Source organism: Saccopteryx leptura, chromosome 12, assembly GCF_036850995.1.
Source record: "Saccopteryx leptura isolate mSacLep1 chromosome 12, mSacLep1_pri_phased_curated, whole genome shotgun sequence".
NCBI lineage: Eukaryota > Metazoa > Chordata > Mammalia > Chiroptera > Emballonuridae > Saccopteryx > Saccopteryx leptura.
The window spans coordinates 21,986,558-22,563,273 of NC_089514.1; the positions used below are offsets into that span (position 1 = coordinate 21,986,558).

The 576,716-nt window shown below is 39.3% G+C and overlaps 7 protein-coding genes, 1 non-coding gene and 1 pseudogene across 13 annotated transcripts; 6 read left to right on the forward strand and 3 right to left on the reverse strand.

Annotated features, from left to right (window-relative positions):
* The first annotated feature begins 986 nt into the window (after positions 1-986).
* Positions 987-13,287, forward strand: AGR2 (anterior gradient 2, protein disulphide isomerase family member). 2 transcript variants are annotated; one of them, XM_066353870.1, is made up of 8 exons: positions 987-1,142; positions 4,367-4,512; positions 4,755-4,818; positions 4,931-4,983; positions 7,099-7,172; positions 8,307-8,370; positions 11,722-11,805; positions 12,987-13,287. In XM_066353870.1, exons 2-8 carry the CDS (start codon positions 4,374-4,376, stop codon positions 13,034-13,036), a joined length of 528 nt encoding a protein of 175 aa, XP_066209967.1. In that variant the 5' UTR covers positions 987-1,142; positions 4,367-4,373; the 3' UTR covers positions 13,037-13,287. The 2 variants fall into 2 exon arrangements, with proteins under 2 accessions (XP_066209967.1, XP_066209968.1); XM_066353871.1 differs by having other exon boundaries at positions 1,041-1,124.
* A 6,806-nt stretch (positions 13,288-20,093) lies between these two features.
* TSPAN13 (tetraspanin 13) lies at positions 20,094-54,948 on the reverse strand. The gene is made up of 6 exons (XM_066354078.1): positions 54,675-54,948; positions 31,000-31,167; positions 30,287-30,367; positions 29,248-29,361; positions 27,482-27,595; positions 20,094-21,152 (listed from the first exon to the last, which is right to left on the reverse strand). Exons 1-6 carry the CDS (start codon positions 54,735-54,737, stop codon positions 21,078-21,080), a joined length of 615 nt encoding a protein of 204 aa, XP_066210175.1. The 5' UTR covers positions 54,738-54,948; the 3' UTR covers positions 20,094-21,077.
* A 47,456-nt stretch (positions 54,949-102,404) lies between these two features.
* BZW2 (basic leucine zipper and W2 domains 2) lies at positions 102,405-166,106 on the reverse strand. 4 transcript variants are annotated; one of them, XM_066353747.1, is made up of 12 exons: positions 165,976-166,106; positions 145,133-145,197; positions 137,436-137,612; positions 133,173-133,276; positions 130,264-130,329; positions 126,111-126,246; positions 122,376-122,485; positions 116,344-116,514; positions 113,941-114,087; positions 112,397-112,535; positions 103,952-104,074; positions 102,405-102,862 (listed from the first exon to the last, which is right to left on the reverse strand). In XM_066353747.1, the coding sequence occupies exons 2-12, from the start codon at positions 145,188-145,190 to the stop codon at positions 102,834-102,836; spliced, it is 1,260 nt and encodes a 419-aa protein (XP_066209844.1). In that variant the 5' UTR covers positions 145,191-145,197; positions 165,976-166,106; the 3' UTR covers positions 102,405-102,833. The 4 variants fall into 4 exon arrangements, with proteins under 4 accessions (XP_066209844.1, XP_066209847.1, XP_066209846.1 ...); XM_066353750.1 differs by having other exon boundaries at positions 165,960-166,097; XM_066353749.1 differs by lacking the exon at positions 165,976-166,106 and adding an exon at positions 157,247-157,267.
* Positions 166,107-166,441: 335 nt separating this feature from the next.
* ANKMY2 (ankyrin repeat and MYND domain containing 2) lies at positions 166,442-203,700 on the forward strand. Its single transcript, XM_066353746.1, has 10 exons — positions 166,442-166,734; positions 173,954-174,018; positions 177,376-177,514; positions 180,044-180,142; positions 182,087-182,247; positions 194,744-194,958; positions 195,722-195,857; positions 199,264-199,392; positions 201,048-201,177; positions 202,560-203,700. The coding sequence occupies exons 1-10, from the start codon at positions 166,443-166,445 to the stop codon at positions 202,742-202,744; spliced, it is 1,551 nt and encodes a 516-aa protein (XP_066209843.1). The 5' UTR covers position 166,442; the 3' UTR covers positions 202,745-203,700.
* A 5,419-nt stretch (positions 203,701-209,119) lies between these two features.
* Positions 209,120-344,684, reverse strand: LRRC72 (leucine rich repeat containing 72). Its single transcript, XM_066353926.1, is given in 11 exon segments — positions 209,120-209,387; positions 210,272-210,299; positions 214,049-214,198; positions 215,140-215,229; positions 223,678-223,788; positions 224,905-224,986; positions 243,384-243,453; positions 337,217-337,225; positions 344,558-344,616; positions 344,618-344,650; positions 344,652-344,684. Coding segments are annotated over 11 exon segments (831 nt in total). The 3' UTR covers positions 209,120-209,221.
* Positions 288,449-288,577, forward strand: LOC136384276 (small nucleolar RNA SNORA28). Its single transcript, XR_010747567.1, has one exon. It is a non-coding gene; the product is annotated as a small nucleolar RNA SNORA28 (small nucleolar RNA).
* On the forward strand, positions 302,636-306,885 carry SOSTDC1 (sclerostin domain containing 1). Its single transcript, XM_066353872.1, has 2 exons — positions 302,636-302,981; positions 305,473-306,885. The coding sequence occupies exons 1-2, from the start codon at positions 302,777-302,779 to the stop codon at positions 305,886-305,888; spliced, it is 621 nt and encodes a 206-aa protein (XP_066209969.1). The 5' UTR covers positions 302,636-302,776; the 3' UTR covers positions 305,889-306,885.
* Positions 344,685-346,760: 2,076 nt separating the features above from the next.
* Positions 346,761-558,604, forward strand: CRPPA (CDP-L-ribitol pyrophosphorylase A). Of its 2 annotated transcripts, XM_066353923.1 has the most exons (11): positions 346,761-347,179; positions 360,976-361,252; positions 377,159-377,308; positions 412,491-412,595; positions 418,120-418,165; positions 432,782-432,879; positions 449,116-449,208; positions 450,090-450,182; positions 476,162-476,293; positions 500,663-500,757; positions 556,552-558,604. In XM_066353923.1, exons 1-11 carry the CDS (start codon positions 346,911-346,913, stop codon positions 556,577-556,579), a joined length of 1,386 nt encoding a protein of 461 aa, XP_066210020.1. In that variant the 5' UTR covers positions 346,761-346,910; the 3' UTR covers positions 556,580-558,604. The 2 variants fall into 2 exon arrangements, with proteins under 2 accessions (XP_066210020.1, XP_066210022.1); XM_066353925.1 differs by lacking the exon at positions 500,663-500,757 and having other exon boundaries at positions 556,552-558,596.
* LOC136384152 (large ribosomal subunit protein uL1 pseudogene) lies at positions 478,081-479,143 on the forward strand (annotated as a pseudogene).
* Positions 558,605-576,716: the final 18,112 nt, after the last annotated feature.

Sequence of the window (576,716 nt, forward strand, 5' to 3'; positions counted from 1 at the left end):
AATTGAAAGAAAATTCAGTATTCTGGGAATCACTATTTTGCCCACAGGAATTATTTCTCAAAAAAAAATACACGTACTTAAAAGTGTTTTGAAATAGGATGAACTTCACTCATTTTAAGAAGTAGTTTGTATAGGGTTTGCATCCCTTTAGTAAATTTCTGCTTTTAGAGATTTCTGTATTCTGAGCTTCTAAGAATTACGCAGAGCTTCATGAACAAAACAAGACTGATTGTTTTTATATAAAGAAAATCTGATTTAGGCTCAAAATCTTTCGTGAATAATTGCATACTCTTGAGTGAAAAAAAACCAAAAACTCCATTGCAGACTCAGTTTATAGGTCTGAGAAATGGTACCCATGGCTTCCTGCATGGAGAGTCTGCCAGTAAATAAATGAGAGTATCTGGGAAATTGCTTTGAACTCTCTGAAGATAAGTTGCTGCATATATTCAATTCTAAGGTAATTAATAAAATATCCGAGTGGCAAAGTATCTTTTTTCAATAACTTCCTCAGTTTTTAAATATTATGTGAGTGCTTGATTTGTATGCTGTGCATACCTATAGCGAATATGTATCTTGTTTGCCAGTTAGAGGGGAATATATCATGCACAATAATTTGCACCATAATGAAAGCTCTAGCAGGTTATATGACTGGAGGGGTTAGAATTCTGAATCATCTCTTGTGTGCTTTTTAACTAAGTAAAGGCAGTCTTCCCAGGGGCAGAAAAAAAAAAAACCACCTACAAACTGCACACTCCATCCAATCACGTAAAGACAAATCAGCCTTCAGGCAAATCAAATGTCTTCATTAAAGCTTACCCGGACTTGGCATTCTGCCCATCTTTTCCCAATCCCTTAACAATATATTTTCACAAACAGTTGAAAACATGCATGCATACTGAAAGAGCATACGTTTTGCAATGTTACTTTTTAAGAAACAAGGAGCTCTTCAGCTCGGGAAAGACAATGGCTTGAGAAAAGGAAAGCTCCCTTCCAAGTTTGCAGCCTGTAAATCTGAGATTAGTGGGTGGGGGCGAGGTGTGCCCCGGTGCATAAATAGAGGCCGGGCCTCGGCCAGCACACTAGGAAGCCTGGACGCATCAAGGCCACCTGGCTCGCAGGAACAGGTGGGTGGGGACAGCCAGGTAAGTAAGGCTCCTGACAATAGCGTTTGCTGGAAAGGCACTCACTAGAGTCAGCTCTGGCCTCTGATTAGTGTATGATTGATTCAAGGGCAATGAAGTGGGATTTGGAGAGGGAATAAATGGAACTTTCGTAAAGGTTTACTGGGGCCTTTCTTTGGCCTGAATGGGCAAAGTGCTACGTTGCTGAGCTTTCTGCCTTTTGGAAACAGGAGCTTTGAAAGTGGGTGAAGACTAGGTGTTTTCAAGTGTGGGACAGGGCTCTGGGTCTCCTGTCGTGCTCTGGTCACCGTCTAATGCTCTGCTTCTCACCCACCACCTAAAGCACAGGCCTGCAGCGTGGGAGCCTCAGCTCAGACCTCCCCCTTGCAATTGCAACTCAGAATATCGGTTCCCTTTCTCTCTCTGGTGTAAAGAGACTGTTGTTGCATCTTCGATCTTTAAATTCATGGAAAGACTTTGAAAGAAATCTGGCAGCTTTCCTGAAGCAGCTATGAACAGGGACACTGAAACCTCCTGCAAGTTCATTCCTTGCTAGAGAAGACAGGAATAGAGGGAGCAATAGAAAGTGCTGGTCTCGTAGTGTGAGTGTGTGCGTGTCTCCAAATGGTCAAGGTCTTCCACAGTTAGCACTGTATTGAGATGGTTTATGCAGGAAGTTTGCAGAGCAGAGTCCATTCACATTATGAAAACTCAATAGAGTGAAACTCAGAAAGTCAGCCCACAGCAGGATGTTTGCACAGCAAGGGCTCTGGAAGACGAAATCGAGTCCTTCTGCCATAAAACACGTGTCAAATATCAATAGTTCCAACCTGTAAGCTGCGGAGCTGTCGCAAGGGCTCCTTATAGCCACTTGCACAAGAACTGTCAATGAATTTAATAGGTGAAATGCTTCACCACCAGTTTAGGGGTATTTAAATATACATATATATGGAGAGGGGGGGGGAGAGAGAGAGAGATTGTTGCTCTAAATGAAATACAAAACCAAATGTTTGCTTATCAATTCAAAGTAGCTTTTTGCCATGATGTTTCTAAGTCAACTCATATTCAAAAAGTACAATTATTCTCACATAAAAGTTCTTGTTTTTTTTTAAACATTAAAAATTAAAGTCTTTTTACCAAGAGGGCTAGGAATTGTTGACCTTGTAGAGTATTTGAGTTGTTTCTGCAGAACGCTAGGATGCAAAACTTGTTATTGGCATTTCCACATCTCTATCAGTAGGAAACGAAGACAATGTATCTTTGCTTTGGGTTTGTATACTTTTGCATAAGACATTTTGTGGCTACATACTACTACTTGCATCATTACTGGCAGGTTTAATATTAGGTATCACCTGGACTTGGTGATTAACAACATTCCCCACCCCCCCAAATCAGCAAAAGTTCCCACTCAAGTTATCAGAATGTGAAAAACTTTCCCCCTTAAAATAGTAAGCAGAGATAGTCCATCCTGCTTCCTTTGCAGAGTTTATATTGCTTTAATTCAAAACCTACGCCAATATTAGAATTCGATATTTCTTTTTTTTTTTTTTTTTTGTATTTTTCTGAAGCTGGAAGCGGGGAGAGACAGTCAGACTCCTGCATGCGCCCAACTGGGATCCACCCGGCACGCCCACCGGGGGGCGACGCTCTGCCCACCAGGGGGTGATGCTCTGCCCCTCCAGGGCGTCGCTCTGTTGTGACCAGAGCCACTCTAGCGCCTGGGGCAGAGGCCAAGGAGCCATCCCCAGCACCCGGGCCATCTTTGCTCCAATGGAGCCTCGGCTGCAGGAGGGGAAGAGAGAGACAGAGGAAGGAGAGGGGGAGGGGTGGAGAAGCAGATGGGCGCTTCTCCTGTGTGCCCTGGCCAGGAATCGAACCCGGGACTCCTGCACGCCAGCCGACGCTCTACCACTGAGCCAACCGGCCAGGGCCGAATTCGATATTTCTTTTTAAGCTGTTTCAGTCTTTGGCTTTGCAAATTTTGGTCCCTAGATAATAGTGAGTGGTTTGCTTGTGCAACTCTGCTGGCTTTCTCTCTCCCTCACTCTGGAATCTTCTCTTGTCATTCACTCTCCTGTTCCCGGGCCTCTGCTTCACAGCAGTGTAACCTCCCCTAACAATTAACTGTAGAATACTGGAAAAGATGGGGGGGGGGACACAACTAACAAAGAGACAGCCATGGGGTCGCTCTCCCTCTGTCAGAGTCCCATAGAATACTTCTGTGCATTCTGGTGCATGCCCACAACCACCTACTTGTGCATGCCCACTGTGCGAGTCAGAGCTGACATATTTCAGTCAATTCAGAACTAATCGACAGAGTTTGAATAAATATTACACTGGGGCTAGTGTTTCCAGTTAAGTGATAAAGTTGGCAGGTTTTACATTAAATAAGGAATCACTTTACTCAGATTTTAGTCTTCAATGGCAATGTCCGCATTTTGACAGAAGGCTAGAGAAGTGTGTATATTTAGGGTGATTGTTTCAGGACAGAGGAATGGAAGCCACACCACAAAAGGGTAAGATCAGGGGCCTTGGTTTGGTACCCGTCTCACAAATCTGCATCTCTGGATTTCCGATTCTTTATCTATAAAATGAGGCACTGGGGAGGTGGGCAAACAGGAGGTAACTAATAAGGTGCCCTCTGCGCTAAATGTTTTAAATATAACATTTAAGTGTACATTCCTTTAGCTATGAGAGTATCTACATCTATTTATTTTCTTAAAATACATCTATGTTTTTACTGTAAATTTCAGTGGAGATCTACATCAGTATATTTACATATATCTGTAGAGAAAGAGAGAGAGAGAGAAAGTTAGGAAGGAAGGAAGGAAGGAAGGAAGGAAGGAAGGAAGGAAGGAAGGAAGGAAGGAAGGAAGGAAGGAAAGAAGGGAGGGAGGGAGGGAGGGAGGGAGGGAGGGAGGGAGGGAGGAAAAGAAAGAAAGAAAGAAAGAAAGAAAGAAAGAAAGAAAGAAAGAAAGAAAGAAAGAAAGAAAGAAAGAGAAAAGAAAGAAAGGAAGGAAGGGAGGAAGGGAGGAAGGGAAGGAGGAAGATACATATCACAGTATGTATTCTTAGGAAATTTCTGTGGAAAGTAGTTTTTCAGTCCAACTGCATGTTTTCAAACTCAGCTAAGCCTCAATTCCTGTTCTAATCCATAGTTGTGATGCAGTCTGAAGATACTGAAGACCACTAATTCCCTTTTGTTTTATTGATTTTTTTACTTCTTTGTTTGTTTGAATGATCAGATTTGCCATGGAGAAGATTTCAGTGTCAACATTCTTACTCCTCGTGGCCCTGTCCTACTCTCTGGCCAAAGACACCACTGTGAAACCAGGGGCTAAGAAGGACCCAAAGGCCTCTTCCCCCAAACTGCCCCAGACCCTCTCCCGAGGTAGGAGCCAGCTTCTCGTCGGCTTCCAATGCCATTTAACTGGGAAGCTGAGACCTGTGTGATGAACATATTCTTGAATGTGTTCCTTCTAGATTTACCAAAATGTATAATTATTTCTACTTTCTCTAGAGCTCTTTCTTCTTTAGTATCAAAGTATATATCCCAGTCATTATCACTGCCTTTCAACAGCTTTGGGTCGGAAACTATAATAGCTTTAAATATACTGGTTCATTTTGTCCTAGGTTGGGGTGATCAACTCATCTGGACTCAGACATATGAAGAAGCTTTATACAAATCCAAGACAAGGTAAAGATGAGGACTGTGCAGTTCTCAAAGTGCTCAAGAGCACCCTCTAGTGATGTGTAGCCATACAGGAAATCCTACTCAGTAAAAATTCTCCAATCCTTTTCTTTTAAAGCAACAAGCCCTTGATGATTATTCATCACCTGGATGAATGCCCACACAGTCAAGGTAATTTATTCTGCTAAATATAATTTCTTTTACAGACTTTTAGCGTTAGCGCCAAGGTTTGGATCACTCATCTTGATAGGCTTAGCACCTAGCACAGTTAAATAAAAAATAATATTTCATGTAGTAAAAAGATATTTAGAGTAACCTCAAATACTTCCACGTATTATGTTAACCAATGGTGCATATTTGGGGAGAAAAAGAAATGAGCTCTCGGATTCATCCTTGACATCTTTCTCTTTATCCCACATCCAATACATCAACAAATACCACTGACTTTGCCTCCAGAATACATCCTAAAGCTAGTGCCAGCTTCATGACACGTGACCTGTGCTTAGAGGGTTCCCATATTGGTTTAAAGTCCTATGGTCACTGTCTTCAATTTATTTTTTATTTTACTTTTTTTTTTTTTTTTTTTTTACTGATTTTAGCAAGAATGAAATGGAGAAAGAGAGACAGGAACATCAATTTGTTCTTGTATGTGCCCTGAATGGGGATCAAACCCACAACCTCTGTGCTTTGGGCCAATGTGCTTTGGACCAACTGAGTCATCCAGCCAGGGCCAAATTCTTAATAATATTTGAACATGGGGCTCCATAGTTTAATTTTGCACTGGGCTCCATATATTATGTAGGTCCTGCTCAAATCTAGCCACTTATTGCCCAAACCAAGATCTAGAACAGGGGTGTCAAACTCAACTCAGCATGTGGGCCACAGAGCAAGATCACAGCCGTTTGGCGGGCCGCACTAGGTCTACAAAAGGCAACTGTTACGCAACACTTTTCAGTGTCACAAAATGACCAGAAACTGTAGTTCGCATCACAACTGCTGTTAACTAAGCTAATAATATCTAGCTAGGATGCTAGAGAAATGAAAAATACAAGTAGGCCCCTAGGCTTACTTAATTTTATCCAAAATATTTTGGACTTCATGGATTAGTCTGCGGGCCGTACAAAATTGTTCGGCGGGCCGCATGTGGCCCGCGGGCCACGAGTTTGAGACCCCTGATCTAGAATATTATAACAGCTGCCTAACTGGTCACCCTACAGTCAGTTCTCCATACAGATGACCAAATAAAGCTGTTCAACACAAATCAGATCCTATCAGTCATGTGCTTGATCAAGTGGCTCCTACTCACAAGTAAAATTAAATCCAGATTCCTGACCACGGCCTACAAGGCTGGACACAAGCTGGTCTCTGGCTCCCCCATTCTTTCCACTCTCCTCATTTTCTCTCTGTTCCATCTCTGCGTGGCCTCTGTGCTTCCTCCCAAACACCTGAGCTCATTTCTGCCTCAGGACTATTGGTCTGAGAGTCCCCGTCACCTAGTGTGGCTAGTGTGGCATACACCCCAAATCTTACAACGGGTCACTCTCTCACTTCTTTGTCCCACTCAGAGAGATCTGTCCTGACCACTCTGTATCTCTTAAACCTCTTGCTGTGCTTTATTTTTCTTCAAAATACATATCTCCACCTGAAATTATTAAGACAGGTATTTATTTATTGATGAGCTGTCCCCTACACAGGCATTTGAGCTTCACAAAGAAAGTACATTACTTTTCCCCCTACTGCTCTACTTCAGGGCATAAAACAGTGCTTACTGCTGAGTAGCCACTGAAAAAATAAATAAATGGATGATGGATGGATGGATGGATGGATGGATGGATGGATGGATGGATGGATGGATGGATGAATGGATGGATGTGTGGATGGATGGATGGATGGATGGATGGATGGATGGATGGATGGATGTGTGGATGGATGGATGGATGGATGTGTGAATGGATTGATGGATGGATGGATGGATGGATGGATGGATGGATGGATGGATGGATGGATGGATGGATGTGTGGATGGATTGATGGATGTGTGGATGGATGGATGGATGGATGGATGGATGGATGGATGGATGGATGGATGGATGGATGGATGTGTGGAATGGAAGGCAAAAAGCAAAGGTAGTCAATAGCCTAGATATTACCACTGTAATCATTTGCTGAAAGGACCATGTTGAACAGTGTGTTAAAAAATAGAATTCAACTTAAAAACAAAAAACAGAGAACAATGTTTTTAACTGGAGCTGAGATGGATGCTTAATGATTTTTCTTTATATTATAGCTTTAAAGAAAGCATTTGCCGAAAATAAAGAAATCCAGAAATTGGCAGAGCAGTTTATCCTCCTCAATCTAGTTGTAAGTTTCCTTTTCATCATCGCTGATATTTCTCCAGGGCTCATTATCCAAAACAGATGATCTGTTTTCTCTATACATCTTAATCATATGTGGGCTAAACTGGGATCTCTTCCAAATACTCAACTCAAAGACCAGAGAGAAAAAAAAAAACGATACTTTATTTCATTAACAATCTACCTTTCATGTTGTTTTTACTCGGTAATTAATAACTTTAGGTTGACTGAAAAATACTCTCTCCTGTGGTTAGGATTTTCTCTGTTGCTGTAATAATTGGAAGGTTTTTGTATTTTGCAAATTACCTTCCCGTAGTCCTGGCTGCTCTACACCCATTTCCTCTCCGTCTCCTCTTTGCCTGGAAGACAAAGCTTTCTGGTGGTCCAAATCTAATCCTGCCACGTGCCCTTAGCCTCCAGCATCCCCACGGCTCCAGCATCCCCACGGCTCCAGCATCCCCACGGCTCCAGCATCCCCACGGCTCCGCCATCACCACCCCTCCTGATGTTCCAGCTTTCTGCTTTTCATCATAACTCTCGAGTCGAGTCGGTCTCTCTCTCTCTCTTTCATGTCTTTCCCTCCTGCTCTGCATCCTAGTCTGCACTAACTTATTATTTCACATATGTAACCTGCCTCTCTGTCTATAACTGTGGGAAAGATGCACCTCTACAGTATCTTCGATGCCCAGCCCAGTAATGGACACATTTTTTTTTTTTTTCGTATTTTTTTCGAAGTTGGAAACGGGGAGGCAGTCAGACAGACTCCCGCATGCGCCCAACTGGGATCCACCCGGCATGCTGGGGTGTTGCTCTGTTGCATCCAGAGCCACTCTAGCGCCTGAGGCAGAGGCCATGGAACCATCCCCAGCGCCCGGGTCATCTTTGCTCCAATGGAGCCTTGGCTGCGGGAGGGGAAGAGAGAGACAGAGAGGAAGGAGAGGGGGAGGGGTGGAAAAGCAGATGGGTGCTTCTCCTGTATGCCCTGGCCCGGAACCGAACCCGGGACTCCTGCACGCCAGGCTGACACTCTACCACTGAGCCAACTGGCCAGGGCCTTGGACACATTTCTGTATTAACATGTTTGAAAATAACTAAAGAGTAAACAAACTAAAAGCTGCTTTAAATTTTTTTTTAATCTTAGTATGAAACAACTGACAAGCACCTTTCTCCTGATGGCCAGTATGTCCCCAGGATTCTGTTTGTTGGTGAGTAAGAGACAGTGACGGGGACACACTGGGGAAATGACACCTGGGTTCCCATGGCTCCGCCTCTGCCCCCCTGACCCTCCCCTGCCGCTCCACCTGGGCTCTGGGGAGGGAGGGAGGGGCTTAACGTTCTTTAAAGTCTCACAAAATATTTTCATCAGAAAATTGTGAGCTTCCAGTTATTTCGACTGGTGACCTTTTTTCCTCACGTGCTAATTTGAACTTTTCATCTTCTGCCACAAATACATCTGAGAAGGAAGCAGCACCCTGTTAAGTGTGAAAATGTGTTGATCACTTTCCTAAATACAGGGGTGGGCAAAAGTAGGTTAATAATAACAATAAAAAATATACGAGAATATAAGAATTAATAATACAAGGATAAACTCTGTGTTTCACATACAACGGTAAATCTACTTATGCCCACCCCTGCACAACAGGCCTATAAATACTTACTTTAATCAGGCAAACTTTCAGTTTGTGGATTGGATATTTCTCTCTGACATTGCTGATAATTACCTTAGGAAACTTATGAATATGAGTTTTTTGTTTGTTTTTGTTTTTTTTTTTGTTTTTTTGTATTTTTCTGAAGCTGGAAATGGGGAGAGACAGTCAGACAGACTCCCACATGCGCCCGACTGGGATCCACCCAGCATGCCCACCAGGGGCGACGCTCTGCCCACCAGGGGGCGATGCTCTGCCCCTCCGGGGCATCGCTCTGCAGCGACCAGAGCCACTCTAGCACCTGGGGCTGAGGCCAAGGAGCCATCCCCCGTGCCCGGGCCATCTTTGCTCCAATGGAGCCTTGGCTGCGGGAGGGGAAGAGAGAGACAGAGAGGAAGGGGGGGTGGAGAAGCAAATGGGCACTTCTATGTGACCTGGCCGGGAATCGAACCTGGGTCCCCCGCACGCCAGGCCGACGCTCTACCGCTGAGCCAACCGGCCAGGGCTGAATATGAGTTTTAAAAAAAATTACAGTTGCCAAGCTCGTTCCTGCTGCTGCAACTTTGTATATGCTGTTTCCTCTATGGAAAGCTTTTCATAATTATTAGGTAATTGTTTCATATTTCCCCCTATGGGACTGTAAGCTCCGTGCGGCAGAGACTGTATCTGTTTCTGGTCACCATGATATTTTCAGTATGACCCTGTTTTAGGCTCATAAAAAGTATTTCTTAGATTACTGAACAAATTAATGGAACTTGGCTTTGATCAAAATCATCCTGACTGTAAGGCAGTCCGTGACTAAATCCGTCACACAGAAAAGAGCTTACTCTAATCAAGTGGCTCACCTATGTAATTCCTCCAAGTTCACACTGAATGTACAAAACGGCAGAGAAAAAGGAAAGGGGGAGAGGAGGAAGGCTGAACTAGAGCTTGATACATTGGATTGGGTTAAGACTTAGAAAATTTAGAACCCTGGAAATTGAGAGTGACTTTATAGGTCACCCGGTCTTACCTTGTGCACAAAATCTGTTGGCGGTATTCCCATCTAAGAGCATTTTGGAGGTTCTAGCAAGAGAGCGCAGCTACTCGTCTACCCTTGACTGAAGAACGGTCCTCTCCTCTAGCGGGGAAGGTCGTCCCCTTCGACCGAGCGCGCAGCTTCGGGAGGGACGCACATGGAGCGGTGAGGGAGGAAGGGGACACCCGCCTAGCCAGCCAGATCCGCCGAATCAACCCTGGCGATCAATGCGGTGACAGATGTCACAGCCAGATCGCCCTCACATCCCCATCTAAGAGCATTTTAACCCACGTTCAGTCCCATCAGTCACGAGAACCAACTCCATCTCCAGGTGGCTCACGGTCCGGCTGAGTTCTCCACGCCACCTGCACATTAGAATCACCTGGTAGATGTTTAAAAATAAGCTGCGTTGGCCACAGCTCAAACCAATTAAATACAATGTCTAGGGGTGGGACACAGACCTGCATCATTTTTTTGAAGCTCTCCAGGTGACCCCATTGTGCAGCCAGGGTTGTGAGACCACTGCAGGGAATTTAAAAGCCTCTGTGTTAATTTATCACCAGGATTCGACCAGGTGTTTGTATTTATTCCCTGCACCAAGCAGTAGCAGGCCTTAGTCTTTGTTGAACAAAAGCATGTCTGCTTCTTGTAATTTATGTTGGTCCTAGTCCAGTGTCCTGAAATGACAGACACTGTCCAAAAACTAGTGACAGACATTGCAAACACACAGCCAGGTGCTTCTTCTTCTTCTTCTTTTTTTTTTAAGAACTTTTTTTTTTTATTTTTTGTATTTTTCTGAAGTTGGAAACGGGGAGGCAGTCAGACAGACTCCTGCATGTGCCCGACCGGGATCCACCCAGCATGCCCACCAGGGGGCGATGCTCTGCCCATCTGGGGCATTGCATTGTTGCAACCAGAGCCATTCTAGCACCTGGGGCAGAGGCCATGGAGCCATCCTCAGCGCCCGGGCCAACTTTGCTCCAATGGAGCCTTGGCTGCGGGAGGGGAAGAGAGAGACAGAGAGAAAGGAGAGGGGGAGGGGTGGAGAAGCAGATGGGCGCCTCTCCTGTGTGCCCTGGCCGGGAATCGAACCCGGAACTCCTGCACGCCAGGCCGACGCTCTACCGCTGAGCCAACCGGCCAGGGCTTCAGCCAGGTGCTTCTCACGCATCCTCTTCCCCTAGGTTCCAGGATGGTCACTCCAGGCTCTCTTGGTCACCTCTAGTAGGACAAAGGCGCTAGGTTTCTGTGCATCCCAGTACTATCTCCCTTTTGGATACGACTTATTTTAATACCTTTATGTGTCAATGACAGTTTCATGTTACCATAAAACAGGAACAAATAGATTTAGATAATGCATAAAGGGTGACTCCTAAATCTTTTAAATAAATAACAAATAGAAAGGGGTACTTACATGCTTACTTGACCTTTGCTGCTCTTAGAGCTTACCTTCTTTTATTCATTAAAAAAAAGGTTGGTTTTGAACATTAGCATTGGATGTGTGTTTTAATTTTCTAGGTTGCTTTTGGTAACAACACATTTCAGTGACATCATAGTCATTTCAAAGGTTTAAAATAATTCCTTAGTAGAGGCCAGTTTTTTTACCCAAAACGTAAACACCGCCCCGACAATATGTATTATCCTGTTTCCAGGTTGCTATAGATAGGACAGCAGGGTTCATATCCTCTTCCACAAATAGCGCGTGCAGTTGTTGACCGCTCCCAGCCCGGCGTGGGGTCCTGACCGCTAGAGGCCGCTCCGGAGCGGATGGAGGGGACTGAGCAGGATGCACGCTGTGTCCCTTTCATGGGACGGGACATATACATGGGCCTGGTCCTGCAATGTGGCGAGTGCAAACAGAGCACGCCATCCTCTTTTCCTTTTCCTTGTAGATCCATCCCTGACCGTTAGAGCCGACATCACTGGAAGGTACTCGAATCGTCTCTATGCTTACGAACCTTCGGACCTGGCCCTGCGTGAGTGCGACCTCCTTTGAACATCCCTATTGGTGGTGGTGGGGGGGGGGGGGTAGAGGCCACCTGACGACAACGAAGGTCAGGAGAGCTGTTCGGGGACCCCAGAGAATCAGCTTGACTAACTAGCCCCCTCACTTTGATCTCATTTTTAAAAATTTTAATCAAAGATGAGTAATTTAAATTAGGTTTGCTTTCTCTAGGAGGATTCTACGACCATATTATGACCTGGTTTTCAGGTTTTTCTCTCGGGCACGCTCACAACTTCTTGTATCACAGAATTGAGTACAATGGTTGTGATAACGTGCATGCTTTTTTAAGGTTTTGTGTGGGTTTTTTTTCCAAATAATGAAAGTGAAATAACAATCTAGCTTGTTGACTTTGAATTCAAGTTCAGTTTTAACGATCAATAGTACATACAAAAAGCAGGCTGCAAATAGTTGAGAGACTCACTTCCCCAGAGAGAGCTCAGTGAGAGGTTGTGCCTGCTTGTGACAGCTAATTAGTCCTTCTGGGAAGAAAACTGGGTTTTGTCCTTGGAACCAATTCTGCTCGATGACTAGTGGCGGTCTAGCGGGGTGCTGCCCAGGATGTTAGACTTCAGCCACACATAGCTGTTTAATCGTAAATTTAAATGACTTATAATGTAAGATTCAGTTCCTCAGTCACACCGATCACTTTTCAAGTACTCAATGCCAAGGCACTGAACATTTTTCACTATCACAGAAATTCTCGTTATTTTGGGAAGGGTTTTGAGGCTCTGTCTGGGCAGCAGAAAGATGATCGGGGCCCATTAGCCATGCCTTAGGTGGGCGCTAGAACCAAGGGAAGCACATGCCTGCTGTGGATTATTCTCAGGATAACAGCCAGCTATGGACCGTTCTCAGGATAACAGCACGTACCTTAAGACCTTGGAATCCTTCAAGGCCGGTATCCTGCACAGGTACAATCATAGTACCTTGTAGAACAGGTAGGTAATAAATATTGGAAGAGAGATGGATGGTAATAAAAGCCATTCCACATGATTTTGGAAAATAATTACAATAACATTAGCAACTTTTCACCCTATGATACAATGGTACCCCATTAAACAATGAATAGAATACTCCAGTTTGGGGGTTTACTATATCTATTAATATAATTTCTGGTCGCGTCTTGACTCACATAACTTTTTTGCCCATTAGTTCTCGACAACATGAAGAAAGCGCTCAAGTTGCTAAAGACTGAATTGTAGAGAAAACAGAAATATGCATGCTCTTCCGTCTGTGTTCGGCCCTGAGACCTGGGACCACGCGGGGACTTGAGAAGACTGAGGAGGCAGAAGCATGGGCAGAAACGCTCAGTAGATTACAGTGTAATGTTACAACAGCTATTTTTTTAAAATTTGGTTTCCAGTATACACGTATGAAAACAATATTGTATACTACCATAGTGAGCCATACTTTTTAAAAAAAATAATAAATCCTTTAGGGGTGTTAAACTGTTCCTTTTTATTTTTTTATTTTCCAACTTAGTCCTTCACAGAAAAGCTACTGGGTTCATTCACCAAATAGACTTTTGGACACACGGTGTTCAAAGCGTGGAGACAAGGCAAAAATAGTTCAAGCAGTGAAGACCAAAGTCAGTCAAAGTTATCATCTCTCCTCACTACAGCTTCTCACTGGGTGACTGAACTAGATACCAGCTTAATCAACATGGAATATGTTTCAGTGTAAAAGAGTGATAAGCATCCCAAGAAAATCCGGTACCTTAGTGGAAAACAACCCCTCTCCTGGCCTGAAACTCCTGTGTCCACAATAATTCCATTTCAGTTAGATGATGCCCAACTTAATACTCTCAGAGAAAGCCTCTAGCATGTTGCTTTCTCCCTCAGAAGACTAGCTCTGGGAAGAGGCCATTCAAAGAACATCTGTACCCGGCATCACACGCTACAGAGATCCCGAGAATTAGCCTAATAATACATTTGGGTCTCTCAGGTTTTAGAGTCCTGGCCTGGAAAAAATTCAATTGAATTGTTCCCATCTTCATCACCAAAATGGGACTGGCCAGGATAAGAGCAAAGGGCCGTGACATCCTGTCTGTGGGGTAGAGATCAGAGGTCACTATTTATCTTTGGAAAAGCTGGGAGAGGGTGTGGCATCAGATAGGGGAGCAGAGTCAGCTACTTTTAACTCTTCTCTGCCTGACAAGTTAGAACTGTATTGATTTCTTCACTGGACATTGGATAAGCTCACATTCATTGTCATAGAGACGTCTTTTAGCACCCAGCCCCACTGATGTCTTCAGCCCCTGAATGGCTGGGGTGTTCTGTACAATGCTTTGGATTTTGATTATCTACTTCTTGTCTTGAATAACTTTTTTTCTAGACAGGTTCTTTTCTGAATAGATTCTTGGGCATTATTAACTTTTCCAGGGCAGATAATCTAGTTTAAACACTTTCCTCCTTCACAGTACTCTGACAGAGCTAGTCACTAATAGGTTCCGAACACATGTTGATTTACTGATATACGAATCCTCAGCAAATATGTCAACAGAGGGACTGGGCTCCCTTCATATAAGTAGGTTATCTACATGTGCTTAAAATGGTGAAATATTCCATTTGAATGTTCTCTGAGGGTTAATGAAAGGAATCAAGAGTTTTCATTTGTATAAACATATATTTTGAATGACAACTTCTAAATTATCCAGGTTTGATCTATAGAACAGCAAAATAATGTTTACTTGTTTATTGGGCTGATGTGAATAAGATTAAGTCCTTAAAACTTATTGAATAACAAAATGTTATTTTAACACCACATATAATTTTAAAAATATAAGTAAATCCTTGGGAAGTCAAAGACAAAGGAAATCTGTTAGAAAAGTATTAAACAGAGCAATAGTCATTTATAAAAAAAATTTAAAAAAAGAGACTGCATGACTTTGACCTCGTCTCCTCTACTTCTGAGAATCTGTCCAAAGAAAATCAATCATTTGAGAAGAACAGAGTTCCGTGAAGATGCCAATGGCAACATTATTTAAACACAAATATGAAAACATAAACAAGAAAAAAAATTGGGAACATCCAAACATAATGATTACACAGTTGGACGCATAGTGCAATATGTTGTCATCTATAAAAGTAATAAACATTACGGAGAAACAAAAAGGATAAATGAAAAAAAAACAACACACAGTAACATTCAGTGAAACATTTTTAAAATTTCGATGCTTTTTGCAACTACAAGATGTGGACCTACATGGGTTAGAAAGGGAAGTCAAGATGTAAACATCAAACCTGTTGTTCAAAGCTCCTGCAGGTATTAGAAAGGTCTGTTCTAAACCCTTCGTGGTCACCTCCCCATCTTTCCTGTGTTTAAATACATTGAAATGAAAGCGTGTCTTGACTACTTCTCTGACTACAAAGGAGTGCAAGAATGCTATGGGACTGGACAGTATTATTTCAAACAGCTGAATAAAAATGTGGGTAACAGTGGGAATGCGAAATGATGTATCCATGTAAAAAATAATGACTGTTCCTCAGAACTTTATATACAGAATGATATGCAATTCAGTGATTCCATTTCTGAGCATGTACCCAAAACAACTGAAAGCAAGGAAAAGGTATCTGTACAATCACATATACAGCAGCATTATTCCCGACAGTCAGGAGGTGGAAGCAACCTACATATCCATCAGTGGAAGAATGGATAGACATGTACTATATGCATACAATATAATTATTACTCAGCTTTTTTTAAAAATTTTATTTATTCATTTTTTTTTTAGAATGAGCGAGAGAGAGAGGGAGAGAGAGAGAGACAGGGGTGAGGAGCTGGAAGCATCAACTCCCATATGTGCCTTGACCAGGCAAGCCCAGGGTTTCGAACCGGCGACCTCAGTATTTCCAGGTCGACGCTTTATCTACTGCGCCACCACAGGTCAGGTCAGCTTTTAAAAAGAAGGAAATTCTGATATATGTTACAACATGGATAAACCTTGCGGACATTTTTGTAAGTAAACCACTCACAAAGGGACGAATGCTGCATGATTCTATTTGTATGAGGTACCTACTTAGCCAAATTCATAGAACGTTGACTGGTGTTGCCAGGGTCTGAAGGGAGAGGGGATAGGAAGTTATTGCTTAACAGGTGCCGATTTTCAGTTTGGGATGATGAAAAAGTTCTGGATGAGGGTGATGGTTATAGAACAATGTGAATGTACTTAATGACTCTGAACCCTAGACTTAAAAATGGTTACAATGATATATTTTATGTTATGTAAGTCTTACAACCTTAAAAACATTTTTAAAATCAGATGTATACGAAGCTACACAACTTAGGGGGCAAAAAGAACTAACTTTTGAAAGAGTTGGTTTAACATAAATCATCTTGTAAGACATTGACATGGGCCATCAACATGGTTGGGTAAACCATTTTTACCTGTTTGAGAGCCATAGTTGTCTTCAAATGATCATTTATGGCCATCTATGTCTGCTTTTTTATTTTTTTCCCTTGTTTATGCACTCAGAAATCCTACATAGCTACTGATGTCCTTATATTTAGCAATCACTGGCGAGAATGGGAGCTGAGGGAAGAACAGAAACAAGTCAAAGGCGAGAACAGAACGTTCCTCACTGCCTCACCAACGAGGCGGGCTTTGCGATCCCAGCCAGGCCAGCCTAACTCTTTTAAAAAGCCACCTGTCAAGTTGTGACCTCATCTACCAAGATCTGAAAGTACGCCAAAATGTTTCCACCCTCCAAGTGACATCAAAGCTTATTTTTTGACATATATTTTTAACTCAAAAACAACTCCCGCAAGCCGTCATTTGAAATATGAACCCCAAGAGCTGATTTTCCGGAGGAGAGGAGAGGAGAAGTTGCCTGGCACATGGCAGGGGGGTCTAACTGGTCCTGTTTCCACGGTCTCAGGGGGTATCTCAGTGACTACAGCTGGCAGGTTGTGACCTGGCATTCCAGATCAACTCCAATATGAAGAGCTCCATCCTCTCCCTCCCTCCCTCCCTCCCTCCCTCCCTCTCTCTCTCTCTCTCTCTCTCTCTCTCTCTCTCTCTGGTGTTGGGTGCAGTATCGCTGGTTGCCCCCTTAAACAGCCTAGAAAACATTCACCAAGGACACATGTTGTACTTTGATTTGGCATAGAGAGCCAGGAGTAAAAATCCACTGCCCCAAACACATCAAGCCCAGAACAGCCTTCCACAAACCCTCTCACACATCCAGAAACCGAGAAAACTCAGTCTTCAGCTTCACAGTCGTAATAAAACAAGAGACGTGCAGATGATCCTATTTGTATAATCGCAGTGCCTGGAAGTATCTTTCTCCTATGAAATACTGTGTAAAAAATGTGATCCCAACTTTCCCGTACCTGCTGGAAAGGACAGTGGTTTCATATATTTACTCAGCGCATTTTCAAAAGGGTGGATAAAGTTTAATCAGGTTAAACAAATATTTATGAAAATTGTAGGAGGAGGTTTTTAGCTTGAGGACACGAAGAACTAAAAGCCACACTCCGGTTTCCCTTCTCTCTCTGAAAGGTTCCATTCAGCGGCGCAGTACTTAGGTCGAACACGCAGAACTGGTTTTATACCAAGCTCATTGCTGCTTAGAAAACGAGAGTATCTGGGATGAATTTACGCCACATGAACTCAGATTTTAGACATTCGTGTCCAACATTTTTCCTTTGTATTAGCATTATATTCTCTAATTAAAATTTCCCTTTTATATCAAGGCTGATTTGGCGAATGTTCTAAAGAAATATTCCTGTAAATAGACTATGTAAATAGGACATAAGAGAAATGTGCAAAAGCAGTCGTTCTTTTCAAATAAATGCCAGGTTTAGAAAAACGGCGTTCCTCCAGTCATCTGCTGTAATTCGAGGACTGATCTGAAACTCACCCTCCTCTGACAGCACGTGTTGTGATGGCTTTTCAGTGACACAGGCCGCGGCCTTCCTGGAACTCTGTTAGCAGTCTGACTTCCCCCGGCTCAGCGCAGCCACGTGGGATTCAGGACGGACCTTCCCAGAGGCTCTGAGAGCCGGCGTTCCAGCTCATTGTGGAATGGGAGCTGTGCGTCTGCAGCCAGGCGCAAGGATCCCGGGGAACCTCCAGGAAGAGGCTGAATAACCTTTAGGTCTCTCTGAGGGAATAGAGAGCCTCACCTGAGTACTTAAAAATGTATTGTTTCTTAACTGGCTAATCACCAGCTCTTCCCCCCTCTTAGAATTCTACAGTTTGCAGCCCTACAGATGCCTCCTCCTCGGGCTCTGATCTTTTTTTTTTTTCTTTTTTTTTTTTTGTATTTTTCTTAAGCTAGAAACAGGGAGAGACAGTCTTGACGGGGGGATCCACCCGGAACGCCACGTGGAGGGGCGTTGCTCTGCCGCGACCAGAGCCACTCTAGCGCCTGGGGCAGAGGCCAAGGAGCCATCCCCAGCACCCGGGCCATCTTTGCTCCAATGGAGCCTCGCTGCGGGAGGGGAAGAGAGAGACAGAGAGCAGATGGGCGCTTCTCCTGTGTGCCCTGGCCGGGAATCGAACCCGGGACTTCTACACGCCAGGCTGATGCTCTACCACTGAGCCAACCGGCCAGGGCCCCTTGGGCTCTGATCTGTCATTAGGTTGGCCCAAATAAAGGCCATTGCAATCAGAGCACAAACTAAGGCCATGGGGTTTTTTTTCCTCTCTGAAATAGCCCTTTCCACATATAATCATTTCTACCAAGAAAATTAATATAGAAGATTCCAGAAACTCATGTGACATTCATAATGTCACAAAGCAAACAGGGAACAAAGCAAACAACATCCCTCAAAGGGAGGCCTTGTTCAAACGTTTCACATCCTTGATGTGTCACAATCTCACCTTCTGGTATAAGTGGTCGCTTTGCTAGGGCTGGCCAGTGCTTGATATGACACCAAAGTCAACAGAATATGCTACCCCACAATATGCCTCTAAGGCATAAAGATTATTTTGAGCTGATTATGTTTGAAAAACAGCAGACACAGGAGAAGAAAATAAAACAGAAGTTTATCCTTCGTAGGGGAAATTTACAGTCATAAAGGAAATCGCTATTTGTAGGGTATTTCCTCCTCTATACAAGAAAGAGAAAGATGTCTTTAAATCAGAAGAAACTTGTATCTATGTAATGATCACTTAGTTCTGCATTACAAACCTCACCTGTTTACTGTGCTGTTTGTGGTGACCCCCATAAATGGCCTACATACACACACACACACACACAAACACACACGTGTGCATGCACACACACACACACCTTTCTTTTATCTTTAGCTAAAGATAGTATTTAAGAGGGTGGGTTGGTGGCCCTGGCTGATTGGTTCAGTGGATGGAGCATCGGCCAGGCATGTGAATGTCCTGGGTTCAATCTCCAGTCAGGGCACACAAGAGAGGCAACCATCTTCTTCTCTCCCCCTCCCTCTCCCCCTTCCCTCTCTCTTCTTCTCCCACAGCCAGTGGTCAGTGACTCAGTTGATTCAAGCACCAGCCCCAGACCGGGTTGCCAGGTGGACCCAGGTCAGGGTGCATCCCGGAGTCTGTCTTTCTCTCTCCCCTCCTCACACTAAAAAAAAAAAAAAGATGGTGGGTAGGGCCATCTTGGGGAGTTATTCAGTTTTTCTGGGTATCGCCTATATATACATGAAGTACACATGAATGAACTTGTTTTTCTCCATGAATGTCTTTTATTACATGGGGGAGGGTCTCAGTCAAGAACTCAGAAGAGTAGGGGAAAACTACTTTTCCTTGCCTACAACATTATGGGAATAACAAAATTCAGTTTCCCTGAAAGATTAGCTAGTGTTCCAGTCCTGGAAGTCCCAGTCTCCCTCTCTCTCTCTCTCTCTCACACACACACACACACACCTCTAAAATTCTATAGATCAACTATTCACCCATTTTCTTTGTCTAAAACCCATCAAATGGCAATTACCAATGAAATACCATAGATAGACTGCATGATGAGAAATGAGTAACTTTCAGTAACAGGAAAGAATTTACATATTTTTCCCAAACAAATATGAGTAACATATATTTTAGAAATAATTTTCACTATGGAGAAGATATTAACCACTATAACATTTTAAAAAAAGGATTTGGGGGATGACCAGCAGTAAACATCAATGCTGGAATTTCATTTCCATGGTTGGATTATTCACTAAAACAGCAACAACTCCAGGTCAAAGAGAACCCAACACAAAAAGAATTCCATGTCATTTAATGCATGTGTTAATTCTCCATTACGTACTTTCTTTTAATTCAAACACTCATACACAAAGAAAGATTGCCATCCTTTAATTTCTCAACATAATATACAGAACCACAATACTATTTCAATTGCAAACTATGGGAGGTCACATTCAAATATGCTCGGTTTTGACAAGCTGCTGTTACAACACTGAGAAATTTTGAAAAAGGTATTTAACAATCTGTCAAATAATCAAGTATCTTTTTGCTATGTGGGCCAATTAATAGTAACTTGCTTAAAAATACAGTCTTTTGGACTTCAAATTATGATAAAAACAATAACAAGATTATACAGATACACTTTCTGAATTTCTCAAACTCATCCCATTTTGCAGGCTGAAGGCAAATGTTTCATATTAGACCCTTTATGAGACGATTTCTCCTTTGCAGTCACCTAGAAAAATAAAAAACTAAACCACACTTTTCTAAAGACATAGCTATTTCTAGAATGTGTTAGTGTAATCATAAAAGACCACTAGGACTACAGTATCACTTGTATGTTAAGTTTCTCCACAATACATACTTCTTAAAAAGACAAAAAATTTGGGAATTTGACTCCCCATTCTGAACTTAAAATAACAGAATCTCATACTTACTGGCTTTAATAAACTTGAACTCCTTTTCCCCAGTAGGAACATCTACACAGCACAGTGCTACAAACAGTGAGTTATTCCAGTGAGATGTGTATTGAGAATCACAATAGGACCAGCACAGGAGTGCCATACAAAGTTTTTCTGCAGGTAAAAATGCTAAGAAAGGCCACAGTGGACAGTGCCGGACACTGTGAATACAGTAGATTACAGGTACCACTGGGGTTCAGAGGGGACCACACATACCAATTATTTTCAGCAATGGAAAAAGAAGAACATTTAGAGAAACGTAAGAGTAAAAATATATAATTCCACTGTCAATAATGAAATTTTTCAGATATTGTTCTTTCAAACAGGCAAATTAGCGTAACTTAAAAGTTAGTTTAGAACAAGACCAGGATGTGAAAATTTCTCCTTGTTTTCTCATCAAAGGAATGCACTGGGATTAGCACGAGGATCCTTCTGGTTCCTGTATCTGTAGGTCAGCCAAACACCCAGGATCTGGAATGGGGGGGAAAAAAATAGGAAAAGTAACAGTTGTATATTTAGTTTATCAATAAAATAATCTGGAACCTCTGAAGTACTTAGCATTATTGGTTCAAAAAGGAAAATATTTTTCTTTTTTAAAATGTAGTCAGTAACCCAAAAGAGAGGACCTAATTAAAATGAATATAAACACTGTGGCAGGGTGTCCAGATCATAATCCCTAGAACCTGTGAGTGTCAACTGACATAGTAACAGGGACTCTACAGATGTGACCGAGTTAAAGATCTTGAGATTGGGAGATTATAAGGGTGGATTTAGGAATATAATCACAAGGTTCTTTATAAGAGAGAGAGAGGAAGGATAAAAGCAGAGACAGAGCACAGGTGATGTGATGACTTCTAGAAGCAGCAGGAAGCAGAGACATTGAGGGGAGAGAAGATGCGAGCTACGCTGCTGGCTTTGAAGACGGAGAAAGGGGCCACAAGCCAAGGGGTGCAGGCGTATCTACCAGCTGAAATAGGCAAGAGAACAGTTTTTGCCAGAGTCTCCGAAAGAAACCTCCTTTTTAAGCTTCTGACCCCTGGAAGTGTAAGATAATAAGTGTATGTTGCTTTAAGCTACTATATTTCTGTTTATTAGTCAGAGCAGCAATAGGAAACTGACACAAATACTGAATTGTCTGAAGAGCTAAAATATCACAGATTTTGATAATTCAGAAACAAACTAGGCTCAGCAATTATGCAATAACAAAAAATTTGTAGTAAATACATTTTCCAACATAGATTATAAAAATGCTGTAATTCCTACCTCTTTAAGAGCAGTGAGGTAGGTTTAATTTTAGAAAATAAGTTATCGTACAATGTCCCACACCAGGTTTCCTAAAGAATTCACAAATACAACTTATTTTTTAAATTAAGAAATGTGGTCATTCTGGTGTTGCCCCAAAGGTGATTTATTTAAATACTAAAAAATATTTGAAATAGTTATAAAAAATTTAAGGGAACAGAATGAATTTCAAATTATATTTTCCCACGAGTGATCTGTGCCAACTCTTAATCTCAGTTTTGTTTATTGACTTCATAACTACTCATTAGCTCCTTAAACTACTTCTAGAGAATTATGGTAAGTCTCCAATTTTCTCCATTTACCATAATGATAATTGCTAAGTTACTGTATAATTCAGAACTGCCGATGTTTACAGCCACAACACATGAGGGCTTATGGAATTATGATCTGTGAATTGAATCAAGAAAAAAATAAGCCTAATTTAAGAAAGTGGAAAGTCTGGTGTGGAGTCAGTATGACCAGGAAAAAAAAAGAAATTTACTTCAACACAGAGTCCTTTGTGACAGGCTCTGTTCTACGCACCTTACAAATTCATACAATCCTCCCCACACTGCTAACATGATAGGCACTATCATTACCCTCATTTTATCAGCGAGGGAACTGAGGCATGGAGAGGTGAAATAGCTGGGCAGTAGTCACACAGGTCATGAGTGGTAGAACCGGGGTTCAAACCTGGAGTCCATGTTCTTCCTAACCACGTGTGTGGTTTTAGGTGAGCATCTGCTGTGTTACTACTGGCTGGTCTTATCCTCTGGGTCACACTTCACCTGTATTTCAGCTACGCAGGTTGTTGCAATCCTGACATACTTACTCCACCCGACCCCCTGCTGTCAGACAGCTACTTCTCTGACACCCCCCAACCTGCCCAAGTGCCTCATTTCCATGATCCTGCCTCGGAGAAGTGACAACTGAGGAGCTTCCGGTTAGGATTTTTGTGATTGTTAATATTCTCATCATCACCCCTGGATATATGCCACTTCTGTAAGTTATGGTCCTCAGGGGAAACGGAGCAGTTGGGTTAATTAAATACTCATGGTCTGGAACGATACTTGACTGGAATTGAAGTCCTCCAGTTCAGCACTAAGAGACCACGGGGCAGGCCCTTCCTGTGCACCCACACTGAACCACTAGCCACACAGTCTCAGGGTGAGCACGGAAGGGAGGCCACACCCAAAATGCAAAAAACGATCACAGTTACAATTAACTGGGTTTTAAGCCTACAAAGGTGCTCAGATTGAGAGATGTTCAGTGGTAACTTGGAGTAGACATAATCATAAACTCTGCTGACTCCAGGACTTACACCCAGTATGCAGTACGCTGCCAAAGTATAGTTGATAACACAGAAATGTCTAGAATACGTCTGTACTCATTCTATTAAATATAAATATAGAAAGGCGGAAGGAAATATGCCAAACTATAAATGCTAACTATTTCTGAGTAGGTCATTTTAGTTAGTAGATACATTTAATCTTTCATCTTAATTTTCTGTATTTCCTAACGTTTCTACAAAGAACAAGTACGAATTGTCGTAACATAAATCAATGTTGCTTTGATGGTTTAAGTTTATTTTCAAGGATTAACAGTGCCAATCAAATCTCTGTTTCACCTAGGATAGGAAATCATCAGCGAGTTAGTCTTATCCCTTCAAACTCTGAGAATCTGATTCTGTGAAATACTGAAGAAAATAAAAAAAAAAAATTTAAATGCCAGAGCCCACAGAATATACACTATCCAGGAAATACCAGGTTTCACAAATCATTATTAAGCTCTCGAGCTAGGATTGAAAAGGACATGGCATATAAAATATAAAACAGGATTACTTGAAAGAACTCTTTAGAAATCTAAGACTCATTATTAGTATATATATTCTTAAATTTTTTATTTTTTTTATTTTTATAAACAGCAGGGGGGAAAAGGCACAGGCAGAGCAGAGAGGATTTTTAGTGAAAATACTCTGCAGGAAATTATAATGGTAGAGACGCGTCATCATTCATTTGTCCAAACCCGGAGGAGGCATATCAAGAGTGGACTCTAAGGTAAACTATGGACTTTGGGTGACTAGGACGTGTCAGCGTGGGTTCACCTGCTGTATAACAAAGGTATCAATCTCTACGGTGAGTAATGGTGATAACGGAGGAGGCCGTGCCTGGGAGGGTAGGGCAAGGGGTATGTGAACCTTTCTCTCAATTCTGAACCTTTCTCTCAATTCTGCTAGGAACCTGAAACTGCTTTTTTTTTTTTTTCAGAGAGCCCTTTTTAAAGAAAATGGGCATAGCTGAAGGTAGTGTGGTCTGGTGAGAAGAAACGAAAGCTGCTCAAAAGAAAGAAATTCTCAAAATCATCTCCAGATATAAAAATGAAACCATGTGGCCAAATTTGGAAAACCGCTGAATCTGACTAATGGTGTGTATGGAGATTATGCATTTATCTTATCAAGTTCTCATGACAAAAAAACGTGGTTTTTTTAGAGGAGAGAAAAGAAGAACGCACAGAACTGTTTTCAAGCTGTATATGAATTTTCTTGAGTCGAAGTCAAGGCTACGTTGAAATGTATCTTTAGGCCCCAGACGGAGCTGCTTCTGTCCAGGGTATCTATCACATCAGTAAACTGAACTGTAAGTAACTTTCATGTCCCTGTAAATGCTCCGCTTGACCAGAAACACAGCACATTCTGAAAGGCAGTCCCCAAATGTTAAGCCAACTCTGGGCTTTCTCACCTCAGATGAGGCTCTGTGGCCCCAGCCACTTAGATACTTTCTATCTTTCCCTCCCTTGTTCTTTATTCCATATCCTATAAATTATAGCTTCTTATTCTCTGCCCCATCTTGCAGTTCTCCGAAAGGAAACTGTCCTCTTCGTTAAGTATTACAAGTTCATACCATCTAGATTTTTTGTTCTTCCATCATTTTTGGACATAGATAATCAAAATGAGAAAGGCCTTTCTAAGCATAAAAATCAACTGAATAAACAGCAGAGGAAAAAAGCAATAAAGCTAACTACATGAAAACTAAAATCTTCTATAAATTTTATTTAAAAGTCATTAAAGAATGAAATAAATGTCGAAAAAATTTAAAGCAGAACGAAGAAGCCGAGTAAAGTCAGGAAAGAGAAAGAGGGAAAAGGGGGAAGAGGAAACACAAGAGGAGTGGGCGACATTCCCGAGCGCCTGGGTTTCTGACACCCTCTCGTGAACCCCAGCTGTGCGCCTACTCCCTGTCTCAGGCCCTGAGGACCGCTCTGGTGTTCTTTTTTTTTTTTTTTACAGGGAGAGAGAGAGAGTCAGAGAGAGGGACAGATAGGGACAGACAGGAAGGAACAGAGAGATGAGAAGCATCAATTATCAGTTTCTCGTTGCGACACCTTAGTTGTTCATTGATTGCTTTCTCATATGTGCCTTGACCACGGGCCTTCAGCAGACCGAGCAACCCCTTGCTTGAGCCAGCGGCCTTGGGTCCAAGCTGGTGAGCTTTGCTCAAGCCAGATGAGCCCACGCTCAAACTGGCGACCTTGGGGTCTCGAACCTGGGTCCTTCTGCATCCCATTCCGACACTCTATCCACTGCACCACCACCTGGTCAGGCCACTCTGGTGTTCTTATACTGAAGCCCCCCTTTGTGTGCTTGCTGCTTTGAGTTCATTACAAGTAATCCAAGGGACCCCCATCAAAACACAAGTAAGGAACCAATTCACAAAAGAAGAAATGCAAAGGGTCAAAACACATAAATATACCGTTAAAATTCACTAGAACATTTCCAAATGAGCAGAGAGGATTGTAATATTAGTTCTACCTATCAAACTGACAGATATTTTTTAAAATGAAAATATCTAGAATTAGTGGTTAAGTCAAAATTCGGTAGAATGTTCCCAAAAGGCAAGTTGGCAATATTTATCAAACTGAGTGTGTCAGATTTTACTTTTAGAGATGTAATCTAAGGGGGAGGAAAAAAAAAAATGAGAAAACATATATTTTAAATTACAAGGAAGTTGACCGTGTATAACTATTATTTATTATAGTGACATATAGTATTAAAGGGAAAATTTAATGTCTAAGAGATTAAGCGAATACATTAAACTTCAATCATACAAGACTATTAGGATTTTTCTGATTTCCTTTTGAAGATTTATGACCATTCTTACAATAGCCTATCCATATATTTCTATGGTTATATGCACAACCTTATTTAATAGCATTATTCTATACGTGCTAACCATTTAAAATAGGGGTATGACATGAGCAACTACCATGACAGTCATTGGGGTCCCATCATCTTTTTTAATGCAGCATAGTATGGTGATTTATACATCAATAATTTACTGGTGGTTTCAAAATAACAGCTGACACACAGCCCCTGCCATGAACCCTGTTACAAGTTTTACATACACTGACTCCTCTAATTACCACAAATTAATGAAACAGGGCTTTCCATTATTATGCCTGTTTTTAAACATAAGGAAATGAAGGCAGAGAAAGGTTAAGTAACTTGCTCAAGATCACACAATTAATAAGCGGTAGAACTAGGTTTCCAACCCTTAACTATTCACTCTTGTCTAATATACCCAAATTTAACCAGCTCATTATTGAAGACATTAGCTGGCCCAGAGGCTTGCCCTTATAAACAATAAACATTCTCGTGTATTTATTTCACATAGTTATATGATTATCTCTAAGAAATAAAGAACTCTAAGTAGAATTTATGAGTTAAAGAAACAATTGTTCTCTTTTGATACATACTACCAACTCACATCCATCAAAAAAAATCAAGAGTTATTGAGAATTTAACAAAGACATTGAGGAAGGAATTAACATTTCTCAAAAATAATCAAATAATATGTGCATGGTTTTGCTTACAGAATTATATATAAACATATTAATATAATAATGTATTAATACAGTATGAATATGTCATGTAGGTAAGAAATTAATAACAGGTTGTAGAAGGCTAGGAACACAAGAAAATAAAGGTGAGGTAGGAAGGCAATTTTTTAAAATGGCCCTTTATATACAGAATGGGGCAAAGAGTAGGTTTACGGGTGTTTGTATGGAAAATAATGCAATAACTAAGAAATAATAATATAAGAATAAACTATGTTTCACATACTCACAACTATAAACCTACTTTTGCCACATCTTGTATAATTACATGAATTCTATATTAGAATACATAATAAACAATGTGAATGTGTTACTTATTCCAAAATCCAATTTAAAATTATAATTTATCATACCACTCTAAAAACACAAGAGACCCTAGAGATATATTTCATTTGTTCACTAAGTTTTATACAATTTAATGATTAAGCATTTCACCATGTATGAAGCTCACGCTAGCTCTGTGAGGTCTTCTGATTTCAAGCCAGGGCTCCTCCTAGGACAATACAGTACTAGCTCTCAAACCACTCATCCGCACATTCCGACAGTTACATGACACGAAGGTAAAATGCCGGCGGACACAGGAATCCCCAACACAGAGGAGGAGACAGGGCATTATCTGCACGCACCTCTGTGAAACTGAAGAAGAGGCCGATACCCCCGACAAACCTCAGCACCTCGCCAGCGTACTTTCCTATGATCGGAGCACACGGTGAGCAGGCTTGGACGCTCTTCACACAGCTCTGCAGCAGTGAAAGAAAAGGATGTTCACTTCAAAGCACATTTATATAAAGAGCAGATAAAAACTGCCTTCACATCTGAATGAATGCCTGAAGAATGATATCCAGTTCGGGGCCTGGGTTCCTCAGTGATGTCCAAATTCGACGACGGCTCTCAAGATTCCCACTCCCCAGTATCCGTGCTCTGAACCGTCACCCTCTCGAGCGTGTGGGGGATTTCTGAATACTGTGGATAATCGTGTTCAGGTTTACACTGTGTCACACAGAAACTACCTTAACAGGAAGGAGAGATGGTCATGCTGACTTTGATGCCACCATTTCGTGAGATGGCTGCATAGTGGGGACCCAAGCGTCGTCTCTAGAAGCTGAGGGACACCCGGCAAGAAAACAGGACTTCAGTCCTACAACCACCAGGAGCTGAATTCTTCCAGTAACTCCTGAGCGTGGTAGAGGACCCCATGCCTCAGATGAGACCTCAGCCCTAGCCTACACCTTGACTGCGTCCTGGTGAGACACTGAGCAGAGGGCCCACTGAAGTCACTCCCAGATTCCTGACCCGTGGACACTTAGACAATAAACAGGTGTTATTTGAAGCCACTAAGTTTGTGCTAACATATTGCACAGCAATAGAAAACTAATAATCTCCCAGAAGAAACCTCCCTGAGGACATGTCCTGCTCGGGCTCAGAGAGGGGGCAATCACAGCCTCCCCAAGACACAAACGGATGTGAATCTCCCCAGAGAGCCAAGGTCCCAGCCCGTCCTCACGCAGAAGCAGGTTGGAACTGGAGGGCCACACGTCTGGCGTGGGACTAAAAGATGACTCTCATCGGTCCGTCTCTAGCTCAGCTCCCAGAGAGCAAGTACAAGACGTTGTGGTGGGGGAAAAGGGCGAGAGGAAAGGTACTCCCACGTGCCCTCCACCCTGGCGTGCTTAGTAGCCGAGAAGCTCCGTTTAGTACAGACCGCCTACCACCCCGCTATGTTTCAAATCAAAGATATTCAGACACCTCCTCTGATCTCTAAGGCCGGGGAGGAGTTCAATGGGAAGGAATTAGGGGCAAAGAACATGTGTGTTTGGGAGGACCCAGGAATATTCAGTACTCTCAGAAGCAGATATTTGAGGGCAAATGATTCAGTCGTGCACGTGGAATACAATTTCGGAATACCTAAACCAGGGGTCCCCAAACTACGGCCCGAGGGCCACATGTGGCCCCCTGAGGCCGTTTATCCGGCCCCCGCTGCACTTCTGGAAGAAGCACCTCTTTCATTGGTGGTCATTGAGAGGAGCACATTGACTATCTCATTAGCCAAAAGCAAACCCATAGTTCCCATTGAAATACTGGTCAGTTTGTTGATTTAAATTTACTTGTTCTTTATTTTAAATATTGTATTTGTTCCCGTTTTGTTTTTTTTACTTTAAAATAAGATATGTGCAGTGTGCATAGGGATTTGTTCATAGTTTTTTTTTATAGTCCGGCCCTCCAACGGTCTGAGGGACAGTGAACTGGCCCCCTGTGTAAAAAGTTTGGGGACCCCTGACCTAAAGCATTGCTAAAACACAATTCAGTATGAGGAAGTCCCTTTCTTCTCCATTCATTATTATTCATCTGTATGTAATACATCTCCCGAAATTATTTTATGCTTTGTACTTACAGCCATACAGGTATCATTTGGGTTAAAAGTTCGGAACCCACAGCAGTTTAAATTTCTCTGGATGTCATTGCGAGCACTTGCTGTATTGTTCCAACCAACTTCCAGCAGCTGACCCTAGAAATACATTTAACATACACATTGAAATGTGTCATCCCTGTACAAAATGTATAAATCCACAGCCTGTAAATTTTAACACGGGGTGTGCCTAAAATAAATACTCTTTATAAGAGCAACAAAACTTTCCAAAGGGTTTTACCTCAATCTGCAACAAAAATTAAGGCACTATTTCTATCCCAAGAAGAAAAAGTCTTAAATTTTACATGCAATTTAAAAGAACCACTTGGTTGAAAGGCATAATAATCCTCATTGTGTAACAAGAAAAAATTTTCCATTTCCCCAACTGAGATCCATATGTATCTATGAATTAGTTTGAAAAGATAAACTGCTAGAATGGAACCATAAACATGCTGGAGTAAATGTTTCACTGAATAATGGCGAGGAAAGACTGGGTGAACATCTGTTAGCATTATCACTTTCTTCCCCAATGCCTGCAAATCCTATTTAAAAGATACAAAAATACAGCAACAGTTTTAGGGTTCCAGTCAGCCCCACATTAAATTAATGTGGCCACGTTCAACCAGTGTGCCACAAGAATTTTTAAAACATGCAATATCTAACATTTAGTCAGGGGCACCAATCTCTTTTCCCTTCGGTTGTTAAATAGAAAAACGAAAACAGCCAACACGACAACAGCCATCCAGTATGACTGAGTCAAAATTACACCTCCTTTGTTGGTCAGCAAAAAATACCTAAAAATACCTTTTTTTTTTTTTTGGTGTGTTGCAGAATTTTAGTAATTATTTTATGTGTGCCATGAGATGAAAAAGGTTGAAAATCAGGAACAAAAGATCTTAGCTCTACAGAGTGAAATGGTATTCTGCATAAGAGGTGGTTATTTTATATTGCAATGATTCCTCCCCCTTTTCTCCTACACACCCCATGTGGCATCATCAAGTCGAAGGGGAAAGTCTGGACTTACCTGTTGCTCCTCGTTCAGGGCTAAACAGGCACAAGATACAGAAAACTGAACAATAAATACAAGTAAGAGAATGATCATATACTGAAAATCAAAGTTAAGGCTATGTCTCAATAATCTTATAATAGCATAAAATAGAGGTACTGACAACTTCAGAATGCACTAGAAGGAATTCATCCAGAAAACAGAGCTAATAGCACTTAGAGAAAGTTCAAAAAGAATGCATATAATTATTATTTTGATAATACACTGTAACTATAAGTTCATATAGCAAAATATTGACAATAATAATTATTTGGCTAAAAGCTGATCTATTAGAATTTCATTTAAATTAAACTAGAATTCTTATATATATAAAATAGGAAATAAGAATAGATATATGTATACATCACTGTGAAATTCTCAATCAAATATTAACATACCGGAAAGGGGTAAGAGGTTGCTAAATCCGTTCGAGGTAACTGAATCTGCGTACATAAACAGAACTATACTGAACTTGCACAGCTGAGAGTGGGAATATATATATAGTAACCACACGATAAATTCACCTCAAGAAATACTAATGTTGGTTGAACAAGTGCACACAGACGTGGCTTCCTTGGAGTTTCTGACAACTTCCTAATGATAATTTTAAATTAATTATAGTTATGAAAGCATAATCAATAAAAGTAAGAACAAGCTCTACGGGCTCAAAGCCACCTTTTAAAAAAGGATACAAAAAACAGCAACACCTGATGGTGTTTCACAGCTCCGATCAGTCCCACTAGCGCGATCAGGAACAAGAAGATCCCCACTGCAATGACCACACCGACCACCCGGAGACTGGAAATCAGCCCAAAGCCAATGCCCCACGCCGCGATTCCAATTAGCAACAGACTAACCAACTGCAAAAAAAGGGAGGGGGGAGAGGGAGAGGGAGAGGGAGAAGTGTCAATGTGATACAAAAATATCAAGAACATTTTTCAGGCACCCACAGTATCTTACAAATGATCTCTTAATACTCAATACTAGAATGCACACAAGATCTCAGTAGACAGTATTGTTTAACAAGTTATATCAATCCTCATTCATGCTTTAAAAAAAAAGCCAAACAATAACCTGGAAAATTATTATGGAGCCTCAGAGGTCCTCTGGTTTACTGAGTCTAACTGCTCTCTACTTAAGCTTTTGAAATAATAGCATATGCAAAACTTCTAGACTCCAATACATCTCAGTCTAACACACTGATTTCTTCACATGGAAATCACTTCCCTCTCCTTCCAAGTCCAGCTGGACTGTAACATTCCCTGTGATTCCTTCCTAGTCCCCAACAAACTAAATTAATCTCACCCCTGTCTGAGCAACTTGGTATAAGGACAACCCCCAAACCCCGAGTCTCCTCATTTATCTCCCTAGAACAGGGGTCGGGAACCTACAGCTCGCGAGCCAGATGTGGCTCTTTTGATGGCTGCATCTGGCTCGCAGACAAATCTTTAATAAAAAAAATAACATTAAAAATATAAAACATTCTCATGTATTACAATCCATTCATTTCCTACCTCTCATGGTCATGGTTGCGGGTGGCTGGAGCCAATCACAGCTGTCCTCTGGGACAACACCAAATTTTTATTGGATAATGCGTAACGTACACAGGTTGTTGTATGGCTCTCACAGAATTACATTTGAAAATATGTGGTGTTCATGGCTCTCTCAGCCAAAAAGGTTCCCAACCCCTGCCCTAGAAACTATCACAGAATCTGGTCATTGGGAACAGTCACAAATTTCTCATGGAGTTGTTGCTGAAGCAAACTGCGTTAGGTGTTATTACCAATTCTGTTAGAATTCATATATACTTGATCCTTGAACAACACAGGCTCGAACTGTGTGGGTCCACTTATACGCAGACTTTTCTCAATATATACCTCCAGTACTGTAAATGTATTTTCCTTACTGTTTTCTTAATAACATTTTCTTTTCTCTAGTTTACTTTATTGTAAGAACACAGTATAGAATATATATATATAACATATATATATATACAACACATAAAATATGTGACAATCGACTGTTTATGTTATCAGTAAGGCTTTTGGTCAACAGTGGGCTGTTAGCAGTTAAGTTTTAGGGGAGTCAAAAATTGTATGTGGGCCCTGGCCGGTTGGCTCAGCGGTAGAGTGTCGGCCTGGCGTGCGGGGGACCCAGGTTCGGTTCCCGGCCAGGGCACATAGGAGAAGCACCCATTTGCTTCTCCACACCCCCTCCCCCTTCCTCTCTGTCTCTCTCTTCCCCTCCCGCAGCCAAGGCTCCATTGGAGCAAAGATGGCCCGGGCGCTGGGGATGGCTACTTGGCCTCTGCCCCAGGCGCTAGAGTGGCTCTGGTCGCAGCAGAGCGACGCCCGGAGGGGCAGAGCATCGCCCCCTGGTGGGCATGCCGGGTGGATCCCGGTCGGGCGCATGCGGGAGTCTGTCTGACTGTCTCTCCCCGTTTCCAGCTTCAGAAAAATACAAAAAAAAAAAAAAAAAAAATTGTATGTGGATTCTCACCTGTGTGGGGGTCAGTGTCCAAACCCCTGCACTGTTCAAGGACCCATTGTACAGAGAGAGACCATTAGAACTCTTAGGATGCAAAGAGTACAAGAGATATTAGGTATTCAGAACAAAATACTAGTTAAAAATGGGATTCTGAGTAAGAGAAATATTTTTTTATATTTCAATTATTTTATATTTTTATATTAAAAAAACTAAACCCAGTGAAAAGAAAGAATATATGCCTCAAAAATTGGTCATTACCTATAAAACTGAAGTTACAATTATTCCTTTAAAATAACAATTTTTGTAAGTAAGTTATAAAAATTATGACTAGCTGATAGAAGATATAGCTTAAACAGGCATGTGGGAGGAGTTGGGGTGGGAACCGGAAGAAGACAGTATCAATTCAATGGAGAGTCAACCATTTCCTGGAGCAAGCTGACAGTAGGATGCCCCGTTAGAAGAAATCAAAATGTATAAAATACACTTATTTAGCACTATTTCAAGTCCTAATTAAAAATTTTATTTCAAAATAAAAAACAAATCACCATTCATTCCAATACTTTTTATACTCAAATGTGTCATTTTGCATGCAGGTAACCATAATTTATTAGACACAAATTTCAAAGTCCTGGCATATAAGACTTTGTACATGTGCAGAGATACAAATCAAACTACTAAATATCAACAAATACCACATCTAGTTGTATTTTTATCCATTTTTATAAAGAAGTAAAACGAGAATGAGAGAAACGATCTGTGGAGTGACAGAACAAAGTTATGAGTTGTAAGGACTTGGCGCTGTTTCCCGGGGCAGTGAGGACACACAGCGCTTTTCCGTTCAGAGGTAGAGGAGACGGAAAACAACTCACACAAACTTGCCCCGCAGAAATGGCCCAGTCCCTCCACTATCCCTAGGGTTTCTTATCAGCGGGACCATTTGCTGCTGTCTGTTTTTTATCATCTCACAATCTTCTCACAACTTCAAACGACCTTGGATTTAGAAAAAGTCCTCTCTGCCCCATCACAAGTGAGCTTATTTCTGACTGGGTGGCATTTAAATATCACACATTTCCTCTCAGGAGGTGTAAAAGGCAGAAGCCTGAAGGAGGAGTGAAACAAGGCGGGCGAGGTGATGCAGGGAGAGGCTTCACCTCAGGGAGGAGGGCGGCCTGTGCTGAGCATCCCGCTGCACGTGGTACCCAGCACTGAGCACGGTCCGTGCTCCCAACACGTCAGAGTGACCTTCTGGATCAGTCAGGGGCTCCAGAAAACAACAGTAGGACATCTTTTTGAAGAGAGAGATTTATTTTAAGAACGTGGCTCATATAATTGCGGGGACTAGCTAGTCTGAAATTTGCAGGGCACGGTGACAGGTTGCAAATTCAAGTAGAATTTCTATGCTACAGTCTTTAGGTAGAATTCCTTCTTCCTTAGGAAACCTCAGTTCTTGTTCGTAATAGTTTCATATTTCATATTGTGGGTGAGGACCACAATATGGACGGTAATTTGCTTTAAAGTGAATTGAGTGTAAATATTAATCATATCTAAAAAATAGATTTAGACTAGTGTTTAGACCAGCAGCCCCAGGAACCAACACAGAACAATTCATGCATCTGGAGTTGGACAAGCCAGGAACCTGTAACTGTTATAGAGAGTTGCCTGGTCGCTGACCTCCAAGGGGAATCCCTAACACGAGGCCAGAGCGAAGTATCCAGGCAAATCCTTTCTTCAGAACAGCAGCATCTCAGCAGAAGAAGAAAACTGTTCTCCGCTCCTCCACCTACCAACTTACAAGCTCATTAATAATGAGAATCTTTTCCCCTCTAAAAAATAGGGTCTACAACTAAAAGGTGGGGGCGGGGGCATTTCATCCCTTATCTAAGAAGTTTCAGGTCTCAGGCTAGGCATTATGCCATTACTGAAACTATTATCTAGAACAGGAGTCCCCAAACTACGGCCCGTGGGCCACATGCGGCCCCCTGAGGCCATTTATCCGGCCCCCGCTGCACTTCCAGAAGGGGCACCTCTTTCACTGGTGGTCAACGAAAGGAGCACATTGACCATCTCATTAGCAAAAGCAGGCCCATAGTTCCCATTGAAATACTGGTCAGTTTCTTGATTTAAATTTACTTGTTTTTTATTTTAAATATTGTATTTGTTCCCGTTTTGTTTTTTTTACTCTAAAATAAAATATGTGCAGTGTGCATAGGGATTTGTTCATAGTTTTTTTTATAGTCCGGCCCTCCAACGGTCTGAGGGACAGTGAACTGGCCCCCTGTGTAAAAAGTTTGGGGACCCCTGATCTAGAACATTCACAGCATTTCTGCTGTGATTTTTTTCTCTAGGTAGGGGAAGAAAGAGGCTGCACCCCTTCTGTCTATCTCCCTGTGAGGAGTGTTCCTCATACGTTCATTGCGCTGTGTCCGTACTCTAGTCTCCGGCCCACTGTCATCACTAATACCAGGCATCCAGCCTTCAGAAACGCCGAAGAAGGTATCAGCTTCCTACTCTTGCTTTAACGAGTTACCACCAGCTTACCGGCTTAAAACACAGAGTAATTTGGCGATCTGAGTCCAAATTGGAACACAAGTCTCACTACGCTGAAGTCATGGTGTCAGGAAGGCTGCAATTCTTCTGGAAGCTCTAGGGGAGAATCCGTTTCTTTGCCTTTTCTAGCTTCTAGACGCCCCCTGCATGCATTGGCCTGCAGCTCTGTCCCACCTGTGAAGCCATCAGTTAGCATCTTCACGTGTCTCAGACCACAACCTGCTTCCCTACGCACATCTTTCTCTGAGCTAGCTCTCCCGCATCCCCCTTAGAAGGACCTTTGTGAGTAAGAGGTCCCCCCAGATAATCCAGAACTGCTCTATCCCTAGATGATTACTGTCATCACATATGCAAAGTCCCTTTGCTATGTAAAGGTAACATATTCATAGGTTCCAAGGATTAGGATATGCACCATGGTGGGGGGAGGGGCATTAACTCAGCCAACCATAGAGGGTCTGGGAACATGGGCAACTGAGTTACCACAGAATCCCTCCTGCTACAAATACTTGAAAATATTGCAAAAGGCTGTAACATTTAACTTAATTACTATATATAGATAGCAGAGTACAGAGAAACTAGGGGAAATTGTTACAGGCCAGGGAGGAAAAGAGAACTGAAAGTCTAAACTAAAAACATACAGCTGGTGCTGTGGGGGCTCGGGGGAGGGTGGGAAGGAATTCCTTGGTCTCTACAGGCCCTTAAAGGGGAGAAGCCGAGGTGTAGATCAGGCCAAGCTGGGAAGCGGAACTGAGACCCCTGTGTAGCTAGGGTCTTCAGAAACGTGTATTTTCAGACCAGAGGTTGTAGAAAACCTACACCGCTAACCCAGGAAGACAGCTGAGACTGTTGAGCTTCTTCAAAAAGCCTTCTGCAAAAAAAAAACAACAAAAAAACCCAGAAACGCCAAGCTTACCACGCCCATGTCTGCAGTCTCAACTACAAGACCCAGGCAGGCAGCAGTTCAAGCCAAGCCATGTCCATAAAAGCTGACCACAGGCCATGAAGGAATCTAGGAGAAGAAAACTCACAGAAACAAATCCAAACCGACTCAGGAGGGGCACTGCTGAATCCCAGTCCTGATACCATTCCCGAAGAAAGAATTAAAAACTTTGTCATCAACAGAAAGCCATAAAATATCGATACATAAGGAGAGAAAGCAAGCTACCATGACAGAGATGCAAAAGGAGAATTAGCGTTTCCGAGAACTGGAGGTTAGAGAACCAAATAACTGAGATAAAATTAAACTCAGTAAAAAGATAAAAGGAATAAAAACAACATGGAAAAGAAATAAAACTATATTTAAAAACAGACTTGAAAAAGAGCCAAACAGAGCAAATTCAATGAAGACACAAAGAAGAGAAACAAGTAATAGGAATAATAAATAAAACTTCATTGAAAAAGAAAAAATTGACAGACCTTTAGCAATTTTTTTAACCCACTGAGTAGTACGAACGTTCACGTACATCCTCGTGCCTCCTGACCATCCAGAGTACGATCGGACATGTGTAAGGCAACATTAAAAAAGGCAAATGTATGTTCTTCTTGTTTCCATAAATTGGTTATCAAACAAACATAATTTTAAGTTACTAAAACTGGAACTGAAACTCATTTCATTTTTTGAAAAAACAACTCATTCCTGGAGGTTATGAAAAAAAAAACTCACTACTTAAAGGGTTAAAAAAGAACAAGAGTAAATCCCCTCAAATTGCCTTAACTGATAAGAAACAGCTATTAAAAGAAAAACAGCCTAACCAAGTGGTGGCGCAGTGGATAGAGCGTCGGACTGGGATGCAGAGGACCCGGGTTCGAGACCCCGAGGTCCCCGGCTTGAGCGCGGGCTCATCTGGTTTGAGCAAAAGCCCACCAGCTTGGACCCAGGGTCGCTGGCTCCAGCAAGGGGTTGCTTGGTCTGCTGAGTGCCCGCGGTCAAGGCACATGTGAGAGAGCAATCAGTGAACAACTAAGGTGTTAAAAAGAAAAAAAAAAAAAAAAGAAAAACAAACAAACAAAAAAGCAAAAATCATACTTGAAACCTGAGAACCATTTCTTTCTGAATTCAGGAGTAAGAGAAGGATACTGGCTATCACCATCTCTATCTGCATTGTAGTGTATCACCATTCCTATCTGCATTGTAGTGGAGGTTTTAGACAACTGAGTAAGATTGAACATAGAAGAAAGATGAGGGGAAACGGATGTCATTATTCAAATTAATAGGAGTATTTCTGAAGGAAACCCCAAATATTATTAAAACTGGGAAGAACCAGAAAAGTTGCTAGAAATGGGATCAATACACAAAAATCAACAGCATTTTAATGCATTTTTTAGGATGCAATTTGTAATAGGCCCCAAAATTTAAAGTACATAGAAGTAAATCTAACAAAAGTATTATAAGAGTTTCAGGGAGAAACTGAAATCAATTGAAGAATATGAAAAAGACCTAAATTAAATGAAGAGATATATCATGTCTCTGGGTACACTGATTAAACAAAGCCTCAATTCACCTCCAATTTAGCCCACAACTTCAATTTCTAGTCAAAGTCTCTGTAAGGTTTTGGGTGACAATTTATACAAGGATCCATTAATTTACATGGAAGAATAAATGTCACTAAAGAGCTATAAACATTTTTAAGATTAAGAAGAAAGACCTGTTATCTGCTGCACTTTTTCTCAGCCCAGTTGAATTGTCACCAGCACCGTGTATAAGAAATGCTCCAAGTGATAAATCAACCCTTCACCAAGGGGTCCATCTAACTGTCTCAAATGCTCTTTGTTGTTTTCACTATGCTCTGCAAAACCTGAACCTGACTCTATATCTTTGGACATGTTATTTTTAAAATAAGCTAATATATAAATAAAACTAAAAGAACTAAAGATGTTGAAAATCATCCAAACAAATATCAGAAGTTATTTTAATGATTTGGCAATTAAAACAAAGGAACTGACATATTTTTTAACAAGGCAACAGTGTGGGCTTGGTGAGATATGGAATTCTCAATCAGTAGGAAAGGAGTAGGCTTTAATTAATAGCTCTATGACAAATACCTTCCCATTTTCAAAAAGAATAATAGTAGTCCCTACCTCACACCATAGATTTAAACCCTAGATATAAAAAGCAAAATTTAAACTTTTAGGGAAAAAATACAAAAAAATGTTTTGACTTCATGGTTAATTAAGAAATTCTTCTTAAACAAGAACCCCAAAAGCATGTATAATACTAGTATTGCATTTACTATGTGAAAGGAAGTATTCAAAGTGCTTTACATTTATGAAATAATCTTCACAAGAGGTAGATAGTACTATTGCCTCCATTTTCTAGATGGGCAAAGTCGTGCACACAGACATTAAGTAACCTGCCCAAGGTTACACAGCAAGGAAGGGACAGAACTGGGGTAAGAATTCAAAAGGCCAATTAACACATGAAAGATGTTAAGTCTCATTATATATCAGGAAAACAAATTTTAGACCAATAACATACGCTTGACTGGCAAAAATTAACTCTGATGACACTAAGGATGTGGAGAATCTAGACCTCACATTTCAGAAGTATAAACTGTTGTAGCCACTTTACAGAACAATCTGGCAGCACCTAGAAAAATTAAAGCTCTATATCCCTAACTAAACAAGCAATTCTGCTTCTAGGTTAATACCCAAGACAAACACCAGTCCCTAACTAGACACAAGTCAGGATTTCTGCAGCCTTGTTTGTAATAGTAAAAAATAAGTGAAGACCTCAAACACCATTACTAGGGAATTCATAATCTCTGGTGTCATTTTGATTCAGGTTGATAAATTTTCAAATATAAAAAAAAAATTAAGCAAATTGTATGCCATATTTTTTGCTCCACAAGACACACTTTCCCCCCCCCCCCCAAAAGTGGAGGGAAAATGCCTGTGCATCTTACGGAGCGAAAAATATGGTATTTTATTAACTATCCTAACACACCATTTGGTTCAGAATGTTTTTTTTTTCTTATTTTCCTCCTTAAAACCCTAGGTGTGTCTTATGGTCAGGTGTGTCCAGTGGAGCAAAAAATATGGTAAATGTTAATAAAACACATCTATTAATTTTCAAACACACAAAAAATACTATATATATCCTTTGTGGTTGATTGATATGTTAAATTGTCATAAAGGTATAAACATGAGTGTAAATGACAGGTGTTGATTTCAGGACGGTGACCTCTTTTGAGACGGGACTAACCGGGAAATGAGATGGAGAGTACCCCTTTAACTGCATGGTGACGCTTAACTTCTTAAAAAGAGCCGGACATGGCAGAACACTGGCATCTGTGAAATCCAGCTGTTGGGTTCACAATAGTCCCCCATGAAATATTTCCTGATTGAAATTAGCCTTGAACATGTAACGACCCCATTCTAGCTGGGCACCAATTCTAAATTCTTCCACTTTGCTTTTCTCTGTAAAAGAAAAGCCAGCCTTTCTTCAGCCAGCCCTTGTTTCCAGTATTCCCCAAACACAGCTACCCACATCAAGATCTCATCTGTCTCTCCAATACTTCACATGAATTCCCATCTGTGCATCTTCAAGTACTGTCCACATTCTCTGCTATCATTGGCTCAGCTTAGGGAAAACGAAGGCTTTCAAATGGAGGTAGTATATACCTGAAGCCAGCAGGCAATAATTTGTTTGATCTCCACTTGTTTATGACAGCAAGCAAAGCTCTAGGTCTATCACACTTGGGTACCTTTGTGTGTGTGTGTGTGTGTGTGTGTGTGTGTGTGTGTGTGTGTGTGGCAGAGACAGAGAGAGTCAGAGAGAGGAACAGATAGAGACAGACAGGAAGGGAGAGAGATGAGAAACATCAATTCTTCATTGCGGCTCCTTAGTTGTTCATTGATTGATTTCTCATATGTGCCTTGACTGTGGGGCTACAGCAGACCAAGTGACTCTTTGCTCAAGCCAGCGACCTTGGGTCCAAGCTGGTGAGCTTTGCTCAAACCAGATGAGCCCACGCTCAAGCTGGCTCATCTTGGGGTCTTGAACCTGGGTCCTCCACATCCCAGTCCGACGCTCTATCCATCACGCCACCGCCTGGTTAGGCACACTTGGGTGCTCTTATGTGTGGAACAAAATACCACCCTATCACCCCCTTCTTATACCCAATTCCCAAGCATGCACGCACACGCGCACACGCACACACAAACACAAATAAACATTCTCATTTGTAAGGTGGGAGAAAAGATAGATTTAACCATCCAATCCAAAACAAATTTTGAATGTATTACAACAGTGAAATTGCTCAAACTTATTTGAACAAGAAATTTTCTGATATGCCCCCAAAAGATGGCGTATTTTTTTACTTACAATATTTAAAACAAAATAAATGTTTTCTTGTATGTGACTGGGGTTTCCAACACATTGTAACAAAAGTCTCCCAGGAGTCATAATTCACTCATTAAATTAGAAGTAACCCTTGAAGAGTTATGATATGCCTCTAAGTAGATCGGAATACCAGTGTCTATTCAACCTTCACTATAAAGAAAACCTTTAAAGATAACAATAAAACTATTTCTGAGTAGTGGTAATTACATGTTACTGTTGGTTTATAATTTGGAAGAGAACAGGATGATAATGAAGTCTCCCAAACTAGTGATGTAAACATTATTAATTACAATAAAATGAGTTCTAACTGTATAATTTAAAAGCCTCTGTTTGTCACTAGAACTTGGTAGACAAAGGAACTGCAAAATCTTTTGTTCAATCACAACAACAGTTTCCTTACGAGACAATTGTAATAGAAATAAATAGACCTATGACAAATAGTTTCCTTCCTTTGAGACCCAGTGCTGATAAAAACGGTATGGATCTGTTAACTCGTTGATAGCAATGTTTTTACGAGCAGGAGGCGCCAACCTTTCCTGTTTTCTCTTTTAAAAAAAACCAAAGGGAATCATGAAAAGAGTTTTTAAAAGGGAGATGACAAAAACTGTAATCACGCCAAAGCAAGGTTATGAAAGTGTCTACAACTGGCATTGCTTCCCTAAGCAAATCCTGAAAAGAGGAGGCAGAGGCAAACCACTGGAACAGATGCATAGATTCTGATGAAGGTGGAGAAACAGAGGGCACTAGAAAAAAGGACCGCAATTCTGAGTCAAGGCTCACGATACAGCACAGAACACCAAGGCACATTTTACAGGTGGTAAGTCAGAGTAGCAAAATGACATGCCCAATAACACAGAGGAAGAACTGTGGCAAAATTTTTCCTTGGTGCACTCTTTTCTCCCTGTGGGATCACATCATAGTGCCTAACAATATAGTTAAGTAATTTTTAACATTAAGATATAATACTAAAGACAATATTATGCTGCCTAAGAAATCGTAGGGTTTTTCTTTGTAGCCAGATCAAGATGCATTTGAATAGCATCTCTTTAACTTACTCCCTGTTAGACCTGGCTGTACAGTCATAGATAAAAGAACAATAGTCTTTTAACCGCCACAACTATCCTTTTAACCGCCATCAGCTACCATATATTCATATTGTGCTTTTTATTTTCCTTTGACCCAACCTAGAAATTTTGTCACATGCGCTTACATTCATACAAAAGCACACAATGCATTTCTTGGTGAAGGGGAGCAAGAAATTCTACTTAGGGTGACGAGCTTTTATCTTTGAGCTCACTCTAGCAAATAAAATTGTTTAAAACTAATAAATATGCATTTATGCACCTTCTGGGTTGATATATGCAATGCCATTATAGAACAAAGGGAAAAACACATTGTGCATAATGTTCTTTATAAACCAGCTTCAGTGAGTACTGAAGTATTAAACCACTAACCCTTTCAAATAATGAAGGAGCTGCCAGAATATTTTAGAATTAGGAATAGAAGAACCAGACAAATTACTGCCCAGAGGATAAGTGACCCCTGGAGTGGACATCGGTTGCTTTCACAACCTAACACATACATTCCTTGTAAAACTCTTAATCACCGTGTCTCGCCGACCCCCTCCCACCACTACCAGCAGCAGAAACAAAGATTTAGGTCCATCAATCATGGCTGCTCATCCTTCTAGCCACTGTGATTGATCCATGGGATGGGTCTAGAAACCAACTGGGTCAGTAAGTATGCCCTATATGATAATACAGTGATATGGAAAGATTCTAAAAATAGGCGCCTCAAGTTAAGGACAATCAGAATTGATTCTGCCGTCTTGCACATGTAAAGTTCTAGCCTCAACAAATATCTAAGCAGAGACAAGGTGAGCTGAGAAATGACAGAAGGAGCAAGAGAGTTCTGACCTTTTCTATTGTAGCTCCTGGATCCAGCCTCACATCTGCTGACTCAACTACTGAGTATCCAATCATATTTCTTTTAAGAGTTTGTGCAGTCTTGCCAACATATTCTTTTAAGCTCATGAAGAATTCTGGTTAATATATGCACCATTTTGCAAATGCTTATCATATATTTTTTTAAATACCTGCCAATTTGCTTTGACTGTCTACCTTCATTCACCACAGTGACCACCTTCCAAAACAACAAGGGAACCAATGAGCCAGAGAAGTATCCTAGGCCGTATTCTTTCTGCAAACATCCGCCCTACACTTACCAAATTTAACTCCAGCCTAAATTTTACTGCTGAGCAGGTCAGTGTCTGCCTGCAGGTTAGGAGCAGAGGAATTACAAAGGAAGATAAAACAACTTTAAGGGGTGATGGTATGTTCAAAGTCTTGAATGTGGTGATGGGTTCACAGGTATATATATATATATATATATATGTCAAAGTTCATCAGATTTATACCTTTATGGGCAGCTTATCATGTCAATAATAACTTTAAACTCTCCCTCATCCAGCCCCCCCCCAAAAAAAAACTCAACTTTACTTACATGTAAAAGAATTTTTTATAGCATCATCCTTCTTCTGATATGGAACAAATCGTGATGCCTAGAGTTGCAGATGTAATTTGGTGACAAGGAAGAAAGTCACATGCCAAGGATGATGGCGCAGGAAAAGAGATGAAGACCAGGACTAGATAACATGCTTAAAATGTGCATTTGCTCTGGACTACCTACTTCTGGACATGCTGCCCAATGAGAATAATAAAGCTTAGTGTTGTGAGTGGCAGTAACTGGGTTTCTATGGCCTGAGCTGGTCTCTATCCCCTAATATGGTGGCCTTTTATTCTTAAGCCAGTAAGATCAGGTCATTATCGACACTGGCTCTGTTTTGTTTCTAATCTTAGCATCAAGTCCAGGTCCCAGGGTGAGAAGTCCAAGAATGCAAAGGGTCTGGATCACCTCTAAGGTATATCATGAGTCACTCCTCCCCACCTCCAGCCATACCTTGAATTCTTCTCCACTTTAAGTGCCATACAATTAAGGCTTGGTTGATCTGATATCCCCAGCCCTGGCTAAGTGCCAGGTACCGAAGGGGGCACTCATACTGCTGGATGGAAGAACTCATAATGTCGCTCCTCGTGCATTAAAGACGAGGAGACACTTATTCCCTAACCTATATCATATTTGCAGGGAAGAAATCCAGCAAAAGAGATTTTCATTCTTTCAGCAAATATCCACATTTCAAAATTAAGATGCAAAGAAAGACTTGAATTATTCCTACAACAGCTATAGTTTCTTTTTTTTTTTGCCTGAGCATCCAAATTCTACCCGAGTATGTGAATTATTTTGAGGATGAAAGAAGAACACAGAACATTTGAAAAACTGGATTTGATTCTGTCGTGAAGTGATTCAAAAATGTTTTGTCAGCACAAAAGCAAGAGAGACACTATGGTGGTAGTGGAGGGTGAGAAATTTAAAACAGTAATAAGATTTACAGGGACTATGCCACCAAAATGTAACAGCACCCACAGACATATAAGAAAACAAAGGTCCCAGACAATCTGTCTTCTAATAGACTATAATAGTCAACACCCCTAATTAGGAATTACACTTGAACACTGAACTGTCCCTTTGAACTTCTGTCCTAATGTGGAAAACTAACTAAAAACTCCACTATGATCAAGCATGTGTTTCTATGAGACCAAACATCTGGATAGAAATTTGAAAATTCTATAAATAAACCTAGATATTGCTAAACATCCAGACATTTAGTGTTGAAGCCAAGACCTCAGTTCTTTGTTTCATTTTCATTCTTCAAACGACACCGGAAGCCTACCATGCCTTTGTCACATTATTTTTCTTCTTTATGTTCCCCATGGTGCCAAGAAGATTATTACAGGCACAAAATATGTAGTAAGTAAGAACTGCTGAGAATCCAAAATAAGAGACCCTGACTTGTCATTTTCCAAGGACAACTAGTTTGAGGTGGCATTCATAGCTGCCAACAATCTTCCGACCATTCTGTCCCTTACTTCTTTAGAGCAGTCTGGGCGACAAGTAGAGTTATGGGCAGAAGAGCCCGGCAGTGATTCCTTCAATCAATTAACCAAATGCCAACCATATGCCAGGGCTGTGCCAAGCAGTCAGGAAAGCAAGTCCTTAACGTGGAGGGGCAAATATCTATAATAGGAAAAAGAAAAAGAGTAATTGCTCTTTTTAATGACTCCTTTATTGATCAATTCAAGTACCAGGTTTCAGTCCTCTACTTACTCCGCAGCACATGACACAGATGTTCAATTCCGTCTTCTTAAAACAATTGACACTTGGCTTCTAGGTCATCAAACTTAGTTCTCCTCCTGCCTGACCAGCTCTTCCAGCTCAGGCTCCTTTGCTGGCTCCGCCCTCTCTCCCAAAGCTCTTATGATAAGAGTATCCTTGGTTCAATTCATGGACCACTGCCCTTCTCCACCTAGCCTCACTAATTTGTTAATTTTATCCGGTCTCAACCTTAAATACCATAATACCATTCTTTTTTTTCTTTTTCCTTTTTTTTTTTTTTGTGGCAGAGACAGAGAGAGAGTCAGAGAGAGGGACAGATAGGGACAGACAGACAGGAAGGGGCGGGAGATGAGAAACATCATTCTTTGTTGCAGTTCCTTAGTTGTTCATTAATTGAATTCTCATATGTTCCTTGACCCAGGGGCTACAGTACACCGAGTTACCCCTTGCTCGAGCCAGCGACCTTGGGCTCAAGCTGGTGAGCCTTGCTCAAACCAGATGAGCCCACGCTCAAGCTGGCGACCTTGGGGTCTCGAACCTGGGTCCTCCACATCCCAGTCTGACGCTCTATCCACTGAGCTACCACCTGGTCAGGCTTAAATACCATTCGATATGTTGATGGCCCCATGAATTCCAACCTCCAGTGATTCCTTTCCCTTTAACTCCATTGCTGTTAGACTAACTGCTACCTGAGATTTCCACCTGGGTATCTGATTGGCATCCCGTCTAATACTGAACCCCTTATTTTTCCTCCCAAAACCTGTCCACCACAGTCTTCTCCATTCCCACTAATAGCAAATCCATCCTGTCAGTTGCTTGGGCCATAAAGTGTGAGTAAGTTGTGACTCAGCTCTTTCTTTAATAGCACATTCAATCCATCAGGAAATTATGCTGACCGCATCTTCAAACTATTCCCAAAATCTGACTATTTCTCTTACTGTCATTGCTATCATACTGATACAAGCTGCCATATCATGTGCCATAAATTATTGCAAGAGCCTTATATGTGATCTCACTGTATTCATTTTGCAAGTATAATCTACTCTCAATTCACTAGCCAGACAATCTGTCAAATGAAAATCAGGTCCAATGGCACCAATTTCACTTGGTGTAAAAGCACAAAGTCCTTATACTGATCCTGGTCCCAGAACTCTGCTGCCTCACTTCCTGCCACCCCCAACCCCACAGTGCTCCCTCTGTCCCAGTCCACTGGACTCCTCTCTGTCCCTTGCACAAGCCAGGAATACTCCCCCTTCAGGTTCCTTTCAAAAGCCATACCTTCTCCCTTAAATGCTTTCCCAGATATTTGTCCTTCATCTCCTTCAAATCTCTGACCCAAGCAGGTGAGTCCTGGCTGCCACAAACAACCCTATGTACTTACCCCCCCTACCCACCCACCACCACTGCCCACCACTCCTCATTCTTGTGACTCCATTTTTCTCCAAAGCTCTTTTTTTTTTTTTTTTCTTTTTCCGAAGCTGGAAACGGGGAGGCAGGCAGACAGACTCCCGCATGCGCCCGACCGGGATCCACCCGGCACGCCCACCAGGGGCGACGCTCTGCCCACCAGGGGGCGATGCTCTGCCCCTCCAGGACATCGCTCTGTCGCGACCAGAGCCACTCTAGCGCCTGGGGCAGAGGCCAAGGAGCCATCCCCAGCACCCAGGCCATCCTTGCTCCAATGGAGCCTCGGCTGTGGGAGGGGAAGAGAGAGACAGAGAGGAAGGAGAGGGGGAGGGGTGGAGAAGCAGATGGGCGCCTCTCCTGTGTGCCCTGGCCCGGAATCGAACCCAGCACTCCCGCATGCCAGGCCGACGCTCCACCGCCGAGCCAACCGGCCAGGGCCTCCAAAGCTCTTTTTTTACCTTGTACTAGGATGTGTAATTTATTTACTGATTTCGTCACCATCTATCTCCCCCACATAAACGTAGAACCCATGAAGACAGGATGTTTGCTTTTGTCCTCTGTGTTGATGCTCAATCAATAATTATTACTAGAATGAGTAAAAACAATCATTTGAGTTTAATTGATAATACATTTATATTAGACTAATTATAATATAGTAAACTAATAATATAAAGAACCCTAGCCAACTATGATTATAGTAAAATTTTACAGGAAATTGATATAGTTCTGGAAAACCTCAGAAGTATATGAAAGCTTGCCTACTAGTGGAAGAAAGAAAGAGTATTTCAAGAAACATATTAGATTCTATAGTAGATGTGTAGACGTATAAAATTCTACTTTCTATTATTTTCAATACAACGATAACTTTCATGTTCTAAAACAGTAATTTTCAACCTTTTTTTTTTCATGGCACAAACACACACTAATTACTAAGGTCAGTGCCCCTGACTAAATACAACCATTTTCATCTCATGGCACAAATAAATTAGTTACTAAGGAAGAAGAGGTCAGGGACCCCTTTTTCTTTAGTAATTAGTTTATGAGTGCGTGAGAAATGAAGGTTGAAAATCACTGTTCTAAAATATGTATTTGGCTGTCATCCAGAATTAATTTTGATCAAATTATCATTTTTATACACCATGAGGTATGTTTGACCTCTGGGAAAAGGGGGAAGCCAATTCTACAAATTCAATTCAGCATGTATTTAGAGAGTATAGGTTCTATTGTTAAAAAAATACGCCACTCACTTAAGGATGCAATAAAGAGGAAACTATGATCTCGGCCAACAACAGGTTCATGGTCGGGGACAAGCAAGCACACCTCCATCTACAACAGGGGTCCCCAAACTACGGCCCGCGGGCCGCATGTGGCCCCCTGAGGCCACTTATCTGGCCCCCGCCGACTTCCAGAAGGGTCACCTCTTTCACTGATGGTCAATGAGAGGAGCACATTGACCATCTCATTAGCCAAAAGCAGACCTATAGTTCCCATTGAAATATTGCTCAATTTGTTGATTTAAATTTACTTGTTCTTTATTTTAAATATTGTATTTGTTCCCGTTTTGTTTTTTTACTTTAAAATAAGATATGTGCAGTGTGCATAGGGATTTGTTCATAGTTTTTTTTATAGTCTGGCCCTCCAATGGTCTGAGGGACAGTGAACTGGCCCCCTGTGTAAAAAGTTTGGGGACCCCTGATCTACAATATGGGGCATGAGTATGGTCAATCGCAAAGCCAAAGTCAAACAAAATCTTACAACACAGGCTCTCACCCACCCAGCCCTACACCCGTAATTTAAGTTAGCTAGGAAGCTATAAAAAATAAATAAAAAGCTCTTTTAAAAATGTATCACATGCTCACCTCCTCTCCCTGAATCCTGATTGAATTAGTAAGGGGCGGTATTCCAGTACTAAGATTCTCAAATGAAAACTTAAGGAAACAATTCATTCTAACTAAAGAAAGAAAAGTCTCCGGAGGACCCGGGTTCGATTCCCGGCCAGGGCACACAGGAGAAGCGCCCATTTGCTTCTCCACCCCTCCCCCTCTCCTTCCTCTCTGTCTCTCTCTTCCCCTCCCGCAGCCAAGGCTCCATTGGAGCAAAGATGGCCCGGGCGCTGGGGATGGCTCTGTGGCCTCTGCCTCAGGCGCTAGAGTGGCTCTGGTCGCAACATGGCGACGCCCAGGATGGGCAGAGCATCGCCCCCTGGTGGGCAGAGCGTTGCCCCATGGTGGGCGTGCCGGGTGGATCCCGGTCGGGCGCATGCGGGAGTCTGTCTGACTGTCTCTCCCTGTTTCCAGCTTCAGAAAAATGCAAAAAAAAAAAAAAAAAAAAAAAAAAAAGAAAGAAAAGTCTCTACTTGAGTAATGTTACAAAGACAGAGCAAGGCATCCCGGGTTGTCACCAGAGCATCAGCAAGGACTGAAAGGCAAGAAAGGGCAAAATACGTGGAGAATCCTCTGTGGCTGAAATCTACAAAGGGATGCAGACAGGAGGAGCAGGTGGTGACGGATCGTGAGTGGCAGGCTCAGGAATCTGGGGCTATTTTCCACGAGTTTCATCCATTATTACAAGCGGGTTTCGATTATTCATTTCACTTTGGTAAGACAGGCTGAAGGAGGAATTTAGGTGAAATGTGATTTAAAAAAAAAAAGGAAGAGAAACTCAGCTTATTCTCACCAGTAATTCAAATGTGTTTAAAGTGACGATGGCCCACTTTTAAACCGCCTAGAGTATGCGCGCACAATCAAGCCACTGAGATGTACAAATCACATTTTCTTTTTTTTCTTCTTCTTTTTTTTTCCTTCTTTTTTGTATTTTTCTGAAGTTGGAAACGGGGAGGCAGTCAGACAGACTCCCGCATGCGCCCGACCGGGATCCACCCGGCACACCCACCAGGGGGCGATGCTCTGCCCATCTGGGGCGTTGCTCTGTTGCAACCAGAGCCATTCTAGCACCTGAGGCAGAGGCCACAAAGCCATCCTCAGCGCTTGGGCCAACCCTGCTCCAACGGAGCCCTGGCTGCGGGAAGGGAAGAGAGAGACAGAGAGGAAGGAGAGGGGGAGGGGTGGAGAAGCAGACGGGAGCTTCCCGTGTGCCCTGGCCGAGAATCGAACCCAGGACTCCTGCACACCAGGCCAACACTCTACCACTGAACCAACCGGCCAGGCCCAAATCACATTTTCTAAATGTGGATTGAAAAAAAATTTTTCCCAAAATTACTTGTTTCTATGTAAATGCCTCTTAATTATGTAGTTAAACTCTGAAAAAGTGGATAACCTCACTTCGAGTTAGAGATGGCTATTTTTGATACTATGTTTTTAAGTAAAAAATTGGGAAATTTTACAAACATTAACTGGCACAAAGGTACACTATAAATCAATACAATAGCATCATATGAAAATTCCAGGTTCTGTAAATAACGAATCATTTTTAAATTCCAAATGCAAGTAAATATTCAGCAACCATTTAAATATGTTAAATTCACTCAATAGTTTGAACGAGGGTAGAGAGAGAAATTAACATAACCCTAACTATATACTAAAATATCAAACAAGAATAGTTTGAAAGATGATGCAAATTTTGAAAATGGTATATGCAAAAATTTGAAAGCAATTTCAATAAGTAGATATTTCTTCGGTTTAAGTACAAATATTTTTCATTTATTTTAGAGTTGAGACTGAACAAAATTAGAGCACTCTAATAGCCAAACTAGAACTCAAAAAATTAAAAAAAAGTGCAGGTAAATCACTCCAAATTTATACTTAGCACATCTCAGTCTTTTTTAGAGCTGAAAGGTTAACATTACTATTTTGAAGGTATAAATTCTTGCCTCCCAAGGGCCTGCATGAGTTAACACTAACCTGTTGGTGTTCGAAACCTCAACAGTTTGACGATTTCTTCATGATAACACGTAAGTTTGTAATGCAGAAATCTAAAATAATTCGACTTTTCCATCAGAAGCTGTAACAACTTAATTTTTCTTTTCTGGAGTGCATCCAAAGGATTTATCCATTTTCTCTCATTTTATCCCCCAGTAAGGGAAGAGTAAGTTTATATATAATTTTTTTAAAAACCAAAACACTGAAGTTCAAGTAAACTGCCCAAGGTTACATTCCAAGCGAGTTGCAGAGTTAGTATTCAGACTTGAGCTTTCTCCGAGTCCAGAGCTTACCCCAACCCCCAGACTGTCCAGAAATACATTTTATCTGATGAAGGTGGTATGTTTACCTATGTTAAGACAATCCCACCTGACCTGTGGTGGCGCAGTGGATAAAGCGTTGACCTGGAAATGCTGAGGTCACCGGTTCGAAACCCTGGGCTTGCCTGGTTAAGGCACATATGGGAGTTGATGCTTCCAGCTCCTCCCCCCTTCTCTCTCTCTGTCTCTCCCTCTCCTCTCTAAAATAAATAAATAAATAAAATTAAATTTAAAAAAAGACAATCCCATTTTCAGACATATTAAAATGTGTATCTTAGAATGAGTGGAAATCAGTAGAATTTCTGATGCTGAATGGGGATTTTTATCAAAGCACTCAAAGGTATAGGGAAAAACTGCAGAAGAAAAAAAACAGTAGAGGCAAACTTGGAAAACCTTTCGAAGTAAAAGTGACAATGGAAAAACACACAAAACTTAAACTTCTGCAATTGCCTTTCTCATTTTAAGACCACGTTTTATTTTCTGTTCCTTACATTCTTAATTAAAACTACATATATAATCTACATATACGGTAACCTCAATGATTTATAATCTCAACAACAGTGCAATTCCGAAGTCTTTTCTCTGCTTAAGAAGCATAAGATGTCTTTAAAATGTTATATACATTGTAATACATCGTTTATTTATAGTTCCTAAAATTCCCCACAAATCACTAAATATAATTTTAAAAAGTTGTTTTTCCCTATTTGTCAAAATATTTTGATCAAAATTTTGCAGTTCTATCCAAAACAGTGTAAAAAAAAAGACCCATGTTATTTCTACATTTCCTCAATTCAATCATACTTCCACTTCTCCAATTTCTCTAACTCACAGTATCTTCGCTAAATGTTACATCACCTAAAGGCTGTCCCTCCCACATACGGCATTTAATTTTTCCACCCTATGACTCTCAAACTAGATCCTGTTTTCACAGAATAGGTATGTGCCTATGTATGTGTTTATTATTTCCCACAGTTCTCAGCATCCTGTGCCCAGCAGGCAGATGTTGATTGATTGAATAAAGCTCTTAAGATCCTATGTAGAAAATACAGTAAATAAAAAAGAGGTTTAATAAAAGCATGTTGCAGCCCTGGCCAGGGGCTCAGTGGATCAAGCATGACCTGGCATGCCAGAGGTTGTAGGTCTGACCCCTGGTCAGGGCACACTGGAGAAACAATCAATGAGTACACAACTAAGTGAAACGAGTTGATGCTTCTCTCTTGCTCTCTCCCTCTCCCTTCCCCTCTCTTTCACTCTTTTCCTTCTTTTCTCTCTCAAAAAAAAAAAAAAAAGAAGAAGAAAGAAAAAAGCATATTGCTTTTAAAGCCCCAGTTTGGTTCACTGTTGTATTTCCAGAGACCAGTGCTTAGCACATAGTAGGTAACCCAGAAGAAACTTTCAGTTTCTTTAACTGTGAAACGTTCTGAAGCAAACCATTCTCTAGAACACCATGAAGGTGCACAATGAGGCTAGCTCCTCCCTTTCTTCCCATACTTACAAGCGGTATATATTCACTACATTTAAAGTTGCTCAGTAAAGGCTCCTTTTAATTAAAACAACTAAATCATAACAACAACAAAAATCAGCTGCACCCTTGTCTAGTGATCAAATGTCCATGACAAGTTTGGGGAACATTCTTTCTAGCATATTTTAGGGATGTGCTTTCTGGACTGATCAGAATTTCTGCTCTAATCTCAGGCTTAGTAGCAGGCCACCTGAGTACATGGGCAGTTTGGCTGGTAGAATCCTAAATTCCTCAAGAAAATGCTTCACCACGAGAGAGATGACGCAGCAGGCCATGCCATTCGCCCTGCCGCTCATTATTCAATTCTGGTTTTTCGAAACACTTTCAGAAAGGACGTCAGGCCTAATTCTGCAATTCGAGCATATTTTAGAGGCAGTGGCTCAGGTGGGATCCGAAGCTACCAAGGGTCCTCCCAATCTTGCCTTAGAAAGAAATGCCACCCAAGTCCTCAGCCACAACCCCACCCCAACCACCTCCCATTTCCCATCTTAAAATGTTGAGGGAAAAACCAGGAAAAATACAGACTCTAATTAATAGCCATGGCACATTTTCAGCATCTATTTAAGACTTGGTCTAACTTTTACCTTTTGTTCACCCCCAACTTAAACTGCTGAAATCATTTTAGCTTGTTCACAATATAAAAGACACTAATTCATTCAGAGAAATATCCTTTTCTCTACAAAGTCTAGGATTTAAAAGGGCTAACCTTTTGCACAGTCCTGTGAATTCCCAATTAAGTTTTACTGCACAGCTATTAAAATCAATAGAATACACTTTGAAGGTCAATAATTTAGAACAGATATGTTCTTCATCTGTTCCTTTAGAATCACTTTCCCCTTGTTTTCCTGATACCCAGGTAAATACAACTAGGAATGATGCATTTTGAAAACAATAGAATTAGATTTAAAAATAACTTGCCTTTTAAAATACATACATATTAAATATGAATCTACACAGACACCTCAATCAAGTCACTAGGCAAAGTAGACCTACTGTGTGTAAACAGGCACTATAAGGGTAAGTGTCTGGTGAACAAGTGACTAAATCTCTGGAGGGTGGCAGAGGTCAGGGCACAAAACGATGAATCTGAAGTTCTAAGCATACCATTCATGCGAATAAAGAAAAATACCTAGAGAACTGGTCAGAATTTACTTAATAAATAACGTGGTAAGCATGCTTCAGGTAAGACAAGGGTGGATTTTAATCTGAAACTTGCCATGGATCTCCAATTACAAGGAGCTATATCACAAGGTGTTCTAGAATTGTTTTCCCCAAGTCTACCATTAGTGACCATGTTGATTAGATTGCTAAGTAACTAGAAAAGCATACTTTATTGCAGCTTCTGTCTTGCCCTCAAAGCTTTGCAATCCTGTTCACATACAAAGGACCGGTAATGGTAAACTGACCCAGCCTCCCTCTCCCGTTAGTGACCACAAGGCAGCCTCTCCATTCCAAAGATGTAACCTAAGCTCGCACAGATGGCCTAGCTCGCTGCTATCGCAGGGGGAGCTGGGTTTGTTTTCAGGGTGGGTGCTGAAAAACGCCAGGTGTATTTATAGAAGAAAGCAAGACTATATGATGGAGGGATGATGACAGAAGAGGAAGTATCTTCCGCCTGGCAGAGAAGCCTGTGGAAAGATCTGGATTCCACGCTTGGGTTCTACTCCTGACTGCCAGCTACCAGCTATGTAAACTTATTAAGACCCTTTCTGGTCTGTTATTTTAGGGATTTGAACAATGCCCCCTGCCTGGGGTGGACGTCAGTATGACGAACAAAAATCTCGTATGTCAAGCCAGGGACGTGGTAGGCAATCAATAAAACAGTAACCTGCTCTCCCATCCTCTGGTTCACTCAGAATTGCGCCTCAAAAAATCACAAAGAGAGACTGCAGCGTTAAAACTGAAAGGCCCACGCTGGTGAGCAAGGAAAGAAACGACTTGGGTGGAGGCTCACGTATTTACTGGAAGATTTCGTTTAAAATGGAGTTAGGACACTGATGAAGAGAGGAGACATATGGGAAAAGCATCCAGTGTGAGCAAAACTGACCAAAAAAAAAAAAAAAAAAAAAGAAAAAAAAAGACATCCCTTTATGTAAGCACGAAACAAACTTCGGAAGCTGCGGATATCCTGTGAACTCAATTAAAATCACAGGAGCACGTAGAGGCACACTAGATGTACAGGGTCCACAAACCACCTCGTTAATTTCAGATCACACGGTTTTGCAAAACTGTCCTCAAAGCCAAGGCGGCTCTTGCGCCTTCTAACCCGACCCAGATGGGGTTGGAAGCCAGGAGCGAGTATCGGAAGGGGCAGAGAGAAAGTGGGCAGGTCTGGTGAGATAACTGAAAGACGAGGCGGTGGGTGAGGGGGCGGGGTAGAGCAATGTGGCCGAGACCCGGCTGGCGAGCTCAAAAGACCGCGGCTTCACAATACGCGAGACGAAGAGACTGCGACAAGCGCCGGCCCCGGGTCGCCGTGGGGGACTGATGGCGAGGCCCGGGGCGCGCAAAGCGTGGGAAGACAGGGAGGGGGCGCGGATGAGGAGTCGCCGGGCCGGCAGGGAGGCCCAGGAGCAGCGGACCGCACAGGTGCAAAGCCCCCAGGCCGGCAGGAACGGGCCGGGGTACTCACGGTGTAGAGCAGGTTGAGTGCACACAGGCAGTTCTTGGAACACGCGAAGCCCCCGCAAACCATCTTGGACACGGTGGTTCCCGGCAACTGCAGGTAGATCTGGCTCCGGAGGACGCTCCCAAACAGTCTCTTTGTCTTTGCCTTCGGGGCCTGGCCGAGCCGCTGGCGCAGCGCGGACACCAGCGCGGGGCCCGGGGCTGGGGTGGCAGTGCGCGGCGCGCCCGCGGCGGCTCCGACCCGCTCGGGAACCTGCGGTCGCTGCAGCTGGAGCCCGAGCCCCGCCCAGCACTCCTGCCTCGCCCCGCGCGCTGATTGGCCGCCAGCAGGGAACAAAGGTAGAAATATGCAAATAAATGCGCTCAGCCAGTCGGGATCCGGGAGAGGCGGGGCAGCCCTGGGACTGGGGGTGGAAGCCGCGGGCCGCGCGAGTGACTCGACCTCGCGGCGGTTTCCTGGGGAGCAGGTGAGGCGAAGAGGGCGGGGTTCGATGGAGATCCGCTCTGGCGGGGAAAACAGGACAGCACCTCGCAGTTCTTGGCTCTGGCGAATGACGTGGCACCATTTTGAATGCGATTTTAAAATTAAGCACCTAGCCTTGCTTGAATTAGTGAAGGGAAGAAGGCATAAACGAATCAATAAATGAATGACTGTCAAAGATTTAAAGAGAATGAAGTGGACAAAAACGAAAGGAAGGCAATGAGTGAAAGAATAAAAGGAAAGAAGGAAATCTCTGCTCAGAAAATAGGAAAGGTACTTGTGACACTTGGCAGGTCAGATTTATCTTACAGGGCTTTGCAAAATATTAATGAGCGTATGAATACGTGCATGCAAAAGAAAATCAAGAGAGATTTTTCCTTTCAATTCTGAATTCCAATAAGATTTTTTTCACAAATAACGGAAAAATTTTAAATGAGTCTTCACCTCAGTCAATTCATTATCACCATTGTCTACTGTAGAAATGCATCTAGTATCCTCAGATTCCTTACCTATAAATTGTGGTATAGATACTATATCAAGCTTTAGGCACAGTGCCTGTCATCTCAATAAATGGCACCTAGTATTAGTAGATCTCACAAATTTGAATACCTACTGCGTTCCAAGCGCTAAACCAATGGAAGTTTGGTTATTTCAGTGTGCTTTCTACCAAAAAAGGTTCTTATAAAGACATTTTCAGATATGTACATGGAACCTAAGAGTTTATATTGGGTAAACTATATAATAACAAATGCTAAATATATGTTAAATAAAATGCAGCAGCTGATTAAAATAATTTGTCTTTGTGAAATTCTCTGCTCCCTCTTTCCTCTCCAAGCCCCACCACATCAAGAAAGCCTCACTGATTCCTTAGGTTTTGTATTCCACATTAGCCTTTTGTATACACTAAAAGTGTTCCAAAAATCAATCTGGAAGATGATCCTCTATCTTTTTTTTTTTTTTTTTTTTTTAGTGAAAGGAGGGGAGATACAGATTCCCATATGCACCCGGACCGGTACCTACTTGGCAATCCCTATCTGGGGCCGATGTTCGGACCAACCTAGCTATTCTCAGTGCCCTGGCTGACACTAGAAGCAATCAAGCCAATTGCTGCAATAGGAGAAAAGGGGGAGAGGGAGGGGAAGAGAAACAGATGGTTGCTTCTCCTGTGTGCCCTGACCAGGAATCAAACCCTGCATGTCTGCACACAGGCCTATGCTCTATTCACTGAGCAAACTGGCTAGGGCCATTGACCCTCTATCTTAAACAATACTTTGGTGCTTAGATTTCCATTTTAAAAGTCAAAGACTTACAGAAGAAGTACCAACAGGGAGATCAATTCTTTCTCTTCCCATTTCTGTATGTCAACATTGCTGTCACTTCAACATATTTAACTAACTATGGCAACTCTCTTTTTGTCTTCTTTGTAATACTCTAAACCAGGAGTAGTCAATCTTTTTATACCTACTGCCCACTTTTGTATCTTTGTTAGTAGTAAAATTTTCTAACCACCCATCGGTTCCACAGTAATGGCGATTTATAAAGTAAGGAAGTAACTTTACTTTATAAAATTTATAAAGCAGAGTTACAACAAGTTAAAGCATATAATAATAATTACTTACCAAGTACTTTATGTCGGATTTTCGCTAAGTTTGGCAGAATAAAACAACTTACTATAGTTAAATCTATCTTTTTATTTATACCTTGGTTGCTCTGCTACCACCCACCATGAAAGCTGGAACACCCACTAGTGGGCGGTAGGGACCAGGTTGACTACCACTGCTCTAAACCATCACCCTGTGAGTTTAATTTCTTTCTTTTTTTCAAAGAAATGCCAGATATCAGTCAGAGATCCAGTAGGAAGGAGATGGTTCACTCAAGTAGGAAATTGAGAAGAGTTTAACAAAGGGACTCTTTTCAAAAATGTGGATGAGGTTAAAGAAAGCCAATAATAGATGTAAAGCAGCTCATACTTAGCAAAAGCAGGTCCTTATAATTTCCCTTAAGTCTGAGGGACAACTTAAGGGACCAGTTACAGAAGCCAGGCAAGAGCTGTAGTTGTAGGAGTTGTGGCCTTTAACAGAGAAAACAGAGAGATTCCTGCCAATTGGGAAGAAAACAAATGAACATAGTGGATTTCTCCTTAGGATTGGAATGCACAATTTTACAAAAGCCCATTAGTCCAAGTAACAAGGAGCTAAATAAACTACAAAATTATAGATTTTTTAAAAACCTATCAGAGAACTGTGGGCCGAAAGACATGTAAAGAAACTAAAAATCCAGAAAGTAACAAGACATCCTTAGGTAGAGAGAGCCCACAGCTGCCTTTATCTCTTGTGGATTGGCTGTAGAAGGAAGACTGCCATGGAGAGGGATAAAAGGAAACTAGTTGATCATTTAACCATCTCATAATGCCCAAATGTGGACTAGTGTGACAATTTATAATCCCAGTGTTACCTGTGTGCTGCTTTGAAAGGCCAAAACTCAAAATGTCAGAGTTTGAAGTAAGTAAGGTTCTATTGATCAAAAAATCCCAACTAAGAACATGGGAGTTCTAAAGGTACTACAAATCCATCTTGGCCCTGGCCGGTTGGCTCAGTGGTAGAGCGTCGGCCTGGTGTGCAGAAGTCCCAGGTTCGATTCCCGGCCAGGGCACACAGGAGAAGCGCCCATTTGCTTCTCCACCCCTCCCCCTCTCCTTCCTCTCTGTCTCTCTCTTCCCCTCCCACAGCCGAGGCTCCATTGGAGCAAAGATGGCCCGGGCACTGGGGATGGCTCCTTGGCCTCTGCCCCAGGTGCTAGAGTGGCTCTGGGCGCAACAGAGCGATGCCCCGGATGCGCAGAGCATCGCCCCCTAGTGGGCAGAGCGTCGCCCCTGGTGGGCGTGCCGGGTGGATCCTGGTCGGGCGCATGCGGGAGTCTGTCTGACTATCTCTCCCGTTTCCAGCTTCAGAAAAATTCAAAAAAAAACAAACAAAAAACAAATCCATCTTAAGAAAGTACAGATTTCAGGATTCTTTCATATCAAAGAAAGGGGAATGGAAGGGGCAAAAAGTGACTGACCATCTTAGAAGAAATGGTCAATAGAAGCAGACCAAGAGATGATCCAGATGTTAGAATTAGCAGATAGGTTCTGAAAACTCAGAATGATAAATATTTTAAAGGATTTAGTGTAAAACATGCAGGGACATATGAGAATTTCAGCAGAAAGATTCAAATTATTGGGATAAATAAAAATAAAATGAGAAATATAATCAAAGATTTTTTAAAACATGATTTCAACAGCCTGGGAACAACAGAAGAAAAAAAAGTTAACTGTATGATAAGTAAATAGAAACTGCTCCAACTAAAACACAAAGATAAAAAGAAAGAAAAGTGGATTAGCGTATCTTATACCTGTGAGACAAGTAAAGTAATGAATGTGATTGGAATTCCAGAAGGAGATGAGAAAGAAAAAAAAAAAACGGGGTAGAAGAAATATGCAAAGAGATAATATGAAGGACTCTTCCAAAGTTAATAAGAAATACCAACTCACAGAATCCAAAAATAGTCACCTCCCCCATTCTCAGTTGATCCAAGGAACAATAGCCTACCAACATGCAAGTTTAGGGCACAACTCCACCTCTTTTTTTTTTTTTTTTTTTTTAAGCTGGAAACGGGGAGAGACAGTCAGACAGACTCCCGCATGCGCCCGACCGGGATCCACCGGGCACGCCCACCGGGGGCGATGCTCTGCCCCTGCGGGGTGTCGCTCTGCCGCGACCAGAGCCACTCTAGCGCCTGGGGCAGAGACCAAGGAGCCATCCCCAGCACCCGGGCCATCCTTGCTCCAATGGAGCCTTGGCTGCGGGAGGGGAAGAGAGACAGAGAGGAAGGGGGGGGGGGGTGGAGAAGCAAATGGGCGCTTCTCCTATGTGCCCTGGCCGGGAATCGAACCCGGGTCCCCCGCACGCCAGGCCGACGCTCCACTGCCGAGCCAACCAGCCAGGGCCACAACTCCACCTCTTGATGGGAGGGTTACAAGGCCACATTACAGAAGAGCAGGTAAGATAGGAGATACTGTATCTTTGGAAAATAAAATCTATTATAGGTAATGTCCTATTTTCCATATTATGTCTTCATACTGACCCTTTGCTGAAAAATTGAGAAGAAGACTAGAACATTGGGCAGCAGTTCTTCTCAGAGACTTACATGGAGACTAAGCTAAGAGAGTGTACATTTTATTATATGGAAGAGAAGTTTTCCCTTTATACAGTAAGTTTTTCTTTGTTGATCAAATCAACAGAATGGGTAATTAAAATTTATTTTTAAGTGGGTCTTGTATGGTGATTACCAGAGGAAAAAGGGGGTTGGGAAAAGTGAAAGAGTATACAGTGGAGATAAATGGTGATAGAAGGAGATTTGACTTGGGATGGTGAACACAATACAAAATACAGATGGTGGCCCTGGCCGGTTGGCTCAGTGGTAGAGCGTCGGCCTGGCGTGCAGAAATCCCGGGTTCGATTCTCGGCCAGGGCACACAGGAGAAGTGCCCATCTGCTTCTCCACCCCTCCCCCTCTCCTTCCTCTCTGTCTCTCTCTTCCCCTCCCGCAGCGGAGGCTCCACTGGAGCAAAGATGGCCCCGGGCGCTGGGGATGGCTCTGTGGCCTCTGCCCCAGGCGCTAGAGTGGCTCTGGTCGCAACAGAGCGACGCCCGGAGGGACAGAGCATCGCCCCCTGGTGGGCGTGCCGGGTGGATCCCAGTCGGGCGCATGCGGGAGTCTGTCTGACTGTCTCGCCCCGTTTCCGGCTTCAGAAAAATACAGGGGGGAAAAAAATCAGATGGTGTATTATAGAATTGTACACCTGGAACCTATATAATTTTATTAACCAGTGTCACTTCAATGAATTCAATAAAAAGTAAAAGAAGTGGATCTTTAAGCAAACTGTTGTTTTAGTAGTCTTTAGATTGAATAACAAAGACAAAGCCTAATCAATTTTAGATATATTTCTTACATTTAATTTACATATAACAATTTAGAAGACTGCTACACTCATTTCTTCTTCTTCTCCATTTAATTTTTTTTTTCTTTTTTTGAGCCAAGGCAAACAGAATTAATTCTTGTGCATTAGTTTGGGTGCTCTGAGAAGTAGGCAGCAAGACTGAATTAGATGCACAAGAGATCTCCTGAGAGGCACTTGTGTGTGGGAATCGAGGAAAGGACCTGACTGGAGGAGGGCGGGGAGAGCCAGAGAACACAGTCAGGTCTGAGCTCTGGGAAGGAGGGGAGGAAGGAAGGAAGGGAGAGAGGGAGGAAACGGGGAATGAGGGAGGAAGGGAAAGGAAGACTGCCGGCCGGGAGTCTGAGCCACAGTCAGATATCGGCGACATTGGCACACCTCCCTGTAACGAGCCTGCCTTAGTATCCCTGCCACACTCAGTCACTGGCTGGAAACATCAGTACAAACGCCATGATGGATGTCAGAGTGCAACATTTGCGGGGGAGGGGTGTGTGTCAATAATGCTTCCCCCAATAGATGGGAAATGTGCAGTTTTTCAAAAACTAATTCTAATTAAATTTGTTCTTTATACCCTAAAAACATTTCTTTAGTCACATGGCAAACCTTCCTTCAATTTTTTTAGTGTTCATCATTTTACTGGGGAAGAAAAATAATCTAACTTCATTTAAATCCATTTCAGGTTTAATACATTTGACTGAAAAACTTTCATGGCTTAGATTCATTGTGATATTATCTTCCATTTTTTAAATTCTTTTATCATTCAAGTTTAAGGTCAATATTTCTTTTTTTTAATAATTCAGTACAGGTCTTGATTGTGTTCAATAAATCCTAAACAAAATTACTCCTAAGCCATTGTACAGCACTGTTAATTACCCTACCCAAAGACTTTCTAGACATCTCAGAAATATAAACTGAAAATTAGAGAAATGTAAAATTGTTCATGCACAATTTATAGTCACATAAAATAATCAGTGAACTAGCAAATTTTAAATCACTTCAACTACAGAACACCTTGCTATAGCTAAACCCCATTTCCTGATTCAATAAAATATTAAATAAATTAAATGCCTATTTTAAAAATGTTTGTCAGTAGTTTTAACTAAAATTGATCTAGTTAAATTATTTCAAATGATAATAGATTTTTTTATTACAAACATTTTTTTGCCCGTTATTCCTCTGATACTTTTCTTTTTCCTGGGCAAATAAAGAAAAGAAGTACAGAAACATTCTTTTGCAATAATTTGCAATCTTTTGGATGCAGTGAATCATGAGAAGGGAGTTTCTTGGCCAAGAATAAGACAAAGAAGCTGATCAATAGCTGTCTCCCTCATTCCAAATCGATCTCTTGCTTTATTTTCTGTGATTCTTTTTGATGTTTTGCCAAACGTTAGCAATGAAATGCAACACATTCTTCCTTCCTACAATAATAGTCAGTCTCCCTTTTGCTCTGCAGGGTGTCTCACTGTTCATGCCAAAGGACTTCAAATCATAATTCAATTTCAGAAAATGTGTTTCTTTCAATAACAAGTTAGACCAGAAGTTTTTTCTTGCTTGTACCAGCTTTTTATCCCCTCTTCCATATGATGCCAAAGGGACATACACATATATATGATTGTCTTGTTATATAATATGGCACTAACATCTCAATCCTGAATTGCTGTGACTATTTTTAGTGGCACATTCAGCTCAGCCCTTACAAGCATTATTATATACAATTCCAAGGCCTAACTGGCAAATCCTGCTTGGAGGCCGGATAAATCAAACCTGGCCAACTTTATCGAGGGGGGTAATAGTTTTAATGATTTGATAATTTGCTCACTTTTTGTCTCTTTTTTCTCCACATCCTCCCTTTCAATTTTTCCTTATTTAATCTGTTAACAATACACAAATAAGATTACAATTTAGAGTGAATAGAAAACAGTTGTAATGTGACATTACACCTCAAAACACTTTCTGGAAATCTACCCTATTTTACAGATTTCTGAGCTCTGAATCTTTTCTGTTTGGAGTATTGTAGATGAATATGTGTTGTAGTTAGTTCCTTAGTCCTATGACTACTTCTTTGTATCTGAAAGCTAATAATATAACCTTAATTAATCCAAATATATCAGAATAAACAGGAAAAGGAGCAATTAGAGTGGTCAGCTGAGTTTTTTAAATAAGCCTTCATTCATTATGTTGAGGAAATGGAAGAAAACCTGGCATTTATCAGGGTGACTGAGTGTTCCTAAATTTCATTAAAACATGTCCTTCTCTCTCTTACCTATAAACAGTCTACGATTCTGAAAGTGAGATTGATACAGTCTAATTGATACAGCTCCCAGGGCAATGGAAACCATCTAAGCTGGAAACAGCCCAGATAGCCATCAATCCTGAAATGGATAACTGAATCATGTACATTTCACATAATGGAAACCTATCCAAGACCAAAAATGAACGAAAAATACAGCTGCCTCAACAATGACTGTGTCTTACAAATGTGGCATTGACGAAGAGACTACAAGTACAAGAATGTATATATATTGTATGATTCCATTTACATAAAATTAAAAAATATAAATCTCAATGACAGTATTTAGAATGACTGTTAAAGAGTGAAACTATAAATGAAAGTGACAGATTGGCCTGACCTGTGATGGGGCAGTGGATAAAGCATCGACCTGGAATGCTGAAGTTGCTGGTTCAAATCCTGGGCTTGCCAGGAACATACACGAAACAACTACTACGAGTAGATGCTTCCTGCTTCTTCTCCTCTCTCTCTGTCTCTCTCTCTCTCTCTCTCTCTCTTTCTCTCTCTCTCTCTCCTCCTCTTCCTCCTCCTCCTCTCCAAAAATCAATAAATAAAATCTAACAAAAAAAAAAGAAAGTGAGGGATTGATAGGCATGCACTTGGGGATGTGTGTGGAAAGGTTGAGAGGCGGACTCTTGGGGTGTTGATAATGTTCCCAGATGATCATTCTGTGATTAAACTATAAAAGAGTTGGGTAGGAAGAGATACTTATAGCCTAAATACCTCTACTCTGTGATTTTACCTGATTAAACTATGTTATTATAGAAAAAAGAAACAGTAAAACCATCTGTGTATTTTTCAAACTTATTTCTCTGCACAAATTTTTAAGACACTAATTGTTTATTAGGAAATGTGGCTGATAAGGTGACCTTTGTCATTTCACTTTAGAGGGCTTTGTATATTGACTGTTACTGCCATAAAGTACCAATTGTGTCTTCATAATTTTTTTTGGCCAAGTCTACCAGATAAAATTTAGGGCAAAAAGACAGTTTTTGGAAATAAGTGTGTCAGAGCTAAGTCATATCCTGTTTATACAAGTCCAAATATACTAGAATGAACACACTGTTTAGCACTTTCCTAAAATAAGGAGCATGGTAAATACTTTGACTGTATATATTGGTCAGACGATATTTTTATTCTTGTCTCTCATTTTATTGAAGGTCTCAATTTATTGAGTGTACTGAATTCTAGGTTGGAAATGGTTTTTCTTTAGACGTTTGAAGTTCTTTTCTCTGTGAAGTTTTATCTTGCAGTGCTGTTAAGAAGTCCAAAACCATTCTCATTCCAGATACTTTATGACAGTTTGTATTTTTTGTTCTTCATTTTGAAAGTTTGTAGGATCTTCTGGTTGACCGCAGTGTTCTGAAATTTTGGAAGAGCTCTTTAAGAAAATGAATATCAAAGTGCAAAAAAGAAAATTAAATGATATAAAGGTAAATATTTGTCTAAAGTGCATAAAGAAAACACAAGTTATAAATTTTTATTTTTTATTATTTTATTTTATTTTTTTGTATTTTTCTGAAGCTGGAAACGGGGAGGACAGTCAGACAGACTCCCGCATGCGCCCGACCGGGATCCACCCGGCACGCCCCTCCGGGGCGTCGCTCTGCCACGACCAGAGCCACTCTAGCGCCTGGGGCAGAGGCCAAGGAGCCATCCCCAGCGCCCGGGCCATCTTTGCTCCTATGGAGCCTTGCTGCCAGAGGGGAAGAGAGAGACAGAGAGGAAGGGGGGGGGGGGTGTGGAGAAGCAAATGGGCGCTTCTCCTATGTGCCCTGGCCGGGAATCTCAAGTTATAAATTTTTAAAATAAACGATAAATACCACAATCCTCAGAAAGTCCTGAAAAAACATATAGACAGACAACAGCGTGGGGATTGCAGGAGGAAATGGGGTGGGGGCGGGGCAGGAGCATAGAGGGGGGTAAATGATGGTGGAGGGAGACTTAGGGTGGTGAGCACACACTGCAAAATACAAATGATATATTATGGAATTGTACACTTGAAACCTGTATGATTTTATTAACCAGTGTCATCTCAATAAATTCAATAAAAAATTTTAAATAAAAATTAAAAAATATCTTGTAATAGTTCCTACAGAGAGAATAGAAAAATATTTTAGTCTTTCTTCTAGTACAGTTAATTGAAATTTATCTTTTATTGTCAATAATTTAGATTTTTTTTCTGCATTAAAACTTATACTCGGCCCTGGCCGGTTGGCTCAGTGGTAGAGCATCGGCCTGGCGTGCAGAAGTCCCAGGTTCGATTCCCCACCAGGGCACACAGGAGAAGCGCCCATCTGCTTCTCCACCCCTCCCCCTCTCTGTCTCTCTCTTCCCCTCCCGCAGCGGAGGCTCCATTGGAGCAAAAGATGGCCCGGGCGCTGGGGATGGCTCCTTGGCCTCTGCCCCAGGCGCTAGAGTGGCTCTGGTCGCGGCAGAGCGAGGTCCCGGAGGGGCAGAGTATCGCCCCTGGTGGGCAGAGCGTTGCTCCTGGTGGGCGTGCCGGGTGGATCCCGGTCGGGTGCATGCAGGAGTCTGTCTGACTGTCTCTCCCCGTTTCTAGCTTCAGAAAAATACAAAAAAAAAACAAAAACTTATACTCAAAATTCATTATTTGGAATGCTGTATAAGTTTGGGGACACTCCTAACCCCTATTATCTTTTTCTACATTACATGTTATCCATAAATTTGGTAGCTTAAAACCATTGCCATTTTGCCTGACCTGTGGTGGCGCAGTGGATAAAGCATCCACCTGGAACACTGAGGTTGCCAATTCGAAACCCCGGGCTTGCCCAATCAAGGCACACACAAGAGAGAGGCAGTTCGCTCTGTTCTCCACTTGTCTCTCTTCCTCCTCTCTCTAAAAAAAAAAAAAATCAATAATAAAAAAAAAATAGCCATTTTGTTATATCTGAAAAATTTTTTAGGTCAAGAGTTTGAGCAGAGCCTGACTGGCCAATTGTTCTCCATATGGTTTTGACAGGGTCATTTGGTCAGATTCACGTGGTGGCCAGGTTGGTTTGGAAGTTCATCTTCACATGCTGGGACTTCTTCTCTCTTCATGTAGACTCAGGGCCATCCCATGTGGTCTCTGTGTGAATTTACACAGAATGGCTCAGTGCTCTAGACCCCATGAAAGCTGACAGTCCTCTTAAAGATAGATCTCAGAACTAACACAGAGCCAGTCCTGCTGTACTTACTGGGCTGAGCAGTCACAGGCCAGGCCTGATCCCGGGGGGATGGAAAACAGACTCAATCTCTTGCTAGGAGCTGTGGCAAAGATCCTGTGGCCATCTCTATCATATCACAGAGATTCTATTTCATTTATCTAATACTATGTAATAAACCACAGCTTGTTCTCATCGCTTATGGTTCTGTGGGTAGTCTGGGCTCAGCTTGATGCCTCCCACTCGATGTTTCCCATTCTGTTGCAATCAGATGGAGGCTGTTTTAGAGGCATCTGAAGGCTTCCTCACCACAGGCCTAGACCTTCAGCCAGGATGGTTTTAACAGGTAGGGGACGCTTTCTTCACATAACTAGCTTGAGTTTCCTCACAGTATGGTGACCTCAGGGTAATTGGATTTCTTACAGTATGTATTTTCCCCTTGAGGGCGTCTGAACCAGGCAGAACCTGCAAGGGCTTAAGGACTTTTTTGCAGAAGTTACCCACATCATGTCTACTATATTTTATTGGTAAAAACCAAGTAATTTGGCCAACCCAGATTTAAGGGAATGAAAGTAGGTATACAAGAACGTGAATTGAATGAATATCAGTAGGCATTAAGGGCTACCTTTGATGTGATGTCAGCTGTAACATCCTAACGAATTTCTTTCATATATCTACTTCTCTTTTCAAGGCATTTCATAATCTTAAATGCCCTTGGATTGACAACAGTTGATAAATTCTCACTGGTGTCCATGTGCAGTGATATGAGTTTTATGTAATTCTGCCTGATATGAGAAAACTTCCATTTTGATGAGTTGTGCTTGAGACAGAATTTCCCATTTACAATTTTACATCTAATGATTGAAGGCCTTTTCCAGACTCTCTTCTGACCCTGTAAATCACAAATGTTCTTTTTCCCCCATATTTTTTGTGTGTGTGTGTGCTGAACTCTATCGGAAAAATTTATAACACATACGACTTCTGCCACTGCACCTTCATGTTTTATGAGATGAGTTGACACATTGGCAGGATGAATTTTCCTGGAAGCCATTCCTACATGTGACTAACTAAATTATATATGGAATATTTAAATTATATATGGAACTGATGGCAAGCTACAGACCTATGTCACACTAAACTCAAACTAAATATATCCCCAACTCGACTTCCCCTAACTAAATCCAAATATGTTGACACCTGGCAGAAAGAGTGACAGAGGGGAAGGTGGAGTAGAGAGAGTCAGCTAATTAGGATTTAAATATCTTGTGTCTGCAAACTTTATGGAAACAGTGCTTATTCAAAAACGTTGCTAGAATCCCTCCTGAGCCCTTTGAAGAGGCTCATTTTGACTCTGCTCTTCCCTTCCTGCCCTTCACCCCTACCCCACCATTTTCCCATCAGTCAGATAGCTCTCCTATGCCTGCTGCTATAGCCTCTCTAGCTAGCCTCTTTTTCTCAGATTTTGATCTTCTTCAATCTATTATCTATCCTGAAACAGGAGTGATTATTCTAAAATATGCACTTGACCTGATTGTCATTTTAGCTTAAAATCCTCAGTGGTTCTATGCCATTTGTCAAATTCTTAGCAAGGTTTATAAGGCTTTTCAAAGCCTGGACCATATGTATCTTTCATCCTAACTGTTCTCACTGACCTCTGGATACTTGTCAATCCAATTCTATTTAATTAATTTCCTGATATCCTTCTCACTCTGGGCTTTCTTTTTTTTTTTTTAATTTTATTTATTCATTTTAAAGAGGAGAGAGAGAGGGAGAGGGAGAGAGAGAGAGAGAGAGAGACAGAGAAGAGAGAGACAGAGGGGAGGAGCTGGAAGCATCAACTCCCATATGTGCCTTGACCAGGCAAGCCCAGGGTTTCGAACCGGCGACCTCAGCATTTCCAGGTCGACGGTTTATCCACTGCGCCACCACAGGTCAGGCACTCTGGGCTTTCTTAACTCCTAGGTGTTCGTCAGGGACTGTATTAGTCAGATATGGTAGACTATGCTGCAAAACAAATTTGATGCTAAAATTTCATAATTCTAACAATATAAAAGTTTATTCCTCACACATGCAAAATTGAAAGTCAGAACAGTTGTCCTCCATGTGGTGACTCAGCGAACCAGGCAGCTTCCATCTTATTGCATCAGAGAGAGAGCCCGGGGAATAAACATCTGTTCTTAAAGCTTCCAGTCAAAAGGAGTCATTCACCTTCGTCTCACAAAACAGAACCTTCGCCAGAGGGAATGAAATTGCTGGAATAACTGATGGGCACCTCTAACTGGGTCACATTATTTATCTAAGCTACTTCCATCTTCTACCACCTTCTCCAAACCCCATTACCATTTTTGTTACGCCTTGTGCCTAAGTCTATTCGCTTATACACTTTCTATCCTTTATATATGTGTATATCAAGTCTGTGAGAGAAAGAAGTATGTTAGTTTGGTTTAACTTTTTTTTCTCTCCTGGTACCCAGCAAGTTCTGAGCATTCAATGAATATTTATTAAAAGAATAAATAAATGCACAAAAGACTGAAGCTATCAAAAGTTTATTACAAGCCTGATTGGTGCTGGTGCAGTGGATAGAGTGTTGACCTGGAATGCTGAGGTCCCAGGTTCAAAACCCCAAGGTTGCTGGCTTGAACGCGGGCTCACCTGGCTTAAGCGCAAGGTCGCTGGCTTGAGCATGGGATCGTTGATATGATCCCATGGTTGTTGGCATGAGCCCAAGGTCACTGGCTTGAGCAAGAGCTCACAGGCTCGGCTGGAGTCCCCCCTACCCCGCCCCATCAAGGCACATATGAGAAGCAATCAATGAACAACTAAAGTGAGCAACTACGAATTGATGCTTCTCATCTCTCTCCCTTCTCAACTCTTTCTCTGTTTCTTAGCCATAGATTAGGCCTTAGGTAAATGTGACCCTCAGTTTACTCATCTATAACCTGCATTGATGATTCCTCTTTCAATACCTCATCAAATCAGAGTGAGGAGGAAGAGATCAAGCATACGAAAAACATCTGGAAACATTCAAGCAATATGTTAATGTAAAACACCATACATTCTCAACATAGTGGCCACAAAGCAATAGTTTCGATTAGCTCATTAGTACTCTGAAGAAACTCTGCTTTTAAGTGTACCTTCTTATATATAATAGGTACTTGAATACTTATCCATGAGATTTGCACTTAAAAGCTTAACTTGTAAACTAAGTGGTCTGATTAAAGGGAATCTCAGGAGTCTTGCCTGAAATATTGGGGCAAAAGTTTCCTCTTGTAGTAGGTAGATGTAAAACAGGAAAAGCAGTGGATGTACAGGAAAGCAGTCTGGGGATAACGATAACATAAAGAAGGCACAGACACTAAAATAAAAGAGAAACAGGCTCTCAGCCACTGGGGTTAACTACTCAGGAAGCCCTGTCCTTCCTCTAAACTTGCAGGCAGAGCAACCAACATATTTCTTTTTTTTTTTTTTTTTTTTTGCATTTTTCTGAAGCTGGAAACAGGGAGAGACAGTCAGACAGACTCCCGCATGCGCCCGACAGGGATCCACCCGGCACGCCCACCATGGGGCGACGCTCTGCCCACCAGGGGGCGATGCTCTGCCCATCCTGGGCATCGCCATGTTGCGACCATCCTGGGCGTCGCCATGTTGCGACCAGAGCCATTCTAGCGCCTGGGGCAGAGGCCACAGAGCCATCCCCAGCGCCCGGGCCATCTTTGCTCCAATGGAGCCTTGGCTGCGGGAGGGGAAGAGAGAGACAGAGAGGAAGGCGCGGCGGAGGGGTGGAGAAGCAAATGGGCGCTTCTCCTGTGTGCCCTGGCCGGGAATCGAACCCGGGTCCTCTGCACGCTAGGCCGACGCTCTACCGCTGAGCCAACCGGCCAGGGCCCTCAACATATTTCTTAATAAGGCCTTTGAGTCAGATATTTTCTTAGTTGCAGCCAAAGACATTTAAACAGATTAAATAGCTCTATTCCAAAAATACCTGTCGATCTACAACATTTGCAAAAAGTACAAATACAAATATGCAGTGAAGTAACCCATGCCAACTGCATTCAAAAGTCTGGATGAGACCGAGTTGACATGACAGCATATGCATTTATGATCTTAAATGAGTTAAAATTAATGACTCTATAAGAACACTGTAATGAGTTCCATTGTATTAGGGTTCTACAGAGAAACAAAATCAATAGAAAATAGATGATAGTTAGATGAAAAGATTTATTTATAGGGATTGGCTCACACAATTATGGAGGCTGAGAAGTCTCGTCATCTGCTCTCTGCATGCTGGGACCCAGGAGGGCCAGTGGTGCAATTCAGTTTGAGTTTGATGACCTGATAACCAGGGGAGCCAATGGTGTAAGTCTGCGTGCAAAGGTCCAAAAATCAGGGGATAGAGGGTAGAGATCAATGGTGTAAGACTGGGTCCAAGTCTGAAAGCCAGAGGACCAGGCGCAATGATGCCCAAGGGCAGGAAATGGATGTTTGAGCGGAAGTGTAAGGCAAGGGGCCGCCACGGTCGTGACCACGCACCTGCAAGTTCTCATTGGATTCGAGCAGATGGTCAAGAACCAGTGGAGCCAAAAGATGGTGGGCCATTCCTTTATTCAAGTCTCACAGCGGCCGATGAGCAAACGCACAGGAAAGACCTCTTCCCTCTCATTCAGTGGCTCCCAAAGCCCTGACACATTCTCCGGTTCCACAACCAGGAGAACCTTCTCCGGTTCCTCCTAGAATCAAAGGCCCACCAGTCTCAGCGGAGCTCACAGAGCCCCTCAGCTCTCCACATCTGCACCCCTTCTGCTCTCCTTGCACAACTGGCTGGGGCCACCAAGCCCCTCCTCCAGCAAACATTAGCAAAACGATGGCCCTTCCCAAGCGGGAAGGTAATTTGCAATTTCACAGATCATATATACCTAGCACTGCCCAGCACCATTTTGTAACAATAAAAGTGAGCAAACTCGTCGGCCTGGCGTGCGGAGGACCCGGGTTCGATTCCCGGCCAGGGCACACAGGAGAAGCGCCCATTTGCTTCTCCACCCCTCTGCCGCGCTTTCCTCTCTGTCTCTCTCTTCCCCTCCCGCAGCCAAGGCTCCATTGGAGCAAAGATGGCCCGGGCACTGGGGATGGCTCTGTGGCCTCTGCCTCAGGCGCTAGAGTGGCTCTGGTCGCAACATGGCGACGCCCAGGATGGGCAGAGCATCGCCCCCTGGTGGGCAGAGCGTCGCCCCATGGTGGGCGGGCCGGGTGGATCCCGGTCGGGCGCATGCGGGAGTCTGTCTGACTGCCTCTCCCTGTTTCCAGCTTCAGAAAAATGAAAAAAAAAAAAATGAAAAAAAAAAGTGAGCAAACTCAAAAAAATACAAATTTTGCAAACTCATTTGCCCAACACCAAGCAGAGGGAGCACATTCAGCCTTCCTTTGCCTTTTTGTTCTATTCAGGTTCTTCAGAGATTGAATTGGGCCCATCCACATTCTTGAGGCTCTCCTTTACTCACTGTACCAATTTAAATGTTCATCTTTCTTGGGAACACCCTCAACAGACATACCCAGAAATAATATTTCTACTAGCTATCCAGGAATCCCTTGGCCCAGTCAAGCTGACACATTGAAGTAATCATCACAACCGTAAATAAAATAATCCCTCAAACTCAACTCAGCCTTGATACCTTGTCTCACTCTCTTCAGCTTCTGCTGCTGACTTTAGAATATATTTTTCTTAACATTTTTTTCCTTCAAAATTTTCAAATATTGCTTCTCCCTCAGAGTCTCAATCTTAGGCAGCAATATTTAAGAGGTACTCATATTACTTTTACAAGTGACACCTATCAACTACCCACTCTTTATGCTTGATACAGAGTTAATTGAACATTAACTGAAATTTATCATGAACCAAGAAAAGGTATCTATAGGACGAAGTTAAAATTAGCTGAGCATTCCACCTTATAGTCAGGGAATGCTCAAAGAAGTAGAAAGAAAAAAAAAGAAGAAAGAAAGAAAACGTAGACAGACTGAAGGAAAGAGAAAAGGCAAGCATAATCTATCATATGAGAGCAGGAATCATATTTGTTTTATTTCCTGTTAAATATACAGATCTGGCACATAGCCTAAATACAAAGTAAAAGCTCAATAAATATTTGTTTAATGAGAGATATAGGAAGAAGAACAGCTGGACAAGCAAAGAATAACCCCCAAGGGAAAAGGAACAAATAGCATATTTCTAAAACTGGAGAGATGAGAGAGAGATGAGAGAGAGAGAGAGAGAGAGCTCTAGTTAGCAAGCTAAACCACAGAACAGATAAAAGAGAAAGACAGGAAAGAAAGAGGCCGGGACTCTTTGAACTTTAGCCTGCTGACAGCTCTCTAAAGCCCAGAGAGACTTCAGAGGTCTATTGATATTTGAAATGCTAAGTCACTGATTAAAGACTCTCCGCCATTTGTTATTTATACTTAAATTTTCGGGCTGTAACTGCTCACCAGGCGGGAAATGATTCTTTTGGTTGTTCTGACAGTGACGGAAGAGCCAGGGCGATGGGGTGAAGTCCCGCCAAGATCTGAGGCTGTTGACCCTTGCTTCAGAATAAATAAGATACCCCAGCATCTGATGTTTGCATTTCAAAAGATATGTTACACAGAATTGCAATAACTTTGCTGTTTTTCACATGACTCTTTTTGTTTGGTAATATAATCCACAGTCATTCATTCTCTAAGAAGACCTCTAAATATTAAATAATTCAAAGGATCCCTCAACTTTTAAAATGTTCCTTTGAAGATGTCTCCCCTTTAGATTTTTCTCATTGTAAGATTTTGTTCATTCTTGTTTGATCCAAGGTGATTTAATCTAGGCAATAGCAAAGAGCAAGGCCCTAGTTTTGAGATAATACTGTCAACAGAATGGTAAGTGGTATTAGCTCTAAGATTCACAAGAATAAGAGAAAATTTGAAGATTGGGTGAAATGCACCCAATTTAACACTTTTAGCTTATTCCTCATCTTAGCCAGTAATTCTTTTTATTCTTTTATTTTTTTCAGAGACAGAGAGAAAGTCAGAGAGAGCGTTAGATAGGGACAGACAGACAGGAACAGAGAGAGATGAGAAGCATCAATCATTAGTTTTTCGTTGCGACACCTTAGTTGTTCATTGATTGCTTTCTCATATGTGCCTCGACCAGGGGGCTACAGCAGACCGAGTAACCCCTTGCTCAAACCAGCAACCCTGGGTCCAAGCTGGTGAGCTTTTGCTCAAACCAGATGAACCCACGTTCAAGCTGGTGACCTCAGAATCTCGAACCTGGGTCCTCCACATCCCAATCCGACGCTCTATCCTCTGCGCCACTGCCTGGTCAGGCAGCCAGTAATTCTTTTTAAAGTTTTTGGTTTTTCAATTACAGTTTACAGTCAGTATGATTTTGTATTAGTTTCTTAAGTCTAGCATAGCCGTTAGAAAATTGTGTACTTTACAGAGTGGTATCCTGATGTTTCATGTACCCACCTGGTCCCATACATAGTTACCATGATATTATTAACTATATTGCCTTGGCTCTAATCTACATCCTCATGGCTATTTTGTAACTACCTGTTTGTACTTAATTCCTTTTTCAGCCAGCCCAACACCTCTCCCCTCTGACAACTGTCCGTCTGTTCTCTGAATCTAGGCGTCTGTTCCTATTTTGTTTGTTTGCTTGTTTTGTTCTTTAGGTTATACATATAAGTGAAATCACGTGGTATTTGTCTTTCTCTGTCTGACTCATTTCACTTAGCATAATACCTTCTAGGTCCATCCATGCTTTCTCAAAAGTTTAGCCAGTAATTTTTCATCTTGGTTGTTCATTAGAATGACCTGAGAAAGTGTTTTAAAATTCTGATTTCCTGTCCTTGTTTTCTTATATTTTGATTCAGTTGCTTCAGAGTGGGTCTTGGACATCCATCTTATGTCTGTTTTTTTTTCTAAAATTTTTATTTATTGATTTCAGCAAAAGAGTAAGGGAGGAAAAGAGAGAGAGAGAAACAAGGATAATCAGCTGTTCCTTTATGTGTCCTGATCAGGGATCGAATCAGCAACCTCTACACTTCAGAAAGATGCTCTAACCACTGGACCATCCGGCCAGGGCTGACATCCATCTTAAACACACACAAACACCTTTCTCCAGGTGATTTGAATGCAAATCTTAAATGGAGTATCTCTGTCCTAGGTGATCTGTTAGTCTCCTGATGTATTAAGTACTATCTTCATGACCACAGTTCTTTTCTGTTTCACACACTGGTAACTTCGTGTGTGGTTTTACTTCACACTTAACTCTTGACTTGTACACCCACCTCCCCTAAATCCAACTTCGTTCTTTTTTAATATTCTTCTTCTCCTACCAAAGTCCTCCATCACTGCAAATAAACATCACAACTGACCCATGAGAAAAACCTCCTGGCACCTCATGAACTTCATACAATCTTCATGTTGAGGTCATCACGTGTTGCTGATTTTACTATTAGGAAATCCGCCCACTTCTCTGTATCCCCACTGCCTTCACAATACATATGAGCTACTAGAAATGGTCTCTGAACTCGGTTCTCTTCTTCCAGTCTTGTTCTCCTACAATACGTGCTCCATGGAAAATTGTTGGCCCTGGCGGGTTGGCTCAGTGGTAGAGCGTCGGCCTGGCGTGCAGGAGTCCCGGGTTCGATTCCTGGCCAGGGCACACAGGAGAAGCACCCATCTGCTTCTCCACCTCTCCCCCTCTCCTTCCTCTCTGTCTCTCTCTTCCCCTCCCGCAGCCGAGGCTCCATTGGAGCAAAAGATGGACCGGGCGCTGGGGATGGCTCCTTGGCCTCTGCCCCAGGCACTAGAGTGGCTCTGGTCGCGACAGAGCGACGCCCCAGATGGGCAGATCATTGCCCCCTGGTGGGCGTGCCGGGTGGATCCCGGTCGGGCGCATGCGGGAGTCTGTCTGACTGCCTCCCCATTTCCAGCTTCAGAAAAATACACAAAAAAAGAAAATTGTTGATGACATTTTGCCAAAGTGCTTTCAAGATCCTTCTTTAGGAAGGAGGTTCTCAGGGACCGGGTGTGGGAAATGGGGAGATATTGGTGAAAGTGTGCAAACTTCTAGTTGTAAGATTAACACGTTCTTGGGAATCAAATGGACAGCATAGTGATTATAGCTAATAATACTGCACTATATACTGAAGAGTTGTAAAGAAAATAGATCTTAAATGTTCTCACCACAGAAAGAAAGGGGAATTACGTGACAGGATGGGGGTGTTACCTAATGCTATGGTGATAATCCTTTTGCAATATACAAAGGTATCAAATCTACACACTGCACACCTTAAATTTAAATTTACCTAGTGTTATATGTCAATTACATGTCAATAAAGCAGAAGGGGGGAAAAAAGATCTTTCTTTTGCTCTAAGGATAAAATCCAAACTGTTTAATTTGACCCGCATCAGCCTCATTTCTCACTCCCCCCCCCCCCCCCACACACACACACACTGCTTCCACATCTCCACCGACGTTTTTCTTGTTTTGTTTCTAGGCCACATCCAGTCTCTGGTCTCCTGAGGGGCCTCATCCAGCACTCTCGTTCTTTCCGCCCAAACTGTCCATCCTCACGGCTCTCCACCCCAGAGTCCCACACCACTCACTGGCCCGTCATACCGGCCAGACTAAATTCTAGTCTCTCTGTAGTTCTCAAGTTACATATTGCCCTCATTCTAAATCAGATCCACTTAATAAATGCCCTAATACACTGTATTGTTTCTTCAAAGCGCTTCCAATAATTGCATTGAAACATTTATTTGTGTAAAGTGGTGGGATTCAGCTGGTTCGCACCGGTTCGGCAGAACCAATACCTAGTTGTTTTTTGTTGTTGTTGTTTTTTTGTATTTTTCCGAAGCTGGAAACCGGGAGAGACAGACAGACTCCCGCATGCGCCTGACCGGGATCCACCCGGCACGCCCACCAGGGGGCGACGCTCTGCCCACCAGGGGCCGATGCTCTGCCCCTCCGGGGCGTCACTCTATTGCGACCAGAGCCACTCTAGCGCCTGGGGCAGAGGCCAAGGAGCCATCCCCAGCGCCCGGGCCATCTTTGCTCCAATGGAGCCTCGGCTTCGGGAGAGGAAGAGAGAGACAGAGAGGAAGGGGAGGGGGAGGGGTGGAGAAGCAAATGGGCGCTTCTCCTGTGTGCCCTGGCTGGGAATCAAACCCAGGACCCCTTGCACGCCAGGCCGATGCTCTACCACTGAGCCAACCAGCCAGGGTCACCAATATCTAGTTTTTGTTGATTTTGGTGAACTGGTTGTTAAAATGGCACTTGTAATCAGGGTTCTCTCTAAGGTGGGCATGCGGGCAGTCACCCAATGTGGAAATCACAAATTTACATTCCTTATTCTTTTTTTTTTTTTTGACATTCACCTGTGCAGCAGCGTACTCTAAGCACCTGTAGTAATGTTCATGCTGTCCCCAAACGGTGAAACCAATAGGAAGCTAGGATAAAAGTGAAGAAAATTGCAAGTGAGCATGCCAATCAAGAAGTAATATGGAAATACCTTAAATAACAGTTGTATTGCTTTTTGTCAGGTATTAGTTAATATTTTTTATTCATATTTTGAAACTTTTTTGTAACAATCTAATTTTGTGTACCTCTTTCATTGTTCTTATTTAATTATTAAGTGCATGAAATAATAAACTACCTTTCAATATATCATTTTTTATACTTAAAATGGTCATTAGGTAGAGGACTGGTGGCTAAATTATTTGAGTCCCATCACTGTTTGTGTAATTACGTAAAATTTTCTTTCCTAGTAGAGTGTAAAGTCCCACAAAGTCAGGGACTAGGTCTGTCTTGTTACTGGGAAATGCTTACCATGTATCACAACGTGGGTCTTGTAGCCTAGCCCTCAAATGCTAAATATTGATAGAATAAATGACTAAAACAGGGACTTCCTCTTTCCAGGCGATTTTCTTGACTCTGAGAGACAGATGAGCACTCAGGAGTCCCAGTGCAGCTTCCACAGCGAGGAGCTGAGATGAGCAATTCAAGGTTATAAGAGACTTTAGCTAGGATCCCGGCTGGGTTGGTGTGGCACTGGGGTTTCCTAATAACCTCTGCCCTTTCACCCAGTCTGTGCTTGACGGATTGTCTTCCTCCATGAAAGCTTGTTCTTGCTTTCCCAAGGGGTTCTGGCGGGGATAGCTGTTGCAGTGTTATTTTAGAAGTGTGAGTCTGGCATGTGGGATGTGAGGTGGGTCATGGCGCATGCGCAGTGGAAGAGGCACGGCAGCTCAGAATGCCCGCTGGGTCTCCTGCTGACACCGCCGAAAGAGATTTCCAATCACTCACACACCTCAGTGAGTTCATTCCTTGATCCAGCAGTATCAACAGATCTCTTCATTAGAAGCTATACAGTGGGGAATCATCTTTATCTTTTACCACATGGATATTCCTAGAGTTCCTCCTGTATTAACTATTTAATGAAAGTTTCTATTTAATTTGACTAGCTGAATCATTTCTATTTCTGACACTACTCCCTAAAATAGAAAATGCTTCTCTAGTCTTCTTATGGCCCAAGTATCTATGCCAGATACTAAAGCATCAAAGAACAATCTACTTGGTTTTTTGTTTATTGTGTGTGTGTGTTTGGCAATTGTATAATCACTAAGTGAAAATCAATCTATGTTTCTATGGCAATCGATAAAAAAAAGAGATCATAGTACGTAGAACTCTGAAGGAAATAGCACAGACTAATTTCTTATATCTCTGGCTCTAGCCACTTGGCATTGACCCAGTTAACTGGCTCTAGAACTTACCAAGGAAATTTCTGGGGACTTCCGAAGGCATCATCTTGCAGGCAGGGGTCGTCAAACTTTTTATAAAAACCGCCCACTTTTGCAGTGCTGGTAGACCTGGTCCCTACCGCCCGCCCACTAGTGGGCATTCCAGCTTTCATGATGGGCCAATCGCGGCGCTGTTTGGTTGCACGGTAGGGACCAGGTTGACCAGCACTGCAAAAGTGGGCGGTTTTTATAAAAAGTTTGATGACCCCTGACTGGTTCCCATAACATTCATCCTTGCAGACATCTGACGCTGGAAGCTCAGTCATCTGACTGAGGAGCTGCACATTTCAAGTTATTCAGTACCTCCAATCCTGCAAGTATTGCACAGGGAGCAGGCTCAGTGCAGTCAACCAACAGGGTCATCCACAGCTTAGCAGCCAACTTTCTGGTCTCAGGGGAGGTCTAGATATGAGTCTCGGGTCATAAAATACCTGTAGGCACCAAGTGAAACAAAAGTCCTGGCACCATGTTTCCGCTGACGTCACTACAAGCAATCTGGGTCTCTTGGCTTAACTTTCTGGGTATCCAGACTAATAGATAAATAAACATATAGAGGTATACAGCTATAAAGAGAGAGCAGAAAAAAACTTTTTTTGTTTTAATTTCGTGAGCATAGGCAAAAAATTTATTTCCCATTCTTTTAAAAAATCATTTTAATTAACTATTATCAGTGTGTACAGGATAATGGCCCACTATGATAACATAAATATGTTCATAATTAAAAGATTCTCATCTCAAAAGGATGTTGTTATTATTAACAAGTAATGTGTAGTGAGTGCTTGCTCTGTGCCTGACAATGTACTGAGAATATTATGTGCATTAATTTTATTTTTTATTTTTATTGAGAGATTGACAGACAGGCAGGAAGGGAGAGAGATGAGAAGCATCATTTCTTCGTTGCAGCACCTTAGTTGTTCATTGATTGCTTTCTCATATGTGCCTTGACCATGGGGGCTACAACTGAGCCAGTGACCCCTTGTTCAAACCAGTGACTTTGGGCTCAAGCTGTGATTCAAGCCAGTGACCTTTGGGTTGAAGCCAGAAAACCATGGGGTCATGTGTATGATCCCATGCTCAAGCCAGTGAGCCTGCATTCAAGCTGGCCGAGCCTGTGCTCAAGGCGGTGAACTCAGGATTTCAAACTTGGGTCCTCTGCGTCCCAGGTCAACGCTCTATCCATGGCACCACTACCTGGTCAGGCATATATGCATTATCTCATCTAACTGTGACTATAATTTTGTGAGAAGCTAGCAACTTGCATTATCTTGCACATGAGATGACATAGTATAAAATAACTTTCATCTTATTCAACTGTGACAGCAATCCTTTGAGAAGTTAATAAATTTTTGTAATAGGAACTAGAGTAATATTTATAAAGGGAGGTTTGGGGAACATTTGTGAAAAAGTAATAATTGTGGTAAAACTTAGGTAAAGAGTAGAAGGGTTTGTTCAATAAAATTGTCAGAGAAAGACAATGGATCTTAAACAGAACATAAGATTGGAGAACTCTTTAAATGGCAACAAATTCTGGATTGCAATTTATACTTACAAAATACATTTTAGTTTTCATTTTATATAATTTTCAAAATAACAGAGGAAAAGAATTAAGAAACAGATCCTAATTAAGAGTCAAAGAATCCTCAAAAAAATAGTTTAAAATTTTTCCTTTAGTTGTCAACTTAAGAAAAAAATACCCCACTGAGATACTATATTTAAATATACATTAATATAATCACATACTTCAAAGAGCCAGCCTTGACTTTTAGAAATGATAATTTCCATTTTTAAGTTTGTTATTAAACTAATGATAGGCATGTAAATTAAACTTATTTAAGTTTGTATTTTGAAATTTATGTGTTTCCTTTAAGGGCGGTACAGCATTTATTTAGAAGGCAGACTTTATTCTAGAAGGCAGACTTTCAGGCTTTGTTATCTGTTAAAATATGGATAAAAAAAACTCAGCTTTGCTAAGCTGGTTCATTAGCAAGAAATCAGATTAATAATAGCTCTACCCTAAAGGGTTGTTTTATAGATAAAAAGAAAATTGATTATTTGACCTTAGTGAATTAACTGTAACTACTGAAACAACAATGATATTTGCCTAGTCATAGTTACAGAAGCCTGTGTACTTATTTGAGTACTCTACGCTTTAACTTGGTAAATGTTTAAATTAGCTCTGGGTGGCAAGAATCTCAATAAGGAAACATTTCAGAACATGGTATTACACTGCATATTTAATGCTCTTTGTTATATGCCTCTGTCTCTAAAAGCACTTTATGATCAATTTTAGGATGCTCATATACTTGCCATTTAATCTGAATTATCTTAAATATTTTATTTTATTTATTCATTTTTAGAGAGGAGAGAGACAGAGGGAGGAGCTGGAAGCATCAACTCCCATATGTGCCTTGACCAGGCAAGCCCAGGGTTTCGAACCAGCGACCTCAGCATTTCCAGGTTGATGCTTTATCCACTGCGCCACCACAGGTCAGGGGTATCTTAAATATTTTAAAATAAATTTTTATGCTCACTTTGTAATAAGGTGCCAAGGAATTGCAAAAATTGTTAGCAATCCCATTTTAAAGAGGAAAAGTCAGGCTTCTTACCCACTCCTTTCTTTAGAGAATGCAGGAGCTTCCTGGCTTACAAGGACAACTGGGTCATCTAGTCATAGTTTAACTATAGTTCTCTGGAAGGACTGAGGCCACTACTTGCTAGACAACAAAGAAGATAAAACTTATCTGAAAACTTCCTCTTCCCCTTCCTTAAGAGCCTTTAGGAGACAATGTTTACATATCTTAATTAAAAATTCCTACACTGGACCTGGCCGGTTGGCTCAGCGGTAGAGCGTCAGCCTGGCGTGCGGGGGACCCAGGTTCAATTCCCGGCCAGGGCACATAGGAGAAGCGCCCATTTGCTTCTCCACCCCTACCCCCTCCTTTCTCTCTGTCTCTCTCTTCCTCTTCCGCAGCTAAGGCTCCATTGGAGCAAAGATGGCCCGGGCACTGGGGATGGCTCCTTGGCCTCTGCCCCAAGCGCTAGAGTGGCTCTGGTCGCGGCAGAGCTACGCCCCGGAGGGGCAGAGCATCGCCCCCTGGTGGGCGTGCCGGGTGGATCCCGGTCGGGCCCATGCGGGAGTCTGTCTGTCTCTCCCCGTTTCCAGCTTCAGAAAAAAAAAAAAACAATTTCTACACTGATTCTAACTCTTCCTCCCCTCCTGGAGTCCTGAGAGTGAGGTATACCTCTAGACAAAGGGATCACGAGCCCACTCCTCTTGCTTGAAAACCTGCATTCTGTAACATTTTATATGCTTTCTAAGAATCATCCCTTTGGCCCTGGCCGGTTGGCTCAGTGATAGAGTGTTGGCCTGGCATGCAGGAGTCCTGGGTTTGATTCCCGGCCAGGGCACACAGGAGAAGCACCTATCTGCTTCTCCACCCCTCCCCCTCTCCTTCCTCTCTGTCCCTATCTTCCCCTCCCGCAGCCGAGGCTCCATTGGAGCAAAGTTGGCCCGGGCGCTGAGGATGGCTCTTTGGCCTCTGCCTCAGCCGCTAGAATGGCTCTGGTTGCAACAGAGCAACATCCCAGATGGGCAGAGCATTGCCCCCTGGTGGGCATGCTGAGTGGATCCCAGTCAGGCGCATGTGGGAGTCTGTCTGGCTGCCTCCCCATTTCCAACTTCAGAAAAATACAAAAAAAAAAAAAAAAAAGAATCATTCCTTTTGAAATCCTTTATATGCATAAAAACTTGTAAACTAAACAAGCAGGGACTAGCTTGTTAGGTTTTACTTTTAGCAAAGGTAATTTCATTTAGCTTTTCTCCTTATCCTAAGCTAAACATTTTGTTGTGGCAACAGGGATGGGGGGTAGACACTAGAAGATTTGGGAATGTCTTTGCCGGGTATGTAAAACAATTATCACTACTGTGTTATCTCGTGGTCTTTTTTATTTTTTTTTTCTTTTTTTTTTTTTCTGAAGCTGGAAATGGGGAGAGACAGTCAGACAGACTCCCGCATGCGCCCGACTGGGATCCACCCGGCACGCCCACCAGGGGGGACCGCTCTGCCCACCACGGGGCGATGCTCTGCCCCTCCGGGGCGTCGCTCTGCCGCGACCAGAGCCACTCCAGCGCCTGGGGCAGAGACCAAGGAGCCATCCCCAGTGCCCGGGCCATCTTTGCTCCAATGGAGCCTTGGCTGCGGGAGGGGAAGAGAGAGACAGAGAAGAAGGAGGGGGGAGTGGGGAGTGGAGAAGCAAATGGGCGCTTCTCCTATGTGCCCTGGCCGGGAATCGAACCCGGGTCCCCCGCACGCCAGGCCGATGCTCTACCGCTGAGCCAACCGGCCAGGGCCTTATCTCGTGGTCTTGATGTGTACGAATGCTTTTTCCTTTTAATAGATCCTATAGATAGATGTTGTAAGCTTGTTAGTAATTGACTATTGTACCATGCTCCCTCCTTACCCACCCCAACCAGTACTTGATTTTGTATGAAAGAAGGTTCAGAACGGTAAGAGGGCCGACATGATTTGGGACCTGCTCCATGTAGCTAGCTGGCCGGCTAATTAATAAACTCCTCAGATGTCTTCTGTGACCTGTCTGGTGTCTTTATGTAACCCGTGGATTGCAGTACTTTACAACCACTTGATTTCAGACAATCAGCAGGGCCGTTTCTGCTTCATATTCAAGTTGGAGTTGCGTGGGGATTTCTAGGTATATTAGTTGGTGTCTAAATCAGCTCAGGCTATTAGGACAAAATATCATGGATGGCGTGGCTTAAAGAATAGACATTTATTTCCCACAGGTTTGGAGGACGGGAAGTCCAAGATCAAGGTGTCAGCACAGTTGGGCTCTGGCCAGATCTCTCATCCTGCCTTTTCACTGTGTCCTCACAGGGCAGAGAAAGATTGCAAACTCTTGGGGTCTCTTCTTATAAGGACACTAATTTCATCCTGGGGGCCCCATCCAAAACTTAACTACTTCCCAAAGACCTAGTTTCAAAAACCATCACATTTGTGGGGGTAAGGACATCCACATATGAATTTGGGGGGACACGGACATTCAGTCAACAATATTTGGCCAGAGCTGGCATGACAAATGACCACATTCTGGGTAGTTTCAATAATAGAAACGTATTGTCTCACAGTCATGGAGGTTGGGAGTCTGAAATCAACACATCAGTAGGGTTGGTTCCCGCTGAGAACTGCACAGGGGAATCTGCTCCGTGTCCCTCTCTCAACTTCTGGTGGTGGCCGGTGGCCATTGTGTTCCTAGGCTTCTATAGCATCACCCTGATCTCTGTCCTCATCTTCACATCGTGTTTCTCCTCTGTCTGTGTCTCTGTGTCCAAGTGTCCCCTTCTAATAAAGCCAGCAATCCTACTGAATCAGGGGCCTATCCTACCCCAGAGTGATCCTGCAATGATCTCGCATTATATCTGCAATAATCCTATTTCCAAAAAAAGGTTACATCTGAGGTATTAGGGTTTAGGACATAAACACAGGAATTTGGGATGGGGGATGTAGTTCAATCCATAGTCCCCTTAATATCTATGAAACTTAGATAAGGATATAAAAATGTTATTTAGTTCCCAAGTTTTCATAGGCTGTACTATCTTTCACTTAATATAAAATATTATTTAACATATATGTGGTCTATGTTTTCTCACTTGATATCTTCTGTGATAAGTATTGGCAATTAAAATAAAATTCCAACTTTTGTGAACAAAAAGAAACATTCATTTACAAACAAAACAACCCCCCACCCTCAGAATCCTGTGTCATCTGAGAGCACTTTGCCAAATCAAATTAGCCATTTGCTCGGTTTCCTGGAGTGCTTGCAGTGTTTAAAAGTGGTTTCTAAACTAGCTATTAAAATGCATTTAATTTTGCATAAAGAAGCTTTCATTATATAGCCTTAATTAAAAGTCACTATTTAATTATTTATAAACCACTCTGCATTCAAATTATTTAGAAAGAACTAGCAAGTAACAGTCTACAGATTTGGGCCCATTGGTACACAACACTCAGGGTAAAGTCAAATGATTAATTTGACTTAATTTTGGGGGGTTTGTATCTATTAGTCCTTAGAAGAAGCTGTCAGCTTCTCAGGTCTCTGATGAGCTCAAATGCCAAGAAGATACTGGAAATATTTTGAATATTCACTTAAAAGTCTAGAGAAATTAGGAGCTCTTCAAGTTTTATCAGCTCGTGGGAGAACAATTAGGCTGATAGCACCAACAAACTTGTAAGAGCTACTAAGGAATAATCACACCAGAGGAAAGAAGACTGTCATCTAATGCAACAGGACAGCTGCAGCTCTTGGTGACCAGGCAGGCTCTGGGCGTGTTGGCATGCTCTATCAGTGGCCTTCAGCCCTACGCAGTGACCTTAGGGCAGGGGTCCCCAAACTACGGCCCACGGGCTGCATGCGGCCCCCTGAGGCCATTTATCCGGCCCCGCCGCACTTCCGGAAGGGGCACCTCTTTCATTGGTGGTCAGTGAGAGGAGCATAGTTCCCATTGAAATACTGGTCAGTTTGTTGATTTGAATTTACTTGTTTTTTATTTTAAATATTGTATTTGTTCCCGTTTTTTTTTTTGTTTGTTTTGTTTTGTTTTTTTTTACTTTTGAATAAGATATGTGCAGTGTGCATAATGATTTGTTCATAGTTGTGTTTTTTTTTATAGTCTGGCCCTCCAATGGTCTGAGGGACAGTGAACTGGCCCCCTATGTAAAAAGTTTGGGGACCCCTGCCTTAGGGACTCCTAAAGTGAGAGAAGTTTAAGTGCATTCCTGTGGTCCTCCACAATAATGAACAAATAAGTGACATGGGGACTCCTGGCTTCTCTTTGATACCTTGACGATGTCCATGAGGTTTTCGGACACCTGGATGTCTATTGTAGTGACGGCTATGGAGGTTGACATGGCTCATCCTGGACAAGCTGCCCAAGGAGGAGCTAGAGTTACTGTATTTCAGATGACAGCAAATCAAGTAGTTCCAGGTGTAGCTGTTTGGGGGGGGGGGTGAAGCCCAGTGGGGGTTCTGGCCAGTTATAGCTTCAAACAACCAACCTGAATTTCTGCTTTTGCATACAAAGGATCTCAAAAGTCTTGGTTCAGTTTTAAGTTTTAATATCTTCCATAGGATTCATGTTGCAAACTCACAAAATAAGCATCATTTCGAAGACTGTTTAATTTCTTTACACTTATTTGGTTTTGGAATATTTAAAAAATATTTGTTTGTTTGTTTTGTTTCAGTCAGTCCCTCCGAAAAGGGCAGACACTGACTAAATCAATTAAATTAAAATGCATTATTTGCCCAACAAATAATGAGAAGATGCTCAATCTCACTAATCATTAGTAAGATGAAGTCAAAACCCAAAATAAAATGTCACCTCACACCCAGTAGGATGGCTGCTCGCAAGAACGAAAGGAAAAGGAAGGAAGGAGGGAGGGAGGGAGGGAGGAAGAAAGGGAGAAATTAAACACTTTCAGATCCAGACATACCTTCACTGTCATATGTACTTTTCTTCATTACAACTCCTCCATCTTGCCTAAGATATAGATTAAAAGGCGACTCACTGTAACAAATCAATTTTAAAGAAAAGACAATCTAGAGCAGCGGTAGTCAACCTGGTCCCTACCGCCCACTAGGGGGCGTTCCAGCTTTCATGGTGGGTGGTAGTGGAGCAACCAAAGTATAAATAAAAAGTTAGATTTAACTATAGTAAGTTGTTTTATAAAGATTTATTGTGCCAAACTTAGCAAAAATCTGACATAAAGTACTTGGTAAGTAATTATTATTATATGCTTTAGCTTGCTGTAACTCTGCTTTATAAATTTTATAAAGTAAAGTTACTTCCCTACTTTATAAATCACCATGACTGTGGAACCGGTGGGTGGTTAGAAAATGTTACTGCTAACAGAGATACAAAAGTGGGCGGTAGGTATAAAAAGGTTGACTACCCCTGCTCTAGAGGAAGATTCAAGGAAATACCAACCCAAACCCAATTAGTGACTCTAATGAGTAAATTTTAACTTTTCTTCATCATTGCTTAATCTAATTAGAGCATCCTGTAAATTCGAATAGAATAAACTCATCTTGAACCTTTATTGTTTTGAAATAAGTCCAGAACCATCAGATCAAATTGAGATGAAAAATGTGCCCAACTGCAATACTTTCATTCTCCTTAATTAAGTATCGACCTTTGGGTTTTCTCTGCTTCTCTTCTCCCCTATTTGGTCCAGAGCCTGGACTGTCTGTGGCCTGCTTCTGCGGCCAAGTAGAATGAAGAATGTTATTTGTCTCCTTTCTTTCTCCTGGGCTGGGTTCCATGATTGCTTTTCCATCTTACTCCTCGTTTACCTTCCAAGATAACAACCTCAGAGCTGCTCCGTGTGTGTCTGTGGGTCCGTGCCCTCCAACATTTCCTGCTAATAAACCGCTGAAAGATGGTTGTAAGAGATACACTTTTTAAAATAGGCAAGGCATGAAGTTATATTTACTTCCTGTCAGTTACTGCAATTCTGGAGGCTAGTCCTGCTTGTAAACATGCCAATCAAGTTTCAAAAATTAGGTCTTCAGTACTATGTGTTTTACTTTTAAATTTTCTTTTTCAGTGAAGGGGGAAAGAACCCCGAATTCATCCCAAACGGACACTGATCTGTGCAGCATTGGCAGCAGAGGGTTGGGCAGAGCTGCCTTCCAAAACAGACACTAACAGGTCATTTCATTTCTGAGTTGGCTGTTGCTGTGTCATTCAAGTTTATTACCCAAGGTTTAAAAAAACGGAAATGTGCAGCGAGTTATCTAAACTAACTGCATAGTTCCTGGAAATTGGCCTATGACTTCTTTTTTTCTTTTGAAACTATATCCTGTAGGGTTCTAAGGCCAACCCCTAGGAGAGAAAGAATGGAAGTGGGTCACCGGAGCGGGCACGTCATGAGATCAGCGGCAAGTCCTCCTTTCCCTGTGACCCTCGACGCCAGAGTTCCTTTTCCCATCGTGAGGATGTGCCAGGGAAGGAAGAACGGCCCCAGGACAAAGATGAGATGTTAGTAGGGGGTCCTGGGAATGACGATGTCACAGACATTTCATATGGGAGTTGGGCTGTGGGGTTCTAACTGCTCACAAAAATTTGGGGATATTTTATTGCTTCATGTTATCTTGAAATATCTCCTAATTTTTTTTAATTTTTAATTTTTTTGTATTTTTCTGAAGCCAGAAACGGGGAGAGACAGTCAGACAGACTCCCGCATGCACCCGACCGGGATCCACCCGGCATGCCCACCAGGGGCGACGCTCTGCCCACCAGGGGGCGATGCTCTGCCCCTCCGAGGCGTCGCTCTATTGTGACCAGAGCCACTCTAGCGCCTGGGGCAGAGGCCACAGAGCCATCCCCAGCGCCCGGGCCATCTCTGCTCCAATGGAGCCTCGGCTGCGGGAGGAGAAGAGAGAGACAGAGAGGAAGGAGAGGGGGAGGGGTGGAGAAGCAGATGGGCGCTTCTCCTGTGTGCCCTGGCCGGGAATCAAACCCGGGACTTCTGCACGCCAGGCCGACACTCTACCACTGAGCCAACTGGCCAGGGCCCTCTCCTAATTTTTGTGAGCAGTGTATTTGGCGTAAGTTAGTTTCATGCCAATATTTGGCAAGTCCTTGTTTTCCAGCTGCTATTTTTTAAAGTAACTTTAAGAATATTTGTATTTATTGATTTAAAGAGAGGAGAGAGAGAGAGAGAAAGAGAGAGAAACATCGATTTGTTGTTTCACTCATTTATGCACTCATTGGTGATTCTTGTACGTGCCTGCGACCTTGACATATCAGGCAATGCTCTAACCAGCTGAGCTGCCCAGGCAGGGATGACTGCTAGTTTTTTGTTTGTTTGTTTAAGAAGTAGAATATTCTGGCCCTGGCTGGTTGGCTCAGCGGTGGAGCGTCGGCCTGGCGTGCGGGGGACCCGGGTTCGATTCCCGGCCAGGGCACAAGGGAGAGGCGCCCATTTGCTTCTCCACCGCCCCCTCTCCTTCCTCTCTGTCTCTCTCTTCCCCTCCCACAGCCGGAGCTCTATTGGAGCAAAGATGGCCTGGGCGCTGAGGATGGCTCCTTGGCCTCTGCCCCAGGCGCTAGAGTGGCTCTGGTCACGGCAGAGCGACGCCCCGGAGGGGCAGAGCGTCGCCCCTGGTGGGCGTGCTGGGTGGATCCCGGTCGGGCGCATGCAGGAATCTGTCTGACTGTCTCTCCCCGTTTCCAGCTTCAGAGAAATACAAAAAAAAAAAAAGAAGTAGAATATTCTTTCATGAGTTCTATGTAATTTTTCTGGATGCACATATTTCTAACATATTTTGCAGTTCGATCTTCAGAAGCATTCACTATATATACACTTGCAGATTTATATACTTGCAGATATTTATATACTTGCAATATTTATATACTTGCAGATTTCTTACTATTAGAATTATTATTTAGCGCAAGCTTTTAAGAACATTTTCACCACATCTAAAACAACGCACCAATTATAAAAATCTCTGGGGAGTTTATGTGTTTTCTGGAAACTTTGTTGGTCATGGTACATATGGAAGTAACTTTTTATGTACACAAGGGGAAAAATAAACATACCTTTGGACTCCATCTAACTAAAGCAACTTTAGGAATTAACATTTGACTTAAATGATTATTTTTAAGCACTGAATGGTGAGAAATTTACCAGTGACTTAGGAATTTTACTGAGCTTTTACAAAAATTGTGATTTGTGGCAATAGCAAATCTTTAACTCTTTCTATTCTAACCAATTTTTTAGGGCTTTTTGAGAGGATAGTGATAGGATTCAAAGAGGTCAGAGGCCAGTTCTGGAGTGTTCCCGTCTTAGGTCCTATGAATAGAATTATGGAATCAAACAACACTTAGGAAGGTATATATTCTTTGAAAATATCATGTCTAATCACATGATTTTGCAAGAGAAGAAACCCAATGTAAGAGAAGAATGAAGAACAAAGAGACTATGGTCTATTTTTTCTAAAATAATAATAAAAGCCCTGTCTGGTTGGCTCAGTGGTAGAGCGTTGGCCTGGCGTGCGGGAGTCCTGGGTTTGATTCCCGGCCAGGGCACACAGGAGAAACGCCCATCTGCTTCTCCACCCCTCCCCCTTTCCTTCCTCTCTGTCTCTCTCTTCCCTTCCTGCAGCCAAGGCTCCATTGGAGCAAAGTTGTCCTGGGCACTGAGGATGGCTCTGTGGCCTCTGCCTCAGGCACTAGAATGGCTCTGGTTGCGGCCAAGCAACACCCCAGATGGGCAGAGCATCGCCCCCTGGTGGGCATGCCGGGTGGATCCCGGTCCAGTGTATGCAGGAGTCTGTCTGACTGCCTCCCCGTTGCCAACTTCAGAAAAATACAAAAAAGAAAATAATAATAATAATAAAATGGAGACAGTGGCCACTTGAATCCCTCCACATCTGATGCACTTGTCCCCAAAACTGTTACTTCAGACATTGAACACAAACAAATGTAGCTCTCCAAAAATTATTATAAGAATGAAAAGGTTATAATATAAATTTTAGAGACTTTTTTTTGACAATGGGAGGAATCTTATTTTGATCTGAAGAGAACCTGAATTGATATATGCAGCACCTTAAACTGAGATTAGAAAATATTATTTTTTATTCCATGTAGATCCCATGGAAAAGTGTATATATCCGTGTTGTGCATGTGTGTGTGTACCTGTATATCCTATTGGTTCTTCTCTGGTAGCACTCTGATCAATACAGATTTTGGTATCCTTATAAATTGATAGTGACCAGAATAAAAAACTGAATCAGTGAATAAGTTATGAAATATAATGAAACCCACAATCTGGTTTTTTTTTCTTCCTTAAGTGAGAAGCAGGGAGGCAGAGAGACAGACTCTGCATGTGCCCTGACTGGGATTCCCCTGGAAAGCCCACTATGGGGCAATGCTCTGCCATTGCTCTATTGCTAGGCAATTGAGCTATTTCAGCCCCTGAGATGAGGCCATGTAGTCATCCTCAGTGCCCGGGGCCAACTTGCTCCATCCAAACTATGGCTGCAGGATGTGAAGAGAGACAGAGAGAGAAGGAAGAGGGGGAAGGTTAGAGATGCAGATGGTTGCTTCTCCTGTGTGCCCTGACCAGGAATCAAACCTGGGACATGCACATGCTGGGCCGACGCTCTACCACTGAACCAACTGGCCAGGGCCCACAATGTATTTCTAAAGTAGTTTATCATTACCTTCAAGGGCTTAAACAAGATGCCAGAAGAGATGACACTAATACTAGAAGGAAATATGCCAATATTTATAATTTTGTGTTTTTCCTACCAGTGAGAGGTATAACAAGGTATGATGGGTTTTAAAGGTGCCTATAAATACAAAGCAATCTCCTAATGACCGCCCTCATTCCCTTGTATGATACGGACATTCATTTACTGTGTTGTGTTAATATTGTGATATAAGTTATGACCTAAAGGAATTCCCTCTTCCCCACAACAGTGTAAATTCCCAGTTCCTAGGGCTCCAGCAGTCCCCTGCCTCCCTTGGCCACAATCCCTGCTGGTTTTTACAGCTGCAAGGCTATGGAGACTTCTCTTCCTGTCACTGAAACCCTGGGTCGGGGGTCCTGGTGTGGGGCTGGGACCTTTTGCTCCGTTGGGGGGACCTCCACAGCTTGAGATATCCTTCCTGACTTTTATTCGCTACACATGGGTGTGGGACCAGCCCATTCTGTGTGTCTACCTCTCTTACAAGTCTAAATAAATGTAGCTTCTTCTTTAAGTTACTAGCTGTTGGACTTCCACTCAGCTATATTTCAGGTGGTTCTGAATGATGGTGGTTCTGTAGTTTAGTTGTAATTTTGATATAATTGTGGGAGGAGGCAAGTACCTCACTTACCTATGCTGCCATCTTGATTGGAAATCTGGAATTTTTTTAAAAGCAAGAATAAGTTATGGGTTGTATACTAGAGTCCTACTTTAAATACAGAGTGAGGCAAAAGTAGATTTACAGTTGTATTCAAAATGCACCTTTGAATATAATAATTAATAAATAATAACAAAAGTAAACCGCATGTTTTGTGTTCTCAACTGTTTATTCTTGAATTATAATTTATTAATTATTGTATTTGATAACAGCTACAATTGTAAACCTACTTTTGCACCACCCTGTATATGGACACAGGCTGAAAGTGTGTGGATGAAAAATGATATGCTGCAGAAACAATATGCCTGGAAAGGGTGGAGTGGCTATATAATCATATTAAGTAGACTTCAAGACAAAGACCACTACTAGAGGTAAAAGCTAAGACATCATAATCAGAAATGTGTATGCATATAATAAGAGCTTCCAGATACATGAAGCAACATTGATCAAATTAAACAGAATGCACAGCCTATAATCTGAGTTGAAGAAATTAACACCTCTTTCTCAGCAATCGACAACTACTGCGCAAGAGAAGCATTAAGGACAGAATCTCTGAACAACACTATCAGCCATCATGACCTCATTGACATTTATAGAACACTCCACCCAACAAATGCAGAACATATACTATTTTCAAGTCCACATGGTATATTCACCAAAATAAACTGTATGTTAGGCTATAAAACAAGTCCCAATAAACTTAAAAAAAAACAACAAAAAAACTAGAAAGCAGTAACACTATATCAGAAAATTCAAATACCTGGGAATTAAAAAATATACTTATCCATGGGTCACTGTCATTGCTCATAGTATTTCAGAAGCCATTTAGCATTCACATGCTATGCTACAAAACATGTTCTGATGTGAACAGAGCAGAGGACATAGGACAAAAGTAAAAAGCTTTTGAAAAATTCATGGAAAAGGTTTGATCAGGTATTTTATCTGCTGTTTTATCACCAGCATTCAGGCTGTGTCAGAATTTTAAAATCTTTTGTTGCAATCTAGTTAGCCTGAAAGGAAACCTTCCTGCCTGGACTCTTACATGCATGTACACATAAAATTCACTTTCACTACTCGGTTGCTTCTATGTTTCCATTATCCAGAAGGCTATTTTGAGATATGCTGAGACTACACATTGTCCAGATTCCATTGTATTTAGAAATACTGCTGCCTGTTACCACGAAATTGCTGTTGTGCTTGTTAATGAGCATACTGGAAAGAAGAAAGAAATGAGTTTCTCCCTCTCTCTTTTTTTCCCCTTTTCTGTTCAATCCCTCCACGCCCTTCAACCACTTCCCCAACCTGCCAGCTGCCAGCCTGCTGTCTATCTATAAGTTTGTCTTTATTTTGCTTGTTACCGTATTTCCCCGTGTATAAGTCTCACTTTTTTGGGGAAAAATTTGAGGTCTAAAAACTGGATGCATCTTATACAGCAGTTGTAGATTTTTTTCCTTGCATTTCCTGCCATTTTGCGCTTGTTTTTGCGCTCATCGTTGAAGACAGTGATTCGTCATCAGATGCAGATGAGGACAGGCTAATGGATGGGAGTTTTGACAGTGATAAGGAGTTGTATGAATTTTATGATGAATGAAACTGGAGTTCAGGGGGAGGGGCACAAAGAAAACTAGATAGAAGGTGACAGAGGACAATCTGACTTTGGGTGGTGGGTATGCAACATAATTGAACAACAAGATAACCTGGACATGTTTTCTTTGAATATATGTATCCTGATTTATTGATGTCACCCCATTAAAAAAATAAAATTATAATAATAAAAAAAACCTGGAGTTCAATAACTTTATATAATACATTTTTTGTTTCAAATTTCGGGCCCCAAAATTAAGGTGCATCTTATACATAGGAGCGTCTTATACATGGGGAAATACGGTAGTTCATTTTGTTCATGATATTCCACATACAAGTGAAATTGAATGGTACTTGTCTTTCTTTGACTGGCTTATTTCACTTAGCATAATGCTCTCCAGGTCCATCCATGCTGTCACCAAAGAGACAGACAACAGTGTGGTGATTGCCGGTGGGGGGAGGAGGTAAGGGAGGGTGTCGGGTATAAATTGTGATGGATGAAAACTTATGGTGGTAAGCACACAATACAATGTTGATGTGTAGTAGAATGGTACACCTGAATCGGTATAATTTTGTTAACCAGTGTCGCCCCAATAAATTCAATAAAAAATCAATCAATCCCATATTTAAAAATAAAAAAGGAAGAAATAAGAACCCAAATACATTTTCATTTCACTACTCAGTGAGAAGGGAAAAAATGGAGAAAAGCCAGCTTTCAGAAGAAATATTACTTTTCAGAAGGCGTCCCATGCACTAGGGAAAGGGTCCACGTCATTCGCCAGCTACTCTGTAGCTTGAGCTGAGTCACATGGCCACCAGGCACTGACATCATCTATCCCCGTATATCAGGTAAACACCACGGAAGGCTGCCACATTCTCTCTCCCCAGAGATGTTGTTCATCTCACTAGCTGCAAAGCCTGGTACTCCCTCTGTTCTAAATGTCCTCCCACCGTCTGGTCATTTTAGGGATGTGTTCCAAGATGGTCTGACACCCAGAGTTTAGATTAGGCCAGTGGTCCTTACATCTGAGCATGCTTCTGAATCACCCAGAGGGCTTGCTACACTAGATTGCTGGGTCTCCCCAGTTTCTGATTTAGCAGGGCTGGGGCGGATCCTGACAACCTGCATTTCTAGCTAGCTCCCAGGTGACGATGATGAGGCCAGTCGGGTTGACGCTTAGAAAACCATTGGGCTTTCCTATTAAAGGGAAAAGGGAATGTTGAGACTGGTTTGGGGGGGTTATTCAAAAGATTTTTTTCTATTTTAAGAAGACTGTCTGAATTGAGACCTTTTAAACCCTCCTGTACCTCTTTTTTTTTTAAAGCAGAGGCAGGAGGTAGGGAGGCAGAGATAGACTCTCACATATGCCCTGATTGACCAGAATCCACCTGGCAAGCCCCCGCAGAGTGATGCTCTGCCCATCTGGGGCAGCTGCTCCATTGCTCAGCAAACAAGCTATTTTAGTACATGAAGAGAGGCCATGGAACCATCCTCAGTGCCCGGGGCCAAATTGCTCAAACCAGGGGTCCCCAAACTATGGCTCGCGGGCCACATGCGGCCTCATGAGGCCATTTATCTGGCCCCTACTGCACTTCCGGAAGGGGCACCTCTTTCATTGGTGGTCAGTGAGAGGAGCACATTGACCATCTCATTAGCCAAAAGCAGGCCCCATAGTTCCCATTGAAATACTGGTCAGTTTGTTGATTTAAATTTACTTGTTCTTTATTTTAAATATTGTATTTGTTCCCATTTTGTTTTTTTACTTTAAAATAAGATATGTGCAGTGTGCATAAGGATTTGTTCATAGTTTTTTTTATACTCTGGCCCTCCAACGGTCTGAGGAACAGTGAACTGGTCCCCTGTGTAAAAAGTTTGGGGACCCCTGGCTCAAACCATTTAAGCCATGGCTGTGGGAAGGGAAGAGGGGAAGAGTGGGGGAGGGGAGGAGTAGCAGATGGTCACTTCCCATGTGTGCCTTGACTAAAAATCGAACCAGGGACTTTCACACGCCAGGCTGCCGCTCTACCGCAGAGCCAATAAGCCAGGGTACCTTATGTACCTCTTAAGAATACTTCAGGCTTTCAGAGGAAAGTGTGAGAGAGCTAGGGAAGAAATTATAGAAATTCAGCAGCTTTTCTTAAGTACCCCACTCCTAACGAATGTGTCAATAGCTTTCTAGCTGGTCTAAATCAAGGTGCCATTCTATGGGACTGGGTTGCTTCTACATACTTGTTACTATGGGATTAGAAACTATCTATCTCAGTGGCTCTCAAAGTGTAGTCACTAGATCAGCAGTAGTAACAGGACCTGGGAACTTGTTAGAAATGCAAATCTCCCTCTCCTGCCCCAGACATGCTGAGTCAGACACTCTGGAGCTCTTGTCAGCAATTTGTAATTAACGAGTGTCCAGGGGCTTCTAATCACACTCAAGTTGAGAACTTGTAAACTAGCCTGGTAATATTTTTCCTTTTTTAGAGACCTCTTCTAGGATGGAGCGGGGAGGCTATGGGAAACACAGTTAGTCAACACTCACAATAGGCTGTTACAGAGCCTTACTAGACAGTCTTTATGAGAAAATTATTTTTGCTTCTTTTGGAAACAGATAAGGCAGTGGTTTTTCAATGGTCAGTGAAAGAGTTAACCATCCTGATGTTGTATGAAGATTATAGTCTATCATCATTGGGTCTGTAATCTTCATATATCCGGTGGTAATTCTTTTGCAGCCTGGCACCGATCCATGGACCAATCGTTGAAAAGCCCAGAAATAAGGAATGGTGTCAGGATCATTTTATATATTATGGGCCTACATTATTATATTGACTCCATTTCAGAGAACAACACAATGTGATGCATTTCTATCTAGTTCATTAATCCAAATCATACTAAGTAGCAGTCAGGCTATGGTCCCAATGCTGAACTTTAAAGAAGGTATAGGAATATATTAGATGAATTTATAATGAACTCTTTAAAAGGAATTCTTAATGCACATTCACTCCCATTTACTGAACACCCATATTTATCAAGCTATGTGTTGTGCTGAATGGCAATCAAAGATACAAATGTGAGCCTGACCTGTGATGGTGCAGTGGATCAAGCGCCAACCTGGAACGCTAAGGTCGCCGGTTCAAAACCCTGGGCTTGCCCGGTCAGGGCACATATGGGAGTTGATGCTTCCTGCTCCTCTCCCCTTCTCTCTCTCTCTGTCTTCTTTAAAATGAATAAATAAAAATAATTTAAAAACAAGATACACATGTGAAAAAAATACAACCCACCTCCTTTACTGAAGGCATCCGGATTGCAGAAAGTCCGCACAGGAATGGACCTCAGTAACTACGTGGCCCAACGGTTCTGTGCAGTCTTGACACCAGAAGGATCAGCCGTCACTGGGAAACTCATCCTCAGACCTCGCCCCAGAACTAGAGTCAGAAACTCAGTGAGGAGGTTTAACTCACCATCAATTTTAAGTCCTTTGGGAGGTTCGGATGCATGCTGAGATTTGAGAACAAGCAATCTAGCCTAATTATTTTTACCCACATTTCCCCATGTATAAGATGCACTTTTTTTTTCCAAAAATTTGGGGTCTATAAACTGGGTGCGTCTTATACAGTGGTTGTAGATATTTTTACTTGCTTTTTCGCACTTTTTTTGTGCTCATTGTTGAAGACAGTGATTCGCCATCAGACATAGATGAGGACAAGCTAATGAATGGGAGTTGTGACAGTGATGAGGAGTTGTATGAATTTTATGAATAAAATTTGAGTTCAATAGCTTTATGTAATACATTTTCCTTCAAATTTCAGGCCTCAAAATTAAGGTGTGTCTTATACATGGGAGCATCTTATACACAGGGTAATAAGGTACCTTTCTCAGGTCACCGACCACTGAGAATCAGAGGAAAACAGTCTTGCATTTATTTAACTTCAGGTGGTGTGAACTGCGAAGTCCCAGTTTAAGGACTGATCTTGTCCCGGCCCTAATTTTACAATTAAGCATAGTCATATTAAGTACTAAAAGTTAAGTGGCATGCTAATTAGTGAAATGGCTAATTCATGGCAGAATGTGGCCTCCCAGCTCACGCCTACCAAGTGCATCTCTCCACTCCTCCACTTACGCAGCAGATAGAACAAAACATGGAAGTACAAACAATTGAAGCCACAGTCATTTATGATTTCATTTTTAAAAAATTTATATTGCCCATATAAAAAGAGAATGCAGGGAGTGATTTGCTTTTTTTGTACTGAATGCCATGAGGAAATGCGTGTGTTCCAAAGCTATCTCTGAAAAACAGATAAGTGCCTAGGAATTATTTTCTGCGCCAAAAGAGAACAGTGAAACATTTTGGCTCATTAAAAAATAATGTTCTTATGTTCTCTGTGTTCTGGCTGGAAGAGCTGGGTATTATTGTTGTAGATCGACTGTGCCTTCTTAATCACTTACCAGAAAGAAGCTAAACAAAGAACAAAACGAGGTGAAGCAAAGGGGAGCACAAGAAGGCATAAGCTAACTCCTGCATGCACCCGTTCCAAACACAGGCAGAAGGGATCCCTGCTGTCAGCACTCAGGGTAATGATTTACTAAAAGGGGGCTCTCGAGACCCTGCTAAGGTTCACAGTCATTTGATTGCTGGTTACGCAGGTGTGCTATTTCTGTTAGAGCCACCGACATAGACTAGGCATTCTTCTCTGCTTCCTACCAATAAATAGTTAAAACACACACACACAACAACCAAGATGCAGAGGATTTATATGTGCAAAATCTATATATAACTTGCAAGTGTTTGACTTGGAAGAAACATTTCTTCCCCTCTATTCCACAAGTGGAGGGCCATGGCGGTTCAGGGGCATCTATTAAGATGAGCTTTATAGCCTACCATCTTCCAAAACGCACAAAGCAGAAAGAAATAATTTCCATCGCCTCAGAGAAGGTGAGGTCAGAGATTTGAAACCAGCTGAGCTAGGACCACGTTGGCTCAAGCCAGATGACTCCATAACCACGCAGGACCTGACATGTTTCCAAACTGCTGGTTTTTCTTGGCTTGAACATAAAATCTTTCAATTTCCCTTGTCCCTACAATTTTACAAATTGGAGCTGCTGAACTCAGAAATTTAAACTTTCATGTTTTCAATGGTTAACAGATAATTTAAAAATTGATATTGCCTTGACCTCTATACCCCAAATAGGTATAAAATGCATTCATATGTATAAATACAAATTCAGAAAATATATAGTATAAAAATACATTGTGTTAAAAATATTCAAATGCTTTGGCTCAAATCCCATTTCTATATTTTTTTCTAAATAATTATAGGTGAACAAAGATTTAGGTGGTAAGTGGTTATTTTTAAAAGCAAAGAATCTTAAAATATCTCCTATTGAATAATAGAGTACTAAAGATTATGCTTCATTCATGACAAGAACAATTAAATGTATCTTAAAATCATGCTTTAGAAGAATAGTTATTGATATAGTAAAATGTGATAGAATAGACTTAGTTTTTAAAGAATTAAGCAAATTCTTTGTAAAAATATAAAAACATTAGAAGTGTTCATCTCTGTGGCAGAATACTATGGAATGTTTCATTTCTTCAAAAATGAAACATTCCAAAAGCATACAAATATGTATTAATATTTAAAATTATAATTATTTTGCATGCTTTTTCTAAAGAAATTCAAGTAGAAACAAAGAAAATTCTCCTTTCCCTTTTATTCCTCCCAGCCCTGCCCAAGATTTATGTAGAAATAGCAACTATTTAAAACAATTATTAGAGAATACCCCTTCTCTACATATTTATACAGGTATATTATATACACACATAGATTTCATTAATGGACAAAATACATTCTTTCTAACATTTTTTCTTTAATGATATATTATGAACATCCTTTTGAGTCCACGTCATTCCATAATATGGATTTATCGGAAGTTATTTATCAGAATTTATTTCCCTTCTCACAGACATTTTCGATTTACCATCTGTCTTAGTCTATTCCAGTTTTCTCATTCACAGAGCGGTCGCTGCACACGTGTCTGGGGGCGCACTGCTGGACTGATCTCAGAAACGGAGGTGCTAAGTCAACGAGCAGGCATTTAAAAATGGTAATATTTATTACTAAATTTTATCTCTAAAGGCCATGTAGAAAAGCAAAGAACCCATTTATTCACACTCCCATTGATTATTGACAATTTTTTTTCCAACCCAATGAGTTTAAAACATTTTATCTTATTGCTTCACACAACCTTACTAACAGGCATCTTTCCACGTTAATTGCCCATTTGAATTGACTCTTTATTCTTTTTGTATTTTCAATTGTTTCTCTTATTGATTTATAGATGCTCTTTATACAAGGTGGGGCAAAAAAAATGCTTAGAGTTGTGAGTACAGAAAACAGAGTTTATTCTTATTATTGATTAATTGTATTATTTTCCATACTAACTACAAAGCATCCCGCACCCCCAGATTGTATTTTTATTTTTATAAAAAGTATTTTCTTTGAGGCTGTTGAAGCTCCTCTGACTCCGCATGCATTTGGTGTTTATTACTCATGCATGTATCCTTCCACATAGAAAAGAACTTCAAATTTCGTTGGCTTTTGTGATGCTTTTCCCGTGCCAAGATTATCAAGATATTTCCTGTATTTTCTTTTAGTGCTTTCATTCCTTTAGCATTAGGTAAAGATCTTTAATCTCTCCAGGATCTATTTTAATATGTATGTACTACTGTGTAGCCGGCCTCCAAGACGGGCTGGTGGCATCAATTATCCCCACCTCCTGGTATTCACGCGTCATGGAGTCCCTCTACACTACATCAGGGTTGGTCACTGAGAGCAATAGAATGTGGCAGAGATGTTATGTCACCTCCAAGATGAGGTTATTTATTTATTTTTTATTTTTTTTTGTATTTTTCTGAAGCTGGAAACGGGGAGAGACAGTCAGACTCCCACATGCGCCCTACCGGGATCCACCCGGCACGCCCACCAGGGGCGACGCAGGGGCGACGCTCTGCCCACCAGGGGGCGATGCTCTGCCCCTCCGGGGCGTTGCTCTGCCGCAGCCAGAGCCACTCTAGTGCCTGGGGCAGAGGCCAAGGAGCCATCCCCAGCGCCAGGGCCATCTTTGCTCCAATAGAGCCTTGGCTGTGGGAGGGGAAGAGAGAGACAGAGAGGAAGCGGGGGGTGGGTGGGTAGGGGGGGTGGGGGTGGGGGGGTGGGGGGGGGTGGGGTGGGGGGGGTGGGGGGGTGGAGAAGCAAATGGGCACTTCTCCTATGTGCCCTGGCCGGGGGTCCCCCGCACGCCAGGCCGACGCTCTACCGCTGAGCCAACCGGCCAGGGCCCAAGATGAGGTTATTAAAGAGGGCTTCCTTCTTGGGTTTTTTTCTTCAGACCATTCATTCTGCCTGACCTGTGGTGGCGTAGTGGATAAAGTGTTGACCTGGAATGCTGAGGTCACCGGTTCAAAACCCTGGGATTACCTGGTCAAGGCACATATGGGAGTTGATGCTTCCTGCTCCTCCCTTCTTCTCTCTCTCTCTCCTCCTTCTCTCCTCTCTAAAATGAATAAAGTCTTAAAATAAATAAATAAAGTCATTCATTCTGGGAGAAGCCCCTGTTATGTCATGAAGACACAAGTGCAGTTTAAGCAGAGGTCCCTGTGCTGAGAAACTGAACTCTCTGGCTCACAGTCAGCAAGGAGCTGCGGCCTCTGAGCCCCCACTGTCTGCACAAAGCGGCTCCTACCGCCTTCAGATGACCGCAGTCCCGGCGAAGGCCTGACCGCAGCCTCCAGAGGGGCCCCGGGCTAAAATTACCCAGCTCCCCACTTCTGGATTCCTGACCTGCAGAAACTGTGACATCACAAACGTGGTTCGGCTGTTAAACTTGGAGATAATCTGGTATGCAGCAATAGATAACTAATGTAACTACTTTTAGAACTGGGGCAGGTTTTATTTTGAGAAAGGACACACAGACACTTGTCTTGCCGAGAAGGAAAGCGCTGCTGGTTTGAGAAGACACTGAGTCGGCCGTTGGCGCACCTCCCGTGCTTGCTCACCTCCCGTGCTTGCTCACCTGAAGATCACTATCTCCAGTCCTGTGTGGGAAAAACACTCTGTGCTAGAAAACGTTCAATATTTAGTTTTCTATAATTGCTACAGTTTATAGATTAGAAAATATTTTCCAGATGTTTTTTAATAGAAGTGACAAGTTTTAAAAACTTTTCTCTAAACTGTAGAAACTTACCTTCTCATCATAAATAACCGGACAGCAGAATATAGGAACAAAAAGCATAGATATGGGAAAATTTAGTTCCATCTTGGTCACTAACTCTGTGCTTTTCTAGGTCTTAGTTTGGTCACCTTAGAAATTATGGGACAAAGTCAAACGTCCTCTAATGAAGTGGTTTTCTTACTTTTTATCCCATAAAATAAAGAAAAATCTGTTACATACTGGCTAATAAATTTAAATATAAATATAAAAACTGACAAAATTGTTACCATAAACTGAATAATTGACAATACATTATCTTTATATTTTGTCAAAATATTAGAGATGATGATTTAATTTGCTTTGTGAAATATATCTACTATCAATATATTGTATAACTGGTAGTCAGCATTTCTTTACTTGGTCAAGTTTATTTTCAAATTACAAGTTTTTATTTTATTTTTTTATTATTTTTTTAAAATTTTTTTTAATTTTATTTATTCATTTTAGACAGGAGAGGGAGAGACAGAGGGAAAGAGAGAGAGAGGGGAGACAGAGAGAAAGGGGGGAGGAGCTGGAAGCATCAACTCCCATATGTGCCTTGACCAGGCAAGCCTAGGGTTTCGAACCGGCGACCTCAGCATTTCCAGGTCGACCCTTTATCCACTGCGCCACCACAGGTCAGGCAAATTACAAGTTTTTATTTTCTTCAATTCAAATATGTTAATATGCACTCTGTGATGTGACTGCCACTTATCTTCATAATCCTAATTTTTAAAATAGGTGGAAGCGTAGATAATGGAGGCTTGCCATGAATTGATGGCCTAGAAGAAGCAGATACCTCCCCTTTCAGTTTCCTGCTTTTATCTCAGGGGGCTGTCCTATGAGAGCAGTGCATTCTATTGTAGAAGTGTCCCTTTGTTTAGTACCACGCGGTTTTCATCTCACCGGCATTGTTCTGTATGTATTGGGATGAATGAGTTAGGACTTCCTTTTGTGAGACAGGAGGAGGGCGGTTGTGAACGGGCAAACTGGAAAAGTAAAGCCATATGAAAGAGCGTTACCGTTTTTTTAGGAGACTCTATGAGTACATCCAAGTGTACGCTAAGTCCTTTAAGGTCCTGCAAAACTCTAGTCCATGACTTACAATTATTTCTGGCCACAGCCGCCTAGTCCTTATTATTTCTTTTCTTTTCTTTTTTTTTTTTTTAATTTTTATTTATTCATTTTTAGAGAGGAGAGAGAGCCAGAGAGAGAGCTAGAGAGAGAGAAGGGGGGAGGAGCTGGAAGCATCAACTCCCATATGTACCTTGACCAGGCAATCCCAGGGTTTCGAACCAGCGACCTCAGCATTTCCAGGTCAACGCTTTATCCACTGCGCCACCACAGGTCAGGCCCTTATTATTTCTTGTATAATGAAGATAACATTCTCATAAACAATTTTCCAAAGTATTCAAATTGATACTTCTCTGTCCATTGCTGGGATGAGAACTTGAACATGCTCTAACTACACAGGAAAGAAAATGCATTTATCAAAGACTTAATATTTAAAAAACGGAAGGAATCCATCATGTTAAAGATTTAAGTATGTGGTCAAGTCAGGGGAAAAAGAATTCTTTTTTCTCCTAGACGACTAGGAAATTAGAAAACCTCTTACCTTGGTGAACACGGGTTCCCATGTATCCTCCGTTGGTTTCAGCTCGTACTTAGATAATGTTTGTCTTGGAGATTACCATTGCCCTGTCAGCAACAGGGCGGTGCTTAAGTTTTTCAAGCGTTAAGGAAGACTTATGTAATAAAACTATGACCTTTCCCAACAGTAATATGTTCCACATCACTACTATTGAGAATAGGATAATTTAAAGAACAAAACTATCTAGTTATGAATAACATAAACAAAGATCAATTTACATATGTCAATATTTTAGCTCTTCTCTAACTAGGGAGGAAATAGAGTTAAGAGATGTAAGAAAAGTATGAAATTATATGTTTATGTATCTGATAATTATTAATAACATCACTTCATTGCATTAGGCCTAGATGAACATGTAATTTTGGGTCACTTTGTATTTCACTATAAACTAGCTGAAATTTATTACTTTATGATGCTTAAAGGAAGAGTGTCGTTTTCACAGTTGACAAGAAGTGGAACCACTCAAAATTCTGAATGGGGGAAAAAAGAAAGCATAACACTGAAATGTCGTCGTCTGTGTAGGAAGTCATGCTCAGTAAAGAAATAAAAGCTCTGAGAATATAGGCCCGGATTTTTATAAAGCCATTTATTTTAAAAAACTGGTTTGTCAAATCACATACACGAGCAGATACACAACTACCAAAGTGGCCTGTAATAGACACCAGTGGGGCATTCACCACACAGTACCTGAAAAAGACAGCTAAAAAAGAGGAGTCTGCCGAGTGACTCAGGCCCCGCCCTGACTCCTGGTTGAATGGCTTTGAGTTAGCATACAGTGAGTGAGAGGTAGAGTCCCAAGTGAAACAGCTGATGCCTCAGGGCTCCATTTAAAAACAAAACAAAAACGAAAACCACTTCCCCCCTTTGCACAAGGGAAACTATCCTATTTTTTTTTTCCTTTGTGAAAACAGAAGCCAAGTTTCTTTTCCAATGGTTTCGCGTTCCCCATCCAAGTGTGGTGTGGTGGTGACCTAGGTATTGTGCTTGTCAGCCATCTAGTTTTCCTCGCCTTCCGATTCAGATTCTGGGAGGAGAGAGGAATGTCAGGATTGTCATGTTGTTCTTTCCATTAAATACGGTCATGAAACAGTTTCTAACCCACTCCCCACCACTGACCACTCCCCCTCCCCCACACAATTTTGTCCTAGGTGTCTGTCCATTTAGTAGGTAAGATGGTTACATAGGAGGGCACCTAGAAAACTTTTCCCCTTTGCTTTTACTTTTTTTTTTTTTTCTGAAGCTGGAAACGGGAAGGCAGTCAGACAGACTTCCGCATGCTCCCGACCAGGATCCACCCGGCACGCCCACCAGGGGGCGATGCTCTGCCCATCCGGGGCGTTGCTCTGTTGCCACCAGAGCCACTCTAGCGCCTGGGGCAGAGGCCAAGGAGCCATCCCCAGCGCCCGGGCCATCTTTTGCTCCAATGGAGCCTCGGCTGTGGGAGGGGAAGAGAGAGAGAGAGGAAGGACAGGGGGAGGGGTGGAGAAGCAGATGGGCACTTCTCCTGTGTGCCCTGGCTGGGAATCGAACCTGGGACTTCCGCACGCCAGGCCGACGCTCTACCACTGAGCCAACCGGCCAGGGCCCCCCTTTGCTTTTAAATGAACTTGGCCTTTCTAAAAATGCAACATCCTTTGTACTTTTAGAGACTATAAAGAACTATTTTTATTCTCTGAATCACCTAAAATAAACTTCTCATTCTTAGTTGCATTCACTCTCATCCATTATTACTCTCCTACTTTGTGTTGCCATTTCAAGGATCGGTCAACTGCTAAAGGTGCTTATAAAAATCTATATGCTTCCATAACATGTGATTAAGGCCAATGTATTCTTTCCTTTTCAGATCTAATTACCTCCTCCTCTTTGTTCTCCATTAGGGCAGATAATTTAAGAGGGCTTTGTTTTGTTTTGGTTTTTTGCCACAGAGAAATTTTCATCACCTTGATTTCAGAAAGGAAGGCTAAGATGTAGGCTGAATGTTTAATATGGAAGACACTTCAAGAACTTTACACTTTTAGGAAAGCAAGAAAAATTGGTGGAAGACAACGCTATTTTGAATTATAATGAGCTAGTATTTGCTAAGTGGCCACCAAGTTGTTACATGGAATCGTACCTTCTTCTGCATTTTGCAACCACTCGACAAATTTCTTCATCTGGTCAAGAAAAACACTTTTGCCCTTGGCCACGTGTGCTTCTTTGTACCACTTCAATATCGCTTCTTCACTCAGCACATCAGCTGCAATTTCAAAGCAAAGGTTTCTAAATTACTACACAAATGGCATGTTTTAAAGCAATTTCATGTCTTATAGTTTAACAGAAAGCAACCACTTTCAACATTAAAGTCTGTTATAAAAAAAAAATCCATACCTGAAACTTCTCTGAAGACAGAAACCGAGCTCAATTCCATATAACAGTGGCATATTTTAGTACAGTATCTGGCTTAGTAAGTAGTGAGGAGGATGATATATCCCATCAGGCATGATGTAATGCAAGCCTATATGCAAGTCAGCTGGGACTTGGAAACCTCTTATAGTGCTAATTTGCTGGTAGGAAACAGTGCTATTTTGTAATTTTGCAAATGAATCAGCAATTCTAGCATTTCAGAACACTGTGTCCTGCCAACTTCAAACACATCTTGATTAAGCAGCAACCTCAAATGACTGGATTTTTAAGGGGATTTACTATTTTAAGAGAAAAGAAGGGCAAATGAAAAAAATGTGGACAGGATGCAATGATGATCTGAATATTTAGATATAAAGATGAGCATCATGGATGTATCACAGAACTATCCACACATAACCCAAAATTCTATGCTTACTCTATTGCTGTCACTAATTTATTTCCTACAGCATCATATTCTAAACTACAAGAGTGATGTTTTCATTGTAATCCATTGAGAAAAACAGAGATATAGCAGACCAACTTCCTACAGATTTCTAACAGAAGTATTATCTTTTAACTACCTACCACCTAAAACTAAATTCCACACACATGCCTTAATAACATCAAGTTATCATTAGACTATTTAATGTTAAGAATAGGAAGAAGAAGATCAAAATAATAGCATACATACACTGCCACTGTTCTAATGGTTGTCTTTTGCGATTTTGGAATGGGAAATGAGATGTAAAACCAATAAAAAGAATTTATTATTGTCCCCAATACCTACCCAATCCATTACAATGATGACAAATCACTCTACTGATATATATGAAGTAAAAATATAATTTTAACTCATGAAAACAAGATAAATAATTTGATAGTTTTCATTTAAAATATCACTGACTTTTTTACAAAATAAACTTAAAAAAAATTGATTAGCTCTTGTATTCAACTGAAGAGATCACACTGGCTAAAAATGCACACAACTGGGTTTAGACAATATCAGCTTAAACATGGATTTAAAAAGTCCCTTTTATATAATTTATCTTTAAGATGCTTGTAATTTAGATCAGCAATCTCCTGACTGGATCGTGTTTCCCTATGAAACAATTTTGAGCACGTACACTCAACATGTGTATCTTTTTTTATTTTAAATTATATGTATGTTCTATAGAACTATTATTATTAATGTAATAAAACAAAAAATAGAATTAAAAAATGTGGCCAACATGTAAAGGGACATTCCATTTTTTCTCCTCACCCTAATGAACTGCATGTGATACAATGGACCTGCCGGAAAGCTGATTTAGACTGTTGTTTTGTGACAGAATTTGTCCAGGTGTTTCCTTCGGAAGGTTCAGAGCTCATTCCTGTGTTTTACCGCCCCCCAGAGGCAGAAAGAGGCCATGAAACTACTAAAACGCTGGCAAGGACTACTCTTGTGAAAAGGATACTAAATGATAAGTAAAATTTATCAGATCCACTAAAAATCAGACAAATTGTGCAAAGTTGAGGTTTGTGGAAGAACGTAATTTAGTAATAAATACTTGCTTGTGAGACCAAATTTCTAGTGTCTGGGAATAAATAATAAACAAGGACCAGAAGCACTCACACAGGGCAACTTAAGAGGCAAAGCATGAACATCGAAAATTTAAGAAGAAATCCAACTTTTGTTTAGTGAAGAGTCCAATCTAAAAAGGAAGAAGCTCCTTCCTGAGGAATGAGAAAAAGGGAGAACTCGTCTTCTAATTAAAAAATATATTTAAAAAAAAGGCAGAGTGAAGAGTTAATTAAGATTGAGAGATTACAGTGTTTGTTAGGATCTCCCAGAAATGCCAACTGAGAATATAGAGGGTAAAAGTACTAAGAAAGGAAGACACTGTCCAATTGTACAGAAAGTTCCCTGAGATTAAACACATTTTTCTCCTCTTCTTTCCAGCCAAGTGCTTCACCATCAGTGGTGAAACTCTTGCGCCCTGGAGTACCTTCCCTTCGTCCTCCAAATAACCTTCACCGATGGTCGGGGTGCCCTTGAATGGTCATCCCACCACCCTCAGCACTCTCTCTCTCTGGGGAGCCTTGAATGGTCATCCCACCACCCTCAGCACTGTCTCTGGGGAGCCTTGAATGGTCATCCCAGCACCCTCAGCACTCTCTCTCTCTGGGGAGCCTTGAATGGTCATCCCACCACCCTCAGCACTGTCTCTGGGGAGCCTTGAATGGTCATCCCAGCACCCTCAGCACTCTCTCTCTCTGGGGAGCCTTGAATGGTCATCCCACCACCCTCAGCACTCTCTCTGGGGAGCCTTGAATGGTCATCCCACCACCCTCAGCCCTCTCTCTGGGGAGCCTTGAATGGTCACCCCACCACCCTCAGCCCTCTCTCTCTGGGGAGCCTTGAATGGTCACCCCACCACCCTCAGCACTCTCTCTGGGGAGCCTTGAATGGTCATCCCACCACCCTCAGCACTCTCTCTGGGGAGCCTTGAATGGTCATCCCACCACCCTCAGCACTCTCTCTGGGGAGCCTTGAATGGTCATCCCACCACCCTCAGCACTCTCTCTGGGGAGCCTTGAATGGTCATCCCACCACCCTCAGCACTCTCTCTGGGGAGCCTTGAATGGTCATCCCACCACCCTCAGCACTGTCTCTGGGGAGCCTTGAATGGTCATCCCACCACCCTCAGCACTCTCTCTCTCTGGAGGAGCCTTGAATGATCATCCCACCACCCTCAGCACTCTCTCTGGGGAGCCTTGAATGATCATCCCACCACCCTCAGCACTCTCTCTGGGGAGCCTTGGTTTAGCAACTGACATGGTGACTCTAATTCCCGGCTCTTTTCTATGCTCTGAAATTTAGGAAGTCGGGGACTTTTTAATCTCCAGCATTTAACATAACAGCTGTCATCTTGAATTGCACTCAATCAATGGATCATGGATACATTCATTCACTTAGGAAAAGCTGAGTAATTCTCAATATACAGTTTTAACTTAAAATTTAGGCTTTTGTGATAATACTGTAAAAGTGGTTTGAGAATTGCAAAATATTAGATGCCATTAGTTATTTAGGTATTAAAGTAGAATACTATGGCACTTGGAACTTAGGAAATTCAGTAATTTCATTAGAGATGTCATAGAGGGACAAAGTAAAAAATAAGTGATCTTAACAATGCTGGGAATATATGATGATACTATATTCCTTACCTTTTTTCAGAACAAGAATAAGAAACTTATTTTAGAAAAATTTGTGTGAGGAACAGAATTTAAACTAGGAAACTTCTGTAAACAAAACACACGATAAAAACACTTGAAAAGGTCGTATTCTATTTTTCAGACCTATACTGAGAATATGGTACTCAGCTTCAGGAAGAAAGAGAAATAATTTTTTAAAGTGAATGTGATGTTTGAAAATTAAGGATAAATTTACTATTTTCCCCTTACTGTCTTAGAAGTATAAAAATCAAGATTTTAATATGGAAAGCAAATTTTCACTAAATGACCAATTACCACTTCTTTCTTTCATTGCTGCAAAGCCTTATTATAGTTTATTCACTTTTATTCCACTATTATTTATATAAAATATCTTGAAATCTTTCAATAATGGCATTCATTAAAGTAACCAGGTATGTCAAAGGGGCCATGAGTAACCACATCCCTGACTTCCTGCTGTATGTCCTCTTGTTCTGCACATATGGGGAAGGTGTGAGCGTGTGTAAGTGTGTGTGATGAGAGATTGAGACAGAAAAAGAGAAAGGATTTCCATTATTTTAAAACCTGCACTGAAGCAAAAATGTTCCTTATAATAAATAAAAGGAATCACTAGATAAAAGAAGCAAACAAGACACAATTTGACATATATAAAATGTATATATACGTGGAAGTAGTGCAAGTATAATCTTAAATGTTGCCAGAGTTCATAAGACTTGTCCCTTTGGCATCAGATACCCCATTGGGCCAATAGTCACTGTATCACCAGGAGATCTGCTGAAATGGGAGTTCTGGGTCTAACCCTGGACCTGCGGAATCAGAACCCCAAGGGATCTGTGCTTCACACGCTCCGCAGGGGATTCATTTGCAAGTCAGAGCTGGGAAAGGTGTGTTTTATACACAGTGTTTATCAAGCGTTTCTAGACACGGAAAGTACATCTAAAAAGCATCCAAATCCTCACAGTAAGTCCTCCCGGTGCACAAGTGTTTGTGTGATGAAAGAAGGTCACAGTAAAAGCCACTATAACAAAAAAAGATGAGGCAAACACAGTAACTCTCTGAACGGTGGTGTGGAACCATCATTCCTCGGGGCTTTCATGTTCCCAAGAGGAAACATGTAAGTATTTCATTCAGAAAAACAGACTGTCCGTATAATTTTGTGCAAAATTATGCAACTACTTAAGAAAATGACATTTAAATACGTCAGTGATATATTTTAGATTTTAATTTAAAAATGATTTCTGATTTCATTTCCAAAAATAGCTAAACCAGAAGAAAATGATGTCCCTCCTGTGTTCCCCTGGGCCTGTCATTCTAGATCAGGGGTCTCAAACTCAACTCAGCATGTGGGCCGCAGAGCAAGATCACAGCCCTTCGGCGGGCCGCACTAGGTCTACAAAAGGCAACTGTTACGCAACACTTTTCTCACTGCAGTTGAAAACAAAAAAAAAATCAGTACAACAAGCACAATCGTACATGCAGTTTACTCAGTGTCACAAAACGACCAGAAACTGTAGTTCGCATCACAACTGCTGTTAACTAAGCTAATATCTAGCTAGGATGCTAGAGAAATGAAAAATACAAGTAGGCCCCTAGGCTTACTTAATTTTATCCAAAATATTCTGAACTTCGTGGATTAGTCTGCGGGCCGCACAAAATTGTTCGGCGGGCCGCATGCGGCCCGCGGGCTGCGAGTTTGAGACCCCTGGTCTAGACCATACTAAGGAGTATGATGGGGAAGGATGTTGGCATTAATGGTTAAAATGAGAAATCTGAAGGATTATAACAGTTCACATGTGTGGAGGACAGACTATTCCATGACATGGCCACTGTCAGCCCCGTGAGATGGATGCAGGCCAGAATGGAGACTGCTTACACTAACGCCCACCTTAGAGATCGATCAGATCACAATCAATGTTCATTCGGACAAAAACATCAGCACCCGTCCACTGTCTCCCGGGATGTGCTGGTGCTGCGACAGGCTGCTGTCCTGACCTGGTCAAGCGGGTAAGCAGTTTCCCATACCTGGGAACATTTGTGTGCCAGTGCCCATGACTATCTCCCCCTTTTCCCTCTATGATTGTTTGGGAACTGCCCAATGGCACCGAGAAAGCCGCCCAAGACACGCCTCGTTTGTACGTGACCCTGAATAAGCTGTCCATCGCCACACTGCGCTGGCCTGCCTCTTCCTTAGGCCCCCAACCCAAGTCTGGGGTTTTCCCTTGAGTCTGTGTGTACTAACGATATGAACCTAGATGCCATTACTGATAAAGAGAAGTTTGTTTATTCTTTTGTAAATGAAATACAAAATAAAATTAGGTGCTTCTACAGATGAGGCTCAAACAGCTAGCTCTGTCTCATTTGGAAAAAATATTTGGTTAGAGACACTGTTTGAGTTAGCTATTAAACAACAAGAAAGAAAAACGTACACTCAGGCTACTAGTTTGTAAACAGTGTGCTTTTCTATCTGTAGTGGAAAATACTGACCACCCACAAAGCAAGTGTGAAGCCTACCTCACAGGTCTCTACCAGCTTAGAAGAGGAGCCAGCAGTGGCGAGCGGGGACAGAATGCCGGCTGAGTGGGTGGGCCCTGTCTCTTTCCTGGTTGCCAGGTGGGTGGGCCCTGCCTCTTTCCTGGTTGCCGGGTACTGTAGGTGGGCTGGCAATATACCTGCAGGTTTGGATCTGGTGGATCACTCTGGGCACCATTTAAACCCCAGTTTCAGGATATTGCTATCTCATGACTATACCCGAAAAGACCTAGTTCAGATCTGGACAGAGAAAAACACCAAATCCTGAACCTCAAATGAGACTTGACAGTTACCACACGCTTTTTCTGAGACAGCAGCACGGTGATTACAGAAGGAAAGGGAGTAGGGGAGATAGAAGAGGGTAGAGGGGGATAAATAGTGATGGAAGGAGACTTGACTTGGGGTGGTGAATGCTCAATGCAGTGTACAGATGATGTGTGATGGAACTGTACACCTGAAACCTATGTAATTTTACTAAACAGTGTCACTCCAGTAAATTCAATTAAAAAAATTATGCTGCCTGACCAGGTGGTGGTGCAGTGGACAGATGTTGGACTGGGATGCGGAGGACCCAGGTTCGAGACCATGAGGTCGCCAGTTTGAGCACGGGCTCATCTGGCTTGAGTAAAAAGCTCACCAGCTTGGACCCAAGGTCGCTGGCTCGAGCAAGGGGTTACTCGGTCTGCTGAAGGCCCGTGGTCAAGGCACATATGAGAAAGCAATCAATGAACAACTAAGGTGTCTCAACGAAAAACTGATGATTGATGCTTCTCATCTCTCTGTTCCTGTCTGTCTGTCCCTATCTATCCCTCTCTCTGACTCTCTCTGTCCCTGTAAAAAAAACAAATTGTGCCAAAGTGCTGTGAAAGTAAAATATCCAAACACTTGTGGGCAAGATGGATGCACTTCAAGAATCTGAGAGTTGCCCTGGCTGGACTGCTCGGCTGGTTGGAGCATCGCCCTGACGTGCAAAGGTTGCTGGTTAAATCCCCGGTCAGGGCACATACAGGAACAGCTTGACATTCTTGTCCTCCTCAACCCCCACTTCCTCTCTCACCGAAATCAATCAATAAAAATTAAATTAAGAAAATAAAGAGGGCCCTGGCCGGTTGGCTCAGTGGTAGAGCATCAGCCTGGCGTGCGGAAGTCCCGGGTTCGATTCCCGGCCAGGGCACACAGGAGAAGCGCCCATCTGCTTCTCCACCCCTCCCCCTCTCCTTCCTCTCTGTCTCTCTCTTCCCCTCCCACAGCCGAGGCTCCATTGGAGCAAAAGATGGCCTGGGCACTGGGGATGGCTCCTTGGCCTCTGCCCCAGGCGCTAGAGTGGATCTGGTCGCGACAGAACGACACCCTGGATGGGCAGAGCATCGCCCCCTGGTGGGCATGCCGGGTGGATCCCGGTCGGGCGCATGCGGGAGTCTGTCTGACTGTCTCTCCGTTTCCAGCTTCGGAAAAATACAAAAAAAACCCCAAAAGAAACAAGAAAATAAAGAACCTGGACAGCTGATTAAAACTCTTTGTGAAATGATATTATGCATTTAAAAACGTTATTAATCAATAACATAATTTTTTTTATATTCTAAATGCCCAAATTACCACTCAAAATGGACAAATCTAAGAACACATCAAAAGGAAAAGAAAGATTTGGCTGGTATTTCTACTTCAGTTTTTGTGATATTATGCCACTTAAGATCATGGTAACTTCTAATAAGCATTTTATATAATGTTCAAAATGTATCATTTCTTAAGTGCTCCCTATTCTCCCCCATGAAATGACACAAACAGAGCAAAGGACAGTCAGGATCATTTTTTATACATGGTAGGTATAGAGGCTGAGATCAGTTAGAGCCCTAACAGCAGTCATTTATGAAAGGCAGTGCCAGTTGTCATGGCAACCTACTCCTTAAAAATACAATGAAAAGACAGTAAATGTGAAAGTCTAAAAATAGCCATTTCCTTGGAAAATAGGAGAATGGTTGGGACAAATAACTACAATAGCATGTAAAAAGGTTAATTATTTCAGTAATTTTAAAGACAGCTTTATGGTACCTGAAAAGGTCTAAATATAGCTTTTCCATAGCATTTGGATAATCACTGTTCTCAGAGCTAATCCTTATCATTCAGAAACAGACCTAATTACTTTATATAATTACATCTTTTTTCACCACCCTTCTCCCCCCACCCACCCTCCAAATAATGGCCAGTTTATCTCGAGTCTTCCGGAAGTCCCACCAGTGAGAATGGGCCCTGACTGGGCTGGTTCCTGGGGGCCGGCATATGGCCTCTGCATCTTCTCTCTACGCATACGATGATGCCTCACTGAAACTTGCGAAGATGGGTGTGACCCTCACTTTGCCCTCTCCCCGACCCCCTGCCCTGCCTCTCTAAGAGCTGCAGCAACACCCGGGCACACAGCAGCGGGACACGCGGACGGTACCTTTATAAAAGAGGACTACGATCTTCTGGAAGGCTTTCATGAAGTGGATGTTGTCGTAACAGTACTCCTGCACCTTCTGCAGGAGGACGAGCTCCGACTGGCCCTGGGAGCTGAACACGGCCAGCAGTGGCGCGTATTGCTGCGAGAGACGGGAGGCAGCTGATCACTTTCGTGGGACGCACAGGGGTGACAGCACTTGAATCACAACAGCAATCTGGAGATTTGCTTCAGAAACATTCACTTTTAGGATTATCTTATTCTAGTGTGCCCAATAAATGAAATTTCTATTCTGGCATCTTTATCAGATTTTTCTCAGTGTACCTACTAAAAGAAGACTGAATATGGACTTCTGAATATATTAAAGAAGCACAAATATATATATTTGTGCTACTATGTTTATTAGATATGAAAATGAGACAGAGCGAGGTTCTCCTTATGGTTTTGTTCAAATCATTCCCTTTGCCTCAAATGTCCTTGGCTTCCAGTCACTGATGGGAGCTATTGTCTTCTCCCAGATCTACTCATTTCAACAGTTATCGCCTCCGAGGAGCTCTGCGGAGTAACCGCACCTGCTAGCTTACTCACTGCGTGTTCCCACAGACACTGAGAGCGACCGCTAATTTATATTCTAACTTAGTTTACGGGTAGTCTTTGAGTCCCCAATGCAAGTGTGAACTCTGAAGGCAGGATCTAAACCCTGCACTCATCTAAACACAGCTTCTCAGTGAGGAGAAAATTCACAGAAGTAAAGACACAAGTATCCATGCATAAAAATACACAATTTACACAAGTAGTTGATTTCTTCCACCACTCAGGTACTCTGCAAGTTCTAATGTCAATCTGTAGTTTACTTAAACAAAAACCTTCACTAAGAATTTCCAGCAGTCTGACCAGGTGGTGGCGCAGTGGATAGAGCGTCAGACTGTGATGTGGAGGACCCAGGTTCCAGACCTTGAGGTCACCAGCTTGAGCACGGGCTCATCTCGTTTGAGCAAAAAGCTCACCAGCTTGGACCCAAGGTCGCTGGCTCGAGCAAGGGGTTACTCGGTCTGCTGAAGGCCCGCGGTCAAGGCACATATGAGAAAGCAATCAATGAACAGCAAAGGTGTCGCAACAAATAACTAATGATTGATGCTTCTCATCTCTCTGTTCCTGTCTGTCTGTCCCTATCTATCCCTCTCTCTGACTCTCTCTCTCTCTCTCTCTGTCCCTGTAAAAAAAAAAAAATGAAAAAAGAAAAAAAAGAATTTACGGCATGTAGAACAGGACAACAAATAGTTAGGGGGAATCTCTCTTTAACTTTAAATACTGAATATATGACTATTCTGAAGATTTTCTGACATTGTTTTGAGTAAGACTGACCCCTAGGTAGGGCATAGGTTCTTATATCTGAAACGGTTTAGGTGGTGGCAAACTCGAAAAGAAAATAATTAGGAATGCATGTTTGGTCGGAGGCGGGGCGAGTCGAGGTCGGAGCCCGTCTGTCCCACTCTTAGACGCTGCGGTGGCTGACAGCAGAGACTGGTCCTTACTCAGCCCGGTACCTTCAGGTGCTTCAGGGCCTGCTCCGCCACGAGTTCCTCCTTCTTGTTCCACTCAACGGCATTCATGATGCAGGTCCACAGGAGCCCGATCACCGCTGTCTCCGGCAGCTCGTTCCTCTTCATTTCCTCTTTCACGTAGAGCACCACCTGCATGCCACGGAGAAGGAGTCAGAGAACAGCAGGTACACCACGGTCCTGGTGAGCAGAAGAGCTGGGGCACATGAATCTTCCCCTCAGTCCCTCCCTTCCTGGTAAGTGTTCTCAGATTACAGAAGGGACCAAAAAACACAATGATTTGTTCTCAAAGCAGATTTATTTTTAGTCCAAAAAATTAACAGGCTTAGCTCTGGCCAGGAGCTGCTGAATAACAGAACACAGGAGTCTCTGCTCCTCGGGAGTTCCTCTCTCCACGCAGGAACCCTGGGCCAGCAAAGCAGGGCTTCCCTGAGCCAGTCCGACCTCCCTGGGGTTTGACAGAGGCAACCCAGCTGGTAATTTCTGCCTCTGACCCTCACCTTTAAAGCTCTTAATGGGTAATATCTTGGGTTTAGAGAAGTTTGTTCTCCATAATTCATTCTTTAATTATTACTTTTGATGATCTTCATGCCCACCTCAGTGAAATATTAATTTACAAATAAATTGTGCAGTGCCAAAGGCAATTTTTATGATGCAGATCAATGCAGCACCAGATTAATAATCTGCAGTCAGCAGATTATTTTCCCCTATGAATTAAGTTTAAATATGTAAATTTATCCTCTGATCTCACAGTAGGAAATACAGGTCTGCCTAAGTGAACTGCATATCAAACTTGTTTAGAAAAATTGTTTTTCCTTTTAAAATAAAACCACAGAGGTTAAAAAAGGGGTCGGGAACATTTTTGGCTGAGAGAGCCATGAATGCCACATATTTTCATAGTGAGAGCCATACAACGACCCGTGTACGTTACGCATTATTCAATAAAAATTTGGTGTTGTCCCGGAGGACAGCTGTGATTGACTCCAGCCACCCACAACCATGAACATGAGCTGTAGGAAATGAATAGATTGTAATACATGAGAATGTTTTATATTTTTAACATTTTTTTTTATTATTAAAGATTTGTCTGTGAGCCAGATGCAGCCATCAAGAGCCACATCTGGCTCGCGAGCCATAGGTTCCCAACCCCTGGGTTAGAACCTCAGGTGATGATATAATCATAATGTACCTCAAGCGTACCACATTGTGAGTAGTACAACTTCCCCTCACCTTTGTCTTTTTTAGTCAAAGCATATTGTTCTCCTTCCTGCCGACCTGGCTGCAGTGGGTTAAGAAGGATCTAAGCACACGGGGAATGGAAAGCCCCAGTCCCAGGGCTGGTTGGGGACATCTCTGCCACCAAAATCGTGACAATGTTTTTTGGTTTTACTTTTTCCCATCGAAAATCCTGTTCAAGGTCTGGCTTGGAGAAATGCTATTCAATATATTGCTGACCTTAACGCCATGAGGCTTAGCAATACCTAGTGCCCCAACCATTGCAATCTGCTGGGCAGTATCAGTCTGGAACGCCCCGGGCTTAAGCCGTATGAGGTACCTTGCAGTGTTGAAAGCACACAGGGTGGTGAGGGTTAGGAGCTCAGGAGTCGTGGCAAAAGGAAAGGACCCTTCAGTTAATTTTTGTATTGTAATGTAAAAGTGTTGCAAGATCAAACAGGAAGTTTTCTCCAGCCATGATTTTTTAAAAAAAAATCCAGTCCTAGCCCTCTGAACTATAGCTATACAAACTATTTTTATACACAGCTATACAAAAATGTAGTAATTACATAATGCGGAAGCACAGCTATTGTCAGTGGGACCAAACAAGCCACTGGTCCACCTGGTCTTTTCCCACGCTACGAATTCACAACCATTGACCATTTTTCCTTCAAATTAAAAAACAAAACAAAACAACCATATGTAATTCACTCCCAGTGACACAGAATACTATGGTGATTTCAAACACAACCAAATGTTCAACTGCGTGATATAACCTGCAACAAAATGGAAAAACTACCACTTTCGAGGTATACTGATAGGAAATGGTAAATCTATTTGACAGAAAAAAATTTTTTTGATAATCATAGCAGCTTGGTAAAGTAAGTTATTTGTGTGGAAATAACCATTATTTCTGGAACATTCTAGAAAATTCTGAATCAATCAATACTCAGAAACGGAACTAATTTGAATGGTATAAAGCTCATAGCAATAGGCAAAGGGAGGTCTCCCTGAGGAAGGTAAAGCCTGCTTCACAGTCTACGTCATTCCTCTGTTTGTCTGGACCAGTGGCTTTAGGTGACCCCTGTGTTTTGGTCATTCGACCCCCGCTGGGGTCGCAACCCACAGGTTGAGAACCACCGGTCTGGAGTGACGCCGGCCTCCGGGTCTCACCTCCTTGATGGGGCACTCCTGAGACAGACGCTCCTGGAGCTCCTTCTGCAGTTCCTTCCTGGTGCCCAGGGACTGCTGGACGCGCAGGAAATCCGAAAGCTCCTTGAGTCCCGCGTCAGTGAAGTATTTAGCAAAATGATCCACACTCTGTCTGTTAACTGGAAAGAGTTCCTGGAAGAGAAAAGGAGACACTGTTACACCACAAGCTCTTCACACTTCAGCTAACAGAAAGGACGACATTTTAATATTCAAATAGCCCTCTGAGTATCATCTATTTGGGAGAAAAAAAACAAGAACTAATTTTAAAAAGAATCTCCATGTATATTTCTTGAGCATTTTCTAAACACTTTCTAAAATTAGGCAGTTTTCTAAAGAAAGAGAAAAAAAAGTGAAGCAACTTTGATAAAGTACCTTCACTCATTTTGAACTGTTCTCCTTTTCTTTTCATCAAAGTATAGCACATGTAATTAAAGAACTGAATTTGCGAAATTACATGCAAATAAGATAACTTTGAATACTGAGAGTGTTTTCAAAATGACAAGAAAGTATTAGAATCATTAAATAGCCACACTGCTTCCTTAACTGTGAGTTAAGAGACAAATCAGTTTTAATAAAGCTGAAATAATTTGAGAAAACATTAGAAAACCAACGTTGACTCATGTCATCGCATGGACCTCTATTCATTCTGAGAAAATGCTGCTATTATTCTAAAATACTTGCTCAGGCGCCAAAGAGATTTGTACTAAACCTGTTAATGCTGGTGGCTCTCAAGTTCATGGAGAGATCAAATCTAACCCCTCTCTTCCAACTTTTCAGTTCATTATATAATTTGGTTGGAAAATTTAAAAAGAGCAATACACCATGGCTACTCTTATTTTTACCTCGTTTCCATTTTACCTTACACAGCTTGGCAGAGGCTCAGGAACACTGAGTCATGTTCTAATTCTGTGTGACTTTAACACCCAACTAAAATATTAAGGCAATTTTCAAAGCTCTCACATTTCTCAGCCTGCTGCAGTCTGAAAAATAGATCTAAACTTTTATGTTGGTTAGATTTGCATATGTACAGTGGTAGGCAAAAGTAGACTTACAGTTGTAAGTATGCCTTTGTGACTTTCTTTTGCATTAATAAAGCTATTGTAATAATTATAACCTGCATGTCTTTTTCCATATAAACAACTGTAAACTTACTTTTCCCCACCACTGTATGGTCAATGGCCAAGTAGCTCCAATAAAAATCTCAATAGAAAGATCTAGGTCAGGGGTCGGAAACCTTTTTGGCTGAGAGAGCCATGAATGCCACATATTTTAAAATGTAATTCCATGAGAGCCATATAATGACCCATATAATGTACGTTATGCATTATCCAATAAAAATTTGGTGTTGTCCCGGAGGACAGCTGTGATTGGCTCCAGCCACCCGCAACCATGAACATGAGCTGTAGGAAATGAACGGATTGTAATACATGAGAATGTTTTATATTTTTAACATTATTATTATTTTTTATTAAAGATTTGTCTGCGAGCCAGATGCAGCCATCAAAAGAGCCACATCTGGCTTGCGAGCCATAGGTTCCTGATTCCTGATCTAGGTTGTCATCACCAGTTTGAAACCCGGGTCTTGCTTGGTCAAGGCACATATGGGAGCTGATGATTCCTGCTCATTCCATCCCCTTCTCTAAAATGAATAAATAAAATCTTAAAAAAAAAAGAAAGAAAGATCTAGGCTGTGACCCTGTAATAGGAATATAGCCAGATGGCATCTAAGTCATGACTCAATTTTCAATATTCTTATACCATTATCCCATAATTTCCCTTGTTGAGTCATGAGTTTCAAAATATCAGAACAGAGCCGGTGGTGGGAGCAGCATGAAACACGCGTTCATGTGAAAGCAAACATTTTGCACCAGACTGAAATTTTGTCACTGTCATTTGTGCTAACGTCCAAGAGGTCTTCCAAATTTGGGGGCAGGGAACTAATTTAGTTTTCAGTTTCTGCTACGAATCAAGAAGTGGCAGGTCCGTTGCTCATACTGTTTAAAGTAGAAACTTTTATAGATGATAAACTCAGCCAACAAGGTTAAGCAGCTTGCCCTAATTATGCAACCAGAAGTATTTAGGGACAGAGCTGTGTGACCTTGAAGTCGATACTCATTCCATTATCCTGCACTGGTATTTAATATTGTATTTAGAAAGAGAGTGGCTGGCCCTGGCTGGATGGCTCGCTTGGCTGGAGCACTGTCCTGCAGTGCAGAGGTAGCTGGTTCGGTCCTTGGCTGGGGCACATACAGAAACAGATTGATGCTTCTGGCTCCCCCTACTCCCCCCCTTCCTTTCTCTGGATTCAATAAAAAAATAAAAATAATAAAAAAAAGAAAAAAATAAAGACAAAAAAATAAGGCAACAGAAAGTGACTGAAAAGTTTGCTCTATAATTATGTTCAGCACAATGTCTTCAAATACATTACTCATAGTTTATATATAAACTATACCCAAAGTCCTCATGAATGTACATAATATATTAAAAATTATCATTCAGATTAAACTGAGGCAAAGTCTGTCTAAAACATCTCATGACATTTATTGCCTTGGAACATGGTTTGTACTTGCTAAGAAAGCCCTAACCTGGTCTAAACCTCCCTCATCTCACCCCTAGACAGGTTCTCCCTTCTTCTGCCCTTACTCCTGAGTCTATTCTCAATGCGATAGTCAGAGTCATCTTGCTAAGACCCCACATCACATCACAGACAAATCTACAGAGAAGTTTTGAAAAGCTTCCTATTTTACGCAGGATAAAAGCCAAGTCCCTAATGCTACGGCCCTGATACTTCTCTGAGCTGATCTCCCATACTCTAGCCCCTACCAAATTCTCTCTCTTGCAGCCCCCAACTCGCCATGTCTCAAAACCTTTGCATAGTCTGTTCCCTTTGCCTAGAACACTCGTCTTCCTGGAGATATCTGTCTAGCTCACACCCTCACCTCCAAGTCTTCCTACAAATTGCAGCCGATCAAAGAGGTCTTCTCTCTCATTGAAGATGGCATCCCACGCTCTAACATTCCTTAGCTCTTCCCTGCTTCATTTTTAACTTGTAGCACTTTTCATTTTCTATTCTATTACATACTTGAATTGTTTAGTTCACTGACTGCTTCCTGCAATAGAATGGTAGCCCCATAAAGGTAAGGTCGCCCCTTCTATCCCTTCTAATACCCCCAACTCCAGAAACGCTTCCGGCCAATATTCCTGACCACTGTTCTCTTTTGCAGTGACGAGGGAATGACGTTTCACATCCCCCCTCTTCTCTGAGTAGCTACAAAATTTTCTTTTGTCTGTATTATAGAAGTGGGAAATTGCTAAAATTGAAGAATATGCTATTTTTTTCTAAAAGGTACTAGGACAGAGCCAAAGATAAAGTTACTATGTGTTAATGAAACAAAACTTCCTCCTCACAGTGAGACTGACCTTCCAGTTCCTCACTCATTCACTGAGTCAGCACATGTCAGGCGGGAATGGTTCTCCTGCACAGACTGTTCCCTGCCCCTCACTGAGCACACAGTGTTCCTGGTAGAAATGGCAACCTATGCTCTTCATGCCTTAAATAATAAATATATGTAGACCTCAAAACCTAGTAAGAACAGCTAAATGATATATGTTTCAAAAAGGAAATAGATTAAAAAAAATTTTTTTATGAAGTGATCTAATTAAGTTAACCAAGCTCTGTCTATGGTATCTCTAAGGACACTTGCTTTAAGAAATAACTGAGTGGCCCTGGCCGGTTGACTCAGTGGTAGCGTGTTGGCCCAGCATGTGGATGTCCTGGGTTCGACTGTTGGCCAGGGCACACAGGAGAAGCACCCATCTGCTTCTCCACCCTTCACCCTCTCCTTTCTCTCTCTCTCTCTTCCTCTCCCACAGCCAAGGCTCCATTGGAGCAAAGTTGGCCCAGGTGCTGGGGATGGCTCCGTGGCCTCTGCCTCAGGCGCTAGAGTGGCTCTGGTTGCAACAGAGCAACGCCCCAGATGGGCAGAACATCGCCCCCTGGTGGGCTTGCCGAGTGGATCCCGGTCAGGCACATGTGGGAGTCTGTCTCTCTGCCTCCCAGCTTCTCACTTCATAAAAATTAAAAAATAACAAAATAACTGAGTCTTCTGTGGCAAGCTTTCATAGATTGTATCTTTGTTCTCATTCACCCCTCTCCTTTGAACAGGTACTAGGAGAAGCCCCTCCTTGCTGCCCGTCTGCAGGGGTGGAGAAGAAGCCCGTGAGCGAACTAAATGTCCTACCCCACGGCCAGTGACTAATGGTGGCTAATAGAAGGTGTGCTTTCAATCAATGTCCTGGAGGAGTTCACTTCAGTCGCCTGTGTGCCTTCCTCTAAGCTGCTCCTTTAGCCTGGGTCCCAGAATAAAAGGCATATGGATGGGCCCTGGCTGGTTGGCTCAGTGGTAGAGCGTCGGCCTGGCATGGAGTCCCGGGTTCGATTCCCAGCCAGGGCACACAGGAGAAGCGCCCATCTGCTTCTCCACCCCTCCTCCTCTCCTTCCTCTCTGTCTCTCTCTTCCCCTCCCGCAGCCGAGGCTCCACTGGAGCAAAGTTTGCCCGGGCACTGAGGATGGCTCTGTGGCCTCTGCCTCAGGCGCTATAATGGCTCTGGTTGCAACAGAGCAATGCCCCAGATGGGCAGAACATCACCCCCTGGTGGGCATGCCAGGTGGATCCCAGTCGGGCGCATGCGGGAGTCTGTCTGACTAACTCCCCGTTTCCAACTTCAGAAAAATACAAAAAAAAAAAAAAAGTTATATGGACGTAAGAGGAGCCCGCCCAGCCAGGACAAAACTAATCCAGACTTGGAGACAAGACTATGCTCCTTCGTGTGAACTCCCTCCCTGCTCAGCAACCTATTCACTTGTCTTTCATGACTTTTCCTGCTATAGACAGGGATCCACCAAAGTCGCTAGAGTCAGTTCCATGAGGGCAGGAAACTTTTCCACCCTGTCCTCTACTGGCTGCACAGCTCCTAGGGCTGTGCCTGGCACAGGGCAGGCACTCAAGAAGTATATGTGGAATGAAAAGTATTACCTGTGGCAGAAATTAACTAGAAACTTAATTTTTTTTTCTATCATATTCTAAAGACTGTCAAGACACACATAGAACTATTCTAAGGCAAACTTCAAGAGACTATGGAATTTTAAGTCACTGAAGATGCAATGAGGCAGTTTTAGAATTATTCCATGGACTGGCACCCTTGCTTGCTGGAGCATATTGGAAGAGAAAACCAGATGAGAGACCAACTAAAGAGAAGATGGCAGCGGCAAGGGTGTCTTTTAATTTTAGACTTTGTCCTAAATTTGTAAAAGCAATTTCACTTGGCAGACTCTCTGTCATTTGCACAGCTGTTGCTTCCGGCAGAAAGAAATTATAGGGATAAGATAGAAGTTATGAGAACAAAATATTTTTTGTGGTTTTCTTTGAAAAATATAAAAATAGAGAAATAAAAGTATAATCAAGCAATTGTGATAATGGGAGCTTCAAATGAACTACAATGAACCAATTTGCTTTCTTAAACAGTTTAGTATTTCAAATAAATCTTGGTGTTAACAAGGAATCTTGTTTAAAATTTTATTTTGTTAACAAAACAACATGCATTTCAGATAAATGTGTCATTCAAATATAACCCGAGATATCACAAATGTCTAACTAGGTGGGAATGGTATGACCTTACATGAAAAATTCAAATTTCTATAGTTACTAGTCAAAAAAGAAAGTGTTAATTCTGATAAATATTAACACTCTGTCAACAAACTTCCAAATCAGAAACTCTCTGTATTCCTTATGAGTCTTTCATTTAATCATCCCATTTATTGAAAGAAAGATTACATTGGAATTAGTTGCTATGTGTCATAATATAGAAATAAGAGGACCCAAGCTTCAATTCAACACCGATCCGGGCCTTCCAGTCGTGAATTACAGCGCAGGCGCGGACGATCGCGACCCAAGAATGACGCACGCAGCCCCCTTTGTCCAACGATACTTACAAGCAGCCTCTTGTCTAAGTTGGCTTTTCTCAAAGAAGAGGTAACAGAGTTGGCATCTTTTTCTGCCATCCAGGCTTTAAAAAGCTTGACAGCAAATGAGGCCGCAATGCCTGTTAAAAAAAACCAGCAGATAGTTTTGTTGCTTTCCGAAGTAAAACCGCTTGTGGTGATGTACAAGGCAACGCTTCGCGTATGCTTGTTTCAGGGCTCCGGATTCCGAGACTTGGTTTGGGAAATGGATAGCTCTCCGGAAACTGCGCTATCATTACTCACATTTGAAAACTTTCAAAAGTTACAGTACTTTGCAAACTTGGACTTCCTTATTCCAACCAAGTATGCCCATGAATATATTTTACCTTGCTCCTAAACAGATTTAAATCCAAGTGTTTCCTAGTGTCTTGGCCTATATTTCACCTTGTGGTTCACCATTATTTCATGTTTATGACAGTGATGCTGAAGAACAGCAAATAAAGCATGAGACAAAAGAAAATGTCAATATGTTGACTAATTTGCTGATAAATGACACCAGGAAAAATTCAATTAGCAGTGGCTGATACTAAATAAAGCTACAGATGAACAAGCATCATTTCCTTTACAATTTTATAAATAGTAAGTGCATTTAAAAATATTCACGTGTTAAGCTATAAAAATATTAATGCTATTATAAATTAAACAGATATTTTAAAAGATTATTAAAATAGATATATTAATCAGGTAACTACTCAATTTTACATATCCATATTTACATTAGGATTTATTTCCAAATTTAATCAGATACCTTGTGTACAGTTCTTCTATAAACACTTCAAATTTCTAAATTAATATTCCAATTTTTTTAAAGGAAGAATTAAGCCTGACCAGGCGGTGGCGTAGTAGATAGAGCGTCGAATTGGAATATGGAGAACCCAGGTTTGAGACCCCGAGGTTGCCAGCTTGAGCGCAGGCTCATCTGGTTTGAGCAAGGCTCACCAGCTTGAGCCCAAGGTCGCTGGCTCGAGCAAGGGGTCACTCGGTCTGCTGTAGCCCCACAGTCAAGGCATATATGAGAAATCAATCAATGAAAAACTAAGGAACCACAACGAAGAACTGATGTTTCTCATCTCTCTCCCTTCCTGTCTGTCCCTATCTGTCCCTCTCCTCTCTCTCTCTGTCTCTCTCTCTCTCTCTCACACACACACACACACACAAACACACACACACACACACACACACAAAGGAAGAATTAAGGTGTAGTTGAAATAGTACACTGATCTTTCTGAATTGAAGGCTTCACTATTATTGGTACATAACCAGCCTCAATTACTGTTTCTTCTTTCCTAAGAATTTTCATTTCTCTCAGGCCAGGTGACTTCTAATTAGTCTAAATCCTGGCACCACCTCTTTCTGCAATGATAAGTTTAATGAACTCAGCTTAAGCTCATCTGCCCGTGGCATCTCCTTGGCAACTACTACTGGGCCAAGGCTGGTCACGTGACCAATTTCTGCCAACCAGCTGAAGGCAAGATAAATTAATATCCACTGAACCTGAATGAGTAAGCATGTGCCACAACTGTACCAGCAGACATCATTTAATGACCAAGAAACCATCCTTGGGGTAAAGCTGATACTATGGAGGGTAATGGGAAAACAAGGAAGGAAAATACCCAAGTCCTGAGTGATTTGCTGTTCACCCTGAAGTCTGACCTACTTTTATATTTATTGTTATGTAAGAAATAAATGTACCTATATACTAATTTGAACCCCATCTTTCTGTTACTTGGTAAATACATTCAATTGCTCTATGCTTTATACAAACACCAACTTTTCCAAATTATCTTCATTTGAAGGGCAGAGTAATGGAGCCCTTTCTAACCCCCACCAAATTATGGCTATGACAATTACACATGTCTTATAAGCTGGAGAATTTTGCGTTCTAAACTTGTTGATATAGATTTTTAACACTCTGATTAGTTCATAAAGTCAATATAAAATAATATAAATATATGCAATTAAATTTTTAAAATGGCAGATGGTGTAATCTGTATTTTAAGTAAGAAAACCAGGAGTCCAAAATCTAGGCTTAAAACTAACATTTGCATTAAAAGTGGCTCTTGGTGGAAAGGTTGAAAAAATTTCTCTGTATTAGAGATTCTACTGGGTTGGATAACCCAGTTCCCCTTACAGTTGTTGGGTGGGAAACTGGGGAAAAGGTATATTTTCTTAATTATTTCCTATTTTGGAAGCAAGAGCTTAATCCTTTAGTTTCTAAAGATGGTGGAGTAGAAAGAAAAACCCTATGCCATTTCCATAGCAAAGGTATATTTCCTCTCCTTCCCTCTCCCCTTAACATTGTAATATAAACATTTTCAAACATACAGAAAAGTTGAACAAATTGGACAGTAAACCTCGTGTACTCATCATCTAGATTCTACAGCTGTTAATATTTTGCCAAATTTGGTTTATCACGTCTGTCCATCTATCCATCTAATAATTTTATTATTTGATGTTTCAAAAGAAGTTATATTATCACTTAGGTATTTGATACAAACAGAAAGGCAATCATTTTCTGCTATAAAGGTTAAAATAATTTGATGTAACTAATATTTACTGTTTACATTTTATCTTGTTTTTGTAATATAAAATGGCAAAACATCAGTGAAACCTGTGAATTATCATGAATTCTCTTTAGCAAACTACTCTAAAATGTTAATATTAACAACACAGCATTAACAGTTACGGAGTCTGAACTGCTATAAACCTAAACTATTTTAAGCTGAAAACTACAGAAAATCTCTAAATAACATCACATGACTTTTGATTTACTATCCTTTTCTTGGAAACTATAAAACCTTTTCACCCCAGGCATAAATGAGGCTGGGATGTCACATTTATAAGAGAAAAACTTAGTTCTAAGAACAAACAGATGCTTTCATAAAAGTTCTTTTTATTTATTTTAAGAAAAAAAAATCTTTTGTTTTGTGTTCCATTATGTAACTTGAATATCATTATCCTTCTATAAGAAAAAACCCCACACTTTGGTTTTATCCTATAATCAAGCAATGTATGTGTGCCTATCAAACTCCTAATGCCTTAAAATTAAAGCAAAGTCCTAATGCAGCCATCTGGACTTTAAAACGAATGTAATAAATGTTTTAAAAATGTGATCAAAATGAACATCTGATCACAAGTTCTTGAGACATAACAGCTTAGAAGAACGGTCCTAATCAGGTAAATAACAGTTTGGGGGGCATTTGAGAATATGAAGGGGCATTTCTGGCTGTTATACTAAATGGAGGTGGGTGCATTTTATGTCTGAGAGCAAAAGAGATTAAATTAAATGTCCCACAAAGCACAAATGAGTCCTGCACAATGAAGCACTGTCCCAACAAAACATGTCAACAGTATGTAGGCTGAGAGAAGTGGTCTGGACTATATCAATTTCAGGGTATTTGACTGAGGCATTGAGAGTTAACCCAAAAGTTCTAGTTTATTAGTAATCTTTATTTGTTTTCGTACAGGTGTGCATATTTCTGATCTAATTTTCTATGATAAACACATACCATTCTCTAGTTTTTGGAAGACACACACACCCACTCTCTCCCTCTCTCTCTCTCCCTCCCTCTCTCTTTCTCTCTCTCCCTCCCTCTCTCTTACACAGAGGAAGGGAGGATACTGGAGAACACTAAGAAGAGGTATGAGTATTTTTCTAACTCTCTGTGGCCTTTCTTGTCTTTTTACAAACACGAGCGTCCTTACCTTCTTTGACTAAGCTGTCGGTGAAGAGACTGGTGAGGATGGTGGCAGGAAGGGTGCCGTTGCCTAGCAGGATGCCCGACAGCATGGCCAACTTTGTCTGCTCTGTTTCAGTAAAGGCTTTAAGGAAGAGGAGAAGCTGTGGGTCAAACAAAAGAAACCATGTCTATAAAGCAAAGGACTAAAGTAGGCAAACAGCAACAGAATGTGCACCCATGGCACACAACCAGCGGGTCCTGTGCAAGGCATAGTTACTATGCACTGGAAACACATACATAATATGTTTGATTGTAAACTGGACACTATAAAAAGTGACTTTATCAGACATAGCTCCTCTCTTTCCAAGTTCACTTACATAGACTGTATTTCCCTATGTATAAGACGCACCTTAATTTTGGGGCCCAAAACTTGAAAAAAAATGTATTACATAAAGTTATTGAACTCAAGTTTTAATCATCATAAAATTCATACAATTCCTCATCATGTCAAAAAAGCATGAAATGCAAGTAAAAAAATCTACAATCACTGTATAAGATGCACCCAGTTTTCAGATACCAAATTTTTCATAAAATGGTGCGTCTTATACATGGGGAAATACGGTAACTATATAGCTAACATTCAGGAGAAGGAAAAGAAACATTTGGAGAACAGTATGAATCATTTACATAAATAATTTACATTTGATTTTGCACACGACAAGGGTAGTATTACATAATGAGCATAATGTTTCTGAAATACATCATTGTCTTTTACTTTTTTTATTTTTTACTTATTTGGGTGCTCCCCTCCCCTCCCATTACTTCTACCTACTTTCTTTGGGTTTGTTAAAGCAAAACAAATAAATAAAAAAAACAGAAAAGAGTCAATAAGCTTTGACATCCGGCATATACTTTTTCTGAGTTCACGGCATATAAAACTCTTTAAAAGAAGGCTATTGAGTGAGAAGGGGGTTTTCTAAGTTCTTGCTGCTCTATTAAAAATAACGAGATTCCAACTTGGTATTTCTTGGATCCTGCAGGTTTGCCACCAGCCCCGCTGATGAGGTAATGGAGGATATGCGGTAAAGAGAAGCTCTCAGTAGAGGAAAGGCTTCTGACGCGAGTTGGAAAGAACAGTTCTGGAGAGGTCACTGAGAAAGTAACAGGTCCAGGCGGGCCGAGGGAAGCCCGGGCGCAGAGGAGTGCACGCCACCTCTCTTCTGGATGGTAAGAGCGCTGGGTCTCCTGGGACGCTCTCTCCTTTTGCCGAGCCCTCCTCTGCCTACAGCTTGGACTGTATTCCGTGGCTATTTTCCCTGTTTCATCAGTCCGTAGGCATGCTACTGAGATCTCCTGGGCTCAATATCACTGCCCGGGCCCTGCTGACTTTTTCATTAGTTTGCACCAATGAAAAGTTATTGGCACCAATAAAGGCTTAAGTGCCAATGAAACTCCATTAATTCTGTGTGGTAGGTATGGCAATATACACTTATTAGCCCCCAAAGTTAAAGGCTTATTACACTACAGAGAGGCTAGGTGACTTTCCAAATATTTATATTATGAATAAGTGGCCAAAACGGATTCAAACCAGTCCATGCCGCTCCCAATTTACGCCTATTCCAGTGTTGATGAATTAAAATGAAGTCACCTTCTAAGCTCACAAGGAAACAGGAGTGAGGAAGTAAGGGCCTCATTGGTTAAAGCTCCAGGAGCACCAGGAATCAATGGGGAAGAGTAAAAACTGACCAAATCATACACACGTTAGATCAGCGGGCCTTTTCCTCCTGGTATAAGGATGAGGACGGGTCAAGTGAGTAATGAAAAAGGACTTCCCAAATAAAAACTTTAAGACTATTTGTTTAAAGACATGAATATACTCATATTCATTAAAAATACTCCATTATAAGAAAATGGTGCAAATATTAGATCATTCTTTTAAAATTAATATTCACATTGCTCGAGTCTATTAATCAACATTAAAATCAGATGTGCATGTACTGCAGCAGGACTTTCATTAAAAAAACACAATACTGTGGAATATAAATCATTCTTGAAAGTATATTCATCACGTGAATGAAATTTTTAAGGAAGTTTTTACAGTTGGAATGAGCTAAGAGAAGTAAAAACATGAGTAATATTATCAGACAAAGCAGTAAGATGTTTAATTTATTTGAATGTTTTACATCATTTTTTCATCATATCCATTTCTCTATTTAATCAAGCACTCTTTTTCTAAGCATCTAGCAATATAATGGATCACATTTTTTTCCACTTAAATTTTTTCATATTATAAAAGTAATACATGGTACTAGAATAAAGTCTAACCACAGAATAACATAAAAATGTAAAAACCCTCCCCTCTATTACTAATCCCTTAGAATTAACATTAACTCTGATATGTGTCCTTCCAGATTTTTAGAAGTCTACATATTACAAATAACTATATGTATAACACAGATTGATTTTATTGAATTTACACTGATAACAGCTAAAACTTGTCAAGTGGACGAGATACTCTTCTGAACACTTGCTGAGTATTAATACCTACAATAACCTTGGTCTTCACAGAAAAGAAAACTGAGGCACAAAGAAATTAAGTAACTTACCTAAGGTTAAACTACTACCAAATGGTTAGTTCTGCACCTTGTTATTTCAGTTAACAATTTGTCATGGACAAAAGTTTTCTTTAATCAATTCAGGTGGCTGAGCCTCATTCTTTAAGACTGCAGAGTATTCCACTGTATGGATAGTCCATAATTTAATTAATGTCTTCCACCAGGGCACATGCAGGTAATTTCTCAATACTGTGATAAGGACCTTCAAACACACAGTTTTATGTATCCTTGCTGAAGAACTCTTACAAATGGAAAGTTAGGCCCTAGCCGGTTGGCTCAGTGGTAGAGCGTCGGCCTGGCGTGCAGAAGTCCCGGGTTCGATTCCCGGCCAGGGCACACAGGAGAAGCGCCCATCTGCTTCTCCACCCCTCCCCCTCTCCTTCCTCTCTGTCTCTCTCTTCCCCTCCCGCAGCTGAGGCTCCATTGGAGCAAAGATGGCCCGGGCACTGGGGATGGCTCCTTGGCCTCTGCCTCAGGCGCTAGAGCGGCTCTGGTCGCAACAGAGCGGCGCCCCGGAGGGGCAGAGCATCGCCCCCTATTGGGCAGAGCATCGCCCCTGGTGGGCGTGCCAGGTGGATCCCGGTCGGGCGCATGCGGGAGTCTGTCTGACTGCCTCTCCCCGTTTCCAGCTTCAGAAAAATACAAAAAAAAAACAAACAAACCCCCCCCCCAAAAAAAAACAAATGGAAAGTTAGGTCATGGAGAGTGTGAATTATTTTTAAAAAGTGATTTTATAGCCAAAATGTTTTTTATTATCTATGCAATTATTTTGAACAGGAGGAAAAAAAGTCAGTAAAAAGCAAAGTATATGTTATGATTTCTTTATAATTTAGGCAGATGTCTAAAATTGGAAACAATGATAAAGAAACATACAAATCTGTGACAAGCTAATATAATAACTGCTATCTATGTATAAACATATAAGCTACATATAAACACATTTAAACTATATATAAAGAGGAACTACTAATTGAAAGAGAGAACGTGTTGCAATTACTGAAACGTGTAATACACGTTCTTTAATAAGGTGCTCCTATTTATTTTGCTACTTACTGGAGGCCAGTTATAAGCATTTATTCCCACAACTATCCAAAGCTATGTAACCTTGCTACAGCTATTTCAAAAGCTATTTCACAGATGAGAAAACCCACTGAGATTTACACCGCTACATTACCTCTAAAGATGCGCTTTATCCCTTTTGCTAAACTGTGTTTTCTAAAATGAAGGAATTATACCGAGTATTATCAGCTGCTGTGCATTGCTATTTCACCACTTCAGCTATATAATTAAATCACCTTATCTTGATTCTTCCCTTGAAATATTTATTTTTCTTTCATATTTTTGGTTTTCATCTTAAGCTCTACAAAGGCAGAGATTATTCTAAAAGAATATTCTTATTGAACAAAGTACGCTGTCTTATAATAAATATGATGAAAATAGTCTAGGCTAATCATGTATTTCTTTCTACAGGTATTATTAGCTAATGGTCTGTTATAGTCATTCATTCATTCAACAAACATTTTACAAAAAATTTAAACAGATAAGGCATTACACTTGAATTACCTTTTTCATAGCATCCTCAAAAGCCTTTTCCAAATACTTATATCTTCTGATGAGTTTATTGAAGACCTAAACATAAAAGAGAACCATTTAATATTATGTAAACAATTTTAAAAGGCAGTAAAAGGAGCTGTAGAAACTCACCCCAACCACAACATGATCTACAATAAAAAATGTGTAGTTAAACATACTCATGCTGTGATATGAGAACTGTAAGCATTCAAAGGAGTTATTCTAGCTGAGGGGGAAAACAGCATCAAATGCACGTTGAATACAATAAATTCACTCAAGAATATAACAGGTGAGCAACCAAAAATAACTGATGGAAATGAAATAAATATAATTTAAAAACTGCAAGATGCAGAGATTGAAAGTGACTGAGGTGTGCAGTCCCTGTGGGGATAACATGTGATCACCTGCCACCCCTTTAGTTCAAATTAAGCTATAAAAACATACCAAACTCTTTCTCTGGAATTTCATAAGTCATAATCTCCAAGACATATGTGAAGAATTTGTTTAAGAATACCCTGCTGAAATTAGTTAAGAAAACCAGTATTTGAGCAATTTGTGAAATATATATACAATTATTTTTAAGTAAAAAGATAACTGAACCAAAGGGGGTTACAGATATAATCACATAGATAGTGGGTTTGATGGAGAAGAGATCAGAGTTCAGGGGAGACACAAACACGGTTTAGCAGATGAGCAAAAATGGATATTACTTAATGGCAATAAAGGATTACTGGCAGCCACAACCTAGTTAGAACTCTCCAGCAGGGTGTGCAACTGTGTCAGTGAAACACTGGACTGTTTGTTTTTTTTAAGTGGAATGATGTTTGTTATGGACTGAATGTCTGTTTTCCCCCTAAATTCATACGTCAAAGCTCTAACCCTTAATTGTGACTGCATTGGAACTTAGGGGCTTTAGGAGGTGGTTGTATGAGGTCCTAAGCACGTGGCCCTAACTTAATAGGACTGATGGCCTTGTAAGAGGAGCCAGGAGGAGGGCCCTCACTAGAAAGCAAGTCAGCTGGCACCTTGATCTGCATGTTCCAGCCTTCTGAACTGTGAAATTAAATTGTTGTTTATGCCACCCAATGTGTGGCACTTTGTTATGGCAGCCCCAAAAGACTACACAATGCTCTTATTTCAGGAGGGATTTTATAAATATTATTTTAATAACCAGGGAAATGATGTCTGAATCTAATTCCTTTCTCTTACAGCCATATGGTACACTCTCATCTAAGACCTGCTCAATGCAATCAAGATGGGGTTCCAGAGTAAACACTGCAGGCTGCCCCTTATGGGGACAGAGGATCACGACCCAGGCATGGATCTGATGAGTACTGATTTCCCCTCCAGGTCCTCAGATCTTTCTATCCCAACGGAACGTGAATAGCAAATAATACACCTTGTTACTTGCATTCATTTAACTCTGACAAAAATTCTGTGAGGAAGATAAGGCAGGCATTAACATGATTATTTGGCAGATCTGGGAACTGCTACTGAGTATCAGAGCAGGAAAAGAACTCAGAAATTCTGATCCTTAGTGAACTGTGCTTATCTGATATGCCAAAAGGTAAGTGGGAATTTTACGAGTCCAGCTTCTGAACCGAGTCCTTTTGCTCAAGGGCTTTGTGGCCATCTATCTACAGAGTAGAAGCGAAGATTTATAGAGGACAGGTTAGAACTTGGCCCACTCAATCCCGTGTGTTCTAACCTTTTGGTCTTTGTTTTTATCTGTTACACATTTCTTACATATAAAAAGGAAAGAAATACCTTTGCTAAAATGCCCTGTAATTAAAATAAGTTTTTGAATTACAAATTCTTAATGGCTGCATATCTCAAATTAGCTGGCTTAGCGTGCATTACACATTTTAATAACTAAAGTCAGGACAGTGTCTAGTGTCTGAAACTCAATCCCTTAGTCACCAGTAAGCCCTGTGGCCTTTTGCATGTATATATTGAAATGTGTATGATGAGACTTGTTGACCAAGGACTGCCTGTAGGGTTCAGCTGGGAAAAACAGCTGACGTCTAAGGGTCCGTGACAGTCCCAGAATAGAAACACACCTCTCCTGGACTGGACGCCAGGCCACACTCAGCTTTATAAAGTAACGTTGTTCCTCACACTCCTGCCACTCCCTGCCCTTCACGAGGGCCTAAAGACTTCTGAATTCTCACCACTGTAATGGATGCAAAAAGAGATTTCATGGCTGTAATGGAAATCCCTCCATCACTGCCGAGTGAGAAGATGTCCTCCTCTGGTCTGAGGACCTGCGTTTCCTCTCCTCAGTGTTTAGGTGCCTTTTCCTGAAAGGCTGCCTGTCTATTTCACATGGACTTACAGTTCCTCATTTAATCTGGATATGCATCCTTCATAGGCTTTATGTCTCACAAATATCTTCTTGTTCTTCCTTTCCTCAGTCTCTTAATATGAATTACCAAACTGAATTAATACTCTATTGGTTGACTTGTATATTGTTTTTAACCCCTGGAGATTATTATAAACAACACTATGATAATTAACATTGCATGCATATCTGCAGGATAAAATCCTAGAAGTGGAATTTCTGAGTCAAGAAACCACATAGTTGTAGTTTGGAAAAGGAGTGTGCCAAGTTGCTCTCCTGAAGGTTGGACCAATTTGTACTCCCACCAGAAAATGTGTGACTACCCAATTCCCCACGTCCCTTACAGATGAGAGGTAAAAATCTCCCTTTATCATGTTTTAATGCCCATCTTATTGGCATTAAGTCTTATAATGAATGCAACTGAGTATCTCCTCAATGTTAGGAGTTACATGTCATCATAGTTAAAAAGCAGCCTGAAGAATTCCTGAACTTAGTGATTCCCTAAATGCTGTTCAAATGTTCTCCTCGAACGAAACAATGTCTCAACGACAGGCTCTACCTGAGCATGGTTTCGGATGGTTTCATGATCTTCTTTTGCTGAAAACACACAGTGGTTGGTCATCTTGGTCTTGTCACCATCATCTATGCGTGTCCCTCCAGGGGCTGAAAAGAGAAAAGGTAATTAGTTAGAACAACACTGAAATAAGAGAAAATGTGCAGAACAGGTCGACCCTGCACGTCAAGAAAAACAATAAAAGATGTAAAACCTAAGAGTAACATAACATTTCCTAGAATGGTGTACGTGTGTGTGTGTGTGTGTGTGTGTATGTTGTTATGTATTTGTTTATGTTGCTAATACGATGCAAATTGGTTGTTCCATTTTATACTCATAGCATAGTGTATGAGATCGTTGTTTTACAAACTTGTCTTCACCAGATCTTATTATGATAAGTCCCATTCTTTCCAAACTATATCCTTAACCTTTGACGCTAAGCCACAACATTTATTTAGTTAGCTTAATCCAATTACTGTCAATGCAGTTCCTGATGTTTCTCGTATCAGGACATGATTCGCTTCTCAAGCTTAATATTTTAATGGACCTCACTCAGTTCACCAACACTAGCATTGACCAGATCTGGCTTTTATAGTAGATCGTGGGCACTCACGAGGCGTACTGGCTAGAAAAAAATACAATTTATTTTCTCTCATCTTTTCGTCCATGGCCTATACGGTATCATGAAATAAGTGGGCTAGAACAAAAGAACAGCATTTTTCCATGACTCAACTTTCCACTTTCAAAGTCTCCTCCCGTAAGTTTTAATGGTGACCATTAACACAGTGGTTGATTAGAACAGAAGCAGAACTTCATTTTAATTAGAGTAGAAGTCTGAGCAAGCCAAGTTAGATTAATATCTTTTATATACTCAACAAATATTTATAGTGTATACTTCAACCAGCCACTTTGTTTGTTTAAGTGCATAACTACCTTGATTTAATTTGTGATTTCAGATACTGGAAGAAAAGGTCTATACATAGCCAATTCTTTCCTGACTACAGCGTGTAGTTTTATAAGTAAATTAGTTTTTAGAAAAGTCAGCTCCTTCAAGAGTCTATTTTCATTCCAAAAATTTATGCATACGATTTAATTAGCTCTCCATAATGAATTCAACCACCTGGACCAAAATTTAATCTTCTCAAAACTCTGGGCTAATAATTCCAACCTGAAAAAAGTTATATAACTGAAAAGTCTGACTTTGAAACTGTAGTCTTTTCTCTTAAGAGGTAAGTTTTAAAAACTACATTTGTTTACAAAACAAAATGTGTAATGCATTAATATTTCGACATTAAAATTTATTTTCCCTGATATTGGGACCATATATTAATTGCTATTTTTAAAAATTTTGGTGAGCCTGCTACTTTTCTCAAAACAGAAGTAAAAAGAAAAAGTGAAATATTCCTTGGATCTACTCTTCAAAGGATACAACTGAAAAACCAAGAAAACTGTTGTTTCAAGAACAATGGGAGAAGGTAAATATTGTTGTGGGTGGGAGGAGAATTCTAAGGCGGTGATTAGTAAACAAAGCATTTCTTTTTTTTTTTTTACTTTTCTGAAGGTGGAAATGGGGAGAGACAGTCAGACAGACTCCCGCATGCGCCCAACCGGGATCCACCCGGCACGCCCACCAGGGGCTACGCTCTGCCCACCAGGGGGCGATGCTCTGCCCCTCCGGGGCATTGCTCTACCGCGACCAGAGCCACTCTAGTGCCTGGGGCAGAGGCCAAGGAGCCATCCCCAGCGCCCGGGCCATCTTTGCTCCAATGGAGCCTTGGCTGCAGGAGGGGAAGATAGAGACAGAGAGGAAGGAGAGGGTGGGGGTGGAGAAGCAAATGGGCGCTTCTCCTATGTGCCCTGGCCAGGATTCGAACCCGGGTCCCCTGCACGCCAGGCCGACGCTCTACCACTGAGCCAACTGGCCAGGGCAACAAAGCATTTCTATGGAAAGAATGTGTCTGACTGGCTTCACTCATTGCGTCACTGGTCTGGCCCAGTAGACAGCGGGGCCGCACAGCCTGTGCTCAGAGCTGTCCCCGTGTGCCTGCCCTGCTCCTGGGTGTACGGATGCGAGGGAGTGAGAGCTGGGCTGCAGATATGAAGCTGCTAATCACCATGATACAGGTGCTAACGGAAGCCCTGAGACAAGGAATGCAGAGCAGGGAGGTCATTTCATGCACACCTGCGGAGAGGAAGTGTGGAAACCCCGGAGTCAGGTAAGAAGTGACATCCAGACGTAGGAGGAAGTCTAAATGAGCTCATGTAGGGGAAGAAAGTAAAACTTCTCGAGTGTGACAAGAAGGGTCACCGTGCCGCCAGGAGGGCTAGAGGAACTGGAAAGGGCCCCTGTGATTGACTAACGAAGTCAGTGTCACCTGGGCAAGAACCAGAATTCACTGAAGACTACTTCTGCATGGAATTTAGCAGTGCACCAATAAAAGTATATTGCAATTAATGAAATACAAAAAGCCAATAATCACGTCATAAAATGTTCAGCTTCGTTAACTTAAAACTTTTAAATAATATTTATCACTTAGCTAATTGACAACGATCTAAGAACGCGACTAAGTGGAGAGTACCTACCATCACTAAAGGTAAATAGGAACATGTGATTTTTGGCAAAATGCTAACATTTCTTTTTTTGGGTTGGTTTTCTCTTTCTCTGACAGGTTGACAGACATAGACAGATATAGATATCTCCATACTTCAATTCATTAACCCCTTGCTAAATACATAAAGATATAACCAAATAAAGGCACAAACATATGTGTATACAGATAATGGTTACAACACTGTTGATAATAAAGAATACTGGAAATGACTTAAATATCCTTCAAAATCAGCATGCTTTTGATTCTCTCCACAAGCATCCAAGGTTAACGCCGTAGAAAAGGCATCAACACGTTGCAGAGTAAACACAAAATAACACGCAGAGTATTATGTTTGTATAAAATCCCATCATCACAAGTTTGTGTGTGTAAGTACGGAGGAGGGAATTCACCAAAATGTTAAAAATGGTTACCTCTGGGCTTGAACACATGACCTATAGCTCTTACGCTTGGACTTGAATTACCTATAGTGATAATGTGAGATATTTTTATAAACAATAACAACAACAAAATTAATCTGTTGTCTGGTGAAAACCAGCCAGACAGATCAGAAAGAGGCCTATAGTAAGTGGGGCCAAGTACCAAAATAAATATAAGAGCTCAGAGGGAGAAATTACAGGGAGATTCTACCTCAAAAAACATGTACAGAGAAACATGCACACCTCTCTATAAAGTAGGCCGGCTTAAGCAGTGTTTCCCAATGAAAGGCACTAACAGCGCACTGGGCAGGGCAATTTTTCATTGTACTGACGGCCCTTTGCATAGGAAGTAGGTGGCATTCCTAGCCTCCACTCCTAAGTCTATGTAGCAACCAAAAAACTTCCACATTTGCAAATGTTCTCATGGCAGCTGAAAATCACTAGGGAATTTGACCATTTCTAGTGATTTGTGATTACCACAGAAACTAATTATAAAACTAAGTTCTAAGAATAACTATGAAAAAAAAGGGTGGTTATGGTAGCTAATCAAAATACTATGTCCCTTAAATAGTATTCGTTACAAAAATACTATCTTCCCTGATGCCTCTGCTCTCTATAAGGTAGTTTTTATTTTGCTTTTTAACATCTTTAATACTTTCAAAACTTCTATCTTTAATTCTTTAGCTATGAACTCACAATTACAAAGATGTTTTTAAAACAAGATTTAAATTTTGTATATCTTAGATATTTTATTACTTATGCATAAAATGGCATTTAATGAAACACTGGCATAAAATTTATTGACACAATTACATTTTATTGCACCAAAAAAAAAAAAAAATGGTGGCTTTCAAAAGGAAAGTTAGCATGGCCTTAGGGGTAAAACAAATACAGTGGAAGGATCTAGATGACATACACATATTCTGTACTGCAGAAATTATTCCTCCCATGTTAAATGCTCAAGAAACATTTCAGGATTAGGAACACATGGGAAAGTTGGCTTCTAGCGAAAGCAAAGTGGCCAACTGTGCTGTAATGTCAACAAAAACCCCCAATTCTATGTCTCCTTTACTAATAATCATTTCACAGCTACATTAATACCATTCCAAATTGTAATTTGAGGTAAAAATTGTTGGGATTCCCACAGATATAAACTTGTAAAGACTCTTATCTTGCAAGAAAATACTTGAGTCGAATTAAAAGTCCATATCCTACAGCGAGATGCTATGCCACAGGCTTACCAAGCATACTGCCAGCCACCAGGATATCAAAGAGAGTGTCTGCATAGCGACGATAATCTAATCGTGAGCCAGTCGAGTCCAGAAACTTGGCTACAGCTTCAAGGTCATCGCCAGCTTCATTAAGCCCCTGGACAAGTGTATCCCTGAAGACTGTGGGTTCGAATTTCTCTTTTTCATCTAAAAAGAAAATTAGATCATTCATTTACAGATTGCATTCCCAAATGCAGCCACTACTTCCTTTCTCCCCATTCTATACTCGATATTGTCATTATTTAGAAGTGGGAGGGAAATTACATTTTTCTACTAGATTTCCATGTTTTAAAACCCCTTGTTCAAATATTTACTCAAGCAAATAATTTATTTCGGTTCCAAGAGACCACAAAAATATGTTAACTCTGATACATAAAAAAATGATGATTGATCATTTGTGTTATTCACAGAATGGGCCAATGTAATCCATTAACTCTTAACTATCTGAGAAAAAACAGAGTATAACACTCAAAACTTTAAATTGTGTTTCATCTAAGACAGATAAAAAAAACTGATCCAGGGAGAATCACTTTAAAATAAAAAATAGAAAATAGAATAAAGAGGGAGGAAATAAGACGGACATCACTTTTTAATTTTTTTATTGTGATATAAGTGGCATATAATATTATATTACTTTCAGGTATACAACATAATGATTAGATATTTTTATATATTGTGAATAATTAATACAATATATCTAACTAATTAACATCTATTACCACACATAATTACAATATATTTTTTATAAGAACTTCTAAGATCTACTCTCTTGAAAACTTTCAAATATACAATACCAGTATTATTAACTATAGTCACCATGCTGTGCATTCCATCCCCAGGACTTGTATGTTTTACAACTGGAAGTCTGTACCTTTTAACCATCTTAACCCATTTCACCAACTCCCCAACCTCTGCCTAGCCCACGACCAAACTGTTCTCTGTATCTATGAGTTTGGTTAAGGCTTCAAAGTCCACTCATGTTGCCACAAACGGCAGGATTTCCTTCTTTTTGTGGCTGAATAATATTCCATTTTATATATATACCTGATGTCCACTGATAAATATTTAGATTGCTTCCATATCTTGGTTATTGTAAATAATGCTGTAACAAACAGGGGAGTGCATACATCTTTTTGAATTAGCTTTTTTTGTTTTCTTCAGATAATCACCCAGAGGTAGAATGCTGTATCATATGGTAGTTCTACTTTTAATTATTGGAGGAACCTCCACATTGTTTAACTTACTGGCTGCATCAATTTTCATTACCAACAATAGTGTAAAAGGGTTTCCTTTTCTTCACAATCTCACCAACACTTCATATTTCTTGGAGGGACATCTCTTTTTAGAAGATTAATTAATTTAGGGTACTTAAATATTTAATATGTATCATGAGCTATATGTGTAGATAAATATATAGCTTTAGAGCAGATGTTCTCAACCGTTGACACCATTATAAAGTACTGAGGATTTTGAAGAGGTTACATCTAGGGATACTTACTTTATAGAAATTAAAATAGGAAATTCATTAAGTAAAAACACTTAGTGAGAAGAGAGGTACTGTTTCACATTTTTGCAAATCTCTCTAGCACCTGGCTTAGCAGCAGACAGATAGGTTCCCCTAAGGATGCGATCTGTTGTGCTATCATCACACATCCTCTAGCCCCGGAAAATGCCACTGCAAGCTCACACGACAGTAACGAGAGGGGCAAATATCTTAGCAGTATTTTGATTTTGTAGGTCCCCCGAAAGGGCTTTAGAAGATATAGGAATATAGATTTCACGTCGCTTTCTATCCTCAGCAGACTTCTTCTTGAAGGTTACTCGGGAGCCCGATCTTGAACAAAGTTAAGGGTATATATTGTTGGAAAGACAAGACATTAAAAAAAAAGAAAAAAGCCTAGGTTACAGATTTAAGATTCAATTCAAAGAATTTTTTTCACCACTCAGGGAGAATGAGTCTAGATGTAGTGAGAGAGGCTCCAGCAATGAACCCAAAACTTCTAAAACAGCTTTGTTGCCATAATGTCTTCAGAGAGCTAGGTGGATATTGCAACTATAAAAAAGGAGGAGGAAGAAAAGGAGAAAGAATGCTACCAAAAAAAGGGGGATCATTTCATGAATAGAAAAGAGTTCTTGGAAATAAAACACACCACTGAAAAGGTTACAAACTCAATAGCGGAGTGACTGACCTAGAAAACAGGAGCGAAGAGGGAAGAAAAAGGACTGACCAAGTCGAATGTCCCAATCATAAGTACAATAAAAAGAAAATTAAAAAATAAATTAAAGGAAGGTGTTTAAAAATTTCAAGAAAGTTTTCCAGAATTGAAGGGTGTAAGTTTCCCCATACAGGGCTGTCTGGCACCAGGCACAGGACTGAAAGTGGATCCACAGCGAGTTGCATTCATTACTGAGATATCTCAGAATCCCGGGAATCAAGCAACTATCTGAAGTTTCAGGGGCAAGAGAACAAATCGCCTATTAAGTATCAAAAACAGAATGGCAAGGAATGCGCAACAGAAATACCATAAGCAGAGAAATTTCTACAAAATTCTGAGGGAAAATTATTTCCAAGCTAAAATTCCTGCATTCAAACTCTTAGTCAAGTCTAAGTCCTGAAGAACCGTAGTTTGAGACATTGAAAGCCTCAACAATTCTGTGTCTCATATATTCTTTTTTAAAGCTATTCAAGCAGGCAGTCCACCAAAATGAGAATAACGTGAGCTCACAATCTTATTAAGTCATGAGATCACAGGAAAAAAGAAAAAAAAATATCAGAGACAGGCAATAGTATTCTTCAGGATAGCGACTGCCAGGCGTCCCAAAACTACAGCCCGCAGGCCGCATGCAGCCCCCTGAGGCCATTTATCCGCCCCCGCCGCACTTCCAGAAGGGGCACCTCTTTCACTGGTGGTCAGTGAGAGGAGCACACTATGTGGCAATCCTCCAACGGTCTGAGGGACAGTGAACTGGCCCCCTGTGTAAAAAGTTTGGGGACCCCTGGAGATAGTTCAAGCATTTTACGTTGACAGCTCACAGCCGCCGTAAAAGTAAACCAACCGGGCGAGTGTTTTTCAATATAATTATATACACATTCCTTCAATATAATAATGTTAGAATTCCTAATGTTTTTATTAAGAGATTTACATAACAAAGGGGAAGGTTATAGGGTGACTAGGTTTAAGGCACAGGAAACAAAGCAAAAAAAAGTTATTAAACTTATTAAATCCAAGGATAGAAAGAAGATCCGAAAAAGAAAAGTAGTCAAACAACAGTTCAGCTATAAGTAGCATGTACAAAGCTTCAATGATGTTAACCCCGAGCAATGGTCCAGCTAAAACTGTGATCTAATGAAAAGGTAGAGAAGAAAGAAAGGCTGGCTCGGGGCCGCGGAAGAGTTGAATCTTCATCCTCCATTGCGGGAAGTGTATACATAACAAGTCCAACAGAAAATCAGGAAACAGCCATTGAAGAATGTATTTTGGCTACATGAATGTAAATGTTGGAAGAAGCAGTTAAAGAGTAGAAAGAGTTCTCCTGTGGAGCAGATGTTGTTATAACATGTCCTGCAGAGCAGTTTAACTATTTAAACCATGTGCATGTGTAACTCGGATGCAATTAAAAACTACATTTAAAAACCAGACAGTACTTGTCTGGTTTGTACAGACTGGCTACTTATAATAGTTTCACAAGGGGTTAACACCACAGTCTCAGAACAGGAGGAGAATGACATTCCCAACACCTGTCAGCTTCAAGCAGCATAAGATACCCACAAAGTCAGATGTAAATGAACCCGAACACTTTGGTCGTCATGAGCAAGGGTTAAAAAGCCCTTCTGACTCCACAAGCAAAATATCATGCAGCCAAGAATATGCAAATGTTGACTGTAGAAAAAATAAAATGAGAACCTTGTTGTGTAGACGGGGAGGAGGAGGATGGGAACTCTACAGGACAGATAATGATGAGCTGCAGGAGTGGGTGGGTAACTCACTGAGCAGGAGTAACTCATAGGCAGGAAAAGAAAACCACATCCCCTACTCAGGCCCTAGCCAAAGGCTAATTCTCCTCCCCCCATGGAAAAATGGTCCCTTTCCTGTAATATGAGAACTAGTAAAGGCCACAAGCTGTTTATTAAGTCTTAGGACCAGTTTCCAAAATCAATTGAGGCCATCCCCAAAATGGCACCATAACATGCTTGGATGTTGACTCAGGTGGTGGAGTAGACTTTGATGGTTTGAAAATTATAAATTCAAGGCACTGGAAAATAAAAGTTGGTAAATAAGGTAAACCCCGACTATGCTACGAATTCATGCAGAGGACTTTGTTCTGAATCTAAGAGACAACTGAAAAACTTTTGTTTGTAAAGAGGCCTCCATCCTCCAGAAGATTTGCCAAGGAGGAGGAAAAGGAGGAAGACAGCATATCATGGCCAGAGATATCTCAACAGCGAGCAATAATGCACGAGGTCAGAACGATCACTTACAGCTTGGAAATCTTAAAAAGTCATGAGGCATGATAGGATTGATAATTCTTTTGCAGGCTGAAAACAAAGCTCCCACCTGCTAAGATAGGCATCCATCCAGAGGAATACACCATTTCCGTACTGGAAACATGGTAAGAACACGGATGGAAGTTTGAGGAAACAAGACGTTTAACTGAAAGGTTCTTTTCCATCTGAAATAATAGTATATGTAACTTCGTATTCCATGTGAATATAGTCCAGCAGAAATGCTAACAAACCCTGACAAAAATGTGCCACTGCTTCCTTAAGCTTCCACTTGGCAGGTCAAACCTCCGTTCAAGTGGGAATGTATAATTAGAGTCTCAAATTTTCACTGTGTTGGTGAATCACTAGAGTGACACAGAAGAGTTAGTCACAATAGCCCCTACACTGACATAGAGAAATGGGCCCATTTCTGACACTTGAATATGCCTGTAAGTTATCTAAATATGATACATCGCTTTCTCTGGGAATTACGGTAACTGGGTAATATAGCACTTTTCCAACCTGTCAATTAAGTGATAACATAACTTATATTCCTGTTTGAGGGTCACTGAGGTATATATTAAGCAAATAACTATCAAGGGTGTTCTAACTACACACACACACACACACACACACACTGACACATTCAAAGCTTACACCACATCTCGTGAATCTAATTGATTTAAAACCACTAGCAGAGATCATCATCACTCATCATTCTGGATGCATGCAGTTTGGTCATTTATTTCTTCTTCTATTTTCACTAATTTTTATCCAAGGTCCCTACAAAATTTACAGGGAGGCCAGTTTAGTTAGTAAATATTTCAATTAGCTGAGCATCGCAAGGGCTCAGGGGAGAAAAGTTTATCCTTTGAGATTCCCACAAACCACACTGGGGAAAGCATAACGTCTTTGCAGAAGATATCATAAACAAGATATGAATATTTCATCAAGAAAAAACAGTCTGAAAGGAGGTCTATATGATGAGTCCTATCAGAATGTTGAATTATGATGTTAAGTAACAAGAAATGCATGTTTGTACCAAACTGTACATGGAAGAGCATTAGCTTTGCTAGGAAACGTTTCAGAAAGAAGGCAGATCATTGGGAGACAGTCTATCAAAATGACCTTCAGACAGCCTCAGTAGACTTCCGCTCAGCTTTAAAATTTCCAACCATTAATCTGAAGTCAGCCCCGTCACAATAGAGAGAAAAAAAAATAAAAGCCAAAGCACAATAAATTGTCAGGAGGCAATTCGCTTTACAAAGATTAGAAAATGAGGTTGACTATTTTTTTCCAGGCAACAGTCTGGCACAAAATGGCTCAAGTGCTGTTTAAATCTCCAACAGACCTGAGTTACATAAATCCAGAGCAACTGAGAAACAATGTATCATACATTTCCTGCCTCTCTGGAGAGCTCCAGCAGCAGTAAAACGCAGGCACAATCTTGCCCACCAACTGAATCAGGCCAACCAGCTCAGGATTAGAGAAGACCTTTCCGGTTTAAAACCGAAGACTCTCTAAGGCCAGTGTGCTTGTCAAATCACGCCTGCTGTTGTGCAAGACATTCTTGGGCTGGCTCTTGGCCTTGGAGCTCAGTTCCCGTGCGTGAATCAGTGTTGCACTAATAAAACTGCAGTGAGATCCAGGTCTGAGATTAGCACGTTCCCTCAGCCGGCCGGGGAGGGCAAACCTTTCTGCACCTCAACGTTGGGCATCTATTAAATATTATCACACTATTAGGCCCAACAACACCTTAACTGTAATTATGTTTCTCAACTACATTGTCCCTTATTAAGTCCTTTGGCAATCAACTATGATGTATTCTTTTTCTTTTTTCCCAAGGTGCTTTAAACAGTAAGACAGTGAATGCACGTTGGTTGTAGGGCTCGTCTTGGTACCAGCTTCCAGACCTCAATGGGAAAGTCGCTTTGCTAGAGGACTAAAGAGGGCAGCGGCAGCTTATGGGGAGGAGTCAGGGATTTCAAAAACAGAAAATTGAAAGAAAGAGGGTGTAAAACAGAAATACTGCACACAATAACCATTTGGTTACTTTAACATTTTGTCAAATTTCATTTTTTAGTAGGGACGTGAAGCTTTCCAGCAGGCAGCATCATAGTTAAATTCAGCCTTAGTGCTATCCAGGGGCTCTTGGAAACGCTTCTGATCCAATCCATCTACTCTGCTGAGACGTCTTTTCTTTCCATATGACTAGACTCGCTCCGTGCACAGCCCCAGGGAACTCCAGCAGCGGGTCCTGCCCCCACACCTCAACTGGACACGCCAAAGGGATATAATGTGAGTTATCAATTTAACAGCACAGCACTGGATGACCAGGAATTGGCATTATGCTTCAAAATCAGCAATAAGATCTTCAGAAAGACATCCAACCACCATTTACCTTTGTATATAATGCTTTCTTAAGTATTTTTAGTCACTTTCCTCACTGTTAGTCAACACATGAATTTCATCTGTTTCCTATTTTAAAACGTTTCCCTATCAAGTACTGACTAAACTATTCTTAAATCCAAGGGGATCGCTACATAATTATGCAAAATGGATCAAACACAAACGTTTAAAAATATTCTTTTCACAGAAAGGGTGGTTATGAACATAACATAAAAAGGAGAAATCACTCCCACAAATGGAAATTTTATCATGGCCCTCACACTACTCTTCCCTACAGAAGACACTTGCAAATAATGTGAGCTTTAAAGATGTTTAGGGCAGTAAGTTTAATATGACTCCTTAAATTCTGAAAAGGTAAAAACTCTCCCTAATTTACTTTTCTCTTAGTGGTAGCATCTATCAACATAAATAAAAAAAAAAAAAAAAAAAAAAAAAGCAAAACCCAAATACAAATGCTTATGTCAAAATGTTAACCAACTGTCTTCACAGCCTCACAAGAAAGTGAGGCAACCTGAACAGATACAATTATCCTCATTTTGTAGATAACGAACCAGCTCAGGCAAGTTACATGACTTGTCCAAAACCAGACACCTGAGTGACCGGCAATTCTGAGGCTGTGTTTCAGAGCTTCAGATACTCCATCCCGAGTGCAAAGGAGTAGAATAGTGAGGCTGCTGGAAACAAGGATGTCATTCTAATTCTTCCCCGGTGTAAATTGTGATTGGAACATTAAGCACATGCGCACCCCCCCACTCAAACACACAACGCAACCTACCCCTTTTCCGAGTTTTGAACCGCTGGCCTGTTAGCACTGGCTTCTGATGCTTATTCATAAAATTTCTGAAAACAAACAAACAAAAAAAGATTATGCATTTTCTTTTTTTAATATTTTGCATTTTCAATTAAGCAGTTCATATAAAAATGTATGGCTAATCAATATATGTTTAATCTCACCCATACTGAATATACTTTTAAAAGTAAGGTATAATTTTAACCACGGAACTAGCAAAAGTTTTCAAGTTTACTAATATCTAGTGTTGATACAGGACACAGGGAAAACCACCTCTGACATAAACTTTGCATAAGGGATACACTGATACAGACTCTTGAGAAGCATTTGTTGAATATCTATAAATATTTACATGTACACAAACCTGGGTTCCAGTAGTTCCTTTACTAGGAATTGACTCTACAGTTGTAGCCACACAAATATGCATATATACCTTTGGGAGTCTGTGTATAAAAGGATTTAGTTTTGCATTGTTGGGTGCATAAAAAAACAGAAACGGAAATGCTCATCAACATGAGGCTGGTTAAGTGAGTTCTAAAAAGCCATCACATGAAACTTTCTAAAGTTTTACAAAGAATTAGCCTGGCTCCCTCTCCGCTCATGTTTCCTACATCCTCCTCGCCTCCCGCCGGTCACTGTGCCCCAGCCACACTGCCCGCTTTCTTCCAACGGGCCAGAGGTGGTCACCTCTCTTCTGGGAAGGATCTCACTCCAGTCACGCACTTGGCCTGCTCTCTACAGCCAATGGAATGCCTCCTTTGCGGAGAGGTTTGGTTTCTCTTCACAGTACCAGGCTGCCCCTGCCAGGTTACTGTGCTCTGTTTGCCTGTTGTCTGTTTCTCCCACGAGAGTGCTGCCTCCGTGTGGGTAGGGAGCTTACACGTTTTACTCCATTGTATGTTTTTAGCACCCAAAATAATGCTGAGTAAAGAGTAAGCATTGAATCAACTGTCTAATAGCTATGACATGGTCATGGAAAGATGACTGAGGCCCTGGCCGGTTGGCTCAGTGGTAGAGCGTCGGCCTGGCGTGCAGAAGTCCCGGGTTCAATTCCCGGCCAGGGCACACAGGAGAAGCGCCCATCTGCTTCTCCACCCCTCCCCCTCTCCTTCCTCTCTGTCTCTCTCTTCCTCTCCCACAGCCGAGGCTCCATTGGAGCAAAAGATGGCCCGGGCTCCTTGGCCTCTGCCCTGGAGGGGCAGAGCATCGCCCCCTGGTGGGCAGAGCGTCGCCCCTGGTGGGCGTGCCGGGTGGATCCCTGTCGGGCGCATGCGGGAGTCTGTCTGACTGCCTCCCCGCTTCCAGCTTCCGAAAAATACAACAACAACAACAAAAAAAAAAGATGACTGAGAAATTGCTAATGGAGAAAGCAAGGGGAATAAGAGTGTAAAACATAATTTTTTTGGTTAAAAAAGAAATACACACACACACACACACACAATATTTGCTTCTTCAGGAAAGCAAAATTTCAGAAAGCTATAAAAAATTGCTAGAAGGTCCTTCATTTGTTTTGTTTTGTTTTTTACCTCAGAAAGCAGAGATTTGGGTATTCTAGATTCTTCCATTGGGTTTAATACAATTAAAAACATATTAAGTTATCGTTTAAAAAGTAAAAAAAAAATAAGACCTTTTATAAATTGAGAATAATTCTGCTGGCATAAATATTATAATCTGAAAATATCTCTAGATTGCCCAAATTATGAAGACCAAACAATTAACATAATTTCAAGCAAATTATTTATCTTCCAAAGTTTTAAAACATTGTGACTTGAAAATATCTACATTTGCTCCATTATTTGCATCATTAAACAGTCAAGAAGGTCTGGAGTATTCAAGTAAATTACTTATGTCTCAAAGTTTTAAAAAAAATCTTAAGCATAGAAAAATTATTATTCAATTTATTACTAAAAACTTTCTTCCTACCCATGAAAAGAGAAACTTGTATCTTCACATAGAGAGCAATCTGTCTATCACTGAAAACTTTAATCATAACTTAAAAAATGAAACTAACTAAAATAAGGTAACAAATCCAAACCATAATAAGGCTTAAGTGGAGGAAATTTTGATCAATTCTATGAAGTAAAATAAACAATGCACCACGCTTTGCAAAATAAAGGTAGTGAAGGCGGATTCCATGCCCTCCCAAAGCACGGAGCCTCTGGAGATTAGATCCCAGCACTTACAAAGCTCTCAGTGAGGTGAGAAAACAGCAGTGCAGTCCTGGACAGGGGCAGAGAAAGGGACTCATCGCTCTATGAGTACCCAGCAGCTATATATTGAACTAGTTATAAATGTAATACACTCAACCAATGAAATCTAGTTTTATGTGACAGATGTTAGAAATAAGAGCTTCTGACGCATTATTTATGTTCATTGCAAAGCTCTCTTTCATTTAAAAACTTTCCCGTGGGCATTTTTTTTTTAATGGATTTGCTCTGGATCAGCAAACATTTCATGAGGGAACAGGTATGTATGGACATACACATACCCGTGCAGCTTGTGCAGATCTTCTCCTGAGGTCTACACCTCCCCCAGACAACAGATACCATGTGTAATGTGTTCTTGGGTTTGTAGAGAAAAGCACCTGTTAAAAAGCTGGAGGTCTCACCCTGAGATGCATAAACAAAACAAAAGAAAAAATACAGAGCGTAACTGGCCTGAAACTCCTCTAGTAGGTAAACGTGCAAGGAAGGAGTTAGTCTTTGCCAACGATGTTGTATTTGAAATAAAATATATTTTAAAAGTGTGAGCCCTCGCTAAAAGTTTCATTTTAGGATCCAGAATAAAAACACACAGCACCCCCAATTCTACCTTTGCACTGTTTCTATTTTGCTGCTAATAGAAAATTAGCACATAACCTACCTGCGAGGCAATTTATTTTAAAAATTGTTAGCTCCAGTTTAAACTTTCTTCAGTTCTAAACACAAATGTTTCTTTCCTCATAGCCTAAGTTATGTGAACCCATGTTTCCTACCCTCACTATATTCTATGTGGAAAATAACAGTTACATGTAAACATGAGGAAGATGGAAAGATTCTGATGTACACAGCACTGAAAATGAAAACACACACACACAGAGACTCACCTACGGGTACTGAAAGATTAAATGAAGATATTCTGTGCACCAAGCCTCTACCGTGGAAGCCGTTACTATTTGGGGCAGTGGCTTGCTTTCCCTCTAAATTTAGCTCTCCCTGCTACAGTATAATCTGCTCCAGTGAAGGTCAGCCTTTATAAGGCTCTCACCGAAGCCCTGGCCACAGGGAAGCAAGGGCACTTTGAATAAGAAATTGTGCTACCACTCAGCCATAAAAGAGGAGGAAATCTCACGCTTGCCACAGTCCGGAGACCGGGAAAGCACGACGCTAAGTGAAATAAGCCAGTCGGAGAAAGACACATACCGTGTGATTTCACTCATAGGTGGAATCTAATGAACAAAATAAACTAACAAGCAAAACAGAAACAGATGCATAGATTGAGAATAAACAATGGTCAGAAGGGAGAGGTTTGGGGGACTCAGTGAAAAAGGTGAACGGATTAAGGAGAAAAAACCTCCTCACAGACAACAGACAACAGTGTGGTGATCACCAGAGGAAAGGGGGGGGGGAGAAGAGGGTAAGGGGGGGTAGATGGTGAGGGAAGGAGACTTGACTTGGGGTGGTGAGCACACATTACAATATACAGATGATGTGATATAGAATTGTATACCTCAGACAAAATTTTATTAACCAATGTTTCCCCAATAAATTTAAAAAAAAATAGAAAGAAAAGAAAGTAATTGTGCTAGCTTAAACCTGGGACAGTAACAAGAAAGAGTAATAGTAAGACAGTTTTACGGGCCAATGTCAAAAGCTTACTTTTATGAGTTTGTATTAAAATTTACAACTTAAAATCAACTAACTAAAAATACATACATATATATACTGCTCACAGAAATTAGGGATATTTCAAAATGAATATGAAGCAATAAAATATCCCCTAATTTTTGTGAGCAGTGTATTTTTCAATCAGGAGTTTAAGATTTTGCAAAGACAGATCCATCTGGGGCCCAGCCTATGCCTCAGGAGCTGGCCTCCATCAGAAAGCCAGAAGCCAAGCACACACAGACAAAATAAGCTCACGTCCCACCAAAACGGAAAAGCTCCATGCTTTAACATTCCTTCTGAAAAACGTATGCAGCACGTTCAAACAAAGTGGATTTAGGTATTTCATGTATTATCTAAGAGACTAAATTCCTTGGGTATTTCACAAGATAAAAGAACATAAAAATATTAGATTGAGCCATCAATCAAAAATTTGAAGGCAGGTACTTTATTAATGAAATAAAGCTTTTTGAATAAATTCCTATGTTTGTCTACTCTGAGAGATTTAATTGAAAGGTTTTTAGGTCTAACAGATAAATCTCACCCCATTTCACTCTTGATTTTCTAACTGTCCTTGTGTCCTTGGCGGGTTTTGTCACTTACTCCCACTCAGACTCTGGGCCCGAGTGTGACCCACAGGCCAGCAGCAAGGCTGGGCCTCGTGCAACAGTGTACTAATTCTGCCCACCATCTGTGTGTTGTCTTGCCTTATAGTCTTCTTTAATGCTCTGCTTTCTAGAAAAAAATCTGATCCACCAGAGGACTTGCATTCTAATTGTCCTTACAAGGGGGTGACTGTACTTGGTGTCCTTCTGGTCTCGCCCATCTTTGAATTCTGATAACCTGCCTTATATAACCTGTTCCACTACTAATATATGCTACACATATAACTATGCTATTCAAACAACCTCAACTTTGTATGTACAATCTAAAGTGAGGTCATAATTGTTTCCTACAAAGGGCTAGAAAGAAAATATTTTAGGCTGTCTGTCAGTCACCTGGTCTCTATTCTAACTACTCAATTCTGCTGTGATAGCCTGAAAGCAACCACAGACAACATGGAGATCATTGGCTGTATTTTAATAAAACTTTATTTACAAAACAAGTGGCAGATTAAACGGGGCCCCCAGGTGGTAGTTTGTCAGCCCCATCCTAGAACGCCACAGAACTGCCTGTGATAGTGACAATGGTCTGTCTGCCCTGTCTCGCATGGCAGCTACCGGACACTTGGCTATGAGCTCCTGAAATGTGACTAATGTGACTGAAAAACTAAATGTTTAGTTTAATTTTCATTCACTAAAATTAAAATTGAGATCACCAATGTGGCTAGTGACTATCATGTCAGGCAACATATTCTAAAGTGTTCCTTATGGTCCCATGTACTTAAATATGCTTTTTTAAAAAAGGTGAAAATACATCTAAAAATATAAATTTTTAATTAATATTTTTCTATTAAAGTAGCTATGAGAAACATTTTGCCTAAATTTCAAAACCACATGGTGACAGCAGGAAAAGAAGTAAAACTTCAAAGTAAAACTCTCAGTGTGGAATCAGTATACTTAATACTGAAAAAAAGGACTTTTGATTCTAAGGTAATAAAAATTATGGGGCAGCAACATCATTCCCAAAGTATAAAGTGTTTCATGAAGATACAATAACCCCAGCACACAAAACCTGTAATATATTTCAGCCACCTCAATGCAACATTCTCATGAAGTACTTCATGTTTAGTTACCAGTTTCAAGAATTACCTTTTATTCTAGATTCCAAATGAGTGAAATGATTTACCATAAAAAGAACAAAAAAATTGCCCAAAACTATAACTGTTCACCTTTCCATTAAAGCTAAAACTATTATATAAGCACAAATATCATAAGACATCCTTTATAGAAAGTTGACATATCCAGGAATCATTTGGGTTGATATCACTGTCACATCATTCTTTCAGAAGAAGCAAAAATAGTTAAACTGCCATTTCTAAACATTTAAATTATTTATATGAACATTCTATAGCAATAAACTAAATAGATGCCTACAATAACTCTACAGTTTGTTGAACAGAAAACAGCTTATTTAATATCCTTACCATGATTTTGTAGCAATCTCTCTGCAATCAAAATCACTGTCTCTACAAAATCTACATTATACCTTGTAGCACATCCTATGTCAGTTTTAATATTTATAGCTGAAAAAGAATTAAAATTTAAAGTAATATATCCTACAGAAAATAGTGTTTCTAAATAAAATCAAATATTCATTTTTAACATAAAAATATAACTGTTACATTCATGTCTCTTTCAATCTTATCCTTATTGATATATAATATCTTTCTTAAAAAGGATGATACAGAATGATAGTTCTCAATTTATAACTATATATATTTTCCTGCGAGAGACATTAAGAGTGAAACAAAATGTGAGCAACTACCTTATAAGGAAAGAATGATGAAAGTTCAAAGGGATTGTGTTGTGAAAAAGACACCAGAGTTAAAACTATGTTCATCTAAATCTTCCCTAAGATATAAAGGTATCATGATAAAATCTTTATTAATGCACATATTCTTCACAAGAAGAGAAGTCCCCTGGGGCATGCACATTTCCTTCTCTGGGCTCCACCACTTGACCCAAAGGGGATCTCTCCAGATCCTTCCCTCCCTCCAACAAATTACTAGGCTCATTCAGTTGGTTTGTCTAATCTTACTGATGTCACTCGATGTCTCTCAACACTCTAAGATACATATACACACACTACACACACTGCAGTATACTTGGGCTTTGAGAAAACCCATCCCTCAAATATGTTTTGGGGTATTTTAATAGCAAAATGCTCTAAAACGTCTCTTTTAGATAAGTTAAGACCCTTAGAACTTCTGTCTACAACAGAATTTTGATAATGATTGCATATCTACAATATTTCAAATTGTGAATTCGGATAATGTAGAGGAAATGGTGCCATCAAACATGGAAATGTCCAGCTGTGGTTTAGGTACATTTATTAATCTATGAAGTATACTGCTCACAAACATTAGGAGATATTTTAAAATGAATATGAAGCTATAAAACATCCCCTAATGTTTGTGAGCAGGATATTTGGGGGGTGCTTATTTTATTGTGTCTCAAGCACTGTACTCAGCAGTGGTCTCACTTCAGGGCTGTTCTGTTCCCCAGGGGACATGTGGCAATCTAGTGGGCAGAGGCCAGGGATGTTGCTAAACATCCCTTACAATAAAGGGCTATCTGCTCCAAAACTTAAATATAGTCAAGGCTGAACAACTCTGCATAAAGGAGAAAGAACGGTTGATCAAACCAGACATGGTCCTTGCTCTCAAGAGTTAAAAATTACACGCACAGGTCTACACATACCAGAGCAGCAAACAAGCATATATTCCCTTGAATGCCTTGTTTCTGTTTGCCAAACACTGACGTTCATGTTAAAGAACACAGATTTATCACCGTGCAGCTTGTCATTGCTAAGATCAAAAGTTTATTTAGAATACAAAATGCATACTTCCCACAGTCCTTGATACTAATTCATGTGCTTCCACATTGATAATTTTAGGTCTTCTGATATTCCGGGGGAGGGTGGAAATAGGCAACGATGTGGGATTTAGAGAGGGAGGTAGAAAAGGAAGAGGCTGGACATGAGTAGACAACTTTCCCTACTTTCAGACATCGTTGCAGTGAGAATAAAAGAACAAGGAAAAGAGATACTTTAAAATGCAACATATGACTGAAAGATACAATTGTTTAATTTTTATTACTTGGAGAAAGCAATCATGCTAAGTAGAAACAGGAAAAAAACTAAGTTCGAAATATAAAATATAATCTCAGCAACATAAAATACATTAGCACTCAACAGTGGTTAATATGAGCAGTGGGTTCAAGGGACAATTTATTCCTCTTATTTTACTTGTCTTTATTTTCTATAAGTACCGTATATATAACTTTTATAATTAGAAAATTATATATGTCTAAATAAAAAAATCCTTTAGCCTTTTCTGAAGCTCAAATCAATTCCAAAAGAGTCCTAATTAACAATATTCTTTGTGCATAAAAAGTTATATGTCACAGGATCTAAATATCATATTCTACTAAAAGAAACCAAGGTTTCTTTGATGAATGGCTGATTCCAAGGGCTACAAAATGACCCTGGGACATTTTGTATTAGAAAATACAAAATTGCTTTAAAAAATTTGTTTAAAAGATCTAACAACATAGGAACCACCCTGAGGACAATTGGACAAGCTGGCATGACGTCAGACAATTGAGCACCAAAACAATTCAGGACGGCGATGGAGAACAACTCATGGAGTAAAATAAGAAGCCAAAGGTTCATACTCATCACATTCCTTTTAAAGAGAGCGAATTTCTCAGTGCACAAGGCAAAGGGAACTAACTGAGCAGAACAAAAACCATTTCCTCCGATAGACAACCGATTAATAAACAGAGAAGGAAACACAGCATTGGAAAAATCACCCTTTTGCAACCACTATACCAGAAATCGATTCATGCGAAAGAAGAGTCATCAATTTATGCTAAATATACCCTGATACATGTGTGTGTGTGTGTGTGTGTGTGTGTGTGTACTGGTGCCTGATGAGCAACAAGATATTTACATAGCCTCAAAACATCTTCACATAAATTACAAAAGGAAAAATAGTTAACTACACAGTGGAGAAACAAGACACTTTAACCAAGAGACAACAGTCATCAATGTCTCTAGATGCTTCACACTTAAGACAGGACATTGTGTATGTGGCATTCCAAACAAAAACACATGACCTGAATTTAGTCATGAGGAGACAAATGCATATCTAGAGACATTCTACAAAACGACTGGCTCATATATATATTTAAAAAATGTCAATGTCGGCCCTGGCTGGTTGGCTCAGCGGTAGAGCGTCAGCCTGGCGTGCGGGGGACCCGGGTTCGATTCCCGGCCAGGGCACATAGGAGAAGTGCCCATTTGCTTCTCCACTGCCCCCCCACCTTCCTTCCTATCTGTCTCTCTCTTCACCTCCCGCAGCCGAGGCTCCATTGGAGCAGGGATGGCCCCGGCGCTGGGGATGGCTCTGTGGCCTCTGCCCCAGGCGCTAGAGTGGCTCTGGTCACCGCAGAGCGACGCCGGGAAGGGCAGAGCTTCGTCCCTGGTGGGCGTGCCCGGTGGATCCCTGTTGGGCGCATGCGGGAGTCTGTCTGACTGTCTCTCCCCATTTCCAGCTTCAGAAAAATACAAAAATAATAATAATAATAATAATAAATGTCAATGTCTTAAAAAAAATTAGGATAAAAAAATCTTTCAGATTAAGAAGACTCAAAAGGACATTAGTAAATGCAGTATGAAATCTTGAGGGTGCGTGGGGGGGAACAATACCTACACACATATATGTATATATACATTTATAACAGTATTGGGGTAATTGATGATAGTGGATTGACCGCAGGGATAAGTATGGTATCTATATTAAATTCGTTGTTTATTATTGTACTGTGGTTCTGTAAGAGGAGTATCTTACACTTACATACTGAAGGAATAAGTAGTGATAAAGGGCAAAGCATATGTAACTTAGTCTCAAATGGTTTAGAAATAAAAGTTAATATGCAAGTATCGAACCCTGGAGCGGATGAACTTGGGCAAACAGTGATTCAGGGAGCAGAGACAGCCCGGAACCGAGCAACGTGGGGGTTCTGTACATTCCAGAACTGCTCAGAAATAGCGCTTGCCACGGAGGCAGAACCACAACTTGCAAATCCCTCAGGATTTGCTTATCTGTGAAGAAGGAAAGAACCATGCTGTACTAATTGCATTCTCCAGGAAAAAATAAGCAAACATACAAGCAAACAAAGAAACAAACAAAAAACAAACATACGGAAAACCCCTCCACTATTGGTTTCAAGATGCTTATAAACACATCACTCTGGTTAATGTATTCTTTGCCTTTGACTGTCCTATATACCAAAGGATATTTAAATATTTTTCAAAATGCCCTTACGGCTCCATCAGAAAGACGGGGTTCTTTCTCCTGTTGCTCACGCAGACTTCGCATCGGCATAAGCGAGCTGGGAACTGCTTGACCATTCCCGGCACGACCGGTATTATTCCTACCGTGGAAATACTCTTCTATATTACAGTCCCGATTGAGGAGCAATTCAGAAGTATATAAAAAGAAACTGAATATTATTCAAGATCACTATCAGGGAAAGGATTAAGTTAATAATGAAAAAAATGTGTGTGCATGCAAAATAAGGTGGGAGATTTTTAAAGATAAGACGTTCTAACCTTTACTAATCCAAACAAATACCTGAAGGCAAAATTATGATTCCTGAAAAGGTTTTTAAAAATTTTAAATAAAACTGAACATTTTTTTCTATGTATTTAAAACATATTTATCAAAGCAAAACACATATAAGTACAAAATGTTATATAGTAACTGATTAAAAAACAAATTCCAGAATTTACTCATCAAATTAATTTTTCTTCAATACAGGATAACTATAAAGGAAACCAATAATGCTTTCATTAATCAAAACTCCTATAGGTTATTATTTTTATGAACCCCTTTTTTGATATATTGAAAGGCAAAAAAAAAATTTTTCAAAGAGCAATTTAAAACATTGATCAATTCAATTAATAACAAAGAAGATATAAAATCCTACAAAGTGAGAACTTGAAAGGTCTATACTACCCAAGATATGGTTTTATGTTATCCATTATGTTTATCTCATGAATATATGGCTATATATTTTAGGTGATATCATAACACTTATTTGATAAAGATGGAAAAATAAAATGAATACTTGTTATAGAGGAAATAATTCCTGATTTATAAAATCAGTTCATCATGTACAATGTTAAAATTTTAGGGAAAATTGGGAAAAAATGGACAAAAAATACCTATAATCCAATTTTCAGTAGTGACCACTGTGCTCACTTTAACAGTATAATCTCCTTTCTTTTCTTTCAGGTGCACATACAGAAAGTAATTTTAAATCTAATTCGCTCATCTTTTCTAATACAACACCAAAGTGCAACTTGCAGCTATGTGACTTGACTCAATGACATCCTCAAGCATCTTTATTTTAAACATCATGTGATCCAATGCATCACTTTTGGAAAATCAGAAACCTTTCTTGGAGAGGAATTATGTCCTTAGAATTTATTAATCATAGTGTAGTTTTAAGCCTATAAAAAAACCAGATGGCTTCTCTATATTATTTTATTTTAACTGCCTCATTTGAATTATAAAGTACTAATATTCTGATGACAAAAAAAAACTAACACAGCATGCAGTAGAGCATCAGCCTGGCGTGTGGATGTCCTGGGTTTGATTCCTGATCAGGGCACACAGGAGAAGCGCCCATCTGCTTCTCCACCCCTCCCCCTCTCCTTCCTCTCTGTCTCTCTCTTCCCCTCCCGCAGCCAAGGCTCCATTGGAGCAAAGATGGCCCGGGTGCTGTGGATGGCTCCATGGCCTCAGCCTCAGGTGCCAGAATGGCTCCGGTTGCAATGGAACAATGCCCCAGATGGGCAGAGCATCGCCCCCTGGTGGGCATGCCGGGTGGATCCCAGTCAGACACATGTGGGAGTCTGTCTGCCTTCCCACTTCTCACTTCAGGAAAAAAAAAATCAAACACATAGAGGATCATTTATTTGTATTCTTTTATCAAACATACAGCTGGTACTAGTCAACAGGGATGCGGCAGGGGCAGACAAGCTGCACGGTGCTCACCTCCTAGCGGGTGGAGGTCCGATCCAAGTATGCACAGAAAGTCTGGCAGTGGGAGTTAACAAGACTTAGTCTCCAGTGTGTCCAGCACATCACATGATGCCTTGAGTTGCAGCTGCGTTTATTAATGTTTTAATAATTAAATATGTTTTTTACTTTTTTACTTGTATTTGTTCTCTATGACTGAAAACCATGGACCTGGGCCCAGACCTTCATCTAACACTCTGATAAGGTTCTGAGATGTCACACCACCTGCTTGAGGTCATGCATACCATTCCATCATTAGTGACCCTGCGGAGATCAAAGCTGAAAACTCCCTTTGTCTCAGGAGCTTAAGGACCTGGAGTAGTCAGGGCCCATTCTGACCATCTCAGTCTCTACCCGGAGCACTCCACAAAAGCCAACCCAAGTTACTGCAGTGTCCTGGGGAATTATTTATATGATTCTCAAAGGCAGTATTTTCATTATTTAGCCCACAGATTGTACAGTTTAGAATTACAGTAGCTTGACCTGTGCTGGCGCAGTGGATAAAGCGTCAACCTGGAACGCTGAGGTTCGAAACCCTGGGCTTGCCTGGTCAGGGCACATATGGGAAACAACTACTACGAGTTGATGCTTCCCACTTCTCTCTCTCTCTCTCTAAAAATCAATAAAAGAAATAAAAATAGAATTAGAGTAAAGCACCAATATTAATTTTAAAGTCTATTCAGCACTTGGATAAGCTGGATTATCATATTACCTCTAAAATGCCAAACAGTTTTACACAACTCTATTAAGGAAAAAAAAAATGTTTTTGGTAAGAGGATTTCACAAAAATCCCACCTCTTAGGGACATGAAAATGGTAGGCCATTCATGGCACTGCGATTCCTAACAGCACAGGAGCCAGTTACCAAGCTGTGTCCTACAGAAGCCCAGGTCGAACAACAACACAGTCGCCACACTGCTGAACCCCAGGGCCGCGTCCCCTCCCCGTGGCCAGCAGCTTCCTCTGTCCCATCAACTCGGGGTTCTCCTTCCTGTTGATACTAACCCCATTCTTTACCATGCAGACTGAGAAAAACATATGTCATGCTCTTTTTATTTCCTTAGAAATAATGACAAATCCAGGAAGCCATTAAGGTTAGTTTGAAAAGCATTCAAGTCCTTTCTGTGAATACAGAGAACTGCACAGCCCGCTGTGGCTTATGATGTGTTTTCTACGGTGCTAAGAGTCAGCATTCCTATTGTTACTCACCTTTGCCCAGGTGGTTTTCTTGAGATTTAATTAGAAGTCCTCAAAAATAACAGTATACCTAACAATCATTTTTTAAGTCTTCATCTAATGTAAAAATTAGCTGAAATATGAAAAGAGAAAACATATTTTTACATCTTTCATAGATTTCAGTAATTCTTGTTTTCCTACTAAAATATTATTCCCATAATTAAGAGTGATTAAAGATAGTCAAAGGAATTATGGTCTTTATTATTAAAAGGGGGGGGGCATCATTTTTCCTTATATGTAATTATTACATTGTTTTTTTTTTCTTTTTTGACATAAACTAAAAACATCGAAGGCTACAACTGATATTAAAGATCAAGAAAGAATAATGGAAGCGCTGTCTCCTTCGCATCTGCCGAAAGAATGGTTCATTCAGTGAGCTACCTGAATCTTTGTTTTCAAAGTAATAGTTTACAAATAAGACTATCAGAATATTTTTTGGCATTCTCCACTTAACACATGCCAAATTTAGAACAGGCCAAATCATTCCACTTGGCGTTTAATTGCCCAAGAAGATACTTGCCAGAGACCCGTGGCCTCAGTACAGACACTGGAGTGAGCTAACAATGAAAAGTATTCTTGTGCATCCTCTGCTCTTCCTGGTAGATTCTGTATTTAAAAAAATTAGAAATTATTCTAAATCATTATGTGTATTTTTCCTCTAATTGATACAAAGAAAAAAATGCTGTGGAAACTCCTAATGACACCACCTTCCTGCATTAAAATGATTCACATTCATCCGATTATTAAATTCCTGAGTTATATTTCCAGGTTCAACTGCTTCAGCAATGACTTTATTACATTCATATACAAAAGTAGCAAAAAGAAAAAAAGGAAATCCAATTGGAAAAAAGTCAAATTCCATTAAGGTATAAATCAGATTCCATGTCTGAATATCTATTCAAACATTTCATTTGCAAAATAAACGTCACAAAGAATTTCCTACTCATTTTATTTTCTAGCTGTTTTGGCTATTTATATGTCTACTAATTTTGGATGATTTCAAATCATTTAGCACTGAAGGGCAAAATATTCTAATAAGTATATGTTTTTTTCTCTTCCATTGTTTCTTTTTATGTCCATTACCAAGTTTCCTACTTCTACCAATTCTGAAAATACTGGTTTAAAATTTTCAATTTAGCCTTAAACTTGTGATGTCACATTTTATACATTACTTGAGAACAAGAACATACGTCAATGTGTTCTGTGAAATATACTCTACCACTTTTATGAGTTTAAAGGTTGACATATTGAGGAAAACATGCCTCTGAATGAAATCATTTCTAGGTTTCAGCAATGGTTGGCCATAAAATTACAGCCAATATTTACTTTTAAAACATTTATAATACGTCATAATATTTTATAGAGTTTTTTTTGGGGGGGAGGGGGCGTGTTCTCCCTTTAAAGGTCTCATTTTCTGGCTTGCCTGTCGTAATTCCCCAATCCTTCCAGACTTTCCTCAAAACGTCACTTTCTCCAGGAATCAGCCCTTCTCCTGAGCTCTCCACCCCTGTGTCTGCAGTGCTGTGCTGGGGACTGGAGAAGGCTTTGAGAAGGAGGGGTCATTGAGCTGAGAGGGATCTGAGTAAAATGTGATATGCAGAAATGGGTGGAGGAGGGCATTCAAGGAGCAAGTAGCAGCGTGGGTAGAAGAGTAACAAGTTGACATTAGAGCTGAAAGGTTGGAAGGAGCCAGAGAGCCACTTAAACAGGCAAAGAGAAGTCCTTCCTCCAAGGTGTCTAACCGATGAGTGCCCTAACAGGGCCGGGCTGTAGATGATGACCTCAGTCTCTATTGTCTCAGGGGCTGACCTGTCTCCTGGAGGACAGTATAAGCCTCTAGAAGACAAAGACCACGTCTTTGAACAGAATAGAGGCTCATAACTTTCTTATTAATATAAAAAATAATGTCAACCCTGAAATATAATCAATAAATTATCTTCTATGAGAGTATCGCTTTAATTTTAAAAATAATTTTTATCTTCCAAAATGTAGAAAGATGGGCTCATGACAAATACTAATTTCTATACAATTATACTTTGACATTATTGAAGAACTAGGCCCATAATTATGTTATTGATATATTTCCCAACTGCAAAAATAGACAGAGTTGGCCCTAAATAGAACAGTTTGGTTTTATATAACATTTTATTTATTTATTTATTTATTTATTTTTTCTGTATTTTTCTGAAGCCGGAAAAGGCGAGAGACAGACTCCTGCATGCGCCCGACCGGGATCCACCTGGCACGCCCACCAGGGGGCGACGCTCTGCCCCTCCGGGGCGTGGCTCTGCCGCGACCAGAGCCACTCCGGAGCCTTGGGCAGAGGCCGAGGAGCCATCCCCAGCGCCCGGGCCATCTTTGCTCCAATGGAGCCTTGGCTGCGGGAGGGGAAGAGAGAGACAGAGAGGAAGGAGGGGGGAGGGGTGGAGAAGCAGATGGGCGCTTCTCCTGTGTGCCCTGGCCGGGAATCGAACCCGGGACTTCCGCACGCCAGGCCGACGCTCTACCACTGAGCCAACTGGCCAGGGCCTATATAACATTTTATAATCCATTGGGTATCCTCCAAGATTCTCCGAGTCACCCGGTAATTTGGTTAACATCCCTGCATTACCAATGGAGAAACTGAAACCGAGAGAAATGGCCTTGGAAAATAAAGCTCACCCTGGAGGTTGCAGTCTTGATTTTCCCACTCCAACTGCCTTGGAAAATAAATCTCATCCTGGACGTTGGAGCCTTGATTTTGTCACAGCAATTCCCAGGGATATGGCTGTGCCTGTCTGTCTCCCAGGGACTATCCATAATCATTTCCCACCATGTCAGAAGAGGTTACTTAATGGGACTGCTTTACCCTACCCATCAACAGACCAGGAAGAGATTTTGCTCAGAGGCTGATGAATGTAAGTTTAAGGGCTGCTTTGTCTGCAGACTCAAACATAATCCCACAATAGACAACCAAATGACCAAAGATAAAAACTCCAATTTTTTAACTTAAATGTATTTTGGGAAGGTGGATGTTAGCTTTTTCCTTCTGATGCTCCTGTAGCTTTCTATTTTTAATTAATTATTGGAACAGTTTTATTATACTTAGGGACAGGAGTATAATAGCACTGGCCTAGAGTTTTAAATTCCACAGTGATATATCTAATATAAACATGAGTCTCAGTTGGATACATACTAAAGTGGCTTCAGCATTACCTGGCAGTAAACACTGGATTGGGTACATTGTCCTTAGATATTGTAAAAACTTGGCCTAAAGCTTAATTAAATATTCTTTAAAAACCCTTGAAACAAAGTCTAGGAAGATGCGTTATAAATGACACAAAAATTTTACATGTTGGCCTTTGGAAACATTGACCCTGAGTAAGTCCAAAACCTAATAAAAGAAACTTAAACATCAAGAAGTGTTAAGTTATGAAGCTGCAAAAATCCAGAAAGTGGGTGACAAAATGTGCATTTAATTAAGCAAACCCTGAGTAAAAGTCTAATGGGCACACCCGGCCCAGCCCTAAACCTGGTCCTAATTTTCCTGTATTAACATCTGCATCTAACAATGCTGATACCGCTCACAATTTGGGGACCTTTTTTTTTGAAATGCCTTCTGAGTTGGTTTAGGAGACACAGATGAAAATCAGCATCTCCATTTGCTTCACCACGTGATTTTCTCAATTAAATGAAATATATTTACACCCCTTATTCAGACTCGTCTGAAAAGTACTTTGTCAGTTTCCAAAAAGGATGAAGATTAGTTGTCAGTAAGATATCCATAAGCCTGTGACATAGCACTGAGTAATGCCACCTACCTTTTAGCTTTTATGCAGAAGTTAAAATGTGATGTGTTGAACAGTTTATGGAAATGAACTGCTCACAAGACAGTCCCTTGTAGATAGAGGTGTAGCTGTTTTAACGTCTAAATGGATAATTGTACAGGCCAAACTCCACATATAAAGGGCACTTGTAATCAAATTACTTTCTTATATTTTGTTAAAAAAAAAACCCACAATTTTTTAGAGGCTGTAATACTTCCAAATTTTACATTAAAAACTTCATTATGGAAAATTTCAACCGTATCAGAAAGTAGAGAGAACAGTATAATGAAGTCCATGTATTCACTGCCCACCTTCAATGGTGTCTCACTGATACCCTCACTCCGTCCCTGTCCCCCACTGTCAGAATTACACTGAAGTAAGTCTCGGATGCCATATCATTCCCTCCTTAAATAAAATTTCTTAATGTCATCGAATTTTGAATCACTGAAGAAGTATTCCTAATTGAAGAAAAGAAAGTCAAATGTAAAGTCAAACATTACTTAAAAAAATATAATAGAGATGAACTATTTCCCTTCAATAAAAAAGAAGCATGGCAGAGAGCTAGAAGTCAGGGGCTTAAAGGGGGAGAATGCAAGAGTGGTAGCAAAATTGTAACGTGCATATGAAAACCTGTTTTCTTATTTGATAGCACTCATCAGAATGTCAAACAGCTTGAAACCGAAAACATTTAAAGAACTTCTGCCCTTGGTTGATTGTATGATTGTGCCACAATCATCTCAGAATGCCAGGGAGAATTAGTCAAGTAGGGAAGCATATCCACCTAAAATAACTTAAGAGACCAAAATGAATTCAACTCAGCATTTAGTGAGCACACAGGGGATGCAATACAGTGGGTTCCACTGACAGACAAAGGTAAATTAGTCCTAGTTCACTTATAGTCAAGAAGGAGAAGTGGTCAAATAGATTAATTTAACTATAATAGAGTGTCATGAAAAAAGGTGCCTACTTTAGGACTTTCATGGGGATCCAGATGAGAAAGCAATAATGTTACTTGGACTAGGGACACCAGGTGCTACAAGATAGGAACGAATTGGAGAGGGTGTCAATAACTAACTGTTCCAGCAACACCTGTCTAAAGATTTCCCTTATTCCCCTAGCTGCATGACATGTATAAATGTTTTCACTGGTGTCTGGACTCCCTTAAAGAACAGAGTGGGAGAGGTTCCATGTAAGTAGTATATTGAAAACGAACAGTTCTTCAGATCTGGGGTGGAGAGAGACTCGGTGAAGAGGGAAAGGAGGTTATTCCGGGAAGAGAAAAGCAGGAACAAATGGGTGGAAATTACTGGCACGTTAGGGAACCAGCAGTGTGGTGACCTTATAGCAAGGGGTGTGGGAGGGGCTGGCTAACTGGAAATGCCTGCTGGGACCAGACGCTGGAGCCTTCCAGGCCAGAACTGAGGCTCTCCTCTGTGCCCAGAGAAAAGCCACTGGCACGTTTGAAGTGAATCAGTTCTGTCTTTTCTGAGCGTATCTCACTCTGGGGTGAATGAAGGGTGCCCAGTGTTTACGGAGCTGCTGGTGCCTTGAATTAGCTGGATGGGGTGAGGTGAGAGAGAAGGAAGCTACTCAGGAGTCAAATGCAATAGGCCGGGAGAGGTTGAGACAGAAGTAGAAAAGGGAGGTGACATGACATTTCAAAAATTTTAGAATTCATTATTTTTTTTTAAAGGTGAAGAAACAGAAGAGAGGCCAAAGCATCACACAGATTCTATGACATATTGTGGAACAATGTTACTAATGCTTCCACTTCTTAAAAAAAAAAAAAAAAAAAAGTGGAAATACACATATAAGCCATAAACACATAAAATACTTCAGGAAAGATATGAGAGAAATAGACAGCATTTGTTGCAGGGCATGGAGAAGGGATTGGGAGACAGGTAGGAGGGAGACTTCTGTCCTTTGGCATGCTGAATCACACGATCATCTCTTAGCTCGTTACTGTCAGCCACACAGGCAGATAATTGGGAAGACAGAAAGGAGTTTGGAGACAGATCTGATTCCATTGCATCTTTGACCTTTCCTAACTGTGGGACATGGACAAATTAATTTATTTTAGTTTCTGTCTTCTTATTTTCAGAAAAAGAGATAATACTGGCCAATTCCGGGGTCGCTGTAACAAAATGAAAAGAATCCTACACCAAGAATCTGGTAGAATCTGTGGCACAGATGCAATACTTAATAAGTAGCAGCGATTTGATTATCAATAATATTTCTTTGCCGTGACTATATTCTTAGTATAAGATAAGTTCCTCAATCTAGTTTAAGGAATGCTCATTAGCTAATCTTATTCCTACATTAAATATTTACACTGTACAAAATGATTAATGTAATCTATCTGATGAACACTATCCATTACATTAGAAATTTAAACTCAACATTATTTATCTGCATTTCTAGGTAGATGCCAGCCAGCTTTTGTCTTCAAATCCCATTGGTTCTAAATTTACTGAAGTCATATACTCACAGAGGACTACTAAATTCAAACCAGGTGCCATAGGCACCAAGAAATAATAGTAAGTTGCTATACTTGAGGAACTGACAACCTCAGTGAGACAAACAGGTGTGACCTTCAAGTAACCATGGCCCAGATTTGGCACAAGATACGGAAATACTGGCAATGAAGTACCCAATTCTGGCCATGCATTTGCTGTAAGATGTTAAGTCCCGTGTTAGGGGAAGTTATTCTGCAAGTATTTCCTTAGGTGGGTTTTTTAGGTAGATTTCGTCTGTATGATACTATGTTTTGAATCACTTGACACTGTGGTAGTAACAGCATTCTAAGTGTTACAAAAGAATGGTCACTCTCAAAAGTCTTACTACATGTTGTTTGAACGGTCACATTCATTATTAAAGCATCATCAAACAAAAGTTTCTTTGTTATACATTGAGATGTATAATTTCAAACCGTTTTTACGTGAGATGTTCTGGCTCAGATCTGCCCCAGCCTGGAAAGATAAGCAAGCCTTCGAAAAGAAAATAGCTGGGGTTTAAGAAAGATTTTTGTTAAAGGCAGGAAATAACGATGAACATCTTCCAGGATTTCAGAAGTGTTGGTGAATGCTTCAGAAAATGAAGGCAGAAGGCCAGAGGAAAATGCATTTCACTTCATATGCAGCACTGTAGGGAGACAGAGTGGTGGTGGGGATGCTTAACAAAAACCACCCAGATAATTATTCAAATGTTTCTCTTTGAAGCAGATGGGTTTGGGGAGAAACATCAATACTAGTCAGTAGAGAAACAACAGTATAAAAGTACACACTAATTTCTAAAGAAGCTTTTATCGATGCTGTAAATATGTTACGGATGTGGGTCTGGGAGGGTTGACTGACTTCATACTTGTCTTGCCTCTGAGCCACAAGAGGGTATACACACTTGTATTTACCCCCTAGCTACCCTACGGTGGAAACTCCAGGCTACACACAGCACTTGAATGAAGGATTAAGAGGCTAAATCTAAAGCTATATATAGACAGCAACCAATTTCCTCTCCCTCCTTTTCTCTCCCCTGTTTCCATAAATCTCAGTATCAGTTACAAAGAGGCTGGGAACTCTAGCAGAGCGGCGAGACCCTTCCTCCCCCCTCCCTCAGGCCCTCTCTCCTACACGAAGTATCAGTGCAAGTGTAAATTGCTTCCAAACATCCTTAAGCGGCACCACAGGGCCAATCAGACCCGTTTTCTTCTACAGCTTCCACCGCGGCCAGAGAAGATGACAAGTAGGGTGCGTGTGTCTGGGGTGGTGAGAGGTCGCCTTGCCAAGGGATAACTACCTTCTCCCTCCCACCCCACCTCGAGCTCGGAGCCTCAGCCCCGGCCTCCAGGAGCCGCATCTGGCGGTGCCACGCACGAGACGATGTGCACCCGCCACTTCCCACCGCGTGGCGGGTCCCCACCCGTTCGCAGTCCCAGGGTCTCCCCGGGTGGCCCAATGTGGCGACTGGCGCGTCTGGACTCCGAAGCCCTGAGAGGCGATCTGTGAGCTTAATGGGGTCGCGGGGATGCTTCCCCACCGAGAGGCAGGAAGCCGCCCCAGCAGGCACATGCTTCCCCCCGGCCAGCTCCGGCCCGGGTGGAAGCCCCCGGCGGGGCGGCGGACGCGCTCCCCGCAGCTCTGCCTGCTCCCGCTGCCTCACCTGGGTTGCTTCTCACCTGTCCAAGAAGTTAGCGGCGACGCGCGAGGCTGGGAGCTGCGGCGACTCCGGCAGCGGCAGTGGCAGCGGCAGCAGTGGCGGCGGCAGACAATGGAGGAGTGAAGGACAGACACATTGACATCGACACACCGAGCCTGGCGCAGCCCCGCCTCCCGCTCCGCCCCGCCCCGCCTCCTGGCCCGCCCCCGGCCGGCCCGCGCCACTCCCGAGGAAATGGAGGGGAGTCGGCGAGAACCAAGCCCCTTTGCACGCTTATTCTGCCATCACCGGACATAGAACTTACAGATCAAGGATTTAAATACTGCATGTCCTTAAATATCTAAAGCTGTCGGCATGAGGGTGTAAAACGTGTAAGAGGAATTTAACTTCCCCCCTCTGGTTTTTGCCATTTGGTTTTTCTTTCCGGGCTGGTCCAATGGAAGTCTTTGGCTCCGCCTCCTGCAGCTCCTCCTACCGTCTCGGCCAATGACGCGCGGGGGGCGGGGACTGCCGCTGGGCCCGCAGAGGCCGCCGGCCGGCTCGCCGGGGCTCGCCTGCTGCTCGCCAGCCTGCCGGAGACAGGGAGACTCCGAACGCCTCGCGGGGTTCTGGTCTCGAGCTGCCCCATTGCGGCTCGCGTCCCTAACACAGACACAACGTTTCCTTTTTCACTCCCAAAGACACAGAGTAACCTTCAAGCTGGCGGGAGCGATGGTTCACATAGAGAAAGGCGAGCTGACCCCGGAGGAAAAGGCGCTGCTGGAAGTCATCGGAAAAGGTATGGGTGCTGGGCTGCGACCGAGGCGCTGCCAGCCCGGCCCGGGGGCGTGGCGGAGCGCGGGAGGCGCCCGAGCCCTGCTGACCCCGGGCTGCGGTTCTGCGAGGCCCGGGAAATAGCTGTCTCCCTCGGGTGTGGGGCCGGTTGCGGGGGCGGAGAGGCAGGGAGGGACCTGCGCCGCTGGGACGGCAGCGGAGGGTGCAGAGGGGCGCGCTCTGAATGGGAAGGTGCACCTTCCAGGCGCCGGATCGGATTCTAATGAGCGACCCCGGGTGTGCATTCTTCAACACTCCGAAGCTGATTCTGACCGCAGTCCGTCCTGGCAGCGGGGGCCTGGTAGTTCGGGTCATTAGACCGGTGTCTACAGGGCCGATTCGACTTCCGGAGGCCGAAAGATCTGGATTCCACGGCTGTCCCCGCCCCCGCTTGGGGCGGTGGAGGGAGCTCGGAAGAGAAGGGTTCTTTATAAGGGCACAGAACTAGTTCTGTAATTTGCCCCTTTGAGGCTTCTGCGTCCCGGGCCTCCCTGGCTTCCTTCCAGAAGCCCCCGGCCGCCGCAGGAGCCCGCAGAGCAGCGAGGAGGAGTTTGGGTTAGGCGTCCCCACCCCCTGCGCACTCCACCGGGCTGCGATTTTCCAACCGCGCTCCTCGTCTTGTCCCTTCCACTCTCCCAGCGCGTGTCCCGCTTCTGCTGCTCGGGGTCGTAGGGAGGGAGACGCAGGCCCTGGGGACGAGCCAGAAGCCATGTTTTCCTCTTATTCCCTAGTGGACGTCCCAGAGGAGTTCCCTGCTAAGCCCCGTGACCTGGCAGGTGGCATCAGCCTGACTCTATGGCTTCTGCACAAGTCTCGGCGTGGGGATGGTGGTGCGTGGGACTGTGGGCACAGTTAATGTGGTTTTAAGCTCAAGAATGAGAAAGCCACGTGTGTCCTCGAATGGCAGAGAGGCCAGTCGTTGCAGCATAAAAACTTACCAGTTTCTAGTGTTCTTTCTAAGTAACGGGACTCCAACCTGGTTCCCCAGAGAATATGGCAAATTATTTTTCATAGTGACGAGGAAAATCTAAATGTAAAAGAGAAAAATAAATCGGATTTGAATTCAACAGGTGCTGGTGAGATGAGCCCACCCCACCCGATCTCAATTTCCAGTCAGTCACAGCTATATTTATTTACCCTGAGTGTTCTTTGCCTAGAATTGTAGGACTTGGAGTTGGTGTTTTTATTGCTTTTTCTGCACGGTTCTCACTGACCTATTTGGCACTGCAGCCTTTCTGTTCTGCCCGTCTTTGGCCAATTTCTCCCTGCCTTTGTGCTCTGGGACTCAGTTCAGCAAACACGTGAGTTCCAGCTATGTGCCAGGTGCTGTGCCGGGCATACGGGAAACAGAGAATCAACTCCTGGCCCATCGGGGATGCACATTTTGTTTTCAAGCAACCCAGAGCTATCACATTCTTTTAGAAGTTTAAACAAGTGAGCAGTTTTATAAAGTGGGCTCTAAAAGTTGCAAGTGGAGTTGATGGGGATCCTTGGATATATTCTTAGGTGTCTACCGGTTTTTATTTTAAAGATTAAATAAAAGAGAATAAATGTGAATTTAATCGAGTTGGTACGGTGGTACTTACTTATGTGTGTCAAGTTGCCATCAATGCACAGACGCTGTGTTTCGCGGATTCTGTCTGTCCAATTGGAAGAAAAAAAAAACTGAGATGGGCTAGTCAGTGATACATTCCTGTCAAGCGAATGTCCGTGGGACATGACTGTATACTCAAAGAAAAGTAGTGGGGGATATGAGAAAATAACAACTCCTGAATGTTAGTATGAGCCAGGCAGAATTATTAACACGTACGTGCATTGACGCATTTAACCTTGATGACCAGCGAGTTATTGTAAACTGCATTATGGGAGACAGCATGGGATGATGGTGAAGAATGCAGATCTGGTTTGGAATCTGACTTCAGGCATCTGCTGGTGATGTGGCCTCCTGCGCTGTCACTGCTTTTGAGCTTCAGGTTGTCCGTGTGAAAACGGTACCCACCTCACATTATTGGGAGGACTGAAATGAATAAGTATGGGTAAAGCATTTAAGATACGATGTGTGTGGGTGTTCTTGTGGTTAACATGGTAATACCCACTTTATAGACCAGAAAACCAAGGAACTGAGAAATTAGATAACTTGCCCAATGTTACAAAGGTAATAAATGGCAGAGCAGAAATATCCTAAGTCCAGTTGGCTTACTGGCCTCAAAAGCCAACTAAACAACAAAAAAAATAATAAAACCATCACCATAGCAACCCATACCATACTCACTTTGAGAGACAGTTTAAGCAAAATATTATAATCTGTCAAGTTACTCTATAGTGTTATTTTTATAGGGTTTTGTGCATTTAACTTACAAAATATTTTTTTGCTTCATACTTGAATAATGGTCATAAGCAAAGTTTATATCTGTACTCATTAAAAGCAGTTTTTAAGGAGGTGGGTGTTTTTAGTTTTTTTCCCTTTAACACATTTCTCAACTTTGAGAAGCCATAGATTAGTTAGTGCTCATGCTTGGAGCTAACAATACATTTTTGCCCAGTGTAGCCCGTCATCTCGGTCAATGTGAGATAAACTCAGCAAATTCTGGGGAGTCTTCCTTCTGCCAGTCTCTGCGCTCCAGAAGTAAAGCAGACTGTAAGTGGGCCTTGCAGTCTGGAGAACAGCGCACAGTGCTTCTGGGCACTTACAGAACAATTTCTTCTTTTGAGTGAATTCGCATGCTAGGTCTTCTGCACACTCTATTTGTTAGAATGCCAAGAAGGTACAAATGAAACTGGGAAGCTGTTTCCCAGGTAACCATTTAAATCGTAATGACGGCACCCATTTTGCAACATTGAAGAGAAAGTGGAAATCAATGAAGCACATGCAAGTGGTTTATGTTACTTGTAGATTGACCCATTTTTCTAACTTTTGATATCTTTATCCGTAAGCACTGAGGATGCACTATTTCAAAATAAATTAAGCCTTCTTTAAGGGCATCAAACTGGAAGATCTTCTATGTACTTACCTTGTTTAATACTGAAATCCCTGGTATCCCTGTTGCTGACTTAACAAGAAAGTAATGTTTTCAGTATTTTTTTTCCATTATTTGTGTAAAAGTAGCTATGAAACAGGCTTGGATAATAAGGTTTATTCTACCCACTTTATTGAGGTATGATTAGAGTAAGATAAATGTTGCATTTTAAAAGTATACGGTTTTTAAAATCAGTTTTTGACTTAAGTAGAAATCCATGAAACCATCATTACAGTCCAGATACTGAACAGTTTCATCACTTCAAATGATCTTTATGCCTTTTTATAATTTTCCACTTCTTCTACCACTGTCTCCAGGAAACCACTGATAGGTTTCTATCTGTTGATTAAATTTCTCTGTTCTAGAATTTTATATAAGTGGAAAACATACAGTAAAGATTACTCTTTTTTTTTTGCATGATTTTTTTTTCAGTTAGAATCATGATTTTAAAGTTCATCTATGCTATACCAATAGTCTGTTTCTTATTTTCAGACAGACTCCTGCATGCGCCGACCGGGATCCACCCCGCACGCCCACCAGGGGGCAACGCTCTGCCCACCAGGGTGTCGCTCTGTGGCGACCAGAGCCACTCTAGCGCCTGGGGCAGAGGCCAAGGAGCCATCCCCAGCGCTGGAGCCATCTTTGCTCCAGTGGAGCCTCGGCTGCGGGAGGGGAAGAGAGAGACAGAGAGGAAGGAGAGGGGGAGGGGTGGATAAGCAGACGGGTGCTTCTCCTGTGTGCCCTGGCCGGGAATCGAACCCGGAACTTCTGCACGCCAGGCCGACACTCTACCACTGAGCCAACCGGCCAGGGCCTTCTTTTATTTTTATTGTATGGATATACCACTGTTTGCTTATCTGTTCACTGTGATGGGCATTTCAGTTGTGGCCAATTTTGGACTATTAAAAGAAGATCCTGCTCTGAGTTTCTGTGTAGTTAATAATACTATTTTTAGTATCATTATGGTTTGGATAGGTTCAGGTCTAATAATTATAGTATAGAGTTCAAAGAAAACATTAACTGAAATATGTGGTTACCATTAAACTCAATGACTGAACAGGTTACGCAGCCTCTCTGGGCTTTATTGCCTTCGCTTACAAAACAGCAGCTCTTTAAATACTCCGATTTTTAGGCAGTGATTCGTAATCCCAATTTAAGACCATTTTGTTATGCAGTCTAAAAATAGATACAACTAAGAGAACTTTCAGAAACTTCACACTTAAATTAACTATTTCAAAATATATGTTATAATTAGAAATCTCTACTTTTTGAAGACATAATTCTACATCTATAATTAAATCTAAATCCACATATGGCTATTTTAAGTTTAGACACTTTAAATTTTAAACATGATTTTACTTATATGTACACATTATAGCAACTAAAAAGACAAATAGTATATATTTTAAATACTTAGCTTGACTATAGATTCCCTATAACATTCTTTTTGGGAGATCCCACCGCATGATTGGAAACCATATGTACCCAATCCTGGCCGGGTGGCTTAGTTGGTTAGAGCATTGTGCTGATACTCCAAGATTGCAGGTTTGATCCCCAAACAGGGCAACAAATCAATGTTTCCTCTCTCTCTCTCAAATCAATAAATTAAAAAAATAAAAAAAATACTAAAAAAGAGAAGAAAACCATACATTCCCAAATCTTATAGTTATCTGATGGTTTGCTGGGATCAGAAATTTTAAAAGTTTTTTATTTTTTTGGCTACATTTCTTCTTTTTTGGCTATATCTTCTTGTCATCAGTAAGAGATCAATGGTCCCAATCTAGATATTAGAAATGTCAGATGAATTCTATTATGCTGCTGTAAAAATAAAATAAAAAGAGCGTCTAATATACGCTGAGGACATACTCTGGGTCCTACATTAGGACAGGACCTTAGTCCTCCTCTGAACACTATAGGTTGGCTACTACTGTCTCCGCTTCACAGATGGGGAAACTTAGGTTTTCACAGGATGTATTTATTCAATTTTGTGGTAGTCCTGAAGTGTAGTAGAAGAGAAGGTAATAACAATGAGAAAATCACTTAGCATCATCTCTTATCTGCTAAAATGCTGCTTTATCCAGATAAGTTCATCATTCCCACCCTAATGAGGCAGGTTGGGTTGTCTTTTCTTCTTTGGTTGAGCAAATTGGAGAAATTCTTAAAAGGAAAACAAATCATTAAATATTACTTTCATCAGTTATCGTCCGTTATTTTTTTGTCTCCAATAAAAACAATGTTGGCTCTTTCACATCCTCCCTTATAATAATGTATCCCCCATCTTAAAAGTTTGTTAAACCAGATTTAACATATTTCATTCCTAGAGTAATGCAATTCATCTATTAAACTTAATTACTAGTTATTGTTGAGAGTCTACTACGGAGAGTAAGGAATGACAAAAATTAAAAGTCCTGTATGAGGCACGCGTTTCCCATTTCTGTGCTGTTCTAGACTATCGATAGTTTCCTGCTAATGTCAGTAAATTAGGAACACCAAATCAGAAATCATCACAAGTTTTTCCTCTTTGGAGATTTTGCTCATCTGTTTTCCAAGATACGTTTTTATTCTCTACAAGCCAAAACCATTTCAGGAAACAGTTTCTCATCCTGGTCCCTGCATTTCACAAGGCTAACTGGCAGGCAGTGTTATATGCGTGCATGCCTCCCTTTTTATTTTTAAATAACAGGACAGATTTAACTTAAATTGTTGGCCATTGGGCTAGACATTTTATAGAATTATTGGTCTATTCTTTAATGTGAGCCCAATGTTTATGATTGTCATCTTTATCGTCCCCTGACAAGTAGCAGGCTGGGACATGCTCACAACCTGTAATCATCATAGTCTTCCTTTACTGCATAATCATCTGCTCAGATGGAGAATATCTCCAGTTATTCCTTGGAGGACAGTCGGATTCAGCGGAGGCATCTTCCTCCAGTGAAATTGGGGTGTGGCAGTTTTCTGTTTTCATTCCTGTCTGAAGATGTAGTCTCTGCTAAGCAGCCCAGGTTCGGAGAAGGTTCCGTGCTGGAAGGCTTTCCTCTCTCCTTCCGTAGAAGTTCAGATGCAGTACAGGGTCAGAACAGCGTACTGTTTGCAAAACAGATGCTCATTCACTTGCTGTTTCTCCAGCAGAGCTATTTCTCTGCCCATCTAGGAGATGTTTCTCTGTCTGTTATTCCAGGTCGGTGAGGAGCAACCCAGAGACTTGCTTAAGAAGCAGTTCAGGGAGTGACGCCTGCTTATCTGCCGCATTCCACCTTTAACTGGAAGACTAGCAGAATGAGCAGTCTTGAACTGTAATTCTAAATTTAAAGAGAAGAAATAATACCTAACTGGGGGTGCTCCTATTCTTCTGTGTTCTTTTAGGTGAAGAGGCTTATCTCATCCTTTCTCCCTGAGAACATTCAATATCTGTTCTCTTCCCGGTCAAACCAGAATTGTTTTGGCAGAATGTGTGGTGGACTCTTATTAGTGACGATCATAGCAACATTCTCTCCTGCACTACTTGCTTCTATCTATATGTCTCCCTGAAGACTAGAAAAACCTGACCGTTGTGGCCCAATTACAGCTTATTTTCACATTTATAGAGGGCTGACCTCTAGTTACCTTAGAGGACTTTCAGTGTGAGAATCTGAATACTGACCGTGGGGTACTTTTATATAGCACCAGGCTTTAAAGACGTGTTTGCCTAAGTACTTCCAAACCAAGAATTCTATTAGAAGCATGCCATCAGTGTGCAGGATTTAATGGTGACATGGTATATAAATAATATTAACTGAATTTTGAAATCCAGTTATTACATTGATTGGAATTTAAGCTTTAGATGATGGGTGGGACTAGATGCCCTTTAAGATTTGTTCAGTGTTAAGAGTCTTATGCTTTGTGGTTATTGTTTTACCACCAAAAGCAAACTGGTGGCAGATTTAGTATACTCTAAGGTAAGTGGAAATAAAAACAAGATGGAGCTATTTTAGTTTCTCTAAATCTTTCATTCCTGATAATTACTTTGCGGAATAAATAGCACATGATTGATACTTCATTTCCTAACAACCTAATCTGACTAGTCTCAGTTTTATAGGTAAGCCTTTAATTTGTTTCCTTGATATTAGATTTTTTTCTATTCTAATAATAAATAACCTTACTTTACCTTTTTTTTTTTTTTTTTTTTAGGTACTATACAAGAAGCTGGAACACTATTAGCCAGCAAGAATGTTTGTGTCAACTGTTTGGATGAGGTAAAATTTTTAGAAGTTTAATAACGTGTTTTACTGCCTGTGAGAATGAACAGTGTATAAAATATAATGAGAGTTGTTTTTCTAGATATTGTGTTCACATTATACTATTATCTAAAGCAGATGTAAGCAGACAGGTCACAAAAGATATGTAAGCATGTGAGAACATGTTAAATTGTATTAGTAATCAAATAAGTTAAAATTAAACCAAAATTATATCATTTCTTGTGAAATATCAGAAATACTAGACTTTTTATGTGCTAGCAGATTAGATGTAAATTGGCATCACATCTTGGAGAAAATTTTAGAATTTGTGTTATTTTTCAACGTTTGTACCTTTGATCTAGCAACTCTGTTTCTAGGGAAAGTTAACTAAACCTAATCTCAGCTTTCTAGAGCACTTACTATCCAAAATAACTCTCTGATGGTGGTGTCTATTCTGAGCTGTCCAATAGCAGCTCTTATCTGTGTGTGGTTATTCTGTTACAGCACAGTTGGAGTGCTAGAAAGTTAAGTGAACTTCAGTTTCTCATGCAGAGGGGAAGTGGTTTTGTTAACCCTTTACCCACATGTGTGTAGCAGGCTTAGTGTCAGAGAAAACAAAGATTAAAGCAAAAATAAATTTCATTGATCAAGACTCTTGCTATAGATTAAATTAATAATACACTGAGCATAAACCAATCTTAAACCTTCACTTACAAGCTTATAGTCATTTGATGTTCATTAAAAAAAAGATAGAATTAAAAAGGGAAATTTGTAAGACCACAATAATACCTCTCAGAAACCAACAGATGAAAAAGAAAAACAGTAATTCAGAGGACAGAAAGTTTAGATAACCTAATTAACTGTGTGCTGTGTAGAAGACAGAAAAACATATATATATATATATATATATATATATATATTTTTTTTTTTTTTTTTTTTTTTTTTTTTTTTTTACAGTGATTAAAGCCTTTAAGCAAATTCTTGGCCAATACAACAAGAATCCATAAAAGAGTAGTGTCCTTAACATGTTCACCAAGTCTAAGTTGGCACCAATAATTTTTCTTTTTAATTATAGATAGTTCACTCTGAGCTGGACAGCCTGTCATGGTAGGATGGAATTGTTAGGTAACTGACTTCCCATCTGTACTGCGTCCTCCTTTCCCTTCAGGCTACACACTCGCTTCTTCTGCACAGGTTATATCATTCCTTAAGACGGGGTCGGGAAACTTTTGGGCTGAGAGAGCCATGTACGTCACATATTTTAAAATGTAATTCCGTGAGAGCCATACAATGACCCATGTACATGATGCATTATCCAATAAAAATTTGGTGTTGTCCCGGAGGACAGCTGTGATTGGCTCCAGCTACCCACAACCATGAACATGAGCGGTAGGAAATGAATGGATTGTAATACATGAGAATGTTTTATATTTTTAACATTATTTTTTTTTATTAAAGATTTGTCTGTGAGCCAGATGCAGCCATGAAAACAGCCACATCTGGCTCGCGAGCCATAGGTTCCCAACCACTGCCTAAGGGCTCTCACCCTAGTCATGCTCTGAATACATTTTTGCCTCTTTCAAAAGGTAATGACCCTGTAGTCTATTCCCACTCCCTTAAGGTGCCTCCCCCCCAAAAAAAAATATACACACACATATATAACACATGTATACATTCAACAGTGAGGTGATGGCCAGAAGGAAAGGAGGTGTGGGGTGGGGGGGGGGGCAAGGTGGGGGTAATAGGGACGAGACGAAAGAGAATTTGATTGGAGCAGTAGGCGCAGGATGCCTTGTGCATACCTGGAACCTGACCCCAATAAATTTAGTAGAAAAGGTGCCTCTGCACAGTGAGATTTGGATTAGCCACACCTGCTCAACCACTCCCAACATTTAAATACCACATCCTGTAGACATACCCAACTAGGGGAGTCTTAAAGTTGTAATCTTACCATTTTTCATTAATGCTCTAAGGAAACTTTGACTACTCTCATTAAGTTGCCTCTTGTACGACCACCAGAAAGGTTCCAGCTTCCCTTAATTCTCACATCAACACCCCTCTGAGAATATTGATGGCTACGTGAAAAGTAATAATCTGGATTCAGTAGAAACAATTCACATTATGTTAGCATTCTAAGATTTACTTAGTAAGAGATTATATGTTTTAGAGAGGTTTTCATCCAAAACAACTTTGAAATTCTAGCACTTCTAAAACTTACAGAGTATTCTTGGTTGCTGAGAAAATTAACTTACAGGGAACAGCTTGTTCATTTATTTATCAAAAGTATTAGGTACCCAGTACATATAAGGTTGGATGTTTCATTGGATATGCACAAAACCAATAGAACTAACACTGCAACTTAGTATAAGTCAGGGGTCCCCAAACTACGGCCCGCGGGCCGCATGCGGCCCCCTGAGGCCATTTATCCAGCCCCCGCCGCACTTCTGGAAGGGGCACCTGTTTCATTGGTGGTCAGTGAGAGGAGCATAGTTCCCATTGAAATACTGGTCAGTTTGTTGATTTAAATTTACTTGTTCTTTATTTTAAATATTGTATTTATTTTAGTTTTGTCTTTTTACTTTAAAATAAGATATGTGCAGTGTGCATAGGGATTTGTTCATAGTTTTTTTTATAGTCCGGCCCTCCAACAGTCTGAGGCACAGTGAACTGGCCCCCTGTGAAAAAAGTTTGGGGACCCCTGGTATAAGTATTACCAACCATTTCTCCATATTTATATAATATATATATATGACTGAATAATATATATGATCAAAATAGAAATGTAGTTTGAGAGAGCATTGTTTTAAAAATGGTACCACTATAATGTATACTTCCTGCCTCTTGTTTTTTTCATTAGCAGTAATTCATGGATATTTCTCCAAATCAATAGATACAGATGACTTCAGTCAATAGCTTTGTAATACAATATTTACTGTTATCGTTATATCATACTTTATTCAGTCAATTTATTTGTTTGAGGTTTTCCCCTATTTTTTTTTTAATGCATTTGTATCTGTTCGTTCATTTGGTTCCCCAGGAACTAGGTGTGTGTGCGGTGGAGATGAGAGCTCTGCTGATCTGAGTTCTGGTCTCTGCGCTGGCCATTCGACTGGGTGTGTGAGGTTGAGCAAGTCTTTTCTGAGTCTGCTTGCTAGTCTGTAAAAAAAAAAAAAAATTAAGGTGATAAAACCATCTTTTTTTCCTCTGCAGTTCCTGTAAGATCCTAGATGGAAAATGAATATAAAAATACTTTATAGGTTATAAAGATGATTTTATTAATTCGTGTTTATGTTTTTAATTTAATTGTAGGAATTGCTCAGTTAGGTGAAAAGGCAAATAAGTAAAATTAATACCTTTTTTCCTCTTCTGTTAAAGAACGGAATGACCCCTCTAATGCATGCTGCATATAAAGGAAAACTTGATATGTGCAAATTACTTTTGCGACATGGCGCTGATGTAAATTGTCATCAACATGAACATGGATACACAGCCCTCATGTTTGCTGCACTTTCTGGTGAAGTTTTAGCATTTGTTCTAATATATTAGTATTATTAGTTATCTACACAAATGTGTTATCAGTACATATACACTTTTAAATGAAATGCATTTTTATTATAGTAATTTTAAAGTCAAGTCTAATGGAAAATAATGGTGGGAATTGGTTTTTGAGAAGTTATCATACATGAAATATGTCATTAATTTGATGATCTTTTTTTAGTTATTTAAGTCCACTGATTCTTTGTATTGAAATATGCAGCGTAGGGCAAAAGTAGGTTTACAGTAGTGAGTATGCGAAAGTTTATTCTCGCATTATCATTTATTAGTTATTATGTTATTTCCATAGGAAGAGCTGTGAACCCACCTGCCCCGCCCAGTATTATGTTGTCTATCTTTGTATATAGAAGTAATATGAAAACTTTTTAGTTTCCTGGAGAGAAGAGCTGCTCTGCTGGGGCTGTATGTTTACCTGACTGGCATTTATGTACTAAATAGGATGATCGTTTAGAAATTTACTTTGATTCATGTTGCTATATTGCTGAATAAAGACAGTGGGAAATATAATTTAAATTAAGTGGAGTTATCTATAATTGTTGCCTTTTTTTTTCTTCTTTTCCAAGTGAGAGAAGGAGAGATAGACAGACTCCTGCATACTCTCCGACCAGGATCCACCTGGTCACGCCCATTTGGGGCCGATGCTTTGCCTATCAGGCTCCATGCTTGCAACTGAGCTAATTTTAGTGCCTGAGGTGGAGGCTCCCGGAGCTATCCTCAGTGCCTGGAGCCAATGCACTCAAACCAGGGCTGCAGGAGGGGAGGAGAGAAGGAAGGGAGCGGGAGGACCGGAGAAGCAGATGGTCAATTCTCTTGTGTGCCCTGACCAGGAATTGAACCCAGGACATCCACACACAGGGCCGACACTCTACCACTGAGCCAGCCGGCCAGGACTGCCTTTTTTTTTTTTTAAAGAAATGACAATGTAATATAAATCATATTTTAAGAGCAGTAATATATATACATATTTATAATTCTGGAACAGGAAAGTTTTTCTAAGTATGATATAAAATATAGAATTTAAAAAGGCAATATTGACCAGTTTGATTACATATAATTTTAACATTTCTATCAATATATGTAGGATATAAATATGTAGTGTTAAAATACAAATGAAGGCCCTGGCCGGTTGGCTCAGCGGTAGAGCATCGGCCTGGTGTGTGGGGGACCCGGGTTTGATTCCCGGCCAGGGCACATAGGAGAAGCTCCCATTTGCTTCTCCACCCCCCCTCCTTCCTCTCTGTCTCTCTCTTCCCCTCCCGCAGCCAAGGCTCCATTGGAGCAAAGATGGCCCGGGTGCTGGGGATGGCTCCTTGGCCTCTCCCCCAGGTGCTAGAGTGGCTCTGGTCGCGGCAGAGCGACGCCCCGGAGGGGCAGAGCATCGCCCCCTGGTGGGCAGAGCATCGCCCCCTGGTGGGCGTGCCGGGTGGATCTCGGTCGGGCACATGCGGGAGTCTGTCTGACTGTCTCTCCCTGTTTCCAGCTTCAGAAAAATACAAAAAAAAAAAAAAAAAAAAAGAAAAAGAAAAAAAAATACAAATGAAATACTAAGAAAAATATTTATTACATATCTGATAGGGTCATATTATTATATATGAAAAGTTTTTATAAAGAAATTAGAGATGGCAAATACTGCAGTAGAAAATTAAACAGAAAATTGAAAAAGGACAAAAGAAATACAACTGGCTATTAAACATAGAAAACACTCACCAATAATCAGGGAAATGCCAATTGGAACAATAAGCGATCATTTCTCACGTACCACATTGGCAGAGTTGAAGAGCGGTAATGCCCAGCATTGGCACAGGAACTTCTTTGGGGCGGGCATCTCAGCCCAGCCCTGTCGGAAGGCGACATGTGTTTAAACTACGTATAACCTTTGATCCTGCGGTGTTTTCCCAGAGCTGTTCCTAAGGAAATTATAGTTCCAATTGCAGAAGTTAATGGAAAATGCTGCTCATTGAGCATAGTTTATAATAGCTAAATAGCTGTAATGATTCCATTAGTAAGAATGCAAATAGAATAAATGCAAGTAAGTGGTGAGAGAGAAAACAGTGTAGAAAGGTAGACCCCCAGCTGGTAATAGCTACTCCCTAGGTGTGAAAGATGGGCTAGATTAGTAGATATTAAGTAAATACTTCTATTCTCTTTATCTATGTTTTGATTCTTTTGTTTGTTTTGGCTTTATACTAAGCATTATTACTAGAACAAATATATTTCGTTCTGTTAAAAAAAAAGTGATATTTCTACTCAGTTTTTGTATTGCCTACATGATCTGTTTTCCAGAAAATAAGTTTAATTTTTAGTGGGTTCTTATAGCATTTTACTTTTTCTTTTATTTATGATTCATATTTTAGAAAAAAGTGAAAATAGCTGTAAGATGAAAACCTAAAGGTTTGTGGGGGGAATGGGGTACAGATAATTTGACAGGGGGTCCCTGAATTGCACAGTCCTTAGAATTAACATATATTTCCCCTTTTACAAACCCTAGGTAATAAAGATATCACGTGGGTAATGTTGGAAGCTGGTGCCGAGACAGATGTTGTCAACTCAGTGGGAAGAACAGCGGCTCAGATGGCAGCATTTGTGGGTGAGTTCTTTGGAGCTTTGTGAGAGCTGATGCTATTTTCATTCAGTTTCAGGGAACTTGGAGGAAGGTATGGCCTTGCTGTGCAAACCTCAGGGATATATTTATCTCCCCTAGTAATAGGGGCTCCCTATTTGCCCCCGTCTAACCTTAGAGAGAACTATGAGGGTGTCAGTACAGCGAGAAAAGAACACTAATCTGGGAATCTTGAAATTTGGATTTTAGTTTGTGTCTGTTTCTAATTAGTTGCAGGATCATAGGCAGGTAGATCCCTTCACCTTCGTGGGCCTCGGTTGTCTGATCTGTGCCATGAAGCTGGGGAATAAGAGGATCTGAAGCTCTGTTTACTTTTGCAAGTTTTCATTGTCTCCACAATGTCACAAAATAGAGCTCAGAGAGAGGTTAGGTGACTTTCCCCCGCTCACAGGCTGGCTGTAGAGAAGCCTGTTCTTCTAACCATTAACATAGTGTCTTTTTCTTTCTCTTAACAGGACTATATTAATAAAAATCTAAGGTATAAATCATCCACAATCCCATCCTAAAATAAGAGTGTTTTTATTGTATTTTAATCTGCTTAAACTAATTTCCTAGAAAATTACACCCTTTCATTTGACATTTTCTTGTCCACTATAGTTAGTCTTTCTAAAACTCATTTTCCCCTTTTATTCTCCTCAAGCTGCACAGCATGTCTCCATAGGTGCACCCATATTTAAGATTTTTGCTATGTTTCAAAAATGTGATCATACAGATAAACAGTGATACCTTGAGATACGAACAGACCAACTTACGGATTTTTTTAAGATATGAGCTGCAACTCGGTCCGCATTTTTGTTCAAGATCCGAGTAAAATTCCGAGATACTAGTTGTGATTCAGGAAGCTGCCGCTAGTTGGTGCGTTGGTGCACGGGTCCAGTATCGGCAGTTTGATATACGAGTTGACTGACTTACGAGCTCGGTTACAGAACAATTAAATACGTATCTCAAGGTACCACTGTAGGTTTTTTGTTTTTTTTTTTTTTTACCACTGTAGTTTTGTAACCTGTTTTCTTTACCACCAGTATGCCCTGGAAGTCCCTCCCATCTTAGAAGGCGCAGATAAATTCAGTTCGTTCAGCAGCTGCTTTCGCACTCAGGGTGTAGATGTACTGCAGTGCCCTTAGCTCGCCAGTACGTTTTACACTTTTTTTTTTGGACTCACTTCACTAAAAATAATGTAGTAATGATCCTTGGTCTTACATTTTCACATTGTAGTGTGTTCATATCCGTAAAACATACTCCCAGATGAAAACAGAGACATAGGGTGTGTATTTTTAATTTTTTTTTTTTTTTGTATTTTTCTGAAGCTAGAAACGGGGAGAGACAGTCAGACTGACTCCCGCATACGCCCGACCGGGATCCACCTGGCACGCCCACCAGGGGCGACGCTCTGCCCACCAGGGGGCGATGCTCTGCCCCTCCGGACGTCGCTCTGCCGCGACCAGAGCCACTCTAGCTCTGGGGCAGAGGCCAAGGAGCCATCCCCAGCGCCCAGGCCATCTTTGCTCCAATGGAGCCTTGGCTGCGGGAGGGGAAGAGAGAGACAGAGAGGAAGGAGAGGGGGAGGGGTGGAGAAGCAGATGGGCGCTTCTCCTGTGTGCCCTGGCCGGGAATTGAACCCGGGACTTCTGCACGCCAGGCCGACGCTCTACCACTGAGCCAACCGGCCAGGGCCTGTATTTTTAATTTTAATGCAAGTCTGGATTGCTTCCCGAAAGGGCACAGCAGTTCACGTTCCATTAATCTCATCAGAACTGGGCGGTGTCTCTCTTTTCTTTTTCCGACCCCTAGTTGAAAACATGCTGGTGCATATTTACCTCACAAGAAAACAGAGCAGCATAATACAAAAAATTGGGAATTGTCTTATTGTGAATAATAAAATAACAAATTTCCTACTTTTCTGTATTAAAGGTCAGCATGATTGCGTAACTGTCATCAACAATTTCTTTCCACGAGAGAGACTGGATTATTACACTAAACCCCAGGGGCTGGACAAAGAGCCCAAACTGCCCCCAAAGTTGGCTGGCCCGCTGCACAAAATTATCACCACAACAAACCTTCATCCTGTCAAGGTAGTGTCACATGTATTGCAATCACTTTTTATTTAAATATTGCTTCAGAGTCTAATCTGCTCTTATTACAAAGGGCCGTGATTGTCTCGGGCTGGGCTTTGTGGGTGCGGGGCCTGCGGTGGGCTCTCCTGCTCAGCGGATGCAGTGAAGGCGCGTTGTCCTCTGAGAGCCGGAGCAGAGCGAGGACACTGCGGAAGGAGAGCTGGCTGGGAGGTGGGCTCCGCTGGCCCGGCTTCCACTGGTCTCACAGGGAGCTCTGCACTGTTCATGGCTCCAGAGAGGGAAGGGGGCCAGGCTTCTGTGTCAGTGCTCAGCTGAGGCCTGTCCCCAGAGGGAGAGGACAGCCTCCCAGCCGGGGCCAGCTCTGGTGGCTCCCGCTGGATGAAGGCAGTTCCTTGGGAAAGCGACAGCTCTGAGCCCACGGCAGCCAGCACTTGCAGTGGCAGGGACCCGGTGCACAGGCTTGTTGAAGGGGACCTGGGTGGGCCCAGCAGCATCTACTATAATAATTGTGCTTCTACAGAGTGTTCTGAAATGTAATCATGAACACATTTTTAATGCACGTAGCTATCTGATGACTTTAGATAATACAGTTCTTCCAGTAATTAGTCAAATCGCACAGATTTTCAGACTTAGAAGACCAACTCAGAAGTTCACACGCCTTAACTGGGAAACCGCAAGAGCTGTTCTGAACTATTTTCACTGCTAGTTTCTTCTTATTTTCTATATACTCTTTTTGTTCGTTTTATGTTATAAAGTAAATTTTAATCAAACCAAATGAGTATAACTTCTTTAATGAGTCATTACAGAAAACTCCATGTGTGCTACCATAGTGTTGTCCTTATCAAATTCAATGTCTGCTGTAGTCTTCATTCATAATATATAGATTTCATAGTAATTCAGAGCTGTTTGGTGAGCAAGACAGTAAGTTGGGTCAAAAACTGAGGTTTACCCTTAATACAGGTGTTGTTATAATGCGGTGAAATAGATTTCCTTAGAAGTCTATTACAAAAGAAGAGTCTGTGGAGAATACTGAACATCATTAAAATAAATGGACAATTCTCATAAACTCTTGACCCTGCACACTCATTCGAAGACACAAGTTCCAAATTGTATATAACCTTATTTCTTTTTCTTTTTTTTTTTTTTTTTTTTTTTTTTTTATAATAAATTTTTATTAATGGTAATGGGATGACATTAATAAATCAGGGTACATATATTCAAAGAAAACATGTCTAGGTTATTTTGTCATTAAATTATGTTGCAAACCCCTCGCCCAAAGTCAGACTGTCCTCCGCCACCCTCTATCTAGTTCTCTGTGCCCCTCCCCCTCCCCCTAACTCTCTCCCTCCCTCCCTCCCATGTCCTCCCTCCCCCCACCCTTGGTAACCACCACACTCTTGTCCATGTCTCTTAGTCTCATTTTTATGTTCCACCAATGTATGGAACCATGTAGTTCTTGTTTTTTTCTGATTTACTTATTTCACTCCTTATAATGTTATCAAGATCCCACCATTTTGCTGTAAATGATCTGATGTCATCATTTCTTATGGCTGAGTAGTATTCCATAGTGTATATGTGCCACATCTTCTTTATCCAGTCTTCTATTGAAGGGCTTTTTGGTTGTTTCCATGTCTTGGCCACTGTGAACAGTGCTGCAATGAACATGGGGCTACATGTGTCTTCACGTATCAATGTTTCTGAGGTTTTGGGGTATATACCCAGTAGAGGGATTGCTGGGTCATAAGGTAGTTCTATTTGCAGTTTTTTGAGGAACCACCATACTTTCCTCCATAATGGTTGTACTACTTTACATTCCCACCAACAGTGAATGAGGGTTCCTTTTTCTCCACAGCCTCTCCAACATTTGCTATTACCTGTCTTGTTGATAATAGCTAATCTAACAGGAGTGAGGTGGTATCTCATTGTAGTTTTGATTTGCATTTCTCTAATAACTAATGAAGCTGAGCATCTTTTCATATATCTGTTGGCCATTTGTATCTCTTCCTGGGAGAAGTGTCTGTTCATGTCCTCTTCCCATTTTTTTATTGGATTGTTTGTTTGTTTGTTGTTGAGTTTTATGAGTTCTTTGTAAATTTTGGATATTAGGCCCTTATCTGAGCTGTTGTTTGAAAATATCAGTTCCCATTTAGTTGGCTGTCTGTTTATTTTGATATCAGTTTCTCTTGCTGAGCAGAAACTTTTTATTCTGATGTAGTCCCATTCATTTATCTTTGCCTTCACTTCTCTTGCCATTGTAGTCAAGTTCATAAAATGTTCTTTAAAACCCAGGTCCATGATTTTAGTACCTATGTCTTCTTCTATGTACTTTATTGTTTCAGGTCTTATATTTAGGTCTTTGATCCATTTTGAATTAATTTTAGTACACGGGGACAGGCTGTAGTCGAGTTTCATTCTTTTGCATGTGGCTTTCCAGTTTTCCCAACACCATTTGTTGAAGAGGCTTTCTTTTCTCCATTGTGTGTTGTTGGCCCCTTTATCAAAGATTATTTGACCATATATATGTGGTTTTATTTCTGGGCTTTCTATTCTGTTCCATTGGTCTGAGTGTCTATTTTTCTGCCAATACCATGCTGTTTTGATTATCGTGGCCCTATAATATAGTTTAAAGTCAGGTATTGTAATGCCCCCAGCTTCATTCTTTTTCCTTAGGATTGTTTTGGCTATTCGGGGTTTTTTATAGTTCCATATAAATCTGATGATTTTTTGTTCCATTTCTTTAAAAAATCTCATAGGGATTTTGATGGGAATTGCATTAAATTTGTATATTGCTTTGGGTAATATGGCCATTTTGATTATATTTATTCTTCCTATCCAAGAACAAGGAATATTTTTCCATCTCATTGTATCTTTTTCGATTTCTCTTAACAATGCTTTGTAATTTTCATTATATAGGTCCTTTACGTTCTTTGTTATGTTTATTCCTAGGTATTTTATTTTTTTTGTTGCAATCGTGAAGGGGATTATTTTTTTGAGTTCGTTTTCTAGTATTTCATTGTTGGCATATAGAAAGGCTATGGACTTTTGTATGTTAATTTTGTATCCTGCGACCTTACTGTATTGGTTTATTGTTTCTAATAATCTTTTTGTGGAGTCCTTCGGGTTTTCGATGTATAGGATCATATCATCAGCAAAAAGTGATACCTTTACTTCTTCTTTTCCGATATGGATGCCTTTTATTTCTTTGTCTTGTCTGATTGCTCTGGCCAGAACTTCTAGCACCACGTTAAATAAGAGTGGAGAGAGTGGACAACCCTGTCTTGTTCCTGATTTAAGGTAGAAAGTCCTCAGTTTTATGCCGTTTAATATGATGTTGGCTGATGGTTTATCATATATGGCCTTTATCATGTTGAGATATTTTCCTTCTATACCCATTTTGTTGAGAGTCTTAAACATAAAATTGTGTTGTATTTTATCAAAAGCGTTTTCTGCATCTATTGATAAGATCATGTGGTTTTTGTTCTTTGTTTTGTTGATATGGTGTATTATGTTAACCGTTTTGCGTATGTTGAACCATCCTTGAGATTCTGGGATGAATCCCACTTGATCATGATGTATTATTTTTTTAATATGTTGTTGTATTCGGTTTGCCAGTATTTTGTTTAGTATTTTAGCATCTGTATTCATTAGAGATATTGGTCTGTAGTTTTCTTTCTTTGTGCCATCCTTGCCAGGTTTTGTTATGAGGGTTATGTTGGCCTCATAAAATGTGTTTGGAAGTATTGCTTCTTCTTCAATTTTTTGGAAGACTTTGAGTAGAATAGGAACCAAGTCTTCTTTGAATGTTTGATAGAATTCACTAGTATAACCGTCTGGGCCTGGACTTTTATTTTTGGGGAGGTTTTTAATAGTTTTTTCTATTTCCTCCCTGCTGATTGGTCTGTTTAGGCTTTCTGCTTCTTCATGACTCAGTCTAGGAAGGTTGTATTGTTCTAGGAATTTATCCATTTCTTCTAGATTGTTGTATTTGGTGGCATATAATTTTTCATAGTATTCTACAATAATTCTTTGTATATCTATGATGTCTGTGGTGATCTCTCCTCTTTCATTTTGGATTTTGTTTATTTGAGTCCTGTGCCTTTTTTCCTTGGTGAGTCTTGCCAAGGGTTTGTCAATTTTGTTGATCTTTTCAAAGAACCAGCTCCTTGTTTTATTGATTTTTTCTATAGTTTTTCTGTTCTCTATTTCATTTATTTCTGCTCTGATTTTTATTATCTCCTTTCTTCAGCTGGTTTTGGGTTGTCTTTGTTCTTCTTTTTCTAGTTCCTTAAGGTGTGAAGTTAAGTGGTTTACTTCGGCTCTCTCTTGTTTGTTCATATAGGCCTGAAGTGATATGAACTTTCCTCTTATTACTGCTTTTGCTGCATCCCAGAGATTCTGATATGTCGTATTGTCATTTTCATTTGTCTGTATATATCTTTTGATCTCTGCGCTTATTTCTTCTTTGACCCATTCATTTTTTAGAAGTATGTTGTTTAGTTTCCACATTTTTGTGGGTTTTTCCCCCTCTTTTTTGCAGTTGAATTCTAGTTTCAAGGCTTTATGATCAGAAAATATGCTTGGTACAATTTCAGTTTTTCTAAATTTGCTGATATTGTCTTTGTGGCCCAACATATGGTCAATTCTTGAGAATGTTCCATGTACACTAGAGAAAAATGTATACTCTGTCGCTTTGGGATGAAGTGTCCTGTAGATGTCTATCATATCCAGGTGTTCTAGTATTTCGTTTAAGGCCACTATGTCTTTGTTGATTCTCTGTTTGGATGACCGATCTAGAGCCGTCAGCGGTGTATTGAGGTCTCCAAGTATGATTGTATTTTTGTTAGTTTTTGTTTTAAGGTCAATAAGTAGCTGTCTTATATATTTTGGTGCTCCTTGGTTTGGTGCATATATATTAAGGATTGTTATGTCTTCTTGATTCAACTTCCCCTTAATCATTATGAAATGACCATTTTTGTCTCTGAGTACTTTTTCTGTCTTGTAGTCAGCATTATTAGATATGAGTATTGCTACACCTGCTTTTTTTTGGGTGTTGTTTGCTTGGAGTATTGTTTTCCAGCCTTTCACTTTGAATTTGTTTTTATCCTTGTTGCTTAGATGTGTTTCTTGTAGGCAGCATATAGTTGGATTTTCTTTTTTAATCCATTCTGCTACTCTGTGTCTTTTTATTGGTAAGTTTAATCCATTTACATTTAGTGTAATTATTGACACTTGTGGGTTCCCTACTGCCATTTTATAAATTGCTTTCTGTTAGTTTTGTATCTAGTTTGATTCTTCTCTTTTGTTTTTCTATCATTTGTTTTTGTTTGTTTGTGTTCCATACTTCTTTCCTCTGTTGCTAACTTTTTTAAGTCAAGTGTTTTTGTGGTGGTTTTTTCAAGGGTGGTTACCATTAAGTAATTAAAAGGGTACCTACCATATTCATTGTAGTACCCTATCTTATAAGTATTTCTGCACTTCATCGTCCTTTGCTACTGTTAATCTCCATTCTCTCCCCCCCTTTTTTTTTTCCTTTGATGTCACAGTTTAAGTTTGGTTTTATTGTGTTCTTGGTGGAGCTGTTACTTGTGGTGTTGTTTTCTTTTGTTCTTTGAATCTGGTTGGAAAACCCCCTTTAGTATTTCCTGGAGTGGGGGCTTTCTGTTGATAAATTCTCTCATTTTTTCTGTATTTGTGAATGTTTTTATATCTCCTTCATACTTGAAGGATAGCTTTGATGGGTATAGTATTCTTGGCTGAAATTTCCTCTCTTTCAGGGCTTTAAATATTGGGGTCCACTCTCTTCTAGCTTGTAGAGTTTCTGCTGAGAAATCTGATGATAATCTAATAGGCCTTCCTTTATATGTTGTACTCTTCTTTTCCCTGGCTGCCTTGAGAATTTTTTCTTTGTCATTGGTTTGTGTCATCTTTATTATGATGTGCCTTGGAGTGGGTTTGTTGGGGTTAAGAAAACTCGGTGTTCTGTTTGCTTCTTGAATTTGAGGCTTTAGTTCTTTCCACAGGCTTGGGAAATTCTCGTCTATTATTTGTTTGAGTATATTCTCCATTCCATTTTCTTTTTCTTCTCCCTCTGATAAACCTATTATTCTTATGTTATTCTTTCTGATGGAGTCAGACAATTCCTGTAGGGCTTTCTCGTTTTTTATTATTTTTGAGTCTCTTTCTTCTTCTCTCTGTTGTGCCTCAAGTTGTTTGTCTTCTATTTCACTAATCCTATCTTCAATCTGGGCTGTTCTGTTAGCTAAGCTTGTTACCTCGTTTTTTAGCTCGTGAATTGAGTTTTTCATTTCTGTTTGATTTGTTTTTATAGTTTCAATTTCCTTGGTAATATATTCTTTGTGTTCATTGAGTTGTTTTCTGATCTCCCTATATTGCTTTTCTGTGTTTTCTTGTATATCTCTGAGTATTTTTAAGATTTCTATTTTAAATTCTCTGTCATTTAGCTCCAAGGCTTCCAATATGTTAAATCTTTTCTCCATAGATTTTTCCACATCTATTTGTGTTACCTCTCTTTCTTTTGTATCCATAATATTCGATTTCCTCTTTCTTATCGGCATCTGAGGGTGGTCTTGTTGATAGCACTAATTAGAATTAATAAAGAGTAAAAATTAAAAAAAAAAAAAAAAAAAAAAAAAAAAAAGGTAAAACACCCCACAAAAAAGAAACAGTAATAATTTATTATTTCCCCCTTTTTTCTTTCTTCTTTTTCCCTCCTCTCCCCTCCTCAGGGAAATATCGTGCCTATAATGGAGGGCCTGATTTGGGTGAAGAGTTCAAGGGGCAAAAAAAGGGAGTAGGGACCTACTAAATGCAATAAAAAAAAAAAAAAAAAAGGAAGAAAATCTTAGACAAGCATAAGATGATTTGCTTGTAAGTGATGGTCAACTAAGAGATATAATGAGAGGGATAAGAGGGAACCAGAAAAACGGACCAAAAAAGAATAATAAAGAAGAAAAAAATAAAAATAATAAGTAAAAATCTGTTGTATTAAGTGGAGCGAAGACTAAATACAATGGAGACCTTGGGTTGGGAGGACCCAAAATGCCACAAAAATAAACAAACAAGAAAAAAAAATAAAAACAAAAGCAAAAAAGAAAAATAAAGCCAAAAAATGCCTTGAGTCCCAAATTAACTAATTTGTTCGTGATTGAGGATTAAATGGGAGGAAAGTAAAATGAGAAAAGAAAAAACGAATAGAAAGGAAAAAATAAGAAAAAGAGAAAAACGAAGGAAGAAATAAAATAGGACAAGAAAAAAAAAACAAAATAAAGCAAGACAAAAAAAAACAAAAGAGGAGAGAGTGAGAGTTAAGTGTTTTGGAGTATAACCTTAAAGGAGGGTGAGGATGAAGAAGAGAAATAAAATGTAACACTCATGGGTAGTGTAGTTCAAGAAAAGGGAAGCATAAGATGGGCAGAGAATAGAAGGACCGAGGTGGAGGAAATAAAGGCAATAAGATAGAAGAAACAAACAACAACAACAAAAAAAGAATTAGTGGAACAAGTTGTAAAGTCTGTGGATTTTTCTTGATTTTGAGAGGTTAACTTCTTCCTTTTTCTTTTCTCTCCCTCTTCCTGGTCGGTGACTCTGTACCCCAGGCTCTGCCCCTGTGTCACACTTAGGTAGGGATTTGCAGTTGATGGGATTCTATGGCAATGTCATATAATTGGCTTTAGTCTTGCTGGTAGTCAAGGCTTGTTGGCGTTTGCAGGGTCCAATGATGAGAGAGTTTGCTTTCCTGGAGTCTCTCTCCTAGTCCCCCCTTTCTGAATTAGCAGCCTGGTGATCCAGCTATAAGGCTGCAACTGCTTCTGCCTGGGGAGTAAGAGGCTCAAAGAGCTGGGAAATCCCCACTCTATCCCCACTCAGTGCAAAGCTTTGGGAAAGGCTCTGGCAGTCAGGGCCTCCAGTGTAATCAGGCGGGGGTGGGAGTCAATTGTTGTCAAGGTGACTGTTCAGCGCCTATCATTCAGTTGGACCTCTCAACCCAGGCTTTCCACACTTTGTAGCCTGTTTTTGCTGGGAAGAAGAGGCACTAGTCTCTGCTTGCGACTAGTGTGGTATAGATCTTATTATCTGCCAAGTCCTTCTTGTTAGCGTTTATCCCTGAATATGGAGGCTCTATCAATCAGAAGTTGCCCCCGCCCCTTTAGCGAGAGGCACTAAAAAATATCACACCTCGCCCTGGCCGGTTGGCTCAGCGGTAGAGCGTCGGCCTAGCGTGCGGAGGACCCGGGTTCGATTCCCAGCCAGGGCACACAGGAGAAGCGCCCATTTGCTTCTCCACCCCTCCGCCGCACTTTCCTCTCTGTCTCTCTCTTCCCCTCCCGCAGCCAAGGCTCCATTGGAGCAAAGATGGCCCGGGCGCTGGGGATGGCTCTGTGGCCTCTGCCCCAGGCGCTAGAGTGGCTCTGGTCGCGGCAGAGCGACCCCCCGGAGGGGCAGAGCATCGCCCCGTGGTGGGCAGAGCATCGCCCCTGGTGGGCGTGCCGGGTGGATCCCGGTCGGGCGCATGCGGGAGTCTGTCTGACTGTCTCTCCCCGTTTCCAGCTTCAGAAAAATGAAAAAAAAAAATTAAAAAAAAAAAAAAAAAAAAAAAAAATCACACCTCTTGTCTTGGATTGCTGAACTGAGAGAGATCTTATCAATTAGAACCGAGGGTGCGCAGATTTCATGGGTTAAGCTAATTTCAGTGATTGGGTCGCAGCTGTGCTCCCGAAGGTATTTTAGGCTGCCTGCACGCGCCCCTCCCCCAACGCTTGATTGTTAGCTTGAATGGCTGGGTGAGGTGCCCCGCCCACGGAGAGAATCTCCCAAGCCTCTCCCGCTCGCCCTGCCGCTGGATCGCACCAGGCGCAGGATAATGGGGCCCCCTGGGTGTGCGGGCCAGTAGGGCGCTCTGGACGCGTGGAATGCCCAGGGCACGCGCGCGAATGGGGTGCTCCGGGCACTGGTGGCTGGCGACTCTCACTCGTAGTGCGCGGGCCACTGGGAACGTAAGCGGTGCTCACTCTGCAACCGGACCGGGCGCGCGCCCCGCGGCTCGCGCTGGCTCGCGGCGGCTCGGCTTGCGGGCTCGGCTTGCGGCGGCTCGGCTCGCGGCGGCTCACGGCGGCTCCGCTCGCGGCAGCTCGCGGCTCCCGAGTGCGGGATGACTCACCCCAGGCGCACTTCCTCGCGGCTTGAATGAACGTCCCTGCGGTAGCTTCCTCCACACCCTCGTCTCTCAGATTCAAGTGATAACAGTCCTTTTGCTATCAGTTTGTGTGGAATTCCGGAATGCTCCGAGGATAGATTTTTCTGTTTCTAGTTGATAAATTTGTTGTGATTTAGGGGAGAGCTGTCGGACGCGCAGCTCACGGCGCCATTTCCATTTTATTTCTTTTTCAATGCATACCTTTGCATGTAGTCTTTGAAGCTCAAGAAATAAACAGTCGAACAGAAAATACCTGTAATGTGGTCCTTCGCCCAAATTAATTTTCTGGGCCATCAAGAGAGATGACAAACTAGCAGATCTTTCCCATAAGACAGACAACTGCCGTCTATATTGTTTTTATTCAAAACACAAATGTTTCCCTTCACATTCTGAAAAAACCGGTAGAGTCAAACTAATTATCCTAAGTGGGACTGACTTAACCTTTCAGAAGTATTTAGCCTCTTCTGTATCAGTGGTTCTTGTCCACCCAGCACACAGGAGAGACAGAACTCCTAGGAACAGCAGCACCGGCCCCTCCGTGGCACTGTTCCTCTTGGGAGAGGGCCGGCTGGGGTGAGACGTCAGCCGTCCTAGGACACGGTATTTCTCAATGTGGAGGGTGTGTGTGGTTTCACAAAGCCCTGTTGACCCCCTCAGCCTGAGCTTCCCAGGCAATAGGTTATAAAGGTGGATAAACCAACATAGCCTACATTACAGTTTGTAGAGCACTTGGTCTTATAAGAGCTACTGTTCTATGATTATAGTACCTTCTTTCAGACCAGGCCTTGCATTTTGTGGGGATAAGTGGCCTATTCACTTGAAACTCTTTTTTTAATCCACACTTCGGATAAAAGCTGCCCACTTGCTTCTGCGGTGGCCCATTTGCATTGCTTTACCCGTCACGCTGGCCAGGGTTTTCATAGGGTGCGTTATAAAAATGTAATTAACAGCCACTCTGCAAAGCTAAAGACCTTTAAAACACACACACAAATCCTCCTCACTGCGCAGCTCATCTTTTTGCTACAGTGCTCCTGGCCCAGCTACATCTGCGTTGGGGGTAAGTGGCTGCTGGAGCAATAAAGATGCTTGTTTTCAGCAGGGACCTGGGGAATTGTGCTGCGGCCCAGATTACAGAGGTTAGAAAGGAGGAAAACCGACCACAGGAAGAGTGACAACAGAGTCAAGCAGGGCCTTTCAGTTGTCAGGAGGCAGATTTGCGCAGATGACCCCATTTCTGATTGTTAGAATGATTTTGAAGCCCAGAATTGTTAAATCCCATTTTTTAAAAATGGGATTTAAAAATTAAAAGAATTCAAAATGCCACTGTAGAAACATATTCTAAGGTAGCTGTTCTCAGTGAGATGATCTATATCTGGCTTTTATACCTACAGAAATATATTTATTTTGCATTAATGATTAATAACAAGGATATTCTTCATAATATATTACTTTATTATCTCCTGGATATTAAAAGAAGGAAGCTAGTTCTGGTATTATCATTTTGCATGCAGCTGCGTAAATGTTGCTATAAGCCCATGGTAGAGCTGTGGTGATGTAACATTTTTTTTGTGTGTATATTGCTGTATATTATAAAATAAATAAAGCCTAATGTCTTAAAAAACAAAAAATATTTGAGACTTTTTGACGATCTTAAACTTGTACATTTAAGATCTTATCCTTTTCATTATAAAAGCTGTATTCAAAAATATTGAACAAATGGCTTCAAATGGTTATAGTTGACTGCAGAAGCATAAATGCTAATAGTGAGTCTTCAGTGTCACAGTTAATTTTTGATATATGTTCTGGTAGGGAAAGGTGTTAGCAAATGTACCAGTAGGGATTCATGAATTCTAATAATGTATTACTGAGTACCATATTTTAAGTAAAACAAGCTTATATATGAATCTAGTAGTGTCAAAAATAAGTAAAAATTATATTTTAATTTTACAAGAACACTTAATCTATATCAAACTTTCACATAGGAGGCTAGTCCTGTGTTAACAAATTATATTTCTTCATGTCTAAAGAAAAGAATCTAAATGTGCTACCTGTTGTCCCCTAACAATTACATGAGCTGAGATAGGTATGTAGCTGTAACAGGTCGGTTAATGAATACCGACTTTCTGCTCAGTGTGCACAACTGTGGCCATGTTACCCACGTGCTTACATTACTGTTATGTCACTAAATTTTTACAGCTGTCCTATGCAGATCTTCCGAGGTATCTACCCCATAACAAAGCCAGTAAAAAATATACTCCTCACTACAGTAAATTTGAGCTTAATTTGTGCATATACGGGAATATTGGGATTCATAATGCATCAGATTTAGTAACTCTTTAATATTCCTCCTTTTAAACTTATTTTTGTTTTCCTTTTGATTTACTTTTTATTACTATGAGTGATTGAACATATTAGGAAAATTTCCAAGGAGAAGTGTAGTTAATCAGAAAGTAGTACACCTTTTGCCTGACCAGGCGGTGGCGCAGTAGATAGAGTGTCGGACTGGGATGCAGAGGACCCAGATTCGAGACCCCGAGGTCACCAGCCTGAGCGCAGGCTCATCTGGTTTGAGCAAAGCTCACCAGCTTGGACCCAAGGTCGCTGGCTCGAGCAAAGGGTTACTCAGTCTGCTGTAGCCCCACGGTCAAGGCACAAATGAGAAGGCAATCAACGAACTAAGGTGTTGCAACGAAAAACTGATGAGTGATGCTTCTCATCTCTCTCCGTTCCTGTTTTTCCCTATCTATACCTCTCTTTGACTCTCTCTCTGTCTCTGTAAAAAAATAATAATAATACACCTTTTATTTTAGACTTATTTCTATAAAAGTTTCATTTCCTCATAATTAATAAGAATTAACGAGAGTTGTAGTTCTTCTAGCCATGAAATTCTGAAGCTCAGTAATGTTAACTGGAAGTAGTGATTGTTTGTTGATTTGATTCTGTATATAAAGGGTGTGCAAATATGCCATTTTTATCTTTTGTAAAAGTACTTTTAACAGAGATACTAAACCATGACTCTGAGTAGCCAGCTAACCCCCACGATGGCAGGTCACATGCTAACACTGCCAAACAGAGTTCCCCAGTATCAGGGTCCTTCTATATTAGTCTTACAACGTTGATCGAGGCCATCTGCATTCTCATTTGAATTAATATAGTAAATATGTGGCCGGAAGAATGACTTTATTTGGGAATCTTTTGACGTCAACTAAAACTGACTACCTCATTTTTACATGGAAAGATCTCCAGTGGAATGTCTAAGCTCACTAGAATTTCTTCTAGATCGTGATGCTTATCAGTGAGAACCCTCTGCTGGCAGACGAAGCGGCCCTGAGCAAGAGCTACAAGGTGATGGATCTGATCTGCGAGCAGTGTATGAAGCAGAGGGACATGAACGAAGTCCTGGCTGTGAAGATGCACTACCTCAGCTGTATCTTCCAGAAGTGCGTTAACTTCTTCAAAGACGGAGAGAATAAGCTGGACACGCTGATCAAAAGGTACTGGTCTTACCGTGCCACGTATAAAGTACACTCAAGTGGATAATGCTTTTCTATTCTATGAAGCCTCATAATCGAGTGAAGATTGAAGCATTTTAGCAGTAGTTGTTATTGTTGGGATCACATTCAGTCTGCAGGAAACAGGGACAGTTTTATACTGAGACTGTATAGACTGATTGTTCTGGTCCACGCTTTACAATGTTTTTGTTATCCCCGATGACAGGTGAGGAGTTGAGGTCTGGAGAGGTTACGTAGCATGCCGAAGATCCTACAGTAGAAAGTAGCCCAAGTCCAAGTCTGAGGGCAGGTGTGCCACGCCCCAGGGGGCTGCTCCGGGTTCAGAGTGACGCTCAGTGCATCTCGGTCGTCTGGGGACAGCTGTGTGTTCCCTCTGTCAGTGACCATCAGGGGTCAGCTTCTCCTCTAGTTTTACTGAGAAAAGTGAACTAAGGCAGAAGGGTGTGACTTTCATTCTTCGTCCAAATAACTGACATGGTAATAAGTAACTAGCTCATCTGATAACAACGTGTAGAGTGTTTTATAGCAGGACTCACTGTTATAAATTTCTCTCCAGGCCCCTAGACCCGATAGGGCCCACCCTAACGTGGAGATAGCACAGTAGTTAGACTTGAGTCTAATCATGATGTGAAGAGAAAATGAAATCTTAAACAGCCAAGAAGAAACTACTAAAAGTTCCTGGTTCAGCTGGGAGGAAATACCTAGTGATTTAACTCCAGTTACTTTTTAAAAAAATATCTTTCAGCTTGTTAAAAGGCCGACCCTCGGACGGCTTTCCGATATATCAAGAGAAGATCATTAGAGAAAGTATCAGAAAGTTTCCTTACTGCGAAGCCACCCTCCTCCAGCAGCTGGTGCGGAGCATCGCTCCTGTTGAAATGGTAAGGCTCCTGGTTCGCTCTGTCTGCAAAACCCGTTCTGTACATTTAAAGGGAAATCTCTTCAGCAATAAATTATTTAATAAAGAGGAATAATTTTCTTTATAAAATTTTCAGGAGCAACCATGGAGATAGGTCTGCCTGTTAACCCTGTTTCTGTTTATCCATTTCCCTTCTCAGATGCTTTCTTTCCACTTATATAGCTTGTGGTCTAGTAAACAGTGTTTTTTCTGTGTTGGAATGCAGATCATTACAGTGAAAACTTGCATTTTTAAATACCTCTGAATCCGTGAAAGTGGGTACACATCTGCTGTGTCATACAGATACCCACGTGTTCACTAGATCAGTGGTCAGCAAACTCATTAGTCAACAGAGCCAAATATCAACAGTACAACGATTGAAATTTCTTTTGAGAGCTCGATGTTTTAAACTTAAACTATATAGGCAGGCACATTTCTTATCGAGGTAGCGCCCCCACGTGGTATTTTGAGGAAGAGCCACACTCAAGGGGCCAAAGAGCCGCATGCGGCTGGTGAGCCGCGGTTTGCTGACCACTGCGACTAGATGAAAGTAGGAACTGATTGTCTGGGTGGTGGTTTCGGTCAGTGGAGATGTGAAGGGACGAGTCCCCGCTTGCTGTATATCCTAATAAACGGTCTCAGAGTATGTCCCAGCTTCTTCTGTTCCACCCTACTGCTCTGACATGATACATTTTCCATTCTTTAAAAAAAAATCCATTTATATATACTTTGCATCTATGGGAAGTAAATTTTAACATTTTTATCTGTTCTTTAAATTACTTAGTGCCCTTTGGTTATTTTAGCAATATTTCAGAAGACACACTCTGCCTTCAATATTTTGAATACGTTTCTGTTCACCTTTTCTAGACCAGCATGCTTTTTTATAAATCTCAATCAAATCCTTTATCAGCCTTTGTTTTTGTTTTGTTTTTTTTGTTTTTTTTTTCTGTATTTTTCTGAAGCCGGAAACGGGGAGAGACAGACAGACTCCCGCATGCGCCCGACTGGGATCCACCCGGCACGCCCACCAGGGGGCGATGCTCTGCCCACCAGGGGGCGATGCTCTGCCCCTCCGGGGCGTCGCTCTGTTGCGACCAGAGCCACTGTAGCGCCTGGGGCAGAGGCCGAGGAGCCATCCCCAGCGCCCGGGCCATCTTTGCTCCAATGGAGCCTCAGCTGCAGGAGGGGAAGAGAGAGACAGAGAGGAAGGAGAGGGGGAGGGGTGGAGAAGCAGATGGGCGCTTCTCCTGTGTGCCCTGGCCGGGAATCGAACCCGGGACTTCTGCACGCCAGGCCGACGCTCTACCACTGAGCCAACCGGCCAGGGCCCAGCCTTTGTTTTTTAGGCAAGAAATGGATCCGGACAGGAGTCCCTTCCATGGCTTCCTCCCGCCCTCCGGCAGTGTTGGTTCTTCTCGCCATCCCTAGGGTGTTGCCTCATTCTCAGTGTGAAACTTCAGGACTAGGAGTGGCTCCCGGGGCTCCTTTAGACAGGAAGACTTCACCTCTTCAGAACCATGAATAAGAAAGACCTGAGCAGCCAAGATGCTCTCGTGAAGTTCATGCATTGATTTATGCACGAGAGCTCTCCATGATTCTCCATAGAGATGCTTGGCCCTTTTTCATAGACTTGGCTCTGTAGTGTTGAAGCTTTTGGAAGATTAAAGTTAGCAAATTATGAGGGTGATTTATTAATGACAAATGCATTTTGGCTGGACATATCGAACTCCAGTCAACCATGAATTAAATAAAAAAGGATTTATTTACTTACTTAGAAGCCCAAAAGTAGGCACACCAAATCTGGCACAGTGGCTCAAAAGTCGATTGAGGACCTAGACATTTTCCCACTGTTCCCACTGTGTAGATCGGCATGCATCTAGGAGGCTTACAGCCTCACGGTTGCTAGGCATCTGATGCTCCTCCGAGCTCACAGTCCCATCCCAGGCAGGTGAGAAAGGGGAGAGGAGGGGAAAGGATCTACAGCAGGGGTCCCCAAACTACGCATTCGGCTCCCTGAGGCCATTTATCTCTCCCCCAACGCACTTCCAGAAGGGGCACCTCTTTCATTGGTGGTCAGTGAGAGGAGCATAGTTCCCATTGAAATACTGGTCAGTTTGTTGATTTAAATTTACTCGTTCTTTATTTTAAATATTGTATTTGTTCCCGTTTTGTTTTTTTTACTTTAAAATAAGATATGTGCAATGTGCACAGGGATTTGTTCATATTTTTTTTATAGTCTGGTCCTCCAACAGTCTGAGAGACAGTGAACTGGCCCCCTGTGTAAAAAGTTTGGGGACCCCTGATCTCCAGCTGCCCCAGGAACCCGCTGCTTGTACTGCACAACCACTCTTAGCTACACAGGCATCTGGGGAAAAGTGTTTTCTGGCTGCTCCCAACAAAATGCCGCCTCTGTTAGTAAGGAAGTTGGGAAAATGGCTGTCAGAGAAACAACTGGCAGTGGGTGCCATGAGGTGTTTCCAGCTCTAACAAGTGGTAGCTGACATTCTGCCTTTAAGTGGGGAAATGGAAGAACTAAAAATAGCGGCCCAGAGTGCTTTAGAAAAAGTCAGAGCAGGTCAGTGTTGGGGTCAGCAATTCATCATCTTAGCCCTGGATCATAGAGTAATGTCGTTAGAGTTTGTGGAGTATAATGATTGTTTATCCTGCTGATCTGAGTCATTGAGAAAAGGTTTACTAATGAAGTAGGATTTAATGCATTTTAGAAAAATTTGTCTTTAAAAATGTCCTCATATATTCTGCTCTGAGGACAACTTTATCTATCTGGAGTGCTGGTGGTGGTGAGCATCCCAGATAGCCACTGGTTCCTTCCGGAGGGGTTCTGCGATACTACACGTTCAAAGCCTTAAAGCCATACTAGCCTTTCTCCGTAACCTGCTGGCTCCTCTGGCTGCCCCATGAGGATCACCTCTGGCCCTTCCTGACAGTGTGACGCCAGGGCCCTGCTGCAGAGGGTTTGCTTGCCTCTGCTTCGTGTGGGATTCTGGCTTCTGTATCACAGAGTTCTCAGGAAGGCTGGGACGTGGATGCACTTGAAAAATGTTGCTCTAGCCTTGTAACAGATGATACTGTTAAAGCCGTTTGGCCTTATCAATTCATAGTGTATATTTTAACTTCTGGAAAGGTAGCTAACGGCTCTGGTTTTATAGGATCCATTGACTACAGTATCCTGTTTGTTTTTAGGCTGAATGTCTTCCATGGGCAGAGCTTTGTTTGTCGTTTTGTGGTACATAAAGTTTGTATAATTTCTAGGCTTAAGGATTTATGTTTTGCGCGTCTACTTCTAGATAACATAGTTCATGAAATGCATCTCAGTAGTCTTTCCACAATGATTTTAGAATGTTTTTTTCTCCTCTTTATACCCACTCTAGGGTTCTGAACCCACCGCGTTCTCTGTACTTACTCAAGCCATCACTGGGCAGGTGGGTTTTGTGGATGTTGAATTTTGTACCACCTGTGGAGAAAAGGGAGCAAGTAAGAGATGCTCAGTGTGCAGAATGGTAAGAATGAAGTTCTTTGAAGTTTGACATCTGGCTAGATTTCTAAGTTGATAATTGTTTTAATATTCTATAAATACAATGGTTGACATGAGTTTTCTAATACAATAGATGCATCTAATACTTAAAGGTAATTTGGAAGCGAGCTAAAAATAAGTGTAGTTCTTTGCCTTATCTTCTGCCAAACACCCAGGCTGCCTCAACTCCTGACCCCAAACAAAGAAAGGGTATGAATAAATGAATGAATATGAGAAAATGAAAGAAAGATCATATACAGGGGACTGAAGCTGGTGCATATATGAGAACCTGATATTCTGATAGTGACTTTAACTACAATCTCTTCGTCAACTCTTCCTTGTCAAACTGACTCCTTTCTGACTGTCCCCAGTTTTAAAGCTCTCTGAACAATACTACCTTCTTCGTCTAGAATTATCTTTGTAAAGATAATTCTTTAAAATAACTTGTGCTTGTTGTGTTTCTGACACTCAGATATTGCACACATGCGTGTGTCTCTACATTCACTTTACCCTACAGAAAATGTTTCCTCTTGTTTTAAGGCTACCATTCTTTAGCATATTCTTCTGTAACATGTCGCATTCTGCTGTGACCTATTTATCCGACTTCTTAATTACTTACATCTGAGACTCAGTTTCCTTATGTGTGAGATGGGGCTGAAGTTGCGATCACTAAGTGAGAGCTTCTGTTTAGGTTAACTATCAGTCCATGTAAAAAGGCTCCAGAAGTCAGCATTGAAAGGAACAATTATTATTTATCCTCCGTCCGTGGTTGGCTGGGCTCAGCCCGCGCACTTCTGTCCTGCGTGCCTGTCACCCTCCGTGGAGCAGCAGGCCTGGCCGAGCGTGTTCGCGTGCTGATGGCAGAAGTATGATAGAAGTCAGTATGGCCGACTGAGGTCCACCCTGGAAACTGCCATGCTTCTCATTCCTCTGGCCAGAAAGAGCCACATGGCCAAATATGAAGGCAGTTTTCCTGTCTTCCAGTAAAAAGAACTTTGTGATCCCATGGGAAAGTGTACGGATGAGGGAAGAATGAAGAATGGGGGCCAGTAATACAATCTGCAACATCATTTATGTGTCAGGGGCTACCGTAGTGCTTGGCATGTGATCTTGCAAAAGTCTAAGCTTCATTTACGCAAACTTCTTGCTGTCCTTGAACATGTCATTCATTTCCCCTTTCTTTCATTTTTGTGCAAGATAGTCCCTGCGCTTGGAATGCTTTTCCCGTTTCTCTTGTCTCCTGACTCCTTAGCCAGAGTGAGTCATGGCTTCCTCTGTGTTCCTACTGTTGTTACATCCTGTGCGGGGTATGTGTCTGCATCCACAGGCTGCCCCAGCCTGCTCTCTGGACAGGGGTTCCTTTGGATAACACCTTGACCGTTTCAATTCTGGCACATAGTAGGTTCTTAGATAAATTATTTGCTAAGAGTCTTTGGTAGGCCATTGTTATATATCCATAATTGTTATAAAGTGTAAGCTAAAATTACAAATATAAATCAATACACATATCCACGTTTTGGTTTCAAAATAAAATATAGAAAACTTAACATTTTTATAGCATAGTTCTTGGTATAATGTCATAACTGAAAAATCCTGCAGTCCCACCTCTTGAAATGACAATAAAGCTGTAATTGCTTTCAGGTAATATACTGCGATCAGACCTGCCAGAAAACACACTGGTTTGCACACAAGAAAGTCTGTAAGAATCTCAAGGACATTTATGAGAAACAACAATTGGAAGCTGCCAAAGAAAAGAGCGAAGAGGAAAACAGTACGTATAGGAAGACCGAGCTGACCCTGCTCCTTAGTGGGGAGAGGAATGGGAGATGATTCTAACACAGGGTCTGCAGGAACTGAGTCTTCTCTGGGGTCCAGCATCAGGGTCACACTTATGTGTGATCTCAAATATGTCCCTATTTTGAGTCCCTATTTTGCGGGGGATAAAGTACAGCATACAGTCAGCCTACATATCACTAGAGAACAAAAGATATAAAATTCTGATTTGATGCCACGTTCTCCCTTCTGACTGCCCTGGACCTGGAGGAACTTCAATGAGTCTTTACTGTTACTCTGTTCACAAAGGATTTTAAGGTCTTTGACTAAGGAAATAATTAAACTTCCCCTAATGGCTACCCAAAGATTTCAAGGTTGGAAGCTTTTTAAATTTCTTAATTAAAAAACTACCGGTGAAATGAGAGATTTATGAATTCCAATTAAATAGCAGATCTAAAAATGCACACATTATACTTCTCCAAGTCCCAGAGCAGTAAATTCCATAGTATTTTTCCTCTCCCTCGCTCATGAAATGTGTGAGTCACTTTGGTCAGAAACAGGGACTTGCTTCAGCAGTGATTCGCAGGCTGGCCAGGGAAACTGCCCCCAGTCCTGTGCTGCGCCCGGGGTACCTGCCGTACATTCTGCGGAGTGCTTGCAGTTTGAAGAGGTGCCCAGGTGACTGATACCAAGCACGCCCCCCTTCACCCCTCAAGGGACCATGTCCCTTCTACCACTGGGTTGAGAAGCACTATTAGCGGGATTGGATAATTTGTACAGAGTTAAATCTAATTTGTATAAACATATTGTTAAGAGGATAGGTCAGGCTTTCTGGCAGCCATGCTTTCTGGACAAAACCTGTATCCTGTGTGTGGAGGGCAGTGAGTAACAGCTGGTCATGTTCTACACAAGTCCTGCGGGAGGGCAGGACTGTCAGTCGAGTGGGAACACTCTTCAACTGTTCTGCATCAGCTTGTGCCACACACTGTTCTTGGGGTGACAGACACCTTGGCCACCGTGTTGGATAGGCGTTCTTACCGCCCACAGGATAGGTAAGCAGACGGCTTTGTACAGACAGTTAACCCATAGCCATCAAGCTAACTCATGCAGAGTGTATTCAAAGGCAGACAGACTGTCCTGATTTCCAGGCCTCTCTTTGCAGCCGGAGCCCTGAGTTCAAATGCCAGTTTTGTTGCTTTACTAGAAACTGAATAAGTTAGCAAACCCCTCTTCTCAGTTTCCCCATTTGTAAAATAATGATAATGGAAATAATTTACCTCATTAAAAAAATGTTACGAGGATGAAAGACCATGCGGAAAGCTCTTGGAAGAGTTTCTGGCACATGGCCAAAACAAAATGACTTTTTTGTTTTTTTATCAGATGGCAAACGGGATGTCCATTCTAATTGTGTTAGTGAAGAGCGGCCAGAGGCCGAAACTGCAGCCTCCCTGGCGGACTGTGGGCCTAGTGCCTCTGCGGAAGGGGACAAGGAGTGTCTGCGCTGCCACGCCGGGCTGGCGTGCGCCGAGGGGGCGCCTGCAGCTCCCCTGGTGTCCGAGGAGTAAGCCGGAGCAGGTGCCAGCACGGATGCCTGGCTGGAGAACTCGTGTGACTGTCACTGGCTCCTGACACCCGCATGGCACCACAGCAGGATTTCATAGGATACACGCTTCCTGGCCAAGCCGTGTCTACCCTGCCCTGATTTCCACTGGTTCCATTCTATAATTGGATGGCTATTCCGATGGAAAAAAGAATATTTTACAAATACAGGAGAAACATTTCTATTTCCTCTCTCAGGCTGGCTTTCCAGCAATTGTTCTCAAAGGGGAAAATATTCTGTTAAAGCAGAAATACAGGCTCTAGGGACAAAGGGTCAAGTAGAACAGGTGTAGGAGAGCTGAGATTTTCAAGAAAGAAAAACGAGATAGCTATCGAGATGGATAGTTAAAAAAATCATCACTTATGTGTGAATAAAGTGCATATAAATAGCATTTACTGTAGTGCAGTTCTCCTTACTAGGATGTAACGGAATGAAGAAAGGCTGTATGTTTAAGGGTCTTTGCCATCGTTCAGCTAATTATAGTTCTCTAGAAATGATCTGGAGCTGTCTGAAGTTTAGGTACTTCCTGCGGTGATGTTTTGTCTATGTACAGTATTTGTACCTCCAGGCACAGCCAGATTCCCGAGAAGGAACTGAGGCCTGGCCTGAGTTATCTCAGCATGTGCATTGATTAGAAGACGTGCGTGTATCATGAAATTTTGCATTGAACAGTAACTATTGTTTCTACAATTATTGTAAGACTAATTCATGTGCCATATTCCGCTTGAAAGGCTGTTATCTTCCTATAAACTTTTCATGTGACCCTTCCTGTCCAGAAACTGATTTAAAACTGACTTATAGAATGTTCTGGCATCAGTTTTTAGAGTGTGCAGTATTTAAACAGAGCTTGTGTGTGATAGCTGAAGATAACACTGTTTCATAGTTTCTTGTAAAATAAATTGTGCCTATTAATATAACCAACTCACATGTTGTTTCATAGTTTGTATATGTCAAGATGGCAAATATTAGAGAACAAATATTTGGAAACTTGGCAAATATCGGAGAACAAAGTAATAATTATTTTAATATGTACAATTGCAAATCACAATGACTAGATTTCTCATCTCACTTCATTGATCGAATTATTCTACCCGGCTGGTTCTCTTTGTCCTTAAAAGGAGAGAAAACGGACTTTTCTCCCAGGCCCAAACACATCCACCTTCCGAACACCCTACCCCTGCCGCTTCAGGAGGGAGGGGCCAATGAGTCAGTTTGGTAACTGGCAGGGCCGCAGTGAGCAGGCTTTGTCTCCGCCTGTCAGTCATGACAAGCCTCCGTCCGTTCATCAAGGTGCCTCCTCTGCACATTGATAAACATTTATTTGGGGGTAGTAAAGTAGTCCTCCCAGCTGCCCTTGCCCACAAATAGTTTTTTACCCGAGTTCCCTGCTTTTTAATTGTTCTTTGTTTTTTGCCATTTGTGTTGGCGTCACTCTGTATAATCATCATGGTCTCTGTCTTTGGATACCGTGGAGAGTTATAAGAAAAGCTGAAGGAAATAGGGAAATCGGGAGACGTGGCAATGTAGAGGCAATTTTCCCCTTCACTGGAGTGGTTGTTGATACGAATCGGAATGCTAACAGCTGTCACTGACACAAATAGGAACTTTCACATTCGATAAAGAGGACTTCGGATATAAACTGTGTCGATATCAAAATTTTCCATGAATGTATTTCAGGGGAAGGGGGTGGTCAGAAAATGGGATTTAAGAGAAAATGAGGATGGTTCTGGTTATAATTCCTTCCTTTGTCGTAAATAACCTAAAATAGAAGTTTCCGTTTAATACCATGAAAACAGGTGGTCATCCCAGTTCTGTATTTTTTTTTTACCATTTATTATTTTCAATATGCTGTTAAGAAACTTCTTAAAAATAGGATCTAAAGGAGTACATAGTATTACTATTCCAATACATCTTGTACTATTAAAGCATTCGTTAAGTAGATAAAAAGTAAAACATTTCTTCATTCTAATTATTACTTCAGTAAATAGATATTTTTCCCCCATATGGTAGCTCTAGCATAGTTTCTTGTATCCTTTAAGGACAAAGTTCTAGTTTTAAAAATAGATGAAGGCATCTTTTTAAATGATGAAATCTTGGCTAGAATAATTCAGATAGTACGTAACGGGCAAATTTAGAATAACATTGCTAGCTAATTCATAAATTCATAAAACTAATCACGGTGTGACTCCAAGGGGGTAAGATTTATATGTGAATAAATAATCCTAGAAGAACCATCAGAGAATTCTTGACTTTGGCAAGAAGAAGGCCTTCTTAAATATAACTCTAAACCCAAACACCACAAAAGAAAACAAATTTGGCTACATTAAAAAAGATAATCTGAATACTGCTGCTGGATGGAGTAGATTTCTTTTCCTCCCTACTTCTCCCACTAAGTAACACTAAAACCCCTGGAGCACGGCAGGCCTGCTAGGGGCCTCAGCAATGGGGCCTGGTTGGTTTTCTGTGTTTTCTTCTTGCCTCGTACATCCCAGTCTTGGTGCTGAGGAAGCTGGCTGCAACTCCAGGCTGAAATAAGCCCTGACAAACTCCTGCCAGTCTGCTGTCCTGCCCTGTGGATTTCAGACTCAAGCCTGAGACCAACTCCTGCCTGACTTAACAGTCTGCCCGCCTGATGTATAAGTTTTGGACTTCCCAGCCTCCACCATGGCATGAGCCAGTTCCTTACAAATAAATTGCTCCCGCTATATGCACAAGCCTGGTTGGTGCTGTTTTCCTGAAGAACCTGACAGATCAGGTGTCCTGGTTTGGGCTGCTGTAACAAATTACAATAGACAGTTACAATAAGGTGGTTTATACAACACACATGTATTTCTCCCATTTGTGGAGGCCGGAAGTCAGAGAGCTGGTTGCCGGCACTGTTGATCAAGTTCTTGGTGAGTGCTCTCTTCCTGGTTTGCAGGGGGTTGTCTTGCTGTGTCTTCCCAGGGCAGAAAGAAGACAAGCTAGCTCTTGGCTCTTATAAGGGCGCTAATCCCATTCATGAGGTCTCCATCCTCATGACCAATTACCTTCTAAAGGCCTCACCTCCAAATACCACCTCACTGGGGATTAGATTGCACCATATATGTTTGGGGGACACAAACATTCAGTCTGTAACACCAGTTACAGACGGCATAACTGCTCTTGGGATAAAAATACAGTACTAGCTAAACTGTATTAAGCATTTACTTTGAGAAAGCCACTCTCCCTAACATTCTACATACATTATCTAAGTATGAGAGTCTGTGAGATAACCACAGCTGCATATTTTAAATAATAGGAAATTAACGCCCAGAGGAGTTAACTAACTTGTGCCAGTAAAGAAAAACGAGTAAGTGGAAGAGCTGAGCTGGGTCTCTCTGGTTCCAGAGCCCCGGCTTGTAGCCATGACCCTGTAAGATCTTTGTATTAGTGGTTCTGTTTCCTAGTCATGAATCTAGTAGATCCTGAAATAAATATACTTTCACTTAAGCCAGAGTAAATGGGTCTCTGTTGTTTAAAACAAATAACGTAAAAGCGCGCTCTCAATTGTGTGTCCATTTTGGTAGTTTTAGGTTACGTAAGTAAGGACCATGCCTTCTCTATTCACTGTTTCTTCCCAAATGGTATTTACTATTGTGCTTTTCCATCTCACTCAGCCCCTCATTATTGAATAAAAACATTAATTACTGAGTGCATATCTTTTCATACAACTGAAACATTTCCATTAGTTCTCTGAAAAGGGGATTAAGTAAAATTTCCTAGCAATATTTTTATATTTGGAGTAAAATTTTCATCCTTTTCAGTGATTGTAGGCTTAAAAATAACAGACTACATACAGCCTGACCAGGTGGTGGCGCAGTGGATGGAGCGTCGGCCTGGGATGCAGAGGACCCAGTTTTTGTTTTTGTTTTTTACTGATTTTAATTTATTGTGTTTACGTGGGTTCAAGTGTCCCACTGAATTTAGCACCCTCACCCCCACCCCCGTGTCCCTATTTATATCCCTTTGCCCCCTATTTATATCTTAATTCTCCCCTTCCCCCTGGGATTTGCTGTCCTGTTATCTGTGTCTGTGTGTTATGTATCATACATGTAATTTCACTAATCCCCTCACTTTCTCTGATTCTCGTCCCCTCATCCCCCATGAGTGGATTAAAAAGCTGTGGTACATTTACACAGTGGAATACTACCCAGCCATGAAAAAGAAAGAAATCTTACCTTTTACAACAACATGGATGGACCTGGAGGTTATTATGCTGAGTGAAATAAACCAGGCAGAGAGAGAGACAAATATATGATCTCACTTACATGTGGAATCTAATGAACAAAGTGAAACTGAGGAACAGAACAGAGGAAGAAGTGGGGTCACAGGGACCAGAGGGACCGCTGTCAGAGGACCCAGGGTGAAACTCCGAGGTCGCTGGCTTGAGCACGGGCTCACTAGTTTGAGTGTGGGATCACAGACTTGATGCCATGGCCACTGACTTGAGCCCAAGGGTTACTGGCTTGAGCAAGGAGTCACTGGCTCAGCTAGAGCCCTCTGGTCAAGACACATATGAGAAAGCAATCAATGAACAACTAAGGTGCCACATCGAAAAACTGATGCTTCTCATCTTACTCCTTTCCTGTCTGTCCCTCTCTCTCTCTGTCTCTCTCTCACATTAAAATAAAACAAAACAAAAACACCAGACTACACATTCTTTTACTATTTCAGTGGTTAACCTGAGGATTACAATATCCCATTCTTAACTTATTACAATCTAATTAAAAATTAATACTTCTTATGCAACTCAGGGCCAGCTTGAAGTTCTCTTAAATATACATTTCCATCATGAAATTGATTTTTGCTATACCCAGCCAACTTTATTATTGTGTGGTGGGTAAGATATATTGAGCTCATGATGAATAACTTTGATCAAACTGCTACTTAATGGTCAATTGTCAGGCTCTTAGTTCTGGAATGGATGCAGTATCATGCCAAGAACTAATTGAAGAGTGACTAGTTCTCTGCCACCGAGGGTGTGGCCTTACACAGGAACCCCTGAAGACTGGACTGTGACTCTCAGAACTCACCAGGGACTTCGCAAGGCATCCTTACCTACAACGAGTATTTCCACACCATGGATCATGCTGGGTTACTGTACTGCTTATCTATAACCGTGTAAGCAGTTACCCCCAATCAATCAGCACGATCTCATACTCTTTCTGCAGGCCAGAAATACAGGAGCCGCTTGAGTGGGTGGTTCTGACTTGGGCTTTCTCAGGAGGGGACGATGAGGCTTCCAGCCAGGGCTGCAGTCATCTGAAGCTTTAACTGGGTCTGGAGGGAGACTTGCAGCCCACATGGCTGTTGGTAGAAGGAAGGCCTTGGTTCCTCACTGGCCTGGGGAGGAGGCCTCAGTCCTGACCAGGTGGACCTCTCCAGAGGACTGCTCAAGTGTCCTCACATCATGGTGGCTGGCTTTCTGCAGAATAAATGACCCAGGAGAGAGAGTAAGAGAACATTTTGAGTTATTCTTTAACCTAGTCTTGGAAGCCACACAGCACCAGTTTTGCTTTGATATCAGCCGTGCAGCCACATTACCACCAAACTCTCTTTTCCCTTCTCTCAGCTGTGACCTTCTGCCAGGGCCGGTCCCGGAACTGCGGACTCTGGCTGTGCACAGACCCCTCGGTGTCAGGTAAAGCTGATTACAGCCTCTCAGGGACAGGGCACTGCTCCCCAGGACTTCCATCTCCAGCCTGTTTTGATCTCAGGCCCCTTCTACAGTTCTCTATGTAACAGTGTGATGGTTCTGTGCACCATCAGACGGGGGGAAATGTCACCCGGCTTTTTGTAAGCTCTGGATCTAGCTCCTTGGCGTAGCTGGAGAAAACCAGAAATGTGTTTGAGTTACCTTACCTATCCAGTCTGGTGTCTCAGTACCAAGCAACTGCTGATTCTGGTCTCTCGTCCCTTTAGCAGCATTCTTCTGGCTAGACCGATCTCCGATTATTAGCCCCCATACAAATGACGAACACCTCCAAAACAGTAGGCTGGATTCATCTATTGTGGTACAGTCATCCAATGGAATACTACAGAGCAACGAGAACAATAGAGTTACTGCTATTAGCAACAACGTGAGTGAATTTTATATACAATGTTGAGTAAAAAAAAAAAAAAAAAGAAGCCAGACAAAAATAATTCAGCTTCTATGATCCCATTTATATGCCTTTCAGAAACAGACTCAGTTAATGTATGGTTTAGAAATCAGGACAGTGATTACTTCTGAAGTGTGGGGAGTCACAGGAAATGGGACTGGTGACAAGAATGAGGAGGCTTTTACAGGGCTGGCAATGTTCTGTTTCTTGATCTAGGATGCTAGTTACATGAATGTGTTCATTCTTTGAAAATCTGTTGAGCTGAGCACTTCTGATTAATATACAGCTGAAAACCAGCAGGGCTCCTGGAAACACCAGGGTTATCTCAGTGTGACTGTGAGCATCTGAGCAGGGTCTGTGCCTTTCTCTCCGAGGTATTTCTCCTCTCGGTTTGGAACTGTGTCCCAGTTCAGAAAGGTGAAAGCCACCAACGATCTCTGCATGGACCTTACAAAAACGGCATCTTCTGGGTCATGAAACACAGTTCTGCAAAAACAGCAATTATGTCAGAAAAAAATCAAACCAAAATGAATTTTTAATTTATATGTATCAATGTCATATTTTCTTCTGGTATTGGTAGCGCAGTATCACTAACAAATAAATTCTAGGCTTTACTGACAAATGACTTTCAGGAGAAGTAATGCCAATTTTATTTGCTGTATGTGTTGTTTCCTTTTAATAATAGAGTTTTGGACCAAGTTTGGGATCAGCTATTACAGGTTAGTTCTCACATATTTATAATTCATGTTTTAAACCACTGTTAAATGAAATGATTAAAATATTTCTAGATCTCATATGCATAGTAGTATCTTATAGACATTTTATTGGAAAGTTATTTTCTATAGTATGCTATATTTTATAAATGTGCTTGGAGATAATATTTTTCAACACTCAATCCAAAAAAAATTCTGAAGTTCAAAATTAAAAGAGAGCAATGGGTTTTAAATTCATCAATATTCATGAATTTCAAATGTTTTTCATAGCTTGATAAAGTATTTGCTTTTACAAATGAAAATTCCAATGAATATATAATATTAATAATTGCTCTTACTGGGCATATTTAGGGGAACAGTAAATAAGAAAGATAAAGATTCTTATTTGTAGTAGCTAATAATTCTTGTTTTATTTTTTATGCACCAAATCATACTTTTATTTTAGATTATAATAATATTAAAATATAAATATGTCAAATATAAATATATAGCTTGAGCACATTTATCATAGAAAGATATAGCAATTATTTTAATCTGTTGAAGACTTGATCATTTTTTTAAACTCATTAAAATCTATTTTGGGAAATGGGACTAATTTAGGAGATCAGCACAATTAAGAAATAATCTGATAATAAAAGTAAAGTTAAAATCACTTACTTGTCTACATTATCCGCAAATGCAAAATCTAAAAAAAACACAACATTTCTAAATAAGTATCTTTCAAATGTTTATTTAGCGTTTTAAAACAATGGAACAATGCTGTAGAGGAGAAGTTTAGAGCATAGCTCTCTGGTTTTCAAGCAAGTATTTAGAGGAATAGTTCAATCCATCAGAAAAGCCTTGATACCAAACCCTAAATTGCAATTTTCTCTCAGGTAGAGTGTCTTAGGTTTGTCTTAGTGTTTGAGGCAAAATTTTAGATGCAATACACATCTCAGAACTCAGAACAGAATGCTTAATCAATTTAATTACCAATGGAATCCAAGTGAAAATTTTTATAATTGAGATCTTGATGACTCTTATGGGCAAAAACTGATCCTTTTATTTTCTTTTTTTAGATAGGCACATGTATCTATAAATGGAATAATGGAGCAAGTGAGGAGAAATATTTAGGGGAGTTTAAACCATTTGGATTCTTGGCATTAAGTTCAAAGGGATGGAATAAACAAATCCCGGATCACAAGAATCTACATCTTCCCTAGCTTTGGCGCTCAGAGGCTAGTCCTCACAGCTTGGATTTCTTATGGTATCTCGCAGAGACTGTCATTGCTTTGTTTATTCCTCTTCGGAAGGCCTACTGCCAGGCCAGAGATGGAATGTAGCAGCACCTGTTGGGCCACCAAAGCCCACAATGTCAGCTCTTGCCAATCCATAGCAGCAGGGAGCACACAGCCTCTGCCTTACTAGAGGGGCTGATGGCAACCTTCCCTTCGCAAGTGGCTGACTCACGTCTCCCACCAATCAGAAAGTGGAAGCCAACTGATGTCCAAAATAAGACTTTTACCTACTAGCAGAGATGGTGTTTGGACCCAGGGGAATCTGATCTCAGAGTGTGTACTCTTTCCTCTGCAGTGGTTGTTCTTTAATTGGAGTCTGCACACCTCACTTTTAAAAGGCTTGCTAGAACGCAGCTTCCTGGGTCCTACCCTTGACTTTCTTTTTTTTTTTTTTTTTTTTTACAGAGACAGAGAGAGTCAGAGAGAGGGATAGATAGGGACAGACAGACAGGAACGGAGAGAGATGAGAAGCATCAATCATCAGTTTTTCGTTGTGACACCTTAGTTGTTCATTGGTTGCTTTCTCATATGTGCCTTGACCGTGGGCCTTCAGCAGACAGAGTAACCCTTTGTTCCAGCCAGCGACCTTGAGTCGAAGCTGGTGAGCTTTTGCTCAAACCAGATGAGCCCGCGCTCAAGCTGGTGACCTCAAGGCCTCGAACCTGGGTCCTCCGCATCCCAGTCTGACACTCTATCCACTGCGCCACCGCCTGGTCAGGCACCCTTGACTTTCTAAGTTAGTAGATCTGATTTGGGGCAATAATTTGCATTTCTAACAAATTACTTAATGCTGCTGCTACAGGTTTGGGGACCACACTTTGAGAACCACTGCTCTACACTGTGCTTTTTCTGCATCTAGATCATGGTCATCAGGCATTACTTCTATTCTATGGGACATATAGGAATGAAGGAACAACTTAAATGACACTTTGCAGAACCAGTCGTGCAAATTCTACATTATTATGACTGGCCTGGTCTCTTCAAAAAAGTCATGGAAATAATTTGGGAATCTATTCTAAATTAAAAGAGATTGAAGAGCCATAATAGCCAAATGTAATTATGTATGTTGACTGGATTCTGGCTTGAAAAAGCAGTTTTGGAAGCTATCTTGTAACAGTTGGGAAAATTTGAATATGAATTACATATTCAATAATATAAATGTTATTTTTCTTAGGTGTGATAATGGCATTGTGGCTGTAAAGAACAATGTCATTTTTAAATTTAAAGGCCAAATTATTTAGGAGTGAAATGTCATGATGTCTACTACTGAAGTATTTAAATGGCTCAGCAATACTTTGATGCCTTCCAGTTTACATAAGACAAAGTCTCAACTGGAGTTTGGTGGATATGGCGGCATATTATTATGGAATATACACAAGCATATACAGGTGTTTAATATTCTTTCAACGTTTTCTGTGTTAGAAAAATTTCACAATAAAGAGGGAAAAGTCCTGATTTTGCTCTCAATTTTTTTCTTTCGCTTTATCTTGAGTAATAATTTATTTGGTTGTAAAATTCTTGGTTGACTATTACTTTCCCTTAAATTTTAAAGGTATTAGATTACTGTTCTCTGACTTCCGTAATTTCAGTTTAGATTGCTGTGAATCTATAAATTATTCTTTTGCAGGTAAATTTACATTTTCTTTCAATTTTTAAGATCATTTTTCATTTGGTGGGGATTTTTATTGCTATTAGTCATTTTTAATGTCTTTGGATTAATGTCTGGTGAATCTGAGCATTTATATATCACTTAACAAATTTGGAAAATTCTCAGCCATTATGACTTCAGACATCACCCTCTACCCAATTTCTCTATTTTTCTTTCCTTCAGAATTACTAAACTTATATTGAACCTTATCTTTCTAATATCTTCTTATATTTATAGCTAATTAATATTTTCTATATCTTACTTTCTCTATGTTATATTCTGGATAATTTCTTCAAAACTATTTTCTAATTTAATATTTTTCCCTTTGTTTCTAGAAAATATGTTCTAAGCCTGGCCAGTTGGCTCAGTGGAAGAGCGTCGGCCTGGCGTGCAGGAGTCCCCGGTTCGATTCCCGGTCAGGGCACACAGGAGAAGTGCCCATCTGCTTCTCCACCTCTCCCCCTCTCCTTCCTCTCTGTCTCTCTCTTCCCCTCCCGCAGCCAAGGCTCCATTGGAGCAAAGTTGACCCAGGCGCTGAGGATGGCTCTGTGGCCTCTGCCTCAGGTACTAGAATGGCTCTGGTTGCAACAGAGCGACGCCCTAGGTGGGCAGAGCATCACCCCCTGGTGGGCATGCTGGGTGGATCCCAGTTGGGCACATGCGGGAGTCTGTCTGACTGCCTCCCCGTTTCCAACTTCAGAAAAATAAAAAAAAATAAAAAAGAGAGAAAAAGAAAATATGTCCTAAATGTATTTTCATTTTCAAATGTATGTTTTCAAAGTGTGATGAAGAAAGGCTTTTGTCTTTGTATCTTTTTTTAAAATCCTCTTTTGTGCCTGTGCCTGATGATGCAAACAGGCACCTTATAACCATAAAACATGCTAAGAACAGCAGAACAAAAGACAGGTGTATTCTTGCACACTAATGACATCACTGAACTTGACACTAACTCTGGAACCCCACCTTTGTGCTTCTCTACTACGTGAGAAACAGAAACCTCTATTTGTGTAAGTCACTGTAGTGGGATTTCTGTTATATACAAGAAATTATTTTCAGTGAATGAAATATCTAAATATATTCAACTTATACTTTCATATAATGACCAAAATGTTAACAGTGCTTATTTCTGGGTGGAGAAATTACAGACGATCTTTATTTCTTCTGAATATGTTTTCCATATTATCAAAAACTTATAGCTTAATTTATGAAATTGTACAGTGATAGTGTTATAATAACAACATCTTACTCATTGATCCCTTTATGCTGTGCTAGATACTGGGGTGAGGACTTCAATAAAATATCTCATTATTATCACATTACCTTATTTAATTTAATATATGCAGATGAAGATGGGAATTGCATATTATTTTAATTTGACTAACAAAATTAGAAAATATCTATTTCACTATGTAGGTATTTAGTTTATTATAAATTGCAGTTATTACTATTATCAAATTACCCAAAAGGTTGAGAAATTGTTATTTAATTTTTTTTCTGTTTTCAAAATACCTGAGGGTACTCTCTGGGGTGGTTTTTGCTGAAATGATCGAGGATTCCATGAAGCATCTACTTTCCTTCCGAACGCTATTGATTGAACAATATCAGCCTTTTTAGGGTTAAAAATGGTAATCATTGATCTTCTTTCTTTTTCTGTAACTTCTGGTAAATGCAAAAAATAATGTAATTGTATAGCATTATAAATAGATATGCAGAGTAATTCAAAACAGAATTGAACACCTTCAAAATACGTTTATCGTAATTATGGTATATGCGAACATCCTGTCAAAACTAATGTGTGACGGGCTATCACAGTTATTTCCATAATCTTATGAGTGCTCAGTATGTGCCACTCAGGTCACAGGCACAGGTCCATCCTAATGCCCCCAGGCCCTTTCTAACACAGCATCATGGATGACTGAAATCACAACGATGACACCTCCCTCATTTCCTCAAGACTGTGAGGAAGAGGAGGCATAAACATAAGGCTTTGATAATCCTCATTAAGAAGTTAGTAATTATTAAGAATTTCCAAACCTAGAGATAGAAAGGTAAGTAGATAGATGGATAATAAAACAGGCCTCCAGAAATGTAAAATGTAATGCAGTGATTGTTTTTGTTTTTGTAGCTTATATAAATCCAACATACTAGTTTACCTATACCTACAATGTCTACTAAAGATATATTCATAAAGAATTTATCATTGATTATATACATTTTAATATATCCATATATTTACAGAATTTCAAAAAATATGATTTTTAGAACTTAAATAGACCTTAAGAGATTTAATCTAATTTTCTCATTTCTGAAATAGGAAACTAAGGTACCAGGAGGTAAATGACTTGGTATTTAACACATTGGCGTCTGAAACAGAATCCGCAGACCAGCCTCACACTCAATTAGATGGCCTTCCCAAGCCAACGGTTAGAAGGCATCAATTCCTACAGCAGGGCAAATTTCACAGGGCAAAACCGTCAATAATGATTTAAAAGCTTTCATTTACACAGAATATTATTTTCGAAAAGACATTCAACATTTTAAAATCACCGAGTTACATAACTATCTTTCAACTATTTCTCTGCGAGAAAAGGTGTCCTTACGTTTTCTGTCAAGCAGCTCTATTCCAGGAAGGTGGTGGATTATATATAAACGATACAGGTTGTATTGGCAAAGAGGGTTTTGGTAGAGACCTGCAAAGATGTCAGATTTCCAAATTAGTTTTCATTTATCACTTGATAAGATATGGACAATTGCAGGATTGATATAAAACGTAAGGACATTCAGAGCTCTGCTTCACAGACCAAACCGGCTGCCTTGGCAAACCCTTACTTATTTAGAGCAGCACTTTTCTGATCTGTTCAATTCATTCATTCAACACATATTTTGTGTGCTTACTGTCTACTAGGAACTGTGCTAGGTGCTGGGGACATATTATTGATTGAAATCTGTCACAAATAAAAAATATTATAAGTCCATGAGTTAATTAGTAAGTAAGAATTATATGTCAGCTCTCTGGGGGTCTCAATGGTGGTTTTTTTTTTGAAGTTGGAAACAGGGAGGCAGTCAGACCGACTCTCGCATGCACCCGACCGGGATCCACCCGGCATGCCCACCAGGGGGCGATGCTCTGCCCATCTGGGGCATTGCTCCGCTGCAACCAGAGCCATTCTAGCGCCTGAGGCAGAGACCCTAAAGCCATCCCCAGCGCCAGGGCCAACTTTGCTCCAATGGAGCCTTGGCTGCGGGAGGGGAAGAGAGAGACAGAGAGGAAGGAGAGGGGGAGGGGTGGAGAAGCAGATGGGCACTTCTCCTGTGTGCCCTGGCCGGGAATCGAACCCGGGACTCCTGCACGCCAGGCCAACGCTCTACCACTGAGCCAACCGTCCAGGGCCTCAATGGTGTTCTTTATCAAAGTATTGTTCACTTGTTCTCTTCTTCCAAGCTCAGCAATCACAAGGTTGCCTGTGCAAAGATGGGCAGAGATGTGGACACTGTTCTAATATAGTTTTCTTTCTCCACTTCATTTCATTGCGCATAGTTTAGAATATGAAAATGCCATAGCAGCTTAAGATCTCAGCAGGAGCAGAGCAGAGCAGGTGTGGATGTTGCATCTGTCTACCTCTGGCCAGCTGCTCGGGGCTCAGATTTCCTGCGCACAGAGGCTGGCATACCTAATGAACCATGCCAGCTAATAGAGGTGGCTAGAGGTGGGAGGCACACAGGTGTAGAAGAAGAGCTCCTGGCACTTAGGAAGTCACATCCCTTAGGCATCAGCATGCGGGACTTTTTTAAAATCTCCAACTAGAAGTTGTGAGGGTATTTTTTTCATGGAAGAGATATTTTCCCTATTCTTCTTTAGGTCATATTAAAGAGGATCCTCCCCACCCCCCAATGTGAAATAAAAGTTCTTTGATTTCCAGATGGATAGCTTTAGCTATTGCATTCTGCCTACATGTGATTTCTAGAAAAATCCTTCTGGAAAATACATCTAGTGAGGACCACTAGATGGCAGTAGCAGAAAGAGCTCCAGCTGTTGTACAACTACACTTAACAATGAGGCTCTTGCAATGTACTTGTTGAGTTTAGCAGTACAGCTGTAGCATTTGACTATTTAGGAAATACAGAGGCTTGATAAAATCATGAAAATATTAAGCATTAGAAGTCCAGGAAAAAAAAGATGATAAAGAACAGTTTGCAACCTAAAGGTGCAGGGGCATGCTTAAAAAACAACACACTATTTGGATAAAAACTGAAAAAAGCTAATTATTTGGATGTTTTCTCTGTAGTCAGTCAAACGTTCTGATATTTGGTGCATAGACACAACTTTCCTGGCTAATAAAGTTGTTATATATAGCTATTCCCCGTGGAAAGCATGAGTGCTCGAGGGATTTAAAGCAGGCAATGGAAGACACCCGGTGCATCATAAACAAAAGCTTGAACACCGAGGAAAGGCATAAAAGAACATGTAGAGCCAGGAGGAACAACAACAACATAAAGCAGGGAACTAGATATGCATTGAGGGCCAATGAGAGGAAAAATGAAATGGATATTGTTCAAGATTTCTTAAGTGAGGTCAAAACTGGTTTGAATTTTACTCTTGAAAGAGAAGGAATATCAAGAGATAACAAATAATTATAACTACAGGATCAGGAATAGAATGGATGTATATTAATCCAGTAATAATGATAGATTTTAAGAGATCCACAGGAATCATGCATTTCACAATAACTTGAGCCATAAAGAGAAGAAAAAAAAAGGACAACCTGAAAGTATAGAAGAGCAAAACACAATTGTTTTCAATGAGAGTTTAGGAGGGAGAAGAAGTCACGTGTTCTTTAGTGCAGGAGTCTACTCTGGTTACTCTCTTGGAGAACCACATCTGACACCTCAGAGCCCTACCATTCATTACAGTGGCTGAGCGCAGTCTGCCTGGACATGTGACGTGACGTTGATGGAAAATGGACCAGTAACTTTCAGCGGCAGTTACTTCTGGTATACCCCCATATTCTCTTTCCCCTCTGAGAACATTACTATTTCATTTCTTTTCTTCTTGGCTTTTTCTCCTAGTGCCTAGTAAGTAACATCTTTATGTAAATTTTTTAAAAAGAGAGAGAGCTTCTGGCTTCAGATTTGGATTTACTGCTGTTAAATTAATAATTAGGGTGATGTCTTAATACTATAAACCCAATGTGCTTATTATGGTTCAACATTCATTTCATTGTAAAGTAAAATCTAAGTGACAGCAAGTCTGAAAACTCCCCTATGAAGCCCAGCCTCTGCCTAAATTAACTTAAAAAATAAATAAAATCAAATAATGCAAGAGATATTTCATCGTTATCATTCTTCACTTTTTTCCTAGCTCTTCAATTTTAGAAGGAAACAATCTTTTTTTTTTTTAACTTTCCTGTTTTTTTTTCTCCTTCTATACTACTAAGCACTTCACATTTTGAATTTATGAGTTTTGGATGGATGCTACTGAAATTACCATAAAGTTTCTAAGATATGAAACCGGTTTCCTGTGTCTGAAAGTTCTGAAAGCCTTCCGTGATGTATGGGGTACATTCCTTCAGAAGCTATGAAGCGAAATGGCTTACACTTTCACTTTCAATAGGTTAATACTATTTAATCCACCTTTCCTCCGGGCTACTTACAGAGTACACCTCAGTGGCGCCAGCACTGTCTTGCTTATCTTAATTTAGGATTCTGAGCCTAAGCAATTTACATTCACCCAATAATATATCAAAATGTCTCTACTACCTTACTGCACACACTTGAGTTACATGAGTCACATGTGTGAGACTCTACCTCTTTCTGAAGCAGAAGAGAAAAAAAAAATACAGTCATCTGAATAATTGGCTTTGGTTAATTTGTGTAAACTTCTGAAGCAAAATTTAAAGTAATAATTTAAATGAGCCCAAATGTTTTTAAGACCACCTTTGAAGAAAGTTGACGTAATTAAAACGTAGCGACATATCCGTTTTGATACATGGGAAATGATAGAAGCTAAAAGCAGTTATGCTGTGTACCTATGCAGAACAGCCTGTGGAAGGAAGTTCAGGTGTCAATGATCCGACACTAAGACTCTGAAGTTCTGGCTCCAGGTTACTTAGTAAGGTCAGTATCTTATGATCATCACCATCTTGTCTTAACGACACTAAAGCAGGGGTGAACAGATGGAGGGGTCAGAATATTCTCTTCTTCAGGACAAATAGCAGTTCGAGACCCAGCTGGCCTTTTTTATTGGGGAATTGGTCTGTTTTATTGTTTGCAAGGGGTGGCCCCACCCCGAGGGACATTTCGGGCTGAGATCTAAGTGAAGAGAACATGAAGGTGGCAGTCCTACCCAGTCTCTCAGCGTCCCTCTCCATCCCTGCAGCCCAGTGAGGAAGGGTAGAAAACGTTTAAGGGCAGAACCTGCAGAAAATGAAGACCCTCTCTTGAAAAGGGCGCTCCTTGTCTCCAATGGAAAATCCTTATAGCTCCGCTAAGAAGCAAGTCTTAAAATTTACAGAATGTCAGAGTCCGAGTATACCTTCCAATAGTGAAGCTTAATGACACAGAGAAAATTTAAGAGAAATGCAGGGACCAAGAGTTTAGAGGCAGGAAAGCGTTAGGTGTTTAGTTGCTGTTGGTGGTGTTTTCTCCCCTCTGTGCTGGAAAAAGGCAGGGGGACCCAAGGTTAATGAATGTTATCAGCCAGGAACTGCATCTCTGACACGTGTAGATAGATCTGATTTACAGAGTCTGGAGGTAGGAAGGGAAGTGGAGAAGCTGGAGAAAGGGTGTGGAAAGGCAGACCTCCTGGAGAGAAGGGGCGGCGCCCTCCTGACGGCCTGGAAGTCAGGAGCTCCCGTCCCCAGGACCTCACACCCTGCAGCGGGCTTGGGCCGCCCCGCAGCTCCCTGCTCGCCGCTCGCAGGCATGTGTCTCTGGGCCATCTCTTGGCAGTGGAGGGTGCCTGCCGCAGTGGATTAGAGGGTTAGCTCCAGGCACTTTCCTCACCCTCTGAAGAGCTGGCAATTGAAGTGGAATAATAACAACACTTCGGCATTTTATACAGTTTAACAACTTGAAAAGACAAAAATTTTAACATTTCAAAGAGCTGAATCTAATCTGTGATTGCAAATGAGGCTCATAGAAACTAAATTTAAAAACATTACTGTACTAACCCAATTAGTAGTTTAATAAATGCAAACATTTCCCCCCAATTAATTTCTTTAATGAAAATGAGGGGAAAGTTCAAAATGTGCATAACTTGCTATCAAAATATTTCAGAATTATTTGTGTGTGTGTGTAATTAGACATTGCACTTTTTTCTATTTTTCAAAATATGATGGCACTACAAGATTCTCATTTGGAACAATTATAGTTGTATAACTTGAATTGCATCACCATGATTTTATTTATTTATTTAAAAATTTTTTATTTTTATTTATTTATTCATTTTAGAGAGGAGAGGGAGAGACAGAGGGAGAGAGAGAGAGGAGAGACAGAGAGAGAGAAGGGGGGGAGGAGCTGGAAGCATCAACTCCCATATGTGCCTTGACCAGGCAAGCCCAGGGTTTTGAACTGGCGACCTCAGCATTTCCAGGTCGACGCTTTATCCACTGCGCCACCACAGGTCATCACCATGATTTTAAATAGAGGGCGCTTAAACTGTTGTGACGGGTAATAATATGGACATTATCCTGCCAGGCTGGCCTTTCAGAAACCGAGAAAGGCATGCCGGCACCGCACGCAGAGCTGACACGGGTCTGTGTTCACAGACACCCTGGAGAGACGGGGGCCACAGGGTGGGTTTGAGACGCCCCTCATTCCGGGGCAGGCACAGAATCGCCATGACAATGATCAGAGAAACCTTGACTGCTAACCTCCAAATTCTGTACTATAAAATTAATTTGCTTAATTAGCAAAGTAGCCAATTAGTTTTGAGTGAAGTCCCTTCAACTCTAAGAAATATTTAGCCTGAGAGTTATGAAACTGTAAGCTCCAGAAAGGTCCAAAAAGGGTCTTTTCCTGTTCACTTTTGTGTCCCATCTAGTAGACTGTCACATAGTGAATACATAATGAACATCTGTTGAATGAATGAATAAAGGATAACTAAAAGTAATAAGGCATAACTATAAGTTTCAACATTTCTTAGTAGTTTGGTTAATGCTCTGAGCCTTGCATGTCCACCATTAAAGAGGGAATAATTCTAATCATGTCATAGGATTGCAGTGAAGATTTGAAAGAGAATATTACAGGAAAGCACTTTCTCAACAGGAAAGACATCAAATATGTTATTATAATGCTTATTATTTAATATGTCAGTTATTTTAAAAATCTGTTTACTACTTAGCAAAATTTCTAGTCTGTACATATTAATTTATTATCTAATTTACAAATCCACAATAAAACATTTTTATGTTTGTTGCTACTTCAAAATAGCAATGTTAAGAAATGTTTTTTAAAAAAACGTTTTACAGAAAGAGTTTAATATCTGAAGCAATCCTGGGAGGTAGCTATTAACCCACTTTAGAGCAAAGTGAAGACAAGTGACAATTCCAGATCTAACATAACTAGTCTTTTCATCATAAAAGGATCTGTTCAGCACAGAAGGGCCAGCCAATTCAAATATGAAGACCAATTCTGAGTCTTCCACAGACCATATTACATCTCAAAAATAAGCATGAAGTTGCCATGAACTTGGTCTACCGTTAATATTTGGGTTTACAGAATTCTCTGCACACGAATAATTTCTCTAAATACAGTAGATATAACTGACCAGTACTGAAAATGCATGAAAACTTTAGTCACTATCAATGTATTGATCTGATTAGAACTTCCTCCATCAATGCTAGTTGTGAAGCCAGTATCCAGGGCCACCATCACAGCCGCCTGGCCCATGCAGGTTCTCATTGGATTTGGACAGATGGTAATGAAACAATGGAGCCCAAAACTGGTGGGCCATCATCTTTAATCCTAGCTTGCACCCAGCAGGCAAGTACAACACACACTGGGCTCCAAAACCCACTCATTCAGTGCTCACAAAGCTACTGACTTATCCGAGTTTCCTAGAATCAAAGGTTTCTAGCTCGCCAGACTTATTCACCTCTCTTCCCCACCTCCTTCCTTCTCACTGCACAAAAACTGGCTTCTCCCTCACTCCACCATCTTGGCTGCTTCTCCTGGCCTCCTCCACATGGCCTCTCTCTGCTCTCCTCTCTGCTCTCTCCTCTAATGCTAATCTCAGGAACCAAGAGAGCAAGCTCCCGGTCTGCCCCACTTTATAGTGTAGAAATCAAAACCCCTTTAATCCAATATACAAAATAGGGAAGTCTCTGATACAAAGTCCACCCCACATCAAAAAGGGTGGGAAAGGCTTAGTCCTAAAACCAAGCCCCAGGCTACAAGGATCCTGCCTGCGCACACCCCGCCCCCAACACACATTAATATCACCTGGACAACGGCTTCCACATGGGCAACGCCATCTTTAACAAAGTGAGCATAACATATTTTATCTGCCCAACACCAGTTTACATGTTTTCAAAACACTGTCTTGGGCAATTCTGAGCAATGAATAGGGGAAGAAACAACGCCCATCCATTTCATGACATTATATAAAGAAGTCTGAAAACCCACTCACTGATCTGAGGGTCTTTCCGCTTAGTACACCTGGACCCATTTGTCCTGTATTGTGATTGTGTAGGAGTTTATTTACCCTTCATTACTCAAAGTTTACTGAGAGTAGGAACTGTGTAGCATTTATTTTCCAACTTAGCTCATACTTTCTTCCAATACTTAGGCCAGTTTCTTGCTGGGTATGATTCAGTATTCATGAATAAAGTTTTCTGTTCACCCAATTAAAAATTTAAATAAAAATTTACTTCTAGTTCTGGTGTTAGTTTTATTAAAGAACTCGCATATCACACAATTCCTCCATTTTGAGGATATAATTCATGTTTTTGAGTATGGGGGGGGGGCTCTTGGGTTACGACATAGTTCCATTCCTATGACAGTGACATAACCCCAAATTTGGTGTAAGCCAAAACACCCTAGCCCAGGGGTTAGGAACCTATGGCTCGCAAGCCAGATGTGGCTCTTTTGATGGCTGCATCTGGCTCGCAGACAAATCTTTAATAAAAAAATAATAATAACATTAAAAATATAAAACATTCTCATGTATTACAATCCATTCATTTCCTACCGCTCATGTTCATGGTTGCGGGTGGCTGGAGCCAATCACAGTTGTCCTCTGGGACAACACCAAATTTTTATTGGATAATGCCTAACGTACACAGGTCATTGTATGGCTCTCATGGAATTACATTTTAAAATATGTGGCGTTCATGGCTCTCTCAGTCAAAAAGGTTCTCGATCCCTGCCCTAGCCTAACACAAACGGAACACTTGTAACAGTCCAAAATGGCGTGGGTAACACTGGGGGACGCCAACTCCCTCACTCATATGCCGTGTTCCTGTGTATTCTGCCACGCGCAACCAAACTAGTTCACCCATGTAGTCCATAAGCCAAAACACTCATGTCTCAATTTTTTAAAGTTCTTATGGGAGCGAGCATCGTTAACTCGAAAGTCATATGTTGAGACTGTCATAACTCAAGGATCCCCAGTATACTGGCAGAGCTGTGGAACCATCGCCACTGTCAGTTTTGGGACATTTTCATCACCGCTAAAAGAAACCCCACAGCTCTTGTTCTTTAGCTGTCATTCCCCAGTGCCCCCATACCCCTCCCCCCATCCCTGGGAAAACACAGCTCTGTTTAAAAATAGTTACCTCTCAGTGTTGCTGCCTTGATAATGTGCTCTTTCTGGACAGGTCATATAAATGGAATCATATGATACGTGCTAAAACTTACTTCTGAGGTAAAATCAAAACCACAGATTTGCACACGTAAATCTCCCCTGGCCGCTCACTTTTGTCACTTTTCATTTGGCATGTCATATCATATCCACCTCCCAATTTTTTTTCTACCAGTTGTTCTTTCCAAAAACACATTTTAAAAAGGAAAAGAACTAGTCTTGTTTTCAAGGGTATCTAAGTATTCTAGTTATTGATCTAATTTAAATTTAAAAAATGCAGAGATGTCCTGCATTTGACGGTTTTAACTTATAGCCATATAGAAGCGCAGCTCAGTACTCAGGGTCTTGAGATGTAGCATGCCTGTCAGCTCCTTCACGGTAGCGTCCATGTTGGTCAACTCATTGTGTTGTAGCTGGAGGGTGTGCAGCGAGGGCAAACAGTGCAGGCCTAAAAACATTTTTCACAAGACTTTAAACGTTTTGAATGCTGATTAAACACTCTAACGAAGCAAAAGCAAAGACTGCTTTGCAGCCGATGAAAGGAACAATTGTTATTAATAATATCAATGATATTGTGAATTATCATTAAGAACAGGACAAAAGCATAAGAATTCAGTGAATTGAGTACAATGTGGGAATACAGAATCAATTTCTTTTCAGTGTTATTGTTTTACACCTCTTTTTTTTTCTGTAGCAATAATGTTTTGGGTTGATTTTGGTAGGGTTATTTTCTTTCTGCTTCTATTTTTGTTTTGTCCTATTTTTACCAATGTTACTTAGATCTATAATGCCAACCAAGGGAATAATTACTTGTTCAATTCAGTACCCCCCTCAAATTGCTCAACTAAATATTTTTTTACACCATATAAAGTCAAATACTCATATCATTTTTATTGATTTTAAATAGAAAATTTCCCCCCATTTTGAAAGTGGGTTGTGTTTTTGCAACAGCCACATCATAGTTTAATTGGTAAAGATTTCTTTCTTCATGGTACATGAAATCATGGTAAATCTTAAAATTTGTGCCATTCTGATTCTCTCATATAATAACATTACAGAAAAATGTTTTATGTTGTACTTCATATTTCATGACCATAGTACACCATGTACTTTTATCCTTGGTTTGAAATGGTCAGTTTAGAGATATTGCACATAAAAAATTAATTCAGAGTGAAAGAATTTGGTAACATTTTAGCCAGTAAAAAATTAAGACTATTTAGAAAGTTGTTACAATCATGAATGATCCCAAATATTGTTAACATTTGTTTCCCCAGTATCTACTTTGTGTCCAGCTGTGCAGTAGAATGGCAAAATTTCTGTTAATAAAAAGATTCATTTAATATTTTGACTATCAAGACACAAGACAAGATTGCATCCAACCTGTTATCAAAAATACATTTCTTAACATGAAATGTACACAAGAACATTCAAAATTAATAGATCCCATCACATATTTTCAACAGAAAGGTTAAAACAAATTTTTGCATTCCATTAGCAATTGCATAGTTAAAAGTAATTACTTGATTGAAAATTCATTCTGTCAACAGAGAAAATTTAGGCATACCTTCTATTTCAATTATTGCATTGTTGTTCAGATAGAGCTCTGTCAGACAATAGTTTCTAGTTAGAAAGGTTATTCCATGGAGCTGAAAATGAGAGTTTGAGAGCAAGTTACTTTCTGTAATAATTGTACATACATACATACATACATAAATAAAATTATAGTCAGACCATAGAAGTTTGATGTTTGCTGTTATTCTAATTATTTGTAACCTTTTGGTCTGGGCTATGAGTTTACACCTGGATTGTCTCCGAGGACAGTGTGGTAAAAGGATGTTTTTAGCTAATTTAATATAAACCCCTCTTAACCATCTTGACCCAAACTTCCATGCCTGGTTTTCAAAGCCCCTGTAGAAGGGCCTAGACCTTTTGCTCTAATAGCATCTCACACAACTTTGCTCCTTGTAGTCTCACTGGACTCTCCACTCATTCCATATACCAACTCACTCACCATCACATGTTACTAAGTGCCTGGCATGTGCCAGCAGCTCTCTCCTCAGAGAATGCTGGGGCCATTCCCACATTTCTTTGTGAGTCATGATTTCTCCTTGCCTGCCTGACTTTTCTTCCTGGTACATTTCTGATGATTCCTAAAGATGAGCCCTAGGCCTCCAAGGCTCACGAGACCAGCCATGCCTGAGTGGTCACAACGGGAGGCTTCCTCTGTTGCAGACGTTGTTGGAATCTTTGATCTTCTTGCATCTCACTGCTGTTTGCTCACTGTTCTGACCCGCTTTCTGTTTTTTTAAACTTCTATGGCTCCCGTACTTTGAGTCAGAATCCTGCATGATGGTCTAATTCTGAACTCGCTTTCTTTATGCCCCGTCTCTGAACCATCTCCTCTTCTGCAGCTCCCATCTCTCGGTGAGCAGATCCCGGAGTCTACCCGAGGACTCAGTCATTGTCATCTGAATGGACACGAGAGGCCACTCTGCCCCGTCAGGTCCCCAGCCAGCAGCCGATAGGAGAGCAGGCGCAGCATAGCCTGTCACTCCCCAGCTTATCTTGTTGAACAAGGCCTTCCCTGACAACCACTGTACCCACCAACCCCCCTTTTCTTGACCGCTCCCACACTTCAGTTGGCTTGTACAATTAATCACTTGACCACCAGTGTTGTGTCTTCCTTAAGGAAAGAAACCCTATTTCTTCAGTAGCTTATCCTTCCTACCTCCTCATTCTCCTAATGGTATGGGCGAAGTTGCATCTTACTTTTAAGATTAGGTTCAAAATTCAGTGTATATGATTTGGGAAATAGTCTAAAGCAGGGTAGTCAACCTTTTTATACCTACCGCCCACTTTTGTATCTCTGTTAGTAGTAAAATTTTCTAACCACACACCGGTTCCACAGTAATGGTGATTTGTAAAGTAGGGAGGTAACTTTACTTTATAAAGTTGATAAAGCAGAGTTACAGCAAGTTAAAGCATATAATAATAATTACTTACCAAGTACTTTGTGTTGGATTTTTGCTATGTTTGGCAGAATAAATCTTTATGAAACAACTTACTATAGTTAAATCTATCTTTTTATTTATACTTTGGTTGCTCCACTACCGTCCACCATGAAAGTTGGAATGTCCCCTAGTGGGCGGTAGGGATCAGGTTGACTAACACTGGTGAAGCATTCTTTCTGTGACAGTTTTTTAAAATGTAGTTTTTTAAAAATAGTAACAATTCACAAATACTTTACTGTTCTAACACATTTAAATACCATAAATAAAATTAAGCTCCTGTGTGGCCATTCCTCCCCAAGGAAATGATCCCCTTTATTCCTCTCTGTGCAGATGACCAGTGTTATCAAATTAATGTATCTTAATTTTGTAACCAGAGCTCAGGACAATGTAGAGTAGAGCTGTCACTCTGTCTCAATGCTGCAAAAAAGCACTCTGAAAATTCCTCAAATGAAATATTAAGTATTATATGCATGATATGGGGTATTGAACTCTAAACTTAATGTCAGAGTTGCAAGGAACACTCTATCATTATTTTTTAACTATTCTTTCCATAGCCTCAAAAAATGTAGCAGGTTTGCTTGCACTATGAGATGAGAGATGGGAGAGTCACAGCCGTAGACTGGCATGTTTAAAGCAACAGGTAAGGTAAGTAGAAGGAGGAGAACTCTGATCTTCATGTAGGATCCAGGAGGGAGAAGATTCTCATCAAATACTAATTGACCAAGTGCATAGTACTTTCTTTATATAGAGAAATATATGCTCAGAGTATGAATTAGTGTCACGTGTTTATTAAAGCTTATCATGGGACCTATTGCTAACAGTTAAAGACATCTGTTTGGGCCTTCGATGGACTGATTCATACAGAAAGATACCAGCCTAGCAGATTTAGTGAGGATTTATTGGAAATTTTACTCACGCCCCCTCATATCTCAGAAAAGCTACTTTAGATTTGTATCCAAAGTTGAAAACTGGTAACTGGTTTCTCTAATGAATTTTTTAACTGTTTTCTTATATTTACACTATTTACAATTTATGAAGCTCTAAAAGGCATGTGTGCTGCTTATCTTATCGTTTCACATTCATCTGCACCAAATTATGTCAGCATTCATGTAAGAAGACCACCGATAGTTTAACCACAGCTCTTATTAAGTCCTGAGAGAAGCCCTGTTTCCCTCAGTTAGGAGCAACCATTCAAGGTAGAGAGGAGTGGTTCCCACTTGGCTTCTGAACCCTTTCTACTTTTTCTATGGCTTCTTGACAGCAACTCACTACCACCAGTCCTTACTATTCCCTGATCAACACATAGCCACACACGACACCAGCACAGAAAAGGAGCATTAGCGGAAAGAATGGCTTCTTTTCACTCTCCTTTCCCAGTTGCCCGCCTGACTACACGTTAACAGAACATTATTAATGAATTGAGGCTTTAATTTCTCTTGTGTTACTCATTAACATAAGAAGAATATTAATGAACTCAATAGTTTCATCTTTTTTTTTTTTTGTATTTTTCTGAAGCTGGAAACAGGGAGAGACAGTCAGACAGACTCCCGCATGCGCCCGACTGGGATCCACCCGGCACGCCCACCAGGGGCAACGCTCTGCCCACCAGGGGGCGATGCTCTGCCCCTCCGGGGCGTCGCTCTGCCGTGACCAGAGCCACTCTAGCGCCTGGAGCAGAGGCCAAGGAGCCATCCCCAGCACCCGGGCCATCTTTGCTCCAGTGGAGCCTCTGCTGCGGGAGGGGAAGAGAGAGACAGAGAGGAAGGAGAGGGGGAGGGGTGGAGAAGCAGATGGGCGCTTCTCCTGTGTGCCCTGGCCGGGAATCAAACCCGGGACTTATACACGCCAGGCTGACGCTCTACCACTGAGCCAACCGGCCAGGGCCAATAGTTTTATCTTGATTACAAAATCATAGTTTGCTTAAGAGCATTAACATCCTCGGACCATGGTTATTGGTTATCTTAATACTGCACTGTTTGTTAGGGTGAGAGGGGTGGAGGAAGTGAAGTAGAAAAAGATAAAGCCAGATTATGAGGATCTTGGGGTGCTATTAAAAGACTGTGCAGAAGGGTGTTATTACCTAATTTTATTTTAGAAAGAAAATGGCAGGGAAGAACATAGTTCAGAAGGGATAGTAAGTTTAATGGCCGGGTGTTCTAATGATTCAGAAGCTTATGTGCTGACTCAGGGGAGAGCAATGGCCGTGGGAAGAGAGGAAAGTGAGAGGTAGTTCCAAGGGAAAATTCACAGGACATAAGAGACATTGCAATGTAGCAAGTTGTTGAAGTCAAGATCTAGGACCAGGAATTTGAAGACATACTGGTTTCCTTGATATTCCAGCCATGGTTAAAAGTAAATTGTTATTATAATTATCCTTTAAAAAAATCTACACTATTGATTGGAAGGATTGTTGTAGGATTTATACTTAATGTGACATTTTATAAATTGGTCTTAGCTCAAGGCTTAGCACATGCAAGTGATTCTGGTGTTGACTGGCAAGTCAACAGTGTGGAAACCAGTTTTGACCATGGTTCACCTTGATCCTGAGAATATTCTACACTTGATTGTTAAGCTACCTAATATCCACCCAATGTATTTTCAAAATATTATTTTTCTGCTTAACTCAGCCCAAACATGCTTCCATTAAGTAAACTTCCATTACTTTAACTAGCTGGTATACATTCTTCCATTCAACAAATGTTTGTTGAGCAGCCATTATATGGCAGACGCTGTGTTAAGTTGTAGGGGTGTAGCTGTGAACAAAACAGACATTTTTTTTATAGCCTGCCTTTTTTTCTCTAACAGGGAAAGTGAAAATAAATTATATGCATGATAAGTATATTATATATTATGGCATTAGTTGATAAATGATATGGGAGAGAAAACATGGATATTGGGAATGTCAGAAGGGAGGCTATGTTATATTTTAAATGGGTTGGTCAGAGTCAGTATCAGAGAGGAGGTAATATTTGAACAAACACTTGATGGACGGGAGGGAGTGGGCCACTGGGCCATGTGGGAGTAACACTTGGGACCAGCCAGTGCATAGGTCAAGGGCAGTGCAGTGCCTGGAGTGGCTGGATCAGAGTGAGCCAGGGAGTGAAGGTGGGGAATGAGGTCAGATAGGTAATCAGGGGTCTACTTGGGGCGGGCCTTGTAGGGTTAGAGTAAGAAGTTGGCTGGAATGAACAGGAAATCATTGGAGGTTGTGAACAGAGGAATGGCATGTTTTTTTGTTGTTGTTTTTTTTTTTTTCATTTTTCTGAAGCTGGAAACAGGGAGAGACAGTCAGACAGACTCCCGCATGCGCCCGACCGGGATCCACCCGGCACGCCCACCAGGGGGCGATGCTCTGCCCATCCTGGGCGTCGCCATATTGCGACCAGAGCCACTCTAGCGCCTGGGGCAGAGGCCAAGGAGCCATCCCCAGCGCCCGGGCCATCTTTGCTCCAATGGAGCCTCAGCTGCGGGAGGGGAAGAGAGAGACAGAGAGGAAAGTGCGGCGGAGGGGTGGAGAAGCAAATGGGCGCTTCTCCTGTGTGCCCTGGCCGGGAATCAAACCCGGGTCCTCCGCACGCTAGGCCGACGCTCTACCGCTGAGCCAACCGGCCAGGGCGGAATGGCATGTTTTAACTTAGGTTTCTACAGATCACTATGTGTACTTAATTAAGTGATTCTCAGTGGGGGTAATTTTCCCCCAGGGGAAATTTAACAACTTCTAGAAATATTTTAAGTTGTCACTTCTGGGGGGCGATCTTCTGGCATGTAGTGGGTAGAGGTAGGGAAGATGCTAAATATCCAAAAATGCACAGAACAGCCCCACAGCCCAGAAACATCCTGTTCAGCGTCAGTAGTTCCAAGGTTAAAGACCTAGGGGCGAAGACCTATAGATCCGTGATTACACAACATGACGACATTCTGAAAAATTCTATAATTATGTTATTTACAAGGGAATATTATTGTACATTTGAATATTGAAAACACAGTATTTCCTAATTTTACAAAGAACTCTTAAGTATTAGGTGGGGAGAATTTTAATAATATATACTTAATTATAAAGGAGAAAAGAAGAAAAACTAAAATATACTTCCAAGATTACTATTTTCACTTTTATGGTATTCTTATTCAATAAATGAAAAAAGGCATTCATGTGTAGCTCAGTTTGAAATATAAATGATACTTAAAAATACAATCTATACTTTAAAAACATGTTTAAATAACTATTTTATTCAGTATAAACAGACTTTATTCTCATGATTTTCCTTCTCTATTACATGCTACTAATTTTTTGTATATGCTCTTTTTCACAAATAGATTATATTTCTTGAAAAATCATTTTAAAAAAAGCATAACCAAATGTATAGCGTATATATCTATGAATTTCGCAACCATACGTTGAAGTCATATTGGATTATTTATGTTGATTAATTTTTTGAGGACATTTTAAATATGTGGCAAAATACAATTCTTTCAACAAAGTTGACATGAGGGATATAATTAATGTTGCTCTGAGGTAACAGAAATTCACAAGAACCCAAACTATATGTATACTAGTGGGTTCCACTCCTCAACAGCTCTTACACTCTACTGCAGGGGTCCCCAAACTACGGCCCATGGGCAGCATGCGGCCCCCTGAGGCCATTTATCCGGCCCCCATTGCACTTCTGGAAGGGGCACCTCTTTCATTGGTGGTCAATGAGAGGAGCATAGTTCCCATTGAAATACTGGTCAGTTTGTTGATTTAAATTTACTTGTTCTTTATTTTAAATATTGTATTTGTTCCCATTTTGTTTTTTTACTTTAAAATAAAATATGTGCAGTGTGCATAGGGATTTGTTCATAGTTTTTTTATAGTCCGGCCCTCCAGTGGTCTGAGGGACAGTGAACTGGCCCCCTGTGTAAAAAGTTTGGGGACCCCTGCTCTACTATAAAGTTTGTGCTGCTCTGAATTGTTTTTTGGAACAAGGTAGGGTATGTACAAATGAATAAACTGTGTATACCCAAACATGATTGAGGAAACCAACTACAATTCCATGATAAAATGCTTATAGAGCTACCTGAAAACCAATATTGCCATTCAAAGAAATCTTTGCAAATATTTAAAACAGCACACTAAAATTAAGTATTTCAATTTTCAAATTGTGGCTTGCTAATCTTATTTGCCAATATTTTTTCCTAAAACACACAGATTTGTGCTATTTACCAAATTTTCAGGACGTGTTAAATGTCCAGGAGATAAGAAACAACATGACATAACAGCATAGAAGAATGAGCACCCGAGCTTTCTTAAAGCAATTTTGTTATAAGCTTTTCAATCAATTTTTAGATAATGTAGTTTATAAACAATGACTTTGCCAGAATAGGTATTTTTATTTAAATTTATTTTTATTTTTATTTAATTTATTGTGTTTATATAGATTCTAGTGTCAACCCGATTGCACCCCCCCTCCCCCCGTATTCCCCTCAACATCTCCCTTCCCTCCTCGCAAAAGCTCCCTCCCTGCTTCCCTTTAGGTTTAATTCTTTCCTCAGTTCACATTATTCCTTGGATTCCTCAAATGAGTGAGGTCATATGATATTTTTCTTTCTCTGCCTGGCTTATTTCATTTAACATAATAGTTTCTAGGTCCATCCATGTTGTTGGAAAATGTAATATTTCCTCCTTTTTCATAGCCCCATAGTATTCCATTGTGTATATGTACCCTGCTTTTTAAAGTGTTTATAAATGTTTCTTTTCTTTTTATTTACATTTATTTTTTATTACATTTTAAAAATTAATTTTAATGGGGTGACATTGATAAATCAGGGTACATATGTTCAGAGAAAACATCTCCAGATTATTTTGACATTTGATTATGTTGCATACCCCTCACCCAAAGTCAAATTGTTTTTCATTTTCTTTGTGCCTCTCTCCTCCCCCACCCTGTCCTCCCCCCACCTCCCCCCATTACCATCACACTCTTGTCCATGTCTCTGAGTCTCATTTTTATCTCCCATCTATGTATGGAATCATATAGTTCTTAGTTTTCTCTGATTTACTTATTTCACTTCGTATAATGTTATCAAGGTCAATCCATGTTATTGTAAATGATCTGATCATTTCTTATGGCTGAGTAGTATTCCATAGTATATATGTACCAAAGCTTTTTAATCCACTCGTCCTCTGACGGACACTTGGGCTGTTTCGAGATCTTCGCTATTATGCAAAATGCTGCCATAAACATGGGGGTGCATTTCTCCTTTTGGAACAGTGCTATGGTGTTCTTAGGGTATATTCCGAAAAGTGGGATAGCTGAGTCAAAAGGCAGTTCGATTTTTAATTTTTTGAGGAATCTCCATACTGTTTTCCACAGTGGCTGCACCAGTCTGCATTCCCACCAGTAGTGCAAGAGGGTTCCCTTTTCTCCACATCCTTGCCAGCACTTATTCTGTGTTGTTTTGTTGGTGAGTGCCATTCTGACTGGTGTGAGGTGATATCTCATTGTGGTTGTTTTTTTTTGTTTGTTTTTGTTTTTGTATTTTTCTGAAGCTGGAAACAGGGAGAGACAGTCAGACAGACTCCCGCATGCGCCCGACCGGGATCCACCCGGCACGCCCACCAGGGGGCGACGCTCTGCCCACCAGGGGGTGTCGCTCTGCCGCAACCAGAACCACTCTAGCGCCTGGGGCAGAGGCCAAGGAGCCATCCCCAGCGCCTGGGCCATCCTTGCTCCAATGGAGCCTTGGCTGCAGGAGGGGAAGAGAGAGACAGAGAGGAAGGAGGGGGGGGGGTGGAGAAGCAAATGGGCGCTTTTCCTATGTGCTCTGGCCGGAAATTGAACCCGGGTCCCCCGCATGCCAGGCCGACGCTCTACTGCTGAGCCAACCGGCCAGGGCTCTCATTGTGGTTTTAATTTCCATTTCTCTAATGATTAGTGATGTTGAGCATTTTTTCATATGCCAGTTTGCCATCTGTATGTCCTCTTTGGAGAAGTGTCTATTCATTTCTTGTGCCCATTTTTTGATTGGATTGTTTGTCTTCCTGGTGTTGAGTTTTACAAGTTCTTTATAAATTTTGGTTATTAACCCCTTATCAGATGTATTGTCAAATATGTTCTCCCATTGTGTAGTTTGTCTTTTTATTCTGTTCTTATTGTCATTAGCTGTGCAGAAGCTTTTTAGTTTGATATAGTCCCATTTGTTTATCCTGTCTTTTATTTCACTTGCCCATGGAGATAAATTGGCAAATATATTGCTGTGAGAGATGTCAGAGAGCTTACTGCTTATGTTTTCTTCTAAGATGCTTATGGCTTCACAGCTTACATTTAAGTCTTTTATCCATTTTGAGTTTATTTTTGTGAATGGTGTAAGTTGGTGGTCTAGTTTCATTTTTTTGCAGGTAGCTGTCCAATTTTCCCAACACCATTTGTTGAAGAGGCTGTCTTTACTCCAATGTATGCTCTTACCTCCTTTGTCAAATATCAGTTGTCCATAAAAGTGTGGGTTTATTTCTGGGTTCTCAGTTCTGTTCCATTGATCTATATGCCTGTTCTTATGCCAGTACCAGGCTGTTTTGAGTACAATGGCCTTGTAGTATAACTTGATATCCGGAAGTGTGATACCTCCCACTTTATTCTTCCTTTTCAAGATTGCTGAGGCTATTCTTGTTCTTTTTTGGTTCCATATAAATTTTTGGAATATGTGTTTTATATCTTTGAAGTATGTCATTGGTATTTTAACTGGTATTGCATTTATAAATTGCTTTGGCTAATATAGACATTATAATGATGTTTATTTTTCCTAACCATGAGTATGCTATATGCTTCCACTTGTTTGTATCTTCCTTGATTTCTTTTATCAATGTTTTATAATTTTTCAAGTATAAGTCTTTAATCTCCTTGGTTAAATTTACTCCTGGGTACCTTATTTTTTTGGTTGCAATAGTGAAGGGGATTGTTTCCTTAATTTCTCTTTCAGACAGTTCATTGTTGATGTATAAAAATGCCTCTGATTTCTGAGTATTAATTTTATCTCCTGCCACCTTGCTGCATTCATTTATCAGGTCCAGTAGGTTTTTTGAGACTTTAGGGTTTTCTATATACAATATTATATCATCTGCAAATAATGATAGTTTTACTTCTTCTTTTCCAATTTGGATGCCTTTTATTTCTTCTTCTTGTCTGATTGCTGTGGCTAGGACTTCCAGGACTATGTTGAATAAGAGTGGTGAAAGGCGGCACCCCTGCCTTGTTCCTGATCTTAAGGGGATTGCTTTTAATTTTTGCCCATTGAGTATGATGTTGGCTGTGGGTTTGTCATAGATGGCCTTTATCATGTTGAGGTATGTTCCCTGTATTCCCACTTTGCTGAGAGTTTTGATCATAAATGGGTACTGGATTTTACCAAATGTTTTTTCTGCATCTATTGAAATTATCATGTGGTTTTTCTCTCCTTTTATTTATGTGATGAATCACAATGATTGATTTGCGAATATTGTACCAGCCTTGCCTCCCCAGAATAAATCCCACTTGATCATGATGTATGATTTTTTTCATATATTGCTGGATCTGGGTGGCTAATAATTTGTTGAGGATTTTAGCATCTATACTCATCAGGGATATTGGCCTATAATTTTCTTTCTTTGTGTTGTCTTTGCCTGGATTTAGAATCAGAATTATGCTCGCCTCATAAAAGGAGCTTAGAAGTCTTCCTTCCTCTTGAATTTTTTGAAATAGGTTGAGAAGGATAGGAGTTAGTTCTTCTTTGAAAATTTGGTAGAATTCACTTGTGAAGCCATCAGGCCCAGGACTTTTAATTGTTGGGAGTTTTTTGATAACTGTTTTGATCTCATTTGTTGTAATTGGTCTGTTTAGGTTTTCTGATTCTTCCAGACTGATTTCTGGAAGATTGTATGTTTTAAGGAATTTTTCCATTTCATCTAGGTTGTCTAGTTTTTTGGCATACAGTTCTTCATAGTATTTTCTTACAATCTTTTGTTTTTCTGTTGTGTCAGTTGTTATTTCTTCACTCTCATTTCTAATTTTATTTATTTGAGTCCTCTCACTTTTTTTCTTGGTGAGTTTGGTTAAAGGTTCATCGATCTTGTTTACCCTTTCAAAGAACCAGCTCTTGGTTTCATTGATCCTCTGTATTGTTTCTTTAGCCTCTATGTCATTTATTTCTGCTCTGATCTTTATTATTTCCTTCCTTCTACTACCTCTCAGCTTTACTTGCTGTTCTTTTTCTAGTTCTTTTAGATGCAGGGTTAGGTTGTTTATTTGAGCTTTTTCTAGTTTTTTAAGGTATGTCTGTAATGCTATGAACTTCCCTCTAAGTACTGCTTTTGCTGTGTCCCATAAATTTTGAGTTGTTGTATGCTTGTTATCATTCTTTTCTAGGAATTTTTTTATTTCTTATTTCATCTCATTGTTAACCCATTTGTTATTTAATATCATGCTATTTAGTTTCCATGTGTTTGAGTATTTTTAAGTTTTTCTGTTGTGGTTGATTTCTAGTTTCATGCCATTGTGAGCAGAGAAAATGCTTGATATGATTTTAATCTTCTAAAATTTGTTGAGACCTCTTATGTGCCCTAACATGTGGTCTATCCTAGAGCATGTACCATGAGCACTTGAAAAGAATGTATATTCTATTGCTTTAGGGTGAAAGATTCTAAAAATATCTATTAAATCCAGTTGATCTAGTGTGTCCTTTAAGTCTGCTGTTTCTTTGTTAATTTTCTTTCTTGAGGATCTATCTATTGATGTTAGTGGGGTATTGAAATCCCCTACTATTATAGTATTGCTGTTTATCTTGCCCTTTATATTAATCAAAGTCTGTTTTATATATTTAGGGGTTCCTATATTAGGTGCTTAGATATTTATAATGGTTATATCTTCCTTTTTTATTGCTCTTTTATCGTTATGTAGTGACCTTCTTTATCTCTTACTGTAGCCTTTGTTTTAAAGTTCATTTTATCTGAAATAAGTATTGTTACTCCAGCTTTTTTTTTTATTTCCATTTGCATGAAATATTTTTGTCCATCCTTTTACTTTTAGTCTATATCTTTTGTTTTGAGGTGTGTCTCTCATAGACAGCATGTGTATAGGTCCTGTTTTCTTATCCAAGCAGCTACCCTATGTCTTTTGATTGGATCATTTAATCCATTTACGTTTAAGATTAGTATTGATATGTAGTTGTTTATTGCCATTTTATTCTTTAAAGCTATCTTCCTGTTTTACTATATTCTTTTCCCTCTTTGTTCTGTTTACAATAGGTCCCTTAACATTTCTTGCAGCATTGGTTTGGTTGTAGTGAATTCCTTGAGGATTTTTTTGTCTGGGAAGTTTTGTATTTCTCCTTCAATTTTAAATGATAGCCTTGCTGGATTAAGTAGTCTTGGTTGTAGGCTCTTGTTCTGTATTACTTTGAATATTTCTTTCCATTTCCTTCTGGCCTCAAGTGTTTCTGTTGAGAAGTCAGATGTCATCCTTTTGGGGGCTCCTTTGTAGGTGATAGTCTTTTTTTCTCTAGCAGCTTTTAATATTTTCTTTTTATCTCTTAGCCTTGGTATTTTAATTATGATGTGTCTTGGTGTGGATTTCTCTGTGCTTCTTGAACTTGTTTGACTTTTTCCTGCATCAGTTTAGGGAAGTTTTCAGTTATAATTTGATTGAACAAGGTTTCTATCCCTTGTTCTTTCTTTTCTTCTTCAAGAACCCCTATGATGCAGATGTTAGTTCTCTTCATGTTGTCACAGAGCTCACTTAGAGTTTCCTCAGACTTTTTTAGTCTTTTCTTTTTGCTGCTCTGCTTCCATGCCTTCATTTATCTTGTCCTCTAACTCGCTGTGTCAATCCTCACCTTCATCCATCCTGCTTTTAATTCCTTTTATTGTGGTCTTCATTTCTGATATTGTATTTGTCATTTCTGATTGATTCTTTTTATTATTTCAATGTCCTTTTTTATATTTGCTATCTCTTTATTTAGGTGCTCATTATGTCCATCTATTGCTGTTCTAAGATCTTGGAGCATCCTAACAATCATTATTTTAAACTCTGCCTCTGGTAATTTGTTTATATCTGACTCATTCAAGTCCTTTTCTGGGGATTTCTCTTGATTCATTTGGGTTGCATTTCTCTGCCTTCCCATTCTGTCTATTTATAAGAAGGGTGTGGCCACAGGAGTCCAATGGGTGTGGCTTCTGTGTTCCCTAGGTGTGGTCTGTCTGCAGGCCCACCACCCCCTCTGCCGCTGCCTCAGGCGTTTGGGTATGGGTGTTGCTGGTGCCGGAGGGTTGTGACAGTTGCTGTAGTTTCTGCCTGTCCTCCACGGGCAGGGCTATGTCCACGTGCCCAAGCTATAAGCCTGGGTGGGCCTTGGCCTTGGCCCCACCCCGTTTGGTGTGGCTGCACTCTGTGCTGGGGTTGCAAACCTTGGCACTGCAGGTTGGGCTGCGCACCTATGCTCTGCATGGGTCTCCACCCATTCCTGGCTTTTGCCCGGCTGCCGCAGATGGGGCTGTGCTCCCAATGGCTGCAAGCCCTGGCTCCTGGGCAGGGATGCATGCTTCTGCTCAGCTGCTGCTCTCCACTGTTTCTTCGGCTTTCACCTTGCCCCTGCTGGCCGGATTGCAGGCAGGACCGCTCTTGCTCTCCCAGCCTGGAGCCTGATTGGACCGCTTTCATGCACCCCTTCTGCCCTTGCCAGGCAGGACTGAGCTCACACGGGGCCTCATGGGCCTCGGTTGTGGCTGGCCAGCTTCTGACCCTGCCGATGGGACTGTGCTTCTGCGTTCCCTTGCCACCCACCCTCCGGTGAGCCCTCAGCAGTGTGGGTGGGGGTGCTGCAGCTCAGACCCTAGCACTCAATACTTTAGTCCTGAAAGCTCCCTCCTTCTCAGCAATTCTGCTCTGAGTGTCGTGGGAGAGCTTGTTTGGCTGGTGTCCTGCTTCCCTTTGCTGGTATTGCTGGTTCCAGGGGAAATATTCACTTCAGATTTGGAAAGTGACTCAGCTCAGGGGTTAGGGTGGCTGTCACTCAAAGTGTTTCTCCCTTTGCCGCCTAGATTACACTCTTTTCCTGCTACTCTGGTTCTCTCCTCTCTCCTGTCCCCCAGAGCCCCGGACGGGTGGTTGTGAGAGAGGTTTTCTGTGCAGTCCCTTCAAGAAGAATCCTGGGTCTGAGAAATCTCTATCTTTCTCACAAACTTATCCTGGCTTGTTTCACAGCTTAATACTGTCCAAACACCTCTTCTAGTCTCTGGGGCTGCAGGCTTGGACTTTGATCCTGGGGACCAGGACCCTCCCCTCTCCACTAAACTCACTTCTCATCATGCAAGTCCCTCCAGGATGCTGTTCCGCCTGAGAGCTGGGCAGCCCTCTCCGTGTTTCCACTTTTCCTACCAGTCTCGGTGTGGCTTCTTCAGTGTTCCTTGGTTAAAGAGTCCTCTTAGTTTTAGTCCAAAGTTGGTTTTTCTTAAAATTAAGTTGTAATCCACTTTAGTTCTGGGAAATGGAAATTGGTTATGTCTGCCTACTCCATCGCTGTCCTGCCACCCCCCCCCCCCCCATTTAAATTTACTTTGTAAAATTCATCAACTGGTTTTTGCTACATGGAAGAACCCCAGATTCCATTTTGGACAGTGGCTTGGTAGGGTGTTATCCAGGTTATTATTATTATTTTTTTAATCAAGTACCTATTTTTTCAAATGTTTATTCTAATCTGAGACAAATGAAACTACCAGAGTACTGCAAATACTTCCAGAAATAAAAGAATACTAGAATTGTACCAGTATTATGAGCTTATTATTAAATATCTGTAAAAAAATTTTTTGAGGTAATGAACCAAAACACAACTTAATTGTAGGATAGACAACAAACTACTTAGATCACTTGTCTGAACAGATTCAACTTCTCATGAAAAGTTGGAAGGGATAAACTCTGGACTGAAAATTCCCTCACTCATAGATGACGCATGGAAGGGTGTCCTTAGGAGGCCTCCATTTATATGCATCTAAGTGCAGCTGCCTCCCACTAATTATGTCAGGTGAGATTAGAGAGAGGTGACCCACAAAGGGAGGAGAAGCAGAACTGGTGAATATCTGGGCCGTATGAGGAGCAAACCAGACCCCAGAGAGCATAATGAAGAAACCAGAGTTACCTGAGCAAACCTAGAAAGGCTGGGGCATCGGAAAGCCTTAGAACAACCTGTACCTTTTTAGTTTGCTGGTCTAGGGTCAGACCAGAAGTTCCAGTTTCACCATCCACTAGATAATAAAGGGGAAAAGTGCTCACGCTTCTAGCATGCAGGATTGCAAACACACCAGGCTACATTCACTGTCTCCCAAGACCACTGCTTTCTTTCATGCCATTCCGGCAGTGGGCAAATGCAACGTCCTCACCAGGAGTCTAGCCATTCCCTCTGACCTTCCTACCTTCATCACTAGCCTGGGTATCATCACATTTATTGTTATATTCTATCAGTAGCCTAAATGCAAATACAGAATAAGCTGTATCAGATAGGATGCTACTGTCTCCAAGTAACTTCTAAGCTCAGCTCAAACTGCTACACAGATTAGAATATTGATTATGTCACACACCAAGAAGTCCAGAGATTGTGAGAATGTCATAGTATCTCACTGATTCTTTGGGCTCTGCTTTTCACTAAGTGTTGGATCCATTCTCAAGTCAGTAGGATGATTCCTGGGTTCATATCCAGACAGGAAAATATCTTGGAAAAACAAGGGACCTCTGAGGAAGTACTATCATAGCTAATATGCCCATTGGAATTTTGGACCTTAAATAAGAAATAATTTCTCATGGAGTGTGACTAGTAAAGTAACTTAGCACCAATTAATTATTGATCAATAGGAAAACTCACAACAGTTTATTTATTTACCCCATGACCACTGAAAACTATTTTGGGTATGCTAGTCTCCAGTGTTATGTGGACTAAATAAGTCCTTTTAATTAATTAATTAATTAATTTGTTATTATTTTTTTGTATTTTTCCAAAGTTAGATGTGGTGAGGTAGTTAGATAGACTCCTGCATGTGTTCAACTGGGACCCATCTGGCATGTCCACCAGGGGGCCATGCTAGGCCCCTCTAATGCCTGAGGCGGAGGCCATGGAGCTGTCCTCAGCGCCCGGGCCAACTGCTCCCATGGAGCCTTGGTTGCAGGAGGAGAAGAGAGAGACAGAGAGAAAAGAGAGGGAGAAGGTTGGAGAAGCAGATGGGCACTTCTCCTGTGTGCCCTGGCCGGGAATTGAACCTGGGACTTCCACACGCCGGGCTGATGCTCTACCACTGAGCCAACCAGCCAGGGCCAAGTCCTTTTTTAAATAACAAAGTTAACCAATGGTGATTTTGGAAATAATATTGTTTGTTTGTTGAACAAAAAGAACCAAGTATGAGTAGTGAATTCCACCTGTTATATCCAAGCTCTCTTCAAAAACAAGTAAAATAGTTGACAGTTTACTTCTTACGCACATAACATATCTGCCAGTTAACTGTGTGAACATTCAACGACTGGTGGAGATGGGACAGTGTCCACTACCAGAATGCAAAAAAAAAAAATTTACAAAACTCCTCATTATGCCTTTCCCTTTAGACCTACTGCCAACATTTGTACATGTTCTTGCCTTTAAAACTGAGCACCACTGAACAGCACAAGAAGCACACGTGGAAAAAGATTAGTCACTTTGCCATGCCTTCTGATTTCCATGTTTTCCTAATCAGAGGTGGCACACTGTGACCCGGGAGCATTTCTGGCAGGGTGTTTTAGAGTTCTGAACTTCTGTGCCCGTAAGTGGTGCCTGTATTTTCCACTTCGGTCATCAGCTGCCTGGGTCTCGAAGCTGTTTGTGTTTGTTCTCGAAATTATTTCAAGCTAATGAGACTTATGCTTACACTTAATACTAGAACCATTATCATTTTCCATTCAGTTGGTTCAAAAAAGACTGAAAATAAAATGTAATATTGAAATACTTTCCTAATCATGGCTGCTTAAAGATTCAATGCTGTTGGTCTGGACTAGTGTTTGACAAGCATACTACCGCTGAAAACTCAAAGAACTTCTTTTTTTATTATTCAGCTGGTGTTTGAAAGCCTAAATTTGAAATGTGGATAATGGATTTATAATAAGCAGCATAAAAGCTGTTGGGAAGTGAAATTTTTGAGAGTGGGGTAACTTACTGACTAGTAACTGTAGTGATCGTTTGCGTTGGCATTTTAGGTCAACCCTGCTCTTTGGGAGAGAGCTTGGAGCTCCACTCAGACTGCCAGTACGGGGTAGGCCGTGGCCTCCAAAACGCTGGCCTCTAAGAGAAGAGCTTGATGGACAGGGAAGGGTGTTCCCTTCAGTTGGGGACACGATGGCTCTTCCTGGGGAACCTAGATCAGCCGAGGTAGTGATTGAGAGGTACCAACCCCTCTCCTCTGATAGCAGGGCAAGGGTGTGTGAGCCCGGGGAACTGCACGTGGGACATCATAGGAATGTTCATCTGGGGCACTTTAAAAGGGATCCCACCCCAGAGGGTGCATTGCCAAGACCAGGAGACCCTCAGCTGTAAGTGCCACTGAGATAAAATGCAGGTGGTGGTCAGGGGTGTCCAGCAGAGGAATTACAGTTGAGTAACCTAGTAGGGGAGCTTCTGAATAACCCATTAAGAGAAAAAATTCAATTTTGAGCATTTGTTAGTACCAGAGGGTGAAAATCAGATAAGTGTTTCTCCCTTGCCTTCCCTCTACTTCCACCCCTCCCCATTCTACACCGATCTCCGGAGTGAAGGGGAGAGGGAAGGAAAGCCCACCACACCTCCAAAGCTAACAGAGAAGGCAGGCAGCCCTGACGTCGGGCCGAGCTGGATATGGTAGGGAGGGTGGGGAGACCTCATTTATGAATGAAGATGGAGAGTGGATTAACATATTCTTGTAGACATTCTCATATCCGAACTACGACTCAACTGAACTGTAAGATTTTGAATGACAGAGGGGAGATGAGGAAAGTCGTGAGGCTGCCCAGGTTTCTTTTTTTTCTTTGTTTCTTTTTTTTTGGTATTTTTCCGAAGCTGGAAATGGGGAGAGACAGACAGACTCCCGCATGCGACCGACCGGGATCCACCTGGCACGCCCACCAGGGGGCGACGCTCTGCCCACCAGGGGGCGATGCTCTGCCCCTCCGGGGCGTCGCTCTGTTGCGACCAGTCACTCTAGCACCTGGGGCAGTGGCCAAGGAGCCATCCCCAGCGCCCAGGCCATCTTTGCTCCAATGGAGCCTTGGCTGCGGGAGGGGAAGAGAGAGACAGAGAGGAAGGAGAGGGGGAGGGGTGGAGAAGCAGATGGGCGCCTCTCCTGTGTGCCCTGGCCGGGAATCGAACCCGGAACCTCTGCACGCCAGGCCGAAGCTCTACCACTGAGCCAACCGGCCAGGGCCTGCCCAGGTTTCTTGCAGGAGCCAGGGAAGGAACAGCTCCACTGAGCAGCTAGGACAGGACGTGGGAGAGAACAGTAGCTGCAGTATAGCAACATCTCACAGATTGTGCTGGTCAACAGCTGTGCAGAGACGCTTTCCTGCCTGAGTTTAAATTAGGTATATAAAATAATACTTTAGAGCAGGGGTCCCCAAACTTTTTACACAGGGGGCCAGTTCACTGTCCCTCAGACCGTTGGAGGGCCGGACTATAAAAAAAACTATGAACAAATCCCTATGCACACTGCACATATCTTATTTTAAAGTAAAAAAAAACAAACAGGAACAAATACAATATATAAAATAAAGAACAAGTAAATTTAAATCAACAAACTGACCAGTATTCCAAATGGGAACTATGGGCCTTCTTTTGGCTAATGAGTTGGTCCTCTCACTGACCACCAATGAAAGAGGTACCCTTTCCGGAAGTGTGCGGGGGCCGGATAAATGGCCTCAGGGGGCCACATGTGGCCTGCGGGCCGTAGTTTGGGGACCCCTGCTTTAGAGGATTACCTTTATTAATAACCTGATATTAAGATAGTAACTTAATTATAGAGCCATTTAAAGATAAAATATATTACCTTGTTATGATGTAGCCATAAGTATTTTAAATTTTTAAATCTAGAAAGATCAATGACATCTGTCAGTTCCCTAAAAAGAAAAAGGAAATAAACAATTACTTCAGTTATGGGTAAGACTGCATATATTATGACTTTGGAATAACTGAAAAGAACTTCTCTCTTTATTTATTTATTTATTTTTAACTTTGTATCCTGCCGCCCCCCCCCCCTCCCCAATCTGGACTATTTACTTATTTACTTATTTATTTTTAAAAGAACCTCTCTGTCCTTTCAAAATTGTTGGCAATCTTACATGGTAATTTCCAAAATTCTATCACTAAGACTTCATTCATTTGAATTAAGATTTTGTCAGCCAGTTCAAACAAATACTTAACAGGGAGCACCTTATCACATTAGCTGAAATGTTCACTTCCTTATGACTAAATTTATTGGGATTTCAATGAAAAAAGATTTTATTCATTGAGAGAAGGTAGAGACATTGAACTCACAGGTAACGGTGGGAAATGCTATTAGTGCCTGTTTCAACACGTCTACATGGGTCTTACTTTGGGGCTGTCTAGATCTTGGCCAGTCTAGGTGCAAGACATGGAGACTGCTGTGCACTAAGAGAGACTGAATACAGTGGTTTTTTTCCCTCCCTTTGTTGTTTATTCAATATGGGGTCAAAATATTGTCCATCCTTCTTGAACTGCGCAGGACTCTCGACGTCCCAGGGGTCTCGATGCTAGTGCTGCCTTAGGGAGTTGGAGTGGAATCAAAGAAGGTTGTATAAAGAAGAGCGAGGTTTTCTCACTTACCAGTAAAATTAGTATAGGGGTCATTAGCTAGGGGTTAGATTATAATAGGGGTTATTTTTATAGTATAGCGGAATAATGCATCATTATTCTGTAATCACAGTAATAATGTTAACTGAACTAATGCCCTCTCTACCTTTAACTAACTCCCCTAATCTCACAACAACCCTGTGAAGCAGGCAATACTGTTATACACACGCAGACAACAGAGTTCCCAGATAAAACACAGGATATCCGGTTTGAGAATTTCAGGGAAAGAACAAATGCAATATGGGACTCATTTGTGTCTCTAAAATTCACATGTAACCGGACATTCCGTATTTTTATTTGCCAAACCTGACAAAGAGCACCCAGTTGGAAGAGACAGAGCTGGGATTCAAACTTAGCTTGGCTTCACAATCTTTGTTCTTATCCATCCCAATATGCTGCCTCTCCAGCCGAGGCTACGACTCCAATGGGTGATAAAGTCATTAGAGTGTGGCTCTTGCCCACCCAGTGATTGGAAGGGGAGGACTGGAAAAGAACATTTGGATCTGTGAAACATTATAACCTGATACTCTTCTATTCCTTATAGAAAGTACACTTACTTTTGAGAAAGGAACAGCTCAAAGACATCAGCATCCCTCTTGTGGCCACATATCTTTAGCTGATCTTCAACTGCCTGATAACATATAATTAATCTGTCAAGGCACATTCCCCTGAGCAAAAATACTGAGACATTTGCAGTCAATAACAGTAATGTCTACAAAAAGATCAAAGGAAAGGTGAATATGGAAGCAACCACTCTAAACTGATAAATTCCAACACTACAATTATACATTATTTAATCATTTTTGTGGCTGAATTTTATTGTCCTTAATCCTGGGCCCAGATGTGTAAATAATTTTTAATCAAAGAGCAAAAATGTGTATATGCACACATACTCTAAGAACAAGTTTTCTTTTGTTGTTTTTTATTTGTTTTTAGATTTTATTAATTCATTTTTAGAGAGAGAGAGAGAAAGGGAGAGGGAAGGGGGAGGGACAGGAAGCATCAACTCCTATATGTGCCTTGACCAAGCAAGCCCACGGTTTCGAACTGGCAACCTCAGAATTCCAGGTCAACACCCCATCCACTGCACCACCACAGGTCAGGCTAAGAACAAGTTTTCAATTCCCTATGAGGTAGAGTAACTTCATCTTTAAATAGTCTTAAATGTTCCTAGGAACACAAAGAATTCATATTTGGTTAGTTTTCCATGTTTACAGAAGACACTCAGTATCAAGGTTAGAGGTGCAGGGAGTAAGATATAATATACATGATTATACAAGTGCTTGGCACCCTGTAAATTCTCAGTAAATGTCAGACGAATGAATGAGTGAATGCATATAATTTTCCTTTCTCTGCAAAGGAATCATGTCTTCAGTTTTCAAGAATTACTAACATATTTGCACCGTGGGAGTTTTTGGTGAAGAAGAAACAGTTTTAATTCCCACAGGCTATGTTTTGAAAATACAGATCCAACAACTATGTAGGCACTTCTTTTGCGGTCCGTTGCTAAATTACAAAATAACATTTATAGGCCACAGGACCTAAGATGATATGGAAAAATTAAAACCCATCTATAATTTTCCATGAAGCAATAAAGCTCACAAGACGCAACAAATAGTGGGAAGTATAATCGCTGTGCTTCTGGAATCTGACAAACATGGTAATTATCAGAGTCAAAGCAATCACCCAATTTCAGTGGGGATGTGTTGTGGGTGGTGAGGTTGTCATGTCAGTCAGTGATTTATGAATTCTGACAACGGTTTTGGTATTCAGTAGAGGGTTTTAAGAAGAGCTAGATTTAACGGGATGGGCACATATCTAAAGAAGAGACGAAGGTAGATATCCTAGGGATGGGGAGCAGCTGTTAATTTATAACCCCAAACTTTGTTACCCTGCTACTACACAAGCTGAATGTTGAGGCTCGGAGAATTCACTGGCTCAGACAGGCATTTCCATGAAGGTGTTTGTTAGCCTGACAAGCCAGCTGAATCTGGGGCTTGGAGAAACCAGCACAACAGGCTTACACATCTTCCCTGGCTATTTTAACTCAAACATCTAAGCTATCAGCTTCTACTACACACGGTCAATTGCAACTTTGCCAAAGTATTCGGGATGTTAAAGGCCAGCCAATGTAGAATTCAAATTTTGCAGCTACCTATTAAAATTATAAATGTGTTTTTAACTTGATCCCGCCACTCCACATCTAGCACTCAGAAGCACACTGGTACATACATATGCACATCAAATATGAATATCATTGCTTCAGCATACATGATCAGAGTTGTGAAATATGCCACATTAATTCATATATGGATTAAATAAAAATGTCACATCACAATAGAATACTGTGCAGTAGCTTAAAATATAAAGAGATGATATCTAGGTATATAATGATATCAGAAATATATTTTTAAGCAAAAATGCCATTGGCAGTATATATGTGAGAGTAACAATATTTTTGTTCTCAATGGCATTTATATGCACACAAAATATACCACTCCAAACTGTTAACAACAGTTATCACTTAAGATCATGGAGGACATTCATTCTAAACAATATATTTTATTAATGTTTGAATATTTTATAATATGCACATATTAATTTAATAATCAGAAATTAATATACATTTTGGAGATTTTAGCTGTGGAATGACTATTGAAGAATTTTAATAAAATTTGGAATGCCTGATCAGGTGATGGCGTAGTGAATAGAGCATCAGATTGGGACGTGGTGCACTCGGGTTTGCGGCCCTGAGGTTGACAGCTTGAGCGCGGGCTAACCAGCTTGAGCAAAGGGTCGCTGGCTTGAGTGTGGGATCATAGAATATGACCGCATGGTCACTGGCTTGAGCTCAAAGGTTGCTGGCTTGAAGCCCAAGGTCGCTGGCTTGAGCAAGGGGTCACCTGCTCAGCTGTAGCCTCCCGCCTTCCCTCTACCCCTGTCAAGGCACATGAGAAAGTAAACAATGTACAACTAAGGTGTCGCAACAAAGAATTAATGCTTCTCATCTCTCTCCCTTCCTGTCTCTCTGTCCCTGTATGTCCCTCTCTCTGTCTCAGAATAAAGAATTAATGCTTCTCATCTCTCTCCCTTCCTGTCTGTTTGTCCCTGTATGTCCCTCTCTCTGCCTTTCTCTGTCTCTGTCACGAAAGAAAACCAAAAAAACAACAAAAGAAAAAACAAATTTGGAACATCAAGAGATAAAAAGGGAAATTAAAACTATCATCAGACATTGTAAACCACTGGTGCAATCAATTATTTATTTACACTGATTTTTATCATGGTATGTTTCTTTCCAATCAAAAATTTCATATGAATCTGGTAGCAAATACTAATGCCAAAGTGCCCAAGGACACAGGGCTGTGCCAGGAAGCTCCACGTCCCAGTGCACCCGAGGTGGAGCCGTTCCCGTCTCCCCCCCACTTCAACGGCAGAGCGTTCCTTTCATCTAAAGCAGCACAAGCATTCTTTCCCTGAACTAATTTTTTTATTGTGGTAAAATACATATAAGATAGAATTTACTATTTTAACTGCACAGTTGTGTGGCATTAAGCACAATCACCACCATCCATTTCCAGAAGTTTTTCATTTTTTCCAGATGAAACCGTGCACCCATTAAACACAAACTCCCCTTTACCCCCCTTCTCCAGCCCCTAAAAGCCACCATTCTACTTTCTGTCTCTATGAATTTGACTACTCTGGGTACTCATATGAGGGGAATCATAAGCTTTTGTCCTCTTGTGACTGTCTTATTTCATGCAGCGTGATGTCTTCAAGAATCACCTATGCCCTGTCCAGTTGGCTCAGCAGTAGCATCAGCCCAGTGTGTGGAAGTTCCGGGTTCGATTGCCAGCCAGGTCACACAGCAGAAGTGCCCATCTGCTTCTCCACCTTTCCCCCTCTCCTTTCTCTCTGTCTTTCTCTTCCCCTCCCACAAGGCAAGGCTCCATTAGAGCAAAGTTGGTCCTGGGCGCTGAGGATGGCTCCATGGCCTCTGCCTCAGGGACTAGAATGGTTCTGGTTGCAACCGAGCAACGCCCCAGATGGGCAGAGCATCGCCCCCTGGTGGGCATGCTGGGTGGATTCCGGTCGGGGGCAAGCCGGAGTCTGTCTATCTGCCTCTCTGCTTCTCACTTCAGAAAGAAAAAAAAAAAAAGAATCATCTATGTTTCCGTGTGTGTCAGAACTCCCTCCCCTTTTAAGGGTGAATAATATTCCATTACATGTTTATAACACACCTTGTTTGTCCATTTATCCTTCAGTAGACACTTGGCTTGCTTTCACTTTTTGCCTCTGTGAACAGTGCTGCTATGACCGTGGCTGTACAAATGCCTGTTTGGGGCCCTGCTTCTGTTTTGTTTGAGCATATACTCAGAAGTGAAATGGGTAGATCATATGGTAATTCTACGTTTAAGTTTTGAGGAATTACCATGTCATTTTCCACAGTAGTGCACATAAGAGCGTTCTTACAGATGAACGGTTTTAAAATAGCAGTTCCAAACAGATAATTGAACTATTTATAAAACAACAAACTACTGAGTGCTCAGGTCAGGCTGTGATTGGTGTGTGACTATCTAGTGAATGTGGCAATGAGTCAGGTAAGGCGACTGCTGTTCACGAGCAGACGGGTTAGCGGGAGAAGTAAGGGACCCAGCGCGCCGGAAGAGAAGGCTGCGAGGGTCGAGGCTGCGATTCAGAGGAAGAAGAAATGAGTGTCATCTGGAAACTTGGAGGTTTCAGGCAGGGCCGACAGTGGGGAGTTTTCAGGCAGGACCGAGAGTGGGGAGAAGGGATCAGAAGCAGGATCTTGACGGACAGACCTTTGAGTCAGAGGGGAGCACAAGAGAAAAAGGAGAAGCTCTGGCGGAAGCGAGTCTGAGGAGCGCAGGGCTTTGGGCCTTCGGCGACAGTGAGAGGCACGTGGAAGGCAATTGTGAGAACTAAATTAAAAGAGGTAGTTTGGGGTCACAGTGTTTGTTCTAACTTTGAAATTTAGGCTAGAAGAGTGCACTTAGTACACAAGCAAGTCTTTTATAGGCCTAAGAACTGTAACTTCAAAGCACATAGTTTATGTAATGCATAATTAAAAATTAATTTTATGATATACATACACATATGTGCACATGTATATGAAATATATATAGATATACTAACTGCATGGTAAAATCATTGTAAGTCCAACAAACTTCTGATTTTTCCCATGACAACTCCATAAAATTTAAACAATATCCATTACCAAGTTACTATAAAATCACTGGACTCAATTCTGGGGCCACAGGGAAACAGAACAGGATTTGTAAACTAGAGAAACGATGAGAAAAAAAGCTAGGCCTCAGGAAGGTGACTTGCAGCGACATGCTCAGTGGCCCGGGGCGCAGAGAGAAGCGCAGACAGGAGGCCCGGCTGTCTCCGGAGAATCAAAGCGGAGCTGCCGAGCCCGCCCGAGGACACTGACAAGTGCGGATGAGCAGCGAGCGGACCCACACGGGGCGCAGGAGGGGCCCGACGGGAGCTGGTGAGTCACTGGTGGCAGACAGCGAGGGCCAGGGAAGTCACGGGCGATGATGATAATGTGATGACGTGATGACGAGAGAGGCGAGTGTGAGGGAAATGCTGCAACGGAGGCGCTGGTGGAGCCCACAGGTCCCAGTGTCCCGCAGAAAGCGCAAGTGGACCGGAGACGTCAAGGTGGGAACGTGGGCCTGGTGGGCCCGGTCAGCGCAGACAGAGAGTGAGGCCCCGGTTACATTACTGTGAAGTGTCTCCTTTAGAAAGAGGAAGAGGGGACCAGACTTGGTAAGAGGACGGGAGAGGGACCGTTATCAATTAGTAGGAGAAACAAAAAGACAGTGGAGCCAACAGGCTGAATGTCAAGAAGGCAGAATTTGAATCTGCAGTCGTTCACAGGGTGGGAGAGGGTATTACCCAGAAGAAGACTTTGGGGAGCAGTATCAGTAAGCTGATGAAGGGGAAATGTCAGATTTCAAATAAACTGGTTAGTAAACCAGGAAAATAAAAACAATTCAACGCAGAAGTGGAAAGTTCTAGAACAGGGGGGATAGCAGCAGCTGCCTCCACTTCCCAACAATGCTTTAGGATAGAGAAAACAAACTGAAGTTTGAACATTGTGGCTCATTAAACCCCAATGGAATGAGCCTGTATTCAGATCTATAGAGGAAAATACCCTCTGACAGTTTCCGTACTGTAATAATAGACGAGTTCCTCCACCTTCGTGCAACACACAGGCACGCAGGTGCGGTGGACTCAGCTTTCCAGCCGTTGCAGAACTCTCAGCTTTGAAAACGTGGTGGTCCCAAGCCCTTCCCGATAAATCCCAGAAATCTGCAACACTTTGCTCGCTCCTCTGTTGCCTATTTTCGACAATTTTCCCACTCAAGTATTCTTTAAGGCATTACCTTAACTGCCTTCAACTCTGTGTTATTCATCAGGGAACCTTCCTCCCTCAGTTTGTACTTTAGGGGAACAACATTTCCGGGGAGATACATACATACATACATACATACATACATACATACATACATACATACATATTGTATGTTGGAGAGTCAAGACCCAAATTTATGCTTTTGTTAACGAACTTCCGAACTTCCATGGTTATATTTGCAGCAGGAGGTAAGGAGGGAGAGGTGTTAGTTTACTAGTGTGGGTGGGGCGGCCTCTAGCTGGATGTACTAGAGCCAGAGGCCGCCCCCAGATGTACTAGAGCTAGAGGCCGCCCCATCCTTACTTCTCGGCTAACCGGCCTCTTGCTCCACCCCCTCCGCCACGGGGTCGGCTGGGGCTTCCAGGCAGGGACCTGAGGGGCTCTTGCTCTGGGGAACAGGGTGTCCCTTACCCTGCGGCTGATCTCCAGGGCGGATCCCGGAGCCCTCGCTGGGCTCGTAGCGCGTCGGAAGGCTTGGGCAGAGGGATCCCAGGTCATCGGGACATGAGGGAGGCCAGCAGCACCTGTGACTGAACCGGTAGGGCCCGCGGCTCAGTGTCCTGCCTGTTACCAACAGTTACCGCAGTCTCCCTGACTGAAAGCCAGTCCAAACCAGGGAAGATTTGAGGCCAAGTCCTGACTTCTGTGACGTTTGCGCGTGTGGGCCTTGCAGCAGCCACCACGTGGTAGCTCGGATACACCCGTGTTTCCCTGCGCGGTGCTTTGGCAGAGGCCGCGGAGCAGGTGATCAGCTATGCCAGGACCCCAATGCAGTCACCCAACAATAGTAATTCTATTAAAATGAGATTAGTATATCAGAAAACTTAGATGTCTTAAAATTAGCTACGCCTGGTGACCACTGCTATGTGTGGAGGACAGGGGTGAAGCAGCGCCCTGTGGAATCCTAGTGGCGCTGGAGACAAAAGGGGAAAAGACTCAGTTCTGCTGGTCCGTCTTTATGGAATGTTTTGACATTGTGTTCATCATGGCCGTTTGGGAAGATATTGCGCTAAGATTGACTTTGCTGAGTTCTTGGTGTCACCTTACAGGCCAGTGCCTCCCTGCCTCCCCGTAGATCCAGTTCTGGGATGGAGCTGCGGGTGACAGTATCCAGGTGCCCCTAGGTTCCAGATGGACAGGAAAAAAGAAACATTTTGTTGACTTTATTGGCCAAGAGTACGTGCATATTGGTTGAGTAGCTGAGAAGTCCTTCTCCTGGCAGAAAATGGGCAAGATAAGCCATTATTTGCCTTGAGCTTGGCATCTCCCTAAGTCCATTGGCAACTCTTGCATAAGCTATCGTATGACCTTATTTATATGAATTCGGTTCCCTTCTAGGTCGGGCTACTTGGGAGGCAGGATGCTGTCTGGGCCGTCACTATTCTGTCTAGGACTAACACACTGCATTCAGTAAAGGTTGATTCAATCCAACAAGTTGGTTTCTTGGCTCCAAATTTGCACTTGAGACCTAGAAATTAAATACAGTCATTTGAAATGGGTCAGGCTACTTGCATGTAAAGATTCTGGTGCTGGAACAGCGCATTAAAAATTCGCCTCTGGAGAAATCAAACACACACGATATTAGTACTGCTAGAAAGTATTTGAGCCTGCTGGGGCTGGGAGGGTAGAAGTCCTTCAGGTTACTTTGGAGACAGTGATCATCTGAGAACTATTATTTAACTGGTTTTTAATCTCATAAATAAAATTGGATGAGAGGAGTAGTCCACTGAGAAAATGTATAAAATAGTATACTGGCCTTTGTCTCCCATTTTTGCTGTTAATATGTGTTCCAGCATTTCGGATATCATTCATTCATAAGTATGCTATGTGGAAACATGTAAATGTATACTACCTGGTCAATTTTGTGCATTACACAAATGTGGGTTTTAGATTCATATGAAAAATACTTTCAGAGAGGATTTTACAGATGTAAACTGCTAGCCAGCTAATTTCTACTAAAATCACATAAAAAAAATTGTATCTTTGACTTTTTGTTTAAATCTTTAAAACTTGCACTGATTTAAAAAGACAGAAAATAAATTTTAAAAAAACCCCACCTGTCTTCTTAGGAAAAGAACTCATTTATTACAAGGTTTTAATGTGTTCTTTCTTCAAGAATAAATCGCAATTTAACTGATCATGAGGACAAAAATAATGCAAACTGATTTATGGGATGTGAAAGACGGAGGTTAGTGAAGGTACTTCTTGGAGGAAAGGTCCTTCCTAGACATCCTCTCAGTGGTGGCAACAAATTTTCACAGAAGCAGCATCCCTGGCGGAGAGAGCAGAGTATTTTTACCTCCAGATGGTGGGATTATGGCCTGAGGAATCCAACCTGAAAGTTTAAAAATTCACGTGCAATGCACATTCTCCTTTACAATCAATCTTGTTTTAATATAAAAATAAAGTGGCTCCCCCTCACTCCCCTAAAATCTCTGAGTAATATTTACACTGAAGCAAGACGCCCCGTGTGCATCCCGTGGCCCTGCCTGTCTGGCGTGCTGCCATGGCCCGCGGGGGGCTGCATACCCTGGTTTGAAGGCTCTAGCAGAGCATGTGTGCGGATTGGGATAAGAAGAAAGAGCCCGTGCTCCAAGTCAGGGCATGTGAGGTGTAGTCTCAGTTATGACATTAACCAGTTGTTGGCCATCTTTGAGTCAATGTCTCTTGTCCTCAGTTTCTTCAATAGTAAAATAAAGAAGTTGAAAGTTTAGTTCAAAAAAATCTATTATTTAATTATACTTAACTAGAAGGTGGTATGTATCATTCACAGAGAGTTTCTTGTTCAGATGTTGACATGTCAATGCTTTTAAGAATAATTTCCCAGTAAAAAATGTGTGAGAATAAAAATTATGTATATGATGGCTATTTGTTAAAGCAACATAATTTAAAAAAATTATCTTCCTAATTTTGTCAGCAGTTCCAGTGATCTGTCTGGATGTTATTTTTTTAAGAGTATAAAAATAATTTTAAATAAAGTAATCATTAGCTATTTTCTACTAAGTAAAATGAGCATAGAATGAGCAATATATCGGCCATAATAAAGTCTTCATATATGCATAAAAAAGGTATTTTTTTCATGATATTTGATGACTAGAGCATCAACAGTTACATTGTTATAAGTTTAAATAAAATAAAGTTTTAATTGACAGCTATCTTTGTTTGTTTATTTACACAAAATCAAAATGACACGAGAATGTTGGGAATTCATGGAATTCTCTGAGTCTTTCATGTTACTGCACATCTTACAAGAAGAGGCACTGACTGCCTTTCAGAATTATATATTGGGATACTTGTGTAGTGAGCAGGCTCGGAAGGTACGGAGAGTGTCTACCTCCAGAACAAGGGGCAGATGTTCTTTTGTTTTTTATTGTACAGAATAGAGGTACTGTCTCCTTCCCTTAAAAAAGATAAGGGCAGACGAGCTTACTGCTCAATATAAAATATGTGGATTCCCTAAATTCAGGTTTTCTTTCCTATAATACAACCCACTGTATGTGGTCCCATCACCTTGATTACTCCTTAAATTGCCCTCTGGGAATTGTGTCTAAGGGAATTGACAAAAATACTGGTACAGTACTCTGGCTATGCTGTTGCTGTGAGTAATAAGCTCTCTGTAATCTCTGACCTAGAAGTCGCATCTCCTCTGCCAGCATCTAAGAAAATGGGTGACTAACTTTTGCTTCTGCAGGTTTTTTTTTTGTTTGTTTTTGTTTTTAAAAAATTAAGACCACACTCTTGGGTCAGTTTAATTACATTTGTCTTCCTTACCTGATCTAGGTTCTTTTCTCAGCCTTTTTTTTGGGGGGTGGGAGTAAATTGTTACAGGCTTTTCGCAAATATAGAGAAGTTCCCCATCCCCACCCCCAGCCCCAATTTCTATCCCTGTACCCGCCTTTAATTTTCTTTCAGATTATATACTTCTTTGGTGACCTACTCAGCTTTTTTTGTCCCTCTTCTCATAAGTCACATGAAAGCACAGACTTTGTGTTGCTTATCTCCGTGACCAGAACAGTGCCTGACACATAGCTGGTGTTCAATCAATAGTTCCTGATTGAATGGGTAGAAACATAACTTTTAGTCAACAAACTGTGGTTTAACAAGAAGGAAAAGCACAGCAGTGTGATATGGAAGAAGGTGCCCACATCACAGATGTAGCTTACTCTTTGAAGAAACAGATGTTTTAAGTTGTTGATACCAAAAAATATATATAGCTAAAATGTTCTATATTTTAACACTTTGATACTTTCTAAAACAGCAGAACACACAGATGACTATGAGGATGACAAAGAACCAACAAAAGAACCAACATCAAGAAGCATCAGACCCACAGGTGTCACTGTCTTCTTAGACACAAAAACACCTTGATGCCAGATGCCAGACCAACTAGTTCTATCATATCTCTGTGCACATCACATAAAGTGTGTGTGACCCTGGGTAGATAAATTCTTTAATTCTCTTGCTATCAGTTTCTCTATTCACACAATAGCATAACAATAGTGCCTACCTAGTCTTTTTTTTTTATTTTAATGGGGTGACATTGATAAATCAGGGTACATATGTTCAGAGAAAACTTCTCCAGATTATTTTGACATTTAATTATGTTGCATACCCCTCACCCAAAGTCAAATTATCTTCTGTCACCTTCTATCTGGTTTTCTTTGTGCCCCTTCCCTCTCCCCTCCCCCTCCCTCTCTTTTCTCTCTACTCCCTCCCCCCCTCCGTAACCATCACACTCTTGTCCATGTCTCTGAGTCTCATTTTTATGTCCCATCTATGTATGGAATCATGCAGTTCTTAGTTTTTTCTGATTTACTTATTTCACTCAGTATAATGTTATCAAGGTCCATCCATGTTATTGTAAATGATCCGATGTCATCATTTCTTATGGCTGAGTAGTATTCCATAGTATATATGTACCAAAGCTTTTTAATCCACTCGTCCACTGACGGACACTTGGGCTGTTTCCAGATCTTCACTATTGTGAACAATGCTGCCATAAACATGATTTTTTTTTTTAAAATAAAAGAATGTATCTATACAATTTGTCCATCAGCATTTATATTTCTTCTTACCATCTCATAAACCTCCATCTTATAAATCCAGTTACTAAACTGAATTGTTGCATCATGTTCCATTGTTATGTTATTTTATGTTTTATTTACTCGTTACTCTATTGATGGACATTTTTGTGGTCCAGTTTCTTGCTATAATAAACAATGCTCTAATAAATGTCTTTGTGCTTTTGTGTTTCTGAAACTCCTTGATGATATTGAGCCATATATGAGTGTCCCTTTGTCTATAGGATGATATCAATCATGTTGAATTTTGCCAGCTTAATTGGAGAAACATTAATTTTTATTTTAGTTTTCAATTACAGTTGACATTCAATAGTATTTTGTAGTAGTTTCATATGTATAGCATAGTAATTAGACAATTATATATTTTTCAAAGTGATCCCCTTCATAATTCTAGTACTCATTTGCTAACGCAGTTACTACAATATTATTGGCAATATTTCTTATGCTGTATTTTATATCCCAAAGACTGTGTTGTAACGGCCAATTTTTACTTCTTAATCCTTTCACCAATTCAACCATCCTCCTAACCCCTTCTCATCTGGCAGCCCTCAATTTGTTCCCTGTATCTAGTCTATGTCTGTTTTGTTCATTCGTTTATTTTGTTCTTTAGGTCCCACATATCCATGAAATCATCTGGTATTTGTATTTCTCTGTCTGACTTATTTCACTCAGCATAGTACCCTCCAAGTCCGTCCTTGTTGTCACAAAGGGTAGGTTTCAGTCTTCTTATGGCTGAGTAAAGATGTACCACCACATTTTCACCCACTGGTCTACTGATGGGCACTGGGGCTGCTTCCATACCTTGGCTATTGTAAATAATGCTGCAACGAACACAGGTGCATATATCTCTTTGAATTAGTGTTTTGAATTTCTTTAGATATATACCCAGAAGTGGAATTGCTAGGTCATAAAGTAGCTGCATTTTTAATTTTTTGAGGAACTTCCACACTGTTTTCAGTTGTGGCTGCACTAATTTGCAATCCCACCAACAGTGCATGAGGTGGGATTGCACTGTGCATCCTTTTCTCCACATTCTTGCCAACGCTTGTTGTTTGTTGACTTATTGATAATAGATAACAGTTCTGACAGGTGTGAGGTGATGTCTCATGTGGTTTTAATTTGATCTTTTCTGATAATTAGTGACATTATTGAGCATCCTTAAGTATTTCTATTGGCTATCTACATGTCCTCTCTGGAGAAGTGTCTATTCAGGTCCTCTGCTCATTTTTTTAAAAAACTGTATTGTTTGTTTTTTGGTGTTGAGTTGTATGCGTATTTTATTAATTTTAGATATGAACTTCTTACATAATGTAACATTGATGAATATCTTGGAGAAACATTTTTATCTCAATGTTTTTGTTATATTCACTTAATGAAGTTGAATGTCCAAATGCTTACTGGTTATTTGTATTTTTTCTGTGAATTATTGCTTTATGAACACCGCTTAAGTTTTAATATGCAAATGCCAGTAACTAAAGACCTATAAGCTAGATCTGTAAAGAATTTTTGTAACAAATGTGTTGCCACATGTAGAATCTTGTGAAGCTGCCTTCCTTTGCTCTCTTCATGCCTGTTGCCCATCAGACTGTTAAAATAAACCTCATTTTTCTGTCTCCATAGTACCCCTTCATGGATCTCTCGGGTCCATGCCCAGGACGCTATCACCAGGTGCTCTATGTCTTACATGGCGCTCTATGTCTAGAGTGGTGGTGAGTCTGAGGTAAGAGGGGAAGCATCATGCTCTCCCTAACCCCATGACACCCTTTGTAATTAGGGTTCTAAGGAACACTGGCCATGTATAGTATTCCTTAAACTCTCTCAGGAAAGTATTTTCCCACTTTTTTCTTACATACCTTATTTTCTTGCAGAATCCACACACAATCCCCCAAACACCTACCTGTATAGGAACAGGAAGTGGTTCAGGTCTGGAAATATTCCTATACTGTCTGTAATAGCTAGAACCTCTAGACAGAACCCTAGCTTAGCAAAATAATAGAACTTTCTATTCCAAACCTGTGTTTCCTTTACTGTGATTTTACATTTTCTCCCAAGAACAATGGACCCTCATGTCTAAGCTCTTTTACCCCAAACAGTCTCTTTTTGACTATCCCTTGGCCTAGGGGAACACATATTCAACAGGATGCTAAGTAGAAAGTATGAAAAAGATGAGGGAAGCAAGAATTCCAGGTGGGTCCATCCACTTGCCCCGTGGGATGAGAGGTAGTGGCGGGGGACTGAGTCTAGAGGAAGACCTCAGCAGGACTCTAACTCATGGAGTGTGGGAGAGAAGGCCCATTACCTGAAGTTAGAGATGGTCCTGGGTGGGAAAGTCATATAAGTCATAAAACCTTTATATTATACTATCTCATTGCATGATGTCATTGAAATTATTAACCCTTCCCTCACTTTGCTCAGTTTAGACTTGATGGGTGATTGATAGAAGTTACTGTAAGCTGGCAGAGAGGTCTTGCTATGCCAGGAGGAAGCCTCATTGCTTCATTTAATCACACATATGATGTAACAGTCAGGCATTATTTATTTATTTATTTATTTATTTATTTATTTATTTATTTATTTATTTATTTTTGGTGACAGAGACAGAGAGAGGGGCAGATAGGGACAGACAGACAGGAAGGGAGAGATGGGAAATATCAATTCTTCGTTACAGCACCTTAGTTGTTTATTGATTGCTTTCTCATATATGCTTTGACTTGGGGGCTACAGCAGACTGAGTGACCTTGGGCTCAAGCTGGTGAGCCTTGCTCAAACCAGATGAGCCCACGCTCAAGAAGGCAACCTCGGGATTTCGAATCTGGGTCTTCCGCATCCCAGTCGGACGCTCTATCCACTGCAGCACCACCTGGTCAGGCAACAGTCAGGCATTTGAAGCATACATTCTTTCTCTCTATAAATGTGTGGGTATATACACACATGGGTATGTATGTTTCTATATGTATGCATATAAACACACAAATACATGTATGCATATACACACATAAATATATGTATGTGTGCATGTATCCACATATATGTACACACAGTAGGCAAAGTCTACAATGGTCCCTGGTTTTCACATACTATACTTGTGTAGTCAATCTCCTCTCATTGCATGTGGACTAGACATATGAACTCTCTTCTAATGAACGACTATGGCAGAAGGATAGGCTATCACTTCTGAAAGTAGGTTACAAAAAGACTGTGGATTCTGTCTTGGACAACTTCTTTCTTGTTCCCTGGTCCAACTCTGAGCTAAACCAGTTACCATGCTGTGAGTTGACCTATAGGGAGGCCCAGATGGCAAGGTGTTGGTGTCTCTGGCCAACAGCCAGATAGGACTGGAAGCTTGCCAATAGCCAGGTGAGTCAGCTTGCCAGGACATCCCCCCAGAGGAGCCTTGCGATGGCTACAGGCCTGGCCTGGATGGCAGGCAGCCTGTGGGGACTCTGAGCCAGGGGCACCCAGTGGTGACACTCCCTGATTCCAGAAATGGAGACAATGAATGTTTGTCCGTAAGCTGCTAGATCTTGAGGTAATTTGCCATGCAGCAATAGGTAACTAATTATGCATATATTTGTATTATCATGTATTATATATAATATACATATATATGTATTTAAATTAAAAATAACAGAAGACAGGTGCCTCATTAGCGCAGTAGGTAGCGCGTCAGTCTCATAAAAATAACAGAAGACAAAAAGGTAGTCGTCTGTGGTTAAACTCAGTCCTTCTCAAAATAATTCTTGTCACTGTCACATACATTGTAAAAATTTGACAAAATTTCAACCCTCACAATTTCCAGATTAATATTTAAATCTGGAAAGGTAAATTCACTCTATGAATGTTATCAGCATGCAACTGCATGTTTTGATGTAAAAATATATTAAAATATTTTGTCTAATAGACAATTTAGTTGGAAGGTAGCTTTAAAAGATTTTTATTAAACTACAACTTAATCTAAGTTGAGTATTGACTTAAAAAATAATTTGCCTGAATGAATACTATTACCAAGTCAATATATATATTTTTCTGATCTTATTAAAACTTTTCAAATGTGCTACATATTAAAAAACCAACAGAACAGTATAAAGCACTATTATTTTTTCAAATTTGAAGTTTTATGTTGGGACTCACTTTCACCTCTACCATTATCTGTGTTTCTCTGAGACTCTAACTCAAGCATCTAGAACTGCTGAGATTTTTCTCTCAATACAGTCCTGTAATTTTTAAGCTAAATTTTAAAATGAGGACTAAGCTCGGAAGTCATTTTTCTTTACGGTCTAAATTAGTTTTGCAAACAATCAGTGTTAGAGGTGGCATCCAGAATTCTTGGGGACAGATTCTTTGTTGCTCTTATCTGCACAGTGTAATGACAGGGAGGGAGAGACTGCCAAACAAGCTCTAGGAAGCCTGGGTTTCCATTTGTGGCCATCTTGGTCCATCAGGGACATTTAAAGTGCTCTTCTTGGTGTATGCGGAAGCTATTTTAAATGACTTAAAATTCTTCATTCATTCATCCATCCATTCATTCATTCAGGCACTATAGAATTCACTGAGTTCCTAACACAAACCACACACTCTGCCAGGGAGGAGAGGATATAACCAAGACACCTTCCAAGGAGTGAGAATCAGGAAGCAAACAGCATTGGGTACCTATTGCTTTAAGCATCATTTAATTGTATTTGGTTCTGCTTGAAATTCACTGTCATTCAAATGGTTCATTAAGGATGTCACTATTATTTTCTCAGAGCGTGAAGTGTTTCAATTACCTTCACACATAATTCCAAACTATCTTGTTGACCATACTAATAGGGTGCTATTTATGGCCTTTATTCAGCTAGTTGGTTTTTCTTAATCATGTTTTCATTACCACCTTTTCACACAAAGCAAATAGGAAAGAAAGGTTCAATAATCATTTTAATTAGAGGAGCTACATGTTGAAAAGTAGTTCAGAAGAAATTGTTCTCAGAAAAACTACAGAGGCATTGAGAGGATTTTTGCATTGCAAGCTTAATGCTGCTTAAGTTTGAAAACGTAATTGTTGCTTCATGAATCAATGTTAGATTATAAAAAAAAAGAAAGAAAATTTGTTTTCAGAATTAGAGCACACTTTCTAAGAAGCTTGGAAATTTTCTATACATTTGGATAGAAAAGATAGACTAGTAGTTAATTTGGGCTCTGCCCAATTCTTTGCCCTTTACCTAATGATCTGGACCAGGCGTCCCCAAACTACGGCCCGTGGGCAGCATGCGGCCCCCTGAGGCCATTTTTCCGGCCCCCACCGCACTTCCGGAAGGGGCACCTCTTTCATTGCTGGTCAGGGAGAGGAGCACTGTATGTGGCGGCCCTCCAATGGTCTGAGGGACAGTGAACTGGCCCCCTGTGTAGAAAGTTTGGGGATCCCTGATTCTGGACAATGCAGTTAAGAAGCAGAAATCAAGCTGAAGGCTCTTGATCCCTTCCAGTTGAATTGGTGATGGCCATGGGTCCTTTTGCAAGCATGGGTTGTTTAAAATGGGTGGGGGATAAGGAAGAGGAAGAGAATAGAACAAAGAGTAGGAAAGGGCAAAATAGAAAAGGGGAAGAAAAAGACAAGAAGGGTGGAGAGGGAGGAGAGGAGACAGTGGGTGAAGAGAAGAAAAGAGAGAAAAGAAACAGAGAAAGGAGGAGAGAGACACACAAGGAAGGAACACTGCTTAGGGATTATGGTGCCTTTGGCTCACCCTCATCTTTCAAAAATAGATGTGATTCTTTAAGGGCATTGCTTCATTCCCGTTCCTGTGGCCCATTGAAGCTGATAATCACTGATAATAATGCTCTCAGCTTCTGGGATTAAGGGTAGGCATAATATCCATGCTAGAGTAGGCAGGTATTTCCTCCTAGATGTTACAAATTTGAAATAAGGGAAAAGGAGTCTGTTCCTTGTGGTGAAGCTGGGTGTTTTAAAGCCTAAACTTCTTGCTATGTGCTGCCTTACCATCTCCAAACAACCTAACTGCAAGTTCTCCTCCCTACTCTGTTCCCACAGATCAGTTCCCTAGACAAGCACTCTCCTTTATCAAACAGACCAAAAATAATTGGTGCTTACCCCTGAGTAGCAGGTCTCAGTTTCCTGCCAGCCCACAGAATTATTCAATCAACTCAATCACATCCCTGTGTGGGAACCAGGGCACCCCACCCTCTTATGACGACAAAGCCTGTCTCCCACAGCTGCTGGCTACTCCCTCCAAAAGCCTCTGATTTTTTGCTCTATTCCAGAGCGCAACTCAAGTGTGGTCCTGCATGGTGCACAGTGTCCTCCTTGGCTGGGCTGTGAGCATAGGTGACTCATACACTGCGGCCAATCTCATCTCTCCAGTGTCAGGTGCCAAGCATCTGGTCACCCCATAGCTGACCGTGGGAGTTCCGCCCTTACCATGGGGGTGAGGAGGAGGTGACTAAAACCAGCAGATGCAGACTGAGTGCTGCCAGTGTGCTGCAGCCTCGTAAAGCACTGCGCTGCGCTGAGAGCACAGAGCCAGCCTGGAGTCACAGGACCAGAGGATGGAGAGGGAGGGACCCTTCCTGAATCCTGTCACCACTGAGGTTCGGCCTCTCCTAGAGATTTTGCTCAAATTCCCCCTTTTACTTCTATTAGTTCATTAGAGTTTCTTCCCACCACTAACAGTCACCTCAGTATTAGTGAAACCAATGATATTTGGTTGTCTTTACTTGACTTGAAATGACTAGTTTTTGGCCCTGGCTGTTTGGCTTAGCAGCAGAGCCTCGGCACAGTGTGTGGAAGTCCCAGGTTTGATTCCTGGCCAAGGCACACAGGAGAAGTGCCCATCTGCTTCTCCACCCCTCCCTCCTTCTCTCTCTCACTCTCTCTCTCTCCCCTTCCAGCTTGAATCATTCAAGCAAGTTGGCCCCCGGCACTGAGGATGGCTCCATGGCCTCCTCTCAGGGGCTAATATAGCTTGGTTGCTGAGCAACAGAGCAGCAGCCCCAGATGGAAAGAACATTGCCTGGTAGGGGGCATGCTGGGTGGATCCCCGTCCGGGCGCATGCGGGAGTCTGTCTGTCTGCCTCCCTGCCTCTCACTTAAATTAAAAAAAAAAAAAGATTAATAGTTTTTTATTTAGTAAGTGTGTAATTATGTGACTCACATATTCCTTTTTAAGATGAGAGAGTATAGAATTGGTATAGAAGGCTAGTGATAGTCCAATATCATGAACAAGGAAAAACATTTTGAGATACAAAAGGCATATTGTGTAGTGGGATAAGAAAGACATCATCTTCCTAAAAATCATTCCTTGAAAAAAAAATCAAGTATTGAGAAATTAGAATACCACCTATCAAGTAGTCTTTATATGTAAAAACATTAAAAGTTTTCATGAAGACCTAACATTTTCCTGTCTAGAAAATGAGAGGGTCTTAAAATTTATATGCTGATGATCTTTAAAAATTATTTATTGAGGTGAAAGTCACATAACATTGAAATTAACCATTTAAATTGTAACATGTAGTGCCATTCAGTACACTGACAATGTCATGCAACCATTATGACTATGTAGTTCCAGAAGACTTTCATCACCCCCATTAAGCAACTGCTCCTCATCCTTCCCTGACCTCAAGCTGGGCAATTACTAGTCTGCTCTATATGCTCATGATTTACCTGTTTGGGGTATCTTACATGAATGGAACCAGACAATATGTGACCTTGTATGTACAGGTTCTTTCACTTAGAATGTTTCTGACGTTCAGATACGTTTTAGTATGTATCAGTAAATTGTTCGTTTTTAAGGTTAAATGATATTCCATCATATGGACACACCACATTTTGTTCATCCATTCAGCCACTGATAAACACTTTGGTTGTTTCTACCTTTTGGCTATTAAAAATAGTGTTGCTAGATGTGCTTATTTACAAATCTTTGAACACTTTTATTCAATACCTTCAGCAATGTGTCTAAGAGTTGAATGAATGGATCACAGGGTGAATCTATGTTTAACTTTTTGAGGAGCCACCAAACTGTTTCCTCCAATGGCCATGGTATTTTCCTGCCACTGGCAATGTAGGATGGCTTAAATTTCTCTACTCCTTGCCAACACTCATGATTTCAATTTGCATTTACTTAATGACTTCTGATTGAGTGTCTTTGCATGAGCTTGTGGGCTATTTGTATATCATCTTTGGAGAAATGCCTATTCAAGACCTTCGCCCATTTAAAAATTATTTTGTTTGCTTTTGGGTTGTTGAATTGTAAGAGTTTTTTATATACTCTGAATACTAGATGGTTGTCAGATATATGATTTGCAGATATTTTCTCCTGTTCTATAGGCTGTCTTTATAACCCAATGATTTTTTATAGATTGTTTTTACCTCTTGTCTAGTTAGAGCAGGGGTAGTCAACCTTTTTATACCTACCGCCCACTTTTGTATCTCTGTTAGTAGTAACATTTTCTAACCGCCCACCAGTTCCACAGTAATGGTGATTTCTAAAGTAGGGAAGTAATTTTACTTTATAAAATTTATAAAGCAGACTTACAGCAAGTTAAAGCATATAATAATAATTACCTACCAAGTACTTTATGTCAGATTTTTGTTGTTTGGCAGAATAAAACTTTATAAAGCAACTTACTATAGTTAAATCTATCTTTTTATTTATACTTTGGTTGCTCTGCTACCACCCATCATGAAAGCTGGAATGCCCACTAGTGGGCGGTAGGGACCAGGTTGACTACCACTGAGTTAGTGCTAATCATAATTCATCTTATAAGTAATAGCATTTGAGCACTCTTTTTTCTACTTTATCCATATAATGAGAAATTTGGTTTTTAAAAAAAGCCAGTGGCCCTGGCCGCTTGGCTCAGTGGTAGAGCGTTGGCCTGGCGTGCTGAAGTCCTGGGTTTGATTCCTGGCCAGGGCACACAGGAGAAGCGCCCATCTGCTTCTCCACTCCTCCCCATCTCCTTCCTCTCTGTCTCTCTCTTCCCCTCCCGCAGCCAAGGCTCCATTGGAGCAAAGATGGCCCGGGCGCTGGGGATGGCTCCTTGGCCTCTGCCCCAGGCGCTAGAGTGGCTCTGGTCGCGGCAGAGCGACGCCCCGGAGGGGCAGAGCATCGCCCCCTGGTGGGCAGAGCGTCGCCCCCTGGTGGGCGTGCCAGGTGGATCCTGGTCGGGCGCATGCGGGAGTCTGTCTGACTGTCTCTCCCGGTTTCTAGCTTCAGAAAAAAAAAAAAAAAGGCCAGTGAGTTAGAATAGGGTCCTCATGACCCACCTTCCTGGCCAGTTTTTGTTCTGAAGGTAGGTATCTAAACTTAAGTGGACTTCACAACCCTAGCTACAACTATTGGTTGATCACACAAGCCAGGCCAATAAGAGTCCTTCCTTAGAGCCTTTTCATTATCTTGTCACTACGCTGTTAGTGTATGAGCCTAGAAGCTGCAATCAGCCATGTTTCTTTCTACATTGAATGTGGGTCTATAGTAGAATAAAGTAAAACTAACACCACAAGAAGAGACCAATCTGATGGTATTTGAGTCTTTGTTCTAGCTACCTTCACACTTACTTTCATTGCAGTTTGTCTCTGCCGGTCAATATACTTCCTTTTTGGTTTAAGCTGGTGTGCCTTAGATGTCTCTACTTTAAATCACAAGTCAGACCAAGTCAGTTAATGTGGGGATATTTCCTTGAGTGCGTACCTCACAATATCATGGCATTTTCATATACACACATCATTTCTTGGGTCTACATCCTACACACACTGACTCTAATTTTTACTCTAACACTTACCTAGAGATTTTTGCCTACTGACCTTTCTCTCTGACCTCTGACTCCCAAATTAAGAGGTATAGAAAAATTTGAAATTGTTTTTGATAGAATTGTTTTCTCTCTCTCTCAAAATTTACATTAAAATAATCAGACAGCTGCCAAGAGCTTGAAGTATAGCTGCATTTGTGAATTAATTCAAACATCATAACCCTGCTTGCCTTTTCTATTTGTAACTGGAATGAATATTATAAAAAGGAGCATTTACTAAAAGGAATGTGTTGTGTAATTTGACGAATGATAAATGTAGGTGGTCTAAAACTATTTTTACTGCATTCCTACTTTTGTTCATAAACTTTTAAAATACTGTCCCTAAAGTGTGAGTATCATTTGACATAAGGAAGTCAACTAAGCCCTTTATATGACATTACTTTAAGTAATCTTTTCTATATTTTCTAAGTCAATTTGTATAGTTAGTTAATCCATCTACCTATTGTAATATTAGGTGGTGAAAAATGTCATGTATCCTGTCTTTGGTATAATTACATGCATTCCTTTTCAATTTTCTTTTGTTGACTTTTGATATATTTTGTATCATAGCTTTAGTAACTAGGATGTCTTTTGGGTGAGGAAAATCCCTTGTTTCCGATCTCTGCCATTTACAAATTAATGACTCAAAGTATTACATGTGCCCTCCCATAATTGTTTATCTTGGTGCGGCCCATGCTGAAATGATTTCTACTATCAAAATTATTCTCTTCTTTGACATAATCTCTTGGCATTTTCTTGGATTCTTTTTTTTAAGTTTAGGAATTGCCTGTCGGAAGTCCCTTGACAAGAAAATTTACCCAGAACATTATTGAATTGGAAAACTTGACAGTTTCTTTGCTAAGAAATTATAGATTCCATAACTTAACTTCTTCTTACCCTACAGCTATTTTTCTCTCACCTCATTTTTTATATACATAGTTTTTTAATTCTTATTTGAATAAACTATTTTTTATTAACTTCATTTTGTTACTTAGATATGGATCACACCTAAACTGTATAGCTATGGTAACATAACAAGTTCATACTTTGTATTAATGAAGAACATTTAAGAGAGTTCATTTAACTGGTGGAATGACTCTAAATCTCTTGACTAGAGTTTCACATAGGAGAGATCCATTGAAAATCATAAAGTCTGTTTCCCCAGGGCAGCTGCAAAGCCCTGGATCATATATTGTTTATCTATAAATGATTCTGGTTGTTGCTTCCAATAACCCAGAGTATAAGTCCATCTGATTCATCATACAGAGACTCATTGGCATTGATGGGTGCTAACTTTGGAGTGCAATTATTATTATCAGTTTGGGTATTTTCATTGTACTATCAGGATACTACGCTCTACTTGTCGGAACAGTAAAGAAATGTCTCACGTCCATTGATGAAAGTCCAAAGGCAGAGCTGTTCTGAGCTCCGGGCTGTCAGAGCTAGAGCTCTCCATCTCTGTGGGTTTTGAATCCTTTACTCCCCACACCCAGCTGGCTTTCCTTGCAGGTTGCCTTCCCTTGCCACAAGATTGAGTATCAGTTCCAGGTGTTCTGTTCTGACATGTCACCATTGAGAGGAAGAAGGGGGTCTCCTTTTCATTGTCACCTTCCTAAAGAGAAGAAAACTTTCCTGAAACCTTCCCCTGGACTCTTCACTTCATGTATCCTTGGCCTGAAAGAAGTCACATGCCTGTCTAAAACCAGGCACTGGTAAGGAGTGCAATTGCTATGATGGGTGGACAGTCCAGAGCCCCCTGACGTGTCACACCAAGCTGTCTGCCCAGTGGACGCTTCCTCTCTCTGCTGGGGACTGGCAGTTCACGCCGTCCGCCTGGACTCCACGTGGGTGCCGCCCTCTCGCGGCCAGCGCTCCCACGCCACCCGCTGGGCTGCTCTCCTTGCTCTCCTTCACATGGCACGCTCCTCGCCTGGCTTCAATCTGACACTGCAGCCAGGTGTCCCACCCACAACCTGCCTTGGGATAGTCTGACAATGGGCTGGAGACCCCGAACCCCAATACGGGCCCATTCTACGCATGACACCTTCTTCACCCACTCGGGCTCTGATAGCCGCGCCTTCCTTCGCGCAGCTGAGACTGACTGCTTACCCAACAGGAGTCTGTTCCACCAAGAGTTAAAACCTCATTCAGTTGCAATTTTTATAGCAGTCTATTTAAAGAAGCGAGTTGATATGAAAATAGCTATGTATAAAATTTTAAATAAAAGCTATGAGTTTTTTTTCATCCCATTCGCACACAGGAAGGGAGCTGTCTGATAGAAAGCTGTAACGGCACATGCGCACAGGTGCTATGGTACAGACATACAGCTCCTAAGTGTGGTTTTCATTTGAAAAAAACTGATATTTAACTATTCCCCCACTCCAGCAGCAGGATCTCAAGTTACAGACACAGGAAATAGCAATTTCAAATGACATTTTAACTTTTAAAACTATGTACTGATACTTATCAATTGGACATGTAAAAACAAGAGTCTGGCACTGTTTGGCCAGAAATGAATTTAAATTAGAACAGCTGCTTTTTAAGAGTTAATATGACAGTACTTCTGGCCAGTCCCTGCAACAATTGCATCATTCCTGCCACCAGAAGGCAACTTAGAGCGGCAGAAACCTTTCATGCTGCTGTATCAGCTCTAGGCTTTCCGCAGCGGGCTCATTTTACAGATGACAAGACTGAGCACAGAGGGGTGAGTAACTGGCCCAGGGTCACAGAGCTGGTAAGAGGAACAGGCAGGAGCCACCCCCTTACCGTTATACTCCCTACTGTGTGCTCATCCGGGGGAAATAAATACATGACTGCATCGTTATCTGTAACAGGAGAAAACTAGGAAATACGTGTAAAAGAGAAAGGATTTATGAATCATTTGTCCGGTAGAAATTAAACAGCTGTTAAAGAATGATGCAATAGAGTCACATTTACTGACAAGGAAAGATGTTTATCATACAATGCTTGCTATAAAAACAAAGTCAGGGCACTTACAGAGAATAAAGAGAGTGTTGGAATAAAGCTATAAATGCTTGGAGCAGGAGTGGAAAGGTCCCAGGAAGACTGTCACAGTGTCAGACTGGACAGGAGGGCAGAATCTGGGACTTGGGAGGAGGGAGTTCAGGGCATGGAAGTAAGTCCACAGGGAAGAGAAGGTCCGGCAGGCCAGCAGAGGGACAGGAGTGCCCAGGGGCTCGGTGCTGCCCAGAGAGTGGGGGTGGATCCTGAAGACCAGAGCTTGGGGCTCTCTTGTCTCAGCTCCGTGCGGGAAGGTCCCTGCCCAGGCCAGCTCCAGGGTGATATCAGGCATACACGGGCCAAGTGTGGTTGCTTGGGACCCTCGTCTTTTCAGGTTGAACAGGGGCTCAGGGCCTGGCAGCCCACCCCAGGTAAACACTGGACAGAAGTCAGGTACATGGAGGGTCCTTCACCAGAGGAATAAGCTCCAAGGGTCCGAGAGACTTCAGGGGTCCCTTTTGGCACTTCTGTTGGGGACTGACCATTCTCAGTTGTGAACGGGTTACTCAGATCGTCCTGATCCAGTTCTTCGCTTCAGAAGCAGCTCAGGAATCTCCGTCACGTTCTAGGAAGGCAGCCGATGCTGGGGGTGCACACAGGAATGAGAGTCAGCGCTGGAGCTGGCCGGTGAGTGCCAGGGTTAAGCTTCTAGTCTGCTGCCTTTGAACCTTGTGTCGTTCCATTCTCGAGGCCATGTTTTCTTTCTGACCGTGGTGAGGACCCACATCTGGAATGCAGAGCCAACTGAGTAATGCCAGAAGACCTGAACCTCTTCTATGCTCATACCAGTCACCGTATGACATAACTTGTTACCGTGCAGTACCGTTGGTCTTCCTTGTTCAACTAGAACTGCACAGTGACCAGCCCCTGGCCCCGTGCAGCCCAGACCCTGAACCCTGGATCAGAGGGAAGACTCGGCCTGACACTCATGGACAGCTCTAACTGGTCTCAAGGTCCAGGGGGCAGCTGGCAGTGTCCCTGGGTGTAAAGGGGGGAGGCCCCCAGGCTTGGAGTCTCTATGGCTGTACTCTTAGGGTGGTCCCAGGGTGGAAAAGGACAGGGCTCCAGGGCTTCTCCCCCAATGGCATGGTGGATATCCTGACGTGGCTTGTTTCATAGCAAATTCACCATTGGGTTGCAGTGGTCTTGAGCATTTTCCTAAACCAATCTGACTATTAAGCAGATGCCAAAGACATTCTGGGTAAAGTTTAGTGACTTATGGATGTTAGGAACTTGATGCAATTAAAATGGAAATAATTTTATGGAGGAAAAAAAAGTCCAACTGGAATATTGACTGGGGTTGTATTAAATGTATAGATTAATTTAGGAAATATTCAGATCAATATAAATGATTCAGACTTTCCATCCAGGTGCAGGAACATAAAATGTTACTCTATTGCGATCAGTATCTCAGAGGGCAAGGCCATCTTCTTTGTCTCTTCTTTAAAAAAAAATATTTTTAAGGCTGACTTGGCTATTTATGGTTAAATATGTGATATTGGGCATAGTCCGCAGCCAGATTTGTACTTGATCTTCATTGGGGTAAGGCTTCTCCAGTACTTTGAGGAAGTGGTGATGCATCCAATATAGGTGGTGAATCATTGAACTATGGAAGTGTTTTACTGGGTGCTTAAAAGCAAACTTCTAACAAAATTGTTTTTATATTTATTCTTCTTGAATAATAGATGATAGCTACATTACAACTTCTTTAGGTAAAGAATACTCCTCATTTATGAGAAAAAAATCCGAGGAGTTCAACGTCTCATAAAAATGGCACATCTCAGGGAAGAGGGCACAGGAGTCCGCCATGTCAGTGCCCCTCACTGTCACGCCTCCACATGTGTCAGGTGTAAATGTGCGCATTGAAGTTGTATAAAGGTGCTCTGTAGGCTGACTTAACATCCACCTCTATGTTTTCTTTCTTCCCCTCCCCCCCAACCTCCAATCTTTACCCCCACACCTCTTTTTCCCTCAGTTCCCCCTTATTTTCTGCAGTTCCCTGCCTGCCATGGCCACTTCCGCCACCAGATCAGCACTGGGCGTTTCGTGCCCGACACCTGCTCATTTATTCCATTTCATCAACACCACCCTTTTTTGCTACTTGTGTCTGTTCTCTAATCTCAAACCGTTGCCTCTGTCACCAGGCTCTTCCTAAACCGCGTGACCTCGTTTCTCTCCTGCCTCCAAGGACCGCCTGCGAAGCCAGCAGCAGTCTCTCCAAGACTCCGCAGTGACTTACTCAGTGAAGCTTTGTTTAGGGTTCCCAAGAAATGAATCAGTTGAGCCGGCTCTTAGGAAAAGCCCCCGCCTGCCTAAAGAGGCTGACAGAGTGGCTAGATGCTCTCTGAATGAAAGTCTGCAAACTCCAGCTGAGAGTTTCATTGTTTCCTCGCCTTGATCCTCTTGCTTTGGACCTAATAGATCATCTTGTTCTATCTGATCCAGCTAAGTCAGATGCTGGAGCAATCTGTCTGGGCACGATTCCCTTGATGCTGGGTTTCTGTACCTTGTGTGTGTGTGTTTGTGTGGGGGTGGTGGCAAGGTTTTGGGTAGTGGTGGCTCCCACGTTTATCTGTTCCTCCTGCTTTGATGCCATGGGACCTCTTGCTTCTCTGTCCTCAGTCAAATATTTTCTCCTCCCCCCAGCCCCCCATTAAATGGAGACTCCTAATTTAATGTACGGGGATGGGGTGGGAGGGAGTATAGAACATCTCAGAATCTCTGGAGGTGGGAAATAGTTTAAAAACACCTTTCACTAGTATAAGATCACTGTATATTTTTAAGATTAACTAAAGTTTTTGCTCTTTTTAAAAGTTTTGTTCAAGTGACTTCATATTGAACTGTAAAATTATTTAAGATAACTTTTTTTCCCTCAAGGCAAGGCTAAATTATGCTACTGTTCAGTGTAAAATTCCTTACTGGGTTTATATTTATTGCAAAATAGATGATTAAATCTTTAATGTGCTATTAAAGTATACCTCCACACACAATATGACTTCAAGGTAATTTTCAACATATTCCTATATAATGACTTCATTTTTTAAAGTACAACATATTCTCAAGCTAATGAACTGTTGTTCACTCTATTCTTCCTCTCTATGTGACTTCCTTTATCACCATTTCCAATGACATTTTTTTCCTATTCTTTCTTAACTTCTTTTAATAACAAATTCAAATATATGTATATGTAGAAAGAATACCTTACTAATTGTATTTTATCTATCTCTCCATGTATTTTTTTTCTAGAATATTTTTAAAACAAATCCCAAATATATCATTTCACCTTTGGTACATTATTGAAAGAGATAAAAATTTAAAACAATTTAAACATAACCGCAATGCTATTTAAAGTGAATTTGAAGAATTGCTTAACATCATCTATAATTCATTCCACTTTCAAATTTCTTCAACCGTTTTTAAAAAATGTTTGTTTAACAATGATTTGTTCAAGTAGGATCCAAGCAAGGTCCACAATTAGTATTTGGTTCACGTGTTTCTGAAGTCTCTTTAATCTACTTCCACTTACCACCCTCCCCCATTTTAATATCCCTTTGCCCTTGAATAAACCAGCTCATCAGCCCTGTCTAATGTCCTCTCGCCTGCATTTGTTTGTTTGCTTCCTCATGGTGCTATTTACCTTGAGCTTCTACTGTCTGTATTCCTCTGTAAATTGGGAGAGAGAGCTGAGGAGAGGCTTGACTCAGATTCCAGTGCATTTTTATAGTTAGGGTGGAATATTTTATAGACGGCATTATAAAGGAAGCTTATTGTGTCATTCAGGGGATCCACAGCATCTTCTGTCCTACCTTTGGGGATAAGATTGGTCACTGGATTTAGGAGTTTTCAGCTTGCTTATTCTATTATAACATTCCCTATCCACCTTTCCCCTAAGGGTTCAGTAGCCTTGGGTATTTGTCCAGCTTCTCTCTTTCTCTCTTTTTCTTTCTTTTCTTTCTTTCTTTCTTTCTTTCTTTCTTTCTTTCTTTCTTTCTTTCTTTCTTTCTTTCTTTATTTCTTTCTCTCTTTCTCTCTTTCTCTCCTTTCTCTCTCTCTCCCTCCCTGGCCTTCCTTTCCTTTTTAAAAAATATTTTATTAGGGTCTGCAAAGTGGTGGCTTTTCTTCCAGCCACTCTGCATTTATTCTCTGTAATTCTTCTATAAATAACTTGTCCACGATTTAGTTATCCAGAAATACATTCTACAGAGGGAAAACAGAACAAATGCTCTATTTTTTTTTTCAATTTATTGATTCTTTTTCAGACTAGTGGATTAATGTTAGAGACCTACAAGGATGATCAATAGATTTTTGCTCAAGTTTTGTTATGAATCATGGATTCTCATATATTCAATCTATTGCAATCATTATTATTTTTAATTTATATCATTATGACTCAAATCATAGAATATAAAGCTTTTTTAAATTTTCTTGTCTGGTGACAAGATGACAGCAGAAATTCTTATGGTGACCTGTGTCTCAGACTATGAGGAGTAGAAAATGATAGTTGTTTTTTTTTTTTTAACTTTCAAATGGTTATTTACTGAGTAATAATGCCTTACATCTCTATAGGAGTGAGTCATTTTCCCTCTTATCTTCCTCTCTCAAGGGTCTGGTGTCTCCTCTCTTAGTGATACCAACAACAATGCGAAATAACATAGATAAAGCAATTGTACCTTCACAGAACTTTTCACATACATTACGTTATATAAGAGGCACAGCAATTCTGGAGATACGGTGTGAAAAGTCAAGCCCTGGAGGGCCAAAGTGGCATTAGATGACAGGGCAGGTGTGGATGAAGAGCACCCTTCAGGCTTTGTCCTGCCTGCCCTATTAGGCACTTCTCAGAGGGGACATTTGAAAGCTTTAATCAATCATTCCCAAGGATTCATTCACCACTGCTAAGAATATTGAAGCCCAACTATATGATAGTTGTTTTATATTTATCGAAATGGGCCTGGACATGCAGTGAAAGGTTAATGGAAAGGTTACAGTAAGTGTTGATGGATGTTTACTGTAAAATTCTTTTGAACTTTGCTAAATTTGAAATTTCATAAAATTAATAAAATAAAGAAACTGAATTTTAGAAGACTTGCTGAAATAAACAAATAGTATCCTATCATACTGAAAAGTTGTGCAGCAATGGAAACCATGAACAAAATAAAAGGCAACCTACTGAACAGTAGAAAATATTGGTAAATTATATATATAATGAGGGGTCAATTTCCAAAATATATAAATAACTCACATAACTCAATAGCAAAAACCAAAAACAAAACAGAACAAGACAAAAACATAAAACCCTCCAAACAATCTAGTTAAAAAGTGAGCAGAGGAACTGAACAGAGACATTTTCCAAAAAAGACAGACCCAAGGCCAACATGAAAAGGTGCTCATTATTACTAATCATCAGGGAAATGGAAATCAAAACCACAACGAGCACCTCATATCTGTTGGAATGACTGTCATAAAAAGGACAAGAGATAACCTGGCTCATGGTGGCACAGTGGATGGAGTGTCAACCTGGAATCCTCATGTCACTGGTTTGAAGCCCTGGGCTTCCATGGTCATGACATATGCAACAAGCAGTCAATGAACAACTAGGTTGAAGCAGCTATGAGTTGATACTTCTCTCACTCCCCCACTCCTCTGTCTCCTTTCTCTGTAAATTTAATAAATAAAATTAAAAAAAGGACAAATGGTAAATGCTGGTTAGGATGTGGAGAAAAAGAGCCCTTGTGCAATTCTGGGAAAACATTAATAAGTGCATTCACTATGGGAAACATTATGGAGGTTCCTCAAAAGTTAAAAATTAAAGCAATTCTACTTCTAGACATACAGCTGAAAGAAATGAAAACAGAATGTTGAAGGCATATGTATACTTTTATATACATATATATATCCACACATAAATACACACACACAATCAAATCAAATATTAGGCAACAATAAGACAAAGAAAATTCTGCCACTTGACACAACATGGATGGATCGTGAGGGCAATGTGCTAAATGAAATAAGCCAGACGGAGAAAGACAAACACTGGACAGTATCACTTATATGTGGAATCTATAAAGAGTCAAGCTCATAGAAACAGTAGAAAAATAGTTACCCTGAGCCAAGAGGGTTAGGGAAAAAGAAAGGCTGGTAAGAAGGTACAAACTTTTAGCTATAAGATGAATTAGGTCTGAGGATCTAAGGTATAACATGATGACTATAGTTGATAACAATGTATTGTATAGTTGAAATTTGCTGAGAGAGCACAACTTAAAATATTCTCACCAAAAAACCCCCACAAAAACGAGAGGTAAACATATGAGGTAATGTATATGTTAATTAACTTGGTGGGGAGAATCCTTTTGAAATGTATACTTGTATTCAATCATCAGGATTTAAATATCTTACTATTTTATTTGTCGATTAGACCTTAATAAAGCTGAAAAGATAACTCACTGAGCGAACACATTAAAAGTTACAGCATCACACGGGGGAAAAAGGAGTTAAGCAGTTTTTAGTGTAAAAGGTGATATATAATTTATCTTTCCATTAGTTCAATAACGTTTTTTAACAGTGGCACTCACACATTTACAATTGCTGTTGACCTCTGATATGTGACATTTTTCTCAAATTAAATCAAGATTATTTAGTTATGTAGTGGTAAAAAAATCTTGATTTGTTTGAGAAACACATTTGGAACAGTTATGATGAACTTTAATGGGAAACACACTTGTATAGAAGCCTGGGCATAAGGTTGAAATTGATCATCACATTGTTTGTTTAGAAAAGAAAACATAACGTTCAAAGACTATGTTAGAAGCATTGGGTTTCTTCACATAAGAACACACACATTGAAAATGATGAGGCTTGGATAAAGTCTATATTGCAGACTACTTTTTTCTTTACTTAAAAGTACTGAACTTTGAAACCATGCATATATTATTTAACATACTAAAAATCAGAATACTTTTTGCATGTGTATAGTTTTTGGGAAAATGATACAAAATAACAAAGAAACTCTTTAAAATTAATAATACTGATGACTAGACTTTGAGAATAATTCTTCTGTAAGTGGAAGGATGAAATGACAGACAATGAACAGCCAGCCAAACACAGAGAGGCTGGGCAACAGCCTATCACTGCTCGCCTGGGTGGTCTCCGTTTCCCAGAAGAGGGAACTGCTGGGTTCCCGATAGCGTCATGACTGCTCTTTGCACCTAAGGGGCCTTTGTGTGTGGGGAGGGTGGGGGAGGGGAAATAACTTTTTAAAGAGTCATAGAAGGGGGTCAAGAAATCATAGGAGAAACTGGGTGAGTTATACAAACCAACCCACTTACCCCCAAGAAAAACCACACCTAAATTCTTCCAGACAGATTAGAATCTTCCGTATTTCTAAAGACCTCCTTAGAAGGAGTTTCCACTTCCTTACTGTTGTGTTTAACAGACTTCCTTCTCAAGAACACTGCTCTCTTGCCTGTGTTAAATCTTTGATAACACTGCCAAGGCTTTTAGTTGTTCTTATAATGTCTTGTACAGGGAGGGAGGACAGCTGGATGCGCTTGCTTCGGGGACTCTGTCTGTCCCCCACTCCCCCTTGGCCGTCTGTTCTCTGCACTTATCACCCCCATTCCTTTAAGGTAGGGACTGCATGGGCCTTTGCGGGTCAAGCACATAGTATATAGGTTGGGAGTATGTAAAACACAGAGTCTATTCTTGTGTTATTTATTTATTATTGTATTATTTTATTTTCCACATGAACAACTGTAACCCTCCTTTTGCCAAACTTTGTATAACTTGTAGTGCTTAAGACTTCAGGGAGTTGTAGCAAAATGGAGAACCAATGCTACTCTACAGGTATTTAATTATGTATTCACTCTATGCACTAATTAGGCCAAGCAAAACATGACTTAGGGGTGAATCCTGCTTGAGAGCTGCCTACTTAATCCTTGCTTTAGGCCTTTTGTGAAAAGGTAGGACATGAGAGTTAGGTTGCATTTGCCTGTGTCTATAAACGAAACACCAAGGCTTAATTTAGTCATGATGAAAGACCTGCTTGTCTATCTTCTCCAGTACAACAGAGCGCTCTGATAATAACACAATTTCTTCTGGACGCATATATTCTGCAGGAGATTTTAACATACGCATTAGCTGCAATAAGGCCCCTAAGGAATCTGTGTTCTGGTGTGTCACCCTTGTGTGTTAGCCCTGTATGAGCAGGAGTGTACAAGTGATTGTGTGTGACTTCCGACGCTAGGTCATGTAAATCATTGCCGCCTCCGCTTTTCTCTCTTACATCACTTGCTCCGGAGGAGGCCAGTGCCGTGCTGTGAGGACACTCAAACAACCCTATGCAGAGGATGGAGCCTGCAACCAACAGCCAAGGCCAACCTGCTAGTTTGATTGAGCCACCTTGGAAATGGCCTCTCCAGACCCAATCAAGCCTTTAGATGCCCTCAGGACCAGGCCAGTATCTGATGACAACTTAAGTGAGGGACTCTGAGAACCGCCCACAAGAGCCCCCGAGATCTTGACCAACAGAACCTGGAGGTGTAATAAATACCGACTATTGTCTTAAGCTATTAAGTTTTAGGGTGATTTGTTAGACAGCAATAGATAACAGGACAAGCAGAGTAGGTGGGTGTTAGAATTGTGCATCGGCAACTGCAGGCTTCCGTCACTTAGAAGGAGTGGCACAATCAGTCCTGGTGACCCGTTCCCCTCAGTGCCTTTTTTCCTTCTTTCATTCTTTCTCTCTCTCTTTCTTTTTCTCTCTCTCTCTCCCCACCTTCCTTCTTTCGTTCCTTCTTTCCTTCCTTCCTTCCTTCCTTCCTTCCTTCCTTCTTTCGTTCGTTCGTTCGTTCCTTCCTTCCTTCCTTTTTCTTATTTTAATTTTTCCATTGATTTGAGAGAGAGAGAGAGAGAGAGGAAGGGAGGAGAGGGAAAGGAAGAAAAAGAGAGAGAGAGAGAGAGCGCGCATCAACTCACTGTTCCGCTTAGTCGTGCACTCATTGGTTGCTTCTCGCACGTGCCCTGACGGGGGGAAGGAACCTGCAAACGCGGAGCTTGGGATGACAGTCTATCCACTGAGCCACCCAGCCAGAGCCTTCTCTCAGTTTCTTTTTCCGCTTTATTGAGATATTGTTGATGTATAGCATTGTGTAATATTAAGGTGTAAAACTTGAGGAGCGGATACACATATATGCGTTGCGGAATAATTACCACTGTAACGGCAGTTAGTGTAGCCATCACCTCCCGTAGCCTCTCAGTTTCTTAGGCAATGGGAAGCGAGATGTCCTATTCTTCTTGAGGAATGTGAAGCTAGGAATAATGTAGAAAGCAGGGTGATTTTACATGAACATGTGCCATATTTTTCCATGCCACACTGGCTTTTAATGATCATCGACAATAGTTAATATTACCATAATCGAACTTGTACCACGTGGCAGTATTATGCTAAGAGCTCGACCTGAGTTATCATCATATACTCCTCACAATAACCCTAACAAGTAGCTACTGTTATTATATTTTGCCTGCTCCCTGCAAGACAACTCTTAAGGAGCTGATGAAATAAGCAGATGTCCAAGTAGCTGTGATATGAAAAAAAAAAAAAAAAAAAGCCACAAAATTTTCTGTTCCCAAATATCTCCACAAATCAGATAATAGATATCACGATTCCTTCAACTTCATGACTACGCACCTTAAATATTTCCCCAGGTTATCACTCCACAGGCTGCTCAGTCAGTTAATGACCCATGCTTAGCCGGCGTGTTTTGTACCCTCCCTGGGAAAGCGCCCGTGCAGTAGCGGTCCGTGAACTGTGTCTCTAAGATCTACCACTGCACAGGGCCCAGCTGACCACGGGCACCGGCTGCTGTCATCTAACATCCGTTCCTGTCGTACTTCCCATGAGAAGTCCCTGGCCAGTGACTGAGTGTGGCAGGGTCCCTAAGGCTGGGCCCGGGACTCCTCTGAGGATGGCTCCCTAACGGCCCTGCTGAGATTTCTTAAAACGGCAGTGCCGTCCAAGACTCTTCTGCCCACCCTTTCCCCTCGCTTCTCTCGTTTCCCTGCGGTCTGAGCTACATCCGCACCCCTTCCAGCTGCCCCTGCCCGTGTTCCCCTCACGGGTGTTGTTACCCCTGACACACGCCTTGCAGAGCTAGCCCTGCCTTGGCGTCTGCTTCTCAGAAGGCCTGGACTAACATCTACTGGTAGCGCACGAAGCAGCCATGATCGCAGAGTGACGAGAAAGCGGCCTGAGCAATCCTGAGAGGATTCAAGCAATCTAGTGTGTCACTTTGGTTCAGCAAAGCGGGTGCTGTACAGAATCGAATAAAAGATTATTTGCGGGGAGGTTAAGTGGAGACCTATTTGTAGCAAAATTAGTATTGATCAAGAAAATGAAGATGCATAGGCTGGTGTCCGTGGTATTCTGTCGGGTGAAGTTCGGTAGATAGACGCCTGTGGAGACAAAGACTCCTGATGTGGAGTAGATACACTTACGATGCCCTGCTTCACCACCTTCAGCCCACCCGCGACTTTAGCAGCAGCAGGGGTGGGGGCGGGGGCGTTCTGGGGGAGCTCAGACTCACCCCAACAGCATCCCACCTCAGGCGTGGCCAGAAGTTAAGGTTGCCAGATTTAGAAGAAAAAAAGGAAAAAAGTATAGGATGTTCAGTTAAATTTCAATTTCAGATAAATAACAAATAATTTTTAGTGTAACTATGTCTCGTGAATATTTATAATAAAAAAGTATTGGCTATTTATCTGAAATCTAATTTAACTGGGGGGTCTTGTATTTTATCGGCATCCCTAGGCAGGAGGATCTCCACTTTCCTGTCTTGGAGTTTTCTCCGCAACCAGAGATGTGTCCTCAGCCCGTCCGCACGTGGCCCAGCAGTGAGAGGGTGTTATACATCCCTGATCAATGGAGGACTGCGGTCGGGCATCTACATCCAGCACTTGTCGGTGCTGCCGAGTGTGAGTGCGGCGTCCTGGGTCTCAGAGGAGCCAGCCGCAGGGAGTCTACTTCCTACAGCAGTGCAGGCCTCTCCTCCTTCCCTCCCGGTCTCCCTGCTCCCTCACTCCGCTTCCTGGCATTGCTCTTAAGTCAGTCTAGCTCTGTGTCTTTGTATTCCCACTCGGGGGGACCTAAATGACGGCACTGTCATGGAGAGAGACAAGTATAAGCAATCCCCTTTCCCAAAATAATTTCAAATAGCCAGAAATTTGGAAAATTACTTTTTAGTAACAAATGGATCCTTAATTACATGAAGATATAATTTTACATTCTAAGTAAATAAAAAATTAGGTAACTTATGTTTTAGAAAGAGACATTTCACTTATTTGATTGAAAACAAAAGAAACCGCTTGCTCATATTAACTTATGGTAAAACAAATGTTTTTTGTCATGAAATCAGTAACCCACCAGTATGTATGAAGTGAGTAACTAAAGCCAATCAAATCTATTTTCTAGTATGTGTGATTTGAAGGCAATAGAGTTTGTTCGAAGAAGTAATAAAGACACGGTTTGTGTAAGGATATCTGCAGTGGATTTGGAAGTGTGGGTTTATTAGTTCTCAAGTACTTCTGGCCATCAGTGTAAATATTGTGATATCATTGAAGAGTTACATTCATTTTTGGCAGTGTTTTGCATTTTGTCAACCACGGATTTCAAGTACCTTTAGACTGTGAGAGGTTCTGCATAAAACAATCAATCATCCCCTGTTGGCTGTTTGACAGGAGCAGCCAATGACTTGTTCTGTCATGAACTGGATTCATATATATTCATGAGGCACAGAGAAACACTTCATTGTTTCAGATTGTTTTGTTATTTTAGAATAAATCATAAAGACATCATCCCACCCATAGTCAGTGAAGAAATACTTGTCCTATGATCCTCACCTTTGTGGTCTGTAATGTTTTAACTTGCACAGTTCAGCCCACATTACATGTTATTTTTTTACAGTAAGTTACAAGTTTTTTCGTGTGTGTTTTTTTGCTTAAAGCACCGTGTCCCTGTTACCTTGTAGCAGCAAAAACTGGAAACATCCAAAAACTGAAATGACAGGTGCCCTAAATAAGAGTGATTTCATTTTCACAGAGGAGGGGCTCCTGGCAGAATGATATTTCACACAGACAGGTACTGTCCAAACTTCCTAACTCCATCAATCTTAACCTTCTCAGTCTCTCATTTATTTGTGCAAAACCTTCCAAGAATCAATTGTAATTTCCAAATTTTGTATTCTGCCAGAGTGTCTATGTGAACTTCAATAAGAACAATAACACAAGCAGCGTGAAAACAACTTGCTGAGAAAGCTACATAAACAGGATAAAAAGGAAAGAAGGTGAATATTTATATTTATAGCCATCTAAGTTTCTTACTTTGCCATTCCTAATCAGTAATCATATGCTGGTAAAATCTTATAAAATCAGATTTTATAAAATAAAATCCAGAGACAACAAATCCCACAGACACAAAAGTCACTGAACATTCTTGATCCCCCCTCCCCCCCCAACGTGGTTCTCAGAAAAGACAGTTTATCAGATCTTCCTTAAGAATAGTGTTTTCAGCACCGAGACTTGATTCAGACATTTACTGTTGTGGAGTCTAACAATGGCTATTTGTTTAGGTGGCGCAATGCCTGTTTAGAACGTGGTCAAACTCTTGCCATGGGGATCAACAACATTTAAAAGGACAAGTGGTAATATAGATGTGGCTCCACACAGGGTTGGAATCAGATTATTGGGGTTTGAATCTTGGCCCTTGGATCTATTAGCTGGTGAAAGTCAGCCAAATTATTTGATATTTAACCCTAGATTTTTCCTCATCTGAATAAAATAATAGTATTTTTCTCACTATTATAAGAATATGTAAGAATATGTGCTAGGCATAGAGTAAGAATCTATTAATTTTACTATTATTATTTATTAGTATTAGTATTAGTGGGTGTGCTTACCTGAACCAGCCATCTGTCTAGGCTAGATTAAACAGAAAAGGATTTGTTAGAGGAGACCAGGTGGTTCATAGATTCTGGAGGTAGAAGGGACAGAGAACCACATTTGAAAGTGACATACAAACTTGGATGACTAAATTGTCCTGAAGAGCTGCTGAGATGCACAGAAACTGGAGCTCACACAGGGGCTATAAAAACTGTGGGCCCCACGCAAAATGAAAATACGGGGCCATCGGTTTAAATAAATAGGAAAATGTCCACTAATAAATCAAAATATCAAGCTTCTTCCTTTTTCTCTGCAGTCTCTCTCACAACTTGAGATAGTGTTTTTTATTTGCTATTTCATGTTGTTCCAAGTAAACAACTAAAACTTAAAACTTTAGTATGAAGTTTTTGTTTCACCTTTATGTTGTACAATGTCAGTCTAAAATTAAGACCAATCTAAAGCTAAGACCACTTAACTTACATGCAGAGTTACCAAAATCACACAGCTCATATATCATAGCTTGTGTATGTGTTACGTATTTTGTTCTCACCAGCAGAGTAGAAACACTGCACAAAACTTATTCTAAAATTTTCTTTTCACTCCTTGATACATGGGCATTCTACCAACTCTTTGTAGCTTTGGGATACTGCAGAACGAGGAAAAAGTGAAAAGGAAAGGAGACATGAGGTGCCCTCACTTTCTCTCTCCTTCCACACCATCATTTTCAATGTAAGAGATGGGCTGCTGTCACAGGAGTAAGAAAAGCTATGATAGGGTTCCTGGGTTGTTTGTGGCTTTTAGAATGACACTGCCCTTCCTCTGTGTTGGAAGAAAATTCTGGTTTAAATGGATGTGTGGCTTCTCGGAGCTGTCAATGCCCCCACTCCCACCCCTATTACTTAGTAGTAGACATTAACATGTTTACTTTGTCCTCCCTTTGAGCCTTACTGAACTCCCACACATCATGGGTCTACTGGAATGCTTTGTTCATGGGTGAGTAAATGCTATGTGCAAATGGGCGGTAAGAAAATGGGAAAGACACGCATATTGCGTAAATTATTACATTTAGCATAATCTGGCTGGGGTATGTATGCCTTGGGAGATTTTATTTTTAACTCAGAAAGGCATATACTTTACTGTCTGGATATTCTTTTTCCAAGAAAGTAAATGCTAGTGTCAGAAAAATGCATCTGCACAGAGACACACACATACAAAATGCACGCGACTAAGAGAAGAAAACTGTGTATAAATTCATCATTTTCCTGTTAGGTACAAAGTGCCTAAGGACAAAATTCATCTGCTATAGTATGTTGCATCATGATGACCCAGAACAACAATCAAAAAATCTTGATTGGAAAAATTTTAAGAAGTCTAAACTATCTGTGTTAATACTTTAAACTTAACTTGATAGAGAGATGTACTTTATCACTCAGTTCTCAAGGACACCCTCTGTGACTTCTCTTAAATGTATATTCTCAATATACATGAGCTGAATTAGTATCAAGAATATGCCCTCCCCTCAAAGAGTCAGGGTTGAATGTAGAAATTCATCATGATAAACAGGGTGTTTTGCATTCTTGAAGTTCATTTCCAAACTCATTGTTCATTCTGTTTGAACCTCGTATTATTCTTTCAAGTAAAATTTGTTCTTTAACTTTTAAGACAGGTTAATTTTGATGTGTAACATATTTTTACCAGATGCGTTACTCAAATACATTATGTGAAGAATTTCTGGAGTACAAGATTGTTGGAATGAATGTTAATCTTCCTTTTTGTTTCATTTCACTATTGTAAAAATAAAAACCATATATTATGAATCCTATAATAAAATGTTAAATTAAGTAAAAAATACACAATTCTTCAGGAGAGAAATAAAATTGGTAAACTGGTTTCTATTTCTTCATTAATATCAGTTCAGATGATTTGGATGAAATTATATGATGCAGATAAACACTACTTGGAATCAACTTTGTTATTTTAATTCTGATATGTGTTTTTTAGAACTAATATAAGAATTTATTGCTCAATAAATCATTTGTTAGGATAAATGACTTAATAAGTAAGTTATTATGATCATTTGAATGAAGATGTTGGCCCATCTCATAATAGCTAATAGATTTAGGTAAAGAAACTTCACAAAACTAGATTTCCTATTTTGCATTACGAGCATTTTCAGTTCAATTTGTGTGTGTGTGTGTGTGTGTGTGTGTGTGTGTGTGTGTGTGTGTGACAGAGACAGAGAGATGGACAGATAGGGACAGACAGAAGGAAGGGAGAGAAATGAGAAGCATCAGTTCTTCGTTGAAGCACCTTAGCTGTTCAGTGATTGCTTTCTCATATGTGCCTTGACCCAGGGGCTATAGCAGAGTGAGTGACTACTTGCTCAAGCCAGCAACCTTTGGGCTCAAGCCAGTAATCCTGCGCTCAAGCTGGTGAGCCTGTGCTCAAGCCGAATGAGCCCACACTCAAGCCAGTGACCCTGCACACAAGCTGGTGAGCTGCCCACGTTAAAGCCAGCGACCTCGGGGTTTCAAACCTGGGTCCTCTGAGTCCCAGTCTGATGCTCTGTCCACTGCGCTACCGCCTGGTCAGACTTCAATTTAATTTTAAAAGTTTCTTTTTAAGGGTTTAGATTCAGTATTTAAAGAAAATAAAGCTTCCCCAGAACAGTAATCAGGTGCTTTTCTAAACTAAACTGTGAGGTTATTGAGCATAGCCTGTCAGTTTACCAGTCCTCCCCTTGGTTCTCAGCAAAAATACAATATTCAGTTGGGCTCATGGTCATCCAGATTAATTTTCCCAAACACACTTGAAGCTACATGTGTTTATGTGACTAGGTTTTTAGAACAATGACATATGAGCAGAAGTGTTGTGTACAATCCAGATCGTGTTGTTAAGCGTAGGAGAATAAAACACAGTTTTATACAGTCGCTGTGAATTTGGATTTATAGTACAAAAAGCTAAATCTTTATTCTAATAAAACAATGCCCGAGATAGAATGCTTTTTGGGGACAAAAGTATGGTGAGAACCCATTAATTTTCCAGTGAACTAAATTAACGCAAGAAGGAAACATTTATGTATTAGTTATAACATTTAAAGATCTATCTAATGAAACAATTCACCTCAATTTTCTACTTGGTTTTGGAACGTAAGCTTTTCTTAGGCCTTTCAGGGACTCGAGTGCCGAACCTGTGGTCCTGAGGAGCTTAAAGAGAATCAAGTTGATTTTCTACACTGACATGGAAAGGATTAAAGACATTGTTAAAAAAAAAAGCACATTCCAAAGTAATGCATAAAGTATAAACCAATTTTAGTAACAGCATAAAGAATAAATTTATATATAGTTTGGTATGCATAAATGCAAACTTATATATGGGTTATGTGTGTGCACATGAAAGTAAAAACTAATAAAAAGTGTTTGTAAGGATATATGGAAAATTGTTAATAGCAGTTACCTCTGGGGAGGGTAAGCATATGGAAAGGAATAAGGTGAAAGTGAAATTTAACTTTTTAGTGTGCATGTTTCTTTTTGTTCCAATGCTATATAAGGAATAGGAATTTATGAATTATGCATGAGATTTTATATATACAGATGTTTTTGGACTTGGGTTATACCCTGATAAACTGAAAATACTGAATTGAAATGCATTTAGTACATCTAAACTACTGAACGTTACAGCTTAGATGACCCTATCTTAAACATGCTCTGAACACTTAGATTAGCCACCTATTAGGTGGGCAATATCACCTAACACAAAGCCTATTTTAGAATAAAGTGTTAAATATTTCGTGCAGTTCATTAAGCATGTATATCACTTTTGCACCCTGTAAACCACTATAAGTGAGGAACCCTCTGTGTATATATGTGTGCATGTTGAATTTAAATATACAAATATTATTAAAATTGAAATATATATTTTATATTTATTAAATTTAAAACTATATATGATAAAGGTAAAAGCGAACTTGGGAGGACTGGTCTAGTTATGTTGCCTAGGGAAAAAGTCATTAGAGTCTGCCTAGGTTTGACTCCTGGTTCAATAACTTACTAGCAGCAGCTAATGAGTAAGTTTAATGCATTCTTTTAAAAAGCATAAGTTATAATGTAACCTTGTAGGGGTGGCTGTGAAGATTGTAGGTAATATCTCAGACCATTCATGTGCCATTGCTGGATACATTTGAGCCACTCAATACATGTATTACTATTCAAATTACTCTTAAAATGGGAAAAACTGGAATGAAGTCTTTTTGATATATGCCTATAATTTCATTGAGCCAGGCAAAAATGATAATAAATGACAAGAAGCAAATATAGACAATATCTTAAATAAGCATATTTCATAAGTGAATTAAGTAAAGTTACAATTAAAAATATCTCATAGCATATATGACATTATTTATAAATTGATTTATAATTTTATGGATCACACAGAAGATATGATAAGAGAGTTCTACTCATAATGTAGGAATAAACAATAGCAATAAATATAAGAAAACAAGGAAAAACCTTAAAAAGTAACCTGTAAATGCTATATGAAGAGAGGTTTGTAAAGACAAATAAATTTGGAGATATCTCATGTTCCCAAGTGGAAAACTGAGTGTTAAAAGAGACTCAGTTTTCCCCAATTGATGGACGGGTTCGGCATTCCATTCCAATTAAATTTGCTGCAGGTTGAGCACGCCAGAGAAAGAGGTTGGGATGGAAGTCAGAGGGTAGGATGTTCATTACGGGTTGATGTCTGAGAAAAGAAGGAGGGAAACAGCAGGCCCGAGGAATAAAAAACTGAGCTGGAGATGCAGTGGAGCCTCAGCCAGTCATCCGGGAGCTGGTGCCCCAAGGAGTGCGGCCAGGTTGCCGAGAGGACGGAGTTTTTCACCCCCACTTCTCCCAGTTCCCCAGTGGGAACGGCCTCTGGGAGAGTGAGACCCCAAAGGATCTGACAGCTGCAATGTGTCATGCAGTCCTCGCAGCTGAGCAACAAGCCACCTTGCAAGGGCATCTGGGTGATGTCCTTCTGTGTGTGCCACATTCCTGGAAGAACTTGAAGTGATTTTTAAAGTTCAACTGGAAGAATAAGCAAACAAGAAGAGTCAACAGATTTTAGGAAAAGAAGAAGAAGGAGCAGGGATTTGCTCTGCCAGGTATTAAAACATATTTAAAAAGCCTCATTCATGCCTGGTAGTATTGTCATAGAGATAGACTGGAAGCTCAATGAGACAGATATGAATACCAGAAACAACCTCCCTGTGCACATAAATATTTAGTGCATGACTATGTGGCAATGGCAGATTTGAGGTTTTTTTTTTTAGATTCTTGGAAGTTTATGGCAATAGTAAGGTATTGTCTATTCTTACAGCTCAGCCTCATGTGGCTGTGGTCTTGCTGATAATTAGGTTTGTTTAAAAAAACCTGGATAATTTCATGTTAATAAAGCTGTCCATAAATGGAAGCAGATTGTTGATGTAAGTTGTTCCAAAATGAGACTACAAACCCCCAAATATTTAAGACTTGTGGTAAAGCTTGAGTTTGGCTGTTTACTCTGCTGTGACAGCCTCAACGTGGAGTGTCACCAGCATCTGGGAGTCCAGTTAGAAAGCCAACAGAAAGCATCTATGTGTGGTGCATCTACCCTGACTGTGGATATAACAGCATGCTGGAAAAGATAAGACTAGAGCATTGGTCTCTTGTATAATCTACAATTCTCCTGGAACCCTGAAATGTTAAAAGAGGAAATCAGTGAGAAAAGACTAGAAATTCAGTGGACTTTATTCAAAAGTTTATTTAAAAATTATTTGTGAGAAATAAAAAAGATTATTACCTTGCACCCTGTCCCAAATAAATTTTATATGAAAGAAAATGAGAAAAAGAATCACAGAGAACTAAAATGTACATATACATTTATCTGATGCTGGTGATAGGGGAAGTCTTTTTAAGCATGAAGATGTAGTTGAAAACCACAAAATAAATGAGTTAGATATGTGATCACACATACCTGTGCCCATACACAGACATAGACAGTCCTTACATGTAAAAAGCATGTATGTCAGTCTCAAAGTGGAGCCTAAGACAAAGATGCATGTGTGTGTTATTTCTTTGGGAATGTGATCCCAGACACCAGGAGTGACAGAGGACAGAAGAGTTGAAACAAAGATACATTATCTGGTTGGCCACCCTCTGTGCACTGCATTACTCAGTCCCTAGGGAGATCCCGAGAAGTCTCAGAATGTCCACTTGAAGGAAGAAGGAAGAAGCTCCATCACAAACATGAGCACCAGTGAGTTCCTGGGAGTATCATACCGCAAGGTCAGAGATAGCCCAGAGCGGCAAGCAGAAAGTTTGGGACAAGGATTTGAGGTAAATGCGCTCAGGTTGTCCCTCATAGAAGCTGGGTGAAATGGCAGGGAATTGGACATCGCAACAATGGCTGCAACAGAGGACTTGGAGGTGTAGCACAAGAGATGCTCAACACAAGCAAACAGTCATCAGCATCATGAAATAGCAAGTCAACTTAAAAAATACTTTTCATTTACAATAAACCATTAACTTCATAGATAAGGAGCCCTTACAAATGCATAGAATGAATAATATAAGTACAAGTTTAAAATAAGGAGGCAAATAATAAAGGAAGAAAGAAATTGATAATAAATAAAAAATGGTCTCATTCATTAACAAACTTAGAGATGAAGCAAATATTTAAGATATACAATTTTCACCTATTGAATTGTCAATTCAATAAATATTATTCTCCCTGGATTTAGGGTGGGTAGAAAGAAATGGGCACTTTTACATATCACTGAACATTATCAAATAGAATATTTTTGAAGAGCACTTGGTATTCACAAATGTGCTAAAATGTACACAAACAATGATCAGAGAATCATTATCTGTATAATATTTTCAGAACTTACAACTAAATAAAAGTATAGAATAATTTATGGAATAAATCCAATGGCCAATTAATAAAAAAGAAACAAATTGCAAGCAACACTCTATGGCAGATGCAAAACTGTCTGACACAATTTGAGCTTGCTATACTAACAAAGTCTAACTTATTCGGGTACTCTCTCCTCCATGAGACAAACCTTTATATAATATAGACTTAGACGATGTAAAAAAAAAAAAAAAAGAAAGAAAAGAAACAAATACAATAATGAGCTAAGAAAATGCATTGTTCATACCTGTTAAATCTTAAAATACGCTTTATCAATCAAATTTTTGCGATCTTAAAAATGGCAATACTAAAAGTGATACAAGCAGGACTCACACACTTCAGGTAAGTTTATATGTGAAGCTCTAGAAAAAATTTGGCATCATGTATCAACCATCATTGCATCCTTTTTAAGGAAATAATAAAAGATACAAATATGTATACCCAAAGATGTTTGTTTTAGTACACTTAAGTTATTGCATAATTAGAGACAACTAAAAATATCTATTTGATATATAACTACAAAACATTAAAGTTAAAAAGGAAGTATTAGAATCATTCCCGGCTAAGTCAGGAACAATACAAGATTGCCCACCCACTGCTATAAACTAACATTGGTGCACAGTTTAAGCCAGAATAAATAACAATATAGGGTGAAACAAAATATTAAACATGGAAAAGCCAGGAGCAAATGATAACTTTTGGCAGATCATGTGATTACCAGGAAATATTGAGATAATCAACTAAAAAATTATTAGACAGTATTAGTATTGTGGTCAGTTACAAGATCAACTATCAAATTCTATAGCTTTTAAATAAACATTTAGAATTTATGATGTAAGAAAATCTAATTCCAACAGCAGCTTAAAATATAAAATACCTGTTAAGAAATATAGACAAATATAAAAACATTACAAAACTTGACTAAAGAACAACAAAAAAATGGGATAGACAAAAATATTAGATAAAGAGATAGTAAATACTGTAGAGATTTCAGTTAAACACTCTCTTCCTAAGCACTCTATCAATTCAGTAGCATATCATATGATAAATGATACACCTACATGATAACAGTGGTTATCAGTGTGTAAGGATAATTTTAAATTTAATTTTTTTCTTAAACATTTCTGAGTTGCCCCAACACAAAGATGTCATCTCCTTTGAAAAGTTCCATTTTCAGTGGGACCGAACTTTGGCTCAGTCCTAGATTACTTGGGAATCCTGAAAAGATTTTAAGTTCTGATTCAGTTTACTAACCTTTAGCTTAAAACCAGCACTGTATAGCTGCTGTTTTCATTTCCAAACCAAAGATGATTTTCCTCTAGGATTCTGGCAATGTTGGAACGCCTATTTGCAAAGAGAAGGGATTGCACTCTCTGGTAACTCTATTGTATATAATAATGGCTTCTTTGTGGCACATCAGGCAAAAACAAGTGCTATTCAGTGGACAATTACACATTAATTCACGGATCAATTTAGTCAAGAAATATTGATCACCAACTTTGTCCCAAATATATTCTAGGCACGTGGGAGCCAACAGCGGGCAAAAGAAAGTCCCTCCCCTCTGGGAGCTTACATTCTGGTAGTGGGGCGGGGAGCCAGAACAAAGGAAGCAAAGTACACGATGAATGGTGACAAGAGCTGTACTAATTTAAGTTGGCTGTAAAAACCTTTTGAGTATGGTGATGTTTGGGAAAAGATATATGAAGGAGGAATGTTCTGGGCAGAGGGATACTGCTGATGCAAAGGCCCTGGGACAATGCATTGAGACAAAAAGGAGCTCAGTGTAGCTAGACCAGAGTGGGAAGAGGGAAAAGGAGGAGGAGACGGGGACAGGCAGGTAGTAAGGGAGCAGGGCTCTCGCAGTCTCCAGATCACTGTGAGGTGGTGGAAAGCCACTAGAGAGTTATGGGTACAGCAATGATGCCCGTAGGATGGATGTTGGTAGATAAGAGTTAGGAAGCTTTCTAATTGCCATGGTAAGAGAAGATGGTGGCTTGGGTCAAGGTAGTTGTAGCTGAGATGGTGTTTGGATTCTGGATATAATTCGATGGAAGAACTGATAATATTTATTGGTAGCTTGGAAATACATGTGATAGGAAAAAATGCCACTAAGGAGTTTTGACCAAATCAATTGGATATGATATTCAATTCATAATAATGGAAGATTTTTAAGAAGTCCATCAGAACAGGACAGAATAGCATGAGTAATAGAAGCAAAGTTGTTAGGATATTAAGGTAAATTAGAAAATATTTTTGGTCAAAAACTTTAAAGAATGTTTTGAGGTGATGGGTGAGTTGATGGCCTTGGCTGTGCTGGTGGTTTCGGGGTGTGTCCATACATTCAGACTCATCAGGTCGTATATATTACATGCATGCTGCTTTCTGCATGTCAGTCATACCTCAATGAGTACTTCTTTTAATAAAGAGAACAACTTGCCTCTCTTTTTGGAGAAATAGAATGCTTTGGAAATATTCTGATTCTGTCTTTAGGCCAATGGGAGAGCTATGATTTCCTCAGCAAAGGTTTCTTTCAAATTACTTACCTTCCCTTTTCCCTCTTTTTCTCTTGTCCCTTTGGCTTTCCAGCCCCCTTCGTTTTCTTTCTTCCCTGTCCTTTGAGGTTTCCTCTTTGGTTTTTCTCTCTGTATCACAGTCCTGACCTACAGGAGTGCGGGTTCCACCGAAAGCTTCTGTGCAGCCCTGCTTCTGGTCCCCAGGCTCTCCTCAATCCTCTGTTTGATTTGAGACATGCTCACTCTGTGCTATTTCTGACTTTTACTTTCTTCTACACTCCCTCAGAGCTATTGTCCAAAACCCCAATCTGATCATGTCACTTCTTTGCTCAGAATTACTCTAGGGGTCCATAAAGACGCTCAAATGAAATGAAATTCCTTAGGAGGGCAAGACGTGGCGATTCGCTCTCATGGTGCGCGGTCCTCCGACCTTGGTTCCGTCTTCACTGTGAGTCATTTCAAAGCTGGCAAAACGTCTTTGGTTTCTAAACTTTGCCATGCTGTCTCTCACTGCCAGACCATAATGCACATGCTATTTCTTCTGTCTAGAATACCCCAACCCTCCTGCGTTTAGCAACCATCGACTTCTATTCATCCTTCATGCTCTGCTCAGGATTCAGCTCCGCTTGGACTCTTCTTGGCCTCCACCAGTGGCTTTGAGCCCCACCACTTTCCTTCTAGTCCAGTCTACCCTGCCCTGACCTACAACCTGATGGTATAATTATCTTTTTAACTAGCTGTCTCCATGAATGTGATGAATGTAGGGGAGGCAGTTTACTTCTATTACTGCACGGCAAGCCATAATCTCTAGTATATAACAAAAACCAGTATATATGAGCTAAAATCGTTAATGAACGAAGGGGGAACAAAGAAAACCCATGGGGGAAAAACAATCTTTGGCATTGATAAGGGAAAATCAGTTTTTAGGTCAAACATGGGGAGGTTGGGCGATGAAGATGAGGATTTAAGGATGTGAATTCTTGAAAGGCTGTAGGCCTTGTTTTGAATCATATGATGATTTCACTGGATCAAAGAGTGGTTTGGCAAGCAGTTGTTAAGGAACCCTGAAACTGTGCCAACATTTCTGAGCTGATCTGCTTGAGAGTGAATAAATTTTAAGGAACTATAATTATCATGTGCATTAGCCACCTATATAATTGGAAAGGTAAAATAGCGCTGAAACAGTGCTGTAAATGACAACATTTATGTGCTTAAGGGTTGTCTTTAAAGGCTCAATCTTATAAAGATTTGATCTGCGGGGATACAAGCCTTTCAAGTGCTTCAGCCTCGGACTTGTATGGTATTTGGAGACAGTCACCCTAGGGCGTGGCTGTGCATAGTTGTATTTTGTTTTGCTCAACTTCTGAGGCTAGCCAGATTCCCAGGACTACCAAGTATGGCAACAAAACTAGCAGAACACTTAGATGGTCACTAGACAGCTTGCAATGTCCTGGCAGGGGCGAGCTCTCCCCCGTCTGTTTTAAGTTCTTCGTTGGCTGTTTGTCAGTAGAGTCTTGCCTCCCCAAGCACTTGTCGGGCCAGCAGCCCCACACTGCTAGATAAACATGCTGGAGAATTAGGCCTGAAGACAATCTAAACTGTTGGTTGACATACAATTCTAACTAAGCCATAAGACATTTTAAGGATCCACTCTGTCTTTCCTTGTTGAAAGCAATTTTAATCAATGCTTCTTAATCAGAGAATAATGGTTAAATTGCTTCCATGAGATTTTTAATTGACTTAATCTTTTGCCAACCTTAAACCAGGCTAAAGCCTTCAATAAAGATTGCAAAAGTACCAATTAAAGGTAAAAGCAATAGCAAATAAAATTAATGGTCATAATGCCAGCATGGCTTTTCTTATTTTTTTCTTCAAAATAAACTATTAAATCTTGTCTCTTTGTATTATGTTTCAAACTATGCTTGATGTCAGTATAAAATCAAAGTGATATAATAAAGCCTTAACAAATTAAGATGATAGTAAAGGCATGGTTTTTTTTGTTGGAATTATATTTTAAAAGAACCAATGAAGGCCCTGGCTGGTTGGCTCAATGGTAGAACATCGGTCAGAGTGTGTGGAAATCCCGGGTTCAATTCCCAGTCAGGGCACACAGGAGAAGCAACCATCTGTTTCTCCACCTCTCCACTCCTCTCTCTATCTCTCTCTCTCTCTTCCGCTCCTGCAGTCATGGCTGGAATGATTCAAGCAAAGTTGGCCCTGGGTGCTGAGGATGGCTCCATGGCCTCACCTCAGGCACTAAAATAGCTCGGTTGCTGAGCAACAGAGCAGGGGCCCAGACATATAGAGCATCACTTGGTAGGATGCTTGTCAGGTAAATCCCGGTTGGGGAGCATGTGGGAGTCTGTCTCTGTTTCCCTGCCTCTCACTTAAAAATTAAAAAAAAAAAATGTTAGAACAGAAGTCTACATGTAACTATGTCTACATAAAATAACATTATTTTAAATAGAAATGTTTTCTTTAATCAATGAAAAAAAATCCTTTTATGTATAAAAAGGCTCTAAAATGAAAGTACAACTTTAAATATATCAACACATGTAAAATATCTTGGTATATTAGACACTGCAAAAGTTTATAAAGATGGTATAAATTCCAGCTTAGAAGCTTAGATGGGCACAAAATACATTTTGCATTTCTTTATATATTTGGATTTAGAACCTTAGCCCTCAGGTTTTTTTCTCTCCTTCCCTTACTCTTCACCAAGGATGTTGCAAAGTTTCTTCCATAGTTTGAGGGGCAGGTTCCTACAGGCACTGGTCATCAGCAATCATTCCCCACTGGTCACTATCGAGCTATCCATTTCTGACCTACATGGTCCCTTCAGGTCTAAAAGCTTTGGAGTTACATATCTTACTGGAATCTTCAAAGAATGTGGTTATTATGCCTGTCTGAAGCCGCCTGGTCAATAGTCTGGGACACTATCAGAGAACAGGGTTGGCTTCTGGTCTTTCATGAAGTGCACATACCCACCCTCACTCTTCCACTTCCAAAATGTAATTGCTCAAAACAAATAGTCTGCAACATTTATAAAGGATAGGATCTAAAAAGAGTTTATGTGTTCACCAAGAAAGAACTGATGACTCATCCATATGATTCACCCAATGCAAGTATTGAAATCAAGAAGGTAAATCTGTACATTTTGATATAAAAAAATGTCCAAGAAAGGCCATTAAGTAAAAATATAATTTGAGAAATCATATGTGTAACATGATCCAGTCTTATATAAAATTTTGAAAAACATATGTATGTGCCCATGCACACAAATACACATATTACTAAATGCAATGTTGAAAAACATCCCAAGAAACTTTAAACCAAAATATTCTCTGGAGACTGACGTTGGAGGAGAAATGAGAAGAGGTGGATTTTATCCTTCTATTTATTAAACTACTGACAATTCTTACAACTGTATATTTTATTTTCATAATTTTATAACCTTGTTTTTTTTTAAAGTAGATATCTGATGATGTGAATGTTTTCCACAATATAATCATTTTTGTATTTGTTCAATAAATTTTTAAATAAACTTATTAAGTAATCACATTAATTTTCTCATTACTACCATGAGAGCATTAATAAGGATAACTTGTTTAAAATTTTTGAAAATTTAAAACCGTATTCTTTTTCATGCTTTATAAATTAATATTGTACCCTGAAAATCCAAATATGTTTTTTCTTCTATTATTTTACACTTTATCTCATTACATATTAAATTATTTTACTAATCCTAAATGTGGAAATGTAAATCACACAATTTTATTGAGATTAAACTAAATGTATTTATATTATTTTAAATCACAGTACAGAATTCTCAAAAATTCATCTCCTGTATGTTCAGAAAAGCTTCCTTTGCCCCAATTGTCTTTTTCTTTGTTTCTCAGGGTTTGACTAATCAATTCTATATATTAAAGAAAAAGTTAAAAGAGCAGCATTTTGAATTATGAAAAGAACATTCACAGGGATAAAAGGCATAAAGGCATTAAATCAAATGGTGAGCATAAAAAACTACTCCAGAAGCATGACATACAAGTAAGAGCGTGGCAGGAAATGAGAGTAGTTTGTTCATGAAGGTATTTATTCTGCAAGTAGAAGGAACAACTGACGTTTTAAAATAAGATAATCTGATAAACATTTTAAAAAGATCATTCTGTATCTAATTGCAGAGAGTGCACTTCAGTGATGAGCATGGAAGACAGAAGATCAGCTAAGAATGTTATGACAGCAGTTCAGGAAAATGATTATGAAAACTTGAACAGAGCTAGTGGCTATATAGGTAATAAAAGATGCTGAGAGATATTTATTATTTATAGTTTCTCATAAAACATAAGGTATACAGTTTATAAGACTGTACAACTATACCTATACAATAGTTCATACTACTTGGGAATCACTTAAAGTAGAGTTATTTTTTTAAAAAAATCTAGGGGCACACTTAGATGAGAGAGGATATATAAATGAAAGTTGCAATCTATGTTATTTGACAAAAAATTCCAAAAACAAGGTGTGTCATTATAATATCATAAGAAAGCATGCTAGTGAATTATTGTCAGTTGCTGGATAGATTTCTTGAGTTCTGATCGCAGTTGTCTTAGACACGTTCTCTTAGATTTTTATGCTAGCGTCATCCTAACACAGTCTACACTCGTTATTGAACTCTAAACTCTGCCAACCTTGGTTTTCCTGACACCTCAGTCTCCCAAGTCACCCACCTTTACAATTTTATTTTCACCATTGCCTTCATTTGCAATCACCTGCCAACTGACCTCCACAGTATGTCTAATTGTCCCCTAGTACGGTCACTCCTTGAAGTTCGGGAAATTCCTAGTTTCCACCTGAGCTCTTGCAATAATATTCCCACTTGCCATGTTCCAGGAAAACCACAACTAAGTCATCTCATTCATTGCTCTGCATTCCGTGTCCTGAAACACTGGTCTTGTTCTTCCCTATTTAAAATCTGTCAGGGCTAGTGGCAATTTCATTTAATAAAATTATTCTGGATTTTTTTCAGTATTATTTACTAAACCTGAAAATATATATATCCTACATCTTGTTCATTTCACAACTAGATATATATCCAATTAAAATGTGTGCCGTACTCATCAGAAGACTGGTACGAGAATGTATAGCAGCATTATTCATGATAGCCAAAAGCTGAAATCAACCTAATCTAGACTGGATAAATAAGCGTGGGTGTCCATGCAATGCAAGAGTACACAACAACAAAAAAGAGTCAGATTTATATCAAATTTGAAAATAGGCAAAATAACTGGTGTCAGCAATCAGAATTTTGGTTTACGTTAAAGAAGAGGATGGAAGTGGTCACTAGGAAAGAACTGAAAAACAACTTTTGGGTAATAGACATTTTCTATCTCTTTAATTGGGTATAACTTACATAGTATTCTCACTTTGGAAAAATAAAACTAAACATACACAGACACACATGTAGATCCTTCAATGGTTTTCCATTTTCTATCAAATTATGTCCAAATTTCAAAGCCCACAAAGCAGGATTGTAATCAATGATCTGCTCCAATCAATGTCTGATCAATGTCATCAGACTTGTTTCCCATGTGCCCTATCACATTTCCTTTTCTCCAGCTCCACGGTTGCTATGGGACCCCTTACACCACAGCTTCCATCTGCATGTTACTTAGAAGCAGATTACTTCACTAAAAAGATCAGAAATGGAATTAGAAATTTCTGCATCAACGTTATTTCCCAGAAAAGACTGTGGCAGAGTTGGATCAAACCCTCTGCTAAATTCTTTTTGTTCTCCAGCTTTCTGACATACCAAAGAAGTAAGAATTGTTCAGTCTCTATTGGTGACATAAGCTCTGAACCAACTCAAGCGTGGTGATGAAACTCGCTGGTTCTTGAGTAATGACTCTTCAGGAGATCATGAAGCAAGCCTGGGTATTGCCAGGGCTAGGAGCCTGACTCGGCTGTGGGATGCTCCTGACTCTAGTGGGCATCAATCAGAACCACAGTGGCCAGAGTATTCTCCTTAAATCTGGGTCAACGCTGACATCCCAGAGAATCAGGTACGGCTGCCGAAATTTCCAGTGAGTGACGATGCCACAGGAGGTATTGTTGTGGCCATTTCTGTGGGAAAATGCATGAACCAGTCACTGCGGGCACTGAGAGAATGCAGTCCCCAGGGAGAAATACACACAGGAACAGGAAATTGGTTTGGGTTTTGGCCAGCTGGGCTGGGCTTTAGGGCAGGGCTCCCATCTAATGGTGCAAACAGGAAGACTCTGGAGCCTAGGCCCAGTTCTGTTCTAGAACAGTGCATCTCAAATGTCAGCCAGCATGAGTGATGTGGAGAGCTTGTTAAAACACAGGGTCCTGGGTTCCACCCCAGGGGACTCTGACTCAGGTCTGAGGTCAGAACGTGCAGCTCTAACAAGCTCTCAAGCAAGATACAGTTTAGAACAACTATCAGGCTTGTGGAACAAAACTAATTCCAGCTCCCACCCACCTTTGGAGATGGAGTATTTAATGTGCTGCCAGCCTTGGTCAAATTTAGTTTAGAAACTTGTGTGGGCTGAGTACACAGAGTGAGGACATTGTTTCCAACTGCATAAGGTAGCAAATGATAGTGAAAAGGACAATTTACTACTCTCTCTAGATTGTGCCATCAGTTGAAAGCCATGTCCCTACGTCCTAATCTGCTCCCTAGAGATTGCAGTGAGGTTTTCCTTAACAGCAGTTTGCTGCCATTTTTAGGGAGTTTATTAGAGAATTTGCCTAAATCAGTCATTTGTAACGCAGATGATTTTTCACACCAGGCGACACAACTGGGTGAGGGAGTTGCTGTTGACATCAAGTGGGAGGAGCCCAGGGATGCTGCTAAACGTTCTACAACAGACTGGACAGCTCCCACCGCAAAGAATCCGTCAGCCCCAACGTCAGTAGTGCCCACATGAAGGAGCTCTAGCTAGAACTACAATACATCCCCTGGATTTTAAATTTCCACTTGGGTTTTATATCAGCTTACACAGGGCATTTATAAGCAGCATTATCTAAATTAATGTTATTTATGTTGAGGAAGCTTATAATAAAAGGACTACTTGTCCTATCAATAAAACTAAAAAGGAATTAAACAAAATAAAAATTAAAAGAACTAACAGAAGTGGTGGGGGAGGAAGAAAATCATGAAGGAAGTTCAGGTTAAAGGAGTTCCTTTAATGGAAGTCTAAACAGGAGCAGGTGGGAAAGGGAAGAGAGAGGGCAGGACCTGTGTCTCATTCAGAGTTTCAGTCCCTGGACAAATACAGGGCTCAACACATGTTGATATAAAACGAATAAAAGAACAAAAAAATAAATAAAATCAATTAAAGATATTATTTCGTCCTCTTTTTAAGGATTTTGACGTGTAAAGATTCTATGGTGTTATGCATGAAGAGAGTATAGTGTATTTTTTTTTTGTCTAAAGAAATGTTGGTTAATTACTTTCCTAGTTACAAGTTCTATCTTATTAACTGGATCTTTCTGAAAAGTTTAAATCCAGGAGAACCAGAAGTAGCTTATCATTGCATTCAATAAATATATAGATATGTTTTGTTTATATTTACTTGTATTCTTATTCTTTCCCTATCAAAGATAAAAAAATAATTGGTCAGGCAACTTTTTAAGATGAAATGATATTCAACATTATCTCGTATTTAATTAGGCTAGGCCATCTCTTTTCTCTCAACTTTTTGTTGTCCACCTTAAGTACAGTAATTGTAGTTGTTTGATATTTCTTTAATCTTTCCAAACTCATTTTTAAATTCAAAGACTCTGTCGAGAAACACGATTCCTAGACTCATTGCAATGATTATATTTTCCATATTTCTTCTTGGTCAGGTTTTGTGACAGACACTAATATTCTTTATTCCTTTGTGAGGTAGGTAATTTTGGTTGTTTTACACATGAAGAAACTGACTTAGAGAATTTCAGGAAATATATCGAAGTTCATACAGATTGTAAATGGTAGAAATGAGATTCAAATTCAGATTTTCTGATTTCAGTGCCAGGAGTCATATGGTAACCAATACTATTTAGATCATGAAAATGACTTTTCAACTTGTGTATATCAAACCAATAGTAATATTAATATCATTATTTGATTATTAATAATAGTAACACATTAATGACTCAGCTGAGGACTGAAAAGTATGTTTCAAGTCTTGTCTGAAGAATGAAAGTTGCACAGTCACTATATTTAATGGTTCCACATTTGATGTTTTCCAGGCCTTAGCATTGTTCACAAAATTGATTGCTTAGTTACTGTATCTTCATTTTTAAGCAAATAATACTACATTAGTTATATTTATGGCCATGTAACAAATCCCCTCAAACTTGGTTAAAACAGCATTTATTAACTCATAGTTCTAGTGGGTGCCTCTGGCTTAAAGTCTCCCACAAAGTGGCAGTTAGGATGAACATTAGGGATACAGTCTCATCTGAAGAGTTGACTGTGGGGAGACTCCCTTTCACTCACATGTTTGCTTGTAAATACAGATACTCATGGGTTGTTTGGCTGAGTGTCTCAATTCCTTGTTGGTGAGAGACATCAGTTCCTTGCCACTTGGGCCTCTCTACAGGAAAGCTCCCACCAGAGCAAGTGAAGAATCTAGAGCAGGGGAGGAAGACTGAGGTCACAGTTGTTTGGCAACCTAATCATATAAGTCATATCTTATCACTTTACTACATTATATTCATTAGAAGTTAGTTACTAGGTCCAACTCATACTCAAGGGCCAGGGATTGCTTCAAGGGCATGAATTTCATGAGGAGATGATTATTAGGGGACATCTTAACAACTGCTTACTATAAGCATTAATCTTTTTATATGTGAAAGAATATATTTTCTGTATTTATTTTTTTTTAAGATTTCATTTATTCATTTTAGAGAGGAGAGGAAGAGAGAGATAAAAGGGGGCAGAGGAGCAAAAAGCATCAACTCTTATGGGTGTCTTGACCAGAGTTTCCAACCAGGTCAATGCTTTATCCACTGCGTCATCATAGGTCAGGCTTCCCTGTATTTCTTAAATTAACTTTTCAACAATATTTGTAAAAAAAAAAAAAATAGTTCTATCATAAGGTTTTCAAAGCCATCAGGCAACAAGTCACTCTGGTACACAAAGGGGGGTGCTGACTCTAGACCTGAAGAGGTGGAGAGCAAGGGAAGTTTTTGTAGTCTTAGTGCCGTAAAAAAAAAAAAAAAAAAGAAAGAAAGAAAGAAAGAAAAAGAAACTTAAAGGAAAAATAGGTATCAGCCAATGAAGAAGGAAATGAGAAAAGGGTGAGAGAAGGATGTTCCAAGTGGAAGGAGAACATGATATGTAGAGGCCTGAAGATGGATAAGAATGTAGCTTGCTCAGGGGAATACTTCCTTAATCAATTGTGATATCAGACATCTATACCCATAACCTTATCGGAGTATAACAGTTAGAGATCATCCTTAATGAAGTCTTAGGGAAACAAACACATTTGATTGTTTCTATTTTATCAAAGTAGTTTTCTAATTTGGCCCTGCCAGATACATTGGACCTAAGAACTCAGCATTGACCCTATCCAGATAGATCAACTGCATTGCCTTCATTCCTCCATTTGTTTCTGCCTAAGGCGATATCTCAAGGCTGAGCCTACAGAATTCTAGGTGCAAGGCAGATTGAACAGTTATGCATTATTCTGGTCAATCTACCCCAACCTAATAATTAAACATCAAATTAAAATATTTCCTCCTCCTGGAACAAAAAAGAAATAGTATGGAAAGAGATTAAATTATTTTGCCCCTATTATTTTTTTTAGGCATTGGATCTATAAGTTGGTGGTTAATATTAACATACTTTATGTAAATAATGTCAAATTCCCTGATAAGCAGGATAAAAAATTCTTCATAATTAGTACTTTAGAAGGATGCCTGACATGTAATATCCATGCATACCTAATAAACTGATGTGTTATTTCCAGGAATGATGTTAGAATAAGTGACTATGTACATCTGTCAGACAGGGATCTGATTGTTATTAGGTGGTATGCATACATTAAATTAAAATTATTATTCTAGTTTTAAATTTTCTGACTATGCACTGTTTTGAGCCTACACAAGTGTAAGCAGACTAGACTAGCCATCATTCAGCCCATAACCAATCTCGCCCCATTCGTACCTCTAACCACCCACTCTCATGCTTTTTTGAAGTGTATTCCAGACATCATATCATTTAATCTAGGATATTTCAGTATATAACCCTAAATAAAAAGCAGTCGTTATTTTCAAACAAACCCACAGTACCATTTTACTCTTAAATAAAAGAACAATAATTCCTTAGCATTATCAAGTCATCTCCTGTTCTTAATTTTACTTTTTTTTAATAGTGAGATAGATAAATGAATAGATAATTAGTAGTTCGCAGCTGGGGTGACTTTTGCCCACGGGGATAATTACCAATGTTTGAAGACATTTTTGGTTATAACGGGGGTGCTACTGGCATCTAGTGGGTAGAAGTCGTGTATGCTGCACAACACCCAGTGCTCTATAACAAGGAATTATCTATTTCAAAATGTCAACAGTGTTACTGCGGAGAAATGCATATAGATAGATAGGTAGGTAGATAGATAGATAGATAGATAGATAGATAGATAGATAGATAGATATGAAAATAGTTAAAATGGAAAAAAGTTTATAAAGAAGAATGATATAAAATATTCATGCTTTAATGTTATTTTTGTAGCCACAAGAAGGACAAAATGAATTTATCACTGGAAAGATGATTCAGAATATGTATTTATTCCAATCCAAGTGTCACATAAATCAGATGGAATTTCATGACATTTTTAAAGGATGGAAAATGGCCTAGTATTAATGAATGCAACACTGTTCCAGGTGTGGATAAAGGGGCTGATGGAAGTACAATGTTTCTTCCATGGGCAGCAGTGTCAAAGAAAATGTTCAGTAAATACAGGTAGGGACAACCAGGAAAAATTATTTTGAATTTGCTAAACAATAATCTGTCAGAAATGTTTTTCTTTCCTATCAAATGATGCTATAAATGTTAATGCCTATGATGTATTTTAAGATGAAGATTGATATTAATTACTTTGCCGTAGACAGAGCTGTGCTCATTATTCCCTGCACAGACCCCTGGCAATAATTTACCTAGCTGCACAGCAGCGAGTGCAGATCAAAGCTGCATTATTTAAATGTGTCCAGGGGGCAGATTCTAGCTCTGTGCCTTACACTTTACAGAAAAATTATATATATTTTTTGGTTTGCTTATTGAGAAACAAAATACGTTTAAACTAGGTATTCCACGCAAGTCCTACAATATTTAAACTTGCTTTAATTCCTCCTATTATCTGGAACAAGCCCTCTCACTTACCCAAACACTCTAAAATCTTAGGGGAGGACACAACAACAGTGGAAATGGAAACCTTTTCAAATGAACTGCAGTGTATTTTCATTGAAATTAACCCTGACTGTGAACTAGAGTCAGGAAGGGAAATGGCAGAGAGAGAAAGCATCTGTAGAAAGAGGCTATAGAATGTGCCTGGCTGCTTCAGCTCAGAGACAACTGATTAAGTCCAACTCTGAAATTTCAGGCAATTTGGATACCAAGCTCCTCCTTTTCTGTAGTCTTCTCTTCCATTGGTAAAATTCTTTTGCAGGGTCATGTAGGGATCCCACCCCTTCTCTGTGTTTTCACTCTGAAGCTCTACACAACTTTACACCTGAATGAACGCCAAACCTCAGGGATATATAAAGGGAACCTAGAGGAGGAATTTCACAGTTACAGTGCAGAAGCAGAGGGAAAGGAATTAACCAGCTCTCCAGCCAAGCAAATCCTCTACTCACCATGCTTCCTCCTGCCATTCATTTCTATCTCATTCCCCTTGCATGCATCCTAATGAAAAGCTGTTTGGCTTTTAAAAATGATGCCACCGAAATCCTTTATTCACATGTGGTTAAACCTGTTCCAGCACACCCCAGCAGCAACAGCACGCTGAATCAAGCCAGGAATGGAGGCAGGCATTTCAGTCACACTGGACTGGATCGGAACAGTAAGTGTGTTTTACTTATATGGATTTTGTCTTTTCTTTTTTGTGGTAGCATTTAACTCACATTCCTATAGAACTGTTTCATCGCTAACTAACCTGAACCATATATATATTGCTAAATAATCTTGGAGTAATCTGTTGCATGTGCAGATTGGCATTCTTTCCTAGGAAGTTAACATAACTAAAACAGTGATGTGATTATGCAGCATAGACTTAAGTTTTATCAAACATCCAAAGAGAAAATGTTTCCAGGAATTAAACTGTTGCTTCTTTAAATCATGCACAGTGAGGGTTTTTTTTATTTTATGAAGTGTTGTTCTAGATAGTTTACATTCAGGTTGTTTTCTGTTTATTTCAGGGCGTGCAATTCTGGTAAAGTGCATAAAGGTAACTTAATCAAAATATGTATAAGAAATCACAAGGGGAAAAAAGACGCTTTCTGGGGGGAAAAATTGCTCACTACAAATTTCTCAACTCTGTCTAGGGAAATAGTTGACAGTTTTGATGGTGAGCAATGTAAAAGAGGGGTAAAACTAAAATTGTTGGAGAATCATATTTTTCTGAGACAATTTCTTACTAACCAGATAAAATTTTAGGTAATTGTATATTTCTGTGAAAGACTGGGAAACTTTTATAAGTGCAGAGATTTAAAATAACAATACAATAACATACAGGGGACATTTTCCCTCTTCTCTATGTGCTTAATTGATACAATAAGTGACCCCTAGTGTGTGTGTGTGTGGGGGGGGGGGTTAAATTTCTTTTCCTAACTTTTGCTTCACTCCTTTCCTTTACAAAAGTTCACATGCTAACAATCAAGTTTTAAGAGAGACCCAGAGAAACGGTGCACAGGAAATCTTACAAATCTTTTGCTCCTCCCCCTCAACTCCATTCAACTGTGAAAAGTAGTTTTGACCTTAGAAAAGTCAAAGTAGATATGACTGCTAATGTCTGAGCAAACCAAGGTGTTTTGCTTTCATGAAGGTGGTTGCTTTTACATACACAGGAAATATCTGATTATTATTAGATTACGGAGCAATGTGGTGGGTATTCATTGTCAATGAACTGTCACTGCAAAAATGCTGAATCTCTCTCTGTACAGGAACTGAAAGCTAGACAAGTCAGAATCTTCTCCGGCTGTTTCCAGGTGCATTCCTAAGGTAGCTGCAGGAAGGTGGGCTGGAATCAGACTCACACAGGAGGACACACTGACCGGCCAGCTAGTGCCCCCTTTAAATTCTCACCCCACATTCCACAGCTACATGTATGCATGTGTGTGTATACCATCTACATTTTTCAAAACTATCACATCCCTTAGGCTATATGTTTTACCTCAGAAGTACTGGGGCACAGGGATGGAGTAAACCTCCTAATGCAATATCTACTTCAAATCACCTCTCACTATTCTATGCAAGCCCACTTCAATATCCTTGATCAATTTTAAATGTTTTCAATTCCAGGAGTTATACTTTTAAACATTTTCTTTTCCTGGTTAACAAGCCTCACTCTCTTTTCAAGCTTATTACAGGCGATTTTCCTCAAGTTTAGATAACAAAGCAATGAAAAGGAAAACTAAAAAATTTCAAGATTTCTGCTTTAATTGCATAAAGCATGTAACAAGAAACAGCCAATTAGAGAACAGACTCATTAAACTCAAATAACTAAACAAAAAGTTTGCCATGACCAATATTCAGGAAATGAACACCGTGGCTCCTTTTGCAGTTGTAAATCAGACATGTTAGGCATTTTTCTGCCATAAAATTCATGGAAATGTAGCCAAGTTGTTATGGCAACCATACGTTCCTGATTTAGGGGCTTTTATATCCTTTACGTTTTGAGTTGTAGTGACATTTTGCATTTCAAACATTTTAATATTTGTGTTTTTAAAAGATAGTTTGGGAATTTATGTTTAAAATGTAATTATTAAGTTTGATATGCAAAATGTCAGACTTTGTACACATATGCAAGTACAATTCTTTTGCAGCTAAATTTTACAACTGAAATAGTATTACAGAGTTCATATGCATTGTACAAAAATATTGAGTTACTTTCCACATTTTCTCACTGGGTTTAAAAAGTAATTAAAAGCAATTTTAGACATGACCAAAAATGACCTGTGAGAAAAAGAACATTAAAATATACTCTTTTTTTATACATAAATGTAAGAGCTGCTTAAACTAAATCGAGGAGTGAGACTATAAAAATGGGATTTTCACATACTTCAGTAAGCAATTAGCTAATGTTATATATGCATAAAAAATCAGGCCTAGTTTACTTTATTTCAAAAATTATAGCCATGTAAACTGATACTTTTCATGAGAGCATCTCTATAACCATTCAGAAAGGTTTTTGCATTGTGGAAATAAAGTAGGTATTTCCCTTCCTACTTGGCAATTTGTTATCATTGGCATAATATTTTCTGCCGTTGCAGGTTACTTTTTAAAAATGTCCATTAGTTTATGTCTCTGACACACCTTCTTTCTGTTTCTTGCAGCCCGGGTTCAAGTGGGCTGCCGGGAACTGCGCTCCACCAAGTACATCTCCGACGGCCAGTGCACCAGCATCAGCCCGCTGAAGGAGCTGGTGTGTGCCGGGGAGTGCTTGCCCCTGCCGCTGCTGCCCAACTGGATCGGAGGGAGCTACGGAACCAAGTACTGGAGCAGGAGGAGCTCCCAGGAGTGGAGGTGTGTCAATGACAAAACGCGCACCCAGCGGATCCAGCTGCAGTGCCAAGATGGCAGCACGCGCACCTACAAGATCACCGTGGTCACCGCCTGCAAGTGCAAGAGGTACACTCGACAGCACAATGAGTCTAGTCATAACTTCGAGAGCATGTCGCCTGCCGAGCCGGCCCAGCATCACAGAGAGCGGAAAAGAGCCAGCAAACTCAGCAAGCACAGCATGAGTTAGAACTCAGACTCTTAAAACTGGATTGACTGGTAACCATCTGCTTTACAGATTTGATTGCTTGGAAGACTCAAGCCTGCCATTGCTATTTTCTTACTTGAAAATATACGCTTTCTGCTTTGATCATACCCAGCAAGCTGTCCTAAATATCAGGACCTTCTTTGGGAATAGTTTTTCCTTTACACATTTTCCAAGATGTACACATGTCCATGAGTGCAATTTGTATTTAAAGTTCATGTATCTTGTAGTTTTAATTTCCCTTGGTTCTTGAAAGACTGGTGATACTATATACATACTATATATTGAATAATTACTTTTTAAAACAGAAAAGGACTTCTCAGTTACTCTTTACTTCCCAACCCATCCCCCCTTCCAAGCAAATACCCTCCAAAACTAAAAAGTTAAAAAAAATTTTTGCCTTGAATCTTTACAATAACACTTCAAAAGGGTGTTTCTTTTTCTTTTCCTTTTTTTTTATTGGTAATCTTCATGGAACACTTCAGCAGCCATGAGTGATCTTTCTTTGAAAGAAAGACCTTGTGACATTTCACTTCAAAAATAAGCCCTGTAGCTTTTCACAGCCTCCTAGTATGAAATTATACCCTGCATGCTGACCCTCGCTTGGAATGGAATGCCAGAAATGCATGGCAGCAGCTAATAAGGAAAGTTGATTAACTATTTATTTGTCAATGTTATTATTTAATGAGCTTTCACATGTGATTTTTTTTCAAAATGTAATTTTTTTTTTATGTTATGAAGCTTTTTCATGTACCTAAATATTTTCATGTATGATTTGTGGTTGATCTAGAAATATGAGAAAACTTGTTGTAGATATGTAAAATAAATTAGTCTTCTTATGTTTCATTATCAATAGTATAGATCTTTTCAAATCAATGATATGCATTGTAAAGCTAAAACATGAAATACTTTCTTGTTTAATCTGTGCAATCAGAAGGTTATTTGACCTTCAATTCCATCAGTTTCTTGTAACAAAAATAAACAGTGCTAAAAATTATTGGCCTTGTCTCTAACATGTATAAGAATGTATGTTTACAAAAATTACAGAATTGATATTTTCAGTAAGGCCCACTCAAGTTTTGACAGAAAGTTCTGTAGTAAGAGAGAAGAGAGGGAAAAGGTGACCATCTTTTCAGTAAGTAGAATGATTGAAGAAGTTAGACGGCAATCCAGCAATACGTTGTAATAAGAATATCATAGCTATTTACACCCAGGGATGTCAACTCTGCTGCCCATTATAAATACCTGGAGGAGGTATTATGAGACCCCATACCCAGGCTGAATCTAAAATACATCTCATTTTCTGGGGTAGAACTCACATTTTGGCAGTTTTTAAAGTTTTCCAGGTGATTCCACTGTGCAACTAAATTTGAGAAAGATTGTGAAGAAATGACTATTGTATGTTGGAGAACTTTGCATACCATTGCATGGCCCATAAACTAAAAAATAAAACAAAATAAAAACAGCAAAGAAAACAAAAATTAATTTTTCAAGGTCGACATGTTTTTATATTAAGCAACATAATCACAGTCTTGGCCAGATTGTACAGATAAACAGCATGTGTTTATTCAATCAAAAGATTGGTCCCATCACTCCCAATAAAGAAAACCAAAGAGGCCTGGTTATGTATTGATTAGACCTTCTGGGTTTTCTCATTTTGGATCCTGAGCATGAAAGAGTTTTTAGTACATTTTGTAGTAGATTGTTGTTTTTGTAAATAAAAATTCATATGTATATTACCTATAGCATATTAAGCTAAATAAGGACATTAATACTGTCTCTTCCCTATGAGAGGTAGAAGAGTCTCAACATATATAAAGACAAGAAAACATCTCTAAATTTTAGAATAATGCTAACTATTTGTATCAGCAAATAAAATAATTTATAGTACACTATTGATTTATCTTTCAATATTAATACCTAAGATCTTAAACTATTTCATATTATATCATCATATTAATACATGGGATATTCACGATAATTATTTCATAAGTTGAGTATACCAAAAATGTATTGTTTCATATGTCTATTTGACTTGTGATTCATTGCTCAATACAGGATATTTAACACAACAGAACACCAGACACTTTAATCATTTATTCCTTCTCAAATAAGATATCACTTCTCTAGAAGACCTTAGAGATGATCTAAAAAATTAGTGTGTCCTAAGATCTGAGGCATGAAAAGGACTTGACCTGTCTATGGCTTTTTCACAATCAAGAAGACTATATTGCCTTTTAGTAATAAAACAATGAAACCAAGTTTTTTATTGATAATAAAATGCTAAAATAATATCTAATTTAATTGCTAATAGTATATTCTTAAATTAATGTACTGGGACAAAAAAAAAAGAATAAAGGAAGATCACAAATAAGACCTCTTTAGTTTCTGCTAAGTCAAGAATTGGATCTATTATGGTCACATTCAGTGTACAACCTATTTCAGGCCATTTCATTGGTGATGCATTTATTGCATGGTATTTAACATCAAATGACAGGAAAAGGTCAGCAATGAGTAAGAAATGCCTAGGATAAAATCAGGCTCTCAGTGAAGAAAAATTAAAAGTCAACAGAAAGGCCTGACCAGGCGGTGGCTCAGTGGATAGAGTGTTGGACTGAGATGCAGAGGACCCAAGTTCGAGACCCCAAGGTCACCAGCTTGAGCGCAGGCTCATCTGGTATGAGCACAGCTCACCAGCTTGAGCCCAAGGTTGCTGGCTTGAGCAAGGGGTCACTCAGTCTGCTGTAGCCACCCCTCCCTTAAGGCACATATGAGAAAGGAATCAATGAGCAACTATGGTGCTGCAATGAAGAATTGATGCTTCTCATCTCTCTCCCTTCCTGTATGTCTGTCCCTATCTGTCCTTCTCTCTGTCTCTGTCACAAAAATAAGTCAACAGAAAGAATAGCTTTGTAATTATTATTTAAAAATGCTAAAATGCACTTGCATCCAAACACAAATTATATCCTTTTTTTTTTAGTTAATTCATATGTTCCAATTGGTTATTCTGCATAATTGTATTCTCACCATAGTAACTATGATTTCAAAATTGTGAATTGTGACAATTTTAGCAGAGTGAACTCTAGTTCACATTCATAGTATTTATCTATAAAGGATTTGTTTATCAAATTTATTTTGGCTACTATAAAGAACTTTTTCAAGTGGCTTGATAGAAGATAGTTAGATTAATAGAGAAATAGAGATAAATATTGATATTAGCTATATTATATAAATATATATGCCAATAAGCATGAAAGAAAAATTAATAGCATGTATATAAGAACACATCATATATAGTATGCTATATATAAGCTTAACATGGCCATGAGGCCTATAGAAATATTTATTTGAAAAAAGATATTTTATTTACAAATCATTTATATTTATTCATTTCTGCTAGTTAAAATAACCACTAATTGGCAATACTGTTAGCCAGGTATATTTGACACTATATTTTCAAAGAGCAATAAAAATTCCTACATCAAATTAGTAAGGTTTTACCAGGAGATATAGCTGACTCATTCACTCTATGTTACTGGAATTATTTCTTTTTATTGTGTAACATGACCTATTTATTTAGCATAATATTTACTTTAATAAACACTCAGTGGACTGGTTACATTAGGAAATTATGAGCACAAAGTAATATTTTACTGAAGCAACACCAGGGAACTTCCAAATTGCTGACTGAATTTAAAGCCTTTGAAAGTTTAAATTGAGTGTGTTACAATATTTTTTTTCTTCTGCAATCACCATGAAATTTAAGTATCAAAATCTATTATACTTGGACTTAAAGCATCATTTGGCTTAGACTTAATTCTTGAAAATGTTTTTAGCACTAACGTGGCGATTCACTGCATAACCTAAATTCAGCATTTATGTGCTTCCTATAGTCATTGGGCTCTAATGAAAATGATATGCATGTCAAATCTTTGATGGGACCCTCATAGAAACCCAGAAGGAGCTCGGTATGAAAATGATGGAAGATTCTGAGTGAGCATATTCGCTTGTTAGGGTGTTCCCTTCCCTCGGCGGCAAACAGAGATGACTTCCATCCTGGTCTCATTGGAGCCTATTAAAATGCAGCTCTATGTTGAATCGAAACGAGTCTACATTGTGAACTAAGTAGACATTTGGCTACTAAAAATGTTTGTGACAGCCACAGAGAGAGGCCTAATAGAATAGATATTCTCCAAATCGTTGTCTTTGTCAGTATCATTTTCAATTTTATTGATTTGTGCATCATTCCTGCCTCCTGAGCTAACATGCTGTTTGGTGCTTTTGCCTGCATATTTTGCAGTTGCCTAGAAGACCTACAGGGGAACATCTGTTGCAGAAATCCCAGTGGGAAGATGTTTCAACTTCCAGGTTCAGGAATTGATTAAAATGAACTAATACAAAGTGGACTGTACAATTATTTCCAGTGCAAATTAGATTGAGTGATAGTTTATCACTTGCATTGGCAGACCTGCTGAAGGATTTATTTTCTGTTACAAATAAAGACTGAAACAACTTCTGAGAATTATAAAGGGAGTTAAGTATTTTCCTTTGAATTTTAGTGACTGCAAACCAAAAGGTACCTTTGACTTCATTATTTTAAGGGTAGATTAGGCGTGTGAATCTGAGACAGAATGCCTAAATTGATGTAGTCCATGATACAGCCATACTCAGCCAAACTTCATTATTATTAAAGCTGAACAAGATTTGGTAGGCTTAAAAATAACTTATTATTAAAATATAAGCATCACTTTTTTTTAGTAGCAATAAATTCCTTTTTAAAGATTTGTCATTAAATTCATACAAATTTAAAAGAATTTTACATTATAATATAGGCAAATGTTCACAAAGATATAATTTGAGTTCTTTTTTTCATTGAGGTGCTAATCTAAATTTGATATTCAAAGACAGCCTAAAACACGGAGCAGAACAGCCAGTTAGTAACCGGGACTTTATAACAACCTTCGTAATCTTTAATCAACACTGATGTTAAATAGTTGAAATTTTTATTAAGTGGAACATCAGTGTGTTTGTTTGCCTTGTTTGCTCTCTTACTTTTCATATGTGTTTGTTCAAATATTTCCTTTGTGTATATGTGGTTTTCTTTTCTTTTTACTTCCTCAAGCTTAGAGAATTTAAACAACAAAACACCCAACTCTTCCTTGCCACAGATTTCCTCATTGCAGACCAAAGACAAAAATTGCTAAATGCACTTAATAATCTAATAAAGGGTTGCCATTATGCCTGTTAGTTGACACTATCTTTCCTAAGAGTTGATTCATTTTGTCCACTTTGAAAACTAATAAACATTTTACATTTACTGTGTGATTTAATTTAATGTTTTAACAAAGTAATAATAAAGTTTTTAATTAGATTCAACTGCAATTTTATTATGTATCAATTTTATACAAGTGACTTTAAAGCATGTGAACTTGGAAACAACACCTGAGATATGGTTTAGAGCTGCTGCTAATTAGTTGGGTGAATCTACACTTGTGTCTTAAGCTTCTTAAGGCTGAATTACTTAATCCATAAAATAAGGGAGTTAAACTAGATTATGTCTGAAGTATCCTCCAGACTAAAATACTCATGTTCTGTTATCCCAAACAATATGGCCACATTGTCAGTCACACTGGCACTCACAAAGGCAGATTTGAGTAAGGCTACTGTCTACTTTTGATGATGTTTCCAGCTCACTCAACTGTGAAATTTCAGAATAATACTTTGGTCAGACATATTATGGAATAGACATATTCCATCACAACAAATACCTGGTTAAAACAGACGGTATAAAATGAAATTAGAAGCCCAGCTTCAGGAGGCCTGAGATAGCAGACTGTTTTGTGGCATTTCCCACATTTTGTCCAAACTTGAACAAAGACCATGAAGATGTAAAAAGGTATTAAAATTTTTCTTCATAAAAAACAACTTAGTACTCTACTAGCCACTCATTTCTATAGAAAAAAAAGAGAAAAACCAGCTGTGACCTACAGTGTGTCCATAAAGTCATGGTGCACTTTTGACTGGTCACAGGAAAGCAACAAAGGATGATAGAAATGTGAAATCTGCACCAAGTAAAAGGAAAACTCTCCCAGTTTCATACCTATTCAGTGCAGTTTGATGTGGGCTCACGCACAGATTTTTTAGGGCTCCTTAGGTAGCTATCCCATATAGCCTCTACAGATTCGTCACTGACTGATGGCCTACCAGTATGGGGTTTCTCCACCAAACTGCCCGTTTCCTTCAACTGCTTATCCCACCGAGTAATGTTATTCCTATGTGGTGGCGCTTCGTTATAAATGCGCAGATATTCATGTTGCACTTTGTCACGAATTTGAATTTAGCGAGCCACAGAACACACTGAACTTTCCTCTGTACCGTCCACATCTATGCATGCGCACATGCTGCCACATCATCCTACAGAAACTGGGAGGGTTTTCCTTTTATTTGGTGCAGATTTCACATTTCTATCATCTTTTGTTGCTTTCCTGTGACCGGTCAAAAGTGCACCATGACTTTATGGATACACTGTATAATAAGAATTGGGCTTCATTGTAAAGTAATGATGTAATATTTTTGTGGAAAGTTTTCAGTCTGAAAATCATAATCATAAATATGGCCATATAAGTGGGATAGTGATATTTCTAGTCAAAATATATTATGATATTTGAAATTAATGGATTAATTTATTCATTTATTTAGTAATTCTGAAAAGCTGGTCTGTGTCTATTAGGTTCTAAGGGTATGTTGGTGAACAAATGGCAGTCCAATTAAGAAAATAAATGCCCTACTGCTAAATTAAAAAGTAATTACACATAATCACATCTGTGAGCAAGACTCACAGAACATCATTGCTATAATTCATCACCTAAATTATACTATGTAGACATAAAACAAGAAATATATAAAATATTTCAAAAGGAAATGCTAACATTGACATAAAAATTTGAGGTAGACATTTTTTATTGAGGTAGGCTATTGGCAAACAATGAAAGCATACTGGAAACTGGACAGACATATGCAAAAAATGAAACTGGACCGCTTTCATACAAAATACACAAAAATAAATTTAAAATGGATTAAAGACTTAAATGTTAAGACCTGAAATTATAAAACTCCTAAAAGAAAATGTAGGCAGTAAACTCTATCTTGGCAATATTTTTTTGGCTATCTCTATGAAGGTAATGGCAACACAAGCAAAAATAAGTAAATGGGTGTATTTCAAACAAAAATGCTTTAGCACTGCAAAGGAAACCACCAACAAAACAAAAGGACAAGTGGGAGATATTCACAAGTGACACATCCAATAAAGGGTTGACATATAAAATATATAAAGAACTCATGCAACTCAGTAATAAGAAAATAAATAATCCAATCAAAAATGGGCAGAGGATCTGAAGAGACATTTCTTCAAAGAGTACATACAGATGGCCAATAGACATAAGAGAAGATGCTCAACATCATTGAACATCAGGAAAATGCAAATCAAAACCACAATGAGATAACACATCTCCCCTGTCTGAAGGGTTATTATCAAAAAGGCAACAAACAATAAGTGTTGACAAGGCTGGGGAAAAAAGGGAACCCTCATGCCCTGTTGATGGAATTGCAAATTGTTGCAGCCGCTATGGTAAACAGTATGGAGGTTCCTCCAAAAATTAAAATTAAAACCATCAATATAATCCAGCAATTTCACTTCTGGACATTTATCTGACGATATCCAAAAGACTAATCTGAAAAGATACACAGACCGCAGTGTTGTGTTCACTGCAATGTTATTTACAATAGCCAAGATACAGAAGATGGATAAAGAAATTGTGTTATTGATACACAATGGAATATTACTTAGCAATAAAAAAGAAGGAAATCTTGCTAATTGCAACAACGTGGATTGACCTATTGGGTATTATGCTAAGTGAAATAAGTCAGATATAGAAAGACAAATACCATATAAATTTATTTATATGTGGACTCTAAATATACAAAACAAGTGAATAAATAAAGCAAAGCAAGCTCATAGATAAAGTGAATAAACTGATAGTACCAAAAGGAATGGGGGCGGAGGAACGGGTGATAAATGTAGAAGGAAATAAGAGGTACAAACTTCTAGCTATGAAATAAATGTCACAGGGATACAATGTACAGCACAGAGAATATAATAAATAATATTGTAATAACTTTGTATGATGAAAGAAAGTTACTAGACTGAACATGGTGCTCACATCATAAAGTATACAAATATTGAATCTCTATGTTTTGCATCTAAAGCTAATGTTTATGTCAACTTACTATAGTTTAAAAATTTTTTAAATAAAAATATACTGGAAATAATTTTTCTTTTAAAATTATTTTTATGATTAGTAGACTTGTCAAAATGAGTTGAAGCCTTTATTTATTTTTATTTTTTATTTATTTGTTGTGACAGAGACAGAGAGAGGGACAGATAGGGACAGACAGATGGGAAGGGAGAGAGATGAAAAGTATCAATTCTTTGTAGCAGTACCTTAGTTGTTCATTGATTGCTTTCTTATATGTGCCTTGACTGGGGACCTACAGCAAAGTGAGTGACCCCTTGCTCAAGCCAGCGATCTTGGGCTTAAGCCAGTGACCTTTGGGCTCAAACCAGTGACCACGGGATCATGTCTATGATCCCACACTCAAGCCAGTGACCCTGTGCTCAAGCTGGTGAACCTGTGCTCAAGTTGCATGACCCTGTGCTTTAGCTGATGACCTTGGGGTTTTGAACCTGGATCCTCTGAGTCCCATTCTGATGTGAAGCCTTTATTTTTAAGCAGCTATAATCTTAGCATTAAATCTCTCAAAAGAACCTACCTTCTTGTATAATAAAGTTGTTAGAAATTTTATATAAATTTTTGTTTAATTATTTAAATATTCTCACATTTATAAGTTGCTTTTTATAGTTCATCCTCTTTCAAACCTTGATTTTAACATAAAAATTCCCGTCTTTTGGTAGTTTCCCCATATTAGATGGAAATATTTTTATTGCTGATGATAGCATGAGTAAAGGAAATAGCTGTAGACAACTTCAGCAAACAAATATGTAGAGATTTGTTCATCTGGGACACTACACATTGCTTTTAGCCAATATGTATGTAGATATTTAAAAGGAATTATACACTTCTGAAAATTGCCATTATAATTCATTTGCTGTGAAAACGGGCATGTGATTGGATGATGCCTCTGGCTGTGTGTGGTAATGTCCCGGCAAAGGAGTCTCCAGAAACTGGAGAATTTTATGGATTACACCAGATGGTTGCAGTGATATCATGCAAATCATGCTGATATTGCATAACTTAAGTTGGTTCTCAGTCATTACCATATGTTTGAGGCTAATAATTTTTTTTAAAAGACTTAAATTGCATTTGTGTAAGTGTATGTTATATCCCTACTTCTCAACCCTTACAGTGGGGGGAAATCCAAGAGGATGCCTTCAGCAGATGTTGGATTTGGAACAAGGCTCTTTTCGATCATTGTGTTCTTCTGGAATTAAGATATTTATGATTCAGTAATATTATTAAACTGAAACAGGTGTGGTTCCTGGAGATTCCAGGTTAAAGATTTTCTGTTGTGTTTTATCACCTCTTTCATTACCAGTAGTAACGATAAGCATATTCAATGGGAAGATGAGCACATACCGGAGCAGCTGCATGCTGAGCTGAAATGAAGAGCTGGGAAAGGCTGATGACAGGGAGAAAAGGCTTGTAAGGACACACTGTCAGCACCATAGCATAGCTCTGGAAGGAGTTCTGAAAAGCCACAGTCTCCCGGGACTGCTGCCCAGAATAGGAACCTTCAAACGCTGTGCAATCAGGCAATGAGAAGCTCTATCTTCCCCCCTTTCCTGGTAAAAACAACAAACAAACAAATACACAAAAAACCTTCCTCTCTCCAGCTCTTTCTCTAACTACCCATCCCTTACATTCTACTATTAGGTCATTATTTAACATTTTTATTTCTCTCAAATACAAACATCTCTGGCAGAGAAAACACATCCAAATAAAAAGTTTGCAACCTCGCTGCCTACTAGGCCCAGTGGGTAGGGAGCAGGGCAGGGGAAATGGTGGAGACAACGGAGAAAAGCCCCACGTGGAAAGGGCAGCTTCAAATCTGCTCACGCAGATGGCACCAAAATTCCACCAAACATCCAAATCTTTTATATGAGTTTTCCTAATTTTTAAATACCAGCAGTGGATTTTTAAAATCCTGTATTTGACAAAATATACAAAGCAAACCGTCCATTTACTATGTCAGTTTATGGGCCATACAGGATACTTAAAGACTTTCAGTCAGAATTCGGAGACCTTAATTCTAACCTCAAGTCTACTACTTCTAAACCGCCTTGGGAAATTCAGGTAAACTGTAAATTTCCCAAGATCGGAGCTGGCATCTATGTATTAACATCCCAAGAGGAAATAGACAACACACTCAGAATAAGTTAAGGAGGCTGTATTTACTGGTGGACTAATTATAAGAGTGGGGTGGGGGATAGGAAAAGCACAAGCAACCACCATACAGGAGCCCAGGGCTAGCGATACCCCTGCGGTTACGACCACAGACCCTAAGAACACAGGGAAGGACAAGGTTGTCTGAGCCTGGAAGCTGAGGGCACACATTGGGAAGAGCGGTGTCTGTCTCTATGGTCAGTCAGAGAGGAGTCAGCGAGAGGAACCCAAAGCCAGAGAGCCAGGCGAATGATATCCTTGTCACTCTCCTCCCTCCTTCTGACTGATGTCTTGCCAGGGGTCTCCACTGGCTAACTCTATTGGAGACCTTGGGCTTGGGGACTGGGGAGTGCAATCCACATTGGCCAGCCTGGGGCAGAGGGCAGGGTGAAGAGCCGAGGAGGGATACATAGCTGCCTGGCACAGTCTCCTTTGGCATACTCTTCTTTACAACATTTGGAACAGTGTACTGCTTTGAGCAGGCACTGAATAATTACAGAATCTTTTTTTTTTAGTTTCTAAAATGTAGATATTTAAGATCTGGCCAAGGTTCCTTTAACATTAATGTTCCAATTCTATTATTTTACACTTGAGATAAGAATCTGAAAGAAACATTTGGAGACATCCTGAGAGCTTTGGATGCTCTACCTTAAAGTTCAACATTATGTACCTCCAGAAATAAATCAACCTATTAAAGCCCAAAACACTCAAAAACTGAGATAATACTTTTTTTTAAAAAGCAATATCTCATGTAGCACATAAAAAACAAGAGCATGATTTTAAAACATGTAATGATTTAAAACATGTAATGTTTACCCATTTGCATTGTACCCTCCAGCGGTCATCAGTTTAACCCACAAACTACTTACTATAGATTCCTATAGAGTCTGAGAAATTTTCACTTATTTACTTTCTATGGATAGAGTGGAGGATAAGGCTTGGGTGTTTGTTTCTGTTATTATTGTTGTTACATGACTTATTAACAACATGTCATTAGAACATGCAGTCATAGGTGAATCAACTACTAATCAATTTCTGTTTGGGAGTTTGTCTCATGAAAGCCATTCAACCTTTGAACTAGCAACTTGGAAGAAGAAACCAGCTATTCCACAAACTCATTACAAATCAACTCAGAATGACTCACAAAATATGACAATGCTCAGCAAAGGCATTATCTAGAATACAAATATTATCAGCTTATTCTTCAGCATTAGAAAGGAAAGCATTTGAATCTGGCAGTGTTTAAGATTGGCCGCCACTCTATTTTATGATGATAATAAAACTTCAGAACTAAAAGCCTAAGGTTCAAAGTCTATGTATTAAAAGGAAGGTAGCTACATAACTCCTAAATGATTTCAAAACATGTAATGTTTACCCATTTGCATTGTACCCTCCAGCGGTCATCAGTTTAACCCACAAACTACAAGAGGTTGTAAGAGGACATCGTCATGGTTCCATAGGCAGCTGGTCTCCTCGCTGGAGCAGTGATGGCCATATCACAGTTTCACGGAGTGGGACAGATCCAGGGAATGATGACAGCAGGATGCCAAGACACTTTAAATACACATCAAAGTCAATTTTGAAACTTGGCTTAGGTGTGGAATGATGGGAAATGAAGCACTTGGCTTTCAGAATTTCAAAGACTCACTTTAAGGGGAAAGCACTACATAGATAAAAGACGATGAGAAAGAATGAACAGCTGCGCCAGGCTTTGCTTAGTGGCTCTACTGCTGAGCACAGCCTTTAAGTGTACAAAGATAAGAAACACTGCCAATTTTGCAACTTCTCCTTTACCTACATCTGAAGACACAGAAAGAACATCTGTGACTGCCTAGTTCCCTTTTCCTCTTATTCCACTCCTTTACACCTGAGAGGCCGTATGTTGGGCTTAATCCAGTAAAGATAATATTACTTGATCCAAACAAAGGTTCTAGAATATTAGGATCCACGGAATGGGAATACAAAGAAAAGATTAAATGGGGAATCCATTCAAAGTTCATTTGTATTTTATTTAGCATATTGTTAGATAGTATTGCATAGTAGTCAAGAGTATAGGCACCGAAGCTGGAACACCTGAGTTTAAATCCTGGCCTTGACCTTAATAGCTGACTATTTTGAGCAACGTATGCCTCAATTTCCTCATCTGTAAAGATGGAGTAATAGTCCTAGCTGGATAGCTTGGCTGGTTAGAGCGCTGTCCCCATACACAGAGGTGGCCGGTTTGATCCTGGCAGGGAACATACAGGAACCAATTCGATGTTTCTGTCTGTCTCTCCCTCTATCCCTTCTGCTCTCTCTAAAAAGAAAAAAGAAAAAAGAAAAAAAAAAAACCAGAGTAATAATATTTACCCGAGAAGAGTTTCTGAACATAAGGGCTCATAATGTTAGTTGTCACTGTCATGCTGAGACCAGACAGTTGAGTGGTGAAGAATGTAGACTTGGATAGGGACGTGGCCTTCCCCAAGCCCCTGGTCTCGAAAGTAGAAAGGAATGGGGCCGAGAGAAGCAGAGGAAAGCAGGAAGAGTTAGCAAGGTGAGAGAAAGCAAGGTGCAAGGCAGAGAACAGAACCATCTGTAGAAGATATTCTGGATGAATCTTATTTAATTTTAAATACAAATAAAAAGCTTTTGTATTATGGTTTTTTGTATTATAGTTTTCAAAGAAGGGTTTCTCTCTCTTTCTCTCTCTCTACTGTGTCAAGGCCTCTATCCATTTCTTTTTTTGAATCCCCCTTAGTTTGCTTTTCTTGGCTGAGCTGTCATTTCCCATTTATTTCATGTATTTATGTGACAAAAAGTTGATGTAGGAAACATTTTAACACATTTACTCTCCTTTTGTCCCTGCACTTAACACTGACTACTATTGTTATTTGCTATTTTACTCATACGTCATTTCAGGGCTTACCCCCCTCATTTATTTCTTCAACAAAAGAAACAGAGCAGTTTTCACTTACTTCACTCCTATTTTTTTCATAATTCCAATACAATATGTTATTCATATCTTCAATGTTTAGACTATTCCACTGTTTTCTCATAATTTGGGTTAACTGATGGCACATAACTCTCTAAAGCCATTCTCTAAAATGTGTTAATGTTTATTTTATTGATTTAGAGAGAGAGAAAGGGAGAGACAGAGAGAAAGAGAAAGAGAAATATCCTGTATGTGCCCTGACCAGGGATCAAACCAGCATCCTCTGTGTTTTGGGGTGATGCTCGAAGCAACCAAGCTATCTGGCCAGGGCCCATTCTCTAAGATTTTTAAACATGTTCTCCTCAAGAAAAAAAAAAAAAAGGGTTCTGAGCACAATTCTTAAATGCACACTTACTTATTTACTTATATATTACCATATTAGTGTATTATGTACATTATGAAACCCATTTAGAAGTAGAAATTGAATAAAATTAAAAAAATTAATACATATTTTATTCCTGTACTCCTATGGATCAATAAATATTTAAAAATACTAATACAAAAGAAGAAAAATAGCAAGTGGACTTGACTATATTCTCTAAAAATAATTAATACCATATAATTTTGAAAAACTTATATAATATTTTATATTTTGATTTAAACTATGCTTCCAAGCATTTCTTATATATTTCTGAATCCCTTATTCCTACTCCCTGAAATGTTCTGTTATCAGTAATTGTGCATTACAAATTACAGTCTCCTTTGAGGTCACAACTTGATTAATCTTTCCCTTATTTACTAAGTTCTTTGTCATATGTATTTTCTTCTATATGCCAAGATGGTTTTATGGAGGGGTAACCAGATGACAATTACGTAAATGGAAATAATGTATTTAACACCATTCTAAAGAGCAATGGCAAAATTCCAGGAAAATATGCCTGCTGTATTTGGAAATATATTTTATCCTTGGCCTTGTAAGAACATATTTAGAAAAAGTATAAAGAGAGGCTTTGTTGCTGAAGATTCTTTTTTTTTTTAAAGTATAAATAAATTTTTATTTTAATGGGGTGACATCAATAAATCAGGGTACATATATTCAAAGAAAACATTTCCAGGTTATCTTGTCATTTAGTTCTGTTGCATACCCATCACCCAAAGAGAGATCATTCTCCGTCACCCTCTACCCAGTTTTCTTTGTACCCCTCCCCCTCCCCCTCCCCCTCTCTCTCCTCTCCTCCCCCCACCCCCCCATAACCACTCCACGCCTGTCCATGTCTCTTAGTCTCGTATTTATGTCTCACCAATGTATGGAATCCTGCAGTTCTTGTTTTTTTCTGATTCACTTATTTCACTCCGCATAATGTTATCAAGATTCCATCATTCTGCTGTAAGTGATCCTATGTTATCATTTCTTCTAGCTGAATAGTATACCATGGTGTATATGTGCCCCATCTTCTTTATCCAGTCTTCTATTTTTTTTTACAGTGATTAAAAGCCTTTAAGCAAACTCTTGGCCAATACAGCAAGAATCCATAAAAGAGTAGTGTCCTTAACATGTTCCCCAAGTCCAAGTTGGCCCCATCATCACGCCAAATTCCTGAAAAATGCAACCCAACCCCAGTTCAGTCTGTTAGGAGCTGTCACAGGGAGCAGGAGTCCAGGAAAAGTCCACATCCAGGAAAAGTCCTCATGGCACTGGAATTGTTGTCACCATTCTATACTTTGCAGCTCATGTCCAAGTCCCAATGACCGCCACTTCTAGCTGGTAATGATTCAGGTAGACTGGAAAAGCCACTTGCAGCATGTGTGGAGATGGAGCTTCTGTTCTCCTCTGCCTGGAGAGATGAGACCAGGGTGCTTTTCCCTGGAGCTCTGTGACTGTGGCATGGTAAAGAGAACCTTGGGATACACTAAGCTGAGTGGCAAAGATAGATTCATAATAGAAGTTGGCAAAAGGGGGAAAGAGAGCTCTAAATTAGGAGTAGGTCCCAGCCTGAAATATGAGTGGGGCATTGAGGTAGGAGGGATAAAGGAAACACTATATATTAAACAAAGCAGCAGAAAATAGGACTATCAACACCCACAAGAGAGATCTTTGAGGGAAGAATAAAAAACCTGACTATTCAGGCAAAACATAGTTAAGTGGCCCTTGTGCAAATGAGATCAGTTTACCTGCTTCTTGTAAGAAATACCCTGGGCTCGTCCACAGTGTCGTAGATGGGGCCGACGGCCCTGGGCACCTTCAGCCTTCAGTGGTTAACCCCAGCATTCTGGGCAAGGTTAGGTCATAGGTGGCTGGAGCAGGGCTGGAAGAGGTTGAACCCTCCCTTAGAGGAGCGAGGGGGAAGCCTACCTTCCAGTGTCCCTGTTTCCTCACAGCAGAGGCGTGTAAGCCTGGCAGGCTTTAGCTCAATGACCTTCCTTTCCACTATTGAAGCAGGACCCAGATGGCATCCTATGAGACTCCTTTGGGGCGTTGGAGCCTTTAAGGGTGTATCCTAAAAGCTGGTAGTTCCCCTGATCTCTATTGGGTTTTTTCTGCCTCTAGGTATCTTAAAAGCCATGCTCAGAAGATCTCGCTGAGGGGTTTGAGGATCCCCATCTGCCTATATAAATATTTTCCATATATCTGGAGCTATTTGGAAAAAGATAAAACAGTGTTATTAGCTGGATCTAATAAAGAAGGTAGTAGTTTGCAGGCAAAAAAGATTTGGTGTCTCCTGTTCATCAGCATTCAAAAGAAATGTAAAATTTTTTTTTTTTTAAGTAAGAAGCATGATATGGTAGACCCGTAGGAGTTCCAGGATATGACTACCCCCTTTTAATTTTTTTTTTTAAATTGACCTTAAAATGTTTGCTGAGTACACTTTAATAATATCTTAACTTTAAAGATTGTAAGCATGATAAAATACAGTAAATGCTTTTGCTCCCTATGCAGGAGCATTTTCAGTTTAGCCAGTTTAGGAAATCCAATAATAGAAGAATGCATACAGACCATGAGCTATTTATAACATGCTTAGCAGCCTCTCCTGTCCTGACAGAGGTTACTATAGATCCGGAATATGTATCCACTGTAATGTGGACATACGACTGTTTGTGAAGGTATATGAGTAACATCCATCTGCCAAAGTTGCCCTGGTAGGTGTCCTTGAGGGTTAACTCCAAATGAAGGGGCATTTGGGTGCAAACCCAAGGGGTATAGCACCCCTTGGACAGGATTTCCCAATCTGCCGTGCTGCTTCCCGAGAAAGTTGAAACTGTTTACACCGGGCTGCAGCATTCTGGTGATGAATAGTATGAGACTGACTTGCTCGGTCTGTTATGGTTGCTCCATATAATTTTCTTTTGGGTAGCTTGATCAACAAGGGCATTCCTAGGCCCTGGCCGGTTGGCTCAGTGGTACAGCATTGGCCTGGTGTGCAGGATTCCTGGGTTCGATTCCCAGTCAGAGCACACAGAAGAAGCGCCCATCTACTTCTCTACCCCTCCCCCTCTCCTTCCTCTCTGTCTCTCTCTTCCCCTCCCACAGCCAAGGCTCCACCAGAGCAAAGCCACCCTGGGCACTAAGGATGGCCCCATGGCCTCTGCCTCAGGTGCTAGAATGGCTCTGGTTGCAACAGAGCAACACCCCAGATGGGCAGAGCATCCCCCCCCTCCCCCCCGTAGGCATGCCAGGAGGATCCCGGTCAGGTGCATGCGGGAATGCTGAAGATTCTTTCAACATAGTTTACTGGCATAAAAAGTAATGAAACTTTTTATACCAGTATACTTGTACTATGCTTGGCACATTTGTTTCATACCCTTGAGAAGCATTATACTCCTAATTAATGTCTGTATTTAGTATGGACATTAACTCTCCATTTGTTTCTTTTTTATATTAGAAAAGGAAGGCACACAAGAAACATTAGAATTTTCATTTTTATGAATGAAGAAAGCTTCATTTTTTACTACTTTGTACTAGAAATAAGATAAGAGTTGGTAAATTTAAAATAGCTGTGCACTGTTAATCCCTCCTTTCCCCTCTGTTTTGTTTTTGCTCTTCATAGGTGAAGCTACTGTCACATACAGGTTAAACCTGCTTTGATTAGTAAGCTGTTTCTAGTACAACAGCAGCACATAAACCTTGGATTAGCAATAAAACTCTTTGTAATGGAGATAGAAATAATATTATTATTGGATGCCTACCTTATTTGTTGTCTCTATAACCTGAGGCACATAATCAACCATTTCGTTATACTAGGTTTTATATACATCATATTTTTTCTTCAATTACACTGAAATTTCTGGGAGAGATAAACCATGATTTGTATCATCTTTATAGCTCTTGCATAATAGGTTGGTACCCTCGGGATGAAAAACAGTTTCTTTTGTTTTCCAAACCAGAGAATTCCTTAGAAGATGTTGGGATTGACTATTGCTATGAGACAGGCAGAGGCTATTGAGACCATCAGATAGCAAGATGATCAGAAGTGCCACCTTTTATTCTTCCCAGCGTGGGGAACATCCCCCAAGCCATGCCAGGGAGGCATGCGTGCAGATCCACCTTCCTGTTGACGGTGGGCCTTGCACAGTCTCTGATTCCCAGCTGGCTGGGTTCCCCCCTAACAAATGACGCTAAATAGACAGCTGTAAATTAATTAATAAAAAATGAAACACTCGGTGAGGTTTGCGGCGAGAGGCAGGCAGCTCAATACTACAACTGGGTTCAGCATATTTCAAGGATTTCTGGAAAGTCTATTTCTTGTGGATGATGCTTTTCCTGTTTATTTTTTTCCCTTATTTTTTTAAGAGTCATTATTTCAAAGCAATGGTATACTTAATTATCTACTATATCTCTGGATTCTGTAATATAGTTCTTTATGGAGAGAAAAATCAACATCCCAAGCAGGGTTTTGAAACTCAGACAGATAGCTACTTATAGTATATATGCACTGACATTGACACAAAGACTCATTGTCTAATAAAACAGAAGAATCTCAACGATGTGGATGAAACAAAGCAGGTTTTTGTGCAAGTCTAACTGATGCATGCTCTCTTGGATAAGGTTTTCTACATCTAACTAGGGTTAGTTGAGTCAGGCAGTTATATTATAATGGTTTTATTTCTTCTTTCTTGGTCCTAAGCTACTTTTAGAGATGTTCATAGTAAATATTGTTTTGAGCCATTTCTAAAAAGTTGTCAATATTAACACATTCTTTTTAAAATTATTTTTTATTTTATGTGAGAAGAGGGGAGGCAGAGACAGATTCTTGCTTGTGCCCAACCGGGATCCACCAGGCAAGCCCGCTAGGGGGCAATGCTCTGCCCATCTGGGGCCCTTGCTCTGTTGCAACTGGAGCCATTTTTTAGTGCCTGAGGCCAAGGTCATTCTCAGCGTCAGGGGCCAACTCACTCCAATTGAGCCACTGCTGCAGGAGAGGAGGAGAAGAGAGGGAGACACAGAGAGGGAAATGAGAGGGGGAAGGGTGGAGAAGCAGATGGGTGCTTCCCTGTGTGCCCTGACCGGGAATTGTACCTGGGACTTCCACATGCCGGGCCAATGCTCTATCACTGAGCCAAACATCCAGGGTCTATTGACACATTCTTTTAACTTGATAAAACTAGAGAGAGCTTAGCCCACCCTTCACTTTCACCCTTTTTAACTAAAATGTTTTATTTCTTGAAAATGTTGTATTTTTCCATTACAGATGAGAACTGAAATTTAATAGGCTTTAACAGTGATGTAAGTAAATAGTTTACTCTCACACAAGATCTAGCATATTTCTGGGAAGACAAAACATGGCACATAAAAAGGTGTTAATAATGAGATTAAATAAATAGAAAGGATCCCATAGGCGGACTCCCAGTCTCGCCTGTGAACTACAAGATATTATAAAAGTCATCTGTGGGCCAGGGTTTACTCTGCAACCTAATTTCTCTGACAGATCTAAGGACAGTTGTTGATTTTTCAGTTTATTTAGCTTTTTACTTGTTAGAACAGAGTGTGCCTTCTAGGCTCTTTGTATGCCTACTCACAGTCCTGTGTTGAAGACTCTCTATACCTAACGTGAACTACCCTCTTATCAACAGACAAGTTGCCCTTGCTATGGCACCTGCCCCTTCTACCATCCTCTGGTAAAAAAAAGCCGTTATCAATCTGTACTTAGCTAATGATATTGTATCAGTTAACGATGGCTTAGATACCACTGCATCACATACAATAGCAAGCACTTTAGATCACACATTTGAGGGTTTTTGGAAGGGTCGGTATCCATTGATCTAGATGGGGTGTAGATTAGCCTGGTTGGCCTTGGCTCATTTATACATCTAGAGGTCAACTGTAGTTCTGCTGATCTGGGTTAGGCTCAGCTGGGGCAGTGGGCTCTGTGTGACATGTCTATCAACTTTCTGTGAGAACTGGGCTGCTAGCTAGGGTACCTTGTGGTTATAGGGGAGACTCGAAAAAGAAATCTTAACAGTCCAGGTGCTTTTCAAGTTTTGATCACTCATCACTCTGACATCCCATTTTTCAAAGACAGTCACACAACTGAATTTAAAGTCAAAGGGTGGGGAAGTGTACTCCCTCTCAATATATTGGAAGAAACTGCAAAGTAACATGTGAAAGGGTGTTAATGCCAAAGAAGGAGTAAAGATTTAAAGGTATTACTAGAATCTACTACACATATCTTTGTCTGAATCCAGTCTATGTCCTAGATCTTGGGACAGTGCAATGATTTAACCCACCTTAGAGTATTTGGTTTGTTGAGTAGGAACATATTCAAAATTGCATTGACTTCTTCCCAATTTTTATTATATTCACTATAAAGTACCTATTTTTTAGATAAGACTTCAAGCATTATTATTTGTCAACATATAGTTTTATTCATTAGAGCAGAGCTATTTGGTAAAAAGAAACAAACAAATAAAAAGTCCATCCAAAAAAAATACACTGGTCTTCAGAACTGATTCTGATCATACCATGTGAAAAAGAGTGCAAATCTCATCCCAAAGATTTGCAATCTAAGCAATTTTACATACCAACAAAAAATAATTTGTTCTATTTTAGCAATGAAAAAACCTGTGTTTTGGGTGGTGATTATAATAAAAATATGAATATTATACCAATAAAATAAAAAGTTAATACTGTTCTTAGCAAATTCATTAAACAAATGAAATAGTCATTCAATCCACAGTTTTAAAGAATAAAACAAATAATATATACTTATGAGTCCCAAGAATACTCTCTTGTTTTAATTTAGAAATTTAATGGGGTTACATTGATTAGTAAGAGTACATAGGTTTCAGGTAAACATCTCAATGGCTTCTGAACTGTTAATTGCATTGTGTGCCCATCACCAAAAGTCAACTCATTTTCTGTCACTATATATTTGTTAGGAAATATTTACCATTGGAGTATAACAACTTAGAACACAGGAGTATTCTGGAGTTTTGCTAGCCTCTGGTAGTCTTCTATTTCTTCAATTGGGTACTTGTTATACAGTTGTATATAATTTATAAAAATTTATTGACTTCTACATGAGAATATGTGTACTTTCCTGCATGGGAATTATAATTTTATCAAAAATTGTCTTTCTTCTTAAAAAAACTGACCATGAGTAGTTTACAGTTTAGAAAGGAAGAAAAATAAGCAAATAAGAAAATAGATAAATGGCAATAAATACAATAATGGAAGTAAAAGACTGCAACAAATATTAATCAAGTGTCTACAATGGAGAAAGCACACTGAAAAAAATCCTTTGTTTTACAATCACAGTCAACACAAGCAGAACATTTGGCAATCGACACTGCCATTTTCTTCTAAGGGTACTTGTGGAGAAGAGGTATCTTGTCGCTAGTGAAGGTTGCTGTAGACTGGTCAGTTGATTGCTGTGATTTTTCAGTAATGCAAGATTATGCAATGCTCCTTGAATATTCTTGCTTTAAGAACTATAATTATTCTATCCAGCATGCCTATGACTGTACTATCCCATTCTGCTAGCATATGTTCTCTTTAGTATCTCCTTTGTCCTGTAGGAGGTACTGTCAGCATCATCTGAGGACTTACAATGGGGTAGGTGACTTTAGGCACATCTGGGAAGTGCGACTTTGGCTTCATTATGGACAGAATTAATTTAGACCTATTAATTAATTAATTTTTGCTAGCTGAGATCCAGATAGTACATAAATCTTTTTTCAGTCTTCAAAAGCATTTTATTCTTGGTTATATCCTTAGGTATCTGGGAAATTTGTTGCATATATTTAATAATTAGAGTAAGATCTGCTACTTAAAAAAAACATTGTATTGTAGTAAATAAATATTTATAGATTAAACTCTAAATTAAGTTCTACTTGAGCCCAATTTAGTCATCCATCCAAAGAAAGTTGAATTATGCCGATCTGTCTGTGAAATATCCCTGACATCCTAACATATGAACAAGAGTCAATATCTAAGACTTTATCATCATTTTTTCCTGTAATTAAGCTGTTAGCAGAAAAATTCATTTTCTATAATTATAGCAATTTCTAAAAAGTACAAAATGTGTTTAAAACATGCTGTTAATGTGTAACAGGCTAAACAACCTCTAAGAACTGTAACCCTGGCTGATTAGAAAAGAATTCACCTCCACTTCCTCAGTGCTACCACATTTCTGGCCTTGGTCACCAGATCCCTACGTGTTATTCTTTGTCAGTTCACATCATCCGCATGAGAATCAACTGACCTTGACAAATTGAGTTCTCCAGTCTGGTTAAGAGACAGCGGATTAAAGTCCCCTTTGAAAAGAACAATGTTAAACCAACTCTTTACTAACTAGGATTTAATTATCTAGTTCTTTTTATCCAGGACTTTTACATCTCCTCTTCCCTCACTTCTTACCTGTTGTCCAATTCACACCTCATTGATTGACTCACCAAGAGGGGGTCAGGGTGAGAAAAAAGAAAGAAATTTACTTGGTCAGTTGAGTAACTAAATACACCTCTGGGTCAGTGTGGGATTAAAATAGTTTAACAATTGATTCTCTGCCCTAATTACCATTTTAAGTATAAAAAAACAATATACTGAATGGTAGTTTATTATTTCATGCATTTAACATTTAAATAAAAACAATAAAAGAGGTATACAAAACTAGATTATAAGAGTTTTAAAATATTAATGAATAGTAAATAATACCTGACAAAAAACAATACAACTGTTATTTAAGATATTTCCATATTGCCTCTTAATTGGCATCCTCACTTGTAATTTTTTTCACATAGGGATGGAATGAACATTACTCTGGGTGCTTAGGATATGCTGTTGCACAGATGAACATTAACAAAGGAGTAAGGAATGTAAGTAAATTTGTGATTTCTACATTGGGCGGCTGCCCAGGCACCCACCTTAGAGAGAACCCTGATTACAAGTGCCATTTTAACAACCAGTTCACTGAACTCAACAACAAATTAGGTATTGGCTCTAGTGAACCGGTAAGAACTGGCTGAATCTGACATCTGCTCTGGGCCACTCCAGAATTTTACGTTATACATCTTGTAGAGATGATATTCTACTGTTTTAGAAAAGTACTATTTAGGAGAGTGAAAAAAATTGTATCTAAGTTTTGAGCCTTAGAGAAAGCACATTTAAATAATTTGCCAAAAAGTCAGTATTTTCTAATCTTCAAATTCAGATTCAATTTCTGAAAGTAAATATAATGATATCATGAATGGTTAAATTCTAAAATTCATTCTACAACCTCTCTGGTTTGTATGTAAAACAATTTAATGGGTTATAAACTTAGAAAAAGTATAATTAGTTCAAAGAAAGGTAGATCCTTAAGAATGGATGCATTTATATCCAAACATAGTGACTATTTTTTTTTTTCAAACATGAAATCATGGTCCTCAGAAAAATAGAAGCTTAGATAGAGCTGGGTTTTAATTAAAAGAATGCCCATTATTTATACCCGTTTAAAACAAATATGCATACACACAAACATAAAAGAGAAATTACAGTGTAATTTGATTACAGGGGGAAGTTTAAAAACATGGAAAGAACTGAGCACCAACTGAACACTTCAGTCTTTTCAGTAAGACAACAATTGGGGAAAACTTTGACTGAATGAAGTCAAATCAATGGTGGTGTAAATAATACAAGATTTTGAGTACATATACTCTTCATTTCCATGAGCTCTTTAATTCATTAATCCAACAAGTATTTATTGAGTGCCTGGCAGAAACCAGGCACTGTCCTGGCCCTGGAGATGCAGTGGAGAAACAGAGTAAGTCCTTATCCACAGACTTTCGTTATGGGACAAAATGTCTAAGGAACACCACTATGGAACAAACTCACAGGATCACCAATAGAGAATAGAATGTAAAAATGCCTCGCTGATTAACTGCCAGACTCCCAGCACTTCTGTGGGTGGCAGCTTGATTGCCTAGACAGGTATAAATCAAGCATTCTCTCCAGTACATGTTTTGCCTTTTTACTGATAAAAAGTGCTTGGGGGGACACAAGTTGGTACTGGTCGGAACCCTCAAAACCACCACCTTTTTGCTCAAAAGCACAAGCAGTTTTGAGAACAGAAGGCCACCATCCCTTAAAAAGCTTTTCTTTCTATTTTAAAGCATTTGTTATGGGTAAAGCACTTTATTAGATACGGAAGAAAATGCACCTAAAGCATAAAGCAGGGAGAAATCTTTTGTTCCAGTCAAGTACAATTTATCAAGAGGTGATAGGGCCATAAGAAATAATCACCAATGTTAGCATAGAGTTCTTTTCAGAGTTCATGACACTTTTATATATATAAAATTCACATAATTTTATTCTGAAAACAACACTGTTAGGTAGGGCAGGAAAGTGATACTATTATGCTTAATTTATAGAGGAAGAAATTGAGCTCAGAAAAAATGAATGACTTTTTCACAAAATACAGACAGCGATAAAGCAAGTCTTTAATTTGGTTCTTCTCTTTTATGATCATTTATGTTTTCTATCATAGCTTGCTCTTTTCCACAAGAATGTTTTTATATATAATCATTCATTTATTCATTCCTTCATTTGTTCGTTCATTCATTCATGTATTTATTGAACATATTCTATTTGCCAGCAGCTGTGAAAAGTCCCAGGAATACATAAATAAATATTGTCTGCTCTTAAGGTGTTCATGCTTCTTTTAATAACACTTTATCTCTTACAGAACCTTCTCACAAAAATGATACAAGCATCACTACATCCTCTACATTGTGTCATTATTAGTTCTATGTTGCACGTAGAGGACTTTATTAACTCACCTAAGATCATACAGATCAGAAGGGCCCAGGAAGTTTTGGTTACTACTTAAATGTTAAAACGAGTACAGAACTATAGAACATTGGCTCAAACTTGGCTGGACATGTATCTTTATCGCAAAAAACTTTTTCAGCATGCAGGAGCCACATAAATTAAGAAAATTTTAAATAGTATACATATATTATTATACCAATGTTAACAAATTACAAAACTCACAAAAATTTAAATTTTAAAAAGAGCAAAAAAGAAAAGCAAATACAAATAGAAGCTTTAACATTTAATGTCTGTGCCCAGATGATGATCTTGCATACTCTTGAGGGTATCTAACACTCTTTTTGGAGATGACTGTGATAACAGACAATGAATTTAAATGCGTATTAAAAGTCGGGGGCAGTCAATGTGCTTGGGTGGTACAGTGGAGGGGGTATTGAGTTCTGGCTATCGGTTACATTATAGGAGTGAATAATCAGCAATCTAAAATCATCTGCTCTTGAGACTCGAATCATAAAAGTCTCTATCAAACACTTGAGAGATACCAGTTTTTCTTAATTCCTTCTACCAGTTTGTTTCTGGTCTACACTTTTCAGCTTTTGACAACATGACAATCAAAAAGTTTGAATGCTAATAATTATAAGCAGGAAAAGTTTAAACAAATGAATGTCTGCCCCACAAGCCCAACAAGGAGAAATACATATATTTGATTTCATTCAAGTGACAAGCACACAAAACTCAATTAAAAAGGGAGTCTTTGAAACTTAGTAACATTTTATTCAATTCTCAACTAGCTATTAATATAATTTGTGCTGTCGTAATGACTGCACCACTTTTATGAAAACATTTAGTTTCCAATCATGAAGAAGAGATCACTTTCCCTCCCAGAATACATTTTTTAGTTGAGTATGATTTTAATTACTTTTTAAATAGTTTACACAAATTCCTCCTTCACAGAAAAGCATGTTCCACTTCAAATTTATGGCAACATTGAAATAAATTTTTTTTAAATCTTAGCTCAATGAATAGTTTTTACTAGAAAAAAAATGCAAAATTTAATTCATTCTTTCTTTGAAGAATCTAAAGCATGTAATTTAGGCATGGACAATTATTGTATTTTATCCCAAACCTAACACACACTAAAATCCTATACTTCTAAAATTAGTTCACAACAAACAATAGGATAATAAGTGGAAGTTCTGCCCGTTCCACCGCGTGACCCAGCTGGAGGAGGCAAAGTTTACAGTGTATTTTCTGAGCATGATTCTTCAAGAATTTTACAACATGGTGGTCTTGGTTTATAAATGTTAAGCTACAACAAGTTACTGAAGAAATGAAGTAGGATTTTTGAAAAAGGTCTCTATGTTCCACTAGGGATCTTTGAAAAACCAATTGAACATTTTAAAGACTTTTAAAAAGCCTTTCAAAGCCCAACAACAAAGGCCATTAAAAGTTGAATCGCTGTGCAATTTCTGGGAATATTTCATTATGAACAGAGGGTTCAATTTCAATTTATTTATTTATATTAGGCTTCTATTCGAGAACAATTGTGGCTAGTGTCAAAAAACATCAAAACGAAGAATTTGAAATAATAAAAATGTTGACTTCAGGTAATAAAGTGAAGTAACAATATTTGGAGGACAAATTTCTTTCAGAGGATGATGATGTAAGAGCCCACATTCAAAATGAAAAGAAATCTGAATTTCTAAGGCATGTCATAATTTCCAGTACCTCCTTCACTTCAGTGCATCTCATTCTCGATGGGACATTCTGCTGTAGGAGATACTGCTCATCCTGCTCACTGTTCCCTGAAGAAGAGTATAGTGTAACAGTTTGTCAGGCTCCGTGGGCCTGAAAGAGCTGCCCCTCACTATGAGGAGACTGAAAACAAACAGGACACACTCTCCTCCAGAGGCCAGAACAGGGTGGGCAGACCTGCCTCACGGCATCCCACTTCCTTCGTCAAGTTATCAATTCCAGGTCCCACGTCAGTCAAAGGGGAGCAGCAATAAGCTTTGTCTCACAAAAGCAGTTGTAGATTTGAAAGAATTATTGACATAAGCACATAATACTGTCCTTGACATGCCCTTCATATAATTAGCTATAATTGCCAACAAGTGTACGTCACCACAGAGTAAAAGTGTACCTATTTCTTGGTTCAGTGCTTAACCCATTCCGGGATAAGGCCCTGGGTTCACCCTGATGAATTACAAGTTGTTAAAGTAGGCTAGGTATATCACTGTGTATAGAATCTGGGATAGTGACTACCAACAGAGGGCAAGTCCTGGCCTGTCTTTGCACATACCCTAGTAGGCCCACGTCAGGCTACACATCAAAATCCATCAAAACCCATGATTTTTGATGTGTAGTCTGACGTGGACCTACCAGGTATGTGCAATGACAGACCGGGACCTGCCCTTTCCCTCCCAATGATATGCTTCTCAGGGCAAAGCTGTTTCTGCCGTAGTTGCTGTTGGTTCTACTTGCAGCGGCATCAGAAGCTGGACTACACGAGTTATGGCAACAAAGTCCCCCTCACTCCGGACTCCATCTGATTTTCCTCATCTGCTGGTAGGTTCTTCTACTGTGTTCTGGTCTGACACATACACTTATGCTGTCCTGGAACTGGAGAGAAGGTTCCCATAAGATAGGACTCAATCCAGGTTCACTCCCAAGCTATGAAGAAGCAATTCACAGTTCAAATGTGGCACACATGATTTCAAAGGAGGGGTCTAATTCAGACAAATGAGGAAACTGAAGCAGGACCCTTTGACCACAGGAAAGAAATTAGGCAAAATACATTTTTGCTCCCCTAGTATTACCACCAGAGGGTTGTTTATCAAAAAGTGATAACCAGGCAGCCATTCGGTTAGAACAAGTTTGTACATCCCTAGTAGATACTGGGCCCTTCGGCTCCCTTTTCAAGTTAGTGTAAGTTTAATGTTAGAAAATTCCTTGTTGGTTGTCTGTAACTGTAGGTGGAGAAAAAAAAAATCCCATATTATTTTGAAGACGTGGCTCTCTCTCTCTCTCTTTTTTTTTTTTTTTAGAATAAGTAGTCACATCAAATTGTTATACTCAGAGCTTACAATGTTCATTTCTGGGGTAATGGAAGCCACCCTCCCAATTTTTCATAGACTTTCAAAGGAACTGTATTGGTTATCTCTACTATTGCAAAGTCTCCCTGTATTAAAATAATTTCTTTATTTACTGATTTTAGCAAGAGAACAGAGGGGGAGAGAAAGGAAGAGAGAGAGAGAAAGTGAGGGAGAGCAGGAGAGAGGGAGATGAGATAGGAAGAAAGGGAGAGAGAAGGAGAGAGGGAGAGAGAAGGAGAGAGGGAGAGAGAGGGAGAGAGGGAGAGAGAGAGAGAGAAGAAGAGAGGGAGAGAGAGAAAGAGAGGGAGAGAGGAAGAGAGAGGGAGAGAGAGGGAGAGTGGGAGAAGGACAGACAAGAACAGCAATTTGTCCTGTTTGTGCCCAGACTGGGGATGGAACCGGCAAACTCGGTGCTTCGGGGACACATTCTATCGAACTGAGCTATCATCTAGCCAGTGGTGGGTTTTTTTTTAGTTTTATTGAATCTTAAATTAAGACCACCATGTGAAATAGTTTTAATTCTGATTAAAGTAAAATTTAACACATGATTGCAAAGAGAAAAGTGAAAAAATATGAAGAAGTGTCACACCATCATTTAACTCTCTAATAAAGTGCTAACCCAAATAGTATGGTTCTGAGGAGGGTTTCACATACAAGTGAGACCAAAAGTTGGTCACATCTTGGTAATCAGTTCTTGGTCTATCACTTGGGTTTTATAACTGTATAGTCTTCAGTAACAGAAACAATTTCTTAGGTATTTACTCACATTGCTAATATTTCAGACCCAGTTTTGGCTTTTATAATGGTAAAGAAGAGGGTTTTAGACAGTTATCAATGGCTTATAGAGAATAACCAGCAGAAACCAAGGATTCTAAAGAGCAGACAAGGGCATTACAGATTACCCTGCGAGTCTTCGACCTCTTCCTGTCTTAGGAGGAAGGCCAGGGAATAACCCTTTGAATCCTCTGCCCTGCTGTGGCCCGGAATCTATGGAACCTGTACCTTTTAAGTAGGTGTTGTTACTCTGATCTAAAGACATTTCCCCAAAATAGATGATTGGTAGAAGATTGTCTGCAAAGATGGCTACTAGCACTTCCTCCATTCCCTGTTCAGTGCATGCCATCCTTGCATCATCTCTCCTCTTCTTCAATTTGGGCCAGGCTTATAACTTATTTTGACCAATATAATGAGACAGATGTAATGCTGTGCCAATTCTGGGCATAGAACTGGAGAAGCCCGATAGAAACTACTTTTCCACTCTTACAGCCTTCCCACTATATAAAGACCAGACTGTCCTGCTGGAGGAGGATCGTGGGGAGGAGAACTGAGTTGTCCCAGCCAAGAGCCAAAGGGTTGGTCTCTGATTAGTTGATGGATAATGTCTCTGAAAGGATTAATCACATCAAAACAAGTGTTATGTCAGTTCTGTGACATTTAAAATAGTCATGACTCAGTCGCAGATCTTAGCAGGGGGTCTGTTCCACCTACGCCCAAGAGATGTGGCAATCCACCCAGGAGCCAAGCACTCGAGGCTGGTCAATGGGAGTTGACTTCAGGAAGAAGGGTGCCTGGAGGTGGGTACACCGTGGAAGGTAAGGCAGTTCTAGGCAATGAGAGAAACTCAAGATGCAGTCCTCTCCCAGGACAGAGCAGCCAGCTCTGGTCAGGGAGACTGGCAGGGCTAAGCCCAGAAATGAAAGCCACCAGTGAACTCCTGGCAGCAGAGCTGATACTGAGACAGCCAATTCAAAAGTTAGTAGAAAGAAAGAAGAAAGGGCCAAGGAGGCAAGAGCCCAGGAGGGCCAAAGGCAATAGAATGCAGTTTCAAACTCTGCCCAGGACCCGTGTGGGTTAGTATTGTGCCTATTTTGGTTACTGTACTAGAGCAGTTAATAACCATAGATTTTTTTTTTTTATAAAATTAAGAGAATATAATTGATAAGGAAAGATTTTTTAAAAAGAAACATTTTTTTCCTTTTTAATCAATAGTCAAGGTCTTGAGTTCTTTTAAGGAATAAATACAAGGAAAGGAAGCAGTATGAAGTGAGGGGTGAGGAGGATCAGTGCAAACTTAGCATCTAAAAACCTTTTCATCAACAAATGAAAACACAACCCACTGAATGGAAGAACATATTCACCAGTGATACATCTGATAAGGGGTTAATATCTGAAGTTTATAAAGAAGCTATATAACTCAACATCAAAAAATCCAATTAAAAAATGGGCAAAGGACCTGAATAGACATTTCTCCAAGGAGGACATACAGATGGTCAAAAGACATATGAAAAGATGCTCAATGTCATTATTCATCAAATTTAGATCAAATTAAAACCATAGTGAGATACCACCTCACAACCCTCAGAATGGCTATCAGCAATAAATCAACAAACAAGTGTTGACGAGGATGTGGAGAAAAGGGAACCCTTGTGTACTGTCAGTGGTGTACAGATTGGTGCAGCCACTGTAAAAAGCAGTATGGAGTCACCTCAAAAAATTAAAAATGGAACTGCCTAATGACTCAGTGATTCTACTTCTGGTAATTTATCCAAAGAAACCCAAAACACTAATTTGAAAGAATACATGCACTCCTATGTTCACTGCAGTGTTATTTACAATGGCCAAGATCTGGAAGCAGCCCAAATGCTCATCAGCAGAGAAGTGGATAAAAAAGTTGTGGTGCATTCACACAATGAAATACTACTACTCAGCTGTCAAAAAGAAGGAACTCTTACTCTTTGGGACTGCATGGAAGGACCTGGAGAGTATTATGCTAAGTGAAATAAGCCAGTCAGAGTGAGACAAGTACCAAATGAGTTCATTTATATGTGGTATCTAATGACCAAAATAAACTAACCAACAAAATAGGAACGGACTTTTATAGATACAGAAAACAGATCGACAGCTGACAGAGGGGAGTGGGTTTGGGGGCTGGGTGAAAACTGTGAAGTGATTAAGCCTAAAACAAACACACTTACAGACACCAACCATTGTACAGTGATTATCAGAGGGGAAGGGGCAGGGAGGAAGACAGAAAAGGGTCAAGAGGGAATAAATGGTGATGGAGGGAGAGTTGACTTGGGTGGTGAACACACAACACAATATACAGATGGTGTATTATAGAATTGTATACTTGAAACCTATATAATTTAATTAACAAATGTCACCCTAATAAACTCAATAAAACTTTCAAAACAAAAAACCTCACCATTTTTAGAGGGGGATAGTTTTAAGCATTCTAATTTTTTCTGAAGATGAAGTGGAAATTGGTTTTCAGGCATTTAGGTTTATATTCATTGGCATGTTTAATATTCGTGCATTTATTTCTTCATTCTATCCCTTATATCTTAAGCCAATTAGTGGTAGCCATGGTCACAAATGGAAGTATTTAATTTCTATTTAACTCATTTCTGTTCTCATACAGCATAAATCACACCGTGACCTCATTTCTTTCTCTTTGCACTCTGCCGCAATTTACTTCTACATGAAACATTGTCTTTCTGTTACCAATAAGTCCTTCTTGTTCAGACCAGTTTAGTTTATTTTTCTCCTAATTAGATTATACAGAATCTGCCCAAACTTGGATTCTTCTCCTTCTCCTCCTGCACCTCCTTCTTCTTTTAAAATTTTGGCTAGTCCAATAAGTACTCTATGCTAGAGAGCAATAGAACAGTTAAAAAATAAAACAAAACTTAAAAGTTTGTTTATATCCTCAGCTTCTTTGACCATCACTGAAGAGACTGTATTATCAGTGTGTCAGTCTTCTCTCTCTCTTCATTCATTCTACCTTCATCTTTCTGTACCCCTACCTCACCATAGTCTCTTTTGATATCCTTATGATCAAGTCTTGGTACCTTTTTGGGTGAGACATTATGAGGCAATGGTGGCCCACATTCAGATTCTAGTAAAGAGATCAATTCCTATATTTACTCTATTCTTGGCAGGGTGGTGGTGGTCATATTGTCATATTCAAACATCCACATTCTTCATAAAACAGATATGTCTTTGAATTCTCTGGAAACATTTTCTTCTTAAAACCTAGGCTTTTTCTCCTTTAAATCTTGTTTTAGTAGTGAGTTGCAGTTTAAATGTATAGGGAAAGCTACTGACAATATCTTTCCTTGCAGAAATGGCAAATCTTCATTTTTAGCCGTAGCTCTTCTTTGATGATTAGTATGTTCTGCCCTTCCACAGATTATGGAATCTGGACACTACCATTCTAGACTAGCTGTTTGTATCCTACATAAATATTTATATATTTTTATAATATAATTATTTACAGATTCACCTCTACAGATTCGCCTCTACAACATCCCTTATGCAGAGAGGCCATTCCCCTCTTTTAGTTTCTGAAGATGTGGCATCCTCAATGGCATAGCATCTGAGCAGAGTTCCAGGCAACAATTTCATTTCTCTTAAACTGTGGTCAAGGACATGGCCTTTGGTGGCTCTTAAAGACAAAGTGTTTAAAAAAACAAAACAAAACAGGTCTGTAGACATACCAGGGAGATAATTCAGTACTCCATTTCTCTACCAACTTTATTCTTTTGTCCTGGCACATAAACATTTTCCTCTTGTGTTTCCCTCCATATAAATTGACAAGGAAATAAAACAGACTTTTAATGGACTTCTTGTACAATTTTTATATTTAACATCTTACATGCATTTTGGTTTAGGTCTTTAAATGCACTGAATATAAAGACAATTTGCTGTAATTCTTTTTTTTTTTAAGTGTGAGAGAGAGAGACTGAGAGATAGAGAGAGGGAGAGAGATGAGAAGCATCAACTTGTAGCTGCGTCAGTTTAGCTGTTCATTGATTGCTTCTGATATGAGCCTTGACTGGGGGGCTCCAGCAGAGCCAGTGACCCCCTTCTCAAGCTAGCAACCTGGGGTGTCAAGCTAGTGACCTTTGGGCTCAAGCCAGCAACCGTGGGATCATGTTGATGATCCCATGCTCAAGCCGGAGACCCCCATGCTCAAGCTGGTGAGCCTGCGCTCAAGCCGGCAACCTCAGGGTTTCAAATATGGGACCTCAGCATCCCAGATTGATGCTCTATCCACTGTGCCACCACCAGTCAGGCTAGTTCTTTCTGAATTCAGTGTTTAAGTCTGGTCCACACTTACATTAGAGTAACAAAAAAAGCCTATTAAAATGAAGATTTCTGGGCCTACTAGAAATATATACCAAATCACAATGTCTGTGGGAAGGTAGGAATAATATGTTTTCTGAGATTATTATATGATATACCTGTATAATGTGTAAATAATTGTATTATAAAACTATATAAGAAATACTATATATAACAACAATTGTACCCAAGTGGTTCTTATGAAAAGTTAAATGATGTCAAATTTATCATTCAGTCTAAGGCTAAATATTCATTATTTTTTTTCCTTTTTAACTATATAGGAAAAACAAAGTGGACAGTTGAGACAGTTGATAATTAACTGTAAAAGAAATATTGAGAAAATGAAAGATAATGATCTTGTTTTGTATGCTGTTTAGTTAGAATTATCTACAGAAGGACCTCAGTTTGGAGTGTCACCTTTCTTATGTATAAAAATGAGTTAAAGGTCAGAGGTTAGTAGACTGTATCATTTACACAGGACACATTATGGCAAAGCAGGAATTAGAATTCATAGGCTGAGAGAAATGCTGGGTTAGCCCATGGTAGAACAATAATTTATCTTCCTTGGCTCAGATTTCAATAGAGTTAAAGGGTAAATCATTAAGCTTTTGATTAGCATTTGTGAGTAATCCCCCAACTAACCTCTAGAAATGCTATAAAAATAAGTATGGTTAGGGAGGAGAGAGATGATTGACAGCACTACTTATATTTGAATTAACAGTAGAAAAAGAATCCCAACTTGATCTAAAATCCTCTAATATTAAAAAAAATCTCCAAGATAAATATTATAAGGTATATTGACATGTAAGAACAGATAAAAAAGAGAGTTGTTGTTGTTGTTTTTTAAGTGAGAGGAGGGGAGATAAAGAGATAGACTCCTGCATGTACCCTGACTGGGGTCCACCTGGCAACCCCCATCTGGGGCCAATGCTCAGATCAACCAAGTTATCCTCAGCACCCAGGGTCAAAGCTCCAACCAATAGAGCCACTGGCTGCAAGAGGGGAGAGGGAAAGGGGAGAGAGAGGGGAAGAGAAGCAGATGGTTGCTTCTCATGTGTGCTCTGACCAGGGATTGAACCTGGGATGTCCATATGCTGGGCTGACACTCTATCTACTGAGCAACTGGCCAGGGCCAAAAAGGAGAGTTTTAAGCTTTTCAGATATAAAGATGAGAGCCACTTACATTTAATGGGCACTTCTCTATGCACTAAAATATAAAGACATGCCAAAGTGAGGTTATAAAATTGTGATACTCATTTAACAAACTATCCTTTGAACATTCCAGGTACAAAAGAATATATTTTGTCACTCATAAGATAATTAAAGGGTTTATTAAAAAGTCATAGTGCACTGAAGATCTAGGTTTGGGACACAAAGTTGAATGAACTGCTTTCCTTCTTCAATCACATCCATGTATTTCTAGCAATATATAACTTCATTTGGAGATCACAGTCAACAAGTAAATTTGAAGTTCTTGCTGAGCATAAGCTGTATTAGTTCTCTATTGTTGTAACATATTACCATAACTCTAGTGGGTTAAAACAGTACAAATTTATTATCTTAGTGTGATAGATGTCAGAAGTCTAAAACTCGGTTAGCAGAGCTATGGCATTCTGGACTTTACAGGGAAAAATTTGGTTCCTTATCTTATCCAGCTCCTTTTACTGAAGACATATATCATTTCCTCCCATATTAATTGTAATTTTAAACCTTTGGAAACATTAATTTCTAGTGAAAACTAAGAAGTAAGCCATTGTGAACTGTCTGTTACACCAGTATTCTTTAGATTGATAAATTTATGAACACATTCTATAATTTCTGGAGATACACGCTTTTTCATAGTATAGTTCTTCAATGAGGCATAAGGCTTGTTTACTAATGTATCCAAGTATCTTTAGTGTTTCTGTAATAGAAAGCCAAATTAGATAAACCTATGTTCAATAATTAATGTTGTCATTATTTTATCCTATTTGGAAAATGATCTGAATATTCAATGAATTTCCATCATTTAATTTATTGTAGCAAAACCTTAAAGTTGTCAGTTATCAAAGAGACTTAGGAAATATATATTTTTTTTTAAAGATAGAAGGGACTAGAAAGGTAACTAGTTCTTTTTTTTTAATTTTTATTTATTCATTTTAGAGAGGAGCGAGAGAGGGAGGGAGAGAGAGAGAGAGAGAGAGAGAGAGAGAGAGAGAGAGAGAGAGAGAGGCAGGGGGGAAGAGCTGGAAGCATCAACTCCCATATGTGCCTTGACCAGGCAAGCCCAGGGTTTCGAACCAGCGACTTCAGTATTTCCAGGTCGACGCTTTATCCACTGCGCCACCACAGGTCAGGCAGGAAATAATTTTTAAGCATACATAAAACATAATTATTGTTAAGGTTCACCTAAAATACTTTCATTCTGTTTATATTTATTTACTTGATCTTAACAATTAAGTGTAGATTACTTATGAAAATTTCATCATACTGAGTTATTTGTCTTGCTGACAAATTTTGCTAATGGAGATAACATGAACTCATTTGACTAATAAGCCCAAGTAGAATAAAGTATTATATATAATTAAACCAACCAACATAATTAGCTTCATATTAAACATTGTCCTTAGATTACATGAACCTGAAACACAATATCTTCTATATTTTTAAGAATTTAAAAATATAAGTGTTTGTTTCTTTAAGCCAATTAGAGTTTTTACAAATTAGCAATATCATTTGAGGGCAGAAAGTAGCATATAATGTACAGAACACACAAATACGCCAAAAATTCCAGCCATGAGATAGGTAATGTTTATCTGCTCAGATGTTTTAAGCTTTTTTCTTATTAACATGTGTGAATACAATTAAGCTTTGTATTTGTCCTTAAGGCAACCTTGGAACCAGAACAGCAGCTTGAGCTTTCAAAAAAATTCATCACTTCCTACTTTTTTTCTTCCAGCTTTGGGAGTTGAGGATGGTAAGGATAAGTAGGCTTTGAACTGCTTCTAGAGCTGCATTTCAGATTTCACAAAAATTTGTAAGGTAAGAACAATTGCTCTCAATTTTCCATAGAATCAGTAGTAACCTAAGTGATGTCATAGGTTGATCTACCTGTCCAACAACATTATCTCAAATTTCTCCTTTCCCTCTGGGTACATAGTTTTAGTTTAGCTTAGGAGAAATCCCCCCCCCCCCCCCAAGTTCATGTCAGGTTCTGAATTTCAGCTTACAACTTAGCCAAATTTTTTATCACAAACTTATTAAATTCTTTCAAATATTTTGTCAGGTTTCAGCTGCAACAACAGTAAACATATTTCTTGCAGTGTTAATGCCAGAGCTCAGAACAATGCCATAGACTCAGATGGGCTCAAAAGGGTACAAAGATTATTAACTTCCAGAGGTATTCTGCCAAAAGAAAGAATTGATAGCCTACATGCCCAGGCAAGCCAAAAGTCAATCCAAACCCTTAGGATATAGGCAATTCCTATTCCTGGAAAGAATGGATTAATAACCACTGGGTTTGGATTTGGGAAATAAGGGAAAATGTTAAATTTTTTTTTTTCTTTTTTTTCATTTTTCTGAAGCTGGAAACGGAGAGACAGTCAGACAGACTCCCGCATGCGCCCGACCGGGATCCACCCGGCACGCCCACCATGGGGCGACGCTCTGCCCACCAGGGGGCGATGCTCTGCCCATCCTGGGCGTCGCCATATTGCGACCAGAGCCACTCTAGCGCCTGGGGCAGAGGTCACAGAGCCATCCCCAGCGCCCGGGCCATCTTTGCTCCAATGGAGCCTTGGCTGCGGGAGGGGAAGAGAGAGACAGAGAGGAAAGTGCGGCAGAGGGGTGGAGAAGCAAATGGGCGCTTCTCCTGTGTGCCCTGGCCGGGAATCGAACCCGGGTCCTCCGCACGCTAGGCCGACGCTCTACCGCTGAGCCAACCGGCCAGGGCCGGGAAAATGTTAAATTTTATTTTCTTCTTTTACTGGGCTTTGGAGGTAATCCATATACAAAAAACTTTTGAGGGTCTTCCCAGAGTTAAGAAATTATCCAATTATAGTCCCTAGACCAGGGAGTAAAAGGTATTGAAGGACAGTCACCCATCAGGGGTAACGTCAGTCTTACAGTCTTTTATTTTAGGTACCTTTTATAAATTTATTAGCATTTTGCAACAAATATGTCAATGAAGCTATTTTAGAATTTTTTAAAGCCTTATGGAGACTCTTGCATACCAATTAAGTATAGGTATCTATCTTATTGTGCATATTTGATTTAGAAGCCTTTGCTTTTACATGCACTTTTAAATAATCTCAACTAATTGAAATGTATCTCGTAACTGCCACTGTAATAATTTTAGGTTATAATATCCATGAGGACTGGCGACAATTTGGTCGGAACTAACCGTAAATGGAGATTAACCCACATTGCTGTCTGCCCATATTTGGGAGCTTTCAACCTGACAGTTACCAAGCCAAATTTTTTGGACATAAAATTTTTAGTTTATCTCTAGTAAGATTTTGCCTTTTCCCCTTTTCCTTTTATTTCCTTAAGTATAGGACAATTGTGCGTCCAGTGTCCTGAATTTTTGTAACACCTGCAAATGTCTAAAGGCAAATAGGAAGGGGTCTGAGTGGACTTCCATTTTCATTCTCATTTCTGTCCTTCCATCTTATTAAGAATATCTCAATGACTAGCCAAATTTTAATAATAAGAGTTCTTAAAATTTCTTTTCTTTTTCATTTTAGAACATTTTCCAATTCAAAGAATCCATTGTTTGGTCCTGACGAGTAGGATCTTAATAGTGACTCAAATTAATATGATCATAAGAATGCAAGAGGCATCCCTAAAGGAAGGTGCAAAAAAAAAAAAATTGTGACCCTTACAAGATAAAGTTAACTCCCAAAGTTAGAAACAGCCATTCCGAAACACAGGGGGTCATGTGCTCCCCCCTTTTGAATGGGGTGTTTGATTCTCTAAGCTCAGATCCACAGCCTACTCAGCTACCTGCCTGATAGCATGCATCCTTTGACTGGCGGAAAACAAGAATGAGGGGCCCTATTTTTACCATCTCTGGAAGGAAGTGTAGACCAGTGGTCCCCAAATTTTTTACACAGGGGGTCAGTTCACTGTCCCTCAGATCGTTGGAGGGCCGGACTATAAAAAAAACTATGAACAAATCCCTATGCACACTGCACATATCTTATTTTAAAGTAAAAAAACAAAACGGGAACAAATACAATATTTAAAATAAAGAACAAGTAAATTTAAATCAACAAACTGACCAGTATCTCAATGGGAACTATGGGCCTGCTTTTGGCTAATGAGATGGTCAATGTGCTCCTCTCACTGACCACCAATGAAAGAGGTGCCCCTTCTGGAAGTGCAGCGGGGGCCAGATAAATGGCCTCAGGGGGCCACATGCGGCCTGCGGGGCCATAGTTTGGGGACCCCTGATGTAGACACAGAACACTTCCTTGAAAGTGCTCGGAATGGCTGGACAGAGACCAAGGAGCATCCTAGCAAGTGTGCCCTCTGAATGGTAGAGGCCAGAGAGAAACTATTCTCCTTGGTCATAAAGGCCAAGCTCTCAGGACATATTACAGGATAAAAGGAGAGACACTAGACACACAGAGAAAAGTAAAACTAACTAAATCCATAAGAACTGAAACCAAGTAACCAAGAGTCACTAAGCCTAAGAAACTAGTTTAACAAATATTTTCTCCTGCTAATCTATATTTAGTAAAGGGGGGGGGGGAATACTCTTACAACTCTGCTTCCACTGAGCTCTATAGGTAGAAATCTGGGAGTCTGACTTGGCAAGACTTCTTACCTTTTTCGGCTGGCTCATGTTAGTGGTTCCAGGCTCTCTCCACTGCAGCAGCTTTAGGGTGAGCAGTGCCCAGCCAGTAAGGTACCCTTCTCACAGTATGTACTTTCAAATGCCTGTTGCAAGGGAGATATTTTCATAATGTGGCTGCTATAACTTGGTATAAAGTAACATGGAAATTATTTCTTTTACCCAAAGTATGCATAATAAGGAACTAATTATTTATATCCATATAAAAAACAGCAAATAATACTGCTTCTCATATTGTGATACACAAATGAACAGTCTGTCCTTTTTTTCTACACGTGTATCTGTTAAACATTGCTAATATACAGCATATAAGTATTCAGAGTGAACAGAGTAAAATTAATATATTTGTTCTAAGCAGAAAAATAATGCAATAAAATGATTCTGGCTAAACACTGTCAAGGTTTAGTGATATATAATGACTATATAGCATTAACATAATAAGGCCTTTATCACTATTTTTTTCCTGAATACTAAGAAAATGAACACTAGCTTTAACTCTACTGTTAGATTAAAAAATGGAGGTATAAAGATCAATATAAATAGAAACAACTTATTGCTTTGTCTTCCTGCCTCTCTAGGTAGACTCACATTTATTTATTCATCTGGTTAGTCAACAGATATGAATAGAATGCATAGTATAGGCCAGAAACAGGTATGATAGTGGCCCTACAAAGTCAAGTGTACTATGATGCCTACTTTTTTTTTTTTTAAATTTAATTTTATTTATTCATTTTTAGAGAGGAGAGAGACAGAGGAGAGAGAGACAGAGAGAGAGAAGAGGGAAGGAGCTGGAAGCATCAACTCCCATATATGCCTTGACCAGGCAGGCCCAGGGTTTCGAACCAGAGACCTCAGCATTTCCAGGTAGATGCTTTATCCATTGTGCCACCACAGGTCAGGCTATGATGCCTACTTTTAAGAGTCAGTGATCTAACAGTCTTCCACGAGAATGAAGCCAAATATTAATTATAAATAACAGTAACACAAGTGAAACTGAGCATGCTTGCAAAAATAAGATGAAATCAAAGGAAGATAGGAGCAGAGAATTTATATTTTAATTTTGTATGCTTTAATCTTGCTGGGGAAAATAGGTCAAAATACTGAATCAAATAATGATAACAGTGTCAGGGCTTTTATGAACTTAATATTAACTAGTGATGGGTAGAGATAGATAAATATGAATTAGAAAATATTTAATTATATGTACTTCAATTCACATTAATTCATTTAATCAGTTTATTCACTACCTACTTATTAAACCGATGTTATATTCCAGGAGCCATTTATAAAACCCGTGTTATTTTCCAGGAGCCGGGCACACAATATGAACCAAAAAAGTAAGGCCCCTGCTCTCATGAAGTTTATATTGATATTTCAGGGACTAATATAATATGCTCTGACACTCCCCATTGTTCACCACATTTTCATGCTAAGCACGGCCAGCAAGGGCAGTACTAAAAAAGGGCCAGATAGTCTGCAGACTGGGTACTCTTCAACTCTGGACTTCCGTGCCAGGGCCTTACGGCAATTTTACCATTAGGTGTGTAATCTTACACGTTACTTAAACATTATGCCCTGTTTCCTTCTCTGTAAAAGGGATAGTGTAATTATTGGGTTCTCCTGGAGATTAAATGAGATCATGTACGTCGAATATTCAGTAGTTATTCGTATTACTGCTTGGGCTCTGGCTTCCAAAACGTTCTTGCTCATTTGGAATCTGAGGATCTTGAAAAGCACCCTGAACCGCAGGCTGCAGACGAGACCAATTAAACCCTAATCTCTGAGGTGTCAGCAGTTTTGGATCTCCCCGGGGTGGCTTTGATTTGCAGACTGGGTTACTGATGCTTCATGATAGCAGATGCTATCATCTATCCATGATGACAGTTGTCCATCTATCTACCTGTCTACCAGATTTAATGCAAGTCAGATAACTGAGGTGCACATGTCTCTGTCCCATCCTGTAACTTTAGTTCAAATTCTTTCAAATCTTCAGGGGATGAAAGATGGCAGGAAGTCCAGACCTCTAGTGCCTTCTCATCGCTTTCCAGGGCTGCCACTCGGACCTGCGGCGCCTGCCGGGCCTGCCAGACAAGCAAAGCCTCGAGCGGGGCAGTCAGCCCGGCCGGGGGCGCTGACTCTCGGCGAGGGGAGACGGGCAGCCGGGCCGTTCCCTGGAGAGCCGCACCTGCCCGGGCGCTCGGCGCGGGTGGGCGCAGTCTGCGCGCTCTGCACCCCGCGGCCGTCCGCCCTCCAGCCCGCGACCCCGCCCGGGGCCGGAGCCGGGGACGCCGCCGCCGCCGCGGGAGCTTCGGCCCGGAGCAGCGGGACCCGCCGCCATGGAGCCCGGGCCGCCTGGCGCCTGCGGGCCCGCGGAGCCGGGGCCTGGCCTACGCTGCGTGTGCGGGGCTGCCGGGGCGGCCTCGGCCTCCTCGCCGGGCAGGGCCGCGGCCTCGGCCGAGCCCCGGCGCCGCGCGCTGGCGCTGGCGGTGGCGGCCGTGCTGCCGGCGGGGGGCAGCGGGGAGAGGATGGGCGTCGCCACCCCGAAGCAGTTCTGCCCGGTGCTGGAGAGGCCGCTCATCAGCTACACCCTGCAGGCCCTGGAGAGGTAACGCGGCGCCGGCGCGCCCGCCCGCCCGCCCGAGGCCCCGGCCCCGGCTCCCGGCCCCCGCCCAAGGCCCCGGCCCCCGGCTCCCGGCCCCCGGCCCCCGGCTCTCCGCCCTGCCTGCCCGTCCGCCCGCAGCACTGGCCCCGGCGCCGGGCTGCTCTCGCGCGGGCGCCTGCTCCCGGCCCCGGCCCTCGGGCTCGGGCCCATCCCCGCCCGCGCTGCGGAGACGGGCGGCTCCGAGCCTTGAGCAGAGGGGCCGGGCGGCCGGGGCTGCCCGCGGGGCCCGTGCTGTGGCCACGCCGTCCACGTGCCCGGGAAGGCCGGCTGGGCGCCGCTGGACCACGGGGCGCGGGGGGAGGGACGAAGGGACCACGGCTCTCACTGTGGCCCCCGTGGGCTAATGAGAAGGTGCGGTGCCTGTCACTCTCACTGTCTCAGTCTCTGCCCTTCTCACTTTTTCTCACCTTCTCACTCTCACACAGTCTCAGGCTTTCTCCCTCGTGCGCATGCGCACGCTCTTTCCCACCCTCCCCGCACGCTCCAGGGTTAAGAGTTTTATTACTTGCACTTCTAGGATCTTGGGTCTTTGTTCATTCATTTTTCTCCGTTCATTCACAAACACTTACTGAGAACTTAATATGAAATACGCTGCTAGTTGCTAGATTCAGAAATTGAACAGAGAATTTAATACGAGCCTTTAAGGGCTGAAACGGATTTAAGGGAGTTTTGTTGAGGCCAGCACGTGCCTAATTTTATTAGGAAAGTGGACCGGTTAGTTGGGGAAATGAAGGAGGGAGAGGGAATGGGATAAGGAGGACTACAGGAGTTGTAAAGGAGATGAAAAGAGGCCTATGTTATTTTCTGAGGCCTGTTTTCATCACCGAGCAATGGGAGGGAGCCCGGGGTGAGGCTGGAGGGGTGGTAAGCAGGGGGATTGCCAAGGTCCACAGTCCTACTGCTGAGGTGTTTAAACTTCTTGAAGGTAGTGGGCAGCTGTGGTAGTAAATTTAAACCTTGGATTGATGCGAATCCTTTGCCATTAAAGAGAGATGGCATCTTTTCGCATAGCCTTTGCAGGTGGCTTTAGGGGAAAGAAAGCTGATGGGGTTCTAGTCAAAGTATGGTAGCATGTTGTCTCCCCCCAAAAGAGCCCCCTCATGCTTTCACATACTCCAGAAACCGGAGGGCCCAAGTTGCTTTGCAGTCATTGTATTACTTTTTGAATATTGTCATTTGGAAAATGGAATTGTAAAGAGCCCTAACCACCCTTGATTCATGTAATCTGGCCTGTGGTTACCTCTGAAACTTATACAAACGTTGAAACCATTCCAAGTGCTTCCTCTCTTGTTTCTGTACTCTTCCATTTCTTTGCGTAATTGAGAGTGGGTTGCTTGAAACCACTGAATGGATCATGCACCTACAATATTCTAGTATCATAGACATTGTGACACCATAGCTCATTTATGCAGGTAATCTTATGGAACACAATGGATCTTGGCCAGCAGTATCTTTGTCTATTTAGTAATTAGATGTAGAGGAGTGTAGTCATTTTCACATTGAACTTTTATTCCTGTGAAAACTTCTATATTTGCAGTTTTGCATCTTAACATCTGACGAAGCCTGAAATAGGTGGAAACTAAACAAACAAACAACCTCTCCCCCCAAAACCCAAAACCAAAAAAACACCACCACCCTTTTTTTAAGGCAGGGAAGGACGGGAGAGAGAAAGAGAAACATCAACTTGTTGTACCACTTAGTTGTGTATCACTAATTGCTTCTCATCTGTGCCCTGACCAGGGCTCCAACCTGTGACCTGGTGGTGGAGCCCTAATTCAGGCTCCATCAGGCATCCTTTGGGCTCCAGCTGGTGCCCTTGGGATCAAGCCAGTGACTCCAGGCTTGAACCGGTGACCTCAGTGCTCTGGGAGGATGCTGTATCTACTGCACTACTAGCCAGAGCAAAAAACACCAACCGTTAAAGTAAAAGAATATTCTGGAAATACATTGTTCATGCAAAATAAGGCAACACTTGTTTTCCATTTTTATTTAATTAATAGCCTTCATAAAATAGTAATTAATCAAAACCTCCATTTTAAAATACGCCAAGGCTCATTTTGGTCATTTATGAAAAACTTCTAGAATATTATATTTTGGGTATGTCTCAGGGAGTCCTTGCAAACCTTGCATTACAGGGGTGTTTGTATAGTGCTTCTGAGTCACTTGCCAAATGAAAGCTATTCTCTTTCTCTTGATAAAAGATGGGATCCATAGACTACAGCCTGGTGATAAAAGGCCTAGGTTATTGCATCCCAAAAGGTGAATTATGCAAGTTCAAATAAGAAAAGGAAATGGAAGCTTAAAGTGTCTTGCAAAATTCTTATTTTTTACTTTTTGGAGAAATTATACATAATGTACTACGTATTAAGGGTGTGGCACAGCTCTCAATGGCAGAAGAAAAGATGTTATTGGGTATCATCACTGTCAATCATCCAGGTGCTACTAAGAGGGTGTCAGGTTTCCTTCCCCTTTGAGAGCTTTGAGTATGTGGTGTCCAGAGTTTGACTTTGCCTTTCACAGTTAGGATTTTCCTTGCTCAAGCTTTTTCCATTTCACTAATACAGGGTTAAGGAGTTTTGTGAATAATTTTTATTCCTTAGTTCTTTCTCGACTAAGAAATTAAAGATACTTTTTGAAAAATAACCCTTATGGGTCTCTTTTCTTTTCTTTTCTTCCCTCCCTCCCTCCCTCCCTCCCTCCCTCCCTCCCTCCCTCTTTCTTTCTTTCTTTCTTTCTTTCTTTCTTTCTTTCTTTCTTTCTTTCTTTCTTTCTTTCTTTCTTTCTTTCTTTCTTTCTCTTTCTTTCTTTCTTTCTTTCATATTGAACCAACAAACTATTTAGAGCTTTTGACTGAGTAGGGTACTCCTGAAGTTTGGCCCCAAACTCCTAAATTGGGATAGAGAAATATAAAGAAACATGCCACTCCTCTCCTTCATCTATTCACCCAAAGGAACTAAAAATATATAGCCACACGAGGGAATAATGAATGTAAGAGAAGGTAGAGCAGATAAAAGATAAAACTCTGAAAGAAAGAGAGGCAATATGGCTGACCGAGTGGTGGCGCTGTTTATATAGCATCTACCTGGGATGCTGAGGACCCAGGTATTAAGCCCCAAGGTCACTAGCTTGAGTGTGGGGTCACCAGCTTGAGTGTGTGATTATAGACATGACCCCTTGGTCGCTGGATTGAGTCCAAAGGTTGCTGGTTTGAACCTAAGGTCGCTGGCTTGAGCAAGGGGTCACTGGCTCAGCTGCGTCCCTCCCCTCCCCGCCATTCAAGGCACATATGAAAAAGCAACCAACGAACAAATAAAGTGCCACAATTATGAGTTGATGCTTCTCATCTCTCTCTGTCCATCTGTCTCTCTCTCTCTAAAAAAAAAAAAAAGGCAATAAAGGTATGTTAATTAATCAGATTTAACAGGCCCCAGATAGTGGAAACATAAGCTTTCAGGTGGAACATTTATCAACAAGCAAGTTGATTGGTTAAAGGACCTTGGAGAGGTTCGTGAATTATAAGTATTAGAGTAGCAATTTTCAACCTTTTTCATCTGCTGGCACACATAAACTAATTACTAAAATTTAGCAGCACTTTTTGCTGATGTGACCGAAAAAAAAAGTATAATTTTGATTCATTTATACCAGATGGTTATTGTTGTGTTGCCTGTTGTCATTGTTTTATTTGACAATCTAAGGAAAAGAGTTCAGTGCCCCTGACCAAATAGTCAGGTGTTGCATGTTGTAAAAGTTCTTGCAGCACACCGTGTGCAGCAGCACTCCGGTTGAAAAATGCTGCATTAGAGGTACATGTAACAATATGTTACATACACAGCACCTGTTAGTCCATAACTGAGAAACTGGGGGAGACTCAGAGAAACACCCATCTTGTGACTTGACTGGGACTTCAGATTGTTTTTGTCCATTTGTTTTGTGTTTTCCTTTTGGCAAAATTGTAGAAGTACACATTTTTCTAATTTAGCTAAGTTCTACTTGTGTGCTATTAGATAGCTGTTTTTCAGATTAAATAAAATTCAAATCTGAGATATGTTGGCTCTATCTGGAAAAGTGGAGACTTAGAGTCTGTCTAAATCAGTTGTTTGGAGGTATACTATTTATTATAATTAGCCATTATGAATAGACCTGTGTAAGTGTATCTGTTTGTGTTTATATATTTTCCATATTAAAATTATGCAACTAGTAGTTCAGATCTGTGCATTATGGGTATAATTAAAAGAATCAAGCAGAACAACTAATTTTTAAGTTGTATTAGAAAAAGGGCTTTTCAGAAGTTAATTAAAGTTTCTAGGAGTTAGAATGTTTAATTTTGGCCTTTTAGAAGGAATTGCAATATAAATTATTGAGCCACTGATTATATAACTTGAAGGGAACTTTGATTTTTCTCATTTTACTAACAAAAAGCTGAGATCAAGGGTATTAATCTGTTACATAACTATTACTTTATGACTTGAGTTTCTTAAAGAAATGTTGCTCTAAGGAAGGAAATCATGGGAAAGCAGAATTATTGGCAAGAACATAAAGCTCTGACAGTTAAATTGGAAAATCCACTCACAACTGATAGACTCATACATCTAAATTTTACTGCTTAAAAAATGTCTCTTCAGATCTGAAGTAGGAAATAAAAATTCCTGCCAGTAATCTAATTTCTGGTTTCAAAAGAAAACAAGTGTCATTATGGAGGATTAGACAACCTGGACTAACTACGTAGATTAAAATGACAACCACAACAAATGCAAGTTAGAGATGCAAATTTTGGCTTGTTCAGACTGTTGTTGGTGGTGGTGATGGGCTAGGTGGGGTGGAATTCTTCTGACGATAGATTTGCACAGTGCCTGGCATGGCCTTCCCCATAGCTCTTGACATTTCTCCTGTTCTCCTAGGTGGAGGACATTGCTTAAGATCATTTGTTCCTTGGCCCTGGCCGGTTGGCTCAGCGGTAGAGCGTCGGCCTGGCATGCGGGGGACCCGGGTTTGATTCCCGGCCAGGGCACATGGGAGAAACGCCCATTTGCTTCTCCACCACCGCCCTCTCCTTCCTCTCTGTCTCTCTCTTCCCCTCCCGCAGCCCAGCCGAGGCTCCATTGGAGCAAAGATGGCCCGAGCACTGGGGATGGCTCCTTGGCCTCTGCCCCAGGCGCTAGAGTGGCTCTGGTCGCGACAGAGCGATGCCCCGGAGGGGGCAGAGCATCGCCCCCTGGTGGGCAGAGCTTCGCCCCTGATGGGCGTGCCGGGTGGATCCCAGTGGGGCGCATGCGGGAGTCTGTCTGACTGTCTCTCCCCGTTTCCAGCTTCAGAAAAAAAAAAAAGAAAAAAAAAAAAGATCATTTGTTCCTTGACATGTTCCCATGTTCATCAAAAACCTTATCATAAATTGGCTTCCCATACAAATCTTCTGTGGGAGGAAAATATACTGTCCTTCTAATATAAAGCATTTCAGACCATGTCACTGTAATGTATATCGTTTTATATTAACATATTGGCATTCTAATTCATATTTCAATCCCTCATTAGTTTGGTTAATAAGAGTTTGTCTTCATGAGCGATAACTCCAGGCGACTCACAAAGAAACATATCTGCTTTGTCCATTTGTATGTGTTTGTTAGGGGAACTCTGTTTTGTGATTGAGACAGGATTGCTTGCTTGTTATATGTCCTGGAAAATGGAAGTCCATTTTTACTAAGTGTTTAAGACTCCATGGTATGTCTTTCAATGTATTATGGATTACGTGATTTTCTGTTTTCTCTTTGTTTTTCTCTTTTGTTTTCTATGTACTTTAAACAATTGTTCTCTTCTATATTTCTGAAACCACTGCAACTTCTGTCCGAACAAGATAAAATAGAAATAAAAACATAAATGTTCATCCAAATGAGCAATGTTGATTGCTTGACTTAAGCTAAAAGTAGAAATGGAGTAGGGAAACCGGGAGAAATATTTAGACAGGAATCGACAGGTTTTAGTGATTAATTGGATAAGGGATTCAGAAATAGAAAGGCATTAGGAAACTTTTAGCTGATTGATTGCTCAGCTATATGAATTTGACACCTTAAAAATTTTGTCTTAATGCTTCATTAATAAAAGGGTCAAGTCTAAGTCAAGGGAAGGAATGTTTTTTACAAAAAGATACAAAAGGACTATGTTTTGTACAGATCAGATGATTAAAGATTTGTGTGAAGTTCCCAGTGGCTCCCATAGGGCTCCTTCACCAGGAGACATAAGACCAAGATTGGTGGGTGGGTCTCGACAACTGGAAGCTTCATGGGCGATAGGTAGGAGGGAGACTTGACTCTGTGAAGGCAATCAGTAGCCAGTCCTTTTACCCAGCTCTACACTTCGCTGCTAAAATGTCAGGGTGGGTATAGAGAAATGGAAATCCATAAATTAGAGCCACACTACAATCCAGAGGCCTAGTATCCAGGAAGACTCACGGCAGTGAGTCACAGCTTCCACTATCCCTTGAGGCCAAGCGTTGTGGCCTCAGGAGAACCCTTTAGAGGTGTTAACAGGGCCTGGTTTTCCATCTGTTTTAAAAAAAAAACACATTTTTTTTCCATCTTCTATATTGAACTGATCTTATTAAACTGAGCAGAGAAATCCAGTGAATATTTATCTTATTCTGGGAGACATTAACCTCTGAGATACTATATATATTTCTTGCCCCAAATGTCTGTAGGTGTAATGGAGCTTGAGGTTAGCTCTGTATTTTCCTGTGGAATGTGCTGGGAGGGGAATGCTCAGGAGAACTTGATAAAATCCGGCTACAGGGGTTTTAGTGTGGACTTGCCTTCTGCTAAGGAGGTCAACCAGATCCATTTATTCAGCAAATATTTGTGCAGTAGGCACTGTGTGAGGTACTCAGGGTCTTTCTCAGTTTCATGATTCTACATTATTAAATTTTAATACTGTGAAAGGCTCTTAATTCTATAACTGGGAAAGAATGTGAATAAATCCTCTGCAGTACAAACAGTATTTATAAAGGCTTGTAAGCACTGGGTATATGCTTGGTTGCCAAACAACACAACATAATAAACCCATTATCTCTTAAGAATGGTCTAAAATGGTGTGTCCTTAACTTTTTTTATCATGACCCATTATAAGAATTACACTTTGCATCATGACTCAGAGACAAACACGTACTTAAGTATACACATGCACACATTTGAATGAATTTCATGAAAACAGCCTATCATTATTTGCTCTGCATTCTAACTTTTCTATTAACTTCTATTTCATTTACTCAAAAGTATTAGTCTAATATTAGAAAATTGATTTTGTAACACACTAATGGGTCCTGAAATATGCAGTTTGAGAAATACTGGTATAAAACACTTTTCTATGTAGAGCTTCATATAACTGAATAGCCTAAGGCCAGGAGTTTGTTTGTAATTGTTTACATCTACTTTGACTGCTTTCTGATTGATGGAACACAGGTCATTATTTTATAGCGATTTTAAGGCATTCTGATAAAATTGGGATTTACCTTTGGGAATTTACTTATTAATTAATTGACTCATTGAACAGATATTTGAATGACTATTGTCAAGCAGTAATCCATCATTTTCTCCTTCTTAGTTATTCTATATTTAACACTTAGTTCAACATAATTTTTGATAAAAACAACAATATTATTTCTTTAAAAGTTGCTTTTAAGCTATTTTCTGGTAGAGTATACTAAGAAAAGCAACAGAGATGAGTAGCTTAGGGTACGAGTTAAGTTCTTGCCTTATGGAACAATGCTGGGCACTGACTTAGTTGGACATGTTTTGATAATTTCTCTATCTTAAAAGAAAACTTTGTGTGATGTATTAATAAACAACTGAAATATATGACTTTAAAAAATTCTTTTCTTAAACTTAAGAGCAGTTCTTATTACTTTCTAATTGTTTATGCTTTCTCTTCCCTATTCATCGATTGATTTAACAGATTTTTATTGATGGATGGTTTGCAAGTCCAGAATTCTGCCAGTCTTTATTCACTATTATATGACCAGGGTCTAGCATAGTTCCTGGCAAATACTAGCAGCTTGGTGTTTACTGAGTGACTAAATGAGCACACAAATGAAGGAATGCCTACTTTTCCTTGAATTAGAAGAAATTTGACTATTTTTTTTTTTTACCACAAATGCAGCAATCATATAGGGATTATCACTAATAATATCAATGAAGTGCTGGAGACACAATGATCCAGACATAACCTTTCCTCCCTTGAATTTTATGACCTCTTTCTTAGTGAATTTGCAGAGGCTAACAATGTGAGCTCCAAAGTCAAACTGGGGTTCACCCAGGTTTCTTCATCTCCTGACTATGATCAAAGACAGATCACTCTGCCTCTGTGTCCACTGTACAGTGGAAATTATATTAGTAACTTCTCTCAGAGAGCTGATATGAGTATTGAGATATTATACTATATTGCAGCAAGTGCTCTACATAGTACATGGCACCCATCAAACTATTCATACATCTTAGTTGCTGTTTCTTCTATTAATATTCCTGTAAGTTTAGTAGGTACAAACTCTGGGCTGTAGTCTTTGCTTTCTATAAGTTAGCAGCCTACTGAAGAAGACAGAAAATGAAACAAGCTACAGTATGAATAAGACTTCCTAGTGATAATAGAACCCTCTGGAAGTGATGCATCACCCAGAACGACACAGAGCTTCCTAGCGGAGGCCATATCTGAACTGAAAGCTGAAGGGAGTAGGACTCAGCCTGGAGTGGGTGGGGATGGGGAATGAGAGGGTCAGGGGATAGTGTTGAGAGGCCAAGGAAACAGCACAAGCAAGGACTTGGGTGTGTGGGAGAATGTGGTCAGTAGAGTCAGGGGGGCAGGCAGAGACCAAGCAGTGCAAGGGGGATAGGCTGAGTCTTGAACTAGCAGGGAATGACCTCAGGTCTGCACTTGAGGGAAATCATCTAGAACTGGGAGAATGGATTGTGTTAAGATGAGAAGGGGGCCCTGGCTGGTTGGCTCAGCGGTAGAGCGTCGGCCTAGCATGCGGAGGACCCGGGTTCGATTCCCGGCCAGGGCACACAGGAGAAGCGCCCATTTGCTTCTCCACCCCTCTGCCGCACTTTCCTCTCTGTCTCTCTCTTCCCCTCCCGCAGCCAAGGCTCCATTGGAGCAAAGATGGCCCAGGCGTTGGGGATGGCTCTGTGGCCTCTGCCTCAGGCGCTAGAGTGGCTCTGGTCGGAACATGACGATGCCCAGGATGGGCAGAGCATCGTCCCCTGGTGGGCAGAGCCTCGCCCCTGGTGGGCGTGCCGGGTGGATCCCGGTCCGGCGCATGCGGGAGTCTGTCTGACTGTCTCTCCCTGTTTCCAGCTTCAGAAAAATGGAAAAAAAAAAAAAAAAAGATGAGAAGGGGACCAGCAACTGGTTGGTGCAATACATTATGGAAGAGCTATGCCAATGGAGACAGAATCTTGGCAAACCTTATGTTTTGGGGATGCTGTGGAACTGTCACTGTCCTTTTCTAAGAGCTTTGTTAAGTACAGTATAAACTCTAAACCATGTCAGTAAAAGTAAGTTCTATTAATTGTTAAATTTGCAATAAAAGGAGTGGAGGATGCATGGGCTAATGAAATGCAAACCACACTTAGCCTTACACCAGAATCCCTTTTATTGCCTGCACAGATTACTACGTATTTTATACTTTGGTTGTCTGTGAATTACTGCACTGTTTGTATGGAATCAAAGTTTTTCCAAATTACTTACATAACATAAGTAATTCTGGCCCTCTAGGAGCCTTAAAATCTAGAACAGGGGTCCCCAAACTTTTTACACAGGGGGCCAGTTCACTGTCCCTCAGACCGTTGGAGGGCCGGACTATAAAAAAACTATGAACAAATCCCTAAGCACACTGCACATATCTTATTTTAAAGTAAAAAAACAAAACAGGAACAAATACAATATTTAAAATAAAGAACAGGTAAATTTAACTCAACAAACTGACCAGTATTTCAATGGGAACTATGGGCCTGCTTTTGGCTAATGAGATGGTCAGTGTCTGGTTCCATATTTGTCAATGCTAGCCGTAACAAGTGATATGATGCGCTTCCGGAGCCCAGACGCATGCGTCCCGCATCGCTGCGCTTTGTGGCGCCACCACATACAGCACACAGGATGCATCCTGTGCTCTCTCACTGACCACCAATGAAAGAGGTGCCCCTTCCGGAAGTGCGGTGGGGGCCGGATAAATGGCCTCAGGGGGCCGCATGTGGCCCGCAGGCCGTAGTTTGGGGACCCCTGATCTAGAAATTAAAGAGTCAAACACCTCAAAACAAAAACAATCCACAAAACTACATTGCATAGGGAAGGCTGTTTTCATTTTTGATTATATAGTTAACTAGGTTTATGAGGAGAGCTTTCTGTGTTTTCATAATCTTAGAACCTATACAGTGTTATAAGATGTTATATGGCTCCTGGTAGGTGAGATGGACCACAGTCATTTATTCATTCAACATATAATGAATACATTCTAGGTATTAGGTATAAAGCAATGGACACCACAGATTGTCCCTGCTACCATGGAAACCGCATTCTAGAAAATGGAACGTTGTATTATCTTGATTAAAAATGGTGAAAACACTTTTTTCTCTAAATATTTTAAAATAAATTATTGAATTTATTGGAGCAGCATTGTTTAACGTTATCATACAGGTTTCAGGTGCACAATCCACAACACATCATCTGTACACTGTACTGTATGTTCACTCTCCCATGTCAAGGCTTTTCCCATCACCATTTCTGCCCCCTCTACCCTCTTTTGGCATAAGATGGTAGTGTAGGGAAATAGGTATAATGTTTCTATATATCAGATATCTTTCTGGTTTGTTTCCCAGATTATGAGAGACGATATAGTGATGTGAGGATTGCATGAGAGTTTGAACGTAACTAATGCTTAAAAAACAGTGCTTAATTGATGTTAGCTATTATTTATATTATGTGATAATTAACTTATTTTGCTAATCTTACTGACTATTGTAGATTATTGCTTTTAGCTCTCAAATCCCATCTGGAAGCTCCATCCGGTAGACAGACTACTATCATTGTCTTGCCCAGACTTCAGCAATAGCCTCCTACCTGGTCTATCTGCATCTTTCCTCTGTATACCCAAACTATTTTTCACCTTGCAGCCAGAGTAAAATTTATGCTGTTAAATTGGTTTTCTATTGCTTCTGTACAAATTTCAACGAATCAAGGGGCTTAAAGCAACAGTAATGTATTATCTTATACTTCTGGAGGTCAGAAGCCTGAAATCAGCCCCACTGGGCTACAATAAAGGTGCTGACAGTTCTGTGTCCCTTCTAGATGCTCTAGAGAAAATCCACTTGCTTGGCATTTCTAGATTTAGAAGGTCACCCTGCACTTGTGGTCCTGTGTCAATCTGACCACTGCTCTCTTCTCAGACCTCCTTCTCTGACTTGTCTGCCTCTCTCTTTCACTTATAAGGACTCGTGATTATGGTGGGCCCACCAAGTTGTCTAGGATGAGCTTTCCATCTCAAGACCCTTAATCACATCTGTGACATTACTTTGGCATGTAAGGTGACATATTCACAGGTGTTTGGAACTAGGAGATGAACATCATTTGGGGGCCATTACTATGCTACCATCATAGAACATTGGTGCAAGTGAGTTTCTTATTTATTTATTCATAAATTTGTTTGTTTATTTATTTATTAGCATAAATGTCTTTTCCTGCATAAAGCTTTTCTATGGCTTCCTATTACTTTTAGAATTAGAAACTTAAAGCCCCAGCCCAGCCTGGTGCTTTCTGGGGCCTCCAGCCTCTTCATGGGCTCCTCTCCCCCTTGCTCACAGAACTCCATTTCTTCCCAGCCCCTCAGGACCTTGCCATGACCTCTGAGGATAGCAGCCCTTTCTTCCTCTCTCCAAACCCCTTTGCTCGTTTTCCTGCCTCTCACTGCTTGGATGGTAGAGCAAACTCTTCTCCTTTCAGGAACATCATCTTGGACTTTTCTCTGCTGGTCAAATGTTCGACTTGTCCATAGTCCTGGAGCCTGGGCTTGTCCTTTAGAGCACTTGATCACAGCTTGTATTGTTTATTGGCATTCTTATTTGTTTCATCTGTACACTCTGTGAAGGCAGTAACTATTTCCATTGTATACTCAGCGCTGATCATTTATTTGGTGCTCAGTAGATATTTGTGAAAGGAAAGGAATGGACTTAAAATGAAAAGGCAGTGTGCCTATAAAGTAGCTCTTGGTTTTGCTCATCAGTGTAGTATTCTTGTAGCCACAGACAGAATGGGCTTTGGGGCTATAGGAAGGGTTTGTTCAATAACAGATTGTAGGACATTGATAATTAGTGAGTAAAGCAACCCAATGTTGTTTATTCATTTTCCAATGAAGTAGAGAGTTAATTTCACTGTTTAGTAACTTTAAAAACCCCTCTTCCATTTCTTTAAAAATATGTTTAAGACTTTGTAGCTTTCTAGTATGAACATACAGAATTTCATAGGCTAGGGAGTCCATTAAATTTTAGGGTGACCTTAATTCAGAGTTGACGTCATGGTGCAGAGGGAGTTCTCTGGTTTAGGCCTGTGGGCTGTGGAATCTTGAGTCTGAAATGGCATTAACCGCTGGTAGCACTGGTGGTCAAGCGAAGTCTGCCCGACTTCTTGGATACAGTTATCACTCAATGTGTGTTAGTAGGTCTTTCTTCAAGGAAATGTCTTACAACAGAAACGCAAGTGTATTTTATATTTTGTATCTGACTCAACAGATTCATTTCTTTCTTTAAATTTTATATTTTCTTAAGTTACGAGTTTTCCCCATTTTATTCAAGTTTCATTTATACTTCTACAAATGTAGTTATAGTTTTCCCATTTAAGCTACAGTATTTCACCTTGATGTAGGCAAAGTTTGTGTTAGTTATCCAGCTTTGTTGCCAATTCAGTGAACTTCTGAAAGAAAGAGACAGAACTTTTGGAATTTAAAAGTGCTTTGAAGTGTTCCTATTCTATAAGAAAAAATTGTTTGGGCCCTGGCAGGTTTGGTCAGTGGATAGACCGTTGGCCCAGTGTGTGGACATCCCAGTTTGATCCCCGATCAGGGCACACATGAGAAGTGACCACCTGTTTCTCTCGCCCTCCCTCTACCCCTTCTCTCTCTCTTCTCTGTCTGTAGCCAGTTGCTCAGTTGGTTCAAGTGTCAGCCCAGGCGCTGAGGATAGCTTGGTTGATTCAAGCATCAGCTCCAGACGAGGGTTGCTGGGTGGATCCCAGTCAGGACGCATGTGGAAGTCTGTCTCAGTATTTTCCCTCTTCTCACTTAAAAAAAAAATCGTTTATGGAAAATAAATTTAAAAGCATATTCTTGATGTATTCTTTTCTCTCTCTCTACTGATTGATATTGCGTTATTAAAATTTAACTTTTAGTTAGAAATCTCTACTATATATCTGTATATCATATCTATCTATTTTGCACACAGTGTTTAGATAATTTCACACTACATATTGTGAAATAGTATGTTTATATTGATATCTATCTGTTCAATGTATGGTGTGACATAATCACTGATGTTTTATTTTTTAACCTCTTTACTAGACTTGATTAAAATTCATAAAACTGTTATTAATTTTCAGTTTTTAATCCCTCTATGAAGATATACCAGTATTTAGTAAACATTCAGTTTTCTGTCATCAGCTAACTTAAAGTTGTATCGGATCAATCTGTATGAAACGTGAACATCCTTTCCTTGTAGAGTCTGCTGGATAAAGGACATTGTCGTGGCAGTAACTGGAGAGAACCTGGAGACAATGAAGAGTATCATTCAGAGGTACCAGCACAAGCGCATCTCACTGGTCGAAGCTGGAGTGACCCGCCACAGGTCCATTTTCAACGGACTAAAAGCACTGGCTGAGGATCAGCCGGACTCGAAGCTCTCGAAGCCGGAAGTGGTGATTATCCACGATGCTGTGAGACCTTTTGTTGAGGAAGATGTCCTCCTTAAAGTCACCACAGCTGCTAAGGAACATGGGGTAAGTGTTCATCCTTTTGAGAATGGATAAAAGAGGCAAACACTGCAGAGTGGTTCATTTGCTGAATTTTGATGGAATTATATTTAAATGTCAAGTTATTTAAGATGGGCATGATGATCTGAAGATGTTAAGGTAATTTGTTTTAGGAACTTTATAGTATTATAGATTGAATTTATCTTTGCTATAGTAATGTATTATCATAATGTAATATGGGCTCTTTGGAGAGGTATATAATAATAATATCATTAGAGTATGGAAAATGTTTAAGAAATCACTCAAAAGTAGAAGATATATATGTATCTTATGCTTTTATATATCACATATAAAATATTTTTATCACACATATATATACACACACACACACATATACATATATATATACATACATACACAAAAATCTGACACATCGCATTTTAATTTTGTGTTTTGAATTTTCAGAAGTGGTTTATTTTCTAACAAAACATCCTGGTGAGATTTTTGCATAAAATGAATCATCTTCAGATGACAGAATTTGTTTTTACTTCTATTTCACCAAAATAAACACAGGCTTGCAAAAGCGCTATTGTAATCTCTAGACCATCTGTCTTTTTCTTTTCTCCTTCTTATATTCCCAGGTAAAATTCTAGAAATAAAGTAATAGATATAAAACTTTTGCTTTAGTCTAAATTGGAGAATGAAAAGTAATTATTACACAGACCTGTTTTCTGTGGAGTCTGACAGACTCGATCCCTCCCAATTCTCAGTTTCTCTAATTTTTTTTTTTTCTTTTTTTTTTTTTTGCATTTTTTTGAAGCTGGAAACAGGGAGAGACAGTCAGACAGACTCCCGCATGCGCCCGACCGGGATCCACCCGGCTCGCCCACCATGGGGCGATGCTCTGCCCATCCTGGGCGTCGCCATGTTGCGACCAGAGCCACTCTAGCGCCTGGGGCAGAGGCCAAGGAGCCATCCCCAGCGCCCGGGCCATCTTTGCTCCAATGGAGCCTTGGCTGCGGGAGGGGAAGAGAGAGACAGAGAGGAAGGCGCGGCAGAGGGGTGGAGAAGCAAATGGGCGCTTCTCCTGTGTGCCCTGGCCGGGAATCGAACACGGGTCCTCCGCACGCTAGGCTGACGCTCTACCGCTGAGCCAGCCAACCGGCCAGGGCTCAGTTTCTCTAATTATTAGTGGTATAGTGTGTTCCACTTCTCAACCTCTTTGGACCTGTTTTCCTTACTTGTAAAAATATATATGCTAATACTTGTAAGGTTTTGGGGGTAGAGAATTTATAGATTTAGTAAAATTCTAAGTACTTAAATATGGTACTATTTTAAGATGAATTATAACATTTATGTAATAGTTTCCTCCAAGGATTGTAGAATAATGGAATGGAAGGAATCATCTAATCCTTGCTAGCCATCCAGGAGGCCAAGATATAAAACATTCATCTGGGAAAGACAGTCTATGACTTCTCTTAAATGAGTTATGTGTATTTGGATCATATAGTTAAGAACTTGTCCCTAATTTCTTTTCTTCTTTCTACAACACAGATTTATTTAAATTTAGACCTGTATACAACTTCCGTAGATTAAATGAAACATTTTGATTTCTTTAACATTGACTTCTGAGTGGTATTTTGATGTAATGAAAACTGTGGTCCAGGAACAGTAGTGACTGAAAATCTTTCTCATGGTTCCTGTGCTTCTCCTGGGACCCCCTTCCCCTTCTCCAGGCTGCTCAGTGGTGGTGAAGACAATGTGATCAGTTACAAGAGTGTTGAGGAGGAATAAAGGAGCAAAGAGTTTATAACTCTTAGGAATTTGAATAAAATTTTACAATTTGGAAAACTTCCTAGGGAAGGCTACATAATTTGGGCAGATAGTTAGAACTTTTAATCCATGTCAAATACACATAAAAAGTACGGCGCTTTGCCTGTGTTACCTTTGGGGACAATATCGGTCAAGCTCACTATAAAATTTGCACATATTTGAAATTTTTTGTTGTTGGGTGTTATATTTGAGAGAGATCATTTATAGGAGATTGTTTATAAAGTGATTCCTTTGGGCATATGTCTGAAAAGGCAAAACAGGCTTTTTATCTTGCTTCACTTAATATGCTAAGAATACCATTGTTTGACAGGTAACTTAATAAAATCTCAAAATGCATAGCAGTTAGTGTTAATGTTTGCAGATTTCTTGGAATTTCTTTTAGATTCTTTCTGATTTTAAATTTGTTAATCAGAATGTAATTTGTAAGCTTCAGTAACATTATGCATCCTAAATAAAACCAACGAGTTATATTTTAATGAAATCTGTGAAACTTTCTGATTATATTAAGAACCTGGTTTAAGCAAAACTTTACAACTAATTTGTTTTGAATTAAGCTTCATAAATCTGGTCTCTTTTAGAAATATTGCACTGTTTTTTGATGATGTTATGGTATAATTTTCAAAAAAGTACAAAATCATGAGTTTCCTACAGTATAAATGAGCTTGTATTGAGGATATGACTTAACTCACTAAGGAGGGGACAAGACATGTCACAATCCAGACAAGCACAACTTTCTATGGAATAAAGGAATGTTGAAATGAATGCACAAAGAGGCAAAATTGCTTTTCCAACAAGGGAGGGTGTCAACTGAACCTCCAATGGACAGAAATTATTTGCATGTTTATAGGCAAGAGTGATTTTTGCATTGCTATATCAGTTTTCTATAACTTCCAAGAGCTATGAAAGAGCTCAAAGGCAGTGAAAGATTAGAGCAAGCTACTCTGGAAGGGCCTGTTCTAAACAACATTTTCTTTTGGAGACACTCTAATACACTTTGCTTATTCTAAAGTTCTTTTTTTTAAATTTTTATTCATTTTTAGAGGAGAGAGAGAGAGACAGAGGAGAGAGAGACAGAGAGAGAGAAGGGGGGAGGAGCTGGAAGCATCAACTCCCATATGTGCCTTGACCAGGCAAGCCCAGGGTTTCGAACCGGCAACCTCAGCATTTCCAGGTCGACGCTTTATCCACTGCGCCACCACAGGTCAAGCTCTAAAGTTCTTTTTAATGGTTAAGATAGTGATCCAATAGCCTCAGAAAATCCAGGCACTACTTCCTGCCAACCCTCATACTGTTCTAATCATAAAAACATAAATGCAATTAATAGAGACTTGTACTCATGGTTGAAGTTCTTACATTGGTGGGATGTATTGGCATCTTTTATAACCATTGGCCAATGAGTGATGGCTGCTTAGTCAAAGGCACTTCACTATTTGTTTTTCATGGATTTCTTTGAACTCCTTTGGTCTCTTAACTTTTCTTTTATGAAAAAGAACTGATTTTCTTCTTATCTTAGCCCCTGAACTGATTTTCTTCTTTTCTTAGCCCCTAATTTTCAAGCTCTACCAAAAGTTCTCATTCAGATAAGTTATTTTCTAACTAAGCTACACAGTGTGACAGCCCCTTAGGTGGTAAACATGCTAGAGATAAGTGTGATGATATTGTAAACAATTCAAAACAATTCATGAGGATTATTACCTCAAGAGACTAAATGACCAAACTTTAGGCTGATGATTGAGTTGCCTGCATACAGAACCTGAAAGTATCACCAGGACACAGTTTCCCTTCATTGTGTATACACCATTCTTGGACTCTACAGATTTGATATGACCACCATAGGACCAGCAGTGAAATCCTTTTAGTGTTATTCTTTTTACAGTTGATAATAGTTTGTCTGAATATAAAATTCTAAGGCTACAGCTTCCCCCACCCCCAATACTTTGAGGATATATACTAGATCATTATTTCCTGGCTTTTGTCCAGCTTTTGAGAAGGTGACTAACCAATCTAATTTCATCTCTTGAAAGAAATCTGCCTTTTCTCTTTGATTGATATAAGATAATATATCTTATGATTTATTTTTCATAGATATTGGGCACTGTCTTTATGATGCATCTAGCTAAGGATTATTTTTCTCATTTTGTTTTGGATTTATTGTCCTTTATGAATTTTATGATTCATATATTTTTTATCAATTCTGGAAAGCTATCAACCATTTTATAATTGAATATTGATTCTGCCCCAGTTCCTATTGCACAGCTTGTCTCCTTTCTCTTAACGGATCACTGTATGTATGATTGACCTTCTTATCCTGTCCTCGTGTCTCCTGACATATTTTTATTTTCTATTTTCTTTATTTTTATTATTTTGTGGACTGCCTCCTAGGTAATTTCAGTGTTTATTTCATTCATTTTTTTAGCTCTACCTAATCTTGTATTTAAGGATTTTAAAAATTCTAATATAAATTTTTTTAATTTCTAGGAGTTCCATCGATACTTTTTTAAATATAATTTGTCCCATTTTATTATTTTTTTAAATTTTATATCTTTCAATATTTAAATATAACTTAAAACAATGCATTTGCTGATACCTATTTTAACTCTCACAGACACACTGTTATTTCCCAAATATCTATCTCATTCTTGGGTTTCTCTCTCTTGAATTCCAGACTTTTTACATTTAACCTCCAACTGAACAGAACCACTCTTTTTCCAGTGTGTATGGAATCATGTGTAGGTCAGAATCCATTAATCTTCCATGACCTCTTTCCTTGACTTTTATCCTGTAGATTAGAGGGAGTCATTGATTTTCTGCAGGGAATAACATGATCAGATTTAAATTTTATAAATGTGACTGTTTGCGGGTTTGGTTGATGAATTAGGTCAGTGGTAGTCAACCTGGTCCCTACCGCCCATAGTGGGCATTCCAGCTTTCATGGTGGGTGGTAGTGGAGCAACCAAAATATAAACAAAAAGATAGATTTAACTACAGTAAGTTGTTTTATAAAGATTTATTCTGCCAAACTTAGCGAAAATTCGACATAAAATATTTGGTACGTAATTATTATTATATGCTTTAACTTGCTGTAACTCTGCTTTATAAATTTTATAAAGTAAAGTTACTTCCCTATTTTATAAATCACCATTACTGTGGAACCGGTGGGCGGTTAGAAAATTTTACTACTAACAGAGATACAAAAGTGGGCAGTAGGTATAAAAAGGTTGACTACCCCTAGATTAGAAGAATAGTTTTAGGGAAGTGAACTTAGTTCAGAAACTACAGTAATGATAGAGTTGAGTGATGATAGCTTATCTACGCAAGGTAAGATGGAAAGTGGAAGTGGTTACAAATGCTTAGGGAACTGGGTTGACTGAATCTAACTGATTGGATAGTGTGTGAACCATTAAAAGACATGTATTTTGTGTACTTTTATTTTTCCTCCCTTTCTCAGACAGATGGCCTCAACATGTCTTCTCCCGAAATCCCTATAGTCCTGATCTCCCCACCCCCACACCCCTCCAATGTTTTGTGATACTACAGTTTAGACACTAACTTTCTTGCCTCTCTGCAGACCTACCGATGGAAATAGTATTTATCTAAGAGTTCTAATTGCCTGGGACCCTTTGGGCACTATTTATGATACATCTTACTGAATGCTCATAAAACCAGGTCCCTTATGCTTACCTCTTGTATTGGGTTGTTTTCTAATATTTAAAGCAACAGGGATTTTTGCATCTGAGAGCAGCTGCACATCAGAATATCTTTCTATATTTGAATATTGATATGGCACAAGGTTTCTCAAGCTTGGCATGACTGACATTTTGGGTATGATAATTCTTTGTTGTGGAAGGTTGTCATGGGTGCTGTGTGATGGTTAATGGCATCCTTGTTTATATCCCCAACCTCAACATCAGTTATGTAGGAGATGATAAACTTACAGGGTTAGACCATAATTAATCACAGTACTACACATGATTTTATCCTTCTTTCTTTTCAGTTTCTGCCATTTTATTGAGATATAATTAATAAATAAAGCACTAAATAAGTGTAAGATGTACACCGTAATGACTTACATAGATTGTGAAATGATCACCACCTTGTAAAGCCAGTAGCCACGGCCACCATCACAGCCGCCTGGCCAGTGCAGGTTCGCATTTGATTCGGATGGATGGTAATGAAACAACAGAGCCAATAACTGGTGGGCCATTAGCTTTAATCCTAGCTTGAACCTGACAGGCAAGAAATACACACAGTGGGAAAACTCTTCCCTTTCCATTCACTCCCAAAGCCACTGACTCATCCGAGTTTCCTAGAATCAAAGGTTTCTAGCTCACCAGCCTTATTCACCTCTGTTCCCCATCACCTTCTTTTTGCATAAACTCTGCACAAACTGGCTTCTCCTTCAGCACTCTGCCATCTTGGCTGCTTCTCTTCTCCTCCATGTGGCCTTTCTCTGCTCTCTCTCCATGGGCTCTTCCTAGAACGTAATCACTCTTCTCCGGAAAAATGTGATCTCTCCTTTTAAAACCTTTTGGCGCAAAAGCCCTCCCTAACACACATTAATATTATCACACCCATCCCAAGCAAGAAGGGCAACTAATATTATCACCTGGGCGACGGGCTTCCACGTGGGCAGTGCCATCTTTAACAAAGTGAGCATAATATATTTTATCTGCCCAACACACCTTATTTCCTTTTTTAAGGTAAATAATTGTCTTTATAATTTAGTGAGGAGTTGGGTATAATGTCAGTTTTAAAATTGCTCTGGATATTTTGTTTCTTGATAGTGGTAGAATCTTATAGAGGACTTAATATCAAAGGTTTATGTAGTCATCATTTCTTGTATAAGAAGAATATATATTTCTTCCTTAAATATTAACACGCTTTTAGTTAGAAAATCTTTTAGTCATCTTATAAAGAGAAATTGAAATTATATAATAACCAGAAACTGACATGCGGTGTGTGGGTGTGTTTGTATGTGATCTCTTTGGATTCTGCATCATGACTATATTTATCAGTGATTGATAGCACTTTGGAACTGCTATGCAGTTTAGTGTGTGTACACCAGGGAGAAGGAACTTCCCCGCTACTCAGTTTTCTGACTTTATGCCGTATATTCTGGGCGTGTTCTAAAATAGAGATGGAAAATCACTTTGCAGATATTTGACTGGGTTTGGAAATTTGACATTAGCTAGAAGCAACCATGGCTAATACTCACTTGTACTTAATCCCTGTTAAAAAGTTTCATCGTTGGCAAGGTGCTGAGGGTCAGAGTGAAGTTCTGCATGGGGTTCAGGTAATGAGCTCTCCTGGGTCATTGGATCTCATGTCATTATTTATTGGAGAGACACTTTGGTGCTGAGTTAAGTCCTAGCTCTAAGAAGTGAGTTACAATTTGGTGGGGATTTTAGGCTTATAGTGACAAAGATTTAAATGCCTGGAGAAGGTGCTGAATTATTCCCTGACTGACATGTACAAGGTGAAACTTGATCAGGTTCTGATACTGGAGAAGATACTTTTTAAAAAAAGCTTTTGTTTTACTACGTGACTTGAAATTACCAAAACCTGTATATCTGTTCACTGAATTACTTTAAGATGAAGTTGGAGAAGGGATGGATCAAGGCAAGATGAGTATATCTAGGGATTAAACTGAAATAAAGCTTATGTATCCAAATGTAATATACCTGATCACATTAGATTTAAATTAAATGTTACTAGTTTAACTTCCAGGAATTAAAGTTCACTGCAGGGTGGGGCAAAAGTAGATTTACAGTTAGGAGTATGCAAATCACAGTTTATTCTTGTATTATTTTTTTATTAATTATTGTATTATTCCATAATAAAAATTATAAACCTACATTTTCTCCTACCTAATATGTAAAGTGGGGGGCTCCTTATTATTTTTTTTTTTGCTGCATATTTACTTTAAGGGGAGTTTTGCAGTGACATAGTAACTTGGACAGAGGTTTTCCTAAAATACCTATATTACTATATTGAGTGAATAATAGATTCTTTTAATTTCTCAGAAACAGAGATTGGAAATATTCTATTATAAAATATTCAAAATCTTTTAATTGTTAATGATTAGCTTTGAAGATGCTATTCTGTAAATATTTATTAAGTAGTCTTTGTTTTTCATAAAGAGAACTCAGCTAACTGAAATTATAATTACAGAGTCGAAGGATTTCTCTTGTACATTGTCATAATTAGCCTGAATGCAGATGCCTGAGGAGGAATGCGTGTTAGCACCTGCTGTGTGGATGGGTGATAAGTATTGTTCAGTTTTGCTTTTAGAAAGTAAACAATAGAGATGGGACTCATTATCCCACACTGTATGATTTATATCTATGATAATTTCCATGCATTGACATGTGGAAATACTTTGATAGATTAGCCTGAGAGGCAAGTAATCACGGTGGTGCTGAGCTGGTAAGCTTCTATTCAGGGCTTGTTATGCTAATTCCAAAGGAGACATTGTATTTGATAACTTGGGAATCACGCTTCAGATAACAGACTTCCCAGATCACTGTATTTGTGAGGAACTGTCTTTGTTCATACTCGTGCTATAATTTGATGCTTTGAATTTCAAGAAAGATCATGTAAGTGAGGATTCATTGCATGTTTGTGTTGGAACAGATGTCCCTTCCCGTGGAAATAGATGTGGAAAGCGTGTCTGTTAGCATTAGCGTCTTTCTCTGTATCTGTAGTCAGAGAAAAGAAGGGTCAGCACAAGAGTTATTTTCACTTATGATCCTTTCCCTAGTACCAGGGGTCCCCAAACTTTTTACACAGGGGGCCAGTTCACTGTCCCTCAGACCATTGGGGGGCCGCCACATACAGTGCTCCTCTCACTGACCACCAGTGAAAGAGGTGCCCCTTTTCAGAAGTGCGGCGGGAGCTGTATAAATAAATGGTTTCAGGTGGCCACATGCGGCCCGCGGGCCGTAGTTTGGGGATGCCTGCTAGGCCTTTTGCTTACTTAGTAAGACCCTGGAAACTGGTAGTCACCTTGTGTTTTCAATTGTCTTCATATTGCACTACTTTCTAAGTGATCTTTTGGATTTCATAGACAAGGACCTACTGATTCTTGAAATTTACCCATTCGACCATGACTTCTCAAATATGTATGATTTCTGGTCTTGAGAAATTAGTTTTTAATAATCAAAAACTATGAGTCCATAAATATACATTTTAGGAATTTTATTTTTAAAAATACTGAAAACATGCAGAAACCTTTGGGCACCTCCACATCTCCCGCCTGGTCTAATAAATAAAACGTTACCGGTCACTATGAACCTGTGTCCGTGCCCTGATCTAACTTACTCCTCCCACATGGAGAAACACTACGCTTTGTTTTAATTGCCCTCTTGCTTTTTTCTTTAGTTTTGTCGCATGTATCCCTAGTGAATATTTGTTATGTTTGTATTTGTTTTAAAATTTAATTTTTGAGGTATAATCGACATGTAGTTAACATTTATTTGTATGATTTTTCTTATGTTTTGCATGTATCTTGACGGCACTTTCGTTTTGCACAACATATTTGGGGAAATAAATCTGTGCAGCTGTAGTTCATTCATGATCACTATACCACAATTTATCTATTGACAGTTGATGAACATTTTTTTTTTTTTTTTGCTAATGCAAACATAGCTTGCACGAACATTGTTATGTGTATCGTCTGATGCAGGTAGGGCAAGGATTTTTCTGGAGTGAAGATACATTTAGGTTATCAGCTTTACCAGATGATGTTGAATTTTATTTCATTTTAATGAATCTTCTTTTCCAAGTGAGAGGAGGGGAGATAGAGAGACAGACTCCTGCATGTGCCCCAACCAGGATCCACCTGGCAACCCCCACCTGGGGCAGATGCTCTGCTCATCTGGAGCCATGCCGGCAACTGAGCTATTTCTAGCACCTGAGGGGAAGCTCTGCGGAACCATCCTCAGTGCCATGGTTGATGCATTCTAACCAATTGAGCCATGTCTGCAGGAGGGGAAGAGAGAGAGAGAGAGAGAGAGAGAGGGAGAGAGAGATAAAGGGGAGGGGTGAGTGGTAGAGAAGCAGATGGTTGCTTTCTGTGTGCCCTGACTGGGACAGATGCTCTGCTCATCTGGAGCCATGCCGGCAACTGAGCTATTTCTAGCACCTGAGGGGAAGCTCTGCGGAACCATCCTCAGTGCCGTGGTTGATGCATTCTAACCAATTGAGCCATGTCTGCAGGAGGGGAAGAGAGAGAGAGAGAAAGGGGAGGGGTGAGTGGTAGAGAAGCAGATGGTTGCTTTCTGTGTGCCCTGACTGGGAATTGAACTTGGAACATCCACATGCTGGGGCCAACACTGCCACTGAACCAAGCAGCCAGGGCCAAATTATTTTTAAAACTTACATCAAATTGCATTTTTACCAATAGTGTCTAATGAAAGTGTGAGTTGCCTTACATTTTCACCATTACTTTGTATTTTTAGACTTATTTTTTCATGATCCCATTAGTATAAAATGCTTTCTCTTTGTGGTTGAAGTTAGCATTTTGTTAATAATTGAGCAATTAAAAAATATATTAATGGGCTTTAAATTGCCCATGTAAGTCTTTTGCCCCTGTTTTTTATTTTTAAAATAAATACTGATTTGTAGGAGTGATTCTGAATACTAATATATACTTTATGACTCATATATGCTTCATAACTATCTTCTCCCAGTCTTTCTTTCTTTTTTAAAATATATCCTATTTTGTGAGGAACAAGCATTTTTTATTTTAATGTCAAAATTAGTAATGTCTTCCTTTATTGCCTTTGATTTTTGTTTGGGGTCTGAGGAGAGAGGATGGGGCTTTGATTATAACAGTGGAGGCACTGAAAGTGGGAAATTTGGGATCTCTTGAAGCTGATGGGGCTTGCTGATGGATTGGCTATGGAGAATGAAGAGGGGGATCAATGCTGACCTTCAAGGATTTTGGCAAGAATAACTGGATGCACAGAGCGCACATTTATGTAGGTGGGGAGGTCTATAGAGGAGCAGCTTTAGGGTATGTGGTGTGGGTAAAACCAAAACTTTGATTTCAGTATGTTACAGTCGAGATGTGCGTTTTGATCTGAGTGTAGATGTTAAGCAGGTATTTGGTTATACAAGTCCAGAGTTCAAGAGAAAATTCTAGGCTGGATATATAGATTTGGTTGCCCTATATAGATGGTATTTGAAGCCACATCGGACTCTCTGAGGTTACCTTAAGAATGAGTGTAGCTAGAGAAGTCAGGTCTGAGCTCTGGAACATTTTTCACTGTTTAGAATGAAAATATAAAGATCTAGGATTTCGAATGGGAAGGTGGGAGGGTTTGTTTAGTGAAAGCCAAATGAACAAATGATCTCAAGGAGACAAAGAGCTGTCTGTTAGATTTGGCATTGGCGACTTTGGTAAAGGCACTAGTGGAGTTACGGAGATTGAAATAGATTCCAGAGAGCCTGTGAGGAGAGAAACATTGCAGATATGGAGTAGCACAGGTAATTCTTTCAAAGAGTTTTGCTTTAAATTTGTGTGGAGAAATTTGTATTCGTTGGAGGAAGACACGTGATTAAAGGAGAACTGATTTAATTGTGGGAGATGTAACAGAATGCTTGTATTCTAATGGAGGCAATGTAGTAATGGAATAAAAATTGATGAGGTAGGAGAGAAAGAAGACTATTGCTACAGAGAAGTACCTAGGAGGGAATGTTTGCCGGTAGGTGGGGAGAGTGGATGGCCCTTACATAGAGCTGAGAAATGTTTTATAGTTTTTAGAAGATAAGTTTTGCACTATTTTTGTTTAATGTATCCCCAAGTGTTCTTTTTGAAGCTGTTGTAATGATCTTTTAATTTAATTTTTGGATTGTTTAATGATAGCATATGGAAATGCAGTTCATTTTTATATATAGAACTTGTTTTCTGCATGCTTGCTGAATTGTTTATTAGTTCTGATCGTTTTTAGTGGACTCACTAGGATTTTCTATAGACAAGATCATGTCATTTCGAAGTAGAGATAGTTTTACTTTTTTGGGATGCCATTTATTATATTGTCTTGCTTAGTCGCCTCAACTAGAACTTCTAGTACAGTATTTAATATAAGTGGTGACAATGGACATCCTTGTTATGTTCTAATGTTAAAGGAAAAACATTCACACTTTTATCATTAAGTATGATGTTGGCTGTGGGTTTTCATAGACGTCCTTTGTCAGGGTGAGCAAGTTCTCTTTTGATTCTAATCTGTCGTGTGCTTTTTTTTCGTGAAGAACTGTTGGATTTTTTCAGATGCCTTTTCCGTATCTGTGGAGATATCCATTCATTTTGTTCCTTATTCTATTAATGTGGTGTATTAAATCGATTTCAGTATGTTGAACGTATTTGGCATTCCTGGATAAATTCCACTTGATTATGGTGCATAATACTTTTTATATGTTGCCAAATTTTGTTTATTAGTATTTTGTTGAAATTTTTTATAACTATATTCATCAGAAATATAGTTATGCAGTTTTATTTTTTGTTATGTCTTTGTCTGGTTTTTGTATTAGGGGAATATTGGTCTTATAAAATGAGTTGCGAAGTGTTCTTTCCTATTTTGGGGGGGATAATGTGAGGAATTGGTGTAAGTAAACACCCACATGTTTGCTATAATTAACCCATGAGGCCATCTGGCCTGGACTTTTTCTTTGTGGGAAATTTTGAAAATTTCTAATTCAGTTTTCTTACTTGGTAGAGGCCTGTCTATTCAGATTTTTTATTCTTGAGTCAGTTTTGATAATTGATGTCTTTCAGGGAAAGTAATTTCATCTGTTACCAAACTTGTTGAAATAAACTTGGTCATAGTTTCCTCTTATGTTACTTTTTATTTATGCAAGGTTGGTAGAAATGTTACCACTTTCATTCCTGATCTTACTAATTTTAGATTTTTTTGTTCTTGTTTAGTATAGTTAAAGGTTTGTCGATTTAGTTTATCTTTTTAAAGAACCAAGTTTGGCTTTGGTTTTTCTCAAGTTTTCTATTCTCTACTTCATTTATTTTTGCTCTAATCTTATTTATTTTTTTATGCCTGGTTTAGCTGCACTTTTCTCTTTATTTTGACAGTGTCTTAAGGTAGAAGGTTATTTTTTTAAGAGTTTAAGTTATTTATTTTAGAGAGAGGAAAGAGAGAGAGAGAGAGAAGTGGGGGAGGTGTGGGAAGCATCAACTCTTAGTAGTTGCTTCTGATACGTGTCCAGACTGGGCAAGCTGGCAGCTTCAAACCAGCCACCTCGGCATTTCAGGTCAGCGCTCTATGCACTGCGCCACCACAGGTCAGCCTATTTGTTACTATATTAAAGTTACTATCTGGTGTCATTTCCTTACTCCAACTTATCTTTTCTCCTATTTGCTCCTTTGTGCTGTTTTAGTCAAATATTTTACATTTCAATATGTTATAGGCTGATTAATTAAATTATGTATCTATTGTTTTATACAATTGCTTTTTAAACCTGTTTTAACAAAATAAGAAATAGGTACCTATACTGTTATTTAATAATTAAGTATTCCCTCTACTGGTACTCTTTTATTTTTTAATGTGAATTAGAATCACTGTTTGGGGTTGCTTGCTTTCAGCTTGAAGATTTTTTAGGTTTTTTTCTTGGAGGGTGAGTTTACTAGTAAAGAATTTTCTCAGTTTCTGTCTTCTGTGAGTCTTTATTTTGCTCTCATTTAAATGATCGTTTTGCTGGGCTCTAAATCTTTCACAGGTCTTTCTTTTTCTTTCAGCAGTTACTATATCTCTCCCCTGCCTCTGGCCTCCGTTGTTTCTGATTAGAATCAATCGTTAATCTTATTGGTGTTCTCCATTAATGATAAAGCGTTTCTCTTGCTGCTTTGAAGATATTTTCCTTTAGTTTTCAGCATTTTTACAGTGATGTGCCTAGATATAAATACTTTGTTTATTTTACTTGGAAATTTTTGAGCTTTTTGAGTGTATAGATTAATATTTTTTTCTTTACTTTGGGAAATTTTGTCATCATTTCTTTGAATGATGTTTATACTCCTTTCTTTCTCTTCTTCTGTTACCACTATTACAAAAATTATTCTTACTACCTTCTGGTAATCCTTCTGGTTGGTGTGCTTCATGGTGCCCTACATTTCTCTGTGACTCTTCATTTTTCTTCATTTTTTTTCCTTTCATTGTATTGCATAATCTCTACTGATATAACTTTAAATTCATCAGTTTTTTTTCTCTCCCCGTCTTCTGTGACTATTCCCTTGAGGAAAGTTTCATTACCTTCTGTTCTCAGAGCCTGTCTCGTTCCTTGTGAATAGTGACTGCACCGCCACTCTGGAGAGTGGGCATGGAGACATGTCCTTCTGTGGAGGGAACCGCAGAGCTCTTCATGTTGACAATCAGTATGTCCCCTGTTCTCTTTTAAATATATTTTTACTTCATGGCCTGGCATAAAATTACTTATAAGTAGTTGCAGTGGAAATTAAAATTTTTTTTTAAAAAAAGCAGTGTGGCCCTGGCCGGTTGGCTCAGCGGTAGAGCGTCGGCCTAGCGTGCGGAGGACCCGGGTTCGATTCCCGGCCAGGGCACACAGGAGAGGCGCCCATTTGCCTCTCCACCCCTCCACCGCACTTTCCTCTCTGTCTCTCTCTTCCCCTCCCGCAGCCAAGGCTCCATTGGAGCAAAGATGGCCCGGGCGCTGGGGATGGCTCTGTGGCCTCTGCCTCAGGCGCTGGAGTGGCTCTGGTCGCAACATGGCGACGCCCAGGATGGGCAGAGCATCGCCCCCTGGTGGGCAGAGCATCGCCGCCCCTGGTGGGCGTGCCGGGTGGATCCCGGCCGGGCGCATGCGGGAGTCTGTCTGACTGTTTCTCCCTGTTTCCAGCTTCAGAAAAATGGAAAAAAAAAAAAAAAAAAAAAAAAAAAAAAAAAGCAGTGTGTGTTATACATGTGTGCATGTGTTACTTTTCAGTCTAGTATTCTAACCCTCCTGATATATAGGCTTGGTCAGTTGTCCTTGGGACTTGTTCCTTACCTATATGACTTTTTGCCTTCTTGGACATCACTTTCATCCTGTCACCCCTGGGGGGGGGTCTCCTCATTTTTTGCTTTTATGCCTAAGGTCCAGATTTTTACTGAGTCACTGGAAACAGTAACACAGTTTGTAAACTGTCTACATGATTCATATATTAACTTTGATTTTCAGCCAATCTCTTGTTTTTTGTAGGCTAATTTGTGGCCTATCGTGCTCGAATTTTGGTCTTAAGACCAAATTTGTTGCACTTGTATATTAGCTTCTCGTGCGGAAATCCCCATGTAACAGTTTCATGGAGGATAGGACATTTTGGGTATAATGTAAGGCTTGAGTTAGCTGCCTACTCTAGGAACTATATTTTAGGGTTCTTTCTCCAAGGTGATTACCTTTGAGTCTATATTACAGGGAGACTATATTAAAAATAAAGATAAAAATTTTTAGATAGGAAGGTTTTTTTATATAGTTTAGATGCATCTATTAATGAGACAGGGATTTTATCAAAGCAATTGATATTAATGTACATTTTGCCTGAGGGAGCATTCCACGGATGCTGTGAAGGGAACTGCTTTTCACAGGAATTAGAACAAGACATAGATTCATTGTTACGTGACTTGTTATTGAGTCTCATTTTAGGGATCTTAGGGAATATGTCTGTTTCTTTAATTATCTAATGTGTAAATTAAATCTTTTGAAGGCACGCTAATTATTAATTTATGTATAATCCATTTTTGTTCTTTCATAATATACTTTTTCTTTCTGCTACCTTCTGGGAATCCCCAATTATATCTTTGCATCCTTTTTTAGTATTTGACCTCAATGACTTGTGCAACAAGGATTATGAACCTATAATGAAGAAAGTTTTCTATGTCTTAGTATATACAATTATAATATCATGAGATTGGTTTTTGATTTGACATGATATAATTTATGAACCAAAATAACAATTGTTCGCATATTTTTTTTTGTGGTAGTTTGTTGAAGATATGAGTAAGATCTGCTTTCAAAAATAAGAGACAGAGGTCAGAATTGCACTTCCAAATACCTTCTACGTGAAATAAATGTGTTACTTGCCTCTTTGTTATTTAGGCGGCAGGAGCAATTCGACCTCTCGTGTCCACTGTCGTCAGTCCCTCTGCCGACGATCACTTAGACCACTCACTGGACCGCGCCAGGCACAGAGCAAGTGAGATGCCCCAGGCGTTTCTGTATGATGTGATCTATGCAGCATATCAGCAGGTAAGGATGCTGGCATTTTGCAAAAGCTGCTGTGGTAGGGTCCCCAAGACCATCCCTGTATTTGGAGGTTTTATAGAAGAACTCACGGCATGCAGTGTACAGTTGTACTCCTGGCTTAGACTGATTACAGTGAAACAGTGAGGACGCACCGCTGATCAGCTGAGACAGAGACAGAGGCAGCGTCTGGAGGCGCCCAGGTGCAGCTTCCCGTGCCCTCTCCCTGCCCTGAAGGGTGACACGAACACCACCTTTCCCTGAGCAGCGAACATGCCGGGACATGTGCACGATGTTTCTCCCCAGGGGAGCCCGTTAGAGACTTGGTGTCCAAGGTGTTTATTGGGGTTGGTCACATGGACATCCTGCCTGCCACATAAAAAACCTTCCAGCTTCCCAGAAGGAGTGCAGGTGTTTCACATAAACAATAGTGTTTATGCAGACAGTCTGGGAACAGTGAGGCATCCTTATCAGCTAACTGTTCAATGGGAATACTGCAAGAGCCAGGTTCCCAGAGGCTGGCGGAGCGCCCACCTCATTGACAGGTGTTGCGAAGGACAGCAGTGTCAAGCCTGCTGGGGTGAGTTCTCTGTGTGGCAGTGTAGACGTTTTGTTAATTAAAAATTTAAAGAGAGACAGTCAGACAGACTCCCGCATGCGCCCGACCGGGATCCACCCGGCACGCCCACCAGGGGGCGATGCTCTGCCCACCAGGGGGCGATGCTCTGCCCCTCCGGGGCGTCGCTCTGCCACGACCAGGGCCACTCTAGTGCCTGAGGCAGAGGCCAAGGAGCCATCCCCAGCGACCGGGCCATTATGCGGGAGGGGAAGAGAGAGACAGAAAGGAAGGAGGGGGCGGTGGAGAAGCAAATGGGCGCTTCTCGTATGTGCCCTGGCCGGGAATCAAACCCGGGTGCCCCGCATGCCAGGCCGACGCTCTACCGCTGAGCCAACCGGCCAGGGCCTAAAATATCAAATAATTTATTCATGTTTACATTATACTGGATTACCTTGGTTTTCTTTTTCAGGTTTTGGAAACATTTTTGTACCTAGGTAAATTTTACTGCCATTAATTTGCATATTTATTGGTTACATAGTTATTGTTATCAGGCATTATGCTTGTCAGAAACTTCCAATGAAATATGAGTAAGAGACTAACCCAGTGCTTGGTTGATGTTAGACAATCAGGAAATATGAGATAATCGTAATATGAATATTGACATTTATAATAGAGAAATATGACACATTTTGGATAGAGGGTAGTTAATCACATACATACATTAAATTTTGACTCAGTCTTGACTATCAGTGTCTGTTGTAAAATGAGATTATGTAAATTAAATCCATCCTAATGATATGAATAGTCAGCCATGGTTTATATTATTTTCTTAAAATAATGAATTTGAAGAATTTGCCTGTATTTCGTCATTAATCATATAAATGTGTGCTACTCAAAATTTCTTTGTTATTTTATTCAAATATTCTATTTTATAGCCTAAATCTTGCTGAGCTAGACTACATCTGCCACATTTCCTGAAATTAATGAAAGAATTTTTTATTCTTGTATAAACATTTATATTCAGAAGTATAAATATTCAACAGCTATATTTTGGACAAAAATTTGAATATAGTCTCACAATCTGCATATTGAAATATCATTTTTCAGAAGTTTTTACTAAAGAATTAAGCCATAATACACAGAGGCACTGCCTCTCAAATACAGTTTCCTCCTTTCTGGAACTTGATTGTCTTCTTATCTTGCCAACCATTCCTTAGATATTAGGTAAATTATCACCTTCTTGACCTCTGCTCCCCTCCGGAGACTAGGTTAGATCAACCCACTCTAAGTTTCCTCAGTGCCCTATTTTTTCTGCCTACTATCAAAATCGTACCTATTTATGTGGGAAGCCATTTATGAAATATCTGATTTCCCTGATAGACTCAGTCCTGTGAGGCAGAGACAGTATCTCTGTTGTTCTTCACAACCTGTCTGATATATTTTTAGTACCAAGTACATATTTGTTCAGTGGAATAAACATACAAGATGTGCCCGGGTATAAATGCATGAGAAAGGGCCAATGTACTTGTTCTTCCCTCCACCTGGGCCACTCTCTCCAGACAATCACACTGTTTCCACTCCCCGTTTAGGTCCTTGTGCAACTGTCCGTTCCTCAGAGAAGCCTGCCTTGATAATCTCACACAAAACAGCATCCTCTATCATTTCTTTATTCTGCTTTAATATTTCTTATTAGATATCAGTTCTACCCAGATTTTTGGTAGATATTTGTCTCTCCTGCTACTAGTATGTCAGTTCTATGGGGCAGGAACTTTTTCTTATTTCTAGCACCTGGAAGAGTTCAGAGCTTACATGAGGTTCTTAATATTATAAAATGAATGAATTTTATGAATGCATATATAAGTATATGTAGATACACAATTATGGGTTAACACTAATGTCAATTATTATATAAAAAGCTTTACATGAGGATAGTATATAGTCACATATGTATATATAAATATTTATAAATTCTTACTAGAGCCTTTGAGATAATCATCTGAACAGTTATTAGAAGTATGGACAATGATTTGTGTATAAAGTTGGTGATGGCAGCATTTTTGTAACTAAAATTCTATTCAGCCTATACATTTATAGATTAATTAATGACATTATTGGTAGGATTTTTTTTTTTTAATTTAGCGAGAGAGAAAAAGAGAAAGAGACAGACAGGAAGGGAGAAAGATGAGAATGAGAAGCATCAACTCGTAGTAGCAGCACCTTAGTTGTTCAAGCCAGCAACCTTGGGCTTAAGCCAGTGACCTGGGGCTTCAAGAGAGCTATCTTTGAGCTCAAGCCAGTAACAATGGGGTCATGTCTGTGATCCCATACTCAAGCTGATGACTCTGCATTCAAGCCAGATGAGCCTGCACTCAGGCTGGTGACCACGGAGTTTTGAACCTGGGTCCTCAACATCCCAGGACAATGCTCTATCCATTGTGCCACCACCTGGTCAGGCTCATTGATAGAAATTTTAAAGGTTCAAAAGTTATGTTCTTGTAGAATTTTGAGGCATGAAAATGCTCATGATAGGATGTATATTAATAATGATATGACATAATGATATAAAGTTATATTAATAACTATCTAAAATATATTCTGTAGCATTATATGTCTAAATGTATGCTTGTAGAAAAATGAATTGCATAATTGAATACTGAAGTGTTATTAATGTTTATGTCTGCATTGATATTAAGAGTCATTAAAAATCTATAGTTGTGAGTCGATTGCTGTACACAATATGTGTACAGAGAAGTGTTGTACGGTCGACACCTGAAAGCTGTATAATTATGTTAACCAGGGTCCCCCTGTAAAATTCAATTTTACAAAATAAGTATTATTTTTATTGGTTTTGGGGCTTTTTCTTGTATGTAGGTATTTATGTATTGGTTTTATTTTGTTGCTTAAAATTATCTAAACAAATATTTTTTTTCTTACGAATTTTTAATGACGCATTATGAGACTGCTAAAGGAAAATACGTATTGCTCAATTAAAGAATGTCAAGTTGAACAGTGAAAATTATACAATCTCTAAGACCATGGGGAGAAACCCCAAAGATTGGTCCAGAGGATTCTTATTAAGTATTCAAATATATAATTCTTCTATGCAGTTTTAGGAAAAAATAAGAAATTTTGTAGAAAGAAGCTTTTCAGATTACATAAATCTATTTCTTGAGAAAGCTGGTATGGTGGTCAGCTGGTATTCTGAGCTTTATTGCTTAGAGACTTGCTTCATTTCCAATACTTGAGTTTCTGAGTTCTCAGAAAGAGAATTCTATAAGTAAGTTGTTAATTAAGTTTGCATGAAAGACACAGCAGGAAGCAACCAGTGAAAGCGTCTCTGGGGTGTTAATTATGGACTGTGGAGTTATTTAATATTTAAATATCACAGCTTCTCAATTTTCATTATAAGAGTTTCTTTTTTTAAGTGCCTGCCTAACTTGAAAGGGTAAAAACATCCCTAAAAGTCACAATCAAAACATACCCTTTGATAATTAAAGATTCCTGTCACGTTAGTGTCCAGGTACAAGAAAATCATGATCATAGTGTTAGGAATACAACAGGAATTTCCTTTTGTAATATGCATCCTGCCCCTGTCCACGAGCATTAAAATAAATAGAAACTTGTATCTAGTACTAAGTACTAACACACTGGGCTTTAAATGCTGAGTTGGTAAGAAGCCAGTCAAGTAGACTGAATTTTCTGAAGAGTGTCTTTTTTTTATATTCACAAGCATTACAATTTCAGAGTTTGTTTTTTTTTTCATTTTTACAGTGTGTAGTTCCCCAAAGGAGAGAACTTTGATGAATGTTTGATGGATTTGAAGGTAGTTAGGAAAAGCCTCAGAATAGAGTCTCAGAAGAAATGTTACACAGGATCTTGAAAAGGAAACATAGGAAGGGATAGGTAATGGATTATTATTTGACCTTAAAAAGAAAGATTTGTGACAGCATGGATAGACCTCGAGGCAATTATGCCAAGTGACATGTCATCAGAGAAAGACAAATATCATATGACTTTACTTATATGTGGAATCCAAAGAACAATATAACTGAACAAAGAGACAGAAACAGGCTCATTGGGAGAACAGACTGGTGGTTGCCGGCAAGGAGGAGTATTAGGGGGCTGGGTGAAAAAAAGTGAAGGGATTGAGAAGCACAGATTGGTAGTTATAAAATCATCATGGGGATGTAGAGTACAGCGTAGGGAATATAGTCAGTATTATTATAATAGCTAAGTATGGTGGGTACTGGAAATATCAGGGGGAACCTTTGTAAAGTATATGATTGTCTAGCCACTATTCTGTACAGCTGAACCTGACGCAAAATAATATGGAAGGTAAGCTGTAATGGAAAACAATTAAAAAGAAGAGTTAGTATCTTGTAAACAGGAGAGAAAAAAGACCCTTATTAGGTACATGGTTTGCAAAATTTTCTTCCTTTTCTTAGTTTAGCCTTTCCATTCTGTTAATCTTTCCTTTACTGTGCAGAAGATTTTTAGTTTGCGGACCCACTTGTCTATATTTTGTTGTTTGAATCCTTAATCCATTTTGTATTTAATTTTGTGTGTGATGTAAGATAACAGTTCAGTTTCATTAATTGCATCTGGATATCCAGTTTTCCCAGAAACATGTGCTGAAGAGATCATTTTTTCTTCTTTCTGTACTCTTGGAACCCTTGTCAACAATCAGTAGGGCATTTGTGGATGGGTTTCTCTAGGCTTTCTATTCTATTAGTGTATATCTCTGACTTTAGTCCAGTACCATACTGTTTTGATTACTGTAGTTTTGCAGTATATTTTTAAGTCAGGAAGTGTGATGTCTTCAGCTTTTTTTCTTTTTAACATTGTTTCAGCTATTCTGAGTCTTTTGTGGTTCTATGAATTTTAAGAATTACTTTTTCTATTCCTGTAAAAACAAATGCCATTATAATTCTAAGGGGATAGCACGGGGTATATGCATTGCTTTGGGAAGTATATACATTTGAACACAATTAAAACTTTTTATTTATGAATGTGGGAAGTCTTTCCATTTATTTGTGTATAAATTTTTCATTGATGAGCAGCTTTTTGTTTATTAACATTTCAATTTCTGTAATGATTATTGAATTATCAAGGCTTTTACTGACATATTATTCTGGAAACAATGTGTTTCATTGAAATTTAAAATTATTGGCACATAGTTATGTTTTTAATCAGAAAGTTATCTATAAGAAAGAGGAGGTTTGTGTACAAATTGGCCATTTGTATATCTTCTTTGTAGAGATGTTATTCAAGCCCTTGTTCCCGTCCTGTGAAAACTTGTTTTTGTGTTTCTTTTTTTTTCTTTTTTTGGTTGTTGTTTAGTTGTAGGAGTTCTTTATGTATTCCTGATATTAACCCTTTATTACACACAAAATTTGCATGTATTTTCTCTCATTGTGTGAATTCCTTTCCACTCTGTTGATAGTGTCCTCCAATGAATAGACGTCTTTCGTTTTGATATGGTCAGTTTATCTTTATTTTTGTTATTGTTGTTGTCTGTTCTCTTGGTATTCTATCTAAGAAATCATTGCCAAAGTGAATGTCATGAAGAGTTCCCTTCTGCTTTCTGCTAACAATTTCATAATTTAGATCTTATGTTTAGTTGTTTTTTTTTCATTTTAAGTTAGTTTTTGTATACATGGTGTTAAATAAGTGCTGAACTACATATTTTTTGCATGTGAATATCTAGTTTTCCCAGTGCCATTTGTTGAAAAGACTGTCATTTTCCTCATTGAATGGTCTCTGCATCCTTGTGACTATATATGTATACATAGGTGTTTATTTCTGGGATGTCTATTCTATTTCACTGGTATATGTGTCTTTCTTTATGCCAGTACCACACTGGCTTGATTACTGTAGTTTTGTAGTAAGTTTTGAAATTAGGAAGTATAAAATTTCCTACCTTTTTTGTTCTTTTCTTAGATTGTTTTGGCATTTGGGATGGTAATGCACTCTTTGATGTTACTGATTCTAATCATATTTCTGTCTTTATTGTCTCTCATTGTACCTCAAATCTAGTAGATGTTTAATACATGTTATTATGAGAATTAAAGAAGATAAAGCCTTTTTATATTTTATACAGAGAGATATGAATATTTTCCTTAGTACTATAGGCAGAAAACTGGAACTGTAGAAACCTTAGAGAACAATACTACCTATTTATTCACACCCTTAACCTACTTTACACTTGTTCTCGAGGAATCATGTCTTAATAAAATATGAACATGTCTTTACCTGTGTAGACAATTTTTAAAAAATGCAGTGTGAATGCATTTCAATGATAAGTGTCCATAAGAACAACGGCAGACAAAGGACGGGGCACACAAAGGACATAGAATCAGACTGGAGAGAAAACATCAGTAATAAGAGGATTGATGCTTTCATCTTGTGGTTTGTCCCGAGTTCATGTTATTGAATTGGAAAAACAAGATCCTGGGAAAACAGTTTTCAACCTGGTAGATTACTGGAAATCGCTATATGTTTGTGCTTCTCTGGTAAGAAAGCTAGAGGTGGGGAATGGAATGTGTGGGAAGAGGCAGACAATGGAAACACTTACTCTGTCATGAGCAGTAGGGCCTCTTGGAATTGTCAAGTGCTTTTTGTTTTATGTTCTAAAACCTTGATCTCTTTGATACAGAATTTGGCAAGAAAGGCTGCTTTTTAAAAAATAAACAGAAATGAACCGAGAGGCATAGTATATGTCTCTTCTTGATATGTTTTTACTGCAGGACTCAGCATCTCAAAGTAGACACTAACTTCTGGAGGACAGTCAGGAGAAGGCAGGAGTTAGGAGGAAGTTTGAGAAGTTACCCAGATGGACCACTGAAGAATTACACATAAGTGAGCTTCAAATTCTAGGCTTTGTATGTGGCAAATGCTGACAGAGACTAGTACCCAGGCAATCCATCTAATTCAGGGGTCCCCAAACTACAGCCCGCCGGCCACATGCAGCCCCCTGAGGCCATTTATCCGGCCCCCGTCGCACTTCCGGAAGGGGTACCTCTTTCATTGGTGGTCAGTGAGAGGAGCATAGTTCCCATTGAAATACTGGTCAGTTTGTTGATTTAAATTTACTTGTTCTTTATTTTGAATATTGTATTTGCTCCCATTTTGTTTTTTTACTTTAAAATAAGATTTGTGCAGTGTGCATAGGGATTTGTTCATAGTTTTTTTATAGTCCGGCCCTCCAAGGGTCTGAGGGACAGTGGCCCCCTGTGTAAAAAGTTTGGGGACCCCTGATCTAATTCATTCTCCTCCAAGGATGAAAACTGGATTACCAAGCAAGTCCTTGACCACACAAACTGTTATGGGTACTTGCAAAGAGATAGCATTATTTAGAGTGAAGAAATAAAGTTCAAAATGAAGTTCATGTGAATATTAAGGAAATCATGTGAGGTATGGTTTCATTCAGAATCAGATAATAAAATAATTTAAAATAAATTTTGATCTCACTTTGTCCTTTGGCCTTTTATGTTAATATAATGCATGCGTAAACATCCAGGTGGTCATTTTAGCAGTTCATTGCCAAAACAAAACCAATTTCCTAGGCAGATCTAAACTTCAGCTATTTGAGGCTCTTTTACTATAAAAAAAATTGCAGAATGATGGAAAAAGTATAGTGAGATATTTGAGGATATAACTTATCATGAAGGAATATGGGTTTTAAAATTGATATAACTTTATTCATACCTTTTTTACATACTTTATTTTGTGTTAAGCAGATGAATTAATGAACCTTTTTTTCCCTTGTGTATATCTGAATTATGAGCTATTCATCTGTGGTATGTGCTGCTGTGTCAGTTTGTCTAAATTGGGAACTATTTTTCTTGGTTAGATTGGCCCAAAGAGCTGTATGAATGAAATGCAGAAGGCTGAAGTAAAGCAGTAGCCATTCACTCTTAACCTCTTGCTGTTAGTTAGATGGGGTGACTAACAGATACAAAGGTGCCTGCTGCATTCCGGCATGTCCTTGCCATCTCACTGTCTTCCTGAATGCTAGAACTATTGAGTATCACTAGCTCTGGTTCATCATCAGCTACTTGGCCTAGGACCCACTGTAACTGTCTCTCCATGGCTCTGCCCTCAACATCTCCCATTTGTGGCTGGATGTGCTTGTGTAGCGAGGTTGCCTCGTCAATGATGTCTTCTGTGATCCTTCCACTTGCCCTTCCAGTCTGCACACTCCCCAACAACACAACTGTGTAAGGTCCAATTCCTATCACCCCTCTCACATGTCACTGGCAGTGGCCTGCTCCCAGACTGCTACATCATCTAGTTCAACCGGGGAGCTGTGTCCTTACTGTCTCCACTCACATGTTGTACAAACAACTCGGACTTGGTTTGTTGTGTGTGTGTGTGTGTGTGTTTTTTTTTTTACCATTGCCAAATTATTTTTTTTTACCTTGTTTAAAAAATAGTACATTTTTAGAAGATACACACGTCTCTATAAAAGTAATAATTATATATGGTGTTTGGTGCCAAAGTTGAGTTCACAGTATAGTTTTCTTCTTGGGTGTTTCCAAAGTATTGCCAAAAGAACGAGAGGAAAGTTTTGCTTTTAAGTGGTTCTGGCAGGGTTTTGTTTTATTGGTCTGCTGCCTAGAATATTGAAAAGTCAAATATAATGACATGAAAGTTATTAACTACTAATATTAAAGCTGGCATGTTTGGGAACCACCTTTCTGGTGGGGAATAATGAGATCTGAAATAATTCCCTGGGATCCAGCCCTTCTAACTACGTGCCCTTCAACATGTACTTAAACATTACGGACTTGTAACAAATAAAAATTTAATCATTTCCCTACACGTGATTTGAAAGTTTGTCATTATTTTATGATGACATTATTATTTGTGGCATTTATATACTGAGCAAGAGCTTGATGTTTCAGAATATGAGCTAGAGATAAAGTTTAGCATTATCTGAGCAGTTAAGGGAGATATTTTCATTTTTTTTCTAAATTTCTTTAGGACTAGAAGAAATCAATTTTTTTCATGAGAATATTTTGGATAAGGATGTATTGTTAATAAAATTTATATGCACTGATGAATGTCAGGCTGGCTATACACTTCATAAACCTCATAGGAGGTAGTCCGATACATAAAACAGGGACTAGTTTTCTGCTTACAGTACAGCAGTTTCTTGAATAACATCATTTCGCACAATGTCATTTTGTTATAATGCTGATGAGATGCCATAGAAACTTAACTCTTATATTTATCAGTTAGCCTATGGCAGTAATATTCAGCCCATGTGCTGCAAGAATTTTAAAGCATGCAATTCCTAATTATTTAGCCAGGACCACTGACCTCTTTTCCCTTAGACTGTCAAAGAAAAAAATGACACCCTCCAACACAACAATAGCTATTCAGTGTGAATGATTCAAAATTATACCTATTTTTTTTTTGTCAGATTAGCAACAAATATTGATATTTTTTTTGGTGTGCCACAAAATTTCAGTAATTAGTTTATGTGTGCCCTGAGATGAAAAAGGTTGAAAATCGATAGCCTGTGGTAAAATTGGTTTCATTATACGTTGTTTCACTGCAGTTCCAAGAAACCCATGATGACCTTAAGTGAGGACTTACTGTATTTTCCAGGTTCTGTGTTAAATCATTACTCAGGACTTTGGCTCCTAGTAATGACAGAATAGCTTGCATAGCCAACTTTCCAGTGATAAAAGTTATAAGCTCTGATATTTATCTGTCTCTATTAAGCGAGACAAAGACTTGTATACAAAGAGAAATGATATATATATATATGTATATGTAGAAGTATATGTGTATATTTGTATTAGTATAATGGCAGTGAAGAGTGACCAGAAGTAGGAGAAAAGTCAGAAGGGATTCAACCCTTCAAAAAAGAGGGTTGCCCTGGTAAAAGACCTGTATATAGTGTGGCGCTTGGCTCTAAATCTGCTTTTCACTGCCTTGCTTGGTTCCGTGGACATCTTTCCTTTGCTGAGAGATTTTCAGCCTTACCAGAGGAGGATGCCAAGGGGACTCTGCGGAAGGAGGGGCTTCCTTCTTGGTTCTGCTAGGGTTCTATTCCTGCCGTGGCAGCTGCCAGGGGCAGGTGTCTGTGGCATGCAGGGCCATTCAGCCCTTAGCAAGTGTTTGATGCCAGTTCTGGCGGGCAGCTCTCTGCCTGCTGGCTCTGCCTGCTGGCGATTGGCAAAGGTTTCCTGTGTGCCTGTCCCGGATTGCGGTTCCGTGCCTGCCAGCCTTCGTTTCCTGGCATTCCAGCGGCAGGCTGCCAGCCTGTCAGCCCCTGTCTGTCCCTCGGTTCACCAGCCTGGGCTCCCGGCCACCCCAGCTTGCCAGGCCGCCCCCGTGGTGTCTAACATGCCAGCCTGGGCCTGCTGACTGTGCACTATGGTGGGCCCAGGTCAGCCTTCTAAACTTCTCCACGATCCAGTGGGCCGCTGCCAAGTAAGTCTTCACTGAGGTTTGAGTCTCAGCCTCGGAGAGGGGCCTCCCTACCCTTCTTTCCAAGTTCGTTTCTTCCCTAGGATTTAGTATATTTTTTCGAGTTCTATTTTATTCATTCTTAGTGTGAAGTTAATACTGTAAATTAAATTTTACATGGTCAGATTATGGTATGGTTTAATGCTGAATGATATATATCGTTCTGCTCATACCTGGGGTCACGTCTCAGCCCCTGTAGTGGCAAAGCAGAAAGCTATTACACACACACACACACACACACACACACACACACACACAAATATATTAATACTGAAAATTCAGAGGATTGAATGTGGGGCTGCCAGAGAAGGGAGGGAGCTACTGCAGAAAGTAGAGAGCCCCGGAGTAGGGAGGTGGGATTATGTGCGTGTAAATATCCCAAGTGTTTGCTGCCTCCTACCCTGGGCCTGGATGGGGATAGTCCGAGGGACCCAGGAGAAAACATGACTGGAGGCCTGAACCGGAAGAGCCGAGGCTTCCACAGCTGCTCGCCCCTGGGAGACAGTCTAGACCAGCGGTTCTCAACCTGTGGGTCGCGACCCCGGCAAAATATGTATTTTCCGATGGCTTTAGGCGACCCCTGTGTTTTGGTCGTTCGACCCCCGCCGGGGTCGCAACCCACAGGTTGAGAACCGCTGGTCTAGACTGAGCATGACTTGCTATGTACAGGGAACTGGTAAACACCTCTGGCTTTTGGCTTTTTGCCAGTATCCTAGAAGGACCGCATTTTGGCAGTATCGCTTCACAGAAACACCATGGAAGGTAACAGAACCTATGTTCTCTACAATTGCTAGTTTTCGTCTCAAAACTATTGATTATTAACAAAGGTAAAAATAACCACGGTAAGAAAATCAGCCAATAGAAAATAAAAAACAAAAACAGATGTTGGAAACGGCTTTATAATAAACATGTTGTAGACTCTTCAAGAGAGGTTGACATCATGGATGGGCAAGGAGGAATTTCAAGAAAAATATGGAAATGGTTAAAAAGAAATATCGAATGAAAATCTGAGAACTGAAAAATATATCTTGATAAAAGTAGAGTGAGTCTATTGGCTGTGACCAACAATGGATTAAAGAATGGATTAGTGAACTTGAATACAACCTGGGTTCCAAGAGACCACAGTAGAAGCTGACAGTCTTACTATAGCCTGGCCAGCCTGGGACACCTTCACTCCTGCCGTACTCTGTAGACCAGAGCAGTTAGAGCAGGGGTCTCAAACTCGCGGCCCGCTGAACAATTCTGTGCGGCCCGCAGACTAATCCAGGAAGTTCAAAATATTTTAGATAAAATTAAGTAAGCCTAGGGGCCTACTTGTATTTTTCATTTCTCTAGCATCCTAGCTAGATATTAGCTTAGTTAACAGCAGTTGTGATGCGAACTACAGTTTCTGGTCGTTTTGTGACACTGAGTAAACTGCATGTACGATTGTGCTTGTTGTACTGATTTTTTTTTGTTTTCAACTGCAGTGAGAAAAGTGTTGCGTAACAGTTGCCTTTTGTAGACCTAGTGCGGCCCGCCTAAGGGCTGTGATCTTGCTCTGCGGCCCACATGCTGAGTTTAGTTTGAGACCCCTGAGTTATAGCCAGTCTTTACCGTATTTCCCCATGTATGTGATGCTCCCATGTATAAGACGCACCTTAATTTGGGGGCCCGAAATTTGAAAAAAAATGTATTACATAAAGTTATTGAACTCAAGTTTTATTCATTGTAAAATTCATACAACTCCTCATCCTTGTCAAAACTCCCATCCATTAGCTTGTCCTCATCTGTGTCTGATGACGAATCACTGTCTTCAACAATGAGCACAAAAACAAGCACGAAAAAGCAGGAAATGCAAGTAAAGAAAACTACAACCACTGTATGAGATGCATCCAATTATTAGACCCCAAATTTTTCAAAAAATGGTGCATCTTATACATGGGAAAATATGGTATATTTAAGGAAAAGGAAAACATACAACCCTGGAGACTTGACTTAAAATTTTTTTTTTATTTATTCATTTTTAGAGAGGAGAGAGAGAGAGGGAGGAAGAGAGAGGAGAGACAGAGAGAGAGAAAGGGGGGAGGAGCAGGAAGCATCAACTCCCATATGTGCCTTGACCAGGCAAGCCCAGGGTTTCGAACCGGCGACCTCAGCATTTCCAGGTCAACGATTTATCCACTGCACCACCACAGGTCAGGCAGGAGACTTGACTTAGAGTGATGACTCCCCAATGCAGGGTATGGATGATGTATTAGGGAATGGAACACCTAAAACCTATGTAATGTTATTAACCAATGTCACCCCAATAAATCTAACTGAAAAAGAATTTGAACATATTAGCCATGTCACATTTCTATTCAGTTATATATTTCTTACTTTAAAATTTATACATAGCAGTTAAATATTAGAGTGTATTGTTAATTAAACAAGAGAGATGAATTACTAGTACTTTTTAGAGCTACTTGCCCTTTGCTTTGATTGTAGTTCTCATCTGGGTTTCTGTTGCATCTGAGCTTCTGCTGTGAGTGGCGTTTTCCATGGAAGCTGGAGCTCGTGTAGAACGGGGGTGACTGGGGAGGAGTACATCTGCTTTTTGCCTCTAAGACTGTTAAGTGACTTGAATCTGTGAATTAAAATGTCCTCAGTGGATGAGTGGATTAAAAAGCTTTGGTACATATACACTATGGAACACTACTCAGCCATAAGAAATGATGACATCGGATCATTTACAACAACATGGATGGACCTTGATAACATTATACTGAGCTATTATAAGTAAATCAGAAAAAACTAAGAACTATATGATTCCATACATAGGTGGGACGTAAAAATGAGACTCAGAGACATGGACAAGAGTGTGATGGTTGCTGGGGGGGAGGGGAGGAGGGTGGGGAGGAGAAGGAGGAGATGGGGGAGGGGAGGGGCACAAAGAAAACCAGTTAGAAGGTGACGGAAGACAATTGGATTTGGGATGATGGGAATGCAGCATAATCGAATGTCAGAATAACTTAGAGATATTTTCTCTGAACATATGTACCTTGATTTATCAATGTCACCCCATTAAAACTAATAAAAAAAAAATGTCCTCTTCAGCCTCATCCTAAGATACACTTTCTTTGTTAAATTAACATGGAATTTAAATTCATGAAAAGGAAAGGGGAGACCAGTTCACTGAGTGCCCGCTCTGTGGAAAGCAGGGTAACTGAGAGATGTTTTTCCCATTTTGGAGTTAAGAAATCAAAGTACTTTCACAGGGTCAATAGCTATTTAATGCCAAAAAAGGATGAAAATTGCAGCCTGATTACAATACCCATTACCTTTCCTGAAACTGATTCCTGCAACAATGACATGCTTAAGTCTCAGACATTTTGAGAATACTTGCCTATAAAAAGTATAATTACATATATAAATGCCTTTTTAATAAGGTTTGGTCACTGAGGATCAACAAACTAGAGACTTTCTTTTGCTGGTTAGTTGAGAGTAAATTCAGAAGTGCATTTTTATTAGCATCTTATATGTCTTTGTATTTGTGTTGTTTTCATCTTTTTGGTTTAACTCTGTGGTTTAGTCCTCCTGTTAAGTATGTTTTTTATATACACGCCTTAGGGAAATACGTGTATTTGAAATAGAAGAAATAAATAGCATGACTAACTCCATTATTTTTTGATGGCTATAGTTCAGTGAGGAGGTTCAGGAAACATCCTATTAAATTATCTGTTTAATGACACTATATTTCTTTTTTGGAAACACACACCTTTCTTAGCCATAATGGTCTTTAGGGTGTAAGGAAACTGCAAGGAAAAAATTTATATCCTTCATTTCTAAAAATAACTAAATTCTAAGATGCTATGACAGACTTTTTTTTTTCTTTCCCTTCAAGTAATCTCTAGTTACTTGTAAATTAAAAAAAAGGGGGAAGAAGAAAGAAAGAGAAAAAAGAAAGAAGGAAGGAAAGAAGGAAAGAAGGAAGGAAGGAAGGAAGGAAAGAAAGAAAGAGGGAAGGAAGGAAGGTACAGTTAAGTGTCCAAATAAAGATAAGTTACATCATTTCGTGCAGTCTGTGTGTTCCCTACCACAAAATATTAAATGGAATTATGAGCATCAGAAGTCTCAGATTTTTTTCCTTTCATTAGAAGTAGGTTTATCTACTTACTGCATACCTGATTCTTACAGATTGTGGAATGAGTAAATGCCCTTTGTTTTCAATCATATTACAAATTATCATGTTATATCATGTCCTCATGGTGTTTAATTAAGCAGTATAATAGTATGTGAAAAGAAATTATACATTGAGGTTTGCATTTTAAATAAATTTCACTTTTTATACTTATCATGGCTTTGTTGATTTTAGATGAAGGAATTAGTTAAATTCTGTCTCATTTATAGGGAAGTTTCATTTATAAAAAGCACAGTCTTTCCACCCTATTTTCCAAGACAGTGTTGTCACTATAAAATTGTGTAGTTATAATGTCATCTGATATATTATTTTCAGTATGATATTCTTTTTTTTTTACAATTTATTTTTTTACATTTTATTTATTCAATTTTTTAGAGAGAGGAGACACAGAGAGAGAAAGAGACACAGAGAGGAAAGAGATAGAAAGAACAGAGGGAGGAGCATGAAGCATCAACTCCCATATATGCCTTGACCAGGCAAGCCTGGGGTTTCGAACCGGCGACCTCAGTGTTCCAGGTCGACGCTTTTAACCACTGTGCCACCACAGGTCAGGCAGTATGATATTCTTGTAAAAACAAAATTTAATTTAATTTTTTTTCTTATTATCAATAAATCATCAATAGCAAATTTGTTTTTCTGTCGGAGCCTCTTGTTTCTTGACTATATTTTCTTGAAGATAAACCAGTGTTGCCTCTTAAAGTGGTGTGTAGGTTTGTAGCACTCTGTTTAGTTTGCAGCCAGGTGAGGTTGATCCTGACGGAGGCAGCAACAGGAGCGAATCTGGAAACACAGAGTCCCTAGATGGTTATTTTTTAGAGTTTACATCCATCAGTACTAGACTAGAAACAGAACAAGGGTATACTTATTGATGCTATTGTTAACCAACTGAAGCCAAGTAGGAGAGGGAGACATAGTCATAAAGAGACATAGGACTTTGTAATTAGACTGTGTGAACTCGATTCTTGATTCTCCCACTTATTAACCGTGTGACTGTAAGCAGATTATTCAACCTGCCAACCTCAGTTTTCTTAACAGTTGAATAAGGCTAAAAGTAGTATCTATGTCAGGGTCTGTGGGAGGTTTGGCTGAGCTAACCCATGTAAAATTTCAAGTGCAGTGCCTGATATTAGAAGTGTTTTTTATGGACAAATATTCCCCAAACTGCATGGCATATAAAAAGATAATTTATTCTTGCTCACCTGTCTCTGGTTGGCTGGGTGTTGGTTGCCTAGGCTGGGTTTGACTAGTTATGGCTGTTATTTTTATGCATGGCTCCTTGCTGAGGGCTGTGCACAGGTCTGCTCTGTGCAGGGTTTTGTTTTGTTTTCTGGAACCCAGGCTGTAGGGGCAGCAGCTAGCTTGGGGAGTTTCCTACAGCAATGGCAGAAAGTACAAGAGAACAAGTGGAAGGATACGATTCTTTATAAGGAGAGACTTGAAACTAGCACATTGCCACTTCCATTCAATTTCATTGGACAAGCCATGTGACCAATCCCACCATCAGTGCCATATACAGGCACATTTCACGTTTATGAGATTGTGGCAGGGTATAGGTATATCATTTACAGGTAAATGAAAAAGATTATAACTGATATTTCAGTCTCCTCCTTCCCCCCCACCCCTGGTAACCACCACACTCTTGTCCATGTCTCTTAGTCTTGTTTTTATGTCCCACCAATGTATGGAATCATGTAGTTCTTGTTTTTTTCTGATTTACTAATTTCACTCCGTATAATGTTATCAAGATAAAGGGGCCAACAACACACTATGGAGAAAAGAAAGCCTCTTCAACAAAGGGTGCTGGGAAAACTGGAAAGCCACATGCAAAAGAATGAAACTCGACTATAGCTTGTCCCCTTGTATGAAAATTAATTCAAAATGGATCAAAGACCTAAATATAAGACCTGAAACAATAAAGTGCATAGAAGAAGACATAGGTACTAAACTCATGGACCTGGGTTTTAAAGAGCATTTTATGAATTTGACTCCAAAGGCAAAAGAAATGAAGGCAAAGATAAATGAATGGGACTACTTCAGACTAAAAAAGTTTTGCTCAGCAGGAGAAACTGACAACAAAATAAACAGACAGCCAACTAAATGGGAAATGATATTTTCAAACAACAGCTCAGCTAAGGGCCTAATATCCAAAATTTACAAAGAGGTTTATACTTTTAGTTGAAATTGATTGTGTTCACTAGTGTATCTCACTTGGTGTGGCAGTTTATTACTCAGATAGGGTAACATCAATTGACTGATCTTTAATATGCCTTTGTCCTGACTGCTCATGCACTCTGTTGTGCCTTCCTAGTAAACCTTTCACTTTCATTATTAAACTTTTCAACTCCAGAATTCCTATCTGGTTTTTTATACTTTCTACTTCTTTATTTATATCCTCTAATTGATGAGACAACTTTCTCATAGAAACATACATTTCTCTAACACATACATTTGTACCTGCTTGACCTTGTAATTGCCATTACATAGATAGGATTTACCTGATCTGCTAATTCAGCATATTTCTTCCATTAGACTACTAGATCATTTTTACATCAGATGGAATGAGTGAGAAGGATTTCCTTTGATTAAATAGGCAGAGTATTTAATTTTTGTTTAAGAGATATTTTTGGAAATGGTAATATCAATGACTAATACATAAATAAAACAAAGCATACACCTACATGGATTTATTGAGTTGATAATAAATTCTTAGGATGTATAATCCAAGGCCCACTTGTTAAATGTGGGCTCATTTATTAACACATAGGTGCTATGTGTTGCCATAAAAGCAATGATAAGATTTTTGTAAGGGTATATGTGTATGTAACAGAGAGAGAGAGAAAGAGAATAAAAATAAAATGGATTTTGCAGGGAGGCTGGGAGGAAGAGACAAGGAGGAAGAAAGGAAAGGAGAAACAGGCAGGAACTCAGAGAGACATAAATATAGAGCCTGAAAGAGAGATTAAGAAAGAACCAGCCTGACCTGTGGTGGCACAGTGGATAAAGCGTCAACCTGGAATGCTGAGGTTGCCGGTTCAAAACCCTGGGCCTGCCCAGTCAAGGCATATATGGAGGTTGATGCTTCCTGCTCCTCCCCCCCCCCTTTCTTTCTCTCTATCTTCTCTAAAATGAATAAATAAAAATTAAAAAAAAAAGTCTTAAAAAAAAGAAAGAAAGAAAGAGAACCATATAGAGATGGAGGAGAGGGAAAGAAAGGAGAAAGAGACAGGAAAAGGGAGACAGGAAAAAGATAGAGGGAGACTGAAATAGAAGAACACAGACACAGCAAGAGAGAGAGGGACAAAGGGACAAAGGAGACAGGGAGCTTGAGCACAATTCACAAGAAAAAACAAAGTGAATGGAAAAGCTGGGGTTGGGTTAAATCATAATTTCCAAACTATGTTCCAGAGAGCATTGTTCTTAAAGATATTAAGTTTTGGGAAAAGGTCTTATGGTGAAATGTATTTGGAAAATGCTAGGAATCATATCCCCCACTTGAAATTCAGAATCCATGTTAGTAAAATAAAATATCTGAAATGAAGGTGCTGAACTTCATTTAAACTAACATTTCCTAAAACAAAGACAAAAGAAAACAAAAAACTAGTATTTCCTGAGCTTATTTGCATAAGGAATTTTTTCTATGGATTATAGGTAGTAACAGTCTGAGAAACTGGTATATTTCTGCACAGGAAACTGATGTACTTGTAGATGGTTTTATTCACTTATTTGTTTTGACTTTGCATTTCTAATAAAGGTAAATGCGGAGGAATGAAAAGGCAAGGAGTAGTGGCAAGTAAAAATGAAGACAGTCTTGTTTTAAATGTTCTTTTGGAGAAAAATCTACTTATTTTTTGCTAAGTTGTGTCTTATAATTAGTGCAGTTAAAAACAAAGTGTTCATAAATTTAAAAAATCACACAATTTCTCTTTGTGCTGTGAAACCTTATGAATGCAATGAATTGATTTTTTATTGCTTTGCACAGCTCCTGACATAAGAGAGTTAATTTGTGTGTGTATGGGTGTGTGTAACAATGCGTGCAATTTGTTGTGATTTTTTAAGTGATATGATTTCATAGAATTTACCACTTAGGAGAAAGTTAGGGGAAATGAAGCAAAATGATTTTCAGCTGTTTATTCTTAGCTGTACCTTTTCTGGATTGTTATATTTAGGGCAAGTGATTGAAAAGTTTTGAAACAAGAGAGAACATTTTTCTGTTTTAATCTGATCTGAATATCCCACAGAGGTTAATGAAGTATTTCTTTTACTTGTGGTTAATATCCAGATTTTGAGGGACTTTTACTTTTTATTTCTTTTGTGATTGCAGCCAAATGAAAGTTACATTTTATTTAGGCCTTTTGTTCTTGCTAAAACGTTCCTTATGAAAGTACACAATTTAAGGCTTAATCTGGCCATAGACCCAATGGTTTTTTATATGTGTGTGTGCATGCACACATGTGCATATGTGTAAGGTTACTTGTGTTTGTATTATTATCATAAAGTTTATAGATGAGGAGAAAGGATTGTGTACAGTATAAAGCAATAGCACTAAGAAGTTAATTTTCCACATATGTATAATGTAATTACCTTCAGACTAAAGAAATGTATCTCTTAATTGTTTTTCTTAATCATATCTTACTTGAGTGTATAAAATCTGAGTACAGTGAGAGGCCTGATTATACTCTGAAAACAGTTCTAGATAAAAAAATAAAAAAAAATCACTGCATTCTACCAAACAATCAAAGAAGAATTTTTTTTTTATATATTAAGTGAGAGGCAGGGAGGCAGAGAAACAGACTCCTGCATGCGCCCCGACTGGGATGCAAGCCCTCTCCCAGGATGGTGCTCTGTCCATCTGCAGCCACTTCTCTGTTTCTCAGCAACCAAGCTATTTTAGCACCTGAGGTGAGGCCATGGAGCCATCCTTAGCGCCTGGAGCCAACTTTTCTCTAACCATTCATACCATGGCTGTGGGATGAGGAGAAAGAGAGAGAGAAAGAGAGAGAGGGAAGGGGGAAGGGTGGAGAAGCAGATAGTCGCTTCTCCTCTGTGCCCTGATCAGGAATTGAACCTGGGACTTCCACATGCCAGGCCAGCGCTCTGCTGCTGAGCCAACTGGCCAGGGCCAAAGAAGAATTAATAAAAATTCTTCTCAAGCACTTCTAAAAAATGGATGAGGAGGGAACACTTACAAGCTCACTTTATGAGGCCATCATTACCCTGATACCAAAATCATACAAGGATGCAACAAGAAAAGAAAATTACAGGCCAATAACCATGATGATTATAGATGCAAAAATCTTCAAGAAAATATTAACAAAACAAATATAACAATAAATTAAAATAGTTACACACCATGATCAAGTGAAATTTATTCCAGGGATTCAAGTATGGAGCAAAATCCACAAATCAATGTGCTACATCACATTAATAAAACCAAGGATAAAAATAAAATGATCATTTGAAATGATGGAAAAATTCATCTATTTAACATCCATTTATGATAAAACTCTCAAAGGCCATATATGACAAGCTCACTGCTAGCATCATACTCCCTGGTGAAAAGCTGAAAACCTTTTCTCTAAGATGAGGAATAAGAAAAAGATGCCACTTTTATACAACACAGTATTGAAAGTACCAGCTAGAGTAATCAGGCAAGAAAAAGAAATTAATGGTGTTCAAACTGGAAAGGAAGAAGTTAAATTGTAACTATTTGCAAAGAGCATGATAGTATAGAATATCCTAAAAATTACATCACATAACTGTTATAATTTATACATAAATTCAGTGAAATTACAGGATACAAAATTGATACCCAAAAATCTGTGTGTTTCTATACACAAATAACATATTAACAGAAAGGTAAAACAATCTCATTTACAATTACCTCAAAAAGAATAAAAGGCCTAGAAATAAATGAGAGAGATAAAAACCTAAATGTTGAAAACTACAAGACATTAATGAAAGCAATTGAATAAAACACGAATAAATGGAAAAATATTTTGTTTTCATGGGTTGGAAAAAAGTTTATATTACCCAAAACAATCTACAGATTCAATATAATTACTATCAAAATTCCAATGACATTTTGCAAAGGAATAAAACAAATAATTCTAAAATTTATATGAAACCACACAGAAAAAATAGTTACAGTGATCTTGAGAAAGAACAAAGCTGGAGGCATCGTGCTCCCTGATTTCAGACTATATTACAAAGCCATCGTAAATAAAACAGTATGGGATTTGCCTAAAATGTATTCATAGACCAATGGAACAGTATAGAGAGCTCAGGAGTAAACCCATATATACAGTCAATTTATTTATGACAAAGGAATCAAGAATATGTAATGGAGAATAAAAATTCTCATTAATAAATGTTATTGGGAAAACTGGACAGCCACATGCAAAAGAATAAAATCTGACCACTATTTTACACCGTAAACAAAATCTAACTCAAAATAGACTTTAAAGGTAAGACATGAAATGATAAAATTCCTATAATAAAACAGGCTGTAAGCTCCTTGACATAGGTCTTGGCAATGATTATTTGAATCTGACCGCAAAAGGAAAAGCAGCGAAAGCAAAAATAAATAAGTGGGATTGCTTCAAAGTAAACAAGCATCTGCACAGAAAAGGAAACCATCAACAAAGTGAAAAGGCAAGCTACTGAACAGAGAAAATATTTGCAGATCACATGTCTGAAAAGGGACTAATATCCAAAATATATAAAAGAACTCAATAGCAAAACTCAATAGCAAAAACAATCAGATTTTTAAAATGGGCCTATGATCTGAATAGACATTTTCCAAAGAAGACAGACAGATGCCAGCAAGGACATGAAAAGGTGGTCAGCATCATTAATGATCAGGAATATGCAAATCAAAATTACAATGAGATCTATCACCTCAAACATGTCTGAATGGCTATTATCAAAAAGACAAGAATATCAAGTGTTGGAGAACATCTGAAAAAAAGGGAACCCTTTGGGTAGGAATGTAAATTGGTGCAGCCACTGTGGAAAATAGTATGGGAGTTCCTCAAAACTTAACAATATAATTATAATATAACCCAGCAATCTACTTCTGGGTATTTATTTGAAGAAAATGAAAACACTAATTGTGTAACTAACCTTTAATTCTTCAGTTAAAAACTAAGGCAGGGTTCTTGAATCTTTCAGGAGACTGAATAAAATAATATAAAGAATATACCACAAGAGGGGAAACAATAACAACAACAAAAAACCCCCAAAGTATCCTGGACAGATTGGAAGATGTTTTCTCCTAAAGGTTCCACGGTGAGTGGACATGTGCTTCATTAATGTCACCTACGTGTAAGGTGAAATAACTATGCGGCTCTAAAAAATACATATGAGAGAAATTACAACAGGGTGCCACTTTAATCGGAATTTCCAGGAGGACAGAGAAAAAAGACTAACATTATACAGTGATCATCTTAGCCTTAGGCAAAGGCAGTGGGTAGTGGAAGATGTGGCCTACCATTGTATAGCAAATGACTTACAGGGGACACACCTTGGTCAGATGTGGAGAAGTTCCCCTTCTGTGCAAAACAAGGGGGAGTGTGTGTTTCATGTTGCGGCTTAATTGCTGAATTGAAGAGAACTCTCTTCAGTAGTACCTATATTGATATATGTAGTTACTGATACTGTATTGATATAAACACATGTATTGATATATACATTTTCTTAAGAAGCATACATTTTAAGATAAAAATTGCCATTTAACTTAGGAGCAATTTTAATGCACTGGATGTGTAAAGGAAAGGGTATTTTAGCCTTGGGAGAGCTCAATCTTTCCAATGGCTATTGGCTTGGAGACACTATTTTTTCTGTATGCACGAGATGCAGTCTGAAGAAAAGGGTCAGGGTCCTTGTTACTTGTTACCTGTTGAGTCCTGCCACCTGCTCTTGTTTTTCCTCAAAGTTAAGATCTATTTGAAGATAATCAGAGTTTGACCTGTAACGAATTAGAGAAATTTCCTCTCTTGGGAAAAGGCAGAGTAAAAGAATTGCTATTTCTTTCAGGTGCCTGATCGAAGGGATGACGTACTTTTACTCTTTTAGGAAAAGTGGAACAAAACGAAAGCAGGATGAAAACGGAGAGGCTGCTCCAGCTCATTTCACTCTATTCTAGTCTGGGAACTCCTGTGTACCCGCGGTCATTTCTTGAACCCAGCGATCTCAGTAGGACAGAGGCTGGGGCCCAAAGTGGCGTGTGCTGACCTAGAAGGGTTGGTGTTTGCTTCCAGCATGCCCTGCTGGTTTTGGTGTCACCCACAGAATGTGCAGAGAAGGAGCCAGAAAGTGACCTATCTATTGGTCTCTGTTTTTACTCACTTGTTTTGTATTTGTTGACAACAAATGAAATATCTCAACTCCTTGTCACTAAGGAGATTTATTAAGTTTCTCAGAATAGAATGTCATCTGTTACAGAGGGAATATTGCAATCCAGGTGTTCCTGGCTAACCTCCCAATGTCCCCAGACAATCCTTCCAAATAGTTTCTTACCGTTCTGTGACTGTCAGTGCTATGGAGTTCATCCGGCCCAGGGACCACAGTTTAGCTCCCTGCTGGTGAGGGAGGGACATGTAGGTCTTAGTCCATTTTTGCTCAACAAGGCTTTTGTGTGTGTGTGGTGTGTTGAGAAGCGTGTTTGATAACAATATTCCTTAGCACATATTATATACCATTTGATAGATTGATTTAAGAACGTGATAGGTATTTGATTTCGATTCATCATCCAGCTTCTGAGATAGAACATTGCCAATGCATTGTTGTGATGTCTTCTTTGCTCCTTCCTGTTTGCATCCCTGTTCCTGGTGCTGTTCTCTTCCCTCCTATTATTTTTCTTTAATTTGGTGTTAATGATTTTCTTGCCTCCCTCTATAGCCTTACCATTTTTGTAGATGTTTCTCAAATAGCTTGATTTTGAATCTTTTATAAATAAAATCACATTGATACTATTTTTGTATGTTTTTTTACACTTCTTTTTTCTAGTGCATAAACTTGTAGTTTATTTCTTTGTGTTGGATTACTTTAGTATGTTATAGATTACTTGACTCATAGACTTCTTTCTAGTTTTTGGCTAATTTCAAAGCACTTCTTCAATAGTTTATGGCAGTTCGCTATTGCTACACATGTGGTATATATACACTATCCGAGAGGACAGTAGCTCAGTGCTAATCAATTTATATTCATGGGTCTGTAGGTTGGCTGGGACTCTGCTAGTTCTGGCTAGACTGGGCTGGAGGCTCTGCTTTGGGGTAGCTCTGCTTTGCACTGCAGGCGTGTGTAGGCTGGACTCTGCTCCACGTTGTTTTCCTCCTTTGATCAGCCGTCTATCTAGGCATACTCATTTCATGGAGATGGCAGAGATACAAGAGAGAGGAAGCACACAGTTTCTTACTGCCTAGATTTAGAGCTGGTGCACTCATTCCTACCTCATTCTCCTGGCTAAGGCAAATCACATGGCCAAACGTGGTCAGTTTCCCTTTCACATCTCCAGGCCCTAGCCACCCACTGGTCCGTTTTCTGTTCTCTGTAGTTTTCATTTTTCTAGAATGTCATATGAATGGAGTCATAGATATGTATTCTTTTGAAGCATTATGATTTTGAGATTCATCCATGTAGTTACACATTTCAGCCCTTTGTTCCATTTTATTGCCAAAGAACATTTTCTGGTTACTATTCACCTTAGTGTTCAGGCAAATTTAATTCCCGCTCTCTTAGTTGACTTGTGTCATTATTTAAGGACGTAGACTGTACAGAACAGAGTTTTTTATGAAGCAAGGAGCCACAGTTTCATGGACAATGTTTAAAAGTTGTTGCTGGGGAACTAATCTGCAGGATAAAAGACTTGTTAGAAATATTTGTAAGTACCATGTGAAATGTAAGAAAACCAGAGAGAAGGCTGAAAGTAATGAGACTGGTGTAAAGAATGGGTCAGAAAGAAGCTATTGGACAAGATGTTTGTGTAGAAGGTGTGATAAGTTTTTTTATTTTTATTTTATTTTTTTACAGGGGCATAGAGAGAGTCAGAGGGAGGGATATTTAGGGACAGACAGACAGGAACAGAGAGAGAGATGAGAAGCATCAATTATCAGTTTTTCATTGCAACACATTAGTTGTTCATTGATTGCTTTCTCATATGTGCCTTGACTGCAGGCCTTCAGCAGACTGAGTAACCCCTTGCTCGAGCCAGTGACCTTGGGTCCAAGCTGGTGAGCCTTTTGCTCAAGCCAGATGAGCCTGTGCTCAAGCTGGCGACCTTGGGGTCTCGAACCTGGGTCCTCCGCATCCCCGTCCAACGCTCTATCCACTGTGCCACTGCCTGGTCAGGCGTGATAAGTTTTTAACTATACTTTCAGTCAATAAAGGACTTGAGATAATAGTTTGACTCAGGTTTAAAGCAGATTTTTACAATTTTATTTGCTTGCACTGAACTCAGGTTAAAATCTTTGCAACCTATAAATGTGTCAATTAAAATCAATCAAGATGATCCCCTGAAAGCATTGTTTCTTCCCTTCAGTTTCCCCCAGTCTGTGACTACATCTCTGATACTGCCATCTTCTCCTTGGGTCACATTGGCTTGCATGGTTTCCAAGCCTAATTCATCCTTGTCAGTGCTTAGAGTGTTTTCTGAAAAATTCTCCATAGATATTTTCCCAGCAAATAGATAGATTTTCAGCAGCTTTTCTGATCATTTTTCTCATGTTTCTCCCATAATTTGGGGGCATATATTTACTATTTCCTAAGACTACTTTTACTAGATTTTCCTATAGGCAACTTAAATCTAACTGGTCCCATTAACCTAACCAACAGACCTGCTCTTTTTCCTACACCTTCCAGCCTGGGCAATAGCATCACCAGTCCTGCTCCTGATGAAGTAACATCTGGTCTGGGCCCTTCCTCTCTTTATTCCCTGGATTTATTTCAGACCATTATGATCTCTTGAGGTTATGGCAAGAGCCTTATGATAGTTTTCTGTGCATTTAAAGCTGCCTTGTCTCTGGGGTTGGATAGTGCTGCAGGTTTCTGTTTTTACCTTAGTAATTTACATTGGGAAAAGATGATGCCTACTCAGTGTGTTTATGGGGAACATCTTAATTTATTTTTAATTTTGTTGTTAACTTTTCATCAGTTTACTTTTTCAAAGAAGTTTTGTATTTTCCAATAAGACTCTGAGGTTTTAATTGTGCTTGGCAATATTTAATTGTGAAAGAAAGGGAGAAAACCATGGTTTTAGAATGACTGGTGAAATTCATTCTCATATGCTACTTTGCATGCCCCTATCACCCCACAATTATCGAGATGCAGAGAAAAAGAAATATCATCTTCTAGATCAGGGGTCCCCAAACTTTTTACACAGGGGGCCAGTTCACTGTCCCTCAGACCGTTGGAGGGCCGGACTATAAAAAAAAAACACAACTATGAACAAATCCCTATGCACACTGCACATATCTTATTTTAAAGTTAAAAAAAAAAAAAAACAGGAACAAATACAATATTTAAAATAAAGAACAAGTAAATTTAAATCAACAAGCTGACCAGTATTTCAATGGGAACTATGGGCCTGCTTTTGGCTAATGAAATGGTCAATATCCGGTTCCATATTTGTCACTGCTAGCCGTAACAAGTGATATGTGCTCCTCTCACTGACCACCAATGAAAGAGGTGCCCCTTCCGGAAGTGCAGCGGGGGCCGGATAAATGGCCTTAGGGGGCCGCATGTGGCCCGCGGGCCGTAGTTTGGAGACCCCTGTTCTAGATAATGTTTAGTATCGCTAGATTTGGCCTCTAAGTTTATAATGGATTTTGGTTGGGAACAGAAGTAAAAAATGTGAAAAACGGAGTTTTTATTTTCCCACATGATAGGTGTTTGAAAGCCTCTCATGAATGTTTAGTATGGTGAGATATGTATGGTGTTTGCCTCTAGGATAATAAATATGTGAACTTATTTAAAATTTTATACCCAAAGACATTTTGTCCTTAGCCAGATCATTTGTACATTGTTTTCTAAAGAGTGAGAGCTGAATTTTATCAGTCTCACATGGACTTAGTCAGAGATTATTTATTTACTTATAAAATAATCCTATATATATTGTAAGAACAAAGCTTCTTGGATAACTGTCTCTCCTGCCATTCTAAAATACATTGCATAATTCAAACAATGTAAATGTATGCAAAACGTTTCAAGTTTGATTTTCACATGATAAATTGAGTGCAGGTGTTCATTGTTTACCTAATTGTAAGATAGCCCATTTTGTTTCTACTTGAAACATTCTGAGCATGGATCTCTAACTGCAGAGTGAGAAACCTGTGCATGCATGCCTTTGATTTCATTTTTCTCTAATGTATATATTGTTCTTTGTTGGGCAAACTTCCCAGGCTGCCTTGCAGAAATAATACTGTGAAAGATATTAAAGCTGGAAGGGTAGATAGGTAATCGGATTATTTGAAGCCATGACCATTGCATAATTACCATAAAATAATGGTTCCTTACTTTATTGTGTGTGTCATAAAAGCCCTGAAACTTGTGAAATGTATTCCAAGAAAAATAACCACATTATACAAAAAAATATTTTTTTAGAGCTTTCTCATTCCTTATGAGTCCTACTCATTTACCTCATGTTAACAACCATGCTACATTCTTCTACACTGCTTATGGTAATATAAATTGAAACCACCTTTATGTAAGACAACTTGGAATTATTTAATTAGAATGCAAATACTCCTATTGCTGGGGAAAGATAACCAACTGAACTTGTGTGTCTATTTTTTTCCCACTACTCAAACCTTATTAAAGCTACTAGAAAGGGATTAAAAAATGCCATGGACCCACAAGAGTAAAGTGAATAAGAGAGAAGACAGTGGCAAACAGATAGCTGGGAAACAGGTAAATGAGTAGTGACCAATACAGTAAATTTGAGAAGGTGGAGTTATTAAAAGAAAATAAAAGGAGGGAAAGCTAAAAATTAAAAATTGCCTACAGTAAAATTCCCAAAATGTTCAGGACCTTGCAGCACCAGATACCTCTAGAACTGAGTGAGAGGGGTCAAAATAAGGTGGGTGTACTGAAAACTATTTAGGAGTAGTCTATCTTTAAATCACCTCCATACTTTATGACCCCACCCTTCCAGCTACAGAGGCAGATAGTAGTGAAGCGTGCCCTATGTGTGGGCAGATATTGAGAGTCTTCAAGGGAATGAGCACCTTGCCCAAACAGTGACTAACAGCCCATGTGCCCACTGCCTACTGAATAGGGAAGCCCATTGCCTTTTTCCCACTCAGCCAGCATCCTGGTAGCGTGGCTGTCCCTCCTGGCTAGAAATGGAGAGAGTTTTGTTTGGAGAATCTGTTCAGTCTAAGAATAAAGACTTAAAAATAGTAACCTCAGAAGTTCCCCAGTAAACCTCTCAACCCCATCACCCTACAGTACAGCTGGTTCTGTAGAAGCCTCATGTCTGTACTCATTGTTTAGTAGTTTTTTTAATCTTCCACTCTTAAATGTAAGCTGATAAGCATTACCATATGGATCTAAAGAATACGCTTATTGTGGAAGATAGAGCCCAAAACAAACAGAAAAGAGTAATATGGATGAAGCAATGAATATGCAAGGGAAAGAAAACTTTTTTTTTAAAGTTAGTATCATTACAGAGATAAAAGTTATTGGAAATGTAAAACAAGATCAAAATGCTAGAAAAATAAACATTTAAATATTAGAAAGAGATCTGGGGTTAAAATAAATCTGAGAAACGTTCCCACAAAGGACTATATATTTATATATATGAAAGAAAAGAGAGTCAATACTCTTTAACAAAAATTTCCAATAAACAAAAAGTAGAGGGAAGAAAATCAGAAATAATGCAACCAAAAGAGTTTTTAAAAGCTTAACTTGACACTCCCTTTCCCAGAAAGCTACTAAAGGATTTGTTCCACAAAACTTAGGGAGTCAAATTAGAAAGATTACAAGAAGTACAGGAGATAGGAGATTCATGGTGGGCAGCAGATGAAGGTTATCCCCAGGATGAGGATATAGGGAGTTTCAGGACGATGGCTATGTGGCTGGCACAGGATAACTAGTCCATGTTGAAAAAGTTCAGAAAGCTCCAAAGGTGACTTCTTTAGGAATATAAAATTGTCAAAATGCCTTGAGAGTAGATCCAGACAAATAGCTAAGTGTTTGCTATTGAGCAAGTCATGTATATACAAAAACTAAACACTTAAAATAAAAGATAAATTCTAATTCCAAAGAAAAAAAGACTTGTGAAGGAAAGGAATTACAGTATATGACTTGGCAGTGAGTAGTGTTTACATAAATAATGATGTAAATACTTAATATTGATTGATTCAACAAAAATTATGATATTGAAGGAATGCGGAATAGAAAATGTTAGTCTGTATTGAGGTGAAGTTGGGAGGAAAGAAGCCAAATTCTTCTTCCATACATGATGGCCAACTCTGAAAATCAAGAGGCAGCATCACAAGTATGTATTGAGAGATGTGGTGCGATAGGCAATGCATTTGATCCTGTTGTTTATCCTCTGCCACATTGTTCCATTTTTGCACTCTTGCCATGGCCTCCTGGCAAATGAAGTGTATTTTCCTGCCCTATGAGTCTGAATGTGGCCTCCTACTTGCTTTGATATTTTAATAGAAGTGATATAGGCAGAGGCTCAAATGTGCTTGTGCTGTTGACTTGCCCTCTTGTGCTTCTGCTGTTGCTATGAGGAAGGCATACTCTGGTATTGCTGCCTCTCCATTTGGCCTGCAGAGTACAGTCCATGGATCAGAGCTGCCACAGCCAACCCACAGCCCCGCAGCATGGAAGCAGGGTCTTCTCTACCGTCCCACAGCTGTGTGAGTGAGAAAAGTTGATGGCCACGTGCCGCTGAGCTTGTGTGGTATTTAGAAGGAAAAATAATTAATTGCCTCTCGGAAGACAAAGGGGGGTAAAAGGAGCAGGGCAAAGTTTTTCATAAATAATCTTCTATGGAAATTTGCTTTTCTATATTGTACATTTATAACTGATAAACTATGAACTAAAATTCATAAAACAAGAACAGAGATTACATGATTGATTTGTAGTTGGAGTTTATAAAGGAGATCTAGTGGCTGGACAAGAGATCGGGCAGTTGGGGTGTTTGTAATAAAGATTTTCATGTCTTTGGCCATAGTCTCCTAGTTGACAAAGGCAGTGGAAGAAAAGGGAGGCTTTCTAACCAGGAGCAAATGGAGGTTTCACAGGATTGGATGCCTCAATGAGATAACAGGTCGACTACTGTGAGGGGAGAGTAAGAGAAATGATGGATGAAGACTCTGGTTAGAGACTGAGTTATGGAAATTAAACAATTCAAAGGAGTCACCAATAGAGGTGAAACCAAGTTTTCAGCTTTGATCACAGAAATTAAATTAGTTGTTCAGGGGAGGGTAGAGGTTAAGGAAGCTGCTTGACCAGGGGTCTCCAAATTACGGCCTGTGGGCCACATGCGGCCCCCTGAGGCCATTTATCCAGCCCCCGCTGCACTTCCTGAAAGGGCACCTCTTTCATTGGTGGTCAGTGAGAGGAACACAGGATCCACATCCTGTGCTCCTGGAGTACTGTATGTGGCGGCCCCGCAAAGCGTGGCATCGCTCACATACAGTACTATTTCTGGTGATGCAAGACACGTGTCACGGCTCCGGAAGCACATCATATCACTTGTTACGGCTAGCAGTGACAAATATGGAACCGGACATTGGCATTGACCATCTCATTAGTCAAAAGCAGGCCCATAGTTCCCATTGAAATACTGGTTAGTTTGTTGATTTAAATTTACTTGTTCTTTATTTTAAATATTGTATTTGTTCCCATTTTGTTTTTTTTACTTTAAAATAAGATATGTGGAGTGCACATAGGGATTTTTTCATAGTTTTTTTTTATAGTCCGGCCCTCCAACAGTCTGACGGACAGTGAACTGGCCCCCTGTGTTAAAAGTTTTGGGACCCCTGTGCTAGATAGAGTATTTGAAACTTTGTACACATGGACCTTGAATTCAGCCAATAGAAGACCAGGTGTTGGGCAATGCAATCGAAGAGATGGAAATGTTAAGAACTAAAAAAGAATTGCTAGAAATCAAAAACAGTAACAGAAATGAAGGTTAAATTTAAGTTTGTTAGTGGACTAGACACAGCTGAGGAGAGGATTTGTGAGCTTGAGGATGTCTCAGTAGAAAGTTCCAAAACTATTGTAAAAGGCAAAGAGAATAAAAGCCTGGGGAAAAGAAACAGAAGAAAATACCCAAGAATTGTGAGATGTCTACAAAAAGTTTAACATACATAATGGGAATACCAGAAGGAGAAGAAAAGAGAAAGGAAGAGAATATTTGAAGCAATATTGACAGAGAATTTCCCCAAGTTAATGTCAGACACCAAATCACAAGCTCAGAGAACATCAGGCAGGATAAATGCCAGATAAACTATAGTTATACATATGCCATTTAAACTGCAGAAAATTGAAGAGACATAATCTATAAAAAAGCCAGAGGAAAAACACCTTCTCTCTATAGGAGCAAAGATAAGAATTACATCTGGCTTCTCAGAAACCATGAAAGCAAGAAGAGAGAATGGAGTGAAACATTCCATGATGAGAGAGAGAGAAGAAAACTCACTCTAGAATGATCTACTCTTTAAAATTATTGTCCAAAAATGAAGGAGTAATATGACTTTCTTAGATAATTATTGAGGGAATTTATTGCCAGTACACCTCCTTCCAAAAATGTTAAAAGAAGTTCCTCAGAGAGATGGAAAATGATGCAGGTCAGAAACTCAAATCTCCATAAAGAAAGAAGAAAGAATGTTGGAGAAGGAGGAAATGAAGGTAAAAGAGAAAGCTTTAGTTTTCTTATATTTACAAATATCACAAATAATCGTTAAGTTTAAAAAAATAAGAATAACAGTGTATTTCATGTATGCATATCTGTGTTTATATGTATATAAACATGTTTGCTTGTCTATAAGTGAAATCATTGACAGCAATGATACAAGAGAGGGAGAATTGGAATATTTTGTTGTAAGTTACTTTTACAACCTATGAAGTTATACAATGTTATTTGAAAGCAGACTTTGATTAATATGTGTTTATGTATACTACAAACTCTCAGAACACTAAAAATAGTAAAAAAAAAAAAAAGTATTATTGATATACTAAGAAAAAGAATTAAATACTCAGTTCAAACCAGAAAAGGTAGATATAGAACCAGAAACAAAGAACAAGGGGCCATAAAAAGAAAAGAGTAATAAATATGGTAGATATTAATTTAACTATAACAGTTACTTTAACTGTCAATAATCTAATTTAAAGTCAGAGATTGTCAGAGTGGGTTAAAAAAATAAGACCAAAATACATGTTATCTGTAAGAAATTTATTTTAAATAGAAAGACATACAGATTAAAATTAGAGAGTTTCAGAAAGATATACTTTGCTGACACTAGTCAAAAGATAACAGTAGTTACATTAATTTTAGACCAAGCAGACTTGAGAGAAAGTAATTATCAGAAATAAAGAGGGATATTACATCAAAGAGTCTATTCTATATGAAGACAAAATTCCTTAACATTTATGTGCCTAATAACAGAGCTTCAAAAGACATAGGGAAAGTCTGATAGAACTGCAAGAAGAAATGGATGAATTTGCTACTATATTTGGAGATTTTAACACCTCACTATTAGAAATGGACAAATCCAGTAGGCAGAAAAATCAGAGAGGACATAATTGAACTCAACAATACCAGCAATCAACTGGATGTAATTGACATCTATGAACTACTTTATCCAACAATAGAAGAAAACAAATTCTTTGCAAGTTCACATGGAACTTTACTGAAGTAGATTACGTTCTGGGCCATAAAACACCTTAGCAAGTTTAAAATAATAAAAATCATACAATGTTTGCTCTCAGACCACAATGGAATTTAACCTGAAATTAATACCAAGATACTTGGAGAGTAAATGATGCAGTTATCAGTAACACATTGGTCAAAGAATAAATGTCGAGAAATTAAAAAAATGTATTTTCAACTAAACACAAATTAAAACACAACTTGTCACAATTTTGGGATGCAGCAAAAGCAGTAAAGAAGATTGGATAGCATTAAATGTATGTATTATAAAAGAAGAAAGACCTAACCCTGTGATGGCAAACCTTTTTATAAAAACCGCCCACCGTTTGGTTGCTATGCTACCGCCCACCATGAAAGTTGGAATGCCCACTAGTGGGTGGGAGGGACCAGGTTGACCAGCACTGCAAAAGTGGGCAGTTTTTATAAAAAGGTCGCCATCATGGACCTAACCAATAATCTAATATTCTATTTAGGAAATTAGAAAATGATAGGGTAAATTAATTTTAAAGTAAGAAGGTGAAGAGAAATAATAAATGTTAGAGCAGAAATCAATGAAATAGAAAACAGAAAATAAGATAAAGTCAACAAAACTAAAATCTGGTCTTTGAAAAGGTTAATAAAATCAATAGGCCTCATTAAGGATAAAAGAGAGGAGATACAAATTATTAATACCAGACATGAAACAAGGAGCATTATTATGGTACCAGTGAATATTAAAGGGAGAATGAAGGAATATTATTAAAAATTATGTATCTTCAAATTTAATAACTTAGATGAAGTGGACAAAATTTCTTGAAAAACATTATCTACCAAAACTCACATAAGAATAGACTATCTAAACAGGCCTATGTCTATTAAAGAAATTGAATCAATAGTTATTAGCTTTCTAAAATAGAAAGCACCAAGCCCAGATGGGTTCACTTGTGAGTTCTAAAAAACATTTAAGGAAGAAATTATAGCAATTCTCTATAATCTCTTGTAGAAGATAGAAACAGAGGGAGGACTTTCTAACTCATTCTGATCCAGCCTAATACCAAAAACAGAAAAAACATTACAAAGTAAGAAAACTGTATACCAGTATCTCATGAACATAAATGAAAATATCTCAACAGAATTCGATATTAGCAAATTCTATGTTAATAAATACAATACAGCAATGTATGTAAAGAATTACAGACTACAACCCAGTGAGATTTACTCCAGATATCCAGGAACAGTTCATTTTAAAATATCAATTATTATGATACATCACATTAACAGGCTGAAGAAGAAAAGTCAAATGATAATTTCAATAGACTCAGAAAAACTATTTGACAAAATTCAGCACTCATTCATAATAAAAACTCTCAGTAAACTAGGAATAAAGGGGAGCTTTTCCAACTTGGTAAAGACCATCTAAGGAAACCTACAGCTAACCTTATACTTCATGATGAGAACTAGAAGCTTTCCCACTGGGATCAGAAGCAAGGCAGGAACATCCCCTCTCACCATTTCTTTAACCTTTAACAAGAATTCCTAGCTGAATATTTTACTAACTCTTTGACAGACCTTTACTAAATTGTGTCCAGATCCAGAATAAGAATGGAAAAACTTTAAAAAGATATATTAGTATTTAAAACATTAAGGTGAATAAGAGAGCTATGTATTTGTGTATATATGTATATATCATATATATAATTTATATATACAAATATAAATTAATACAAATATAAGGTAGGTGATTTGGAGTTTTGTGATACATAGATTTGTCCAATCAAATTATGTGGTAATCCTCAGCCATACCTCAGCCACACCTTCAGGCATTTTAGAAACATGTTTGGAAAGGTAGCTTATGAGCAAAGGAAATTAAGTATGATGTTTGTCTGACACCTGAAACGACTGAGAAAGTTTGAGACTCATAATTGCATCATCCCTACTTTTTATTGTTTTTTAGGGCATAGGGAAAATTATTCTGTAACTTGCATAATCAGTAGCTAATTAAAGAGCTTGAGAATTCTCTAGGCGCTTCCTTTTCTCTATGCAATTGATTATGCAATGAATGATTTAGTTTTATTTAAAATTAGATTTTAACTTGTTAACTCTGTTTTTTCCTACCCAGTGTAGTGACTATGACCTGGATTTTGGAACTGAGTGTTTACAGTTGGCATTAAAATACTGTCACATTAAAGCCAAACTTGTGGAAGGATCACCTGATCTCTGGAAGGTAATGAATGGAGTTGGTACTTTGTTCTGGTCTTGTCTGTGCTTATGTCCTTCCTAAAGACACACGGTGCAGTATAAACACTTTCCAGATGCTTTAGAAAATGAAGAGGTAGTATAAAAATGCTTGATTTTGTGCTGAAACAATATTTCTGGGAGAAAAATGTGTCTCCATATAGTAAGGGAGTTAAAGAGTCTCACTGGGCTTTCTAAGCCATGCAAGCATGGTATCATTTCTGTTGATATTACTTAGTTCTAAGGAAATTTTCACTTTGATATAATCTATTCAAACAAATTCCATTTAGCCAGTAAGATTATTTTATCCACTTTTTTGTTGTTGTTGTTCTCTGTATGTATCCTTTTGCTCTGTTGCCTTACACTCAACTGGATTTGAAGCCAGAACCTTTCCCAGTAGCCCTGGAACGGAGCTCCTACTGGACTGATCTGAGAGAATGTCTGTACAGTGGTGACCCACTCCTGGGAGACAATACATTTCTATTGTTTTAAGGCGCTCAGTTTGGGTTGTTGTGGCAGCCCTAGGAAACTCATACACATGCCAAAGGGTGGCACGCTCTTAGGTCCAGAGGGGTCCTCTTCGGAGTATCACTTTCCAAACTGGGAGGGAGGAGGAGAAGCCACACTCTTCTGAGTGGTTTTTGAATAATGATGTGCCTTAACAGGATCTTAGATTCTAAAGGGGCATGTGATGCAATGGCTTGGGCAAAAAGCCTTCACATGACAGTTATGAGGCCTTTTTTAGGCACCCCATTTCTTCTGTTAAGTGGGCTGAAATTACTTTAAGTGCAAATATTGCAGTTGTTTCTGGTTTCCGATTTCCTTCTTCTGCCTCCTGTCTTTCATTACCTTCCACCTTTATCTTTTCGATATTGTCCTAGCTGTTTATTTAGTCCTATTTAGCCTTTTTGATAACATTGTATGAGTTGTCTTTAGTATAGGCTCCTACTTTAAATAATTTTGTTGCCTTACCATTTTGTATGGATGAAGATTATTTCAGCTGCTTTTAAGCCAAAGCCATGGAATCCACACTTTGACATTAGTGTTTTCTAGTTGTAGAATAATCCCAAAGGTGCTACTGTTTTTTTAAACCTCGGATTTGAGAAAAGGTGTCCTACGATTATGCTGAAACTGGTACCGAGTTCCTGCGGTGGTGTGAAGTACCCAGAACATGATTCAGAAATCTGACACAGTGTGGAAAAACATTTCGAGAGGCAAGTCAATGCCATGAAACAGTTAGACAAGGGGAGATTCTGAACTACGGATCCAGGATACCTTCCCCTACTTCCCAGAAGTCAGGGTGTTCCCATGGGGGGGGTGAGGGATGACTAGGACTGTCACTCTCACTGACACCAGAAAGCCCAGGAGAGTTATTATATTGTATTTTACATACTTTTGTTTTTTGGTAAAAGTAATGTAAAAATTAAACATTCAGAGTTTATGTAAACCTTGCAGCAGATACTCTGGGGCAGGAGGAAACATCAGTTTTTTTTTTCAAATCATCAAGCAGAGTAGAGGACATCCCCATGAATGACCAAGCCTACTTCCCAGAGAGTGACCAGCCACAGAAGAGGGCAGGACTGAGTCCCAGGAACAGGAATAGGTATTAGCTCTCATGCTTTCTCTGAGTGGTGGTGTCTTGCCAGGCCTTAGTGAATACATCCTGACTCCAGTGACATTTCATCTAGCCTACAGAAGAACTCCCATTTCTTTAAGATATAGTTATACCATGTTTTTGTCTCAAGATAAGTAAATATTTGGTCACTACACTGTACAAACCTAATTGAACAGACTTCTTGTTTCTAAATGTGAAAACCATCTTCAAGGATTGGAAGATTTATAGAAGATTTATAATCTACTATTTAAGAAATTCAGATGTGTCCAATTGTCTGAAAATCATGCTTTAGAAGGAGTTTCTGAAGTGTTCGAGTCATTAAAATATTATTGGAATGGCTGAATTTTGAGGATTTGTTTTGATGTGAATTATATATATTTTTAGATCCAAGTATTCTGGCATCTTTTTTAAGAACAAAAGAAACAAAATGATTTCACTTTTTGCCTTTTTTAACCTCAAAGATATACTGGGGTGGCATTATTTCCTTTTAAAAGATTTCGTTTAGTTAGCCAGTCTAGAGGAAAGAATATTTTCAACAAAGATTTAATTGATGAAATGGAAATCAATATAATAAATATACCCCTTCAATCTAAATTTGTGTCTAATAAACATTCTGTATCTTTAAAATTTAAGATGTTCTGGTTTCTAATTATTGGAGCTACATGTTCATTTTCTCAGGAGGCAGAAGGTGGGGGGTCATTGAGTGTCCTGGAACATGACCATGTAAGGTGGCAGCCCCGCGGGACTGAGCTCCGAGATGGGTGTGCACACAGGCGGAGCAACACGCGCGGGTGTGACCGTGCTTGTGCGTTGTGGTGCTCACCTTGAGGTAGACAGAGCGCTGACCTAGGGATTGGAAGAGAGCTATCTTCGTGGCTCTCAGTCTTCGGATTTCTTTCCATTGAAAAGTAGACACATACATTTATTTATTCCGGTGGAACACTTGACCCAGATGAAGGTTGCGTAGTTGAATACCACAGACAAAAATGGAGCTTCACTAGGTGAGTGGCAGGCATGGGGCTTGGAGAGTCAGCTGCAGAGTGCCTCCGCTGGTCTGCAGGGACCCCTGGAGCTCTCCTGCATGCCACGTGAGAACAGGCGCCTCCCAGGATGCACCCTACTCCATCAACACGAGGGAGATGTCATTTAAAGCCACTGTTTGTCAGAATGGGTTGTGTAAGGACCAAGGAGAACTGATTATTAAACTGTTTTTGAAAGTAAAGATAAGAAAAGGGCAACCCATTATTGCTGTAAGAGTTGGAGGAAAAAGAGTAACTCATCAATTCAGAACTACATTTGCCAGGACTTTGCCCTTTGATGTAATGTTAGATGTTTTACTTAGAAAAAAATAATAAAGCTGTTTTAAACACAGTACATTACAAGTTTCTCAGAAATATTTTGTAGTTTATTTTTATTAAATCGGTGTTTGAGAAGTGTAGTTGAGGGTTTCAGGAAGGCTTTATGTTGAAGATATTAATAAAATACAAAATATTTAATCAAAGTATAGTAGTTATCCACAGACTTCAAGACAAAGTAGAACAAAAAACAAAACAAAAGGGTGGGGAGAATTTAGGAGTTCTTCTTGCTTATGCAGTTAGTTATGTAATATTAGCAGAGAAAGGACCTGTGGGTAATAGAAACATGTATTTTATTCATAACACTGATTTCGATGCAGAAATGTTGTCTTGTAAGTATGCTAGAAAAAGCATTTTAGTATTTGAAATCAAACTTTCTTTACATTTAAAAACCCATTGTTAAGATTTATTTGGAAAGGAAAAGTATTTTTGCAATTCCTTTTTAGGTTAGAATGCAGCTTTATCCCTCAACAAAAACAGGAAGGGATAAAAATGAGTGATGGCAATTAACCATCTGCCCAGTAATTTCTGATTTACCCTACACAGCAATTGCAGGGGGGAGCAAAGCAGTTTCTCATTTAAATTGCAAACATTGAATTTGACTTCAGAGGCCTAGTTAACTTTTTATTTTTAAGCACAAAAGATAAACTAATTTCATAAGAAAAATTTCTCCACTGAAATGTAGTTGTCACGAGTAAAGGAGTTTTTCTTCTTTTGATCGCTCTATTCCCAGCACTTAGGATGCGACCTAGAACCCAGTAATTATTTGATAAATATAAATATTTGTTGAATGAACGAATGAGATGAATACATTCCTTAATGTGGTACAGTGCATAGCATGAACCTTTAAATGTTGGTTTTCTGTTGTTTTTTTCCAGATAATAGAGTGACACTGGGGATCAGTAACCGTAGTACTAGTTTTGGTTGGCATGAGGATGTTTCAGAGATAAGGTAGCAATGTCACATTTAATTTAAATAGATTAGTTGAATACTCGAGCAACTTCTCATCTATCTTACAGATTACGCGCTACTTTAATTGTGCTGTAGTCATGGATTAGAATTCACCTGTTAGGTTAAAGGCATAGTCCAGGAGTCTATTTTGCACAGAAGTGCCCTGAGCCACTTAAACTGAACAAAGTGTCTGTATAAGTGTAGTTATCAGATATTTGGAGGAAAAAAGTTTCAATTGTAGTCATAGAAAGGTACTAATGTAGTGAGTACTTCTCGGAGTGGGTTTTTAGACCATTTGCACCACAATCACCTGTGCATTTGAATGATGAGTTCCTAAGACCTTGTAGTCTCTATTAGTATAGTTCATGATTCACTGCATTTTCAGTTCTGTGAGGCAGGGGAACTGGTTCTGCAATGCAGTTCTGCAGTACACCTAACACGTCCTATATCTGAGTTCACTGGACGTGGCCTGGGACATATCTGCCGTGGAACCCCGTCAGGTTACACTACAAAGAGCAGGTTATAATTGCAAAGAGGCTGCGTGTTTTTAAGGAAAGTTTGTGATTGTTCTTATGTACATGGTGGTGCCTTCTAGGCTCTTTTTATAAGAACCAAAAAATCCTTACAAAAATTAGGGGATCAGGGAAAATACAGATACTCCAGAACTTTCAGCCTTTTGTATAGTGCAGTGGTCCCCAACCTTTTTTGGGCCACGGACCGTTTTAATGTCAGAAAATATTTTCACGGCTGACCTTTAGGGTGAGATGGATAAATGTATCATGTGACCAAGACAAGCTTCAAGAGTGAGTCTTAGATGGATGTAACAGAGGGAATCTGGTCATTTTTAAAAAATAAAACATCGTTCAGACTTAAATATAAATAAAACGGAAATAATGTAAGTTATTTATTCTTTCTCTGCGGTACCAAATGGCCCACGGACTGGTACCGGTCCGTGGCCCAGGGGTTGGGGACCACTGGTATAGTGCATCTTCACCCATGAAATAAAAGTTGGTTTTGCATCTCATTTGCACAATTGAACAACTTCTTTGACTTGTCGTTTGCTTTTCTGATGTTCTTGTTTAATAAAAAAAAATCAAATGCTTCTTTTTTTATCGCTTCATATTCATTTTGAAATATCCCGTAATTTTTGTGAGCAGTATACCTTCTTAATGTGCATTAATTTTTGAGAACTTCCTCATTTCAACTAAAAATAAAGTTTGGTGATTTTTGTTTTAGTTACCTTCTCCTCCTTCCAACAGAAAAACTTTACTATTACATAGTAATGCTAATACTTTTATTTAAATGCTATTAAATATTCTTTAATACAATACTTCATTTTCATTAATAAGATTTTGGTCAACACTGCCATATAGTATCTCAATTTATTTAAAGATTTAAAAACCAAATCGTCAACCAACCCTAAAAGTAGAATACATTGTTCTGAATTTGCTGATGTTGCTGTAATTTAGAAATGTCCAGTATTATGTGTTTATAGTTTCTACAAAATGGAGAATTTCCTTGGGGGCATGATTTTACTGCTCTCACATTCCTTCCTGCTCTGCTAAGTCTAACGAGGTTTATCTGTCCTTTAGGTGACCTACAAACGGGATCTGTATGCAGCTGAATCGATTATTAAGGGTAGGTTTGGCCTTGTGACTCTCAGTTCCTGTGTTTCAAAAATGTAAGCCGGTTCAGAATTTCTCATGACATTTTAGATCTGAGAATTCTCAGAAGTACAAATGCCTGTAGGCCATGGAAGTCTGTGATTTGCTTTTTTTCAAAAATAATTACATTTTGTTTTGTTTCCCGCTTGTGAAATATCACTTATTATGTATGATTTATGTCATATTGGTTTTACTTTTTATAAAGGAAATGCTTTATTAATTTGAAACAAAAATATGGGACATCGGCACTATTAGAAGTAAGAACTGATATTTTAATAACCTTATAAAGATTTTATTTTTTACTTTTACTATTAAGAGGAGTGACCCTTTCTACCCCCATCACTGTAATATCAGCAACATTAGATAACATCTTGCATATGAGAAAATTTTTTCCAAAAATATAGAAATTGGACTGGATGCTTTTTGAATTCTTTTTTGGTTCTGATAATGTTTTACAATTTTACATATTACATATGTCCTAACCCCTTTTTCACTCCTTTGCATCTCTGTGACTGTAAGGTCCCAGCTACACAGAGGTAGTTTATTTAATAATAAGCAAATATGTGTTATGGTGCTTCTGCTGCGCCAGGAATGTAATGGTGGCGCACACACGAGCTGCTCGTTCTGGGTTCTTGCAAACTCCATTGCCTAAAATCAAGGCTTGTGCACCTGCCATTCCTGACCTTTCCACTGGGTAATTCTTTGTTGAGAGGACTGTTTCCTACATTGGGCTGTTGAGCAGCCTGCCTGGGTCCTCTACTCACTGGATCCAGAAGCACTCTTCCTGCCCTCCTCTGACTTCCCCAGGCTGCGAACATCAGAGATGTCTTCTGACAGCAGAGTTGTTCTAAAGACACCATCCTAGCAGAACTCAGAGGGGCCCACCCCCACACCCCCAATCCTGAAGCGAGTGTGGTGCTTCACAAGGTTAGTAACTGACTCTGGCAGAAATAGATGAAGAAAAGAACTGTATGCTTAGTTTCTGAGAGGTGAACTTGTAAACTTGTTTGAGAGGTGAACTTGTAAACTCAGACTTTGAAGTTGAAGAAAACCTGCCTCTGAATTCTGAATGCATCTGTTTATTCCAAAATTTTGGGAAAACCACCTATTTAACAATCAATTGGCTTCATATTCAGAAAACAAATCTTTTCTCTGGTCATGACATTCTATATTTATAGTTTATTTTTAAGTATTTTGTCCTTTGAGAATATTGTGTTTCAGACCATTAATGTAGTATAATTTGTATGTGTGTATCTGTGTATGTAAACAGATCACCTATAGCTATAAATCAAAATGTTGACATGTATTTACATATGAATGATGTATAAACATTATGTTGGAGAAGTTGGCTAGACCATGATGTGGTTGGGTAACATTCTCAACCCAAGGAAACATAAAACTCACTTTGGTTTCTTTAAAAAGTCGTATCTCTGTTACCTAGGTGAAATGGAAGTTATCTGTTTTGTGAATCGTTGGTAATTGGTTCAACTGCAAATTCTACACACTTCAGTCTATATATTATCAGAGTTGGCTGCTCATCATATGAAATCCTACATTTCATAGGGGTGTAATCATAGGGACTATAGGTTTGGAAATTGTTTGCCGAAAGAAATACGTTTTCTTATTCAGGTAACATGGTTTAGTATGCTCCTTTTATTTTAAAAATATTCTCAGGGAAAGTTTGGATGTAAACATCTGGATTCGATCAACAGTCTCCCAGCGTTTCCCTTACGCTGTAGGGTCTGCACTTCTAGCACCCCCACGACGTTCGGGCTGCTTGTACACTTTGAGGACTGCTGCTCTCGGGCCTTGCTACTCTGGGGCAGAAGTGTTCTCGTTACCTGAGACCTCGAATGCAGAATATCTGACCCACGACATTAAGTTGGAGCCTGCATTTTAACCAAATCTCTGGCTCACTAACTTGTCCATTAAATTCCAGAAGCATTCCTCTATGTTGGTCTTCATAGTTCAATTCTTTCCACATGATAGCATGTTGGCGTTAAGAGCCTGACATCTTCGTATGTCCTATCCGCCCCGAATGCTTGTTTGCGCAATGAGGTTGCTACCTGCCTCCATGACTCACTACTACTCCTCTGAGGCCCAATAGTAGAAATACCTCTGGGTAGAGGGAAATAAAAAAAAAAAACCTCTTGGATTTAAAAAAATAAAATTCTACAATATAATATGATATATGGCCAGCTAACTAACTGAGCTGCATGTTCACCTGTTTGTGTTTTCCTTGTAAATGTTCAAAGCATTTTTCTAGGCACTTTCACTGTATAGTGTTTATTGGGGCCTGCTTTATGCCAGGCAAAGTTTAAAGACTTTTGTGTGTATTACATTATCTTGCTTCTCCCAAGAACCCGGTGATCTAAACAGTGTTATTGCTTCCACATTATAGGATATCCAAGGGTTCTAAGTGAATTCTAACTTCAGAAGGATAGAAAATACATCCTTCTATACAGGTTTATTCCACTATTCTGCCTTTTATTCCATAAACCAAGATTGTTCAGATTCGCTTATCTGAAATCCTGGGGCAACAAGTGTTTTAGAACTTGGAATACTTTGTATTTTCCATAATATACAAAGCATTACGCTGTATGTATATTATGTCACATCATCAGTGGGATTTGGGACCTCACCACCTGATGAGACTTATAATGCATAAATGTTTACATTCAGTGCAAGAATAGTGACTATAGAGCAGGGGTCCCCAAACTTTTTACACAGGGGGCCAGTTCACTGTCCCTCAGACTGTTGGAGGGCCGGACTATAAAAAAAACTATGAACAAATCCCTATGCACACTGCACATATCTTATTTTAAAGTAAAAAAACAAAACGGGAACAAATACAATATTTAAAATAAAGAACAAGTAAATTTAAATCAACAAACTGACCAGTATTTCAATGGGAACTGTAGGCCTGCTTTTGGCTAATGAGATGGTCAATGTCTGGTCCCATATTTGTCACTGCTAGCCGTAAGAAGTGATGTGACGCACTTCCAGAGCTGTGACGCGTGTGTGCCTTGTCACCGGAAGTAGTACTGTACGTGAGCGACGCTGCGCTTTGCCGCCACATACAGTACTCCAGGAGCAGGATGCGGATGCATCCTGTGCTCCTCTCACTGACCACCAATGAAAGAGGTGCCCTTTCAGGAAGTGTGGCGGGGGGCAGATAAATGGCCTCAGGGGGCCGCATGCGGCCCCGGGACATAGTTTGGGGGACCCCTGCTATGAGTCTCTAGCCAGTTCAAGGTCAGGACTGATTTTGTCATCAAATTTATATATCAAATCCTTTTTAAAATGTACTTTAACAACTTTCTGGGTGTCAGTATTGCCTGTAACTTGGTGTGAACCTCTTTTAGGCTTTGAATCAGCGACGGTGGGAAGAGTACCAAGTCTTTTTTAATTCTGTATCCTCTCACCTGGAGGTGAATGAGTTGAATGATATGTTAAAGGATACAGCTATACTTTTTCCTCCCTTTGAATCTAAGGACCTTTGAATTGTGGGAATAGGTGGCCGTTCCCTCTCACCTTGCCACTTTACCTGCTTCCAACAGGTGCATATAAGGAATCTAGGGGACCTATTCCAATACCAGATATCTTTTTAACTTTTTAAAAAATAGAGATGGTATAATATTTAATTATGCATTTTTGTCAAGGTGTAAAACCAGGATGTGGACCATGTGACAAGGTACTTTATATCCGTTATCTCATTTATTCTTTACACTAATGCTATACTATAGATATTATTGCACCCATTTGCAGGTGGAACCCCAAGACTTAGAAGTATTAGGTACCTCCCTCTGGGTCACAGAGAGAGCGAGATCCATAATCTAAACCCAGGTCTCCCTTTGCCTTAAGTCTGATGCCACTCTGGACTTGGCTGTTCTGCACCTCTGAGTCACAGAGCTACTCACGCTGACCGCTGAAGTGGTCACTGGATTCAGTATCTTTCTGTGGTGTGTACAGCAAATGGCTTGTAAAACTCAGCCTCCTTCTGTTGGGTTAAAACTGTATATCCAGGCCCTGGCTGGTTGGCTCAGCAGTAGAACGTCGGCCTGGCGTGTGGAAGTCCTGGGTTCGATTCCCGGCCAGGGCACACAGGAGAAGCAACCATCTGCTTCTCCACCCTTCTCCTTCTCCTTCCTCTCTGTCTCTCTCTTCCCCTCCCACAGCCAAGGCTCCATTGGAGCAAAGTTTGTCTGGGCGCTGAGGATGACTCCATGGCCTCCACCTCAGGTGCTAGAATGGCTCTGGTCACAACAGAGCAATGGCCCAAATGGGCAGAGCATTGCCCCCTGGTGGGCATGCCGGGTGGATCTGGGTTGGGCGGATGTGGGAGTCTGTCTCTCTGCCTCCTCGCTTCTCACTTTGGAAAAATACAAAACAAACCAAAACCAAAAAATAAACTGTATGCTCAGGTGGCCCGATGAAGGCTAATCACAAAATCGGGACTGAAAATGTCTTCTGCCAGTGCTGTGCTAAGCATAGTCGTCTTCTACAGTGTGGGAAGAATATGTATCATTGAAATGGCAGATTTTTAGATGAACCAGAGAAAGAGTAAAGGTTAAAATTCAAATTCAGAATAATATAATATTTTTAAAATGATTGGATGGTTAGGTATATTTAGTAATTTTTTTTGTGCTAATTCTGGTAGTTTAGCATTTGTTATCTAGCCATAACGGTTTTTCTCTTATAGCATGCAGCTTTATTTCCTGCTGTGATATCAGCACTTAGCATTCTGTGAGTTGTTCTTCCCTAGCTGCTTGTTTACTTGACTACCAATTATTGCTTGTTAAAAAAATTATATTTTGATATAACTATTTTTTTTTCAGACTGCATGAACTATTTCTTTGATAAGTGTCATGTCTTGCAAGAGCATTTTGTGCTGCCAGATTTTCTTGTTACTGGAACAGCACGTAGGCTTTGGTCCACCTTAATTTATGTGCAAGTCTATATTTTCAGTTTAGTATGGGAATTTTGAAGTCACTAACTTCATATCAGCTTTTCACTCAGATCCCTAAATTGTGGTTTATAGCAAGTCTCAAAATCTTATTTTTATGTTGTTAGATGTTTTCTTTTTAAGGTTAATTTATTTTAGTGTCAATATACATATTTACCTGGATTGTTATTTGTAGTAAACTATTCAATAATAGGAAACATGTATATAAAGTAGTCTGCATTGAAAAAAATATACAGTTAACCACAAATTTACTTTTATCTAACAAAGCATTCTTAATATTATTTGGGGGGGGCAGAGAAATGGATAGGGTCATTTTTCTTTAATGTTTATCCCTTCTTAGGCTTCTACTATGAGTGAAATTTAAAAAATAAACTCTTCTAAGGAGTAGTGTGATTAATTGGCACAAGACATTGGCTGACTGATAAGTGTGTAAACAGCCACTTAACAAAGAGGTATTGTACTTTTGTCACACGAGCCCACCCAAGCCTGCTCCGTACGCTCAAACCTACCCAGACTATGAAAGTGATAACAGATTCCAGCAGTAACACACTTTATCTATCTAGACTTACATATTATATACAAGCAGTCCCAACCCACCCTGGATTTAATATGCTGACCAGATCCTCGTAAAAGATCAATATTCTAAAATGTTCTAAGAAGGAAAGTCCCTATGGAATTTCTAAATAAGTAAATGATTATATTTATTTTCTTCCATCATTCTACTTCAAATCTTTTAATGTATTTAATTTTGTGGCTTAGGAGTGTTATGAAGCTCACTATACTTTACTCTTTCCTGGTTATGACTGTGCAAACCTAAGTAAATTTGTGATGTCAGAAAGCCTCATGGCCAATGGTACAGTGGGTAGAGCATCGTCTGGAGCGTGAGGTCACAGGCTCCAACCCAAGGGCACTGGCTTGACCCCGAGGTCACAGTTCAGCCGGGTTCAGGGCATGTAGGACAAACAAGCAATGTGATGCACAACTAAGTTGAACAAGGAGTTGATGCTTCTCTCTGTCTCTGTATCTCTTTCTCTCTCCATTCCTCTTTCTCAAATCAGTGGAAAAAAAAAAAACACCTCATGGTGTTTCTTCTCATATAGTGGTTTATATAAAAATTAAACAAATAAAATAGTTAAAATTCAAACTTATTTTATTTTTAACTGGCATTAGTTAAGATTAGTTAAAAATGGTTAATATTAATATTCATGTAAAAATTCATGTCTTGCCTGACCTGTGGAGGCACAGTGGATAAAACGTCAACCTGGAACGCTGAGGTTGCTTGTTTAAAACCCCGGGCTTGCCTGGTCAGGGCACATATGGAAGTTGATGCCTCCTGCTCCTCCCACCTTTTCTCTTTCTCTCTCTCTCTCTCTCTCCCCCCCCCTGAAGTGAATAAATAAAATAAAAATTAAAAAAATTAAAAATTCATGTCTTTTCCTCATTATTACGTATTGGTTTTTATTTGTTAAGCACTTCATTTCAAAGAAAATTAATTGAATTTGATTTCTCAGACATTACAACATTTCCTGTTTGTTCTGAAATGGACTATTACAAAAATACTTTTTCATTTTCAACATCAGTGATACAGGTGATTTCTTCTCATGTTAAGTATTTACAAAGTCAGGCTATAAGTCCCCAAATGCCTGCTTTTTTATATTTCATACAATTAAAAAAATTATACCAGTAGGCAGCAACTGAATCCTTTTGTGCTTATACATAGCTGAATATACTTTTAAATAGGCTCTGTCTGAAAGAAATAAAATAAAATCACATGTGAATAAAATTGGTTCAGTGTTACTAAGAACTGAGAAGATGTATTGCAGTGCACATTTTATGTATACAAAGAAAGTAATGCCTTAATTTTTTTACAGCCCCATTAATATTTTCTCTCAAAATCATGGCATTTAAGTGAAAAATATTTTTGAATTTCTTCAATCAAACTGAAAAGATGAGAGACTTTCAATCAGATCTCTACATCTCTAACTGGAGGGTTTTTGGCATCTGTGATGTCCTCATCAGGTTTTACTTGTTAAATATCCCGTGACAATGCCATTTATTTATTAATTATGCATTTTGGGTAATGCGAAGTGACAGCTAAGATTTATGTGGATGCTGTAACTTTTGATGTGTCTGGGTTTTGACTATGATAGTTCACTTCCCAAATTTTTACATTAATACCAGAACTTCTTTGTACATAATATAGTTTTTGTTCTTCACTCTCTTGAAAATAATAGTACTGTGACCGTAGTTTACACGAAGCTGTAAGAACATTGGCGTCAAGCTTTAATTAATAAGAACAGAAAGACTGCAATATGATTTAATAGCGGCTTGGTTTCCTGGGAATCTTATTGTAAAAAAAAGAAATCAATTGAAAAGTTAATATTTGGGTCAATAATAAAGTAGAGTTCAAATTTTGTTTAATTTTATAATTTTTTAAATGTGCCATTAGTAAAAAAAAAAAAATGTGCCATTAGTGAGATGCTAATTCACACACAATCAAGTAAATCTGTCATGTTCGAAAACTTCTAAGGTCACAGTGAGGTATTAAGCAGCTAGCTAAATAAGACTTGATAACAGTCAAAAGCCAACCAGTTACATTTTACTCTGATGTAGGTAAGAAAAAAACCCCCAAAATCCAAACATGAGGTTTATGCTCAAAGCAGTAATACATTTTGTAAATCTACTGATGAATCATTAGCATTTTCTTTAAATTTATTTCTCTTTTAACTGAGAAAGAATACTACCTTGAAAAGAAAAAAATAAAAAGGTACTGTATCATTTACCTAGAAACAGTAATATACTTACATTTAAAAACATGTGCAGGAAACGAGATGTCACATGTTGCTTCCTTAGTTTTAGTTGTAAGGAAGGAAACTTCATCCTGTATTTAGTGACTCATTAAAAAATGTGGTTAAGATCTGATATAAAACACTTTTTTAAAAAAAATCTGACTAGGTACCATCACCCTCCAGTTGAAACATGTACAGTCAACAATAGGGCTAACTTCTCAGAAGATCTCGTGGACCTTTAATGTGGGGGTATAGTTTTCTTGTGAGTCTCTGTTTACTGTCCATGTTGTCCACTCGTCTTATAGTCAAGGTTTGTCTGCTTTTCCTTTATTGCAGGGGTCCTCAAACTTTTTACACAGGGGGCCAGTTCACTGTCCCTCAGACCGTTGGAGGGCCGGACTATAAAAAAAAAAAACTATGAACAAATCCCTATGCACACTGCACATATCTTATTTTAAAGTAAAAAACAAAATGGGAACAAATACGATATTTAAAATAAAGAACAAGTAAATTTAAATCAACAAACTGACCAGTATTTCAATGGGAACTATGCTCCTCTCACTGACCACCAATGAAAGAGGTGCCCCTTCCGGAAGTGCTGCGAGGGCCGGATAAATGGCCTCAGGGGGCTGCATGTTGCCCGCAGGCCATAGTTTGGGGACCCCTGCTTTATTGCCTGCTTGCCATCCCCCTTCCTGTTCTAATAGTTTCCTCTGTCAGGTGTTCAGAAACACCTTAAGCCTCTCTGTGAGACTGAGCCAGGAACTTCAAGGCTCCACTGTGGTGATTCTGTTTCATAATACACTGTACTACTTGAAAAATTTTCATGTGAGACAGAAAGTAGACTCTTAAGATTGGCTTTTGATTCAAGGAACTCAGCAGGAGAATAGAAGATAACTGTCCTTTGAATGGATTAAGGCTTAAAACATCCTTTGGAAAGGATTATGGTTGGATTTGATACAGTTGTTTCTTGTTTACTCAAGAACACTAAAAGAATTTTGACTCCAGAGGTCAGGATAGTAGATAATGAGGCCTTAAGGAAGTCAAGGTGTTAAATGCTTTCAAGATAATCGAAGGCTGACTTCTGGATTTTCTTCTCACTTGCTGTGGAACTAACATAATGTTTCAGTTTGTCAGTCTTTCGTGCTATTTGAAACATTCTAGTAAAATACAGTGACCACTGAGGGCTGATGAGTCTCTACTGATTATTAATTAATGGAGGCATATGTCTACATATTTTTTTCTTCTTGTTAATGTGTCAGTGTGTCTATCATATGGTAAAGAGGAATTGTGTGTATTAGAAATTGTATCTATTACTACTTTGTGAAGTTAAATGAAAAGACCTCAGATTTCATCTATTTTGTAATCTTTGAACAAAGACAGTATAGTTTATGTATACCAAGAGGGACTATTAAAAGATGAATATATTATTACGAATTAAATTTTGGTCTTATTTATAATCTATTAGATTTATGAAGGGCTTTAGTTAAAATAACACTGGAATTAAACACTTATGGAAACACATTGTGGAGTGGTGAAAAGGGCAACATTAGAGAAATGGGATGTGCAGGAGAGACTGTGGTAAGAGAGGATGTTACCCAAATATACAGGCTGTAATTCAATATCACTTAGCATACAAAACCCAGGAAAACCTAAGGTCACGTGGGAAAGGACGATCAATACATCCCATGCAGGGATGATATAGATGTTACAATTATATGACAAATACTTTAAAGGACTGATTGTAAAAATGCTATAACAAATTAGGGGGAGTGCTTTTTAAAAAATTAAAAAAAAATTTTTTTCAATTACAGTTTGCATTCAATATTACTTAGTATTGGTTTCAAGTGTACAGCATAGTGATTAGACAATCATGGGGATGCTTTTGAAATGAAAGACAGAAAATCTCATCAAAGGCATAGAAAACATAAAGAAGAGCCAGATGGAAATTTAGAACTGAAAAAAACACGGTAACCAAAGTAAAAAAACCCAGAATGTTGATGACAGAGAAATGCCAGTGAAGTTAATTAGATCATCAGCATTTTTTTAGTCTGAACTACAGAATGAAAAGAGATTGGGGGAAAATAAATAGTGCTCAGCATATGAGGGAAAGTAACAGTTTATTTCCATCCTGGAAAGAGAGGAGAAAGTGCTGTATAGAAAAAAGTATTAGAAGAAATTCTAGTTAAAAAAAAATACCCCAATTTGGTTAAAGACATAAAGCTACAGACTCCAGAAGCTCGGTAACTCCACTATGATAAGCCTGGGAAATCCACACCAGACGCTTCATAATTAAGCTGCTGAAAAATAAAGACAAAATAAAAATCTTGAAGGTAGTCAGAAATGATGCATCGAAGAACAATAATTTGAATGCTGGTAGATTTGTCATCAGAAACCATGGAGACAAAAGAAAGTAGAGCAGACATTAATGTAACTTTTATTACAGTATTTTGTTATAGTTTTGTTTTATTGTTATTAGTGTTATTCTCTTACTGTGCCTATATTGTAAAAGAAACTTTATCATAGGTATATATGTATTGGAAGAAACAGTATATGGATTCCTACCAAATCCTATATATACTGTTTATTGGAACAGTATATATAGGGTTTGGTATTCCTATGGTTTAAGGCAGGGGTCCCCAAACTGCGGCCCCCTGAGGCCATTTATCCGGCCCCCGCCGCACTTCCAGAAGGAGCACCTCTTTCATTGGTGGTCAGTGAGAGGAGCATAGTTCCCATTGAAATACTGGTCAGTTTGTTGATTTAAATTTACTTGTTCTTTATTTTAAATATTGTATTTGTTCCTGTTTTGTTTGTTTTTTTTACTTTAAAATAAGATATGTGCAGTGTGCATAGGGATTTGTTCATAGTTTTTTTTTATAGTCCGGCCCTCCAATGGTCTGAGGGACAGTGAACTGGCCCCCTGTGTAAAAAGTTTGGGGACTCCTGGTTTAAGGAATCCACTGGAAGTCTTTCAACATATACCCAAGCAGATAAGGGGGGGAATGACTGCATTGGTAATTGGACACAATACCTTGATCATTTAAAATTTCTCATATGCAAGATGATAAGTTATTAACTGAAAAATGTGGCTTATTAATGAATGCTTACAGCTTTTACTGCTAACCTATAATAAACTTCAAGTCATGTTCCAGTTTGAATTGTCTCTGTTAAGTCACATAGAGCTCCGTGACACTCAGATGCTATATATAAATTAAGAATTATTCAGTTTAAATCAGAAAGTACATGTAAAAGTAATTTTGGGAGAGGATGTATTCTAATGGTTTAGTTAATCAAAATACTGTATTTCATCATGTGTCACAGTATCCCTTTAGGGACATATTAAAAAGTTAAATAGTAGTGTGAAAACTAAAACTGAGAGGTTAATGCTAGTTATCAAGCTGACAGGTTAGGTAGAATTTAATATTAATTCCAATATTTTTTTCAAATTTATCCTTAGGTCTTTCCAGGGGAGAGAACAAAGACTAAATTCTTGTGTTAGTTCTTACGATTCCGGGAAGTAACATGACTTTTTGGTTCTCTCCCGGGCTTTTGTTTTATTTTAACCTCTAAAAATTTCTAAGGCGTGCTTTATTAATAGAATAGCAGATTAAGAATTCTAAAGGTTCCTATTTTTGTTTTGATTTCATCATTAACCTCAAGGAAGTTGTCAAAGACTGAAACAATGAAGATTAATCATATTATGTTTGGAAAGAGTTTTGTGCTTTATGAAAAAATTTATTTTATTATTATTTTTTTTCTAAAATTGAATTTATTGGTGTGACGTTGGTTAATAAAATTATACAGGTTTCAGGTGTACCATTCAATAACACAGCATCTGTACCTTGCACTGTGTGTTCACCACCCAAGTCAAGCCTCCTTCCATCACTATTGATCCCGCTCTACCCTCTTCTCCCTCCCCACCCCCTTTCCCTCTTGTAATCCCCACACCGTTGTCTGTGTCTATCAGCTTTTCCTTCTTTGCTTAATCCCTTTACCTTTTACCTTTTTCACCCAGCCCCCCCAAATATTATATACTATGTTTCTCATTCTATGGGTAGGGTGATACCAGAACAACTATGGAATTGAAGAGGTTTAGTTTATTTGAACCCCATTTCTACAGCTATATTCTTTTTTGTTTTGACCTTCCTGATGCATGGCACAATTATAGTCTTTTCTTTCTTTTTTCTTTTTTTTTTTAATTAAGATCTTAAGTGCATCAACATCTTCAGTTAAGATCGTCTGTATGTTTATGGAATTATTAATCTCAATCACATAGGAAGCTTCAACCTAGATCTAATGGATAAAGATACAAACAGTAGAAAATATCCATTTTAGTTTTAAAGGAATTCAGGGATGAAAATGTAAGATGATTAAGTACTCAAGATGTGTATTCTGCTATTACATGTAACTACTGTATGTTTGGCATAACTTTGAAATTTGAAAGCCTCAGTGGGACAAACTTGATAAAGATTATTTACCCAACTCTGAAATATTAAGATGACAAAGGACAGTTTGAAGTTAGAGATGGGTTATGTTTTGAGTAAACATAAGGGATCTTATCTTTTGTTATATTGAATGTGTACAACCATAACAAAAACCATTTTTCTGTGATTTATTGGGATTTACTTGTACCAGGCACTCTACATAACTTAATACATACTCACTTAATCCTCATTAAAATCCCATAATGGAAGGTCTTTCACTATTACTATATAATACAAAATAATCATAATTTTGTGTGTGTTTGTGTGTAAGAGAGAGGCATCTGAAAATCTAACTGAATTTTTGCGAGGACACGATAAAGTCCAAATTTTTCTAAACATTTACGGTAATTTTACAATGCATAAGTTTGGATTAATTTTGTTTGCGAGCTATTGCTTATGTGATAGTTATTTTCTGATCTAAAACTTTTGGGACAACATAGTATCTAGCATGGGACCTCCGTGACCTGGTTTCACTGAATATCTCACCTTAGAGCTCCCTACTCAGCTATTCCGTGGCTTCCAAGTACTTATCTCGTCTCTTATCACACTAAGTTTCTGCCCATTTGTTCCTATCTCAATCCATTACAAACATTTTTATCTTATCTCTTAATTACTTTCAAAGCCCCTGCCTCCTTTCCTAAGCAAAACCTATTAACCTTTCAAGAGTGAGCTCCTAGACCATTTTTATTATATAGATTAATCTAATATTGTCAATCAGTTTATATCCCTCACAAAAGTGATGGTTCACAGCTCTTAACCATTCATTTCAGTTCAAAATTACATTTTAGTTTTGTTAGGATCATGTATATTAGAATTATAGACATTTTTTAAATTGGTAGGAAGCTTACAGATGAGTGAACAAAGTCCTAAAGAAATGAAATAATTTCAAGATACTGTAGCTAAGTGTAGCAGCTCTGTATGGAAAATAGGGGTATCCTTTCAATCCATTGAATGACTGTGTTTATGTATGGGTTGAGCAAAAGTAGGTTTGAATACAATCACATCAGAGGGTCATGGGACTAACTCAAGTAGGTCACTGAAATTCAGGTTTGTTTACTGATTTTTAAAGAATACAAGACTATACAAATAATAAAGGCTGGAGATTTGAGCACTTACAAGGTTGTACCTAAATGCACTGTGCCATTGTGACATTCTTCTGAGTTGGTACAGCTCTTGTAATAATCACAGTTTACATGTTTTTTTCCCAAATGAACAACTGCAGACCTATCTCTCTATTCCCGGCGTGGACAGAAGTAATTTTACAGATCTGAGTGCATGAAATATGATATAGCTTAATTTTGTATTATTATTAATTATTTTATTGTTTTCTTGTATTATGTAAGCCTATTTTTGTCCACCCCTGTATAATAATAGTCTTGATGGGTGGGAGGGAGTTAGTACTGAGTATTAGTAACTGGTGATGTTATTATTTTAAATGGTCCATCCCCTCAATGATTTTTAAGGCATGTTATATAGAGTTACCCATGTAAGAAGCAGCTGGGTCAAGTGTTAAGCAAACTGATATTGATTTTAATTTTCTATTTAAATTTGCCCTGTTTTCTCCTTTGTCCATGACAATACCATGCAATGTGTCTCCTTGACTATTGGCAGTCAAGGAGTTTACAAAAGTGAATATCTCTGTGTTATATAGCTTAATGATTTTAGATCAGATCATGTCAAATAAGCCTTCCGAATTTGAAGAAAACCCATTTGACATTTTTCACTTGTGGTAATAGTTTAGTAAGTAGAAACTTAATTGTATTAAATTGAACCTAGAGGAATGCCAAGGAAAATGCAGTACTTAACCAGGACACCAGGTGGCACAGTGAGCTGCACACAGGAGATACCTTGGGATCTAAAGAGAGGATCTTTCTGGGAAATGGGATTTTATCAGGTTCTGGAAAGATTGAATTGGAGAGACACAGTGAGCTGCACACAGGAGATACCTTGTGATCTAAAGAGAGGATCTTTCTGGGACATGGGATTTTATCAGGTTCTGTAAGACTCCTTATCAACATGGAAAGATTGAATTGGAGAGACGCATGGCTCTCACCTCCAGTTACTCCCTTTCAAATGTATCCTAAGATCTCTTATTTCTGTTGCTTATACATGTACTGGTTAGCTACCCACAAAGTGCAAAATAGATAAGTTGATTTATAGATCAATAAATAAATTGTAGGTTAAAAGAGTCAAGGGCATAACAATGTGTATTCCAAGCCACTCCACTTGGCTTAAAACTAAAACCTTCCTCAATAGCTATGAACAGCAGGTAAGCATAGGTTTCTGTATACTAGGGCTTTGTTCCATATTATGTTTGTAACTTATTCTTTTAAAATTTTTTATTTTAGAAAGAATTTCACAACAAATTTACATAGTTATGAAAACCAAAGAAGATGAAGAACATGTTGGTCATCATCTTGAAGAAATGCTAAAAAATGAATTAAATGTAAGTATTCAAAGATTGAGTTTAATGATATTAAACAGGTCAACATATGTTCCTGTTTCTCCCCTTATTTTTTGAACTGATCAGTTTCCTAGTTAGATTTATATTTACCATTAGGACTAAGGAAATGGAAGGAGTAGTAATAAGCATGAGGAGGTCAATTTGAATTATTTGCAACTTTTACCAGTAAGGACTTCTCTTATAGATTTTTATAACAAGATTATCTTTGAAATGTTCTGTTTGCCACACTTATTTTATTATATTTTAATTTCCCTGTTTTTATTAAAATGTATCACGATCAATCAGAGCTCTTGATGAACATGTGAAGACTTTTTAATCATATACATGATAAAATTGTAGTGAAAAACAGAGGAAAAGTTCACTGTAGTTAGCTCGTTTTTTTTTTTTGTTTGTTTGTTTGTTTGTTTTTGTATTTTTCTGAAGTTGGAAACGGGGAGGCAGTCAGACAGACTCCCGCATGTGCCGACCAGGATCCAACGGGCATGCTCACCAGGAGGAGATGCTCTGCCCATCTGAGGCATCGCTCTGTTGCAACCAGAGCCATTCTAGCACCTGAGGCAGAGGCCACAGAGCCATCCTCAGTGCCCGGGCCAACTTTGCTCCAATGGAGCCCTGGCTGTGGGAGGGGAAGAGAGAGACAGAGAGGAAGGAGAGGGGGTGGGGTGGAGAAGCAGATGGGCGCTTCTCCTGTGTGCCCTGGCTGGGAATCGAACCCAGGACTCCTGCACACCAGGCCGACGCTCTACCACTGAGCCAACCGGCCAGGGCCTAGCTCGTTTTATTATGGTGGCAGAGTTGGAAAGAGAACCGGCTCTCTTATCAAGCTGCCTGCCCTCAAATGTCAGCTTTATTGCCTAATTTCCTTATCTTAAATTGAAAATGTTAATAGCATCTACATGGTAAATTTGTTGGGAGCATTGAATACAGTAAATAACATTTAAAGTGCTTAGAAATGCCTCTGGCTTGTAGTGAGTTTTCGATAAACTGTAATAATTAAAGTTTGAAGGATGAGTTGAGGAGGCCTGACAACAGTAAGTAGTAGATACTACAAGTTCCCAAACTTCAGTCCTGTCTGCGGTACAGAAACTGTTAAAAAATGTAGATTGCTGGAATATGTAACATTTAATTTATTAAATGGAATAAGGTCTGGAATCTAAGTTCTTAAGCTCCCTCTGATGGTTTGATGGCAAGCAGTGTCAGGTTCCACCAGTTACAGTGAGAGCAACAACCCAAAGCTGCAAAGAAGATAATAGCCACCTTAGCTCTCTCTTAGGCATAAAGGTCGTGCTACAATCTCCTGTGTTGCTTTTATCCAGTGACTTTCTGGGCATTTCCCCTCTATCCCTGGAAATGTTAGCACCTGCTAACTGTTCCCTGCTTTCTGTCTCAAGTCTACCTGTTAAGAATCTCTTCCTAAGTTCTGTGTCCTAATTTCACTTGCAGAATATTTAACTGTAGCTAACTTGCCACCACCTGACCCACTGAAGCATCCTTTTGCCTCAGAAATGGCCTTTTACTCTAGTCTAGAATAATCCTCATTCTTTATCCAGTCAATTCAAAAACTGGTAAGACAGGGTCATGAAAGAATATTATTGGGACTCTGGCTATCAACCTGCCCTACATGTAGAGAGCTGGGTTTTTACATGACTGTTGAACACCTAGCTGGTGGACTCCATGCCACTAATGCCTCGACTGGTTTTTCTAGTATTAGGCTCTGCAAGGAGACCTTTGGTTACGATTATTTTAATACTCACTTTTTGTTGCTGTCTATGTTCAGTGACAAAATAACATGGGATTTAGGGATGCACACTGGTCCACAGCTGGCCTCCTGTGATTTATTCATCACCCTGGTCTCTCTCAGGTCTTTATCTTTCTCATTCCCAGTGACCGGTCTTTTCAATGCACTTCATCTACCTACCCACTGGGCCTGATTGGATAGTGCCGTTATCTTAACTGCACTGAAAAATATATACGAAGTCTTTCTCAGCTTCTCACCAACATATTTTGTCATTTCATATCTTATACTGAATTACTCTTTCTGCACATATTTTAAACTTACAGGAAATGCCAGGCTCCCTATCTTTTTTCTTTCATTCAGCTACCTTTTGTTTTCTACCTTTCCTTACCTCGCATGGATTCCATGGTCCATCACTCTTAGTGGACCATGATCTTTTACTGATATCTTCAATTCCCTTGCCCTTCGAATGCACCCACTTGGTAAAGTCCCATCCATGTCTTGGTTAAACTATTCAAGCCTCTGAGCTTTCACTTGGTCTTAATACTGTTGGGGGAAATGACACAGCAGTGCAGATTGTTGCCATTAGAAAATACCGGTCTCCAGGAGTCCACAGTCAGTGCCCCGTTCCCCTCAGTGAATCTTTCAGACCTCCGGGAATGCTCACCCTGGAATGCTAACCCTGTCTGTTCCTTTCGGCATTACTGGCATCTGGGTTAGATGATTCTTTGTTGCGACATTCTGTCCTGTGCTTCATACACTATATATCCCTGGCCTCGACCCACTAGATGCCAGTATCACCCCCAGCCTCTAGTTATAGCAACCAGAACTGTTTCCAGACATTGCTAAATGTTGCTTGCAGAGGGGCAAAAATGACACTTCAGTTGAGAACCATTGATCTGACCCTGTCATCTTTACTTCCACCCTTAAATATGGTCTTCCTTCAACTTCAGAGCAGAATGAGAGAGACACTCCCACCTGGGGACATTCCTATCTTCCTGGCATTAAACCTCTAGAGAATCTTACCTCTGTAACCATCATCTTATTCAGACTGTTTCCTTTTCTGAGCTCTGGTTCCCCTTCCTGCTCTTTCTTCCCCCACTGGCATCAACATTACAACATATCTCAGTTCCTTCCATTCATTAAAACAAACAATCAAACAACTCTCTTTAAGCCAAGGTTACTCTGTAGCCAAACTGCTTTAGAATAACTTCTCATTCCTCAATTTGTTGTGATCTGGCTTCGGCCTCACCCTGTAACAGAAGCTGCTCTCATTGAGGTCCTCCCTGTGCACAATCCGTAAGACATTTATCAGGATTTACCTGGATTTCCTGCAGGGCTTACCTCTCTTCTTTAATATTTTCTTCCAGGAGAAATCTCATCCCTGACATCCTCTTCTCAGTTTCTTTTACAAGATTTTGTTCCTAACTTTTAGGTTTCTTTACATAGTTGAGTGTTTTCCCCCCTAAAAAATCATGCTGGTGGCTTCACATATTCTCTGTTTGCTAGGGACAGTTATTGGCATTAATTAGGGTTCTTTTCCTCCCATCCCCTTAATGACTAACTATATTAATATTGTTATAAAATACCTTTGTCTTTTATTTATTAACCTTACTATTTTTTTTGCTATTATCTAATGGTCTCTATTCTGAGCAACATTGATCTTAACTAATGTCAGTATCTTCCTCCTACCTTCCCTCTTTCAGTATCCAATTTGAATTTATATATATATATTTTTAACTCCCAGTTAATACCTCTAAGATAATAGCAGACTTGTCCTACATGTTATATATTCTTCTATTCATATGTGATTATATACTATAGTCTTTCTCAAAACCATTATTTATTCTTAGTTTCATGAGTAAATATGTTTAATGGTCACCATGAAGCCTTATGTTCATATTTTGCAAAGCATCTTGGTTCTCTGAAATTAATCTCCAGTAGATTTTCTTGGGAGGGCTTCTGGATACAGTATTCCCAGTTCTTGCATATGAATAAAATTTTTCTGGGGCCAAAAATCTACAAATTTATTTTGGCTAGATAAAAGAAATTCTTGCTTTAACACATTTTCCTTGAGCATCTTAAATGTGCCTCTTCATTATCTTCTATCATAAAGCATTTTGATCAGTGTGATGAAAATCTATTTTCTTTGTCTTATAAATGACTCGGTCTTTTTGCCTCAGTGCCCAGGAATTGTTTTTTCTTTAAAGCAGGGGTCCCCAAACTACGGCCCCCTGAGGCCATTTATCCGCCCCCGCCGCACTTCCAGAAGGAGCACCTCTTTCATTGGTGGTCAGTGAGAGGAGCATAGTTCCCATTGAAATACTGGTCAGTTTGTTGATTTAAATTTACTTGTTCTTTATTTTAAATATTGTATTTGTTCCTGTTTTGTTTTTGTTTTTTTACTTTAAAATAAGATATGTGCAGTGTGCGTTTTTTTTTTATAGTCCGGCCCTCCAATGGTCTGAGGGACAGTGAACTGGGCCCCTGTGTAAAAAGTTTGGGGACCTTTGCTTTAAAGTCTAGTATTTTTACTGGAATTTTCTGTGTTGGCCATTTGGGTTGATATTCTTATGTTTATATATTTTTTTTAATTGTATAATTTTACATCTTTTATTTTATTAAACTTTTTATGTTGTTATTTTTAATATTTCCTTTTTTATTGCTTTAGTTTTCTTTCTCAAAGATTTCTAATGCATAATATATATATATATTCTAATGCATAATATAATATATATATATATATATTCCTTCTTCATCTTTATAGCTATTACTTTTTTCTTGGATTCCTTAAATTTTTTTTATTTTCAAATATTCAAACTTTCAATCTTTTATTTTTCTTAAGGCATTATTTATTGTAGTTATTCAATTTTGAACTCTTTCTAATTTACCCTTCATTTCTGAAACATTTTGTTTTTCAGTTTTTGTGTTATACTCAATTTCTGATTTATTTCAATCCTGGCTTTTATTGTTGTCATTTTCTTAATTTCTTTGAGCTTATTACTAAATGTGGGCTTGCCATTTTCATCTGTTCTGTGAACACATCTTCTACTTATGACTTTGTTCCTCATTTTACAAATAGGAATAGGGAATCCTTGGGGCTTAATGATTTGCCTAAGATAATGGAACTAATGAATGTAGGTGCTAGTTGATTCATTATGATTTCTGCTGAATAATATTCTGCCAAGAAAGGTGAAATAAAAGGAATAAAACACAGATTTTTAGGTCTGACAGAGAGTTTATACCTAATGTCAGAAAGAAGTCCCTTAGAAAAGAAATTATCTAGTTTTATATAATTTTTCTCTTCTCTTATAAGGGAAATTTTATTTTCTGGCATTTTTCACTTACAGACAAACATCAAATGCCACCTGTTTGAACATTTTCAGCTCTCAGAGCTTTTGTCTCACTTTGAAATGAACATAAAAAGGATGAGGTCACCAATATTGCAATCCCGGCACCTGTGCTGCAGGTCACTGTGGGTGTGGAACTGCTCGGCACACAATGGGAGGATTGTTTTACTGGCATGAAAAGAAAAAATGTTTCCCACTGAAGACTGGTATACTTTGCTAGATTTTGAGATATACCCTAGAGGCGAACTGAATATCTAAATTCTAATGTAAGGATACACACAAACCAGATAACGTGGAAGAGGTTGTTAAAAAGTAAATGAAAGAACTGGGTAAGGGACACCCCTCACCCCTCCATACACATGTACATTTCTTACATTTCATACTCATACTTGAATCATACTTGAATTTCAAGGCTTTATTGTCAGGCTTGTTTTATTCCTACTTTGAGATCTTAAGGAGTATGAAGTATGTCATAGAACCCACCTACTTGGAGGTAGAGTTCTCCAGAGATACATCATGAAGAATGGACTACTCTCACTTCTTCCCAATTCTTAACAACGGTGAAGAATAGTTTATGCTATGTACTGTGCTGAGAGTAGTAAGAAATTCATAAGTAGGAGGATATCGTCATTTTTTTTAGTAGTTCCTCAATTCACTATTTTATTTACCAAATAGTAAATGCCTATCAAGATTTAGTCTCTGGGTTTAGAGAGTTGAACTAAACAAGTGTGGTTCACTGTCCTCAAGAAACATACTGTAAAATTGGGGACAAAACAGTACAATCCAAAAATATATTTAATTGCAGATGGTGGTAACTCTTCTAAGAAAAAAAAAATAAACTGTGCTTTATTTAGGAGAGCTTGGGAAATTATTTGAATTGGGAGTAGAGGGTAGCAAGTGAGAATCTCTGGGCAGACGTGCCTTTTAGTTCAGTCTAAAAGGGTAATCAGAGATTAGCCATTAAAGAGAAACCCAGATGGACCAGCATGTGAAAGGCACATAAAGATCTTCATTCATGGTGGGTCAAATGAGAGTCTATGGCAGGGGTCCCCAAACTTTTTACACAGGGGGCCAGTTCACTGTCCCTCAGACCATTGGAGGGCTGGACTATAAAAAAAACTATGAACAATTCCCTATGCACACTGCACATATCTTATTTTAAAGTAAAAAAACAAAACGGGAACAAATATAACATTTAAAATAAAGAATAAGTAAATTTAAATCAGCAAACTGACCAGTATTTCAATGGGAACTATGCTCCTCTCACTGACCACCAATGAAAGAGGTGCCCCTTCTGGAAGTGCGGTGGGGGCCGGATAAATGGCCTCAGGGGGCCGCATGTGGCCCGCGGGCCGTAGTTTGGGGACCCCTGGTCTATGGCATAATCAGGATGGAGGTAGAGGGAGGGGAAGCGAGGATGCCGATGGGGACGGGCCTAACTGCAGATTTGCAGGCTATATTAAGCTTCCTGCGGCTGCTACCACCACTGCCATCACCTCTACTATACTTATATTTATCCTAAGAGCAAAATGAGGTGACAGAAGACTTTGGCTGAAAATGATGACATAATCCAATTTATGTCTAAGATTATGTGGGCTGCCGCTCCTTAAAAGTGAAGTTGTATAGAAGACATAGAGTATTTAAATGGTTTCAGATATCACATTACCCCTAAAAACACATGTGGCTTCAACCCCATTTTCATTCGTGCAATTAAATAAATGCTTATCTATATTCTGAACGAACAGGGACTGGTGGAGCTTTATGTATATTTTGCTTACCCCCTCCTTCCTGTTTCCTGGAGCACCTAATTTAATTATTGTTTTGTGTATCCACAAATGACAAGCAGGATACGTCTGAAAATCATTTGTTTTCCTGGGTGTAAGGCATGCTTTGGTTTTGTTGAGGCTGTCTGTAGTACCTAGTTTATTTTTCCTAATGCCCTCAAGGTTGTGTCCAGGGTATGGGTCTCTGCCTTTTCTTATGGAGACTAACTGAATTCAGTGTGTGACATATTAGTCAAACAAAACATCAAAAATAGCAAATGAGGAAAGGCAGAAATAAACGTAACAGAACAAGTTAAGCCATTGCAGCCTTGTAAGACCCATTCGATATATGGTTATTGTGTGATTATTTTGACACATGTTATAATATTTTCATTTAGAGATATAGGATTTTTTTTTTTTGTAGCTGAACACTGTAGAACAGTAAAATAATACTGTAAACACTCCCATTGGGCCTCTGACTCTGAACAACCTCCCCACCCCAATTAATTCAATTAGAGTATGTGGTTTTGGTATTTGTACAAGACTACAGAAACTAGCTGAAGACCATCCAAGTAAATCCATTCCGTTTATTTGGGATGTTAGCCAGATTTCCTGATCAGTTTTCCAGAGGTAAAAAGAAGGTTCAAAATTATTGGACCACCTAGTTGCTCGGAATGGTATTAATTATGTTCATGCTGTATTTAATAAAATTAAGAGTTTATAATTATAATTGGTTGTCATGATTTTAGAATATGATTTTAATGAGGGAGTAAGGATAAATCTCCCTAAATGTCACTTCCTTTATTTTTTCTTTATATACTTAATATATCTTAGCCTTTTATATTGATGTCATTGAGAACCAGGGAGATAGTGAAATATTACTCTTCCTAAAGGAACCAGATGGTTAATTTGTAAAAATAATATTCTACATCTTTGTCCACTTAGGGGTGAGGTCTTTGTTCACAAGTTCTAGACGACTGTTAGGCCGAGTTAAAAACAAGCAAATAAACCAAAAGAAAACTTTCATTGAGCTTTAGACTCGTATTTGTAAAAATCAGTGCTCTAATTCAGGAAATTAATTGATTTTGCACACATGGTAAATATATATTTAGAAGAAAAGCTGAAAAAATTGCTTTTTGGCATGTAGGGTATAGTTTTTAACCTTCAACAGTTGATTTTGATGAATATGTATGTACTAGTTTTCTTATGCTATTGAAATTTATATATCTATATATATAATTATAGGGCTTATTCACTGTGATTTTTAAAAATATTTATTTCTTTATTTTAGTGAGAGAGGAAGGGAGAGAGAGAGACAGACAGACAGAGACAGGAACATCAATCTATTTCTGTATTTGGCCTGAGTGGGGATCGAACTGGCAACCTCTGTGCTTTGGGCTGATGCTCTAATCAACTGAGCCATCCAGCCAGGGCTTCACTTTGATTTTTTTTTTTGGTCCCAAATATAAGAAAAAGTGTTTTAAAAATATTATTGTATGCTTATCAATTAATATGTTTTCTCTAGTAATTGAGTTTGAAGATGTATTGTATTTCAACTATTTGCCTGCAGTATGACTCTACTTTGTAACATCAAAAGGTAGATTATTCTGTTGTTCTGATGGTTTTAGCTAATTAATAGCTCCAGCATTCTGCTGAATTAAATGCTGTCTCTATTTGTCAGATTTATGTTTTATTTAAGGTTAGTTTAATTTTAGCGTTTCCATGATGTCGTCCCCACTTTTCTGGTTCTTGGACTTCCTAAGTTACTCACCAGCAGTGATGCGATTCTGCACATTCTGCTTTTCCTGGTCATTTATTCTTTTTTTCTTTTTTTTGTGACAGAGACAGAGAGAGAGGGACAGATAGGGAGGGACAGACAGACAGGAAGGAAGAGAGATGAGAAGCATCAATTCTTTGTTGCGGCACCTTTGTTGTTCATTGATTACTTTCTCATATATGTCTTGACTGGGGGGCTACAGCAAACTGAGTGACCCTTGCTCAAGCCAGCAACCTTGGGTCCAAGCTGGTGAGCCTTGCTCAAACCAGATGAGCCCACGCTCAAGCTGGTGACCTTGGGGCCTCGAACCTGGGTCCTCTGTGTCCCAGTCTGACGCTCTATTCACTGTACCACTGCCTGGACAGGCTCTGGTCATTTATTCTTATGTGCATCTCTTTCACTATCTCTTTTATCACTGATCTCTTGCACAGTGCTGATTCTTTGCACATATGGTGGAAGCCAGATACATAGTTGTGGTTAATGGTGATAGGATGACAAATAGAAAGCTTTTGGGATACCTTCCCACCTGGACATCAGCCAAATACATTTCTGGAGATAAAGAGGTAGCTGCTGGGCGTCCATCAATCATGTGAACAGTTGAGAAGAAGCTTAGAACACAAAGTACACCCATGAAGTTCTAATTGATTTCCCAACCAGAAGAAAACTGTTTTCACAAAGGGAGGGGGAAAGAGGAAAATCGCAGATGTTGCGGAGATTAGATGAACTGCAGTTAGCAAAGAGTGATAAGTTGGTGGCCAGCAGCCTCTGTCAGGAAAGGAGAGAGGGAGATTGAAGAGAGAAATGAGTTCTGCAGGGAATGTTACAGTGGGGTGAGGGACTACACCATGAGCAACACTTTAAGATTTATTCTTTAGGAGCTATAATACAATTCTATATCAAGATAGGAGTCTCCCTTGCTATATTATCTAGAAATGTGCTACTTAAAAAATATCCTGAGGTGTACACATGTTCACTTCTGAAATAAGTCACATGATTAGGTTTTTGTTATTTTTGCTCAAAATGTAGTTTATTCTTATTATTTTAAAAAATATTTTTGACCCATGGGTGAAATGATATATAATCCGTAGGTTATTAATATATAACTCATAATGGGAAGTTGTGTGAGATAGAAATTTTACTTTACATGTAAGTATAGCAATTCTGTTTCTCACTTGAGAGAAAAATATGTTAATGAAAAATAGTTTGCTTACTGTATAGGGTTTGGAGAATTATAATGGTAGTATTTGAATTGTATAGCTATTGGAATGGTATTAAATATCCCTTAAAAGTTAACCTAGTGCATAGTTTCTTTGTGATTACATATGGAAGAACTCTTCACTCAGCTACTCATATGTGTTTATAGCTGATTTTAGGGTGTTTTTATTTATTTATTTCCTATCTAATTTAAAATTAGAGACAGTGTGAAAACTGGGTGACAGATGGAGTTCATTTAGCTCAGAATCTGTTTTTAATATAGACCTCATCTAGCCATTTTGAACACACTTCTCACATTTGTGGACTAATGTCATTTAAAAATTACATCAAAGTGTTTGTTTGATAAAATGCAATGTTAGATTTCCCATGTGAACAGTGTGGCTACTATACTAAAGTCTTCAAGTTGCTAGAACATCACTGCTTTTGATTGGTTCATGAAGAGTGCTGAAGACCAAAAACGAGGACTCTCCATTAACTCTGAATTTTGCAATAGCTGTGCCACTGGCATGTGATACACTTCATTCTTTGCACTGGAGGTTGCCTGTTGTGTGCATTGTATAAGATTTAGTAGCATCCCTGTCTTTCTTCTCTTCCCACTAGGCTCCAGTAGTTCTTCCCAAACCACTGTGACAACTGAAACTTTTTCCTCACATTGTTCTATATTTCCCCTAAGGACAAAGCTGCCCACAGCTAAGAACTTCTAATACAACTTGTTTCATGCACACTCCATTTTATAGTGGCTTTGAGGTAAAGCTATATGTATCATATTTGTCATTTAAAGTGAATACGTAGCTACATAAATAAACTATAATCTTTAGTACACTTCTTAAATCATCTATAAAACTGATTGGAAACAATATTTGTTGGTGTGGATTAGTAATTTCAAATTAATAACATTTTGACTAGAGTATAATTTACTTGTACACACTTTATTAGGGAATATCTACATGGAAAACACATTCGAATTTACTTCTGTAGACATCTGGCCAGTGTATTACTTAAAGAAAGCTAACTTTTTATAAATGTAAATTAGATTATGCTGTAAATTTGGCAAGAATTTGAAGGGAAAACACTGGAAATAATGAATTTTTTAATCTAGTTACTTATGTTTGCCAAACTGATAGATTTAATAAAGATACAGGAAATTATTTTAGAGGCTACCGAAAGCAATGGCTATGGTAGAGTCAAGGTGAAAGTTATCTTTTGACTGCTATATGGGAGCACATCCCTCAGTAAATGTATCTACTGAAAATGAAAGCGGACTTTTATAGTAAGGTGAGTTCAATTTATCTAACCTCTTGCTGCTTCAAAGAGTGGTCCATGGACCACTCATAACATCGAGTGGGAGCTTATTATAAACTCAGGTTCTTAGACTCCACACCACGTCTAATGGAATCAAAACTTATATTTTAAAAAAAGTTTCTCAGAGATTCCTATGCATATTGAAATTGGAGAAACACAGGTGTAAACTTTATTTCCTCTCCTAGTATGATATAAGCTCCATGATGACAGAAACATTGTCTAGTTTGTTGCCATAGTCTCAGAGCACAATGTAGTGTCTGGCTCAGCGCCCTCAATAAATATTTATTGGTTGGATGAATGAAACTAATCCACCAGTGGATAGAGTACTATATTCTTCATGACTTTTTTGTTAAATTAAGACAGATAAGTTTTGTTTATGTCAGCTTGCCAATTCTCAGCTTGCAAAGGTTTTATGCTTTACTAAGAAACAAAGAGGTTATACTGCTGCACATACCTTTTTAAGATACCTTCCTATCATTTACAGAATGAAAAGTGGATATTTACAGAATATGTATGCCAAACATGATATATATGAGCTACTGCCAGTCATTTTTCATTTACTACAATACTGTTCATTAGTTATATGGAATATAACATTCTGTAGTAAAACTGAATGGGAAAAATAACCTGGAGCAGATGTGCATTTGGTAGCTTCGCTTTTTGTTTAGACGTCATCTAGCTTTGGATGCATAATCTGTATGTTAAAATGAAAACCTTGAATCTTTTATGATAGTGCTCAGGTTTGTTAGAAGGAAGACTTCTGTTTTCCATTTCACAGTCCTGTAGTTTTGCATCAGAACAATAATTGGCCTTCAAAGGGATGCACAAAGGATTTTATTAAGGGAGTATTACCACAGTTACCACTCCTGTGCCCACCACTGGCTGCTTAGGATTAGATCTGAAACTCTGAACTGGAGGGCTTTCTTAGATGTATTCTTCCCTGTCCAGGACCCACTAGACTTTAGACCAGGGGTCCCCAAACTACGGCCCGTGGGCCACATGCGGCCCCCTGAGGCCATTTATTCGGCCCCCGCCACACTTCCAGAAAGGGCACCTCTTTCATTGGTGGTCAGTGAGAGGAGCATAGTTCCCATTGAAATACTGGTCAGTTTGTTGATTTAAATTTACTTGTTCTTTATTTTAAATATTGTATTCGTTCCCATTTTGTTTTTTTACTTTAAAATAAGATATGTGCAGTGTGCATAGGGATTTGTTCATAGTTTTTTTTTTAGTCCGGCCCTCCAATGGTCTGAGGGACAGTGAACTGGCCCCCTGTGTAAAAAGTTTGGGGACCCCTTCTTTAGACTTTCCAGAACAATGATTACTGGGGCAAAGTCCATGGTCTCGGGAACAGAAACAGTGTCTAGTGCATTATGTAGCATTGCAAGTGGATCTTCAAGGCTGAATGTCAGATTCCAATCTTCGTGCAGTGTGGCTTTGAAGCTGCATTACTGAGGAGGCACCAGCCCTTTCCCCAGGGCGATAAGGGACTGGAATTCAACACCAGTGAAAGACCTTGATTCCAGTACAGTTCTGCCTGTCCAGCGTTTAGGATTGGGAGAATATTAAGACTTTCTTGGGGTATATCCAAAGGCTAGGGCCCGAGACTTGTGATGGCCACTGGTATTGTCTAGAAGTTCATTATTCATGGTTTGAGATCAATTTAACGTGGCAGAATAGGAACCTGGTTCATTTATTGCCTCAAAACTCTACCAAGATTCATTGCCTTAAATCTGTAGCTGTTTTCTCTGAAGCTTTTCAGCTAATCTATAGGGATGAATTCCTGGAAGAATTAATCCTTATGAACTCTTATTTATTAATTTAACTAGTCTTCCTAACAGTTTTGGAAGTATTTCTTTCACTGATGAGTAAACTGAGTCGGGGCTTACATAATTCACCGGTAGATTCTCCACAGGTTCATTGCAGAGCTAGCTTCACATCCAGGGAGCTGGACTCCAGAGGCCATACTCATAATGACAAAAGGACACTTTAAAGCTAATTCTAAAAATATATAAAAATAAAAATAACACAGTAAATGCTGAATCCCAGGTGGACAAAACCTCCGCAAAAGTCTAAAAGTAACCGTGAAGTAAATCTTAATTGGCAATTCAAGGTTTGAAAATAGTGAAGACTACTTAAAGGGAGTATCTTAGGTGAAGATTTCTAAAAATAAAGATGGAGAGACTCTGGCTGTTATTACCTGGCTTAAGGCACAGCACCCACAGGCCCGAGACAACTCTGATAAAGACAGTGACTGATGAGCTGACTGCCCATCTCAGCCTTCAGTTGGCAGCAGTCGTAGCTGCAGAAGACTCCCTTCTAAAATCTAGATTTGCACTATAGAAAGATTTCACTCAGCTTTATGGAGGTATAAGGGACCAATAAAAAATGTATATATTTAAGTTGTACAACTTGATATTTGAATAACACTCTGAAATAATCACCAGAGTCAAGCTAATTAACTTATCCATCACCTCATATAGTTAGCATCTTCTTGCTTTTTGGTTAAGAACACTTATCTCTACCTTCTTAGTAATTTCAAGTACACAATAGAGTATTGTTAATTACAGCCACCATGCTGTACATTAGACCTCCAGAATGTATTCATCTGGCATGACTGCAACTTTGTACCCTTGGAACCACGTCTCCCCATTCTCCCCACACCCCAGACCCTGACAACCGTGACTTTTAATTCTTAGTGTTGTTTACAGAGTGGAATGAAAATGCATGTCTCTCCAGTTCCCTTGTTTATACCCACACTAGTGCCATTGTTTGAAGAGCAGGGAGGTGAAAAATCGATCCAGCCAACATATTCCATCTGTAAAAAGTGCAACACATTTTCAAACCTCTGACTCATGGGACTTGAACCAAAACCTCTTAGCCTTAGTTCTGCCTTAACTTTTCTTGAAATGAAAACCATTTTTTTTCTGACAACCTATCTTCCTTCCTAAAACTCATGCTTTGAATAGTGTTCTGCATATGCAGATGTTTGCATTTAGTTAATACTAGATCTTTACTAAATCCTTAGGAAAGCATTTCACTTTATTTTTTGTATATTTCTTTAATTTTACTGAATACATTGGAAGGTTGTTTTAAATTTTGTTTAAATGTTCTTTGAACCAAAATATTTACAGAACAAGGAGTTCTTCTAGCCAGCAGATTGTTCCATTTGTTGTGCGTGAGTGTGGAAACATTGGGAATGACAGCAGAAGATGACGCTGTGGAGCTTTTTCATAAACAACCGAATAGCATTGTCTAATGCTGTCTTTGTTTATTAAAGGTGTCAAAGACTCTTTTGCTATATTTAGGTGAAATCTAAATTTCTTTACTCAAGCATGGAAAATATTGTTTGTTTCTGGTTGGGAGGAAAGCAGTAAGACCAAATAAAAGAATTACACTTAACTGGAAGCAATTATTAAAAGAGTCTCAATTTCAAGGAGGAAAAAAATTGTAATTTTGTTTTTATGTGTGGGTTTTTTTAAAGGGGGTACTAAAATGCTAATATTTTATACCTCTTTTAAAAATACTGTGTGTGGATTTCTGACTTAGTCTGTGAGCATCCGTTGATAAATGACTTTATCTTTTAATTGGAGTTTTTAAATTTATTACATGATACAGGTGTAGAACAAATACATTGTAATAATAATAATTAACACTGTGGCTGGGCACTGTGCTTTCTATTTCTATCCTATTCTCTAAGAGTTTATGTCATATTTATTAACTGTTAATAATTGAAAGAAATATATATCTATATTGATAATAGCTAATAAGGAAACAAGTATATATTGAAGTCGATATGGGCTGGCCATCACAGGTAGGAATGAGCCCAGTGTTTGTGACAATAGAGGAAAATGGCCTTAGAGGTTTTTTTTAAAATCTGTTTTGAAAATTTTTATTTATTTTAGAGGGGTGGGGTAGTGAGAGAGAGAGAAAGGAGGAGGAGTAGGAAGCATCAACTCCTATTAGTGCCTTGACCAGGCAAGTCTAGGGTTTCAAACAGGCGACCTCAGCATGCCAGGTTGATGCTTTACCCACTGCGCCACCACAGGTTAGGCTTGCCTTAAAGTTTAAGAATATTTTTGTTGAAGAGTCGAGTTGGATGGTTAAGATTGGAATAGAATATAAGTAGATTTAGAATACTTTATTGACCAATTCACAATTTTAGATTTAAACTGAGAATTATACAACATATTTATATAATATGTATGTATATTTATTAAACTGCATATTCTTAATTGGAAAAACTAAGAATTACAGAATTTGATACTTCACTAAGGTGTATACTGTGTGTTTTAGGATTGTAAATTGCAAAGCATTCTAAATGTAATGCCAGTGTTAACCACCGAAGTGTGACTTCCTGTGGAATTATAGCAGAGATAACATTATAGCAGAGCCCTTGTTTAGTAATTAATTGGTTTATATTGTAATACAAAAATAGAAATTAGACTATTAAACTGTGTGGAACAAAAACTTTATTAGGTAAGCTTTTATAATATACATGCTGTTCCTTCAAAATCTAGTGCAAGACTACTGTGCCATAATGATCTCTGTCTCTTCTTTTATCTTATCACTGCCCTAGTTCAACCCTTTATTCTACCACATATTATTATGATAACTTCTTGTGGCTTTCCCTGATTCTAGTCATTCCAGGTTTTGTTAAACCTATTCTTTGTGACTGTAGTAATGTCACATGCTTCCAGAATCCTCTAACGATCCCTGTCTAACCAGCCTCTTAGTGTTATTTAAACTTTTCCTGCAATACATTCTTTGTATAAGAAAAAGAACAGAGCTACTTGCCTGTTCCGGAACATATACTATGCCTTTTCTACATTTTTTTCTGAACAAATTTCCCAATAACTTTGTTTACTAAAACAATAATCATTTATGGAGAAGTTCAAATGCCTTTTTCCTGGTAGCCTCATAAACTTTAGCCTGAATTATTTTATCTTTACATATAGACCTTGACAGTTCATGCCTATAGCAAGTTTGTGCTCATCTGTAACAAGGTTGTTTATGCTCACATTTGGTCTTTCTATCTAATTTTAAACTCTTCTTTTTCTCTACTTTCTCTCCTAGCATGTAAAAGTCACATCGGGGTCTCTGTGTCATGTTGGCAAGGATCTTCAACAAAGCACCTTAGAGCAATGCTTCAATTTTGTTTGTGTGAATGTAAGTAGGAAATACAAGTCACTGAAAGCACTTGAGGATCTTATAAATGTAATGGGGGAGAGAACTTTTACTTTCTGATTATTGAATATTGGACTCTAAGATTATTTATTTATTTATTTAATTTAGTGAGAGGAAGGGAGGCAGACACAGTCTCCTGCATGTGCCCCAACCGGGATCTACCCAGCAAACCCATTAGGGGCCGATGTGCTCCCATCTAGGGCCCTTGCTCCATTGCCAGCAGAGCCATTTTTTTTTAGCATCTGAGGTGGAGGCCATGGAGCCATCCTCAGCACCTGGGACCAACTCACTCCAATTGAGCCATGGCTGCAAGAGGGGAGGAGAAGCAAAAGAGAGAGAGAGAGAGAGAAATGAGAGAGGGTGGGGTGGAGAAGCAGATGGGCACTTCTCCTGTATGCCCTGGCCACGTGGGAATCGAACCCAGGACATCCACACACTGGGCTGATACTCTACCACTGAGCATACCAGCCAGGGCTGGACTTTAAGATTTTGATAGATGAGTTGTTATTTAATATGTGTTTGGAAATTTTATATTTTATCTTTTGAAACAGGGATAAAACATTTTCAAACATGGTGATTTCCATGATGAGAAGATGGTGATATTTCTTTTGACAGTACTTTTAAATTTTCTGTCTTACAGTTGGTATATAGCACATAAGATTACACAGGGTTGAACTAATAAGTAGTACTAATTATAATAAGTATAAACTTATGGGTATTTTTTAAAATTGATTGAAAATTAAAAATTTGGCTTTATATCTATTTTGAATGATTATCTAAAAATTTCCCATGTTTTCGCCTTGAATTAACATTTAAGTCATTTAAGAACTTCTTTATTTCCTTTTATTTTTTTGATCTTTCAGGTTTTGACCTCTGATTTTGAAGAGACCCAGAAATTACTGACTATACTTAAAGAAAGTAATCTTTCCATTTTGTATCCTGTTGTTGTTATTTCAGTAAGTGAATTAATACAGATTTTTCTCTTCAAACATTTACTTCCCTTTTTGGAATTCAACTTTTCATTTAGCAAAATTTCTACAAACTGAGGATATCAATCCAAACCTCTAAGAGGAAATTCTCTGTGGATTCTTGAGCTTTCTCTCTCGCTATGATTTCTATGACCGCCTGCTCTTACTCGGGTGACCTGACAGGTTTGAAATACAATGTAATTCAGCCTAGCAACCAACTTTATTTCTTTTTCTTCATGAAATCTTCAAAGTATTTTGCTGAGTTAACTGGTTGTTTGGATAATGTGAACTAGCTTTATTTAGCATATTAGTAGGATGCCATTAGAGAGGAAATCCCAAAGTTAAAAAAAAATGAGAAAAAAAATCAAATGGAAGAAAATTTATCATCTTAGGTAGTTTCATCTTCTCTGTTCTATGGACAAGCCAAAGTAGAGTGAGTGACAGATCAAAGAGAGCCCCTAAAAGAATAGCCCGTAAAAATATTGACGAGATCTTTTTGTGAATGACAGAAGGTGTGACGCTTAGTACAGAGAGCAAAACCAGGAAGAAAGAATATCACAGGTCACGCGTGCTGCTCTCGCTGAGGAGCTGATCTGGTCTACAGCATTTGGCTGTGGGAAGGGGTTCCAAACATAAAATGCTCAAAAAAGGTGTTTAGCAACTGCCAAGCTTCTAAAATTCAGGCCTGTTCCACGGTGTGGGAATTTAATTCTTCATTAGGTAAAATTGTTAATACAGAATAAAGCTAGTTTGCACTACAGATAGGTAACTCTAGACTAAGCAGTGCAAGGATGAACAAATTAGCACAGTTCCTTGGGTCCTGCTGATTATGGAAACCCAAGTTCCACACGTGACTGATTTTACCAGAAATAGAGATGTTTTAATTGAGGTTTTTAAGGAACGTTATGAAATGTACCCAGCGCTGGAAGGCTCTTAAGTCTCTGTGGGATAGTGGTAAGTTCAGAGTTCTGTGTCTGGCTCTCTCTTTCTCTCTCCACATTATAACTTACTTTGAAACTTATGTAGTCAATGTTCCCCGATGTTATTCTAAAGAGGGACTATAGTACTGTGACAAGCAAGAGCTTGGACCTCAGAATCCCTTGGTCCCTTGATCAAGGTTCTTTTTTTTTTTTTTTTTTTTTTTTTTTTTCATTTTTCTGAAGCTGGAAACAGGGAGAGACAGTCAGACAGACTCCCGCATGCGCCCGACCGGGTCCCGGCATGCCCACCAGGGGGCGACGCTCTGCCCAACAGGGGGCGATGCTCTGCCCATCCTGGGCGTCGCCATGTTGCGACCAGAGCCACTCTAGCGCCTGGGGCAGAGGCCACAGAGCCATCCCCAGCACCTGGGCCATCTTTGCTCCAATGGAGCCTTGGCTGCGGGAGGGGAAGAGAGAGACAGAGAGGAAAGCGCGGCGGAGGGGTGGAGAAGCAAATGGGCGCTTCTCCTGTATGCCCTGGCTGGGAATCGAACCCGGGTCCTCCGCACGCTAGGCCGACGCTCTACCGCTGAGCCAACCGGCCAGGGCCTGATCAAGGTTCTTAACTTGTATGAGGCTTGGTTTCTTCATTTTATTTTTTTTAAGGTGAGTTAATTCTGCTTTTTATTTTTTTATGATTAATTTTAATGGGGTGACATTGATCAATCAGGGTACATAGGTTCAGAGAAAACATCTCCAGGTTAATTTGACATTTGATTATGTTGCGTACCCATCACCCAAAGTCAAATTGTCTTCCGTCACCTTCTATCTGGCTTTCTTTGTGCCCCTCCCTTCCCCCACCCCCTCTCTTTCCTCCCTCTCCCCCCCTCCCGTAACCACCACACTCTTGTCCATGTCCCTGAGTCTCATTTTTATGTCCCACATACTATGAAATACTACTCAGCCATAAGAAATGATGACATCAGATCATTTACAGCAACATGGATGGACCTTGATAACATTATACTGAGTGAAATAAGTAACTCAGAAAAAACTAAGAACTATATGGTTTCTTCATTTTAGAAAGGAGGCTAAAAACCTTACCCCTTAAGTCATTAAGGATGAAAATGAATGAATGCAGAGTGTAGTTGATATCACAGTGCAGAGCCCTCGGCAGGCACACGATGTTATGTTAGTTTCACTCACTAGTCTAGCTCCTTTTATTTCCAGTGTGGATGAGATGACTCAAAGTTTACCTCTCTTACTTTAATCTGATTCCCAAGCTTCAGTCATATATTTTCCAACATTTTATTAGCGACTTCCATTTGAATTCATACCTCTGTCTTCTCGAATACCTGGCATATCAGATCTATCCCAAGAGCACATTCCCTGTCAACTGACTTTTCTCATCAGCAATGACATTGCGGTAGGCACCCAAGAGGGAATCTGTGTTACTTCTGAATTTTCCTTCTACCTTTTCCACTGCATCTCTTTATCAAACACACACACAGCTTTTAAATTTGTTATTTCTATTTCATTTCTACTGTTGTATCTCAACCTCCGTCCTTTGTATTGTTTCCATAAATATTTGAATTTAATTTTCTGTTGACCTGTGTTGAATTCTATTTTATGTATTTCAGTAAATGCTGCAATTCACTTGGCTACTTTGTGGTCTATATCAAACTAAGGAAACAGATGGACAGTCCTCTATTTAGGAAGGAAATGTCTCTCAGAACTAGTATGAGAACAGTATTATAAGTCTGTATACTATAAATCTATATACTATAAGCACTGTAAAAGGTTAACTTTATAATTTTTTCCTTTTTATTGAATTTATTGGTGTGACACTGGTTTACAAAATTATACAGGTTTTAGATGCTCAGTTCGCCTGACCTGTGGTGGTGCAGTGGGTAAAAGTGTCAACCTGGAATGCTGAAGTCGCTGGTGCAAAATCCCAGGCTTGCCTGGTCAAGGCACATATGGGAGTTGATGCTTCCTGCTCCTCCCTCTGTTCTTTCTATCTCTTTCCCTGTCTCTTTCTCTCTCTGTGTCTCCTCTCTCTAAAAAAATGAATAAATAAAAAAAAATGTAAAAATAAATTTAAAAAAATTATTCAATAGATGCTCAGTTCTACAACACATCATCTGTATACTGTATTTTGTGTTCACTACCCCAAGTCAAGTCTACTTTCATTGGAGAGTTGTCACTCTATAATTGTTTGTTCACCCATTATTTTCTTATTGCATAGGTAGACTCCGTATGCTGATATTAACGTATGAAGGTTATTATTAAAATTAACAGGAAAATGTCACTTGACCTTATTTAGAGTCTGTATCCTTAGGACAGAGCAAATCATTGGGAAGATGAAATAAAGAATGGATAGTTAGCATAGTTAGATTTTATTTCAGGTTCTACACAAGACTCAGTTGTTAAAATGTCAACATCTCCCAACTTCTCCCTGACTTTTATGAAAGTGAACTGGGTTAGGAAACATTTCATGTAGGAGGTTTTTGTTATCTAAGTTCAACTGGGGTAGGTAGAGGAACTTAAAGGAAGGAACAATATTTTACATGAAAAGTAGAAAAATGTAATTGGAACTTTATTTTAGATTTTATTTATTTATTTTAGAGAGGAGAGAAAGAGAGAGAAGAGGGGGAGGAACAAGAAGCATCAACTTACATATGTGCCTTGACCAGGCTAGTCTGGGGTTTTGAACCAGAGACCTCAGCATTCAAGGTCGATGCTTTATCCACTGCACCACCATGGGCCAGGCAAATTTCTTAAAAGGGACTTTATTTTAAAAGAATTAAGATAGCTATTAAAATAATTTTATTTTATCTTCTATTAAAGAAAGTTAGGTTATTTTGCAAATATGAACTTTTTTTGCCTAATTTTGTGAACTTTATGTGATAATATATTGTAATTTTCTTCAAGTGGTCATTTTTGCAAAATATTTTTGACATTTTTTTAGTTTTGTAAAAATATCCTTTATTAATTCTTTGATGTTCAACATGCCCTTTTGGACTTCCATTCTTATTTTCTTTTTATATATTTTCACTTGTATAATATTGTCAAGTTCTCATTTGTTGATGGTGTTGAGTACGAGTTAATTACCAATGTTAATTTGATAACTTAATGATATTACATGCTTTGGTAGATATAGCTTAATTTCATGATAATTATATTGAATTATCAGAATTTTCCAAGTTTTTACAATCAGCTGAAGACTTACCGATGGTAATGTTGACTATGGGCTAAAATCAATGGCAGTATTAAAGAGAGCAGAGATGGATGGGTTCACTCTATAAGTGTTCTGTTTCTTAGTCAGTCTGTGTGTGTATTTTGTATCATATGCAGTCTTTTAACTGCAAGCCCTTAGAAACACATACTCAGATAACAAGCACACCTTGTACTAAGAGAATACTCCCTACTTGAAAGAAAAAAAACACACTTTTGTTTTACTTGCAACTGGTTGGCATAAAAAAATTAGATACCTTTCTATGTCTTTTAACAAGAAAAACTTATAAACATTAACGTCCAACAGATTCTTTTGAAAAGTTAAAGAGTGCAGCAATTACGTTTGGTAGTCCTTTTCAGATGTGATTTCTGATGCTGCTTGGTCTATCGTATAAGTTACCATGAAGCCAAAGTTTTTATCCGGAGTTGACTGAAGTTACTGTTAGCCTTCTCTTCTTTGTGGTTACCAAAGGGTTTATAGCATTGCTAGCGTCTTTTTAGACTGAATGCTCAAGAGATATATAAATGTACAATAATATATTAAATGTATTAAAATGCCAGAAAGTGATTTTATAAAATTTCTGTTATAAACATCACTCCAAAAGAACATGGGCTTTTACCTAAATTCAACAAAACTCAAAAGGGCTGAGAATAAATTATAGGTTAAGTTCCTGGCTTAGAAATGAACGATTAGAGAGCTGGGTTTTTTTCCCCCCATAACAATAGAAAAGAGAGGTTCAGGAGACAAAAGTAACTATAGCTGTTTTCTGGTTAAAATTGTGTAAAGCTCTGCAAAAAATACCTTCACAAATTCACAAATTAATATAGGGATCTTGGTTTATTTGAATCTAGCAAGATTTTCACAAAACATAATTTGGTACTATGATCAGATGAGATAATGGACAACATATTATTTAAAGCTTATTTTTTCAATAAGCATAGCTGATTCATATACTAGGCACTAAAGAAACAGTTAATTTCTAAAAGCAGGAAGTATTTGGCAACAAATCTGAATATTCTACTCACGATAATTAGGGGATATTTTATCATTTCATATTCATTTTGAAATATCCCCTAATTTTTGGTAGCAGTATAGAAGTTCATAATCGAGCAATGAAACAAACTCTTTAATCTTGCTTAGTGAAGTAGTTTCTCACTTTTCCATACAAAATAATTTTATGGTGACTGACTGGCCAATTGCACAGGAGTTCTGCTTTCTTCTGGCAATGTAGACGATTGTATTGCTGCTTTATGAGAGATAAGAATCTCTTCATGACTTCACTACAGCAAAACATAAATGATCATATGGAATTTTAATGCTTTGAAAAACATAAATAAATCTCCAGAAGTACCTAATTTAGTTCTAATTACTGAGTAGTCGTTTATTAACATAACAGATCAGAGTATATGATATTTAAAATACTTCAGAATGTTTAATTTTTGAACATGTCAGCAAATAAAAAAATAGAAAACCACTGTCCATTGACACTTGATACTTTCACATCTGGGGAAACTGTCACAGAGATGTAAATTGATTCCAGAAGGATCCACAGCTCACCAGTGGCAAAGTCAGGAACTGAATCAATCCAATATGCAATGTATCAAATACATTTGTTACTTTTATGCTCTCATGAATGTGTTAAATAATAAGATGGAACAAGATTAAAAATATACATATACACATATATGTATTCAATATTTCTTCCTAATAAAGAACAAATGACAACTGGAAAAACATATAGATTCCTTCTTTTAAATGCTAATGAGTTCTTACTTTAGCTTCACAGGGTATCGAGCCTTTATTGAATTTAATTTATAGAACTCTGTGATCCTGTTAAATTTTTTACCAGATCCTAGGCATGTATCCATTGTTCTATATGCTTTCTCTTGTTAACTGTATTACCACTAGGCTAAAAAAATGTATTTTTAAGGCATAAGTTCTTATAAAACAAACAAAAGAGAGCTGACTATTATAATAATTCTCGCTGCTTCCTATTGGGTTTTTATAAGGTCTAACGGAAAGTTCTGTCCGTTTCTATCACAAGTTTCGACACGTAAGCACATGTTTATTTGGTGCATATGTATACATTTTTATCACTTAATGTATACATATGACATAGCAAATTAACTAAAACAAAGTTGATTCACGTTAGTCTTATTTGTGAAGCGATAGTGTACCCATGGCTACTGATAAAGTTCATTTACGCCACTGTATTGTATATGAATTTCAACAAGGAAGAAATGCTACAGAAGCATGTATAAATTTATTGAAAGTGTTTGGTGAAGGTCCAGTTTCTGATAGGACATGTAGAAGATGGTTCGAAAAATTCGAAACAGGTGATTTCGACCTTTCTGATAAGCCATGTTCTGGGCGACCATCTTTGATCCATGACGATGTTGTTAAGACCATGTTGGAGCAAGATCCTTTTCTGACAACATCGGAGATCGCAGAAAGGCTTAATTCAGCTCAGCAAACCATTTTGGACCATATTCGGAAGATAGGATTGGTGTGGAAATATATTATTTAATAAAGTTTATTGATGGTAAGAAAAAATTGTATTTTGTTTTATTCCCAAAACAGACAGAACTTTCTGGTAGACCTTTATATATATGTGTATAGATAATATATTATGTGTATATATGTGTAAGTATAAATAAATATATGTATCAAAAATATATACATATATGTGTATACAAAATGCATATATACACATAGCCCTAGTTTATTTGTATATATTTTTGAACAGTTATTTTATGTATGTTTAATAGGCAATGAATGAACATAGTTCGAATACCTCTTGTACTTCCTTCTCAATCATGTTGCTACTGTACCTTTATGGGTACTTTTATTTTTTTCTTCAGAAAATTATAACTTCATTATATGTTGAATTTTTAGAATGTTTTCACTTAAGATACGTTCATGTTTTCTCTTTATGGTTATACATTGCTTCAGTGGGAGAAATGCAATCACTTTCACAAATTCTACAAATATTTTCATTTGTTTTCTGCTAATATAGTAAGTCTCAGGTATTTCCTGTCTAAATCAATAACAAAATCTAAACAATTCTGGTTCGAAATACTTTTAGAACCTTTTTGCTGTTTCTGTCATGAAGGGATTCATATCTAACACAATGATGAGGAATGATGAAGTCACTCTTATAGAAGGAATTGAATAGAAGGAATTAACTGTTATTTTAAGTTTTAGGAGATCTTTGCTTGTGGCTAAATGGTCACTGGAAAGTGTGTGTTGTGGGATATAGAAATTTTCTAAGATTAATTGTGAAGTACATATAACTGATGATGTGTAAAGACATGATTCTCACAAAACACACATTCCTAGGGTTCTCTCTGTTAATGAATATAGATTATTCATTTTCAGATAGAATTATGTTCTAATGGAATATGCAAATACAATTAATTCCAGATGACTTTTTCTGTGTTTTATGAATAATTTTTTTCTTGATTAAACACCAGGTTTGGAATTACTATTTATTTTCCTGTTTAAATAGTTTATTGAGCTTAGTCAAATGAGCAGAATTGTGTGTGGATTTATTTGCCAGTGCTGCCTTAGTAAATCAGAGTACAGTTTAACATGAAATGCACAGAAAGTGAAATAAATAAAACTAGCCTTCTTTGTTAGGCAGCTTACATTAATTTTAGTTCTAGAAAAGAAATTGAACAATTAGTTTGGTTTTTCAATTTTTCAAAATATATGCCTGGGAATTTCATTAGATTTTTTTTTGTGTGTGTATATATACTGGATTTTATTTTAAATAATGAAAATGTTCTTTAGCTTAATTGTATTATGCTATTCTTTACAAAGATGGATCCACATATTTTTAATATTCTTTAATATCTTAAAATTAAATGTTTTACTTTTGTAATTATTTAATGTAATACATATGTTAATATAAATGTGACAAAGCCTGACTGCTTATAATATTAAAAAGGGTTTTACTTCAGAAAGAAAAATAAATTATATTGTTGTAAAGGAGGTGTTAAATAGAAAGAATTGACTTATGTCAGTTTCAAGAGATCTTTGTCATGGTAAGGATGCTGAACTGGAGTGAGGTTCAAGGTAGAAGAACTGTGTCTGCAAGTAACCTGTGTCTATCAGTCTGGCCAAGTTCTTTATGTTTCTGAAATTTAGCTTAGAATCTTTATCTGGAAACAGAGTAGGATGCCCTTGAAGACATCCAAGTAGGTTCTCTTTCTAAAACTATTTTCTATGCTACAGTATGTTATACACAAACTTTTTACTTTTGTGTGAGCTACCATGCATGTCTCTTATATATAGATATAGTAGAACAATTCAGATTATTAGTCATGTTAAATAGGAATCAAGTGGTATGGTATTTCTTTTGTGAGCCATTTTTGAGACTTTTCTATAATCCTGATCCCTGTATAGGGATATATATAAATATATAAATATATATTTATGGTTTGTCTTAAATTTGTACCTTTCTTATTTATCTCCTTTTTATAGTTTGGTTTTTATTAGGTTAAGTCTAGTTCTCTTTTTGTATTCATTTCTTCTCCCCCCCCCCTCTCTCTTTCATAACAATTGCAAGATTAATCTTTCCCCTGACCCATTCCTCTCTCCCAAAGACTCTATCTTTCCATGTCTGGCTGAGGCAACTGTCTTATGAAAATGATTTCTTCATCATTAGAGCTCACACTGATACATCTTGTTAATTCACATAAAACTCACTTTAAATGCTATCTAGTAGCACTGTATCCCTACACAGGGAACAGGAAACTATATTCTATTCTCTTTATTACCTAATTGATTGCTTACTATAGACTTATGTAACATTTTTGAAACTTCTATATGAAGATATTTTGATATACATGTTGCCTACCTAATATTTAATCCTTTAAATATCTGCATTTTACTTTAGAAGAATGAGGCATTTTATATAAGCTAATTTTGCAGATTACTTTATATTAATCAGTTAAGTAAGGAAATACATAATATTTCTTTCTTTTTCCAAAATGAAGGTTTTCAATAATATGAACTTGATAAGACGACCAGAGTTAGACTGGGAAGTGATTCAGTGGCTGGGAGTTCACAGACTTCTGGTCACTGGCCCTTCTATTCACCACCCCAAGGTAATGACTTGAAGTAGGTCTGCTTGAGGAGGCAAGTTAGCTTGGAATAGAAGATCAAGAGAGATCTTCTTAATCATAACAAGAGAAAGCTGAAATTTGGAAGACTGATCAGAATCCAGTTGTCTGAGTGGCTGATGAAATAAGATTTCTATATGGTAAGAGTAGCACATAAGAATAATGAGAACTAGAAAGGACCAGTGGATCAGAAACAGAACGAACTACATATTGGGGAGCACTGGAGCATGGATGAGGCGAGTCTAGGTCAAGGCGGGCATTTGAAGTTCAATCTCTAACACATCACTGCCTAGTAGAAACTGATACGGTGAGATATGCATTTTACACATCAATCTGGATGCTTCACAGAGAAGATACTAAAGAGAGATTCCTCAATGCGCTGGGGTTAGTTAGGAGGCTATTTCATTAGTCCAAGAAATCATGATGGTGGCTAAAACTACAGTAATTCTAGATTGATGTGTAGAAAGAGCTGGAACCAAGATGTATTTAAGACATAGAAGTACTTAGAATAGGCATTTATTTAATGAGAGAGAGAAAATACATCCAGTTTGATCTCTTGTGGGACTGGATGAGTGGTAGTAAGATGGGGCCTTTGGGGATTTTTTGATTTGTTTCTGCAGGCTTAGTAGACCGATAATTATCCCCACTTTGTTGACAGAGATAATTAGAATGATTTCTCTTACATTCACAAACTTTCTATTCTTTGTGTATGTGTGTTATAAGTGTGTATGTTTGTTGTATGTATAAAAGAGCTTATCCTAGGCCCTGGCTGGTTGGCTCGCTGGTAGAGCGTCGGCCTGGTGTGCGGGAGTCCCGGGTTGGATTACTGTCTGGGGCACACAGGAGAAGCGCCCATCTGCTTCTCCACCCCTCCCCCTCTCCTTCCTCTCTGTCTCTCTCTTCCCCTCCTGCAGCCGAGGCTCCATTGGAGCAAAGTTTCCCCAGGCGCTGAGGATGGCTCTGTGGCCTCTGCCCCAGGCGCTAGAAGGGCTCTGGTTGCGGCAGAGCGACCCGGAGATGGGCATCGCCCCCTGGTGGGCATGCCGGGTGGATCCCGGTCGGGCGCATGCGGGAGTCTGTCTGACTGCCTCCCCGTTTCCAACTTAAGAAAAATACAAAAAAAAAAAAAAAAGCTTATCCTAAAGCCTTTTTTGAAAGGCAAGTTACACTCCTCCAAGGCCTCTTTAATGCTGAATTTTAATAGAATTCCAGTTAGAGGCACAATTTAAAATATGTATCTTGCATTTTACAGTGCTTTTGCCAAGTCTTATCTCATGTTTGTATAATCATGTTTTTAATGATTTTTTTCTGTACTAAATGCTTTATATTCTGCAACACAAAATAAAACACAAAAACCACTTGTCCAGGAGTCAAAACATTAGTAGATAGGGAGATCGTAAGAATATTACCAGGCCTAAGCACTTCCCCTTGAGAATAAAAGGCTGTAGCCTCCCAAACATAGATTACTTTCACAGCTTCTGGAAAGCCTGAACTATTTCTTTATTAAAAGCTTAGAAAGGTGTTGGATTCAGTGCAAAAAGCTTCTTGATCCAATCACGCTTTGGACTGAACCCTGTTCCTAATGTGTGATAGTTTGGAAAAGTTTAGTAAGGTTCAATTTTCCAGGCATGAGAGGTTTTATTTTATGGGCTTTTGAAGCTTAACTTATTTTGCTTAAGTGCTAGAGTCCTTGATTCACTGGTACCCGCTAAGGTGGGATGCAGCAAGTGTTGCGAACATGATCTTAGGTCAGCACTGGAAAATTCTTATTTGGGAATGACAGGACTGATTAAAGTCACCTGCATGTCTCTTCTGAGTACTTAAGAGTATTATATCCATTTCTAGATGTTTTGAGAGAGAAGTATAAATTTCTATTTTTTCAGAAAAATTTAATATATTTTTTGTGGACAACAAAGTTCTGAGATTTTTGCTTAACCAACAAGACTCCAGCTATGATTTGGTATTTCGCACTCATCTCATTCTTAGGAGCTAGAAATCCTGATGTGCTTTAATTCTCAGCCCCTCCCCAACAAATGTGGCCTGCTAATGCATATTATTAGTATAATTAAGTTAACGTTAATAAGTACAGGCACTTATTGAATGCTTGAAATAATGACTCACCATTCTTTTCTTTAATATCCATGATCCCTTTTAATCCTCAGAGCAGTCCTGAGAGTTGGTGATCAGAGATGCCATTATCTCAGTTTGAGAATATGCCTCGTGTTCGTTACACTTTGCCACATGATGTTCATTAGGGATGTCAATACTTGCCCTTTCCAAGTAATAGAAACCACATTGTTAGAGGAGAAAAGGATCTTAAAAAACCATTTCGTAGCATGCTCTCACTTTGCCATAGATAACCCAGGCCATTTTCTTTGCCTGGATTTGAGATAACTTCTTTATATTAGAGGTTGGAACATTTTGTTTGTGAAGGGCCAGATAGGACATATTTTAAGCTTTGTGCGACTTTAATGCCTTGGTTGCAACTATTTTACTCTGCTGTCATTGTGCGAAAGCAGCCATAGACAAGATTTTAAAAATTGGTGTGACAGTATTCTATTCCAATGGAACTTTATTTACAAATAAAATAAATAAAAAGAAAATAAAAAAAAAAAAGAAAAAGAAAAGAGGAGGTTGGATTGGACCCAGAGAACATTGTTTCCTAAACTTTGGTTTATATTTTTTTCATTTCTAAATGAATATGCCACAGTGAATTAATACCATTACCTAAAATATCTGTATTTTTCTGTACTGACATTTCTTTAATGGATGTATATTTTCTGAGTCATCAAGCCTCATGATTTAAAGGATTGCTCATGTATCAACTTCTATGTTTTTATTTCTAGTCTTAATTATTTCTCTGTTTTCACGGAGTGTTCAAATGCATGAACTTTAAAATATTTGATTTCATCTTCTCCCCTCCAGGAACTATATCTATTCCTGCCCAAAAGTTTCTTTTTGTTTCCATTTTGACCTCCTTGTAGCTACCATGACAAATTTTGCTAATTTAAATTGATCAAGCCACTCTCCATATTGAAATCTTCCACAGGCTCCTCAGCCTGACTGGACAAAGCTCAGACAGATCATAAAGGCTTGGGCTGAGCTGGCTCTTGTTAAATTTTATGGTCCTTATTTAATTTCCACGTGCGCCGTGTTACCTGACAACTCTGTTTCCTCTGGTGAGTTTTTCTACATGAAACACCATTTTTCTAGTGTTTGCTTGGCTGACTCTTGTTTTCTTTCTTTCTTTTTTTTTTCTGAAGCTGGAAAAGGGGAGAGACAGTCAGACTCCCGCATGCGCCCTACTGGGATCCACCCGGCACCCCCACCAGGGGCGACGCTCTGCCCACCAGGGGGCGATGCTCTGCCCCTCAGGGGCGTCGCTCTGCCGCGACCAGAGCCACTCTAGCGCCTGGGGCAGAGGCCAAGGAGCCATCCCCAGCGCCCGGGCCATCTTTGCTCCAATGGAGCCTTGGCTGCGGGAGGGGAAGAGAGAGACAGACAGGAAGGAGGGGGGTGGGGGTGGAGAAGCAAATGGGCACTTTTCCTATGTGCCCTGGCCGGGAATCGAACCCCAGTCCCCCGCATGCCAGGCCGACGCTCTACCGCTGAGCCAACCGGCCAGGGCCTCTTGTTATCTTTAAAATCTGAGTGCCATTATTTCTTTTTGGAGTCCTTCCTTGATACCCTTGTTCTCAGCTCCTTGCCCCCTGTCCCGACACAGTGTGAGTAGGCATTCAGAAGTGTTGACTGACTTGAACTTACCTTGACCTTCCTAGTCATGATGTCTCCTATCCCACCCGGTCTAAGGGCTGCCCACCGCAAATAGATGCTTGGTGGTGACTTGCAGAAATGAAGGGGACTGGGTATGAAGCACTAAGTAGAAATTACATCTCATGTAATAGCTATATTCTATTCAGGAGAATAATAATGCTAGTTCTATCAGAGATTTTTAACCCATTATTTACTATGTATAAATGTATATTTTTACGAATTTTACTATTTTGATTTATGCCATCCTCTTTACATTCTGGTAGTTCAATTTTTTTTTCCGTTTTGTCTTTTAGAAAAAGGCAACAACTAAAATTTTTAAATTTAAAGATGTCTGTTTTTAGTTTTTGTGAGTCATATCTTCATGCTTTATATTAGGAAGTGTACCTTATTGTGTCAATAAATGACTACTTGTGGTCTTCCTTTAATTCATTTACTGTTTTTACTCTAAAAGGTAGAATTAAACTTTGAAGTGTTTTTTATTCGTAAGTGGGGCTTAATTTTTCTCTTATAAATTGAATATAGAGGGTGATTTTCAAACATTTTTGGAAGAGGCATTTTAAAAATTTACTTCAAAGTAAATTTTCAATGCAGTACTACTAAATCAAGAAAGCACAAAACTTGCATGTAGGAGCATTAATTTATCTTATAGTTTATATGTGTAGCTTTTACTTCCATATTTAATTAATAAGAAATATTAGGTATTTTGACAAAGACAAAACTTTGAATCAATGATTATGTTGGAGGTTTCTTTTCCTAGTCTATTTCTGCACTTTATTTAGATTGTGAGATAAACTGATTGACATAATGGTTAGTTCTCATATTAATAGTTAAAGAAGAGTATTTTTTCTTGTAATCTATCCTCTTTAATTCAGTGGATCCAGAAGTCAGAAAGTGAGTGGACCGTGGTCTTGTCATATTTATAATATTGAACAAAAGTTATCTTCAGACTTATATGGTAAGATTACAGTGTATTAATAGTGTGATATTTCACTCATTGATCTGTGTCACTCTCCTGGCTTTGCCACCGTCATGAATGCATGTGCTAAGCAGATGTTTCTTAGCCTACTAGCCATTCAGTTGAGCTCAGTACACATATGCCCTGAAAGTATACCTCATTCCTCCACTTGTGTGTGCAGACATGCCCAGGCCTCAATTAAAAAATAATACAGGGCATTTTTTTTATCATAGGCATTGTAGTTTTTCATCTCTACAAGTTTGATTTGAGGCTTTTTATATCTTCTGTTTCTTTGGAATATATGGGATGCAGTTATAATTTTAATGTCTTTGTTATTTTGAACATCTTTATCAGTTTTTGAGTCAGTTGTAAGTCATGTATTTATTTCTTTACTATGGGTCCTATTTTTTTTTTTGCATCTTCATTTGCCTGGTAGTTTTTTGTCTGTATATATTTCACGCAGGTTACATTGATTTAAAATTTTTATCCAACTTAGAAATGTTCCAGCCATTATGTTTTCATTATTTGTTCTGCCTTTCTCCTCACCTGGGACTTTAGCTACCTGTGTATTAGGCTGTTTGAAGTCGCTCCAAATCTCACTGATGCTCTGTTTATTTTTCCTTTTAGTCTTTGAGTCTTAGTCTTTATTTCCTTTTTCCCAGTTTTGTTTAAAATATTTTCTATCGCTATATTTTCAAGTTCGCTAATCCTTTTTTCTGCCATGGCTAATCTGCTGTTAACCCCTCCAATGATGTTATTTATTTTTTAATCAGATTTTGTTTTCCTCTTTAGAAATTAGATTTCAGTCTGTTTTACATTTTCCTTTTATCTACCTACCATGCTCGTTCTCTCCTGTGGCCTTTTGAACACCTGGAACACAGTTGTAAAATGACCTTAATGTCTTTTTCTATTAATTCTATTATCTGTGTCACTTCTAAGTTGATTTGGTTTGATTAATGTTTGCTCTAGTTATGGGTCATATTTTTCTGCTTTTTTTTGCACACTTGATATTTTTTGACCAGTTGCTAGATATTTTGAATTTTACCTTGATGGGTGCTAGGTTTTTCGTGCCATTAACAATATTTTGAACTTTGTTTCAGGATGCAGTTAATCAGAAACAATTTTATGTTTTAAAGTATTGTTTTTATGGTTTTTAGGTGGGACTATCTAGTATATTTAATACAGTGGTATCTTGACATGCAAGTTTAATTCATTTCATGGCCAAGTTCATGATTCAATTTTCTCGTGTGTCAAATCTAATTTCCCCATTTAAATTAATGGGGATGCAATCAAACCATTCCAGCCCCCCAAAACCACATGAATTTTTTGTTTTATATGCTTTTAAATAAGAAAATCTACTTTATATATAACAGATACACACACACACACACACACACACACACACATATATATATACACACACACACATAATAAGAGAGAATGTAAAGAAATAAACTGGTTTATGAAGTGTATTTACCTTCAAGGTCAGGTGAAGATGCTGGTGAAAGGGGAAGAGACATTAGCATAACAGTGGCCTTTCCCAAGCAGGAAGGTAATTAGCAATTTCGTAGACAGCTGCCCAGCACCATTTTTAACAATAAATGTGAGCAAATTCAGAAAATACAAAAACTCATTTGCCCAACCATTGTCATTTTCTTCACTGACTTTTGGCTTATTCACCACACTTTCCTCATTTTCACTTAGAGGCCATTTCAACAAAAACTCTTCCATGGAATTAGTTTCTTCCTCCCTTTCAGAACACTTGGCAGGCCATCTAGTGGACGGTGGCAGAAGCTTGTGATTCAAATATCCACTCGTGACTTAAAGCAAAAAATCCCGTGAGTGACTGCTCATTTCTCAAATTGCTCGTGATTTAAAATGCTTGTGTGTCAAGGTCCCACTGTTTAGGGTAGTCATTCCCCACAACTGAGGCAGGACTGTTCTTAGTCCTCTACCTAACGCACTGTAAATTATAAAGTTTTCTAGTCTGACTGATCTGTACTAGCGCTATTTCCAAACTTGAATATCAGTCTGACACTGTTATTTCTAAGCTTTTCAGGTGGACTTCTCCCCAGCCCTGGACAGTTTTCTCAGATGCTTGCCCTGATCAATACTCTGTTGAGTGTGTGAGAGTTACTAGGTAATCTCCTGAGTTCTTGCTCTGTGCACCTTTCTCTGCTCAGGCACTTGGCAGCACTTGTCTCCCCAGGCTCTTAAATGTGGATATCCACAGCCCCTCCCCCACCCCACCCCCACCCCCGTTCATGGGCCAGGCCTGGAAATTGTTTTTACGGCAGGGAAAATATAGAGGTCACCTCATTTGTTTCTCATCTTTCAGGGAGGTCCCTTGTTGCTTAATGTATTACATCTTAAAAATCTTTCTTTTATATAGTTTGTACACTTTTTTTTTTTTTACTAGTTTTGGGTAAAAAAGTAACTGTAATACTTGCTACTCTCACTTGGGCCCATCTCCATTTGAGAGGTTTATTTTCCCACAGTCATATTCATCCACATTGCCAGGAATGTATTTTACATGTACATAGGGATAGCTTAGTCTGTGTTGACTCATACTTTATATAATTTTGCCTATTCCAGATATAATGTCTCAGCAGGATTTTTATTTTAATTGACAATATGCTTTTTATTTTATTTGATTTTTTCAATTTAGAAATTAAATTTAAAAGATGGTCATTGGTCTATAGTAACAGAACGTTGAGGCAGGAATAAAAATGCTATTTTGTGATACAGACATGTAAATTAATGACCAACTATATTAATGTATGACCAGCAATGATATTACATAACTTTTATTTTGTGCTAGACAAGTGTGTACATTAGCATATTCTACAATGATGCAATGTTTGATTTCTATACTCTTGTGTATTGTAGCCTCTACCTATCTATGGCTATGAGCACTTGAGATGTAGGTACTGTATTTTTATTTAATTTTAATAAATTTGAATTCGATGTAAATAGCCATATATGGTTAGTAGTTACTCTAGTCAAGACAGTGAAATTCTAGACTATATTTTAATTGGCCACTCTTACAGTGGGGTCAGCTCTTGTATATAACGTAGTTTTTTGGAAAAAAGAAATTATCTTGGAAATAAAATGTTAAGTTAGTACTTTATTTTAATGGAAAATAGCTCAACAAAGGAAATATCAATGACCCTTTTATTTAAAATTTTTGGGTATTGTTTTTTCTAAGATTAAGGTATAATGGTTGGCCTAAATATATAAGGTTGTCTATTTGAGAACTACAAAATAGTCATTATTTATTTTTTAAAATACCACATAATACTTATCTAAATGGCTTTTGGACAACCACAATAATGATTATAGATTGTTGCTTAAGTAGTAATAAATTTTATCTTGTAAAATGAAATTTTGACAAGCTACCAAAATATATCATATAAAGATTATAAACTAAACTCAGTGAAGATTCACATATCTGCTTTTTGTAACTTTTGTGGTTTCTATTCTCAAACAACTCTTTCCAGAAAAAAACTAGTAAATACATATAGTTATATGTTTTAAATAATGTTAGCTAAACAAATCAAGGGTTCATATTAATCACTGGATTGCTGTTAGCTTTTGATTCTAAAATTTGTTACAGTAGGTACAGATGTTAATGGTAGATACATGTAATCCTTCAGGTAACTGTGAAAAATTACAACAATGGCAAGCTATATTTTTATAAGAAAATTACCTTGTGAAGTAACTGAAAAGAAATAATTTTGATTTCTTAAAATATGTTTTAAAGTAATGTTAGGTTTTTCTATTGATTGTTTAAAATATAAGAAGTAATTGTTCATTACTTCTTGGAGCTTTTAAATAGGACCTGAAAAAAGTGTAGACAACTATAGCATTTGTACTGATACTATAAACCTCATTTATGCTTTAATTCTTTGGATAACTAGAAACATTTAAAGCTTTTATGTGTTAATAATTTAATGCAAAGTACACTTATTTTATTTCCTACCTTTTGTTACATGCCATTAGTTTTCAGTCTTCTAGTGTTGCTGGTGTTTTATTTTGTTAAGATTTACAAATGAGTTATGTATTTGCCCTGAGTCTCCATGATAGTTTATAACAATAGTTTCTATTCATCGGTAATATGCGTTACATTTTATGATGGCATTGACTTAAATTTGTTCTAAGATGCCATGATTCAATATTGAAAGCTTTTTTTTTCTTTTTAAAAGTACATTTCATTAAATTAAAGCAATTTTCATTAATAGAATCCATGTAACTTATAAATAGTTAAAGTGACATGAAAGTTTTTCTAGTGCTTTTTAATCCTTAAGATGGACTCTTACTTTGATCTGCTTAGTATTGGCCAGTGTCATCAGTTATTAGTTTTCCTTCATATTTCTTTTAAAAACCGATGTTTTCAAGATGTTGGGCCTAATTCACACAATTTACTTTTCTGTACACATATGTAGATAATTTTTCAGTATCTAATGTGTGGATTCAGAGAACCCCCGTTCTATCTACCAATTCTTTCTAATTTAATTATTTGATTAAGAACTATGTTGAGGCCCTGGCCTGTTGGCTAAGCGGTAGAGCGTCGACTTGGCGTGCGGGGGACCCGGGTTCAATTCCCGGCCAGGGCACATAGGAGAGGCGCCCATTTGCTTCTCCACCCCCTCCCCTCCTTCCTCTCTGTCTTTCTCTTCCCCTCCCGCAGCCGGGGCTCCGTTGGAGCGGGGGCGGCCTGGGCGCTGGGGATGGCTCCTTGGCCTCTGCCCCAGGCTCTGGAGTGGCTCTGGTCGCAACAGAGCGACGCTCTGGAGGGGCAGAGCATCGCCCCCTGGTGGGCAGAGCGTCGCCCCTGGTGGGCGTGCTGGGTGGATCCCCGTCTGGCGCATGCGGGAGTCTGTCTGACTGTCTCTCCCCATTTCCAGCTTTGGAAAAGTGCAAAAAAAAACTTCAAACAAACAAACAAACAAACAAAAAGAACTATGTTGACTGCCCTTTCTTCCACTTTGATGACCATTAAGCAGTGCCTTATTTGGATCTATACTGATTTTCTTCTTAGTCAAATAAGCAAAGAGTCTACTTCCCCCCCTTTCGTGAATCCTGACTCCCTTCCAGGCCTTCTGTGAACATGTACTCTGGAATGAGAGAAGTATTAAACATGGGGTTATGGATATTCCTGATGTCTTAAAGAATATTGCATTTAATAGTATGTATGTTTTTTTTTTTTTAATGTCCCAATCTTCAGACAAGTGGAAATCACATTTTAAAATATAAAAACAATTGGAATTTATCTAGGACCAGGGATACATCAAATGGTTACTAGACAAATATAAAGCATGTGATCAATTGAATGTAGAAGATATGAGGCCCAGAGAATCCTATTCTAAACTTTGTTGGTGGAAACCTGGCCCACCCACAAAGCTAGGAAGCTATTCACATGTATGTTTAAGCAACTTACTAGTTGATAGGTGTGTATTTGCTACCTTTAAAAATATATACATTTGGGGGGAGTTGTTAGGAAGAGATCCTTATCTTTTTTTATGTATGCATGGAAAAAAACGGTTAGAAATGACATCCTAAATGGAAAATATATTTTTATTGTAATTTACATGTAGCAAATTAGTGAACAGTGTAAAAAGAGATCAAAGAACTCAACCTAGATGAAATGTTTTGCTATATTTCAATAGCTGTAAGCCTGTTCAGGCTGTAAGTTTGTTTTATTAAGGCAAAAACATTTACATTTCTCTTGAGTTATTTTGATCATTTTGCAACTCTCTGCTCTAGTTGTATAAACCTGCCCAGTTTTTAAAATTAAAATTGATTGTGTTCTTGGAACAGCTGAAATTTTTGCTGGAACGTATAAGTAGCTGGTATATATCAGAGGTTCAAAATTAGTAGCACAATGAAAAGTATATGCTCAAGTTTTGCCGTCCTGGTAGTAGGAAGGACATCTGCTGGAGATTATGTTCTGTTTTGCATGTCATCAGGCCTCCCCATCTGGTGAAGGAGAACTTGGAGATGCATCCTACCTCTGCATGCTTGTATTTTGTCAATCTGATTGCGCATTTCATAAGGTCAATATCCATATGGTTTTTTTTTAAACCTAATTATGTCAACTAGCACAATGTTCAGCATAATCTCTGGACTCAAGAAAAGAACCTGGGGTAATCTCCTAAACTGTATCATACTATAATTTAAGAACTTGTTTTAATGGGATAACAGGCAGTTTGTAGATACAAGTTGCTTGCCTGGAATTCACTTTTCTGTACCATTCCCTTAGTTTAATTCAGGAAATCTGTGCTGAACAGCATTAGCCTACTGATTTTTTTTTTATAGTCATTACTTTTTGTCTTTCTAAGCGGTTCATGTGTATCATATATTAGATTTATGACGGGAGTGAAAGTTCTCCAGTCCATGTTTACACATCTCATGACTTGGTGGAAACTTAAAAACGTGGTCCATGTCCTTCAGTTCAATCTAGATGTTTTTACTACAGCACACATCTTTGTAAGAAAAACTACTTTATATGTGATTGATAAATAAGGTCCATGTAATGTCTAAGTGCCATCAGCTCACATGCAACTTTTCCTAGGTAAAAACAGGTAGAAAAAGAGGAATAGAATTAGAACCTTGGAAGGAAAGGTAACAAAATCCTCAACTCAGTTGCTGCACTGGGACGCAGAAGCCTTTATGCCATTCTTTTTTTGTTTGATTAATGTATATTAGTTGCTAAGAGAGCAGCAGGAATACATTCTTCCATGTTTATGTTTATGGATTTGGAAATTGTGTTCTTATATTTCAGTCAATTTTTTTGCTTTGTGCATACAAATCTATATTCTTAATAATAAGATTCTGATTATATTTTTTGTTGTTTTTGTAATGTACTTTTTGTTATTTGTATTAATGGTCATTGTCTTAAACTCTACAGTTATATTACTACAACTTTTTTTTGGTGCATCGAATGTCATTTTCATCTTTTTGTTTTGTAGGTTTCAAGGATATTTTTCTTTAGATATATCTTTTTTTTTTAGACATCGAAAGCTGTTTGTGGTATTCTTATGAAAATCATTTATAACATAATCATGTTTTGACATAGATGAGAAAACACAGGTTGTAAAACAATATATGAAGTATGTAGTTCTAGTTTTATAGTTTATATAAGTATGCATAAAAAACAACAGGAAGTATGCGGAATGATTATCACTCACCTTTCTCCAATTATGAATTTTTCTATTTACTAAATTTTTCACAATGTACACGGTTATGTTTTTTTTATTAATTTTAATGGGGTGAGATTGATAAATCAGGGTACATATGTTCAGAGAAAACATCTCTAGGTTATTTTGACATTTGTTTATGCTGCATTCCCATCACTCAAAGTCCAATTATCTTCCATCACCTTCTAACTGGTTTTCTTTGTGCCCCTCCCCGCCCCAACCCCCTCCCTCTCCTCCCCCCACCCCATACCCCCACACTATTGTCCATGTCTCTAAGTCTCATTTTTATGTCCCACCTATGTATGGAATCATATAGTTCTTAGTTTTTTCTGATTTACTTATTTCGCTCAGTATAATGTTATCAAGGTCCATCCATGTTGTTGTAAATGATCTGATGTCGTCATTTCTTGTGGCTGAGTAGTATTCCATAGTATATATGTACCAAAGCTTTTTAATCCACTTGTCCACTGACGGACACTTGGAAGATATATATCGTATAACAAGCATATTGTTAGATTTTTCTTAAAAATTCAATCTGATTAATCTGTCACTTATGAAAGAGTTAAATGTATTACATTTATTTTTATTAGTTTTGTACTTTGGATTTTTTCTACAAGCATATGTTATTTTGTTGTTGCTGTTGGCCAGTTGTTTGTTTGCTACTTTCCCTGTAAGCATTGCTACATTGACATTCATAATCCCTTTCTCCCTCTGCAAGTTCAGAAACTATAAAATACACTTGTATATGGCTTTAATTAAATACCGTTACCTTAAAAATGTGCATAATTGCCTATAGTTAATGTCCATCCTTCTCCAAAGCAAAACACAGATTCAGCACACTTTACTTATCCACTGAGCATTCTCATTCCAATATGATTTATGCTTGTCTAGAGTTTTAGTTCTCCCATTTTTAGGTTCCCAAAGTTATTATTTACTCCTATAATTAACAGTTAATGTAATTAACGTATAATAGTTTCAGGCTCTTTTTTTTTTTTTTTTTCAGAGACAGAGAGAGAGTCAGATAGAGGGATAGACAGGGACAGACAGACAGGAACGGAGAGAGATGAGAAGCATCCAATCATCAGTTTTTCGTTGCGAGACCTTAGTTGTTCGTTGATTGCTTTCTCATATGTGCCTTGACCGTGGGCCTTCAGCAGACCAAGTAACCCCTTGCTTGAGCCAGTGACCTTGAGTCCAAGCTGGTGAGCTTTTTGCTCAAACCAAATGAGCCCGCACTCAAGCTGGCGACCTCGGGGTCTTGAGCCTGGGTCCTTTGCATCCCAGTCCGATGCTCTATCCACTGCGCCACCACCTGGTCAGGCTCAGGCTCTTTTTTAGGACACTCTTAGTAAAATGAAAAGCAAGCACCTGCTCCTAGCTCTGACTTCCCAGAGAGGTTCCCTCACTCTCAGAAGGTGGCAGTTCCTGCTGGGCCAACCTTAATGACAGCTTCGTTGAGAAGAGCTGTTCTATTATATTTGTGTCCATCTTGCCATTTCCATTTAATCTGTTACCATTATTTTTACTCTTTCATTTCTGGGCATTTGAAATCTCTGTGAAGGTTATAATTATAAATTAGAGCAGTTTTGTCTTGACTGTCCTTGTGCTATTTTCCCCACAATCCTACTCCCACACTCCCTATTTTACTGTGAGCTTTTTCAGAACTCAAAATTGGTCAGGAACATATATTCTGTTAGACAAGAAGTGCCCATCTGTCTAAACTGGCAATAGGTCACCCTGGTTGTGCACTGCCAACGCCTGGGCTTCCCAGCCACATAAAATCTGTTGGGCTTGGTGTCCCCTGGTGTTTCACGGCATCTAAATAGTACAGGTAATTACACAGTTAAAATAATTGAAGGTCCTGGCCGGTTGGCTCAGCGGTAGAGCGTCGGCCTGGCGTGCGGGGGACCCGGGTTCGATTCCCTGCCAGGGCACATAGGAGAAGCGCCCATTTGCTTCTCCACCCCCCCTCCTTCCTCTCTGTCTCTCTCTTCCCCTCCCGCAGCCAGGGCTCCATTGGAGCAAAGATGGCCCGGGTGCTGGGGATGGCTCCTTGGCCTCTGCCCCAGGCGCTAGAGTGGCTCTGGTCGCGGCAGAGTGACGCCCCGGAGGGGCAGAGCATCGCCCCCTGGTGGGCAGAGCGTTGCCCCTGGTGGGCATGCGGGAGTCTGTCTGACTGTCTCTCCCCGTTTCCAGCTTCAGAAATAATAATAATAATAATAATAATAATAATAATAATAATAATAATAATTGAAGTCCTCAAATGGCAGTGTTGTTCCCTAGTCCAGCTGGTGTGGAGCTATGTAGTGATCAGGCAGTCGGGGCTCAGGAGAGGATCTTACCTTCAGCCAGACCCCGGCTTCAGATCCATACTATGACTCCAATTTCCAAAACCGCCTGGAGTTTGGGGAATTAACCTGCTTTTTGTTAGCAAGCCCACCGCCAGCAATTTCAGGTTCAGCTAGGTGTTTCCAATTCAAAGACTAGAAGAATCCAAACTTTGGGATGCTAGTTTGCCCAAGTTTATGTAAAAGACTACAAGCCAGGAAGAAAGGCAGGGCGCAGGTAGGCATGTGTCTTCAGTTGCAGCTCTTAATTTCATCCGCTCACATGAGGATAGGGACTCTTTGATTTTGTTATATTTTGTTTCCTATAGCTTCTCCCACAACCTTGGCTTCTCAGTGGTGAAGGAAAGGGCCCACAGAAGGTTGAGCGTGAGCCATCCTTTTAGAAGGCTCTAGCTACAAATAGGAATGAACACCTTTTGCATCAAGCTAATAGTCATTAGCTTCCAGGTCCCAGCTAGCGGAAGAACTGGTTATGAGCTGAGTTACACAGAAGGAGGGTCTAGTATTTATAGTTCATTCGCAATTCTCTAGCCTGGCTGTGGTTCACCAGGCAGGAGTTACTTTTACCATAAACAATGCTACCTGGTTAAAAAAAAAAAAAGCTGAAATTTTATAATTATAAGTTGTCTTTTCTTCAATTTTTCAACAGATAGAAAATCCTGAAAACTTTTTTTTCCTGCTTTTCATCTTTCCTTTTCCCCCCTTGTTTTTATTTTTTGTTTATTCTTTTGGTTTCTTTATGGATGGACCATTTAAAAGGAAAAATATCTTATTGTCACCTTAGATTTCAGGACGAAGCAGCTGTATGTGTGTGCATATCTTTAATTAATTATATTTAATGAAGAGCTCCAAAAATAGTTACTGACTATCTACTAAATTAACATATATTACATATTATCACATAATTCTCTTTAAAAATGAATGTTAATAAGTATTTTTTTCCTGAAAAGCAAAATGCAATGTGATGAGTAAAAATAAAATAATTCCCTTGTGTTAAAGAAAGAGCATCTTAAGATGTTTTATTGATTTTTTTTTCTAATAGAGTATATATTCTTATAAATGAGTGGGGAAGAAGGGATTAGTAGAAGAGTATCAGAGTAGAGTATATTTCTGAAGAAGGGATTAGTAGAAGAGTATCAGAGTAGAGTATATTTCTAAATTCTTCTAGTTAATAAATACATGTAAATGAAGAAATTACAGCTTTTGAGAGTTTAAAATTTTGGTATTGTAAAAAATTACACATATTTCTGAATGTTCTTTCTATGTGTGCATTGGTATTTTAAATTGTTTATTTTAAGGCTAGGTCTATTATATTGCATAAAAGAAAAAAAAGTACTGTAAAATCTCAATTATTTGGAGAAAAGAAGGATCACATTGAGTTCTTAAAATTTAAATAAAAAATGTTTAAAAAATAGTTGTTTGATAATTCAAGAAAAATATTTTACACTGCTAAAAATCATTGTAGAAAGAATTAAAATTCTTCTGGGTTTACTTTAAGAAATAGATTATACTTTGTTAGGAAACCAATTAATTACATTGAAAAGGATTTTTCCTAAAGAATTTTATGTACTTAATTAGGTAAGCATGCTTGAAATTTATTAATATTGTCCATTTATAGCTTTACTTCTAGCCCAGTTTCAAATTACAAATTATGATTTAAGTTGAATGAATTGGTAAAATTCCTAGTCTCAAATTACAAACTATGATTTAGGCTGAATGAATTGGTGAAATGATCTTTTTAATATATTTGTCACAATTTGAGACCACATATTAGCACTTGATACTTATTAGCACCGCGTTCTCCATGAAGGTTTACTTATTTGTGTTTATAACAGATGACTCATTAGCCGTATGAAATTTTTTTTTTTTTTTTGTATTTTTCTGAAGCTGGAAACGGGGAGAGACAGTCAGACTCCCGCATGCACCCGACCGGGATCCACCCGGCACGCCCACCAGGGGCGACGCTCTGCCCACCAGGGGGCGATGCTCTGCCCCTCCGGGGCATCGCTCTGCCCCTACCAGAGCCACTCTAGCGCCTGGGGCAGAGGCCAAGGAGCCATCCCCAGCGCCCGGGCCATCTTTGCTCCAATGGAGCCTTGGCTGCGGGAGGGGAAGAGAGAGACAGAGAGGAAGGAGGGGGTGGGGGTGAAGAAGCAAATGGGCGCTTCTCCTGTGTGCCCTGGCTGGGAATCGAATCCGGGATCCCCGCACGCCAGGCCGACGCTCTACCGCTGAGCCAACTGGCCAGGGCCGGTATGAAATCTTTAAGGCTTGGAATGCTTAACTAGAAGGTAACAAATCAACAAAAATAATTGCAATATTGTAATTGTAGCTTCTTTAATGTTAAATGTGCTAAGGAAAGTGAAGGAATGGCATTCTAATTATTACCTATTATATTATTTTGCAGGTGCATTTTCTCGAGTATAAATCTGCACCTTTTGATCAGAAAATGGAAAACTTAATGCAGATTAGAGAACTGGCAAAGGAAATGAAAAAAAGAAATATTTTACTATGCGGCCTTCTCATATGTTACCCCCAGGTAAGTAAAATGTTCTCTTCAGAGTCTATGTTCTATAGAGTACACTTTTAATAGTGGAAACCTGACTTTGTTAAAAGCAAAGATATACTGATTTGAAAAAATTTGGTTGGAAAATTACCTATTCATGTTCTATAGTAGACAGAACTTCTTGGCTTGAAGGGAAAAATAAAAATGAAGTGTTTAAATTAGGGAAAAATGAAAATTGAAAAATATCTTATACTAGGTAGCACATAGAATTGCCAGATATGCAAATAAAAATAAAAAGAATGTCCAGTTAAATGAGAATGTCAAATAATAAATTATTTTAAGTAACTTCCAAATTTGGAAATTGAAATTTGAAATCCACATTTAACTGGACTTTTGTATTTAACTGGCAACCCTAATGTCACAACTCTTAGCCACTTGTGTGACTTAGAATTGCTTATTTCTTTTATATTTTGCTAAAGATATTGGTGAACAAGTTTTTAATCACTTGAAAGCAGTGCTTGACATTCAGATTACTAGAGGACATGTTATTAGAGAAAATGCTTATTGTTACTGGCTTTTAATAGCAGGAAGTTAGTTCAGCTGGAGGTAAATTAATTAGCATTATAGATTATTTGTGCAGAGATATATTATATACATCAAACTATTTAGAGAATCTTCTAGAGAAGGTAGATTTGCCCTTTGTACATAGATACCTTTCATGGAATTTGTGGAATGCTTTATAGTTTCTTTGAGCTACCACACAGAAGTCAAAGAAATGAAATAGTCAACTCCTTCTTTAATGGTTTGGAATAAAAATTATTTGGTAACATCTGTTTAAGAAATGACAGGCATTTAAAGTTATATGGTTGATGAATAAAAGCGATTGTTGCTAAAATATTTAAGGTGCCTTTTTAGCCTGAAGGTAACATTTCTTTCGAAACAAATGGATTGAAATTAAATATAAGGATCATCTTTTAGCCAGTCCCTCAGTTTTCTTTAACTTTTGAGGTTGTTTCCTCTGCTTCCAAAATATGAAAGCATGACTTCTGGTTAGTCATCAAGAACAAGGCAACATTTAGTTTACATAAGATCATAGAATCTTAAAATGTTAGTGCCGTCGGGGCTGTTGGAGTCAGAACAACCAAAGTCTGAGATACGTAAACTTGCCCAAGGCATATAACTGGCACAGTTCAGGAATATTTTCTCTTCATTAGATGTTTAGTTATACTCTAGATTACGATGGTGGGAAATGAATTCAGTTTTTTCTCTTGTGCCATGCAAGGATCATAGAGGCACACTAATTCTACACTATGCAGACATAAAATAGAGTTCATTGAGGAAAATCTCAAAAGCTGAGAAATGGTAGAGCATAGACAATCAGATAAACAATAATTTTTAGTACAAATCTTACAGGACCATACTTGCACTAAAACTTCTTTGCTGTTATTCTGAAATTTAAATATAACTGGACATCTTGTGGTTTTATTTGCAAAATCTACTAACCCTTGTAGTGTTTATTTTTACAATAAAATCACTCATTGTCTTGCCCCTGGTACGCTCTACACTTCACATGTATGGGATGATCCAGTGAGTACACGTGTGTGACGGTACCTGTGGAGGCTCCCCGTTTGGAAAGGTGGCCTTGGTGGAAAGGAGGAGCCCGTGCTGCCTCCTGCGTGGCATCTGACCTCTGTTGTTCTGAGCAAAGTTGGACCTGCTAAGCCAGCTCTTGGCTAAGCTCCAACAGTAGGAAGAAGATGATCCTGTAAGGCCTTCAAGACAAGCCTCTTTCTTCTCTGGCTTCTGTGACTTGGGGAATCATGAGCAGCAACGCCTCCAACATCCTGTATGTGGCAGTATGAGAAGTCCTGCACAGGACCCAGCACAGGAGCTGGGAGTTCTGGGAGTTAGAGGCTAGATCCACAGATTAGCTTGAAGAACGCTGACCCTCAAAGGGACAAACACTTCTCGGGTACCATCAGGTTGAAATGTTCTCCCTGCCCCACGTTCTCCATCTGTTTTCTGGGGGAACAACAGCACTGTGACTGGGCCAAGACTGTGGTTATTCACCACCTTGACATCGAGGCACTGAACAACTGGTCAAAAAGCTAGCCAAGAAGTATGATGTCCTTTTGGCTTCAGAATCTCTGATCAAGAACCCATGAATCCGCCCTGGCCGGTTGGCTCACTGGTAGAGCGTCGGCCTGGCGTGCAGAAGTCCTGGGTTCGATTCCCGGCCAGGGCACACAGGAGAAGCGCCCATCTGCTTCTCCACCCCTCCCCCTCTCCTTCCTCTCTGTCTCTCTCTTCCCCTTCCACAGCCGAGGCTCCATTGGAGCAAAGATGGCCCGGGCGCTGGGGATGGCTCCTTGGCCTCTGCCCCAGGCGCTAGAGTGGCTCTGGTCGCAGCAGAGCGATGCCCCGGAGGGGCAGAGCATCGCCCCCTGGTGGGCAGAGCGTTGCCCCTGGTGGGCGTGCTGGGTGGGTCCCGGTCTGGCGCATGTGGGAGTCTGTCTGACTGTCTCTCCCCGTTTCCAGCTTCAGAAAAATACAAAAAAAAAAGAAAAAAAAAACCAAAAACCCATGAATCCTAGGCCCAGGCCTGAGTAAAGTTGGCAAGTTCCCTTCCTCGCTGATCTACAAGGAGAACATGGTGGCCAAAGTGGATCAGTGAAATCTACCATCAAGACCCAATGAAGAAGATGCTGTGTCTGGTGATGACTGTTGGCCACATGAAAATGACTGATGATGAGCTTATATACAACATTCTTATACCTGTCAATTTCCTGGTGTCATTGCTCAGAAAAGAACTGGTAGAACATCTGGACTCTATATATCAAGAGCACATGGCAAGCCCAGAGCCTGTACAACAACACAGCTTAATAAACCATGCGGCCATTGTTAAAAAGAAAAAAAAGAGAGAGATGCCTCTCTTCATTTTAGGAAGCAAAGATAGCGTATGTAGGTGTTGCTGGTCTCTTCTTAAAAACACAATAATGAAGATGTTTCAGAAGTGTGAGAATGCTTTAAAATACTTTTGTCTTCAAAGACACAGGTGTGAGTTGACTCTGACTTCCAACAAACTGCCCAGTGCATAATTCCACCTTAAATAGTATTTACCAGAAACTGTGATGTTTACCAGATATGCTACTGAAAATGAGCTATGGTTAAAAAGAAGTGGGAGGAGGAAGCAAAAGTGAGTAGAGTTAAACAGACGTTTTTAATGAAATCTTTTTCACAAATCTTTAACGTACTAGTGAGCACCTCATAGATACAATTTGAAGACTAGGTTATACCAGTTTCCATGTTCTCTTGTAACACTTTAACTATTACTATAGCTAATTCATGAAAGAAACTTTGGGAAACACTTTTCACAAATGTGCCCTAAGTAATGAAACTGCTACCTCTGGACACATTCTTTTTATACTTAAGTACTAATTTTCCCTTTATTTAAATCAATATCTCTAATATTGAGTGCCTACATGACAGATATTCTGCAAACACTATCTCTGTGCACTGTTTAGTGAAAAGAGTGTTGGTTTATGCTTCCTGTGATAAGATACAACTTTTTGGAGTGTTCTGATCTTGGCCTTATTCCCTAAATCAAATCCATATCTGTGATAGTCATTATGTTGTTTACATAGATAGATATTGTGTATCCTTTAATGTCTTTGATTAATTAAGCTTCTCTAGGTTTTTATCCATTTTTCATAAGACAAACATCAAGTGCTTCTTTTTTGGGTAGGTTTTCAGTTTATTGATAGCCCCTCCAAGTGGTGGGATTCAGCCAGTCTCACCAGTTAGAACCAATACCTAATGTTTTGTTGAGTTTGGTGAACCTGTTGTTAAAATGGCACTTATAATCAGGGTTCTCTCTAAGGTGGGCACCTGCCCAGTGTAGAAATCAAATTTATGAACAAATTTATGTTCCTTACTCATTTTTAACATTCATCTGTGCAACAGTTCTAAGCGCCCGTGGTAATGTTCATTCTGTTCGTAAGTGAAAAAAATTGCAAGTGAGGATGCCAGTCAAGAAATAATATGAAAATATCTTTTTTTTTTTTTTTTTTTTAATACAGAGACAGAGATAGGGTCAGAGAGAGGGATAGATAGGGACAGCCAGACAGGAATGGAGAGAGATGAGAAGCATCAATCATCAGTTTTTCATTGCGACACCTTAGTTGTTCATTGATTACTTTCTCATATGCCTTGACCGTGGGCCTTCAGCAGACCGAGTGACCCCTTGCTCGAGCCAGCGATCTTGAGTCCAAGCTGGTGAGCTTTTGCTCAAGCCAGATGAGCCCGTGCTCAAGCTGGCAACCTTGGGGTCTCAAACCTGGGTCCTCCGCATCCCAATCCGACGCTCTATCCACTGCACCACCACCTGGTCAGGCTGAAAATATCTTAAATAACAGTTTTATTGTTGTCAGGTATTATTTAATATTTTTTCATTAATATTTTAAAACTTATAACAATCTAGTCTTGTGTACCTCTTTTATTGTTCTTATTTAAATATTAAATGCATGCAATAATAAACTACCTTTCGGTATATATATATTTTTATACTTAAAATGGTCATTAGGGCAGAGAACCAGTTGTTAAATGATTTGAACCCCACCACTAGTTCCTCCTTGATAGGGAGAATATAGTGAATTGACTTCAATATCTGTACTATACATATGGTCTTTCTGGCTTAAAAAAGACCTGTCATGGTATAATATGGTATTTCTGATAATGCAGATGGTCTTCATTTTTGGCTGCACCTTCCCAGTGTTGATATATATGATGTTTATAGTTAAATAGAATTATGTAAGCCTTTTTAAAAAAAAGCATATGATGCTGTTAGACTTCTATTTGTTTTTGTGTAGAGTTCTTTTACACATATGTATAAGACTTTCTGTGTTTGGTAAATCTAAACTTAGGTTTTTTTTTTCCCTAGTATTTCAGTCTTTTATTTATTTTTTATGTAAAATGTAGCATACGATGAATTAGCTATAGTTTCTTTCTTCATATAATTTACAAATTAGATGTTTATATTTTGTGTACATCTTTAGAAAAAAATTGATATGGAAAAGGCTAAGGATTGATTTCCCCCTTTTTTATAGCTTCTATAATGTCATACAATGCTGTTTGTGATCAGTTAACGATAATTTTTTGACAATTCAATAACTAAGAAACACTTCCGATATTTCAACTCAGTTTCTTTATATTTGCTCTGCTGATATAGGTAACTTTAACAAACGATTTGCTTAAATCTAGGTTTACTCTATATATGTGCATTTTTTTCTAATTATAGATATTATTTGTTAAATTATTGAATATACTATTTTTTTTACCTATATCGATATAGTAAAGCACTAATTAGCATTTTTCCTTAAAATTGACTTTAAAATATTCTGGTGACCTCAAAAAATTAATAATTTACAATAAGCTCTTTGTGCATATGTTAAAGTTAGATGTAAGGATCAAGTAACTGGCTTGACCATTTATATAAAGAATAAAGTTTTTTGGTTTTGTCATCTAGTACTCCATTCCTCAAATTATTAATAAATAAGAAAATATTTGAAATTTATGCTCTAAACAAGAAATGCAGCATAATTGTTACCATCACAAATTGTTGAATGAATTTAAATCAGATTGTATTCTTTTTTCTAAAGTAACCAGCAAACATAACTCTGAATAGTATCAAAACTAGGTTGTAAAATTTTTTTTTTTTTTTTTTCATTTTTCTGAAGCTGGAAACGGGGAGAGACAGTCAGACAGACTCCCGCATGCGCCCGACCGGGATCCACCCGGCACGCCCACCATGGGGCGACGCTCTGCCCACCAGGGGGCGATGCTCTGCCCATCCTGGGCGTCGCCATATTGCGACCAGAGCCACTCTAGCGCCTGGGGCAGAGGCCACAGAGCCATCCCCAGCGCCCGGGCCATCTTTGCTCCAATGGAGCCTTGGCTGCGGGAGGGGAAGAGAGAGACAGAGAGGAAAGTGCGGCGGAGGGGTGGAGAAGCAAATGGGCGCTTCTCCTGTGTGCCCTGGCCGGGAATCAAACCTGGGTCCTCCGCACGCTAGGCCGACGCTCTACCGCTGAGCCAACCGGCCAGGGCTTAGGTTGTAAAATTTAATCCATATATAAGAGCTTAGTCTCTTTTTGAGTATTTTAAGTAATATTACTCTTCATTCATTCCAACTTTGTTATTCCAACTTTGATATGCAAGTTGTCACAGAAGTCCAAATACAAAATTATTTGTTTGGGGAACATGTTCGAATTATTTGAAAACCTATTATCTGATCGGGTAGCAGTGAACTTATAGAAACTTAGTATTTCTGGAATGTGCTGTTCAAGCCAGTAGTTTAGAATTTGCAGTATTAATTTTATTGAAATCTAAAATATTTTCACGGTGACTCTTTTCATTCAAGTATATGCAAGTATACTTTTTTAAATAAAAAATTTTCACATGAGAACTTTTATAATAAAATTTATATAGCCTATATAATTTATAAAATTTTATAGCAGTTTTCTATTTAATCTATGTATTTGTCATGCTCAGGACTTTAAAGACAGTTTATGGTTAAAGAGTTTCCTAAAACTATTATAACATTATTTCTTGCATGGAATTAGTTTCTCCTTTAATTAAAAAAAAACTAGCTATATGAGTTTGATAAAGTAAAATATGTGTTCTAGAACTCAGATCCTTCATTTGTAAAATGCAGAAGTCAGCACTGTAGAAGGCCACTGTTGGATGAGAACATGAAGACACTGGAGGTGTCACCTGGTACAGGTGACACCACCGACCATCTCACACTGACCCAGGAAAATTCAGGAACTGAGCCTGGGTTTTCTTTTCTCTTCCTATGTGACCATAGAACTAACCTATACTATTATTTTCTTTATTTGGGGGGCATGTACTCATTATAGTTCATATATTTTATTGTAGTTTAGAGAGGGAACTGTTCTTTTTTCCCCAGATACCTTGAAGTTGAAGACAAGTAGGGGGACATGTTAGTCTGTGCTGCTGCTGTAACATAACACCATAGACTGGGTGGCAATATAGACAACAGAAATGTCTTTCTCACAGTTCTGGGGGCTGAGAGTCTGAGATGGTGAAGACTATCTTCCAGGCTGCAGACCACCATTTTCTCATTTTAGCCTCACATGGCGGTGAAAGGGCGAGGCTGGCTGAGGTGTCTTTTCATTGGAACACTAATCCTATTTGTGAGGGCTCCACTTGCATGACCTAATCACCAAACCAAGGCCCATCAATTTCTGACACCATCACATTGGGGGCTAGGATTTATTTCAACATATGAATTTTGGGAGGACGCAAACATTTCATTCATGACAGGGAATTAGTGTCCATCAGAGAAAGGTTAAAGAAAATCTGAAATATGTTAGCATGGCAGGAGTGTGTACCACTGAAATCTGTCCCTTTCCTCTTACTCCTTTCTTCTCCTTTTAACTTTCATTCCACTGGGTTTGACACAGTGGGAAACAGCACTTTTGAACACAGTGTTTGTTTTAATGGGTAGTTTCATGAGATGGAGCTTCGGGGGAATTAAACAGAGGAGCTCTGTTATTGCTTTCCTGCTGCTGAATGCCACTCTTCCTTCTTTTCCTACAACTAGGGTACCAGACGGCATACAAAAGACGGGAGAGCATTGCTGAAGGAGTTTTGTAATTTTTAAAAAATAATTATTTATAAAAGATTTAAAAATATTCTTTTCTACTACTCCGAAGTAGTGGTAGTACATGGAATGATGAAATGAAGGTTTTGGGTAACAACATTAAATTAGATAAACTGTGTGAACTCATTTGTTACAAAGTATAAGTGAGATCTGTCTATTTTGATGAGGTAAATACTATTGTCCTTCCTTATTTTCTGGGTTTTACAGTGTTTGTATGTGTTGTAAAGGCCATTCAGAAACTGTACTTGGCTGTGAAGCTCTCTGTAACTACTTCAGGTAAATTCATAAGGAGAGATTAAGAAATATATGAACAGGTTCCAGCACTCCAAGGATATCTACAAATACAAAGACCTGTATTTATAGGATACAACAGACACCCATATTTCCCTGTCAAATGCACTCTATTTGCTCTGTATCTTCTAGACATGAGTCACCTTCAAGTCTGTGTGGTCATTGGGAGAACAAATAGTCATATGTTATCAAGTATCAGACACAGAATTTTGTTTTTAAATGGTAATCTTGGGTTGTTTTTAAATGGGAGAGGTTAGACTCAACACTCTACTTCTTACAATGAGCAATTACTTGGAATTTCACTGGGAATTATTTACTAAACACACAATACTTTCCATCACACTGAGTCACATGGCATGCACACCAACATGCCACACCAAATCTGTTTACAGAAACCCATAAAACCCTGTTCAGAGTAATCAGGCTTTCTTGATGTGGGAATGTTTATGAGACTAAATATTTTTCACTTTCAATATTGTTTGGCTTTTATTGTTTAGACTTAGTCATTCTTTGGGAAAATACTAAGGTCACAAAATACAATGTCTCTTCAAAATTGAGTAAGTTTGAAAAACAAAACTGTTTTTATAGAGGTTGGTTAGCTTACTTAGAAGACTCATTAGAGAGAGTCACAATAAGCTATCATACTTAGACATATTGAAATGAAACGGAATATTAGATATAAACCTCTGCTACAGATCTCTACCTAATTTATTTTTAATAGAAGAATCAACTTTATTAGTGAAAATGGCCATGGAAATTTTTTAACGAACTAATTCCTTTGAACAATGTATTAGTTAGCTATTATTGCATAACGAATTATCCCAAAATTTAGCGGCTTAAAACAACATTATCTTACAGTGTCTGTGGGTTTTCTGGCTCTGGGCATTTCTAAAGCTATAGTCAGCTCAAGGCTCCACTGGGAATGATGAGCTTCCTTGGTTCACTTGGATGAATGGAAGGATTCAGTTCCTCTGGCTGTTTCACACGCTTATGGGTGGAGATCTGCCTCTATTCTTGCCACGAGGCTGACCTTAGAGCAGATCACACATGAGTACTAGCAGGAGAGAGAACTAAAGTGGAGGTCACAGGCTTCTGTAGCATAATCACCAGGTGACATCCCATCCCCTTTATTGTATTCTGTCTATCCAGTGCAAATTTCTATGTTCCACCCACATTCAAGGGAGGTGATTCCACAAGTCATGGATACCAGGAGGTGGTGATGATGGGTAGCCATATTAGATGCTGCCTACCACAATAATACTAGAGACTAATATTCCAAGCTAAGAATTATATTTATTTATACCCATTCCATGCAAATTAAGGAGTTTGTAACCAAAATAGGTCTAGAAATATTTAAATGTAAAAAAAAAACAAACACAAAAAACCATACACACAGATATATATATATATATGCACACATATATATGTACAAATGGTTATCATACATATATTTTTTTTTCTTGACATATTACTAGAGTAGTAACAGCTGGAGCATGTTTAGCAGGTGGGTGGAGAGCCAAAGACATGGAAACTTATTTTTATGTTTTCTGCACCATTGTTTTTAAAGAGCTTGATTTAGGTCAGGCACATATCAGATGCATTGTGGGCTTATATTTATAGATAGGCTATATTATTTCAATTCAGGTTAGTGAAGTTAGTATTACAAAATAATTGCTGTAAAATAGTGGTGTTGCATTTGAGAAAATTGTGATCCATTACCCATTACCTTTAGAGCAGATAACCCGGAAGTGTTTGACCCTTGAGGCTTGGAAAGGAGTTTCCAGGAAACAGAGTTGTGATAATAAGTCAAAACTGACTAAAGATAAAAAAAACTTCAAGGAATTTGATAACTGGAATGCTGTTGGTAAAGTTCAGGGGTGACAGGTTTGTGGACTTGAACAAAATCCTGAGAAACTTCATTGGGAGTCATCTGACTTCGTATAAACTCTCCCTAGTAAAACTCCTGCTGTATTAGCCATGTCATTAAAAAGTTGACAATAAGATTAACTTAATGTCTGAGATTTTTACTAATAAAATAGAAAAAAATAGGCATGACAAGTAGTCTGAAAGAACAAATTTGAATAATTAGTGCCTGGAAAATGAAGAGTTTTCTAATGTATGGGGCATTCTTTCAACCCTTTGAAATAAAAATGTGTTCACAGCAATTTTATGCAGCCTTTCCTTAAATAACATTAGAGGGTGGGAGCTACCTTGACTGTTTATTTTCATTGTATGGACACTAATGATCCGAACTGCAGAAGCAGCTGTACAAAGAACTCTAAAGTTGCAGTGTTTAATCGAAGCAAGTAGAGAACACGATGTGCATGCTAGAGACCTGAAAACCTCAAGCAGGGTGAGAAGTAAAACTAGATAGGAGAAATGTGAAGCCAAAATCAGGTTTTCACAATTGGGCGCTCTATGTCAATGGCAGTAAGTCTAAATACTTTGAAGTATTTGTGGCCTATAGATATTCCATGTCATTTGGATTAAGAATAACATTTCCAAAACACGGACTGGTGACCATTTTCCAAGAATGAAAATTGGTTTGTATGCAAATTCCTATTTTCTGCCCCAAACAGTCAATATTCAGAAGAGATAACAGCTTGTAAAATTATAACATGTGTTTATTGTTTCTGAAAATCCTATCAGCATTACTGATTAGGATCACAATGAAAATATAAAGGGACTGTCTCCACTGAGAATCAGGGAGACATGAGTAATGTTTGGCATGTAGATTTGTGTTTGGAAAATGGTAGAGTTTATTGGTTTTCAATTCATCTCATTACTCACTTTTGACAGTTGGTAAAGAAATGTATTTTAATTAAGATCCAACTTCCTCTTACAGAATGCATAATGGCAATGATATGCTAATGTTATTAGGAAATGAGTTGGTTTAATAACAAACATATCTACAGTAACTCTTTTAAAATCTGGATTTTAATGGACAGAAAAAACACAGATGTCTCACAAAGATACTATTCATGATTATTGTTATTATGCTGTGGTCATTGTATATATATTTTTGTATATTTTTAATCACTGTATTATACTGAAATCCTGAATCAGGAAGAAAAGAAGGAAATAGTGACTAAAGAGTACGACACATAATTTACTACCTTTTTCAGCTAAACATATATTTTACCCTTTTTTATTTTTACTCTATTTGTAATTCTCAATCTGCATTTATGACCTAAATGCTTCTAAATCATAATAAATGTTGTATCTAGGCCATCCACAGATCTTTTGCTCTATGGATTTTTAAAAAACGCTTTCAAGAACACAATAAATTGTTTTACTATAGGACATGCTTCACTTTTTTTTTTTTTTTTTTGCCACAATGATTTTTTGGTCGAAGTACTCAAAGGATACGTTTGATTTTTGTTTTTAAGCTTTCAAGCTAAAATTAGAGCAATGCAAAATGTATTAAAATATAGACCATTAAACTAATCTATATGTCACTTACTGGTATGTCCTTATATTCAGTTTGCAGGTTTGAACCAACCTTATGTTCTATTCTTACTATAAAGTCAGATAACAAAAATAGCATTTTGAGGATATACTGCTTTGAAAAGGTACCAAATACCACGCTTTTTATAATATTCTTCATTTAGTATACATATGTATGCATTTATAGTATCTAATACATCAGCATTATACTGTATATTTCTAGTGAAAAGTCCTCCTTGCTTGTCTACCAGGTAGAATCTTTAGGTATGACTTGATCTATTTAGTTTTGAATTTTTAATAAGAGTAACACATTTTACTAAATCTGTATACTAAAGTTTAACATAATTGTACCATAGTCTTCACTGCTTAATCCTCTTATCCCTTTATTAAATTTCTGACTTCATATTTAAGAGTTTGGATAGAATTAAAGGATTTAGGTTCTTCAGGGAGGGTGGTCTCACTTTCTCTTTTTAATTTAAGAAAGCCCGACATTCATGCAGATTGTTTTTCTTACCCTCATGAAAAGAAACAGGCTAAAATATGAACCCTCAGAAACAGGTGTGTGTGTGTGTGTGTGTGTTTTGGTCTATTTCATTGCTTAATTTCTAGTACCTACTATGGGACTGTGTACAAAGTACATCCTTAATAATTCTTTGTTGATGAACAAGTATGTATTGTGTGAAAATGAACATACACTTGCAAGTATCATTATAGATCTGAGTAGTATCTTTACTTTTTTTGTTTATAGTACTGTACTTCTCTGATGGTTTTCTGTTTTGGCTGTACCTGTTGTATTTGTGAAAGTGGGAATAATACTAACAGAAAGGTGATTAAACCATATATTATTTATAAGCAGAATTTATAGTAATAAATGTTCATAAAGTCCAAACTATAGGCCAACATTATTCATAAACAGTTTATTATTAGACATAGTATATCAAAAAGCTTACTATAAAAATTTATCATATATTCAAGCAAAAGAAGAAAAATAATATCCTCTCTACAGTTGGAGCAAAAACATGGTAGAAATTCATTAACCAGTCATGATACACTCTAAGCATACTAGGGCTAGAAGTAAAAGTTTTAACTTGATAAAGTAATATACCAGAAATTTAAAGCGAACATCGAACTTAATATATGGGTTAGGAACGTTGCCTTAAAATGAAGGCTAAGAAAAGAACAATCACAATGACCATTTCTGGTCAACCTTGTGCTGGCGGTCCTAACTATATAGCACAGTAGCCAAGAGAGAAATAAAAAGTTAAAGGATTGTAAAGTAAGAAACAAAACCTAACATTATTTGTGAATAATAAGATTATTTACATAGAAACCTCAGAAACCTGTAGACAAATTTATAAATTTAGTAACTGAGAAATATTTTTCATGTAGAGTCAATACACTAACAGAACTCTATTTTAACATAAGAGCAACACAATGTTAGCAGCTTTAAATACTGTCTTTTATGAAATGGGACTATAATAAATGGGGGGTGTTTGTGTATGTGTGTGTTCTCTTGATCTCCTTCTTTTTCAGCTTAAAGGATCTATAATAATTATGTTAATCTATTTACCTTGCCGTGAATTTGATTTCTTAATGTATTTATGTATTGATAAAATTACTTAGTTTTGGTTTCAGGTTTCTGCATGCTTTCTAACCACAGTTGTGTGTGAACATTCATTGTTAGGTACTGCTTTTTCACTTAAAGAAATTGATAATATGCCAGTTTACTAATTTGTTCCCATTATTAGGCATTTAGACGTACATGGTAAATTCTGGAAAAAGCCTTCTGGTTGACTTTTTGCAAAACTTTTGCAAAAATTTTTAATTAACTTATGAGGAGACATCTTAAGATGTCGTAGGGTAGCTGAAGCTAATTGTGTGGTGTCTAGAAATCAAATGAGGCAGCAACTTAGAACTTTCTAGAATTTCAGAGCATTTTGAATTTATAGAAATGTGAATTCCATGAAGAAAATATTTAATGTTGATCGTGTTTATAGTATTTTCAGATGTTCACTATAAATGTAGCTGTTATGATGAAATGGTGTTCCTGATGTAAAAAAAATTAAATACTATAGATTTGAGGTTTATAGATGAACATGTCCAATTTCTAATGTGAGAACATGCTTTTGACCAGCCATAACATCCAACATTATAGTTGTGCTGAGGCATGAACTAAAGTTACTATAATGATGAAGAACATGTCATGTAGCATTTCAGCATAGCCAGTTTGCTGCCATTTCTTCTGAAAGTTTATAGATCCTAAGTGATGGTTTGGGAATAAATTAGAGTGGAATATCTGATTGACTTGGGTCCATTAAATTAACAAAATGTGGAAACCAGAAATACCAGAATGAGTTCTCCTGTCGATGCAAAGGTATTTTATCAAGTTCGAGAAAAAGATGTACTGAAGTGGTCCACAGTGGAAAGCTTCCTACCACCCTGCTCCCATCAGCCTAGACCCCACCCCCCACCCCCCACCCCCAATAACAGTGCCCGTCCTTCCCAGGTTTGTGATTTTTTTTTTTTTTTTTTTGTATTTTTCTGAAGCTGGAAGCGGGGAGAGACAGTCAGACAGACTCCCGCATGCGCCCGCCCGGAATCCACCGGGCGCGCCCACCAGGGGCGATGCTCTGCCCACCAGGGGGTGATGCTCTGCCCCTCCGGGGCGTCACTCTGCCGCGACCAGAGCCACTCTAGCGCCTGGGGCAGAGGCCAAGGAGCCATCCCCAGCGCCCGGGCCATCTTTGCTCCAATGGAGCCTTGGCTGCGGGAGGGGAAGAGAGAGACAGAGAGGAAGGAGGGGGGGGGGGCTGGAGAAGCAAATGGGCGCTTCTCCTATGTGCCCTGGCCGGGAATCGAACCCTGGTCCCCCGCACTCCAGGCCGACGCTCTACCGCTGAGCCAACCGGCCAGGGCTGTGATTTGGTTTTATAGCTAGATTTTCCCTCCTGTGCCCTCAAGCTTTCTTTATGTCTACAGGATGTATTCATGATGTAGGTGTATCACATTTATCATGTGTACTTTATTCTCTTTCACCTAGGTTTGGGTAGGTTTTTGCCTTTTTTTGAGAAAAGTGTGTTCCCAACTAGGTTTTCAGATGAACAAAGTCGCTGTTGTGTTTCACTAAAACATGATTGTCAGCATCTGAGGAATCAACAGGGTTGGCGTATATTTTTTCTATTGAAATAAGATGCATCATTTGGTTATAAGGAAACGTGCAACTGTGGAAACAACAGCAAAGCTCTAAGAGTATTCTAGGTGTTTGCTATCTGTTATTGAGGGAAAACAAAACTGAGAGTGATGGCTACTCTCTTGTGATCAGAAAGTTGGAAGCCAATGGAGCAGACCTTCTCACCTGATCAGGGAAGATGCCTCACTTGTTGACTATGGCTGAGTTCTGGAATCTGGAGTCTCAAACCTGAGTATGTCTGCAGACTCTACATCTATGAAGTTCAGTCAGCCACATTATTCCAAAATCCCCATTGCATGTCCTCGAATGCACATGGTGTCAGTATCTGTAGCGTTTCTTCCTTCATCTGAGCTTGACGTATTCCCACTAGCTCTGTCTATCTTATTTTCTTCTGTTGCTCAAGCCTAGCTGAATGAAACTGCTAAATAAAAGTTGTTTGTTAAAATCAGTCATTCGTAGAGTATGGGAAGAAGACTAATATCTTTTGAGCACAGTGTGCACTAGGCACTTTCATATACACTCTCATTAGTCCTGGGATATACGTATTAAAAGCTCTACCATATACTATTGAGTTACCCCAGGCCCAGAAACTTAAATATCTCTTATACACAAGCAAATAAATGGCTGAGCTGGATTTGGATTTCAAATGTATCGTAATGCTCACCTACTCACTGAGGCTTTAGTAGAAGAACTTTTTTAAAACACACACACACACACACACACACACACACACACACACACACACTGAAATGAAAGCCACGCTACTTATTAACATTTAGTGGGCTTTTCATTTGTCCTGGACACCAAACTAGTTTATATTCCTTTTTAGATATTTTCTGACCCAGTCTTCTCTTGGCTGTTTGAAGATGGCTGCCGCTGGCCATGCAGGTTGGAAGGTCTTCCTTTAACTTTGGAATATGGAGCAGAATGCAGGCAGAGAAACCCTAGCCCGAGTGTGCTTGGGCCTGGGGGGAGGCTGAGATGCCTAAAAGATACGGCATACTTTCCAACGATGTTCTTAGGGAGGTGGCCATAAATAAATGGCCAAATGCCATTTTGTGGCTTGAAAAACTTCCCGGGTCATTCTGATAGGTTCCAGCATGACCACCACCCAATAGAGAAACACGGAGGAAAAGTTTAAAATAAATAAATAAATAAATAAATAAATAAATAAATAAATAAATAATAAGGCATGAATAGCACTGTTCAGAATGCTCTTTATCACATGCAGTTAGGAGCCCAAACCAAAACAAAGTAGGCTACACAATGATCTGTGTCAGCAAAGATAATTCAGATAAGCAGGTAATTAAGGTGAGCACTGCGAGGGAAACAGTGTCAAGGCGCCCTGGTGCCTGCTGGAATGTATCCCACCAAGCCCGATTTGGCAGTGAAACGGAGTCAATACCTAAGAATGATCGCTCCTGGAACCAAGTATTTTCACAGAGGTTATGCTTTTTTTTAAAAAAAAAAATAGTTAATTTTTCAACTCACTTGAGATTTTACTCAACTTCTTTGCAGAATTTAGACTGTTTTTCTAATCCAGCCCCATCTAGCTAATGAAGACAAACCAGCGCAGGGAACAGTCTGTCTGTGTCCTGGTGACGACACAGCCAGTGTCAGATCTGATCGTGCTGAAATGGGCACTTCCCAGGAGAGCGAGGAAGGGCCTCCCACACTTAGATGAGGCAGAACAAGTCCTCAGGCAAGGTAAACAAAGGGAAAAATAAACAAATGAGACTACATCAAACTAAGAAGCTTTTGCACAGCAAAAGAAACCATCAACAAAATGAGAAGACAACTCATTTAATGGAAGATCACGTATGCCGAGACATCTGATAAGGGCTTAATATCCAAAATTTATAAAGAATATATAAAACTCAACAACAAAAAAAGCAATCCAATTAAGAAATGGACATAGGATCTGCCTAGGCACTTCTCCAAAGAGAACATACAGATGACCAATAGATAAATGAAAAGATGCTCAACATCACTCATCATCAGAGAAATAAAAATTAAAACCACTATGAGATATCACCTCACACCTGCCAGAATAGCTATTGATATTATCAATAAATCAACAAAGTACAAGTGTTGGCCAGGATGTGGAGAAAAGGGAACCCTCATGTGCTGTTGGTGGCAATCTAGATTGGTGCAGCCACTGTGGAAAACAGTATGAATTTTTCTCAGAAAAATTAAAAATTGAGTTGCCTTTTGACCCAGCAATCCCACTTCTAGGAATATATTAAAAGAAACATAAAACACGAATTCCAAGGAATATGTGCATCCCTATGTTCATTGCAGTGTCATTTACAATAACCAAGATCTGGAAACAGCCCAAGTGCCCATCAGTAGATGAGTAAATAGAAAAAACTGTGGTGCATTTACACAATGGAATACTACTTGGCTGTAAAAAAAAAAAAAAAAAAAAAAAAGGAAATTCTACCTTTTGGACCAGCATAGATGGACCTGGAGGTTTTTATTTTTATTTTTTTTGTATTTTTCTGAAGCTGGAAACGGGGAGAGACAGTCAGACAGACTCCCGCATGCGCCCGACCGGGATCCACCCAGCACGCCCACCAGGGGGTGGAGGTTTTTATACTAAGTAAAATAAGCCAGCCAGAGAAGAGAAATACTACGTGATTTCAATTCTTTGTGGAATCTAATGGACACAATAGACTGGTGAACAAAATAGGAGCAGAAACATGAATACACAGAACAGACTGGCAGCTGGCAGAGGGGAGACAGTTGGGGCTCGATGAAAGAGACTGAAGGGATTAATTAATAAAAAAAATACATAACACAGACAACAGAGTGGTGCTGGCCAGAGGGAAGGGGGCGGGAGTAAGTGGAGGTGGTCAAAGGGAGGGAAAGGAGGATGGAAAAGACTTGACCTGGGCAGGAGGGTGCACGATGTGGGGTGCAGATGGTGTTTTATTACTCTTGAAATTTGTATGGTTTTTTTGAACCAGTGTCTTCTGATTAAATTAAATTTAAAAATACAATGGAATCATTATCTATGGCTTATCATTTTCATCTCTGGGAGACTCTGAGTTTGAGAGTATCACTAATTATAAATGTATAGTTTTTTATTGAAGCAAATTCTTCTATCTAAAGCAACCTTTTCTACATTGTGCTATATAGGATATTAATTTCATACATTTTAAATAAGTATATCATGAAAAAGTCCCATAGTTAACTAGCTTGGGAGGAATATTGAGTTTTCTTAAGTAAAAGGTCCATACAGAAAGTTTAAATTATTTTCATATTCTAGCAACAAAAAACTGAAAACTAAAGTTAAAAAAATAAACAGTATCACTTACAGGAGCATAAGAAAGCATGAAAGACTTAGAAATATAAATTTAGAAAAGTGTTCACGGTCTTTATACTTAAAGCTATAAAATACCACTGAGAGAAATTAACACAAAATAAATGGAGTTACATATCAATTTCATGGATTGACAAGATGACAGTTTTCCACCAGTTGAGCTATAACTCACTGTAATCTCAATCAAAATGCCAACAGTCATTTATTTTTGAAAGTGACAAACGATTTTTAAAATTTCTATGGAAATATAAAGTGTATAGAATAGCTTTAATTATTTTTTTAAAGTATAATAACATTGCATGACTCAAACCAACTGATTTAAAGACTTGTAAGATTACAGATTCAAAACTGTTTGGAACTGGTGTAATATTTAGATAGAGGAACTGAACAAAATAGAGTACACTATCTAGAAATAGACCCCCCCCCCACACACACACATATATATGGTCACTTGATTTTCATAAAGGCATTAGGTGATTTCATAGGGAAAGAAAAATCTTTTCAACAAATTGTTCTAGAACAATTGGAAAGAGTTCTCAGAACACATTGAACTTTAACTTCCATATTTCATCTAACACAAAAATAAATCAGAGATAATCATTAAATATAGAGTTAAAAACTAAATGTACATATCTACACACCACATGCTTGAATCCCCAAAACATCATGTTAAGCATTAGAAAACATTTACAAAAGAGTACATACTGTATGAATCATTTTATGTGAAGTCCTGTAACAGGAAAAACTAGTGTACAGTAACAGAAATAAGAACAGTGGAATAAGACAAAAGGGGGGAAGATATGTTCAGTATGTTGATGGAATGGTGGATATATGGTTGTATTTATTTGTGAAAACTCAAATTTTATGCTAAAAATCTGTATGTGAATTATGTCTCAGTGAAAACTAGTTTCTTTAAGGAATAACTTATCAGATTGTACATGTTGCCGTTGCCTCTCTAGGCATTCCATAAGCATTGTTTCTGGGCCTCACAACTCTATTGTATTCGTTGTTGTTCTCCAGAGAAGGAAATGACTAGAATATATGCAAAAAGAGAGCAAGATTGCCACAACTGTGTGAACTGACAAATTTGAAATTGGAAGGCAGGCTAGCAGCCTGGAAATTCAGGCAAGATTTCTGTGTTTTAGTCATAAAGAAGAATTCCTTCTTTACGAAACCACAGTTATCGCTCTTAACACCTTCAACTGATTGGACGAGGCCCAATACAATATAGAGGATAATCTACTTTGCTTAAAAGGTCAGCTGATTGTAAATATTAATTACATCTAAAGAAAATACCTCCACAGCCACACCTAGACTACTGTTTGACCAAACAACTGGGTATAGTGTAGCCAACTTGACAGATAAAATTAACCAACACATCTATAATTTTGGAGACTCTTGCACAACTTAAAAGGGACACTTCAGGCATTTGAGGGAAAAAAAGTTTCAGATTGAAGCAGGATGGCTAATAATTTGTACTTAAAACCTGTAAGCTATCTTTATAGTCACAACTACCAGCCCTGTCTGTGAAATGTATAAGTGATCTTATACATGGTTCATGAATTGAGCTGTGGTGGCTGAGGAAGTGAATTACTATTTTCAAAATGGAGATCTCTGGGCAAGAGGGGAAGCCTGCGTTCTCTCATCCGCTTCTCCAGCGCCATCCTATGAGGAAGAATTACAAGTTTAATCACATGCATTGTGAACAATGATTGGATCACCTCCCCTGAATCCTCAAACCACTCTGGAAACCGAGTAGGAGAGATTTCATCCCTTTTTTAAAGATGAAGGATCCGAATCAACGGGATGGCGTGATTTGTCAAAAATTTAATCCTTTAAAAATTCACTATGCCAGGCATTGTGTTTGAACCTTGGAATGCCCAGTGGAGGAAGCACAGACCATCCCTGCACTTGCGGAGCTAGTGGGTGGGAGGCAGAGTAAAAACTATACCGAGAGAATTAATTCTACAGTACGGAATGAGAGGAAATGATCAGCTGACAAGCGCTGGGAGAAATAATGACGTGGGGGGTGTTAGGGGGTGTTGAGAATCTCACATGGGGGTTGCCTCATTTAGAAGGTGGCATTTAAACAGAGGCTTGAAGGAGGAGCTGACGGAAGGAGCCTGGTGGGTACCCAGGAGAGCCAGTCCGCCAGAGGAAACAACTGATACGAAGACTGCTCACTAAGACTAGAGCCCTGGTCTTAAGTGGTTCCTTCTTTTAGCGAGTAAGTATTGAGCACCCTCTTTCTGCAAGCGTGGTTCTAGGCAACAGACCTTCAACAGTAAAAATACGTATTGTGCTCAGGAAATTGCTAATTCCTGATTCTTTTCACCATAGAAGTGGGTCCTCAACCATGAATCACAGAGTCTTTATAAAGGTCTTCAAATTTATTTTGCTCTCAGAATTTTCTATAGACAATAACTATTATTTTGAAATATATATATACGTGTGTGTTATTGATAAAGTTAATTTAGCGACTTTGCCAACTGCATAATTATCATTATGCATTATTTAGCTGATGAATTCTAAAAGTCTGCTGTGATCCTGCTGGGTGGTATATAGTCTGCGAGCAATTCTGAAGTTGAAAAGAGTCCTCATTCTTGAAAATGTTGGGAAAACGTCTGCTCTGTGCTGTGAGTTTGCCAGACTGAAGTTGGCTCCAAAAGCCACACTAAAAATGTGCTGTGTCTGAAGACAAGGGAGTCCTTTGGAAGTTTTTAACTGGAGGAAAAACATGATCAGACCTGTGTTTTTGGAAGATTTCTTTTTATTGTCGGTTCTACAGAGGAAGCTAAATGGAATAAATCTATTGAGGAATGCATATTGTTTAATTATAATTACTTGATTCATTTTTAACACAGTGATCCAAACTGCACTGTACTTAATTCTTTGTTCCTTAATGCTTAAAAGAAATGCAAATCCTTGCATTATACATTATGTAAATTAATATTTCCAAGTTCGAGGTGTCTTCTATTAAAAGCCAACAACTAGAAATAGTATTGTAGCTTAGCCCTGGATGGACAACTTGAAGTGAAACTTGGGGACCAGTAAAAACCTCCCCTAGTGAGGGTCTATGCACATGCTAGCAGATAGACATCTGGTTTCTGCGTCTGCAAGCTGAGTTAACATTTATATGGTTGGATGAACTTCCCTTTTAGCCTCTTGTTTGAAAGTCTAGCCTTTAGTGTTTGAACTTCCTTTTTTTTTTAATCTTGATAGACTGTGTGAACCAAAGAATTAATTATATAAGAGATTTGAAAGTATATGTTTAACGTCAGTAAAGGTCCCTCTACTGATATTTAATATTGCGTGGTTTGAGTAGTGATAAATACATTCTAAGAGACTTGAGAAAGATGGAAATCAGCATCCTTACACTTGGCAGGCTAAGGCAGTTCTGTCTTTGTGAGGGATTCCCAAAGCCTGCTGTTTGTCTTGGATATTTTCACTTGGAATTCTCCTTGTGTTTTATATTTTATTCCTGTGTGGTATTCTTTCCCTCTCAGGAAAGCCGATCTTCTGTGATCACTCCTAGTCTCCAATTCATTTCTTCACACTAACTATATTTTGATCTTTGAAATTGCTGTCAGGCAGAATATCAATATGAAATTGTAACAGTTGTTTGCATTTATGTTCAATTCAACCTGTGTGGTGCTGGCAACACTATGAATATTCATTCTCAGGACTCAGGACGCATGCTTTTGGCTTTGTTGCTGATTCAGATTTTCCGTGCATGTGGGTATGTGGTTGCTCTTGCTCAAGCATCTAGATGCCTGGTTGCTAATGCTTCCCACTTGCCAGATGGTAAATGTGCAGCCACGATTTTCCAGACAACATTGTTGTCCGGGTAAAGATACATATACTGAGTTTTTCAGGTGTGCTTTTTATCTCAGTGAATAGTAAATGAGATCTGGTCACAGCACAATGGCTCTTAGTTGCCTAACCAGGTTCTGTGAGCCCTCAACTTTCTGCATTTGCCGTGGTTGTCTTCACCATTAGGGGATGTCCTCCATTGTTAGTATACTGGTTGCAACTGAGACTTAATGAGATAGTCCCAGCCACACTATTCTGAGATGTACTCTAGTTCTAATGACCTTATCAGCCAGAGAAGAAATGCAGACACTGAAGTCTACACAGGATGGCTATGTGTGTCCATCCACCAGAGCCCAGGAGATAGTGAATGATACTGAGACATACTAAATGTTTGCATAGGAATCAGTCATCCAGTCTGCATTTAACTTGGCTTTTTTTCTTTTCTTTTTTCTTTTTCTTTTCAATTATTATGGCTAGAAGAGCTGAAATGATGGTCCTTTATACCCTGGAAATGATTAAGGAACTTGTTAAAGAGCTAAAAGTCCTGGATATTAGTTAATTACTATTTATAAAATAAATTTTAATCGAAAGATGACAAGATTATAATAATCTTCAGATTATCTTTGTAAAACAAGCATTCTTTTGAAGTAAATGTGCAGAAAGTGAGTGCAATTTTATATAGATTATCTTGTTTTTGAGATGTTAGGCAGGTGGCAGATGAGGATGATGAATCATATTATAATTTAATGAGAGACTCTTATGGTTCTAACACCATAAGAATTTATGTCCCTAGGTTCATTATCTAAAGTTACGCTTACAATGATCCCCCCTGATATGGGGGGGATCACCCTCATGGGTACATAACCTGGCTCAGAGAGTTTCTTTAACTTGTCCAAGGTCATGCTGCTGGCAGGCACAGACAGAATAGAATCTCCAGCCAGTCTGATGTTAAGCCCATCATATTAACAACCACAAGACCATATGACTGTTTGAATGGGTCTATATGGGTGCATGTATGTGTACACATATAAAATAACCTTCTAATCGGTTTTGAAGCCATACCGCTATCACTGAATATGCACTTTAATAGATTGGTATCTATTTCCAGCACTCCCACGCTTGGCCTCTCTTTGCCTCACCACCACACGCTTGTTTTTGTCATCCTCGCTGTAAAACAGAACAAAACAATAAGTACTTAATGGAATGAAATAATGACTTCTTCCAAATTGATATTTCTCCTGGCATGGAAACCGTTTCTCATTTAACTATAAAGCATAAACTAGATCACATCGCAGCCAGGAACACTCGTTCTGGGTATTTGCACTCACCCAGCCCCTAAAACATGTCTTACTCACCGTGACTGTGGCTGTGACTATGACTGTCTGCCTCTGCTGTCCACATCTGCAGCCTCTCCTCCCTCCCTTCCCGCCTTTGCCTCTGTGAAGACTTGCCTCTCTGTCTTCCCTTCAAATCCATGTATCTCATCAGCTCCCACTTCTTAAGGAATTATTTCATTTCTCTCCATCTCATAGCCCCTCCCAACTACTGAAATTTGTATGTAGCTACTGAATTGTGGTCAGATTTCTTACAAGTTTTTCTGATGGTTTATGGACTCCACGGTGTCCATGATTGTACTGAAGACACTTGTTTGTTGTTGAATGCGTTGCTTTGGATCTTTAAAGGTTAACCAACCAAACAAACAAAAAAATGAAATAGCTGGAGATTTTAAAAGTGGATAAGCAGGAATTAGGCTTGGAAAGGAGTCAGGAAAAGGCCCCGTTTCATGCTCATACAATGCTTATGCTAGCATGGGTTATTAAAATGCTAATAAAAAGTCTTTAGGTTTAAACTAAATAAAAAACTGTGAATGCATTTATTGGGCCATAATACAGAAATAATATTATGAGGTTCAAGTTTTAGGAACAGAAAATCCCCTAGAAATTTGCCAAGAGACTGTGTGTTTTCACTGTACCATGACTAATTAAACACGTGCAAATAGAACAGAAAGAGAACCACATGGTCTATGCTTAATGGGCCTATAATTATAAGTTAGGTAGCATAACGGCAGGAATACCTGAGGAAGGAAAACATGTCTGTATTGTTTGGTCTATAAATCACTGACTATTATTTCATGATACAGATTAAAATTATTTGAGATTTTGTTTTTAACTCTGATGTCATTATGAAATTGAAAAGGGGAAGATTCTCTTTGTATTGATTGGCGATAGCATCTCCTCTAAAACCTTTTCTGAAAAGTGGGAATTATGACTTAGGATTTTCTGTTACTTGAAGCACAAAAGCTTTCTTTGGACATTTACAGAAAGTGGCTTACAAAAACCTGAAGAGAAACTTTGACGCTACTAACTAAGATATCAGAGGGTAAAGGAGATCAAATATATGGTGGCACAAGGTGATTTGACTTTGGTGCAAGCACACAATGCAAAACGAAGATCACATCATAGCAATGTACACCTGAAACCTCTTCAGTTTTATTAACCAATATCACCCCAATAAATTTAGTTAAAAATAAAAAACAAAAGGAAGTTCTTTGTTACTCTGTTGACTCAGTGTCACTGGCACACTCTATCATTATACACTTAAGGGTAAAGATGGGTCATCAGACCTATTTTGTCTTGATTTTTTTGACATAAGGTTGAGCTGTGTGCTGAAAGTGGAGAGACACAGTTGGCAGAAGACCAAAACTGTAAGAAGAAGATAAACCTAGCACAAGTCATAACTAACCTGGGGTGAGTTCTAATTTATTCAAAGTCTCTGTAGTTCAGCATGATCTTGAAGTGGAATTGGGAAGCCAGGACTAATGCTTCACTAACAGCAAACTTGGTTGTGAAAATAATAAATATAATTCTTTATGCATTGGTTTTAAAAATGAGAGTATTTTTTTTTTAAATGAGAGTATTGAAGAGGTCCTGTTTCTAAATTATTTTGGTCAACTATGGAGTTTTCCTTTGGATACCTTATGAAATACTTCATTTCTTTTTGTTTGTTTGTTTGTTTTGTATTTTGTATTTCTCCAAAGTTAGAAGTGGAGAGGCAGTCAGACAGACTCCCGCATGTGCCCGACCGGGATCCACCCGGCGTGCCCACTAGGGGGCGATGCTCTGCCCATCTAGGCCATTGCTCCGTTGAGGCCGGAGTCATTCTAGCGCCTGAGGCAAAGGCCATGGAGCCATCCTCAGCACGGGGGCCAACTTTGCTCCAGTGGAGCCTTGGCTGCGAGAGGGGAAGAGAAAGAAATGAGAGGGGGAAGAGTGAAGAAGCAGATAGGCACTTGTCCTGTGTCCCCTGACCAGTTATGAAACTTGGGACTTCCATACGCCAGGCCAACGCTCTACTGCTGAGCCAACCGGCCAGGGCAATACTTCATTTCTTTAACATTTGTTACAGTGGGCTTTATTGTGAATGGAAAGATTTATTAGGATGTTATTGAAACAGTATTTATAAACTATAGTGGCAATCCATACCTTTGTAATTCTTAAATTATGTTATGTTTAAACAAGAAATTTGATTGTAGCTTAACTTCATATATATCATATAAATATATTTTTAATAATTTTAAACTTTTAAAACTTTGTAATACTAATTAAAATGATTATAATAGTTAGTATAATTTTACCAGGACCAAATATTTTTCCAGTTATTCCTTTTAAGGTTTCCTAACACTAATATTAGTTGGTACTTAGGAAAGAATCTGAAATAATATATTTCAGCCATATGCCAAGAGATATTTTGTGAAACAACTGTAGAATATAAATGACATATGATTTTATTTATTGTTTTGTGGTAAATATTTACCATTCTTTATAGCAACTGAACATGAAGTTTACAGATTGAGAAATAAATATTGATAATCAAAATTATACTAGTTCTATTGCTCATTAGAGGGTAATTCCATTGAATATGTGTATGTATATGAATTGTATATGGGATAGTTTAAAAACCTATATGTTATTTACTATAAATAGAATAGTTTTTTTTTTATTCATTTTTTAAGAGAGGAGAAGGAGAGACAGAGAGAGAAAGAGGAGAGACAGAGAGAGAGAAGAGGGGGAGGAGCTGGAAGCATCAACTCCCATATGTGCCTTGACCAGGCAAGCCCAGGGTTTCGAACTGGCAACCCCAGCATTTCCAGGTCAACGCTTTATCCACTGCGCCACCACAGGTCAGGCAGAATAGTTCTTTTTTGTTGTTGTTGTTGTTTTAATTTTAGAGCCTTTCCATCCCCCCCAGGGGTATCTGCTTTTTTTTTTTTTTAGACAATTAAATTTAACAGGGTGATATTAGTCAACCAGAGTATATAGATTTAGAGAAAACATCTCCACATTATTTGAACAGTCGATTATGCTGTATACCCATCACCTAAAGTCAAATAATCTTCTGTCACCTTATATTTTGTTTCTCTTTAAGCCTCTCCCCCTCCCCTTACCCCCTCCCTCTCCACCCTTCCTTCCCCCAGGTAACCACTGCATTTTTATATATGTGAATGGTTTGTTTTAAGAAACACTTTATATTTGTTAAAGATTCTATAGTCAGTACTTTATTTCTTTGCTAATATTTAGTGTTTATAATATTTCTAAATGTTTTTTGGTATAAAAGTGTTTTAAAAACTTTTGTATAGATGGAGGAATATAATTACACACAGGTTACAAAATAGCAGGTATCATGTCCTGGTGTCAATTGAAAAATTTATGCTTTTTTTAATTGAGAAAAATGCACTCTAATTTTTAGAGAGAATGTCATTTTGGGAAAAAAAGTACTCTGTAAGTTTTGGATTTTACCAGTGAAAATTGTCATTAGGTTTGTGTTTTTGGTGCGCTTGGAATCACCGTTGTATTTTGTTTACACCTTGAAGCTAGAACTTTGGTAAATAAATTATATAAATAGTTATATAGCTCAAGAATTTGACCTGTTTAGCATCACATGTATATTCTTCCACCTGTAACTTTGTGGTGATAACTAATAAATGATAAGACAGAGTCAAATGTATTATTAGAATATTCTAATAGATATGATTACAGATAATATAAAGATCATTAATCATTTGCCTTTGAACTTTTTAGTATTGAATTATATGTATATTAGGTAGAAATATGTGCATTTATTTATTCTCTTGGTTTTTACATTTATTCCTTTCATTCATATGGAGACAACCTTTAACTGATTATCTCCAGAGATAATAAATCTTCTGAGCTCCACAGCTTTAATTACAACTGCTTCGTAAGATTATGATTCTGTGTTGCACAGAGGCTTGGTGAACAGAAAGTACTGTCACTACGTTTTAAAAAATGGTGAATGAATTTGGCCCAGATAGAACATAGTATATACACTTTATCCCTTTTTAAATATTTATATTTAACATTATCTTTTGTTTTGTTTTGAAACTTACATTCATTGTCTTTTTGTAGTAAACAGACATCAGTAAATTTTCTAGGTGATTCTTTTATGCAACTAGGATGAGAACTATTGGAGTGGTCCATTGAAATACCATACTTTTCGCTCCATAAGACACATTTTTCCCCCCAAAAAAACTGGAGGGGAAAATGACCATGTGTCTTATGGAGCGAAAAATATGGTATTTTATTAAATATTTTAACACACCATTTGGTTCAGAATATTTTTTTTTCTTATTTTCCTCCTTAAAACCTTAGGTGTGTCTTCTGGTCAGGTGCATCTTATGGAGCAAAAAATACGGTAACTAACCTCTAAAATATGTATCTAAACTAGTTAATATTTTAAATATTGACTCCATAATTGTAAACATTGACAAAACTATAGAGAATTATGGATTTCTCCAGTTCAAATCAAAGTACATTAGTGTTTTACTTACAGATATCATGAATGTTTATATGTCAGAAGACAGTATTAGTTTCTTAGGGAGAAAAGCATGCTGGTTGTACTGATGACTTCTCTACACTTAAACTGATATCTGTTTCAAACATCTTCTCCCCACCTCAAGATCGCTCATATCCTTTCTAAATGTTTCTAAAATGAATTGGGGTTGATATTTACATGTTAAATCACCTGCACACCTATTCTAGACCTATATGAAGGTCACACAGAATAGATGTGAGCTTCACAGTTTAAAATATTTACAATCACACATATATAATACATAAAGACAAAAGCTACTGAGTGGTTTTCATTTGTCTACATTATTAGAATGGCTTTACTCACCACTGTATGTTAGCAACCTCCTGTTTCAAAACCCCGACATAGAAATGATCGACATATTCAAATGTCATTTCAAATTTCTGTTCTTGGTCGACAGGAATATCACTACAGGAGGGAATATTCTTTCACATTCCTTCTGTTACGGGACATACCTATCCCCCTTATTTTTTGTCTCCTTGATTACCCAGTCCTCATGTTGCATGCCCGCTGCTTTCGACTGTTCCCACTGTCTGAGAAAGGAGCCTCTCTCTGCAGCTGTGTGATAGATATCCTCTCTGCTCTAGCTGCAGCCCCGAGTCCAGAGCAGTCAGCATCACGCCCCCTCCACCCACTCTGCCCACTCCTCCTCGTGTGGTTACAGAGGGGGATTCCCCAGAGTCTCTGTTGCTTTATTTAGGCAGAGAGGGACTGGGGAAGAACCCCTTCTAATTAGCACATTAACATTGTTTGGGAGGCAGCATGGTCTCCATTCTCTGCCAGTGTGGGGAGGGAGACAAAGAAAGTACATGGTACTGAAACGACATTTTCAGTGGGAAGGGAAGAAAACTGTGCTATTTGTAATATAGTTTACCTCATCTGTTTAAATAAAGTTCTTGAAAAAACAGTACTATGGTTTTCAAAAGGGTTGGTCCACGCAGGATGTCAATGAGCAAGAGTACCTGTTAAGAATGGCCCTGGCCGGTTGGTTCAGTGGTAGAGCGTCGGCCTGGCATGCAGAAGTCCCGGGTTCGATTCCCGGCCAGGGCACACAGGAGACGCGCCCATCTGCTTCTCCACCCCTCCCCCTCTCCTTCCTCTCTGTCTCTCTCTTCCCCTCCCGCAGCGAGGCTCCATTGGAGCAAAGATGGCCCGGGCACTGGGGATGGCTCCTTGGCCTCTGCCCCAGGCACTAGAGTGGCTCTGGTCGCAACAGAGCGACACCCTGGAGGGGCAGAGCGTCGCCCCCTGGTGGGCGTGCCGGGTGGATCCCGGTCGGGCGCATGCGGGAGTCTGTCTGACTGTCTCTCCTCATTTCCGGCTTCAGAAAAATACACGGGGAAAAACAAACAAACAAAAAACAAAAACAAAAAAAAAGAATGTGTAATATATCTCTAGCATCTTGTCAAGGGAACATATGTGGAGCCATTGGCAGAAAGCACTTACTTCTAAAGGGAAATTTAGCCCTTTTTCTGATGAGGTTTTCTTGAAAAATGCTTTTTTTAGACTCAATTAGTGAGCTGGAAGAGACATTGTAAGGTGTAAAATTAATATGATAGACCTGAAAGATTATGTGAGAGAGATAAGTAATATAAAAATATATGAAACATTTATATTTCATTGTTTAAATTTTAATATGAATTGGTTTGTTATCATAAAGGACTGGGCAGTTAGTGCTGTTACATAAAAGGTGGAAGTAACACTGTAACTGTTTGCTCAAGGTGCCTCCTGATATGCAAGGGAGAGATTTAAACATAATTTGTTTCAGCTAAAAAATAGAGTCTATAAAAGTTTTCTAAAGATCTTGGGTTCCATTATTTTTCTTCTGCCTATCTGTTTATTGTTTGTTTCTTAATTCTTTGATTTTAATTGTTTGCTTTCTGCCCCTGCTAAGGAAACAAGAGAATATGGGTGAATAGTGCTCTCAACGAGACCAGACAACAGAAGTAATGATATCTTACATTATGGGATGCTTGTGATTTATGCTTCCATATATTTGCTTATAATAACTTATTTTAGTTTATTTGAGAGCTAAAAATTTCCTTTAATATATGGGCTAATTAGAAACATTAGCTGCTGGTCACAGAAATTTAGAGCTTCCTAAAACCAGTATATTATCATGTCTACTAGGATAATCTAAATTATTTCCTTATAATTTAATACCAGCATTTGTGTTTGTCTTTATTTTCCCTAAGGACAGTGCTTCTTATTTTTCTAGATCTAAGGAGAGTCATTCTTTCATGATCTAAGTAGACAAAAGACTATTGCTGGAAATAAACTCTTTTTGCTAATTGTTTGGAAGAAGCATATGAATTTTAGAGTTTTCTTTCCTGATATAAGCTTTGAGGGAGGCACTAGTGATGGGATATTGAATTACGGGGCAAAAAGATCTCTGGTGTAGGACCAGTTATTCTTAGGCAGACGAGTCACACTGTGAGTTAGCTGGGTGTTGAATTAAATTTAATTGAATTCTTTTTTCTTGAATTTTACAGGTTTAATATTTCATGCTTATGCTCTCTACATTCATGTTGTCTAAGTCAGCGTGCTTCCCCGTGAATGTTTAATACTTTATGAAAGACAATCATTTACCAGTGTATGAGATATATTCCATTTACGTATAATTTGCCTTCCTGATCTCAGTTTCAGATTATGATTAGTCATGTTTAATCATAAAAATGCATTAGATAAAATTATAGGGTTAGACAAATGGACTGCTGAAGCATGTTTTATTTTTCAAGAAAATTTGTATTTCTTCACATGAGAATGGATTGAATTTTTCCACCTTATAATTTTCTGTCCTTACTTCATTTCTTCTTTTATTAGTACAGTGCGTGTACTTTTTAAAATTTCCCACCGTATTATTTTTATCCACTTGAATGATGTTTTGCCTTTTAAAAGTTAAGGAAGATATAAATTGGGTATTAATGTGAAAAAAAGATGTAATTTTCACAGTCTTTTTTTTATTTGTGTAATAAATTGTACAGTCTTCCAGCTAAAGAGTGTAGAAAGTCATGTGTTTTGAAGTTGGATTTTAACTTCTTAAATCCTAGATGCCGAAATTTTTCTAACAAATTTGCTATATATGATATGTTGGCCTTGTCTACAGGTCCTTAACTATGCGGTGTGATTTTTCTATGTGAAGCCCCTGAGGGACTATTTCTTTGCCAAGGACTGTCAGCCAAATCTAATTGTAACTGCTTGGGTAGTTTTCATTACCTGTTTGTTGAGAAACTTTATTTTCATTAACAGTTGTGTAAATAAACACCTCATAGTACATGCTATTTTTTTTTTTTCCTTTCAAGTGTACTGGTTAACCTGAAACTTTACTCTGAATTAAACAAAAGAATTTATTTGTATAGACTGAGTTTTTTTTAGAATTTTAGATAAACAGCCTACTATTTGGGATTAAATGATTTAGAACCCTCTTGCTTTGATAACGAGTATCTTCTCAATTCAATGAGAATGTTGATGTAAGTTTTTGTTTCCACGTATGTCAATGATGTGTGTGTGTGTGTGTGTGTGTGTGTGTGTGTTTACTTCCCTCTTAGTAGCTTTTATCAGTCCAGATTCTTACTCAGTTTTAATGAGATTGAAAACACTAATGCTAGGTATGAAAATTTCAATGCCTATGATTTTAATATTTTTATATTCTCTGTCACAGGAATCTATTTCAGTGAATTACATGTTAATAATAGTATTCAGCCTGACCTGTGGTGGTGCAGTGGATAAAGCGTCGACCTGGAAATGCTGAGGTTGCCGGTTCGAAACCCTGGGCTTGCCTGGTCAAGGCACATATGGGAGTTGATGCTTCCAGCTCCTCCCCCCTGTCTCTCTCTCCTGTCTGTCTGTCTGTCTCTCTCTCTCCTCTCTAAAATGAATAAATAAAAATTAAAAAAAAAGAAAAGAAGCAAACATTATTAAAAAAAAAAAATTAAAAAAAAAATAGTATTCAAAGAAAGATTTCCAAAGTTACCTTTACATGTTCCATCTTGTAGTTCTTTTTCTTTCTTCACTTAATATGAAACAGTTTTACATTAATTAGTTGAAGAAAGAACCATATTGTCTGTAATGAATCAAATTGTAAGAAGAATTTATAGGTATCAAAATGAGCAGCTGCCCTGGCCGGTTGGCTCAGCAGTAGAGCATCGGCCTGGCGTGCGGGGGACCCGGGTTCGATTCCCGGCCAGGGCACATAGGAGAAGCACCCATTTACTTCTCCACCCCCCCCCCCTCCTTCCTCTCTGTCTCTCTCTTCCCCTCCCGCAGCCAAGGCTCCATTGGAGCAAAGATGACCTGGGCACTGGGGATGGCTCCTTGGCCTCTGCCCCAGGCGCTGGAGTGGCTCTGGTCGAGGCAGAGCGACACCCTGGAGGGGCAGAGCATCGCCCCCTGGTGGGCAGAGCTTCGCCCCTGGTGGGCGTGCCGGGTGGATCCCGGTCGGGCGCATGCGGGAGTCTGTCTGACTGTCTCTCCCCGTTTCCAGCTTCAGAAAAATACAAAAGAAAAAAAAAAAAAAAGAGCAGCTAACTTAACCATTTACCATGAATCCTCTCCTTAGCCAGTTCCTGCGAAGGGGATGTGGCCCATGTTTGTATTGTTTGCCTGATCTTGTCACTTTTCTTCTGCAGATAACACACTGTTTGTGTTTCTCTACCTCAAATTACTGCATGGTGTTTGGTGACCATCATCAAATGCTAAAAATTACAACCAAGATTAAGAAAGTCACTTAAGATTTTAACTATGAATAAATCATTTTAAAAAAAGAGAGAAAAAAGTAAGGGAAAGAAAGATCCAGTCACTGAAACTCACGTATTTACATAGTGCACTGGATACGCAATGGGGCATAACACGGTGTGTCTATGCTTTCTAGCAAGGTCGTTTCCCAGGGAAGATGATCATTGAACAAACAGAGACGAGATAGGTGTAAGAAGGAAATCTTCTGTAAGAATATTATATTTAGGATTGACAGGAATTAAATAGGAGGGGAAGAAGTATTTTCCCGAATAAAAGGACAGAGAGACGAGCCCTGAGGCAGGATATGCAAGTATATTGAAGGAGATCAAAGAAGTCAGTGAAATGTACGTATTCTTATCTTTGATTTTATATGCAGGCGTGAGTGGCTCAGAGATGAGCATGTTTGCCTAACTGAGAGTTTCGGAGTAGAAAGCCAGACTATCCACACGCCCGTTTCTTTTCCAAAAACCACGCAGGCCAAGGTGAAGGAAACACGCTGGTAATAATGGGCGTGGCACTTGGACTCTGTGCCTAATTTCCAGACTGGATTGCCCTTGGAAAACCTGAGACAGATAATGCTTTTATCTCTCTTTCTTTTTTTTTTTTTTTTTTTTTACAGAGACAGAGAGAGAGAGTCAGAGAGAGGGATAGACAGACAGGAACGGAGAGAGATGAGAAGCATCAATCATTAGTTTTTTGTTGCAGCAGTCTTAGTTGATCATTGATTGCCCTCTCATATATGCCTTGACCGCGGGCTTTCAGCAGACCGAGTAACCCCTTGCTCGAGCCAGTGACCCTGGGTCCAAGCTGGTGAGCTCTGCTCAAACCAGATGAGCCCACACTCAAGCTGGCGACCTCGGGGTCTCGAACCTAGGTCGTCCGCATCCCAGTCCGATGCCTTATCCACTGCGCCACCACCTGGTCAGGCTACTTTTATCTCTTGATACATTTGGGTATATTGATCATCTTTTGTGTAGGCAGCATCTGGTAGGAGATGCCCAAAGAAAGTGTCAGACTTATTTCCTGTGCTTACAGTTTCTAAATCAGATGACAAGACTGCGTTGACTCAATGTCATCAACTAGGAGACGGTCTATTAATAAATGACAGTTTGTGTAATGGCCTAGCAGGTTATCTATAAATTCGGAGAAGTTAGAAACAAAATAGAAACAGACTCATAGATACAGAAAACAGACTGATGGTTGATAGAGGGGTGGGGGGAGGGGTTGAGGGGCAGGGTGAAAAAAGGTGAAGGGATTAAGAACTACAAATTGGAAGTTATAGAATAGTCACAGGGATATGGAGTACAGCATGGGAAGTGTGTTCAATGATATTGTACTAATTATGTATGGTGCCAGGAGTATACTTGAAATATTAAGGGAATCACTGTGTAATGTATATGATTGGCCACTATGCTAACAGACACTAATACAAAATAGTGTTGAATGTAAACTGTGATTAAAAACTAAAATTTAAAAAAAAAAAATTAGCCTGACCTGTGGTGGCGCAGTGGATAAAGCGTCGATCTGGAATGCTGAGGTCGCCAGTTCGAAACCCTGGGCTTGCCTGGTCAGGGTAGATACGGGAAGCAACTACCATGAGTTGATGCTTCTACTTCTCCCCTGCCTTCTCTCTTTCTCTCTCTGCCCTATATCTAAAAATCAATAATAATAAATAAAAAGACTAAAAATAGTAAAGATGATGTCAATGCAAAAAAATGCAGCATAAGATTCAGAGGGAAATTGTTATATGGAAAGAAAAAGCATCATATGTTTTCACCCAAGTGAGAAAAAAAATTTGGAGAAGTTGGTGATAAAAGTGGGTTGGAAAAATGGAGAGGGCTTTCTGTTAGAGGTTATAAGCAACTTTAGGATTATATTATTGTGTTGGAAAAAGCAAATAGAAGGGCGCTGGCCTGGTTGATAAGATGGACCTATAGCCAAGGGGTTCTGGGCTGTTACCGAAGACAGGAGAGACCCAGCGAGGCCATGCTGGGAGTCTTGTAAAGTAGTCTGAAGACTTTAAATTTGGCAAATTGGTAGTAAGGAGACTCACTGGAGGCTCTAGAGAGGCCCGTGTGTTTTTCACCAATTGATAACTAGCAGATGTTGAAGAATCTCCTTTTCTTATGGTCTGTTAAATATACATTAGGCTATAACAACAATACTAAAGATATTTATGCAACTATCTATTCCAGTGTTATTAAAAAAACCATTTAAATAGAGCTATTTATTCGTACATCTCCTTTCTTCTAAGACTTGACAAGTGAAAACAGGTAAAACTCTTATAATCAGCAGCGCATGTTGGGCAGACATTTAATTTTGTGTACGAACAAGGGTATTAGAACATTTAGGAGGGAGTAAATGAAAGGAAGCCATGAAAATGTTTATATTTAGACAGAATGTGATCAGGGAAACTTTGCCTTTCTTATAATTAAGTAAAATTTAATATGGGCTTTTGGAGCTTTCTAAATGAAGAAGTGTGAGGATAAAGTCACTAAAACCCTAAGCTTTGCTCAACCTAAAGATGTTATCATTGAAGATACACTGAGTCTGATCCCTCAGTCTATCGGAGGCTCTACAAGGACACCTAACAGGTCTGTAGAAGTAGAACTGAATAAGTTTACCAACACTGGATATATATTTTAATAATTTGGAAGTGCTGATTAGTTTTAGAGCAGTCTAATTGGGATGTGGGGGAGGAAGGAGAGAGTGAAGGAGAAAAAATTAATTATGGCACTTTAAAAGCCTCATTTTAAGTATTTTCTAATGAAAAGACTATTTTTTTTGATTGTACATTTCCATGTGGGTTCCATCTGACGAAATGAACATAGGAAGTTAGTTAATTGGTGAGTTTTCCTCATGTGTGGGGGTCCTATACATAGATTGCACTATAGTATATATGGCCTTATGTTGCTCTTCAATGGCAAGAATATGTTTATGGAATTGATCTAGTTCCTGGAACTGAGAAAGGCTGAACATATTTTAGAAATGGGGCTCTTTTCCCCAGATGTCAAACAGCGTGTACTTGGATTTAGTTCATAAGACAAAATTAAATATATGATGTACCTAGTATGATTGCTAGTTTATTTGTATGACTTAAACAGATCGTTTAATCTCTCAGTTGTTCTTTCTGTATCATATGTAGTTATAAATAAAATTTACAGTCTTTATTAATTAAAAATATTCAGAATGATTTAATATTTCTTGGAGTGGGTTAGGGAAGATGGATAGAGAAGAGTTCAGCATCTTAGTTTTAGATAAAAGAGAAAACAGACTTATAAAATCAATCTAAATAAAAGTAGCTCCCAGGTTGTTCTCTGCTGTGTTTTCTATAAATAAAACTCCAGCACGGCTATGGAACATTGTTTTTAATAATAATAACTTTAAAACACGTTATCAATTTCTCAATCACTAAAATAGAATAGCTAGGTCTATGAGACTCTGCAAAACTAAGAGCATATAAAGATGTTTTAACATTTATTTTCAAAGAGAATGGCCTGAAGTAAGACAGTTTCTTATAAAGCTTTTAGCCCCAAAATAAAGTCATGGATGTCCCATCACTGGTATGTCTGGTCAGTTGCATAATTGCCTACTAAGACAATAAATTGGATTCAGATCCCTACTCTGTAATTTACTAAGGGCAGGAGTAATTTAGGGGACCTTTTACGCTGGACTGACTGAGTTCACATCCTGACTCAAGCCCTCAAATGACTGGCCGACTCTCTGCATGTGCTTGGTTACCTTAGTTGAAGATAAAGGGGTTAACTCACCAGAATGTTCTGGTGATGGAATGAGGTAATATGTATAAAAATATTAACTAAGTGAGGTCACACAAAATAAACATCATTACTATTCTGTGCTTTGGACAAAGCACATACCTTCCTTCAGTATACATCTTCACTTGCAGAATGAGAATAGCACAGCTTCATGGGGCTTCTATAATCAAAACACTGTATGAGATGATATTACAAAAGCATTTGAAAATTGTCAAGAAAGAAATATCAAAGATGATACCTGTGTTTCTGGCTGGATCACTGGTTCATGATGGGGTCAGTCACTGCAATCCTCACCCAAGGTGGGAGCAGGTTCCAGAAAACTGGTTGTGAGTTCCATGCTGGGCATAATGAACTTGAGAAGCAACTGTAGAGCAGAGTAGCTCAACTGAATGTTGCACATAGGAAAAAGAACAGCTGCCCGTAGCATGTGTACCCCTGCTATGGGAAAAACGTTGTCATTTCACCAGCTACCATAACTAAGTTACTTTTTCATATGTCTGTGGTACCTAAAATGTACATTTTTATTACCATCCCTTCTTCCTGAGTTGGGGCAAATACATATCTCCCCTTGTGAATAGTCTTTGGTCTGGGCATTGCCATGTTCTCTGGTTTATTGGTGTATAGCCTGAAGGTTTCACACAGTTCTGAGTCACATTCTTTGTGTGTGTGTGTGTGTGTGTGTGTGTGTGTGTGTGTGTGTGTGTGAGACAGAGACAGAGAGAGGGACAGATAGGGACAGACAGAAAGGAAGGGAGAGAGATGAGAAGCATCAATTTTGTTGCAGCACCTTAGTTGTTCATTGATTGCTTTCTCATATGTGCCGTGCCAGGGTGTGGGGGGCTACATCAGAGCGAGTGACCCCTTGCTCAAACCAGTGACCTTAGGCTCAAGCCAGCAACCTTGAGCTTCAAGTCAGTGACCATGGGGTCATGTCTATGATCTCACGCTCAAGCCAGCGACCCTGTGTTCAAGCTGGTGAGCCCATGCTCAAGCCAGATGAGCACACACTCAAGCTGGCAAACTTGAGGCTTCAAACTTGGATCCTCCACACCCCAGTCCAATGCTTTATCCACTGTGCCACCACCTGGTCAAGCCTGAGTCACATTCTTAACCTAAAGTGAATATTACATTGATTTTTGCATTTTTATATAATTTATTTCTTCTAAATACATGGGCTGATGTTTAGCATCATAAATTTATAGTTTCCCTAAACACAATATTTTGTGTGTTACATTGAAAATGTTACAATTAAGTGTGTATTTAAATTATCTATTTTACTTGAACCATATTTATGTAAATGCAGTAGGAACATATTTTCCTCCAACTTGATCACCTTAAACTTGGTCATGGGCTGTTGTAGTTGGTCTCACTTGAGGCTCTCTGTTATCCAAAGAATTTTGCTTATGTAGGTCTAGCCTGCTATGTGGTTGGATTACTAAAAAGTCAGCTACATTTAGCCTGACCTGTTGTGGCGCAGTGGATAAACTGTTGACCTGGAATGCTGACGTCACCTGTTTGAAACCCTGGGCTTGCTTGGTCAAGGCACATATGGGAGTTGATGCTTCCTGCTCCTCCCCCTGTTCTCTCTCTTTCCTCTCTCTCTCTCTCTCTCTCTCTCTCTCTCTCACTCTCTTTCCTCTCTCTCTAAAAAGGAATAAATAAAATCTTAAAAAAGAAAAAGTCGGCTGCACTTAGGTGGAGACACCCAGTAGTCATGTAGGAAGATCTAAAGTCTAGAAGGCTGTGTGGAGGAGGCGTAATGTAAGAACTTGGAGCTATGTAATAGTAAAGGTTTAGCATAGTAATATTGTTGAAATATTGGCCCTGCCACCAATTAACAATGCAACCATAGACAGGTCACTTAAAGCTTTCTGAACTGAACTTTCCACATCTTTGACATGTTGAGGGAGTTCCTGTCTAATGCCTAGTACTCTCTCTTTGAAAAAAAAAATGTACATTTTAAGAAGCATAATATAATGTAATATGATTAATATAATATAATATAATAATATAAATAATATATAATATAATATAAAAAGCCACTCTCCAAGTAGGAAGCATTGTATCACTTGTTATTTGGAGTAAAATTTTATCAAAATGGACCCAGTTTTGGACCCACTCAGTGGGGTTACTTATTTAAGAAATGACAGCATCTCATGGCTCATCAGTCCAGTGACTCCTGTGAGCTGCAGTGACGCTTTGGTGCCGTGGCATTGACAAGCATCCCCAAGGAGGCACAGGTCTGATTTACAAAAGGAGATCAGACTATTGAAAACCATGAAAATAATGTGAGAAAGGATGCTATAGAGTTGTCAATTATGTCTTTTTCTCTGAATTTAAAATGCTATGAAAAGAAAGTATTCAGAAAGTACATATCTCTTCATCTACTTATTTGTAATACTAAACAACTCCCTCTTTGAATACTTTTCTTTAGAAGATCAATTCTTCCTAATGGACGTTTTTTTAATGAGTAACCTTTGGCCATGAACATAGAAACTTGACTACAAGGTTCCTTTCTGTAATACATTATGAAATATGTACAAAACAGAACTTTATATTCTGAATTATCAACTTGAAAATAAGCAGAAGCTAGATATTAAAGAGTGATTCTACCTTGTGTTTCTAGTGATAGTTCTGTCTTCCGAGGATATAGAATCCCATTAATAATTAAATAGTCCACATGTAACAGAAAAAAACTGGCAGTCTTCTTAGTTTTGTTAAATGATTCAGAAGTTATAATTAAACTTCAAAATTTTTTAATGTAATGCAACCATTTTTTTTGAAAACATCAACCTATTGGGATTTACAGCAGATGGTTCTTTTTTAGTATCTTTGTGTTCCCATTTCTATAGGGCCTCATAACAGGAAATTGTATGATATTATGCCTATTTTGCATAAAACTTGATTTATCTTTGACAGCAAATCAGTTATAACTCTAAGTACAAAGTTAACGTTTTATATCAAGTTTTATAAAATTCGCTGTTCAGAGGCATTATAGTTCAGAAGATGAGCGTCTCATTGTAAATATCAGTATTTGCTAATTGAAAATGGATGAAGAGCTTCAGATAAGGAAGGACTTAGGGAATAGGTGATTTGTACTTTGAGTGTAAAGAATGAATAGAAATGTTGAGATTTAGAAAAAGGAAATCAGAGGAGCACTAAGGAAAATATTGCATTTTCAAGAGGATAAGGTCTGGGGAACTCTAAATGAGCTGTAAGTGGAGTGAAGGATCCAAAGAAGGAGCAGTGTGTTCGGAAGGACCTTGGGTGACACGCTGGTAAGTTTTCATGAGCCATTTGGTGATTCTAAACCCCTGGAGTAGGTGAACATTTTCCTGAGATTTATGTCACTGTGAAATCCTTGCAAATGGTGTTCTAGAATGTATTCTTTTCTTTCTTTTTTTTTTCTTAGCTCTGAAACATAAAACATATCATTACAAAAAATAAAACATCTGATTTATTAAGTTTAAAATATGGAATTCAAATCTCAGGGTATAATAGTATTTGTCAATTGATTTTTTTTGTTGTTATGTAACAATACAAGTTCAGTCTACATTTTAATATGCAATATACTCTAAATCCTTTTTCTTAAAAAAATAATAAGTATGCATCTATACAATCGGCATCCATCTTTTTTCAATGAGAGGATTAAAAGCTTTCTTTTTTTCATATGAGTTTAAAGACTATATAGGATAATGTTTATTTTATAATCTTTGCTAATCCAATAATATAAAATAAGAATTCTTTTTAAAACATGCAAATAATAAAGTGATTGACCATAGAACATTTTGAAAATATTTCAGAGATTCATTAAAAATTTTGAAAGAAGTTTGTAGTAGTTACAGAAGGGGAGAATATTGTGATTAGATTTGGTCTGGAGAAGAATCCCTTTCAGAGCAGGTTGGCAGATGACTGGGCAAGACAAGAGAGGTAGAGAAAATTGTGAGTAGAAAGTTGAGACTTGTGGAGTGTAAAGCCAGTAGCCATGGCCACCATCACAGCAGCCTTCTGGCCCATGCAGGTTCGCATTGGATTCGGACAGTCGGTAAAGAAACCATGGAGCCAAAAACTGGTGGGCCATAGCCTTTAATCTAGCTTGCACCCGGCGGGCAAGTAAAAACATACACTGGGCTCCAAAACCCAGTCACACTCAGTGCTCACAAAGCCACTGACTTATCCGAGTTTCCTAGAATCAAAGGTTTCTAGCTCACCAGCCTTCTTCTCCTCAGTTCCCCATCTCACTCAGCACTCCGCCATCTTGGCTGCTTCTCCTGGCCTCCTCCACGTGGCCTCCTTTAGCTGCTGGCTCTACTCTCTCCGCTCTCTCATGCTAACCTCAGGAACCAAGAAGCAAACTCCCGCTCCGTTCCCATTTTATAGTGTAGAAATCCAAACCCTTAATCCAATATACATAATAGGGAAGTCTCTTAATACAAAGTCACTTCTCTGAGGCATGATAGGATTGTACCACCTTACACCAAAAAGGGTAGGAAAGGCTTAATCCCAAAACCAAGCCCCAGGCTACAAGGATTCTGCCTGCCTTTAGCCCACCCCAACACACATTAATATCACCTGGGCAACGGCCTCTTTAACAAAGTGAGCATAATACATTTTATCTGCCCAACATGGAGTAATGAGAAGGAGAGCTGAAGGATTCAAGTGCTCCCCACTTCAAGGCAGAATTGATAGGTCTCAGACTGAGAAAAACAAAGGAGAGGGAGGAGCTTGGGATGACTTGGGTTTCAGGCTTGCAGTCAAGATGGATGGTGGTCAAATTCACTGGAGTTGGCTCTGGAAGAGATGGAGCCCCTAGAAAGGGGAGGATGAAACATGTTTTATAAATGTAATTAATATTCTTTCATTAATATAATTACGATAATGTTCAGGATAACTTTGTGCTATCCTAATGACTACAGACTTGTTGCAGAACTGTATTGTTTCCAACTCTTAGATGTCCTTCCAGGTACTTTATCTAACCCTGGTTGCTTATCTTCCTCTCTTCTGTTTATCCAAATCAGAATAACAACAATGAGTTTATGAATTCACTTCTTGTGGCTGTAGGGGATTAAAAAAAAGAAAGTAACTTTGTGTTCTGAAAGATTGCTCCATGCTTCAAAAAACACTAGAGTAGTTCTTCTCTTTCTCAGAATCTTTCTGTAACCTCCTTTGAAGTCTTTGTTATCAGAAGAATTAATTTAAGAGTCTCTTCAGGGCAGTAGATTTGGAGGGGAAGAAGCTTGTACATGTTTGCTGCTCACTTGTGTTGTGTTCTGCAAAAGACGTCAACCTCTTTGGACCTTTGTTTTTATTTTGCTAATTGTACAATTGAAAATTGGATTAGATTGAGTTGTTTTTTTTGTTTGTTTGTTTTTTAAGTTGGGGTTGTTGGCCTCATTTCAGGTGATCTATGATGGAAACACTTTTCTACAAGATCCACAGCTTTTATCAGATTCTTTGGATACTAGGACCTAAAAAATAGTTAAAAGAAACACAGAACATTTGATTATTTGACATGAAGACTGGATTTCTTGCCATAAATCTTCCTTTTTCTGACAGCAGTGAAAATATTCCACGTAATATAGGATGGAATTTTCTTAGAGTAGTCCTATCATTTTATGAATTCATTCATTAGTCTTTTAGTGTGTCTATGACCTTCTAAGTTGCCATCAGTAAAACTCTAGCATCTGGTCCATGAGGGAGATAATGGTGTGGGGGAGAAGCAAGTGAAATCAGAGAGGTCACCAAAGGGAGAATTCTGTGTGTGGTCAGAACTTCTGTCACTGGATTCTCCAGACCAGGATATATTTAGATTTTCTTTCTTTCATTCATGTAAGCCACAAGAAAGAATGTCAGATCCTTGGCACAACCTTTTGAAACAGCTGCCAAGGTCTGTCCTTGACCCAGAAATTGGCTGCAAAGTATAAGTGTGGACAAAACTGGCCAATAGCTTGTTTAGCCCAGACAGACAAGTGACAGTTACTGAGATAAAGCAAGTGAGATAAAATGAGAATGAATGTTGACTCAAGAATTCCTTTTAAATCTGAACCTGGGCTAATGCTCCAATACACTAACCCATACAAACCTTAAATTTCAGATAGCAAAATTATACAGTGATTACTTTTTGCTTCTCAATAACTCAGTAAGAATATACAGGATTTAGTTTCACTTCATTTGTGTTTGCTTAGTTAATTCATAAACATGGTTTAGTCTTTAAGAAATTTATATATTCTCTAGATTGATCTTAATCATATTTATGCTGCTCCTTTATCTTGAGTTCTTTTTTTTATCCCAGAGAGCATTGCTTCTCAAACTAACTGAGGTTAAAAACCCATTTTTGTTTGTTGTATTAAATTGTAATTTTGTTCCGTGCATCATATGTCTCTCCTGTGTATGCCTAGTCACAGCTTGTCATTTGTCTCATCACATTAAATTCAGCAATATCTGAACTGGTCTACAGCCTGTTCAGTGAGCGGAGTCCACTGATAACTTCCTTGGATAATGCAGGAATATGATTTGCATGAGTTTTGCACCATTAAAACCAGAGGATGATTGATGTGTGACAGTCACAGCTAGCTCATGGTTTAGTAAAAAAGATAAAATAATGCACACTGAACAGGAACGCCTTAGAATTCAGTATAATAACATTATTTTTCATGTTTTTAAAATAAGAACCACTAGTAAAATAATAATAAAGTGTAGTAATCAAAGAGAATGACATTTAAAAGACTTTCATGATTTGTTACAAAGTCTTACAAACAAGAGAATCTCAAATGTGTTCTCCAGTTTGAATCTGGATAATACGTCTAAGGAGAAATTAATTTATCAGTGGTTATTTAGGTATTTAATAGTCAGGTGTGCATTTTTTACTCTTGGGCTTGTGTGATGGAAGTTCTGTCTTGTTACTCCAAGCATTTAGACATGATATACTCTTTATAAGCATCCTTTCACATTCAACATGTAATTCATGTTGAGAATCAAGCCCATAAAACTAAACCAGTGCTTCATAAATGTTTTTTTATTAAATTCCTAGAAATAGAAACCTTGAGTTCTGTTTTTGTTTGGTTTTACCTCACCCCATTACAGTTAGTGGGAGGCTGGCCACTAACCCATTCTGAAGTGATTTACCACTGATTATTTGTTGGGTTATTTTAGCATACTAAGTCACCCGAGAGAGCCACATACCATAACATTTTAAACAATTTACCCAATGACAGGCTCTTGAGATAAAATTGTTTCAAACGCTAGTCTATAATTATAATTTAGAGTTGAGTAGTTAAATGTCTCTACTCTTCCTACAACATCAGTCAAATTGGTATTTTAAAATAAAAGTTAAAAGTACAATAATGGAAGAAATAGTTTATGCTTGATATTTAATTCCATCAGTTGCTCCTCAGCTCTGCCTGGTGAGCAGTTTATCATGTTAAACCTAAAAATATAACAGCCCGAGTGAGACACAGTAAGTATTTATTTGTGATCAAGAATAGCTACTTGAATAGCACTGATTCAGGAAGAAATCTGAAGAGTTTCAATTATGGAGTGAAGGCTAGAGGGTTTTATGAGAAAGGGAAGGGAAATAATTTCATGAATAGAAGGAAGGAATTTCTATTGATGCTAATACACTAAGAAAGGAATTTCTATTGGTGCTAATAAGTTTATTCTTTAGCTATACATGGTGGTGCCAATTGTAAACAACGACTTTAATTTTTAGTCCTTGTAGTCAGGATGTCTGCTTCCCTGTATGCTTTACAAACAGTTGTTTGTAAGACAGTGTTGGTTGGCCCAGTCCAAAGGTCATTTGCCCAGTTCAAACATTCGAAAAGTTCAAAGAATAACACGCACGAAGCCTGACCTCTGCGGTGGCACCTCCAACTCCATTTTGAAATGACTCCATTTATATCATTTTCCTTATTCACAATGGGGAAAGTTGGAAATTTCAAAATTGGGGGGGGGAGGGGAATCAGAGATGGTGAAGTGATTAGTGAAATTATATATCTATACATAACACAGAGATACAGATAACAGGACAGAATCCCAGAGGGAAGGGGGGGAGGGAATTAGGGGGAGGAGGGCAAAGGGAGTATAAATAGAGGCACAGCGATGGGGGGTGAGGGTGTTATGTTCAGTGGGACATTTCAACCCATGTAAATAAAATTAATAAAAATTTTAAATATATATATTATTACATAGTGAACACAATTTATTTTACTTAGTGTTCTAGAAGTTTAGGTTCCTTCGCTGTAAAATGGACATTAAAATTTAAATGACATGAGACTATTTTAGATATAACTAAGTTAATGTAAAGCATCTTGTATTATACCTGCTGAATACCTAAGATATAGTGAACAAATTAGCTCCCTTTGTATGAGAAAAGTTTAAGAAATAAGACTTGGTAATATATATGTCTGTGCATTTGTAAAGCCAGAAGCCAGGGCTATCAGGGCTGCCATCATAGCCGCCCAGCCCATGCAGGTTCGCATTGGATTCGGACAGTCGGTAAAGAAACAGTGGAGCCAAAAGCTGGTGGGCCATAGTCTTTAATCCTAGTTTGCACCCGCCGGGCAAGTAAAAACATACACACTGGGCTCCCAAAACCCAATCACATTCAGTGCTCACAAAGCCACTGACTTATCCGAGTTTCCTAGAATCAAAGGTTTCTAGCTCACCAGACTTATTCAACTCTGTTCCCCATCTCCTTCCTTATCCCAGATACAAACTCTACACAAACTGGCATCTCACTCAGCACTCCACCATCTTGGCTGCTTCTCCTGACCTCCTCCACATGGCCTCCTCCCGCTGCTGGCTCTACTCTCTCCTCTGCTGAAAATCTCAGGAACCAAGAGCCCAAACTCTCATTCCATCCCCATTTTATAGTGTAGAAATCCAAACCCTTAATCCAATATACAAAACAGGGAAGTCTCTAATACAAAGTCACCCTCTGAGGCATGATAGGATTGTACCGCCCTACATCAAAAAGGGTAGGAAAGGCTTAATCCCAAAACCAAGCCCCAGGCTAAAGGATTCTGCCTGCCTTTAGCCCACCCCAACACACATTAATATCACCTGGGCGACGGCCTCCTCCTGTTATCTTTAACAAAGTGAGCATAATACATTTTATCCGCCCAACAGCATTCTATTTATACAACTTGCTTTACTTTATACAGTGAATATATTCTGGAAGGTGGCTAAATCAAGTTTTTGAATTAAAAAAATGATAGTAAATTACTTCTGCTAGGAATCAGCAAACTTTTACTGGAAAGGATCAGATTGTAAATAGTTTAGATTTCACAGGCCACATATAGTCTCTGTCTCATATTCTTTTTTTTTTTCTCATTATTTACAACCCTTTGAAAATATAAAAACCATTCTTAGGTTATGATTTCAACAAAAATAGGCCACAAAGCAAGATTCGACTCACCCTTAATTTGCTCACCCTTGACTTACATTGATATTATAAACATAGTTTAAAAACCTCACAGGTAGTTGATGTATGAAGAACTTATGATAAGAAAATGGCAACGAATCTTTCTGACAGGTAAATATATCTTAATTTTTATTCTATTGGATAAACTCAAAATTACATTGTTAGTTTTACTTAAAGCTAAGCATAAATAGAAGTCAAGTAAGCAACCAACCAAGTGCTTGTTTGTACCAGAAGCTGTAATTCTAAATATGTAAAATAAAAAGTGCCAATTATCTTGATAATTAACATGATCACAACTAAACACATTGGAATATTGTTGGGCAGATAAAATATATTATGCTCACTTTGTTAAAGTGGCGCTGCCCACGTGGAGGCCGTTGCCCAGGTGATATTAATGTGTGTCTGTCTCTCTGGGCAGGCAGAATCCTTGTAGCCTGGGGCTTGGTTTTGGGATTAAGCCTTTCCCACCCTTTTTGATGTGGGGTGGTACAATCCAATCATGCCTCAGAGAAGTGACTTTGTATTAGAGACTTCCCTATTTTGTATATTGGATTAAAGGTTGTGAAGCTACACTATAAAATGGGGGCAGAATGAGAGCTTGCCCTCTCTTGGTTCCTGAGATTATCATTAGAGGAGAGAGCAGAGCATAGAGCAGAAGGAGGCCACGTGGAGTAGGCCAGGAGAAGCAGCCAAGATGGTGGAGTGCTGAGTGAGATGCCAGTTTGTGCAGTTTGTATCTGGGATAAGGAAGGAGATAGGGAACTGAGGAGAATAAGGCTGGTGAGCTAGAAACCTTTGATTCTAGGAAACTCGGATAAATCAGTAGCTCTGTGAGCACTGAATGTGAGTGGGTTTTGGAGCCCAGTGTGTGTTTTTACTTGCCTGCCGGGTGCAAGCTAGAATTAAAGAAAATGGCCTATCAGTTTTTGGCTCCGTTGTTTCTTTACCGACTGTCCGAATCCAATGCGAACCTGCATGGGCCAGGCTGCTTTGATGGCCCTGGCCATGAATACTGGCTTTACAAATATGTATGGAGAATTTATGCTGAAGAACATGCACCATTAGTTTTGTTTCTTTCTGAAAAACATATTGAACTTCTTAGGAAGCACATACTCGTTAGAAACTAAAAACTTCTTTAAGATAGAAAAGAAACCCAATCCATATTTCTACAGATGTTTTAAAGAAAATGTTATGTATATCAATATTTTTATTGAGTTAGTAGTACTGGTGTTGCACAAATAAAAATCAGACTCTTAGAGGTCAAGAGAATGGTTATTTTTTTCCATGCACCCACTATAGAATGTGAGTGTATGGGTAATTTAAAATACGAATTTCTACACATCACTTAAAAATCTGGATGTAATACATGTAGACTATTAAGCAAAGAAAAAAGAAACTGAGTTCTCCCAGGTTGGTGTTTGGTAAATTGATGGTTTTAGGCAATGGTTTCTAGTTGTTTGAAACTTCTTTATCTTATTTCTTATAAACCAAAATATCCCCTGCCTTGGGAGAAGCAACAACAGATAAAATGATTTACTACCTTTGTCTCTTTTAGGCTTTAAGAGACACAACTACCTCACTTACATTGTTTTTTGTTGTTGTTGTTGTTGTTATTTACCACTCTCTGGATCCTGCTGGGTGTCTAACAGATTTCTAAGAAAACAACTATTTGTTTTTTTATTAGTGATTAGAAAATAGCACCCTGCTCTTTTTCGCAGCATATGGTGCTCACTGAGGAAATGGCGATGACGGACAACAGCCTTCACTTTCAACTTCTTTTCTTTGTGGTTTTTCTTTTGTGGTGGTGGTGTTCTTTTAATTATTTATTTTAATTCTAAAAATAACAATATAGACTGTACTTTTTTTTCTATAGCATGTTTTTAATATGAGATGGAAAAAGCCCATGGTTCGTCCTTTCATAGCTTATCAAGAGATTCATTCAGGTTCAGTGCTAACATTTTGCATCCTTAATAGTGGTGATTTTTTAAAAAAATATTAATTAGAGAGAGGAAGGGAGGAGAGAGAGAGAGAGAGAGAGAGAGAGAGAGAGAGAACACTGATTTGTTGTTCCACTCGTTGCTTGGTTAATTCTTGTATGTGCCCTGACCAGGGATCGAACCCGCAATCTTGGTGTATTGGGGTAACACCGAACCAACTGAGCCATCTGGCCACTGGTGGTTTCTTAACAGAATCACTTCAACATCCACCACTGAATAGCCGTTCTAGTCATCTTAGCAGTATTCTGCTTAATAAGATAGGGAGGTTTTTGTTTTAATAGTTAAAATAAATTTAAAAAATTTAAAGTGAAAAGGCTATTATTAAATTGCAAAGAAATAAAATTATTAGGTAAATTCTAGTTCCCTAAATAGTCTGTTGAAATTATACAGCACAGGGGGGTTTTTTTTGTTGTTTTTTAGAAATTTTGGAAAATTTATTGTATGTGTTTATACATATAACAGTACAGAGTTTTTTGATAAATCTACTGTCATTAAAAAGTCATGGCCCTGGCCGGTTGGCTCAGTGGTAGAGCATCGGCCTGGCGTGGAGAAGTCCTGGGTTCGATTCCCGGCCAGGGCACACAGGAGAAGCGCCCATCTGCTTCTCCACCCCTCTCCCCCTCCTTCCTCTCTGTCTCTCTCTTCCCCTCCCGCAGCAAGGCTCCATTGGAGCAAGGATGGCCCGGGCGCTGGGGATGGCTCCTTGACCTCTGCCCCAGGCCCTGGAGTGGCTCTGATTGCGACAGAGCGACGCCCCGGAGGGGCAGAGCATCGCCCCCTGGTGGGCAGAGCATCGCCCCCTGGTGGGCGTGCCAGGTGGATCCCGGTTGGGCACATGCGGGAGTCTGTCTGACTGTCTATCCCCGTTTCCAGCTTTGGAAAAATACAAAAAAAAAAAAAAAAAAGTCATTTTGCTCATTTAGTTACAATTTTTATTCGAGTATAATAGTAAAAAAAATTAAGTATTTATGACACAAAAACATTCTGACTATTTCTAATAGAGAGCTCCAGTTGTATTGTATGTAGGCCCTATGAGGTCAAATGGGCTTCTATCAAAACTGTATATTTTATTTAGGAGACTAAATGGTTATATAGAGATGTAGTTAGAACTTAACTGTAATTTTTATGGATTAATTTGATGATAACATAAGGAAGTATTCTCATTTACAGCGATGCTACAGATTATCTTTGCAAATAAAAATGTCATTATGCTTGAATGCTAGGTTTTGAAGAAATGGAGAATGCTTGATAAGGGGCTGATCTCCATCCTGTATACATAGTATGTGATGGTTATCACCACAGCCTCTAAGACCTCAGTGAGAACTCACTCCAATGGCATAAAGCGGGCATATACGTGTTTCTGTATCTTCCCTGCGGAGAGCTGTTCTCGATACTGCGTTCCGTCAAACTGGCATAGACCAGTCCACTGGCATAGACTGGCCTCTCTTTCCAGACTGTGGCAGGAGAGCTACAAATGTTTCAACTTCTCCACCACTTAAATCCTTTATACAGGGGTCCCCAAACTATGGCCCGTGGGCCGCATGCGGCCCCCTGAGGCCATTTATCCTGCCCCCGCCGCACTTCCAGAAGAGGCACCTCTTTCATTGGTGGTCAGTGAGAGGAGCATAGTTCCCGTTGAAATACTGGTCAGATTGTTGATTTAAATTTACTTGTTCTTTATTTTCAATATTGTATTTGTTCCCATTTTGTTTTTTTACTTTAAAATAAGATATGTGCAGTATGCATAGGGATTTGTTCATAGTTTTTTTTTTATAGTATGGCCCTCCAACGGTCTGAGGGACAGTGAACTGGCCCCCTTTGTAAAAAGTTTGGGGACCCCTGCCTTTATATTATCTGTGACCTTCCCCAGGAGGAGCCAGGCTAAGCTATTCATAGCTTCTCTGGAAAGCATTTAAAAATAGTTTCCTGGGATCCATCGCAGGTAAATCCTACTCAACCCAATTTCTTCAAAATCTTCAGTGACGGGTTCTTGGTGATTTGGTGAAACAAACCATATGCAGACCTAATTATTTTTAATTTCACGTTTGTTCTTCTAAAATCTAGTTTTACTGTGAATGTCTAAAATTATGATTTCGGTCTGCTGTTGATTTTACTTTGCTTACAGTAATGATATCACAACTATGAGGGCTCTTACAAAATGCTGCTTACAGGAATAGAGAGACTGCTCACAGGTTACAGAGTTTTCTTCCTTTCTGAAGACTAACTCTAAATGAAATAAAATGGAAGACGTTTTAATTTTGGAAACAGTTCACTTTAAATACGAGTCTCTGCTGATCCTTTACATACAATATTCATTTTTCTTGATACAGTCTGTTTCAAGCCTAAAGGGTACATCAAGACGTTTTAAAAGCTTAGAGCGCATTTTATTTTTGATTAACATTTGAAATTGTTTTCTCCTGTGCATGAAGCGAAACGTTTTGTGTGTAGTTTCTTGCTTATCCACTTGTTTCACTGTAGCATATCAACTAATTTTTATTGTATTTGGCAGGCTTGTTTATTTAAAAAAGCCCTGAAGAGCATTTTAAGTATTGGATGTTTAAAAAAAAACAACCCAAAACAAAGAGTGTGTCCCTGCTCCACAGGTCTGCATGTCTCCTGACGCGACAATGTTACGTATTAGAAAGGGTTAGAAATAAGAACTGACAACAATTTCCAGATAAAGTTCTAGTTCACTTGTCAACTCATCACATTCTCTTGGGCACAATCTATTTAATCTGTTGTCATTTTATTTAATTTTTTTTTTTAGATTCAAACGTACTCTGAGAAGTTTAGTCTTATGCTGAGGCAAAATTTTTGTGCTGTTTTTGTATTAACATCATAAAATATTTTACACAATGCCTTTATATGCTTTGCGGAAAATATCTCGTATTTGCATATGTGCTACGTATCTTGCAATTTATTTTGAATTATCTTTAGAACTTGTTCTAATAACTTGTACTACCTTTGCCTCACTTTCCTAGTAATGGAAAGTGTCATAGAATGAATTTATTTGCAGTCTAATGATTGCTCCAAAAGCCAGTCATTGCTAAGACATTGTTAGGAAGGACAGATGGTAACGGTCATACCTGGAGGAGAACATTGTGTGTTGTAAATTCTTTAGGATACCGAGATGATTGACGGGAATACTATCTATCTGTAGAATAATACTTACTGTACATTTACCCACAGTACCTTAATTTATAATCACACTTTCAATATTTTCCATTGACTGAGATTCATAAATATTTCATGGTTGATAAAGAAAAATGAATTACATTCAGTGAAAATGAGAATTGCAGTTTCAAAATGGAACATATACCCTTCCTATGTCTTTGTAGAGGCTATATTTTCAAGAGAAAAAAAATGTGGTATGTCCAGTGTTAGTGAAAATATTGTGTGTATGTGAGTAAAGTAACTTAAAAAGGGCTATATAATAAATTATATTGGGAGTGATGAGTAATTTTTCTATGAGGCAATGTCAATGGTAAGAACAATCGACAATATAAAGACCAGAAGAGGCAGATCATTTCTGCTTGAGGTGGTTGAGAAATGTTCCAAGGAATAGATATCAACATACAAAAATGCACTCTGGTTAAAAAATCTGAAAAACCACAAGTTACATGACTGAGTGCAGGAGCTAAGTCACCCCTGAATTAACAAAGGACATGGTAAGTGTGGCACACTGTTAGCATTTAATAAATAAAACATGTTGGATTTTAAATAGAAAACATTTATATTATGAGAGAACTAGGAGATTTTGCTAGGCAGTAAGGCAAAAATGGCGGAAGACTTGAGACACCCGTTGATATGCCAGCATTTAGTCTTTGAACTATTTTTTTTTTTTGAGGGGGGCGGAACTGGAAATATGCACTGGGACTTGTGCGAAGCACTAAAATAAGGCACATCCAGCCATCAATGAACTTAGAGTATAACTTACTTTACATAGGAAAAACTCACATTTTTCTCAAAAGAGAAGTTCTGTTTCTTGATTAAATCTTAAACACAGATAATTACACAACTGCTGCTAAAATGGCATCGGCCCTATGAAGGCCATGATTGGCAGAGACAAGGCCCAAATAATATGGCTTGTGTGTGATCAGGAAGTCAGGGTGGTGGCGGTGTTCCACACATACATGTGTCAGGCTGCTGATAGGAGAGTTCCTCTATGAGGTGACTCCTTGGGAGTCTATAAAGGAGATCCGTCAGGAGCATGTGGTGTCCAGTGGGCATTGAGATGACTCCTTGGGGGTCTATAAAGGAGATCCATCAGGAGCATGTGGTGTCCGGTGGGCATTGAGATGACTCCTTGGGAGTCTATAAAGGAGATCCATCAGGAGCATGTGGTGTCCGGTGGGCATTGAGATGACTCCTTGGGAGTCTATAAAGGAGATCCGTCAGGAGCATGTGGTGTCCGGTGGGCATTGAGATGACTCCTTGGGGGTCTATAAAGGAGATCCATCAGGAGCATGTGGTGTCCGGTGGGCATTGAGATGACTCCTTGGGGGTCTATAAAGGAGATCCATCAGGAGCATGTGGTGTACGGTGGGCATTGAGATGACTCCTTGGGAGTCTATAAAGGAGATCCGTCAGGAGCATGTGGTGTCCGGTGGGCATTGAGATGACTCCTTGGGGGTCTATAAAGGAGATCCGTCAGGAGCATGTGGTGTCCGGTGGGCATTGAGATGACTCCTTGGGGGTCTATAAAGGAGATCCGTCAGGAGCATGTGGTGTCCGGTGGGCATTGAGATGACACCTTGGGAGTCTATAAAGGAGATCCGTCAGGAGCATGTGGTGTCCGGTGGGCATTGAGATGACACCTTGGGGGTCTATAAAGGAGATCCATCAGGAGCATGTGGTGTCCGGTGGGCATTGAGTTGACTCCTTGGGGGTCTATAAAGGAGATCCATCAGGAGCATGTGGTGTCCGGTGGGCATTGAGATGACTCCTTGGGGGTCTATAAAGGAGATCCATCAGGAGCATGTGGTGTCCGGTGGGCATTGAGATGACACCTTGGGGGTCTATAAAGGAGACCCGTCAGGAGCATGTGGTGTCCTGTGGGCATTGAGATGAGACCTTGGGGGTCTATAAAGGAGATCCATCAAGAGCATGTGGTGTCTGGTGAGCATTGAGATGACTCCTTGGGGGTCTATAAAGGAGATCCGTCAGGAGCATGTGGTGTCCGTTGGGCATTGAGATGACTCCTTGGGGGTCTATAAAGGAGATGCATCAGAAGCATGTGGTGTCCGTTGGGCAAATGCCTTTCTGGAGGTCAGGAAGTAACTTCTTCCTAAGAGAGGGTGGGAATGATACTTGTGAGACCACCCAGTTTTATCATTTCAGATTTGATGATTGTGAAATTCATTGGCTTCTATTAAAATTTCTGAAATCCAAGTTGTTATAGTAATTAAATATATAGAAATATAAAAAAATAGGGAAGATATATATCTAAAAGTAATTAAGATACAATATTAAAATTAATTAAAAAAATTAAATAAAGTTATGCCATCTGGATAGGAATTAATATAGTGGGTGCAGATGTGATAAACAGACTCTGGCTTTTGAGTAGGGCCCAGTTAGTGTGTGTGTGAAGTTATACATAGATAGGAAGTGGCTTGATGTCATAACTTTGTAAGTTAACATAAACAAGAAGCTTCCCTAGGAATATCTTAAAAAAGTGGCTTGATGTAACATTTCAGTAGATTAACATAAAAGGGGCTCCCTGAGAGGAACTCCCAAAAAGGTGTTTTGAGGTGATAACCCTGTAGATTGACACCTGTTAGAAGGCGTTGGCCAGAAAAGGCACTAAAGCTGAGGGCCCCCCCTGTTGAGATAGTCACTCACACTCCAACGTGAACCTGGACTGTCTCCACACTGCTCTGAGCTCTGATCAAAGACAGCTGAGTGGAGCACGCCATGGGGCCCTCTTACACTGTACCCAGGCACGCCAAAAGGATCTGTGAGTAATAAATTGCCTCTGTGATTCTTGCAATTAACTTTGTGTGTCAGTCTCATGCTTTTCCTCCGGTGGCAGTTAGTGTCAGCACTGATCAGTAGCATCCTCATAGCCACCTCAAGAGTAGTCTTGAAGAGGCTGCCAGCCCTGCTGGTAAGCAGGAGTGTCCCACAGCACAAGGAAGTCGAACCAGGGAAGCCTGATCGACATAGAGCTTGGGCTCTACTGGGACACAAGTTATGTTCAAGATTTTATTAAGTTACTTAAGTCTTTCTGTTCAATTTTCTATAAAGAAATTGTCTACTATTATTACTTATTTGAAGCCTGCCCACAAAAGTGAATGACTGCATGGTCAAATTTATTTGCAAAATAAAGCTTGTGTTCTGCTCATGGGAACCCATGAGGGGAATGAAGTAAGCATTCTGTGAATAGAAATGCCTTTGATGGTGAATGCAGACACTGAATGACAGCCTATAAAGTATCGATATAAGCTTGTGGTCATCTCTGCTAAGCAGAATAGTGGTCCCCCCCCCCCCCCGCCAAATGTCTTGGTCCTAACTCCTGAAACTTGTAAACATACCACCTTAAATGGCAAAGGAGAATTATAGCTGCAGATGCAAATAAGGTTGCCAATCAGTGAACCTTAAAACAGGGAGATTCTCCTGAATAATCTGGGTGGGCCCAATGGGTTTACAATGGTCATTAGAAATAGATGAGGGGCCCTAGCCGGTTAGCTCAGTGGTAGAGTGTCGGCCTGGCGTGCAGGAGTCCCGGGTTCGATTCCCGGCCAGGGCACACAGGAGAAGCATCCATCTGCTTCTCCACCCTTCCCCCTCTCCTTCCTCTCTGTCTCTCTCTTCCCCTCCTGCAGCCAAGGCTCCATTGGAGCAAAATTTGCCCGGGCACTGAGGATGGCTCTGTGGCCTCTGCCTCAAGCGCTAGAGTGGCTCTGATTGCGGCAGAGCGACGCCCCAGAGGGGCAGAGCATCGCCCCCTGGTGGGCATGCCGGGTGGATCCTGGTCGGGCACATGCGGGAGTCTGTCTGACTTCCTCCCCGTTTCCAACTTCAGAAAAATACAAAAAAAAAAAGAAGTGGATGAGGGAGGCAGCACAGTCAGAGGGATGGAAGTGAGGAAAACGACAAGCTATTGCTGGCTACAAGGACAGGGTGGGCCCTGAGCCTGAGAATGTGGGGAAGAAGCTGTCAACAATGAGGAGATGGAGTCTCCTTCAGAGCCATTAGCCTCGTGAGACTATCAGTGTTCTCACCGACAGACCTAGGAGATAATAAATTTATATTGTTTTCAGCCACTAAATTTGTGGGAATTAATAATGCAACCAATAGAAAACCAGCACACCAGCATTCAACAGCGGTGAGGATCCTTTGCAAGTTATTGTTAGAAGAGGTTTGGAACAAAATACTGTGTATTAACCCTATGAGTAGTATGAACGTTCATGTACGTCCTCACTAAAGGGTTAACAAAAAAACTCACTACTCAAAGGGTTAATAACATGAGTTGTAGAATGGAATGTCAAGATTACTAGGTTTAACCTTGTAATTTTATATCATGGCTTTGTTGCTTAGAGTAGATGTGAATATAACTTTAAATGAAAGCTGTAGAGTACTATAGATTTATTTTTTAAATGCTTGCAAATTAAGCAATAATTTTAACTGAACGTCAAATGAATTTAGGGATTCCAAATAAGGATATATACTTATTTTTAAATATAATAACAGGGCTGTGAACATACTGGCACACAGATTATATGGATATCAACAGTAGAATAAAGTACTTAAGATTCAGAGAATCATGTTCTATTTGTCATGATCTTGGTAAAGAGATTTCCCCAATCCTTTGTGTATTTGTGAAGTTCCTAAAAATTCATAATGAAATGTATGTATTGCTGTGAGCACATCTCTGTGTGTGGGTTTATGTTTTAGCAAAATATAAATCATTTTCTTTGTGTTACAAATAACACCGTGAGATTTCTCAGGAGAATTTTTGATATAGGGGCTAGGTCTCTTGCGTAAGATATTGAGTAAATGAGTTTGAAATGAGGATGTGTGCCAAATGCATTTTGACTGTTACAGCAAATGTGCATTTAATAATTTCTCAAATATTTTAAATAGCCTCTCCTGAAGGTTGTCATTGAAGAGCCAGCCACTGACTGTCCTTTCTGAAATGTTACTTTATATTGGAAAGGCTTTCTTTAGCCTTCCTCTGTTTTCTAGTCACCATACAATCTTTCCCAAGAGAACTTTGAATCTAGATAATCACAGGAAGTTACTGGGATATCAGAAACTTTACTTAGCACATGCTATAATGACATCAAGTGTCTCCATGTTGAGGTTGAAAATTAGCCAATAAACAGTACTGTGGCTTTTTTATTGAGTAGACTAGAATGTCCTATTTGGAAGAGATGTGAGTTTCTCCCAATTGTAGGTGGTATTCTCTTTGAGATCAGAAACTCTGTCTCAGTTAATAAAATCCTATTACTAGATTGAGATCAGAGCATCTAAAGGTAAATCTCACTATTTGTTGCTTGCATAATCTCTTTGAATTTTATTTCTTTATCACTAGTGATTGGATCTTTATCTTGTTTCCCTTCTTCCCTGGTTTTTGTGAGGTTCAAATGGAAATTCCTGTGAAATAACCTAAGGTATAGATTCTCAATGTGTAGTTTTCTTTCCAACCCAAGAAGTGAATGACTGCATGGTTAAATTAATTTACAAAATGATGTTCCTATATCCTACTCATGAGATTCAAGAGTTATATTTATATTGGAGGTAAGTGGCAGTTGCTCATCCAGTGATTTTATTTGTACTTCTCTTCAGGGAATTATGAACTGGATTCTATGGACAAACTTACTATCCTTCTTACCCTTGACTTAAATGGATTGCATGCATGCCCATAGGTTTCACTTTTCTGGTCTTGTAATTCTACTGACTTTAGTCTCAAAATTGTTCAGAAGTTTTTAATTCCCTGTGTGTCTTATGGTAGAATTGTTCCTGGATAGTGGAAATTTTCACCTTCTAAACAGTCCAAAGCATACATTTCTATCACTTGTACTTTCAAATGCTGCACTCCTAGCGAGAGAAAATGCCTATAGATGAGTTTTGTCATTCTTTTTGTTGTTGTTGTTGTTAGTTCGTTTATGATGTTTTATTTCTAAGACAGGATGATGGTGATGGTTGTGAGGGTAATGATCATGATACGATCTCTGTATACTACCTACCACATTCCGTGCACACTTCTCAGTCCTCTGCAGTCATCAACCCACCCAATTTCAAGATAAGGACTATCTTCTCTTTTTTCTGACATGTTTTGTTAACCATGAGCTTCAAATAGAGTATAAAACTACCACCAGCCTACCCAATTGGAAATATTTACTATATTTTTTCTTGATATATTCCAGATATTTATTATTCATTTTTAAATCTCCTTGGTTAACTCTTATTATAATTCTAGCTGAGCAGGAAACATCTAAGTTATAAGTGAATGAGAGTTGAGACTCATTACTCTTTGCTCTGATGATTTTATAAAGCACAAACGTGCTAAAGTCTAAAAGTGCTAAACCCTCAATAAAACTTAACAAAGGATAGATTTTTGAATTATTCATTATTCCCAGAGGAGATTTATTACAGATCTATGCTTATAAGGTAGTCATTGCATTTTGAATAGGCTAGGAAGGTAGCCAAATACATTGAAAATAGGAGTGTGTGAATATAAACTTAGGAGAACTCGTCCAAAATTTAACTTTTCTTTAGGAAATGGGGACTGCTCTGGAACAATTATTTGCCCATGATTAGCTTAAAATTCAACAGTTTCATCAGTATTTGTGTTTAAATTATTAAGCATCTTATCTGTGAAGTCTTTTTCTCCCTGTACTATCTCTACAATATAATACAGAACTTTCTTCTTGAAATTAGAAACCTTTTCGCATTAAGTGTGATCCTGTATTTAAATTACTATATAAATCGAACATTTGAACTTGTTAGATGAATGTGTGCATATTTTTATACACAGTGAAATCCTGGCTTGCCTGAAATTACTCATACAAATGCTTCACCAGGGTTTTTCTTATCAAGCCATTTCAAATACAGTTCAATAAATAATCTTCCAAATACTGTGATGAATACCAGCCTGGGAAAGATAAGAATTATAGTGAATGTTAGAATATATATGATGCCTTTTTAGTATGCCCTTTAAAATGAAATGTTTTAATATTCATATTTGCATAGCTCCCTTAAATCTCTTGCATTTAATATTTCGGATTTGTTAGTTCTTATAGAAAACTAAATCAGAAGTTCTGTACAACTGTTAGCTCATTTGGAGTCTATTTTTAAGTTCACTTACATAAATTAGAGAAGAAAAATATAGAAACGTTGGTTCTGTTATTTTGCATAAAATTCAGATGTTGAGGATTGATTAAATACTTAAGAAATTGTATAATTTAAGTCTATGTGTCAAAATGGTTTATTTTTTTGAGTTGTTATAAAATAGTTTGCTTTTCCTTATATAAGATGAAAGAAGATACAGAGGCTTTGTGGGTACTCAATTCTGCCATTGTAGTGCCAACGCAGCCAAGACAAATAGTAAATGAATGGTAACTTTGTTCCAGTAGTATGTTAGTTGCAAAAACAGGAGGTAGCCTTGATTTTTCCAAATTTCTGGTCTAAAATCCCAGCTGAAATGGAAGGGGGAGGTACAAGAAATAGGGCGTTTTATGGATAAGTGGGGAGGACCAGGCAGGGGTTGGGAGCCTATGGCTTGCGAGCCAGATGTGGTTCTTCTAATGGCTGCATCTGGCTTGCAGACAAATCTTTAATTAAAAAAAAAAAGGTTAAAAATATAAAACATCCTCATGTATTATAATCCATTCATTTCCTACCGCTCATGTTCATGGTTGCGGGTGGCTGGAGCCAATCACAGCTGTCCTCCGGAACAACACCGAATTTTTATTGGGTAATGCATAATGTACACGGGCGTTGTATGGCTCTCATGGAATTACATTTTAAAATATGTGGCGTTCATGGCTCTCTCTGCCAAAAAGGTTCCCGACCCCTGAGCTAAGGAAAAGTTCTTAACCTCAGGTTCATTTCCAGTTCTGGGCATCAACATGTAAAATGTGCATTGGTTCCTCTTTTTAGTAAAATGTTTCATGCCTGTCTTTAGTGCCTGAGGAAAACTAGGTGCTCAAACACAGTGGTTTAGAAAAAAAAAAGTAAATGAGTAGTTCTCAACAGTTCATGACTCCAAATGGAAAGAAATGCATTTTACTTGTTAAAAATACAGAAATGTCTAAATAAATGTCTTGGATGATTGAACCAGATATACAGGAGATGCTGTTAGATAGTGAAATCTCATGAAAGTTTCCCTCGGCATTAGAAAGGGTGTGGTTTTCAAACTAGACTTTACCGAAAAGCGATGACGTCACTCCTTTGGGGATCAGTGAGCAGAGAGTGAGGGGGCCAGAGAAGGGAAGTTTCTGTGCTGCCCCTTCTACCCTGGTTCTTCCACTGAAACAGTTCAACCTTTTTTTTTTTTTTTTTTTTTTCTGTATTTTCTGAAGCCGGAAACGGGGAGAGACAGTCAGACAGACTCCCGCATGTGCCCAACCAGGATCCACCCGGCACGCCCACCAGGGGGCGATGCTCTGCCCCTCCCAGGGGTCGCTCTGTTGCGACCAGAGCCAGTCCAGCGCCTGGGGCAGAGGCCAAGGAGCCATCCCCAGCGCCCGGGCCATCTTTGCTCCAATGGAGCCTCAGCTGCGGGAGGGAAAGAGAGAGACAGAGAGAAAGGAGAGGGGGAGGGGTGGAGAAGCAGATGGGCGCTTCTCCTGTGTGCCCTATAGTTCAACCTTAGAGTTCACTTTTGATGTCTCTGCTTTAGGTGGATAAAGAAAAGACACTTAAAAATCAGTCATATAATAAATTGATGAATAACATAATATGGTACTTCTATTCCTTTTTAAAAATTGTCTGTATAGTATTCCTTTGGATATACCTTTTTCAAGAGCAGTGATTCTATTTGATTTTTTTTTTTTTTTTTTTTTTTTTTTTTTTTACAAATAATTTTAACGATGGCAAAATAATAGTCCTCTTAAATGTAATTATGTCTGTGGGCAGTGTGGCTGACCAGATTGAATCCATTACCCATGGCACTGCCTGTAATTTCTGCTCTGTGAAACAGTGCCCCCATAGATGGTTACTCTTGGAATTCCAAAACAGAAAATTATGCCAAGTATTTAAATTGTTTCAACTCTTAGGCCATGTAGCAGATTTCAGTTTGGGTAACACAAAGGATGAATTTTGCATTTTTTTCTTTATTTTATTAATTAATTTTTGTTGAATGCCATGCATATGCCAGGCATCAGGAACCTGAAGACGAGGGCAGTCTAATTTTGAAAGAAAACAAAAAGTATATGATTTCTGAATCACATTCAATTATTTTAAAGCATTTTAGTGTTTATACTATATATTTAGAAAAAACAAATAATATGAAGCATTTTAATTTTAGGGTTTTTTTTTTTGCCAAGGAGCATAAAGATAATCAGTGATATAAATTATAGTGACTGCATAAAATGTTATAATTGTTCAGGACTTTATCAGACCTCATATTTAAACCTTAGAAAGATGATGTTGTCAATAGGGAAGGTTTAAGGGTGGACATGTCAGGTTTTATTTTCTCAGTTACGGAGAGGAAGAAGAAAATGAGAGTTAGAGAAACTTAATAAGATACTCCAAAGTTACAATGTTCGTACATCGTAGATCTCTGACTTAGACTGTCTGTTCCCTCCCCCTGAATTCTTTCCAATACTCCACATTGCCTCTTCCTCAATTAATGGCCTTATGACTTTCTCTTTTGTGAGCCTCTTCCTAAGAGAGTAAATAGGTCCATGAAGATGTTAAGTACAGATTTTCAGTAATGATTCTAACTCTCTACCATTTGTCAAAGTCTAACACAATTTTAAAGAAGAATCTATATATTTTTTAAAAATGGTTTCATAATATGTAGACACTTTCATATAAATAGAAAAGTATAGTAGAGTCATTAAGTTACATTTTTCTTTCATGTTTATATTTTGGAGCTTATATAGGATTTCAGTTATAATAGTTCATGTACCTCCTTGATGTAAGATAAAACATGAAATACAGATTAATACAGGTAAATGTGAACTTGCAATATAATAATTTGGGTACCTTCTAATGAATTCATAAAAGCTCTTAAATGATTTAAAAATATTCTTGGTTAATAATTTTTGACAATATTTAATTTTTACTCTTTCTATTTCTCAGGCTACATTCAAGGATAGTTTTAAACCTCCTCCTATTACCACCTAAAGGTATAATTCCTTATTCAGTTCTACCTACCAAGAGCCAAATGCTTTTCTTGAAAAATTATAGACATTTTAGCTGTAAATGATTTGTCCTTTCTGAATTATTAGCATAGGTGGTAAGTAAGCAGCAGGCATCTCTAGAAATGATGATCTTGTCTTCAAATAAATATCTTCGGCTGTAAACGGTTGTTGGTGTAATATGTCAGATATTTATGAATAGTTGACATACTTTATGTTCTATTAACTTTGATTTTTTAAACAGCATGTTGGTTTTATTGTTGTTTTAATGTTTACATTACTTACTTTTTGTCACTTCAAAAATGAATAAAGCATACATTGTAAAATATTTTTCCTACGAGATGTTTTCCTAAAGTTTTAATAAAGCATTAGTAATTTAATCAGCACTAAGTGTCCATATTTTTTGCAAGATAATTGCAAAAAATAATTGCAAGCACTATTCAATTCATCATGGTGTGTTTTGTTTATTGGATGTAATCTGGTAATGAAAAAGCAAAGGTCACAGCTATCTTTAAGTCTGGCTCAGAATTATTAGGTCTATTCTCAAGGGTTTTTTCTGTATGAAATGCATATGGAAAAAAAAGAACCCCCAAAGCAGTGGATATTCTAATGAAACACTCATGTATACTGTCAGTCAAAGTTGAAGGGGAAATTAACCTCTTGTTGGATTAAGTTAATTAAAAATTAAATTTAAATATTTTAAGTGTTCTCAATCGTATGCAAATAAAGCTGTGTCTAAATTCAACTTTCCTTTGAGTAATTTTGAATGCCAATATGTCTTTGGTATTGTTATCATTACAAAATTAATATATGAACCCATGTTTTTTATAAAATAATTTAAAAAATACAGAAGTATATCTAATAAAGAGCAGAAGTCCCTTTTTATCCATTCATTCCACTTCTTTTCCATCCATGGTGAACCACATCAAAAAAGTTACAGTACAGATCAGTAGAGTTGAACATTTCAGTTCTCCTTTATGAAGTATATCTTAATCTTGTTTTCCATAATAGAGTGTTTCAAGAAATAATCTTAGTGAATTCAAACTTGGTCCGAATTAGAAAACTCAGAACTCTAAGGTAGAGGGAATACATTTAGAGGTCATAATTTAGACATAAATTTTAAAATAATACATGTACATACATATGTTAAGATATATAGTGTATAGATATATCCTATATTATATATACATATGTGTGTAAATATGTGTGCTTATCAAATACATGGCTCATCAGCAGTTCACAGAGAAGTTTTCATGAAAGGAAATTGCTATCCATTGTTTATTGGGATGGAGTGAGAGAGGGTGGTGAGAAGATCTATCAATATATATACATATGTGTGTATATATGTTTATAGAATTCTGTCTACTATTATTAATATGTAATTAATATTAACTGATACAATCATATTGTTTATATAATATATTTAATATAATATTAATATATTACATAATATAATTTAATTTCATACTGTATGTAATGTTAACATAATTATATATATATATTATATATCTTCCCACTACTCTCCTCTCACTCCATGCCAATAAACAATGACTATTTTCTTCCATAATATCAATACCTTGTCTGTGTCATGCTGATGTTTCATGTATTTGATGCAATGAACACAACTCTAAAAGACACCATGGAAATAAAAATGGTTGTCTCCAACAATAAACTATGAGTTTCTTAAGAATAAAGACCATGTGTAGTTTTGCATTAATTTCTAACTCTGTTTCATGTTTTACATATTTGAAGTCTGTCTAGTTGGCAATTGGGTCCTTCTTGAACTTCAGAATGGATAGTGTATATATGGAATCATAGAAAAAATTATTTTTAAGATTTAGGTAGAACTGAATTTAATACTGATGGCCATCAATTATTTGGTCTGTAAACTAGAATGAGATACTTAATTTTTCTAAAGGTTATTTTCCTCATCTGTAGAGATTAAAAAATATTCACATCACATGGATATTAAGTATATTAAATGTGTTCATTTAAAGCATTTGTTAAAATGTATGTAAGAAATCTTAATTGATTTCTCTATTTAAATATCTTGAAGGGATTCCTATGCTTTTTAAATTCCAGTTCTAATATATATAGTAAAATATTTAATACTTAATTTTATAGCCATATAGTCAAGGTGAATTATGAATTTCATTTGCTCTTTAATCTACTTTTCAATATTAATTGGCTTCAAGTATTACCCAATTACACTTTTTATCTAAGAAGGTGCAGTTGGAAAGCTATTCAGAAGTGGACCTAATAGTGTGAGAATTTGGGAGATAAAAAGGAGCCGATTTTGAAAGAAAAGCAATGTGCTTCTCAACTTTTGTTCCTGGGAGGAAGATGTGAACGCTTCCATCTGCCAAGGACATGGAAGAGAAAATGGTATAAATACATTATAAAGGGCAATGAAAGAGTTTTCGTGCCTCAGAGATAAACAGATAATCATTACCATATACAAGTTAAAAATAGTATGGAAATAGTTTTTCATGGGAGATTAACAACTGAAGCCAGAAATGTTTGTGGTCGCTCATATGGAAATTGCTTTGTTAGATGAATGTACAGACTGGGCAAGAAGTAGTCGGTAATTTGTGTGAGCTGTTACTTTCCAAGTTCAGAATCCTGCATAGGATGGCTCTGATTCCAGATAAAGCTGCATATGTTGGTAAAATTAACATTTCTCTTTTGGCTTTTGAGTCATTTATGAGCAGGGTCTTTTTTCTTAATAGAAAAGAATAACTCTGGCCTTGTTTATTATCTGAGTGTAATGTTCCTGTACCCTTGCTTAAGTGTTCATAACAAGCTTTCTGGTCCCAAAAGGAGCTGGATGGAGCGTTATTTCTGGTGGTCTTTGAATCTGTAATTGTTACCAGCTGAAGAAGTGAAGTTTCAAAGAAGTTGAAGTAACTTTCACAAATAACACTTAACATAGTTACAAGGAATAAAGCTCAATATGTAGTTTATGTAATAAAGTCTTACGTAACCACAAAATACTCAAGGACCAGCGAAACAGAGGTTTTCACCAAGGTATATATTAACCTTTTGCTTGACACTATACTTGTTTAAATTTATTAAAACCTCCTGGCTGTTTTGCTGTGGGTATTTCTAAGAACATCCAACCATAATGATAAAAACATGATCATCAAAAGGCAGAAAATTCTCCGTCTTTGCTGAAATATATTGGAATGAAATGGTTTTGAGAGCTTGACCAAGGACACTAATGTTATGTATTTACTATTTTAATAGTGTATTACATTTTTTGAGGGAAATGCAATATAAAAATCTAGACTCCAGAGCAGTCATACTAGTAAGTGATCATGTTGCAAAATTATTCCTTACTTTTCAGGAAAGTTTGATGTAACAGTCACTTAAATATGGAAATTCTCATCAATACCTTTGTTCTATAATTAGATTTAATTTTGCATAACTTTTTAGCAACATTACTAATATTTTGATGAGTAAATTTGTATATGGTCTGGCTGTAGCTCAGTCATAATGTACAAAGGCAAGTTTAGAAATATCAGGCCTGACCTGTGGTGGCGCAGTGAATAAAGCATCAACCTAGAACACTGAGGTTGCTGGTTCAAATCCCTGGGCTTGCCTGGTCAAGGCACATGCTTCTCCTCCATCTTTCTCACTCTCTCTCTCCTTCTCTCTTTCTCTCTTCCCCATTTCCAAAAATTAATAAATAAAATCTTAAAAAAATATTAAAAAAGATTTTATAAAAAAGAATTATCAGGGTTGGTCATATTCTCAGACCACTTCTGTATCACATATTTCTATTTTTATTTTTACCTATCTGTTAAAACTTAAGAAAAGGGTTTTAAAGTTATCGGGTACTGTTCTCTGTAGACTTAGATTACATTTGAAGAAATCATCCAATCAACATCTTTTTTTCTACAACTCTTCTCAATGTATGAAAACATATATATACTTTCTTCACTAATCTCCCTTTTTAAAGTAGTATTTTCCCATAACAAAGACGAGAAGCTTGACTCAATAAGGGAGTTCTGCATATGCTTTCTTCATTATGTACTTGAGACATAGAGATCTTGTTCTCATTACTTTAGCCAAGGTCTCCCTCATTTTATATCTAAAAATAATTACTCTCCCTATCTCTTATCCAGTGGTTCTCAATTTTGCCTCTAGGGGACATTGGGCAATATCTGGAAATATACTGAGTTGTCACAAGTGAAGTTGTGATGCTATGGGCATCTAATAAGTAAAAGATATGGATGATGATAAACATTGCACAAAGCATAGGACAGTTTCCAGTAACAGTTATCTGGCCCAAAGTAATCATAATACTGTGATTAGGAACCCCTGCTCTAAACTCTCTTTGATCGTTTCTCTTCCAGATAATTCTCTTAAAAATATATTACTTTTGCTATATTAGATTCCACACATAAGTGAAACCATAAGATATTTGTTTTTCTCTGTATGGCTTATTTCATTTAGCGTAATACTCTCTAGGTCCATCCACGTTGTTTTTAATGGCAAGACTTCATTCTTTTTTATTTCTGTGTAATATTCTTGTGTGTGTGTGTGTGTGTGTGTGTGTATGTGTGTGTGTGTCATTTGTTCCAGTCATCTGTCAGTGGATACCTAGATTGCTTCCATACCTTGGCTATTGTAAATAATAAATAATGCTGCAATGAACATAGGGGTACATATATCTTTTTGAATTAGTGTTTTCATATTGCTTAATTACCCAGAAGTGGAATCTAGAGAACCCACCAAAAATAAATACAACTAATAAAAGAATTCTTGTTTCTTGACAAACAAGAGAGCTCTTTATGAATCTAATATGGTTTGCCTTTGGACTTATCTGAAATTTGAGTTCCATATGGTTCATCTGTATTCAATATTCATCTTCTATAACTTAAGCTGATTTTTTTGCTGGTTTATATGCCCTAGAAATTAGTAACATATCGGACTGCAGGAAATGATAAACTATTTTGTTATGAAGGGAAGAATAATAAGTACTTAGAAGATTAGTGTCATTCCTTGTATTTAAATGTTAATCATATTAAAATTTAGCATTTATCAATTATATTTATAGTCTTCCCGTAACTTATTTTTTTGGATTAATAAATCTATAATAAGCAACTAAACTAATGTTATGAGATATTAAAAACACTTTTCACTGTCTTGTATTTTCTAAAAATCATTTGTCTAAAATATGCCTAATTGAGAACAAGGAATTTTTACTGTTTGATTAAACAAATCTATTATGTTTCCCTTGTAAAACAATCACTTTATTTCTTCAATCTGCCACATAATTAGTTAAAGGTAGAAAGGTAACATGCTATAAAGGGACTTACCAGACATTGTTACCACAGAATGAAAATAATTATTGTAAACCAGGATTTTCTCCAGTATTGAATATCAAGAACACAAAGAACAAACCCAAAGACCTTTTTTTAAATAATGATTAGACAAACCTCTCTACCTTTCTTTTCCTAAACTTCACAAGGCTTCTATAAGAGAGAAATATAATATCTAGAAGAATGCCATTGTAAGCGCTAGTCATCTTATAGGAAATCTCTGCGAGTGTATATTTTTGTATTGTTTTTGTTTCTCAATGATGAGAACCTATTTCCGACTGAAACACTTAAATCCAAACAAAACAAATCTGATCAGCTAGATGTCTTTAGTACATGTTTTCCTTTCATATTTCAAGTCATAGAACTAAATATTTAAACCTATGAGAGGACTCTATTTTTTTATATAAGAAGGATGTATGTAATTACCTGTAAGAACTTCCTATCACCGAACTCAGGTTTATTTTTAGAATCTTACATTTAGTATATGCCTATAAAATGATGAGTTATTTTTTGTTTTCATGCTGCTGTATCTAGTATTCACTAGTCTCTCTCGCCCCTTTCATTGGATATGTGTGTAACCCAGACACACATTTGTTCTTTGTAATTATTATTCCTCTTTGCTAGTATTTTAATTATTTAATAGCCATCAGGCATTTATTTGTCTTTTCAAAGCCTTCCAACCCCAATCAGAATGAATAAACAAAAGGAAGAAAGATTTTGTAGCCCTTCTTTTCCTTTTGATTGTGTGTGTTCTATGTAACACTTAAATTTTTCTTTATGAAATTAGTATATCCAGGAAACTGGAGAATTATGCTTTAGGCCGAGTGAATGGAAAACATGTTAGCGTTTCCTTTGTAAGGTTTCCAGGGTGCCATGGGAGGTTTCTAATGTGCTGCTGGTTTGTGCTCTCCCCAGATCTTTTTTCAGTTGGTAATAATGCCGGAGCAGTCATTAAAATGCTGCCTAGCCTTTCCTGTGTCCTACACCTCACTGGGAACATGTCGGCAGAGAAATCAAACATTCATCATTTCTCAATATAAAACAGATCCTGCCAGGGACCATGCCAAACCCAACCAACCATGACAGTCAAATCAATGTATGTTTTGGTTTAAATTTGTATTTTTGCCTTTGCTTTAGCAAGTTGACTGGTATTTGTTGTTCCCTAGGACATGATTTGAGGCCGTGACAGTTCCTGAACTAGACAGGCTTCCTGCTTACCTTTGCAATGCAGACGTGTGACGACGTCAACTAGGAGAGAGAGTGACAGTTTGACTCAATATTTTCTTCATGGTCCCTACATCTGTTTTACAGAACTCCTTTTTAATTTTTTCCATCAATGGTCACTGCAAAATATTTGCTTTTACCTTTTGTCTGAATATTCTGAGTTCTGGAATTAGTGTCCCAATGGTTTACAAATAGAGCTTTTATGATTATTGAGCCAAGAGATTTACTGTGTTCATCAGTTTGTATTCATATCATAAAACATAAATTGGTTAATATTTTTTTGCAGTTGTAGAGGTGACATGCATAGCATGGAGGTGTGAATGTGAGTAGACACACAGCCAATTGATTGCTGCTGAGTCATTTCAAAATCCCAAGAGAGATATTTTTAATTAGATATTAAACTAAGAAAATAATTTAATGGGTCTAAACTTTAAGTAGCCGTTTAAAAGCATCTTTTCTTAAATAAGAATGTCCTTAGTGTGGTTAAATGCACGGTCTCTATGGATTCTGATTCTGGTTTCAAGTCTGATTTTTTTCATTCATTGTCTGTATGACTTTGGACAAGTGATTCAATCTCTCTTGGTTTAAGTTTCAAAGGAATAGAAATTACCTCATAGTGTAGCTTATATTTTCTTAACTCTTTTTCTCTTAGTGATTTTGTATGTTATAATTCTGTTTTATACCGCTGCTGATTGTTTATTGAATTTTCCATGCATATTTACTTTCTCCTTTCTTATTAACTTAAAATCAAGAATGATATAATATATATTGTCTCGAATATATATTTTGTATGAAATGCGAAATTTGAAAATAGCACAAAGAATTTCTTTATACCCTTGATCCAGAATCCCCAATATTAAATCTTACATCATCACAGTATCAAAATTAGGAAATTAACATTGATGCAACATTATTATCTAAACTCTAGATCTTATTATCTTTTGTCAGTTTTCCCACTATTATCTTTTTTCTGGTCCAGGGTCCAATCCTGGAACACGTGTTGCATTTTGTTGTCATCTCCTTTTAGTCTCATTTAATAGGGGACACATCACCAGTCTTTGTCCTGATGACCTTGCATTTTGGATTAATATTGCTCTGTTATATTATATAATGTCTCTCAATTTAAGTTTGATATTTTCTGATAAATAAATTTGACTGTGCATTCTTGGAAAGTACACCACAGAAGTAATGTTGTATTCTTTTCAGTGTGATATATCAAGGACTGAATGGTGTCTCACTACTGTTGTTAATTATAATCGCTGGTGATTCTCAGGTTGATTTGCTGAACGTTTATTATTTTTCTACTTTATCATTAATAATTATCTTATGGGGGCTACCTTAATACTATATAAATATACCAGTAATTCTCAGAGTTTTGTATGCTAATTTTAGTACTCATTGATAAGTTTTCCTAGAAACAATTACATGGTGATGCTTGTCAAATGGTGATTTTCTGTTTCCACCATTCTTTCTAAACTTATTAAGTGGAATTCTACAATAGCAAAGAGCTTTTTCTTTCTAACATTCACACTCTCTGTCTCTCTCTTATCTATCTATCTATCTATCTATCTATCTATCTATCTATCTATCTATCTATCCAAATTGACTTATGGATATTAGTTTTATTTTATAGGTTCTGCTGAATAATTTCATTATTTTGCTGCTCCAGTTTTGCCAGATTTGGTCATTGGAAGCCCCTTCATGTTATCTTCAGTTGTATTTTAAAGTGTTTTCATCAGCTTTTGAATACCTGTTTACTTTTTGGCACCAAAAGATGTTGGAGGATTATCTTGTTCTTTTTATCTCCTAATCTTGGAATCAGCAATTTCTCCAAGGAAACCACATTTCTTTTTTTAGGTAATGGTGTTTAGAAACCAAGATCTCTGCAATAAGGGTGCTCATTGTTCCTGGAGTGTCATTATTTATTAGCCCTTTCAGCAAATATTGCTGTGAAATATATTATTTTTATATAGCTATTTCTCTATGTGTGTGTGTTTATATGTAATATACTGCTTATTTAAAATAAACCACAAGTTCATACTGACATCTCTGTTTTCATCCAATAGAATAGGCTATTTCTAAGTTCTCCTTTCCCTTAGGTATAACCCCTTTCTACAGCGGTGAGAAATCTGGCTTTCATTATCAGCAGTGTATTTAATTCTTCAATCCTGGAATATACATATGTACATATGAAATTACAAATGTAATTACAGAATTGCTAATCCTTACCTCTGGAAAAAAAATTACTAGAGTACAATAATTGTATACATATTTTTGTCTTAAAGTATAGAGTCAAAATACTATTTCCCAAAGTACATTAGGTTAGCTGTTTTCTACCTGCTTCAGTTTGGTTATTTATTTATAATACGTTCAGCTTATTTGATGTTGTTGGTATGCCATTTTGAATTACCCTTCCATTTTGATTATATTGTTTTGGAATGTGTAAAATATTAACATTGTTCTGCTTGTCAAAACTATGGAAAATTCTGTTCAGTCTGGAGTGTAGTCTGCTTTGTGTTTTGGGTATTTTTTGTTGTTGTTCCCTTTCGGGGGGAATAGAGGGTAGTTCACTAACGGTGGTGGTTGAATTTTTTTTCTTTCTTTTTGTAATAATACTTTGTATGGATGTAGTAAGTACTCACCTAGTCTTTTTTGTGGATTTGGCTAGTTTATAAGATACCTAATTGAATGCTGCCCTCTCCTGTCAATGTAATAATCTCTTATTATCTGTGTTACTTCTCCATGAAAAAGAAATGTTTCTTCTCTCAGTTCTGGGAGGAAGTCTTGCCAGATTAATCTTTTTGCTAGTTAATACTGACCAGGACCAGTCTAGTAAGGATAGAACTATTTTTATTTATTTATTTATGGATTGCAATTCAAAGCTTCTTTTTTTCAAGGATATAAACCTACCTTCTAAAGTTGACACTCTTCTGTGGAGTTCTGAGATTAAGACTTTGGATACTAACTACTCACCCATTTAACCAACACTTAAGGGTTTAATGTTCATTAAGTAAGAGTTTGATAGTCACTAACCAGGCATCTTTTTCTTTTTTCACTGCTTAAAACTATTTTAATAATAATTCCCCAACCTACCCCCACAAACTGCTACCAAGAAGATATCTTTGAATTGCTCGTTTTAATTATTTCTTCACATTGTTTGTAATTAAAAAATTGAAACTATGTATATTTTATGGTAAAAATGTAACCAATCCTTCTGCTTCCAGAGAAATCATCAGGTTCTTCTACTAAAACCTGTGTGATCCACTAAAAAAGAAACTCTTCTAAATATCCTTTCTTCCCCTATAATCATTTCTCATGCATTGCAGAAACAGTAACCATTACTCACCAATACCTCATCTAAGAGAATGCGCCTCATCCTCTGCCTCTATCCCCTGGCTTGAGTATGTTAGTGTAAATTTATCAGTGCCCCTTACACCTATCTCCAAGGACAGGCATTCTTCGTAAAAGGGGGGATTATATAGCACTGAGTTCTAGCTTTTGACATTGTTCTAGTTTCCAAGTACAGGTACAATATTTTTCTTTTTATTTTTACAGGGTGGATGTATCCATTACCTAAAAATTTTAATGTTTCAAAGATGTCTTAGTAGTTACATATAATGCCAGATCTTTACAAAATTTATCAGCAAATTAATCTATTTGGAAAATATTTATTGATAACCTACTATGGGCATTGAACTGTATTTGAATTAGAATTTAGTTGGGAAAGTTGCTTTTTAATATCTACAGTTTAGCTAAGAAAATAAGGTCTCTACATATGCAAAGATAAGAAAAATATTAGTAAGGGATTGTGAGACTATGATAATGTAAATTACTGATGTTCAGTAAAATAGATGATTTTATACAAGGAAGTTGTCAAACCAGGTCTTTAAAAACCTATGTGAATAAAAGAAAGTTATTGGGAAACCATTTAACTGGAGGAGAAATAACAGTGATTATACCAGTATGGCCGCAATACTGGATTCTGTATAGAGAAGGAGAACTGTGGTTACAAGACTTGATTAGGCCGTTTTTGGATGGCCTTACATGCTAAGATGAAGTTTGTGGCTGACAGTAATGTGGGTTTGATAAAATGAAAATGGCTGTTCCAGGGAGGTTAGAGCAGTAGCCAAAGGCAAAGAGAAGTAGCCAGTTTTGGCACCCTAGAGAAATCCAGCGACAGGATGGTGTGGATGTAGACAGAGCGGTCAGAGTAGGACTGGTGAAGGATGTCACAATAGAAAACTCACAGGATGTGGGCACTGTTGGGTGAGTTGTATAAGATCAAAACAGTTTTGCTAATTAAAAGGGACACTGTGTATGAGATCGCTCTTTCAACTTCATTAAGTTGTGGAATTTATATTATGAATGATGTTGTAAGAAAATAAAGTATGACAGTGTGACAAGTCCCAGATCTAGAAATAATTGACACAATAATGAACTGCTTGTTTCTCAGGCCAGACGTCTGGTGCTTTTGGCTGCCCGTGCATTACCCCACTGCACTCGGGCTCTGAGCACTGCATAGTTTAGGCCTTTGCTATTTAGCAAAGTTACAGTGCTGCCCCCTAGAGTTTTATTGACCAATTATTTTTCTTAATTACCTTATTTCACAAATACTTACACAATACCTACAGTGTGGGCAAGGCATTGTACTCAGCACAGAGAATAAAGGAGATAAAAACTGCTGTGAGATGATGTTAATAAGTAAATCCAAGTGCATTTTTACGAGTACCTTATTATCCCTTTGAATGGAACAGCTGTTTCATTCAAATGAGCAAGAGGAATATGCTTTCATTTGGAGAAGACTGTTTTGTTTTTTTCAAATTCTAACAGTTGACTGACAACTTTTTCTTGCAGTTTTGGAAATTTACAAACACCAAACATTTATTTTCATCTCCACTAGGGGACAGTGTGTTACCATCAGATTTTCTTTCTTCAAATCAGCAAAATGGATACAGATTTTTAAGTTTGATATTCATTATCTTATAAATGTAACAAAACCATCAAAGTGTTTATAAAGGCTACAACTTAGGATTTTGTGATTGTATAGGTAGATATAGATATGCAAATATATAAGTATGTATGGATACAGATAATATGCTTTTATTTGTTAATATTTGAAATTTTGTGGCATTTGGGTAATTTTTGCATGAGTTCACCAAAACAAGGATGGATGGAAGAAGAATATCTATTTCAATATATAAGCATATGAATTTCAGGAAAGCTTTGTAACTCATGAAAATTGAATTAGACTTTAGGCATGGAATTTGCTGAGACATCGTAATGTTTACCCTGTAAGGAAGGCTGTGTAATCTCTTGTGACAGCTAAAGCCTATATATATTTTAACTTTATGGTCTCCCTCTCTTTTAACAGAGTTCATTGTGTTCTTTAGGAATGATATGTATGGAGGATGAATATCTCCAAAAGATTTCCGTTCAGGTTTTCTATAAACGTTTGGGCAACGATGACATTATAGCTTTTCCGGGTATTCTTTGAGACAGTCAGTATTCTATAAAATCCAAATAAATTTGATTCTAACAGCATACCACACTTTGTTTATACCTCTTTAATTCCAGCACTGAGAGCTGTGCAGTACAATGGTAGGATATAATGTTTTAAAATTTACCTTTTAAAGGGTATTCAAGTTTATGTATACTGGTAACAGTTTTGCCAAAAATTGTCATTTGAGAAAATGGAAAGAGACAGTAAGTAAGGAATTTTGAAGACATAGACATTATAGGAAATTGTCCATTTGAACACACTTTCAAGGTACAACTTCTTAGTAATTTACTTCTGGAACTGCAGGCTTTATTTGTCCAAATTGTGAGGTAGATGGCAGGGAGGAGAGAAAGCTGCTCAGAATTGTGCTGAGCAGGTGCTGCTGTCATTCCCAAACCTCTGGAAAATTTAAATCATCTCCTACTTTCCCTGATTTCCCAAATCTCGCCAAAGGCTTACAAGTCTCATGAAAATTTCTGCATCAGGACTTGACTGCTCTATTGAAGGTGATAGATTCGTTTAACTGTTATAGTGAAACCTACCTACTTAGCATAAAAACTTCACCCTTATAAGGAGACTAAACCCCGGATTCCACTGACAGTGTTTAACTACTATTGAGTAAATTTAGAATTATCATATAAGTTGAAAAGATAATGGAAATTGGAACTTTCATGCATATGTTATCTAAACATAGTATATTTCATACTAATCTTGAAGAAATCACAAGGCATAGAGAAAAAGCTAAATATGATAATCTTCTAGAGTAAACCCGTAGTGAATTTAATTCTGTTTGAGAATATAAAAATTGAAAATAGCTATTTTATATTAATATTTTGTCTAATATATTTCCTAGTATTTAAAAGATTCAACTGTTAGCAGTTATCTGTCAGAGAGGATGGGGATTGTGGGGTCTGAGTGAAAGGGATTAAGCAAAGAAGAAAATTTAGAGACACAGGCAACAGTGCAGGCATTGCAGAAGGGCTAGGGGGAGGAGGGAGGAGAAACAGGGTGGCGGGGATGGATGGTAATGGGGAAAGACTTGACTTGCGTGGTGAGCACAGAGTGCAACATACGGATGGTGTATTGTAGAATTGTACACCTGAAACCTGTATCATTTTATTAACCAGTATCACCCCAATAAATACAATTAAAATTTTTAAAAAAATAATTAACATACTGAATAAAATTAAGTACCTATTTTTTTGTTGTTACTTTTAGCTCAATGTTCATGATTTTTTTCTAAACCTCTAATAAGACAGCAGAAAGATAAGACCTTGTGAATTATTAATACGATTCTTTCTCGGACCTTTTATTGAAGATTATCATATTCAAACAAAAGTGTTTTATATATACACACACACACACACACACACACACACACACACACACACACACACACAGTTTTTAAAGTTTTTAAGGAGATGATGTTCCCTGGAAATCTGGACCATGTTCTGTCTTATTGATTTTATGTGATAAATCAAATTTAATTCCCTGAATTTAAACCAGTCTTGAAACTAATTATAAATGCATTATTTTTCTTGTTAGGAAAATAAGTTTGCTTCATTATGAAAAGTTTGAAAATATAGCAAAACACAGAGAAGAAATAAAAATTGCCGCAAATCTATCATCCTGATATTTCTCTTGTTAATATTTTGTTATTTTCTCTCTCAATTTTTTAAGAAATAACACCACCGGATTTTTTCTTTCTAATTGGTTTCTAGTATACAATACAGTTGTAACTAACAAAAAGAGTGAATTCTATCTTTTTCAGCTAGAAGTAAATTTTATTTTTTTTTATGAAAGGCTTGATTTTATAATTTTAAAGATTTTTCTCAAAAATTTGACATTGCTATTAAGTGAACAGTATTATAATATAACGCTTTACAATTATAATTATGGCAATAATGCAGACTTTAAAACATTTTATATCATTAAAAATATTCCTATTTTTCTTTAAATTCAACAAATGTATGGTTTTTATGTATGGGTATGTAAACATTGTTGTGCTGTGCTTATTATATCTTATGCTCTTTATGACTGGTGAGTACAAGTCAAAGAAAATCTAAAACCTGTAAATTGCTAGAGTTACAGATAGTAAATAAACAACTGAAATTAATTTTGGTAATATTGTCTTTATTTTTTTATTGTGGAAATTTGGGTACCCACTTTTCCTGGAATACCTTGGTAAGGTCCAGCTTATCACATTGATGTGCCATAATGAAAATTAGTCATGGTTTCCTTTTTTTTTTTTTTTTTTTGTAGCAGAGACAGAGAGGTCAGAGAGAGGGACAAATAGGGACAAACAGGAAGGGAGAGAGATGAAAAACATCAATTTTTCTTTGCAGCTCCGTAGTTGTTCATTGATTGCTTTCTCATATATGCCTTGACCGCGGGCCTTCAGCAGGCTGAGTAACCCCTTGCTCGAACCAGCGACCTTGGGTCCAAGCTGGTGACCTTTGCTCAAACCAGAGGAACCCATGCTCAAGCTGGCGACCTCGGGGTCTTGAACCTGGGTCCTCCGCATCCCAGCCCAACACTCTATCCACTGCTCCACCGCCTGGTCAGGCAGTCATGATTTCTTGTTCCCAAAATATTTCTAGTCCATTCTAGACTCTGCAATTAAACACATACTTACCTTTTTTAAAAAATAATATACATTGTTTTTTAGATTTACAGAAAAATTGTGACAATCATCTAGATTTCCCATATGCCATGTGCCCAGTTTCCCTTGTTAACAATTGACATCCATAGTGTATTCTATTTCCTTAGTTTTACTTTTTTTTTTTTAATCATAGATACTATCTGACTTTTGTTATCAGGTCTTCTCAGGCTCCTCTTGACTATGACAGTTTCTTAAACTTCCCTTGTTTTGGATGAATTTGACAGTTTTGAGAAGTACTGGATAGTCCTCTCTTTGAGAATCTGACTGATGTTTCCCCTTGATTTAGACTGGGGTTGTGGGTTTTGGGAAGGAATGCCACAGAGCGGAATGCATTCTGCATCACATCATATCAAAAGTGCGTATCATCCTCATAACTTTTCAGGGATCACGTTGACCTTCCTTACTTGGTGTTAACATTGAACATTTTTTATGTGATATTTGCAACACACAGAGGAATGGCATGTATATATACTTATACACACATATTTGTGGATGATAATAACATGACCACCTATCATGCTCCTTCACTCCACATCCTATCAAGGACTAGAAATCAAGAAATGCTTTTTTAAGACCTATTTGAATTTGAATCTTTTTAACCTGTATTTTCAATACTTGTATAGAGATACAGAATTGTGAGATGAGTTTGAAATTCATAAATAGTTTAACTATCTGAACTTTGTACACACTAGACTTGTGCGTATCTCTCCATTTTGTTTAATCAGTTTTTAAATTTCCATAGTTCTCCAGGGTGAAATGATCAGTATAGCCAAGGCAGAGAGTGAAAACAAATATTCAGTGGAGTAACAAAGGTTCTTCTCACCGAATTCTAACCTTTCCAAATGATGCCCATAAAATATGCAGAAGTCAATGAATCCTCAGAAGAGCATGCTTACTTAAATTCTTGATTAGCTAATGATATAAGTTATGGTGCTATAAAAATGAGCATAGAAATTTTGTTTGAAAGTATGGAAATGTGATTTTTCTAGCCTTAGAATCTATTATAAATAGATTTTCCCCTTTCTTCATTTGTTACTGTACTGCTTTCATTTTGAAAAGTGGAGACTGGTTTCAAAGAAGCTATACAGATAGCCTTTTTTCTGTTTATTTTTGAAGGGAAAATTTTAATTATCATCATCTGTTGTACATTCTTAATTTAATAAATGACACTTGGGAGTAGATGTTTATGATAAACCCTACAACATTGTAATTAATTAATCATTAAGAATGACAAATACATAGCTAAAATTGGTTGGTATTTTATTCAGTTTTAGAATGCTTATTTCTTTGTTTGTGAATGATGGGACTTATAAGGAAATCACATTTTAAGCTCAAACATATTTGGCTTTCGAATGACTTGCTTTTATGTGATTTAGGTCATGTGATATTTGGAAACCAGTACAGCATTTGAAATCCAATACTGAAATGTCATTAAAACCCACATGTAGGAAGCCAGGCCGCTACCACGCGGTCCCTTGTGTGTCTTCCACAGCTCCAGCGCTCCGAACTCAATCTGGGGAATTGATGGGAAGAGGAGGTTAACAGGGGAGGTCTCTCCCCACGGTCCTCATGGATGAGAAGCCCAGGGTCTGGGCTAGTGGAGGCGTGGTAGCAGTGGTAAAGCTTAGAGAATATGCTTCTTTGTACTACTGCCAAGGCTTCTAGCTAAATATACAAATGAGAGTACACAAAGTAACAAAATAGTGGTCCTTGTTAACAAAGGAGTTAAACTGAAAGGGTGATGATATCTCTATTGTAAAGCCTTCTTTGCTTTGAATTGGTTATAATTTACAGAGTGTTACCATGCCTTAGGCATTGAGCTAAGTGTTTCATATTCAAAGATAAAATGAAAAATTCTCTGCATCAAGAAACATCATGTGGTGGAATAAATGGTCAACTAAAAGACTATTTAGAATTCAGTGTCAAGAGGAATTCACAGCTGTGGAAACAGATTCATCTCACCCAAATTCCGCTGGAGGATAGGAACTAGTGTAGATTTCAAGAGTCATTGATATCCCGGTGGAACTGCAGAGAAGAACTAGGGTCGGCTGAACTGGGAAGGGAGTGGGAAAGGTTTTCTGGCAAAGGCAGTAGCTGGTGCAAAGGGCTGAAGCTCAGGACAAGGACTGGCTTGGGCAATCATAACCAGTTCTGTGTGGCCTGGAGATTTGAGTGATTTTCACAGAGAAGCTAGAGGGATAAAAGATATTCACTGTTACCAGGTGAAAGGTTCAGACTTGATCCTGAAGTTTAAAGGGTAGCCATCAGAGGATTTTAGGTAGGATAGTGATGGGATCAGATCGTACTTTAAAATAAGTATTTTGACTGCTGTGTGGGAAAGAGCATAGAACAGTGTAAGACTTTGGAGAAACGGTTTGTTTATGAGATTGTTTCAGTAATTCATGAGAGAAGTATGCTGACTGTTAGGCAAATGAGTTTATAAAATTTGTATTATTTGAGTTTGCTCACTTTTAGTGTTAAAAATGGCGCTGGGCAGCGCCTGGTATGTGATCTGTGAAACTGCCAATTACCTTCCTGCTTGGGAAGGGCCATTGTCTTGCTAATGTTTGCTGGAGGAGAGTTTTTCATGCCAGAAGGTATAGGAGAAGGAGAGGCAGAGGCAGAGAAGCTAGTTTTGCAGAGAAGGAAGCCATGTTTGCAGAGTGAGAGCAGAGATAATGCAGAGCAGTGGTCCCCAACCTTTTTTGGGCCACAGACCAGTTTAATGTCAGAAAATATTTTCACGGACCAGCCTTTAGGGTGGGATGGATAAATGTATCACGTGACTGAGACAAGCGTCAAGAGTGAGTCTTAGACGGATGTAACAGAGGGAATCTGGTCATTTTTAAAAAATAAAACATCAGCCTGACCTGTGGTGGCGCAGTGGATAAAGCGTCAACCTGGAAACACTGAGGTTGCCGGTTCAAAACCCTGGGCTTGCCTGGTCAAGGCACATATGGGAGTTGATGCTTCCTGCTCCTCCCCCTTCTCTTCTCTCTCTCTCCCTGCTCTCTAAAAAATGAATAAATAAATAAAAAAAATTTAAAAAATAGTAACAGTTATTAAAAAAAATAACATTATAAAAAATAAAACATCATTCAGACTTAAATATAAATAAAATGGAAATAATGTAAATTATTTATTCTTTCTCTGCGGACCGGCACCAAATGGCCCATGGACTGGTACCGGTCCCCAGCCCTGGGGGTTGGGGACCACTGATGCAGAGTGCTGAAGGAGAAGATGGGGAACTAGAGGTGAGGGGCTTTGGGACTGGTGAGGCCTTTGATTCTAGGAGAAACCAGAGAAGATTCTCCTGGTTGTGCAACCAGATAATGTGTTAGTAGCTTTGTGAGCTACTATGAATGAAGAAGGAAATGTGTTTTCCCTGTGTGTTTGCTTGCCGGCCGGTAGGAGACTTGAATAAAGAAATGGCTCACCATTTTTTGGCTCCACTCTTTCTTTACCATCTGTCTGAATCCAATGAGAACCTGCATGTGCATGTGCATGGCTGTGACGGCCGTGATTGTGGGCCATACACTGACAGTGACAGTTTGGGGAGGTATATGCATTGAAGAAATGTGAAGGAAGTAGAAGCAGCAGCATCGAGCATTAGGATAGGCATTAAGGATGATGCCAAGTGTAAAGACTGGTTACCTGATCCCACTTTCTGAACATAGCACAGTTCTTAACACAGACCTTCCAGATATTAGCTCTGTTTCTGCTTTCCCTTTCACTTCACAGTATCACTTCTTCATAGCTGCAAGAAGCATCAGTGAGTAGAATAAATACATTTGAATAGATAGCATAATTTTAAAGGCAAAGCCACATTTTAGTAATTTGTGAGATAAGTCATTTCACAAATCTGCCTGATCCTTACTTCACAAACAAGCCAGGTCCCTCCCAGTTCCCCCCTTGCCGCCCCACGCCAGTACTCACAGTTTATAATAGTCTGCTGTTGAAACACTCAGTAACAAGATGAAGAAAAGGCTTGTGTCATCGATGAAATATCCACACTTCAGTGAAGAGCCAAAGTTGGTCAGATATTGGATTAAAGAAAATAATCTTTTATTTCACACTGTTAACATTTGAAATTACTTCAGTGTTTTTCTTGCTATCTGAAGCAGATAATTTTTGTCTATAATGAAAAGTGCTTGCAAAAGCATTTCTTCTTTATTTGAGGGACCAATTCCATGCCTGTGGCTACGGTCTGAGGCCAGAGAGTAGCAGTCCTTGAAAAATGGTCCTTTGAACTCAAAGAAACAGAGTGGAATGGTCTTTGCCAAGGGCTGAGGTGATGTAGGTCAGGTCAAAGGGTACAAATTTCCAGTTATAAGTTCTAGAATTTAATGTATAGCATGCTGATTATAGTTCACATGTACAGTATTGTATTGTCTACTTGAGAGTTGCTAAGATAGTAGATCTTAAATGTTATCACACATACCCCACCAAATGGTAACTCTATGAAGTGATAGATATGATAATTATTCTCTTAATCATGTCAGAATATATATATATATATATGCATATATTATCATTGCAGTGTACCCTTTAAACTCACACAATATTATGTGTCCTTTATATCTCTATAAAGCTGGGGAGGAACATTTGAATAAATAAATAATTATGTTTTTTTAGAAAGTAACTCTTTACTAAATTTAATGTGTGACATTATTTCTTTCTAACATATTGCTTTGTTCTTTTTAGGACGAGCAGAAGCTACAGGACAGTTTAAGGCAAGGTGTTAATATCATTGCCACCTTCATCAAGGAAAGAAATTCTGGATTCATTGGTCAGCTACTGGTAGCATGAAGAACACAGAGAAAATGATCTACGGAGTTTATACAAACGTTTATCAAAGGATCTCTTTTGTGCTTCCTTCCCTAGTACATGTGGTAGAATATTTAAGTTGTCTTTTATGTCTCATGATTTGTAGGATATGCTGCTTGGGTTATAAAAGTGGATTAATGTTTATGTGTGTAAAATAAAAATTTACTTTTGTGCATGTCAAATATAAATTGTCTAAACCAGAAAAGAATAGCTAAGTGGAAAATAATAGCCTTCACATAATCTTTTTATAAAAGCATGAAAGATCAAATAGAAATAATGATGGGTGAGCTAATCCCCCAAAGAATGAGAATTGAGAAATCTTGAACTGTTGTCTCTGTGTTAATTAGTAAGTCATGCTATAATGAAACTAAGAGATAAGATTCAGAATTATTCCTAAATTAAAACTGTCCTCTTGCATGAGATATTGACTTGTATTCTAATTTTCTATGCCTTAAAAAAGGAAAACAGGAGATAGTAGGGAAATCGGATTCAAATATCTTCACCATTGGCGTTCATATTACTCAAAATCCCTAAACGAGTTGTATACACTCCTGCTTTTCTATTGTTTTTAAACTGCATGTTTTCCTTCATTTATGAAATATAATTTTTACTGATTTTATAAGGTCTCTGATTTTTATGAATACTTTTAAAAGGAAACTAGAAAGCTTCATAAAAGTGAATTTATTTTGGTCAATCCCAAGTTAGTCTTCTAAAAGGCAGGGAGTCATGGCATGTCCAAGAATTTAACCATTCTTTTGTTACAAATGCTACTTTTTAAATCAAATTTTTATTTCAAATTTCCACTGGTATACACATCTTAAATATTGATGATTTCCCCTATATAATTGCATTGTATAATTATGTATATCTAGTCACTAGAGATGCCTTTTTTCCATATTTACATTAGTGTTCTTAAAACACATTAGATAAGATTATTCCATGGCTTAGGCAATACATAGGAACTATAGAAGGTGCATGCACTGTTTTCTATAACCTATCTACCTTGTGGAATTTCTTAAGATACTGGGTGATTTCTTTTTTCTAATTTCTCAAGTATTTCTATTAGTAGGAGAGTTTATACTTTACATTTAAGTGATAGCAGAAAATAATAGACATGGAGTAAATATTACAATTAATTTTCCTAAGTCAAATGTATTGTTTCAATGTCATTTGACTCTAACTTCCTGAACTTGCCACTTTCTCTGTAGGGATGTTAAGAAATATAAAGTAAATTGTTTGTTTCAAATCTTGAGGGTGAACATACATGGGAAATGTGTGATTTTGGTTAGAATGTCTATGTTGTTAAGGCAGTAGGTCGGCTGTGTTGTGAAAGGTTCCACCTGTTGCAGTGTTCAGGTGAAACTAGTTTTTTCTAGTTTGTTTGTATTTTTTTTTATTTCCTTCTTTTCCTAGAGAAAGGAGGGGAGACAGAGAAACAGACTCCCACATATACCCCAACCAGGATCTACCCAGCAACCCCTGTCTGGGACCGATGCTTTGCCCATCTGGGGGTATGCTTGCAACAAAGCTATTTTTAGTGCCTGAGGTGGAGGCTCCATGGAGGCATCCTCAGTGCTCAGGCCAATGCGCCCAAACCAATCAAGCTATGGCTGCAGGAGGAGAAGAGAGAGAAAGATAGAAGGAGGAGAGAGAGGGGGTGAAGAAGCAGTTGGTCACTTCTCTGTGCCCTGACCAGTAATTGAACCTGGAACATTCACATTCCAGGCTGATGCTCTACCACTGAACCAACGTGCCAGGGCCAAAAATGTTTTTAAGAATTTGAAATTGCTTATACAGGCAAATGGGGAAATGTTATAAAGGATTCTTTTTTTTTTTTTTTTTTGTATTTTTCTGAAGCTGGAAACGGGGAGAGACAGTCAGACAGACTCCCGCATGCGCCCGACCGGGATCCACCCGGCACGCCCACCAGGGGTGACGCTCTGCCCACCAGGGGGCGATTCTCTGCCCCTCCAGGGCGTCGCTCTGCCGCGACCAGAGCCACTCTAGCGCCTGGGGCAGAGGCCAAGGAGCCATCCCCAGCGCCCGGGCCATCTTTGGTCCAATGGAGTCTTGGCTGCGGGAGGGGAAGAGAGAGACAGAGAGGAAGGAGGGGGGGGTGGAGAAGCAAATGGGTGCTTCTCCTATGTGCCCTGGCCGGGAATCGAACCCGGGTACCCCGCACGCCAGGCCGACGCTCTACCGCTGAGCCAACCAGCCAGGGCAGTTATCAAGGTTTTAAAGAGAGGGTGAGTGTCTTTAAGTTCAAACTCAGCATATTTATGGCATAGCAAAATCACGGTATTGATTGAGTGCTCGCTGAGCACCCTAGATTCAACCTAATAATGGAAAGTTATACCAGACAAGAGTTTATCTGGGAGTAATCAGTATGACTTTACCCTAGGCGATTGGAAACAGTTAGTGTAATGAGGTTTAACTAATAAAATATTAAATTGTGTCTAAATTAATCACTACCATCAACATAAAAGTTATTTTTTTTCTTTGTAGTTTAAAAGTGATTCACAGCATTGAATAATTTAAAGAAATCTCCCCATATCTTTTACCGTGTAGATGGGAAGTGATGCCCAGGAGTCTTAACTACCTTGTCCAAAGCCGTGTGGCTGCCTAGTTACAAAAGGAAGGGCTTAAACTCAGGTCCATTGGTAATGTTTTAGCTCATCTCCCTGTCTCACCCTGACTGCTGGCAAATGATACCTAGCAGAGAGGCTGTGGGAAGTAAACCAGAGGCTCTGGACGAGCATGGAGAAATGGACAAGAAGGGACGGATCAGCCCAATTACCATTGGAAAGCCCTGATGCTTCTGGTTTTCCAGGCATCTCTCCAACATATAAAAGTTGTGGCTAGCCCTGGCCAGATAGCTCGGTTGGTTTGGGCACCATCCTGATGCGCAGAGGTTGTGGGTTCAATCCTGGGTCAGGGCAAATGCAGGAAGATTGCTTCTGTCTCGGTCTCTATCTTCCTCCCTCTCTAAAATCAATCAATAAAAGAATTAAAAAAAAAAAAGTTGTAGCTGAAGGTGAAGGCAGTGGAGAGAATTATTGCCCAGGAAAGAAAGATAAATTAGTTGTTTTTATTGTTTAGGAGCTACAGAGGCAATTTTACAGTTATATTTTCATGGTGGCTTCTGTAAACTTAATTACTTTTATGAAAACTGTTTATTTTCACTTTATTTTTCAAAATTTCTTAAAAATGATTGTAATTATGCCTCAAGGTCACTGAAATTATTTTCTACCTGTGGTCAAGTTTGTAGAAAGTCTTTTTTTTTTTTTTTTTCCTAAATGTATGCTGATTAATTACATACAATTTATAGATTGCCCTTTTAGGAATTTAACAGTGTGATTAGCAGTTTGATTAATGGCATATTGGTAGGAGGTAGTAGTTTGTGTTTTTTTTTAATTAAAGTGCTCAATTTGAGAGATAACTTGTTGCATATATACTCATTTACAGATAAAATTTAGACCTGTATATTCTATTCAGAGCCATTCTTATTGTGGTCAGATTAAGCATTTTGCATTAGTTTAACAGGAAAACTTTATTTTCTCATGCTAGTTTATTATAACTGTAATCAAATTTTACTCTCTATATATTAACACTATGATTATTTTATAAAAATCAAGTTGCAGTAGAATATTTTCATACATGGAATCTGCAAGTTTCTACTTCCTTTTAATGTTTAAACTAATTACGTCAAGAAAGCTTAAATCATATTTAAATTGAAATGTAAAGAAGGCCATTTGGAAGAAGAAAAATGAAAGTTATATTAAAAGTTTAATTCAAAAATAAACAGAATAAATGAAAAATGCATATTACTTTAGTATTTATTAGTATGGTACAAAATAAGTGACTAAAAAAATAAAATAAAATAAGTGACTAAGAGTGTGTGTAGGTGGTTTTGACATTGTAACATTTACATATGTTCTTATACATTTTTTAGTTTCAAAATAGTGAAAAATGGAACAATATTTTTAAAATGAAGAGTAACAAACTACTATTAAAGATTCTCAACATATTCTCTTTACAAAACAAAAAATTAATAGCTAAATAAACCACTGATGTTTTAAAATCAAATGGCAATTTTTGTTGATATTATTGTATATATGCATATTTTAAGACTAACTCAGTCACAGTTAAGTAACTAAATATAACCTTTGTTCTGAAAATATAACAATGTGATGTTTCATATCACAAAAAACTAGAATTTGGTATCTCGATCTATTATTATATACTTATATATTAAATATTTACAAAACCATAAAAGTCTCAATGGGATTTTTTTCTCCTTTCCCTCATATTTAGCAGGTTTCCTAGCATCATAGTGACTGCTAAGGATTTCAAACCTATACTCAGATACAAGGAAAAGAATACTGTGATCTACCAATGTTAGCATGAGTGCGGTGGGCTGAACTACTCACTGTTCAGAAATAGTCTTTTCCTCCACTTAGCTTCCATAGAGGAATAGATTTCTACCTCTTTGGGATTCATCACGTGCATATGACAATAGAGTGGGTCAGAATATCAGTGCACCACTGGGACCAGACCTAAGAGACCGTGCACGTTTCTGCCCGCCCTCTTCCACTTCTGCCACCACCAGGAGATGATCATGCCCGCCTGCGCCTCCCAGCGGAGAACAAGAGTGCAGGTCAGCTGATCTCTACCCACCAATGGGTGAGCAAGCCCATTGGAGATAGGCAGGGCCACTAGCCTGGTTCAGTTGACCACCAGCTGACAAGTGAGTTAAATAAGAGCTCATTGTTTTTTTTTAATAATGAGTTTTGAACCTTTTTATTACATACCAGTTGGTAACCAAGGAAAGATTCATGGCAGCTTTTGGTATATTTGCCCTTACAGTCTAGGATGTATCTGGAATCACTCATTCTGGTAAAGCAGAATGCATATAAGTAGAAATTTTTTTATTTTATTTTTTTATTTTTTATTTTTTTTCATTTTTTCTGAAGCTGGAAACAGGGAAAGACAGTCAGACAGACTCCCGCATGCGCCCGACCGGGATCCACCCGGTACGCCCACCAGGGGCGACGCTCTGCCCACCAGGGGGCGATGCTCTGCCCATCCTGGGCGTCACCATGTTGCGACCAGAGCCACTCTAGCGCCTGGGGCAGAGGCCAAGGAGCCATCCCCAGCACCCGGGCCATCTTTGCTCCAATGGAAGGGGAGGGGAAGAGAGAGACAGAGAGGAAAGCGCGGCGGAGGGGTGGAGAAGCAAATGGGCGCTTCTCCTGTGTGCCCTGGCTGGGAATCGAACCCGGGTCCTCCGCACGCTAGGCCGACGCTCTACCGCTGAGCCAACCGGCCAGGGCGATAAGTAGAAATTTTAATCAGGGCAGTGATCTTGAAATGCCAGAAGGTTCAGAAGGATTCAGTAGTTACAATAAGACAAAAATAGACCTGAATGTTTTAGAAACATTTTCAAAAGAGGTTAAATTTTCTTGGGCCTGAAATGATATTGAGTTAAAATATAGGTATTTAAAATAACAGATAATAAAAATAACTAACATTTAGTGAATGATTACCATAAACTATTCTTAGTAATTTATATGTATATAATTTATTTTCGTCGTAATAACTTTATGTGCTAAGTGGTATACCAATTTCCATTTAAAGATGAGGAATCCAAGACATATACATTTTGAGTACCTTATTCAAAGTCACCCAAATAGCAAGTGGGAGAAATAAAATTTAAATTTGGTTATCTAATTTTAGAGCTTATATTCCTAAGTACAATGCAATATAATATTACAAAACAAACAATTGTAAGATTCCTTAAAGAACAACTCTCAAAGATGGGAATCTCAGGTATCTTTTTTTTCCTCCTTTCTAGCAAAAGACAGAAAATGGTCTCTATACTTTGAATGTTTCTGTTCTCCTCTTTCCCTTTGCCCATCACCACCGCCAACACACAAACATATTTTGGAATCTGCATGTGCCAAGAAAATCTACAAAGACTGATACCCACATGCAGTTATTATCAATGTCATCTCTGTGAGCTCTACAGTTGTTGCGATTTCCTCAGGCAATGAATGATCAGACACTTGGATAACGAAAGTATAAGATGAAAAAGTAGATGATCAGAGTTGCATATGGTTGTTTGTGCCACAGCAACACAGAAAGACGTGAAAAGAGAAGTTTAACTCCATTACCATCTCTACAAGAGAATGGAAGGTCAATGTCCAGGCATGAGGAAGTCTGAAGTCTTCCCTTGCCTCGAGACTTTCCTAAGCAGAAACGCTCAGTGTTTACTCAATGGGAAAACTTTGGGGTGAATGGTGTCCAGTATGAGTGTGACCTGAATACAGCCAGATTGTTTTTCTCATTTCATAGGAAATATTGGAATCTTTGAATTTTTAAAAAATGCCTTTCCAGCTGAAATGCATTATGCAAATTTACTCTCTATTCAGCGAGGATGCTACCAAATAATCTGAACAGTTGTTAAAACATCTGGATCTGTTTAGCAGCATGGATAAAGCCTGGCTCATCAAATGCATTTTTCCCCCCTTCCAGTTTAACCTTAATTAATCCTCGCATGGTCTCTGCGAGGTAGGTCTGTATCAACCTTGTGATACGATGATTGAAGAAAGGCAGATGTGGAGATGAAGGGCTCATGGTGACCCAGGACGCTGGAAACTACACTGAGTTTGGAAATCCAGAATTTCTGACTCTACTTTGGACAGTATTTTTTTTTTTTTTTCCAGAGAATTTGATTACAATGAGGAGGGACTGTTATTTACTTAAGGGTTTATTTTTTTAATCTGATTTAAATTTACATCCAGCATTTTACCTGGATATATTTATTCTCTCATTTTCCATTTTGCAAAATTGCAGTTATACCCAGAGGCAAAACTCCAACGAGGCAATCCGAGTGATCTTTTTGACCTGAGTGAAGACATGATTTGAGATTCCACATAGAGGCCAATTTTGTAAGAATTTTCTGTAGACTGTCATTTGGATAAGGTTTGGCAGAGCATCCCCTAGATTAACTGGATGAGGTCTCTGGAACTTTGCCATGTTGGAGTTACCCATTTTGTTCTTTGTTCTACCTCATTATAAAATGGACTATTGAAATTGTTTGGTTTGTTGGTATGTCAGGGTTTTGTGTGTGTGTGTGTGTGTGTGTGTTTGTCTTTCCTATTCTTTACATCTGAGCACTTAATTTAGTTGAAAGCACGCTCTTCGGTCTAAGTGGATAACAAAACATCCCTTTGAGGAGGAGGAAATAGATGATAAAATCTGTATGTTACTAATTTTTTTTTCAATAGTTTGGAGGAATTTCTTTCCCATCCTGTGTGTGTTTTTAAGACCCTGTTAAGTTCATAGTTCCTTTTGCTTTCCTTGTTTGAATAGAAAATAATTCTCTTTAATCTCTCCCTGAGTTTTAAAAAAATGTATTATTGAACTGCCCAGCTCAGGAATTCAGTTGCCTGTTTTACTGAATGGAGATATGTATGACCTGATAGTAAAAGAATGCTATTCAAAGCCATTTCCGCCTGTTTGTTTCTTGGATCGGTTACTGTTCACATAAATCTGGAAAGAAGCCAAAAAATGTAAACAAATTAAGAGTTTTGAGGATCCCAGTGGGAATAGCCATAAGTTCTACCATAAATCAGGAATGTAAGATAAGTCCATATGCTATAATAAGATAGCAAGGACAGGCAACTATAGCCCAAATAGTCTTGGCTCTGGTTTAAGAATCTTAATGGATATTAAAAGATTTGGGTTAATTATGGGATATGCCTAACACTGCTTTTTACAATACCTCTATGGGTTGCCTAAATGGAGTTTAATTTTCATTGTAGTAACTTTTAATTTTTGCTTATATCAAGCAGTCCTTGAATTCTGAAGCCACTATTTTATATTCTTTTAGCACAGTAAATATATATGCCAATTATTTATTCTCATCATTAATAACAAATTGATGACTCTCTTTGCATACTTATGTCAATCTGTGAAAGGTAGAGGACACTTTGATAGGTTGAGGATTTTTCCTCTAGAGCTTTTTGATATACAGTCTTCTTGCAACTATCTCAGGATATGAATAAAAAATTAGGGTCTCTTTACTGCTCAGAGTTAAAACTTAAATGTAAAACTTTTCCTTAAGAAAGATAACCCATAAGTTCAATTTCATCATTATGATATCTTCATTAATTACTTCTTGATTGTGTATGTGTGTAGAAAGAGAGAAAAGAAATGCAGCTAATGAGAAAAAAATATTTTTGTGTGTCAATAGTTTCCTGAGAGTTGTTCCAAAACAATTACATTGCAAACTTCTGCTTTATATGTAACTAAAAGAACTTAGCGAGATTAGGCATTACTGATTTAGCAAAGTATGTTTTAAAATAAATTGGGAAAAGGCCCTGGCCGGTTGGCTCAGTGGTAGAGCATCGGCCTGGCGTGCAGGAGTCCCAGGTTCGATTCCCAGTCAGGGCACACAGGAGAAGCACCCATCTGCTTCTCCACCCCTCCCCCTCTCCTTCCCCTCTGTCTCTCTCTTCCCCTCCTGCAGCCAAGGCTCTATTGGAGCAAAGTTGGACCGGGTGCTGAGGATGGCTCTGTGGCCTCTGCCTCAGGTGCTAGAATGGCTCTGATTGCGGCAGAGCGACGCCCCAAGATGGGCAGAGCATCGCCCTCTGGTGGGCGTGCCGGGTGGATCCCGGTCGGGCACATGCGGGAGTCTGTCTGACTGCCTCCCCATTTCCAGCTTCGGAAAAATACAAAAAAAAAAAAAAATTGGGAAAAATAGAGAGTATATTTTTTACATATTTATACGTAATAAATTCATATGTATACATAATAATATACATAGTTAACAGTACTCATTGGCAATGCAGATTGAGTGACTATATAACTTTAATATTGGTGGCCTCACTAAATGATTTTACACTTTTGGATTTTTTTAAGCCAAATTATTAAAACATGAACCAACCTGGTCTAGCCAGAAACTAACCTGACTCACAGCATCCTCCCCAGCAATTTCATGAAGCTTTACAATGAGTGCCTCAGTTTCGCTTACCCTTCATTTGTCGTCACCGCATGCTGTTAACTTCTGCTGCTGAAGACTCTCACGAGAAAGCCACTCCACGGGGCACTGTCGTCTCCAGTCTTAACTGTCCCGTGCATCCCTCTGCAGCCCAGAGGGGCTCTCTGCCTTGAGTGTTCTTCCTGCTCACTCAGAGGGGATCTCCAATGCAGACAGTTCAGGCAGGTAGAGCCTCTACTCTCCTGAAACTGCCATCGGCCCTCTGTTGCCACAGGGACTGTGTTGCCACCGGAGGGAAGCAAAGATAGGAGTGTTTCTACTTGGCTTACTACCGGAAACACTTTAGATTTCCTGGATATTTGGGTCCAATTATTCCTGGACCCGAGAGCAAGCAGTACCTATGCTCTACTACATCCCCACCCAAAGGACTTGTCTGATTTCTTTGTAAATTTTTTTAAATGAATTTTATTTATTGATTTTTAAGAGAGGATAGAGAGAAAGGGGTGAGGGAGGAGCAGGAAGCATCAACTAGTAGTTGCTTCTGTGTGTGCCTTGATGGGGACAAGCCTGGGGTTCCAACAGGCGACCTCAGCATTCCAGGTCAACACTTTCTCCACTGTCCACCACAGGTCCGGCTCTGATTCCTTATATTAAAATCAGCCTGACCAGGGGTGGCGCAGTGGATAGAGCGTCGGACTGGGATGCGGAAGGACCCAGGTTCGAGACCCCAAGGTCGCCAGCTTGAGTGCAGACTCATCTGGTTTGAGCAAAGCTCACCAGCTTGGACCCAAGGTCGCTGGCTCAAGCAAGGGGTTACTCAGTCTGCTGAAGGCCCACGGTCAAGGCACATATGAGAAAGCAATCAATGAACAACTAAGGTGTTGCAACGCGCAATGAAAAAACTAATGATTGATGCTTCTCATCTCTCTCCATTCCTGTCTGTCTGTCTCTGTCTATCCCTCTCTCTGACTCACTCTCTGTCTCTGTAAAAAATTAATAAATAAAAAATAAAATCAGACAATCCCCAGAATGAATGATGATACTATCATTTGTTCTCTCCAGGAGAAATACTCATGTGCTAAACACAAAATAGTGTGAATATTGATACATTTCCCAAGATCTGGATATATTTATTTTAATCTTAGCCATGGTCAACTTATAACACTCAAAAAATGTATGGTTTTTTTTTTCTTCCTCCCAAAGAATATTGCATATCTAACTGGGAGAAATATTTCATGAGACTTGAATAAATTAAAGAGAGTTTTACAGAAAAACACAAGTATGGGCAAAGTAGGTAAAAGAAAGACTCTGCTTTTTTTTTTCTTTACAACATCTGTGATCTTTATTATAGTAAAAGAGAATCTTGGAGACCAACTAATTATTTAATAATAACTACTATTAAGTGTGCTTTACTCTTTGCCAAGCAATGTTCACATATCTGATGTACCTTTCTTGAGGATTCAGTTACCCATACTTTACAGAAGAGCCCGAGGCTTGTAGAGGCCAGGTGAGTATCCTAAGCTCACGCAGCTTGTAAATGGCACTGGCAATATCCAAATCCAGCGTGTTTTAAAGTTTCCTTCCACTGCTTGCCATCAAAAGGATCTAGAAGTTATTACTAAATAATGAAATATGACCAATAATAGATCTGGTGCTAAAAATGTTTAGAGTCTACACTTTCAATTGTGTTCCAGTTTTTGTTTTGATTCTTATTCTTCTATGGGCTTCGGGACTGGTGGAGTTAGTCATGAACAGCCACGCAGGGCTCCTGGTCCTTAAGATGAGAATTATGCAGCCAGTCGAATCGTGGTTCCTGATTACTGAGCATCTGTTATGTACAAGACCGCTAAGTCCTATGGAAATTCTACAAAGAGATCAAGGATTCCTTTCTTCTCAACATTTTTTTATGGAAATATAAGAAAAACAAATGAAAATTGTGACAATGGAAGGTGATGTGGTAAAAATGAAACAAATGGTATTAGGTAATGGTAGGAGTTCAGGTAGAGGATCCTCTGTCTCCTTGTGGCCTTAGTCTTGATGATTTTACCTAGATTTCCACCAATTTTTTTCTCTAAACTTTCCAATAGGGCAATACATTCTTTTTTATTCTCCAGTATTCTCATAGTACCAAGAGATACCTTCACTTCCTGGTTACATAGTACAATAAAACGTTCTTTTTATCGTCTTTGTCCACTTTTAAGATGTGATCTTTTTGAGGTTAAGCATTGTCTTACCTATCTGGTCAACTTCAGCTTTCATTAAATGTAAAAGTAATCTGCTAAGTTTCCTTCCAGGCGTAAAATGTAATTTCAGTGGTGTAGCGTTATCAACAATTCTCTAATTAAGGCTTTATCTGTGGGATATAAACTTTTGAGACATTCACAGACTTCCTCAGCAAGGAAGACAGAATATACAGAGTGAGCAAAAGGAGGTTTACAGTTGTGACGACACAAAACACAGTTTATTCTTTTTCTTTTTTTTTTTTTTTTTTTTTTTTTTGTATTTTTCTGAAGTTGGAAACGGGGAGAGACAGTCAGACAGACTCCCGCATGCGCCCGACCAGGATCCACCCCGCATGCCCACCAGGGGTGATGCTCTGCCCACCAGGGGGCGTCGCTCTGCCGCGACCAGAGCCACTCTAGCGCCTGGGGCAGAGGCCAAGGAGCCATCCCCAGCGCCCGGGCCATCTTTTGCTCCAATGGAGCCTCGGCTGCGGGAGGGGAAGAGAGAGACAGAGAGGAAGGAGGGGAGGGTGGAGAAGCAAATGGGCGCTTCTCCTATGTGCCCTGGCCGGGAATCGAACCCGGGTGCCCCGCACTCCAGGCCGACGCTCTACCGCTGAGCCAACCGGCCAGGGCCTTTTCTATTTTTTTTATTGGGTGACATTGGTTAATAAAATCACATAGGTCTCAGGTGTACAATTCTATGATACGTCATCTGTACATTGCAGTGTGTGATCACTCCCCCAAGTCCATTCTCCTTCCATCACTGTCTATCCCCCCTCACCCGCTTCTACCCCCCCATCCCTCTTTCTCTCTGGTGATCACCACACTGTTGTCTGTGTCTATGAGTTTATTTATTTATTTTTGCTTAATTCTTTCACCCTTTTTACCCCCCCCCAAACTTTCCAAATCAGCAAATAAATTGTTTTTCTTCTTGTATTGTTATTTATTAACTATTGTATTTTAACTGTAAACCTACTTTTGCCCGCCCCTGTATACCACCATCACTCAGAGTGTGTGTGAATCAGTTGGTTCCGGGACCCCTGTGGATACCAGAATCCTTGGGTGTTCAAGCCTCATAAAATGGTGTAGCATTTGCATGTAACCTACACATATCCTCCCATATACTTGAACTCTTCTCTTGACTACTTATAATACCTAATATAAAGTAAATGCCATGTAAATAGTGTTATATATACACTATATTGTTTAGGGGATAATGACCAAAAAAGGTCTGTATTTCTTAAATACAGATGCAACCCTCATAGGCGTAACTGTATAATAGGCCTAACTTTATAATAATACCCGTGCAACAGTGTAACATAGATTTGTGTAAAAATTGAAACCGCAGTTGGTTGGGTCCTCAGGGCAGAACTCTCAGGTGCAGAGGGCTGGCTGTAGAGCAGGCGAGATCTAAGAATCAACTGAAGCGTATGCAATGGGCTGAAATCTCAGTTCATGTGTCCAAAGAGGTCTATATATTATTTTAATCACTTCATCCTGCGTGGCAGAAATAAAATCAACCCCAGGCATTCTTCAGACTCCTCTTGCATCAGGAATACACAGTCTCAGGCAGCATTAAAGCTTTCTGTCCCCTACTCCTCAGTCGTCAGTCCCCACTGTCCCACAGGGCCTGCAATCTGGGCCAGCAACACGAGCAGCCTCCCTGTACTCCTGGGTCCTATCAGCCCCTTCTTCCTCTTCCCGTCTCTCTTTCTCTCCTTGCCTCAAGGCCCTGCCTCTCTTTCCTTACGCAGGGATCATTAGCAAACCTAACGGATTTGGGCGCGTACACCAGAACCAGCAGCACCTGTAACTTCACGTTCTTCCTGCTTCCTCCCTTCCAAAACCCCCATGGCACAGAGCCACAAAACCAGGCTGCTAGCTGTAAACACAAGGGACAAAGATCTAAGCACAAAGAAATTATTCAAGAAATCCTGGCTTTCCCATATTAAATATTAAACAAGGGCCACAGATGAGGAAGGGCACTTGCTGGTCCCTTGCAAGCCCCTCCCCCACCCCATGAATATGTAGTCATCTCTACAGTCACCTATGCAACAACTTGGCACATTGGATATCCTACTCTTTAGTTAACTTCATAAAAATAAATAAATAAAATGGAGATTTTATTTTCTTCCCCAGTTTGATTTGTTCCCCAAATTCATGTCTTGTCAATGTTATCAGTGCTCAGTGATTTATCCTCTTTTGGAGCTCTGGACTCTTGTTTAACCTCATTCCCTGTGCAGCTAGCTGCCTGTCTCTCCTTGAACTATCCACTAAGTCTAGGCTTCTTTTTTTTATGTCTCCTGCCATCACTTCGGTGTATGGCCTCATCACTGTAAGCCACTCATAGTGTCTCATATGCCGCACATGCTGAAAGTCACTGAGCCTGTCCTGATCACACTGTGCTTGCTACCTGTGCCTTTGAATGGCTGTGGGTGCCTGATGTGCTCTGGGATTGTCTTTTCTTACACGCATTTAATTTATTTCTTCTACATTGCAATGTATGTGGTACTGTCGCCATTATGGAACCTATGGTGTCTTACTAGTAGACAACTTAGAATAGAGGGCATGGTTTCTATGTGTCTGTTGTCTTTGACTCTAGAAGATTCAACATTGGTAACAGGTGTAAAAGAAGCTAAGCAGACAGGCAGGCTTAACACTGAATGAGCCTCCCATTTTTTTTTTTCCCTGTGTAAGACACGTAAATACTGTTTTTCTCATTCTGCACTCCTGAACCACAGTCTTCAATCACTTTTGACCTATTTAGCTAGCAAACAAATCCACCATTAGTCTTCTATTATGGCCCATTATCTTAACTCACGGTCTAGTTTTACTCGAGACCGAAACGCACCTGCAGTGGAATCAGGCACGTTGGCCTCCGGACGACACACCTGCTCTGCACGTGGACGCATTTTCTCGCTTGCCCGCAGAACGTGCCACCTGTCCTCTGACGGTTCAATCCCCAGTCGTCCTGCAATACTCATTCCCGTGTCTGCTGCACCAGGATGCCTCCCCTGACCTCTCTTTATTTTGACAGTAAGTACGAGGTGTAAATTCACACCTTCAGACTTAATTCGCCTGCTAATTTCCATACCACCTTTTCTCTTCAGTTTAAGGACAAGCATGGCTACAACAGGCTATTCCGCGAGGCTTAGAGATGCTTTGAATATACTGCTGCGAGCCTTTTGTAGACACCATAACATTGATGTGACGGGATTAGTCATGATGAATGGGAAAGGCTTGTCTCCTTGTGACTATGGCAGAAGTAACCTTTATTATCACCCAAGTAATCAGTCTGTGTATTAAGATGCTTTATGGACTGAATTTCATTTCATCTGACGTGTAACATAAATAGTTCAATCTTTACATAATTTAAGCTATTGCTTTTGGTAATTTTACTTATTGGGCTCTCTCCTAGCAGAGTCTGTGATTTTTATTTCAAGGCAAGTGCCTAAATGTAGAAGAATTTAACAACATTCTCGTACCAGGAAGTGGAAAAGAACGGAAAGGAAGTCAGCTGTGAAATCATTTATTTACGAGTGGCCACGGAGTTCCCGGTCCGCTGTGGACTCGCAGGAAGATTGCTGAGAGTCCTCCATAGCTGGCCTTTTAAGACACCCAAGCTCTTTTACTTGATTACCTTTTACTTCTGCCTTTTCCTAAACTACACAAAGAATTTAAATAATCCCTTGAAATTTTTTTGTATGTTTGCTGCTTTAATGGGAGTCAAGCTCCATCTGGTGGTAGAATTTACTTTCCTCGTTCGGACATCAGCATATGCATATTGAGATCAGTTTAGCAGGGAACCAAAATCTGTACACATCTCTATATAAGCCTATGTACGTATACACAGTGTACGTGTGTGTGTGTGTGTGTGTATGTGTGTGTGTGTGTGTGTGTGTTGCAGGCTTCCCTCGGTCATGAAAGTTGTGAAACGTGCTTGTTATTTATCTTACTGACGTTGACATTTAAAGCATGGCATTCAGCATTTGGTTATTACAGTAGGTTATGCTCAGACTCTCAGCAGTGACCAGAATAATCTTCGTGTGACGATCACAGACCGAATCTTTCCTCCCACCCCTGTCTCATATCAAAATTGCCCTTTGAAAGGGCGTGATATATGCTTTGATAGTAAAGGTGAATTGAACGGTTTCTATGATTCACATACAATCATAAAAATGAAATGAAGAATCACTTGAAAATATTAACTCCAATCCTCTCTTAACACTGGGTAGTCCAGCCCTTTACTCAGTACACAAATATGTTCTTTCTCACAAGCGTGTGAGAGCAGTATTACGTGTACTCCTATGTTGAATGAGTTTTTGTAGCATCTGGTGTGATAAGGACTAGACAATAAGCCAGGGTTTACACACTAGAAGCCCTCTAGATGGATTTAACTACAGATATGGTTTTTAAATGTTTGTATGAAAATATGAAATGGTTGCCTGTGTTTGAAAATTGGGAAGTTTCATTCTAAAAATGCAGCTCTCTGGCAAGGAAGGGTCTTTTTCTTGCAAGGCAGGTGATCTCAGCCTGAGCTGGTACCTTCTGTAGACGGGCACACACCCTAGTTGTCCGTCAACCCCACTGCTGACTGCCGTCTCACACTCTGTCTCCAGTCACTCTCTTGCCTGGCTTGTAGAGGCATCAGCGTTTCTGACCACTATTGCTCATCTGTGATGCCTATCTGAGACATTCAGAGTTAGTAAAAGGAAAAAGGGAAGGGGGGTAGGTCAAGAGCTATCAAAAATATGAAGGAAACAACTGAAACAAAGGCACAACATTGCTTTCTCTGTAACCTTGCACACCGCGCCGGCGATGGGATAGAAGTATTTCACATGGTTTGATAATTTCAGTTAAAGGGATACCTGTCCTAATAACTGCTAACACACATTTTAAAGCTTTCCTTTTCTTTGAGATACAAAGTCCTGTGCTGGGAACTGTGTGAAGCTGTATTATTTATTCCCCAGGGGAAACTGGACAGCAGAGCGACAATAACACACAATTCTTCAGCTGAGGGGGAAGGCTAACATCTCAGCTCCCGCATAAATGATGTGGTGACCCTCTCCGCCCTATCAAACCACCTCCTCTGCAGCCAATATCAGGACTAAGCCAGTGTCGTCCTGCTTTCCTGACCAGGTTCCCCTCCAATGAACTTATTTTTGTCCTCCACCACTTTTCTGATTTGCAGTTACATCTCCGTTAAAGGCGCACTGCTCCCATGCTTAATAATGACCATGTTATAGCCTCGCCAGATGCGGTAGGCAGGATTCCCCAAAGATGTCTACATGCTAAGCCCCATGACTATGCATATATGATTATAGGGCCGGTGATAATTAGGATTGAAGATGAAATTAAGGCTGTGAATCAGCTGACTTTAAGTAGATTATCCTGGGTTAAGTGGGTGGGAACGGTGATCACGAGTCCTTAAAAATGGAAACAGAGGTCAGGAGGAGAGTCTGAGGGAAGTGTGACTGTGGAAGAACCGTCAGAGAGGCAACATTGTTGCCTTTGAAAATGGAAGAGGGCCACAGCCAAGGCTGCGGTGTCCTTAGAAGCTGGAAAAGGCACGGAAACCGATTTGTCCCTTGAGCCTGTCTTAGTGCAGCCCTGCTGACACCTTCATTTTAGCTCCATGGGATCTGTTGGAGTTCTATTCTATAGAACTATAAGATGATAAATTTGTGTTGTTTGAAGCTACCAAGTTAGTGGCAACTTACTGGAACAACAATGGGAAACTAATGTACCAGCAAAGAAATTTTAGCGGAAGTTTGCTCTCTGAAGTTTTTGTTATGAAAAAGAATATTTTTCAAGATAGAAAATTATGGTACTAAAATAACTTTAGGACAATGCAAGGTTTTTACACCTCCGTTTTTATATTCTCTTTCTTATCTTGAGAATCAATGTTCTAATTTATTCCTAGCCTTAAAAAGCAGGGAGAGATGGGCGTGATTAAAGATCTGTGCTCCCGAGAGTGGCAGAGAGACGTAGGGTAGATAGAAGGAATCAGAAAATAAGCTTTCTTTTATTTCCCCCCAAATTCCCATAGTCTCTGCATAGATTATTTAGATTTAAACATACCATATGTAGAACTTATCAAAATAACAAAGGTGATTTTGCCACAGTTTATCTGATGTGTGGAAAGGACACAGCTGGTGTTACTACACACCTAAGGACTCTAGTTTAAGTTCACAGCATATGAATTTTTGAGAATGAAGTAAATGGAAGGGGTTGAGAAGGAAGTATAGTCTCTCCGTCCTGGGGAATTAGGAGTTAAATGTGAAAGCTCAGACATCAGAATATTGAGAATGTATCCACAGAAATGGTTTTAAGCACACGTCAAGTATTTTTATTTAAATGCATTGCGGAATAGGCTCTCCAATTGGGGAATGCAGTTCTGTTGGCTTAAAGAAACTCTGCATCGATACTCTTCTAGGTTTATGATTGAAATAGTGCTTAGGAAATAAAATCATAAATCCACATAGCCCACTCGTACCCCTACAGTTGACTTTAGGAACAGAGTATGTTTTTAATTATAATCACCCTGGCCATGTCTTGCTGTTCCTTCTGAGATCTGTGATGTGAGTTAGGGAGATTTTTGTTGTTGCTCTTGAAACAGAAAACTGCTGACAGTTTGCAACCCACTAAGACAGTGATGCTTTATAAATTTTTCCATGAGATTATGGCAAGAATTCTTTCCTTGTGTGTTCTGTATGGGGGTATTGGCTGTCAGGTATATAGAGAGAGCAACGATGCAGTTACGCGTACTCAAGGGGCATAGAAGAAAGGCAAGCCCCAGACCTAAATATTCATTTAAGACCTCACAGTAGACTACTTCTCAGAATCATATACTAGGTTTATAAGAAGGAGGTTTGGGATATTAACTAATACATTTAAATGATAAATCAACTAAATAGGCCAATACTCCAGGACACTTTAAAGTGAGTATTAAAATAGATCTCATACCTGTAGAAAAATGGAGTGTTAGCTTTCCTTCTGTTTTCACCTGTGAATGATTAAGTCACCTCTTGAGCTTTACAGTGGTACCTTGAGATACGAATTTCAATCGTTCTGTAACCGAGCTCGTAAGTCAGTCAACTCGTATATCAAACTGCCCATACTGGACCCGTGTGCCAATGCGCCAACTAGCTGCAGCTTCCCGAATCACAACTCATATCTTGGAATTTTGCTCGGATCTCGAACAAAAATACAGACTGAGTCGCAGCTCATATCTTAAAAAATTGTATGTTGGTCTGTTAATATCTCAAGGTACCACTGTACCTAGTTGTGCTTATGGTTTTCTTTCACTTAACTAGGATCTTTAATACATTTTATAGTATCAACCTAAAAATAAAATACCCACTAAAACGTTTCTCACATTAAATTTGTAATTTGTCATACTGCTATTTCTGGAAATACAACAAACTCTCATTAGTTAGGATCATTCCAGCTTTATTCACTGTCTTGGTAGTCAAGTCATTAAACACAGCACCTTATACATACATAGTAGCTGCTCAATAAATGAGAGAATGAACTGATGACTCAATTCTCTCTCTATTTTCAGTTTGTTGGCTCTCTCTCTGGTTTAGAGATTTAAAGCTGATTTAAATTCAAATGATTCAAAATGATTTAAAGCTTCTGCTTCTTCAATGGGTCTTGTTTGAGAGCTTCTCAGAGTGTAATTTCTCCAAACTCAAAGTAGTTCTAGAATTGAAAGCTAAATAGTTTTCAATGTGACCTCTCAATGCTGAACAAGTATGTAATCTAGTGCTTATTCAAAGAACACAAATTCCTTTCCCACACCAAAGGGAAATCTAATTGAGGGTGTGGCGGACTCCAAAGGGAAGTTTTTCAGGGATTTATAAAAGTGTATGTGTGGGTTTCCTCAGGGTTGTTGATATTTTAGAGTCTACCTTCTCTCACTCCCATCTCTTCTACCCCCCCCCCCATCTAAGCTCTACAACCACCAATGCATGCCCAAGCCATCTAATCTACAAAGAAATCTGCCATCCAGTCACCCATATCTCAATACCTTCCTCCTGCCTCAGCAATTGTGTACTGATTTGACAAAATCATGCTTCCCTGGAGACCTAGGATAGATAAAAATTAGTATTATTTTAGAAAAAGTCCTGTAATTTTTCTCTGGGGTAGGTGACACTTTGCTTTTGAAAAAGGTTAAAACTTCCTTTGCGGTAGGACAGTGGACCTGGGCCGCCCTTTGACAAGCGCATGTCCTCGGTGCTCCTCCCTCATTCTTTACATACCTCTCCTCCATCCTACATCGATAGTGCCCTGTCCACCAAGGTTTTCCCCACCGTGACACACGCTGAGATGTGTCCTAAGTCTCATTGCGCTCCACACCTTTCCAAAACACTTCTATCAGCAGCAGATGACCCCAAAGGCAAGTTAATCTGTCATATGGATCCATGCAAATAAATATGGGCAAACCTAAGCAGTGAGCCTGGGGCTTTATCTTCCCCAACTTCAAGGAAGCAGGACTTAGGTACCTGCTCAGCTGGACGTTCTATGTTACCTCAAAGGGGCAAAGGGGCAGGAGGAGTTTCCTACTCAAGGGGTGTATTATGCTGTGGTGGGAATGTCAGTCTGAAGCCATTTAGTTGTAACATGATAGATTCATTTTGAGTCCCTTTACTCTAAGTTCTGGTACTTGGTACAGATATTTTTGTTTTACGTATTGAGCTGTGAGTCCCGTGAGGTCTTTTATATTCCATGCATAATTCCGTCCCTGTGGGCTAGCAAAAATAATCAGTTGCACTAGATCTTTCTTACAATAGCAATGAATTATGTAG

What these genes read in the sequence shown, in the direction of transcription:
- AGR2 (XM_066353870.1), top strand. Translation starts at nt 4,374, where the DNA reads ATGGAGAAGATTTCAGTGTCAACATTCTTACTCCTCGTGGCCCTGTCC. An exon ending in TTATCCTCCTCAATCTAGTT is followed by an intron (nt 7,173 to 8,306) that starts GTAAGTTTCCTT and finishes TTTTAATCTTAG; the next exon opens with TATGAAACAACTGACAAGCA. An exon ending in CCCCAGGATTCTGTTTGTTG is followed by an intron (nt 8,371 to 11,721) that starts GTGAGTAAGAGA and finishes TTTTCCTTGTAG; the next exon opens with ATCCATCCCTGACCGTTAGA.
- TSPAN13 (XM_066354078.1), bottom strand. Translation starts at nt 54,737, where the DNA reads ATGGTTTGCGGGGGCTTCGCGTGTTCCAAGAACTGCCTGTGTGCACTC. An exon ending in ATCAGGTGTTGCTGTTTTTT is followed by an intron (nt 30,368 to 30,999) that starts GTATCCTTTTTT and finishes TTTGATTTTCAG; the next exon opens with TATATGATCATTCTCTTACT. An exon ending in CAAATGATACCTGTATGGCT is followed by an intron (nt 27,596 to 29,247) that starts GTAAGTACAAAG and finishes TCACTGCTGCAG; the next exon opens with AGCTGTGTGAAGAGCGTCCA.
- BZW2 (XM_066353747.1), bottom strand. Translation starts at nt 145,190, where the DNA reads ATGAATAAGCATCAGAAGCCAGTGCTAACAGGCCAGCGGTTCAAAACT. An exon ending in GGTGGCTGGCAGTATGCTTG is followed by an intron (nt 133,277 to 137,435) that starts GTAAGCCTGTGG and finishes TTCTCTTTTCAG; the next exon opens with CCCCTGGAGGGACACGCATA. An exon ending in AGGCCCTGAAGCACCTGAAG is followed by an intron (nt 112,536 to 113,940) that starts GTACCGGGCTGA and finishes CGTCTCTCGCAG; the next exon opens with CAATACGCGCCACTGCTGGC.
- ANKMY2 (XM_066353746.1), top strand. Translation starts at nt 166,443, where the DNA reads ATGACGCGCGGGGGGCGGGGACTGCCGCTGGGCCCGCAGAGGCCGCCG. An exon ending in TCAGATGGCAGCATTTGTGG is followed by an intron (nt 180,143 to 182,086) that starts GTGAGTTCTTTG and finishes TCTGTATTAAAG; the next exon opens with GTCAGCATGATTGCGTAACT. An exon ending in GATGCTCAGTGTGCAGAATG is followed by an intron (nt 199,393 to 201,047) that starts GTAAGAATGAAG and finishes AATTGCTTTCAG; the next exon opens with GTAATATACTGCGATCAGAC.
- SOSTDC1 (XM_066353872.1), top strand. Translation starts at nt 302,777, where the DNA reads ATGCTTCCTCCTGCCATTCATTTCTATCTCATTCCCCTTGCATGCATC. An exon ending in CACTGGACTGGATCGGAACA is followed by an intron (nt 302,982 to 305,472) that starts GTAAGTGTGTTT and finishes TGTTTCTTGCAG; the next exon opens with CCCGGGTTCAAGTGGGCTGC.
- CRPPA (XM_066353923.1), top strand. Translation starts at nt 346,911, where the DNA reads ATGGAGCCCGGGCCGCCTGGCGCCTGCGGGCCCGCGGAGCCGGGGCCT. An exon ending in CAGCTGCTAAGGAACATGGG is followed by an intron (nt 361,253 to 377,158) that starts GTAAGTGTTCAT and finishes TTTGTTATTTAG; the next exon opens with GCGGCAGGAGCAATTCGACC. An exon ending in AGCTGAATCGATTATTAAGG is followed by an intron (nt 418,166 to 432,781) that starts GTAGGTTTGGCC and finishes TTTTTATTTTAG; the next exon opens with AAAGAATTTCACAACAAATT.